At 45.8% G+C, this 451,937-nt stretch overlaps 10 protein-coding genes and 2 pseudogenes across 80 annotated transcripts; 8 read left to right on the forward strand and 4 right to left on the reverse strand.

Annotated features, from left to right (window-relative positions):
• The first annotated feature begins 261 nt into the window (after window positions 1-261).
• On the forward strand, window positions 262-25,922 carry SPI1 (Spi-1 proto-oncogene). Of its 4 annotated transcripts, none has more exons than XM_073016439.1 (6): window positions 262-709; window positions 3,287-3,386; window positions 15,010-15,063; window positions 20,775-20,962; window positions 21,786-21,948; window positions 25,236-25,922. In XM_073016439.1, exons 1-6 carry the CDS (start codon window positions 665-667, stop codon window positions 25,553-25,555), a joined length of 870 nt encoding a protein of 289 aa, XP_072872540.1. In that variant the 5' UTR covers window positions 262-664; the 3' UTR covers window positions 25,556-25,922. The 4 variants fall into 4 exon arrangements, with proteins under 4 accessions (XP_072872540.1, XP_072872543.1, XP_007997748.1 ...); XM_073016442.1 differs by having other exon boundaries at window positions 265-709; window positions 3,290-3,386; XM_007999557.3 differs by lacking the exon at window positions 15,010-15,063 and having other exon boundaries at window positions 272-709.
• A 3,023-nt stretch (window positions 25,923-28,945) lies between these two features.
• Window positions 28,946-50,539, forward strand: MYBPC3 (myosin binding protein C3). The gene is made up of 33 exons (XM_073017822.1): window positions 28,946-28,969; window positions 29,197-29,482; window positions 30,121-30,240; window positions 30,647-30,745; window positions 30,835-30,983; window positions 32,166-32,283; window positions 32,806-32,854; window positions 33,036-33,065; window positions 33,238-33,291; window positions 34,070-34,090; window positions 34,343-34,506; window positions 37,755-37,887; window positions 38,233-38,357; window positions 38,440-38,545; window positions 38,642-38,808; window positions 39,212-39,377; window positions 40,119-40,225; window positions 40,331-40,360; window positions 41,828-41,967; window positions 42,223-42,303; window positions 42,943-43,102; window positions 43,832-43,936; window positions 44,047-44,235; window positions 45,642-45,776; window positions 46,448-46,615; window positions 47,648-47,736; window positions 47,904-48,099; window positions 48,317-48,456; window positions 48,677-48,836; window positions 48,948-49,084; window positions 49,397-49,583; window positions 49,775-49,811; window positions 49,947-50,539. Exons 1-32 carry the CDS (start codon window positions 28,946-28,948, stop codon window positions 49,783-49,785), a joined length of 3,846 nt encoding a protein of 1,281 aa, XP_072873923.1. The 3' UTR covers window positions 49,786-49,811; window positions 49,947-50,539.
• Window positions 50,540-51,604: 1,065 nt separating this feature from the next.
• Window positions 51,605-108,027, reverse strand: MADD (MAP kinase activating death domain). 50 transcript variants are annotated; one of them, XM_073016482.1, is made up of 36 exons: window positions 107,820-108,027; window positions 103,744-103,893; window positions 102,565-103,161; window positions 101,218-101,521; window positions 100,557-100,688; window positions 99,130-99,243; window positions 98,328-98,408; window positions 95,775-95,953; window positions 94,602-94,837; window positions 94,266-94,422; window positions 93,280-93,383; window positions 92,996-93,186; window positions 92,367-92,620; window positions 91,979-92,118; window positions 91,032-91,133; window positions 88,530-88,589; window positions 88,059-88,161; window positions 87,503-87,689; window positions 87,257-87,407; window positions 86,744-86,950; window positions 84,906-84,959; window positions 83,521-83,621; window positions 81,917-82,000; window positions 81,441-81,599; window positions 73,061-73,169; window positions 72,718-72,780; window positions 72,359-72,479; window positions 72,148-72,253; window positions 69,916-70,026; window positions 67,379-67,486; window positions 57,609-57,773; window positions 57,289-57,361; window positions 57,050-57,156; window positions 54,834-54,903; window positions 52,933-52,979; window positions 51,605-52,590 (listed from the first exon to the last, which is right to left on the reverse strand). In XM_073016482.1, the coding sequence occupies exons 2-36, from the start codon at window positions 103,803-103,805 to the stop codon at window positions 52,486-52,488; spliced, it is 4,944 nt and encodes a 1,647-aa protein (XP_072872583.1). In that variant the 5' UTR covers window positions 103,806-103,893; window positions 107,820-108,027; the 3' UTR covers window positions 51,605-52,485. The 50 variants fall into 50 exon arrangements, with proteins under 50 accessions (XP_072872583.1, XP_037855286.2, XP_072872592.1 ...); XM_037999358.2 differs by lacking the exon at window positions 107,820-108,027 and adding an exon at window positions 107,480-107,794 and having other exon boundaries at window positions 81,929-82,000; XM_073016491.1 differs by lacking the exon at window positions 107,820-108,027 and adding an exon at window positions 107,480-107,794 and having other exon boundaries at window positions 81,920-82,000.
• A 620-nt stretch (window positions 108,028-108,647) lies between these two features.
• On the reverse strand, window positions 108,648-128,221 carry NR1H3 (nuclear receptor subfamily 1 group H member 3). 6 transcript variants are annotated; one of them, XM_007999787.3, is made up of 10 exons: window positions 119,794-120,001; window positions 118,622-118,701; window positions 117,917-118,105; window positions 117,216-117,482; window positions 116,475-116,683; window positions 116,198-116,377; window positions 115,906-116,005; window positions 109,641-109,754; window positions 109,325-109,419; window positions 108,648-109,129 (listed from the first exon to the last, which is right to left on the reverse strand). In XM_007999787.3, the coding sequence occupies exons 2-10, from the start codon at window positions 118,662-118,664 to the stop codon at window positions 108,983-108,985; spliced, it is 1,344 nt and encodes a 447-aa protein (XP_007997978.2). In that variant the 5' UTR covers window positions 118,665-118,701; window positions 119,794-120,001; the 3' UTR covers window positions 108,648-108,982. The 6 variants fall into 6 exon arrangements, 5 of the variants coding, with proteins under 5 accessions (XP_007997978.2, XP_007997986.2, XP_007997961.2 ...); XM_007999795.3 differs by lacking the exons at window positions 118,622-118,701; window positions 119,794-120,001 and adding an exon at window positions 128,161-128,221; XM_007999770.3 differs by lacking the exon at window positions 119,794-120,001 and adding an exon at window positions 120,202-120,309 and having other exon boundaries at window positions 115,906-116,377.
• ACP2 (acid phosphatase 2, lysosomal) lies at window positions 128,198-137,973 on the forward strand. The gene is made up of 11 exons (XM_007999749.3): window positions 128,198-128,349; window positions 128,889-128,984; window positions 129,296-129,382; window positions 131,312-131,464; window positions 131,574-131,672; window positions 131,752-131,841; window positions 132,279-132,411; window positions 133,786-133,868; window positions 133,983-134,089; window positions 134,208-134,383; window positions 137,026-137,973. Exons 1-11 carry the CDS (start codon window positions 128,236-128,238, stop codon window positions 137,157-137,159), a joined length of 1,272 nt encoding a protein of 423 aa, XP_007997940.2. The 5' UTR covers window positions 128,198-128,235; the 3' UTR covers window positions 137,160-137,973.
• Window positions 137,974-138,054: 81 nt separating this feature from the next.
• Window positions 138,055-163,315, reverse strand: DDB2 (damage specific DNA binding protein 2). 2 transcript variants are annotated; one of them, XM_007999740.3, is made up of 10 exons: window positions 162,984-163,308; window positions 161,768-161,904; window positions 161,191-161,382; window positions 144,673-144,818; window positions 142,964-143,063; window positions 142,702-142,879; window positions 142,227-142,369; window positions 139,612-139,776; window positions 139,413-139,458; window positions 138,055-138,476 (listed from the first exon to the last, which is right to left on the reverse strand). In XM_007999740.3, exons 1-10 carry the CDS (start codon window positions 163,108-163,110, stop codon window positions 138,427-138,429), a joined length of 1,284 nt encoding a protein of 427 aa, XP_007997931.1. In that variant the 5' UTR covers window positions 163,111-163,308; the 3' UTR covers window positions 138,055-138,426. The 2 variants fall into 2 exon arrangements, with proteins under 2 accessions (XP_007997931.1, XP_007997937.1); XM_007999746.3 differs by lacking the exon at window positions 139,612-139,776 and having other exon boundaries at window positions 162,984-163,315.
• A 28,879-nt stretch (window positions 163,316-192,194) lies between these two features.
• On the forward strand, window positions 192,195-201,071 carry PACSIN3 (protein kinase C and casein kinase substrate in neurons 3). Of its 2 annotated transcripts, none has more exons than XM_007999867.3 (11): window positions 192,195-192,307; window positions 195,593-195,658; window positions 195,896-195,986; window positions 196,101-196,257; window positions 197,907-198,142; window positions 198,252-198,407; window positions 199,006-199,181; window positions 199,312-199,432; window positions 199,561-199,697; window positions 200,103-200,224; window positions 200,546-201,071. In XM_007999867.3, exons 3-11 carry the CDS (start codon window positions 195,933-195,935, stop codon window positions 200,659-200,661), a joined length of 1,275 nt encoding a protein of 424 aa, XP_007998058.3. In that variant the 5' UTR covers window positions 192,195-192,307; window positions 195,593-195,658; window positions 195,896-195,932; the 3' UTR covers window positions 200,662-201,071. The 2 variants fall into 2 exon arrangements, with proteins under 2 accessions (XP_007998058.3, XP_007998065.3); XM_007999874.3 differs by having other exon boundaries at window positions 192,198-192,307; window positions 195,597-195,658.
• Window positions 201,072-201,180: 109 nt separating this feature from the next.
• On the forward strand, window positions 201,181-214,107 carry ARFGAP2 (ARF GTPase activating protein 2). 2 transcript variants are annotated; one of them, XM_007999856.3, is made up of 17 exons: window positions 201,181-201,794; window positions 201,942-202,060; window positions 202,652-202,724; window positions 203,262-203,393; window positions 203,477-203,560; window positions 204,422-204,503; window positions 204,781-204,837; window positions 205,513-205,554; window positions 205,914-205,966; window positions 206,447-206,583; window positions 206,687-206,818; window positions 210,285-210,413; window positions 210,493-210,627; window positions 211,644-211,770; window positions 211,931-212,024; window positions 212,145-212,263; window positions 212,907-214,107. In XM_007999856.3, exons 1-17 carry the CDS (start codon window positions 201,723-201,725, stop codon window positions 212,925-212,927), a joined length of 1,608 nt encoding a protein of 535 aa, XP_007998047.3. In that variant the 5' UTR covers window positions 201,181-201,722; the 3' UTR covers window positions 212,928-214,107. The 2 variants fall into 2 exon arrangements, with proteins under 2 accessions (XP_007998047.3, XP_007998050.3); XM_007999859.3 differs by lacking the exon at window positions 205,513-205,554.
• On the reverse strand, window positions 213,013-439,453 carry CSTPP1 (centriolar satellite-associated tubulin polyglutamylase complex regulator 1). Of its 11 annotated transcripts, none has more exons than XM_073016682.1 (10): window positions 439,314-439,443; window positions 391,013-391,115; window positions 328,452-328,582; window positions 325,776-325,851; window positions 242,468-242,552; window positions 223,159-223,244; window positions 221,231-221,426; window positions 220,527-220,636; window positions 217,208-217,271; window positions 216,134-216,953 (listed from the first exon to the last, which is right to left on the reverse strand). In XM_073016682.1, exons 2-10 carry the CDS (start codon window positions 391,038-391,040, stop codon window positions 216,761-216,763), a joined length of 969 nt encoding a protein of 322 aa, XP_072872783.1. In that variant the 5' UTR covers window positions 391,041-391,115; window positions 439,314-439,443; the 3' UTR covers window positions 216,134-216,760. The 11 variants fall into 11 exon arrangements, with proteins under 11 accessions (XP_037855332.1, XP_007998007.2, XP_072872783.1 ...); XM_073016676.1 differs by having other exon boundaries at window positions 223,159-223,277; XM_073016691.1 differs by lacking the exon at window positions 439,314-439,443 and adding an exon at window positions 379,329-379,422 and having other exon boundaries at window positions 223,159-223,277; window positions 391,013-391,116.
• Window positions 272,368-272,793, forward strand: LOC119624458 (translation machinery-associated protein 7-like; annotated as a pseudogene).
• On the forward strand, window positions 289,815-290,254 carry LOC103236258 (uncharacterized). The gene has a single exon (XM_007999801.3). It carries the CDS (start codon window positions 289,871-289,873, stop codon window positions 289,946-289,948), a length of 78 nt encoding a protein of 25 aa, XP_007997992.1. The 5' UTR covers window positions 289,815-289,870; the 3' UTR covers window positions 289,949-290,254.
• Window positions 329,754-340,401, forward strand: LOC119624376 (ATPase Get3-like; annotated as a pseudogene).
• Window positions 439,454-451,937: the final 12,484 nt, after the last annotated feature.

Here is a 451,937-nt window from a genome sequence, read left to right on the forward strand (position 1 = left end):
CTCAGCCTAGGGACAGCCTAGGCAGTGGGGGTGCAGGGCCACAGGAAGAGGCAGGCCTAGCCTGCCAGATCAGAGCCCTCACCTAGCAAGGCTGACCCCAGAAAGTGGAGGCCCCAGAAGGCCGCCCCTTCCAGCTCTGACCCCAACGAGGTGACTGTTGCCTACATAGGGATCTCAAAAGAAGCAGACATTTGTTGGGTTAGAGCAAAAGCCTCCCAGTGGTGTGGCGGAGCTACACGTTCTCCCTCCCAACCTCCCTCCCCAGCTTAGCCCCCAAAGTCATCCCTCTCAGTCGCAGCTTCCTCTGGGCAGGGGGCCTGGACCCCATGGCTTCCCAGGCCAGCCCTTTGAGCACCACCTGCCCCAGCCGGCCAGAGACTTCCTGTATGTAGCGCAAGAGATTTATGCAAACGGGTTGGGGCGGTGATGTCACCCCAAGGGGACTATCTCCCAGCGGCAGGCCCTTCGATAAAATCAGGAACTTGTGCTGGCCCTGCAATGTCAAGGGAGGGGGCTCACGCAGGGCTCCTGTAGCTCAGGGGGCAGGCCTGAGCCCTGCACCCGCCCCACGACCGTCCAGCCCCCGACGGGGCACCCCATCCCGAGGGGCTCTGCATTGGCCCCCACCGAGGCAGGGGATCTGACCGACTCGGAGCCCGGCTGGATGTTACAGGCGTGCAAAATGGAAGGGTTTCCCCTCGTCCCCCCTGTGAGTACTGGGACTCCTCCACCAGCCCAACCCGTGGCCCTCGGACGCCTGCCTGCCTGCCCATGAACCCACCAGCCCACCCGCTGCCCTCCTGGCTTGCTATCAGTGGGAAGTCAGGGTTTCCTCCCTGGAACTCCTGGCCTGAGACCCAGCGCGGGGGCCACTGGCTCCCTCGGAGCATGCCCTGGCGGGCTGAGGCCGGGCCCACGGTGGGGCTGTGATCGGTGGGGCCTGAACAGTTATTTATAGACAGGGCTTGGGTGGCAGGCGGAGGCCGGGGCTCCTGGGGAGGGTGCTGGGCTGAGGATGGTGAGGGCGGTGGTAGAGAGGTAGAGGAGAGAGATGGGGGGACTGGCTTGGAGGAGGCCGATCCCCTGGACAGGAAGGGGCTGAAGGCAGGAGGCAACAGGCAGAAGCCTTGGCCCATGGCCTTGGGGCTCCCAGACACCGAGGCTGATGGAACTCTGGGTCCCCAACACCCAGTCTGGGGCCTGGCACAGAGGACATGATTGTTGACCAAAGGGTCGGGGCCATAGGCCCACAGGGGGACCCACAGGAGACAGGGGCCGGTGCTGGAAAGGAACCAGGAGTGGAGCTGAGACAGTGCAGTTGAGGCTGGCCCCAGGGCTGGAGTTCAGGGAGAGGCGCGGCAGGGGACAGGGCTGGGACAAGGTCAGGACTGAGATTGGGGCTGGGTGGGACCTGGGGTGAGCATGTGACAAGTTTGAATGGGGGCTGAGGCTGGGACAAGGACAGGGACTGGATCTTGGGGGTGAAGAAGCGGGAACCCCAGGGGACCCTGAGAAAAGAAGCAGATCGCCACTGCTCCTCACTCTCAGTGACAGTTGCAGCCTGAGGCAGGTATCAGACCAGGGTCCCTCTGAGAGGACCCTTCTCCCTTTTCCCACCCTATGACCTCTCAGGAGTAGGGAGGCTTGAGGGGAGCCAGGAAGGGCTTGGCAGGATGCCCTCCTGACTCCACTTTCCTGGCCTAGAGGCAGCTCCCTTCCCCCACCGTGCCCCAGCTCAGAGCCACCCCAAGAGGCTGGGAGTCACCCCAGGCCTGACATCACACCAATCCGACCAGAGTCAGGCTGACATCCTGCAGCGAGGCTGCACTACCTGGAAACCCAGAGGGCAGGCTCAGTGCTGGGCTCCTGGCCTCCTCACTTGGCCAGACACAGGCAGGACCAGGCAGGACCAGCCAGCCCGCTGTGGCATCCACACCCTGACACCCCTTCCCACCTGGGACCACGAAGGGGGCGGCGCAGGCAGAGGGTGACGGAGGTTGTCTCAGGAAGAGCCAATTCTGCCTCAAGAAAGGCACAGGCCCACTGTCTCTGACCCCTGACCTCTCAATCCTGAACTCCAGGTGGAGCTGAACGGGTGGCAGAGCTCCTTGGGCCGTCCCTAGGCCCCCCAGCCCTCTCTGCAAGCTCCAGGGTCACTCTGAGTGTCTCCTGGTAGGGTGGGCTCCCAAGGCAGCCCCAGTCCCCCAAGCCCAGCCCTGAGGGCCACAGTGACTGTTGTGCAATCCTGGGCCACACACTGTGGGGGCGGGGAGGGCTGACGACTGTTGGGAAGGCTCCTGGGTGTGCACGGCCCTGTGTCTGTGCCAGTAGGGGGAGGAGGACAGGGAGGAGGGAGGAAGGGGGGAGGAAGAGGAGGAGGAAAGAAGGAGGACAGGGAGGAGAGGGAAGAAAAGGAGGACAGAGGGTAGTGAGGAGGGGGAGGAGGAAGCAAAGGAGACAGGGTGGGGGTGGCGGTGAGGAGGGAAGGAGGAGGTTAGGGAGGACTCAGGAGGGAGAGTGAGGGGATCAAGGCCCTCCATGCACTCGGCCCCCAAGCCTGCCCGGGTGACCCCTGCACCAACCATCATGTGGACGGTCACTGTGGTGCCACTCTTGCCCAGGCTGTGTGAGAGGCATAGGCTGTGACAGTGGGACTGGGCAGGCGAGTGTGTGCCGTGCAGGTGAGTGTGCGGGTGGAATGTGAGTGGCTCTGGGGGTGTGAGTGTGCGTGCTGATGGCTGGACCGTGGTGTCATGTGAGTGTCAAGGAGATGCGTGTGCGCATGAGCTGAGTGTACAAGATCTCTGTGAGGTGGGTGACTTCTGAGCGGGTGTGAAGATGTGTGTGAGAGGAACAGTGTGCAGGCGCCTGCATCGGGGTGGGTGGGGGCTATGTGAGTGAGTCCACATGTGGGATTATGAGTGTGAGGGTGTCTCAGGGATCGTGTGGCCATGTGCATCAGTGTGACCAGGAGAGGGGTGTGGGATGAGGATGGGGGCACACAGGCATGAGTGTGAGTGTGAGCATGAGGTGGCTATGGGGAGTAGCCCAGCAGAGGGGGACCCTGGTCCTCTTCTGACCTCTGACCCCCAAGGTCCCTGTCACCCCTTTTCAGGCCTCCCGGGTCCCTTGCCCCACTCTCTGTCCCAATTCTAGGCAGAGGGAGGGCTGTAGGCCCAACGCAGTCATTGAGCCAAGGAAGGTGGTGGGGACCCAGCATGCGGGGGTGCTGCAGGCCTGGTTGGGGTCCCCCCCACAGTGCAGGCCCTGACACCTCCTCTCTCAGCAGCCATCGGAAGACCTGGTGCCCTATGACACGGACCTGTACCAACGCCAAACGCACGAGTATTACCCCTATCTCAGCAGTGATGGGGAGAGCCACAGCGGTGAGTACGGGGCCTGCCGCGCCCCCACCCCCTGGCCCAGCCTGGGCTCCTGGGGTCTGGAGAGAGAAAAAGAAGAAATGATTCCCAGGACCTCTTTGGAATTCTGAGAATCAGATCCAGTTTGCTCTCAGGGGAAGTGAACCGCGGCATCCTTGCTGCACCCCCGCACCTGAACCTCCATTATGGAGGCTCTGCAGTGTGTCAAGGCGCAGGGTTCATTTCTTCTATGATTATCTGCTGGTTCTGTCCTCGTGGTCTTTCTTAAACACAAGGGAACCAGCTTAGGGTGCTAGGAGACTTGCACAAGGTCACACCACACGGCTGCTGGGTGGAACCCAGGTCTGTCCACTGCAGGTCCTGTGCTTTGTCTTCTGCCCCTGCCTAACTACCCACCTCCTCCTCTCTGTTCTCGTCACTCTCTTTGTCCCAAACTCCCCGCCGGCACACCCACGCTCCCTGCCATGTGTGGTTGGCAGGGTTTCCTAACCGTGGCACTGCTGACTTTCGGGTGGGATGATTCCAGGGTGGGCGGTCCCGGGCACCGTGGGAAGCTTAGTGGCATCCTTGCTTTTACCTACCGCATGCCAGGGGCACGGCCAATCACGACAACCAAAAATGTCTCCACCCATTGGCAGATCCCCCCCGGGAGGCAAAATCACCCATAAGTGGGAACTGCTGGACCAAAGGAAACCCTATGGGGACCTCTTGTTCAGCAGAGGCCGAGGCCCCCAGTTTGCTGAGGTGGGAGGAAGAGGCCTGGGCCAGGGGTCCTTCTGTCTGTCCAGTCCTTCTGGGTCTGACTGTTTACCCCCTCGCCCAGCCTCCGTCCTGGAGTAAATTCAGGGGATGGGAGAGAGGCATTAGGTGCCTGGGACCTGAGCAGTGGGCTGTGGGAGGTTGCCCGAAGTGGATCTTGGCTTATTGATGTGGACATCCCTGACCCAAAGTGAGGCGGCCCAGTCAGTGAGTGAGTCGTCACTGGGGGATTCCTCAGGGCGTCTGGGACCCAGGCAGACCAGCAACTGGGGTGTCTGCACCTCAGAGGGCAGAGGCCCACAGCCTAGGAAGGTGTCACTCCTGAAAGCCATCCCTGCGGCCAGTCATGCCTGTAGCTCCATTCTGCAGATACACCTGTGGCAGTCTCAACCTGATGGGCCCAGCTAGGGATCCACATGTGCCTGGTTCACATTTAGGGCCCCAGATTCATCCAGAACTCAGGCTGGAAGCCATATCCCGAGGGTAGGCGGATATGCCTCCAGACCACAGCTGGGAATGCACAGGCATCTTTTACAATCTTTCAGGTCTAGAAAGTCTTTTTTTTTTTTTTTTTGAGACGGAGTCTTGCTCTGTAGCCCAGGCTGGAGTGCAGTGGCCGGATCTCAGCTCACTGCAAGCTCCGCCTCCTGGGATCACGCCATTCTCCGGCCTCAGCCTCCCAAGTAGCTGGGACTACAGGCGCCCGCCACCTCGCCCGGCTAGTTTTTTGTATTTCTTAGTAGAGACGGGGTTTCACCGTGTTAGCCAGGATGGTCTCGATCTCCTGACCTCGTGATCCACCCGTCTCGGCCTCCCAAAGTGCTGGGATTACAGGCTTGAGCCACCGCGCCCGGCCGAAAGTCTTTAAAATATCCTTTTTAATTCCTTCAAGCTTATTTGTAATTATATAAAAAACACATCCTCTCAGTGGAAAACCCAGGCAATGTAGAGAGAAAGTCCCCCTCCTCCAACTCCATCCCCAGCTCTCCCTACCAGGGTGAAGAGCTGGGTCTGCGGGACTCACAGACCGCACACCCACCTCCCCAAGCAGTTCCAGGACTCCAGGAGGTCCTGCTGGGCCCCAGGACAGGCGCCCCCTGGTGGCTCAGGTCCCCACAAACAGTGCTGCCGGGCCTCCTCCATCAAGGACGCATTCTCCCTGGCCCCAATCCCTCTTACAGTTCACTGGGCTTGGCTGCATTTCCTTTGGGCTTTTTGCAGCCTCAGTTTTCCTTCCTGTAATATGAGGGCGCTGCCCACATAGCTGGAAACCAGTGAGCCTGGGGCTGGGCCTGATGGAGTGAGCGCTTTAGATAAATCATGTGTTTTCCTGGTTCAGGGCCCAAGCAGGTTCCTTATATCTGGGGTGGGGCTCTAGGAATGACTCCTGATTGGATGCCTGGGCACCCCGTTTTGGTCATGAACCCCCAATTCCTCCAGAAACTCCACCGGTGTTCCCAGGTATCCTCGGCCCTGGCCCTGTCCCACTGTTAATCATTGCCAATCAGGGCATTTGGGCTGTCCCTTTCTTTTTTTTTTTTTTTGAGACAGTCTTGCTCTGTTGCCCAGGCTGGAGTGCAGTGGCCCCATCTTGGCTCATTGCAACCTCTGCCTCCTGGGTGCAAGCAATTCTCTTGCCTCAACGTCTCAAGTAGCTAGGATTACAAGCGTGCACTACAATGCCTGGCTAATTTTTGTATTTTTAGTAGAGACAAGGTTTCACCATGTTGGCCAGGCTGCTCTCAAACTCCTGACCTCAAGTGATCCACTTGCCTCGGCCTCCCAAAGTGCTGGGATTACAGGTGTGAACCACCGCGCCTGGACTGTCCCTTTTTTTTTTTTTTTTTTTTTTTTTTTGAGATGGAGTCTTGTACTGTCGCCCGGGCTGGTGTGCAGTGTCATGATCTTGGCTCACTGCAACCTCTGCCTCCTGGATTCAAACGATTCTCCTGCCTCAGCCTCCCAAGTAGCTAGGATTACAGGGACCTTCTACCACACCCAGCTAATTTTTTGTATTTTTAGTAGAGACAAGGTTTCACAATGTTGGCCAGGCTGGTCTCGAACTCCTGACCTGGTGATCCACCTGCCTCGGCCTCCCAAAGTGCTGGGATTACAGGTGTTAGCCACCGCGCCCAGCCGGGCTGTCCCTTTCTATACCCACTGGAAGGTATTGTCTGAAGACTCAACCATAGAGACCCCCACACACTTCTGTCAATTCCTGCACATCCTCTTTGTCCACATTTTTAGGTACCAAAGCTTAGTGAAAAAGCTTTGACCCAGCCCTGACTCCATCACTCACCAGCTGTGAAAACTTGGGGCAAGTAACATAACCTCTCTGAGCCCCTGTTTCCCCATTTATAAAACTGAGAGCATGAAAACACTTACCTCCTAGAGCTGTGATGATTCAGCGAGGTAAGGCATGCAATCTATGAGGTACGGTAATGTGCAGAGGACAAGGCCTGTGCTAGCTTCACTACATCTCCCAAGGCAGGAGGGACAAAGTGGCTGGGGAGTAGGAGAAGCACAGAGGGCTCTGTGAGAGACCAACTGGGTTATTTTCTACTGACCCAGGGGGCAGCCAACCTGCCACCCACCCCCACATCCATGCACTCACCCTCCCATCCACCCACTACTCGTCCATCCTGCCAGCCGCTTCCCATCTGGTCCACTTTTCCTCCCTATTCCATCCATTAAATAATCTCTGAGTATATGCCATGTACCAGACACTGCTGTAGGCTCTGGGAAGTCCATGATGAGCACCCAGACACGGCCACTGCTCTCACAGAGCTCACCCTCCAGCGAGGGGATGGGGACATAAAGAATCAGACAAACAGGCTGGGCGCAGTGGCTCATGCCTGTAATGCTAGCATTTTGGGTGGCCGAGGTGGCTGGATCACGAGGTCAAGAGATCCAGACTATCCTGGGTAACATGGTGAAACCCCGTCTCTACTAAAAATACAGGCAGTGGTGCCTGCCTATACTCCCAGCTACTCAGGAGGCTGAGGCAGGAGAATCGCTTGAACCCAGGAGGTGGAGGTTGCAGTGAGCCGAGATCGTGCCACTGAACTCCAGCCTGGTGACAGACAAAGCGAGACTCCAGCTCAAAAACAAAAAAAAAAAGAATCAGACAAACAGACTGTTTTCCACAGATGTAATGCAGATTGTCTACATGGGGGGCTGCTTTCATTTGAGTGGTCAGGGAAGGCCTTTGAGGTGGCAGCGGAGCTAAGAGAAGGAACTCGTAATTCACATGTGACCGTAGGTAGGGGAGAGGTATCCAAGGTCAAGGCAACAGAAAGTGCAAAAGCAGAAAGGACCCTGACAGAGGACCAGAGAGGCCAGTGAGCACAGGGCAGGGGACAGAAAGGGAAGCCAAAGGGGTCAGTGGCTCACGCAGGGCTCGAAGGCCATGGCAGGCGTTTGTATTTTATCATACACACAATGGGAAGCCACTGGAGAGTTCTGAGCTGGGAAATGACATGATCATGATCTGAATAACCTTCTGTGTATGTCTGTGTGCTGAAAATTTAAATACATTTACAATTTTTTTTTTTTTTGAGACGGAATTTCGCTCTTGTTGCCCAGGCTGGAGTGCAGTAGTGTGATCTTGGCTCACTGCAACCTCTGGCTCCCAGGTTCAAGCGATTCTCCTGCCTCCAGCCTCCTGAGTAGCTGGGATTACAGGTGTGCACCACCATGCCAAGCTAATTTTGTATTTTTTTAGTAGAGACGGCGTTTCACCATGTTGACCAGGCTGGTCTCAAACTCCTGAGCTCAGGTGATCCTCCCGCCTTGGCTTCCCAAAGTGCTGGATTACAGGCATGAGCCACCACGCTTGGCCTTTTTTTTTTTTTTTTTTGAGATAAGAGTCTCACTCTCACCTCAGCCTTCCAATTCACTGGGACTACAGGCGCCTGCCACCATGCTCAGCTATTTTTTGTATCTTTTGTAGAGATGGGGTTTCGCTATGTTGCCCAGGCTGGTCTCGAACCTAGGCTCAAGCGATCCACCCACCTTGGCCTCCCAAAGTGCTAGAATTACACGTGTGAGCCACTGGGCCTGGGCAAAATCTTCTAATTTTTATTTTTACATATTTTGGGGGTTTTATTTATTTTTTCAGATGGAGTCTCGCTCTGTCACCTAGGCTGGAGCACAGTGACGCAATCTCGGCTCACCGCAACTTCTGCCTCCTGGGTTCAAGTTACTCTCCTGGCTGGGCACTGTAGCTCACATCTGTAATCCCAGCACTTTGGGAGGCCGAGGCGGGCAGATCATGAGGTCAGGAGATTGAGACCATCCTGGCTAACACAGTGAAACCCCATCTCTACTAAAAATACAAAAAAATTAGCCAGGCTTGGTGACAGGTGCCTGTAGTCCCAGCTACTCGGGAGGCTGAGGCAGAAAAAAAAAAATTTTTTTTTCTTTTTCTTTTAAGACAGTGTCTCAGCCAGGCGCGGTGGCTCACACCTGTAATCCCAGCACTTTGAGATGCTGAGACAGGTGGATCACTTGAGGTCAGGAGTTCAAGACCAGCCCAGCCAACATGGTGAAACCCCATCTCTACTAAAAATAAAAAAATTAGGCCAGGCACAGTGGCTCACGCCTGTAATCTTAGCATTTTGGGAGGGTGGAACACCTGAGAAGGGTGGATCACCTGAGGTCAGGAGTTTGAGACCAACCTGGCCAACATGATGAAACTCTGTCTTTACTAAAAATACAAAAATTAGCTGGGCGTGGTGGCACTTGCCTGTAGTCCCAGCTACTCAGGAGGCTGAGGCACGAGAATCACTCGAACCTGGGAGGCAGAGGTTGCAGTAAGCCAAGATCGCATCACCGCACTCCAGCCTGGGCAACAGAGTGAGACTTCCTCTCGAAAATTAAAAAAAAGGCAGAGTCTCACTTTTTCACCCAAGCTGGAGTGCAGTGGTGCAATCTTGGCTCACTGCAGCCTCTACCTATGGGGTTCAAGCAGTTCTCCTGCCTCAGGACCCCATCTATCTGGGACTCCTGGCTAATTTTTTTGTATTTTTTATAGAGATGGGGTTTAACCATGTTGCCCAGGCTGGTCTCGAACTCCTGGGCTCAGGCAATCCTCCCGCATCAGCCTCCCAAAGTGCTGAGATTACAAATGTGAGCCACCACGTCCAGCCTAATTTTTAATTATTAAAGTAACAAATACTAACTGCAAAAACTTAAAAAATACAACAGCATATCAAGTAACACATCCTCCTCTTTTCAATGCCATTTCCCACTGATAGAACCTTAGTTAATCCTTACAGACGTTTTATTGTGCATATACAATCCTAAGTGTTGATAAGTATATATACATACTCATGTATATTTTATTCATTCAAAAATGGAATTTCATATCATGCCATTCTGCATTTCTCCATGACATATGTAGCATATCAGAGATTGATAAAAGCTATTTTTCCAGTCTTTCTTTCTTTTTTCTTTTTTTTTTTTGAGATGGAGTCTTACTCTATTGCCCAGGCTGGATTGCAGTGGTGAGATCTCAGCTCACTGCAACCTCCACCTCCTGGGTTCAAGCAATTCTCCTGCCTCAGCCTCCTGAGTAGCTGGAACTACAGGCAAGTGCCACCACGCCCGGCTAATTTTTTATATTTTTAGTAGAGACGGGGTTTCACCGTGTTAGCCAGGATGGTCTCGATCTTCTGACCTTGTGATCCACCCGCCTCGGCCTCCCAAAGTGCTGGGATTACAGGCGTGAGCCACCGTGCCCGGTCTCCAGTCTTTCTATTCGAGTGCTATGTAAACGTACAAATGAAGATGTGGAATAGAGACTTAGAGCATTACTTATTGGCAAACATTTATTGAGCGCCTTATTATTATTATTATACTTATTATTGAGTGTCAGGCAGCCTGATTTTTCAAAACAGCTTGATTTTTCAGTTTGAGATATATTTTATTTACTTATACAATCAGAATTCAACTTTAGTCATTCACAACACACACACACATACACACACAACACACACTCACATTTTCCCACACATCCCCAATTCATTACTGTATATGGTAATATTTGTTAAATCAGTATTTGAATTTTCCATTGTTATGACTGTGTGGCTATTACTCAGCTGAGCCACACGGCATCCTTTCTTCCTTTCTTTATCTGTACTTTCTCATCCCCATATTTCTTTTTCTTTCCTTTTTTTTTTTTTTTTTTTTTTTTTAATGAGACAGAGTCTCGCTCTATTGCCCAGGCTGGAGCACAGTGGTGCAATCTCTGCTCACTGCAGCCTCAGCCTCCTGGGTTCAAGCGATTCTCCTGCCTCAGCCTCCCAAGTAGCTGGGATTACAGGCACCCACCACCATGCCCAGCTAATTTTTGTATTTTTAGTAGAGATGGGGTTTCACCATGTTGGCCAGGCTGGTCTTGAACTCCTGACCTAGTGATCCGCCTGCCTCGGCCTCCCAAAGTGCTGGGATTACAGGCATGAGCCACTGCGCCCAGCCTTTTTTCTTTTTTTTTTTTTTTTTTTTTTGAGACGGAGTCTGGCTCTGTCGCCCAGGGTGGAGTGCAGTGGCCGGATCTCAGCTCACTGCAAGCTCCGCCTCCCGGGTTTACGCCATTCTCCTGCCTCAGCCTCCCGAGTAGCTGGGACTACAGGTGCCGCCACCACGCCCGGCTAGTTTTTTGTATTTTTTTAGTAGAGACGGGGTTTCACCGTGTTAGCCAGGATGGTCTCGATCTCCTGACCTTGTGATCCGCCCGTCTCGGCCTCCCAAAGTGCTGGGATTACAGGCTTGAGCCACCGCGCCCGGCCTGCCTTTTTTCTTTTCTTTTTTTTTTTTGAGATGGTGTTTCTCTGTGTTGCCCAGGCTGGAGTGCAGTGGTACGATCTCGGCTCACGGCAGCCTCTGTCTCCCGGGTTCCAGTGATTCTCCTGCCTCAGCCTCCCAGGTAGCTGGGATTACAGGCGTGTGCCACCATGCCCGGTTAATTTTTATATTTTTAGACACGGGGTTTCACCATGTTGGCCAGGCTGGTCTCGAACTCCTGACTTCAGGCGATCCGCTGGCCTCAGCCTCCCAAAGTGCTGGGATTACAGGCATGAGTCACTGTGCCCGGGCCTCACCCCCATATTTCTGAGGGGCAATGTAGCAAGGAGATAAGAACCCTTCTTCTGAAACCAGGCTGCTGAAACTCATCCCCCATCTCCTCCATTGCTATCCGGGGGACCATGGGCAAGATCTCCAACCTCTCTGTGCCTCAACTTCTTCATAACACCACCAACTTCACAGGACTGCTGTAAGGACTGAACGAGCTACTGTATGTCAAGTGCTTAGAACAGTGCCTGGAGATAGCAAATGTTTTGTACAGATTTGTTATTATGGTTGCCTCCTAAGAAAGGGTGTGTGGGAGGTGAGGTTTTTGTTGTGGTGGTGATGGTTTTATTTTGTGTTTTGCCTCATGTCTTTTATTCTATGCTGTCACTTGATTAATCACAGTTTGGCTGTGTATGGAAATCTAGGTTGAAAATAATTTTTTCCCTTCGAAATTTGAAAGCATTTTTCTACTGTCTTCTGGTTACTAGAGTTTTTCCTATGAAGTCTGATGCCACTCCATATTCTTTTAAATTTCTTTCATAATTAACCTAGCTTTTGGTTTGTTTCATTTGCTTTTTTTTTTTTTTTCTTTCTCTCTCTCTTTGTTTTCTTTCTCTGGAAGTTTTTAGTATCTTCTCCCAATGCCTCATGGTTCAACTGAATAAGCTTTTTAAAAGGTCACTCTGGGTGGAGAGCAGATGGAAAGGAGGCGAGAACAGGAGCTGGAAAAAAGAACATTGAGGAAACTATTGGAATAATCCAGGAAAGAGATGCTTGTGACCTGGACAAGGCAACAGAGACAGAAAGGGGGGGTACAGATTCAAGACAGATTTTGAAGGGCTCACAGGATTTGCTATTGTTTATTACTCTTTTTGTTTGTTTCTTTGCTTTTTTGAGACAGAGTCTCACTCTGTCACCCAGGTAGGAGTGCAGTGGAGTGATCTCAGCTCACTGCAACCTCTGCCTCCTGGGATCAAGTGATTCTTATACCTCAGCCTCCCGAGTAGCTGGGATTACAGGCATGCACCACCACACCTGGCTAATTTCTTTTGTGTGTATTTTCAGTAGAGATGGGTTTCACCATGTTGACCAGGCTGGTCTTGAACTCCTGACCTCAGGTGATCCACCCGGCTCAGCCTCCCAAAGTGCTGGGAATACAGGAATAAGCCACTGTGCCCAGCCTATTACTTTTAAATTGTGGTAAAATACACATAACATTAACCACTTTTTTTTTTTTTTACCATCTTAACCATTTCTTTACATTTTAAGTGTATAGTTCTGTGATATTAAATATAGTCACGTTATCATCACCATCCATCTCTATAATTCTTTTCAACTTGCAAAACAGAGACTCTGTAGGCATTAAACAACAACTCCTCATTTTCCCTCCCCCCAGCCTCTGGCAGCTACCATTCCACTTTCTGTCTCTATGAATTTGACTATTCTAGGTACCCCACATGAGTGGAATCATACAGTATTTGTTCTTTTATGCCTTCATTTAGCATAATGTTCTCAAGGTTTACCCATTTACCCACGGTGTAGCACGTGTCAGCATTTCCTTCATCTTTTTATTTTATTTTTTGAGACGGAGTCTCGCTCTGTTGCCCAGGCTGGAGTGCAGTGACGTGATCTCGGCTCACTGCAAGCTCTGCCTCCCGGGTTCATGCCATTCTCCTGCCTCAGCCTCCTGAGTAGCTGGGATTACAGGCGCGTGCCACCACACCTGGCTAATTTTTTTGTATTTTTAGTGGAGACGGGGTTTCACCATCTTGGCCAGGCTGGTCTTGAACTCCTGACCTCGTGATCCACCTGCCTCGGCCTCCCAAAGTGCTAGAATTACAGGCGTGAGCCACTGCACCCGGCCTTCCTTCATCTTTAAGGTTGAATCATATTCCATTGCATGCGTGCACCACATTTTGTGTACCCAGCCATCCCACACTTGGGGTGCTTCTGTCATTTGGCTATTGTGAAGAATGCTGCTATGTAGAAGGGTGTGGAAAGACCCTGTTTTCAGTTTTTTTGGATATATACTCAGAAGTAGGATTGCTAGATCATATGCTAATTCTATTTTTATTTTTATTTTTTTGAGACAGAGTCTCACCCTGTCACCCAGGCTGGAGTGCAGTGGCGCGATCTCAACTTACTGTAACCTCTGCCTCCCAGGTTCAAGTGATTCTTCTGTCTCAGAATCCTGAGTAGCTGGGATTACAGGTGTCCACCACCATGCCTGGGTAATTTTTGTATTTTTAGTAGAGACAGGGTTTCGCCATGTTGACCAGACTGGTCTCGAACTTCTGACCTTGGGCAGTCTGCCCGTCTCGGCCTCCCAAAGTGCTGGGAATACAGGCATGAGCCACCGCGCCCAGCCTATTTTTAGTTTTATTAAAAATTAAACCATCGGCCAGGCGCGGTGGCTCACACCTGTAATCCCAGCAGTTTGGGAGGCCGAGGCAGGTGGATCACGAGGTCAAGAGATCGAGACCATCCTGGCTAACACAGTGAAACCCCGTCTCTACTAAAAATACAAAAAATTAGCTAGGCGTGGTGGCGGGTGCCTGTAGTCCCAGCTACTCGGGAGGCTGAGGTAGGAGAATGGCGTGAACTCGGCAGGCAGAGCTTGCAGTGAGCCGAGATTGGCCCACTGCACTCCAGCCTGGGTGAGAGCAAGACTCTGTCTCAAAAAAAAAAAAAAAAAAAAAAAGAAATTAAGCCATCATCTATTTCCCACAGTGGCTGCATCATTTTACATTTGCAACAGTATACAAGTATCCTAATTTTTCTGCACCTTCACCAACACTTGTTATTTTCTTTCTTTTTTCTTTTTTTTTCTTTTTAACTAGTAGCTATCCTAATGAGTATGCTGGAATTTGCTATCTACGATAGGAATTTTTTTTTTTTTTTTTGAGGCAGGGTCTCACTCTTGCCCAGACTGGAGTGCAGTGATGTGATCTTGGCTCACTGCAACCTCCACCTCCCAGGCTCAAGTGATTCTCCTGCCTTAGCCTCCCAAGTAGCTGGGATTACAGGTGCACACCACCACGCCTGGCTACTTTTTGTATTTCTAGTAGAGATGAGGTTTCACCATGTTGGCCAGGCTGGTCTTGAACTCCTGACCTCAAATGATCCACCCACCTCGGCCTCCCAAAGTGCTGGGATTACAAGCGTGAGCCACCATGCCTGGCCTACAATAGGATTGATGAAGAAAAGAGAGTTCCAAAATGTGAATTCTATCCATCCATCCATCCATCCATCCAATTTCCATGTACTTCTTCATCCTTTCATAGCACTAACCATCTACCCATTCATTAATTTATTCACACACCCATCTAATCATCCACTTAGCCACCTTTCCAACTGTCCTTCCCTCTACCTACCAAGCCCTCCCTCTACCTACCAAGCCCTCCGTCTTGCACCAGCCTATCTGTCTAATAGGCAATATGCCAGGCACATTGCTGGATGTGTGGAATGAATAAAACACAGGTTCTACAAGATCCATCTTTGTAACAAGCGAAAGAATTAAAACTCTAATAATTAGAATCCAAGGTAGAGAGTAACAAGTGCCATGAAACCTTCAGTTGTCTATTCTCTGAGCCTGTTTCTTTCTTTTTTTTTCTTTTTTCTTTTTTGAGACAGCGTTCCACTCTTGTCATCCAGGCTGGAGTGCAATGGTGCGATCTTGGCTCACTGCAACCTCTGACTCCTGGGTTCAAGCGATTCTCCTGACTCAGCCTCCCGAGTAGCTGGGATTACAGGCACCTGCCACCACGTCCAGCTAATTTTTTTCTATTTTTAGTGGAGACAGGGTTTCACCATGTTGGCCAGCCTGGTCTCGAACTCCTGACGTCAGGTAATCCACCTGCCTCGACCTCTGAGCCTGTTTCTATGTCTGAATAATTTTCAGGAGAGGCTGGGCTTCGGGAGCCCTAGTCTAGTGGTCTATGATCTTCTGAGAAGGTTTTTTTCTTGGCCCCTCCTTTCTTGATTCCTCATCTTTCTTCTCTGTTTTGATCACACTTTTGTTCCCCTGGGAAGAGCCCAGGGTTTCAGGCTGGAGGTCCTGTTCTGAGGAGATAAGGTCAGCTGAATGACACTTAAGGCTTGACATTTTTTGTGGGGTTGTTTTGAATATGATTTTATTTTTATACTCACGATGTACAGGTGTTAGTGACACCAAAAAACTGAGTAAGACTAGGGATGTATGGGTAGGACTTTGGCCCCAGATTGAGAACTGGTTTAGAGTGAGGAAATGAGAGATGAAGATGAATGGGTCATTTCTGGCTGGCTGGATGACAGCTGGATGGATAATGGTTCCATGATGAATGGATGGATGAAGGATGGGTGGACGATGGGGGAATGACAGATGGATGTAGGTTGGATGAAGAATGACAGATGATGGGTAATGATGGTGGTCAGGTGGATAAAAGTAGTCATTAAAATCTCTCAGTGTTGGCTGGGCACAGTGGCTCATGCCTGTAATCCCAGCACTTTGGAAGGCCAAGGCGGGCAGATCACAAGGTCAGGAGTTTGAGACTGGCCTGGCCAACATGGTGAAACCCCATTTCTACTGAAAATACAAAAATTAGTCTGGCGGGGTGGCACGCACCTGTAGTTCCGGCTACTTGGGAGGCTGAGGCAGAAGAATCACTTGAACCCAGGAGGCAGAGGTTGCAGTGAGCCAAAATGGTGCCACTGCACTCCAGTCTGGGTGACAGAGTGAGACTCCATCTCAAAAATACAAAATAAAAAATCTCTTGGTGTCACCACAGGTCTTACTTAAATTTTTCATTAATCATCTTGTTTCTCAGCAGTGGTATGGTGTAGTGGTAAAATTTCAGTCCTTGGGGTCAGATACAGGTGGGTTTGGATCCTGATTCTATCAATATCTGCTTCAAAGGACTTAACTTCTCTGAGACATAGATTCCTCCTACGCAAAAGATAGATTATACTGTAGTGGCCACTTCCTGAGAGCTAGGGTTAGGATTAAATGAGATAATGTGGATTGAACACTTAGCACAGTGTCTGGTGTATAAAAAATACACTAAAAGCTAACTTTTGTTGATCATTTGATCAAATAGCGATTGAGATCTACTGCGTGTTGGGTGCCTATTGGTCTGTAGAAGTGAGGGTCTGGAGCCATGTCCAAATGTTATGCAAATGATATTATATTCTTTCCAGGAGCTGAGAGTCACGCTAAGGGGGCATGTGGGTGACTCCCGAATGCATGGTCTGGGTGGCCCAGTGAAGGGACACAAAGAAATAAAGCAATTTGTTCTCGAAGAGTCATCCGGAAATGAGGTCTGAAGAGCCCAGGAGTGCTGACCTCTGAACTAGGAATGATTCCTTGTATTGTGTTCTTACAGAGGGCTCCGTATTTGGAATAGTTCTGCCTACCAGACAGTATTTATTACATAATTGCCTGAGCACTAAATCATGGGTAAAGGCGAGGCAGCCATTGGACCTTCTGAAACCTTAATTGTAGTTCAGGAGTCTCTGTTACAGCCTTCAGGAGACCCTGGGTGGAATTCCAAAGTTTTCGTGAGCACAAAACTTCCTTGGGTGGTTTTAGATGCAGATTCCCAGCTCCCCTTAGTGCTTCTGCTTCAGTGGGTCTCCAGCAGGACCCCACATTTACAGGCTTTTCCAGCCTCTCCAAGCGACTGATGAAGGTGAACTGAGACCAGCTTTGGGAAATGCTGGCCTCAGACTGGGACCACCACAGTGAGGTCATAGGTCTAAAGTGGAGCTAGAACAGAGGTGGGGGTGGGGAGGAAAACAGAGCAGTCAGGTGCCTCTTACCCCACACCTATGGAGCGCATGCACTCAGGGTGCCTCCAGCCCTGGAGTGGGAGTGGGTTCGGGCATGGGGGTTTGATAGGCAGGATCCATATGGCATTATACCAGGGCACTCCAACTTGGGCAGGGGAAGGCAAAAATGGGCAGAGCCAGGAGTGAGGCTGAAGCAGGGATCAACAACTGGAGAGGAATCCTCTCACCAAATCCCAGAGCCCCAGAACAGCCTCCGCACTAAAGAGCAGAGCAAACTCTCCCACAGCGAGGAGAGTTTCAGGATCTTGTTAGCTCACTGCAAGATGAAAATGCAAATTAAGTTTTGTTTTGTTTTCGCTTCAGGTTTAGATAATTTTGCAGAGGAGAGTCTCAGAGGTTTTTGTTTTTGTTTTTGTTTTGAGACCGAGTCTTGCTCTGTTGCCCAGGCTGGAGTGCAATGGCGCGATCTCGGCTCACCACAACCTCTGCCTCCCTTGGTTCAAGGGATTCTGCTCCCTCAGCCTCCTGAGTAGCTGGCATTACAGGCACCTGCCATCACGCCCAGCTAATTTTTGTATTTTTGTAGAGACGGGTTTTCGCTATGTTGGCCAGGCTGGTCTGGAACTCCTGACCTCAGGCGATCTGCCCACTTTGGCTTCCCAAAGTGCTTGGATTACAGGCATGAGCCACCACGCCTGGCCTGAGAGGCTTCTTAAGAGGCTAGGACTCGGCTGGGCTTGGTGGCTCATGTCTGTAACAAAACCATTTTGGGAGGCTGAGGTGGGAGGATTACTTGAGCCCAGGAGTTGGAGGCAACACAGTGAGATTCCATCTCAATTTAAAAAGAGATTTTTTAATTTTTGGGGGGATGGAGTCTCACTCTGTCACCCAGGCTGGAGTGCAGTGGTGTGATCTTGGCTCACTGCAACCTCTGCCTCCCAGGTTCAAGTGATTCTCCTGCTTCAGCCTCTCAAGTAGCTGGGATTACAGGCGCCCACCATCACGCCCGGGTAATTTTTTTATTTTCAGTAGAGATGGGGTTTCATCATGTTGGCCAGGTTGGTCTCGAACTCCTGACTTCATGTGATCCGCCCACCTCGGCCTCCCAAAGTGCTGGGATTACAGGCATGAGCCACCGCACCTGGCCTAGAAAGACATTTTTATTTTTAAAAAGAGGCAATAATTCATTCATTCATTCAGGAAATGTTTGTCGAGTGTCTACTCTACTTAAGCACTGGGAATACAGAGGTGAACAAAACCAGTCCCTGCCCTCATGAATGCCATGCTTGGGCTTCAACTGCAGTGACAACATGGTCCCCTGAAATTATTTCTCTGGGCCATTGACTAAGGTGGCCAGGAGCAGGGAGAACAAGAGGAAAGAAACATGTATTAAAAGCGTTTGCTCTATGCTTGCTCAAGTGCTAATCCAGGCTCTTTTTTTTTTTTTTTAAGTTAAAAAAATTTTTTTGTAAGCCCCTCCACTGCACTCCAGCTTGGGCAACAGAGTGAGATGTCACTTCAGAAGAAAAAAAAAAGAGAGAGAGAGAGAGAGAGAGACAGGGTCTCACTCTGTCACCCAGGCTGGAGACAATGATGTAGTCATAGCTCACTGCAGCCTCAAACTCCTGGGCTCAAACGCTCTTCTCGTATCAGCCTCCCAAGTAGCTGGGACTACAGGTGTGTGCCACCATGTCTGGCAAATTTAAAAAATTTTTTGTAGAGATAGGGTCTCACTACGTTGCCCAGGCTGGTCTCAAACTCCTGGGCTGAAGTGATCCTCCCTCTCCAGCTTCCTGAGTAGCTGGGATTATAGGTGTAACCTCACTCAGTGGGAATCTAGGCTCTTTATAATAAACTATTATTATTATTATTATTAATGATAATGATGAAGTTAATGTTTATCAAGGTCTTACTTTGTGCCAAGTTCTAGTCTAAGCACTTTGCAAGCAATAGGTCATTTGCTTCTCAAAACAAGCCTGTGAGATGGGTATAACTGTTAGCCCCATTTAAGGGAAGAAGTCACTGAGGCTTGGAGAAATAGAATGACCTGCCCATTGTCACACAGCGGTAAATGGCAGAGCCAGAACTGGAACCCAGTTCTGCGTTTCTCTCCTCTCTGCCATGTGGCTTCCTAAAGGTGGGAGTCTGAGCTGTCTGGACTGTGGGGCCAAATAATTATACATGTAGACAGGGACTCAGTAACTACCCAGGTGCATTTCTGACTTTTAGACTGGGGAATGAGAGGCTCGGGGAGAAAAAAACGTTTTGTCCACAGTCACACTGCAAAACCACCACTGAGCAGGTTTAGAAAGTGAGTACTCTGAGATCCAGTCCAGAACCAAAAATCATCATTGTCTAATAGGGACGTGTGAGTAGGTGTTTGTGTGAGAGAGAAAGAGAGAGGCGAGCAGACAGACACGTGTACACCTGTGTACACATGTACACACACACACGCACGCATGGCTGGTGGTGGACTTGTCCCAGAGACACAGTCTGGACTTGAAGTCTCATAGGCTCCCTCTTTGGCCCACATGAGACAGCCAATCTTGTCACTTTATTACCACGCTTCACTTTGGACCCCGAATTGTACCCAGGAAGTCCCACAGACGTGTGGCAGTTTTTGTTCCTGGAAAATGTGCTCATGCTGAAGATCTTCCCCAGTTCCAAGACAGGGCTTTCAGTGGCATGGGGCTATTCTCTGGACTTGAGTCCACTCCACCGCAGACTCTCAAGGTACCCACAGGGGGTTTTCCAGGAAAGTCTCGGGTCCCAGGAGCTTCACGGGAACATAGGTGCCACTGCCTAAGGTCATGGCTTTGAAGAGGAAGGGCCACCGTGTGCCTAGACAAGTTCTGGTGTGTGAGGAATGTCAGCCCTGTGACTTTGCTGTCACACCTTGGCCATGTGACAAGGCCGTGTGAGTGTGTGTGTATGTGTGTGAGAGAGAGAAACTGTGGGCAGCCAGGGAGCTCAGGAACCCGTGGGAGGTTTCTTTTTTTTTTTTTTTTTGAGACAGAGTCTCGCTCTGTCGCCCCGGGCTGGAGTGCAGTGGCGTGATCTCGGCTCACTGCAACCTCCGCCTACTGGTTCAAGCGATTCTCCTGCCTCAGCCTCCTGAGTAGCTGGGATTACAGGCGCCCACCAACACGCCCGGCTAATACTTTGTATTTTAGTAGAGATGGGATTTCACCATGTTGGCCAGGATGGTCTCGATCTCCTGACCTCGCGATCCGCCCATCTCGGCCTCCCAAAGTGCTGGGTTTACAGGCATGAGCCACCGCGCCCAGCCCCGGCCGGGGGATTTTAACAAGATGGGAGGGGAATCAACTTTCCCTGAGAGCCGGCTCTGGTGCAAGGTGTTTTACAAATGTGTACTCATTCGTATCCTCCCAATAACTGCGATCCCCATTTTACAGGCAACTCAACTGAGGTTAGAGAGGCCACAAATGTGCATGAGGTCACACAGCAAGTAAACGGCAGAGCCAGGATTAGACGCTTGGTCTGTGTGACTGCACGGGAATCAGGATGGAATTGCTGAGAACACGGGCTTTGCTTCAGCCCTGAGTCCTGGCTCTGACCTGCATGCTTTTGACCTTGGGCATGCTATAGCCACTCAAAGCCTCAGTGTCCTTATCTATAAAATGCAGTCCTAGAGTAACCATGCAGGTGGCGAGCGTTAAATGAGATGGTTAGGCTCCATATGGCCTGGCAGTATTATTTAATGTTATTACAACCTTTTCCTGCCCTGCCCAACCCTGAGCTCACCCCATACTGCCTGGCTGTCCCCCACAGACCATTACTGGGACTTCCACCCCCACCACGTGCACAGCGAGTTCGAGAGCTTCGCCGAAAACAACTTCACGGAGCTCCAGAGTGTGCAGCCCCCGCAGCTGCAGCAGCTCTACCGCCACATGGAGCTGGAGCAGATGCACGTCCTCGACACCCCCATGGTGCCGCCCCATCCCAGTCTTGGCCACCAGGTGCGTGCCACCGCCTGCCCCGTCCCCCAGGAGACTGCCAGGCCTGTGGTGGGGCCCGGGAGCTTCACAGGAAGCTGACACAGGCTCTTACCCAACTCAGCTTCCTGCCCCACAGCGCCAACGGCGGCTGGAGCCCCAACGGCTGCCGCCTGACCCCCCGAGTGACCTCGTGACCCCACACCCCTTATCTCGTCTCACCCCGAGTATAGACAGACCCCAGATAATTCTTGCACCTCACTGAGCCTCTCCACCCCAACGCCTTGTTGTGAGCCCTCGTGGGCCTCACTGTCTTCCACCCCCATTCACTAGCCCTCACGGATCCCACACCAAGTCACTGAACATGTCTACTGACCCTGCCTCTCCCCAGTGACCCTCCCTACTGACCCTAATCTGGATCAGTGACCTCTGCTGACCTCTACCACCCCTACTGGCCTCCAGGGTCCCTCCACCACTCATCACCCCACCTATCAAACCCCCTTCCAGACCCAATGCACCGGCCCCCGGCACCAGCCCACTGTGGGCCCACATAACACCTCGGCAGGGAGGAGAACAAGCCACCGCTTCCCGGGTGCCCACAGCCCTAAACCAGGAGGCCCAGCTGGGAGGGTTGGGTGGGCTGGATGTCAGCACCCCTCGCCCCACAGCCCGCACCCTATGTGCAGCGCCTCAACTGGCCCCACTTTTCCCTGGCCCTCCTCCAGTCTCCTGTGCCTGCCATCGTCCCCTGCCCTCTGCACTCCTTCTCTCCCCAGCTGACCTCCCTCCCAGCCCCTCTGAGCTGTAAGCTGGCCCTTCCTGACTCTGATCTTCCCCCACCATCCAGGTCTCCTACCTGCCCCGGATGTGCCTCCAGTACCCACCCCTGTCCCCAGCCCAGCCCAGCTCAGATGAGGAGGAGGGCGAGCGGCAGAGCCCCCCACTGGAGGTGTCTGACGGCGAGGCGGACGGCCTGGAGCCCGGGCCTGGACTCCTGCCGGGGGAGACAGGTGGGGCATCTGGCCCTCCACCCTGGCCCCAACCCTGGCTGTGTCTGTGCCCTCCCCCACCCAGCCAGGCCAACTGACCCAGCAGCCATGCCGCCGAGTTGCGTGTGTGTGTGTACATGTTTGCCAATGTGTGTGTTTTGTGGGGCTGTCTGTGGCTGTCTATATGTGTGTGTGTGTGTGTGTGTATCTGCTGTGAGTGCATACAGGCATCTCCATAAAGTGTGCCAGGTGTGTGTGTCTCTGTGCCATGAGTGTGTGTAGATCTGGGTGTGTATGAGCAAGTGTGCAGAGTGAGGGTGTGTGTGAACAGATGTAGGCAGGTGCCTGTGTGCAAGTGGCTGAGTGGGTGTGTGAGAAGGTGAATGTGAGAGCTGGTGTGGATGCGAGTGGGTGTGGCCATGTGTGTGTGTGTGTCAGCATATGAATGTATTTCAGTGTGTGAGTGGTTGTGTGCACGTGTGTGAGGTGTGCATGTATGATCATGTCAGTGGGTGTCAGCAGTGTGTGGGTGTGCGTGTGTGAGCAGGGATGTGAGCATGGTATATGTGAGTGGGTGTGAGCAGGCATGTGTGAGTGATATGTGTGAGTGGGGGTATGACAGCAGGTGTGTGAGCAAGTGTGTGTGTGAATGTGTATGTAAGCAAGGATGTGTGTGATATAAGTGAGTGTGTGAATGGGCATGAGTGTGTAGGTGTCAGTGGATGTGTGAGTGGATGTGAACATGTTTGAGGATGTATGTAAGCAGGTGTGTGACCAGGAAGGTGTGAGCTGGGGTGTGTGAGTATGTATGTGTATATGTGAGCAGGTTTGTGCATGTACATGAGTGGATATGTGTTTTAGCATGTGTGAGCATGTGTGTGTTCCTGTGCGTGAGCAAGTGTATGTGGGGGGTGAGGGCATGCTTGAGCACCTGGGTGAGTGGGTGTGCATGTGAGTAGGTGTGCGAACAGGTGTGTGTGTGTGTGAGAGAAGATATATGAATGAGTGTGAGAATGGGTATGAGTGGGCTGGGCGTGGTGGCTCATGCTTGTAATCCCAGCACTTTGGGAGGCTGAGGCAGGCAGATCACCTGAGGTCAGGTGTTTGAGACCAGCCTGGCCAACATGGCGAAACCCCGCCTCTACTAAAAAAACCAACATTAGCTGGGCGTGGTGGTGAATGCCTGTAATCTCAGCTACTTGGGAGGCTGAGACAGGAGAATTGCTTGAACCCGGGAGACGGAGGTTGCAGTGAGCCAAGATCACGCCATTGCACTCCAGCCTAGGCAATAAGAGCAAAACTCAGTCTCAAAAACAAGAGAATGGTGTGAGCAGATGTGATGTGTGAACGTGTGAGCAAGTATGTGTGAGCTGCTGAGTGGGTGTGAGAGCAGAATGTGTGAGAGCATGAGTGTGCAAGTGGGTGTCTGTGTGTGAACAGGTGTGTAAGCATGCAAGTGGGTGTGTATGAGTAGAATGTGTGTGCATGTGTGAGCAGGTGTGAGTGAGGTGCAAGTAAGTGGTGTGAAATATGAGTGAGCAGGTGTCAATGAGGTGTGAATGAGCTGGTGTGAGTGTTGTGAGTGCATGTGTGAGCAACTGTGAGGTGTGAGCATGCATGTGAGCAGGCATGTGTGAGGTGTGCACATATGAGGTGTGAGCATGTGTGTGTGGGTGTGGGCTGGTGTGTGAGTGGGTGTGATTGAGAGATGTGAGCATGTGTGTGAGGTGTGAGGTGTGATTATGTGTGAGGTGTGAGCATATGAGTGGGTGTGAATGTGTGACATGTGAGCATGAGTGGGTGTGAGTGAGGTGTGAGCATGAGGTGTGAGCATGTGTGTGAGCATGAGCGTGTGAGCGTGTGTGTGAGAGACGTGGTGTGAGGTATGAGTGTGAGTTGTATGAACAGGTGAGCATGTGAGATGTGAGCAAGTGTGAGTGGGTGTGTGAGTGAATGGTGTGAGGTGTGTGTGAGCACAAGTGTGTGAGTAGGGGCATGTGTGTGGGTGAGTAATGTGATGTGTGTGAGGTCTGTGTGTGCAAATATGCGTGTGAGCAGGTGTGGGCAGGTGTGACCATGTGTGAGTGGGTAGGTGTGTGTGTGAATGGTGTGAGGTATGTAAGCATGCGTGTGTTGAGCAGAGGCTTGTGTGTGTGAGGGTGAGCAATGTGAGGTGTGAGGGTGAGCAATGTGAGATGTGTAAGCAGGTGTTTGTGCAAGCATATGTAAGCAGGTGTGATTATGAGACCTGGTGTGAGGTGTATGAGCAGGCGTGTGTGCACATGAGTGAGACCTGGTGTGAGGTGTGTGAGTGGGTGTGACTGGGCATGTGTATAAGTGTGAGAAGATGTGACCGTGCATCTGGGGGTATGAGTAGGTCTGAGTGTGTGTGCATGTGAGTGGGTGCACTGCGTGTGTTTGTGGGCATGTGAGTGGGTGTGAATGAGGTGTGAGCATGAGTGGGTGTGAGTGGGGTGTGAATGGGTTGTGAATGTGTAAGCAGATGTAGTGTGTGGGTTTGAGCATGCAGGTGGCTGCAAGCGTGTGAGTGGGTGTGTCATGTGGGTGCCAGTGTGTGTGGGCATGTTAGTGAATGGGTATGTTTGTGTGCATATGTGTGGGTGTGAGCAAGTGCATTGTGTGTGTGTAAGTTTGAGTGGGTGTGTGAGAGCAGATGGTGTGAATGTGCAAGTGGGTGGGTTATGTGGGTGCAATCAGGTGTGTGAGCGGGTGAGGGTGTGGGTGCATTGCACAAGCATGTGTGTGAGCATGTGGGTGTGAGTCTGTGTGTGAGCATGTGCATTGTGTGTGTGAGCGTGTGAGCATTGTGTGTGCATGTAAGTAGGTATGAGGGTGTATGTGTGAGCAGGTGTGTGGGTGTGAGCATGTGAGTGGGTGCACTGTGAGCATGAGCGTGAGTGGGAGGTGGTGTGTTGTGTGAGCATGTGTATAAGTGGCTGTGGGCGTGGTGTGTATAAGTGCAAGCAGGTGTGGCTGAGTGGGTGCGTTATGTGGGTGTGTGAGCATGTGTATGCGATTGGTGCATTGTGTGGGTGCGAGTGTGTGTGCATGGGGGTGTGTGAGTGCGTGTGTGAGTGGGTGTGTGTGAACGGGTGTGTGTAGGCCAGCAGCTGTTTGTGTGTGTGAGTGTGGGTGCGCTGTGTGTGCACGCCTGGCGCGGGCTGGGGCAGCCGTTCCCCTTCCCTTCTTGGCCACCCCGTCCCCGGGTCCCCGTGTGTGCGCGAGGCGGTGGGGGCGGCTCCCATGTGGGCCCCCGGGCCCCCTCCCACCGGGCCCTCCCCCCGCAGGCAGCAAGAAGAAGATCCGTCTGTACCAGTTCCTGTTGGACCTGCTCCGCAGCGGCGACATGAAGGACAGCATCTGGTGGGTGGACAAGGACAAGGGCACCTTCCAGTTCTCGTCCAAGCACAAGGAGGCGCTGGCGCACCGCTGGGGAATCCAGAAGGGCAACCGCAAGAAGATGACGTACCAGAAGATGGCGCGCGCGCTGCGCAACTACGGCAAGACGGGAGAGGTCAAGAAGGTGAAGAAGAAGCTCACCTACCAGTTCAGCGGCGAAGTGCTGGGCCGTGGGGGCCTGGCCGAGCGGCGCCACCCGCCCCACTGAGCCCGCAGCCCCCGCCGGGCCCCGCCAGGCCTCCCGGCTGGCCATAGCATTAAGCCCTCGCCCGGCCCGGACACAGGGAGGACGCTCCCGGGGCCCAGAGGCAGGACTGTGGCGGGCCGGGCCTCGCCTCACCCGCCCATTCCCCCCACTCCAGCCCCCCTCCACATCCCGCTTCGCCTCCCTCCAGGACTCCGCCCCGGCTCCGGGAGGCCACCTGGGCGTCAGACCCCACCGGGGCAACCTTGCTGAGGACGACCCGGGGTACTTCCTTGGGAGTCTCAAGTCCGTGTGTAAATCAGATCTCCCCTCTCACCCCTCCCACCCATTAACCTCCTCCCAGAAAACAAGTAAAGTTATTCTCAATCCATCCTCTTGCAGCACGGAGTCTCTTTTAAAATTTGTTGTACACCTCTTCTGGCCCGTGTGTGCTGCGACGTCTTTTTGTCATTTGTCCCTCGGGTGTTTACTGAGGACTGTACCCAACGCTGGACTCTGGGAACCAATGACACAGGCGCCTGACCAGGAGTTAGAGTTTGGTGGAAAGAACAAGTCCTCAGTTGTGATGAGGGGAACAGATCCTATTTAAAGCTCTCTACTCCTGGTAGTAGTTGTTGTTTTTAAGCCTTGATGAGGTTTGAACTCATTTGATGATGATGATGATGATGATGATGACCATAGCAACAACATTGGATTTTCTGGTCAATTAGTACCTGCCAACCTTGAGATGTGGAGTCTAATATCACTCTATTTTATAGAATGGGAAACTGAGGCTTGTAGAGGTCAAATTATTTCCCCAAGGTCACAGCCGCTGAGTGGCCAAGTTGGATCACACTCCAGGTCTGTCCCCGACACGTCAACATGGAGTAGGAGGCTTCACTTATCTGGAAGGGGATACACGTCAGCATTCCAAGGACAGGACTTAAGCCCCAAAGCTCCTGTGGGCCTCACAGCATTGTCATGAGCTGCACGCCTAGCAGGACTTTAGACCCAGGTGAATCCCCGGTGGGAACCCCAGGGTCTGTTTACTTTCCAGCTTCTCGCCACAGCAGGGGAGAAACAGACCGAGCTGAGCAGAGAAGCCTGTGAGCCCTGTGTTTTCCTTCAGACGATAGCAAGAAGTGGCAGTAGACAGCACGGGAGTGAGAGACTTCCCAACGCCATCGAAGACCTCGGGGAACCCAGATTCTGGGGTCATCACCGTAGGGACAAATGCCCCTCCACACCTCCTCACCCCCAGAGGGCTCACTGCAGCCCAACCCTGCAGCTCCCTAGTCCTACTTCAGGGCCACAAGAGAAGGCAAAATGGTGTTGTGTCTTCATTATTCTATTTTTATTTTTTATTTTTTTTGAGACAGGGTCTTACTTTGTTGCCCAGCCTGGAGTGCAGTGGCACGAACATGGCTCACTGCAGCACTGACCCTCCGGGCTCAAGCGATTCTCCCACCTCAGCCTCCCCAGTAGCTGGGACGATAGGTGTGCGTCACATGCCTGACTGATTTTTGTATTTTTTGTAGAGATGGGGTTTCATCATGTTGCCCAGGCTGGTCTCGAACTCCTGAGCTCAAGTGATCTGCCTGCCTTGGCCTCCCCAAAGTGCTGGGATTACAGGTGTGAGCCATTTCGCCCAGCCCATTTTTATTTTATTATTATTTTTTGAGACGGGGTCTCACTCTTGTCACCCAGGTTGCAGTGCAGTGGTGCGATTTTGGCTCACTGCAGCCCTGAACTCCTTGGACTCAAGCAATCCTCCCACCTCAGCCTCCTGGATAGCTGATACTACAGGTCCACACCACCACACCTGGCTAATTTGTGTGTATTTATTTTATTTTTTATTTTTTTAGTAGAGGTGGGGTTTACCATGTTGCCCAGGCTGGTCTCAAACTCCTGACCTCAAATAATCTGCCCGCCTCAGCCTCCCAAAGTGCTGGGATTACAGATGAGCCATCACACCCGGCCTAACATTTTAAAAATTATAAATTATAAACCAACTTCATACGTGTGACAATCCTGTGCAGTGGGTGCTGCTATCACCTGCCCTGCTTTACAGATGAGGAAACCAGGTGCTTTGAGATTAAAGAGATGGCAGTGCCAGGACTCAGAGTCACCCTGGCCCCAGGGTCTGTGGACATGACCACTGCCTGAATTGCCCGCAAGGATGCTCCTGACCCGTTAGCCTTAGGGTTATGGGCCCAGCATGCTCCCACCGTACGATTTGCTGTAAGAGAGACACACACAGGACTTGGGGGTACCCCTGAGGCTCGCCAAGGGTTGGGGAGGCAGAATTGTGCTGAGGGGGGTGGAGGGGAAGGGACAGGAGCCAGCCAGGGACAATGTGGCCCTACCTTCTCCCTGGAGAGACCTCAGCTCTCTGGAATTCATCTATATTTAGCAGGTGGCTGGACAGGAGGCAGATAAGCAGAGCCTGGGGAGGGGGGAGGTCCCCATATATAGTGGGAAGGACAAGACCCCACTCAGTCCCTCTTTGGGTGACCTGTGCCTGCTTGGTGCCTGGTGTGACGTCTCTCAGGATGCCTGAGCCGGGGAAGAAGCCAGGTAGCTTTAGGACTAGGGTTGGGTCTAAGTGTGAGAGCAGGGGGGTGTCCACAATTGGGGAGCAGGGCTAGGAGGGAGTTCTTGAGGGGGTTGATGAGGACGTGGCCTCTGAGCCCCAGGACAGGGGCAGCCAGTCCTCCGGGGTCGTTTTTGATTCTCGGTTTCTTTTTCCTATCCCTCTGATGAGAGGTGAAGGTAAACCCAAGGTCAGGGACACAGACAGGAAGCACCCGGGGTCAACTCATTCTGCGAACGCAAAAGGACCCCTTCCCTGTCCCATTTCCTTCGCCTTCCACAGCAAGGTTGCCCGCAGACAGAGCCCGTGTTTAGTGTGGAGCTGAGCCAGGCTCACGGCATGCCTTCGGACCAGTCTCTACCCACTCTGGGTCTCAGTCTCCCAACCTGGGGCGCTGGGGGTAGTGGTGGCATTGGGTTGGTTCTTCCTGGCTGTGACATTATCTGCTTCATGAGCCTATATGGTGTGGCCCCCATGTTGAGGGTGACACAGCCCCCCTTCTCTGAGAGAGGACAGTCAGGAGCCCCAGAACCCAGACCAAGGGCAGGGAAAATCACAGCCCAGGGTCCTGGGCCTGGACTATGCCCTTACCAAGGTTGTCCAGGGCAGAGCTCCAGGTCCCCATCCCCCAACGCCCTCCCAGGCCAGCTTTATCTCAGTCGCTGATTCTCAGCCTGAGGTCCTTGGAGGACAAATTTGGCCACATTCCAAATAGGCAGAATTCCCTGCCCCCTGCCAAGGGCCCCAGATGGTGGGAGGAAGGGAAGCCGAGTTCATCACGGGTGTCTCCAAGCAGGGAAAGTGGAGTATCCAGGGGACACATGCAGCAAAAGTCTTGCGTGGAGGTCAGGACCACAGCCCTGGCTCTTCCGACTACTAGCTGTGTGATCTTGGAGGAACTGCTTAGCTTCTCTGAGCCTCAGTGTCCTCTGAGAAATGAACAGAATAACTGCAACTACCTAGGAGAACTGGTGGAGTATTACACGAGTGGATACATGGAAAGTGCTAGCACAGTATTTACTAAGAGGGGCTGCAGAGGTGGGGTGCACGCTCCAACCAGGGGCCGCTGTAGCCTCCACCTGGCCCTGCAGTCTCAGCTTTCAGCAAGAAGCCACGGTCAGTGGAAGTGGCCGCAGGCAGCCCTGCCGTGTTTGAGGTGGAGACAGAGCGGGCAGGAGTGAAGGTGCACTGGCAGCGTGGAGGCAGTGACATCGGAGCCAGCAGCAAGTATGGCCTGGCCACAGAGGGCACACGGCATACACTGACAGTGCGGGAGGTGGGCCCTGCCGACCAGGGCTCCTACGCAGTCATTGCTGGCTCCTCCAAGGTCAAGTTCGACCTCAAGGTCACAGAGGCAGGTAAGATTCTGGTCAGGCTTCCCTGAGGTTCAGGCTCCTGGGGGGAGGGCCAGCCCAGCGCCTCTCCATCCATCCAGGGAACAGGAGGTACTTTCACACTTCCTTGCCTTTGCTGTGGCTGTGCCCCCCGCCAGGAACCCCCTTTCCCCCCTTTCTTTACATGACCTCTCTGAGTACCCCAGGTGCCATCCTGGCCTGTTCCAGCCATGGGGTAGGTGGGAGAGATGAACAAGACACAACCCCAGTCTCCCCCTGCAGACCTCCCTGGGGAGATGACCCTGCACAGAGAGCACCTTGTGTGCTGGTAGCGAAGTCCCAGGAGGTGTGGATGAGGGGAGTGCAGCCCAGCCTGTGGGGCTGCTCTAAGGCTGGGGCAGAGCAGGGTTGGACCTGGAACTGTTCAGGGCAGGTGCAGAGGACGTGGGAACTGATGACCTGGGACAGGGAGGAGAATGTGAGAGGCAGGGTGGCTCTCCAGCTGAGCATGAGCTGCCTCTGAAGGGCCCAGGCAGCGGGAGGACAGCCATGGCAGACTTTCCTCATCCACAACGGGCTCATGGGTCCGACGCTCTGGAGAGAGAGGGTGGAGGGGTCTCTGGTTAGTGACTGTACCACGACTCCTATCTGATCCTCTCCAGAGAAGGCAGAGCCCGTCCTGGCCCCTGCCCCTGCCCCTGCCCCTGCTGAGGCCACTGGAACCCCTGGAGAAACCCTGGCCCCAGCCGCTGAGCTGGGAGAAAGTGCCCCAAGTCTCGAAGGTGAGAGGGGCTGGGCAGGGAGGGGCAGGATCCGTGGGTAGAGGGTGTCCAGGGCAGGTCTCAAAAGCCTTTGGTTGGCCGGGCGCCGTGGCTCAGGCCTATAATCCCCAGTACTCTGGGAGGCCAAGGTGGGCAGATCACGAGGTCAGGGAATCGAGACCATCCTGGCTAACACGGTGAAACCCTGTCTCTACTAAAAATACAAAAAAAAAATTAGCCGGGGTGGTGGCGGGCGCCTGTAGTCCCAGCTACTCGGGAGGCTGAGGCAGGAGAATGGCATGAACCCAGAAGGCAGAGCTTGCAATGAGCCAAGATCACGCCACTGCACTTCAGCCTGGGCGACAGAGCAAGACTCCATCTCAAAAAAAAAAAAAAAAAAAAAAAAAAAAAAAGCCTTTGCTCACAGGGTCAAGCTCAGCAGCTCGCAACGGCCCTACCCCTGGAGCCCCTGATGACCCCATTGGCCTCTTCGTGATGCGGCCACAGGATGGCGAGGTGACTGTGGGTGAGTGTGAGCTGCTGTGCCCACCACTGCGGTGGGAAGGGGGGCAGCAGGACATTCCCCAAGCTGGGCCTGTCGCCCTGCCCTTGCAGGTGGCAGCATCACCTTCTCAGCTCGTGTGGCCGGCGCCAGCCTCCTGAAGCCGCCTGTGGTCAAGTGGTTCAAGGGCAAATGGGTGGACCTGAGCAGCAAGGTGGGCCAGCACCTGCAGCTGCATGACAGCTACGACCGTGCCAGCAAGGTGGGTCCGCCGGGGTCGTGGAGACACGGAGAGAGGGGACATGGAGAATCCTGGAAGGCACAAGGCACACAGAGGGCACCATGAAACCTGAGGCACACATGAGCTGCAAGCAAGGGGCGTGGGGAATCTGGGAGGCAGGTGGAGGGGCCAGAGGCCCACAGGGAGATCCCGGAGGCCTGGGGGCCAGGGAGCGCGATGAGACACATGGGAGTGCTGTGGGGAACATGGGAGACTTGAAGGACATGATCGCCTCAAGGGAGCACCTAATAAGGCTTGGTGGAATCGGCGGGGGGAGGGGGCGGGGGCAGGGTGGTCAGGAAGTCTGGAGGACACCGTGAAGCATGGGGCACCAGCTAGTGGGGTTGTAAAGCCCCTGGATGGGTATCAGGGCTCAGGGCTCAAGGGACGCTCAGGGATTGATCAGAACAATTCCTCATTATACAGACGCGGAAACCAACGCTTGGGAGGTTAAGTGGTTGCTCCAAGGTCACCTAGACATAGGCCTAGAACCTTAAGCCTTGGTTTTTTGTGTTTTGTGTTTTTCCACCCTGCCCACCAGAACCTTAAGACTTAAGTCTCCTTGTGTGTTCACTCCAAGCCTCTGCTTTTCCCAACCTTCCACAGTCCTGGGCCAGGAGACGGGGCCTGTAGCAGGAGAGGGCCAACATGTGCGGGGCTGTGCATTGCACGAAAGCACTGTAGTTCACTACAACCATGTGCCAGCAGATGGCAGTCATGGGTTTTGAGCTAGTGCCCTTTCTCTCTACAAAAACTCTATGGGTTAACTAAACACCAGGGTGAGAAGGTCGATGAGCATTTGTCACTCCCAGCCTCCTTTTTTTGTTAAATATTAGTTGAGATAGGGTCTCCCTCTGTCACTCGGGCTGGAGTGCAGTGGCTCTCCACTACCGTGTTCAAGCAATTCTCCCACCTCAACCTCCCGAGTGGCTGAAACTAGAGGTGCACACCACCATACTTGGCTAATTTTATTTTTAGTAGAGATGGAATTTCACCAAGTTGGCCAGGCTGGTCTGGAGCTCCTGGTCTCATGTGATCCGCCCGCCTCAGCCTCCCAAAGTGCTGGATTACAGGCACGAGCCACTCCCAGTCTCCTTCAAGGGTGCAGAGCCTTGTCTCCTGACCCCTGGTGTCCCCTGACGCCCTGTCCCTCCATGCACACAGGTCTATCTGTTCGAGCTGCACATCACCGATGCCCAGCCTGCCTTCACTGGCGGCTACCGCTGTGAGGTGTCCACCAAGGACAAATTTGACTGCTCCAACTTCAATCTCACTGTCCATGGTGAGGGGGCCCTCGTGACTGTCCTGGACTCGGGCTCCCCATGGGTCCTGGTCCCCTGCCTCCATTTCCCAACACTAAGGAGGATGCCTCGTCCCGTCCAGGCACGAGTGCTGGCCACATGCCCAGTGCTGCACACACAGTGTGTGAGAGAAATCCAGAGGCTTGCAGGGTAGGCGTGGGGACCTAATTAGGGCTGAGTCCGGGTCTCATCTGGGTGGGACTCTGTTTTATCATCTTGGTGTCACGGCTCCTGGCCCACGGCCTGGCACTGTCTGAATGTTTGGTCCATGGGTGAAGGTGAGTTGAGAGATGGGTGGGAATTGGGGACTATAAACCGTCCCGCCTCCCTGGTACCTTGATGCTGGGAAAGGCTGGGAAGGTGAGGTCCTGGGGCAGATGCCCAGCCTCACGGGGTCATGAATGGGCAAGTCTGTGAATACTCAGAGGCCACCCCCAGGGCAGGCTTCTCAAACGACCCCCCTCTGAAGCCCCTTCCCCCATCTCTCCACCCTTTGAACCCAGAGGCCGTGGGCACCGGAGACCTGGACCTCCTATCATCCTTTCGCCGCACGTGAGTGACCATCCTCAGGACCTGGGGGAGGCCAGTGCTGGAGTCTGAGGCCCTTCAGGGTCTGGACTGGGGGCCAGGGCTGTGTGACCCCCAGTGTGTGGGGTGGAGCTGAAGTCAGTGGGGGATGCGGGGGACAGCAAGCTTCCCGGGCAGGTGAGGATACTGAGTCTAACCCCCACAGGAGCCTGGCTGGAGGTGGTCGGCGGATCAGGTACCCCTGCCCCAGGCCCTATCTGCACCATCTACAGACCTCCAGGGGCCTGAGATGGGCGGGAGCCCAGTCTGGCCAGCGTCACTTTCTCCCTCCCCACTCCACTCCCTGTCCTGCTCCTAATCCCCTTCCAGTCCCTCACTGCAGCCTCACTGGGGGTCCCTCTCCATAGTGACAGCCACGAGGATGCTGGCATTCTGGACTTCAGCTCACTGCTGAAGAAGAGGTGAGTCCTGGGTGGCAGTTCCTGGGGCAGCTGGTGAGGCCTGGCTCCAAATCCCAGCACTGTGGTTTGCCAGCTGTGTGACGCTGAGCACAACACTGCACCTCTCTGAGCTGGTTTTCTTGTCTGTCGAGGGGATGGTCCCGGTATGGAAGGAGTTAAAGGGCTCTGCAGACATTATGTCCCGTGAACAGGCATCCTCACAGTGTCCCCCACGGCCACTCCACACTTAGGGCTGCAAAACTCCCTCCGTAAACTCCGGGGACCCAGAAACAACAGAGAGAGGGTCCCCAGAGCTGCAGGGTCTACCAGGCCGGCCCAACTGGCTTACGTTCTCTCTGCCCTCTCTCTCCCTCTCCCCCGGCCCCTCCATTATGGCTGCTGCTGCTGTGGCCCAGAGAGTAAGAAATGGGGTCTGGGTGTTTGGGGGCAGCCGGGCGCTGGTGGGTGCAGAGGGGATCCCGTCCCCTCCCTGAGAGGCTGTGGTGAGAGACTCAGAGCAGGGTGTGGCTTCCCATGGACAGGGGTAAGTCTCTGTGCCTTGGGCTTCTCCTGCCACTCACCTATCCGTCAGAGCTTAGGAGGGATAAGAAAAAGTAATGCACACAGGAGATCCCGCCAGAGCCTCCGGAGCAGCGTGGGTGCCCCACAACACAGGGAGTGCAAGTGTGGAGAATAGGGAGGAGGTAAAGGCCCATGGGTGGGGTCTGGGTCTTTGGGAGAAGGCGGCCACACCTCTCATGTGTCTCCTACACTTTCTGCCCTCCCCCTGCCCCCGAAGCAGCAGTTTCCGGACCCCAAGGTGAGTGCCCATCATAGCACAGCACCCTCATCACCCTTAATTCTGCCAGGAACTCCTCCAAATCTCCAGCCCCACTTAAGCTCCCTTGGCCCCCAGACCTGGCCTGGGACCCAGACCAGCTCCAGCTGCCCCACCAGAAGGGTAGGGCCAGAGGGACAGGGGTGGCTATAGCTCCTTGGTCCTGGGCCCAGGAAGCCCCGCCCAGGGGGCTGCAGTCTTGCCCCCAGCCACAGCCTGGACTGCGGGACACAGGGACTCAAAGCGGGAGGCACCAGCAGAGGAGGACGTGTGGGAGATCCTACGGCAGGCACCCCCATCCGAGTACGAGCGCATCGCCTTCCAGTACGGTGTCACCGACCTGCGCGGCATGCTGAAGAGGCTCAAGGGCATGAGGCGCGATGAGAAGAAGAGCACAGGTTAGCCCTTCCCCAGAGGGGAGAGGAGAGGGCACAGGTTAGCCCTTCCTCAGAGGGAAGAGGAGAGGGCACAGGCTAGCCCTTCCCTACACAGGAGAGGAGAGAGGGCACAGGTTAGCTCTTCCCCACAGGGGAGAGGAGAGGGCACAGGTTAGCCCACCACCCCATCCACATACATGGAAAGAGCAGAGTCTTAGCACAGAGACTCACAGCTTAGCACAGAGACTCACAGGAAAGAAGAGTCCAGGTTAACCCCTCCTTGTGTAGAAAGTCAAGAGTGCCCAGGTTAGCCCCTTTCCACAGAGACAGAAGAGAAGAGCAAAGGTTAGGCCAGGACAGCCACAAGGAAGAGGACAGAACTCAGGTTAACCCTCCTCACCAAGGAAAAATCAGGCTACCCTTTTTTTTTTTTTTGAGATGGAGTCTCCCTCTGTCGCCCAGGCTGGAGTGCAGTGGCCGGATCTCAGCTCACTGCAAGCTCCGCCTCCCGGGTTTGTGCCATTCTCCTGCCTCAGCCTCCCGAGTAGCTGGGACTACAGGTGCCCGCTACCTCGCCCGGCTAGTTTTTTGTACTTTTTAGTAGAGACAGGGTTTCACCGTGTTAGCCAGGATGGTCTCAATCTCCTGACCTTGTGATCCGCCCGTCTTGGCCTCCCAAAGTGCTGGGATTACAGGCTTGAGCCACCACACCCGGCCTACCCTTTCTTTCTCTACCCTCTTCTGAAAAGAAATGAAGCCCAGTTAACCCTCTCCACACCCAAAAGAAAAGGGAAGAGGCCCGCTAAGCCTGGAGAGCCACACACAGGCAAGGAGAAGAGCCTGGTTAATCTTCCTCACAGGCAAACAAAGCAGGAGGGCTCAGGTTAGCTCCCCTCACCCCCAGCCAGGTGGAAGGAGGAGAGCCCAGGCTAGCTCTTCTCCACTGAGGGGTTGACAAGGGCGGGTGTGAACCGGCAAAGCAGGAGTCTCACATGCCTGCTCCCCACCGTGTCTGAATGTAGCACAGGGCCTGGCACACACCTCGAGCGCTCTATAAACACTGACGGAATGGAGGGGTCAGCTTCCATGCAGGGTATGGGAGACAAGCCCCTCCCAAAGCACACACACAAAACACACGCAATCGTGGGGACAGGGAGAGGAGTTGGTTAGTCCCTCCCTGCTAACTTTCCCCAGGCCCCCTAGCCCTCCGTTCTGCCTTCCTGTTGTTTCAGCCTCACTGGCTTCCCTATCACCACATCACTAGGTGGCCTGGCCCTTACCTGCACTGTGGCCTTATTTAAGTCAGGGATCCCCTGGATGCCACGAATGTTCATCTGGGTTAACCCCTGAACTGCTGATCCCAGAGGACACCAAGCAAAGGACTGCAGGTGCCCCGGGAGGAACAGATGGAGGCCGGCAAGGCAGACCGGGACCTCCGAGGGTAGGGGTGTCTTCCAGGAAGAGCAACAATAGTAAAAAGAGCAAATTGCTGGCTGGGCACGGTGGCTCACGCCTATAATCTCAGCACTTTGGGAGGCTGAGGTGGGTGGATCACCTGAAGTTAGGAGTTCGAGGCCAGCCTCACCAACATGGTGAAACACTGTCTCTACTAAAAATACAAAATTAGCTGGGCATGGTGGCAGGTGCCTGTAATCCCAGCTACTCCGGAGGCTGAGGCAGGAGAATCGCTTGAACCTGGGAGGCAGAGGTTGTAGTGAGCCAGGATTGTGCCATTGTACTCCAACCTGTGTGACAGAATGAGCCTCCATCTCAAAAAAAAAAAAAAAAAAAAGAGCGAATTCCTTCCTAAGCCAGGGACTAGGTGCTTTATGTAATTGTCTCATTTGATTCTCAAAACAATACTGTGATGGAAGGACTGTTACCATTCCCATGTTACTAAGGAGGAAACCGAGGCACAGAGGGATTAAGGAACTAGCCCAAGGTCACAGAGCACCCAGCAGTAGATCTCTGCCCCTCTGCAGCTGACTCCAGGCCCAGCCAGAGTATTTGAGCACTCAGAAGTCCCTCTCTGCTCCGTGGATGGAGCCCCCACTTCCTCCCTGGGCTCAGCAGCAGCAACACGGGCTTTTACAAACACGGCTGCAAGAGGAGGCATTGTCGCGGGGCAGGGCCAGACGCAGCTCTGCCACACACCTGCCGGGCTGGTGGCATGGGCCAGTCACCTCTCTGAGCTCTGTTTCTCCCACTGCAGCAGCACGGGGATCACCGCACTGGCCCCAGGGGCTGAGATGGGAGTGACAGCGCTGGGCACAGAGGGCCGCTAGGTGGGAGCTCCTGGGAAGAATACAAAACTCAGGGGTTGCTGAGAGAAAAGAAGGCACATCTGTCCCAGCCCCAGTTCTCCTGACAAGCTTCTGTCTTTCTGGAAGCCCCTAACCCATTCCTGAGCTGAGCAGGTGGAGAGGACCCTAAGGAAGACAGAAGGACAAGGTCAGAGAGACAGAGACAGGGAGGTGGATAGACACATAGACACGAATACATAGAGACACCACGCCTGTAATCCCAGCACTTTGGGAGGCCGAGGTGAGCGCATCACCTGAGGTCAGGATTTCTTTTTTTTTTTTTTTTTTTTTTGAGATGGAGTCTCGCTCTGTCGCCCAGGCTGGAGTGCAGTGGCCGGATCTCAGCTCACTGCAAGCTCCGCCTCCCGGGTTCACGCCATTCTCCGGCCTCAGCCTCCCGAGTAGCTGGGACTACAGGCGTCCGCCACCACGCCCAGCTAGTTTTTTTTTGTATTTCTTAGTAGAGACGGGGTTTCACCGTGTTAGCCAGGGTGGTCTCGATCTCCTGACCTCGTGATCCACCCGTCTCGGCCTCCCAAAGTGCTGGGATTACAGGCTTGAGCCACCGCGCCCGGCAAGGTCAGGATTTCAAGAGCAGTCTGGCCAACATGGTGAAACCCCGTCTCTACTAAAAATACAAAAATTAGCTGGGCATGGTGTCACATGCCTGTAATCCCAGCTACTCGGGAGGCTGAGGCAGGAGACTCACTTGAACCTGGGAGGCGGAGGTTGCAGTGAGCTGAGTTGGCGCCACTACACTCCAGCCTGGCTGACAGAGTGAGACTCTGTCTCAAAAAACAAACAAACAAAAAGAAAGAGAGGCACAGAGAGCGAAGTGGAGGCGGGGCGGCACACAGGGGATTCGGGGAGGACCTGGGCCCCAGCCCCAGCCACAGTAGCCTGGCCTGGGGGAGCAGGGTGTGGGCGGTGGGGGTGGGTTGGCCGGGGCTGAGGGGTGGTGCTCAGCCTTTCAGAAGAAGCTGGAGCCGGCCTACCAGGTGAGCAAAGGCCACAAGATCCGGCTGACCGTGGAACTGGCCGACCCTGACGCTGAAGTCAAATGGCTCAAGAATGGCCAGGAGATCCAGATGAGTGGCAGGTGCGGCCTGGGGTGGGGAGGGGGCCTCAGGTGGAGGTGGGGACCCCCACAGCCTTGCCTCCTGCCCCTCTCCACATGCGTGTCTCTGACTCACTGTGGCTCTCAGCCGCATCTCTCTGGGCCTAATTTCCCCTCCTCTTGCTCCTGCCGGTCCTCTCCCTCTCTCCTTTTGTCTCGGGCTTACTTCCTCCCGTCGGGAACACGCCAATGGCCCCTTCTGTTCCACAGCAAGTAAGTTCCCCTCTGGATGGCCTGGGGTGGGGGGCACAGGGGTTTTCATGGGGCGCGCTGGGCCCGGAGGTGTGTCTGCGACTTTCCTGCCACTTCCCTGTGGCTCCCACCCAGGTACATCTTTGAGTCCACTGGTGCCAAGCGTACCCTGACCATCAGCCAGTGCTCACTGGCAGACGACGCAGCCTACCAGTGCGTGGTGGGTGGCGAGAAGTGCAGCACGGAGCTCTTTGTCAAAGGTGGGCCTGGGGCCTGAGGCCGTGGGAACCTGGGGAGGAGATGGCCTCAGGAGCCACCCTCATGCTCACCCTGCCTGGACAGAGCCCCCCGTGCTCATCACACGTCCCTTGGAGGACCAGCTGGTGATGGTGGGCCAGCGGGTGGAGTTTGAGTGTGAAGTATCGGAGGAGGGGGCGCAAGTCAAATGGTGAGTTCCAGAAGCACGGGGCATTGGGCAGGGCTGAGTGTCAGGGGCATCTGTGCAGAAGAAGCCACAGCACTTGCCACCCGCCCACCCGGCTAGGCTGAAGGACGGGGTGGAGCTGACCCGGGAGGAGACTTTCAAATATCGGTTCAAGAAGGACGGGCGGAGACACCGCCTGATCATCAACGAGGCCACGCTGGAGGACACGGGGCACTACGCGCTGCGCACCAGCGGGGGCCAGGCGCTGGCTGAGCTCATCGTGCAGGGTGAGCCAGGCCGGGGCACGTGAGGCTTCAAGGCTTGGGCCTACCAGCCCCCACCCCACCCTGTAGGGGAGCAGGCAAACCTGAGCTCAAGGCCCCTGTGACCTTGGGCCTTTAACAGCCTAAACCTCACCCTTCTCATCTCTAAAATGACGATGCTGAAGTGACTACTCCAGAGGGTACTGAGAGGCTCAGACAGGCCTGGTGAGCGTCACCACCCCTCAAACACTTGAGGTTCCTTATGTGCATTGCACCGTCATAGGCAAACATGGCACACACGTTTTCACATGCACACATGCACCCAGACACATGCGCACCAGCACCCAGGAGCCCACAGGCCCTCCACAGGGACTCACGCCACGCCCACACACCCTCCCGAGCTCAATGGCTCAGCCCTGCCCTGCAGAAAAGAAGCTGGAGGTGTACCAGAGCATCGCAGACCTGACGGTGGGTGCGAAGGACCAGGCGGTGTTCAAGTGTGAAGTCTCAGATGAGAACGTGCGGGGCGTGTGGCTGAAGAACGGGAAGGAGCTGGTGCCCGACAGCCGCATAAAGGTGTCCCACATCGGGCGGTGAGTGTGCAGGGCAGGCGGATGGGACAGGTGGAGACTGAGATGGAGACAGAGAGAAAGACAGGGAGAAACAGAGAGAAAGAGAGATAAAAACAGGTGGACAGAGAGGCAGATGCACAGAGACAGGACAGAGACTGAGACAGAGACCCACAGAGAGGGAGAAACAGACCCAAAAAGACAGAGACAGAAAGACAGAAATAGTTCTATAGAGACAGAAAGATATGCACAGGGAGGCACACACAGAGGAGAGTTCGTCACAGACAGAGAAGAATGAGGGACAGAGACAAAGAGGCAGCAGGGAGAGACACAGACAGGGTCGAGAGCTCCCTGGCACCCTCCCCCAGCTTGTGACCAGGGCAGGGCAGGAGGCCACCAAGGAGGCCGGCTCTGGCCAGAGGCCCTCGCTGCCTCTCCCACCCTCTTGCTCATCCCCGGAGCAACTGGGCTAGCCGTGCTGGGCCCAAGTTCACAGAGATTAATGACACCCAACCCCTGCCCAGTCTCCAAGGGCCCAGTCAAGGGGATGCTTTGACGTAGAAATCACTTTTACACTGCCTACCTCTAAAAGCACATGGGAGAGCTGGAAAATTGTATAATATAGAAAAAAAAGGCATTTTTAAAAATCAGAATACCAACAAGCCAGGACGAGGTGAGGGCCTCCTGGGGACCCTGGCTGGGGTATCTGGTGAGGCCAGGGGTGTGTGGCCCAGTGGGGTCCCCTAAGCCTGTGCTTCCCTGCAGGGTCCACAAACTGACCATTGACGACGTCACACCTGCCGATGAGGCTGACTACAGCTTTGTGCCCGAGGGCTTCGCCTGCAACCTGTCAGCCAAGCTCCACTTCATGGGTGAGCCTGCTCCGGGGTAGGGTGGGTGGGGGCATTGGGGCCAGGAGCCCCTGTCACTGGGCCCTGTCTTTGCCCCCATGCCACTTGCTCTTCCTTCTCTTGCAGAGGTCAAGATTGACTTCGTACCCAGGCAGGGTGAGTCTCGGGGCCCCCGAGTCTTGGTTCTGCTCACTTTCCGCAACCCACCCATGCAGGCCTCCCCTCCACTCACAGAGGGAAGAGCAAGGATCAAAAGTGGGGATCCTAGGGCCCAGCTCCAGCCTTGCCACTCATGACCACAGGTCAATTATAATCTCCGTGAGCCTCAGTTTCCTCTTCTCTAAAATGGGAACCCTGATAGTGCCGCCCCCATAGGGTAGTTATAAAGATGAGGTGACATGATGTGTCAGAGCTGTCAAGTGCTGTCACAGGTGTGACTTTTATTATTACATCTTTTCTTCTTCTTCTTTTTTTTTTTTTTTTGAGATGGAGTCTCTCACTTTGTTGCCCAGGCTGGAGTGCAATGGTGCAATCTCGGCTCACTGCCACTTCTGCTTCCCATGTTCAAGCGATTCTCCTCCCTCAGCCTCCTGAGTAGCTGGGACTACAGGCGCACGCCGCCACGCCCAGCTAATTTTGTATATTTAGTAGAGACGGGTTATCGCCATGTTGGCCAGGCTGGTCTTGAACTCCTGACCTCACATGATCCACCCGCCTCGGCCTCCCAAAGTGCTGGGATTACAGGGGTGAGCCACCACGCCCGGCCCAGGATTAAGCTTTAATCAGACATTTCACAAGTTTAACTTCAGGAGAATAATCCAGATTGCAGCATACTCTAACTCAGTGCTTTCCAAACTGGGTTCATTTAACATTGTTAACCCACTTGAAAAGAGTTCTCTGATGAAATTAGTTTGGGAAGCAGCAAACACCTGCCCCACTTCTTGCTTATTCGGAAGCAATCGAATCAGTAAAGAAACTTGCCTTTGTTTAGCTTTAACTGAGGGCAGATTCCTGATTTATTTGGCCAGGGAACCTTTTTAATGTGTGTGTGTGTGTGTGTATGTATGTATGTGTGTGTGTATGTATGTATATGTGTGTATGTGTGTGTATGTGTATGTATGTATATGTGTATATGTATGTGTGTATGTGTATGTATATGTATGTGTGTGTGCATGTATGTGTATGTGTATGTATGTATATGTGTATATGTATGTGTGTATGTATGTGTGTATGTGTGTGTATGTGTGTATGTGTGTGTATGTATGTGTGTGTGTGTATGTATGTATGTATGTGTGTATGTGGGGGGGGGCAGGAGCAAGACACTGATGTTCCCCCAGTTTTCAAAATGCTATGGTAGGTGACTTGACCTGAATATTACAAGCCTCCCAGCCAATGTCCTGGGGTGATGGGAATGTTCAAGATCTTGGTTGGGTTAATGGTTGCATGGGTGTATTCATCTGTCAGAACTCATCAGCCTACAGTCAGATCTCAGCATAAAATATACCTCAATACAAATCTAAAAAACCAACAAACAGGGGCCCGGGCTCTCGAGTGGCCCCTCCCCAGTGACCTATGCTCCTCCTGGCTCTCCGGTTTCTCTGAACTACATTGTCTCTTCTGCAGAACCTCCCAAGATCCACCTGGACTGCCCGGGCCGCATACCAGACACCATTGTGGTTGTAGCTGGAAATAAGCTACGTCTGGACGTCCCTATCTCTGGGGACCCTGCTCCCACCGTGATCTGGCAGAAGGCCATCACGCAGGTACAGTGGGTCCCTCCTCAATCTCCCCATCTGTGAGGTGGGTGTGTGGAGCCAGCCAAGTGCTTGGACCTGCTGCACACCCCACCCACGTGTGCACGCCCTGCTGCTGGCTACCCCATGGGAGAGCAGAGGTTCGACTGGCCAGGGGGCAGGCAAGATGGGCAGTGTGGGTTGGGGGTGGAAGAAGCAGCAGAAGGGTGCTTCCAGGCTGAGTCAGCTCCTCTGCTCCCTACTTCCCTCCTGCCCTGTTCCCAGGGGAATAAGTCCCCAGCCAGACCAGCCCCAGATGCCCCAGAGGATGCAGGTGACAGCGACGAGTGGGTGTTTGACAAGAAGGTGAGTGAGGCTCAGGTCAGGATGGGGCTCGTTTGTTTTCCATCACTTTCTGCCCATTTGGTGTCGAGCCCTTGGCGAGGTCTCCATGGAGGTGCCACACTTGGCCAGGTGTGTTGCTGCTCCCAGCGGGGTCCCTGTGGGGCCCTCACACCTCAGGCAGGGTCTCTGTGGAGTGTGCTGATGGCCATCACAAGGATGTGGATACCCTCTTGTTGTGAGGAAGCCCTCATGACTGGGCTGCTCCCTGGCTCCCTTCATCCTGAGCTGACCTTGACCTTGACCTTGTGCTTCCTCTCAACTCCAGAGTAGTTTCCGAGGCAGTTTCCTGCCACTGTAGCTGCTGGGGTCTTTTTCCTGCCCAGCACCGTTGGTTCTTCTGAAGGCTGGGGTCTTGAGGGGTCCTCACGATAGCTCATCTGAGAGGACAGGTGGTTGCCCCAGGTCCCCTGACAAAGCTAGAACCTGAGCCCCTGCCCTCGGTCGGTGCCACAGAGAGGATTTTGAACTAGATGCTGACATGGGTGCAGTCTTCCCACAGGCTGTGTTCCCCCCATGGACCCCGGGACATCTGGTTGTTGCAGAGACTGCAGGGGCCTCTGGGGTCTGACTTGGATCTCACCTCAACTCTCCATCCCCCAGCTGCTGTGTGAGACCGAGGGCCGGGTCCGTGTGGAGACCACCAAGGACCGCAGCATCTTCACGGTCGAGGGGGCAGAGAAGGAAGATGAGGGCGTCTACACGGTCACGGTGAAGAACCCTGTGGGCGAGGACCGGGTCAACCTCACAGTCAAGGTCATCGGTGAGGCCGGCCAGGGTCCAAGCTGGAGAACACAGAGGGGCAGCCCCAAGGAGGGCCCATCCGTTCGCTCATTCAGCCACTCGACAAACATCACGGGCATGCTCCCTGAGCCGAGCGGCAACAGGACAGGTTTTTCTGCCCACAAGGAGCCCTGCTGTGGGGGAGATGCAGGCAGTTGCATCCCGCAGATTTCCTGCGACACGGCTGTACATGAGCTGTGTCCAGAGTGCCGTGGGAGCACTGAGCAGAGAGCCATCCCAGAGAGCCTGGGGGGGATGCCTTTAGGAGGCTGAGAAGATGGTGAGGAAGGGCATCCCAGGCAGAGGAAACTGTGTACAAAGGGGTGGAGAAGGGAAAGGGTCTTTTGGGTGTGGAGAATGAATGAAACGTGTCAGGAGAGGACTGGGTAGGGTTGGGAGGATCAGAGCCAGGACAGGGGTGAATATGGGCAGTGTGAAGCCTTAAAGTGTTGATGGAGGGCTGGCGACATGAAGAGAAATGCATCCTGTCGAGACCCAGCCTGGACAACACAGTGAGACTCAGTATCACTAAAAAAAAAAGACGACGAAGAAGAAGAAAGAAATGCATTCTAGAAAGATCTCTTTGGATTTTGGATCTGGGGGTGGTGGAGGCAGCCGGTGGCAGTTAGTTGGAGTGGGAAGGGGACGAGCAACGTTACTGAAGGCCCCGAGCGGGGCAGGGTTGATGTGTCCACCGCACCCCCTCCAGACGTGCCAGACGCACCTGCGGCCCCCAAGGTCAGCAACGTGGGAGAGGACTCCTGCACCGTTCAGTGGGAGCCACCTGCCTACGACGGCGGGCAGCCGGTCCTGGGTGAGTGCAAGGGCGCCACACGGAGGTGCGAGGGCACCGAACAGATCCGAGGGAAGGTGGTGTGGGGATGCCTGGGTCCCAGACCACAGCCACCACCTCCCCCGAGCCAGGCTACATCCTGGAGCGCAAGAAGAAGAAGAGCTACCGGTGGATGCGGCTGAACTTCGACCTAATTCAGGAGCTGAGCCACGAAGCGCGGCGCATGATCGAGGGCGTGGTGTACGAGATGCGCGTCTACGCCGTCAACGCCATCGGCATGTCCAGGCCCAGCCCTGCCTCCCAGCCCTTCATGCCCATCGGTGAGCCTGCCTGACCTGGTCCTGCCCCCGCCCCCTCCCCCTCCCCAGTCGAAAGCCCCCAGTAATAGCAGCTGCTCTGCAGGCAGCCACGCTAGACACTCACATCCACAGTCTCCTTTCAGCCTCGACTGGGGGTACTCAGCCGCATTTTACAGATGAGGAAACAGGCTGCGAGCAGTTAAACGACCTGCTTGAGATCTCCCAGCTGGTTGGGGTGGAACTGACTCTCACACTACACCGACCCCTAGTTCACTTTCAAGCCTCTCTTTCCATGTCTACAAAATGGGAATAATGACACTGCCTACCTCAGAGAGCTGTTAGGATGAGATGGGATGAGCAGGCAGAGGCCATCTGGCATCTAGCAGGTGCCCAGTGAATGTTCATTGTCCCCTGTTCCCCACACCCTTCAACCCAGGGTTTGTCACCTACGGGATGGGGCAAGGGCTGTGGTTAGTGGAGGGGTCTCAGGGGCGTCTGTCTGTGGAAAGAGTCCTGGACCAAGACTCAGAGATGGCAGAGGCAGCTCCACGGTCTCCAGGAGGCCAACTGGAGTCATCCCTCCCTGAAGCCTCAGCTTCCTCATCTGTATAATGGGGTCTGAGTGGGTAGAACAGGTGCTGAGGGTGTGGCAGGGCTCAGGACGACACCTGTTCCCACCAGGGTGGGTGAGTCCGGGGGCAGCTGTCTGTGGCAAGTGCAGGCCAGGGACCCCTGGGCCCAGGCATGGGGCACAGCTGGGGAAGATGGCAGGAGTCGGGGCCTGTGGGGAGAAGGGTTCAGGCCTCTCTTTTTAGGGACTGACTCCTGGTTTGTTCAGTTCTTAGTCAACTCACCTAATCATACGGTGCCAGGAAATTCCCATGTTTTCCTGTAGTTTTAGGGGTTTTTTTCTCTTTTCTCCTTTCTTTCTCTTTTCTTTTCTTTTCTTTCAATGGAGTCTCGCTCTGTTGCCCACGCTGGAGTGCAGTCCTGGAGCCATCTAGGCTCACTGCAACCTCCGCCTCCCAGGTTCAAGCGACTCTCCTACCTCAGCCTCCTGAGTAGCTGGGATTACAGGCATCCACCATCGTGCCCAGCTAATTTTTGTGTTTTTGCAGAGATGGAGTTTCACCATGTTGGCCAGGCTGGTCTCAAACTCCTGACCTCAGGTGATCCGCCCACCTTGGCCTCCCAAAGTGCTAGGATTACAGGTGTGAGCCACCATGCCTGGCTGCTGTTGTTGTTTGTTTTTAAGCCAATCTACAGACAAGTCTTGTAACAGAGACAAAATATTCCTTAAAGTGGCTAAAAGCCAGCTGAACAGGAAGTGCCCCCTATGTGACCAGTGGGCAGTTCAGGGTCTAGGCCACGGATCTCCAGCTTCCCCAGGCTTGCTGAGACCCCTCTCTGACCTCTCCTCTGCCCAGGTCCCCCCAGCGAACCCACCCACCTAGCAGTAGAGGACGTTTCTGACACCACGGTCTCCCTCAAGTGGCGGCCCCCAGAGCGCGTGGGAGCAGGAGGCCTGGACGGCTACAGCGTGGAGTACTGCCCAGAGGGTGGTGAGTGTCACCACCCCCAGCCCTCTCCCCAAACGAAGAACATGCTCACCTTGCCATTGAGCAGATTCACCCATAGTCAGGTTTTTTTGGCTCACTTTTGCCTAAAGTTGAGGACATCCAGAGAAATACCTGTTCTGTTTTCAGAAGCAAAGAAAGCTTGCCTAGTGAAAAACAAATGCAGAGTAAAGCTGACTGTAACACTTCTTTGAGCAGTGCGAAATCAGCAACTACATTTTAAAAACATATTTAAGGCCAGGCACGGTGGCTCACGCCTGTAATCCCAGCACTTTGAGAGGCCGAGGTGGGCGGATCACCTGAGGTCGGGAGTTCGAGACCAGCCTGACCAACATGGAGAAACCCCGTCTCTACTAAAAATACAGAATTAGCTGGGTGTGGTGGTGGGCGCCTGTGATCCCAGCTACTCGGGAGGCTGAGGCAGGAGAATCGCTTGAACCCAGGAGGCGGAGGTTGTGGTGAGCCGAGATCACACCATTGCACTCCAGCTTGGGTGACAAGAGTGAAACTCCATCTCAAAAATAAATAAACAAATAAAATTTAAAAAATAAAAACATATTTAAATCCTGGAGATTCCTATCAGAGGAGTGGGCAGTGGGGATGGGGTGTCGGTGGTGACACAGCCTGTGGCCTTGACTGCCCCTCCCCACCCCCAGGCTCAGAGTGGGTGGCTGCCCTGCGGGGGCTGACAGAGCACACATCGATACTGGTGAAGGACCTGCCCACGGGGGCCCGTCTGCTCTTCCGAGTGCGTGCACACAATATGGCAGGGCCTGGAGCCCCTGTTACCACCACGGAGCCGGTGACGGTGCAGGAGATCCTGCGTGAGTGCCCCTTCATGCAGTCACAAGACCCGCCATTGACACCCCAGGCCCTTGGTGTCTGGTGGAGGTGGGGACGTTTGGGGAGGCCCAGAATGCTCTGCCCAGAACGCTGGGCAGAGACAGGAGGGGTTGGAGCTATCATCCATGGTCTAGGCCTAGGGAAAAAGTACAGAGAGGGTGGCCAGGCACAGTGGTTCAAGCCTGTAATTCCAGCATTTTTAGAGGCCGAGGCAGGCAGATCACTTGAGGTCAGGAGTTCAAGATCAGCCTGGCCAACATGGTAAAACCCCGTCTCTACTAAAAATATAAAAACTAGCCGGGTGTGGTGGTGGGTGCCTGTAGTCCCCCAGCTACTTGGGAGGCTGAGGCAGGAGAATTGCTTGGACCCGGGAGGTGGCAGCTGCAGTGAGCTGAGATCACACTACTGCACTCCAGCCTGGGTGACAGAGTGAGACAATGTCTCAAAAAAAAAAAAAAAAAAAGTGTGGAAAAGGCTTTCTTGGTCTGTGTCAGACCCCTAGTTCTGGAACAGGGAAAATAAAAGCCACAGTACCCAAGCGCTCTTCCAGGAGCGTCTCAGCTCCAACAGGTAAGTATTGTCTATGTCTGTCATCAGATTGGTCCCTCTGGGATCCACTTCCCATTCCTCTGTTCCTCGTCCCAACAAAGGGTCCATCTTTTGTAAGGATTGGTTCTCAAAGCTAGAACGAGGCAGCAAACTCGAGTGGAAACAGCACAGGGCATAGGGTTTACACCCTGGCCTATGACTTACTAGCTGTGTGACTTCAGTCAAGTTGCTTACCCTCTCTGATCCCTGCCTCTTGAAGCAGTGTGGTGAGGCTCGGGGAAGCCAGCTGGGCTTGGGCAGGCTGGAGTTGCTGTGTCAGCAGGAGCTAAAGGAGGTGCAGGGCCCAGCAGGCAGCTTTTTTCTTAGCTGCAGCTCTCTGGGGCTTGTCTCAAGGGGGGCTGGAGCTGTGGCGCCCCTCAGAGCCGTGGCGGGCCCTCACTTAGCTACCCACTCTGTATCCACAGAACGGCCACGGTTCCAGCTGCCCAGGCACCTGCGTCAGACCATTCAGAAGAAGGTCAGGGAGCCTGTGAACCTCCTCATCCCTTTCCAGGTGGGACTGGCCCCTCCCTGTCCCCCAGGGGAGAGAGGCTACGGTGTGTTGTTTCCATCCAGCGGACTGATGTCTCAGGGCTGGCCGGATCTGAGGTTCCAGAGGCAGGGGTGGCAGCTGGCCTTTGGAGAGATCCACATTCAGGGTTAAGCTTTTCTTCCCCTCAGGGCAAGCCCCGGCCTCAGGTGACCTGGACCAAAGAGGGGCAGCCCCTGGCAGGCGAGGAGGTGAGCGTCCGCAACAGCCCCACAGACACCATCCTGTTCATCCGGGCCGCTCGCCGCGCGCATTCAGGCACTTACCAGGTGACGGTGCGCATTGAGAACATGGAGGACAAGGCCACCCTGGTGCTTCAGGTTGTCGGTGCGTGGCCAAGGCCTCTTTGAGCCCCCTTGTTTCCCATCCCTGAGCTGGGCTGCTGGGTCCAAGGGCTGACCCAACCCACAGCTCACATTTTCCAGTTCAGTGCCCCAGCAGGCCTGGCCCTGGCTGGTAGGGGTGGGGGGGGGTCCCTGGAGCCCGGTGTCCCCCTGCTCACTGTCAGAAAGAGTGGTGACCCGACTGGGTCTGTCTCCCGCAGACAAGCCAAGTCCTCCCCAGGATCTCCGGGTCACTGAGGCCTGGGGTCTTAATGTGGCTCTGGAGTGGAAGCCACCCCAGGATGATGGCAACACGGAGCTCTGGGGGTACACGGTGCAGAAGGCTGACAAGAAGACCATGGTGAGCCTGGGGTCTGGGGTCTCCACGTGCACCCTGCCTAGGCCCGGCAGACCCAGGCCGCAGCCACCCTTCACTGTCCTCACCACGGGCCCCTCACCCTCCCTCTGCTGATCTGAATCCCTCCACAGTACGGGTGGAGATGCCCAGGGCACCCAGGAGAGGCTCTCGGCATCGGGGAGGCCCTGGCCCAGAGATGCCTCCCCTCCCTCCCCGCCCCCAGGAGTGGTTCACCGTCTTGGAGCATTACCGCCGCACCCACTGCGTGGTGCCAGAGCTCATCATTGGCAATGGCTACTACTTTCGCGTCTTCAGCCAGAATATGGTTGGTTCCAGTGACACAGCGGCCACCACCAAGGAGCCCGTCTTTATCCCCAGACCAGGTGCTGTACCCTCATTCTCCCCACCAGGGGCTGGGGCAGGGAGGCCGTGGGAACAGGGAGGAGGGCCTAGTTTGGTGTGGCCCTCTCGGTACCAAGTCCTGTCACCAACAGGCATCACCTATGAGCCACCCAACTATAAGGCCTTGGACTTCTCTGAGGCCCCAAGCTTCACCCAGCCCCTGGTGAACCGCTCGGTCATTGCAGGCTACACCACTATGCTCTGCTGTGCTGTCCGGGGTAGCCCCAAGGTAGGGAACTTTAGGCGCTAGTCCAGGCCGACCAGGAGGCAGGGCTCACAGGCCCTGATGTCGAGCAGTCCTCTCCCCAGACTGTCTCCTCTGCTTTCTCTCCAGCTTGGGGTGTATGGACCGGGTTTCTCTCCCTGGGCAGGGCCATGGTACTCGCTGTTGGTTCCATGTTTGTTTCCAGCCTTGGGCATAGTCAGGGACTCCGTGGGACTACCCCCCACCGAGTATAAACAGAAATGCGTCTCCCTGGGTCCCTGCCAGGTCCCCTCTCAGCCTGGATGGCTTCCCTCCCTCTCTTTACCTTAATTGTAGCCCAAGATTTCCTGGTTCAAGAATGGCCTGGACCTGGGAGAGGATGCCCGCTTCCGCATGTTCAGCAAGCAGGGAGTGTTGACTCTGGAGATTAGAAAGCCCTGCCCCTTTGATGGAGGCATCTATGTCTGCAGGGCCACCAACTTACAGGGCGAGGCACAGTGTGAGTGCCGCCTGGAGGTGCGAGGTGAGGAGCCCTCGGGGCCAGGGCCTGGGAGGCGGGAAGAGCAGGGCAGCAGTGGGGACCCTGGGCTTTGCTCTGTTGTCCCGGGCCAAGCACCTGCTGTGACTGCAAGGGCAAGGACCCTGTCATGCCCAGATGGGTACTAGCTTCCAGAAGGCTGGGAGGACACAATGACATGGCCTCCTCTTCTGCAGTGCCTCAGTGACCAGGCTGGCTCCCAGGGATGGCCAGGTATGTACTCCAGACCACCTGACACCCAGGGCACCAGTCAGTGGCTAAGCCCTGGCCCTTGGTCGGGGGGCAGCCATCAGTAAATGGGAGGCTGTAGGGGGCCTCCGTTCACTCATAAGATAACCTGTGTTGCAGGTACACCCAGATGCCAGCCCCATACCAGGAGCCTAGAGGGAAGTTGGGGACACCCCTTCCTGCTGTTGGATGTGTGTAACAAGTGTGTCTCCTGGGCTGCGGTGGGGGATCAGCAGGACAGCTATGTTGGGCAGGCCTGAGTGGGTGTTGCACAGACTGGTCCACAGGGCTCCTGAAGGAAGCTCCTGGATCTTTGGGGTAAAAGGAGGGTGACCTCAAGAAAGGATGTCTGGAGACAGGCCTTTCTGGCCTGCTGTGTCTTCCCAATGTGTACTGGGCAATAAAAGATTAATGCAGTCACAGAAAACTCACTCTTCTCACTCAATTTCAGTGTGCCTGTTTTCATAAAAATGCACAGGTGCAGTGGCTCACACCTGTAATCCCAGCACTTTAGGAGGCAGAGGCAGGCGGGTCACCTGAGGTCAGAAGTTCCAGACCAGCCTGGCCAACACGGTGAAACCCCATCTCTACTAAAAATACAAAAATTAGCTGGGCATAGTGGCGCGCCCGTAATCCCAGCTATTTGGAAGGCTGAGGCACGAGAATCACCTGAACTCGGGAGGTAGAGTTTGCAGTAGGCCGAGATCACGCCACTGCACTTCAGCCTGGGTGACAGAGTGAGACGCTGTCTCAAGAAAAAAAAAAAAAAAAAAAAAGCCCAGGGACATTGATCTTCACAGCAAAGTGAGGGCAGATACTTTTGTTGTTTTCTCAATGATTAAACCAGGCCCAGAGTGGTTTCTGAGTTCATAAAACATTAACACTAGAAGGAACCTGTCTTCCCCTACGGCATTCACTCTTCAGATGATGAAACTGAGCTGTGACAGTGGAAAGCGCATTTAACCAGTCCTAGGTACTCAGCGTGATCCTTGTGCCAGGGGCCGTGGTCACAGCCGCCTGGGGGTGGAGTGAGGCAGAATCTGTGTTGTCCTGGGGTGGAGCTGCACTAGGTGGCTTTGCGGTCCCAGCCATCAATAAGCCAACAGCCGGTAGAGACTCATATTCCCGGTGGGAGACAGCAACCCAATCCAGCCAGGACCCTGGGGACCAGAAAGGTGTCAGGGCCAAGGCCCCACTCTGCTCTCACTTCCCCTAAATCTGAGCATCAGTTTCCCTTTGGGTGGGGGAAGCCAGCAGGTCTCAGAAATTCCCTGAGAGCGCAGCCAGGTTTATCCAGGACAATTCCATGAAGGCGGCTCCTAGGGGAGCTTCTGGGAGTTCTACCCAGTGGAAGACACTCCTGGCCAGGAGTCCGGGGCCCTGTGGGAGGCCCTGGCTGAGTCACCACACCTCTCTGGACCATACCCACCTGTAAGGGAACGGAGAGGGCCAGGGTCTTGGCTTTCTTTCACTTAATCTCAGTTCAGGTGAGGACACCCTCTGGCTGCTCCCTCTAGCAGCCGGTTCGTTCAGTTCACGGCAGCCCAACTCTCTGCAGGGCCCCCAGGTGTCTGGGAAGGAAAGCTCCTCCCGCAGCCTTGCTCTGGGAGACCAGAACAGGGGAGCTGGGGCCTCCGTGTGCCAAAGCTTGGACATGGAGGACCTCATCTCCTTCCTTCCTTCCAGCCTGAGGTGCCTTTTAGAGTCCAAGGACAGCCTTCCTCAGGCCTGAGCCAAGAGGAGGTGTCATTTAATGCAAGGCAGCCAGGGAGCCCAAAGGGAGTCAAGGACATTTATTTCACATTCACACAGCTGTACATTTTCTATAAATAATGTGGGGCTGAAATATTTACAGTCATCTCTTGCCCATGCCCAGGCTGCCTCTCCCTCCTGGCACCCCATGCCTGGAGATACAGCCTGCAGACACAGATGTGCAAACCCAGCTTGGCCTTTCCTGCCCACTCCCTGATGCTCAGGCAGAGCAGCCAGCAGTCCCTGGGACTCCATGAGCCTCGCCCACTCCGTCCTCTGATGCCGAAGGCGTGGCAGGCCACAGGGAATTCGCTGCTCCACTGCAGTGACAGAGGCTGTAGCAGGCAGCAGCCCACGCTTGCAGGCCCCGGGCAGTAGCTGCCAGCTTGGGAACGCAGAAGGAAGCAGGGAGGCTGCCACTCGCTCCGGCTGCCCCCCAATTCTTCCCTTCCTCTCTGTGCCCTTCCTCTGAGAGGGCGAGCCCCAGGGTTCCCTCATTCCTCACAGAGTGAAACTGCTCCAGGTGCCCAGTCGTGCCGGGTCAAAGAGAAGGGTGAGCCAGACTCTTGCAGTGGACAGTTATAACGCCAGGGACAAGGACAAGGAACCACAACACAAATGTCTCAAGGACACACAACAGTGGGTTCACACCAGCCCCACAGACACACACTCTTGAGCCCTGAGGGGAAGGCAGTTTGGTCTTCTGGGAGTGGAGAGGGAGAAGGTGGACACGCTCAAAGACACACTCAGAGGGACACATAACCAGTAACCAACTAAGCCACAGCAGGGGCTTGCAGAGAACACACGAGCATCGTCCACTCCTCAGTCACAGCAGCATCGTGCACTTGGGAACAGAAAGGGGCCAGGGGCGTGCCCTGGGCTGGGGCGGCTTTGTAGCCCCTCTCCATCAGCTAGAGACAGGCCTGGGTGGGGTTCTGAGATCTTCCTCACTGCTACGAACTGCAGCCACGTACGAGAAGAGACACAATACAGAGTAGCAGATTTCATGGGCCTAGAGGGGAGAGAAAACCAAGCGGATCACGATACTGAGACTCCTGCATCTCCACGTGTGGAGGATCTGCCAATGGGCAACTCCTGCCCTAACACTGGGCATGGGCCTCTGGACTAAACGTGAGCTCCAAGCAAGGAAGCTGTCCCCGTGGGAGAGGGGATCCATGTGTGTGTGTCTGTCTCCCGGGGCTCAAGACCCGTTTCAGCTTGAGTTGAACCTTCGGCAACAAGACCAGGTCCCCACTCAACCCTGTGCGCTCAGAGGGCCCACCCCTCCTCTTGTCCGAAGGTCCCCAGGGAGCCCTGCACACTGTGGCCCATCAGGGTTGAGCAGCACACTCACCATTGGTGTCTTGTACTTGTGGCTCACCACTTCTTTAATTTCAGGAACTAAAACCGGACGGGCAAGAGACAAAACAGAAAGTTCAACACTAAGAGCAGTAGTGCCATGCTCCCCCAGGCGGCAGCGCCCGGCGTCAGGGTCCCCTTCCCCTCTGTGGCCTCTCACAGTGGCTGCAGCAGCTTAGGCTATGACAGGGCAGAGGCCACCAGAGGCTCTGTCCAGACCCTGCCGGCTGGGAGGACATGGCCCCAGCCTCCTCAGCTAGGCCTCTGCCGTCCGCAGTGGCTTTTACTTGATGGCTGTGATTCTAGCCACTTCTTTGAAAGCCCTGGATGGGAGGGATGGACCTTTCACCAGCCTGGTCACGGCTACTGTCCAGGGCCCCTGAGGAGCTGCCGTGGGGAATTCCCAGGTTTTGGCTGGGAGGAGAGAGCTGTTTCTAGCTTGTGTCCAACTTTGCTGAGACACCCGTGAACTCATCTTGTCACCAGCCTGAAAATTGGGTCATGTTAAACACAGTTCCTTTTATTCCCAGCCCCCTACATAGAGGGTCTTGAGGCTGGATGAAGAGGTAACATGATACTAAACCCACAGGACGTGGCAGTGTCCTTCCCTGAGTGGCAGGAGAAGCCCAGGCCTGCCTGTGTGAGGGAGAGCGTCTGAGGGCTCTGGAGCAACACACCCAGCAGAAGACAGGCGAGTACAGCACCCAGGGAGGGAGGTGACAGGGAGCATCAGGCAAAATACACACATGTCCACAGCCCGGAAGGCAAGAGAGTCCCCCCGCTCCAGCCATGCAGGGGTTCTGCTTGGCCAGAGGAAGGAGTAGGCCCCCCAGGCTCAGCCATCATCATGGCCTCTTGAGACTGGGAGCAGAGGGGCCTGGCATCTCCATGGAGGCCAGAAAAGGCAGGAGGAGAATTGGCTGTACCTTCCTCTGACCCTGGGAGGTAGAATTTGGGGAAACTCAGGGTCAGCAGGGAATAAACTCATCAAAGGTGGAGCAAGAAGCCCAGGCCATTCTCCTGAGTTGGAAGATTCCCCCAAGTATCTCTCTGACAGAAGAGAGAAGGGAGCACACGGGGAGGAAAGTCCAGTAAGCCAGTGAGAGCGGGGAGGCAAGGTGGGAAGAAAGAGGGTCGGGGAGAAAGGAAGAGATGAGCTGGCAGTGTGAGGAGCTGGTTCGGTGGAAGGGAGCTACCCACCCAGGGCAGGGCCCAAGGCAGAGACCTGGGGAGAGGCAGCACGAGCCGAGGTCACTTTACCTGCTGGAGAACGAAGGTTTTCATAGCAGCGATGAGGGGCACAAAAGAATGAAGCACAAACACAGCAGGAACTCAAAGCCCCAGGGTGAGAACCCACTATACCACTCCCTAGCGCTGGCTCCCAGCTTCGGGCTACAGCTGCCCTGCTAGGCTCCTCTGTCCCTCAAGTGAGTCTGCCTGCGATGCCCCGTGCCCTTCGTCTGGCACAGAGGCCAGGTGGAGACCAGAGTGGTGCCAGGGAGGCTGGGTGGAGGACTGGGCTGCTAGAGAGATTGCAGCAGGTGATACAGACGTAGTGGAGCTTGGGGGTCACCAGTCTGCTCTATCCCAAACTTTCTGACCACTGGCTGGCCCAGCACGGGGAGGTGGTGCTACTTCCCTGAACTGCTTCAGGACCACCTCTAAACTCGAAACCCACCTGAGGCCCCATTTGCTCTTCTGCGATCCATTATCTATCTTTCCCTTCCACTTCCCGGCTCTCATCTCAGGGGTCCCTTTTCTTCCTTGTCTCTCCTGCTCCTCCTGACCTCTCTACAGAGGTTCTTCTTCTCCCTGACCCTAGACCCTCCTCTGGAGCTCCGAGGTTTGAGTTACTGCCATGTGAGTCCAGACCTAAGAGCAAAATAGTGTAATTACCAAATTCCTCCAGGACAAAGACGCCTCGAACTGTATTGCACTTTTTAATGTGATTCAGCTCTATGAAAACCTGCAAGAGAGGGAGGGAGGGCGGGGTAAGGCCCACAGGCTCCACCCCTGCCCCACACAGCACACTCTCCCAGCTACAGCCCCACCCACACAAAGAAAGTCTATTTCCCAAAGAGAGGACAGAAGAATCCACACGCACACAACTCAAAAGCGCTAAGAAGCGAAGATAGCAGAAAGGGCATGTACCTTCCGCTCCTGGCCGGAGGAGAAAGCATGGGAGAGAAATGAAGGCGTTAGTTTCAATGGTCAAACCCAACCCGAAGGCCCCGCTGCTGGCCTGGGCTGCCCGCCCGTACCCTCTGCCCAGGGCAGTGCTTGTAAGACACCGTGCCCCAGGGATCCCCACTCAGCCCATCAGGTCTCTACCCTTCCATGCATCCTCCTCCGGCGCAGAGGGCTGGCACGGGCACAAAGCTCCCCTCAGACTGTCCTTGGGGTGGGAGGTGTTGGTATCCTCCTTGAAACAGGATCCAGGATCTCCCAAGAGGTATGTGGTGATAATAATATCTGATACCACTTGCTGAGCACATACTTGGGGTTTACAAATACGATTTCTAATCCCTGCACCTACATGACACAGTATATAGTATTACCCCCATTTTCTACATGAGGAAACTATGGATCAGAAAGTTTCTCTGCCCATGAACATGGAAGCTGGGCTTCAAATCCAAGCACGTCCTGACACCAAAGCCTGTGCTTTTCCCATTCACCCCAGACTGCACAGCTCCACCAGGAGGTCTGCTGCCCCCTCCAGTCCAACTGACCACTGTGTGGCAGAAGAGGGGCAGGTTGCTATCTCATTATTAACTGTGAGGTGAGATTGAGAAGCTGCGCTTTCCTCCCCTTCTCTGCACAATCTATCTTCTAGGGGCCAAGCCTTCAACCACAGACTGGCTTGGATGGCTGCCCAGAGGGGCTGTGCCAAGGGCAGGACGAGGAACAGGGCAGAGCACCTGGGCGTTGCTCAGCAAGATCTCATCTTCCAACAGGGAGGCCACAGCACTAAAATGTGGTCAGGAGCCTGCTCCTCAAGAAATACTGACACCTCTGTGGTCCAGAAAAGCACTTAGGTAGACCCCTCTCTGGGCTGGTCCTAAGGTCTTTGGGGTTGGCTACCGCCCTAAGTTCTAGATTGAAAATACACTAAGGGGCTGCTGGCAGCCTGGGCAGCTGTTTCCCGTTAAACCAAAGCTGCCCAGCTACGTTCCTGGAAGAGAGCTACAACGGCTAGCGGAGGGAGGGAGACAGCCACGTCAGTCAGGCATCCACCTCCCCTGAGGGTCTGCAGCCTGGCCAGGGGCTATGGGGCTTCACACATTCGGGTCTGGCTCAGAGCCTCACGGAGAGCAACCCGGACATCAGGGAAAGAGGAGGGAAGGCACTTGTGTGAGGAGTCAGAGCTGTGAACGGACCTGGGATGATGCGCTGGCCTCAGAAAGGAATTAGCTTAAGGAATGTCCACTGAGAGAAAAAGGTAACACTGTGTTAAAAGACCAAGAGAGAAAAAAAAAAAAAAAAAGTCAGCTCCTATGGTGGAATTACAATGAGGGAAATATGTATCCAGAACTGCTTCCCAATCAAAAGAAGGGGAATGGGGCCTGTGGAGCAGGGGACAGAGTGGGAACACTCAGAGGAAGGAAAAGAACAGAAGAAGAATCCGCAGAAGAAAAAGGCAAATAAACACACTCCAGAGAGGACAGATACAAGCTACTTACACACAGGCACGCACACACGCACACGCAAGCTGCACGCACACCAGAAAGACACAAAGAGATCGGCCAGTCTAGACTCTCAAAGCAAAACCACCAAGCAGAAGCATACCCTGGGAATAGAGGAAGGCAGAGACACTGCAGGGGAAGGGCCAAGTGAGACGCTCCCACTCACACTGTGTGGAGTCCAACGGATGGGGCAGCGTGGCCACCCGGCCTCGCTCCTGCCCAGCCTCCCCCGCGGGCTCCCTGGTGCACCTTCACAGCGCCAGGTGGTCGCCAACGTCACTGTGCCCTCCCCTGGGATTTCTTTCCTGGGTCCAGCTGCTCCAGTTCTCCCTCTAGCTCGAGGGCCCTCTCATGCTTTGCTGGGGAAGTACTGGGGGCCTGGACACTGGTCCTTCTTACAGGGAGCCTTGTGCTGCTGCTCGCACCTACCTGATTGTGCATAAACTTGAGGTTGATCCCTTCCAGGGTGACCTGCAGCAGGCCACCCTCACCAGTCTTCATGTCCTGCACAGGGAACTCGCCACCCAATTCAGGTCCTGTGGTGAGGGAGGGGCTGTCAGCTCACTGGTGCGGTGGGGAATCCCACCCCTGACTTCCCTGCCAGGCCCCTGACACTCAGAAGGACTGGTGGAAACAGGGAAGACACTCTCAGGAAAGACTCTCCTCACCGGGTTTGATGCTTTGCTGTCGGGCGGCAGCGCGCTCCATGCTGTCCTTCACACAGTAGTACAGCTCCCGACACTGTGGCACAGGGGGAGAGCGGTCCCATCATGGGGCTGTCCACGGTTCCCCACCCACTGCTCTGTAACTGCCATTGAAGGCTTGGGCTGACACCAGGACCTCCGAGACAGCTTTAGGTACCCCACCCAACAGCTGGAGACAGAAGTGTGGCTCCAGACATGGGTTTTGGAATTTTAACTTCCCAAAGATAAACTATTTGGTCTTCAACGCCTACCCTAGCCCCAACCCAAACACAGATCTTGGGTACCTTTTTAGTATAGAACTTGTTGAGCTGGGTCTCAGAGCCATTTCTACGCCACAAGCACAACACCTTGGTCTTGGGACAGTAGGTCATGTTGATGAGCTTCTCGTACCACCAGCGCTCATACACTGTTCCGATGTTACTACGCAACACCACACAGTCATCGCACACCTGGAGAAGTGCACAAAGCGGCTCAGTGGTTTCTGTCTCTGACAGCCTCTCTCTAGACTGTTTCCTACAGGGAAAGGGTGGGACAACTGGCCCTGCGGCATCCCCATGGTCAGGTTTTCTGCCTTATACTCATCGTGTCCCTAGTTGGAGACACAAAACAGAACTACTGACATGCTGCCTGCTACAAGGATTGGTGGAAGAGATGGAGTCATTAGAAGAACCTGTATATAAGTGAGGAGGCACAAATCAATCAGTTATTTATTACCCCCCCCTTTTTTTTTTTTTTTTTTTTGAGACAGGGTCTCACTTTGTCCTCCAGGCTTGAGCACACTGGTGCCATCTCAGCTCACTGTAGCCTTGACCTCCCAGGTTCCCCCAAAGTAGCATGGACTACAGGTGCATACCATCACACTGGCTATAGTTGTTTTTTTTTTTTTGAGATGGAGTCCCACTCTGTTGCCTGGACTGGAGTGCAGTGGTGCAATCTCGACTCACTACAACCTCTGCCTCATGGGTTCAAACGATTCTCCTGCCTCAGCCTCCTGAGTAGCTGAGACTACAGGCACACACCACCATGCTTGGCTAATTTTTGTATTTTTAGTAGAGACAGGGTTTTATAATGTTGGCCAGACTGGTCTTGAACTCCTGACCTCAAGTGATCCACCCGTCTCGGCCTCCCAAAGTGCTGGGATTACAGGTGTGAGCCACCGCACCAAGCCCAGTTATTTATTTATTTATTTATTTATTTATTTATTTATTTATTTGAGATGGAGTCTCGCTCTGTCGCCCAGGCTGGAGTGTAGTGGCCAGATCTCAGCTCACTGCAAGCTCCGCCTCCCGGGTTTACGCCATTCTCCTGCCTCAGCCTCTCTAGAAGCTGGGACTACAGGCGCCCACTACCTCGCCCGGCTAGTTTTTTGTATTTTTTAGTAGAGACGGGGTTTCACCGTATTAGCCAGGATGGTCTCAATCTCCTGACCTCGTGATCCGCCCGTCTTGGCCTCCCAAAGTGCTGGGATTACAGGCTTGAGCCACCGCGCCCGGCCAGTCCAGTTATTTATTTACCTTTTATGTGCTCTACGGACTTAAAGTATTTGGAAGAGATCTCATGCCTCCATCTTACGACCTCAGGAATCATCTTTGTTGACAAACACAAAGGCAGGAGATCATGACAGACTTAACCAAGGAGAAAAGTGGGAGCTGATGTACTTTCTAATCCTGGGTCTACCCTATATCTATAAAAATATATATATATATATATATTTTTTTGATACGGAGTCTTGCTCTGTCGCCCAGGCTGGAGTGCAGTGGCGCAGTCTCGGCTCACCGCAAGTTCTGCCTCCTGGGTTCATGCCATTCTCCTGCCTCAGCCTCCAGAGGAGCTGGGACTACAGGTGCCCACCACCGCGCATGGCTAATTTTTTTGTATTTTTAGTAGAGACGGGGTTTCACCGTGTTCACCAGGATGGTCTCGATCTCCTGACCCTGTGATCCGCCAGCCTCGGCCTCCCAAAGTGCTGGGATTACAGGCGTGAGCCACCGCGCCCGGCTCTATAAAAATATTTTTAAAAATTAATTACACAAGTGACACACAAACAGTGCCTACTGCATAAAAATGATACAATACAGGATGATATAAATTAAAAACCAAATATCTTTGACACCTTCTGTTCAACATTCTCTTTCAGGTGAAGTTATCCATTCTTTTTTTTTTTTTTTTTGAGACGGAGTCTTGCTCTGTCGCCCAGGCTGAAGTGCAGTGGCGTGATCTCAGCTCACTGCAAGCTCCGCCTCCCAGGTTCACGCCATTCTCCTGCCTCAGCCTCCCAAGTAGCTGGGACTACAGGCGCACGCCACCATGCCCGGCTAATTTTTCTTTTTTTAAGTAGAGACAAGGTTTCACCGTGTTAGCAAGGATGGTCTCGATCTCCTGACCTCATGATCTGCCTACCTTGCCCTCCTAAAGTGCTGGGATTACAGGTGTGAGCCACTGTACCCAAACAGTTATCTGTTCTTAAGGCTTCAAATATTAAAGGAGACATTATAGCACAGTGGTAAAGGGCGCAGGTCTAAAGTCAGCCTGAGTTTAGATTCCAGCTCTGCCATTACTGAGCTGTGCCACCTGAGCAAGTTCATCTGTGTCCACAGTTCCTCACGGGTAAGACGGGGATAGTAACAGTAATAACTTCCTACAGTTACTATGAAGACTAAATGAGTTAATGTGCATAAAGTACCTAAGGTGCATACAAAGCCAGGCACACAGAAAGTACCCTAATTGGCTACTAGATACCAGAACTATGAAACTAATGATTATTACCATGTTGATGGTTCTTACCTCTTTCTCCATCTTAGACCTCTCTTCCTGAGCTCCTGAGCCTCTCAATGTCTGGATGCTTCACATGTAGCACCTCAAACTCATTGTGTCCAAATCTGAACTCAACATCTCCTCCTAGGCAGATCCTCCTTTTAAGTCTGCTATTTGAGGAAACGGCACCACCATCCACCCAGCTGCCCCAGCCTGAAATGAAGAAGTGATGCCTGACTCCTTCCTCTTCCCTCTAACTATACTCCATCACTGAGTGCCATTGGTTCTAGCTCAAATATCCCTGACTGCTCTTCCAGTCCCCAACCATTAACTCTTTTTCTTCAAGTCTAAGCTCAAAGGTCAACTTTTCAAAGGAGTTGTCCACAGCTCCAAGGCCCTCTGCTATATATTCCCATAACTCCTGCCCCCTGAGCTTCTTTCATAATGCTCACTGTATTTTATAATACTCTTTATTTATTTGATTTCCCTGATAGCTAGTCAATGCTAAGGGCAATAGAAATCACGTCTGTCTTATTCACTGCTATAATCCCGACACCCAAAAAACTACCTAGCACATAATATGTGCTCCATAAATATTAGGTGAGTAAGGACTACACAAGACTATCAGGTTTAAGCTACTGTGTAAGAGTTTACTGGAGTTCTAAAGCCTTTGGAGAATGAGTCAAAGTGGCAGAGTAGGAATGGGAAACCTGAGTTCTAGCCCCAGTCTGACTCTGTGGTTTTCTCCAGGGGGAAAATGGACCATACCACTCCACCTTTCATAATCCTTTAAGAACATCATGTAAAGGCGGGCAGAACACATTTAGGAGAACACATGATTTCTAAGCTAGAGCATTCTAGGCTAGAGAAATGCTCATAATATACTGTTAGAGTCGCCTAAGTGGCTGTTGAAGGTGTAAACTGGTATAGTCTTTGGGATGGCAATTTAGCAAAATCTAATGAAATTTTAAATGTAATAAGCTTGACTTGAAAATTTCATGTCTAGGACAATATCCTATAGAAATTCTCATGTGAGGGTGCAAAAATACATGCTCAAGGATATTCGATGAGCAATTTTTATTTTTTATTTATTTATTTTTGAGACAGGGTCTTGCTCTGTCACCCAGGCTGGACTGAAGTGATGCAATCACAGCTTACTGACGCCTTGACCTACCAGGCTCAAGGATCCTCCCAGCTTAACCTCCCCAGTAGCTGGGACCATGGGCATGTACTAGCATGCCCAGCTTACTTAAAATTTTTTTTTGTGGAGACGGGGTTTCCCTATGTTGCCCAGGCTGGTCTTGACCTCCTGGGCTCAAGCGAACCTCCCACCTCAGCATCCCCAGTAGCTGGGACCACAGGCATACACCACCACATGTATGACTAATTTTTAAATTTTTTGTAGAGACAGGGTCTCTCTCTGTTGCCCATGCTGGTCTCAAACTCTGGGCTCAAGCAATCCTCCTGCCTCGGCCTCCCAAAATACTGGGATCACAGGCGTGAGCCACCACGCTTGGCCCAATGAGCAATTTTTTTTTTTTTTTTTTTTTTGAGACGGAGTCTTGCTCTGTCACCCAGGCTGGAGTGCAGTGGCCGGATCTCAGCTCACTGCAAGCTCCGCCTCCCAGGTTTACACCATTCTCCTGTCTCAGCCTCCCGAGTAGCTGAGACTACAGGCGCCCACCACCTCGCCCGGCTAGTTTTTTGTATTTTTTTAGTAGAGACGGGGTTTCACCGTGTTAGTCAGGATGCTCTCGATCTCCTGACCTCGTGATCTGCCCGTCTCGGCCTCCCAAAGTGCTGGGATTACAGGCTTGAGCCACTGCACCCGGCCTGAGCAATATTTAAAAAAAAAAACAGTGGGAGGCACTAGTTAAACCAATTATGGTACACCATATAATATCTAATGGCTAAGCATCCATTAAACTAAAAAAAAAAAAAAAAAAAAAAAAAAGAGAGAGACATGGAAAGGTATATCATTAAGTGTAAAAAGCAAATATTTAACAATATCTGTAATTTGTTTGTTGTTTTCTTTTTGAGATGGAGTCTCGCTTTGTCACCCAGGCTGGGGCAGTGGCATGATCTCGGCTCACTGCAACCTCACCCTCTGGGTTCAAGCGATTCTCCTACCTCAGCCTCCCAAGTAGCTGGGATTACAGGCGCCTGCCACCACACCCGCCTAATTTTTTTATTTTTAGGAGAGACAGGGTGTCACCATGTTGGCAAGGTTGGTCTGGAACTCCTGACCTCAGGTGATCTGCTCGCCTTAGCCTCCCAAGGTGCTGGGATTATAGGCTCATGTGAGCCACCGCGCCCGGCCCAACATTTGTAATTTGATACCACTTCCACAAGTGCCAAAACAAAATTCCATATAAATAAATTATATTTACACAAATATGCATTTTCAATAATCTGAAAGGAGTCACACAAAACTCTTTAATAGTGGTTACCTCTGGGACAAAGGATTGAGAGGGAGTAAAACTTTTACTTATTTTTTATTTTTTATTTTTTGAGACGGAGTCTCGCTCTGTCGCCCAGGCTGGAGTGCTGTGGCCGGATCTCGGCTCACTGCAAGCTCCGCCTCCCGGGTTCACGCCATTCTCCTGCCTCAGCCTCCCGAGTAGCTGGGACTACAGGTGCCCGCCACCTCGCCCGGCTAGTTTTTTTTTTTGTATTTTTTAGTAGATACGGGGTTTCACCGTGTTAGCCAGGATGGTCTCGATCTCCTGACCTGGTGATCCACCCGTCTCGGCCTCCCAAAGTGCTGGGATTACAGGCTTGAGCCACCGCGCCCAGCCACTTTTAATTATTTTTAAACTTTTGCGTGGTTTGAAACATTTATAGCATATACTGTTTTACTTTTGTAACTAAAAAAAGGGCAATAAAAACAATTTTTAAAAATCTTTGGTGGCCAGGCGCAGTGGCTCACACCTGTAATCCCAGCACTTTGGGAGGCCAAGGCGGGCAGATCACGAGGTCAGGAAATTGAGACCATCCTGGCTAACACGATGAAACCCTGTCTCTACTAAAAACACAAAAAATTAGCCGGGCAAGGTGTTGGGTGCCTGTAGTCCCAGCTACTTGGGAGGCTGAAGCAGGAGAATGGTGTGAACCTGGGAGGCGAAGCTTGCAGTGAGCTGAGATCACACCACTGCACTCCAGCCTGGGCAACACAGCAAGACTCTCTCTCAAAAAAAAAAAAAAATCTTTGGCCGGGTACGGAGGTTCACACCTGTAATCCCAGCATTTTGGGAGGCCGAGGCAGACAGATCACTTAAGACCAGGAGTTCAAGACCAGTCTGGCCAACATGGCAAAACCTCATCTCTGCTAAAAATACCAAAAACTAGCCGAGCGTGGTGATGTGTGCCTGTAGTCCCGGCTACTTGGGAGGCTGAGGTAGAATTGCTTGAACTCAGTGGATGGATGTTGCAGTGAGCCAAGATTGTGCCACTGCACTCCAGCCTGGGTGACAGGGCAAGACTCCATCTGCAAAAAAAAAAAAAAAAAAAAAAAAAAATCTTCCTTGGCCAGGCACGGCAGCTCACACCTGTAATCCCAGCACTTTGGGAGGCTGAGGTGGGCGGATCACTTGAGGTCAGGAGTTTGAGACCAGCTTGGCCAACATGGTGAAACCCCATCTCTACTAAAAATACAAAAATTAGCTGGACATGACATGTGCCTGTAGTCCCAGCTACTCAGGAAGTTGACGCAGGAGAATCGCTTCAACCTGGGAAGCAGAGGTTGCAGTGAACTAAGATTGCGCCACTGCACTTCAGCCTGGGCAACAGAGTGAGACTCTGTCTCAAAAAAAAAAAAAAAAGAAAAGAAAAAAATTCCCAAATTGCTGTCCAATTGATCATGCAGAAAGCAGGCTATGCTCTGAGAAAGGCTAAATCAAGGCACTCTTCCCTGGCATGGCACCACTTCAAGGAAGTGGCATCTATTTGGGCAATGCGTCCAGTCCCACACTCCAGAGACTTAGCATGAGGCTCCCTCTGTACAGTGGTGAGAGTAAAAGTAGTCCAAGGAAACCGCTGGAGAGATTTGTTTTTTAAAGGAAAAGAAAAGAGCAAGAGTCATGTGGCACTTCTACTGTGGTGCAGGCGTCCTGAGTCAGCCCTCAGCTCCGAGAGGCAACAAGGCAAATTCTAACACTTTAAAGGGTGACATGAAAATGACTCCTTCTTGGCTACACTGACGTGTATGTTTCTGCTTCAGGGTAAGCCCCTCTGTTTGGTAAACCACCTGTTCAAAAAACTGTGACTGTGGAAATCAAATTCAGCTAAATCACAGGGGAACAGATAACATAAGCAAAATTTCACTACTTTATATTTAGGAGTTATACTTGGTCCTTAAAATTACTTAGAGGTCTGTTTCAGAATTAAAAACACAGAAATGAAGAAAACATGGTCAATTTCCTTTATAATCCTGGAGAGTAAGGCTTTTTCTAACTATGTCTCAAAATCCAGAAGCTGTAAAAGAAACTATTGATTAATTTAATTATATAAAAGTAGCCAGGCGTGATGGCTCACACCTGTAATCCCAGCACTTTGAGAGGGTGAGGTGGGTGGATCACTTGAGGTTAGGAGTGCAAGACCACCCTGGCCAACATGGTAAAACCCCATCTCCACTAAAAATACAAGAATTAGCCGGGTGTGGTGGCAAGCACCTGTAATCCCAGCTACTTGGGATGCTGAGGCAGGAGAATTGCTTGAACCTGGGAGGCAGAGGTTGCAGTGAGCCGAGATCGTGCCGCTGTATCCAGCCTGGGTGACAGAGACAGACTCTATCTCAAAAAAAAAAAAAAAAAAGCATATACAAGTAAAAAATTTATGTGTGTCAAAAAATATAGGCAAAATCAGAAAAGACAAATGAGGAACTTTCTGGTGGGCAGATCAGACTGCCCACATCTGAGCCCACTGATCAGTAGGAGAGGGATGACCATAAGAGGCAAAAGGAAGCGTATAGCACCACTCATTAAGTGTTCTTCCCAGAAGAGTGAATCTGAAAGTGAACCTCTAAACTGAACTACCAGTCTATGAGAAATATGTGACAGAGAAACACGCTAACAGAAAGGAGACACAATCAGCAAAAAATCTAGAATGTAGGAGACTCCACAGGGCAAATGATCCAATTTCTTCAACAAAATAAATTGCAAAGGGGGTATTACATGTCATGAGACACTTAAGAATTCCATCAACCAAAATTACAAATGCATTGTCCCTCTGGCCCAGCAATCTCATTTCTGGGAATCCTTAGACACACTTGCACATGTATAAAATGAAGCAGGCACAGCATCATTCACAGTATCACTATCAGTAACAGCAAATTTGGAAGCAACTCAAGGATCCATATGTAGTGACTGGTTAAATAAATTAAGGCACAGTCACACAGTGGAATACAGGTAGCCATAAAACGAGTGGGAAAGCTTTCTTGGTACTGATACAGAAGAGGACCAGGACAATATTAAATGAAAAAACCCAAGGAATAAAGCAATTGATAAGATGCGCTATCTTTCTGAAAGAAAGGACAAAAATAGGTCAGGTGGCGTGGCTTATGCCTATAATCCCAGCACTTTGTGAGGCCAAGGTGGGCGGATCACTTGAGGTCAGGAGTTCAAGACCAGCCTGGCCAATATGGTGAAACCCCGTCTCTACTAAAAATAGAAAAATTAGTTGGGCATGGTGGTGGGTGCCTGTAATCCCAGCTACTTGGGCGGCTGAGGCAGGAGAATTGCTTGAACCCAGGAGGTGGAGGGTGCAGTGAGGCGAGTTTGGACCACTGCACTCCAGCCTGAGCAAAAGAGCGAGACTCCGTCTCAAAGAGAGAAAAAAAAGAAGGGAGAAAAATAAGAATTTGTGTTCATCGAGACTCCATCTCAAAGAGAGGGAAAAAAAAAAAAGAAAAATAAGAATTTGTGTTCATATTTTATTGTTTGCATAAAAATCCACTGGAAGGCCGGGGGCACTGGCTCATGCCTACAATCCCAGTACTTTGGGAGGCCGAGGCAGGTGCATCACTGAGGTCAGGAGTTCGAGACCAGCCTGACCAACATGGCGAAACCCCATCCCTAAAAAAAAATACAAAAAATTAGTTGGGCATGGTGGCAGGCGCCTGTCATCCCAGCTACTTGGGAGCCTGAGGCAGGAGAATTGCTTGAATCCAGGAGGTGGAGGTTGCAGCGAGCCGAGATCACGCCATTGCACTCCAGCCTGGGCATCAGAGCAAGACTCTGTCTCAAAAAGAAAAAAAAAAAATTCACTGGAATTTACAAAGGAAACTAATAAAAGTGGTTGTCTATAGGATGAAGGGGTGAGGGGAGTGGAAAATTCAGTGGAAGGGGACAAGAATGAGTGTAAGACTTCCCAATGTGTACTATTTTCTGTTATTCTGATTTATGAACAATGTGACTATATCATCTACATACAGATATCTTTATATGAGTGTGTGTGTGTGTGTGTGTGTATAAAATAAATAGGGCTGGGCACGGTGGCTCACACCTGTAATCCCAGTACTTTGGGGGGTCAAGGTAGGTGGATCACTTGAGGTCAGGAGTTCAAGACCAGCCTGGCCAACCAACATGATGAAACCCCGTCTCTACTAAAATGCAAAAAATTGGCCAGGCATGGTGGTGCATGCCTGTAATCCTAGCTACTCAGGAAGCTGAGGTAGGAGAATTGCTTGAACCTGGGAGGCGGAGGCTGTAGTGAGCCAAGATCACGCCACTGCACTCCAGCCTGGGTGACAGAGCGATACTCTGTCTCAAAAAAAAAAAAAAAAAAAAAAGAAATGGGTATCATCTACTATAACTATATAAAATTTAATTATCTGAGTAACAATCTGATAATCTGGTCGGGTGCGGTGGCTCACGCCTGTAACCCCAGCACTTTGGAAGGCCAAGGTGGGTGGATTACTTGAGGTCAGGGGTTTGAGACCAGCCTGGCCAACATGATCAAATCCCATGTCTACTAAAAATAGAAAAATCAGCCGGGCATGGTGGCTGGCGCCTGTAATCCCAGCTACTTGTGAGGCTCTGGCAGGAGAACTGCTTGAACCCGGGAGGCGGAGGTCACAGTGAGCCGAGATCAAGCCACTGCACTTCAGCCTGGGTGACAGAGCGAGACCCTATCTCAAAAACACACACACAAAAAAACCAAAAAATCCCAATCTGATAATTTGATGATAAATGGATCATGAAGATGAATGAGAGAAACGAGAAAAATATTCTGGCATCAGTTCTAGGAGTTCCCTGTGACTCTCCAACAGCCCTTTGGGCCCCCAGCGTGAACCAGCACCTACCTCCATGAAAAAGATATCTCCATTTGTATCTGTCCCTGCATGTACCACAAATGTCTGCTTCTTCATATGCCGGCTGCCACTGGACCAGATAGAGAGATCGCGTCCATTCTGATGAAAGAGAGATTTTTTGAGACAGTCATACATCCCTCTCAGAGGGCTCTGGGCCAAGAATTCCCCATCCAGCAATCAAATTCATATCAGCTTCCTCAGCACAGTCTCATCTGCTGGCCACTGGTCACCCGGGAAGTGGTTTCAGATGCTTTGGTCTCAGAAGCCCCATATCTCTTAAAATTTATTGAAGATTCCAAAGAGCTTTTGTTTATGTGAGTTATAGATATTTACATACTAGAAATTTAAACAGAAATTTCTCAAATAATTATAAAAACAATTAATAATTCATTAATAACCCATTACATAGTAATATAAACATTTTTAAGAACTACATTTTCTAAAAAAAAAAGGCACCGTTTCACATTTTTGCAAATCTCTTTAATGTTTGACTTAACAGCAAATAGCTGCATTCTCCTATCTGCTTCTGCATTGAGTCTGTTGCAGTGTGTTGCTTTGGTTGAGGTATATGAAAAAAACGACTTAACAGTTACGTATTTGGAAAATGGAAGAGGATTTTCATAGCCTTTTCAGATAAATAGACGTATTCTTTTTTAACACTATACCAGAACTTGAGAAGTAGCAGCTTCTTTTTTTTTAGAGACAAGGTTTCGCTCTGTCACCCAGGCTGGAGTTCAGTGGCATGACCATAGCCCATTACAGCTTTGAACTCCTGGGCGTGACACTCCTACCTCAGCCTCCCAAGTACCTGGGATTACAGGCATAAATCACAACACCCAGCAACAGCAGCTTTTGAAAGTCAGCTGCAGTGTGGAATCTGAAAGCACATCAATGAACATTTTACACTGTTACATTAAAATCCATTTAGGCCAGACATGGGGGCTCATTCCTATAATCCCAACACTTTAGGAGGCCAAGTCGGGAGTACTGTTTGAGCCCAGGCAGGAGTTGGAGACCAGCCTGGGCAACAGTGAGCCCCTATTCTCCATACATTTTTCTTTTTTTTTTTTGAAACAGGGTTTCATTCTGTCACCCAGGCTGGAGTGCAGTGGTGCGATCATGAATCATGGCAGCCTCAACCTCCTGAGCTCAAGTGATCCTCCCACCTCAGCTTCCCAAGTAGCTAGGACTACAGGTGCATGCCACCGTGCCTGGCTGATTTTTTTATTTTTTGTAGAAATGGGGTCTCCCTTGGCTGGGAGTGGTGGCTCACACCTGTAATCCCAGCACTTTGGGAGGCCGAGGTGGGTGGATCACAAGGTCAGGAGTTAGAGACTAGCCTAACCAACATGGTGAAACCCCGTCTCTACTAAAAATATAAAAATTAGCTGGGCGTGGTGGCGGGGGCCTGTAGTCCCAGCTACTAGGGAGGCTGAGACAGGAGAATGACATGAACCCGGGAGGCAGAGCTTGCAGTGAGTCGAGATGGCGCCACTGCACTCCAGCCTGGGTGACAGAGCGAGACTTCGTCTCAAAAAAAAAAAGTATAAATCAATTTAATAAAAGTAACAGTTTTCACTGCTTCTTCAAGGACATTTATAAGCACAACTAGCATTTTTAAAAAACTAAGAGTGTAAGCCAGGTGCAGTGACTCACGCCCGTAATCCCAGAACTTTGGGAGGCTGAGGCAGGCAGATCATTTGAGGTCAGGAGTTCGAGATCAGCCTGGCGAATGCCCGTCTCTACTAAAAATACAAAAATTAGCCAGGCGTGGTGGTGCATGCCTGTAACCTCAGCTACTCAGGAGGCCGAAGCAGGAAGACTGCTTGAACCCACAAGGCAGAGACTGCAGTGAGTCAAAATTGCACCATTGCACTCCAGCCTGGGCAACAAGAGAGTGAAACTCTGTCTCTCTCTCCCTCTTTCTCTCTCTCTTGCGCGCGCGTTCTCTCTCTCTCTCTATATATATATAAATAAATCAGTTGGGTGTGGGGGCACACGCCTGTAATCCCAGCTACTCAGGAGGCTGAGGCATGAGAATCGCTTGAACCTAGGAGGTGGAGATTGCAGTGAGCCAAGATTGCGCTACTGCACTCCAGCCTGGGTGACAAAGTGAGAGTCTGTCTCAAAAAAAAAAACTGAGAGTGTATCGAGGCAAGGAATACAATGGCTGCTGGCATAGTTTGGGGCCATTGTCTTCACTTGGGTTAAAGTGCCAGCAGTTGTACCCACCACTGCTTTGGTACCATCAGTGCAAACGTAACCCTGTGAAAATGGCAAATAACATTTTAGAATCATTTGAAATAGTTTTCACCTTCTGAATCCTCAGCAGTCCAGATCACACATCAAAACTGATGCACTACGATAGTTTTATACAGAGAATCCCATCACAGAACACACGGACTAATGCCTCATTTAGAGTCAAAGACAACTGCTCCATTTGCAAAATCAGGGGTGAACTGGACTGAAAGTGACACAAACCAAGAAACGACCCATGGGAAGCCTAAGGGGTGGCCAGATGTGCTTACCAGGTTCGCCAGCTGATCAAGCACCTCATTGATCTGCTGGCTGTACACAAGCCCAATGTGCGACTTTCCCATTAGGCGCCTCACCTTCTTGCGGATGTCATTCTTATTTACCTGAAAAGCCAAAACAGGACTCTTAACAAGGGATCTGCTCTCCTCTCGACTGAGGTAGAGAGAAGAGAATGTACAAGTCGGTTTCCCACCATCTGAGAGAAGTGGAATTCTGAAAGACCACATCACTGAACAAGGGAGAAAACTTTCAACTGTGTATTCTGCCACCATGAGGGGAAGAAAAGTCCTGGCTCTGTCTCTAGTTAGCTTCTGCAGAAAAGTGGCTCTTAGGTCAGTTCTGGTTCCAGGTGACACTTTCTCCCTATCCCCACTCAATACCACAACATTCACCCCTACAAGGGTTCTGAAAACCCCCAAGGCTCTTCATAGTGTAATTCAGAAATGACTCAGAGTGGCAACACCAGACTGGGTTGTAGCTAAGACATCTCTGAAGGTTAGGGATCATCATCCTTTCCCAGCCAGAGTCAACCAGTACCCTCCAAATTCCACAGAGTACAGTGAAACTTACACCAGGAAATGAAGCAAACCAAGAGGGGCTGGGGGCATTCTCTGCATTTGATCAACTGATCCCTTCACACTTAGGGAGGTTGGGGAGAACAAAATGAGGAGAAACCCAGTGGCTCCTTCTCCAAACAATTCTCTTCTACCCATCAACTCCAGACTTATGTTTCCCTTTGAGAGCAGAACTCTTCTACTTGGTAACATACTTCTTCCACAGCTACAAAACCAAGTACAACATACCAAGTTCTATCTACTATTACTTTGTTAATGGCTGGCTCTTCTTATAACTATGGAAAATTCTGTAAGATATAGGGCTATCCTGAAAAACAAAATCTGAGCATCGTTTCTTTTTTTTTTGAGATGGATTTTCATTCCTGTTGCCTAGGCTGGAATACAATGGTGCAATCTCAGCTCACTGCAACCTTCTTCTCTAGAGTTCAAGCGATTCTCCTGTCTCAGCCTTCCAAGTAGCTGGGATCAGAGGCGTGAGCCACCATGCCCAGCTAACTTTTGTATTTTTAGTAGAGACAGGATTTCACCATATTGGTCAGGCTAGTCTAGAACTCCTGACCTCAGGTGATCCATCTGCCTTGGCCTCCCAAAGTGCTGGGATTACAGGCGTGAGCCACCACTCCTGGTCCTGAGCATCCTTCCTAAGTTTTAAAAATCTACTACTGTAAAAAAGAAAAATTAATTCATTGTATTTTGTGGGAAGCCCTACTGGCATCCTAAAACTACTCAGTAAAGGGAGACCATATAAATCTCAAAATAAACAAATAATGGCTGGGCATGGTAGCTCCTGCCTGTAATCCCAGCACTTTGGGAGGCTGAGGCAAGAGGATCACTTGAGGTCAGGAGTACGAGACCGGCCTGGCCAACATGGTGAAACCCCATCTCTACTAAAAATAGAAAAATTAGCTGGGCGTAGTGGCAGATGTCTGTAATCCCAGCTACTCAGGAGGCCGAGGCAGGAGAATTGCTTGAACCCGGGAGGCAGAGGATGCAGTGAGCCAACACCGTGCCACTGTACTCCAGCCTGGGTGACAGAGTGAGACTCTGTCTCAAAAAAAAACGAAAATAAAAATAAATAAATAAATAAATAAATAAATAAATAAATAAATAGTATGGAATCATCAGTTCTTGGCCGGGTGCAGTGGCTCATGCCTGTAGTCCCAGCACTTTGGGAGGCCAAGGCGGGTGGATCACCTGAGGTCAGGAGTTTGAGACCAGCCTGGCCAACATGGTGAAACCCCGTCTCTACTAAAAACACAAAAACTAGCTGGGTATGGTGGTCTGCACCTATAATCCCAGCTACTGGGGAGGCTGAGGCACAAGAATCACTTGAACTGGGGAGGTGGAGGTTGCAGTGAGCTGAGATTGCGCCACTGCACTCCTACTTGGGTGACAGAGCAAGACTCTGTCTCAAAAAAAAAAAAAAGAGAATCATCAGTTATTTCTACAACATTCCTTAGTAAAACAGTCTGGCAGCTTCAGAGAAACACAACATTGTTAAGCTGGCAGAGAGGCCTCAGACTTTCAATCAAGAAGACAGCCCTAAGTAAGATACCTTGATAGCTTCCCAGCTGCCCCGAAATTCAGGTGACAGGAACAAGCCTTGCCCTTCTAGCATCAGTGGAGCTGGACACAGCAAAATGACATTACCTTCATCAGCAGCATGTAGGAGATGAGGTTGTGCAAAAGGGTGGCCAGCAAGCGATCTTCATCATCTTCCAGGCGCTTCCGGTCATGTTCTCCCAGGGACAGGTACCTATGCAGAAGACAAAGCACAAGTCAGCCCTCAAGTGGGAGACCACGGAACTAACCAGGAGGAGGCTGAGTCTGCATATTCCCAGTGGTTTCCTAAGCCCCATACCTGTCGATCATTTCCTGGGGACCCTGGTCCATACCCATGCCTTCTCTCTCCAACATCACAGCATCTAAGAAGGCATCTTCCCAGAATTGCATTTGGTCCCATAAAGTAGAACGCTCTTTGCCTGGGTAGAATAAAGGTTTCTTAGGGGGCCTATTTAACATTTAAGAATATAGCTGCCAAACAACAATAAAGAGTAAAATCCAGATAAAAGGGAATAATTACAAATTCCAGGGCAACGCAAACACAATCTCTCTACCCCAGATCTAACATGCCTGCCACCAGCCCCAGATGCCTTCAAGTAAGGCCCAGTCCCTCCCAAGGAGGAGGGATGAACACAGCACACAAATAAATGTGGTTACTTATAGAAAAGGTCTCCATAGCTGCATCCTCTAACTGGTCCCACATGGATCCTTTGTCCCTTCCTGCCAATTTGAGAGCAGGAAGGACCATGGTAGCAAGAAAGGAAAGAAAGGAAGACAGAAAGGCAGAGGCTGTTGATTAACACCAAAACCCAATCTTGTCCAGTTTTCACCCACTGCTTGTTCTGGACACAGTAAGTCGCTTGCTTCAGGTATAAAACTGCTATCTAATGTCAGCATTGAGATCAGCAGAAAGCCAACCAGCTATTTGTTCAGTGTGACCCTCTCCCCTGGCTGAGCCAGCTTTCTCCAGTGCAAAGGGCCTTCCCAGTGTGTTTCTCACCTAGGAGTCCCTCATAGAGATAGACTCGCTGGCTCACATCTTCAGAAGTGCGAATGGGGCTGCCTGCCAGCTTCTCCTTTACGCTTGGCTTCAAGCTATGGGCTTTACCCTAGAGAGAAGAGATGATAGGTCAGTGGCCGAGGTAGCAATGAACGGCGGCAAAGGAAACCAAGCATTTCACTAAGAGGCTGTCACACCAGTCACCATCCATTAACAACATAAACTCCAGTACCCATGCTTCTGCAAGTCCACTTACGCTGCTTTCTGTTACTGCCTCCTAAACTATACAATAAAGTTTTCATTTTTGACTTATCTTTACTCCTTAGTCTCTGTAAGATTATTTTCTCTTTAAAACAACAACAATAACAATCAGATTAATTCTCTGTGTAGTAACGTAACACAGCAGAAAGAACCCAGGGTTTACCATCAGACTGACCAAGGCTCAGATCCCTGCCTCTTATTAGCTTATGTGAACTTAGGTACAAAAATCAGCTTCTCTGAGCCTCATTTTCCTAATCTGTCAAAGGAAGGTTATAATACCTACCTCATAGGACTACTTTACAAGAATTAAATTTGAAGATACATATAAAGCACCTAACAGTGCCTAGCACATGGTTAGTAATTGAGAAATGTTCCTCTTTCCTATCTTTTACTGTCCCTAAGAAATATCACTAACTTCATCTGCTACTTCTGAGTAGATTTTCTATTCATTAAAAGATTTTCAGCCGGGTGCAGTGGCTCACGCCTGTAATCCCAACACTTTGGGAGGCCGGGATCACCACGTCAGGAGATCCAGAGTTCCTGGCTAACATGGTAAAATCCCGTACCTATTAAAAATACAAAAAATGGGAGGCTGAGACGGGCGGATCACGTGGTCAGGAGATCAAGACCATCCTGGCTAATACGATGAAACCCCGTCTCTACTAAAAAAAAATACAAAAAACTAGCCGGGCGAGGTGGCAGGCGCCTGTAGTCCCAGCTACTCAGAAGGCTGAGGCAGGAGAATGGCATGAACCCAGGAGGCGGAGCTTGCAGCGAGCTGAGATCCGGCTACTGCACTGCACTCCAGCCTGGTGACAGAGCCAGACTCCGTCTCAAAAAAAAAAAAAAAAAAAAAAAAAAATTAGCCAGGTGTGGTGGCACACGCCTGCAGTCCCAGCTACTTGGGAGGCTAAGGCAGAAGAAACGCTTGAAAACCCTGGAGGCGGAGGTTGCAGTGAGCCAAGATCGCACCACTGCACTCCAGCTTGGGCGACAGAGTGAGAGACTGTCTCAAAAAAAAAAAAAAAAAAAAACACAACACCTAAAAAGAGACAAAGTAATTATATAGTAACAAAGGGATCACTTCAGCAAGAGGATATAACAATTGCAAATACATATGCATTCAACACCAAAGTTATATAAAGCAAATATTGCAAATATTATTAGATCTAAAGGGAGAGATATACTCCAATACAGTAACAGCTGGGGACTTCAATACCTCACTCTCAGCATTGGACAGATCATCTAGACAGAAAATCAACACAGAAACACTGGATTTAAACTGCATTTTAGATTCAGATTGCTTTTTAGACCAAATGGACCTAACAGACATTTACAGAACATTCCATCCAACAGCTGTAGAATACACATTCTTTTAATCAACACCCAGAACATTCTCTAGGACAGACCACATATTAGGCCATGAAATAAGTATAACGAGAAATTTAAGAAAACTGAAATCACAGCAAGTATCTTTTCAGACCACAAGGGAACACTGTGCTCTGAAAATTAGAAATAACAAACTTTTAAAATCATACGAATACACGGAAATTAAACAATATGCTCCTGAGTGACCAATGGGTCAACAAAGAAATTAAGAAGGAAATTTAAAAATTTCTTCACACAAATGAAAATAAAAACACAGCATACCAAAACCTATGGGATACAGCAAAAGCAGTATTAAGAAAGAAGCTTATAGCAATAAATGTCTACATCAAAAAAGTAGTAAGATTTCAAATCAACTTAATGATGCAGCTCAAAGAATTGTGAAAGCAAGAACAAACCAAACCCAAAATTAGTAGAAGAAATAATCAAGATCAGAGCAGAAATAAAATTGAGACAAAAAAAAATAGGCCAGGCATGGTGGCTCACGCTTACAATCCCAACACTTTGGGAGGCTGAGACAGGTGGATTACCTGAGGCCAGGAGTTCGACAGCAGCCTGGCCAACATAGCGAAACCCCACCTCTAGTAAAAACACACACACACACACACACACACAAATAGCTGGGTGTGGCGGTCGGCACCTGTAATCTCAGCTACTTGGGAGGCTGAGGCAGAAGAATCACCTGAACCCAGGAGGTGGAGGTTGCAGTGGGCCAAGACTGCACCATTGCACTCCAGCCTGGGCAACAAGAGCAAAACTCTGTCTCAAAATAAATAAATAAATAATCAACAAAATGAAAAGTTCATTTTCGTAAAGAGAAACAAAATCCACACACCATTAGAGCTAGACTAACCAAAAGAGACAGACAGACAGAGAGAGAGAGAGAGAGAGAGAGAGAAAGAGAGAGAGAGAGAGAGAAAAGACTCCCGCCAAAAAAACACCAAAAACAAAAAAGGAAACATTACAATTGCCATCACAGAAAAACAAAAAATAACTAGGGACTATAACTACATGCCAACAAATTAGAAATGGATACATTCTTAGACATAAACAATCTACCAAGATTTAACCAAGAAATAGCAACCTGAACGGTCCAATTCCAAGTAATGAGATTGAATCTGTAATAAAAAGCTTCCCAACACAGAGCACGATGGTTAATGCCTGTAATCCCAGCACTTTGGGAGGCTGAGGCAGGCAGATCATTTGAGGCCTGTAGCTCGAGACCAGACTGGCCAACATGATGAAACCCTGTCTCTATTAAAAATACAAAAATTAGCCAGGCATGGTGGTGAATACCTGTAATCCCAGCTACTCGAGAGGCTGAGGTATGAGAATTGCTTGAACTTGAGAGGTAGAAGTTGCAGTGAGCCAACATCACACCACTGCACTCCAGCCTGAGCAACAGAGCAAGACTCTGTCTCAAAAAAAAAGTTGGGCGCAGTGGAGCATACGCCTGTAATCCTAGCACTTTGGGAGGCCGAGGGGGGCAGATCACTTGAGGTCAGGAGTTCGAGACCACCCTGGACAACATGGCGAAACCTCGTCTCCACTAAAAATACAAAAATTAGCCAGGTGCGGTCGTGGGCGCCTGTAAACCCAGCTACTTGGGAGGCTGAAGCAGGAGAACTGCTTGAACCCGGGAGGAGGAGGTAGCAGTGAGCTGAGATCGCACAACTGCACTCTAGCCTGGGCAACAGAGCAAGACTCTGTCTCAAAAAAAAAAAAAAAAGAAAGAAAGAAAAGAAAGGCTCAGGACCCAATAGCTTCAATGCAGAATTCTAAAAACATTTAAAGAAAAACTAATACCAAATACAAAAGTATTCAATAAAAGTCAACATCCCTTCATGATAAAACCTCTCAACAAGTTAGGTACAGAGCGAACATACCTCAAAACAATAAAAGTCACATATGACAAACCCACAACCAACATCATACTAAATGGGGAAAAGATGAAAACTTTACCTCTACGATCTGTAACAAGACAAAGATGTCTACTTCCACCACTTTTATTCAACTGGAAGTGCTAATTAAAGCAATTAGGCCAGAGAAAGAAAGGGCATCCAAATTGGACAGAAGGAAGTCAAACTGTCCCTCAAAGCGGGCTGGGTATTGTGGTTCACACCTGTTAATCCTAGCACTTTGGGTGGCCAAGGCAGGTGGATCGCTTGAGCCCAGGAGTTCCAGAGCAGCCTGGGCAACATGGGAACACCTTGTCTCTACAAATACAAAAATCAGCTGGGCATGGTGGCGCATGCCTGTAGTCCCAGCTGCTCGAGAGACTGAGATGGAAGGACTGCTTGAGCCCAGTAGGTGGAGGCTGCAGTGAACCGTATTGCACCACTGCACTACTCCAGCCTAGTTCTATCTAAAAAAAAAAAAAAAAAAAAAAAAAAAGAAAAAGAAAAAAGAAAGCCCTAAAATCTCCACTAGAAAACTCAGAACTAATAAGTGAATTCAATAAAGTTGCAGGATATAAAATCAACATATAAAAATCAGTAGTGTGTCTATACACCAACAATAAAACAGCAGAGGCTGGGCGCAGTGGCTCACGCCTATAATCCCAGCACTTTGGGAGGCCGAGACGGGCAGATCACGAGGTCAGGAGATCGAGACCATCCTGGCTAACACGGTGAAACCCCGTCTCTACTAAAATACAAAGAAACTAGCCGGGTGTGGTGGCGGGCGCCTGTAGACCCAGCTACTCGGGAGGCTGAGGCAGGAGAATGGCGTGAACCCGGGAGGCGGAGCTTGCAGTGAGCCGAGATCGCGCCACTGCACTCCAGTCTGGGCGACAGAGTGAGACTCTGTCTCAAAAAAAAAAAAAAACAAAGAATACCATTGGTATTTTGGTAGGAATTGCCTTGAATCTGTAGATCACTTTTGGTAGTATGGTCATTTTCACAATATTCTTCCAATCCATGAACATGGTGTATCTTTACATCTTTTCCCTAAACTCGTTCTTACATCAGTGTTTTCTATTTTTCCTCATGGAGATCTTTTACCTCCTTCATTGAATTTATTCGTAGGGCATTAATTTTTTATTTATTTATTTATTTTTTTGAGATGGTGTCTCGCTCTGTTGCCCAGGCTGGAGTGCAGTGGTGTGATCTTGGCTCACTGCAAGCTCCGCCTCCTGGGTTCACGCCATTCTCCTGCCTCAGCCTCCCAAGTAGCTGGGACTACAGGCGCCTGCCACCATGCCCGGCTAATTTTTTTGTATTTTTTTTTAGTAGAGACGGAGTTTCACCGTGTTAGCCAGAATGGTCTCGATCTCCTGACCTCGTGATCCGCCCACCTTGGCCTCCTAAAATGCTGGGATTACAGGCGTGAGGCATCGCGCCCGGCCACCAATGGTATTCTTCACAGAGATAGAAAAAACAATCCTAAAATTCATATGGAACCACAAAAGACCCCAGATAGCCAAAACAATACTGGGCAAAAAGGTATCACACTACTAGACTTCAAAATATAAGAGAAAGCTACAGTAACCATAACTGCATGCTACTGGCATAAAAAACAGACCCATAGACCAATGGAACAGAATAGAGAACCCAGAAAGAAATCCATATATTTATAGCCAACTGTTTTTTGACAAAGGAACCAAGAATATTCACCAGGGGTAGGGACAGTCTCTTCAATAAATGGTGCTCGGAAAACCTGATATCCAGTATTCAGAAAAATAAAACTAGACCCCTACCTCTCACCATATACAAAAATCAACCCAAAATGGATTAAAGACTTAAATATAAGACCCAAAACTATAAAACTACTAGAAGAAAACGTAGCAGAAATGCTTCAGGACATTGGTCTGGGCAAAAAGTTTATGGAGACCTCAAAAGCACAGGCAACAAAAGCAAAAGTAGACAAACAGGATTATAGTAAACTAAAAAGCTTCTGCACAACAAAGGACATGATGAATTGAGTGAAGAGACAGTCTGCAGAATGGAAGAAAATATTTACGAACTATTCATCTGACAAGAGATTAATATCTAGAATATACAACAAAGAACTCCATAGCAAAAAAACACAATCTATTAAAAAATGGGCAAATGAGCTGAACAGATCTCTCTTAAAAGAAGACACACAAATGGCTAACAGGTGTTTTGGAATAATGGGCCTCTACAAAGGCCTTGAAGCCAAACTGCTGTAGACAGTTCTCACTGCCGCTTCCATTTATGAGAAACTGATGGTTGCTATCCTCACAGTTATGCAGCTGAAGGGTACAGCAAGCACTGAGATGTCTTACAGTGAAAAGTTCAGAAGACACTCAAGGTGGAGGATTTTCTTTGAAGCGAAGAGAAGTAATTTTCCTATTACTCTGGCTCCTTCCACCACAAATGTAACCTCTATTGGCTTGAAAAGCATCTAAAGGTAAACAGGAAGTATAGCAGGCTAGACCTGTTGTCAACTTAACTTTTACGATCCGTGGTTAGATTTTGGGGTGAAGGTTGAACTAATATGAAAAGAAAACATTATTGAAAATGCCTGGCCGGGCGCGGTGGCTCACGCCTGTAATCCCAGCACTTTGGGAGGCTGAGGCGGGAGGATCACGAGGTCAGGAGATCAAGACCATCATGGCTAACACCGTGAAACCTTGTCTCTACTAAAAATACAAGAAATTAGCTGGGTGTGGTGGCGGGCACCTGTAGTAACAGCTACTTGGGAGGCTGAGGCAGGAGAATGCCGTGAACCTGGGAGGCGGAGCTTGCAGTGAGCTGAGATTACACCACTGCACTCCAGCCTGGGCGACAGAGCGAGACTTCATCTCAAAAAAAAAAAAAAAAAAAAAGGCCGGGCGCGGTGGCTCAAGCCTGTAATCCCAGCACTTTGGGAGGCCGAGACGGGCGGATCACGAGGTCAGGAGATCGAGACCATCCTGGCTAACACGGTGAAACCCCGTCTCTACTAAAAAACACAAAAAGACTAGCCGGGCAAGGTGGCGGGTGCCCGTAGTCCCAGCTACTCGGGAGGCTGAGGCAGGAGAATGGCGTAAACCTGGGAGGCGGAGCTTGCAGTGAGCTGAGATCTGGCCACTGCACTCCAGCCTGGGCAGCAGAGCCAGACTCTGTCTCAAAAAAAAAAAAAAAAAAAAAAAGAAGAAAGAAAAGAAAACCCCTAATAAACTGTCAGCACAAAAGAAAAATCAATTAATCATTCAATCAACCAACCAGTCTGTTCAGACTCAGAGAGAGTTAAGGCCCATCAACTTGAATAGCCTCTCAATCCTATTCCCAATCTTCACTCTGGGAGGTCACTGAATCTATTAAAAACACTTTGGGAGGCCGAGGCGGGCGGATCACAAGGTCAGGAGATCGAGACCATGGTGAAACCCTGTCTCTACTAAAAATAGAAAAAATTAGCCGGGCGCAGTGGTGGGCGCCTGTAGTCCCAGCTACTCGGGAGGCTGAGGCAGGAGAATGGCGTGAACCCGGGAGGCGGAGCTTGCAGTGAGCCGAGATTGCGCCACTGCACTCCAGCCTGGGAAACGAAGCGAGACTCCGTCTCAAAAAAAAAAAAAAAAAAAACACATACAGAAGGCTCTGCGAGTGGGAATGATTACCAGTCTTAAATAGCTGGTTTCATTTAAATTTTTCTTCCTTTCACCCCACGGGCCAAAGATAAGGACCTATGCCTATAAGCTCTTATAGAGCACATCCATTCTCATCTCCGTTTAATAAAGTGGCAAGTCTATCAGTGTTTTAACAGCCTATAGAGGCACATACACATTACAAAGCAGAGGCTGGGCACAGTGGCTCATGCCACTTTGAGAGGCCAAGGCAGGAGGCTCACTTAACCTAGGAGTTTGAGACTGGCCTAGACAACAGAGGGGAACCCAATTTCTACAAAAAACTAGAAAAATTAGCCAGGCATGGTGGTGTATGCCTGTAGTCCCAGCTACTTGGGAGGCTGAGGTGGGAGGACCACTTGAGCCTGGGAGGTTAAGGCTGCAGTGAGCAGTGATTGTGCCACTACACTCCAGCCTGGGCAACAAGAGTGAGACCCTGTGTAAAACAAACAAACAAACAAAAAACCCAGATGTCTAAGGCAAGGACTAAAAAGAATTCACCTCCTTCCAGCTGATCACAGGCTTACTGTGTGATCTAGGGAAGTTCTTTTTTCCTAAGGCATTGTTCCCCTCACCTATTAGAAAAGACTACTCACAGCAATATAGTGAATCACAAACTTCTTGAGTAAAAATTATGCCTTTTTCATCCCTGTTTCTTTAGCGCAAAATCTGGTACTTAGTAAATCACTTCATGGATGTTCATTAATGAATGAAAACTTCAAATAACTGTTAGTAATATACTAAAATAGAATGTTATTTTAAGATGCTATATAAATAGAGCAGAGACCAACATAAAACTGGATACTCCATAGAAACAGACTGGTACTAAATGAGAGCTGTAATTGTCCTGAAAAATACCACAAAGGTATCACTTTGCCTGTGTTAAACCTGGGGATTAATACTACATAGGATTTGAAGCCCTTATCTGACTGGGCAGGGAGCATAACTCATCAATGGTTCAGGAGAGGGTTCTAAAAGTCCCAGATCGTAAGTCAAATGACTGAAAAAAGCCTTAAGAAATGTTTTCCTTACAGCCAAATATATGAGGATTACCTCTTCCTTATGTAACCTTCACCTCTTTAGTGTCTCTTAACTTTCATTCTTTTCTAGCCTGCTTCCCTCCCCCATTAAAGAAATGGTCTTCTTTTGTTAGCAAACAAAGCTTACAAAGATGGTGCTTGTAGCAGAGTTGGTCTCAATTTCACTATCAGACAAAGTGCCCCGAGAGCTTGCCAGGTGAACACTGCCCTCGCCACCTGGTCCATCACCTGCATTGCTGCTCAAGTCACTGTCGGCTCCAAGAGTCTCTCCAGAGCTATTACTCACCTGGAAAGGAAAAAAGGTAGTAAGAGATAGTCCCCAGGGATGGGCCCCAGAAATGCCAAGCTGTTAGAGCTCCCTGCCACCATAAAAAAGTATTCAACTTCAAAGGTGTGTCAGACAGCCTCTGGAAGTACCTTCTTTATAAGATGAGAAGCTCTGGGTGAAATCTCGTGTATACACACTTATGATGCTAAACCTCTCCACCATGAGAACCATGCTGACCTGAGACTCAGAGCAGCCTCCAAAGAGAAAGTAGCACCCTTTTCCAAAGGGGAAATCCACACCCCACCCACCAAGATGCCAGTGTGGTGTTCCCCTACCACGGTGCTAACTTCAGAATCCTGACTTGAGCTGCGGATCATAACAGCTGGACTCACGCTGATGACAGAGTCTTGATCAGTCCTCTGAAACAAGACACAGGAACATTAGGGGAGGTGTCCAATCTCCTCTCAGTTTCCCACAGAAATACTGTACCTTCTTTCTCCCCATCCCCACCCTTCTGTTATCATCCCTAGAGAAGTCACGAGCAACTTTTGTTTCCGGAATATAAAATATGTACAACTTATATAATAAAAAAAATAGGCCTGGCACAGAGGCTCACGCCCGTAGTCCTGGCACAGAGGCTCACGCCCGTAGTCCTAGCACTTTGGGAGGCTGAGGTGGGAGGATCATTTGAGCCCCGGAGTTGGAGACCAGCCTGGGCAACATGGTGAAATCCTATCTCTACAAAAAAATACACAAACTTAGCCAGGCATGGTGGTGGGCGCCTGTGGTCCCAGCTACTCAGGATGCTGAGGTGGGAGCATCACTTGAGCCCAGGAGGTTGAGGCTGCAGTGAGCTGAGAGCACACCACTGCCCTCCAGCCCAAGTGACAGAGTGAGACCCTGTCTCAAAAACAAAAAACAAAAAACAATGCATTAAAAAAGTACATGCTCACTATAGAAAATACATGAAAGAATAAGGAAATAAGAACAAGTTGTAAATCTACCTCCCACCTTAAGCACTGTTTTTAGTATATTTCCTTTCAGTTTCTTCTCAATACATTTTAAAAATAAAATTGGAATCACACTATATGCAGCTTTGTTAAACATTTTCCCATGTCACTAAATTTTTGAAAACACAACCTTTAATGGATACTAATATTGCATTACATGGATCTATTACACTTATTTAACAATTCCTTATCATTAGATATTTATATTGTTTTGAGGGTTAATTTTTTTTTCTTTTTTTGAGACGGAGTCCCACTCTGTGGCATAGGCTGGAGTGCAGCGGTGCAATCTCAGCTCGCTGCAACCTCTGCCTCCCAGGTTCCAGTGATTCTCCCGCCTCAGTCTCCTGAGTAGCTGGGATTACAGGTGACCGCCACCACACCGGGCTAATTTTTACATTTTTAGTAGAGACGGGGTTTCACCACGTTGGCCAGACTGGTCTCGAACTCCAACTCCTGACCTCAAGTGACCCACCTGCCTCAGCCTCTCAAAGTCCTGGGATTACAGGCATGAACTGCTGCACCTGGCTATTATTTTTATTTATTTTATTTTATTTTTTTTGAGACAAGAGTTTCACCCTTGTTACCCAGGCTGGAGTGCAATAGTGCAATCTTGGCTCACCACAACCTCCGCCTCCCGGATTAAAGCGATTCTCCTGCCTCAGCCTCCCAGGTAGCTGGGATTACAGGTATACGCCACCATGCCTGGCTAATTTTGTATCTTTCATAGAGACGGGGTTTCATAATGTTGGTCAGGCTGGTCTTGAACTCCCAACCTCAGGTGATCCGCCTGCCTCGGCCTCCCAAAGTTCTGGGATTATAGGCGTGAGCCACTGTGCCCGGCCGTCTGGCCGTTTTGTTTTTTTTTTAACTTGAAGTATTCTGAGACAGCATATTTAATCCTCGTAATTTTCAACAAGGTTGTCACAAACCTGGGAACCAGACGTCAGGCTCACACCACTGTCTGCGCTGATCTGGGACTTTTTCTCCTCTGTCTCACCAAGGTCAAAGACAGGTTTGATTACTTCAGGCCCTGAGTAGGGGAAGACTTCTGTTACTCCGTGCACAAAGGCTAGGGGCAGGCTGGTAAAGGGGGTGGGACAGCAGCACAGGCTGGTCCCAGACCTGTTCAGCCCATCCCAGTCACCTTTCCAAGGACTACTCCCGACTCAGGACCCACTGGAAAAAGAGGTCCCCAGATGCCTTAAGAACCAAGTAAGACAAATCAGACCTGGTCCCAACGGGTTCTCCAGTCATCTTCTCAACCTGAGAAAATTATGAGCAAATCATCTTAAAACAAAAAAGCTCCACAAGGCTGGGCATGGTGGCTCACGCCTGTAATCCCATTACTTTGGGAGGCTGAGGCAGGTGGATCACCTGAAGTCAGAAGTTTGAGACCAGCTTGGCCAACATGATGAAACCCTGTCTCTACCAAAAAATACAAAAATTAGCCAGGTGTGGTGGTGCATGCCTGTAATCCTAGCTACTCGAGAGGGTGAAGCACGAGAATCGCTTGAGCCCTGGAGGCAGAGGTTGCAGTGAGCCAAGATCGTACCACTGCACTCCAGCCTGGGCAACAGAGCAAGACTCCATTTCAAAAAAAAAAAAAGAAAAAGAAAAGTTCCACAAACAAATGTCTAAACCACATTCCATGGCACTCAGAGTCTGAGCTTTGCTGGTACCTGAAACCATTTTATGGTCCCCAGGTCACTTAATGCTTCCCAAACAAATGTGTCTAAAGGAGGCAGAAAAGGTTGGGCCTGATGAGATAAGAAACACCAGCTGTTTTGGTGGGCACTGCCTACCTCCATCTACGTTTGAGATAAAAACCACCCCCCTTGTCCCCCACCCACCCACAATGGTATGGCAGAAGGACAGAATGACAGAAAGCAAGAAAGCGTGCCTAGGCAAGCCACCAGAGAGTTGGGCAGCTACAGACTCAACATGGAGGGACAGCAACCATCTCTGCCAACTGTGCCCCCAGGCCTTCTAACAGGTGAGGGAGATATCAGCCAATGGGGGGCATTAAAATAGGCAAACGTTCTCCCCACCAACTCTGAAGCAACAGAGAACCAAGTTCTGGGGAGTTGTATTCAGTAGACACCTGGTTATAACCTGATTGACATGAGGGGAGGAGGAAAGAAGCGGCCTACGTGCCACACGCCTAGAAGTCACATGCTACCTACCTGCTGCCATTCCAAACACCCTCTAAGAGCAAATTTGGGGTGGGGCTGACAAAGGAAGCCTGCCCCAACTGGGCCTGGGGAGTTGGCAGGTATGGGAGACTTGGGAACAGGAAAGGGCATTTGTTCCTTACTCTGTTTTTCCAAAGCTTTTTGCTTTTTCACTTCCTGGTGCTTGTTCCACAATTCTACCCCAGATGCAATGCAAGCAGGAGAGAAAGACAGAGAGTCAGAGGCTGGTCAGACAGATGAAATGGAAACCCACCCACCCAAGTCAATTCAGTCTCAGGCACTAGATTACCAACCAAGAGATACAAAGATATCTTCATGGGGAGAAGGGGCAGAAAACAAGACATCTAACCCCTCCACCCAAACTCATGAACAGATTCCAAATTTCTAATGCCAATCCCAATGTGGCAGTAAAAACCCTGCAGAATGTTAGAGCTGGAAGGGCCCTTAACAAAGCTCCTTCATTTTTGCATGAGGAAACTGGTCCTAAAGAGGCTGGAGCACTTGATCAAGATCATGTAACTTAGGATCCATTTAAACTCCCACCATGCCACACTCTCTCTGCCAAATGAGCTGGGGAAGGACAATTTTTACAGATTCTAGATGAGACAGACGAACACCTCAAGCGGCCAGAGTTTCAGGAGCATGAACACCAATCTGTTTGATTCACTGAACTGGACAGAGGCCAATTCATGCAGGCAGTTAGCACCCCTCCTCATTGCTCCTCAAGAAACTGCAGGCAGTTAGCACCCCACCTCATTGCTCCTCAAGAAACCAACTCACCCCTAGAGCCAGTGCCTGCACTACCAACCAGCAATCTGGAAAAATGCTTCCAGCTGAGGTGACAGAAAACATAAAATGGTCAAGACCAACATCTTCATAGAGGAAAACAGAATGGCAACCACAGCAATTCTTTTCCTGGAAGGAACTTCAGAGTGTACTTAGTATGGTTTCCTTATTTCCGTATGATTTCCTCATTTCCCAGATGAAGAGACAGAGACCCTGAGAGGGGAAGTTATTTGCCCAAAGTTGCATTCCTAGCTGGAGGCTGATATGGGACTAAAACTCCAGACCTCCATACTAGCAGGTCAGTATTTTTTCTAGAACATCATATGAGGCAGGAGAAAGCCAGGAGTTGACTGCTACTAGAATAATATTCTGCTGGCTAGGGAAGTGTAGCTCCCCTAAAAAGGAATCTGTTTCACATCACCATTTATGGGAGCATATGGCAACTGCTAATGGCCATGGCAATGAAACATCAGCTGGAAGCAGAGTGCCTAGGGACCTAGAACCAGAAAAAGAAAGATCCAACCTCAATGACTCAAGGTCAAGCAGGGAGTGAGCCAAACAGAGGTGATGCCCAGAAAGCTCACTAAGGCACCGCCTTTGTGGGAATAGAGAAACACCAAATGTAAACAAGATTTTAATCAAGTCCATGAGGAAGCATTTAAAGAACTGACTTGGAAACCTATACCTCAAAGATCCAGAACCCAGGGAAATGGGGTTGCCAGACATGGCCCAGAGGAGCACATTCCAGAGCAGTGTAATGGCTGGATGGGAGGACACTGGCTTCAGAGACACAAATGTCGTTTGTATAGCCCAAAGATGTATCTATAAACTTCCTGAGCACTTCCAGGAATTCTCTCCACTATGTGAAGAAATGCAGATGTAAATAAAAAGAGCGGCCAGGAGTACAGCTCACACCACCTGCAGTAAGCCTTACTGGGCCCTCTAAACAAAACCTCCATTCTTCCTCTAAGATACAGGGTGAGGAGTGGCTGCGGATGAAATATAAAGACTAGAGAAGTACAAAGAAACACCACTAGAAATGGACACAAGTCTCCTTCTCTCTCTAGGAAGCAAAGCATGGGGCAGAGAAAGGCAGGATTCTGGATGAATTGAGGAGAAAGGGATATTTAAGAAGCCAGGACCCCTCTACCGCACCAAACACACTGATACGTACCAATAGATGCTATAAAATTTTCTTCCTTTAAACTTCTGGTGTCCAGTTCCTTAGGACCCTTTCCTGTGGCACTTGGTGCCCGAGGTCCCACCTGGGGAACTCTCAGCTGTGCCATAGCCTTTGGGTCCCCCCGCCCAGCTAGGCCAGGATCCTTGCCAACTGGGGTATTTACACTTTCTGTTGGACTTCTCTTCCGCTTGTCTGGTTCTGAGAGAAAAAAATCAAGAGGTCGAGAGAAGTAGAGTAGGAATCAAGGCGCAGACATGAGGTGGGAGGAGCCAGGATACAGAAGGGTGTGGAATGAAGGAGTTCAGGGAAAGATGAGCTGATGTCTTATTTTTCGTAACAAAAAACACTCACTACGTATCAACATGCATAGAAAATAAAACCCCAAAGCCTGATGGGAAGCAGCATGGCACTGGGAAATCTGTCCTGGGGACAAATATATTTTCTCTTTGGGAGACAAGTGGGAGAGTTGGGGATGGCATGGTGCCCAGCAGGTACAATCCCTACCTTTACTATAGTAGTGGGTCTGAGCGATCTCCAGAAGCCCAAAGATGCTGGCCATGCCACCCAGACCCGCATGGGCATAGGACTGCTCCAGGCTGAGGATTGTACACTTGAGGAGGTCTAACATTCCCTTGTACACCTTCCGACTGACCTCCTGCAACAATAACCCAGGGGCTAGCGTTGGCAAATTGCCTTTGGTATTCACATCCCTCTCCCCAGTTACTCCGACTCCCTACCCCCAACACTGACCACATCCGGGATAATGTCCTGCCGGGCATCGTCCTCTGACTGCACCGTGCGGTTCAGCTTGCTCAGGACAAAGACTCGCAGTTGCTCGCTCTCCAGGAGCCGGCGCACCTTTTTCATGTTGAGCCAGCCAACTCCCTGGCCGTCCAGCACGTTGTGTACCACCTCCTTCAGGAACTGCTGGTTCTCACTACAGGGTCCACACACCGCTTCTGTGGTCACCAGCTCCCTTGCAGAGCACCCCCCACCTTTCACCCAGACTAGATGGCTGCCTCCAGGGGTAAAACACAAAGCCACATCTCTGAATGTCCAAGTCCACCACATCCCCCAAGTCTCCGGAGAACCTGATTTGCCCAAATACCCACCACTGCTGATTCACCCCACTCAACACTGTAAGCTTTCAGTTGCATGGAGATCAAGCCAGAATGAGAAGTGCTGGCAAGAAATTGATTACATCTACCCCATTGAGAGCTTCTCTCCCACTCTATCCCTAAAGTTCTGCAGAGGAACCACCCCACCTCTAACTGAGAACTTTTAAAACAGCTCTACCATTTATTACCTAGAATTGCTGGATCGACCCTGGGGTGATGGAGGTTCTCTTTTCACTGTTGGGCTGTGTTTAATGACAGATGACTTCTGATCCACTAACGCCCTCCTGTTTCCTGTGGCAGGGGAGGCAGGAATGAGAGACATCACTATTATAGTGCAGGAGCTCATGCCAGCACAGCCCTGAGTAGCCATGTTCCAGGAAGCCCGTTCCTCAGAAGGGCTGGGTGAGGGTAGCACCAAGGCATCATACGTAGGTAGAAACCAGCCATGGCAATGTGGAGGAGGTGGGGATGGAGACTCAGGCCACTCCACATGCACCAGCAGCACGCCCCATGGGCAAGCATGGGCGTCACGGGGGACGGGGCAAGCAGGTCACTCATGTGATGCTGCTAGCTCCATGAGAAGGATGGCCCTCGGGCAGGCACAGAAGATGCTAGAGAAAAAAAAAAAAGATCATGCACAGCTCACAGGCAAGACCCACCTTCACCACTCCCGGGGCCGGCTTCAGTAACAATCTCCATTAGAGTATTTAGCCCAAATACTGGGACACAAAATACACAATTAGTAGGTGCACCACAATACCGCAACCCCTCTACCCCTCCGAGGAGCAGTAAGCCAGATAATCTGAGCATTCTCCCAAAGCTTGAGGAATGCATATAACCTTGGTTCTCAGGCACCTCAGAGCTGGAAGCCAAGTGACCAGGAGACAACCAAGGCTCTAAGAAAAGACCATCCTTAAGACGTGGCCTCTCAAAGCCAGGGGCGGGTAAATGACACAGGGAGGCTTCAGGTACTGCACACACACATGCATGAAAGAGGGACCGCTGGTTTTCAGAAAACATCCAGCACAGGGGGTCAGGGGCCTGAGGGCATGTGCAGGGAAGCGACCCATCTTGCAGATGCTGTTGTTGGGAGTGGGGGTCAGGGTATGAGGATGGGAGGTGGGTGAGAGGGTAAGTGCAGCAAATGCGACAATGCATCAGCATGCAATGAAAGAGTTTCAATTGCTCTCCTCTTCAAATGTACCACATGAAGGCCAGTGACACTGACACCCTTCCATCCCTAGCCTACCCGGCCACATGCGGATTCCCTGGCAGTGCTAGTTCGCTCCTTACACTACCAGCTCTGATGTCCCTTTGCCCATTTATCCAATGTTCCCATCACCACCTAAGAACATGCCTTAGACTCCTGACAATGTTATTTGCTTGTTTCTGTTGGTTTCTTTTAGAGACAGGGTTTCACTCTGTCGTCCAGGCTGGAGTACACTGGACTAATTATAGCTCACTGTACCTCAAACTCCTGGGCTCAAGTGAACCTCCTGCCTCAGCCTACCAAGTAGCTAGGATGACAGGTGTGAGCTACTGCACCCAAGTAACCTGACATTTTTTACCAATAGGAATGAGAGGTCAGTTAAAGAATACATGAGGTTGGCCGGGCGCGGTGGCTCACGCCTGTAATCCCAGCACTTTGGGAGGCCGAGGCGGGTAGATCGCGAGGTCAGGAGATCTAGACCATCCTGGCTAACACAGTGAAACCTTGTCTTTACTAAAAATACATAAAATTAGCTGGGCGAGGTGGCGGGCGCCTGAAGTCCCAGCTACTCGGGAGGCTGAGGCAGGAGAATGGCGTGAACCCAGGAGGCAGAGCTTGCAATGAGCTGAGATTACACCACTACACTCCAGCATGGGCAACACAGCAAGACTCCGTCTCAAAAAAAAAAAAAATAGAATACATGAGGTTGCTTCTCACTGCACTTCCCACCACAGTTAAATATTTCGGCACACCATCCAGAGAAAACAAAAAAATCAGGCCAGGTGCGGTGGCTCACACCTGTAATCCTGGCACTTTGGGAAGCCGAGGTGGGCAGATCACTCAAGGTTAGGAGTTCAAGACCAGCCTGGCCAACATGGTGAAACCCCATCTCTACTAAAAATACAAAAATTAGCTGGGTGAGGTGACGTGTGCCTGTAATTTCAGCTACACGGGAGGCTGAAGCATGTGAATCACTTGAGCCTGGATGGCAGCAGTTACAGTGAGCCAAGATCACCACCCTGCACTCTATCCAGCCAGGGATGTGACACTCTGTCTCAGGAAAGAAAAAAAAAAAAAAAATCAAATTCAGAAAAGCCCCTGAAACTGTCAGATGGCACAAGCCAAATTCAAATAAGGTCTTTTTATTTTTTAAGATAGAGTCTTGCTCTGTTGCCCAGGCTGGAGGGCAGGGGCATGATCTCAGTTCACTGCAAGCTCCGCCTCCCGGGTTCACACCATTCTCACGCCATGCCTCAGCCTCCCAAGTAGCTGTGACTACAGGCGCCCGCCACCACACCTGGCTAATTTTTTTTTGTTTTCAGTAGAGACGGGGTTTCCCCATGTTAGCCAGGATGGTCTTATCTCCTGACATCGTGATCCACTTGCCTTGGCCTCCCAAAGTGCAAGTGCTGGGATTACAGGTGTAAGCCACTGCGCCTGGCTTTCAAATAAGGTCTTAACTGCCCCTAGAAACTAACAAATACTACCTGGCGCGCTCACAAGCCCTGGGTTGACAGGCTTATGAGTGCGTGAGAGGTGAGAGGCTGTGCTCTATAAATGCTGCCAGGCTCTCCATAACCATTCTCTAGTGGGCCAGCTCCTTGGCATGGAGTTTGTCCTAAGTTCATGCAGTGGCAACCCAGCAGACGACTGGAGGCAGCTGATGATCCCTATGTTAATCACGTACCCTGACAGGGTCCTCCCGAGAAGCAGCAGTAATCCCACAGCTGCCATTGTCCTAAATGACATAACAGGGCCCTCTCTAGCTACGAAGATGGTTTCCATTTGACAACCATTGGAGCCCAGGATGTGCAGTGAAAGCCATGAGGAGCAACATGAGGGATGACAACCAGGTCAAAGGATTCACCAGACGCAGGGCTCCTGACATGAACCCACAGCCCGAAATATCTCCCGGAGAAACCTGGCTTGGCAAAAGGAAGGCTGTAGTTACCTTTCAGACTGGGGAAGGGTGTGGCCTTCTCTCGGACACCTTTGGTGGGCAGTGTGAGGTTTGAAAGACTGAAGCTGGTACTGTGGTTCCGATAGAGGCTGCCTATCAAGGGGAGGGTGCGAGAGTGATGACTTGGCAGAGTAAGTAATCAAAGCATTAGACTAATGACTATCAGCATCTGCACCACCCTCCTTTCCAAACACAATCCCAGTTTGGTGGATCAGATCATCTCTGATCTGTCTTAGAAAGGATCAAGTCTAACTCCAGGCAAACAATGGAGCCATTGCCAGGAGCAGCCAAAACCCAGTAACAGCTTTCTCTGTCCACCTCACATGATAATATCCGAGTCTCTCATCTACTGCTGCACAGCATGAAAGCTGGCAGTTAATGGGCTTCTGGTCTGAAGCTGGCACTGTCCCTCCCTGGCTGCTGAAGAAACTCACGATAACAGGGATCCTCGACGTTGGCTCTCTCTAGTCCATAGTCTGTCTTCAATCTTTAACTGATACCACCCCACACTGCTGGAAATACTCTCTAAGCACAAAATTCAATCTCGTATCGATTTCAAAGCACATTCATGGAAGAGTCCGTTATAAGGCAAAGAAGATACCAGATATGGACTCAAATCAAATTTGACCAGAGTATTTCCACTAAATATAAGTACAAGTGTGTGATTCTGAATTTACTGCCTGTTTTCCAGTTACCCATCCAGCTCTTACCTGAAATAGACTGAAACGACCAGGCATAATGATAATGACTAATCTGTCCCTGTCCTTTACTGCCCTCACTTGAAAACACCTTATTCAGTATCACCCAAATGATGAATTAGAGCTTGCTAATGCTAACCTAGCCCTACATGTGAAGTTCTAAACAACATTTGCGATAGTCAGGCTCTGCTGTAGAGAAAATGGAACACAGGAATGAGAGAGACAGCTGAAGGCACTTACTGGCAAAAGACATGATGCCCCCGAAGCCCTCGGTGCTGGTGTTGGAGACGGTGGAGTTGGGAGAGCTTGCCCGAGAGTCTGACTCTGCATCTGAGTCACTTGCCAGTCTCAAGCTGTTGGGCCGCAGCAGCTTTTGAGCCCTTGAATGCACAGTGGCACCTATGAGCCCCAGGCAGGGGTACTTGACCTTGGGAGTATGAGCCTTATGCTACACTGCAGCTGCTGCTCCCTTCCTGTAATTCCTAAACCCCTGGATCAAAACACCACCCTCTGGGATGGCAGGACCACGAGAGCATTCAGACTTAGACTTTCTGATTAACCCTCGCCCAGGGTCCACTGAGGTGAGGTCCTTCAGTCACCCATCTAGAAGGGATCCCCAGGCTCTCACCGATTGCCACTGACATGTTGGCTGAATCGGGGAGTGTAACTTTCCCCCTGCTCATCCTCATCTTCCTCAGGGGGAAAGCCATATTGGGGCTCGAAGTATGGATTGTCATAGATTCGTCGGCGCACTGACCCCTCTCCAATTTCTGCCTGACGTCTGTCCACGTTCGACTTGCCAATGCTGGGAGGCACGGAAGGGAGGGGCTTGGAGACGCCTACTGCTGCCTTATCATCCATCTCCGTAGAGTCAGCAGGTTCCTGAAGGCCACATGAAATTAAAAGTGGTTAGCTGGTGCCCAATGGTACCTTCCTGTAATCCCAGTTTGGCAGCGCTGGACCAGGCCTGTCAGATTTCTAGCCTAAGGAATGTGTGGGAAATGATCTCTGTGGCACCTGTTCTCTGTACCCACAAACTATATAAGGGGGATCACAGTTGTACCCTGAACAAAGCCTGATGAACTCCTTTTGGGGTCAAAACTAGGTCTCTTAGGCTCTAAGCTCTAGGGCCCACAAAGAGGAAGATGAGAAAATTGTGTGAGAAGCAGCAAATGAATAGCTACAGCCTGGCTTTCCTAACAGATGAGGCCCACATCCCAGGCCATGGTTCTCACTCATGCACCACTCCTCACTTACAGAGTTGGCTCCGTGGATGATGGTGCTGGGGCTGCTGCTGGCAGTGGTGCTGGAGCTGGAGCGCGGTGGGGGGTTTTCCTGAGAGTTCTCACTGTCTAGGCCAGGCTCTTCTGCTTCCTTCTGATTCTGCAGCTCGTCAATCTCCACCTCGCTGGCATCCCCCAGTGCTGCATGCGTCAGAGGGTCCACATCTGCCAAAATCCAAGGGAGGCAGGTAGAGACCACCCCACCCCTAGACCCCCAACCCCTGCCCAGGGCTGGCCAATCTCCCCAAGCACACTTACTGGGAGTATCACCATTAATGTCACATTTCATCATTTCACTGACAAAGTCACCAAGGGAGGAGTAAGAAGAGCTTGAATCGTCATAATCCATACTATCACTGCCACTGCAGAGTGAATTGCATAAAAAACAAAACAGAAAGGGGCAGGGAGAACACCTGCAATCAGCACTAGGAAAAATAAAAGGGGGAGCACTCTGAACGCAAGGCCAGGGAACAAATCAAATAAGGAAGCCAAGAAAAACAGTCAACCAAAGCATAAAGACTGATAATGGGGGCTGGGACAGTGGCTCACGCCTGTAATCCCAGCACTCTGGGAGGCTAAGGCGGATTGATCACCTGAGGTCTGGAGTTTGAGACCAGCCTGGCCAACATGGTGAAATACCATCTCTACTAAAAATACAAAAAGTAGCCGGGCGCAGTGGCTTGCGCCTGTAATCCTAGCACTTTGGGAGGCCGAGGTAGGTGAATCACTTGAGGGCATGAGTTTGAAACCAGCCTGGCTAACATGGTGAAACTCTGTCTTTACTAAAAATACAAAAAATTAGCTCGATGTGATAGCATGTGCCTGTAATCTCAGCTACTCAGGTGGCTGGGGCAAGAGAATCGCTTGAACCCAAGAGGTGGAGCTTGCAGTGAGCCAAGATCATGCCACTGCACTTTAGCCTGGAAGACACAGCGAGACTCCATCTCAAAAAATGTATATATACAAAAATTAGCCAGGTAGTCCCAGCTACTTGGGAGGCGGAGGCAGGAGAATCACTTGAACCTGGGAGGCGGAGGTTGCAGTGAGCTGAGACGGCACCACTGCACTCCAGCCTAGGTGACAGAGCGGCAAGACTCTGTCACACATGAAAAAAAATAAAGAAATAAAATTTAAAAAAAAATACTGATATGGGAGGCCTATGAGATTGCCTCTTCTGTGCTAACGAAGGGCTAGTGAGAGCCTCTTCACCTTAAAAATCCTTTTGCTGCCCTAAGGATGCTCACCTATCATCAGTAGGTTCGGAGTCAGAGTCCCGCTCTGGTGGTACACTCAGGGCCTCAGCCAGCTGGGAATTGCTGTCATAGACGCGATAGTGGATAGGCTGCAGCTGATGAGCATACCACTTTGGCTTGTCACCAATCAGGGCTGGATCAAACATATCTACCCCATGAGGGAAAAGAATACAAAGTCAGCAGCAAGGAAAAAAAGGCAAGCAATGCCTGAAAGAAGGGCAGGAAAAAATCTAAAGCAGAGCAAGGACAGAAGGCACAGGTCAAAGATGAGCAAAGGAAAAATCAAAGTCCATCAAGAAGACAGAGGCAGAGGGCAGGTGGACTCACTGTTGTGAATTCGCTGAAAGGCATAGTTGGTGGGGTTAAGGATCCATTCCCCAAAGTACTCCACAGCTTGAGTCCTGGCCAATTTCTCGGCAAAAGGAGTCTGGCGGGGACGTGAGGCTAGAAAGGAGCCAGCTTGAAAAGCTACCACAGGCCGAGGGAAGAGGCGCAGGGTACGTGTGTGCATCTGAAATCCCTGCAGCACGTTGGCAGAGTTGAAGAACCGTACCATGGCGACCCTGGGGAAGGAGATGATGAGATAATTTGAGACCCATGCCCTGTAGGGTAAGGATTCCCATGATCCAAAGTCTCAGAACACCTCCCAAAGCCATCACTTAACAGGCTTCCAAGAGGAGAGACACCTTTTTTTTTTTTGAGACAGAGTCTGGCCCTGTTGCTCAGGCTGGAGTGCAGTGGCGCAATCTTGGCTCAATGCAAGCTCCGCCTCTTGGGTTCACACCATTCTCCTGCCTCAGTCTCCCGAGTAGCTGGGACTACAGGCACCCGCCACCATGCCCAGCTAATTTTTTTTGTATTTTTAGTAGAGACGGGGTTTCACTGTGGTAGCCAGGATGGTCTTGATCACGTGACCTCATGATCTGCCAACCTTAGCCTTCCAAAGTGCTGGGATTACAGGTGTGAGCCACCGTGCCCGGCCAGGGAGAGATATCTTAAAAGAATCATCAGCCCCCTATTCATCCTGGGCACGTGGTTTACTATTTCTTCACTTTGCTTTTACCAAGGTGGAAAATCACAACCAAATATGGCACATATTTTATATATAAAGAAACCCTGGGCTGGGTGCGGTGGCACATGACTGTAATCCCAGCACTTTGGGAGGCCGAGGTGGGTGGATCACCTGAGGTCAGGAGTTGGAGACCAGCCCGGCCAACATGGTGAAACACTGTCTCTACTAGAAATATAAAAATTAGCCAGGTGTGGTGGCAGGTGCCTGTAATCCCAGTCACTTAGGAAGCTGAGGCAGGAGAATCACTTGAACCCGGGAGGTGGAAGTTGCAGTGAGCTGAGATTATGCCATTGTACTCCAACAAGAGAGAGACTCCATCTCAAAAAAAACAGAAACCCTGGTTCAGGGAAATAGTTGGCCCTAAGGTCACTTAGAGAGCAAAGAGATCAATTTAAGAACTTGTGATTACACAGTTGGCTTGGTCTTACCTGGTTGCAACATCCACAGAATCCACATCGTTGCCATAGATAAGTGGGTTGAATTCAGTGGAGGGTGTGGACTGCAGGTCATTAGAAGGCCTTCCCAAGAGAAGGGGGATCTCCTGGCCCTCATGAAATTTCTCCAGATTGAGGATGGGCTGGGTGTTGAGGCTCATGCTGGCCAAGGCCTGTGGAACAACAAGAAAATTCCTTATACAAGGCACGTTCCTGGGCAGCTAGCCAATTTCAACTCCAGGGAAAGAGCCTTCCTAAAGTCTTCTACCTCGTATTCTCTGGTCAAAAAGTTCTGCAACAAAGAACAGTACTAATTTGCAAATCATGGTCAACCCATTTCAGACCTTTCATCTTTGAAACAAAAATCCCAATACTCTAGCCTTTAGAAAACAGTCTGAAATATGTAGCTCTCCATCTTAAAACAACCTAGCTCAAGGCAACTTGATCTTATCTGAAGTCCAGGACAGTTGTTTGCAAAATTATTATAGTCATTAAATGTTTTTTAAAATTGGAATCTATGTGAAACTATACAGAATGGAAATTTGAAAACACAGCTGCTCTGAAGGACACAGGAAGCAGAGCCTCACATGCTCAGGGATCCCAAGCTAAATGGGCCCCTCAGAGGCTCAATGGGGCAGGGTGAAGACCACTGGTCGAGAGCAGCAGTGCTTCTCAAATGTGAGTGAGGAGAGAAATCACTGGGGGAGGTTGTCAAAATGCAGATCCCGATTCAACATGCCTGGAGTGATCCTGCACTTTAACAAGCCCAAGTGATGCTAATGTTGCTGGTCCATAAACCACACTTTGAATAGCAGGAGTTAGAACACAGGATCAATGAGACCAAGGATCTTAGCTCCTTCAAATATTTAAAATATAATTATTGGCGGGGCGCGGTGGCTCACGTCTGTAATCCCAGTACTTTGGGAGGCCAAGACGGGCGGATCACGAGGTCAGGAGATCGAGACCATCCTGGCGAACACGGTGAAACCCCGTCTCTACTAAAAAATACAAAAAAAACTAGCCGGGCAAGGTGGCGGGCGCCTGTAGTCCCAGCTACTCAGGAGGCTGAGGCAGGAGAATGGCGTAAACCCGGGAGGCGGAGCTTGCAGTGAGCTGAGATCCGGCCACTGCACTCCAGCCTGGGCGACAGAGCCAGACTCCATCTCAAAAAAAAAAAAAAAAAAAATTCCCACTAGACTCTGCAGTAACAAGGTATCACATTATATCAGCAGTGATGAAGCAACTGAGGTGAGAGGGATGATACAAAATGACCCATTTAAACCCAAACATAGCATCTAGAGGTACTACTAAGTACTTTAGACAACACAGAAAAAGGTTTCTAAAGGCCCTTCAAATGAGAGCAGGGAGTCCTAAAAATAAACACAGTGCTGTCTACTGGTGTTCCTACACAAGACATAAGGCAGGGGAAGGGAATCAAGCTTTGTCATGTATTACCTTCAGGTACTGTGTTCAGCATGCAGAGGAAGAAAATAAATCAATAAAAAATGGATGTGAGGAATTACTCAAAGAAAGGAATTTGTTTGTTTGAGATAGTCTCACTCTGTGGCCCAGGCAGGAGTGCAGTGGCACGATCTTGGCTCACTGCAACCTCTGCCTCCTGGGTTCAAGTGATTCTCCTGCCTCAGCCTTCTGAGCAGCCGGACTACGGGCGTCCGCCACCACGTCCGGCTAATTTTTGTATTTTTAATAGAGATGGAGTTTTATCATATTGGCCAGGCTGGTCTCAAACTCCTGACCTTGTGATCCATCCACCTCGGCCTCCTTAAGTGCTGGGATTACAGGCATGAGGCAACATGCCCAGCCAAAGAAAGGAATTTTTGAAGAAAGGAACCTCAGGATCAACTCTAGAAGATGATATAAAAGCAGCCAGATGGTCCACACTACTAACTTCTACCTAACAAGACTGAGAAAATCGGCAGGGCATGGTGGCTCATGCCTGTAATCCCAGCACTTTGGGAAGATGAAGCGGGTGGATCATGAGGTCAGGAGATTGAGACCATCCTGGCTAACACGGTGAAACCCCATCTCTACTAAAAATACAAAAAAATTAGCTGGGCATGGTGGCGTGCACCTGTAGTCCCAGCTGCTGGCGAGGCTGAGGCAGGAGAACTGCATGAACCCGGGAGACGGAGCTTGCAGTGCACTGAGATCGCGCCACTGCACTCCAGCCTGGGTGACAGAGCAAGACTCTGTCTTAAAAAAAAAAAAAAAAAAAAAAAAAAGGCCCCGAAAATGTTCTGAGACCATAGAGAGTGGCACACATACAAGAAACAGAGAGTGAAGGGCTATTTTATACAGTATAATAAGCATTAGAATATAGTAAGGCATAAAATGAGTTGGAATCAAAACCACTGAGATTCACTCTGCCACCCAGAAATGGGACATCCCTTTTCTTAAGCCCATCCAGGGTGAAGAAAACTACTCCATTTGAAGTTTGATAGGAAACTGGTTCTGAGAACAGCTGTCTTCCTATAGGAACCCCACAGCATCTATTACTCCCCTCTCTTTTCTTCATTCTTCACGTACCTGCTTTAAATGCTTTTTCAGCTCTAGTGACTCTGGTTCTGGCAGAATAGGCAGCACTTCTGCATTGGTGGGGGCAATCACCTGCACCAGAGAAATGATAAAAGACGTGACCTTACAGTTTATTGCTCAGGAATTTCTCTTACACAGGATAAATAAAAATAAGAGGATGTACATACAATATTATTATATAAATGAACACACATTATATAACTACAGAATAAGATATGTACACACACATATACATATGCATCTGAAAGAAAATATACCTTAATGCTATTGGTTATTATCGCTAAATAAAAAGATTACGGTTTTGCTTTTCACTTATTTCATTTACGCTTATTTTTTTTTTTTTTTTAAGTTTTACAATGAACACACATAAGGGCTTCCCACCAAAGTTTGAATATACTCACATTGCAGAATGGTCAAATAATTCATTAAGCCTGCATTGAAAGACAGTTTCTTACTGGAAACTATACTCCAGGGAAACCATTAAGAGATGATCTATACCACATGTAATGGTCTTCAGATCACAACTGTCTGACTGCTCTTGGAGGATATGGTGGGGGCACCACTTAATTCTGGCAAAAATAAATCCTAAAATTCTCTGAGACCTAACCAAGGGCTTATTTGGCCAATAAGGTAAAAGGAGCATTTAAAAAAATTTTTCAATAAGTCTCACAATAGAAATTATCCAACAACTTAGAACGTTCTTGAAAGGAATCTAGAAAAACAGATATCCCAGGACTGGGTCTAGAATGCAATCCTCCTCCAGACTCTACAATGCCTCAGCGAAGAGCCTCACCCTGTTGCTGTCCAGATCCACTAGCCATACATCATCAGGCATTTTGAAGTCCAGTTTGTAGAGGAAGAAGCTGGCAGGAACCCCAATGATGTACGGAGTTGGAGCCAACAGCAGCTGTGGAAACGATAAAGAAGGTGAGAAACAAAGACAAAACCTATCACGAGCACTTATCAAGTCTGGATTCTTTTAGATAAGGAAATGCAGAAACAACCCCTCTTCTAAAACCCTTGAGGCCAGATGTATTTGAAAATTCAGAATTTTTCAGATTTTTTGAAAGGTTACATAGTACATTTTTTTGTATACAGTAGTATTCCTTATCCACAGTTTCACTTTCTGTGATTCCAGTTACCTGAGGTAAACTGCAGTCAGAAACATTAAAAGGAAAATTCCAGAAATAAACAATTCATAAATTTTAAATTGCAGCTTGATGATATCTGAAGTCCAGGACAATAGTTCTGAGAAGCATGATGAAATCTCATCCTGTCCCGCTCTGTCCCACCCAGACATGAATCATCCCTGTGTCCAGCACATCCATGCTATATACACTACTCACCTGTAGCCATCTCAGTTATCAGGTCAACTGTCGCACAATCTCAGTGTTTGTGTTCAAGTAACCTTTATTTTACTTAACAATGGCCCCAAAGCACAAGCGTACTGACGCTGGCAATTGGGATATGCCAAAGAGAAGCCAAATAAATGTCCAAAGAGGTCAGGCGCGGTGGCTCATGCCTGTAATCCCAGCACTTTGGGAGGCTGAGGCAGGCGGATCACCTGAGGTCAAGAGTTTAAGACCATCCTGGCCAACACGTGAAACCTTGTCTCTACTAAAAATACAAAAAACTAGCTGGGCATGGTGGCTGTGCCTGTAATCCCAGCTACTAGGGAGGCTGAAGCAGGGGAATCACTTGAACCCGGGAGGCGGAGGCTCCAGTGAGCCAAGACTGTGCCATTGCACTCCAGCCTAGGGGACAGACGGAGACTCTGTCTCCAAAAAATACCAAATAAATGCCCAAAGAGAAATTGTTAACCTCTTACTGTGCCTAATTCATAAATTAAACTGTATCATTGGTATATATATATATAGAAAAAAACAAAGTATCTATAGAGTTTGGAACCATCTGTGGTTTGAGGCATCCACTGGGGGTCTTGGAACATATCCTCCACAGATAAGGAGGAATTACTGTATTACGTAACACCTGCAGCAGTGTAGCCAGTAGCCTACAGTCATTAACATTTGTTGTGATAAATAAAAACTACAAATTGCATAAGCTTTGCCACCAGATCAGTTCAAATCAGTCAGATTTTGCAGACAAATAAGTTATGACAACGGATTGAGGACCAGCACTCACTTACAACTTCTTTGAGCATTAGGCCTCCTCCCTCAGGAAGACAGAGGTGACAAAGCCGGAAGACGCCTTGCGACTCACCTGCTCTGCTGATGCCATGCAGGTGGGAAGCAGCGGGATGACAGGAAACATATACTCCAGTGGATAGATCATTGCCACGAATGCCATCACAGACATGGAGAGTGCATTGTAGTCTCGAGACTGTAGCACCACCTGTCATGAGCCATCCAGTGAGAATCACTCCAAAACATAAAATAAGGTTTACAAGAAAACAGCTTCCAACATTACAACTTGGTTTCCAATTCACCATGCCTACAGCTCCAGCTTTGCCTTTCGCACTGCCCTCTGCCCCACCATGCCTGCCACCTCCCAATTCAGGCACAATGGTGATCCTCCCTCACCTGAGATATGCAAATCACTCCCTTACCTTCCTAGTTCTTGTACTGCCCATCCCAGGACCACTCACTGAAACAGCACTACTGATATTTCCAAAGAATTAGGTCAGTACAATTAAGGATAAGCCCTAATGAATGGTAAACCCTCTGAATACATCCCACATGATACCAGTATCTTAATTCAACCCACATCTATGGAATACCTGCTGTATACCAGGCATCATGTTACCTCCTGAGCACAAAAAGATGAAAAATATGTAGTCCCTGTCCTCCAAGAGCTCATGATCTGGCCACTGGCATATTTAAGAGTTCCTCCCCTAGAAAGGTCTAGGAAGCTGGCCTCTCACCTTATGCTCTAACAGAATGCAGGTTAGCACCTGGAGACAGGCGTCCACACCTAGAAGTTCCAAGGGAAGGTGCAGTGGGAAATCCACTAGGGTGAATCGAGATGGGTCTGGAAGAGCAAAGGTCAGAGCTGGCTGGAGCTCTTGGGGTAGGACCTCGATGTCTACTCGCTTCTGCCCAGAGACGGGTACTGGGGAGCGCAGCAATCGATAGATCCAGGCCTCAATCTCTCGAAGGTCATGCAGAAGGGCACTTGACTTCTCCTCCACCAGCAGCGATCCAGTAAAGATCCGCCACATGGTGTCCCTGAGAAGCAGACAGCAGGAACCAGACACATTAGCATCAGGAGCTGATACCCCACTGCAACCCAGTATCACCACAGAGGCTCTAACGATGACAACGGGAAAAGGAGCATCATTAGGAAAGCCCAGTCTCTGAGCTCAGATAGGACCCGAGGGTATATACAACAGCAAGAGCAAATGTAAAAATATATACTGGGTAAGACTTACTGTCCTAACCACCGTTAAACATCAAATTACAGCATTACTCCAAACACAATTTTGGAAGGAGGTTTAACTCTGCAGAGTCTTTTGCTTAGTAAAGATTAACTCGGTTGGGCGCGGTGGCTCAAGCCTGTAATCCCAGCACTTTGAGAGGCCGAGACGGGCGGATCACGATGTCAGGAGATCGAGACCATCCTGGCTAGCATGGTGAAACCCGTCTCTACTAAAAAACACAAAAAACTAGCTGGGCGAGGTGGCGGGCGCCTGTAGTCCCAGCTACTCGGGAGGCTGAGGCAGGAGAATGGCGTGAACCCAGGAAGCGGAGCTTGCAGTGAGCTGAGATCCCGTCACTGCACTCCAGTCTGGGCGACAGAGCGAGACTCTGTTTCAAAAAAAAAAAAAAAAAATGAACTCTTGGCTGGGCATGGTGCTCACGCTTATAATCCCAGCACTTCGGGAGGCCAAGGTGGATGGACCACCTGAGGTCAGGAGTTTGAGACCAGCCTGGCCAACATAGTGAAACCCTGTCTACTAAAAGTACCAAAATTAGCTGGGCGTGGTGGCACACACCTGTAATCCCAGCTATTCGGGAGGCTGAGGCAGAAGGATCACTTGAACCTAGGAGGCAGGGGTTGCAGTGAGCTGAGATCACACCACTGCACTCCAGCCTGGGGAACAGAGCGAGACTCCATCTCCAGAAGAAAAAATATTTACTCTAAATACTCTAAATATGCTAGGATAGGTCTGAAGGACCTTGAGTTGCAGAGGAAATTTCCTACGCCCCTCAAAGACCAATTACATGGAATCTCTAAAATGCTCCCATTGGGCAGCAGCAGCAAACCGTACCTTTGTACACCTCGAGGGATGCCCAGCTTCTTGCCCAGCAGGCGCTCACTACAGCAGTCCACCAGGCGCTTGAGGGTATACAGACACTCTCGGAAGGTAGAGAAAAAAGGGTAGTGACTGAGCACGCACAGGGACGTGAGAGTACTGTTGCGGGAGCGGCTCCCCGCCTTGGCCCGGCGTTTGCCCCGAGGAGACTGGTTCACATCAGGGGTAGAGTCGGCACTGGGAGGCTGCCGGGATGAGCCACTCTCTGAGCTCTCGGTGCCACCCTCTTCTGAGGCACAGGTGGCACGGGTTCCTTCCTTCCCACGGGACCCTGCCCCCCCTTCCCCCTTCTCCTTAGGGATTCGCTTCTGGAAGGAGCGGTAGAAGTTAACACAGATGCCGTATCGCGTGACTCCAGTGTCCTTGTCAGTGAGGGTGAAGACAAAAGAGGTATCATCCCGGAGGCTCATGCGCCGCTGCCGCACGCTCAGGCAGCCCTCGGGCTGGCAGAAGAACACAACGTCTGGGGGCAGGGGAAACTCAGCGTGATCCTCTAAGGGGTATCGTCGTAGCAGTTCAGGAGTCTGGGCCACGCTGTCACTGCTCGGGTGCCTGAAGAACATAAAGACAAATTCAGCAGCCTGAAGGGATGGAATGGGCTATCACATTTTAACCACCGTCGATGAATAAAGCTCAAGATGCTATTTTGGATAAAGTAACCTGACTGTAACACCTTGGAAAATACGGATGCTGCCTGCCATATGGAGCTGGGAGCCTAAGTGAAGTCTGCACTGTCATGAAGGCACCTATTCTGAAACAAGAGATTTTGACAATAAAATTATCACTGGCACCTTTAGATGATTAACATCTTTTAGAGTGAATTAGCTAATAAATTACCAAAAAAGCATACACAGAGGAGGAGCTTTTAAAGTACTTTTCCTTTTTACGAAATAAGAAAACTGAGATATAAAGCGTGTATTTGCTCAACATCACAAAGATGTTAGTTAAGAGCAGGGTTTTGCTTTCAATCCACCTGACTTTGCTGTTTCCCTATTGGCTTCAACGCTTCCATCAGGGTAAAATAACAGGGGAAAATGAGCTATGCAAAGCAACGTGGAAACTGGAGAGGGGAACAACTGCAAGTTTTATGGCTATCCCAGATGTTAAGACAAAAGTCCATCTCTTCTTGGTTACCTGGCCCCTACGATCACTAGATAGTCAAGTAACCGAGGACAGAACTTCTTCTTTTGCACCATGGTTCCAATTCATCAGTTCATCTCAGAGAAGCATCAGGGCACCAAGCAAGGAGTCAGCATTCCCGGGAGGAATTCTGAAAACCGAAGTCTAATAGGAAAAAAAGTACTGATAAGATCCACTGCTGTGCCTAAGGGACTCATCCCTCTCAACTTCTTCCCGGCCAGGGGCAGAGGTCAGAAGGTCTTCCACTTTCATACTAATGATAGGAGAACTTGACACTTGCCTAGCCTTGTGTCTAGGTTTATGAGCTCACAGAATAAAATGTTAAAAAATAGATAGGCAGGGCACGGTGGCTCACACCTGTAATCCCAGAACTCTGGGAGGCTGAGGCGGATCACCTGAGGTCAGGAGTTCCAGACCAGTCAGCCAACATGGCAAAACCCCAACTCTACTAAAAATACAAAAAAAAATAGCCGGAGGTAGTGGCATACGTCTGTAATCCCAGTTACTCGGGAGTCTGAGGCACGAGAATCGCTTTGGCGGAGGCTGCAGTGAGCCGAGATCACGCCACTGCACTCGAGCCTGGGCCACAGAGTGAGACTCCGTCTCAAGAAAAAAAAGAAGTAGTAGATAAATAATGGTTCACCTACCTATCCCTACCAATGACTTCATTTCCAGCTTAACACCTGGGGCTCTGTTTCTGAAAAACAGACCTAGGCCATCTAATCTGGACTCAGTCATTGTAACAAAAATTGAAGTCACTCTCAGGATCCCTCCAGGGTGGATCAGGATCAAACCAGACTCCTCAACTAGCACTCATCTACACTTCTAGGTCTAGATGGAAACGTAATTATTCTGTTTCAACACTCTGCATTCAGCTTGATGTGAAACTACTACATAGACTGTCTAGTTAACCCTGCTCAGACAATAACAGCTGGCTATTGTACTTCATGTGCTCTCAAATGAAAACGTCCATGCCCCAATTGCCTCCTCTGCACCACTTTTCTCTGCGCTTCAGGCAAGAAAGGAGCCCAGAGGCCACTGCTACTAGCTCTGCCCTTGGTGCTGAATCATAATCTCCCCTCTATTTTGATCTTAGGCTCAGAATCAGTAATACAATACACACAGATGAGTCCTTGTCCTACTATACGTTACAGAGGCTATGAATCAGAGGCAGAAATACTAGGATTTCTGCAAGGACAGGGAGAGGGAGAGGTGCTCAGAGAAATTTCTAAACTATGTTCTAAAATTAGGAAAAGCTTTCGTGGTCTTAATTGTAATTTATTTCCTTTTAAGTGTCTATGTACTTCTCTAAATAAGACGTTTCACCCCGCTGCACAGCTATTTCTAGTAGGGCTATTTCTTCTATGAGTAGCAGTTCTTTCCTCATATTTCTAGTGTTCCAGGATTCTACCTCTGTGCTCAACATGCAGCCTAAGACCTTGTTCAATGCACACAGAGAGAAACCTATTATCATATATATATACACACACACACACTCTACTCCCTCACCTGCTGCTGCGGGCACTCCCATATATACAGACATACACACTCCCTGGATGCTTAAGGCCCTATTTGGTTTAGGTAATGAGTAGAAGTTCTTTTTTCTCCCCTACCTAATAATAAACAAGACCTATTTGCAATACCTCTCAAATCCTCAAAATACTGCTTTCTCCTTTCCCTTGCTCCCAATAGAGGACCTGCAGGTAATAGGATTCAGTTTTATCTCCATAGCGACTCTGGCTCCCAGCACTATTTATAGCAGAGCCACAGCCCCTCCCCTGCTTGGTGACCGCACAGTGCTAGCAGCTGCTACTCCAGAGTCGGCCAAGGCCCATAACAATTCACTCCCCTTGAACCTAGAGACACTTCTCCCACTGACAGTACCTGCTAAGAATTAGGTTATCTTCTCCCTCCTCTGTCTGTAGTTTGTACTTCGTCCTAATTCTGACTTTTGATACTGATATCTCTACACCACCAGGTTTCCGAGCACGCCGTATATTCATTTCTGGGTATCACCACTGCTTAACAAACCCAAACGGTCCCTTTGGTTCTCCCAATTGCAACAGAGTCATGAGCAAACTACAGGAGGTGGGGCACCATAACAGAGCTGCACTCAGCTCCTCCTGAGCAGAATGCAAGGGGGAGAGAAACAGAAAAATGAAATGGGATATGAGTAAAAAGCATGATGTGTTCTAACAAAGAATTATGTAGTTAATCTGTCATGGGATTCGAAAAAAAAAGGAACTGTGTAGAAAGGACTACAGCGAAAGCCAAAGTATCTCAAAGTAAAACAAAATTTATAGAACCAGAGCTCTAGGCTACACCTTGCAATCTATGTTTACATTGAAAACCAGGAGTCCTCTCCAGTCAAAATCTCAAAGATCAGGCCTGAGGCACCTCCTACTGAGTAGGCATCAGGCCCCTCTAGCCTTGGAGGGATCTCAGTCCCTATCCACTGAGAACTATCTGATGAAACTCAAGTCACTCACAATCATTTCCTTCCAGAGCCACAAGGACCCTGAGATCTTATTATTCTAGCTATGGGTAGGATACGATTTTTAGCCAGAATTCACATCTAATCAGCAGCCACTGCCTTCAGTTATTCAGACTGCAGAGATAACTAAGATTTTTCTTCTCCTTCTCTCCTCTGTCCCCTCCCCACAAAGATTAACATCTTTAACTCCTCTAAAGACTAAACCCTCTAACATCACCCACAACTCACACTCTGTCTTCACAACCAACGAGGCTCTGACTCTTGCCTCTAGCCTCAACCATATTTACTAACATAGAGCCTCTGGTTCCTGTCTTCATGTATTCCAAAAGCATCAAGCTCAAAATGCATATCTATCTGCTGAAGTCCGACATCACCATCAGCTCCACCCAGAGGTAGAATTAGGATTCACAAACTTCTAAGTTATCTATGCCTTTTCAGCAGAAATGGCCATGCTAACCAACCCTTTGGATTCGTCCCTCATTTTGCACAGGATCTCACAGTAAAACCACAGGAACCAGAGAGCAATATGACATCTCTGCTGACGTGAGCACAACAGGAGGCTCTCCTCCCCTCCTCTACCTCCCCAGGCAGTGACCTTGCAAGCTCATCAGCACGGACTGGTCCAGCGTGCGGAAGAACTGGAGCAAGGAGGCTGGCAGCTGGCAGGGTTGGGGTAGAGGGAAGGGCAGGGAAAGGTGGAAGAAGGTAGATACACGAGGATAGGGAGGAGAGTGACTGCAGAAAGATGAAATAGTGTTCTCACTCTCCAGCAAGTCAATTTTGAAACATCAAATTAAAAAAACAAAAAAAAATTATTGAGAACCAAACGTGGTTCTCCAAATTTCAGCCAAAAATAAGGCGCACGCACGCACACGCACAAGCACACCCGCTAAGCGCTGTGCGGGCTCGGGCCCCAGGGCTGCCCAGCTCTGCCCGCCCCCTCACCTGCTGGACAGTTCTCCTCCGCCCCCGCCCCCGCCCCGAACCCGAACCCGAACCCGAACCCGAACCCGAACCCGCGCCGCCCGCCCTGCAAGAACCAAGCCCAGTAGCCCGAGCCCCCTCCTCGGCCCGGGGCGCCCCCATCCCCGGCCCCGCCCCACGCCCTTTCACACTCCCCCAGGGCCTCCTCAGAGACCCCTTCCTCCAAGAGCCACGGTGTCCTCTCAGAGCCCGTCTCCCACTTGGAGTCCCCAGACGCTCGCCCAAAACCCCCACCGGCCCAGACTCTCCTACCTCCCAAGCTCTGGGGGACTGGCCAGGCCCGGACCGACGTCCCCGGCAGCCGGGCGTCAGTCGCTCCCTAGCGAGGCGCCGCTCCAAACGGGCGCCAGTTCCGCGTCTGCACTGGGGGGGCGCGCACCACTAGCGCGGGGTGCGGAGGTGGAGGCCGGAGCCGGGGCCGTACCATTCAGCCCGGGGGGCCGGGGCTGAGCCGAGCCAAGCGCCGCGGGGCGGGGCCGACCTACGGAGACAGCGGCTGCGCACACACCTAGTCCAGCGCCCATGGGCACGGGAGGGCGCGCCAGGCCGACGCAGCGCCGTCGCGTGCAAAGGGGAGGACACACAGCAGTACCTTCTGTTTGGGTTGCTCAGAGAGACTTTAACCCGACGGGGTCATAGCGCCCATTTCGACGACATGTGGATTCCTCTGAAAGTCACTTCCCAAGATAATCGGCCCCTGAGACTTCCTGACGGGCTCCCCATCCCCCTGCTCCCACACCTCACTCGCTTTGGCTGTGCTCGGAGCCCGAGCCGGCGGTCGCGCGGTGGAGCCTACCAATACTGGGCAGCGGGGGCGCAGGGGGGCGCGCGCGGGGAGGGGGGCGTGGCAGCGCCGCGGCGCCCGCTGGGAGATGGAGTCCCGTGCGTCCGCGAGGCCAGCCCCGCCGGACAGCCTACCCGCGGCCACACGACTCTTCTCTTCCTGTCCCGAAGGACCTCGGGGCCGAAACTGGGTTCTGGGTCTTTCGGGTTGTGCCTTTTTCAGATGCCAAAGGAAAAACTACGGCATACTAGACACGCACGTGAGGTGCACCGCCGAGGCCTTAGCGCTGAAATCCAACACTTCCTCCTCCCCCGCAGAAAGGCAACCGGATCCTACCTGGATCCCAGCAGGAGAAGGGGGCGCCTAAGCCTCAGCATTCCATTTATTCATATGGCGCAGTGGGGGTTAGTAAGAAGAGGCCCCCTCTCACGGCCAAGCCTGTCACTTGTGACCCTCCCTCCTCTGAGCCTGGAGGCGGATCCTAAAGATCGCAGGCTTCCTCCTCTACTACCGTGTCCCCACCCCCAATACAGACATTGGTTTCTCTCATTTTGTATTCATTTTGATCTTCCTGTTCAAAAAGTACCAGACCTATCAGTGAGGCGGCGCTGAGACATTTATGGCCATACCACAGAGTGACAGTGGAGAATTTTTCTTGGGGCCCTGTGGGAAAAACAGGAAGTGGTGGAGGCAGGATGGGCAGGGCGCTGGAGAACCTTGTGCAAAGTGGCCCCCAGGCCCATCCGTTTGTGGGATCAGTGTGGTCTTCAGATACAGCACAGCGTTAGCGGGCGCCCCACTGCTCAGTAGCCACAAAACTCCCAACTCTTTGACTCTCTTTTAATGCCACGGGTGGATCTCCTTGCCCAGCTCCCAGGAATGTTTGCCCTTCTCAGTCTGTTCCACTTCTAGGAGGCAGTCACCAGGCCTCAGCCATCCAGCCCAGAAAACAAAATATGAGAAAAGAACAGTCATTCGTGCACATCCCAGATCTCAGAGAGCAGCGGTGGGAGCTTTTTGTCCTGCAGACGCAGTGCAAACACTTGCTCTGAGTGGACGCTGCTCAGGGTCCGGAGGCTCACCAGTTTCATTAGCATCCGTGGGAACATCAGTCGGTCCTGGGGAAAGGAGAGAGACAAGAACAGCTTTTGCCTGTCTGCAGGGAAGCGGGGCAAGGGTAGGGGAGTTGTGGGAGAGGTGAGTTGTCTGCACACCATGCAGTCAGAGAGAAATTCTTGAAGGGAAAGTAGGTGTATCAGGGAATGGGCCTGTGTGGGGGAAAGGAGGAAAAGGGGCACCATGGGGAGACTCACATGGGGATGGTGGATGGAGACGTAGGCATGCAGGGCTTCCACATATGTGTGCTGCAGCCTCTCTACCTGGAGCTGGTCCTGCACATTGGGCCGGTCTATAGGTCACCAAGAGAGTTGAGGAGCAGGTCTGGCCAGGGTCCAGTTCCATACCCCAAGTTGCAACCAAAATATAGAGACATGCTCCAGCCAAGCTCTCTCATCCCTAAATAACAGAGCAAATGCCTCCACCCTCCCAAGCCACCCCCTGATTCCTGTGGGGCCTGCAGCCCTCCTTGGTGCAAGTCTCTTGCTGTTTCCCATTGCCCCTCCTCCACACCTGCAGAGAAGATGCTGATGGCAATGAGCAAAGCAAACTCAGCATCATTGAGTTGCAGCTCATTCATGGCCCTGGAGAACTCGAAGATGGGGTTGATGAATTCCACTTGCAGCCCTGGGGAGGAAGAAGGGAGGCTGACACATGCAGCAGGAGCAGCAGGAACTTCCTTCTCTCCTCCAGCGCCTTACCTTAGAGAACTACTAGGAACTCACTAAGAAGTTTACCGGGGCTGGGCACGGTGGCTCACGCCTGTAATCCCAACACTTTGGGAGGCTGAGGCGGGCGGATCACCCGAGGTCAGGAGTTCAAGAAGAGCCTGGCCAACATGGCGAAACCCCATCTCTACTAAAAACACAAAAACTAGCTGGACGTGGTGGCAGGTGCCTGTAATCCCAGCTACTTGGGAGGCTGAGGCAGGAGAATCACTTGAACCTGCGAGGTGGAGGTTGCAGTGAGCCGAGATCGCACTACTGCACTCCAGCCTGGGTGACAGAGGGAGACTCCATTAAAAAAAAAAAAAAAAAAAAAAAAGGCTACAGGGCTTTGCTGTGTAACCTTGAGCAAATGTCTTAACCCCTCTAAGCCTCATCTGTGAAATGAGAATCATATCTAAACCCATCTCAGAAAATTGTTGGGATAGTTCAGTGACAAAGTATGCAGAGCACTTAGTGCTGTGTCTGGCACACAAGAGGTGCTGAATTACATGATAATAATTCTGGTATTCTTGTTTTTTTTCTTTGAGACAGGGTCTTGTTTGGTCACCCAGACTGGAGTGCAGTGGCACGATCACAGCTCACTGCAGCCTCGACCTCCCAGGCGCAAGCAATCCTCCCACTTCAGCCTCCCTAGTAGCTGGGACTACCGGTGCATACCACCACACCTAGCTAATTCTTATATTTTTTGTTGTGACAGGATTTCACCATGTTGCCCAGGCTGGTCTCAAACTCCTGGACTCAAGTAATCCACCCGCCTCGCCCTCCCAAAGTGCTGGGATTACAGGTATCAGACACCATTCCCCGCCAATTCTGTTATTAAAATTCTTGAGGGCTCCACATTTCTAGAAATAGAAGCAACTCTTATTTTTGTTTATAAAGAATCCTTTTTCAGCAGGGCACGGCGGTTCACGCCTTTTATCCCAGCACTTTGGTAGGCCGAGGCAGACGGATCACCTGAGGTCAGGAGTTTGAGACCAGCCTGGTTGACATGGCAAAACCCCATCTCTACTGAAAATACAAAAATTAGCTGGGCATGGTGGTGCACGCCTGTATTTCCAGCTACTTAGGGGCCTGAGGCAGAAGAATTGCTTGAATCTGGGAGGCGGAGGTTGCAGTGAGCCAAGATCATGCCACTGCACTCCAGCCTGGGTGACAGAGCGAAACTCCATCTCAAAAAAAAAAAAAAAAAAAAGAAAGAAAGAAAAGAAAAGAAAAAGAAAAAGAGCCGGATGTGGTGGCTTATCCCTGTAATCCCAGCACTTCAGGAGGCTGAGGCAGACAGATTGCCTGAGCTCAGGAGTTCAAGACCAGCCTAGGCAACACAGTGAAACTCCATCTCTACTAAAAATACAAAAATTAACTGGGCGTGGTGGCGCACCTGTAGTCCCAGCTACATGGGAGGCTGAACAGCAGAATTGCTTGAACCTGGGAGGCGGAGCTTACAGTGAGCTGAGATCGTGCTACTTGCACTCCAGCCTGGGCAACAGAAGACTCTGGCTCAAAAAAAATAAAAAAATAAAAAAATAAAAGAATCCTTTTTCAGCAGGGCACAGTGGCTCACACCTGTAATCCCAGCTACTCAAGGAGGATCACTTGAGCCCAGAAGGTCGAGGCTGCATTGAGCCATGATTGATCACACCACTGCATTCAGCCTGGGCGACAGAGACCCTGTTTTAAAGGAAAAAAAAGCATTGGTTTTCACTGGCATTGGCCTTACTTATTTGAACACTAGAGATATATTTCATGTATCACATACTAGAGGGAATATTGCAGTATGGGTGAGGATGTGGATTCTGGTGCCAGACTGCCTGGGGTTGAGTCCTGGTTCTACCACTTATAAGGCAGTGTGACCTTGTGTAAGTTATGTAACCTCTCTGGGCTTTGGTTTTCCCATCTGTAAAATGGGAATAATAATAGTACCTATCTCATAAATATGTGGCATATATGGTAACTACCACATAAGTGCTTGTAAAATAAATAAATATATATATATATATTTTTTTTCTTTTTTTTTGAGATGGAGTCTTACTCTGTCACCAGGCTGGAGTGCAGTAGCATAATCTTGGCTCACTGTAAGCTCTGCCTCCCAGGTTCAAGCGATTCTCCTGACTCAGCCTCTTGAGTAGCTGGGAATACAGGTGCACATCACCACGCCCAGCTAATTTTTGTATTTTTAGTAGAGACAGGGTTTCATCATGTTGGCCAGGATGGTCTCGATCTCTTGACCTCGTGATCTGCCTGCCTCGGCCTCCCAAAGTACTGGGATTACAGGCATAAACCACCACGCCTGGCCAATAAATAATCAGTTTTTCATGGAAACAGTCTTCCTGCTGAGAAGACTAAAATGCAACAAACCATGAGTTAAAGTCATGATACCTAGAGAATATGTCTCTCATACACATTGTCAAAGTCTCTGCACCCTACACAGTTCCCCAGGCTTTGTCAGAGTTCTTTTAGCAACCATCTGCTACACTTTTCCATTCAAGGCTTCTTGGTGAGTCACTTCCTGTACTTTCACCCTGATGTTTATCAAGTGTTGTGTGTTAGTCCATTTAATGGGCAGGCCCCATTTTCTTTTTCTTTTTTCTTTTCTTTGAGACAGAGTCTTGCTCTGTCACCCAGGCTGGAGTTCAGTGGCACGATCTCGGCTCACTGCAACCTCAGCCTCCTGGGTTCAAGCTATTCTCCTGCCTCAGCCTCCTGGGTAACTGGGACAGGTGCACCACCACGCCTAGCTAATTTTTGTATTTTCAGTAGAGACGGGATTTCGCCATGTCAGCCAGGCTGGTCTCGAACTCCTGACCTCAGGTGATCCGCCTGCCTAGACCTCCCAAAGTGCTGGGATTTCAGGTGTGAGCCACCATGCCCGGCGGCAAGCCCCATTTTCTAAAACATTTCTTGGTGAGGTTTTGAGCCCCAAAGTATGGCAAACAGCCCCCTTTATACAGAAATTAAGAGGAGGTTCTATAGTTGGCTAATGCACCTGTGAGGGTCTGCTGATGCCCATGGAATGAACACCTCAAATGTGCTCAGTCCGTGTCACCAGTCATCTACTGCATGCAGTAAATAGTAGTGGATAGAGAGGGGAGGAGACGTGACAAACAGAGCTCCAGTTCCTTCTCCCCAAGACCTCACTCACGAAATGAAAAATGAAAAGCAAGCATGATTACTTCAAAACTGCTTGTATAAATCTATAAGGGCCGGGCGCGGTGGCTCACACCTGTAATCCCAGCACTTTGGGAGGCCGAGGTGAGCGGATCACCTGAGGTCGGGAGTTTGAGACCAGCGTGACCAACATGGAGAAACCTCATCTCTACTAAAAATACAGAATTAGCCAGGCGTGGTGGCACATGCCTGTAATCCCAGCTACTTGGGAGGCTAAGGCAGGAGAATCGCTTGAACCTGGGAGACAGAGGTTGCAGTGAGCCGAGATTGTGCCATTGCACTCCAGCCTGGGCAACAAGAGTGAAACTCCGTCTCAAAAAAATAAAATAAAATAAAATAAGTAAATAAATAAATCTACAAATAGGTGCAGATTCAGATAGCACGAGTCTACGAGTGCCAAACTAATACAGAGATCTTAGAACTGGGCAGGGTTCCACAAGGAGGATATTCTGAAGGAGGGGAGAGCCATGGTTAAGAAAGTCTGAGATAATAACCATCGAGGAAAAAATGGTTTAGAAGAGGGGGCAGGGCTGGGCTTTAAAGCTGGGTAAAGTCATTAAATCACCCCATTAGGTGCCAACACATCCGGGCAGCACACCGGGCACTATAGAAGGCAAAAGGTGCCAACACAGCCCTATTATGCCCTACAGTGAAGGGTGGCCTTCCTAGAAAGCTCATTGGGTGGGCCTGTGTTGGAAAGCAAGAGGCACGTGAGCTGACCTGAGTTGTCAGAAACCAGGGAAGGCTTGATGACTGGCCTGGCCACAGATCTACCAGCCCTGAGAATGGAGTCAGGGCATCAGCCATATTTTAGAGCCCCACTCATCCAGTTGTTAAGCTACTTGGTTTCCTGCTGACGCTCAATTCCAGTCCCTCCAAAAGTCCCTCAGCCTCCCGTCCTTTCCCAGGCCAGTTTTCATGACACAAACATGACCAATAGTTGAATATGAAGAAACCTCTTCTGCGTAGCTCCCAAGCGAGAATCAGATAGAGAGCCGCAGTATGAAGTAATTTTTGGAGAAAATACTTCAGATATAGGATGGGGATGGAAACATTCGCTCTTATTGTACATCCCCTCTGGGCATGTTTGCCATGCCATGGTTCCAGTTCATCAGAAAGTGTAATTGAAAAAGAGTAGGGGAGGGGCCTGGTGTGGTGGCTCATGGCTGTAATCCCAGGACTTTGGGAGGCTAAGGCGGGTGGATTGCCTGAGCTCAGGAGTTCAAGACCAGCCTGGGCAACACAGTGAAACCCTGTCTCTACTAAAAATACAAAAGTTAGCTGAGCGTAGTGGCACACACCTGCAGTTCCAACTACTCGGGAGGCTGAGGCAGAGGAATCGCTTGAACCCGGGAGGTGGAAGTTGCAGTGAGCCAAGATCGTGCCACTGCACTCCAGCTTGGCAACAGAGTGAGACTCCATCTCAAAAAAAAAAAAGAGTAGGGGAGACTGGGTGTGGTGGCTCACACCTGTAATCCCAGCACTTTGGGAGGCCGAGGTGGGTGGATCCTTTGAGCTCAGGAGTTCGAGACCATTTCGAGACCAGCCTGGGCAACATGGCGAAACTCAGTCTCTACAAAAAAATATAAAAATTAGCCTGGCATGGTGATGCATGCCTGTAGTCCCACCTACTTGGGTGGCTGAGGCAGGAGAATTACTGGAGCCCAGGTGGTTGAGGCTGCAGTGAGCCACGTTCATGCCACTGCACTTTAGCCTGCATGACAGAGCAAGAACTTATCTCAAAAAAAAAAAAAAAAAAAAAAGAGTAGGGGAAATCAGCCCCCATGATCCCCAAAGAGCACATGTGAGGAAGATTAGTTCACTTCCTGTGCCTCCCTGTTTCTCCTCCAAGGTGCCATTCCATATATCTCTCAGGTTCCTTGGAATACAGTTTGAAAACCACTGACCTAAGCAACAGAGGACAGGGGTCTATCTGGAGTAGCTGAGAGAAGCCTATCAGCATTCCAATTTTCCATCTTCAAAAAATAAGGGGAGCCTTCCCTTACCAGTCACTCAAACGTTGGGCCTGTGGCTCTGTAGTCACCATGGGCCTATGACAAAAAGAACCAGTCCTGGCCAGGTTCAGTTGCTCACGCCTGTAATCCCCGCATTTTGGGAGGCTGAGGTGTGTGGATCACTTAAGGTCAGGAGTTCAAGACCAGCCTGGTCAACATGGTAAAACCCTGTCTCTACTAAAAATACAAAAATTAGCTGGGTGTGGTGGTGCACCTCATCCCAGCTACTCAAGAAGCTGAGGCAGGAGAATTGCTTGAAGGCAGGAGAATTGCTTGAACCCGGGAGGCGGAAGTTGTAGTGAGCCAAGATCACGCCACTGCACTCCTGCTTGGGCGACAGAGCAAACTCTGTCTTAAAAAAAAAAAAGAAACAAACAAAAAAAGAAACAGTCCTTGGCCAGGCATGGTGGGTGGCTCACGCCTGTAATCCCAGCACTTTGGGAGTCCAAGGCAGGCGGATCACTTGAGGCCAGGAGTTTTGGACCAGCCTGGGCAACATAGTGAGACTCCATCTCAATTTTTTTTGTTGTTGCCCAGGCTGGAGTGCAATGGTGTGATCTCAGCTCACTGCAAGCTCCACCTCCAGGGTTCACGCCATTCTCCTGCCTCAGCCTCCCGAGTAGCTGGGACTACAGGCGCGTGCCACCATGCCTGACTAATTTTTTGTATTTTTAGTAGAGACAGGGTTTCACCGTGTTAGCCAGGATGGTCTTGATGTACTGACCCTGTGATCTGCCCACCTCGGCCTCCCAAAGTGCTGGGATTACAGGCTTGAGCCACCGTGCCTGGCCCTCAATTTTTAAAAATAAAAAATAAAAAAAGAAGCATTTGTCCATCCAGCCCCAATCCCTGTGTGATCTCAGTTCTCACCTGCTTTGGCAAAGTCTTCCCGGTTATAACTGAAATCCTTGAGGAAGGTGATACTCTCACTCCCAGGGTTGTACCTCCGAGATGTCTCCAGAAGCATCACCTGCACACAAGCAGCAGACCTCAAACGGGGACTAGGAAGGTTGGTCTTGGAGCATAGCCCCTTCCAGGGAGGCCGATTCCCCTCATCCCTGCTTCCCAGCAGATTTGGTTCTCCCAGCTCGATGTCTGGAGGCCCCTCCCACAGATAATCCCATTCTGCTTCTCCCTTCATCCCTTGCCCTTCTCCAGCCACCTCGATCGCAGAGGTCTTCAGCAGGGCAATCTGGTCCTCCCGGCTGAGCTGCAGGAAGCCGGGCAGCTGTTTAGCAAAGTCAACTATCTCCTGCACAGAGACGATGGCCAGCTCAGTGAAGTGGGCAAAGCGCTGCTGACGGGCCTCCCGGCTATGGGGATCTGGTGCCATGGGCCAAGGCTACCCAGGAGGGAAAAGGCAAAGCGCTTTGAGTCGGACATCAAGAAGCCCACTGGTGATCTGGGTGCAGCCGCCTCTCCCCAGGTGTGTCAAGTACCGTGACTCGAAGCCGGTCAGAAAAGGAGCGCCGGTTACACTGTTGCTGGGCAGCGACCAGCTTCTCGATCATGCCCAATTGCTCCGGGCTGAGCTGGGGCAGGATTTGAGGGGGTGACGAAGCCCTGGGGGGCAGGGATACGGCATGAGCCTGTTCCTCCTCTTGCCGCTTCAGTTTCTTCAGACGGATCTGTTCTTCTGACAGGACACCTAAGGACAGGACCAAATATGAGGAGACAGGAAGCAAGGATGGGGCAAAAGGGGCGGTTTGGGGCTCCAGAAAAACAGACAGCACTGGGTAAACGCAAGAAGTTTTTTTTTTTTTTTTTTTTTTTTTTCTTTTTGAAACAGAGTCTCACACTCGAGTGCAGTGGCGCGATCGCAGCTCACCGCAACGTCCGCCTCCCGGGTTCAGGTGATACTCCTGCCTCACCCTCCTGAGTAGCTGGGATTACAGGCACCCGCCACCACACCCGGCTAATTTTTGTATTTTTAGTAGAAACAGGGTTTCACTACGTTGGCCAGGCAGGTGTCAGACTTCTGACCTCAGGTGATCCTCCTGCTTCAGCCTCCCAAAGTGCTGGGATTAGAGGCATGAGCCACCGCGCCCAGTCAAGAAAGATATTTTAATCCATACTTAGGGATCAGTTGGCCCCTACAAGTTCAGGCACCTGTCCTGGGTCACACCCTGGCCCCCTCTTTTCCCCTCAGCCTCTTCCCCACCCCAGCCCCAGAAACTCACACTCCTCCCGCATGCCAGCCTGGCGGCACTTGCGAAGCCGACACTCCTGGCACTTGCGACGCATGTAGGTGTCCATGGGGCAGTGGCCACCACTGTGGCAGACGTAGCGCGCTCCCTTGATGACGCTGCGGCGGAAGAATCCCTTGCAACCCTCGCAGCTCAGAACATTGTAGTGGAAGCCGGAGGCCTTGTCCCCACACACGCTGCATAGCTCATTCCCCAGCATTTTGGGGGCTGGCCCCTTTTTCCGCTTTTGTGGACGGATCTCTGGTTACAGGAAAGTGTTTCAATGCTCTCCCCCAAGGAAAAAAGTTCATGTTCTCCCTGACTCAGTCACTGCCCTGGGCACTCAGTGACCTTCATTCCCTTCATTATACAAACTCCAGTGTCTCTTTCATGAGAAGAGTAGCCCTCATTGGCCAAGTGCCATTATGTTCTAGGTACTGTATGAGCCTTTTATATGCACTGATCCTTATGACAAACATAATTTTTTTTCCATTTTATAAACAAGGAAATTGAGGCTCAGGAAGGCCTAAAGTAGAGAGAGAATTCACACTTAGATCAGTCAGATTTAGTTAGCTCTAAAGCCTTTGGACTTAACCATGAGATTACATATAAAGTAAAAACCCCCAAGGAACCTCTTCCAGATCCAGGACCTGGAATCTGGACTCCTACCTCCTCCAAACCCAGAAGCTCCTCACCTGTGGGTTCTAAAGGGGGCTCTGCCCTGGTGAGCAGGACTGTGGGCTCTGCAGCCTCCAGCTCCACCCCTGCAGTGCCTGTGGCAGAGTGGGGCATCCTGGCTTCCTCTCTGAGGATGCGGCTGTTGCCTCCCTGGGTCTGGCTGCTTGCATCCCGTGCACCTGGCTTCCACAGCTCCGCTGCAGAGTCTGAGCTCCAAAGGAGAGGCACATGGGGGTCTCAGGCTCCATCCCAGCTCCATGGCCCAGTGTCCTAGCTGGGAAACTGAAAACTTATCCCCACCCTTAGAGGGCAGCAAAGTCCCAGCTCAGGCTTTGGGACCCTAGCGTCTGTGTGGGCTCTAGCTAGGACTAGTCACTTGTAGTTTCTTACATCTCAAGACCTTAAATGAAGATGTTAACCCTCGTCTCTTTGGGGGGCTGGAGTGTATGCATTTCAGAGATCAGATAAAACTCTTCAAAGCCAGAGCAGGGTAAGCACTCAGCTGACCAACTCTTTAGCAGCAAACCCAGACTGGGGAGGACTGGGCGGGAGCCTGCAAGGGCCAGGCACTGGAACCGGGGGAGAGGCAACCACGACTAAGAATGAATCTGGACTGCTCTCTGGAGGAAGGAAGAAGGCAGGTAATGAAGGAGACTGATTCCTATGGGGAGGCGAGGAGCCTGCGGTCTGGGCTCAGGGGAGAGGGCTGGAATGAAGCTTACCGGGAGGAATGTCAGGCACAGGGGCCCCCAGCCACACGGACATCTCTTCCTGGAGCCCTGGTCATTACCAAGGCACTGTCCTGCAGGAAGGACTCAGGTTATACTCTTCTAGAACTGGCCTCCTTTCTGGCCTCAGCTCCCTTCTCCACCTGATCCTCCCGTTTATCAATACCAACAATATCAATTAATATTTACTTGCCATATATTAGCCTGTACTAAGGCTTTATTATATTACTATTATATTTTTTAGAGACAGGTTCTCCTTATGTTGCCCAGGCTAGTCTAGGAACTCCTAGGCTCAAGTGATCCTCCCACCTGGGCCTCCCAAAGTGCGGGGATTATTGGAGTGAGCCACTGCGCCCAGCCTATTATAAGGCTTTATGTGCTTTCCTCATAATACCCCTCTGAGGTCAAGATTATTCTTTTTTTTTTTTTTTTTTTGAGATGGGGTCTCTCTATGTTGCTCAGGCTGGAACTCAGTGCTATTCACAGGTGCAATAATAGGACACTGTCGCCTCAAATTACTGGGCTCAGGCAATCAACTTTCAGCTTCCTGAGTACCTGAGATTATAGGCACATGCTACTGCTCCCGGCTCAGGACTATTCTTAAACTCATTTTACAGATAAGCAAACTGAGGTTCAAAGAGATTAAGTAGCTATGGTCACACAGTTAGGCGGCGGTAGAATCAAGACTCCAACCCTCGTCTGACTCCAAAGTCTGGGCTCCCAGTCACTGTACCAGCCTTTCTCCCCCAAAGTCCCCTCCAAACCAGCGGGGAACGTTTGGGTACATCTGCCCTGCTTCTCTCGGGCCCCTTCCCCCTCCAACACTGAGGACAGCCAAAGTTGAGCAGGACCAGGAGACGGGATCGAAGCTCGCTCCACCCAGTGAAACACGCTGCTTATTAGAGAACCTTGCTCATGCCACTCTCCAGGGTCCCAGCACAAATCTCTTGTCTCCAAGAATCTCCCCAATTCACATAGAGGACCTCCTCCCCCGAATCCCTCATGAGTTATTCTGGGACCCAGAGTCCTGTTCCTTTCCCAAGCTTCCATCACCATCACCCCTCACTTCTCCCCAGAAACCCCCTTCTAAGATCCTTAGGACATTCGCCAACCCCACCCCAGATACACACACAGAGCCCCAGGCCACTGCTAAGGAGCAGACCCACCGAATCCCCAGGCCACCAGACTTCCTGGGTGGGCAGTCCCTGGAGCCCCCTTGTTGGGAGAAGAGGATGGTGCAGTTCCCTGTCCAGAGGTCTCGGTGGCCAGCCGGTGAGCTGGAGCTGAGCACAAGCAGGACCTGGAGCCCCAGGGAAGTAGCAATTTGGGGAAAGGCTAGGGGAGGGACTGCCGAGGGGTCAGGCCACCCCTCCTTCCTGCCTGACGACCGCAGCCCTCCCCTCCTCACCCCCGCCCACAGGGCAGCTTCTCCACAAGGCTGGCTCCTCCCCAGCCGGCCACCCCCTCTCCTGCCACTCCCTCTCCTGCCACTCCCACCCCCCTACTCCCGGTCAAAACAGCAGCATTTCGCTGCAGACCTGCCAAGTTCCATGTCTCCCCCTTCCTCTCCTTACCCAGCGCTCTTAGCAGCTCTTGCAAAAGGACTGCCTCCCAGGAACCCCTACCCCAATCCCAGCAGCCTCCAGAGTCGGTGTTCCCTCCCTTCCATAGGCACCTCTCGGAGCAAAGGTCCCAGCAGGGCCCGGAATTGCGACACTGAGCCCCAGCCTGCTTTCCCAGCCTCCCTCCTCCTCCCTTGCCTCTGGGAAGAGGCCAAGAAGCTCTCCCCACTAGCCCTAGGCTTCAGCCAACCTGGTAGAAATCCAGGGGTGCAGAGAGGAAGGTGCTGGGCCTTCCAGGGAGTTTCTGAAAGTGGGTGCCCTGCGGGGGCCACAGATAAGAGAGGAGGCCAGGAGAGCCTTTGGTAGGAAATCTGCTATGAGCAATGGCAGGCCTGGGATAGGGGTGGGGGGGTGGCAGAAGGCAGGCAGGCAACTCGGGTGGCAGCCCAGGATGGACCTGGGAAGGTATGAAGGTTGCCTCATCTGGGAAACAACCCCATCTGAAGTGATGGCAGGCTCCAACCAGCAGCTACTGAGACTATAGCCATTCTTCCCACTCTGTTGCCTGGGGCATGAAATCCATCCCGGAAAGCAGACATCATATTTTACTGATTTCATCTTCCCCAAAACCCCTGAAACAGGGCTGGCATAGAGGAGGCAACAGAGTAGGTACTGTGTTCCTATTTGTTGAATGAATAACAAGAAAAATATTATTCTCATCTATCCCCTACTTGTTAGCCCTAGTCAATTTTTTTTATTATTCCTTTTATTTTTCTTTTTTGAGGTGGGGTGTCACTACGTTGCCCAGGCTGGTTTCACACTCCTGGGCTCAAGCCATCCTCCCACCTCAGCCTTCCAAAGTGCTAGCATTACAGGCACGCACTCACAACTGCTGTAGTCAATTTCAACTCAGCATGTTGATTTAGTGTTCAGACTCTGGGCTCAGATTTTGGGTTCAAATCCTAAACTTCTTAGTACCTATGTGATCTTGATTGAGCAAGTTACTTAATGTCTCTGAATCTTTGTTTCCCTATCTTTAAAATAGGAATATTCGAGCCAGCAATGGTATGTTGAAAAATAAATAGGCTGGGCATGGTGGCTCATACCTGTAATCTCAGCACTTTGGGAGGCCTAGGCAGGTGGATCACTTGAGGTCAGGAGTTCGAGACCAGCCTGGCCAACATGGCGAAACCCCGTCTCTACTAAAAATACAAAAGTTAGCCAGGCATGGTGGTACGGATCTGTAATCCCAGCTACTCGGGAGGCTGAGGCAGGAGAATCACTTGAACCTGGGAGGTTACAGTGAGCCAAGATTGTGCCACTGCACTCCAGCCTGGGCGATAAAGCGAGACTCCATCTCAAAAAAAAAAAAAAAAAAAAAAAAAAAGAAAAAGAAAGAAAAAAAGAAAGAAAACATAGGGATAGTAGTCATTTTTACCACACAAGGTTGTTGTGAGATTGAAACTACAGATCACGCTGGGTGCAGTGGCTCATGCCTATAATCCCAGCAGTTTGGGAGGCCCAGGCAGACGGATCATGTGAGGTCAGGAGTTCCAGACCAGCCCGGCCAACCTGGTGAAACCCCATCGCTACTAAAAATACAAAAAATTAGCCAGGTGTGGTGGCACATGCCTATAATCCCAGCTGCTCGGGAGGCTGAGGCAGGAGAATGGCTCGAACCTGGGAGACGGAGATTGCCATGACCCGAGATCACGTCATCGCCCTCCAGCCTGGGCAACAAGAGCAAAACTCCATCAAAAAAAAAAAAAAAAAAAAGAAAGGAAGAAGGAAGGAAGGAAGGAGGGAAGGAAGGAAGGAAGGAGGGAGGGAGGGACTACAGATTGTATCACAACGTGTGGCACACAGTAAGTGTTCGAGAAATGGCACGAGTTGTCATCACCCTCCCAGTTCTTTCAGTTGTGGGTGTTCCCATCGCCTTAACTCAGTGGATTTTGAACTTTGTACTTGTTTCCATACACAGCACAAACCCTTCACTATCTTTTCTGGTCCTTAGAGCAGCCCTGGGAGGAAAGCAGAGTAAGTAACCTGAGCTCCATTTGACAGAGAACACTGAAACTCATGTGAGGGCCCTTTCCAAGACCACACAGTTAGTGGCCCGGCTGGGATCAAAACCCAGATGTCCTCACTCCAGTCCCTTTGCTGTGTCAGAGTCCAGGACAATCTTGTCTTGTTGCATCTTGGGCCAGTGAAGTGCTAGAATGGAAGCAGCCAGGGCTGGTGGGCTACAGGGGAGAGGCTGAGAACCCTGCAGATGCTCCAGTCCAGATGTGGGAGGCGAGGAGCTGAGGTTACTGCTGGTCATTCACCCCCTGCCCCATTCCCAGTTTCCTGCTCATGGGCTCTTCCTGTTTTGCTATGAACTCCAGTTCCCATGGGCCCCACATTAAAGCACAGAAGGACGGGGGCCAGGGCAGGCAGCCAAAGAGACCAAAACAGATGAACAGGGCACCAGGGAAAAGAACAGAGGAAACAGGGAAAGAGTGGACGGGGGTGTGGATGGGACAGAAGGGACCAGATGAGGAAAAGTTGAAGGCTGAGGCAGAAGAGGAGCCTGGTTGAAAGACGGCAGGGAGCACAGGGTGGGACATGGGGAACAGGCGGGGGCTGGGGAGCAAAGTGTGAGAAGACAGCAGGCTGGGTGCTGTTGCAAAATCTGCCCATGTATTCATTTTCACATTTCAGAAAAGCCCCTGTGACACCCCCATCTCAGACTTCTGCCTGCAGCTCTTGCTCTTGTTCCCCCTCATCACAAGGTTGTCCCCTCCCAAGGCCCCCACCCTGGTCTGGGTATCTCTGAGTCACAAGCATAAGGCTCTCCATTCCTCTCGCATGTGTTCCCTCTCTGATTTTCACAAGGCCCCAGCTGTCCTGGAAAAGCAGAAACCAGGGACTCTAGTCACTGAGAGACTGGCACTGTTCTGTCCCAGCACCCACATCACCAGTCCAGCTCCCTCCTCTACCTCCCTGCTCCCAGAAGCTCCAGCCCGGCAGGGCAGTCAGAGATGTCTCTGAGATGCCTGGTTTCAAGAAACTCAGGAATCAATGGTCTGGGGCCTGGTACCCTATCTTCTGCGAGCTGGGAGAAATCACTTTCATCCACTTTGTTCTTCAACTCCTTCTCCTGACACCTAGTCTGCCCACAGGTGGCTTCCCAGGACCCAGGACCACACGCAAGCCCCATCTGGATGGGGGGCACCAGGCTAGGGCCAACTGCTGAAAAAGTAGGTTGGGGACCAACTCCCCCAAGCCAGGTTGGCCTCAGCCTCATCTCCTGTTTAGAAGAAATTACAACCAGGACTTCAACTGCCAGAGCTGTCCTACCAGGTTACAGCTCAGAAACCCCAACTGTCATCCCTACAAAGAGGGAAAAGGAGAGGAAAATGGGGGAAGACCAAAACCTGTTGGCAGTATTTCCACGGAGTTTCTGGAGACCAACCACTGAGACTTGCTTCAAGCCAGGGCAAGCAGTGAAGTGATCAGCGGCCGGAATCACGTTCCCATTTTGCCAGCCCCACCCCTGTGCCACAGTCCCACCAGCTTGCAGTTGTTAGGTCCAAAGTCGCCAGTCCTATGGGCCTCTTCTATGTTTCCTTGGCTCCTGCAGGGGGCAATGTCCCTGGGAACACACTCAGGGATCTACCAAGTCACAAATCTGGTCCCCCAGAACCTCCACAGGTTTCTTCTCACAGCAAGGAGAAACTTGAAGCAGAAACAGGAGCATTCACCAGCCACGGTCACAGGTACTACTGGCTAACTCCCCTGAAAGTACTCATTCCCATGAAGCAGGCTGCAGGGTAAGCTCTGCAGGAATGGACGAGGGCAACTGCTTCTTGTTCCCTCCTTCACCGTTCTGGAAGGGTGGAAAGTGTGGGGATTATCTTGCAGATCACTGCATATCTACTCAAGTGACTTCTGCCCAACCTTCCAATCACAACATAGAGAATAATCCAGAAACCTGGATTCCCACACCTGAGTTCAGAGATGATACAGAAGGCAGAAAGGAAAGATGTAACATTGATTTCATGCCTACTACATACATTTATCTTTATATGCATTATTTCATTTATTCTCACAGTAAACTCTAAGAGATAGTTGCTAGCAAGGGGCAAATATCAAATTTGAATACAGGGATAAGACTGGGTGTGGTGGCTCACACTTGTAATCCCAGCGCTTTGGGAGGCCAAGAAGGGCAGATCCCTTGAGTCCAGGAGTTTGAGACTAGCCTAGGCAACATGGTGAAACCTCACCTTTACAGAAAAACAAACACACACACACAAATTAGCCAGGCGTGGTGGCATCTGCCTGTAGTCCCAGCTACTTGGGGGGCTGAGGTAGGAGGACTGTTGGAGCCCAGGAGATTGAGGCTGCAATGAGCCATGATTGTACCACTGCACTCCAGCCTGGGTGACAGAGGGAGATCGTCTCAAAACAAAAAAACAAAAAAACAAAAAAACAAAAAAAAAAAACAAGTTTAGCTGATTCAAAAGTTCGAGCTCAAGCTTAAACAAACAAAAATCACAAACACACTCCATTATATAAAACTGGGCTGGGGCCGGGCATGGTGGCTCACACCTGTAATCTCAGCAGTTTGGGAGGCCGAGTCAGGCAGATCATGAGGTCAGGAGATTGAGACCTTCCTGGCTAACACGGTGAAACCCTGTCTCTACTAAAAATACAAAAAAAATTGCCAGGCGTGGTGGTGGGTGCCTGTAATCCCAGCTAATCGGGAGGCTGAGGCAGGAGAATCACTTGAACCTGGGAGGCGGAGGTTGCTATGAGCTGAGATGGCGCCATTGCACTCCAGCCTGGGCCACAAGAGCAAAACTCCATCTCAAAACAAAAAAACAAACAACAATAACAAAAAACTGCCTCTTCAGATGGGAAAAAATGGCGAACGTACCTGGATTTAGGTTTGCTTCTGCCAACACCGAATAAGGTAGCGGTTCCTGTCCTCACCTTCAGAGATTCTGATTTATTTGATCTGGTATAGGCCCACATATCCATCTATCTCACCATCTACATGTGTGTGGTATTTTTGTTTTTGTGGGGTTTTTTTGCATCTGTAGTTAGGAACCAAAGTATAAGGACCACAGAATCATCTGGCAGAAAATGCAAAAGCTGGGGGCAAAGGAAGAAGAAACTAGGGCTCAGCTCCAGGCTCTACTATCTACTTGTGCTGTAACCCCCACCCTTCCTGGAATAGTTTCTCCCTATAAAAACTGAAATAATATCTGCTTCATCAGTCCCTCCCACGTGGGATACTTGCACGCACAAAGAATACAGACATATTTGAGCAAGTGGGAAGAAAAGCAAAAGCTGAATTTGAGAGATTGCTGAAATTTGGTGAGCCAAAGATTTACACCCTGAAAGTACAATGGCTAGTTTGCAAGGAGAGTAAGAGGCCCATTAAAACAAAACACTCAACCCCTCTCCCCGCCACTAATATGCAGCATTCTGCCAATTACCCAAGCCCCCTTTATTTTATTTATTTTTTTTGAGACAGAGTCTCGCTCTGTTGCCCAGGCTGGAGTGAAATGGCACAATCTTGGCTCACTGCAGCCTCTGCCTCCTGGGTTCAAGCAATTCTCCCCTCTCAGCCTCCCGGGTAGCTGGGATTACAGGCGTGCTCCACCATGTCTGGCTAATTTTTGTATTTTTAGTAGAGATGGGGTTTCACTGTGGTGGCTAGGCTGGTCTCGAACTCCTGACCTCAGGTGATCTGCCTGCCTTGTCCTCCTAAAGTGCTGAGATTACAGGTGCGAGCTGTGCCTGGCCTAGGCCCTGTTTAGTCCCACTAATGTGAAAAGGTTTCCTTTGACAGATACCTCTTTATTAAAAGTATTTCGGGATCACCAATTACAGTTTAGTAATGCAGTTTGAGTAGCCTGCAAGAAGCAGCCCATTATAGACTATTTAACTGAAAACCACAAAACTAGACTTTTAATCCATTCTCCTAAACTGTGAGTTTGGGCAAGTCACTTCCTCTCTTTAGGTTTGTTTCCTAAGCTGTGAAGTAAGACGACTAGGTTAAATCAGGTATTCAGAGATGCTGATTTATGAAACCTCTAGTAAATGGTCTTTGTGAACCATTTGGGATTATATGCAAAATTCCATGTGCGTGTTATATGTGTGAACATTTTTCTGGAGGAGAGGTGCAAAATTTTCATGTGATTCAAAAGGGCTTGTGATTAAACAACAAGGTTAAGAACTATTTGGCTACCCAGGCTTCAGCTCTTATTCTATTTGCTTCTCAGCCTCCTCCACAACAACTCTGGAAGCAAAGTTTAAATCCTGAAGTATATATAAATAATTGAATCTGGAGTCCTAGGGCAAAATAAGGACAGCTAATTCTGATCTTTTTTTTCTTTTCTTTTTGTTTTTTTGAGACACAGTCTTGCTCTGCCGTCCAGACTGGAATGCAGTCGCACCCTGATGGCTCACTTTAGCCTCAACCTCCCAGGCTCAAGGTGATCCTCCCACCTCAGCCTCCCGAGGACCTAGGACCACAGGTGTGTGCCACCACACCCAGCTAATTTTTAAACTTTTTTTTTTTTTTTTTTCTGTAGAGATGAGCCCTTCATAAGCTGCTCAGGCTGGTCTCGAACTCCTGGGCTCAAGCAATCTTCCCACCCTAGCCTCCCAAAGTGCTGGGATTACAAACGTGAGCAACCACACCAAGCCTAATCAGGTTTTTTTTTGTTGAGACAGAGTCTTGCTTTGTCGCACAGGCTGGAGTGCAGTGGTGTTATCTCGGCTCACTGCAACCTCCACCTTCCGAGTTCAAGCGATTCTCCTGCCTCAGCCTCCTGAGTAGCTGGGGTTACAGGAGCACGCCACCACACCCAGCTATTTTTTAATTATTATTATTTTTAGTAGAGATGGGGTTTCGCCACGTTGGCCAGGCTGGTCTCGAATTCCTGACCTCAGGTGATCTGCCTGCCTCGGTCTCTCAAAGTGCTGGGATTACAGGCGAGCCACGGTGCCCTGCCCAAGCCTGATCAGTTTTGTTTCTCAAAGATCTGAGGAGATTTGCTTCCAGTAGGCAGATCTGAATCAAAGCATCCCCAGGACCTACGATCTGACCTTCTGCAACCGTCATATTAGTCACAAAGTCCTGAGGCGAAACTGGCTGCACCTGAATCCTAATGGTCAATGCCAAGAGGGCCACTGATTCTGTGTAAACCGCATGTACTCCCACTTTATGATATGCACCTGCCCCTTACCTCAAAATACCTCCCCACTGGTCTGAAATTCCTCCCCTAGGGATTCAGTGCTTTGGGTTTGGAAAGTCTGAACATCCTATGCAACACAACTCCTTTGGGAAGAGGCATGACGTCTTGACTCTAATTAACTAAAACTTGGAAGCGGAGGGGAGGGAGGTCAGGGAAAGGCCTGGAAGGGAAAGTGAAAGGGCCACTGAAGCTTCGTGCCGGGCAGGAACGGTAGGCTAGACTAGAGGCAACCTCAAGGACACAGGAAATCCAAAGGGTTGTTTACATACTGTGCCCTGCACCCCAAGCAAAACGTCTCCTAGAAAACAGGGCCAGGGCTCAATCCCCTCCAAAGGCGGGGGCGCGGAGAGAAGCGACCTCTGCTTTCCCGTCCCTCGCCTCAACTCTGCACCCGCTCTACCTATGGGGTCAAGCCCGGAAGCACCCCGGCTGGAGGGGACGCTCGCGTTCCAGGACATGGTCCCGCCCACTGCAAGCGCCACCTTGGTAAGGGATTTCTCCTAGCAGAGGCAAACGCGAACTTAATGCCTTCTTGATCAAGATGAGGTCTTCGAGCCCTGTCTGCCTCGCCACGTTGGGCTATGTGCCTACGCTTCTCCGCCACAGCCAGATCGCGACCCTCCTGCACCCATTCCCACCGAGATTGCGCCTTATCTCCCAACCCCAGCTCATCCCTAAGTAAGATGGCGGCGAGCGCACTTCCGGCGTGTGTCCTTACGGGTGCGTCCGGGCGGCTGCTTGCAGGTGCCACCCAGCGGGTTCCAGCTTCTTTGCTGCATAGATTACAACGGTGATGGCGGGCAAGCGGTCCGTCTGGAGCCGTGCGGCTCTCCTCCAGCTCCTTCTCGGCGTGAACCTGATGGTGATGCCGCCCACCCAGGCGCGGAGTCTGCGCTTCGTTACCTTGGTAATGAGAAATGGGGTCACCAAAGAGTTCCCTGAAGCTAGAAGGGCAAAGGCCAGCTGGTGGGGGTCGGGAATCTTGGGAAGGAACAGCTGGTTTAGGAGAGGACGACTGGCCTGTGTAGTTGGGAGGCTGGGTTCAGGATTGACGTGGAGCCCTGGGTTATGGGGGTCAGGGTGACCGAATAGGTCGGGGTGAGTCTGCCCTGACACAGGGAAGTAGTCAAATGGTTAAGACTCATCCCTAAAGAAGCCTTTGGTTGTCTTTTTTCCCCAGTTGTCCCCACCACATACGTTGCTTTCACTTCTCTTTTCCCTTACCACCTGTACCTTGGCTTTGCCTGTGGTCTCCAGTGGCATTGCTTAGCCAAGTTAGAGTGTCTGGAATCTGGAAGAAGTGACTGACTCCTAACTGGGGTCTTTTGCAGCGAGTAGGCTTCCCAAAGGGAATGAGACTTCCTTCCCTAACATGGGGCAAAAGGTAGGCTCTGGGTCCCTATCGAGATGCTTCTGACCTATAGGCAAACCATTTTCTTCCCTCAGCTGTACCGCCATGGAGACCGTTCACCAGTGAAGACATATCCCAAGGACCCCTACCAGGAAGAAGAATGGCCCCAGGGGTTTGGTCAATTAACCAAGGTGGGTCAGAAGCCAGCCTTTCCTCAGGATGAGCTGTAGAATGAGTGATGTCTAGAGCAGGCTACAGAACTTGGGGCCTTACTAAACTGCCTTTTCCCATGTGGGTGCTGACTTTGACCAGATTTCATAACCTTAACCTCTGTGCCCATGATATTGCCGTGCATGACTGGCCACTTAATGAAAGACTTCTGGGATCAGATTAATTGACTCCAGCAAAGGGTAAACCTGGAAAGCAACAGGGCCTAAACCCCATGGGGCTTGTGAGCCACCCCTTCCCTCTAGACCCTCTTAACTTTTGGGTTTGCCCACAGGAGGGGATGCTACAGCACTGGGAGCTGGGCCAGGCCCTGCGGCAGCGCTATCATGGCTTCCTAAACACCTCTTATCACCGGCAAGAGGTAAGCTTGGGAGCTCCAGAGGCAAGGGGAATGGGGTATGCTGCCCTCATCTTTTGCTCTCAGGGAGCCTAAGGCTAAGGCTGGGCACTTTGGCCTCCTTCTTGTATTTTTGGTTACAACTACAGGAAAAGACATCTGAGAGCTGTCTGGAACAAAACCCTAGGAGCTGAGTTGCCCCTGCTTGGCTAGGAAGAGGCAAACCTGATTAAGCATCCAAATTCAGCCTTACAGGCGGGCCTGGCAAAGTGGTTTCTGACTCTTTGAAATCACAGCCTTTCCATCCAAGACATTTATTGAGTACCCATTAAAGACCAAGAACTATGCTAGCACTTTGTGTTCAGTGGTGCACCATAGAGATATGATCTCTGTCTTCATGGAGCTTAGAGTGTTGTGGGGGTATCTGATGATAAACCAGACAGGGCCAAGATGAAAGACAGCGGGGAAGACACACGTAGATAGGGCTTGTCTTTCCTTGATCAAGATGAGGTCTTCGAGCCCTGTCTGCCACGCCAGGTCACGCTACATTCCTAGGGCACATCAGGGAGGACTGGCGAGTGTGCCTGCTCCTTGAGTCCTTGCCCTACCCTAGGGATGGGGGAAGCTATTCCTCTGGTTACCACTGTCAGCCTCAGCTGTGTCAAGAGTCCCTAGATATTGTTAATTGTTCCCTTAAGGCCCAGCTCTGTCCTGAGCTTGTCCTTCCCCAGTTTCCTCCTGCCTTTTCATGAGCCACTATCTCTGAATAAGCTCTTCAAAATATTGTTTATTTATTTATTTATTTATTTATTTATTTTGAGATGGAGTCTTGCTGTGTTGCCCAGGCTGGAGTGCAGTGACATGATCTTGGCTCACTGCAACCTCCGCCTCCTGGGTTCAAGCAATTCTCCTGTCTCAGCCTCCCGAGTAGCTGGGATTACAGGTGTATGCCACCATGCCTAGCTAATTTTTGTATTTTTAGTAGAGACAGGATTTAACCATGTTGGCCAGGCTGGTCTTGAACTCCTGACCTCAGCTGATTTGCCCGCCTCGGCCTCCTAAAGTGCTGGGATTACAGGCATGAGCCACCGTGCCTGGCCCAAAATATATACATATATTTTAAAGGGGTCTCACTCTGTCACCCAAACTGTAGCACAGTGACTTAATCATAGCTCACTGCAGCCTCAAACTCCTAGGCTCAAGTGATCCTCCTGCCTCAGCCTCCCAAGTAGCTGGTGCCCGCCACACCTGGGTCATTTTTTATAGAGACAGGGTCTCACTATGTTGCCCAGGCTGGTCTCGAGCTCCTGACCTGAAGTGATCCTCCTGCATTGGCCTCCCAAAGTGCTGGGTTTATAGGTGTGAGACACCAGGCCCAGCCCTTTATCTTATTTTTTCTCCCTGGTCTCTAAGGGTCATCACTAGAGCCAGTTTCTGCCCCAAGGACCCTGATCTAGACAAGGAGAGAGGTGTTGTTATGAAACCAGACAGACCAGAGAGCCTTACTGATTGAGTCAGCACTTTTGACTGGGAGGAAGGGGTATTCAGTTAAGGCCATTCCCACAGGAGTTCTTCACAGAGTGGTGACAACCCCCAGTGGAGTGTTTGGGGGACGGGGAAGGCCAGAGGCCAGAGGGGGGTGAGGGCCAGATGCATGGTAGGTTTACAGTTTGCTGGGTGACCATCAGGAACCAGTTCTCCCCCAGGGCTCCACTTTGGGGTGACCAGGACTTCCCACCCCACAGACACACGCGCGCACACACACACACACACACACACACACACACACATAAGGCTCCACTTCAGGGTGACCACAACTTCCCCACCACACACGTGCCTGCGCAGGCACACACACACACACACGACTCCAGGGTGACCAAAACTTTCCCACCACACACGCGCGCGCGCGCGCGCGCGCACACACACACGTGACTTGTGTTGCTATCTCTGCAGGTTTATGTGCGAAGCACAGACTTTGACCGGACTCTCATGAGTGCTGAGGCCAACCTGGCTGGACTCTTCCCTCCCAACGGGATGCAGCGCTTCAACCCGAACATCTCGTGGCAGCCTATCCCTGTGCACACTGTGCCCATCACTGAGGACAGGGTGAGAGTGGCCAGCCCTTCCCTGGGATGGTGAGGGGACAGCTGTGGCCGTGTGCCTGCTGATGCCAGGCTCCTTTTCCCACTGCCTGTTTCCCCGCTTCGCTCTACAGCTGCTGAAGTTCCCGTTGGGCCCATGTCCCCGTTATGAGCAGCTGCAGAATGAGACCCGGAAGACACCAGAGTATCAGAATGAGAGTTCTCGGAATGCAGTGAGTAGGGGCAGAGGTGGAGATCGCCATACTGTCTTTTCCCCACAAAAGCACTGAGATCCTGATCCATTTTTCATAGCAATTTCTGGACATGGTGGCCAACGAGACAGGGCTTACAGACCTGACACTGGAGACTGTCTGGAATGTCTATGACACACTCTTCTGTGAGGTGAGCCCACTAGAGTGCCCACTGTGATCACTCTTTTTCCCTTCAGCAGGCCCAGGTCACCAGGACGGTAGAACACAGTGCCTGATACCGTCACGCCCCTGGGGAGGTCCAGGGAGGCTGTGCTTGTGAAACACGGGAACTTCCCTCACGGGTGACAGAGATCCTCAGAGTGGGAAATGGTTTATTAATTGTCAGCAGTCCTTGCTGCTCTCCACCCAAAGCTCCTTTCTGCTGAGTCTCACTTTTTGTGCCTGAGCTTCCTTTCCTGTGCCCTGCAGCATCCACACCGTCTGCCATGTCTACTAGTTCCAGCCCCTGTGCCTCTGTCTCCTCTCCCTCCCTCACACACACAGGCACCTTCCCACTGGGGAAGAGAGCTGCCCCCTGGAGAGGCTGGCCTAGGCCTGGGGCGCTAACCTGCCCACTGCGATATACAGCAAACGCACGGGCTGCACCTGCCGCCCTGGGCCTCACCCCAAACCATGCAGCGTCTCAGCCGGCTAAAGGACTTCAGCTTCCGCTTCCTCTTCGGAATCTACCAGCAGGCGGAGAAGGCCCGGCTTCAGGGGGGTGAGTGACAAAGACAGCATGTCACTCCACTCCTCAGGACCCTAAGGCGTTAAAAATCTGCTGTGGGAGCTTCTTACACACTTCCCTCTCTACTGAAACACTCCCTGCTCTTTCAGAACCAAATTCCCCTCCTCATGCCGCTAGTCACCAAATTTCCCCAGTTCTCTTCCTTTTCTGCCATCATATTCTTTTTAAAAGAAATTATTTATTTATTTTTCGGGGGGACAGAGTTTCCCTTTTGTCACCCAGGCTGGAGTACAATGGCTCGATCTTGGCTCACTACAACCTCTGCCTCCTGGGTCCAAGCGATTCTCCTACCTCAGCCTTCTGAGTAGCTAGGATTACAGGCACATGCCACCATGCCTGGATAATTTTTGTATTTTTAGTAGAAATGGGGTTTCACCATGCCTGGCTAATTTTTGTATTTTTAGTAGAAATGGGGTTTCACCATGTTGGCCAGGCTGGTCTCGAACTCCTGACCTCAGGTGATCCACCCACCTCGGCCTCCCAAAGTGCTGGGATTACAGGCATGAGCCGCCGTACCCAGCCTATTTATTTTGAGACAGAGTCTCGCTCCGTCACCTAGGCTGTAGTACAGTGGCACGATCTTGGCTCATTACAACCTCCACCTCCCAGGTTCAAGTGATTCTCCTGCCTCAGCCTCCTAAGTAGCTGGGACTACAGGTGCCTGCCACCACGCCCAGCTACTTTTTGTATTTTTAGTAGAGACAGGGTTTCACTATGTTGGCCAGGCTGGTCTCAAACTCCTGACCTCTGGTGATCTGCCCGCCTCAGCCTTCCAAAGTGCTGGGATTACACACGTGAGCCACCACGCCCAGCCCCGCCATTCATGTTCTTAAGTTTCGCCCACATCAGAAAACCCTCCCTCTCCTAAATGAATAGCTGCCCCAAGAGAACCAGTGGGGGCCATTTTGAGAAGGCTGAGAGTAATACACATGCCAGCTTCCTCATTTGAGCACCTAAAGGCTTGCCTGCTGTCACACCTTTTTGACATCTCAGTTTTCAGAGCATATGGTAGTTACCCGGGCACGGATCCACCCACTGTGTACTCTGAAGCAATCTTACGTTTACATTTGTTTCAAACTGAAGTGCTTCTGTAAACACAGGCAGGTTTCTACATCCGTGTTGAAATATAGGCAAATACTTTGTTTTGTCTTGCTTCCTTCTATACATTTGACAGTTCTTAGAGAGGAGGGGTGCCACAGAGTTCTTACATGGTCCCTATGACACTAAAGAGTTCTCCGTGTAGGGGATGAGGCCCAGGCCTGGCAGAGGGTGAAAGGAGCACAGATAGGTGGAATTAGAAGGCAGGGGTGGCTGTAGCCGGCAACACCGGGGACTTTTCTCCTTCAGGAGTCCTGCTGGCTCAGATAAGGAAGAACCTGACCCTAATGGCGACCACCTCCCAGCTCCCCAAGCTGCTGGTTTACTCCGCGGTGAGTGCCTGCGCTCCCTAGCGTGCTGTGTCAGGCAAGGAGATGGATTTCTTCTTTGTTCAGTTCCTGCGGGTGTGGGGAACAATGCTGACGGGGAGCCTCTCTCCCCCGCAGCACGACACTACCCTGGTTGCCCTGCAAATGGCACTGGACGTCTACAATGGCGAACAAGCCCCCTATGCGTCCTGCCACATATTTGAACTGTACCAGGAAGATTCTGGGTGAGTGGAGCTAGCAGTGTCCTCTGGAGAGGGCCCTCAGGAGGTGGCTCGGGGCAGCCCAAGGACCCCATGACAGGCAGGCTGGGCAGCTCCCATGTTGCCTCCTGTCGACCCTTAGGAATTTCTCAGTGGAGATGTACTTTCGGAACGAGAGTGACAAGGCCCCCTGGCCACTCAGCCTGCCTGGCTGCCCTCACCGCTGCCCACTGCAGGACTTCCTTCACCTCACGGAGCCCGTCGTGCCCAAGGACTGGCAGCAGGAGTGCCAGCTGGCAAGCGGTCCTGCAGACACAGGTGAGCTGTCACCAGACTCCTTGCTAGTCATGCCCCAGACCAACCTGCAGTTCACATCCTCAAATCTCAAGAGCTGTCGCACTCCCAGTCATCTGACTGCATTTGCTAGGAGTTCCCTCCCCGACCCCAGACCACTTTATACCTTCTCCCCACTTCTCACCCTCAGGTGATGTCTCACTTATATCACCGAGAAAATAAGAGGCAGGAGAGAATCGGCTCGTTCTTCCACCACCAGCTCCACCAGCTTACTTGCTGGGGAAGCCACTGCTTAGGATGGCCTCTCCACCCGCGCTCGGGTTCTCTCTCCTCACCTCTGCAAGGAGCTCTGACGCCTCTGCTTCTCTACTGGATCACTTCCCTCCCAAAAGCCCATTCATGACCTCTGAGAGCCACCTCTTCCCCAGCCACCAGCCTCTTCCCTCTCAGAATGGAATCCTCGAAAGAGCTGCCTAGACTCTGGCTCTGCTTCCTCACTGCCTGATCTCTTAGACTCACATTAGACAGTCTTGTGTCACCTTCCACTACCCTGAAGCCACTTGTCTGGTGACCAGTGACCTCCTCTTACCAAAGCCAGTGACCAATTCTTAGCTTCTCTCACCTCTCAGCAGCATTACATAATTGGCCACCCCTTCCTGAAACACTTTCTTGGCTTCTCCTGACTTTAGTTGTCCCTTCCTCACTAAAGAACGGATGACCCAGGACTCATCCCTGGCGCTTTCCCCATCTGTGCACACTCCCAAGTGATCTTATGCAGCCTTATGACTTTATGCCCATCTCCATGCTCACTTCTGTCCTTACACCCTCACTCACAGATTCACCACCTCTTCTCTGAGCTAGACTCATATCCAGCTGCCGACTTGAGGTCTCTATGTGCACGTTAAGTAAGGCATCTCAAAGTTGCAATGTCTTAAACCAGATGCTTTTCCTTCCAAAGCTGCTTTTCTTCCAGGCTTCCTTGTTTCAGTCAATGCCACGAGTCGCCTAGTGGCACAGTATAACCCTTGGAGTCATTCTGCATACCGTTTCTCATACCCCTCATCCAGCCCACTGCCAGATCAGCTCAACCTTTCAAATATTAATACGTGCTCTTGCCTCCACAGTCCAATCTACTGTCAGCTTTTGCCTGACCGACTGAAGTTTCCTAGTTCTTTCTGGTTCTATTCTTGTCCCTCCCAGTCTTTCAGCACAGCAGAGTTAACTTTTTTTATTTTTTTGAGACGGAGTTTTGCTCTTGTCACCCAGGCTGGAGTGCAATGGCACAATCTCGGCTCACTGCAACCTCCACCTCCCGGGTTCAAGCGATTCTCCTGCCTCAGCCTCCTGAGTAGCTGGGATGACAGGCATGCATCACCACGCCCAGCTGATTTTGTATTTTCAGTAGAGACGAGGTTTCTCCATGTTGGTCAGGCTGGTTTCAAACTCCGGACCTCAGGTGATCCGCCCACCTTAGTCTCCCAAAGTGCTGGGATTACAGGCATGAGCCACCGTGGCCGACTGAGTTAACTTTTAAACCAGTTCACACTACTGTCCTCTCAAAATTTTCCAATGGCTTCCCATCACATGTAGAATAAAATCCAAGTTCTTCACCATGGCCTTCCAGGCCCTACTCCATCTGGTCTCCTGCCCCATCTCCTACATGCCCTTTGCTTACTCGCTCTGGTGAGACTGACTTTCTTGATGATCCTAGCACATGCCAGGCTTATCCGCACATTTGGGCCTTTTGCCCTTCCTTCCTGTCCTCTGCCCCATGACACTCTTCTCAGATCACTGTATGTCACTCATTGACTCCAGGTCTCTGTTAAACTTCTCACTTCCTCAACGATGCCTTCCCTGCTGACCTACTTTGCTTTGTCTCTCTGTATCACATTCGTCACTGACCTGTCACTCCTTTTTTTTTTTTTTGAGACAGTGTCTCATTCTGTCGCCCAGGCTGGAGTGCAGTGGTGTGATCTCGGTTCACTGCAGCCTCCGCCTCCCAGGTTCAAGCAATTCTCCCGCCTCATCCTCCTGAGTACCTGGGACTACAGGCGTGTACCACCACGCCCAGCTTTTATTCATTTTTTATTTTTTTGAGATGGAGTTTTGCTCTTGTTGCTTAAGCTAGGGTGCAATGGCAAGATCTCAGCTCACTGCAACCTCTGCCTCCCGGGTTCAAGCAATTACTCTGCCTCAGCCTCCCGAGTAGGTGGGATTACCCGCGCGCATCACCACACCCGGCTAATTTTTTGTATTTTTAGTAGAGATGGCATTTCACCATGTTGGCCAGGCTGGTCTTGAACTGCTGACCTCAGGTGGTCTGCCCACCTCGGCCTCCCCAAGTGCTGGGATTACAGGTATGAGCCACTGCGCCCAGCCAACTTTATTTAGTAACGATGGGTTTTCACCATGATGGCCAGGCTGGTCTCAAACTCCTGACCTCAGGTGATCTGCCCGTCTCAGCCTTCCAAAGTGCTGGGACTAAGGCATGAACCACTGTGACCAGCCCATTTGCTTATTTATTACATCCCCTCTCCTAGCACGTAAACTCCATGAGAGCAGGGACTCTGTCTTGGCCACCTCTGTGTATCTCCTATATGTCAGAACAGTACCTGGCATATGATGGAACACTGACATGACCTTTCTCTTGCCTCCCCCATGCCCAGAAGTGATCGTGGCCTTGGCTGTATGTGGCTCCATCCTTTTCCTCCTCATAGTGCTGCTCCTCACCGTCCTCTTCCGGATGCAGGCCCAGCCTCCTGGCTACCGCCACGTCGCAGATGGGGAGGACCATGCCTGACAACCACTCAGCCCGCTTCCCTCCGCCTCCTAGGGGAGGTGGGCTGGGCCCTCGCTCCTGACTGTTGCTGCTCCCCAGCCCATGGACGGGAGATCCTGGGTTGGGCCTCCCTCTGATGACCCCAGCCAGATGAGCGAGTGGGGCTCAGCGTGGCCCGTGGTGCCTGTCACTCAGCATTCCCATGCCTGATGTTTACCAAGTGCTGTGTTGGACACTGGCTTTCTCCAAACAGGATTTCCCTCCTCCACGCTCCCTACACACCTGAGATGTAAACTGGCCGTCAGTGTTCACTCAGGACCTAGGATTAGAAAATGGCAGAGTTGGTGCTGGATCCACCTTGCGCTTCTATCAAGTCCCGTTCTTTTTCCTCCAGCCTGGAGTCTTTGGCAAATAGCTCAGAGGACACGGTCTTGCCTCTCAGTGCTTATTTTAGTGAGAAAAACAGCAAATACCAGGGGTACAAATACTGGCTCCCAAGGAACTGGATCACCCAACAGCCAGCCAGCCACATTTCCCTGTGTCTGGCTAGAGCCACCGTTAGACTCAGACAGAATGCTTCAGGAATCTTTGTCACCCCTTCAACTGGAGCAGGACGGAAGGGTGTCTGTACTTGGGAGGGAGTGGGGAGTAATGGGAGGGGAGTCGCTTGTCACATGGAATCAGGAAACTGCTCTCCCTCAGCTGGGCTGGGGTCTCCAGGGACCTGAGGTACATGCAGGTTGTGAGCTGGAAAAGAAAGTTCTAGACTGTGGCCCAGAATAGGGCTGGGGCAGTTCCCAGAGAATGAATAGTGTTGTTTCCTATTGGACTGATAGTGCTGTTTCCTGTGCCTTTTCATTTCTGAGACGCAAGAAGCTCTCTGACCAGGTCACTTCTGGAAGATCCACACAAAAGCTCAGTCGGGTATGGTTTTATTGGCTGTATCAAAAGTGAGCAGAAATCAAATAACTGCTTGATCCCTCTGCTACCACCCACTGAGAGGAGGAGAAAAGTCATTTAGTTCCAAGATAACCTTGGTTCCAGGCTAGATACAGAGGGGCCCTTGGGGCAGCTGCGTCACCAACTCTGGAGCAGTCTCTGGAGGTAGGTCCAGAGCATTAACACAAAAGTGTCCCAGTCCCACAGCGCCCCAGCTCCCAGCACCTCTGCTCCAACCCTAGCTGTGGATACTTTTGGCCCTTTAACAAATCGCCACCTCTGCTCGCAGGACTTGATCCCATGTGTGGGCTCCAAGACCTTGTCTAGCCCACACCTTCTTTAGTGTCTCTCATTTCCGGGTCCTGGCTTCCTCCTGGCTCCAGATGAGAATGTGGTAACCTAGGAGGAATGCGACCAGTCTGACTTACACCTTCCGTTACCAGTCTCTCAGAGCCTGGGGCTGGCCTGCAAACCTAGGATTTGGTAAAGAAATACCAGGAAGGCCAGGCACAGTGGCTCACGCCTGTAATCCCAGCACTTTGGGAGGCCAAGGCGGGCGGATCGTGAGGTCAGGAGATCGAGATCATCCTGGCTAACACGGTGAAACCCCATCTCTACTAAAAATACAAAAAATTAGCTGGGCGTGGTAGCAGGCACCTGTAGTCCCAGCTACTCGGGAGGTTGAGGCAGGAGAATGGCATGAACCCAGGAGGCAGAGTTTCCACTGAGCCAAGATCGTGCCACTGCACTCCAGCCTGGGGGGACACAGCGAGACTCCATCTCAAAAAAAAAAAGGAATACTAGGAAACTGGCCAGCATAATGGCTCACACCTGTAATCCCAGCACTTTGGGAGGCCAAGCCGGACGGATCACCTGAGGTCAGGAGTTTGAGACCAGCCTGGCCAACATGGTAAAAGCCCGTCTCTACTAAAAATATGAAAAAAATTAGCTGGACGTGGTAGCAGGCACCTGTAATCCCAGCTACTCGGGAGGCTGAGGCAGGAGAATCTCTTGAACCCGAGAGGCGGAGGTTGCAGTGAGTCAAGACCATGCCATTGCACTCCGGTCTGGGCCACAAGAGTGAAACCCTGTCTCAAAAAAAAAGAAAAAAGAAATAAATATTAGGAAACTGGACAGTAGCCAGGCATTGCATGACCAAGACAAAGCCAGAGGCATGGAGGGCCTTGGCTAAAGAGACCACTGTCTCCCAGCCATCTTCTTCACGGGCCACTGCCCTAGGGTGAATGTGGCAGGGCAGGGCTGAGGCTGGCCCGCACTGAACCTTGGGAAGTAGGATTGGGCTCGGCAAGTCAGATACATCCTCTTCCTACTCACCCATTGCAGAGGCCAGCGTGTCCCCCATGTGATTGAACTCATTGAGCTGCAGAGACAAGAGTGTCAACACAAGGAAAGGGTGAAGGTATTAGCAGAGACATAGAAGGGCACACAAAACCTAATTTCTGGTCATTTTTGGTCAATAAGGTAGGTTGAATCCCTGCTTCCTCCCATCATTATTTGAGGGCCCAAGCCTCACCGAACTGATGCCAGAAGATTCTGGGTCATAGAGCTGACACATCATCTTCCCTGAGTTTCCATCAAACACATCGATCGTCCTCATTTCATAGGGGGTACAACTTTTGAAATTAGGATCTGGGTATCGGCCTACGACAATGAGGTTGTAGCGAGGATGCCAGGCTGCCTAGGAGGTGGAGAGGCCGGTCATGAGAGTAAACGCAGAACATGACCAAGAGGGACATTAAACATCAACAAAGAGGGACATCAAAAGTATTCTTTGGGCCAAGCGCGGTGGCTCACGCCTGTAATCTCAACACTTTGGGAGGCCGAGGTGGGCGGATCACGAGGTCAGGCGATCGAGACCATCCTGGCTAACATGGTGAAACACTGTCTCTACTAAAAATACCAAAAAAAAATTAGCTGGGTGTGGTGGCACATGCCTGTAGTTCCAGCTACTCGGGAGGCTGAGGCAGGGGAATCACTTGAATCTGGGAGGCGGAGGTTGCAGTGAGCCAAGATGATGCCACTGCACTCCAGCCTAGGGGACAGAGCAAGACTCTGTCTCAAAGGAAAAAAAAAAAAGGGTATTATTTGCCAGTAACAAGCCAACCTAATAATGGGGGTAAGTCTTACAGAAAACAACAAGAATGGTTTTTGGTTGTGTTTGCCTCTGCCATTGCACATTTTTAATCCCTAGCTGGCCTCCCTGGCCCTTAGGGCAGCTTCAGGCCTTCTCCCTCACTTGCATTTCCTAAGATCATGCTAACTGATAAACGTTTTCACCTCAGCCTGACCCAGATATTAGCCTAAGAGGTCAGCCTACAACAAAGCAAAAGACTCCTCTGATGACCAAAACCTAACAGGACTTCAGTTCTGGAGGAACCCCACTATCATCCCGCCTCTGTCAGCATGAATTACTAAGAGTTGAGTATAGAATTGCTACTGGCTAAAAAAGAGAAGGAAACCCACGTTCCCCAGATCACCTCACTAAAAACAAATCTGGCAGTTATTAAAATGACAAAATTGGATGGGATTTTCCTAATTAAACTTCTCAAGGAAGTTTTGAAGGAGGAAAGACATGGTTAGCAGGAAGGAAGAAATAGTACATGCAAAGGCTTAGAAGTAAGTCACAAATCACAGGAAGCTGTAATGACTTATGACACCTGGCTAGATACAAACTGGGACATGGGGACAGATGGATTATTAGGAACACTGATGGATTAACAGGAACACCAATTGGGGAAGGATTCTTGACATTATTTATTAAGAGCTTGGATGTGATTGAGGTACATGGGGGCCACTCAATATTCAATCATCATTTATTGAGTACTTACCAATACTTACCAGGTGCTGGGCATGGGGCCAAGTGCTTTAAGTATACTGACTCATCGTCACAACAACCCTATCAGTTAGAGACTAGTATTCCCTTTTTGCAGATGAGGAAACAGATCCAAAATATAAATAATTTGCCCAAGGATTCTAACCCGGGGGGTCTGGCTGCTGGAAACTGGTGCTCTCCACCACTAGGCTGAACTGACCAGAGAAGTACAGGCATAAAACCTGAAGATCTGAAGAGGATCTGTAGTTTTGGAAAAGGATGCAGAACTAGCAGAGCTCAGGCTGCATGGGGGCTCAGGCAAGAAGGCATCAAAGGACTTGAAAGCCATTAGTCTTGGGGACTAAGGATAGAGAAGCTATTAACAAGACCCCGTGAAAAGGTGGGAAAATAAAAGACTTATTTTTATTATTAGAAGCACTGAAACCTGCAAGACAAACTAAGAAGGCAAAGTTGCCAGGCCTGGTGGCTCATGCCTGTAATCCCAGCACTTTGGGAGGCCAAGGCGGGAGGACAGCTTCAACCTAGGAGTTCAAGACCAGCTTGGGCAACATGGCAAAACCCCATCTCTACAAAAAATAAAAAAATTAGCTGGATGTGGTGGCACACACCTGTAGTCCAATCTACTCCCGAGGCTAAGATGGAAGGATTGCTTGAACCCAGGAGGTTGAGGCTGCAGTGAGCTATGTTTCTGCCACTGCACTCCAGCCTGGGTGACAGAGCAAGACCCTGTTTCAAGAAAGGAAAAAAAAAAAAAAAGGACCAGCCTGGGTAACACAGGAATACCCTGTCTTTAAAAAACAAAAAGCAAAAAAGAAACACAAAAACAAAACAATGAGGCAGGAGGATCGCTTGAGCCTGGGAGATCAAGGCTGCAATGAACCATGATTGCCCCACTGTACTCCCAGCTGGGTGACAAAGCGAGACCCTGCCTTAAAAAAAATAAATAAATAAAAGGTGAAGGTTTGTGGGTCAACTGTACACAGGTAACTGAAGCTGAGAAGACAGAACAGAGGGTCAGGATCTTAGAAAATGCTCACCGTGAGATCAGAGCTGGGCTGAAAAAACTCAGAAAAATACTTTATCAGAGAGACAGAAAGAAAACTCAACCATATGGAATGGCAGAAGTGGGATAAAAGGAAGAGAGAGCGCCAAAGGGTAAGAGATGCTCTGTGCTTGGGCCAGGAGCGATCTGGGGTGGCAGGCTTACCACATCAGCCCTTCCCCACCGTGGGCAGACCTGCTCCAGCCTCATGATCACAGCTTCCTTCTGGGAGCTCCTTCCCTCCGCCACTCACCTTGATGGGTGTGAGGTGCTGGAAGTGACGGTGAGGGTGCGGGATCAGGCCCAGGGGGCAGTCCCACTGGGAAGCAGAGTAAATTCGGATCTCGCTCTTCTGGTCCGTGGTCAGGAGCCGGGCTCCATCGGGACTGAAACAAGCTGGCAAAGTGAAAAGCCCCTGAGCTGAAGGAACCACGAGCCCCCTGTGGTCCTGGCCTTGCAGGCCTTCTCCTGCAGGGGTACCCTCCCTACCACTCCTCTCTAGACAGGAGCGGAAAGGAAGAGGTGAACCTGGGCTGTGAACAACAACAAAATTCTGGAAACTCAGCAGCTGATGGGGACAGCCACAGCCACAAAGGTTCCCAGACATCAGCTTGGCAGACGCTATCAGGGGTAAAGGTTTGTGGTAGTGGCTTCCACGCTGAGGGAACACCCCAGCAGCAGTCAGATAGGCAGGGTCTGCAGGAGAGATGAGGTCTGGGATATCACACCTGCGTTGACAGGATGCCTGTGCGGCAGCGAGTAGAGGAAGCTGGCTTTCCCTCTAACCTGGCGCAGGTCCCAGATTTTCACTGTTTGATCTACGGAGGCTGTGGCCAGGAACCAATCACAGCATGGGTTCAGGGCCACATGCGTCACTTTCTTTTTGTGCATTCTGAGATTCCAAAGCTGCAGAGAAGAGCTCGGTTCAGGTGGGGACACAGAACCGAGGTGGGGATGAGGGAGGGAAAGGCAGGACCTGGGAGAACGTACCTCTTTGCCGTCCATGTTCAGCAGGATCACGTTCCCCACGTTGTCTCCTGTAACCACCATTCGGCTACTGGCGGACACATCCAGGCTACAAAACCAGATGCTGGAGGGAAAGACTGTGTTGTAAGATTCTTGGGGACAGAGATAGGCCTGTTTACTCACTGTTGCCGCTCCAATGACTAACCCACAGTGGGCATTCAATAAATATTTGTTGAATGAATGAATAACTGTCTTGCTGTGGATTCCTAGCGAGGAACATTCAGACTGCTCTACTGTCCAGACAGAGGGAATGGGGTAATGGGGCTCAGAAATCTGTCCGGTTACTGCTGGGCCCAGGATCCCCAGCTCCTAAGAGTCTCTGAAGCAGACAAAGCTCAGACCATAAAGCAAGCCCCAGGGCATGCCCGCTCCCATACCCTGGGTTCTAAGCAGTCCTCCTTTACTGCTCTCTCCTTTCACTCTCCACCCTTTGGGCCAAAGGAGACACAAGCCAAACAGGGATTGCCTGGCTCTGTTCCTCAGAGCTGGCTGGAAAGGCACTTCTGCCCCCTTCTGAACACTGAGGGAAAAAACACACAACCAGGAGCTCTTCTGGTCCCTCAAACCACTGGACTGGGAGGCTGACTAGGGGGTGCTTCAGGGATCCTGCTATCCAGCCAGAGGAGCTCAGCTCACAGTTTTTCTCTCAAACCCTCAAATCCATGCTACACTGACTTTTGCCATCCCCTATGAATATCTTCAAGCAGAAAGATTTCTTGCGGAAAACTAGCCTGGAGCCTCGTCTATCCAATCACCTGCTGAATTGCACATGCACTCCTCATCCCTGCAGGACAGCCCAGGATCCCATCCAATGCTAGTTACACCCCAGCACCCTCACTTGATTCCTCAGGGAACAGTCAGAGTCCCGGCTCTAGCTGGAAATCAAAGTGACGAGTATTCTGTAACTTCTTTTTTTTTTTTTTTGAGATGGAATTTCACTCTTGTTGCCCAGGCTGGAGTGCAGTGGCGCAATCTCGGCTCACTGCAACCTCTGCCTCCTGGGTTCAAGCTATTCTCTTGCTTCAGCCTCCCAACTAGCTGGGAATTACAGGCACCTACCACCACGTCCGGCTCATTTTTCGTATTGTTAGTAGAGATGGGGTTTCACCATGTTGGCCAGGCTGGTCTTGAACTCCTGACCTCAGGTCATCCACCCACCTTGGCCTCCCAAAGTGCTGGGATTACAGGCATGAGCCACTGCACCCAGCTGCATTCTGTAATTTCTCCAGCCACTTTCTCTTGGGAAGTCCAGAGCACTTTATGGACAAGATTCTATCCATGTAAGCTTGCACCCAGGAACGGCTCAGGTCATTACACCACAGCGAGTGCAGGGAATTCAGTCTCAAGTTCTTAGCTGCTGCTCCATTCTCTAGGTGGCTTTCTGGGCCCATGCCATGCTGGCTTATCTAGTGAAGGTCAAGGTCTAGTCTAATACAGGTATGACTTACAGAAGAGCTGAGGCTCCAGAACACCTTCCCAAAGCAGTAACCCACCTGGACCAAAGTGAGGGTGGCCAAGGAACAGTTTGAGAAAGAGAAAGAAGGGCGGAAAGTGGCTGACATCTTTCCTTTCTTCCCTGTGCCAGGTTGGGTTGAGGAAATGGGATCTGGATGCTCTTGCCGGAACTACACCTAAGCTTAGAAGCCCTTTCCCCGCCTAGTTAAACTACTCACTTGATGGTGTCTGAGCTGGCAAAAACTCGTAGAATGTTGCCTTTAAAGTCTTGCAGCCTAGTTGTTCCCTCCATTGAGGCGGCGTAAAACTGGTTGGTATTGAGAGGGTTAAACTTCAGCCCAGTGATGCTCCCTCCAGCTCCAATCTAACACGAGGAAGGAAAAAGCCAGTGAGTGATGACGGGCCTGGCAGTGAGGAACCAGGCCTGGGCACACGTGCTGCGCTGTCACAGAAGCACCAACGAGCAGTGCGTGGGGCCAGGTCAGCTCGGACACCTAAACACTAGGATGCTCTCCACAGGGCCTTCACTTCTTTTTCTTTTCCCTTGAAATAGGGTCTTTCTCTGTCACTTAGGCTGAAGTGCAGTGGCATGAACATAGCTCACTGCAGCCTCAATCTCCCGAGCTCAAGCGATCCTCCCACCTCAGCCTCCCAAGTAGCTGGGACTACAGGTGCACACATCATGCCCAGTTCATTTTTGTTTTTGTTTTTGTTTTTTTTAAAAGATGGGGTTTTGTCATGTTGTCCAGGCTGGTCTTGAACTCTTGAGCTCAAGCGATCTGCCCACCTCGGCCTCCCTAAGTGCTGGCATTACAAGTGCTAATTTTTAAAAAATTGTTGGTAGAGACAGGGTCTCATTGTGGTGCCCAGGCTGGCCTCGAACTCCTGAGCTCAAGCGATCCTCCTACCGTGGCTTCCCAAAGTGCTAAGATTACAGGCATGAGCCACTTTGCCTGGCCCCTTCCTTTCCTTCCTTTCTTTCTTTCTCTTTCTTCCTCCCTCCCTCCCTCCCTCCCTTCCTTTCCTTTTTTTTGTTTTTTTTTTTTTGAGATGGAGTCCCACTCTGTCACCCAGGCTGGAGTGCAATGGTGTGATCTCGGCTCATTGCAACCTCTGCCTTCCAGGTTCAAGCGATTCTCCTGCCTCAGCCTCCCAAGCAGCTGGGATTACAGGTGCCCACCACCACGCATGGCTAAATTTTGTATTTTTAGAAGAGACAGGGTTTCACCATGTTGGCCAGGCAGGTCTTGAACTCCTGACCTCAGGTGATCCGCCAGCCTCAGCCTCCCAAAGTGCTGGGATTATAGGCGTGAGCCACTAAGTCTGGCCTCCCTTCATTTCTTAAGGCTTTATTTTTACTTTCTTTTTTTTTATTAACATATAGCAAATTTGGGGTATACAGTTCTCTGAATTTTAACATATGTATAGATTTAAATAACCACCACCCAAATCAAAATGCAGAACATTTGCAACAGCCCAAAAACTCCATTGTGCTATCCTATTGCAATCACACCCTCCCCTCGCCCCCAGCCCCTGGCTGATCTGTTCTCCATCACTATTGTTTTGCCCTCATAGAATGTCCAATAGACCAGGCACAGTAATCCCACCACCTGGGAGACTGAGGCGGGGGGACTGCTTGAGGCCAGGAGTTCAAGACCAGCCTGAGCAATATAGGGAGAACCCCCATCTCTACAAAAAAAAAAAAAAATACACACACACACACACACACATATATATACACACACACACATATATATATAGGCATGGTGGTAGGTGCCTGTGGTTCTAGCTACTCAGAAGGCTGAGGTGGGAGGATGACGGAACCCTGGAGGTCGAGGCTGCAGTGAGTTGTGATCGCATCACTGCACTCTAGCGTGGGTGACAGAGCAAGATCCTGTCTCTAAAAATAAAATTAAATTACATTAAAGATAGAATTAAAAATAGAATGTCATGTAAATGAATTAGGCAGTATGAAACCTTTTGAGACTGTCTTGTTTCATGTCACTCATCATGCCTCTGAGATTCATCCGAGTTTGCTTTATCAACAGCTCATCTCATTTTATTGCTGAGATATTATTCCATTTTATGGATGTGCCCTAATTTGCTATTCCCACAGTGCTCTCTTTAGAAGGGCTTCAGCTCAGAGCAGTGGCAGAGTTAGGAGGGCAAGAGTCAGATCTGTGCCCCTTCCTATTCTTCCAGTCATCCCAGAAAATTATGATGAAAATAATCATGATAATATCAATGGCTTAACCTTATTAATTGCTTACTATGTATTAGGCACTGTTTTTTTGGGGGGATTTTCTTTTTTTTTTTTTTTTAGATGGAGTCTTGCTCTGTCGCCCAGGCTGGAGTGCAGTGGCACAACCTCAGCTCACTGCAGCCTCCAACTTCCGGATTCAAGCGATCCTCCTGCCTCATCCTCCTGAGTAGCTGGGATTACATGCCCGTACCATCACACCCGGCTAATTTTTGTATTTTTAGTAAAGACGAGTTTCACCATGTTGGTCAGGCTGGTCTCGAACTCCCGACCTCAGGTGATTGGCCTGCCTCAGCCTCCCAAAGTGCTGGGATTACAGGCGTGAGCCACTGTGCCCGGTCAGGCACTGTTTTAAGAACTTTACATCCCCAAGATGGAAACTTCTCCACTTCTCTGCCTTTCTCCACCTTTTCCACTTCTTCCTTACGCTGCAGCTATCCCAGCCTCATAGAACTGTACAAGTTCCTCTATGCAACAATCACTTAGCTATCGCAACATACTAACTGGCACGTTCCCTTCCCTCTATAAAACGTTCTAACTTCACGGTCATTCTTTTTTTTTCTTTTTTTTTCTTTTTTTTTTTTTTTTTGAGACGGAGTCTTGCTCTGCCGCCCAGGCTGGAGTGCAGTGCCTGGATCTCAACTCACTGCAAGCTCCGCCTCCCGGGTTCACGCCATTCTCCTGCCTCAGCCTCCCCAGTAGCTGCGACTACAGGCGCCCGCCACCTCGCCCGGCTAGTTTTTTTGTATTTTTAGTAGAGACGGGGTTTCACCGTGTTAGCCTGGATGGTCTCAATCTCCTGACCTCGTGATCCGCCCGTCTCGGCCTCCCAAAGTGCTGGGATTACAGGCTTGAGCCACCGCGCCCGGCCGCCTCACGGTCATTCTAATGCTCACAGTCTGCCAAATACTTGCTGGTAGTATGACAATCTTCTGCTCCCTCCAGTTGAGTTCTATGCTTACCAAACCAAGGCTTGGTTGTAGTTGTTCTCAAATCTGTTTATTCCAGTTGCATCTTTTATTGTAATTAATACCAAATTTAATTAAGCATGTAAACTGATGAAATACATGCAAAAACAAAGGCCATTGTTACTTCTACAAAAGCCGTGTTGAAAGCTTTCAGAGAACTCGGTAATGAGTTGCAAAAAGAATAGCCATTGGCTGGGCACAGCAGCTCACATCTATAATCCCAGTATTTTGGGGGGCTGGGGTAGGAGAATCGCTTAAGGCCAGGAGTTCGAAACCTTGATGCAGTGGTGCAATCCTGGCTCAGTGTAGCCCCAACCTCCTGGGCTCAAGCAGTCCTCCCGCCGCCTCAGCCTCCCAAGTAGCTGGGGCTATAGGTGTGTGTCACCAATTTTTATTATTTATTTATTTTTTTTAGAGACAGGGTCTCACTATGTAACTCAGGCTGGTCTCAAATTCCTGGGCTCAAGCAATCCTTCCACCTCAGTGTCCCAAAGTCCTGTTACAGGCATGACCCACTGGGTCCAGCCTCTATAAAAAATTATTAAAAATCAGTTGGGAGTGATGGTGTACACGTGTGCTCATAGCTATTCGAGAGGCTGAGGCGGGATGATGACTTGAGCCCAAGAGTTCAAGGCTGTAGTAAGTTATGATCCTACCACTGCATTCCAGCCTGGGCGGCAGAGCAAGACCCTATCTCTATTGGGAGAAAAAAAAAAAAAAAGAGCCATCAAATTAAGCACGGGGTGAGACACTTATAAAAGATTAAGGTAATAAAACTGTAAAGAGAATCTGCAATCAGATTGCTTCACAACTGTCTTTACTTTGTATACTGAAAATAATAATTTCATATCAATGTCTTCAATTCAAATTCAACACCACAGAGTCGATTCGAGTTTCTCTCTTTCCATATTTATAATTCCCTTCTATGACAGTGAAAAATGTGGTTCCCATTATACTCAATATACTTACATATTTGATTAATCTCCTTGTATTTAACCAGTCTTCCACTATTGCTGCCACACACCCCCCAAATGCACGCCTTCCTTAGGATGCTTGGACTCTTGTACCCTCCCGAGGGCACAATCACCCTCTCCCCTCTCTCCACTCCCTCAACCATACAGACACAACTTCCTTGCCCACATCAGGCACCATGGCCGCCCCTCTGCATGCAAAAGCCCTGCTCACCCCACTTGACTCCACCACCCCACGCTAGACCTCCCTGTGGGTCAGCCTCCTTACCCCCGCTCCAGACTTCACTGTTCCATGCCCAGCCTCCTCTGCTCTCCACCCCTGCCTGCATGGATGCCCCTCTGATCTTGCTTGGGTCCAGTCTCTATATACTGAGCTGCCACCTGCCACCTGTACTGACACCCACCTCAGCTTCAGGGGCCCCAGCATCTGGTACTTCCAGCACTGTAGCCTCCCCACTACATAAACATCTATCTTGCTTGATCCTACCTATTGACTTTTGGTTTGAACTGTTCAGGAAGGGAAAAAGAAGATGATGAAAGAGGAAGATAGATAGATAGATTTTTTTTTTTGAGATGGAGTCTCACTCTAGCCCAGGCTGGAGTGCAATGGTGCGATCTCAGCTAACTGCAATCTCCGCCTCCCAGGTTTAAGCAATTCTCTAGCCTCAGCCTCCCAAGTACCTGGGATTACAGGCTCACGCCACCATGCTTAACTAAGTTTTGTATTTTTAGTAGAGACGGAGTTTCATCATGTTGGCCAGGCTGGTCTCGAACTCCTGACCTCATGTGATCTGCCTGCCTCGGCCTCCCAAAGTGCTGGGATTACAGTCATGAGCCACCAGACCTGGCTGAGGAAGAGATACTGATCTTTCTTTTTTTTTATTTTTATTTATTTTTTGAGACAGAGTCCCACACTGTTGCCCAGACTGGAGTGCAGTGACACAATCTTGGCTCACGGCAACCTCTGCCTCCTGGGTTCAAGCAATTCTCCTGCCTCAGCTTCCCGAGTAGCTGGGATTACAGGTACCTGCTACCATGCTCGGCGAATTTTTGTGTATTTTTAGTAGAGACAGGGTTTTGCCATGTTGGCCCGGCTGGCCTCAAACTCCTGACCTCAGGTGATCTGCCCACTTTGGCCACCCAAAGTGCTGAGATTACAGGAGTAAGCCACTGCACCCAGCTAGATATTGATCTTAAATCCTCCCTCTCCACAGACTAGAAAACAAGGGAATCATTCCCAAGCTAATGAGGGCAGCATAATCTTTTTTTTGAGACAGAGTTGTGCTCTGTCGCTCAGGCTGGACCACAGTGGTGCAATCTCGGCTTACTACAACCCAACCTCTGCCTCCTGGGCTCAAGCAATTCTCAGAAATCAGCATAATCTTTTTTTTTTTTTTTTTTTTTTCCTGAGACAGAGCCTCACTGTTGCCAGGCTAGAATGCAGTGGCGTGATCTCAGCTCACTGCAACCTCTGCTTTCCGGGTTCAAACAATTCTCCTGCCTCAGCCTCCCAGGTAGTGCACCACCACACCCAGTTAATTTTTGCACATTTAGTACAGACTGGGTTTCACCGTGTTGGCCAGGATGGTCTCCATCTCCTGACCTTGTGACCCACCCGCCTCGGCCTCCCAAAGTGCTGGAATTACTGGAGTGATCCACCACGCCCGGCCAGAAATGAGCATAATCTTGATACACAAATATGACAAGGATTTGGCCAATTTTACACATGAACACAGATGCAAAGATCTTAAAATATTTGCCAACTCAATCCAGTAATATTTAAAAATGATAAATACATCATGTCCAGGATGAACTTATTCCAAGAATGCAAGGTTGGTTCACTATTAAAAATCAATCAGGCTAGCTTAGCATGTTGGTAGGTGCCTGTAATTCTAGCTTCTTGGGAGGCTGAGGCAGGAGAATTGCTTGAACCCGGGAGGCAGAGGTTGCAGTGAGCCAAGGTCACGCCATTGCATTCCAGGCTGGGCAACAAGAGTGAAACTCCATCTCAAAATTAAAAAAAAAAAAATCAGGCATCAAAAGAAACAATCCACAGAGTGAAAAGGCAATCTATGAAGTGGGAGAAGATATTTTCAAATCATAGATCTGATAAGAGGTTAATATCATGGCCGGGCACAGTGTCTCACCCCTGTAATCCCAGCACTTTGGGAGGCCAAGGCGGGCGGACCACCTGAGGTCAGGAGTTTAAGACCAGCCTGGTCAACATGGTGAAACCCTGTCTCTACTAAAAATACAAAAATTAGCCGGGCATGGTGGCTCATGCCTGTAATCCCAGCTACTCAGGAGGCTGAGGCAGGAGAATTGCTTGAACCCGGGAGGTGGAGATTGCAGTGAGCAGAGATTGCGCCATTACACTCCAGCTTGCACGACAGGAGCGAAACTCCATCTCAAAAAACAAAAAAAAAACAAAAAAGAGGTTAATATCCAGAATATATAAAGAACCCCTACAAAACAACAACAAATAACCCAACTAAAAGCAGGCAAAGAGGAGTTCAAGACCAGCCTGGGAGACTAGCAAGACCCAGTCTCTACAGAAAAAAAAATTTTTTAAGTTAGTAGGTCCTTTCTGTAAGAGATAGCGAAAAAAACAAAACAAAACAAAGTTAGCAGGGTATGGTGGCAAGCACCTGCAGTCCCAGCCTTAGCCAGAGTGGCTAAGGCAGCAGGATGACTGGAGCCCAGAAGTTCGAAGCTGCAGTGAGCTATGATCATGCCACTGCACTGCAGCCTAGGTGACCAAGTAAGACCCTGTTTCAAAAAAAAAAAAAAAAAAAAAGGCAAAGGACTTGAATAGACATTCCTTCAAAGAAAATATGCAAATGGCCAAGAAGCACACGTAAAGATGCTCAACATCACTAATCATTTGAGAAATGCAAATGAAACTACACTGCTATCACCTCACATCACTTAGGACGGCCACTATCAAAAAAACAGAAAAGGCTGAGCATGGTGGCTCACGCCTGTAATCCCAGCAATTTGGGAGGCCAAGGCCGGTGAATCACCTGAGGTCAGGAGTTCAAGACCAGCCTGGCCAACATGGCAAAACCCATCTCTACTGAACATACAAAAATTAGCTGGGCATGGTGGTGTGTGCCTATAATCTCAGCTACTCTGGAGGCTGAGTCAGGAGAATCAGTTGAACTCGGGAGGCAGAGGTTGCAGTAAGCGGATTCTACGCCACTGCATTCCAGCCTGGGTGACAGAGGGAGACTCCATCTCAAAAAGAAAAAGAAAAGAAAAGAAAAGAAAAGAAATGTTGGTGAGGAAGTGGGGAAGTAGGAAGATTTGTACACTGCTGATGGGAACGTGAGATGGTACAGCCAGTATGGAAAACAGTATGGTGGTTCCTCAAAAAATGAACAACAGAATTACCATTTGATGAAGCAATCCTACTTACTGGCATTAGCCCCAAAGAACTGAAGTCGGGGTCTCAAAGGGATATTTGCACACCCATATTCACTGCAGCATTATTCACAGTAGCCAAAAGATGAAGTCAACCTAAGTGTCTGCCAGTGAATAAACAGATAAACAAAAGGTGGTACACACGAATGATGGAATATTATTCAGCCTTAAAGAAGGAAATTCTGCCACATCCTACAACATGGATGAATCTTACAACACTGTATTAAGGGAAATAAGCCTGTCACAAAAAGATAAATACTGTATGATTCCACTTAGATGAGATATCTAAAGTAGTCAAACTCACAGAAACAGAAAGTAGTACTGTGATTGCCAGGGGATAAGGGGAGGAAGAAGTGGAGAATTGTTGTTCAGTGGGTATAGAGTTTCAATTTTACAAGAAAAAAGTTCTAGTGATCTGTTGTACAACAATGTGAATATAGTTAACATTACTAAACTGTATACTTAAAAATAGTTAAGATTGTAAATTTTGTTACGTGTTTTCTACCAGTTTTTTTTTTTTTTAATAGAGATGGAGTCTCACTCTGTTGTCCAGGCTGGAGTGCAGTGGTGTAATCTCGGGCCACTGCAACCTCTGCCTCCCGGGTTCAAGTGATTCTCCTGCCTCAGCCTCCCAAGTAGCTGGGATTATAGGCGCCCACCACCATGCCCAGCTAATTTTTTTGTATTTTTAGTAGAGATGGGGTTTCACCATGTTGGCCAGGCTGGTCTCGATCTCCTGACCTCGAGATCTGTCCATCTCAGCCTCCCAAAGTGCTGGGATTACAGGTGTGAGACACTGAGCCTGGCCCACAATTTTTTTTTTAAAAGCAGTATTACATGTTAGAGTTTTTTGTTTTGTTTTGTTTTGTTTGTTTGTTTGTTTTTAAGACACAGGATCGGGCCAGGCACAGTGTCTCACGCCTGTAATCACAGCACTTTGGGAGGCCAAGGCAGGCAGATCACTTGACGTTAGGAGTCCGAGACTCGCCTGGCCAATATGGCGAAACTTGGTCTCTACTAAAAATACAAAAATTAGCTGGGCGTGATGGTGCACACTTGTAATCCCAGCTACTCGGTAGGCTGAGGCAGGAGGATCGCTTGAACCTGGGAGGTGGAGGTTGCAGTGAGCTGAGATCGTGCCAGTGTATTCCAGCCTGGAGGACAGAGTGAGACCCTGCCTCACAAAAGAAAGAAGAGGAAATAATAAATATGAGGAGAGAAATGGAAGATATGAAAAAAAAAAGACCCAACTTCTAGAGGGGATATGCAGTATCTGAAATGAAAAATACACTGGGCTACTTTGCCTATGGAATAGCCCTGCTCTGCACAAGCAGGAAAGAGAGGAGAAAAGAGAAGAGAGAAGGGGGGGGGGAGGGGAGGGGAAGGAGGAAGGAAGGAAAGAAAGAAAAGAAAAGGAAGGGGAAGGGAAAGGGAAAGGGAAGGAAGGGAAGAAGGAAGGGATTGACAGCAGGTCAGATATTACAGAAGTGAAGATCAGTGAACAACTGCACAAAATGAAACAGGGGAAAAGACAAAAATTAACAGTACAACAATGACCTGCTGGACAATATGTAATTGGAGACCCAAGAGAAAAAGAACTATTTGTAAGAAATAATGGGTTGGGCAAAGTGGCTCATGCTTGTAATCCCAGCATTTTGAGAGACCAAGGTGGGCGGATCACTGGAGGTCAGGAGTTCCAGACCAGCCTGGCCAACATGGTGAAACCCCATCTCTACTTAAAAAAAAAAAAAAAAAAATTAGCCAGGCGAGGTGGTGGGTGCCTGTAATCCCAGCTACTCCAGAGGTTGAGAGAGGGAGAATTGCTTGAACCCTGGAGGTGGAGGTTGCAGTGAGCCGAGATCATGGCACTGCATTGTAGCCTGGCCAACACAGCAAGACTTTGTCTCAAAAAAAAAAAAAAAAAATTCACAAATCAAAGAAGCTTAGTGATCTCCACAAGCACATCATCATAATTTATTTATTTATTTTTTTGAGATGGAGTCTCTCTCTGTTGCCCAGGCTGGAGTGCAGTGGTGTGATCTTGGCTCCCTGCAAGCTCCACCTCCCGGGTTCACGCCATTCTCCTGCCTCAGCCTCCCAAGTAGCTGGGACTACAGGTGCCCGCCACCACGCCTGGCTAATTTTTTTGTATTTTTAGTAGAGACGGGGTTTCACCGTGTAGCCAGGATGGTCTCTATCTCCTGACCTCGCGATCCGCCCGCCTCTGCCTCCAAAAGTGCTGGGATTACAGGCATGAGCTACCGCGCCCCCTGGTCTCATAATCATTTTTAAAGCCACCAGAAGAAAAATTACATAGGGAGGAACATAAGGATAGCAGCAAACTTCTCATCAGGATGTTTCGTTTTGTTTTTCTTTTTTTTTTTTTTTTTTTTGAGACGAGTCTTGCTCTGTAGCCCGGGCTGGAGTGCAGTGGCCGGATCTCAGCTCACTGCAAGCTCTGCCTCCCGGGTTTACGCCATTCTCCTGCCTCAGCCTCCGGAGTAGCTGGGACTACAGGCGCCCGCCACCTCGCCCGGCTAGTTTTTTGTATTTTTAGTAGAGACGGGGTTTCACTGTGTTAGCCAGGATGGTCTCGATCTCCTGACCTCGTGATCCGCCCGTCTCGGCCTCCCAAAGTGCTGGGATTACAGGCTTGAGCCACCGCGCCCGGCCTTGTTTTGTTTTTCTAATTAAGACAGGATCTTGCTCTGTCACCCAGACTTGCCGAGCTCACTGAAGTCTTGGACTCCTGGGCTTAAGCAATTCTCCCACCTCAGCCTCCAGAGTAGCTGGAACTGCAAGTTCAAGAGATAGGATCTCGCTGTGTTTCCTAGGTTGGTCTTAAAGTCCTGGCCTCAAGAGAACCCCCAGCCTCAGTCTCTCAAAGTGCTGAGATTACAGGCATGAACCATTGTGCCCAGCTAGAAATCATCTTTATTTTTATTTATTTTTGAGACACAGTCTCGCTCTGTCACCCAGACTGGAGTGCAGTATGACGCCATCTTGGCTCACTGCAACCTCTGCCTCCCAGGTTCAAGCACGATTCTCATGCCTCAGCCTCCCAAGTAGCTGGGATTACTGGTGAGCACCACCAGACCCAGCTAATTTTTGTATTTTTAGTAGAGGCGGGGTTTCATCATGTTGGCCAGGCTGGTCTGGAACTTATGACCACAAATGATCCACTTGCCTTGGCCTCCCAAAGTGCTAGGATTACAGGCGTAAGCCACCGCGCCCGGCCTAGAAATCATCTTTAAAGCACTGAAGAAAGAAAGCTGCGAACCAATATATGGTACGTGATAAATAAATACAATTTTAATTCGTCAATTAAAAAATAAAAGTTAAATAATTTAAAAAACTGTGAACCTAGAATTCTATACTTAGCAAAAACATCCTCCCCCAAAATAAAGGCAAAATACTTTTCGAGACAAACAACAGTGGAAAGTATTCATCAACAATCTGCATTATAAGAAATATGAAAGGAATTTCTTCAGGCAGAAGGAAAATATTACCAAAAGGAAATCTGGATCACATGAAAGAATGAAAGCACTGGACATGACAATATGTGGGTAAATAGAAAAGCCTTTTCTCATTTAAAAAGTATCTTTAAAACATTCCTACTCAATAATCCAGCCATTCCACTGCTAAGTATTTACCCAAGAAAAATGAAAACATATATCCACACAAATACTTGTACGTGAATGTTCACAGCCACTTTATATGTTGCATTCAAAAACTAGAGAAAATTCCAAATGTCCTTCAATAGGTAAATGAATAAACTGTAGCATATCAATACAATGCGACTGGGTGCAGTGGCTCATGCCTATAATCCCAGCACTTTGGGAGGCCGAGGCAGGATTGCTTGAGGCCAGGAGTTTGAAAGTAGCCTGTGCAACAGAGTGAGACCCCTGTCTCTGTAACAAAATTTAAAAATTAGCCAAGTACGGTGGCCTGTTCATGTAGTGCCAGCTACTCAGGAGGCTGAGGTGGGAGAATCGCTTGAGCCGAGGAGGTTGAGGCTATGCTGAGCCATGATCATGCCTGTGTGACACAGCAAGACCCTGTCTTTAAAAAAAAAAAAAAACCAGCCGAGTGCGGTGGCTCACGCCTGTAATCCCAGCACTTTGGGAGGCCGAGGCGGGTGGATCATGAGGTCAGGAGATCCAGACCATCCTGACTAACATGGTGAAACTCCATCTCTACTAAAAATACAAAAAAATTAGCCGGGTGTGGCGGTGTATGCCTGTAGTCCCAGCTACTCCGAGGCCGAGGCAGGAGAATGGTGTGAACCTGGGAGGCGGAGCTTGCAGTGAGCCGAGATCGCGCCACTGCACTCCCGCCTGGGTGACAGAGCAAGACTCCGTCTCAAAAAAAAAAAACCAAAAAACCCAAAAAACAATGAACCATTATTCAGAAAGATTAAAACAACAACAACAAAAAACTACACATAAAAATGTAGATAAATTTCAAATAATTATACTGAAAGAAGTTAGAACAAAAATAAAAGAGCATATGTTCTATGATTCTATTTATATATAATTCTAGAAAATGTAAATTAATCTCTAAAAATAAAAAGTAGATCAGCAGTTTACAGTGAATAAGATATTGGGTAGAGAGGAGTGGATTACAAAGGGTCATAGATAACTCATCTATCTCTCATGCCCCAAATATACTACAAAGGGGGGGAAATGTGAGTTATTTCAATTGTGGTAATGGCTTCACAGTTGTACACATATGTCAAAACTCATCAAATTAAAAAATTTTTTTTTAATTTTTATTTTTTACTGCTCCTATGGAGTAGGACTACCCCATAGGCTGAGAATAGCCAAATTGTACACTTAAAATAGGTGCAGTTTATGTCCACTATACCTCAATAAAGATATAATTTAAAAAACCCAGGCCAGGTGCAGTGGCTCACGCCTGTAATCCCAGCACTTTGGGAGGCCGAGGTGGGTGGATCACTTGAGGTCAGGAGTTCGAGACCAGCCTGGCCAATATGGTGAAACCCCATTCCTACTAAAAATATAAAAATTTAGGCCGGGCACGGTGGCTCAAACCTGTAATGCCAACACTTTGGGAAGCCAAGGCAGGTGGATCACCTTAGGCTAGGAGTTCAAGACCAGCCTGGCCAACATGGTGAAACCCCGTCTCTACTAAAAATATAAAAATTAGCTGGGTGTGGTGGTAGGTGCCTGTAATCCCAGCTACTCAGGAGGCTGAGGCAGGAGAATCACTTGAACTCGGGAGGCAGAGGTTGCAGTGGGCCGAGATCACACTACTGCACTCCAGCCTGGGCAACAGAGTGAGACTCTGTCTCAAAAAAACAAAACAAAACAAAAATTAGCTGGGTGTGCTGCTGCATGCCTATAATCCCAGCTACTTGGGAGGCTGAGGAAGAAGAATTGCTTGAACCCAAGAGGCAGAGGTTGCAGTGAGGTGAGATCGCACCACTGCACTCCAGCCTACGAGACAGAGTAGGACTCAGACTCGGAAAAAAAAAAAAAAATAGTGTACACATGCACAGAGGGATGATGAAAATGGGGATTTTGGATCATATTTAATTTATTTTCTATACTTTTCTCTGTATTTTTTTATGGTAAGAATACATTGTTTTGTTTTTTTGAGAGATGGAGTCTCTCTGTGTTGCCTAGGCTGGAGTGCAGTGGCACCATCTTGGCTCACTGCAACCTCCACCTCCCAGGTTCAAGCGATTCTCCTGCTTCAGATTCCTGAGTAGCTGGGACTACAGGTGTGTGCCACTACTCCCGGCTAATTTTTATATTTTTAGTAGAGACAGGGTTTCACTATGTGTTGGTCAGGCTGGTCTTGAACTCCTGACCTCAGGTGATCCACCCACCTCGGCCTCCCAAAGCGCTGGGATTACAGGTGTGAGCCACTGCACCTGGCCCCATACATTGTTTTTATAATAGTAATAAAATTAAGCTATCTTCATTGTGAAGCTGTAATACATATTCCCTTGACAAGGGCCTGAAGAATGTAGAGGTCACAGCCAAGGTCAGATGACTAAAGAAGTGACAAAATGAGGCACTGTTACTCCTCCAGTAACTGGTCTCAAATCAGCATTCTGCTGTCAGCATCTGGGAGTAAAACCAGACAGTTCTCCTCCAGACTGCCATACCCTTCCTTTGCTCCAACCTAGCTCCCTACAACTGCAAGTCACGAAATTCAATGCCTAGACCAATCTTCATTACAGTGTAAAGAAAGCTTACACTGTAAAGAAAGTTACATGCATGTCATAAGGTGATGCAAAAAAAAAAAAAAAAAAAAAATCTCAGTCTGGCACAAGTTCAAAGCACTTGTCATTACCCTGTTAGTCAGGAAGATCTTCCCCTAGAATACCCTACACTGCTTCTTCCCATCTCCAGGCATAAGCTAAATTCCTCTATTCCCATGTCCTAGACTCCTGGAGAAAACAAGAAAACAAATTTCTTCCTGTCTGAGCTCTGGGTTCTGACTTCAACTTCAAGCCGCCTTATTGGTGGTCACCTGTCTCTTTAGCTAGGCAGGAAACCTACCCCTCTCTGTCCACGGCACTCCTCTGACTGCCTTTCTGGGGGCTGCTGGCACTTGTTCCTTGAACACCCATCTCACACCTTGAATTCCAGTCTCCCACACCTGTCTAACCTGGACTTTTCTGGTGGGCTGCTCTCCAAATCCCTCCACTTACGAGACCTCCTCCTGGGTTCCTCCCATCTCTACCTTTAAACCAGAGTTAGAAAAATAGTGGGCTGAAGCAGAATTCAGCTGAGATGTGTGTTTAATTTTATTCAGTGCCAACATTAAGAAGTTCTAGAGGCCCAGCACAGTGGCTTAGCCCTGTAATCCCAAGCAGTTTGGGAAGACAAGACAGAAGGATTGCTTGAGGCCGGGAGTTTGAGACCAGCCTGGGCAAAGCAGAGACCACATCTCTAGAAATTAGCCAGGCATGGTGGTGCGCACCTGTAGTCCCAGCTACATGGGAGGCTGAAGCTGGAGGACTCCTTGAGTCAGGGAGGTGGAGGCTGCAGTTAGCTATGGTTGTGCCACTGCACTCCAGCCTGGGTGACAGAATGAGACTCAAAAAATAAAAAAAAAATAAGATAATGAAGTTCTGGAGACTGGTTACACAATTTACCTAATGCCATTGAACTGTGCACTTAAAAATGGTTATGAAAGTAAGTTTCATGTTATATGTATTTTATCATTATTTTTTAAAAAGTTTTAAATGGCTAAGGTGATAAATTTTATGTTACATGTATTTTACAATTTTTTTAAAACTCAAGATATTTGACATTAAAAAAATGAGGATTTGTGGCTTTGTTTGAAAAAATCACATCTGAGAGCACAAGACCTACATTTTTGCACAACGGACATCTCTAGTTTACCCCTGACGCTACCACCATACATTCTTTTTTTTTTTTCCACTCTGTTTGGCTTCTGGAGCCATACAAGTTTGTGACTCCTGCTCTAAACCCAGTGTCACTTTTCACAGCACAGACCTCCAATGTTAGCCACCAGCTGGGCTGGCTAAAGGTCTTAGAGGGGATGACACACTCACCTCTCAGCAATGGATGATAAACTCTGACACAACAAAGACCATCCCCAAGAACTCTATGCCAAACCTCACCCAATCACACTACGCCTTTCCTTCTTTTCTCTCCATTTACCTAATATTGCTCCTCCTTGCTCATCCATGGAGTCTTCTCTATTCACTCCAATTCACAAGGGGTTCTTCCTTCTTTCACATTCTGTAGCACTTGGCATCTGTATTGTTAATTACCTCGTATGTATACATCCCATCTGCTCAATTACACTTCAAGCCCCTCATTCATTCAACAAATATAAAGCAGCTACTCTAGGCCAGACTGTTCCGGGCACCGGGAATAGAGTGGTGAACCAGACAGGCAAGGTCCCTGCCATCAGTGGGCAAACACATACAAATAAGCATCAGATCTCAGACACTGGCCAACACTTGGGGGAAACGTGAAGCAGGGTAATGATACCGGGAATGACGGTAGAGGAGTGGGATCTACGTTATGAGTAAGGACCACCAGTGAAAGCCTCTTTGAAGAGGTAGAATCAGCAAAGACCTGCATGAGAAGACGCCAGCCATGAGAAGACCATGGGGAAAAGCACTCCAGTCAATGGGAACAGCAATTACAGAGACTGGGTTTCAGGAATAGAAACAACTGGTGTGGCTACAGCATAGGAAGTGAGAAAAGACAGTGGTGTAAGATGAGGTCAATGTGGTAAGAAGGAGCTTCAATTCTTTTTTTTTTTTTTCTGAGATGGAGTCTCACTCTGTTGCCCAGGCTGGAGTGCAGTGGTGCGATCTCGGCTCACTACAACCTTCGCCTCCTGGGTTCAAGCGATTCTCCTGCCTCAGCCTGCCGAGTAGGTGGGACTACAGGTGCGCGCCACCACATCCAGCAAATTTTTTGTATTTTTAGTAGAGACGGGGTTTCACCATGTTGGCCAGGATGGTCTAGATCTCTTGACCTCGTGGTCAGCCCACCTTGGCCTCCCAAAGTGCTGGGATTATAGGCGTGAGCCACCACGCCCAGCCCAGAAGGGGTTTCAATTCTATGGGTGATCAATAGTCTATATCTTCTAGTATTTTAAGGGCAGGCGTTAGAAAAATATATACCATCACCATTTACGTATTTGAAAATGCCCACAGTTACTTTTGATCCCAGTACTCTTCCTGACAATTACTGGATGACATCAATATCCCTTTCATTCCTTCAATAAACACTCCTTATTTTTATTTTATTTTACTATTTTTTTTTTGAGATGGAGTTTCACTCTTGTTGCCCAGGTTGGAGCGTAATGGTGCAATCTTGGCTCACTGCAACCTCACCTCCCAGGTTCAAACGATTCTCCTGCCTCAGCCTCCTGAGTAGCTGGGATTACAGGCACCTGCTACCACGCCCAGCTAATTTTTGTATTTTTAGTAGAGACAGGGTTTCAGCATGTTGGCCAGGCTGGTCTCAAACTCCAGACCTCAGGTGATCCGCCCGCCTCAGCCTCCCAAAGTGCTGGGATTACAGGCGTGAACCACCGCCGCCCGGCCAGCAAACACTTCTTTAGCACGACCTGGCATGGGGAACTGCTCACCCCTTTGATGAAGGTGGGTTTGTCCTTGATGCCAAAATTCCAGAGCATGATATCTCCCCCTTTGGAACCCACAGCCACAGTGCTGGGGTGAGTCGGGTGCCACGCCAAGGATGTAGCCCTCCTGTCAAAGGGGGCAGCCTTTTGTAATATCCGGTAAGAATCCAGAGTGTGCAAAAAGGACTGCTGGAGCCCCTGCCACAGAGAGAAATGAATTAGGTTGAATTAAAACCCAAGTTCTGGGTAAACTGCCAATCTTTGCCTCCTTCATAGATGAGCCCTAGAGCCAAGTCCTCCCACCAAAGGAAAGCTAACTGCCTGCCCTGTGCATGAAAATATTTGCAATCTACATGAACTAATAATCTGGGAAAGCAAAAGGGGTAGAGTGCATTCCAGCTGGGACCTTTACAACATAAGACTTTTTTTACCTGGCTGAGTGCCCAGTAGGCCAGTCACCACAGTCTGGGTGATCGGACCACTCTGACAAGCTGGTGAACCAAGCCATCATCTAATTTGGGAGCATGCAATAGTAAAAATGCACATGTAAACCCTTGAGGACTTCAGGCAAAAAATGCCTTACCTGCTGGACAGATGGCCAGGAAGCTCTGCCCAGCTTATGCTGGTGGAGGGTCCTAACGATGCTGCGGCATGGCGGCAGGATCTGTGGGCCAGCCAGCCCCGCCCAGAGGCAGTCTGAGTCACCTCTTCTGCTAGGACCTGCCAAGCAGAACAGACATATTTTCCTCTCCAATCTCACGAAAGGTTTTTCTGCTGAATTCCCTGAAAGGAAGCCTTGTTTCATTCGGCATGGCTAATCTCTGTCTCATCATCTCCTGGGGCCTTTCCGTGTCTGTGCGGTCTCACCCAGCACCAGAAATAAAAAAAAAAAATGAGTAGGGATTTGGCCCCTTCCCCAAAACACTCCCCCAAACAGTAAGACTGAAATGAAAGTAAATACAATCGTGCAGGGTTCCTGAGACCCCAGCCAAAGAAACACACAAGAATAAAGTACACTGCAGAACTCTTCCCAGTTTGGGCTGCAAAACGAGATGGGACAGGGTCACAATTTTACAAATCACATATAATGCACAATAAAAATATTTTAGGGGAGCATGGCAGAAGTCACCGTTTAGGAAAAGAAGGAATAGGAAGGCCTGGAAATGCTCTTAACTAGGTTACTTCTGGGGAGGTGAGTGAAATTAGAATAGCAATAAAGCAACAACTTCGGATCACCAAACTTGTATTTGAGGACCCAATCACTATAGGTCCAACATCCTGACAACCAATTCTTTCTTCTCATGGACAAAAACCACTTGATTAACAAGCCCCAGCTCCAGTTTTTGAGTGTCTCGAAACTCCTTATAGCCCCAGGTTCAAGCCCCAGTAAACCTCAGAGAATGAGCTTTCTAAGGAGGGAAGGAATTGGGGGCTCTCACAACTGACCACCTAGCACGTGCAGCTAACAAGCGTGACTATGAAATCCAGCACACACAGTGCCAGGAAAGGTAGGATTCTCTGAAGCCGTCCAAACTGTGCAAGAACCCTGCTACAAACAAGGAATCTGACAAGTCCGTGTGTCTGTTGTTACGGAGCTTGTCTGCTTCCTGTCACCTGGCGGGAGAGGTGTTGAAGCCTAAACGCTCTGGTGTCAAAGAACCTGTAGGTAGAATGCACAGCCGGAGGCATCCGTGACCTGCGCCGGCCTCGGGAGCCTCGGAGCACCCATCCCCCGCTGCAGCCTCCTGCGCGAGCACCCCAAAAGGCGGAAATATTCAAGCAGCAGGCACAGGCAGTACCGGAGCCCTTCGCACAGAGCTTCTTGGCCTCGGGCTCCAGCTCCCGGGGACTCCTGCTCCTCTTGTTCCTGGGGCGTAATACAATCTCGGAGGTCTTCTGGGTTTCTGGGCGTTTCTTGGGAGCCATCGCGTCCTCCGTGCGAAGGGGTACTGTGCTCTATGCGAAGATCATGGAGGGAGGATTGAGAGACCTCTGGGGAGAAACAAGGCGGGGACTACAAAACTGCGGGGCCACAGGTAGCCGACTAAGCCAACTTCCCGCCAAACATGCCCAGGGCTTGTTCAAACCAGCTCCGAGCTCCGGCCCCACCCGTCTAGGAGACCCCGCCCCTTCCTGGAAGGAGGGGGCGCGGGGAGGGGGCGGTGCCAGCGCTCTCGGGAGGGGCGGGAACTGCGCCAGGGCCTGTGCCAGCCCGGGTCAGCTGACCTGCCCGGAGCAAAGATGGCCCCCGGCTTTATGTTTTATTTTTTCAGCCACAGGGTCTGGCTCTGTCGCCCACGCTGGAGAGCAGTGGCGCGATGATAGGTCAGTGCAGCCTCCACCTCCTGGGCTCAAGCGATCCTCCCACCTCAGCCTCCTAAGTAGATGGGACTACAAGCGTGCGCCACCACGCCCGGCTAATTTATCTCTTTCTTTTCTTTTTTTTTCTTTTTCTGGAGAGACGGGGTCTCGCTATGTTGTCCAGGCCGGTCTTGAACTCATGGGCTTAAGTGATCATCCAGCCTTGGCCTCCCGACACGAACCCTCCTCAGACGAGGTGCTGCCAGGCCTCTGCGGGTCCGGGGAGGTGGCCTGGTGCCAGCCAAGGCCCTGGCTCCCGCCTTGCAACTGGTGATGATGCCCGCTCGGGCTTTGGGATTGGCTGGTAGCTAGAGGGTGTAGTTGGGGCGTGGCGGCTTTGTAGAGAGCTAGTGCCTTTCCTAAGTTAGAAGCTGCGCTTTACCAGCGGTCAGTTTTGCAGTCGGAATCCAGAAACTACAGCCCCATCGAATCCAAGCTGCTTCTCTGTGAAGGGAGAATGATTGGAACGCCTTGCCTTTTTTTTTTTCTTCTAGAGACGTGGTCTGTCTTCTGTTACCCAGGCTGGAGTGCAGTGATGTAATCACAGCTCACTGCAGCCTTGACCTCAAGCTTCACTGATCCTCCCACCTCAGCCTCCCAAGTAGGCTTGCAGACCTGCGTCCTCAAGCTTGACTAATTTTTTTATTTTTGTAGAGACAAGGTCTTGCTATGTTTCCCATGTTGGTCTGGACCTCCTGGGCTCAAGTGATCCTCCCACCTCGGCCTCCCAAAATGCCGGGATTCCAGGCATGAACCACTGTGTCTGACCCTCACTGCTTTTTTGTTTGGTGGTTGGCCGGTTTTTTTTTTTTTTTTTTTGAGACAGGACCTCTCTCTGTCACCCAGGCTGGAGTGCAGTGGCAGGACGTGGGCTCACTGCAGCCTCGACTTCCTGGGCATCGATCCTCCCACTTCAGCCTCCCGAGTAGCTGGGACTACAGGTGCACACCACAACACCCAGCTAGTTTTTGCATTTTTTGTAGATACAGGGTCTTCCTATGTTGCCTAGGCTGGTCTAGAACTCCTGGCATCCATCCACCTCGGTCTGTCAAACTGCTGAGATTACAGGTGTGAGCCATCGTGCCCAGCCTCCTCACTGATTCTTTTTTTTTTTTTTTTGAGACAGAGTCTTGCTCTGTCACCCAAGCTGGAGTGCAGTGGCACAATCTCGGCTCACTGCAGTCTCTGCCTCCCGGGTTCAAGCGATTCCCCTGCCTCAACCTCCGGAGCAGCTGGGACTAGAGGCATGCACCACCACACCCAGCTAATTTTTTTGTATTTTAGTAGAGACAGGGTTTCACCATGTTGGCCAGGATGGTCTCAGTCTCCTGACCGCGTGATCTGCCTGCCTCAGCCTCCCAAAGTGCTGGGATTACACCATGCCCAGCCTCTCGGCCTCTCACTGCTTTTAACTAAGACTTGCCTAACCTATTGAGTGTCCACCTAGGAGCAGCCTGGGACAGTGATGGGCCAGAGGGCATGTGGGCAGTGGGACTTAGAACTCCTACGCCCTGGCTTCAGCCAAAGTCCAAGTCTTGAAGGTTCAGAGGTGAGGCCACGCTGTCCTGCCTAGCCTGAGAAGAGACAGTTTGGATGCGCCCTAGTTTCTGCAAAGAGGTAGGCAAAGCCCTTCTGCAAAGGGCTTACTCAGGCACTGCTGGGCCTTTCCTCCACCCACTAAGCCACCTGCCTGACAGTTTGTGGGGGTGGGAGGAGATATACAAAAATACATTAATGGTAGGCAGTTGCGTTGGCTCAAGCCTGTAATCCTAGCACTTTGGGAGCCTAAGGTAGGTGAATCACTTTAGGCCAGGAGTTCAAGACCAGCCTGGCTAATATGGTGAAACCCCGTCTCTACTAAAAATACCATCAGGTGTGATGGCTCATGCCTGTAATCCCAGCGCTTTGGGAGGCCAAAGCGGGCAGATCACTTGAGGTCAGGAGTTCGAGACTACCTGGACCAACATGGTGAAACCCCATCTCTGCTAAAAATACAAAAGTTAGCTGGGGCGTGGTGGCAGTCGCCTGTGGTCCCAGCTACTCAGGAGGCTGAGGTAGGAGAATTGCTTGAACCCAGGAGAGGGAGGCTGCAGTGAACCAAGATCATGCCATAGCACTCCAGCCTGGGTGACAGAGCAAGACTCCATCTCAAAAAAATAAAAATAAAAATAAATAAATACAAAAAAAGTAGCTGGGCATCATGGCACGCACCTGTAATCCCAGTTATTCAGGAGGCTGAGGCAGGAGAATCACTTAAACCTGGGAGGCAGAGTTTTCAGTGAGCTGAGATAGCACCACAGTGCTCCAGCCTGGGTTACAGAGTGAGACTCCATCTCAAAATAAGCAAACAAATAATAATAATAATTGTTTAATGCATTAATGGTAGATCCTGCTCTCAAGGATTTTTCAGACAGATAGGGACAGAAGATGTTACCAAAATCAACTCTTGGTCCGGTGTGGTGGCTCATGCTGGTCATCTCAGCACTTTGAGAGGGCACGGGAGTAGGATCACTTCAGCCCAGGAGTTGGAGACCAGCCTCAGCAATACTGAGACCCCTGTCTAAAAAATTAAAAAATACACAACTTAGCTAGGTATGGTAGCACGCGCCTGTAGTCCCAGCTACTTGGGAGGCTAAGGTGGGAGGATCGCTTATGCCCAGGAGTTTGGGACTGCAGTGAGCTACGATTGTGCCACTGCACTCCAGCCTGGATGACAGAGGTTTACCCTGTTTCTAAATAAATAAATAAAAATTGGCCAGGCACGGTGGCTCACGCCTGTCATTCCAGCACTTTGGGAGGCTGAGGCAGCCGGACCACCTGAGGTCGGGAGTTCGAGACCTGCCTGACCAACATGGAGAAACCTCGTCTCTAGGAAGAATACCAAATTAGAAGAGTGTGGTGGCACATGCCTGTAATCCCAGCTACTCAGGAGGCTGAGGCAGGACAATTGCTTGAACCCGGGAGGTAGAGGTTGCAGTGAGCTGAGATGGTGCGATTGCCCTCCAGCCTGGGCAAGAAGAGGAAAACTCTGTCTCAAAAATAAATAAATAAATAAATAAATAAATGTTGGCTGGGCGCAGTGGCTCATGCCTGTGATCCCAGCACTTTGGGAGGCCAAGGTGGGTGGATCACAAGGTCAGGAGATCGAGACCATCCTGGCTAACATGGCGAGACCCCTCTCTGCTAAAAATACAAAAACAATTAGCCAGGCATGGTGGTGGGCACCTGTAGTCCCCGCTACTCGGGAGGCTGAGGCAGGAGAATGGCGTGAACCCGGGAGGCGGATCTTGCAGTGAGCCAAGATCGCACCACCGCACTCCAGCCTGGGCGACAGAGCGAGACTCCATCTCAAAAAAATAAATAAATAAATAAAAATTAAATAAGCTCTTGCAATGGAATGAATGCTCCAAAAGGTAAATTGGAAGGCCGGTTGCAGTGGCTCCCAACACTTTGGGAGACTGAGGTGGGTAGATCACCTGAGGCCAGGAGTTTGAGACCCACCTGGCCAACATGGTAAAACCCATCTCTACTAAAAATACAAAAACTAGCCAGGCGTGGGGCGCGTGCCTGCCTTCCCAGCTACTCAGGAGACTGAGGCATGAGAATCGCTTGAACCCGGAAGGCAGAGCTTGCAGTAAGCTGAGATCACATCACTGCACTCCAGCTTGGACGACGGAGTGAGACTCTGTCTCAAAAAATAAAAAACTTTTTTAAAAAAGAAAGGCCAGGCCAGGCACAGTGGCTCATGCCTGTAATCCCAGCACTTTGGGAGGCTGAGGCAGGCGGATTACCTGAGATCAGAAGTTCAAGACCAGCCTGGCCAACATGGTGAAACCCCTCATTTTTATATATATATAATTTATATAATATAAATTATATATAAATTAGCCAGGCGTGGTGGCACATGCCTGTAATCCCAGCTACTTGGGAGGCTGAGGCAGGAGAATTGCTTGAGCCCAGGAGAGGGAGATTGCAGTGAGCCAAGATCGTGCCACTGCACTCCAGCCTGGCTAATAGAGCAAGACTCTATCTAAAACAAACAAACAAAAATAGAAATGGCTTCACCTGGGAAAGGGGCAAGCTGGGAGCTACTCCCCTGCTAGCCTAGAGCTGTGTTTTCACAGCTGTGTTGCAGAAGCAAACTGTTCTCCCTTCTCTCCTTATTCAGACCAACCAACATGCCAACTCAGACCAACCTGTCCTTCAGCAGGGTCCTCAGTTGTAGGGGATATTGAAGTGTAAGAAATGGACTTTGCCTCTAAAAGATTTACAACCTATTGGGAACAGAAGAAAAACACATGTGAAACAAGTAAAATACTTCAAGATAGGGATACATTTGAAGACTAACTATGCTATGCCAATCAAGGGTTTTTGGTTTTTGGTTTTATAGAAACAGGATCTCACTATGTTGCCCAGACTGGCCTTGAACTCCTGGGCTCAAGCCATCCTCTAGCCTCAACTTTTCAAATTGCTTTGATTACAGGCATGACCAATTAAGGTTTTTAGATGCACGCAGGAAAGCTAATTCTATGGAGAAAGTAGTACTGTTGTAACCGCCCGAGGGGTTCACTTTGCCCGAGCCGATTCATCAAGACAGGGGAATTGCAATAGAGAAAGAGTAATTCACGCAGAGCCAGCTGTGCGGGATACCGGAGTTTTATTATTACTTAAGTCAGCTTCCCCAAGCATTTGGGGAGCAGAGTTTTTGTTGGTGGTGGTGGTGTTTTGGTTTTTCTGTTGTTTTGTTTTGAGACGGAGTCTCGCTCTGCCACCTAGGCTGGAATGCAGTGGCACAATCTCAGCTCACTGCAGTCTCCACCTCCTGGGCTCAGGGAATTCTCCTGCCTCAGCACCCACAGTGGCTGGGATTACAGGCATGCGCCACCATGCCCAGCTAATTTTGTATTTTTAGTAGAGATAGGGTTTCACCATGTTGGCCAGGCTGGTCTTGAACTCCTGACCCCAGGTGATCCACCCGCCTCCACTTCCCAAAGTGCTGGGATTACAGGTGTGAGCCACCACGCCCAGTCGGGGAGCAGAGTTTTTAAGAATAACTTGGTGACTGGGGGAAGCCAGTGAGCCAGGAGTACCGACTGGTCAGGGATGAAATCACAGGGAGTTGATGTTGTCTTTTTGCTCTGAGTCAGTTCCTGGGTGGGGGCCACAAGATCAGGTGAGCCAGTTTATCGATCTAGGTGGTGCCAGCTGATCCATCAAGCGCAGGGTCTGCAAACTATCTCAAGCACTGATCTTAGGAGCCGTTTAGGGAGGGTCAAAAGCTTGTAACCTCCAGCTGCATGACTTCTAAACCATAATGATTTCTAATCTTATGGCTAATGTTAGTCCTACAGAAGCAATCTAGTCCCTAGGCAAGCAGGAAGATGGTCTGCTTTGGGAAAGGACTGTTATCATCTTTGTTTTATGTATTGTTTGTTTGTTTGTATGTATGTATGTATGTATGTATTTTTGAGGCAGTCTTGCTCTGTCGCCCAGGCTGGAGTACAGTCGTGCAATCTCTGCCTCCGGGGTTCAAGCAGTTCTCCTGTCTCAGCCTCCCTGGTAGCTAGGACTACAGTCACATGCCACCTTGCTCAGCTAATTTTTGTATTTTTAATAGAGACGAGGTTTCACCATATTGGTCAGACTGGTCTCGAACTCCTGACCTCAGGTGATCCACCCGCCTTGGCCTCCCAAAGTGCTGGGATTACAAGCATGAGCCACTGTGCCCGGCCATCGTCTTTGTTTCAAACTATAAATTATAAATAAATTTCTCCCAAAGTTAGTTCAGCCTACACCCAGGAATGAAAAGGGACAGCTTGGAGGTTAAAAGCAAGATGGAGTTGGTTAAGTTAGATCTCTTACACTGTATCGGTTATAATTTTGCAAAGGCGGTTTCACTGTCTTTGGGAAGACCTCACGGGGAGATGGAATTTTGTGCAGTTTGACTTGAAAAAAGTAGTGTTTGGCTGGGAAAGGAAAAAGAAAAAGGCAAGGAACAGGAACAGCTTGGTAACATTTAGGAACAGGTGTGAGTTCTGAGAAAGGCAATGAAGCCCTGGCATGTGGTAGTGGGCCTGGTACTATCAGCTAGGCCTTGGTGTTCCACTGAAGTGAACAGTTTCACAGTACGTCAACACCAGACAAGGCTACTCTGTGGCCATGATAAACCAAGACAAAATCATCATGGCCCGGCACAGTGGTTCACGCCTATAATCCCAGCACTTCGGGAGGTCGAGGTGGATGGGTCATGAGGTCAGCAGTTCAAGACTAGCCTGGCCAAGATGGTGAAACTCCGTCTCTACTAAAAATACAAAAATTAGGCGGGTACGATGGCAGTCGCCTGTAATCCCAGCTACTCAGGAGGCTGAGGCAGGAGAATCGCTTGAACTCGGGGCGGAGGTTGCAGTGAGCTGAAATCACACCACTGCACTCCAGCCTGGGTGACAAAGTGAGACACTGTTTCAAAAAAAAAAAAAAAAAAAAAAAAAAAAAATCATCACGGCCGGGCACAGTGGCTCATGCCTGTAATCCCAGCACTTTTGGAGGCTGAGGTGGGCAGATCATGAGGTTAGGAGTTCAAGGCTAGCCAGACCAACATGATGAAATCCCATCTGTACTAAAATTACAAAATTTAGCTGGGCGTGGTGGCATGGGCTTGTAATCCCAGCTACTCAGGAGGCTGAGGCAGGAGAATTGCTTGAACCCGGGAGGCAGAGGTTGCAGTGAGCCGAGATTGTGCGACTACACTCCAGCCTGGGTGACAAAGCAAGACTCTGTCTCAAAAAACAAACAAGAAAATCATCACTCATGTCAGAACACAGGCAAAAATATGGACATTGTCCAAAACACCGAAATGACCAAATATTTCCCTGTTTTCGCCAATGTAATTCACTGCAGCTGCTTTCCCAATCACAACTTTAGTTTTGCTTGTTTCCTCCCACCTTATAGATAATATTTATTAAGGTACAGGATGTGGGAGGACAAAAAAACTTCCTTCTACCTTCTCAGGTTCTGTAGCTGAGACTAAGAATTAAACCGGCCAGGCCGGGCATGGTGGCTCATGCCTGTAATCCCACCCCTTTGGGAGCCTGAGGTGGGTGGATCACCTGAGGTCAGGAATTCGAGACCAGCCTGGTCAACATGGTGAAAACCCATCACTACTAAAAAAAAGAAAAAAACAAAAAACAAAAATTAGCCGGGCGTGGTGGGGCGTGCCTGTAATTCCAGCTGCTCGGGAGGTGGAGAAAGGAGAATTGCTTGAACCTGGGAGGTGGAGGTTGCAGTGAGCGGAGATCGTGTCACTGCACTCTAGCCTGGGTGACAGAGTGAGACTCCGTCTCAAAAAAAAAAAAAAAAAGAATTAAACTGGCCACGTGCCATGTGTGGTGGCTCATGCCTGTAATCCCAGCACTTTGAGAGGCTGAGGTGGGAGGTTTGAGCCCAGGAGTTCAAGACTAGCTGGGTAACATAGTGAGACCTCATCTCTACAAAAATAATTTAAAAATTAGCTGACGTGGTGGCGCAAGCCTGTGGTCCCAGATATTTGGAAGGCTGAGGTGGGAGGATTGTTTGAACCTGGGAGGTTGAGGCAGCAGTGAGCTGATGGTGCCATGGCATTCCAGCCTGGGAGACTGAGGCCCTGTCTTAAAAAAAAAAAAGAAAGAAAGAAAGAAAAGAAAAGAAAAAAACCTGATGTAAGACAGATATACAGAAGAAAGGCATACAAATTTTTTTTTTTTTTTTTTTTGGGGGGAGACTCTTGCTCTGTCGCCCAGGCTGGAGTACAGTGGCACAATCTCGGCTCACTGCAACCTCTGCCTCCCGAGTTCAAGCGATTCTCGTGCCTCAGCCTCCCGAGTAGCTGGGACTACAGGCACCCGCCACCACACCAGGCTAAATTTTTTGTATTTTTAGTAGAGATGGGGTTTCACCGTGTTTGCCAGGATGGTTTTGATCTCCTGACCTCGTGATCCACCTGCCTCAGCCTCCCAAAGTGCTGGGATTACAAGTGTGAGCCACCACGCCCAGCAAGGCATACAAATTTTATTTAATATTTTTGTGTGTACACATGGGAGACTTTAGAAAGAAAATGAAGACCCAAAGAAGCTGTTAGGCTCAAAAGCTTATATACCTTTACCTTTTTACACAAAGAACAATCAATTGTGGGCCGGGCGCGGTGTCTCACGTCTGTAATCCCAGCACTTTGGCAGGCGAGGGGGCAGATCACCTGAGGTCAGGAGTTCAAGACCAGCCTGGCCAACAGGGTGAAACCCTGTCTCTACAAAAATACAAAAATTAGCCAGGCGTGATGGCACATGCCTGTAATCCCAGCTACTTGGGAGGCTGAGGCAGGAGAATCGCTTGAACCCAGGAGGCAGAGGTTGCAGTGAGCCGAGATTGTGCCACTGCACTCCAGACTGGGTGACAGAGGGAGACTGTTTCAAAACAAACAAACAAAAAAAGAACAGTTAATTGTTCACAACTGGGCACAGTGGGGATGTGACAAGACAAAGAGGCTTGAACTAGGGGCAGTAAATTGTGAGACAGTGACTAGGAAATAGATGGAGGAAAGCAATGGAAGGTAGGGCTTATTTTAGTAGGTTGGTTTATACAGGTTCTCAGTCTCTTTCTTCCTGGTTTAGGTAAGGAACCTTTCTCTTGGGAAATTTTATGACCTCTTTTAGGTAGAAAGGGAGAGGTCAGAGATCCTTTCCTGTATCTGCTGTTTCTCTTGTGCCTTCAGCCCAAACCTTAAACTCCGGAGGCGGATGTTACAGTGAGCCGAGATCGTGCCACTGCACTCCAGCCTGGGCAACAAGGGCAAAATTCTGTCTTGAAAACAACGACAAAAAAACAACTATAGTATTACCCCCACTTCCTGACAGCCTCCAATTTAGAGCAAAGCCCTGTTTCTTTGACTCTTCCCCAAATCACCCAATGCAAGTCAAATCCTATAATAAGTCCTTTCTAACACCCTCTTAGACAGATGTCCCATCATTCCCCCAGTACACATTCTCCATTGCAAACAGCAATACACCCCAATTTCAGCTACAGGAGTGTTCCTGGTGGTGTCTGGCTGGGAACAGTGACATTTATTGGTAGGATAGGAGGCAGTTTGAAGAGATTCTCATATTGAAGATCTTTCAAGAGTCAGAGGGGCTGGCTGGGCACAGAAGCATGTGCCTGGAGTCCCAGCTGGTCAGGAGGATAAGGCAGGAAAATCACTTGAGCCCAGGAGTTTGAGGCCAGCCTGGGCAACATAGTGTGGCCTCTCTTGCCTCTATTTCTTTTAAAAAATGTAAGAGGAGGCCGGCCGCAGTGCCTCACGCCTGTAATCCCAGCACTTTGGGAGGCTCAGGCAGGCGGATCACCTGAAGTCAGGAGTTCAAGACCAGACGGGCCAACATGGTAAAACCCTATCTCTACTGAAAATACAAAAATTAGCCAGGCATGGTGGCGCATACCTATAGTCCCAGTTATTTGGGAGGCTGAGGCAGAAGAATTGCTTAAACCTGGAAGTTGGAGGTGGCAGTGAACCGAGGTTATACCACTGCACTCCATCCTGGGCGACAGGGTGAGACTCTGTCTCAAAAAAGAAGGAAAAAAAAAAGGCTGGGCGCAGTGGCTCATGCCTGTAGTCCCAGTACTTTGGGAGGCTGAGGCGGGTGGATCATGAGTTCAGGAGATCGAGACCATCCTGGCTAACACTGCGAAACCCCGTCTCTACTAAAAATACAAAAATTAGCTGGGCGTGGTGGCATGTGCCTGTAGTCCCAGCTACTTGGGAGGCTGAGGCAGGAGAATTGCTTGAACCCAGGAGGTGGAGGTTGCAGTGAGCCGAGATTGCACCACTGCACACCAGCCTGGGTGACAGAGTGAGACTCTGTCTGAAAAAAAAAAAGTAAGAGGGGCCAGATAAAGGGGGTGATTGGATGGGAGGCAGAAGAATCATTAATTCTACTGACATTTATTTAAAATCTACTCTCCTCTTCACTGTTCCAAAGGGAATGCTCAGCCAGGCGCGGTGGTTCACGCCTGTAGTCCCCGCGCTTTGAGAGGCCGAGGCAGGAGGATCACTGGAGCCAGGAGTTCAAGATTACAGTGAACTATGACCGTGCCACTGCACTCCAGCCTGGGTGACAGAACCAGACTCCTGTCTTTTTATTTTATTTTTTCCTGAGAGACCAGGTCTCATTCTGTCACCGAGACTGGGGTGCAGTGGTGCGATCTCGGCTCACTGCAACCTCCACCTTCCAGGCTCAAGTACTTGTCCCCTGTCAGCCTCCTGAGTAACTGGGACTACAGGCTTGCATATGCCAAGCTAAGTTGTTGTTGTTGTAGAGACAGAGTCTCACCATGTTGCCTAGGCTGGTCTCGAACTCCTGGGCTCAAGCAATCTGCCCACCTTGGCCTCCCAGAGTGCTGGGATTACAGGTGTGAGCCACTGTGCCCGGCCTAGACTCCTGTCTTTAAAAAAACAAAAACAAAAACAAAAAAGAAATGCTGAAATGGAAAACACTCTTCGCCCCCAACGGAGTGTGTCTTCTAAGAGTGGGAGACAAGTAAACCTACAACTACAATAGAATGTGATAAGCTTGCTGAGAGAAGAGGCATTGGGGGCGGGGGGCACAGAAAAGGAGCATTTTAAGTCAGCTTCAAATGGGGTAAAGAATGAACAGTGTTGGCCAGGCACGGTGGCTCACACCTGCAATCCCAGCACTTTGGGAGGCTAAGACAGGAGGATCACTTGAGGCCAGGAGTTCAAGACCAGCCTGGGCAACATAGCAAGACCATGCCTCTACAAAAAAAAAAAAAAAAAATACTGGGGCATGGTGGCTTGCACCTGTAGTTTCAGCTACTGGGGATGCTGAGGTGGAGGGATCACTTGAGTTCAAGGTTGTAGTGAGCTGCGATTGTGCCACTACACTCCAGCCTGGGCAACAGAGACAGACCCTGTCTCAAAAAAATAAATAAATAAATAAATAAAAAGAAAGAAATAAAAAAGAAAAGACAGTGTCAAGGAGGTCTTCCCAGAGAAGGTGACACTTAAGCTGAATCTTGAGAGATTGAGCCAGCGGGAGGGGGGGAGCGTTGCAGGCAGAGGGAGCAGGAAATGCATGGGCAGGGAGGCCACCTCTAGCTATAATGGATTTATGAGCACAGGAAATGTCCTGCTTAATGCCACGTTTTCCCAGAATCCATTTTTAGGATTGGAGAGGTTTTCCACGGTGGATAGAAAGAACCATGTGCGGGCCGGGCACGTTAGCTCACACCTGTAATCCCAGCACTTTGGGAGGCTGAGATGGGTGGATCACTTGACATCAGGAGTTCGAGACCAGCCTGGCCAACATGGCGACACCCCATCTCTACTAAAAATACAAAACTTAGGCGTGGTAAACCTGTAATCCCAGCTACTTGGGAGGCGGAGGCAGGAGAATCACTTGAACCCGGGAGGCGGCGGTTACAGTGAGCCGAGATTGTGCCACTGGACTCCAGCCTGGGCGACAGAGGGAGACCATCTCAAAAAAAAAAAAAAAAAAAAAAAAAGAGCCATGTTTGAGCAGGGGAGACCTGCCTTGCACACTCCAGTAAAGCGCTTTGTTTCAGGCTGTGCTTTGAGGCATCTTAACTAACCCCAGGCTTTACTTTGGCTCCCTTTGCTACACAGCAAAACAACTTCCTAGGGGCTTAAAGTCATCCATTCCCATCTGATGAGCCCTCAGATGCAGGGTGGACAAAAAATTTTAATACTTTATTTATTTATTTATTTATTTATTTATTTATTTATTTATTGAGATAAGGTCTCTGTTGCCCAGGCTGCAGGCTGGAGTGCAGTGGCATGATCATAGCTCACTGAAGCCTCAACCTGTTGGGCTCTGGTGATCCTCCCACCTCAGCCTCTCCAGTAGCTGGGACCACAGGCATGAGCCACCACACCCAGGTGATTTTTGTATTTTTTGTAGAGACAGAGTTTTGCTATGCTGCCCAGGCTGGTCTCCAACTCCTGAGCTCAAGCGATCCTCGATCCTCCCGCCTTGGCTTCCCAAAGTGCTGGAATTACAGGTGTGAGCTCCCATGCCTGACCTGATACCTACTTTTTGATGCTGCTAATCTGATAGTGAGGAGGATGGGGCGGCCCTGCTCTGCTTTCTTGCCATGGAGAGACCGCGTCATAAAGCCCTGTTTACAGACGTTTTGCTCCTGTCTGTGACACTACTTTGACCTAAGGCATCACAAGGCAACTCACTGAAAAGCTGCTGGGGATAGCAAATCAAGGTCTCAGGTTCACACTGGAAGCTGGGCAGACCATGAGCATGACCCTAAATAATGCCAGTTCCTTTGATCTGCAAAACAATATTTGGCTTTATCGGGGTGTTTTCTAGAACAGGTAACATAGCACAGTGGAAAGAGCATTGGACTTGGGCTATGGGATTTGGGGTTCATCCTTTCAGTTTTCTAGGCTTTAGTTTCCTCATCCTAAAATGAAAGGGGGGGGACTAGATGGTCCCTTGGATCCCTTCCAGTTTTGGGACCTGTGGATTTCGTGATTTGCTGTAAAAGCAGCAGAAGTCTGGTTTTTTTTTTTTTTGTTTGTTTTTGTTTTGTTTTGTTTTGAGATGGAGTCTAGCTCTGTTGCCAGGGTGGAGTGCAGTGTTGCAATCTCAGTTCACTGCAACCTCTGCCTCCGGGTTCAAGCAATTCTCCTGCCTCCCGAGTAGCTGGGATTACAGGCACGTACCACCACACCCAGCTAATGTTTGTATTTTTAGTAGAGATGGGGTTTCTCCATGTTGGTCAGGCTGGTCTCGAGCTCCCGATCTCAGGTGATCCGCCTGCCTTGGCCTCCCCAAGTGCTGGGATTACAGTACGAGCCACCGCACCCCGCCTAGCAGCAGAAGTCTTTCAACTCTAGGCTCCCTCTGGGAAATTTCCATTTCGTGGGATGAAGTTTCCTGGTGCAGGCTAATACACAACTCTGATTCCGTTCAAGTGGTCTGTGGATCCAAACGCTTTGCTGAGTCTGCAAAACTATCCATAATCCACACAGATGATGTGTGTGAGCTTCCCGCACAGTTACTGCATCCAGTGGTTTGCAAATAACAGCCTCAAGGATTCTGCAGAATTTGCAGCAAACTGAAGATTAAATTCCTCCTCAAGGCTTGGAAACAGACTGAATACAGGCATCCGGAGTCCTTGCTGCTTGGCATCTCCAACACATATTTAAATGCCCTAACAGGAGAAAATCCATAACAGTGCTGACTGAAGGCAGGAGTCCCACACTCTGGGAGCAGCAATCGGTGTCAAAAACACAATTCTGGGGCTGGACACAGTGGCTGATGGCTGTAATCCCAGCACTTTGGGAGGCTGAGGTGGACGGATCACTTGAGGTGAGGAGTTTGAGACCAGCCTGACCAACAGGGCGAAACCCCATCTCCATTAAAAATACAAAAATGAGGCCGGGTGCGGTGGCTCATGCCTGTAATCCCAGCACTTTGGGAGGCCAAGGCGGGCAGATCGCCTGAGGTCAGGAGTTTAAGATCAGCCTGGCCCAAACGGTGAAACCCCGTCTCTACTAAAAATACAAAAATTAGCCAGGCGTGGTGGCACATGCCTGTAGTCCCAGCTACTCACGAGAGTGAGGCAGTAGAATTGCTTAAACCTGGGAGGCGGAGGTTGCAGTTGGTTGAGATGGTGCTACTGTACTCCAGGCTGGGCGACACAGTAAGATGACTGTCTCAAACAAAATAAAAACAACAACTATACATATATATGTGTATATATATAAAAATTTGGATAGCAATGGAAGTATCAGACAGCTTCATAAATACCAAAAAACAAAACAAAACACACACTCACACCCACATCCACACTCACACACACACACTCAAGCTTCAAGCGGGCATGATGGCACACGTCTGTAATCCCAGCACTTTGGGGGGCTGACATGGGTGGATCCCTTGAGGTCAGGAGTTCAAGACAAGCCTGACCAAAATGGTGAAACCCCATCTCTACTAAAAATACAAAAATTAACCGGGCGTGGTGGGGCGCCTGTAATCCCAGCTACTCAGGAGGCTGAGGCAGGAGAATCACTTGAACCCGGGAGGCGGAGGTTGCAGTGAGCCGAGATCGCGCCACTGCACTCCAGCCTGGATGACAGAGCAAGACTCTGTCTCAAAAAACAAAAACAAAAACAAACAAACAAACAAAAAACAACAACAACACAAAAATTAGCTGGGTGTGGGGGGATGTGTTTGTAGTCCCAGATACACAGTTGGCTGAGGCAGAAGAATTGCTTGAACCCAGGAGGCAGAGGTTGCAGTGGGCCGAGATCGCGCTACTGCACTCCAGGCTGGGCGACACGATAAGACTATCTCAAACAAAACAAAAACAACAACTATATGTATATATGTGTGTGTGTGTGGGGGGGGGGGGGGGTGTGTGTGTGCATATATATATATTTGGATAACGATGGAAGTGTTAGACAGCTTCATAAATACCAAAAAACAAAACAAGAAAAACACACACCCACACCCACACACACACATATGCACTCAAGCCTCAAGTGGGCACGGTGGCGCACGCCTGTAATCCCAGCACTTTGGGAGGCCAAGGTGGGTGGATTCCTTGAGGTCAGGAGTTTGAGACGAGCCTGGCCAATATGGTGAAACTCCATCTCTACTAAAAATACAAAAATTAACCGGGCAAGGTGGTACGCCTGTAATCCCAGCTATTCAGGGTGCTGAGGCAGGAGAATCATTTGAACTTGGGAGACAGAAGTTGCACTGAGCTGAGATCCCGCGCCACTGCACTCCAGCCCAGGCGACAAAGCGAGACTCTGTCTCAAAAAAAAAAAAAAAAAAAAAAAAAATTAGCCCAGCGTGGTGGTCTGTGCCTGTATTTCCAACTACTTGGGAAGCTAAGGTGGGAGGATCAATGCCCAGGAAGTTGAGGCTCCAGTGAGCTAAGATCAAACTACTACATTCCAGCCTGGGTGCCAGAAACCCTGTCCAAAAAAAAAAAAAAAACCCAAACGCAAGCCTCACCTCTGTTTTCATATATGGGGGATGAGGCACCATCCACACACTAAATCAATATCATGTCATAAAATACCATATGTACAGAATGCCAGGTAACTTCTCTAGGCAGCCAGATTTGCACAGCAATCACCAGAGTGCTGAAATAATACATGTGAAAGTGTTGTGTAAATTGTAAAGTGTTCTGCAAATAGACATTGTGATATAATCTCCTGGTGGTATGTTAGTTACTAATAAGGTCTGATGATGACGGTGAACAAGCCCTTTGCTGTTCTCAGAAGTCCTCAGTGATTAGAAAACCATCGTAGGAAGAACTGGAACTCCAGAATCAGAAACCAGGGTTTTTGAGTTCTGCTAGATCCTTCCTCTCACTGTTCTCATGCCAAAGGTCTCTTCCAAGGACAGCAAAAATCCCAAGTGGCAGAAATAAAAATGATTCTGTCTGTGTTACAGCCAAGCTAGTTCCCTATGGGTGGATGAGTCACGTGTGAGCAGGGCTAGGAGAACTATACTTACATTCCTTTACATTTCCCTCTTCCCACCCTCCTTTCCACTGCCCTGCGTTGTCTCCTGTCCCTATGACAAAAAACTTGCTCAAGAAACCCCAGCTTAGTTTCTCTATGGGGAGGAAGGTGGCAAGCTACCTGGGTAGCTGTGGCTCTTATTGGTGAAGCCCATGGCCCGGTGGGGTGGTATCTTTGTACAGATCCACTCGCGTCCTCCCCTGTGCTCCAAACTCTGAGTGCACATCCCCAAAGACATTTTTTTTTTTTTTTTGAGATGGAGTTTCCCTCTTGTTGCCCAGGCTGGAGTGTAATGGCTCGATCTCAGCTCACCACAACCTCCGCCTCCCAGGTTCAAGCAATTTTCCTGCCTCAGCCTCCTGAGTGGCTGGGATTACAGGTATGCACCACCACATCCAGGTAATTTTGTATTTTTAGTAGAGATGGGGTTTCACCATGTTGGCCAGGCTGGTCTCGGACTCCTGACTTCAAGTGATCTACCCACCTCGGCCTCCCAAAGTGCTGGGATTACAGGCGTGGGCCACTACGCCCGGCCTCCCTTTCATACTTGACTATCCCTGTGTCATAAGGGCTCAGAATCTGAGGGTTTTGTCATAATTATACACAGTCTAGAAGACCAAGCCACATTTGGGTTGGCAGCATTTAGGCTGCCAGGCCATCCTGCAAAGAGGCATATTTGTGCTAGATGAAGAAATAGTAGGAAAAGCTGCCTGCTTTTTAAGCTGAGGAAGCATTTTATAAGATTTCCAAGGCTAACAGCTGCGGCCTCCTCTAGCTCCTCTAGCTGGGTTGACTGGCAGTCCCTAAAAAGATATGTCCATATCCTAATCCCCAGAACCCGTGGATGTTATTCTATGTAGAAAAAGGATCTTTTTGGATATAATTAAAGGTTTGTTCTTGGCAGGTGCAGTGGCTCACGCCTGTAATCTCAGCACTTTGGGAGGCCAAGGCGAGGGGGATCACCTGAGGTCAGGAGTTCTAGGCCAGCCTGGCCAACATGATGAAACCCTGTTGCTACTAAAAATATGAGAATTAGCTGGGTGTGGTGGTGGGTGCCTGTAATCCCAGCTACTTGGGAGGCTGAGGCAGGAAAATTGCTGGAACCTGGGAGGCGGTGGTTGTAGTAAGCTGAGATTGTGCCACTGCACTCCATCCATCTCAAAAAAAAAAAAGGTTTGTTTGTTTGTCTGTTCAAGACAGGGTCTCAATCTGTCACCCAGGCAGAGTGCAGTGGCATGAACATGGCTCACTGCAACCTCGAACTCCTGAGCTCCTGAGTAGCTAAAACTATGGCCACCTGCCATCACACCCAGCTAATTTTTATATTTTTTGTAGCGACAGTATCTCACTGTGTTGCCCAGGCGGGTCTCCAATTCCTAGGCTCAAGCGATCTACCCACATCAGCTTCCCAAAGTGCTGGGATCACAGGCTTGAGGCACTGCACCCAACCTAATTAGGCATTTTTAAGTGAGGTGATCATCCCAGATTATCCAGTTACCTTGAATCCAATGGCAAGTGTCCTAATAAGAGCGAGGCACATCAGCCGGGCGCGGTGGCTCACGCCTGTAATCCCAGCACTTTGGGAGGCCGAGGCAGGCAGATCACTTGACCTCAGGAGTTCAACACCAGCCTGGTTAACATGCTGAAACCCTGTCTCTACTAAAAATACAAAAATTAGCCAGGTGTGGTGGTGCATGCCTGTAATCCCAGCCACTCAGGAGGCTGAGGCACAAGAATCGCTCGAACCAGGGGAGCAGAGGTTGCAGTGAGCCAAGTTCGCACCACTGCACTCCAGACTGGGCGACAGAGCAAGACTTCGTCTCAAAATAATAATAATTTTAAAAAAAAGGCCGGGCGTGGTGGCTCACGCCTGTAATCCCAGCACTTTGGGAGGCTGAGGTGGGGGAATCACGAGGTCAGTAGATGGAGACCATCCTGGCTAATATGGTGAAATACAAAATACAAAAACTTAGCTGCGCATGGTGGCGGGCACCTGTAGTCCCAGCTACTCGGGAGGCTGAGGCAGTAGAATGCAGTGAACCCGGGAGGCGGAGCTTGCAGTGAGCCGAGATTGTGCCACTGCACTCCAGCCTGGGGGACAGAGCGAGACTCCATCTCAAAAAAAAAAAAAAAAAGAAAGAAAGAAAGAAAGAAAGAAAAGAAAAAAGTGAAGCACACACGGAAAAGAGTAAGGCAAGCCAGCATGGTGGCCCATGCCTATTGTCCCAGTTACTTGGGAGGCTGAGGTGGGAGGATCTCTTGAGCCCAGGAGTTCAAGACCAGCCTAGGCAATACAGTGAGACTTCATCTCTAAAAACAAAAACAAACAAAAGAGTGAAGCAGAAGGAGGCCAGATACAGAGAAACAGATGCACAGAGGAGAAGATCCTGGGAAAATGGAGGCAGAGATTGGAATGACAGGCTGTAAGCCAAGGGATGCTAAAGATTGCTGGCAGCCACAAAAACTAGGAGAGAGGCAAGGAAAGATTCCAGGCTTGGTGCAGTGGCTCATGCCTGTAATCCCAGCAGTTTAGGAGGCTGAGGCTGGAGGATCACTTGAGGCCAGGAAGTTAAAGACCATCCTGGTCAACATCTCTACAAAAACTAAAAAAAAAATTATCCAGGCATGGCAGTGCATACCTGTAGTCTCAGCTACCAGGGAGGCTGAAGTAGGAGGAAGCCTTGAATTTGAGGCTGCAGTGAGCTGTGATCATGCCACTGCACTCCAGCCTGGATGACAGAACAAGATCCCATTTCAAAAAAAAAAAAAAAAAAAAAGGGAAAGAGTGTGGCCCTGCTAACACTTCAATTTTGGATTTCTGGCCTCCAGAACTATGAGAGAATATATTTCTGTTGTTTGAAGTCACTCATTTGCAGTAATGGTTACAGCCACCCTGGGAAACAAATACACCTCGTCTCAGCTGTGGTGCTCAGTGTTACCAACCAGCCCTCACTTCCCCAGTTCCTAGATGTGTCCCTCTGCAAGTCGTAGCCCCTCTCTGATTTTCAGTTTCCTCCTTTGTAAAATGGGGAGAGTAAGTCCTACTCTGCCAGGTTGTTGTAAGGCCATGGTGACAGAGTGCTGAGCAGAATGATAGATGTACCACAGACAAGACAACGCGTGAGTTCCCATCCTCCCCCTTCTCCACCCTGGTCCAACCTCACCTCCGGCACAGAGCTCCCATTGCAAGGCTGAGGAGCAGGGTTCCTATACCTTTTCCTGGGTCTCAGGCTCATTGGTGATGTCCAGAATAGTGCATGGCCCCTGCCTTCTTGACAAATCCTCCCAGACATCTCATCAGCATCTCAAATCCAATGTGTCCAAAAGTGAACTATTGATCTTTCGCTCTTTTTCTGTCTCTTTCACAGTTTCCCTCATCTCAATAAATGGTATTTCCAGGTAGCTAAACATCTGGACATCATTATTGCCTTTTTTTTTTTTTTGAGACAGAGTCTCGCTCTGTTGCCCAGGGTGGAGTACAGTGGCCGGATCTCGGCTCACTGCAAGCTCTGCCTCCCAGGTTTACACCATTCTCCCGCCTCAGCCTCCCAAGTAGCTGGGACTACAGGCGCCCGCCAACATGCCCGGCTAGTTTTCTGTATTTTTTTTAGTAGAGACGGGGTTTCACCGGGTTAGCCAGGATGGTCTGATCTCCTGACCTCGTGATCCGCCTGTCTCAGCCTCCCAAAGTGCTGGGAGTACAGGCTTGAGCCACCACGCCGGGCGCTTTTTTTTCTTTTTTGAAATAGAGTCTCACTCTGTTGCCTGGGCTGGAGTGCAGTGGCATGATCTCCACTCACTGCAACCTCCGCCTCCTGGGTTAAAGCAATTCTCCTGCCTCAGCCTCCCGAGTAGCTGGGATTACGGGCATGCACCACCACACCCAGTTATTATTATTATTATTATTTTTTTGAGATTCAGCCTTGCTCTGTTGCCCAGGCTGGAGTGCAATGGCACGATCTCGGCTCACTGCAACCTCCGCATCCTGGGTTCAAGCAATTCTCCTGCCTCAGCCTCCCGAGTAGCTGGGATTACAGATGTTCATCACCATGCCCTGCTAATTTTTGTATTTTTAGTAGAGACAGGGTTTCACCATGTTAACCGGACTGGTCTGGAACTCCTGACCTCAGGTGATCCACCCGCCTCGGCCTCCCAAAGTGTTGGGATTACAGGTGTGAGCCACCACGTCTGGCTTTGGCTAATTTTTGTATTTTTAGTAGAGATGGAGTTTCACTATGTTGGTCAGGCTAGTGTCAAACTGACCTCAGGTGATCTGCCCTCGTTGGCCTCCCAAAGTGCTGGGATTACAGGAGTGAGCCACCTTGCCCGGACCCATGCACGTTTCATACCTCCACGGCTACCACCCTGGAACAAGCCACCCTGTTCATCTTATGTGGTCATCTCACCCCTGTACCATCTACCGCAGGTACCTCTTAATTGATTTCCCTGCTTTTTCTCTCTCTCCAATCCATGAGTCAGGCCAGTTTTGTGTAAGGGGCAGATAGTAAATATTTTAGGTTGTCTGAGCCATATGATTTCTGTTGCAACTACGGTACTAACTCTGCCATTGTGGTGTGAAAACAGCCAAAGGTAGTTTATAAATAAATGAGTGTGGCTGTGTTCCAATCCAACTTTATTTATAGATGCCGAAATTTGAATTTCCTATAACCTTTGTGTGTCACAAAATAGTCTTCTTTTTATTATTATTTTTTCATCCATTTAAAATGGTAAAAACCGGCCCAGGGCAGTGGCTCATGCCTGTAATCCCAACACTTTGGGAAGCCAAGGCAGGAGGATCACTTGAGCCCAGGAGTTCGAGACCAGCTTGAGGAACACAGGGAGACTTCGTCTCCATAGAAAAAAAAGAATAAAAGTAAAAACCACTCTTAGCTGTGGGCCATACAGGCCATGGTTTGCTAATTCCTTGCTCTAATCCATTCCTCATGCAACATCCAAAAAGCCATTCAGTTCCCTCCTCTGCTTAAATCCCTCCAAGGGCCTCCTCCTGCATTCGAAACAGAACTCACAAAGCCTGGTAGTGTCTGGGTGCTGCCTGCCTCTCCCACCTCATTCTGGGCCTCTTACCCGCTCATTCACCGTGCCCTGCCCACTCCACCCTTCTGTCCCAGAAGGTCAAGTTCTCATGTAAGGACCTTTACATACATGTCTTCAGTTGTTCTGCCTGGAATGCCGTTCCTTAGGTCCCCTCTTCACCTTTTTAACTTCCATTTGTCTTTTGGGTCTTTTTGGGTGGAGGCGTAAACTCCCTGAAGCCACACTTCCACTATTCTTTTCCAGCACACTGTCCTTTTTTTTTTTTCCCTTCAGTCATGACAATTGGTAATGATGTTTTTGAAACTTTATTTGATTTCAGTGGAAAATTCCACGAAGTTAGGCATCTTGTCTGCTTTCTTTTTTTTGTCTTGAGACGGAGTCTCGCTCTGTCACCCAGCCTGGAGTGCAGTGGCGCAATCTCAGCTCACTGCAACCTCTGCCTCCCGGGTTCAAGCAATTCTCCTGCCTCGGTCTCCCGAGTAGCTGGGACTACAGGCGTGCGCCACAATGCCCGGATAATTTTTTGTATTTTTAGTAGAGACGGGGTTTCACCATGTTGGTCAGGCTGGTCTTGAACTCTTGACTTCAAGTGATCCGCCTGCCTTGGCCTCCTAAAATGCTTGGATTACAAGCGTGAGCCACCATGCCCGGCCTGCTTTCTTTGAATTAAGGACTGAGCACCCAGTCTGGTATTGGGCACATAATGGGTGTTCCCTGAAAACCTATGAAATGAATGGATCTGCCACGAGGAACTCCTCATTCACCGGCAAGGAGACCCCAGTGGAAGGGCCCAGGGTAGGCTTCCGGAGCACCAGGGTAGGCTTCCGGAGCACCAGGGTAGGCTTCCGGAGCAGGAGCCTCCCGGCCAACAGAGCTGAAACCCGGAGTACACAATGGCAACTCCTGGGCCGTCTCCTGCCAACGCAGGGACCAGCTAGAGAATCTGCCTGGGGCAATGGCAGATTCCTGGAACTACTGGTTCCTCCCCTGTTTAGACTATATAGGGTAACTTAATTTTTTTTTTCTTAATAGGGTAACTTCCTGACCCTGGAGAAGCTTTCTCTATAGGCTGCACTCTCGAAACCTGCAATTCATTTTCACCCGAGCACCATCGGTCTGCCTTGCTATCCACAAACAGCCTCCCCGACTGAGGTTAACTGCTCTTAATAGCTGGGACCAGTGTTTACGTGGGACTGCCTGAGCTCTGAAAAACATAGCTGTGAAATTAGAATACTTTACTCAGCTGCCTGTCAGGAATGCTGGGGCAATGTCCAGAGGCCACAGAGGGAAACTCACAAAGCAGCATCCAGAGGAGACAGCCCTGCCTACAGCACTCGCCAGCTCTGGTCTACTCTGGGCAGGGTGGCCAGAGTTATCGTTAAAAAGGGGAAATCTGCTAATAGCATTAGGAGATATACCTAATGTAAATGATGAGTTAATGGGTGCAGCACACCAACATGGCACATGTATACATATGTAACAAACCTGCACGTTGTGCACATGTACCCTAGAACTTAAAGTATAAAATAATAATAATAATAACAAAAAAAGGGGAAATCTGGCTGGGCATGGTGGCTCATGCCTGTAATCCCATTTGGGAGGCAGAGGTGGGTGGATCACGAGGTCCGGAGTTCAAGACCAGCCTGGCCAAGATGGTGAAACCCTGTCTCTACTAAAATTACAAAAATTAGTTGTGGCAGCGGACACCTGTAATCCCAGCTACTTGGGAAGCTGAGGCAGGAGAATCGCTTGAACCTGGGAGGCGGAGGTTACAGTGAGCCGAGATCGCACCACTGCATTCCAGCCTGGGCGACAGAGCGAGACTCTGTCTCAAAAACATAAATAAATAAAATAAAAGGGGACATCTGATCTATTTACTCCCATGCACATTTCCCACTGCCTATAGGACAGAGTCCAAATTCCCTAGCTCACTTTGCAAATCTTCACCATCCAATCCCAACCTATCTTTCCAGCTTCATCTTCCATCTGCTTCTGTTACCAGAAAGGAGTCCTGATCCAGACCCCAGGAGAGGGTTCTTGGGTCTGGCGAAAGAAAGAATTTGAGGCGAATCCATAGAATAAAGTGAGAGCAAGTTTATTAAGAAAGTGAACGAATAAGGCTGGGTGCAGTGGTTCACGCCTGTAATCCCAGCACTTTGGGAGGCTGAGGCGGGTGGATCACGAGGTCAGGAGATCGAGACCACGGTGAAACCCCGTCTCTACTAAAAATACAAAAAACTTAGCCAGGTGCAGTGGCGGACACCTGTAGACCCCGCTACTTGGGAGGCTGAGGCAGGAGAATGGCGTGAACCTGGGAGGCGGAGCTTGCAATGAGCACCTTGGGAGGCTGAGGCAGGCGGATCACCTGAGGTCAGGAGTTTGAGACCAGCCTGGCTAAGATGGCGATAACCCATCTCTACAAAAATACAAAAATTAGCCAGGCATTGTGGTGCACATGTATAAACTCAACTACTTTGGTGACTGAGGCAGGAGGATTGCTTGAACCCAGAAGGCAGAGGTTGCAGTGAGCCGAGATCGCACCACTGCACTCCAGCCTGGGTGACAGAGTAAGGCTCTGTCTCAAAAAACAAAACAAAAAAAAGGCTACTCTCTAGGCAGAGCAGCAGCAAGTGCTGCTCAGCTAAGAATACTTATAGTTATTTCTTGATTATATGCTAAACAAGGGGATTATTCCTGAGTTTTTTGGTCAAGGGGTGGGCAATTCCCAGAAATGTGGGTTTCTCCCCTTTTTAGACTATGTAGAGTAACTTCATTTTTTTTTTTAAATGTAGGGTAGCTTCCTGACATTACCGTGGCATCTGTAAACTGTCATGGCACTGGTGGGAGTGTCTTTTAGCATGCTAGTGTATCAGATTTAGCGTATAATGGACAGTGAGGACGACCAGAGGTCACATTGCCATCTTAGTTTTGGTGGGTTTTGGCCGGCTTCTTTATCACATCCTTTTATCTGCTGGATTCAGCATGCCTAACCTTTTTGGAATGCAGCCCAGTAGGTCTGAGCCTGATTTTACCCAGCCCCTATTCAAGCTGGAGTCTCTCTGGTTCAGACGCCTCTGATACTTCCACCCCATCATGACCTCATTATTCTAGAGATCCGAGACCTGCACAGTCCAATACAGTAGCCACTACTCACATGTAGTTGTTAATTTTTTTTTTTTTTTTGAGACAGGGTCCCACTCTGTTGCCCAGGCTGGAGTGCAGTGGCCCAATCACGGCTCACTGCAGTCTTGACCTCTCAGGCTCAGGCGACCTCAGCCTCCTCAGTAGCTGGCACTACAGGTATGGGCCACCACACTCAGCTTTTTTTTTTTTTTTTGAGATAGAGTCTCACTCTGTCATCCAGGCTGGACTGCAGTGGCACAATCTCGGCTCACTGCAACCTCCACCTCCTGAGTTCAAGCGATTCTCCTGCCTCAGCCCTGCCCTGAGTAGCTGGGACTACAGGTGCACACCACCACGCCAGGCTAATTTTTGTATTTTTAGTAGAGACGTGGTTTCACCATCTTGGCCAGGCTGGTCTTGAACTCCTGGCCTAAAGTGGTCCTCCTGCCTTGGCCTCCCAAAGTGCCGGGATTACAGGCGTGAGCCACCATGCCTGGCCTAATTTCAAAATTTTTAAATTGAAAGTTTATGTTCTCAATAGCCACATTTCAAGTGCTCGTCTCATGCTACTAGTGGCTATCAGATCGGCCAGCACAGCTATAGAACATTCCCACCACTGCAGAAAATAATTGGACAGCACTATTTTATATACGAATACCCATTCACCCACCCCCCAGTTTTTAATTTTAGTTACATAATTTACACATGGGTACATTCTCATTATAAATGTTCTAACATTACAAAAATGTCCCTTACCAATTCTAGACCTCTACCTAAAGATAAACGCCAAAATCAGTATGATGTATATTCTCTGTGAAGATTTAGTGTGTTTTGCATTTTGCTTTTTTCCCTTGACATTGTCTTGGAGATCTTCCTATAAGAATACATTTCTCGGCCAGGCGCAGTGGCTCATGCCTGTAATCTCAGCACTTTGGGAGGCCGAGGCAGGTGGATCATGAGGTCAGGAGTTTGAGCCCAGTCTGACCAACATGGTGAAACCCCGTCTCTCCTAAAAATACAAAAATTAGCTGGGCGTGGTGGCACGTGCCTGTAATCCCAGCTACTCAGGAGGCTGAGGCAGGAGAATCAGTTGAACCTGGGAGGTGGAGGTTGCAGTGAGCTGAGATCACGCCATTACACTCCAGCCTGAGCTACAGAGCAAGACTCCGTCTTAAAAAAAAAAAAAAAAAAAAAGTATACCTCTCTCTCTACCTTGTTCTTTCTTTTTTCTTTCTTTCTTTTTTTTTTTTTTTGGTTTGTTTTTATTTGAGATGGAGTTTCGCTCTTGTTGCCCAGACTGGAGTGCAATGGCGCAATCTCAGCTCACTGTAACCTCTGCCTCCTGGGTTCAAGCGATTCTCCTGTTTCAGCTTCCCAAGTAGCTGAGACTAAAGGCACAGGTCACCACGCCTGGCTAAGTTTTGTATTTTTAGTAGAGAAGGGGTTTCACTTTGTTGGCCAGGCTGGTCTCCAACTCCTGCCTCTAGCTTGTTCTTGAGTTTTTGCAGAGTAATCCACAGCATGAATGAACTTTAGGTTATTCAACTATTGCCTTCATGATGAACATTTGTTTTTAGTTCACCCCTGTTGCAAACAGTACTATATGCAAACATCCTCGTGCCTCTTTCTGTATTTGTACATGTTCGTCCAGGGTAAATACCGAAAAGTAGAATTGCTAGGTCACAAAGTCATATGGTAACGCCCCTGGGGCTTGGCACACCCTGAAGCTCCTGCCTAGAATGCCTGTCCACATGACTAATTCCTACTCATCAAGACCTGTTAGTGTCATGTCCTGTGAAAGGCCATCCCTTCTGCCTGTTTTCCCTCAATACTTCCTATCTGCATTGCATATTACTATACACTTGGACTCTGCCTTATTTAACTTTGTACCCCCAACATTTCTAGCATAGAGCTTAGCATGGAGTAAAAATTCAAGTGTTTTCTTAGCTGGATGAACGAATGCATAAACAAACAAATGAAGGCACAGTGGTTAGGACATTCCAGAAACTCAAGGTGAGTCTGTGAGTGGAGCGATATTTGGCAATGGACCAATCTGCCCATTGGTACCCTGAGCCAAGTGCCTTGCTAGATTTGTCTTTTTTTTTTTTTTTTTTTTTTGAGAGAAAGTCTCCTTCGCCCAGGCTGGAGTGCAGTGGCGCAATCTCAGCTCTCTGCAACCTCAGCCTCTCCTGGGTTCAAGCAATTCTCCTGTCTCAGCCTCCCAAGTAGCTAGGACTACAGGCGTCTGCCACCACGCCAGCTAGTTTTTTTGTGTTTTTAGTAGAAATAGAGTTTCACCATATTGGCCAGGCTGGTCTTGAACTCCTGACCTCAGGTGATCCACCTGCCTCGGCCTCACAAAGTGCTGCCATTACAGGCGTGAGCCACTGCACCCAGCTTTAGATTTCTGTCATTTTTTTCTTTTTTTTTCTTTGAGATGGAGTTTTGTTCTTGTAGCCCAGGCAGGAGTGCAATGGCACGATCTCGGCTCATTGCAACCTCCACCTCCCAGGTTCAAGCGATTCTCCTGCCTCAGCCTCCCTAGTAGCTGGGATTACAGGCACCCGGCACCATGGCCAGGTAATTTTTGTATTTTTAGTAGAGACGGAGTTTCAGCATGTTGGTCAGGCTGGTCTCGAACTCCTGATCTCAAGTGATCCACCCGCCTCAGCCTCCCAAAGTGCTGGGATTACAGGCATGGGCCACCACTGCTCCCGGCCAGATTTCTGTCTTTATGCAGCCCTCTATCTGTTGACATCTCATCTTGAATTCTGGCTTGAGGACAGCACTGATGGAGCAGTGTGGATGTTAAGGGCTCTGGCCATAGAACACAGAATCGGAGCCCTGGGGGTAGCATTAGCTCGGAGCTGGCTTTCCAAGGGCATGTCTGTCTGCTTTCACCTTAGAAGCAGCCCCCTATACTCTGGGTTTTATTTTGTTGTTTTTTTCCCCCCTACAGTACCTTAGGGGCAATTAAGATCAGCTGCAACATTTCTGCTTTCTGCTCCCAGACTTGAGCCCAAGGGAAGCCAGATGTTTTCCAGTCCACATCCCCTTCTCCTTGTGGTCTAATGAACAGCCCTGTTTTCTGAGTCTCTTTATGGCCTGGCTTTCCCAGATCCCACAGCCTGGCTGCCAACTTTATTTTTAATGAGGTTTTAATAGGTGACTCCTGTAATTAATTTCATTCTTGTGTTTTCACACTTTCGTCTAGGTGCCTAAAGGCCTTCAGGCGCTAGGTGGGATGTTAACTGATTTTAAAGAATACAAAACCCTGTGGCTGTCATTTGCCATTTTCCCAGCTCCTCTGATCTGCAGTTATTTTTACAATCATTAATTAGCTGGGGCTCATGGCTCAGTGGAAGGTCATCCGGGTCATCTGTCATGTTTTACAGAGGTAGAAATAGAGATAAGGAGAGAAGACTTGTCCAAGCCCTAAGAGAGAGTGGGTGTTGAAACTGGTTTCAGAAACCACATCCCAGGTTTCAGATTCACTACTCAGGTATGATTTACCAAGCACGGCCAGAATCCTCAGGCCAAAGGTGGCGCGCCTTGGGTGCCCCACAGGTGTCTTGGGGAGGCAGTTTTACCCTTCCATCAGCACTGCCCAGCAAGTGAGCCCTCCGCGGGCAAAATTACCCCCATTCGTTTTCTCCAGGCCCCTTTTCCATTTTGTGAGCGGATTCATCTGCGTAAAGAACGCGTCAGTGATTCCTCCTGGATTTAGAAACAACATAATTTTGCTATTTTTAAAGTTGCCTTTTAAAACTCCGCGCGCACGCACTCACACTCTTCAGGGAGCTGGGGGTGGGAGGAATAGTAGGAGCTTCAGAGAGCGCAGCGAGGCGCCTCAGCTTCTGAGAGCTCAGCGCCGCGTCCCTGGGGGAGCACGCCTCCGAGAGCGCCGGGGCTCTCCGACCCGCTGCGAATCTGCGCGCCCGGGACCCTCTGCGCCCGGGGTGTTCGACCCCTTTGGTCCGCGCTCCCCCTAGTCTCTAACGCTCAGGGCACCGCCGCTGGGCCACCGGGCCCAGGAGAGAGCGGGAGGGGCGGAGAGGCCGAGCAGGTGGCGATTAGGTCAGCTTCGAACATTCTTGGACCGCTCCAATGGATATAAATAACAGACGGGGCTGCTCTGCAAAATCTCCCCCCAGGGGGAAGCGGGAAGAGGGGAGGGAGAAGGGATTTATTTAGCGTGGAGTGGGATCGTGGCGATGCGGAAAAATGTACCAGACTGATAAAGGGGGGCGAAGGGATTTAAGAATGAATCGTGGTACAAAAATCTGGAAATAAGAAAACGGAGGGGGAGGAGCTTACGCGTTTTTGTCCCACCCCCACCGCGTGTTCGTCTCAGGCCTTAGAAGGCGCTCCAGATTAGCAGGGCAGCTGTACAGGGTAGGGCACGGTTCTGGAGTCCCAGCCCTGCCCGACTAAAGGGAAATCTTGGGCAAACCTCTGAAAAGCCTCCCAGCCTCAGTTTTTGCATCTGTATGGTGGGAATCCTAATGCTTACAAGGGGTGGTTGTGAGGCTCGCCTGAGCCAATTTCTAAACAGGCTGTGCTCAGCAAAAAATGTGAGGCAGTGCAGCCCCCGGCCCCGCTCCAAGGCTGCCCGTGCCGGTCCGGTCCCTTCTTGCTCCCTCGGGTCTCCCAGCCTCTGCAACGGTCGGGGAGGGGCAAAGCCGAAATCGGGCTCCCTGCAGCACCGGGGTGCAACCCTGGGGAGCCCGCCCAGGCACTCCGCACACGGGCGGAGCAGAGAAACCTCGGCCCGCGCCCCAAGAGCCGCCGGTCGCCGCGATGCCTGCAGCCCCGCAGTCCCCGCAGCCCCGCCGCCGCGCCGCCCCGCCGCGTGGGGTTGGGGCAGCGCGGGCCAGGAGAGGGCGGGGCCGGGGGCGGGGGGCTGGGCTTCCCGGGGGAGGGCCCGGCGCGCTCCGGGAGGCTGCTGCGCGGGCCCGGGAGCGGCAGGACTCGGGCCGGAGCGTGGCCGGACCCCCACCCGCCGAGGGGCCCAGGGAGGACGCGGTGAGTGCCCTGGAGGGGACGCGCGGGGACGCGGCGGCGGGTGTAGTGGCTCGAGCCCGCCCTGTCCTGCTCCGGCTTCTGAAGTTTGCAATGGAGCCGACTCCCGCCCAGGGAGCCCCCGGCCACCCCGCTCTGCTTGCCGACGGGAAGGGCCGTAGCCTCGCCGAGGGGCCGTCCCATCTGCGGCGCCGCGGGCTCAGCAATTCCGCAGGCCGCCTGGGGGAGGGGGCGCAGTCGCTGGAGGGCTGAGCCATCTCCAGGGGCCCCTCGAGGGCCCCCATCCGCTAGCCTCCCGCACGCCCCGGGGCCCCAGAGGGTCCTCGCTCCCTGGCGACCCCTCGCCCTCTGCTGCGAGCCCCGATTCCTGGGTCCGCTGCCCAGGGCCACCATCTGGAGCCCACGGCGAGGCCGGCCCGGGCAGGGGGTGTCCCCTCCCCTTGGCAGTGATCGGTGGCCCCACCCCCGCCGAGACCAAGTTCAACAAGTTTGGCCAAGAAGTCCCAGAGCTTCGGTGGCTAGGCCTGGCCCTGCCGCTCCGCGTGGCTCCACGGGCTCCGAGTTATGCAGCTCCGGGCGGCAAGGGGTCCTGTCGAGGGGCGCGGTCTATAAGGGTTGAGGCCAGAGGCGCGTAGTCCCTGGGCGCCGAGCTCTGGAGTGAAGGCTGGGGTTCGGAGTGCGTCATCTGGGAGAAGGCACCCCGGCCGGCAGGTCGGGTTTCCAAAAGTGCCCCTTTGTTATGCCCCTCCCTGGCCCTGCCTCCTCCCCCTTTGGCTGCGCCACCCTCTCCCGCAGCCTCCTGACCTCCTGGCTAGCTCTGGCTTCTGGTTCCAGCCCCTCTAACCTCGCTGCCCCTCTCCGGACCAGCCGACTGACCCCGCCCCCCGGCTCTGTCCTGAAATCCTAGGGCTGCGGGCGCACCGGGAGGGGCCGCCAGGGGAAGAAGCCCTAGGGCGCAGCCTGTGACTCAGGTCCCAGGGATGGGCCGGGCAGAATGCCTGAGCTCCCTACCAGGGGCAAGCCCCCAGCTTCTGGAAGGGGTTAGGGCTGGTCTGGGGCCGGGTACCTTCAGGCCTCAGGTAGGGAGCGGGGGTCTTCCCTGAACCAGGGACTCCCTACCTTGGCCGGTGCAGCTGCAAGGAGAACCTGCCAAGCCCACGAAGACCTCTTGGAGCCGAACGTGCTGGCTCCCGGGGCTGGGAAGATTGCATTACCTGCTTTCTGAGCTCTTGTCTGTGGTGGGGACTGATTTGGGTCTCTGCTGAGCTCAGGAGGCACAGGGGGCCAATCTCCTCAACATGGGCCAAGGTGCAAGCCTCCCCCCCACCACAGAGAGGTCAGGCTGCGGCTGTGGGGCCTGGCTGCACCCGGGGCTTGGGCCTGTGTTTGCTCTGGGAGGCCGGAGGGAGCTGTGCCAGCCCAGTACACACAGCTTGCTCTGTTCTGGGGCCAGAGAGAGGGAAGGGGTGGGGGGCAGCTCTCTGGGGAGCAGGGAACTCGGAGGCTGGAACAGGCAAGGGGCCCCAGGCTCCTGAGGCTGGACTGGGGCAGGCTCCAGAGCCCTGTGATTCATGGCGGCAGCTCTCTTTCTCTCCATCGCCCTGTCAGGCCCTCTCTGGACAGGCAGGACAGATTCCAGAGGGAACCAAGTGACGAGCTCGTGAGGCCCCTGGTGGGCATCTCCATTGCCTGGGTCTCCAAAGGAGACCAGCTCAGGAGCCCCAGCTCTGCCTCCTGTTAGCAGAAGGGGAAGCCCACCTGCACCAAGTGTTCCCACAGCTGTTGGAGCCGGTGTGTTTCCTGCGCTCCAGGTGGACATCACCTGTTTTCTCACTTAACTAATTATTGCTGATTCCGGCTTGTGGGGACACACAAATGAGAATCCCGGAAGCCTCTGTCGGTGACTGAAGACAGACACTGTCCTGTCAGCCACAACTCCATGGGTTATATGCCCTGGCTGAAGGGTCACCCAGGGCTATGGGAGCAAGGACAGAGGAACAGGGGAAGTGACTGAGGAGAAGATGCCTTAATTGGAGGTCTGAAGGAGGAGCAGAGGTGCATGAGTTTGGAGGAAGCTCTGTGACAGCACCCTGCTTTGGGGACAAAGGGCACACACTGTCCTCCTGGGTCTGGCTATGTCCCTTGGACTTGCTCAGAGAGGAAGTGATTTCCTTCTAGGGTCTGTGAGTCAGTCGGTGTTGGGGACAGCTGAGACCCTGCCCAGAGGCAGGCGGGCAGCAGCCACATGCCACTGTGTCCTTGAGTCCCTGGGGCTGTGGCTCTGGGGTTGAAATTGGCCTTCCCGCCTCTGCAATTCTAGGGAACTTTTTTTTTTTTTTTGAGACAGTCTCACTCGGTTGCCTAGGCAATGATGCAATCTCAGCGCACTGCAACCTCCACCTCCTAGGTTCAAGTGATTCTCATGCCTCAGCTTCCTAAGTAGCTGGGACTACAGGTGCCTGCCACCATGCCTGGCTAATTTTTCTATTTTTAGTAGAGACGAGGTTTCTCCATGTTGGTCAGGCTGGTCTCAAACTCCTGACCTCAGGTGATCCAGCCACCTCAGTCTCCCAAAGTGCTGAGATTACAGGCATCAGCCACCACACGCAGTCTGGGGAACATTCTTATAGCTGGCCATCGCTTCTCACTTCTCCACGCTGCCCTGGACGCCAGGCCTTTGGAGGGTGGGCCTGGGTTGTGTGTTCCCCATGGAGTCCTGTGGGCCCTCAATGGATGTGTGGACTGAGATGAGTATCTTCGTGTGACTGCAGGGCCCCTCGTATTTCTGGTGCGTTGCTTGGTTTGGGTTTCACGCCAGCCCTGGCATGGCAGCTGAGCACACAGAGGAGTTCCATCTTAGAGGGAGCTGGGGCCTCCTTAGGAGGAGACAGTTACACACACTTGTTCAGGCTTCCTGGCCAAGACAGAAGCCAGGCCTTTTGGCTCCCTTCGTGCCCTCCTCAGTACAGGGAGCTACTGGGATGTGGCCAGGCACCCTCTGACTTGGCCTCTTGGGTAATGGGGTCATCTTGTCAGTCAAGGGAAGGCAACAGAGGCCCTGGCCTGGGCAGGAGTCGTCTTCTCTCATCCGCAGTTGGGGGAGTGGGGCCCTCTGCCCACCGCCCACCCCCGCCTGCCATTTAATCCCTGGCTGGATCGTGTGACCCGTCTGGCGTTCTCCTCCCTGGAATCTGGCGCTTCTGACAGCAGTTGCTATATCGGGGGTGCTGGGCACCGCCCTGGACGCTCTAGGTCCCCACCCTCACCCTCACTCTGCTCTCCTTCAAGGCAGAGTCACGGTGGCAGCATTGAAAGTCGGACACCCAGGTCCCTGAAGTGATCTCTAGGCCCCAGGTATGTGGGGGGCAGGAGGGGAAGGGCAGAGCAGCGAGAGGAAGAGCTTTGAGACTCCATCCTCACCCATCCTGGCCCTTCTTAGGGTCTTCAGCGCCCTGCCTGCTAAGTCCTAGCTCTGACGGCTCCTTGGGTGGTGGGGAAGGCGGTGGGGCAAGGCCCAGGTATACAGAGGGTCTTTTCCTATCCCCAAAAACATATGTCCAGCTTTCCCGCTTACCCCTCTGCCCTCCACAGCCCCAAATCCGCCACCATTCCGTGCTGCGGGGACACCATGGCTCCAGAAGAGGACGCTGGAGGGGAGGCCTTAGGGGGCAGTTTCTGGGAGGTGAGCAGCTGGGTCCTGGGCTCAGCTCCTTGTCTAGGGGAGGAGCCCAACTGACAGCCCCAGTCCAAAAGGAGGCTTTTCCCTGGTGACAGCGCCCTTCTCCTGTATGCCCAGGCTGGCAACTACAGGCGCACGGTGCAGCGGGTGGAGGACGGGCACCGGCTGTGCGGGGACCTGGTCAGCTGCTTCCAGGAGCGTGCCCGCATCGAAAAGGCCTATGCCCAGCAGTTGGCCGACTGGGCCCGAAAGTGGAGGGGGACCGTGGAGAAGGGTGAGCCAGGCCCTCGCAGGGGGCAGAGGGCAGCTGAGTGCAGGACTGTCGGGCCAGCTTCTTTTTTGCACGTGTTGTGGGAAGTTTGAGGCCTCCATGTCTACCCTCCCTTAGAAAGGGAAGATCCTCCTGGTCATCCTCACGACTCTGGTGTTAAAGAGTTTACAAAGGCTGCTCATGAGTTACTTTGATAGTTCCAACAACCCTGCAGAGATGGTTCTGTTTTACCCATTTTCTTTCCTTTCTTTTTTGAGACGTTTTGCTATTGTTGCCCAGGCTGGAGTGCAATGACACGATGCTGGCTCACTGCAACCTCCACCTCTCAAGTGGTTCTCCTGCTTTAGCCTCCCAAGTAGGTGGGATTACAGGCACCTGCCACCATGCCTGGCTAATTTTGTATTTTTAGTAAAGACGGGGTTTTACCATGTTGGCCAGGCTGATCTCAACTCCTGACCTCAGGTGATCCACCCACCTCAGCCTCCCAGAGTACTGGGATTACAGGTGTGAGCCACTGCGTCTGATCTTCTTTCCTTTCTTAATTATTTATTTATTTTTGAGACAGGGTCTCACTCTGTCACCCAGGCTGGAGTGCAGTGGTACAATCATGGATCACTGCAACCTCCATCTCCCAGGCACAAACGATCCTCCCACCTCAGCCTCCTGAATAGCTGGGACCACAATAGCTGGGACCACAGGCATGGACCACACTTGGCTCATTTTTGTATTTTTTGTAGAGATGGGGTTTTGCTATGTTGCTCAGACTGGTTTTGAACCCCTGGGCTCCAGTGATCCTCTCTCCTTGGCCTCCCAAAGTGCTGGAATTACAGGTGTGAGCCACTGCACCCGGCCTGTTTTATGCATTTTCTAGAGGAGGAACTGGAAGTTCAGAGAGGCTAAGGGACTTGCCTAAAGGCACACAGCTAGGAAGTGCTGAAGGTTGAGCCCAGGCCCTCTGACTGGGAGCATGGATCCTTCCACTCTGCAACAAGCTAGGGCACACACAGGCTCTTCCTTTGAGGCAATGGAGTGTAGTGTTTATGCAACAGATGGGTTTGAATCTCAGCTCCTCTTTTTTTTTTTTTTTTTTTTTTTTGAGATGGAGTCTCGCTCTGTTGCCCAGGCTGGCGTGATCTCAGCTCACTGCAACCTCCCCCTTTCGGGTTCAAGTGATTTTCCTGCCTCAGCCTCCCAAGTAGCTGGGACTACAGGCGCGTGCCACCACGCCCGGCTAATTTTTTGTAGTTTTAGTAGAGATGGGGCTTCATCGTGTTAGCTAGGATGGTCTCAATCTCCTGACTTCGTGATCCGCCTGCCTCGGCCTCCCAAAGTGCTGGGATTACAGGCGTGAGCCACTGCACCCGGCCCTCAGCTCCTCCTGTAGCCATAATGCTTTGAGCGAGTTCACTTCTCTGGGCCTCAGTGTTTTGCCTGTTCAATGTTGGCAATGTCACTGTCCTCACGGTGGTGGCTGAGACAAGGATTCAGTGAGATAAGGCACACGGTCTGCATTCAATAAGCCCAGCTGACAGGGTTGTCATTCACCTTTGCACCCTATGCCTCCATGCCTCGTACCCAGTGAGAGGGGCTGGGCTTATTTTGGGTGGTACTGCCCAAGCCAGGACTGGCCCAAGCCCTGTCCTTCCCTGCAGGCCCCCAGTATGGCACACTGGAGAAGGCCTGGCATGCCTTTTTCACGGCGGCCGAGCGGCTGAGCGCCCTGCACCTGGAGGTTCGGGAGAAGCTGCAAGGGCAGGACAGTGAGCGGGTGCGCGCCTGGCAGCGGGGGGCTTTCCACCGGCCTGTGCTGGGTGGCTTCCGCGAGAGCCGGGCGGCTGAGGACGGCTTCCGCAAGGCCCAGAAGCCCTGGCTGAAGAGGCTGAAGGAGGTGAGGCTGGGTGGGAGAGGTATCCGAGGCAGGCTCCTTCCTGGTCTGCAAGGGATCGAGGGGGCCAGGGTGTGGCATCCAGGTCCAGCGTGGTCCCCATGCATGCCAGGTTGAGGCTTCCAAGAAAAGCTACCATGCAGCCCGGAAGGACGAGAAGACAGCCCAGACAAGGGAGAGCCATGCGAAGGCAGACAGTGCCGTCTCCCAGGAGCAGCTGCGCAAACTGCAGGAACGGGTGGAACGCTGTGCCAAGGAGGCCGAGAAGGTACGGGCCACAGGTACCAGCCCTGGCTCCCGCCCAGGGCATGGCTTCCTGAATGAATCTTGCTCCTTGAACACCTTGTCCAGTCCCCAGCACTCTTATTACCCTAATCCTCACCTGCCACCCTCTCTCTAGATGATCATTTAAAGGAGGAACCTGACAAAAGGTGATACTTTACCTAGGGAAAGAAATGGAGTTTCAGGCACTGGGATGACTTCAGCAGTTGAGAACTTCCAGCTCTTTCCTTGCACAGTATCCCTCTGCCTGGTGTCCTTTCCTGCAGCTCTGCATATGCAAATCCTTACCATCCTGAGATGCTGCAGTTTCCACCTCCTCCAGGAAGCCTTTTCTGATTTCTCCCATCCTTTCCTGTAGGTTGACCTCATTTCAGTCTTCACCACACTCTTTTATCCGCTGCGCCTGATGTCACCTCCCTTGTTAGGCTGCTGGAGTTCTTGAGGGCAGGAGTTGGGTCTTAGGACTGATAGCCCCTAGTGGCTAACCCCGGGTCTAGCAGCCCATGGCAGTGTCTGGTAAACACTGGTGGAGTCCTGGGTGGAAGAAGGCCTGGTCCTCACCAGAACCCTCCTCTCCCACCCAGACAAAAGCTCAGTATGAGCAGACGCTGGCAGAGCTGCATCGCTACACTCCACGCTACATGGAAGACATGGAGCAGGCCTTTGAGACCTGCCAGGCCGCCGAGCGCCAGCGGCTTCTTTTCTTCAAGGACATGCTGCTCACCTTACACCAGCACCTGGACCTTTCCAGCAGTGAGAAGTATGGGCTGCCTAGTGGGCGTGGAGATCTGGGGTAGTACTGGGTCTCCTCCATCTCCCCTGGGCCCTGGCTGGGACTGAGGGATGCAGGTTCTAGACTTCCTAGACTGAGGGTGTGCCTTGGGCCATAGGTTCCATGAACTCCACCGCGACTTGCACCAGGGCATCGAGGCAGCCAGTGACGAAGAGGATCTGCGCTGGTGGCGCAGCACCCACGGGCCAGGCATGGCCATGAACTGGCCACAGTTTGAGGCATGTGTTCCAGGCGGGGTGGGGCTGGGAGGTGGGATGGGCTCCCACTCAGCTCGGCCAGGGCTAGGGGTGAAGTAAGCGAAGGTGGTCCGGATGGCCCCACCTGACTGTAAGCACTGTGCCCACAGGAGTGGTCCTTGGACACACAGAGGACAATCAGTCGGAAAGAGAAGGGTGGCCGGAGCCCTGATGAGGTTACCTTGACCAGCATCGTGCCCACAAGAGATGGCACCGCACCCCCACCCCAGTCCCCGGGGTCCCCAGGGTGAGAGCCAGGAGCGTGGCTGTGGCAAAGAAACAGCTCTGCCTCCCACCCTCCACTCCTTTCTCCTTGGTTTCATTCCCTTCACACCTGAAATGGGTTGAAAACTGGTGCCGGGGACCTGAGGGCCTACTTAGTAGTTGTAATGATACCGGTTCTCACAGTGGTTTAGATTTGCCAGGCATTTCCCACGTTCCCTCTCGTTTGTGCCTTAAATCAGCTGCGTGTGGCAGGAATTGCCTCTGCTCACAGTCCCGCATGGCGAGATAGAGCTAGAACCTTTCAGCACCTCACCTGCCTCTCCCAGGTGCCTCTGGGGGTAGGGAGGCCTTTGCCCTGATCCTGGGTGCGATCTCCAGCTCCGTGTTCCTTGCACACTGAGCTGCTCCCTTTGCCTGCCCTCTCCAGCACGGGGCAGGATGAGGAGTGGTCAGATGAAGAGAGTCCCCGGAAGGCTGCCACCGGGGTTCGGGTGCGGGCACTCTATGACTATGCTGGCCAGGAAGCTGATGAGCTGAGCTTCCGAGCAGGTACCCTGGGACCCCTTTCCTAGCTTCGGTCGGTCTCTGCTTTACCCGCCTGAGCAGGGATGTCACAAAGGGAAGCCAAATACCCACTTCTTAAGGGCCAGTCCTCTGGCCCTTCAGCTGTTCCAGGTCCAGACAGCTGGTGCCTGGTGGCTGCATTCGGGGTCTGGGGTAGGGCAGCTTGCTGACCTTGACCTGCCTCTGTCTGAGCCATGTCTTTGCTAGCTGGGCTCTGGGACCACACCATCCCCCTCAGTCCTTGACCCAGTTGCAGGAACGGGCTGGGCCAGGGCCACTAGCAGTGACCAATCCCCTTTCCCTCAGGGGAGGAGCTGCTGAAGATGAGTGAGGAGGACGAGCAGGGCTGGTGCCAAGGCCAGTTGCAGAGTGGCCGCATTGGCCTGTACCCTGCCAACTACGTGGAGTGCGTGGGCGCCTGAGTGTCCTGACAGCCCTTCTGCGATGCTTACCCACCCTGGGTGAGAGCCCAGCTTCTCCTGGAGAGCCGGACCCTCAGGGCCCTGAACCGTCGCTCCCCTGCTGCTCCTCTGTCCCTTGAGGGAGGAAGTCCTGGGACCCAGGGAGGGGAGGGGCCTTTGTCTAGGAAGGAACTGGTAGGGAGGGATGAGTCTAGGCTGAGGGCAAGATGGGAGGTCAGAAGTGACAGGGTTCAGCGGTGCCTGGGCCTCCCCAGGAGCTGTGAACTCAGTTCCTGACCTCTGCTTTGGGGTTCCTGAGGTGGGCTTGGGGTGAGTGTAGTTCCGGCCTAGCAGCACCCTCTTTTGTGGCTTGTTCTAGCGTGTATTAAAAGTTGACACACACACACACAAAACAAAAACAAAAAAACCACTGTCGGGCTCATGTGCATTTTTTTGATAGGACACCCTTGCCAAGCCTCCAGAGGGCATCTAGAGAGAGGCCTAGCGTCTGTTATGGAGCCGGGGTTGGAAAAGGGTTTGCCTGCTTAGTACCTGCTCTGGAGTTTTGAGATCCTAATCTGGGGTGGAGGGGACTCGCTGTCAGGCTTGCTGTGAGCCGAGAACGGCTGGAGGCTGGGCGAGAGGCCGGCCAGTACGTCTGCCCGTTCAGGCCGGAGGGAAGAGGAGCACTTGGGCAGCCTAATCCTTACTCATCGATCTGTAATTGGCTGGAGTGGGGGTCCCCGCCCCCAAGCTCCCGCAGCCTGCGCGGCGTAGGGGCGACTCCACCTGGGGACTGAGGCGACGGGGGCTGTGCGCGCGAGGAGGTTTGGGCCGGTTCGCCTGCCGTCGCTCCGTCCCGGCTGCGGATTGGCCCGGCGCGGCGTTGATTCTTGCGGCCGCGGCTGACGTCACCGCCCCCGTCCTGCCGGCTGCCCATTGGTCCAGATCGGGCCCCAATCACCCCACCCCTCGGCTGGCCCGGGCGCCGCTGAGGCCGAACTGGTAAGCCCGCCCTCCCCGCCGTGGATTGGCCCGCGGCGGGACCCGTCGGTCGCGGTTGTGTCTGGGAAGGAGAGAAAATGGCGGCGGAGCCGAATAAGACCGAAATCCAGACTCTTTTTAAGAGGCTTCGCGCAGTTCCAACCAACAAGGTGCGTGAGCAGGGGGAGCGCGGAGTCTGTCGTCCCGCTGGGGCCTGAGGGAGGGAGAAGGGCGGAGGTGGGTTGTTTTTCTGGGGTGTCTGCGCCTGGCCTTTACTCGGGGCCCCTGATCATTCGCTCATCGCTTCCTCCACCCAGGCCTGTTTCGACTGCGGCGCCAAGAATCCGAGTTGGGCCAGCATCACGTATGGTGTTTTCTTGTGCATTGACTGTTCCGGGGTGCACCGCTCCCTCGGCGTCCATCTGAGCTTCATCAGGTTGGGTTTCCGCGCGGTTGCCGTGTTTCCACCGGGCCGGCCAGGGCTGTGTGGGCAACAAGGGAGAGTGGCTGCCTCGACTTGGACCGCTTTGAATTCAGCGGGAAGCCTCTGGGCCGAGAGGGTCCGGTAGCCTCCTGCCGGAGGGAACCACCTGTGTGGGCTCCTTGGCACATAGGCGGTCCGTCTCCGCTTCTGGGCCAAAACTCGCTGTTTTTTGACGGTCAGACTTGAGACTCTGAGCGTTGGTTGGGAGGAAAGGGAGGCATTGACCTTGTTGCTGATATGTTGTTGGCCCAATATGTCTCTAGTGAAACTGTGACCATCCATTAGGGGAAAGCCAAATCCAGGGGTGCGTGCCTGAGAACGTGACCTCCTTTCGGATCTGGGGACATAATTAGTACTCTTTGGAGTAGATGAATGAAGAGCAAAGTTTTCATGGACAGGGTAGTGTGGAGGAAATGGGGTAATGGCTGATTAATGTTTGCTGGGTGCCTACAGCAGCCTGAGACCAAGTGACAGGTATCGGGCCGCCAGGGAAACCCTTCTGCTGGTATCTGCTGGTGGGTGAGACGCAGCCCTTGTACACAGGTCCACAGAGTTGGATTCCAACTGGAACTGGTTCCAGCTGAGGTGTATGCAGGTCGGCGGGAATGCCAATGCGGTAAAGCTCCTTCTACCTCCCCCACCTTCCATTCTTCTGCCTGGGTACTAACTTTGCACGACTCCCTAAGAGGCCCTCTCGGTTTCCCTGTTCAGAGGGTTCTCTGTTCTGTAACACCACCATAAGCCATTTTCTAAAAACTTCGAAACTGGTCACAGCTTCTCTTAAATGGGTTTCAAATTCCAATTAAACTGGGCAGGTGTTCTTGGGGAAAAGCCTCAGGAGTTGGAGCCTTCACAGTCATTGAGTCTTGTGGGCCTGCCCTGGATGAAGGATGGGGAGGCTGGGAATGGCATGTTGTCCTCAGGCAGGGTTCAGTGAGGCCTGGGCTTCAGTCATATCAGAGGATGGCAGGCTGCAAGGTGTTTTTTTGCAGGAATTTCGAGGAACTGTATCTCTGAAAAACCAGTGTCAGTAGCATGTATCATCCTGTATAGATAATAACTCGACTGTCATAAGGGGATGCCTCCTACAGCCAACACATTTCCTTCTTGAGAATCACCTGTAGCACACGCTGCTCTCTTGTTTGCTCTCCAGACGGCTTTTTTCCGCCAACATGGATGCACAGCCAATGATGCCAACACCAAATACAATAGCCGAGCTGCCCAGATGTACCGGGAGAAGATCCGGCAGCTGGGGAGTGTGGCCCTGGCTAGGCATGGCACTGATGTAAGTGCCTGTTCTTGGGGCTGGGGTGGGAGGGTTAGGAGTATTCAGAGCCCTGTGTTTCAGGGGTGCCTTCTCCTTTCTAGCTTTGGATAGACAACATAAGTAGTGCTGTTCCTAATCACTCCCCGGAGAAGAAGGACTCTGATTTCTTCACAGAACACACTCAAGTGAGTGCCCACAAGGAACGTTTTTCCCAATTGTTCTTGACAAGCAGTTTACCAAGGCCAAGGCCTTCTGTGATCATGGCTATAGATTCCATTTGCTTTGATGTGATGTCCCGGACACATGTCTGAAGTCCACTGAGTTGGAACGTATGGGGTCTGCTGTTCCTGCTGGGTAGGCCTGGGTGTTTCCTCCGCCACAAATGGGGGTGCAGTGTAGACCTCCTTAGAAATAGACTCCTGTAAACTGGGCTGATGGGGAAGAGGAGCAGCTTCTTGAAGGTTCAGGAGGTGTCTAGGGCCCCAAACAAGTTTTCCTGGATTCTTCCCTTATAAGAAAGGCACTGTGCTTGGGGACAGTGAAAGGATTCCCTCCTCCCCACCCCACCCCTTTGAGGAGGGTTTCCTCTTTACTGACCCTGGGTGCTGAAGTTAGACTCTTGGCCTCAATTCCTGTTCTCTACTCAGCATTTCTGTGATGGTGGCCAAGTCACTCGACCTGTCAAAACCTCAGTTTCTAAAATGGAGATATAGCTCCTTCATAGGGGTTGTAGTGATAATTAAATGTATTTGTATTTGAGGAACCTTTAGATCTGTGCCTGCCTAGGTTGTGTTAGGTAACTGTCTTTAATTTAGGAGAATGGGCCCTTGCTTTAAGTAAATAGTGAAGGGGTTGGGGTGGGGGCTGCTTGTTTTCCTGCTTTCTTCCACTGTGAGTAGCAACTGTGATCATGTTTGCTCCCCTCCACTCCCTTTCCTCATGGGCTTGAAGTACGATCTCTTGCCCACAAGGTGCTTGTAGGTCTTGGTGCTCCTTGCCTGCAGGAGTGGCTCACCGAGGCTTCTGTTATCTGGCCTCCTTTTCAGCCTCCTGCCTGGGATGCGCCAGCCACTGAGCCTTCAGGGACCCAACAGCCAGCCCCGTCTGCAGAGAGCAGTGGCCTGGCACGTGAGTTCAGCCCAGATTCCAACCAGGTGCCCTGGTCCTAGGAGAGGACTCAGGGTTTGGAAGGGGACATCTGGCCATGACAATAGGAACAGGGGTCCTCCTGTATCTTTGCGTGGGCTGGGATTCATTTTAATCCTTAGAGGAAGTGGTAGATACTCCTTTTATTTTTCGGTGGCAAGCTGAGGAAAGCCACTGACTCACGTCCCATCACTTCTTTCAAGGGGAGGTTGCAGGAAGCTAGGAGCCTCATCTCTAACTCTTACCATTGCATCCACAGAGCCGGAGCATGGTCCCAACACAGACCTGCTTGGCACCTCACCCAAAGCCTCACTGGGTCAGTATGCTAGTGGGCGGGCGTGGGGTGGCTGGGAGAGGGTGGACCTTAAATGTTCTTTTCAGAGTTCCTGCTGCCTGGCCGTGTGGACAGAGGTCACAGGAGACTGAGCATGTGTCTGACCTCTCTGGAGTGGGGACTGTGATTGAAATGGTGGCTGCAACACTGATTTTAGAGCCAAGCCCTTTGAATTGATGAATCTGGGTGGGCTGGTGTATAAGGCCTGGGGTCTGCCTCTGAGTGTGGGGCTGGGTCTAGCCAAAGTGTTGGGGAGGCCAGCATGAGACTGGACACCTATTCCTGGGCTCTGAGGCAGGACTGGCTTGTCTGGTGCATTTCCTAGGGTGGAGGGACAGCTCTGAGCTGCCGATAGCTGGAGATGACATTGTTCTTTCTCAGCCAGTCCACCAGCCTGTCCTTTAACTCTTTTCTACATTTTCCTTAGTGTCCTTCAGACTTGGTTCAGGGTGAACAGTCCATTTGCTGACCTGGGTTTGTTCTGTTGACTCTTGGAGGTTGGGACTGGAACCCAGTAGAGTGACTGTCATACTGATCCATGAGAAGGCTGGCATAGCTTGGTCTGAAGCAGGGCTTCATAGAGACCACTGGGCTTGAGAGCTCTGTGGAGGCTCTGGGGTGGGCCTCTTGTTAGCCACAAGTCTGTTTCTCCTCCAGAGTCCATGTATCTGTCAGCTAAAGGGGCCCTTCCTGCCAGAGGTAACTGACAGCTGCTTGGGGAGCCCAGGCCCTGCCCGCAGCTTCCTGCTTTAGGAGCTGAGCCTGGTGCCCACCATCTGCTCCCTGCCTCGCAGTCTTTGTTTTGGTTCAGGGACTTTGAGTGTCTCTGGTGCTTCAGGTCTAGGTTCCTGTCTCACTCTGCTGGGCGCCAGTAAATACCCCAGCCACGTCTGTCTTTGGCTTGGACACTGCTGTTTGGAGCTGGTGCTGGCAGCTTTGCCTTCCCCTGCCTGAAGCTGTTCTTAGGAGCTATTGCCATGAAGCTGCATGGTGTGGACTGAGCTACTGCCTCTGAGCTGCCTTTGTCTTAGCTCATGCCTACCCCCTTTCTCATGCAGAACTGAAAAGCTCCATCATTGGCAAGAAGAAGCCAGCAGCAACTAAGAAAGGGGTAGGTGGGGAGAGGTGGTATGTTAGAAAGGTTAGGAGCTGGGTGCAGGCTACCTGGGTTGACCTCTTGACCTTACCACTCACCAGCTGTATGACTTTGGCAAAGGTACTGTGCTTCTCTGAACCTCGCCTGTGAAAGGGATTTAAAGATTTAAAGGGATTTAAAGCCTATCTTCAAGGGCTCCTGGGAGGGGTCGGTGAGATGGAGCGCATCTAGTGCTTGGCGGAGTGCTTGGCACATACTCGGCCCTGTCAGCATTAACTGGCACCCTCAGGTCTGGGCTCTGCCGGGGCTGTGTGAGCTGCCCATGCCCTGTTCCAGCGGAGCACTGTTCTCTTGGCCATGCTGGTTGGGCTCCTATTTTTTACCCTAAATTTTAAGAAGGGCCTTTTCCTTGTGGGTGTGACTACAGTGCCCGAGCCTGGGAGGGGTCTGAGGAGAGTGTGATTGGGAAGGCCCCTGACATGATTCTCTTCCCAGCTGGGTGCCAAGAAAGGCCTTGGGGCCCAGAAGGTGAGCAGCCAGAGCTTCAGTGAGATCGAGCGGCAGGCCCAGGTAGCAGAGAAGCTCCGTGAGCAGCAGGCAGCCGATGCCAAGAAGCAGGCGGAGGAGTCCATGTGAGTGTTTGCTGCTGGGGCCTCAGGCCCGTGCGGGGCTTGGTGGGTGGGTAGGTCGGACACGTCAGGATGGGTGGGCACTGACACCTTTGTTCCCTCTAAGGGTCGCCTCCATGCGTCTGGCCTACCAGGAGCTCCAGATTGATCGTAAGAAAGAGGAGAAGAAGCTACAGAATCTGGAAGGGAAGAAGCGAGAGCAGGCAGAGAGGTTGGGCATGGGCTTGGTATCCCGAAGGTGAGGCTCAGCTCCCGGTGTGGCAGGGAGATGCCGTTGTTTCCTGGGAACCATTGCGGGGCCTTCCCAGCAGTTTGGGATTCTAGGCTTATTGTTTCTCCAAGTCTGAATAGATCGCTTGGCTTATTGTCCCTAATACAGTGCTTGGCATAGTGGGTATGTGCTCAGTAAGTTGAATGAGTGAATAGGTGCATGAATGAAACACAGGATCAGGTGTTACTTCAGTATCTTCAAGAGACCAGGGTGGTTTTTCTTGATGGCACTTTGAGTCATGGGACAGTTTATTTTTCCAGACCTCCCTGAGAATTGAGGTGCATTTAGTATCATCCTTAATTCCTTAATCCCTGTCTAGAGATGCCATTTGTGTTCCCTGTAATACCCTAAAGTATCCACCCACATTTCAAATGCCCTCAGTTTGAGCAGAAAATCCTGTTTCAGAACCACTGGGTTTGCTGTGGTTTTCTTTCTTTCTTTTTCTTTTGAGACAAATTCTTGCTCTGTTGCCCAGGCTGGAGTGTAATGGTATGATCTTGGCTCACTGCAACCTCTGCCTCCTGGGCTGAGGTGATCCTTCCACTTCAGCCTCCTGAATAACTGGGTCCACAGCCGGGAGCCACCATGCCCAGCTAATTTTTATATTTTTTGTAGGTTTTGCCATGTTGCCCAGGCTGGTCTCGAATTCCTGGGTTTAAGTGATCTGCCTGCCTTGGCTTCCCAAAGTGCTGGGATTACAGGTGTGAGCCACCATGTCTGGCTGCTATGGTTTTTTTTTTTTTTTTATTTTTTGAGACAAAGTCTTAATCTTTTGCCCAGGCTGGAGTGCAGTGGCACGATCTTGGCTCACTGCAATCTCTACCTCCTGGGTTCAAGTGATTCTCCTGTCTCAGCCTCCCAAGCAGCTGGGATTACAGGCGTGCACCACCGTTCCTGGCTTTTTTTTTTTTTTTTTTTTTTAAGATGGAATCTCGCTCTGTCACCCAGACTGGAGTTCAGTGGTGTGATCTTAGCCCACTACAGCCTCTACCTCCCAGGTTCAAGCGATTCTCCTGCCTCAGCCTCCTGAGAAGCTGTGATTACAGTCATGTGCCACCACACCCAGCTTATTTTTGTATTTTAGTAGAGACGGGGTTTCACCATGTTGGCCAGGCTGGTCTAAAACTACTAGCTTCAAATGATCTGCCCGCCTTGGCCTCCCACAGTATTGGGATTATAGGCGTGAGCCATGGCACCCAGTGCTTGGATTACAAATGTGAGCCACATCTGGCCAGAGGATAAAATTTTAACTTGAAAGGACATTGAAACTCCTTCCTTTCCCTGCTTCAGTCACATAGGAATGACTGGAATAACAGATGACTGGGTTAAGGGATGACTGAGGGGTTAAGGGATGACTGACTGGGTTAAGGGATAACTGGGTTAAAGGATGACCAAGGGGTTAAAGGATGACTGACTGAGTTAAGGGATGACTGAGGGGTTAAGGGATATGAACAATTTTTCAGCAGTGCAACAATTGTTTACTTAAACCCAACTCACCCTATTTATTTATTTGAGACAGAGTTTCAATCTTGTTGCCCAGGCTGGAGTGTAATGGTGTGATCTCGGCTCACCACAGCCTCCACCTCCTGGGTTCTAGCGATTCTCTTACCTCAGCCTCCCAAGTAGCTGGGATTACAGGGATGCGCCACCACACCCAGCTAATTTTGTATTTTTAGTAGATTTAGTAGGTTTCTCCATGTTGGTCAGGCTTGTCTCGAACTCCTGACCTCAGGTGATCTGGCTGCCTTAGCCTCACAAAGTGCTGGGATTACAGGTGTGAGCCACCACGCCTGGCCCAACTCAGCCCTATTGCAAAATAATCACTCCTTGGGGTTCTTCTAGCTAAAAGCTATGGATATTTTTAAATGAATTGGTTTAAATCAAATTAATCCTTAAAGTGTCCCTGTGGAGCCTGACAGAGGAATGAGAGGCATCAAGAATTGTACTGTATTGCCTGCCAACCCTACACCCCTTTTTTTTTTGAGAACCAGACAGCAATTCTAGGTCTTAGTGCATAAGGCCAGTCTTTGTGCTTTGAGGTGCTTTTTTTGTTGAGACGTAGTCTTGCTCTGTCGCCCAGGCTGGAGTGCAGTGGTGCCATCTGGGCTCACTGCAAGCTCCGCCTCCCAGGTTCACGCCATTCTCCTCCCAAGTAGGTGGGACTACAGGCCCCCACCACCATGCCCGGCTAATTTTTTTGTATTTTTAGTAGAGACAGGTTTCACTTTGTTAGCGAGGGATGGTCTCGATCTCCTGACCTTGTGATCTGCCCGCCTCGGCCTCCCAAAGTGCTGGGATTACAGACGTGAGCCACCTGCTCGGCTTTTTTTTTTTTTTTTTTAAATAAAGAGTAGGATGATGAAGAACTCATCCTTTGATGCAGTCACGCTCTTTTCCCTGGTTCTGGGGCATTCTTTCATCCATTCCTTTGCTGTGTGAATCCCATCAGCGAAGGATGGGGTTCATAGTGCACAAGGCAGGGAGTTATCCAGGACAGAGACCACTGGCATCTGGTGCACATTATTAAAATTACAACAGGAGGCCGGGTGCGGTGGTTCACGCCTGTAATCCCAACACTTTGGGAGGCTGAGGTGGGTGGATCACAAGGTCAGGAGATCGAGACCATCCTGGCTAACACGGTGAAACCCTATCTCTACTAAAAATACAAAAGAAATTAGCTGGGTGTGGTGGTGGGCGCCTGTAGTCCCAGCTACTTGGGAGGCTGAGGCAGGAGAATGGCGTGAACCTGGGAGGCGGAGCTTGCAGTAAGCCGAGATCGCGCCACTGCACTTCAGCCTGGACAACAAAGTGAGACTCCGTCTCAAAATAAATAAGTAAATAAATAAAAGATTACAACAGGAGCCGGGCGCGGTGGCTCACGCCTCTAATTCTAGCACTTTGGGAGGCCAAGGTGGGTGGATTGTCTGAACTCAGGAGTTTGAGACCAGCCTGGGCAATGTGGCGAAACCCTGTCTCTACTGAAAAAACAAAAAATAGCTGGGCGTGGTGACGTGCACCATAGTCCCAGGTACTCGGGAGGCTGAGGCACGAGAATCGCTTGAACCCAGGAGGCAGTGGTTGCAGTGAGCCGAGATTGCACCACTGGACTCCAGCCTGGGTGACAGAGTGAGAATCTGTCTCAAATAAATAAATGAATAAAATAAAATTATAACAGGCAGATGGTCACTGGCCAGGGAACGCCTGCGTTGAATAAACAAAGCTGATGTGTAAAGAATTCTGAGGTTTGCTTCACAGGTCACCACACACAGCTAGCCTTCTTTTGGGGTCTGGCCTAGCCCTGTGCTTGGGTAAAGACAGAAGGTTCTGGGTGATGCTCCATGAAGGAGAACCCAGCCGCTGGTTATTGTCTTTTGTGCAGTGATGCTAATGTCTATTCACTGGTCTCATGGCCTGGCTCTGCTTTGCTGCGCAGCTCTGTCTCCCACTCCGTGCTGTCTGAGATGCAGGTGATCGAGCAGGAAACCCCAGTGAGTGCAAAATCTTCTCGCTCTCAGCTGGACTTGTTTGACGATGTTGGTACTTTCGCCTCTGGACCCCCAAAGTAAGGCTGTTTTCTAGCTGTAAACTTGACTGCTGTGTTCCTCATCAGGCTTCTCTGAGCCACTCTCCTGTCTCCTTAGGTACAAGGACAACCCCTTTTCCTTAGGGGAAAGCTTTGGTTCCCGCTGGGATACAGATGCTGCCTGGGGTATGGACAGGGTAGAGGAGAAGGAGCCAGAAGTGACCATCTCAAGCATCCGGCCTATTTCAGAAAGGTAGAGTGGGCTGTTCTTTTTTTATTTTTTTATTTTTTTTAAACAAGCTGAAGGTAGAGAAGTCTGAGGCAGCACTGTCTAGAAGAACTTTCTGTGATGATGGAAATGTTCTCTGTGTAATTTAATGTGGTAGCCACTACTATGTGGCTATGAGCCCTTAAAATGTGGTTGGTGCAACTGAGCAACTGAATTTCTAATGTAGTTTAATTTTTGATAAATGTAAATAGCCACCAGTGGCTGGCACTGCCTCATTAGACAGTGCAGCAGTCAGGCTTCGGTTTGAGTTGTGCTTTGTCATCACAGAGGGCCTGGCAGCTGCTTTTGCTTGGGGTCCATTTCTCTGGCAGGAGGGGCCTGATTTTATGCTTCAGTCCTGACCTCCTTTCAAGGGTTTTATGTCTCCAGCCCCCTTATTTTAAAAACCCTACTCCATCTTAATCTGGGATCTGTTTAGTTGACATAATATCTGTGAGTTATCCCATTATTAAACAGGAACGTAACTACTTCACGGGGTCTCCGGAAGTACCTGGCCCAGTGTCCACATACTCATGGCAAGATGAGAGCAGCCATCTCCCTTTCCACACCAGGATGCTTTTGAGAGTAAAGGGGGCAGTTTGCTATTCATGGTTACGACAAGAGTAGGTATAAAGCCAGGCAGACTGACACATATGCTCATTGTAGTACTAGGCATGTTGTCACTAGGATTAGGGTAGCAGCAGTTGTGTGGCCTCCTGAATGCTGACAAAGCTGTGTGCTTTTGGGCAGGAGCCTAGGCCACTGCAGACCGTATTTCCACCCTGCCTAGTGCAGGTTACTAAGCTCTCTGGGCCTTGGCCTCAGTGTGGAGAAGGGTGACTCCTCACCAGGGGAGAGGGGCCCAGAGTCACAGAGCTACAGACAGAATGGGACCTGGTAACCCATCACCAAAAGGCCATTGGTGCTCTGTTTGGTCTCTGTACTCTGCCTCCCCTGATGATAACAGGAGGAGTCTGAGCTGTTCCACATCTTCCCCTCAGGGCCACAAACCGGAGGGAAGTGGAGAGCCGGAGCTCAGGCCTCGAGTCTAGTGAGGCACGTCAGAAATTCGCAGGAGCCAAAGCCATCTCATCTGACATGTTCTTTGGGCGGGAGATGGATGCGGAGGTAAGTGGGGCTGTCTGCCTTGAGGTCTGAGGCAGCAGGCAGAAGCATGAGCTTTCTCCCTGCCGCTGCTTTGGGCTTTAGCACCAGGAGGGCCTGGCCTGTGTGAGTCCTTGGGTCCTCGGCCCCAGGATCCCCAGGCCTGGCCTTTTCCTCACCACAGTATGAGGCCAGGTCTCGGCTGCAGCAGCTCTCAGGCAGCAATGCCATCAGCTCTTCAGACCTCTTTGGGGACATGGATGGAGCTCACGGAGCAGGTAGGGCCCTGGTGGGGTGGCAGGTACCAAGCGAGGCCTGGGAGCAGGGCGGGAGGGCCCTGCTGTGCCTGGGAAGGGCTTCCTGCTGGGCTGTGGGTCACCCTGCCCTTGCTTTTACAGGAAGTGTATCTCTGGGGAACGTGCTGCCTACAGCGGACATTGCCCAGTTTAAGCAGGGTGTTAAGTCTGTGGCCGGGAAAATGGCTGTGCTGGCCAATGGTGTGATGAATTCCTTGCAGGTGAGGCTGAAGTGGGGCCTAATGAGGAGTGCTGGGAGGTTTGCCCTTCGCCACCACATAGAGACACTGCTACTGCCTAGCCCCTCTGAGCCTTAAGAGCATTTTTGGCCGGGTGCGGTTGCTCACTCCTGTAATCCCAGCTACTCGGGAGGCTGAGGCAGGAGAATCGCTTGAACCTGGAGGTTGTAGTGAGCCGAGATCACGCCACTGCACTCCAGCCTGGGTGACAAGAGTGAAACTGTGTCTCAAAAAAAAAAAAAACCACACACACAAAAAAGCAAGAGTCTAGAGAGAGGCATTTTCTTTTCTTGGAGGGCAGCTTCCTTCCTTTCAGCTCCATACCAGGGCTGGGCCTCTCCGAGATGCCACTGTGTCTGCCATGATCTTCCCTGGCCTTGTCACCTGTACCGGTCTTTCTCTTCTTTTCCCAGCTTCTGCGAGGCCAGGCAGGGCTTCCCCGTTGTTGGGTGCCCGAGTGGCCCCTGCCCCAGCTCTCACCGTGGACTCCTGCCTCCCCAGGCTGTCCAGCCCCTGCCTCCCAAGTCTTGCTATGGGGTGCCGGGGCAGGCAGTGTGTTTGCTGGGAAGTTGCTGCAGCTTAGAGAGCCTCTGACTTTGTTTTTTTCCTCCTCCCTCGCCCCCAGGATCGCTACGGTTCCTACTGATCCAAGCTCTGTGATTCAGGCTTACGGTGGTGACTGCAGCAAGAACTCCACAGTTCCCAGGCTGGGGATGCTTTGCCTTGTGGAAGCTGGGGAGGATTTGTTACTTTGTATGTGTGGTGTGTGTGTGGAGTGGTCTTCGAGGCGCTCACTCATGTGAGGGGAATGGTCAGTACCAGCCTTTGTCCTCTGCCTGTGGACTGAGCCCTTTATTCCCTCTCACACCACCCTCCGTGTGTTAGACTCTTGTCCTTCTGTCCTGCCCCCACAGCTGCTGCTTACTTGTCCTGCCACACTGGGAGAGGGTGTTCCCCCAGGATGGCTTATTCTGGGTCCAGCCTTTCCTCAGGTAGGGAAAGTGGAAGGTAGAAGGCTTTTTTTTTGCTGGCTCTAGGGTTCTTCTAGTTCGAGGGCTTGGGTCTCCATCCTCTGGAACCATGGGGAGGCCTGGAAGGAGTTCACTGTAGACCCGTCCCCTGGGGAAAGAGGCTGCGGACTTGCTGCTGCTGCTGCCAGTGGCCTCTTCTGGGTGCCAGGAGAGGGCAAAGGAGGGAAAGGTCCTTTTGGGCATTACCAAGGACAGGAAACTACCTGGTACCTAAAGGTTTCATTTGGGATCAGACTGGAGACCCACGGGTTCTCCCGTCTCACCACCCCTTTCTACAGTAAGCACTTGGAAGATTGTCTCAGGGTCCCTCTGTACCATCTGCTGTGGACCGCAGGACCTTCTGCAACATTCTCTGTCCCTTCATCCCCTGGTTGGTGGCCATGGAGGGTCTTGTCTGCTGTGATTTGACTCTAGAGGCTGTGAGCTTGATGCTGGCCAGGGAAGCAGAGGATGTGAGGGGCAAAGGCAGGCTCTTGGGGCTGAGCTCCTTCCTCTGCATCATTCTGGGCTTGGGGGCCTGGACAGCACCCGCCAGTGGGAACTGCGGGCCTCACCCTCTGGCATCTGAGCCAAGCACTGTGTCATTCTTGGTGCCATCTTCCTCTGCCGCACCGGCAGTCTCAGCCCAGCCCCTACCTTTGGGTTGTAGGTTGGGCTCCCAAGCAACACAGACCACTCTTCCCCTTGCCCCTCCCCCAGAGGGACATGACTTTCTTTCTGGACTGTTTGTATTGAAACAAAGTGGTGTCAAAATAAAGCCCCCGCAGGGCCTTGCTCCCTGTTGGTCTGAGTGAAGCAGTGTCCTCTGGATCCTGCCTCCCTGCCCAGTGCCGGACCCTGGCCTCACTCTCGGGGCTCCCACCGGTAATGGTAGGGCGTCGGTACCGAAGCTGAGGACACTCTCTCCAGGGCCTCCTGCTTCTCTCTTCTCTGAAAGGCAAAGGCCCCTGGCTCCTTGGCTCTGTGCTGCCGTGAGGTCCGGTGCAGCTTCGACCTCACCACCCTGTGGCACGCAGAGGAAAGAGCTGGCATTAGTTGACCCTTTAACTCGCTGGCTGAGGGTGAGCGAGCAACCTCAGCAGTCCTGCCCCTTGTCACAGCAGTAGGCTTGACTAGGGATGGGTTTCAGTGGAGCTTAAGAAAATTTAAGGCCAGGCATGGTGGCTCATGCCTGTCATCCCAGCACTTTGGGAGGCTGAGGCGGGTGGATCATTTGAGGCCAGGAGTTTGAAACCAGCCTGGCCAAAATGGTGAGACCCCATTTCTACTAAAAATACAAAAATTAGCCGGGGGTGGTGGTGCATGCCTGTAATCCTGGCTACTCAGGAGGCTGAAGCATGAGAGAGTCGCTTGAACCCAGGAGGCAGAGGTTGCAGTGAGACTAGGTAGCGCCACTGCACTCCAGCCTGGGAGACAGAGTGAGACTCTTGTCTCAAAAAAAAAAAAAAAATTATATATACGCATATATATACATACACACGCATGCTCTTAGATGTTAATGGGACCCTTTAAATTCCGAAAGAAAAGATGTGTTTGTATGTAAACCCTTGGCTTGGCCACCCCTTTCTCTTGGGGGCTTCTGAAACATCTCTGTGCCACCTTAGGAGTCCTCACGGTAGTTACAGACCACTGGTCTGGGAAGTGGATGATTAGAAAGGATGGGCAGAGGGAGCCAGGGGGCTCTAAGCCATGGATTTGCAGAGTGTAGGTTCGGGACTCACTCAGCTTTGGGATCATCTGAAATTTCTGGACTCCATCCCAAGCTGGTAGAGTTAGACTCTCTGGAGCTTGGTAATTTGCATTGTCAGTAGGCTTCCCTGTGATTCTGAGGACACCAGGATTTGAGAACCATGTCTCTTATGGGCTGTGGATCATTGTGGGCCTAGAGAGCTCATCACGTGGTCTGAGCATTTTTTTTTTAAAGACGGTCTCATTCTGTCACTGGAGTGCAGTGGCACGATCATGGCTCACTGCAACCTCAACCTCCTGAGCTCAAATAATCCACCTCGGTCTCCCAAGTAGCTGGGACTGCAGGTGCAAGCTACCATGCCTGGCTAAGTTTATTTTGTAGAGATAGGGTCCCACTATGTTTCCCATGGTGGTCTTGAACTCCTGGGCTCAAGCAGTCGGCCAACTTTGGCCTCCCAAAGTGCTGGGATTACAGGCAATGAGCCACCGCATCCTGGAGCTGCTTCTGGGTTGGAATGCCCAGTCTTGGCAGGGGTTTGGGAGGCAGTTCCTGTAATTATCCGTTCTGGGTTGCGATGAGCCCAAGGAAATGTGTGTGCCTAGTAGTGGTGACATCCGCCTTCAGAGGAGGCAGCCCTGTTACGCTTGGGCCTCTGGGTGGGTTCTGCCCTCCGGGGGACCTTGCCTCCGCAGCCCTCAATCCAAAGAGGTTGAAGACCACTCATCCTTACCTGCTTCCAGTCTTGGATGGGATGTGTCTGCCCCAGGCTGTGTCTTCCACAGCTGCATCCCACTGCCCTAACCCCAAGCAGGTGCTTGGCAAATGTTGACTGAAACCCTGGCTCGAAGGCTGTGCAGTATTAACCCTTTGTGGCCATGGTCTTTAAAGTTATGGGAACCTGGCCTTGAACCCTCTGAACCTATTTCCTGAAGGCCATTCCAGCTGTGAGCACCTTTTCCTCTGGAAGGCTGCTCTTGTGCGAAGCTAGGCCCCTCTGCTCATTGTCTGAGGCAGGTCCCCAGGCCTGAGTGGGCCACTGGCCCCTACCTCCTAGTCCTGCCAGAAAAGCACCAAAAACCCAAACTCACCCTCTCCCTTCTCCCCTCAGCCTAGGAGCTTTAGACTCACCACTTGCCAGACACGAGGGACTTTATTTGTTTCACATGTTTAGCTATTAGACACAAAGGGGTCAAGACTTGAAGCAGTTTTTGCAAGTGAAATCATCTTCTGGCCCACCCTTCTCCATCCTACCAAGGCTACTGGCTGTTCTCCAACAGAAGGCCACAGCGGTTATGTCCTCCTGGTACTTGCGTCGCAGGTGTCACCCTTGATGGTGCAAGGCCCTGCGTGGCTATTCGGGTTCTCCCCCTTAATGGAATTGCTGTGAGGAGATGAACCTTATCAGGGGACCAGCAGAGACTGGTTCAGAAGAGACCGCTCTTCTTAAGAGGTTAGGAGGACTAACAGGCTACGGCCAAGTCCCCTTCCTAGTGATACGGTGGCTTCAGCACAGGCTGTCAGCTTGGGGCCTGAGTGAAGTTCGCAGGCTGACAGGACCAGGGAGAGCAGGCCATTCCCCTTCCGGGGCCACTGGCTGGGCTGATCATCAGCGCCCCTCTGGCCGCTCTTGGGGCTGTTATTCGCCTTGTCAGCAGCAGAGGGCAGCACAACAAGGTGCTGGAGAGGAGGCTGGGTGGGCACGCCAAGGGCTGGGTGGGAGCAGGTATAGGGCGCTGTGGGCAGGACCCTTCGGACTCCTCAAGTCTCCGATTCGTCTGTCTCTTCAGTGGAGCCATCGCTCTCTCCATCCACTTTTCGGGAATGATGGAGAGGTCTCCAGGGGGAGCCAACCCGGGGAGGGGTCCGGGAAGGCAGGCAACTGGCCTCTGGACTGGCTGTGATCGAGTTGACCAGGCCCGGGACCTGGGCCAGCCTGAAGAAGGGAAGAAGCCTGGAGGGCAGCAAGAGGCCTGCTGTCCAGAGAGCGGGGCCTCCATGCCCACTCTTACACTAGGGTAAACCCCTGGGCTGCAGCCCCCAAAGGACTCAGAGGGAGGGACATCTCAGGCCTCTGCTGGCCCCCAGACCCTTCCCTGGCAGATGCAGGATGTTACAGACAAGTGGTGTTGGCCCCAGATGGGGCGCAGCCGTGTTCAACCCGTCTGGCCCCCACAAGGGGGCAGCATCCTCCCACTTGACACTTACAGCCGTTCCAGCTCCTCGTCCATTGCTGGGTCGTGCATCAGATCCCCCTTGTCAGGCAAAGCTCCTAGGAGATCGTTGGGGGCACAGTAGTTAAAACGAGGGCCCTTCAGCCAGGTGACAGATTCCTCCATGCCCCTTACCTTCACGGCTCCCTGATCTGCTGACCCTGGGAGGGCTGATCTGAAGATCTGAGGACTGCTAGAGGGGCCAAGAACAGTCACGGAGCAGGAAGGTCCTGGCTGCCGCTTGATACATTTATTGAATCCCACTGCTTACTTTCCCTGTTTGGGGCAGACACCACAGCCAAGGAGACATTGCCAGACAAGTGTGGTGATCCCCTTCCAACACTAGGTGGTTGTGACCTGGTGCTGGGAGTTGAGTTCTTCTTTGAGGCCTCAGGTAACTGGGCTGAAAAGGATATGGTCTAGGCTACGCCCAAAGGTCAGACATTACCTAATTTTGCGTCCCCAAATCAGGGTGACCCCAGTTTGGAGACAGATGGTAAAAAAAAAAAAACAAAAAAAAAAACAAAAAAAAACTGCCTCTGCTTCTCCAAAGAGGATCCTGGGGCAAGAGGAGAAGGCTGGGTCAGGGCCAGAGTTAACCTGGCATAGGCAGATTGCCAATTTGTCCAAATCTTTTTCAGATGATGCCTCCTGGCCCTTCTTGCCCTAAGTTAGTGTTTTTCAAACTACATCTCACAGAACCCTCTCATTTGGGGGGTGCCCTAGGGACTAAGGGAACAGGGCTGACCTCCATGACGCGGCAAGCAGTTTTTCTCCAGATTTCTATTTTATACACTGGAGATGCAGGTGAGGCCCGAGACCACTTGCTTCTTTCTGTCTCCCATTCCACCCAACCACTCAACGTTAGCGTGCAGTAAAAGTGGTTGAATGACAGTGACTTTTTTTTTTTTTTTTTGGAGACAGTCTTGCTTTGTCACCCAGGCTGGAGTGCAGTGATCATGGCTCACTGCAGCCTCGACCTCCCATGCTGAAGCGATCTTCCCACCTCAGCCTCCTGAGTAGCTGAGACCAATGGTACATGCCACCACACCCAGCTAATTTTTTTTTTTAAAAGAGACAGGGTTCTCCTTATATTGCTGAGACTGGTCGTTAACTCCTGGGCTCAAGGATTCTCTTGCCTTAGCCTCCCAAAATGCTGGGATTACAGGTGGAGCCACCACGTCTGGCTATTAGTGTTATTTATTTACTTATTTATTTATTTGATGGAGTTTTGCTCTTGTTCCCCAGGCTGGAATGCAATGGCGCGATCTTGGCTCACCACAACCTCTCCCTCCTGGGTTCAAGTGATTCTTCTGCCTCAGCCTCCCCAGTAGTAGGAATTACAGGCATGCGCCACCACAACCAGCTAATTTTGTATTGTCAGTAGAGACGGGGTTTCTCCATGTTGGCCAGGCTGGTCTCGAACTCCCGACCTCAGGTGATCCACCCGCCTCGGCCTCCCAAAGTGCTGGGATTACAGGCATGAGCCACCGCACCTGGCCAGTGTCCTTTTAAAGGCCCTGGCCTTTAAAAAGGGGGATGAGGTTAGTCCAGGCTGTGACCCAGTTGCTAATTGGCTTTTCCATCTCCTTCCTAGTTCCTGCTGTTGGTGGGAAGGAAGGGTGGTCATAACTAGGAGTATGAAAAAATAGCAGGGCAGATCCCACCTGCCTCCCCCTTACTCTTGATTCCTGATTTTTCCCTGTTTTTTTTTTTTTTTTCTTTTTTGAGACTGTCTTGCTCTGTCGCCCAGGGTGGCATGCGATGGCATCATCTCGGCTCACTGCAACCTCTGCCTTCTGGGCTCAACCGATTCTCATGCCTCAGCCTCCCGAGTAGGTGGGATTATAGGCGTGTGCCACCACGCCCAGCTAATTTTTGTATTTTTAGTAGAGATGGGGGTTTCACCATGTTGGTCAGGCTGATCTCGAACTCCCGGCCTCAGGTGATCCACCTGCCTCGGCCTCCCAAAGTGCTAGGATTACAGGCGTGAGGCACCACACCTGACCTGTCAATTGCCTCCTTTCTAGTCCTAGTTCAGCGGGTAACCTCAGCTACCAACTTCAGTTTGTTGAGAGCTCCCCAGACTGTGCAAGCCCTAAGCACTGACTCAGAATAACCAGGCTGCGGGTGGCATGCAGTTCAGCCTGCTAGGGTTTGTGCTTGTGCATCCCAGAGCATCCCCAGCTAACTGTATATTGTGTAAGATAAGAAATACAAAGCATGCAGCACAGTACTTAGCCTGCTGTGGTTGGCATTTAATGAATGTTAACTTTCCTTCCCTTAATCCCATTCCCTCAACTAGCAAAAGGAAGTGGGGGGGATGCTGTATGTCTTTTCTTGAGACTCGGGCACTTGGGATCCCAAGCACAGCAGGAGGATCTCTTGAGACACAAAAACGAACCTCTTGCTGGGCGCGGTGGCTCACAACTGTAATCCCAGCACTTTGGGAGAGCAAGGTGAGGGGATCTCTTGAGTCCAGGAGTTTGAAACCAGCCTGGGCAACATGGCGAAACCCAGTCTGTACAAAAAAAACAAACATTTTCCAAGATGGTGGCTCATGCCTGTAGTCCCAGCTACTAGGAAGGCTGAGGTGAGAGCATCACTTGAGCCCGGGAGGTCGAGGCTACAGTGAGCTGAGATTGCAACACAGCACTCCAGCCTGGGCAACAGAGTGAGACTCTGTCTCAGAAACAAAAACAAAACCCCTTAAACTCTAGTAGAATGGAGGCTTACCGGCTCTTCCCTTAGGAGAGCAGTGGCTGTGGGAGGGGGAACAGTGGGGTGGGTAGAGAAGGCTCAGTGAAAAACCAGCAAGCAGGGAGAACTGGACCACTGCAGGCTCCCCCACTTTTGTTTTTCTCCCTTTCAGATTAATCAGATTTTTTTTTCAGCTTGGAATAAAGGTCTCCCCAGACACACCTTTGCCCTGTTTATAAATGGGATTCAGATCTCTTTGATACATAATCTCTAGCGCCACTGAGTAAATAGTCCTGTGTCTGCCCAACCTGCAGGCCGCTCCCCAAAGCAGAGCTGGGGATTCTCTGAGGAGGGGCTGGGCGTGCCTCTGCTGTGGGGAGACGGCTTCATGTTGGGGCAGGGCCACAGGCAGGGAAGGCTGTCCTCTACCATGGGAATGTGTAAGAGCCATGTTTTGTCACGCATGTTCCTGCTCCCTGGGACTGAGTCTGGCCCTGGGAAGTCAAGGCAGAGATGGTGATGCCCCTTCCCCATGGAGCCGTGTTGCCAACAGAGGCCAGCTGCTCCCTGTGTTGTGCGGCAGGAGAGGCTGATGGCTGCTAGCTCTGACTTACCGAGGGCTTGGTTGATTCCATGGTGCTTTGAGAGAGCCATGAGGAACCCATAGAAGGTCAGTCTCTGAACGTTGCTGAGGGCCTCTTTGACAAGTGCTGGGGGTGGGCAGCTAAGAAGGAGAGACGCCACATTCAGAGCCTCAGGGACATCTCTGCATCCATACTTTCAAGTTCACGAGGATACCCACAGCCAAGCCAGGGACCTGCCTTGGGAGCCCCAAGGCCCTGGGGGATCCAGCCCTTCACTGTGGTCAGGAGGGGCTGGCATGTTCACTAACTGGTGCTTTCACCAGAGTGGGGAGCGGCGGTGGGAAATGGCTAGGGAAACCAAATCCGTTGCTCGGTCCCTAAGGATACTTGTGTCACACAGGACAGCTTACCCCTCTCTTTGTGTAGAAAAGTTTTATACAAGGAGTACTCTTTCCTTCTCTCTAAAATGTTAAGGCCAGTCTGTCAGCCAGTAAATTGGTCATCTACAGTGGTCTTGCCCAAGTGAAAGCAGTCCTTTTGAAGTGAGCCATCTGGGAGCCTTTCAGTCAACAACTGGTTTGGGGGCAAATGGCACTGTTACATTATGACCAGCAAGGGTCCTAGAATCCCTGGGCCTGGCAGAACATCCTGCAGAGCTCTGCTCCACAGCCAGCAGTCTGAGCTCCCTGGGGCTGGGGGGCTGGGGGGCTGGGGGCTGCATGCCCATTCCTCACCTGTACTTGTGCCGATCACACAGGTTTTCCAGACACTGGTAGAACAGCGTCGCCTCCACGCCCTCCAGCATGCCGGCCTCACCCAAGGCAGGTCGTTGGCGGTGCTGCCCACTGGATGATGTCGGCACAATCACTGTGTTGGGGTTCTTGCCCGACAGCAGATCCTCGTAGATGGCAGCCACACTGTCCAGGAATTCTGGAACCGTGGGGCGGGGGTGGGGGTGGACAGCTCAGGCAGGGAGGACATGTTTTGTCTCTTCACTATGTTCTCCCTTCTCTGTCAGTCCAGTTCCACACCAGCCTCAGTGCTCAGGGCATGGTGTCCTGAGAGCAGAAGTTGTCAACCTTGTTTGCCAGCACATTGATGAGAGATGACACTAATCTGTGTTTTCGCTCAAATGTCCCATCCCTCAGTTGTTCCTGGACTAGGTGAGACCTGCCATTGCACTTTCATAGCACCCTAGGCTTTTTTTCTGGCACTTAGCCAGTGAGGAGCTTTCTGTGTCATTAATTGTGTCTCCTTGCTGGAATGCACAAAGGCAGGGGTCATGCCTGGTTGGCCTGTCCTGCCTAGCACTGTGCTTAGCACACATTAAGGCCATAAATATTTTTTGGAGGAGTGAACATGAGTATGCTCCCACTGGTAAGCCCCATCTTGTGTGGCCACCTGCCTCTCTACCTCAAGAAAGCATGTTGGAATACCAGCGAGGAACAGAGAAAGCCCGCAAGCTGCTGCTGAGTCAGTCATTTGAAATGGTTTTCAAAGTTGTAGTTGAGCCATTGTTAGAACTGCTGACTTACTGGCCCATCTCATCTCTAACACACACTGCTGGGCAGTGTCAGTAATGCTCCTGGCCCAATGTGGTAGCTGTCCCATCCCTCTGGGGGTGCTGTGAGAAGAGGGCTGGGGAGGCATTGAGGGGAAAATGTTCTCCCAGACATGGCTGCTCCTTCTCTAGGGCCCAAGAGCTTTGGAGAAATGGGAAATGACTGGTGCTGCTAAGAGCAGGTGGCAAGACCCCAGGCTCCAGCCCCTGCCTGCACAGCCCTTGGGCTGCCATGAAGTAAACAGAATGTGGCGCCCAAGTGAGGCTAGGGCTAGCTAGGGACACCAGTTGGCAGGGAGGCCACCTCTAGGATCTAAGGACAGCCTTCTATTTACTGGAAGAGCCTGTTTTAAGCAAGTTTGTTTATGAACACAGTCAGCAATTTGTAAACCCAGCACTCCATTTGATGTCTCTGTGTGTGAGCTGGTGTATAGTTATATTTATTTGTCTATATTTATTCCATCTGATTCCAGAGAGACTTAAGGGTGCAGCTGGGTGAACTGGGGAGCAGAGTGGGAGTGTGACAAAAGACTGGTGTGTGCTTTTTTAAAGCTGTGGGGTGGAGGAGAATGTGCACGCAAACACACGATCGGTTGCCAAGGGAGAGACCCTTGAAGGCAGTAAAATAGCAGCGACGTTGGGAACACCGGCTCTGGAGTCAGCCTCCAGGTCTGGTTTCCACCGCTTATGAGCTGCATGACTGGCTACTTACTTCTGTGAGCTTGTCTCTGAAAGGACCCTCTCTTAAGGCTGTTGTCAAGATTAAAGTCAGTGCTGTGCCTGCGACAGTAAGTTTTCAGTAAGCAGTGAATGCTGTGGATGTTGTTATTGTCATTATCACTTAAACTGATTTGTTGCGTTGCTGACTGAAAGCACTGTGGTTTTCAGTGTCTTCAGGAGGCTGAGGAAGTCAGCTCTGCAGACTGAATCTTGTGACCACCACTGAACGCTAGACATCCTGTTAGTGACCCGAAATGAAGTACACCCCCAAAGGAGGTGGGGAAGAGAAACGTGTGCCAGACACACAGATGGGCAGGGCAGCAGGGCGGGATAAGGAGGCAGGGTCCTGTGCAGAGCCAGATGGAGCCCGGGAACACTCACCTGAGTAGTAAAACTGGATCTGGAAGGCAAAGAGGAAATCTGAAAAAGACATCAAGCAGTCCATGGCATCGTCCATGAGCACAATCCTGAAGGGGAAAGAGAGAATCTGAGAGAGAGAACTGGGGGAGGTTTAAGGAGGGGAGGGAGAGAGGGGGAGGGAGGAAGGGAAAAGTGCGGGGGGAAAGGGGGGGAGAGAGAGAGAGAGAGAGAGAGAGAGAGAGAGAGAGAGCTGTTCCTGGGCTGCCAGTCTCCCCTGGGGCAGCAGGACATTTAGGAGAGGGCTCCCAAAAGCAAGCTCCTCCCAGTCACCTCACCGCTCCATCAACTGGACTCTGCCATCAAACTGAACTGACCACACTGTACCCAGAGTGGGCTCCCAGTTCAGTCTCAGTGGCACCAGCTAGCAGATGGAGCATGGGCAGGGGGTGGTGAGGAGAGGGTGCAACTGTAATGTAGCCAAGGTTTCTTTTCATATACTTAAGCAGTAAATCCTTTCATTCTGCTGTGAGGACCATTTAGTTCAGAATAAATACAGCTGATCAGAAAAGGCAAAAAGAACAGCCAGGGGTTTAAAGGGTCTTGGCAAGTGGTACTGAGATTTAATAAGCTACCAAAGGGCCAGAACAGCGACAGACACCTCCACCCTGAGACACAGATGGCAGACAAGGGGAGAGGGCAAAGAGCTATTCGGGAATCTGCACTTGTGAGGGTCAAAACCCACACTCATCTTGTGCTGCCGCCCTGCTCCTCCTTGCTGTCCACATTCACAGGTTGCCCACCCCACAGTTTTGCTGTCTCTAGTCCCTCCCACTGAGGACCCACCTCACAGGAAGAAAACTATCTGACTCGTAAAGGGATTAGACCAAGACTATGTTTGTCCTCTGCTCAGCGCCTCATCTGAGCTGGGACAAGAAGAGAAGGAAACGAGCGCTTGCTGGGCTCTATCACATGCCAGGCAGGCGCCAAGCCATCCACTGGGGTGGGGTGGGCCGCCAGTCTATTTCTGATCAGGCCCTTCTTCCTTTCCTTTCCTTTCCTTTCCTTTTCCTTTTCCTTTCCTTTTCTTTTTCCTTTTCCTTTCCTTTTCCTTTTCCTTTCCTTTTCCTTTCCTTTTCCTTTTCCTTTCCTTTTCCTTTTCCTTTCCTTTTCCTTTCCTTTTCCTTTCCTTTTCCTTTCCTTTTCCTTTTCCTTTTCCTTTTCCTTTTCCTTTCCTTTTCCTTTTCCTTTCCTTTTCCTTTTCCTTTCCTTTTCCTTTTCCTTTCCTTTTCCTTTTCCTTTCCTTTTCCTTTCCTTTTCCTTTTCCTTTCCTTTTCCTTTTCCTTTCCTTTTCCTTTTCCTTTCCTTTTCCTTTTCCTTTCCTTTTCCTTTTCCTTTCCTTTTCCTTTTCCTTTCCTTTTCCTTTCCTTTTCCTTTTCCTTTTCCTTTCCTTTTCCTTTTCCTTTCCTTTTCCTTTTCCTTTCCTTTTCCTTTTCCTTTCCTTTTCCTTTTCCTTTCCTTTTCCTTTCCTTTCCTTTTCCTTTTCCTTTCCTTTTCCTTCTTCCTTTCCTTTCTTTTTTTTTTTTTTTTAATTGTTTTTGGCCGGGTGCGATGCTCATGCCTGTAATCCTAGCACTTTGGGAGGTCGAGGTGGGTGAATCATCTGAAGGCAGGAGTTCAAGACCAGCCTGGCCAACATGGTGAAACCCCACTTCTACTAAAAATACAAAAATTAGCTGGGCATGGTGGCACGTGCCTGTAGCCCCAGCTACTCGGGAGGCTGAGGCAGGAGAAGTGCTTGAATCTGGGAGGCAGAGGTTGCAGTGAGCTGAGATTGCACCACTGCAGTCCAGCTGGGGGGACAGAGACCCTGTCAAGAAAAAAAAAAATTGTTTTCTTTTGCGCTCTCTTATATTTTTCTAAATCTCTCTCCACTTCCCTGAGTCAGAGGTTCCCCAGACTGGCAACTGGATCAGCCCCAGAGAAAGCCAGGATTGCTCACTGCTGGGGAAGGGGCTCTACAGAGACTGCAATATTGTGGTGCCACTCCCCTTGCTGCCATCTCCCTGAAGAGAGACAGCGGTTCCTACCTAGTCTTTATTGTAATACGGATAACAATAGAAGCAGGTACCATTTCCTGAGTTTTTAATTGTTTTTAAACCCTATGTACAGCATGGCAGGCTATTGAAGTATGTAACTGCATTTGTTAAATTTTATCCCACAACAATCCTACAGGTGGGTCTTATTATTTCCATTCTACACGTGAAGAGTCTGAGGCTCAGAGGTCAGCCTGCCAAAGTCACACACACAGCTGGGGAGCTTGCTGGACTCCACAGGCCACGCATCTTCCATGAGGCCACACTACCTCTTTGAAAATAAAGCTACAGAGCAAAAACACTAACATTTTACCTCCTAGTTTCTGTGGCTGATTTATTTTCTTTCTTGTTACTGATATGTTAGGCATCTCCTGGGGAGAACGACAGCTGCCTCCACCACCAGAGTTTAACACTAGAATTCCAGCTGGAAAAAATTCAAGACTGGAGGGCGGGAAGAAGCAGTGCCGCTGAGGGCCACAAGAGAGTGCCCTGGTCCCTCCGTCAGTAGTTCACGGGACTAAGTGCACTACCAAAGGCCAAGTGGTTACCCCATCTCTCATAACCCAAGGAAAACCCAGGCAGCAAAACCGCTCCTTCCCCACCCAGATGGCAGAATCTGTTTTGACAACTGGATTGCGGGAGCAGGGAGACGGCAGAGAGCGGGCAGTTAGAGAGGACTGGCAAAGACCCCCAAACTGCAGAGGAAGAGTGAGCTCTCCCAGGAGCGCTCAGGGAGCGAGAGCCGCCAGCACCTCAAAGCTTTTCCTTGGCAGGCTCAGCAGGGCAGACAAAAGCTCTGGACATGAGAAGTCACTGACTTTCCCTTCCTGCCCTGCTCTCAGGACAGCTGGAGCCCCAACAGTCTAAAGTGAATTACAACAGAACAGCATGGGGCTGTGAATATCCCCAAGCAGGAAACCACCAAGGAGCCCAAGCCTTTCCCCATGTTCCATGGCTTCTGTTGATCATCAATTGGAACACAGTGCTCCCATAGCAGCAACTTCCACTTACTATTTATTTACATTGCGATATAATGAAGCACCATAAAAGTCACCCTTTAAAAGTGTACAATTCAGTTTTTTAGTATATTCACACAGTAGCGTCATTGTCACCACTGTCTAATTGCAGAAGTTACCTCCATTTGCAATTCTCACCAATAGGCCCATTCCGGAGCCTGCCTCGGAGCAGAAGCTTGAGCTCATACTTCCCAAAGAGCTTCACAGCCTCATGGAAGCCTTAATGCTGAGTGCCACGAGCATCTTCCTCTTTCAGCCACAGATGGGACTAGAAGCTGTAAACAGGGCACACCCTTCCAGCCTCAGAAGTGGTCTGCAGCTTTCTGCTAGGGGCCATCTTGACCTCGAACATCAGCAGTCCCTTTGGAGATGGGCTGTTGCACAAGAGGGGGTGCACACCATGGGAGGGCAGGGGTGTCTGTTGGAGCAGGGCAGCCCTGCAGGTGCCCTGTAATACGGGTAACAATAGAGGCAGATACCTTTTTGTTTTTAATCTTGCTCTGTTGCCTAGGCTGGAGTGCAGTGGCGCAGATTGGCTCACTGCAACCTCCGCCTCCTAGGTTCAGGTGATTCTTCTGCCTCAGCCTCCCTAGCAGCTGGGATTACAGGTGCCTGTCACCATGCGTGGCTAATTTTTGTATTTTTAGTAGAGACGGGGTTTCATCATGTTGGCCAGGCTGGTCTCGAACTCCTGACCTCAAGTGATCTGCCCGTAGAGGCAGGTACCTTTCCTGAGTACCCCACCTCATGGCAGGCTATTAAGGCATTTGACTACATTAATTAAATTTTATCCTACAGCAGTCCTATGGGTGGGTCTTATTGTTATTTCCATTCTACAGGTGAAGAGTCTGAGGCTCAGAGACTGGGGAGCTGAAACATGCCTAGCAGGAGGAAGTAGGGGGCGAGTGAAGGGGGGGCAGACAGAGGTGAGGGCTTTCTTTCTGAGGGATGTGGCTGGATCATAGCAGCACATGTATAAAGGACTGAGGTTTTTTTTTTTATTGCAAGCACTAAGACTGGCTACCTTTTAAAAAGCCAACTGGATCTGAGCTTGTGTTAACAGCAACACCGGCTGTGACTCTCCTCAACCAGAAACGTGGGGCATCCTAGACATCTTGGAAACTTCCCCCACCCCACCCCAAGCCAATCAACCATTCACCAACTCCTATCAATGCTATTGCTGAAATTTCTCTTGAATCCATCTACTTTCCACATCCATAGCCACCATCCTACCCCCAGCCTCCACCTCTCTTTTCTTGATGATGGCATGACCTCCTACCCAGTTTCCCTGCAACTACTCTTGCTTGCTTTTTTTTTTTGAGATGGAGTCTCACTCTGTCACCAGGCTGAAGTGCAGTGGCTCGATCTAGGCTCACTGCAACCTCCGCCTGCTGGGTTCAAGTGATCCTCCTGCCTCAGCCTCCCAAGTAGCTGGGACTACAGGCACACGCCACCATGTCCAGCTAATTTTTGTATTTTAGTAGAGATGGGGTTTCACCATGTTGGCCAGGATGGTCTTGATCTCTTGACCTCATGATCTGCCCGCCTGGGCCTCCCAAAGTGTTGGGATTACAGGTGTGAGCCTTCTTCTAATTGAGTATCCATATTGTGGTCAGAAAGATTTTCCTAAAATGTGAATGTGACCATTTTACCATTGTGTTGGAAACCCTTCACAGAGGCTGGGCACAGTGGCTCATGCCTGTAATCCCAGCTACTCGAGAGGCTGAGGCTGGAGAATCACTTGAACTTGGGAGGTGGCCATGTCAGTGAGCCAAGATTGCGCCACTGAACTCCAGCCTGGATGACAGAGCGAGACTCCGTGTTAACAACAACAACAACAACAAAAACAAACAAACAAAAAAAACCTTCACAGTCCTCCCATTGCCCTTAGGACATGGTCCCCCATTTGGATCTGGCCTGTGAGCCCGCTTCATCTGCCCCCTGCCTCCCTCGACTCCCCCACTGCATTCTGGCCACACTAGTCTTTCCGTTCTCCCTGAAGCTGTCCTTACTCATGCCCTCCAGACAAGTCTGTCCCTCTAGCCATAATGCTCCCTGCCCTCCATGCCTCCTCCTCACCTACCAGATATCTCCATATTCTTCAGGCTGAAGCCTCCACAGCACCTCTTGGGGAAGATGAAAGAGGAAAGCACTTTTTCTAACCCAGCCTAGAATAGGCCCCCCTGCTACTGGTTTCTGCAGTTCTCAGCAGCCTCCTCACACTGTTGTCTTTGTCCTGGGAACATAAGATCTACCAAGTGACGCCTCTGTCTCCCTGCCTGTGGCTTGACTCTGGTATGGTGCCTGGCACATAGCAGGCACTCAGTCAATGTCTGTTGAATGAAGAAATGCATGAACAAATGAACGAGAGAAGCCACAGTCCCCTTTTCCTCTGGCCAGGTGACACCTGGAGTAGTTTCTTAATCCCTCTCATAAAGATACTTAGTGAGAATGCTTATGGAGAATGCAGATATTCAGAGGGATTAAGAAACTTGGCAAAGGTTACAAGCTAGGAACGAAAGAGCTATCATTCAAATACTAATACTTTCATGTCTGGACAGTCTGTTTAAGGGGAGTAAACTAGAGTCCCGGAGAAGAGGGTCAGGCTGGTGGACAGTCTAAAAACCATGATACTGGACAAATGACTGCATTTAGATCTTTTTGCTTAGAGGCGAAGACTAGGGAGGAAGTGAGGGCTGAGACCCAACTCTCAAAGGACTGCCTCTTGGGGAGATACCACGGGGATCTAGAGTTTGGCTCTAGAGATGTTTTCAAGCTGCGTAGTTCTAGGATTGTGGCTGATTTGTAAAGGAATGAGATGTGTATTGCCAGAAATGTTCAAGCAGAAGCTTGAAGGCTCATACTTCCCAAAGGGCTTCTTCCAGCTCCGACAGTGTTGTCCCAAGGGTGGACAGAACTAACAGCTCCTCTTGTTAGTGCTAAATCTAGTGGGGCGAGAGTTTGAAGTTCAGAGGTCTATGGCTGCAGAAGACTTACTGAAAGGTACATTTAATCACACCATATGCTGTGCTGTCCATCTCCAAATGAATGCTGAGACCCATGAAAGTTCTAGGCATCTGTGTCTTTAACCCGCCTATGGGATCTTTCTAGCTGTGGGCATCTGCATCTAGCTTTGGAATCTCTGCAGAACTGTGGGAAAAGGCAGGCAGGAAGCTCCTGGTCTGTCTTTACCTCTTTGCCTTTGCCTGCAACCCTTTTATCCCCACAGACAGCTCCTTCATTCTGAACTCAAGCTTGACGCCACTCCCAGAGGGCTCTGGAAAGAATCTTCTTGGAGACGAGGTCATCCCCATGTGCTGTTTTCCAGTTGCTGGCAGTTGGCTCAACACCCCTTCCTGCCAGAGACCTTCTGCTAACGTGCCAGCTGCTTCTGACACCTGGAGGTGCCTGGCCGCCCCTGCTTTGAAGTGGAGCCAACAGGGAGCTTCTGCCAGTGACAGTCTGCACAGATCTATTGGATCATGGAGGGACCCTTGTGGGCCATGCCTTGGGGCTAGAGAGAGGGACTCTGGGGGAGAAGTAGAGACACTTTGGTTCAGGCTGTCCGGAGCAGAACCATGTGTGGGGTAGAGCCTAGGACAGGCAACTGGAGTGGAGAAAGAGCACGTGGCTGGTCTGAGACTGGCCACTTTCTCCCTCCCCTGCTGACTTCCAGCAGCTGGGGTAGGCAGTCTGGCTGGGAGTTGTAAGGGTGCCAAGTAAGCAACAGCTTCCAGCCTGAACCTACTGACTTGCCAACTTCCTATTCACCCCTAATTAGGGTCAGTTTCCCTGGTCTAGTGGCATGGGCTGCACCCATTTTCCTGAAGTTCTGGATTAGTTGACCCCAGGATTAAGTCCCAGTTCCACCATTCACTGGCCAAGTGACTGTTTCCCTTCTGAGCCTCAGTTTCCTCATCTGTGAAGAGGATACAATCATAGTTCCTGTTTCCCAGGATTCTTGTAGAGAGTCAGTGTGATGATGTTATATATGCTAGTGTCTAACAGGCGCTCAGAATGAGCACCGGATGTAATCAGTAAGTATATTCTATCTGGTTTAAACTGTGGGACAGCCCAAAAGAGCAAAGAGGAAGTGTGTGCTGCCATCATCCACCAGGCAGAGGTCTCAGGCGGAAGCCAGCGATCTAGTTTCCGGTTTACTTTTGGGGGAAACCAGCCCTCAGCCAGGGCCATAAAGAAAAGCCACTTTCCGGCCGGGCGCTGTGGCTCACATCTGTAATCCCAGCACTTTGGGAGGCCTAGGCGGGCGGATCACAAGGTCAGGAAATCGAGACCATCCTGGCTAACACAGTGAAACCCCGTCTCTACTAAAAATACAAAAAAAAATTAGCCGGGCGCGGTGGCGGGCGCCTGTAGTCCCAGCTACTCAGGAGGCTGAGGCAGGAGAATGGCATGATCCCGGGAGGCGGAGCTTGCAGTGAGCTGAGATCGCGCCATTGCACTCCAGCCAGGGGGACAGAGCGAGACTCTGTCTCAAAAAAAAAAAAAAAAAAAAGAAAAGCCACTTTCCATGAATGGACTTCTTTGAGGAGGTCACATGACTAGCGTCAGTCATAGGGTGGCTGAAGGGTGTCCCCATGTCTGTTTGGGCTCACAGTGCACCTCTAGGGTTTTTGTTTGAATGTCAGGGCCATGAGAGAAGCAGCGATGACACGATGTCTGGTTACCTTCTCCAGGTGGGAGGAAAAAGGCTGCTACAAAGTTGTCCCGCGTCATTTCCTGAGGGTCGCTCCTCTTCTGGACTGTGTTGGAGGCACACTTGTGCTGCACAAGCTGCCTCTAGCCTAGGCCCTTGAAGTGGCGTGGGATGTCCAGGTCATTGCTCTGCCCTGGCTCCAGTCTGCACCTCCAGGGTACCCCAAACCCTACCTGCCCTGAAATGCCTAAGATGCTTGATCCAGAGGGTGTGGGAAACAACATGATGATGATGATGATAATAATAGTGAATATTCACTAAGGGCTGTTAGCACTACACACCCTTCTGCTCATATTAATCCTGTGAGGTCAGTTCAGTGAGTACCTTTATGGAGAACGCAGACATTCAGAGGAATTAAGAAACCTGACGCAGGTTACAAACAGGAGCGAAAGAGCTATACTTCAAATACAGGCCTCTCTGACGCTAGTCACAGTTCCGAGACCACCTGCAGCCACTTCTGGTAAGGAAGAGTGGGCTCTGTGCTGTATTGTGGTAATGAAGCCTTCCTGCTGCCCCTTCCGCTTCTCCCAGTCTCAGTGTTTGTTAGAGCAGCTGCCCTCAGAAGGACTGGAAGCTTTGACCCGGGTGCTGCTGCTTCCCTGCAGACAGTCTGAAGGCCTCATTACTCTGGAACCTCCCAAGAAGCCTGACAGCTAGGGGTGAACTGATCCACAGACCTTAGAATAAAGACCCAAACCCAATGTATGGCCTGTAAAGCCCCACTTTCCCTCCCTCTGCCCTCAAATGCCTCAAACTCCAGGCCATCACTGGTGAGAGCCTAGCTTCTTTTCCATGCCGCTTACTTTCCCCGAAATGCTTTTTGCTCTTACTGCTCTCTACCTAATCCCCCCATCATTTTTTATATGAAGGAAATGTTTAGAACCTCAGAAAACTACAGAGAATAACGTAAGAAACACCTGTGTCCCCACTAGCCAATTTTATCATACCATAACGTCTTACTATCCTTGTTTCAGTCTTCAAAAGCTTTGTAAAATGCAGCATTACAGATAATCATTTCAGCCACCTGTGCACCCCTCCCTCATCCTATCATCTACCTTTCTTCCTGGGGGGATCACCATGATTTACTAAAACTTGGGGGTCTAGCATTCCTCTGCATGTCTTTATACTATAATTAACTCATGCAAATGTCTGTGTTCTTAAAACATTATATAGCTTTGTTTTGCTTTTTCTCAAACTCTGTCATTCTGTAACTTTGATATTTTGAGATTCATCAGGATTGATGCATATATAGCTATTCATTTTAGCTGCTGGAAAGAATTCCACAACTATGGTATGAATATGCCACACTTTATTCTTTCCTTCGGCAGAGGGACATGCAGATTGTTCCAATGGCAGCTATTACAAACAATACTGCATGTTTCCTTATTCCCAGGAGTAGCTCTTGGACTTTTAAAATTTGGCTAAATTGTCTGAACGTAATTGTAACAATTTACATTCCCACCCGCAGTTTATGAGCGTTCCCACTGTTTCACATCCTCACCAATATCTGTATTATGAAACTTTAAAATTTTTGCCAATTTGATAGGTATGAAGAGGTATCTCAATATAATTGGCAGTTTTCTGATTACTAGTGAGTGTGGGCATGAAAATATGCCCAAAGGTTTATTACTAATGTTCTTCTGTGCATTGCCTGTTTATATCTTTGGACTGTTTTTCTACTGAGAGCCTTAATCTTTTTCTTATTGATTTGTAGGAATTTTTTTTTTTTTTTTTTTTTTTTTTTTTTTTTTTTAGACGGAGTTTCATTCTTGTTGCCCAGGCTGGAGTGCAATGGCACGGTTTTGGCTCACTGAAATCTCCACCTCCCAGGTTCAAGCGATTCTCCTGCCTCAGCCTCCCAAGTAGCTGGAATTACAGGTGCCCGCCACCGTGCCCAGCTAATTTTTTTGTATTTTTAGTAGAGAGGAGTTTTCACTATGTTGACCAGGCTGGTCTCAAGCTCCTGTCTTCAGGTGATCCACCCACCTCAGCCTCCCAAAGTGCTGGGATTACAAGCGTGAGCCACTGTGCCCAGCCAATTTGTAGGAATTCTTTATAAAAAAGTTCTTAGCTGGGTTTGGTGGTGTGCACCTGTAGTCCCAGCTACTTGGGAGGCTGAGGCAGGAAAATTGCCTGAGCCCGGGAGTTTGAGTCCAGCCCAAGCAACACAGCAAGACCCCATCTTAAAATAAAATAAAATAAAATAAAATAAAATAAAATAAAATAATTTATGGAAAGCTGAGGCAAGAGGAATGCTTGAGGACAGGAGTTCAAGGCCAGCCTAAGTAACACAGCAAGATCACCGCCCCCATCTCTACAAAATAAAAAATTAGCTGGGCTTTGTAGAATGTGCCTATGGTCCTAGCTACTCAGGAGGCTGAGGTGGGAAGATCACTTGAGCCCAGGAGTTTGAGGCTGTAGCGAGCTATGAATGCACCACTGCACACCAGCCTGGGTGACAGAGCAAGACTCCATTTCAAAAAATAATAACGTTTTAAAATAATTGTTTTGTGGGGGACAAAGTCTTGCTATGTCACCCAGGCTGGAGTGCAATGGCACGATCTCAGTTCACTGCAACCTCTGCCTCCCGGGTTCAAGCAGTTCTCCTGCCTCAGCCTCCTGAGTAGCTGGGATTACAGGCGCACGCCACCCCACCCGGCTAATTTTTGTATTTAGTAGAAATGGGATTTCACCAGGTTGGCCAGGCTGGTCTCAAACTCTTGACTTCGCGATCCACCCACCTTGGCCTCCCAAAGTGCTGGAATTACAGGCATGAGCCACTGTGCCCAGTCAATACTTTAAAAAAATTTTTAATTTTAATTTTATTTTTTGAGACAGTTTTGCCTTGTTGCCCAGGCTGGAGTGCAGTGGCGTGATCTCAGCTCACTGCAACCTTTGCCTCCCAGGTTCAAGTGATTCTCCTGCTTCAGCCTCCCGAGTTGCTGGGACTACAGGCATGTGCCGCCATGCTTGGCTAATTTTTGTATTTTAGTAGAGACGGGGTTTTACCATATTGGCCAGACTGGTCTCGAACTCCTGACCTCAAGTGATCCGCCTGCCTCAGCCTCCCAAAGTGCTGAGATTACAGGCGTGTGCCACCATGCCTGGCCAGAATAAGAATGGCAGGCAATACAGCTGGGTGAGGAGGCTCACACCTGTAATCCCAGCATTTTGGCAGGCCGAGGCAGGTGGATCACGAGGTCAAGAGATTGGGACCATCCTGGCCAACAGTGTGAAACCCAGTCTCTACTAAAAATACAAAAATTAGCCGGGCATGGTGGCGTGTGCCTGTAGTCCCAGCTACAGGAGGCTGAGGCGGGAGAATTGCTTGAACCTGGGAGGCGGAGGTTGCAGTGAGCCCAGATCACGACACTGCACTCCAGCCTGGTGACAGAGCAAGATTCTGTCTCCAAAAAAAAAAAAAAAAAAAAAAAAAGAAAAAGAAAAAAACAAAAAAAGAATGGCAGGCAATACTTTAAATCAGTGGTTCTCAACGTGTGTTTCCCAGACCATCAGCATCACCTGGGAATTTTTTAGAAATATAAATTCTTGAGCCCTGCCCTAAACCTACTGAACTCTGGGGATGTGGTCCGGCCATGTGTGGTTTAACAAGCCCTGCAGGTGACTCTGATGCATACTCAAGTTTAAGAACCAGTGCTTTAAATCTTCATCCTTGGAACACAGCTTCCCAACCCTTTGTCACTTGGGTCTCAAATGACTTACAGGTGTGATGGTCCCCTTGGCCCAGCTGGAAGGAGGCCAGAGCCTGCAGGCCAATCACAAGTAGTCTTATCTTTACTGGAGATTTTTGTTATATATTATTTTCTGATTGCTGTGAAGTGCAAAAAGGCCAGGAAGCATTGGCTTTGGAAACCCAGCAACATCTCATTTATTTATTTTTTTAAATCTGGTACTATTAATAATGCCAACATAATTGTAACAGCAAGAAATTATTACTGACCAGGCGTGGTGGCTCATGCCTGTAATCCCAGTATTTTGGGAGGCTGAGGTAGGCAGATCGCTTGAGGTTAGGAGTTTGAGACCAGCCTGGCCAACATGGTGAAACCCCGTCTGTACTACAAATACAAAAAATTAGCCAGGCGTGGTGGTGGGCATCTATAATTCTAGCTACTTGGGAGGCTGAGGCACAGGAATCACTTGAATCTGGGAGGTGGAGTTTGCAGTGAGCTAAGATCACACCACTGCACTCCAGCCTGGGCAACAGAGCAAGACTTCATCTAAAAATTAAAAAATTATTACTTATTTAATGTCTACAATGTGGTAAGCAATTTTCATGGTTTTGTTGGTGTTACTGAAATCTTACAAACACCCTATGAGTTAGTTACTATTATTATTGTCATCCCCATTTTACAGATATAAAAACAGGGCCCAGAGAAGTTAGAGATATCCGCAAGGTCATCCAGTTAATGGGGCACAGGTGGGATGTACACTAGATCTTTCTAATGCCATGGGGCCTGTGTTCTTCTAAGTCAAGGTTAATATTACCACTTCTTTTTTTTTTTTTTTTTTTCAGGCGGAGTTTCACTCTTGTTTGCCCAGGCTGGAGTGCAATGGCACGATCACGGCTCACCGCAACCTCTGCCTCCCAGGTTCAAGCGATTCTCCTGCCTCAGCCTCCCTAGTAGCTGGGATTATAGGCCTGTGCCACCACGCCCGGCCAATTTTGTATTTTTAGTGGAGACGGGGTTTCTCCATGTTGGTCAGGTTGGTCTCGAACTCCCAACCTCAGGTGATCCACCCGCCTCCGCCTCCCAAAGTGCTGGGATTACAGGCGTGAGCCACCGCGCCCGGCTTAATATTACCACTTCTAACGGTCATGACAAGTTTACTCTGTGCCAGCCACCATTTTAAGCACATCATATACTTCTCCTTCAATCATTACAACTATTATTATTCCCATTTTACGAATGAGGAAACAGGCTCAAAGAAATTAAATACCTTTCTCAAGGGCCCAGCTAGTATGTTGTGAAACCAGGATTTGAACTCAAGAAGTCTGGTTCCAATTGCATGCTCTTAACCATCCAGAAAGCTTCCAGTCCATGGAGGATGGGGAGCGGGAGATGCTCTGTTGATCATTTGGGGATGAAAGAACTACTCCACTAGCTGCAGGAATATGTGAGATGGAGGGGATCTCTGGCTTGGCTGCTGTCGTGGAGTCTGTTTGCTTTTTCTTTTCCTGTTTTTCCAGCTCACACCTGCTGCCCCAGGGCCTGGCCATGATGCTTGTAGCACATAAGGCAGGCGCATGTGGAGACACCATGCCCCTGAACAGGCTCCGGCTTCCAGCTGCCTGTGGATTACATTCTTTTATGCACACATCATCAGAGACTGGAGCCTCCTTCAGCAGCCCATCCCCAGACTTCAGCGTCCTGAATAAAGTAAGCCTGGCAGTGAGATGGGAGAGGGCAGCTCCTCTTCTAGCAATAGTAACTGCCTTGAAGTCTCTACCACCCCCATTTGCAGTTCTGATCAGATGCATAGGTATGTGTGTGGGGAAGCTGGGACCCTGACCTTCAGGACAAAATGAGAATAGCTTACAAAATCAGGGGATGCTTTCTGGGATACATACAATTTTTCTACATATGCACCAGCTGCAGTACAGTGGGGAAAGCATGGCATTGAGGAGATGAGGTTGACACAGAAGCTTGATGCTTATACTCAGGGAGAAAACAAACTTATCCTAATTCTGAATTCATCTCTAACTGCAGCCAGTGCCTTGTGGGTAACCTTGGGCCTTCTGTTGTTACTGCCATTCCCATAATTCCCTCACACTGCTATTGACATGGACTGGCTACGATGCTTCCTCCTGCTCAAACAGAAAGGTCTGAGGTTTCTGTCAAACAGCAGGCCTCTAGGTGAGGAGTGGGTAAGTTTCCAGCCACAAATAGAGGAATACCATTCCAGAAGCCCCTTAGTATCAACAACTGTATAATTCTACCTTGGTATCGAGAATTTTTGGTTCTTACAGGATTCTACCACCTACACTCACATCTTGTGGTGCTTTCATGTTATCCAATTGTTTGGAAGGGTCTGAGGAGAGAGCTGGGGCAAATGCAAAGCTGTGGCTGTGGGGGGCTAAGATGCATATCGAAGGTTCACTCTCATAAGCTCCCTCACATCACAGGAAAGGGAAAAGAGGTCAGTATTTTGGAGTGATTGATCAAAACCAAGGTCATATGTCACAGAGTGGTGGCAGCCAGTAACCAGTACCTAAGCAGTCGCCTTCTGAATCAAGTTCTTTGAGGGGCAGGAACTGTATCTTATTCATGACTGTATCCTCATTTGCAGAATAGCTCCCGGCACAAAATCAGCACTCAAGAAACATTTGGCGAAATGAAGTACTGACACATACAGCAAGATGGATGAGCCGTGAAAACACTGTGCTATTAGGTTGGTGCAAAAGTACCTGCAGTCTTTGCCATTGAAAATAATGGCAAAACCTCAATTACTTTTACGCCAACCTAAAACATGAAACTAGTCACAAATTTTTTTTTTTTTTTTTTTTTTTTTCCCGAGACAGAGTCTCACTCTGTCACCAGCCTGGAGTGCAGTGGTGCGATCTTGGCTTACTGCAACCTCCGCCTCCTGGGTTCAAGCGATTCTCCTGCCTCAGGCTCCCAAGTAGCTGGAACTACTGGCGCACGCCACCATGCCCAGCTAGTTTTTGTATTTTTAGTAGAGATGGGGTTTCACCATGTTGGCCAGGATGGTCTCCATCTCTTGACCTTGTGATCCACCCGCCTTGGCCTCCCAACATGCTGGGATTATAGGCATAAGCCACTGTGCCTGGCCATTTTTTTTTCTTTTTCTTTTGGAGACACAGTCTCACTCTGTTACCCAGGCTGGAGTGCAGCAGCATGATCTCGGCTCATTGCAACCTCTGCCTCCTGGGTTCAAGCAATTCTCCTGCCTGAGCCTCCCGAGTAACTGGGATTATAGATGTGCACCACCATGCCCAGCTAATTTTTTTATTTTTAGTAGAGACAGGGTTTCACCATGTTGGCCAGGCTGGTTTTGAATTCCTAACCTCAAATGATCCACCTGCTTCAGTCTCCCAAAGTGCTGGGATTACAGGCATGAGCCACTACGTCTGGCCAAGACCACATATACAATTCTACTTATTTGATTTTTTTTTTTTTTAAAGACAGAGTCTCACTCCATTGCCCAGGCTGGAGTGCAGTGGTGCGATCTCAGCTTACTACAACCTCTGCCCCGCAGGCTCAAGCAATTCTCCCACCTCAGCCTCCCAAGTAATTGGGACCACAGACACATGCCACCACGCATGGCTAAGTTTTTTGTATTTTTGGTAGAGATGGGGTTTCACCATGTCGCCTAGGCTGGTCTGGAACTCCTGAGCTCAAGCAATTCTCCCCACTTGGCTTCTCCAAGTGCTGGGATTACAGGTGTGAGCCACTGTGCCTGGTCTCAATTCTACTTATTTGAAATGCCCAGTGGATAAAGCTATAGAGACAGAAAGTAGATTAGGGGTTGCCCAGGGTTGGAGAAGATGGCAGAGTGGGGACCGAAGAGTAATGGCTAAGGGGTATAGGATTTCTTTTTAGGGTAATGAAAACATTCTAAAATAGACCATGGTAATGGATGCACAACTCTGGAAATACATTAAAAGCCATTGAATTTTACACTTTAAATGGGTGAAGTGTATGGTATGTGAATTGTATCCCAAAAAGCTGTTAAAAAGAAATAGTTGATGAATAAACAAATGAACAAATAAATATAGGATATAGTTGTTGACTCTTGTTCTTAGAGTTACTTAGAATCATGGACTATTAGAATCATGTAAAATGCCAGACAAGGAACATTCACTCACACATTCACTCATATACTGATTCATTCAGCAGGCATTTATGGAGTGTCTGGCATATATCTAGGTACTATGCTAAGTGATAGTGATTAAGCAGCAAACAAGATTACTATGGATCCTACTTGCCTCTTGGGACATACACACTCACACTTATGGTTCCTTTTCTTTATTTAGAAATTCTCTAATTATTGTCATACCTTCATTCTTAACTTCAGTATTTTTTATTTTTTATTTTTTTAAGACGGAGTCTCACTGTGTCGCCCAGGCTGGAGTGCTCTGTGGCCCAGGATGGAGTGCAGTGGAGCAATCTCAGCTCACTGCAAGCTCCGCCTCCCAGGTTCACGCTATTCTCCTGCCTCAGCCTCCCGAGTAGCTGGGACTACAGGCACCCACCACCACGCCCGGCTAATTTTTCTTTCTTTCTTTTTTTTTTTTTTTTAGTAGAGACGAGGTTTCACCATGTTAGCCAGGATGATCTCAATCTGACCTCGTGTTCCATCCGTCTCAGCCTCCCAAAGTGCTGGGATTACAGGTGTGAGCCACCATGCCTGGCCTTAAGTTCAGTCTTGAAGGATGCTGAGTTTATCCCCCCAGATTTTGGGGCTGAATCTTCCTTAAAACGATCTGAGCCCAGGCTGACTGCAGTGGCTCATGCCTGTAATCCCAGCACTTTAGGAGGCCTAGATGGGCAGATCATTTGAGGTCAGGAGTTTGAGACCAGCCTGGGCAACATGGTGAAACCCCATCTCTACTAAAAATACAACAACAACAAAAAAAAATTAGCCGGGCATGGTGTGCACACCTATAATCCCAGCTACTCAGGAGGCTGAGGCAGGAGAATCACTTGAACCCGGGGAGAGGCGGGGTGGAGGTTGCAGTCAGTCGAGATTGCACCACTGCACTCCAGTCTGGGTGACAGAGTGAGATTCTGTCTCAAAGAAAACAAACAAACAAAAAAATTTTTTTAAATTAAATGATTTCTGCCCAAAAGGGAACGATCATGGAAATTTAAAGCTAACTCCACTTGGCTGCTTTTAAATTACAAGAGATAATCTCCCATACTTTTTTTTTTTTCAGTGAAGAAAAAAATATCCAAATCTCCTTTGGATAGCAGATAAATTAAAATTATAAAACCTGAACTGCAGCTTTTACCAGTGGCCAGTTGCCATCAGGAAAGAAAAGTATCCACTGAATAATGAGGGAGAAAAAACCTACACAATTTTGAGTGTGTGATCACTAAACAGGTTTCGCACGTGACCAGCAAAACTAGGTCATGAGCTGTGAGCTGCAAAACAGCCTGCCCCACCTTGAGGCTGGCGTCTGTCACTGGGAGCGATGGAGCTCCCTTCTTCCAAGTCAGCAGAGGAGTTGGCTGGCACGTTTCAAAAGGAGTGAGGTGATTCTTGGTGCAGTGCAGCCAGTGCAGCATTGTTTTCAGTGGGTCAAACCACAAAGCAGAAATGATGCCATGACACAGGGAGGTGGGAGCATGAGGAGACTCTGAATCTCCTTGTGCTCCTGATCCCCCATCTCTGGATTCAGGCTGACTGCAGTTCTAGTCCCGCCACTGCTACTTACAAACTATCAGTATATTCGCACAACATTGTCACCCTGTCTGAGCCTCAGTTCCCACTTCAGTGAAGTGAGCAGTAACCGTACCCTTCCCTCAACTGGGCTTCATCACTTTCACGCCTTTTTTTTTTTTTTTTTTTTTGAGACCCAGTCTCACTCTGTCCCCCATGCTGGAGTGCAGTGGCACAATCTCGGCTCACTGCAACCTCTCACTTGACCTCTGCCTCCCAAGTTCAAGTGATTCTCCTGCCTCAGCCTCCCAAGCAGCTGGGATTACAGGTGCCCACCACCACGCCAGGCTCATTTTTGTATTTTTAACAGAGACGGGGTTTCACCATGTTGGTCAGGTTGGTCTCGAACTCCTGACCTCAGGTGATCCATCCACCTTGACCTCCCAAAGTACTGGGATTACAGGCATGAGCTACTGCGCCCGGCTGCTTTCACACCCTTCTGGTTTCCAACTGCAACCCTCTTCATCACAAGTCACTGCCAACCCTTGCCCCCTCTTTTCTCAGAATATCCTCTAGGGGTACGTGTGGGAGTGTGGGTGTGTATTTGTGTGTGTGTGTGTTGTTGTTGTTGTTTACCTAATCCTCTTACCACCCTCCAACTCTGTCTTCAGAGCCGGAGGCTCCCCACAGAAACCACAAAGGATCATTTTAAAGGGAAGTAAAAGTTTTTACAAGGATTAGGTGAGATAGTTAAGGTAAACAAATTTAAATAGAACAGTGAAGGTAAATGCATTCAATATGATTTAGGGAAGGTAAGGCATTCTTCAATAAACATGATTTTTGCTACACGTCCATTTGCAACCCTAGCTCAGGGTTTTTTTTTTTGGAGATGGAATCTTGCTCTGTCGCACAGGCTGGAGTGCAATGGCGCAATCTCTGCTCACTGCAACCTCCGCCTCCCAGGTTCAAGTGATTCTCTTGCCTCTGCCTCCCGAATAGCTGGCACTACAGGCAAGCACAACCATTCCTGGCTATTTTTTTGTATTTTTAGTAGAGATGGAGTTTCAACATGTAGGTCAGGCTGGTCTTGAATACCTGGCTTCAGGTGATCTGCCTGCCTTGGCCTCCCAAAGTGCTGGGATTACAGGTGTGAGCCACCATGCCTGGCCTAGCTCAGGTTTTGAGTTAAGTAAGTAAAAGTTAACTGAGGCATAGTCCAATATACTTCATGTAGTTAAAAATTGTCAATGATGGTGAAACCCAACACAGAAATTAGGGGCTTCTAACTATTTCTGCCAAGTCTTGGTTCTGGACTGATCTTGAAAAGCTTCTTCTGGCATAAATAATATAATGTGCCCTTCCTTCAACTGGGGCTTTATCACCTTTATGCCCTTCTGGTCCCCAACCTCAACCCTCTTCATCACAAGTCACTGCCAACCCTTGCCCCCGATATGGTTAGGCTTTGTGTTCCCACCTGAATCTCAACCCGAATTGTAATCCCCAGGTGTTGAGAGGGAGACCTGGTGGGAGGTGATTGGATCACATGGGCAGTTTCCCCCATCTGTTCTTGTGATAGTGAGTGAGTTCTCAAGACATTTGATGGTTTTATAAGTGTCTGGCATTTCCCCTGCCTGTGCTTCTCTCTCTGGCCACCATGTGGAAAAGGTCCTTGCTTCCCCTTTGCCTTCTGCCATGATTGTAAGTTTCCTGAGGCCACGTGGAACTGTGAGTCAATTAAATCTCTTTTCTTTATAAATTACACAGTCTTGGGTAGTATCTTTACAGTAGCGTGAAAACATAAAAATGCAGCCCCTCTTTTCTCAGAATGTCCTCTAGGGTGTGCGTGTGTGTGAGGGGGGATTGGAGGAGTTTGGGCTTTTTCTTCTTCTTCATCTCGCTACCCTCCAACTCTATCTTCAGACCCTGAGGCTCCCCACAGAAACCACAAAGGATCATTTCGCTTCCCTTTGGAAATGCAGAATCTATTATGTTTTGGGGCACATCCCAAATAGACCCCTCTCCCACTGCCAGTTTCTTCCCTAAATGCTCCTTTTTTTCATTTGTATACACTTCAGGTTTCTCTAGGAAGCAGTGGCCCACAGAGAGCTGAGTTGGTTTCAAGAATCCAGGAGACGTACCTGGCTGCTTTCTGAGTGAGCTCCAGCGGGAAATCAGGACACAGTAATTGCAGCAAACAGTGATATTCTTTCATGGTCAGCAAATCTGAAGTGGAAATGGAGAGGAACACATTAGGTCTCTGCATTTCAAGTAACTGCCCTCTTTTTGTTCATTTCATGAGTTTCAGACCTGGTCTTGGTAGAGCTGCTCTTTTAAAAGCAAGTCAGTGTTAAGGGTATGCTAATCTCTAACCTCCAGGTGTGAGATTTTTAAGATCAATATTTCTAGAAAGCTTTTCCTGGGTGGGAAGCATCCAGTTACAACATTTTGGCCAAAGGAGCTTCACTGGCATGAAAGGTGGTCGGGTGAAGAGAGCAAACAAGAGAGGCACCTTCATCAGCCTTCTTTGGGTTTCCCTGTATATAAAAATCTGGAAGAACAAGTCATTTCAAAATCGGTTAAATCTGCTGAAATTCTCTGGCATGGTAACATTTCCCACCACATGCCCAAAGACCATCCACAGAATATCTGGAAGCAGTACTAAGGCAAACAGTCTTGCTGTGTATGGAGGAGAAGAGTATAGCATAGAAACCCACAGACCTCATTACTCTGTCATCCAGTACTGCAGCAGGCTGGCTTCTTTTGAATGCCTGAACACAAATCTGGTCATCCTATTATAGGAAGCCAAGACAAAGGTCCAAGATATACAGTCAAGGTAACCAAATGAGTCCTGATATACAGAAGCAGTGCTTTGGGAGAGGTGAGCCAGGATGAGGCTCTGTGGTCCAGCAGAGAACCTAGAGAGGCGAATCTCAGAGAGATTTATAGGATTCCAAGGGAGAAGAAATACACTGATGCTTAAGTTATTTTGTTGCTGCATGTACTGAAGGCAAAAGATTTTAGATCAGCCAAGGAGTAAGAATGTGCAAGTATTATCATATACCAAAGCATTTCGAATATGGAAGGGCCCAGTGATGCTAAAGTGAGAGCAATCCACCCCGAAGCCTGCCTAACTGGGAGGAGGATGAGTGAGAGGAGGGAATCCAGAGGGCATGGCTACATTTGGGGAATGAAGATGATGATCATAGGCACTTGGTTTCTTTGGATCTAAGTTAGCCCAAGCCACAGGAATCCAGATCTTCTGCCCCTGTTAGTTCGGTTGATGCTTTTCCAAGACAAAAACCCCAAATCTCCAGGGAAAGGCCTGGGTTCCTAGTACTTTTTCATCAAAGCTCAATTCAAGGTGGGGACAGAGAGTTTGACTAACCACACTGCCAAAGTCAGAAACACCAAAGGAACAGACTCAGCGTCAATATAGGTCAAAGGATCAAGATGGTTTTGTGGCACTCTCCTCTTCCCACTCGCCTGACCTCGGGCACAGCCTGGCAGGAGGTCCTGTTCTTCAAGGGAGGGAGTCATCGCCACTCGTGGTCTCAGGCTTGGGGTGAGGAAAAAGGTGAAGGGAAGGGAGAAAAGCCACTGAATCTAATGTGTTCCCACTTTATTCTCACTCCAGAACTCCCCATCTAGAGAGAAGAGAAGAGTGATTTCTGGCAGGGCAGGGAGTAAATAAAGGAAAGTTCTATCTTTGAATCATCAATGCTTTTCTAGGCTAAACTTTGGTGGATATATCTGATAGCATTCTTAGGGAGAGTCAGAGTGTTTCATAGGAACTTACATTTATCCCCCAAATTACCTACAAAATATCCTTGGGAAGATAACAGAATGAAGGAAAATGAAAAAATGAGAGAGAGAGAGAGAGAGAGAGAGAGAGAGAGAGTTACTTGATTAAGAAAGACAATGCTAGGAATCAACATTAGCTTCCTGGTTTCTAGACCCTAGGCCCTCTTCAGGTTTTTGATATTATTCTAACTCATGTACTTCAAATAGTTGCTTCTGAGGACAGAAGAATGATTTACAAAAATCACTGTGTGCTTCTCTAATACAACAAAAGCTCTTAAAAATATGAAAAACAGAATACATCCTGCTCACCACTTCTGGAACTTGACTCTTCTAAATGTTAAGTGAGGACAGTAGTCAGATAAAGAGATTAATGAAAATGTAAGCAAATAAACAACTTTTAATTGTGGAGAGAGTAGTTATATTGTTGTTATTATTCTTCCACGCAGACTCTGTGTTGGGGATGTGGAGAGAGGAGTTCTAATTCTACTGAAGTAGTGACCAAATAATATTAAGGGCAGATGATTTCTGCTACTTCGAGACACTCCTCAGCTGTTGTTCAGTGGGTATTGAGAGAACTATGAGTGGTAAGACTTGTTTCAAAATCAGAATACTGATAAGCATATGGGAGCTTGTTCCCTTTCTGCTCCATAGGCTAGGATTCAAATTTTGGCTCTGTGATTCACCAGGTATGTAATCTTGGGCAAATTGCTTAACATCGCTAAGTCTCAGTTTCTCATCTGTAAAATGCAAGTGATACCGACACTTTTCAGGGTTAAAGTCAATTGTAAGACAGATGATGTCTATAAAGTGCTTAGCAGAATGTCTAGAACTTAGTAACATCAAACAGTGGGAGTTTGTTTTGGTTCTGTTTTTTAAATTCTGGAGGCAAGGAGAAGAGAGGAGGAAGGTATTTGTTGCTGAGGGTTTTTTTCATTTTAAATTTTAATTAATTAATTAATTAATTTTGAGATGGGGGGCCTCACTCTGTTACCCAGGCTGGAGTACAGTGGCATAGCTCACTGCAGTCTTGAACTCCTTAGCTCAAGCGATCCTCCCGCCTCAGCCTCCCAAGTAGCTGGGACTACAAGCATATGCCACCAAGCCCTACTCATTTAAAAAATTTTTGTAGAGACGGGGTCTCGTGCTGTCACCCAGGCTAGTCACAAACTTCCTACCTCAGCCTGCCAAAGTGCTGGGATTACAGGCATGAGCCTGGGTGTTGCTGAGTTTGGACATTTAAACACCTAAAAGTGTTCTGCCTTGAAAGTTCTCTGTTGGGTTGCCTGAGCCAAATCCATTTTGGACACTCTCCTGCAGTGGCCACTCACTGCCTATTCCCATGTGCCTGCTCTGTTCCAGGCTCCCCATTATGATGAACAAGCTAGCAGTCCCCCTAGCTTCTGTGACCTGCATTTGGGCACCAGTTCACCCTAATGCTCCTGTCTATTTTGGGTCCTTTAGATCTTAGAACTGTCCAAGATCTCAAAGGCCCTTCTCGCAGCCCTTTGTGCTCCAGCAATAACTGTAAAGAGAGTGAGTAGTCATGGAGATCTGTGCTCAGCTCTTGAATTAACTCACTTAGGCTGGGTGCAGTGGCTCATGCCTGTAATTCCAGCACTTTGGGAGGCCGAGGCAGGTGGATCACCTGAGGTCAGGAGTTTGAGACAGCCTGGCCAACGTGGCGAAACCCCATCTCTACTAAAAATACAAAAATTATCCCAGTATGGTGGCAGGTGCCTGTAATCCAGCTACTCGGGAGGCAGGAGAATCACTCGAACCTAGGAGGCAGAGGTTGCAGTGAGCTGAGGTCACATCACTGCACTCCAACTTGGGCAACAGAGAAAGACTCCATCCCCCCCAAAAAAAAAAAATAAAAAAATTTAAAAAATTAACTCACTTAGCCTTCACAGCATACTACCTTATGAAGTAGACTCCATTATTCCCAGTACCATTTCACAGATGAGGATGAGAAAGTTTAGAGGGTGAAATAAGCTGGTGAGCAAGGAGAGGAGGGTCCAGGTTAGGGGAGAGGAAGGGGACCTGTCTTCCCTGAGCAAGATCTCAGGCTCGAAGGGAGAGAAGGGAAGCTGATGGCAGGAGGGGCTTAACAATAACACAGTTAACATTTATTGAGCACTTCCTCTCGGGGAGGCACTGATCTAAGGGGTTTACATATGTTACTTCACTAATCTTCACTACTATTACCCTCATTTCACAGAAACAAAAACTCAGATTGTGCACACTTAAGAGGTAGAACTGGAATTCAAACCCAGGCAGTCTGGCTCCAAAGCCCACTCAGCTAACATTGTCAGCACCTTGATCTTATCAGCTATAATGTGTGAGGCTTAAGAGCTTGTTTTCTCCTCTAAACTAACTGCAGGAACTAAATAGCTCCAGATGAACTGGATCAAGGAGACAATTCAAGTGAATTGACATTTTCCACGTAAGAAACCGAGTCTTAATGTTCTAATTACTGTCAACAGCGAAGACTGAGGCTCCAGCACAGCAGCCTCAGTTAGGCCAGAGGACATGGGCTGGGGGACACCTGTGCTGATGGCCACACCGTGGTCTCTCATCCCCATCCTCATCTCATGCCCGCCACTCTTCTACCTGGCACGTGCAGGGGAGTTAAGTATTGTGTATCAATAGACACCTTCTCTAGAAATCTCCCCACAATTAGAAGAGTGTCAGCCAGTAGGTCCTGCAAGTTCAAAGGCAAAGACATAATAAGGTTTTGGTGCAAGATCAAAATCAGAACACTCTCCACAAATTTGTGTGTCTCCTTTCATGGGTGGTCAGACTGCCAAACTTTCTTCTTCTAAGCCTTGCACTAGTCTCACCAATTGTGTGGCTGGCTCCAGACCAGAGGTGTTTTACGCCGTTGATCCTATCTTCTCCAGAGGCAGCACAGCACAGCATTATAGTTAATAGCATGGACTTGGGAGTCAGATTGTTCGGGTCCAAATCCTAGCTTTGCCACTGACTTCAAGTTACTTGACCTTTAAGCTCTCCATGCCTCAGTTTCCCCATTTATGAAATGACAGTATGAACACTGCAGGGTTGTTGTGAGTTAATGTAAAGTGCTTAGAACAGTGTCTGACCCATCATAAGGGCCATCTGTTAGTACTTGCTATTATTATTTTAGAAATAAAGAAACTAGGGCTCAGTGAGGTGTAATCATTTTCTCAAGGAAACAGCTAGGAAGAGGGCTGAGATTCAGACCTAGGCCTAGCACAGGCTCTGAAGGTCCTGCAAGTTCCACTCTAGTAGGTGGGAGCCAGCTGGTTTGTGAAGGACTTCTGATGATAGGATTATTCACACTAGATGACTAACAGACTTTATATCTAAGTTAAACATACAGATACCCTTCAGGCAGGCCACTTTAAACAGCGCAGGGCAGTTGGGCAGGGCAGCTATATTAGTGCCAAACTCTGACTTTGCAATCAGATGACCTGGCTGCAAAACCTGGCTCTACTACTTGCCACCAGCATGACTTAGACAAGCTGTACAACTTCCCTGAACCTTGGTTTCCTTGTCTTAAAAGTGTAATAATTACAGTACCTACCTAATGGAATTGTAAAAGATCAAAAGAGGTAATATATATACTTTTCTGAAAATAGTTAGCAAAGTACTCAATAAGTGGTAGCATTATTTTATAATTATTAACTGAAACTTGAAGTCCTGAAATTAAGGAATCTTTGAACTTAGCTAAAGCAATTAGCACAATGCCTGGTGCATTGCAGTATACATCTATTGAAGGAATGAATACATAAAAACATGCCTCACATAGTGACCCAAATAAAAATTCATAGGGATAAAGTTCTGGTCACTGTATGAACACAGAGATAGGAGGTCTCCAGGCACAGGAGGCATTTCTGCAAACTTACAGGGGTATGGGGAGAAGCCAGTAGTTGTGAAGTGTGAAAAAAGGAAAATCCCCTACATGCTAGGCACTATAATTCTCAGTAAACATGATAAACCATGGCCGGTGTACTACACTTCATGGGCTTGTTGGCCTTCGCACCAAGTGCTCACTTCAATCAGCTTGAATATTTCTTTTCATAAGAATGTATCACCGATTTTCCTTTTTTTTCAGCAGAGTCTCACTCTGTTGCCCAGGCTGGAGTGCAGTGGCACAATCTCGGCTCATGGCAACCTCCGTCTCCTGGGATCAAGCGATTCTCCTGCCTCAGACTCCCAAGTAGCTGGGACTACAGACACGCACCACCACGTCAGGCTAATCTTTATATTTTTAGTAGAGGAGAGGTTTCAGCATGTTGGCCAGGCTGGTCTCGAACTCCTGACCTTAGGTGATCCACCCGCCTCAGCCTCCCAAAGTGCTGGGATTACAGGCATGAGTCACTGCACCAGGTCGTGTCACTGATTTTTCTGTGAAAACCAAAGGAAGCCTAGGGTTCACTTTGCAGAAATTCACTTTATTGCTGTTACAACTCTAGCATGAATACTACTGCTTTCAAGATAAGCAGCGCTCTGACTCAAAATATTCTTCTGTTGGTCATATCCACTCTAATCCTAGAGAGTGTTAGATGAATTTACTTTAGCCAAGAAAATGAATCTAGTCAGAAATTATTGATTCCCAATATATTCAAGGGCTAACTCATTCTCACTTGTAGTTTTCCTAAAAGGATGTCTTTTTGACATCTGGACTGAATTCTTGCTGTGGCAAGTCCTGCTTCTGAAGCTCTGTGGGAGCAGCTTAGTCTTTTCTACATCCTCCTTGCAGACCACCATGCGTACCCACATTTGCTCAGAACTGTGGTGGAAGGTAGTTGTAGATCGGATACCTCTCCTCTTCCTGGGAAATGGTACCTTTGCCAGGGTCACTAAAGAAGACCCATGGAGGAGTGCCAGATGGAAGGAACTGGGGCCATATATTCATTCCTTCAGAGAAAGCCTTCCCTAAAGCCTGAAGTCAAAGACTTTTAGCTCTAAATGTATGGGGGATGAAATGGGGCTCAGTCTAAATTCATTTGTGTGAGTGCCTGCATGTTGGTTGAGTGAGCTAGTGCTGGACAAGAGCTGAAGATAATGAAATGCTATAAGCCATGGGAATCCCAGAGGACTGAACAGCCTCTAGTTGGTTGGCTGCATGATCTCAATAGGACTACCACAGAGGCCAGAGAATACCACAGCCCATGTGTGGACTCTCCAATTTTCAGCTGCAATTGTTTTTATGTTCTTTTATGCAGGGGTTGTGAAGACTCACTCTAAATGACACTCATCCTCAGCCAGGTTGCTCTGCCAAGAGATGCTCGGAAGGACATGGATAGTTCGGGGCATGACCACACCACCCCTTCCAATCCCTAGGGCACCAAGGCTTTGTTACCAGGCCACAGCTGAGTAAATACTTCTCAGTGCTACTCTGTGAGGAGGGGGAAGGGAGTGAGGGACAGTGTGGGGGAAGGGAAGAAGGAGGCAAGACATCTGACAGCTTCACTCCTCATGTAGCAGTTGGTATCACAAGTCACAGAAATATTGCTACCCTACTAGGGCCATGTTCCTGTCAAGCAAAGACCCAGAAGAAGAGAAGGCTGTGATATTCAATTTTATCTCCTCTGGCAGCACTGTTGTTTTATATTACAAATGGAGGGAAATGATAATTAGTTGACTGAATGGGAAATTACCTTACAAAAGGAATGAGAAGCAATGGCCTCGAATGATACCTGTGGGGTAAAGTATTTGGGCCATTATGAACACTATCCTTTGCCAGCTCATTACTCCCCAGAGCATCTACAGTGTGTTCCAATGGCGGCAGAAAGCCCCTTTAGGTTTTTTTTTGAGACGGAGTCTTGCTGTGTTGCCAGGCTGGAGTGCAGTGGCACTATCACGGCTCACTGCAAACTCCACCTCCTGGGTTCAAGGGAGTCTCCTGCCTCAGGCTCTTGAGTACCTGAGACTACAGGCGCCTGCCACCATGCCCAGCTAATTTTTTGTACTTTTAGTGGAGACGGAGTTTCACCATGTTGGCCAGGATGGTCTCAATCTCTTGACCTCGTGATCCGCCCGCCTTGGCCTCCCAAAGTGCTGGGATCACAGGTGTGAGCCACCGCACCCGGCTGCCCCTTTAGTTTTATATTTTATTATGACTAAGCCAAACACCAAGCTAGAAATGTATTTAGTCTATTTCTATTTGGCTGTATCTTTGTTCTAGGCAAAGTGTTAAATCAGACACAGTAACAATTTTATGGCAATGTTTAAAATGAACAAAAACAACTCTCCAGGAACTGTTTATATACAGCAGGTAAAGATTTAAAGAAATTCGGGCATTTCTAACCAGGATCTCAACATTCTTCCCAGGGTCATGTAGGACATACCATGGCAATCTGCTCAGGTTTTAGGAGACCCATGGCCATCCTGAGCCAACACTGGTGGCTTAAACCACAGGCCTGATCTGATAAGAATCCCCTGTACTGTGTCGAACCCTTGGGGGTGTGTTCATCATGATGGGGCCATTAGCGATTGGAGGACCAAGGCAAGGCTTTGTTCTGGGGGAGGTCCTGTCTTAGAAAGTTTGAGGACGTGAAACACAGGCTACACATGACCAGGGTAGGCAGCCGTATGTCACTGTGGAAGGAAGCACCAGTGACAGGAGTAAAAAAAAGCCTCTCTAATAGCAACGGGGCTAGCTACTCTGGCATGGACACAGTTTCCTACCCATTATTGAGGAAATGGAAGGCAGTTTTGGACACCAAAATGTAGAGCAGGATCTTGGCACCATAAGCGCCCAAAGGCTCCGGCAGCCCATCAAAGAAGTGACTCCAGCCTAGAATTTGCACCACCACTCACATGCTCATGCAGCTCCACCAGGTGTTACTACTTCCCATTTTTGTTTGGAAACAGGAGGACAGGGCGGGCCCTTTGAAACGGACACCTTAGGGCCAAGGTATAATTCTCCAAGAAGCAGGTGTTGTTACAAACTCCTGAAACCCATTCCTGTTCTTAATTGAACAGAAATGGTTAAACAGGCACAAGAGCTAAACTGGAGATTAAACCTTAATCCCTCCTAATGGTGAGTAAAGGCAAGAGAAAACATCTCGCCCTCCCAGTGGTGATATACCTCACGCAACCTTTGAAAAAGAGGCAGAATTTTAAATTTCTTTCTGCGGGGGGTGGGGGGGGGCGGGTTTAAGGCCAGAATGAAGGTTTTTATGTTGTTTTAGGGGGGAAAAGCCTACTATAGAGACACATCATGATAGAGAAAAGAACTTGGTCTGACTTCGGCAAAGGATTATACCTATCTGGGCACAACTTTTCTAGGCCTCAGTTTTCTCACCTGTAAAATAAGGATGTTGTGAGCCACTGCACCCGGACTGAAAAAAATGTTTTAATATATATACATTTTAAAAAATAGAAATCTAGGTCTGGTGCAGTGGCTCACGCTTGTAATCCCAGCACTTTGGGAGGCCAAGACGGGAGAATTGCTTGAGCCCAGGAGTTCAAGACCAGCCTGGGCAACATAGTGAGACCTCATTTCCATAAGAAATAAAAATGAAAAAATTAGCTGTGCATGGTGGCACACGCCTGTAGTCCCAGCTACTCGAGAGACTGAGGTGGCAGGATGGCTTGAACCTAGGAGGTTAAGGCTGCAGTGAGCAGCCTGCACCACTGCACCCCAGCCTGGGTGACTGAGTGAGACCCTGTCTCAAAGAAATAACAAATGAAAATCTTGTAAGGAATCTTAATATTTAATATCTATAAAAACAAAGCCTTTTTTAGCCAACTTTCTCTTCAACAGCTCTCACCTAGATGAGAAGTTGAGGAAAGAAGGCCTGAGGTGCTACCTTAAAACTCTAGAGCTCCACAAAGGGCAGTTAGGCAGTTAGGCCCTAACACCTAAGTAGGTCTTGCATAGTGCAATGGTTAAGAGTACAGGCTCAGGATGGGCACAGTGGCTCACGCCTGTAATCCTAGCACTTTGGAAGCCAGAGGCGGGCAGATCACTCGGTCAGGAGTTTGAGACCAGCCTGGCCAACATGGTGAAACCTCTATACTAAAAATACAAAAATTAGCTGGGCCTGGTGGTGCGTGCCTGTAATCCCAGCTACTTAGGAGGCTGAAGCAGGAGAACTACTTGAACCTGGAAGGTGGAGGTTGCAGTGCACCAAGATCACACCACTGCACTCCAGTCTGGGCAACATGACACAGCAAGACTCCATCTCAAAAAAAAAAAAAAAAAAATCAAGGCTCCTGAATCAGCCGATCTGGGTCCAAATCCTGATTCTTCTGCTAACTAGCCATGTGACATTGGGCAAGCCAATTATAAATGAGAGTGAATATAGTAATAATGGTATGAATAATGATAATGCTAATCAGTAATTCTTGAGAGGATTAAAAAATCATTTTTTTTAAAAGGAAGAGATGGTAAATTAAGCTGCTGGTATATGGCACAGATAAGCATCCAATCAACAGTACCTGCTCTTATTACTTTCCTTCATTTAAGGCACACAGACACAGGTGGGATGGCACCTGTGTAACAAAAGGCACAATTTATCAAAGTTCTCCTTCAGCTCCAGCCAGTGGGTGGCTGAAACGATCTTATTTCTTATCTCATGATTATTTTATCATGCCTTTGTTATTTATTGATGAACGAATAACAGAGTTCCTGCCTGAAGGCAGGTGTGCCACTTTCCCGGACTGTCAGTGCATTGCCAATCCTCTATCGCCTCAGTTTTAATAGTGCTGATGACTCATCATATTTGCAGACATGGTAGAATTATGCAAACCATTTTTATATGCATTATCACTTTTGATCCCCATAAGAATTTTGTGGGGCAGGGAAAAGAAAATGGTATTAATTCCCCCCTTTTTTTTTTTTTGAGACGCAGTCTTGCTCTGTCGCCCAGGCTGGAGTGCAGTGGCCGGATCTCAGCTCACTGCAAGCTCCACCTCCCGGGTTTATGCCATTCTCCTGCCTCAGCCTCCCGAGTAGCTGGGACTACAGGCGCCCACCACCTCGCCTGGCTAATTTTTTGTATTTTTTTTTTTAGTAGAGATGGGGTTTCACCGTGTTAGCCAGGATGGTCTCGATCTCCTGACCTTGTGATCCACCCGTCTCGGCCTCCCAAAGTGCTGGGATTACAGGCTTGAGCCACTGCACCAGGCTTAATTCCCATTTTTATAGACATGGAAAATGAGGCTCAGCAAAGGACAAAATTGCCGCATAAGTGGTAGTTCCTGGATCAGATCAAGCCTTCTCATTCAAAGACTGGCCTTTCTCATTCAAAGGCTACACAGGCTGGCTCCCTATGATGTCCTTTTCTTTTTGCTGTAAGTCTCTGGGAACTCAGCCTGCTTTTCCTTTGTCTATGGATGAAAAACACCTGGCACAGTGAATTCCCGCAGTGAGAACCCAGTAAATGTTAGCTGCAACTGCTATTATTATTTTGTGTATTATTTAATTTTATTCTTTTTTTTTTTTGAGATAGGGTCTTGCTCTGTTGCCCAGGCTGGAGTGCAGTGGCGTCACGTGGGCTTGCTGCAACCTCCACTTCCTGGGCTCAAGCAATCCTCCCACCTCAGCTCCCCAAATAGTTGTGACCACAGTCACATGCCACCTGCCTGGCTAATTTTTGTATATTTTATAGAGACAAAGTTTTGCCATGTTGCTCAGGCTGGTCTCAAACTCCTGAGCTCAAGCAATCCACCTGCCTCAGCCTCCCAAAGTGCTGGGATTACAGGCGTAAGCCACCATGCTGGCCATTATTTTAATTTTTTTAGAGATAGGGTCTCGCTTTGTCACCCAGGCTGGAGTGCAGTGGCATGATCATAGCTCACTGCAGCCTGGAACTCCTTGGGTTCAAACGCTCTTCCTACCTTAGCCTAGGCGGGAGGTAGTTAGACTACAGGCATGCACCATCATGCCTGGCTAATTTTTTCATTTTTATTTTTTCTAGAGACAGAGTCTTGATATGTTGCCCAGGCTCCTCTGGAACTCAAATGATCCTTCTGCCTTGGCCTCCCAAAGCACTGGAATTATAGGTGTGAGCTATCGCACCTGGCCAGTGATTATTACTGTGAACATTTAAATCTCCCACTAGCTATTCCATCTCTTTCTATCACCTTTTGTCGTAGGGTGGCTCCAGGGTCAGATGTAGTCTATCTGGCTCGTAACTTCCTTGCTTCCTCCCAAACTGACAGGCCCTTTCTATTTTAAGTGACTTGCTACTGATGCCTATAAGAAAATAGAGAAGAGACAACAAAATTAATAGTTAAAGCCATTATAAGCCTGTATCTTCAATTTTAACAGGACTAGACACAGATGAGGAAAACTATATTTAATTTACATATATAAAAAATACTTCCCACTTTTTTTTTTTTTTTTTTTTTGAAACAGAATCTTGCTCTGTCACCCAGGATGGGTGCAGCAGTTTAATCTCAGCTCACTACAACCTCTGCCTCGTGGGTTCAAGCAATTCTCGTGCCTCAGCCTCCCATGTAGCTGGGATTACAGGAATGTGCCACCATGCCTGGCTAATTTTTGCATTCTTAGTAGAGATGGGTTTTCACCATGTTGGCCAGGCTGGTCTTGAACTCCTGACCTCAAGTGATCTGCCAGCCTTGGCCTCCCAAAGTGCTGGGGTTACAGGCGTGAGCCACTGCTCCTGGCCCCACTACCTTTTTCTCTGCAATTTAAAATCAGGCTTATCGTTAGGATGAAATTTTATGTTATTAGCAAAACTGATGAGAACTTGAGAGAAAGCCACAGAAAACAAGAAATAATAAAAGTTATTATACTTCCTCTGAGCTTTCCACTGTCCAAAGCAGCCACAAAATAAATAAGAAGTGGAACAGATTATGCATTTGATTTTCTTAAAATGCATTTTCCTTCTTTTCTAAATAAATATAAACAGAAGCAGTGGCTAACGGGGTTACTCACTGAGGGTGAGTGGAACCAAGACAGACTAAAAATAAAAAAGCAACAATCTAAGTTCTCTGGTTCTTGATGGGTGTGCAAGCAGGGAAGGGCAGTGGCCAGCACGTAGGCGTGCTTATGAAGACCACAGCCTGTTTTCTCGTCAGAATCCGCTAGCTCCCACCAATGATGATGGATTTACGGCTACCTATCAAATGAAAAAACAGACGTAAGGAACAGAAACAGCAAGAACCAGAAAGAGGCCTGGATATAGATAAACACACACATCTCTTCAGATGAATCTACCTTTGTCTTTCCTGCTGTTTTGTCTTTTGTGGGCATATGTAATGTACCCTATCTATAATTATATGGATACATATCGGGAAGAGAATGAGGCAGCTAGAGAAAGAAGAGTGTCTGACTCTTTTGGGACTTGATGGGAAAGGAAATTGATGTTAGCAGTTACTGTTCCTTAAAGCCATCAGCTTTGTTTTTCAAAGTATGGTTTCCTGGTAAAGGATCCTTTGCCTGTAATGTGAGTGAATCACTCATCTTATTTTAATAAAAATATGAACCAAATGATAGTGCTCTCCATCCTGGGAAACGACACAATAGTTAGGCTTTCTGAACCCTGATCCTTATCTTTCACTGAGACTGGCAGGCATACAAAAAATAAAGAAAAAAATGAAAAATATCCAGTGGCATCAGGGTGAATCCACCCAACTTCTTTTTTGTTTTTGTTTGTTTGTTTTTTTTGAGACGGAGTCTCACTCTGTGGCCCAGGCTAGAGTGCAGTGGCGCAATCTTGGCTCACTGCAAGCTCCGCCTCCTGGGTTCACACCATTCTCCCTCAGCCTCCCGAGTAGCTGGGACTACAGGCGCCTGCCACCTCGCCTGGCTAATTTTTTGTATTTTTTTTTAGTGGAGATGGGGTTTCACCGTCTCCATCTCCTAACCTTGTGATCCGCCCACCTCGGCCTCCCAAAGTGCTGGGATTACAGGCGTGAACCACTGTACCCAGCCCCAACTACTTTTATGCACAAGAATTCTGAAAGACAAAGTCTGGTTTTACTCACTGGGGTTTGGTCTCCCCATCAATGGGTGGCCTTCCATTGGGTACTAACTCTGTGCCTCAATTTATTCCTGTCATGCCTCACATGTAAATAAACGATCAAGGCTGATTAGATTAAGTAAAATATATTTTAAAGTATATAAGATTGTATATCCTTTTGAATTTTGTCATTTTCATGTATAACCTATTTTTAAAATTAAGAAAATAAACAAAAGTATGAGCAATGAGAAGACATCAAAGGATTTTTATAAAGTAAGACCATTAAAGCCGGGTGCGGTGGCTTATGCCCCAGCCCTTTGGGAGGCTGAGGCAGGCAGATCACGAGGTCAGGAGCTCGAGACCAGCCTGACCAACATGGTGAAACCCCATCTCTACTAAAAATACAAAAATTAGCTGGACGTGGTGGCACGTGCCTGTAATCCCAGCTACTCAGGAGGCTGAGGCAGAAGAATTGCTTGAACCTAGGAGGCGGAGGTTGCAGTGAGCCGAGATTGCACCACTACACACCAGCCTGGGTGACAGAATGAGGCTCCGTCTCAAGAAAAAAAAGACCATTAAGAACTATTTGAAAATGTACAAACCTTTTAATCTCAATAATTGTGATGGTTGCTTCTGGGTCTAACATTCTAGGATTCTTTCATTGTCATTCCCTGTGGTTGAGGAAGTAGCCCAAAGACTGGGTAGTGCATAATTTGTTTTTGTTTGTTTGTTTTTTGAGATGGAGTCTCACTCTTGTCACTCAGGCTGAAGTGCAATGGCATGATCTCGGCTCACTGCAACGTCCACCTCCTGGGTTCAAGCCACCATGCCAGCTTATTTTTGTATTTTTAGTAGAGGTGGAATTTCACCACGTTGGCCAGGCTAGTCTCGAACTCCTGACCTCAGGTGATCCACCTGCCTCAGCCTCTCAAAGTGTTGGGATTATGGGCATGAGCCTCCACGCCCAGCCATAATCTGACCATCTAGCACATAACTTCCTAGCAGAGTGGAAATGCTGTGAACTCTCCCTCTGCCACCTATCTTGTTTTCCTGCTTTATTTTTTCTCCAGAGCAGTAACTGTCTCCCCAACAGAAGCTCCAAGACAGCAAGAATTTTGACTTTTATTCATTGTGGGTTCCTGATAAGTAACCATTAGAGGAGCAAGACTGCTGTGAAGAATACATGAGATAATGCTTGTGAAGCTCTTAGCACTCACTGTCTGGGACAGAGAATGTAGCTGGCAGGCTGGTTTTGTTTGACTTGAAGTGAACTTTTTAAATTTCGAGGCAAAACATTAAGATATTTCTTACAACACAATCTAGATTTCAGATAGCTCTCTTTTTTAGAAAAAATCAGAAGATCTGGCAATGATGGGCCAGCATTCCAGCACGACCACAATCAGCTGGAGCTGGGTAAGAGGATGCCTTTGCCAGTTTACCACCAAAAACACCTATGCTTCTTACATTACCTGCCTGGCCAGTGATGGTGTCTGAATTTTCAACCCCAGATGAGGAATTTCTCTCTGGAAGCTTTTACAATAAAGATTTAATTCATCTGATGAAATGAGTTTAAGATGAAAATAAAGTACATGACCTCATGATATTAATAGGAAAGAGCAAAATAAAAATTGTTATTTAGAGTATGGTTCCATCTTTGCTTTAAAATAAAAAAAGAGAAAAATTTGCATAGGGAAAATAATGGAATACATCAACAGTTAACAATAGTAGTTACCTCTGTGTTTGGGGACTGTGGGTGATGTGTGCTTTCTTGCAATCAGAAGAATAAGATTTAGTTTTTGGCTGGGTGCGGTGGCTCATGCCTTTAATCCCAGCACTTTGGGAGGCCGAAGCTGGTGGATCATTTGAGGTCAGGAGTTCGAGACCAGCCTGGCCGACATGGCAAAACCATGTTTCCACTAAAAATACAAAAATTAGACAGGCCTGATGGCATGATGGTGCACACTTGTAATCCTAGCTATTCGGGAGGCTGAGGAAGAACTGCTTGAACCTGGTAGGCGGAGGTTGCAGTGAGCCGAGATCTCACCACTGCACTCCAGCCTGGGTGACAGAGCAAGACTCTATCTAAAAAAAAAAAAAAAAAAAAAAAAAAAAAGATTTATTTAAGATTTATTTTTTAAAAAGCCATTTTGGTTTATGGTATGTAAATTGCATCTCAACAAAGCTGTGGAAGGAAGGCAGGCCAGCAGGCGGGAAACCATCCACAGAGATGGTCAAGTGTGTACCTTCCTTCAGAAACCTGTTTCCATGTCCCTCGTTCTCAGTGGCTCTTTCTTCCCCCCCAAGTCACCTGAATGCCATTTAGTTCCTTTACTACACCTTATTTTGTCCATGATGAAAAGATCATCATCTTTTATAATTCTTTCTATGTTTTTGGATTTTATTATAATGACCCTCGGTCCTCCCTTATAGATATTCAGGCTCATTGATGGCATAATAAGGTTATAAACCCCTTGAAATGAGGGCAGGAGTGACAGGAAAAACATCTATCAAAATAAGGGCATAGAACTGAATAGTTACAATACCCTCCATAGATTTCATTTTTCATATATATATATATATATATATTTTTTTTTTTAGGACATGGTCTTGCTCTGTTGTCAGGCTGGAGTGCAGTGGTGTGATCATAGCTTACTGTACCCTTGAATTCCTGGGCTGAAGTGATCCTTCTGCCTCAGCCTCCAGAGTAGCTGAGACTATAAGCACACATCAGTATGCTCAGCAATTTTTTTTTTTTTTTGTAGGGATGTCACTGTGTTTACTATGTTGCGCAGGCTGTTTTCAAACTCCTGGGCTCATGCGATCCTCCTAAAGTGTTGGGATTATAGGCATAAACCATCGTGCTGGGCCATTTTTCTAATCTTTAACCATATTTATTGATAGTTTTCCTTCCTTTCCACAGCCTAAGATGATTGTTTCCTCCTGGGAACAGCATGGCAGAGCAGAAGGGCAGGCTTGGGAGACTTGGAACCCTGCCTTGACTCTGCCAGACTACCTCACTTAAACAAGCTACTTACTCTTAGGGCTCAATTTATTTGTAAAAAAGAGATAATAATCAATTGCTATTTACTTGACGGTAAAAGGCCAGACCTATGAGACCATGATTCCCGAGGTTCTTTTAAGTTGTGAAGTCACAGATTGGATCAACTTCCAAAGCTGAGAATAATGGGATTTTTTTTCAGGTATCTGTACCCTACACAGTAATATCTAGTCAATTTAAAACTTAACTAACAGGCAATGTCAAATATCTAAATGTCAGTAAGTCTCCAAGTAGGCAAGAGGATTTCATGAAGTCCACATACAAAAGCTTGTGTGGCTAACTTACAGGCTTCCAAGACATACTGATTATACTCACAGTTTTAACAGGGTTGGCCACTAATTTCTAAGCCCAATACAGATTAGACAGGGTAAACAGGGAGAGGAAAAAGAACTATAATTAGGCATCAACTACATGACCTAACAGAGAGGCAGAAAAAGATATTTAAAATATAATCTGGATGCATTTAGGGCATATTTCAGTGGGCCCTGAAGGCAATAATGTTTTCCAGCAGAGTAAAATAATTTATGATGACAAAGATGATGCTTAGATGCCTAGAGGAGTTAAATTATATAAGATGGCAGGGAAGACCACTGTATACATATCATATACATTTTAAAAGATTTCCATGTAAGTTATATTAAAAACAACAAAAAAATGTGGTACCCAAATTTAAACTATAAAATAGTAGGCTCTAAAACTGTAAAACTCTTCTGCATCTTTGGATGTTTACTGTCTCTAAACTATTTATTGATCACTGCTTCTGTAGTGCCTCATGGTGCTACCTGTTTTTAAGCTGCTGTACTGAGTGCTGTGCATCATTATTCTCATTGAGTGTCTCGCAGCAGTCCTATAGGGTTAAGTACTGTCCTCACTTTACTTGCAGACACAGGACGGTGAAGTAATTTGCCCAGTTACATAACTAGCAAGAGGCAAGCACATTCGAGCTTTGAATTATGGATCTGCCAGATTCCAAAGCACATGCTTTTACAGATTCCACTATTTATTGGTGGTTGAATTATTGATTTATTTGTCTATTTGACCCATCACCATCCCATTATTGTTGTCAGCATTGGAAGTTAGTCCACTCTGTGACTTCACAACTTAAAAGAGCTTTGGGAATCACAGGATCATAGATCAGGCCTTTTGCTCTGAAGTAAATAATTGACTATCTCCATTTTACAGATAGAGAAACTAAGGCTTAAAGAGTAAGTGGCTTGCTCAAGTGAGGTAGTCTGACAGAGTCAAGGCAGGGTTTGAAGATCCCATTAGACCAACTCTTGAGGGTAGGGACTCCATCTCACTTGCTTGTACATACCATGGGAACTGGCACACAGTATGCAGTTAAAAAATGTTCAATGATCCCAGCACTTTGGGAGGCCGAGGTGGGCGGATCACGAGGTCAGGAGATCGAGACCATCCTGGCTAACACAGTGAAACCCCATCTCTACTAAAAAAAAAATACAAAAAACTAGCCGGGCGAGGTGGTGGGCGCCTGTAGTCCCAGCTACTCGGGAGGCTGAGGCAGGAGAATGGCGTAAACCTGGGAGGCGGAGCTTGCAGTGAGTGGAGATTGCGCCACTGCACTCCAGCCTGGGCGACAGAGCAAGACTCTGTCTCAAAAAAAAAAAAAAAAGAATGTTCAATGAATTTTATCCCTATGCCTCCCTATACAGATGTGAAACCCTAAAAGCAATGTAGTATATCTCAATGCATCTCAACATATGATCATGTATCACCTGCCCCAAACCCACAGAAGCGAAATCAGAATCCCTGGGGTCAAGAGAGTGAGAATCTACATTTAATTAAATAGATCAGGTGACTCTTAGGATTGTCCTCATGGTTGAAAGCACATTTTTTGGAGTTAGTCAATCCTGGGTTCCTGAGTTCATATCTCAGCTCTACTGGTTACTAGACAAATGACCTGGGGCAAGTGAGTCACTTAAATTTTTTGAGCTTCAATTCCATCATCATTAAAATGGGGATAAGGCTGGGCATTGTGGCTCATGTCTGTAATCTCAGCACTTTGGGAGACCGAGGTGGGCAGATCACCTGAGGTTGGGAGTTCGAGACCAGCCTGACCAACATGGAGAAACCCCGTCTCTATTAAAAATACAAAACTAGCCAGGTGTGGTGGTGCATGCCTGTACTCCCAGCTACTTGGGAGGCTGAGGCAGGAGAATCGCTTGAACCTGGGAGGTGGAGACTGTAGTGAGCCGAGGTCGCACCATTACACTCCAGCCTGGGCAACAAGAACGAAACTCCATCTCAAAAAAATAAAATAAATAAAATACAAAATAAGTGGGGGGTGTTACAAGATGGCCGAATAGGAACAGCTCCGGTCTGCAGCTCCCAGCGTGATCTACGCAGAAGACGGGTGATTTCTGCATTTCCAACTGAGGTACCTGGTTCATCTCATTGGAACTGGTTGAACAGTGGGTGCAGCCCACAGAGGGTGAGCTGAAGCAGGATGGGGCATTGCCTCACCTGGGAAGCACAAGGGGTTGGGGGAATTCCCTTTCCTAGCCAAGGGAAGCCAATGACAGACTACCTGGAAAAACGGGACACTCTCCGCCCAAATACAGCACTTTTCCCAAGGTCTTAGCAACCGGCAGACAAGGTGATTCTCTCCTGTGCCAAGCTTGGCGGGTCCCATGCCCACAGAGCCTTGCTCACTGCTAGTGCAGCAGTCTCAGGTGGCAGCCTGGCTGGGGGAGGGCCATCCACCATTGGTGAGGCTTGAGTAGGTAAACAAAGTGGCTGGGAAGCTCAAACTGGACGGAGCCCACTGTAGCTACTAGTAGGTCTAGACCTACTGCCTCTAGACTCCACCTCTGTGGGCAGAGCATAGCTGAACAAAAGGAAGCTTCTGCAGACTTAAATGTCCCTGTCTGACAGCTCTGAAGAGAGTAGTGGTTCTCCCAGCACAGCGTTTGAGCTCTGAGAACGGATAGACTGGCTCCTCAAGTGGGTCCCTGATCCCCGTGAAGCCTAACTGGGAAACACCTCCCAGTAGGGGCCGACAGCAACTTCATACAGGTGGCTGTTCTCTGGGACAAAGCTTCCAGAGGAAGGATCAGGCAGTAATATTTGCTGCTCTGCAGCCTCTGCTGGTGATACCCAGGCAAACAGGGTCTAGAGTGAACCTCCAGCAAACTCCAACAGACCTGCAGCTGAGGAACCTGACTGTTAGAAAAGGAAAACTAACAAACAGAAAGGAATAACATCAACATCAACAAAAAGGATATCCACACCAAAACCCCATCTGTAGGTCACCAACATCAAAGACCAAAGGTAGATAAAACCACAAAGATGGGGAAAAACCAGAGCAGAAAAGCTGAAAATTCTAAAAATCTGAGCACCTCTTCTCCTCCAAAGTATTGCAGCTCCTCACCAGCAATGGAACAAAGCTGGATGGAGAATGACTTTGACAAGTTGACAGAAGTAGGCTTCAGAAGGCTGGTAATAACAAACTTCTCCGAGCTAAAGGAGAATGTTTGAACCCATCGGAAGAAAGCTAAAAACCTTGAAAAAAGATTAGATGAATGGTTAACTGGAATAAACAGTGTAAAGAAGACCTTAAATGACCTGATGGAGCTGAAAACCATGGCACAAGAACTTCGTGACGCATGCACAAGCTTCAATAGCTGATTTGATCAAGTGGAAGAAAGGGTATCAGTGATTGAAGATCAAATTAATGAAATACAGCAAGAAGACAAGGTTAGAGAAAAAAGACTAAAAAGAAACGAACAAAGCCTCCAAGAAATATGGGACTATGTGAAAGGACCAAATCTGCATTTGATTAGTGTACCTGAAAGTGACGGGGAGAATGGAACCAAGTTGGAAAACACTCTTCAGGATATTATCCAGGAGAACTTCCCCAACCTAGCAAGGCAGGCCAACATTCAAATTCAGGAAAAAAGAGAACACCACAAAGATACTCCTTGGAATAGCAACCCCAAGACACATAATTGTCAGATTCGCCAAGGTTAAAATGAAAGAAAAAGTGTTAAGGGCAGCCAGAGAGAAAGGTTGAGTTACCCACAAAGGGAAGCCCATCAAACTAGCAGCGGATCTCTCGGCAGAAATCCTACAAGCCAGAAGAGAGTGGGAGCCAATATTCAACATTCTTAAAGAAAAGAATTTTCAACCAGAATTTCATATCCAGCCAAACTTAGCTTCATAAGCGAAGGAGAAATAAAATCCTTTACAGACAAGCAAATGCTGAGAGATTTTGTCACCACCAGGCCTGCCCTACAAGAGCTCCTGAAGGAAGCACTAAACATGGAAAGAAACAACTGGTACCAGCCACAGCAAAAACATGCCAATTGTAAAGACCATTGATGCTATGAAGAAACTACATCAAGTAACGGGCAAAATAACCAGCGAACATCATAATGACAGGATCAAATTCACACATAAAAATATTAACCTTAAATGTAAATGGGCTAAATGCACCAATTAAAAGACACAGACTGGCGAACTGGATAAAAAGTCAAGACCCATCAGTGTACCGTATTCAGGAGACCCATCTCATGTGCAGACATGCACATAGGCTCAAAATAAAGAGATGGAGAAAGATCTACCACGCAGGCCGGGCGCGGTGGCTTACACCTATAATCTTAGCACTTTGGGAGGCCAAGGTGGGTGGATCACGAGGTCAGGAGATCGATCATCCTGGCTAACCATAGAGATGGTGAAACCATCTGTACTCGTCTCTACTAAAAATACAAAAAAAAAAAAAAACAAAAAAAATTAGCTGGGCGTGGTGGCAGGTGTCTGTAGTCCCAGCTACTCGGGAGGCTGAGGCAGGAGAAAGGCATGAACCTGGGAGGCAGAGCTTGCAGTGAGCCAAGATCACACCACTGCACTCCAGCCTGGGTGACAGAGTGAGACTCTATCTCAAAAAAAAAAAAAAAAAAAAAAAAAAAAGCAGGGGTTGTAATCCTAGTCTCTGATAAAACAGACTTTAAAGCAACAAAGATCAAAAGAGATAAAGAAGGCCATTACATAATGGTAAAGGGATCAATTCAACAAGAAGAGCTAACTATCCTAAGACAGTTAACTGCACCCAATACAGGAGCACCCAGATTCATAAAGCAAGTCCTTAGAGACCTATAAAGAGACTTAGACTCCCACACAATAATAATGGGAGACTTTAACACTCCACTGTCAATATGAGACAGAAGGTTAACAAGGATATCAAGGATCTGAACTCAGATCTGCAACAAGCAGACCTAACAGACATCTACAGAACTCTCCACCCCAAATCAACAGAATATACATTCTTCTCAGCACCACATCGCACTTATTCTAAAATTGACCACATAATTGGAAGTAAAGCACTCCTCACCAAATGTAAAAGAACAGAAATCACAACAAACTGTCTCTCAGATCACAATGCAATCAAATTAGAACTCAGGATTAAGAAACTCACTCAAAACTGCACAACTACATGGAAACTAAACAACTTGCTCCCGAATGACTACTGGGTAAATAACGAAATGAAGGCAGAAATAAAGATGTTCTTTAAAATCAATGTGAACAAAGACACAACGTACCAGAATATCTGGGACACATTTAAAGCAGTGTGTAGAGGGAAATTTATAGCACTAAATGCCCACAAGAGAAAGCAGGAAAGATCTAAAATCGACACCCTAACAACACAATTAAAAGAACTAGAGAAGCAAGAGCAAACACAGTCAAAAGCTAGTAGAAGGCAAGAAATAACTAAGATCAGAACAGAACTGAAAGAGATAGAGACACAAAAAACCCTTCAAAAAATCAACGAATCCAGGAGCTGATTTTTTGAAAAGATCAACAAAATTGATAGACTGCTATCAAGATTAACAAAGAAGAAAAGAGAGAAGAATCAAATAGATGGAATAAAAAATGATAAAGGGGATATCACCACCGATCCCACAGAAATACAAACTACCATCAGATAATATTATAAACACCTCTATGCAAATAAACTAGAAAACCTAGAAGAAATGGATAAATTCCTGGACACATACACTCTCCCAAGACTAAACCAGGAAGAAGCTGAATCCCTGAATAGACCAATAGCAGGCTCTGAAATTGAGGCAATAATTAATAGCCTACCAACCAAAAAAAGTCCACAACCAGATGGATTCACAGACAAATTCTACCAGAGGTACAAAGAGGAGCTGGTACCATTCCTTCTGAAACTATTCCAATCAATAGAAAAAGAGGGAATCCTCCCTAACTCATTTTATGAAGCCAACATCATCCTGATACCAAAGCCTGGCAGAGACACAACAAAAAAAGAGAATTTTAGACCAATATCCCTGATGAACATCAATGCAAAAATCCTCAGTAAAATACTGGCAAACTGAATCCAGCAGCACATTAAAAAGCTTATCTACCACGATCAAATTGGCTTCATCCCTGGGATGCAAGGCTGGTTCAACATATGCAAATCAATAAACGTAATCCAGCATATAAACAGAACCACGATTATCTCAATAGATGCAGAAAAGGCCTTCAACAAAACTCAGCAGCCCTTCATGCTAAAAACTCTCAATAAATTCGGTATTGATGGAACGTATCTCAAAATAGTAAGAGCTATTTATGACAAACCCACAGCCAATATCATACCTGAATGGGCAAAAGCTGGAAGCATTGCCTTTGAAAACCGGCACAAGACAAGGATGCTCTCTCTCACCACTCCTATTCAACATAGTGTTGGAAGTTCTGGCCGGGGCAATCAGGCAAGTGAAAGAAATAAAGGGTATTCAATTAGGAAATGAGGAAGTCAAATTGTCCCTGTTTGCAGATGACATAATTGCATATTTAGAAAACCCCATCGTCAGCTGGGTGCGGTGGCTCAAGCCTGTAATCCCAGCACTTTGGGAGGCCGAGACGGGCGGATCACGAGGTCAGGAGATCGAGACCATCCTGGCTAACACAGTGAAACCCCGTCTCTACTAAAAAAAAAAATACAAAAACTAGCCGGGCGAGGTGGTGGGCGCCTGTAGTCCCAGCTGCTCGTGAGGCTGAGGCAGGAGAATGGCGTAAACCCGGGAGGCAGAGCTTGCAGTGAGCTGAGATCCGGCCACTGCACTCCAGCCTGGGCGACAGAGCGAGACTCCATCTCAACAACAACAACAACAAAAAAAAGAAAACCCCATCGTTTCAGCCCAAAATCTCCTTAAGCTGATCAGCAACTTCAGCGAAGTCTGAGGATACAAAATCAATGTGCAAAAATCACAAGCATTCCTATACATCATTAACAGACAAACAGAGAGCCAAATCATGGTTGAACTTCCATTCACAATTGCTACAAAGAGAATAAAATACCTAGGAATCCAACTTAAAAGGGATGTGAAGGACCTCTTCAAGGAGAACTATAAACCACTGCTCAATGAAATAAAAGAGGACACAAGCAAATGGAAGAATATTCCATGCTCAGGGATAGAAAATGGCCACACTGCCCAAAGTAATTTATAGATTCAATGCCATCCACATCAAGCTACCAATGACTTTCTTCACAGAATTGGAAAAAAACTACTTTAAAGTTCATATGGAACCAAAAATAGCCTGCATTGCCAAGACAATCCTAAGCGAAAAGAACAAAGGTGGAGGCTTCACACGACCTGACTTTAAAGTATACTACAAGGCTACAGTAACCAAAACAGCATGGTACTGGTACCAAAACAGATACATAGACCAATGGAACAGAACAGAGGCCTCAGAAATAATGCCACACATCTACAACGATCGGATCTTTTACAAACCTGACACAAACAAGAAATGGGGAAAGGATTCTCTATTTAATAAATGGTGCTGGGAAAACTGGTTAGCCATATGTAGAAAGCTGAAACTGGATCCCTTCCTTACACCTTATACAAAAATTAATTCAAGATGGATTAAAGACTTGAATGTTAGACCTAAAACCATAAAAACCCTAGAAGAAAACCTAGGCAATACCATTCAGGACATAGGCATGGGCAAGGACTTCATGACTAAAACACCAAAAGCAATGGCAACAAAAGCCAAAATAGACAAATGGGATCTAATTAAACTAAAGAGCTGCTGCATGGCAAAAGAAACTACCATCAGAGTGAACAGGCAACATACAGAATGGGAGAAAATTTTTGCAATTTACCCATCTGACAAAGGGCTAACATCCAGATTCTACAAAGAACTCAAATAAATTTACAAGAAAAAATAAAAAACAAAACAAAACAAAACCCAAAAAAACCCCATCAAAACGTGGGCAAAGGATGTGAACAGATACTTCTCAAAAGAAGACATCTATGCAGCCAACAGACACATGAAAAAATGCTCATGATCACTGGTCATCAGAGAAATGCAAATCAAAACCACAATGATACTATCTCACGCCAGTTAGAATGGCAATCATTAAACAGTCAGGAAACATGGAGAGGATGTGGAGAAACAGGAATGCTTTTACACTGTTGGTGGGAATGTAAATTGGCTCAACCATTGTGGAAGACAGTGTGGTGATTCCTCAAGGACCCAGAACTAGTATTACAATTTACAAATTACTAGTATTACAACCAGCAATCCAATTACTGGGTATATACCCAAAGGATTATAAATCATTCTACTATAAAGACACATGCACACGTATGTTTATTGTGGCACTATTCACAATAGCAGAGACTTGGAACCAACCCAAATGTCCATCAATGATAGACTGGATTAAGAAAATGTGGCACATACACACCATGGAATACTATGCAGTCATAAAAAAGGATGAGTTCAGGTCCTTTGCAGGGACATGCATAAAGCTGGAAACCATCATTCTCAGAAAACTGTCACAAGGACAGAAAACCAAACACCGCATATTCTCACTTATAGGTGGGAACTGAACAATGAGATCACTTGGACACAGGGTGGGGAACATCACACACCAGGGCCTGTTGGGGGGTGGGGGACTGAGGGAGGGATAGCATTAGGAGAAATACCTAATGTAGATGATGATCTGATGGGTGCAGCAAACCAACATGGCACATGTATACCTATGTATCAACCCTGCACGCTGTGCACGTGTACCCTATTATATTATAGTTTTATTACATTAAAATATAATAAAAACAATAATAAACAAACAAATAAAATGGGAATAACAGAAGAACTTACTTCATTGGTTTTTAAGGGACAAAGTTCATTCACTTAATAGATATTATGTAGCATCTATTATGTGTCAGATGTTATTTTTTAGGTGCTTAGGATACATTAGAGAACAAATAGACAAGCTCTTTGCCTTCACGGAGCTTATCTTACAGTGGGGAAGACAGACAATGAATGATAAAGAAAATAAACAAATAGGCAGTGGCTCATGCCTGTAATCCCGGCACTTTGGGAGGTCAAGGCAAGCAGATCACTTGAGGTCAAGAGTTTGAGACCAGCCTGGCCAACACGGTGAAACCCTGTCTCTACTAAAAACACAAAAATTAGCCGGGCGTAGTGGTGCATGCCTGTAATCCCAGCTACTCAGGAGGCTGAGGCAGGAGAATTGCTTGAACCCAGGAGGCAGAGGCTGCAGTGAGCTGAGATCACGCCACTGCACACCAGCTTGGGTGACAGAGCAAGACTCAGTCTCAATAAACAAACAAACAAACAAACAAACAAACAAACAAATAAGCTATACAGAAAGTTAAGCGAGGCAAATTAAGAGATTCAGTGATAAGTATAATGGAAAAAAAGAGAATACAGCAAGTCAGATAGGGAATATGAGGTGGTACTGGTGGTTCAATTTTATGTAGAGTGGTGTAGGTAGGTTACATGGAGAAGGTAACACCTAAGCAAAGATATGAAGGGGTTAAGGAGTAACTGACACAGACATCTGAGGGAAGAGCATTCCAGGCAGAGGTAATATCCTTTACAGTCTTAAGGAGGGAGTGTGCCTAGTGGGTAAGAGGAACAGCATGGAAACCAGCGTGGAAGGAGCCAAAAGAATAAGGGGGAAAGGAAGAAGAGATGAGGTTAGAGAAATAACGGGCCAGTTCATGTATATAGCCTTTTAGCTCTACAAGCAAAAATCAAATGAAATATTCACGTTAAGTGCTTAGAACAGTAAAATGGTACATAGAAAACATTTAATAAATGGTATCTACATTTGTATTTACATGAAAATCTTCTGGTCCCTAAGCAGAGCTAGTCTGGAAGAGGTCAGGCTACAGGGACTCTAGCACCATTTATGTACTTTGGTGGGGTTAGAGAGTCCTTCAACATTTTTAAAAGTACAGAAATCAAACAGATCAAAGGCCTAGGTGATCCGCAGCAGCAAGCAGAGATGGTTAATTCTCTGCAGGTGCTCAGAAAACTGAACTAACCGAGGCATGCAAAGTCAACATAGCTATCAATAAAAGACAGGGAAGGAGTTGGGTGTGGAGTGGGGTGGGCTTGGCTAAGGGCTGAAACCAACAAGAGAGTCATTAGCAACATAAGAGAGAAAGCAATGGAGCATGGAAGCATCCTCTACAGCAGTGGAAACTCATTCTGATTATCAATGCAACCACAAAGTCATGATGAAAATGACTGCAAACCACCGGGGAGTAAGCCAGGGAGCCCAGCAACATGAATGCACTTGTAGGGGGGGAAAACAAATTAAGAGATTCAGGCAAAACCATTCCCTTTCCTGGTGGAGGCTCTTTAATCTTTAATATCTCTCTCTTGACACTAGGCATAGATCTTGCCCCAACAAGACAAAGGATAACTTCTGAGAAGCTAAAAATTCTCGTTTGGGTGAAGAACTCTTGAGGAGAAGAGTGCCATGTGTCTGCCGGACTAAAAGATGTGTTCTCAGGTCGAGGTGGGCAGATCACGAGGTCAGGAGATCGAGACCATCCTGGCTAACATGGTGAAACCCCCGTCTCTACTAAAAAAATACAAAAAATTAGCCGGGCATGGTGGCAGGCGCCTGTAGTCCCAGCTACTCAGGAGGCTGAGGCAGGAGAATGTCATGAACCTGGGAGGTGGAGTTTGCAGTGAGCTGAGATCGCGTCACTGCACTCCAGCCTGGGTGACAGAGAGAGACTCTGTCTCAAAAAAAAAAAAAAAAAAAAGATGTGTTCTCTTGGTCATACTGTCTCACGCTGGGCAGATCAGGGCTAACCCACCTCCATGGCCTTTATGACTGAAGGGGCTGCAGGGCCCTGGAGCTGCAGACAGGAACGCAGTCTTTTTGGGAACTGAAGGCAGGCAAGAATATAATAAAGGCTAGATGAAGATACCCAGACTGGGCTTTAAACTGCTTTACATTGTGCCAGTTTCTTCTGGCACCTGCCCTAAAGAAAGCAAAGCCAGGCACCGTCCAATGGAAATCTGGAAGTGGGCATCCTTTGTGGCATCAATTATGCCAGTTTGGCCAGGAAGTTTGTAGTACTTGGTCTCTATGACCCTGACCTAACCTACTCAATAAGGGGCAGTTTAGTCTGAGTCAGAAGAAATGAAGAGCGACTCAATGTTGTGATCTTTGACTTAACATATTCAATTTGTAATTAAGACCATTATTAAAATTAGTATAAGAAATCATGTCTTCTCATTCCATTCCTCAAACTCTCTGTCTGCCTTTACTATTTCCTGATAGTAACCATGGATATTTGCTTTAGAAGTTCTTAATTGCTACATTCTTAGCTACTTATTTAGTCAATATACTAAGTGTCAAAGGTATGCCAGGGACAGTGCTAGATTCTGGGGAAACAGCAAGGGATAAGACAGATAAAAATTCCTATTTTCATGGTACTTACATTCTAGTGTGTATATGTGGCAGCGGTGGTTGGGGAGACAGGCAATAAAAAGTAACAAAGAAAGAAATACCTTTAGGAAGTGAGCAGAGCAATGACAGAAATCAGGCAGGGTGGTGTGATACACAGTGACAGAGGGTGGGACCACATGAGACGGCTGTGTCAGGCTCATCTTTGAGAAGGTACCATTTGAACTGAGAATGCACCAAATGAGAAGGAGGCAGCCATGCAATCTAGGGAAAGAAGGAAGGGCAAAGACAGGGAGATGGGAACCAACAACAAGAGTGTTTTGCTTCCTGCTTCTCCATTCTGCACACAAATGCTATTTCTCTGTCTCTGGCATGTTGCACTCTGTTAAAGAAATTGCTCTATGATGCCTGGGAAGGGAATAATATTGAATGAAACAGAATTCCAAGGGAGCTACATACTGCCATGGGGGAGGGTGGGGACACTGAGGAAAGATAAGGCAAGGGCTGTGGAAGCTGCCCCAGGCTGCCCCATTTCACTACTGTGGTTAACTGGCAAAGGAGTCCGTGCAAATGAGTGCAGGATGTCCAAATCACAGCACTGTTTCACACATCATCATTTCAAGTCACCGACTGACAGGATTTAGCACTCTGTGTCTGGCAGCAACCAGCAGTGAAGCAGAGAGAATTCCACTGGATTATCCAAAGCATCTGACCCGCAAATGAGGAGTGAGCAGAACATTTTTAAAAAACAACTCTTGAGTGGTTCAGTGAGCCAATTCCACATTGAAGAGAGACACACAAACATCCAGCCGCCTCTGAGGCAAAAGGTCAATTTCTTCTGCTTGTCCTTGGTCTTCAGAATCCAAGTTATTGATGTGAGCTGTGTCCCTCATTTTCCTAGCCAAAGGGGTAGACGTGAAGTAGAAATAGGCCAGATATGGTGTTCTGGGACAACACACCATTGTCTGAATCCAGAGAGCATCATGGCTGCAGTGGATGAGAGCAGGCTCAGTGGGAGAGGTTCAGGGAACATCAGAAGTGCAGGGCCTGTCCTTTGAAGATAAAGTCTGGCTAGATCAGCTTTTCAGCGAAAGAAGCTAACGTCTGCAGACAGATCTTTATCTTTGGTGAGCCCATCACAGATCCCAGGTTTAGGAAGGGGGCTAGAATGAAGGGAAAAAGCCAATTATCACCCTATAAGAAGTAGATAGGCTGCGGGCGGTGGCTGACACCAGAAATCCCAGCATTTTGGGAGGCCGAGGTGGATGAATCACTTGAGGTCAGGAGTTAAAGACCAGCCTGGCCAACATGGTGAAACCCTGTCTCTACTAAAAATACAAAAATTAGTCAGGCATGGTGGCCAGCGCCTGTAATCCCAGTTACTCAGGAGGCTGAGGCAGGAGAATCGCTTGAAGCCAAGAGGCCGAGGTTGTAGTAATCTGAGATCGTGCCACTGTACTCCAGCCTAGGTGACATAGCGAGACTCCATCTCAAAAAAAAAAAAAAAAGAGTCTGGTGGCAGGGTCTGGGGAAGGAGTGGCAGGTGCCATGTCCGGCCGTGAAGGTGGCAAGAAGTAGTCACTGAAACAGCCTAAGAAGCAGGCCAAGGAGATGGATGAGGAAGGTAAGGCTTTCGAGCAGAAACAAAAAGAGGAGCAGAAGAAACTCGAGGAGCTAAAAGCGAAGGCTGCGGGGAAGGGGCCCTTGGCCACAGGTGGAATTAAGAAATCTGGCAAAAAGTAAGCTGTTCCTTGTGCCTGAGGAGATGGTGACCCTTTATTTCATCCTTATTTAAACATCTATATTCCCTGCCATAACATCTTTTGCCACCTAAAGCTAGAATTAAGTGTTGTCTTGGAGCTGTTGTACATTTAAGAATAAACTTTTGTTAAAAAAAAGAAAAAGAAAAAGAAAAAGAAAAAGTAGATAGTACTGAACTGTCCCACCCTTGTGGGTTTCTGATTCTCCAATCAAGTCCTGAGACCCTCCTGCTCCCCATCCTTTTCTCCTCCAAGTCCTTCTCACACAGCTGTGAGGTAAGATTTACTAGATGGAATGTGTTTGCAAAATCTGTTTTGTTCACTGTAACATGTTTATCAAAAAAGAAAGAAAAAAAACCCTGTCCCTTCTCACTATTTAGTTTTTGGTGACTGCCTTTTGGGATCTGGAACTGGATAAACAGATGGACTTCACAGAAGAAATCAGGCGAAGCGCCAGGGTGTGTATATATATCTTAGTCTCACTGTAAATACGGCAGATAGCCCCATCCAAACAGCTGTGCTGGTTTTGGAGGAAAGTGAGGGGACAGTGTCTTCTGGATGACAGTGCTCCCATTGCTCCAAGGTGTACCTCCCTGGTGGTGCTTTGGGCTATAGGATGCCAGAAAGATTCAGATATATGACCCGGATTTCATTTTCTGGCCTCTGGCTGTGGTAATTAAGTGTTGTGCCAGATCCCAAACTATTGCTTATTATTCGTACTGGGTTTGTTTGATATAAATGAGTGCCTACAAATGTGCTGAGTGTTTGCATTGTGTATAATGATGAGTACCTTTGCAATATACTGGATGCCTCTGTATTAAGGGGATGCCTAGTAGGGGTATAGTTTTGTGCGTGTGTGTGTGCACACGCACGCACATGCAGAAGTTGTGGAAGGCCTGGACTACAGTATTTGCCTGGCCACAGAGCAGTATCACTGCTGGGGGAACAAGGTACAGTGATCCCTCATGTGCAGCACACTGCTGCCCCAAGGGAACTGGGGGGAATTGTACCGAGCAGTTTCTCTCCTAACTTTTTTTGCCACCTTCTCCAGTATAAATCTCTACTGCAGGTGGTAGGGGTGGAGGAAGTAACTCTTTCGTAATTCAGTATGCTTCAATTCCCAGGTATGAAGAAACTTTCGAACATTTTAGGAGAATCTTCTTTTTTTTTTTTTTTTTTTTTGAGACGGAGTCTCACTCTGTCACCCAGGCTGGAGTACAGTGGCACAATTTTTGGCTCACTGCAACCTCCGCCTCCCTGGGGTCAGCGATTCTCATTTTAGGAGAATCTTCTAATAAAAAAAAATATTCATTTGCTTCACAGAGTAGGGTTCAGGTGGATGTCTCCTTCCCTCCTGGACAAACTCCTTGGAAAAAAAAAAAAAAAAGACAATACTGTCCAAACAGGAAACTGGTGCCAAATAGAGGCAAAAACCCAAAACAAAACAACTCCCTGAGATAGAATGGACTGCATTCATTAGGTTCAGGTAGTGCAAAAGACAGGAACATTAAATAATTAGACTCCAACAGATCAAGGTGCGGTATAGGTAATGGGACCTCATAAGGACAGAACAAAAGATCTTGTTTCTAACAAAGGTTCTGCAGACCTTTATACTACAGTGAGCAATGAGTGAGAGGGATGCTGCCCAGGAAATGAAAGGACTCAATCGTTTCTCTTCAGTGAGCGGAGCCCAGGAGGAGTGTTCCAGGGCGCTCTCACAAACACTCTTGAATAATACCATCCAGAGCCTTTGATTCAAGGAACATGCTGAAGAATAAACAGCCTATTAATCTGAGTTTTCTGGTGTGCCTGAGTATACAAAGCAGCAATGAACTAACCCCTTGGCTCTTGCAAACATCCCGACTGCACACCATCCGCTGCTCCACTACACAGCTCAGCCCCTCCTTCCCATCCCTGCATGCAATTTCCCCTGCAAAAACTTCAAGGTTTGGGGGTCCTGATGGTTTCATCTAATGATGCTCAGGCCAAACCCAGGGTGCAAAGAACCCTTGTTTGGCCATAAGAAGGCACAGCCATGTGACCAGCCTCAAATGAGAACTGTGTGGTAGTGTGACTGGGTAAGGAGACAAAGTCATCAGTCTGCCCCTTTCTGAGCCAAGTTGACAGCCACAGGCCTGGGAAAGGAAGGCCCAGTTTCAATTGCTTCCTAGTCTTGGTTACCTTGGTGGCGGGAAGAGCTCCTGCATGGGTGGGCTTTGGGTGCCATTCTGTGGAAACATTCCTGGGCGTTTTGCCTAGGTAAAAATTACCAAGTAAGGTCCTTGAGTTTTCTTTCTTTCTTTCTTTTTCTTTTCTTTTCTTTTCTTTTGTTTTTTGAGATAGGATCTTGCTCTATCACCCAGGCTGGAGTGCGGTGGTCTGATCTTGGCTCACTGCAACCTCTCCCTCCTGGGTTCAAGCAATTTTCGTGTCTCAGCTTCCCGTGTACCTGGGACTACAGGCGCGTGTCACCATGCCTGGCTAATTTTTGTATTTTTAGTAGAGATGGGGTTTTGCCATGTTGCCAGGCAGGTCTTGAACTCCTGGCCTCAAGTGATCTGCCTGCCTTGGCCTAGGTCCCTGAATTTTCAAGGAGAAAAATGGAAGAAAGAGAAGTAGCTGTTTCACTTTCATCCTTTCACTAGAAGTCCTTCTTTACAAACAATCAGGTGTAGCTTTTGTGATAACAACAATTTGATGGGTTCTCCTTCCCACCCCCAAGACAAAGTACAATGATAGTATTTTAAGTAATAAACCAGGCGCTGTTGTTGAAACAAGGTAATTGAGGCTAGGATCATAGGCTCAAATCAGCCACGGAGCGGTTTCTCTGTGTTCTATGGTCACTGACCTCATGCAAGGTGTGTGCTTAATCATAAAATGAACTAGTGTGACAAGGTGGATAAATCAGTATCACAGCTATCAATACATACTGGGTTGTGCATACACACACATATTCTCAAAGCCTAATCCCTCTGACCCCAAATTTATATATCAAGGAAAACATGTTTAATGAAAATTTCCTTTCTAAAAATAATTTCAAAGAGGCGCTTTGACTTAAAAAAATTAATTCTAAAGTCTTCTGATTCTACTTCCAGGGAACTACTTTGTGTTTAGTCCCTTGAAACTGGAGAAGGACACACATCTTTGACGAGAAGGAGCAGCACAAAAGCTTGCATTTTATGTGATTGGCTCTGAGATGATACCACAGAGGGTAGGAAGTAAGAGCATGGGCTCTGCAGTCAGACAGATCGAAATCTGAGCTCCTCTTCTGCCACTTGCTGATGTGTGATCTTAGACCCATGACATCAAATCAGTGAGTTTCAACTTTCTCATCTGTAAAATGGGAATAGCTTCATGGGATTATTGTGAGGATTATATAACAAAAATGTTTAGTACCATGCCTAGGACACAGTAAGAGTTCAATAAATAATAGCTGTACTTACTGTTTCTTTTAATTAAAAAAAAAATGTTTTTTCAGAGACAGAGTCTCACTCTGTTGCCCATGCTGGAGTACAGAGGTATGATCATGGCTTACCACAGCCTCAAACTCCTAGGCTCAAGTGATCCTCGCACCTCAGCCTCCTGAGTAGCTGGGAATACAGGCACATGACAGCACGCCCAACTACTTTTAAAATTTTTATCTATTTATTGTTTTTGAGAGAGGTCTCCCTATGTTGCCCAGGCTGGTCTGGAACTCCTCACCGTAAGTGATCCCCTCACTTCTGCTTCCCAAAGTGTAGCGATTACAGGCATGAGCCACCATGCCTGACCCTTGTTACTATTTGAATCCTCTAAATAATAGGCACAGGGACTTAACTGGTGGCTGGCGGGCACATGAGCTACATGAAATGGGAGTTTCTTCATTCCTTACCAAGCTGGGCTTAGAAGATCCTCAGACCGTCCTTCACTACACTGGCAACAAGTGTTTGGGTTATCTGGGGTAACTGATGGAAGGACAATGAGAGATCAAACCCTGGCTCTGGAACTTCATTTTGATTTGGGAACTGTAGATTGACCTGGGGTATTCCCACCCCAGATTCTGGCTTAGCAGATACAGCCTTTTCCTAGGCTTCCACCTGTTGAGACAAACAGATGTAATCTGAACACAAGAGGGGCTTGCAAGCACAGATCTGGCATCGGACCGCCTTACCCTGCAGCATTCCTGGGGTCATAAAATGACAAACATTTCAACAGGCTGGATATCTAACCCTTCCTGCCCTGTAACTGGGGCCTTATGAAACTGCTTCTTGTGATTAGAGCCATTGGTACCTCATACCAAGGCTGTGAGGTGGACTTCATTAATATTGATGAGCTGCAGCTCGTTAACCTCATTTGATGTTTATTTACAACCATTCTTCTCATATGCTAATGAATGACACTGGGCTCTTCAGATAGAAAGGAGAGAACTGGACCCTCTCTGCCAGCATCTCCTTGGCAAACTCCTGTGCCTTGAAACAGAAGTTTGCACAGAGGGAATGAAGCCAAATGGAGGGAATGCAGCAGAGAGGACAAAATGATGTGAAAAGAATGTCTGCAATGTAATGGGGGAGAGAGAAGCCCAGCTGCTGGGGCCACAGTGTGACTGAGTTTTGGTTACACCCACCCAGTGGCTAACAAAGAAGCTGAAGGGCGGGGAACTGAGGAACTAAGAAAAGGACAATGTGTTAGATTTTGGAATTGGAGTAGGGGGGTGGAGATGAGTGGGCCCCATGGGTGTCAGGGAGCTTGAAGGCCTCTCTAGGATTCATTCCACTTTCTTCTGTGATCTTAAGAAATCAATAGGCGGGGAATTGGGGTGGATTTCTTTAAGGCAGTAAAATGCCCATAGCAACGAATGCTTATCAAATGCTTGGCTTGGAGAAAGAGTGCTCATTGTCGCACCGTGAAATGGGTAAGTGGGGAGAAATAATCTCTGATTTTCTTTCCTCAAAGTTATAGGTTTGTGTATTAAAGAATAGGATGATTAAGCAAGGAAGAGTCAGAGACTGAGGAAAAAATAAATTTTTAAATATGGCCATTAGTGGCACAGTCGCTCATGTCTGTAATCCCAGCATTTTGGGAGGCCGAGGAAGGAGGATCACTTGAGCTCAGTTGTTCGAGATCCTGGGCAACATAGTGAGACCCCATTAATTAAAAAAAAAAATTAGCAGGGCGTGGTGACATATACCTGTGGTGCCAGCTACTTGGAGGCTGAAGCACAAGAATTGCTTGAACTCACGAGGCGGAGGTTACAGTGAGCTGAGACAGCACCACTTCACTCCAGCCTAGGCAAGAGTGAGACCCTGTCTCAAAAAAAAAAAAAAAAGGCCATTCTACTGTTTCAGGGCTGGTAAGCGAAACACAGGTCTCTTTCAAATTCCCCAGTATGTAGCAAGTCAATTTTGGGTCATCCCATCCATTCTGTTTGAAAGAACTAATAAGATGTATGAGAAAGGTAGAAGGAAAAATATGTTGGATATATGAAAGTTTATTAATACTAGCAGCAATAGCAAACTTAAAATTTCTTAAGTACTTCAGTGTCAATTCTCATCAATTTTCTTGACTTTGATGCTGTCCTTTTTTTTTTTTTTTTTTTTTTGAGACAGGGTCTTGCTTTGTTGCCCAGGCCAGAGTGCAGTGGCGTGATCTCAGCTCACTGCATCCCCCACCTCCCAGGCTCAAGCAATCCTCCCACTTCAGCCTCCTGAGTAGCTGGAACTACAGGTGTGTGCCACCACACCAGGATAATTTTTGTGTATTTTTTGTAGAGACGGGGTCTCCCTATGTTGCCCAGGCTGGTCTGGAACTCCAGGGCTCAAGTGATCCTCCCACCTTGGCCTCCCAAAGTGCTGGGACTACAGGCATGAGCCACTGTGCCCTGCAGATGCTGTATACTTTACTATTTAGTCAATTATTCCCTTCCTGCCTTTGGGGCCACACCCTCTTTTTTCTCCCAATCTGGCTTTTTTTTTTTTTTCTGTGAGGCACTTTGAAGATCATTCCTACCCTTGATATGACTTTCTATAAGGCTAAAGAGGCAAGAGAAAAAAGAAACCTCTTACCTTAAAGGCTTAACCACATTTTAAAGTGCAAAGTATTGGTTCTAACAAGTAGATGTTTGTTACGTTTGTCTGTCTGAAATCATTACCCCTTAGGGTACAAATTTCATTTCTTTCAAGTTTTCTATGAACTCAGTTCCTCTCAGACTGAAGGAATAATCAATAGCAAGCTGTTTTGACCTGACAGTGTGCAGCTTGCCCATGCTTAGGGACAAACATGACTGAAAGAGTAACTGACAGTTATATGCACATTCTAGACTTGAGAAACGTTTCTCAGTTTTTTTTCATCACCCCCTTGCTTTTTAGACCTTTTTTTCTGTTTGTCCACTACCCATGAAATTTTGATATCATGAACATATTACCTATCTATATATTTTTTGAGGGCCACAAACCATTATAATATCTAAATTTGTTTTTGCCTCCCAAAGAACCAATTTTTGCTCCCTTGGAGGCAATATTGCCTCAATTGAGAAGGCATATTCTAGAGGCTTTTTAAAAGAAGTATATCATCTTATTTACTGTGTTCCAGGATTGAACCTAACATTCTCCCACGGTGAACCATCAAACACAATTACACTTCTGTTCTGATTTTTTTTTTTTTAGGAAAGAAAGAAGGAAAAAAAGACATCTTTGTGCCTATCTAGTTAGTAATAGTTATTCCAAAAAAGAGATCAAAATCATTTTTTTCACACTGGACCTGAGCTATCCACAGAATAAATGGCTTACTTTTTGGCAGTAGATTAGCTTTTTACAATAATCCTATTTGAGTGCCAGAGAGGTAATAGATTGTCAAGCCCCTTAGGGACCCCCAAATCATTCTCCTAAAAGTCAACAATATATTCCCTTGTAAGAGGAGCATGAAGTTCATTATTTCATTAAATATCTCTCAAATTCCAGAGGACGGTAGTGAGTGGTGTTATTATCTCCCTTTTACAAGCAGAGAAATGATGGTATTGAGAGGTTAGGTAGCTTAATTTAGGTCACTAGCACTGATGTTTCTTCATATAAATATCTTCTCTGTCAAAGAAGGTCACTCTGAGGATTTCTAGACCTGATGTCTTCTGATTCCTCCTTTAATCTAGGATCACGGACCTCTGAGAAAAATTTATAAAGGCTGTTTTGCTTCTGCCAACCCCTTCTCTCCATCTGACAGGACAAAAGCAAAGGAAGGTGCTAACAGAATCTCTAAGAATTGACTGATAGGAAGATAACTCAGGCTATTGTTCTAAACGTTACTATTTCATGAGCAAATGGCTTTAGGTGGCAGCAAAGAATGCTGTATAAGGAGGTATGCAAGTTTTTTTGGTTTGTTTTATTTTTTCTAAGATGAATATCACTATCTTTGCAGGGTTCAGATGAGAGGCTATAAAACTATGATATGCTCCTCAGAAGATGCAAAGACCTAAATCAAGACCTCCCACAAACAGTCTTCAAGTAACATGGGAAATTCATATTTTATTTTGTAGTCATGGGAACTGACCACATCTTAAAACTATCCATACTTGAAACTCACCATAAGTGAGTGAGAATTAGAGGTTGGCAAGTCAAACAAACAAAAAAAACTACCTAAAAGGGCTCTTCTCTGTAAACTAGCCTCAGGCTCTTTTAACTCTCTCAATTAAATCAATGTTAAAATTCCCTTGGAATAGAGGCTGAGGTAGGCGGATCACCTGAGTTCAGGAGTTCAAGACCAGCCTGACCAACATGGTGAAACCCCATCTCTACTAAAAATATTAAAAAAAAAAAAAAAAAAAAAAAAAAATTAGCCGGTGTGATGGCAGGCACCTGTAATCCCAGCTACTCAGAAGGCTGAGGCAGGAGAATTGCTTGAACCCAGAAGGTGGAGGCTGCAGTGAACCAAGATTACACTACTGTACTCCAATCTGGGTGACAGAGCGAGACTCTGTCTCAAAAAAAAAAAAAAAAAAAAAAAAAGAAAAAAAGAAAAAATTCCCTCAGAATAAAATACAACTTATTTATTCTAAAGAGATAACTTGTTATCTCATGCTGTCAAGAAGGTCTGCACCTAATCCATAATCTATTCTATTAAAAACAAAAGCAAAGAATTTCAGAGAAGGTTATTCTGCAATACTGCTTAGGAACCCAGTACTGAATAACATTATCTCATTTGTTTGTTTTTTGAGACAGGGTCTCCCTCTGTTGCCTGTGCTGGAGTACAGTGGCACAATCTCTGCTTACTGCAACATCCACCTCTGGGTTTAAGCGATTCTTGTGCCTCAGCCTCCTGAGGAGCTGGGACTACAGGCATATGCCACCATGCCAGGCTAATTTTTGTATTTTTAGTAGAAATAGGGTTTGCCATGTTGGCCAGGCTGGTCTTGAGCTCCTGGTCTCAAGCAATCCACTGCCTCGGCCTCCCAAAGTGCTGGGATTACAGGCATGTGCCACCACAGCCGGCTTGAATAACATCGCTAACAAATTTGCCCTTATGTGTGACATAAATTCTTCCTACAGCAGTGGAAGTTCATTTCCTTTTTGTTTGAAGAGATGGATATAGGCTGATGATGAGTTAAAGGGCTTACCTTTGTTTCACAATGTCCAGGGCCAAAAGATATACCCCAGATCTATCTAAACATATTAAGGGGAATATAAAAGTATATATATTTAGCTCAACTAGCTTCTGATATAGAAATGTTAGAAAAGTAGCCAGTGGCTTCCTTGCTGTAAACAAGGAATAAATTTGAGGGAGGGCAAAAAAAATCTTCATATCTTGCCTCAAAGAAGATGAAACTATAATTTTTCTGGATTAAAATAGAAACTAGAAGATACAAGGTATAGAAATCTAAAAGGTGACTCATGTTACAGAAGAGGCATTTAAATGAAAAAATGTTTCTTATTGGATCCTATAAAATAGGAAAGCATGGCGTGGGGGGCAGTGGCAAATCCTTTAAAGTCTTGAACATCAGAGCAAGGGAACTAAAGTGAAAATACAAATTGGAATAGGTAAGGAGAGAAAGAGAGTCCCATCAAAAACCCACTGAAACTGCTTGCGGCAACTGTCAATGAATTGGAAAGGGCACCGAGGAGAAATGAGTATCACTGTGTTCCAATACTGATTTGCTAAGTTCAGCAGCATTTGTCTATCTTGTTCTACCAACATAACTAGTCAAAGAAACAATCCTAAATGCAGGAAAAAGCTAATCTTTTTCATTGGCAGGTGACCAAAGAAAACACCTCCAATGAGCAGTATGATGAGGCGATACAAACAAGACTGCACTTATCAAACATTTTTATCTGAAGTGCTCAAAACATTTGCCAATATTATACCTAGTTCAACTTCCCCTTCACCAGCTTCCTCACAGCTTTGAGAGGAAAAGCAAGCTTTTTATAAGAAAGATGTCTCCTCTACATATTGGTATAAATCTGAATACAACTTTAGGAAAAGAATTTCCCAAAGAGGGTGTGGACTCCCCTAGGAGTCTCCAGGGTGCCAGATCCTCCAAGCACTCTGGTAAAGGCTTTGTTTCACCACATCAAAGGCAGTGGGGCAAAGTTCCTCTTAGCAGCCATGGATGCTGCCAAGAAGAGTGAGTCTTCATTTGTGCCAGGGACTAAACGGGAAAATCCAGAAGGAAGAGTAAGAAGGCATTTTACCTTCCAGATTTAAGTAGGGAAACAGACCCACTGAGTCATGAATCCTTTTTTCCAGAAGTGGTATCATTATCAGGTTTTATGCTCAATGAATAGTTGTATGGTAAGTTAAGTGTTTAAGATAAATAATTCTCTCAAAGTTACAAAGCAGATTTGTGATAGAGAGGGTTATAGAATCCAGGGGTCAACTTTAAACAGTTAGATCTAAGTTTTCAGAAGAGCTTTTAGAGGTTTGAGAGTTAGAAGTCTGATTACTTTTTTTTTTTTTAATGGAGAACAGAAATGGGTGGCAAGACCCATCAGTCCCATGGTTTATCACAATACTGTGGTCCAACCTCAGGGCACAGAAATAAAACACAATTTTACAATTAGAGAGCTAAGTAACACGTGGTACTTTTTGTTCCATAGCTTTTCACAAAACACATAATTAAGTGCTATCATACTATATTGATGGATCAGATTTACACAGACCGTGAAGGTGGTAAGCATGTCATGGAGAATGGCTTTATAAATTTATGGAAAATGGTTTAAAATAAACAAAACAAGCCGAGGCAGGCAGATCACCTGAGGTCAGGAGTTCAAGACCAGCCTGGCCAATATGGCGAAACCTCATCTCTACTAAAAATACAAAAACTAGCTGTGGTAGCAGGCACCTGTAATCCCAGCTACTCGGGAGGCTCAGGCAGGAGAATCGTTTGAACCCAAGAGGCGCGGGCTGCAGTGTGCCAAGATCTCGCCACTGCACTCCACCCTGAGCAACAGAGCAAAACTCCATCTCCAGAAATAAAAAAAGAAAAAAGAAAACAATCATTTCTTTTGTTCTACATTCCAAGTGGTAGGTGCTTTCCTGAGCCTCTGTCACAGATATCTGAAGCCCTGCTCTAGACAAGATGAAGAGGCCTTCTCCCCAGAGTAGTACGCTGGACACTGAAGGAGCTCCCTGCTTTATTAGGAGATCTGGAAGGAGCCAAAAGGGCTATCCTCAAGTACTCAATCTTGTAGCCAGAGGATCTGAAACTTCAAATTTGCTATGGCTTGAAGTAGATACATTTTATAAAAAGAAACTAAAAAGTGCTAATTCTTCTGCTTTTGAACGTTGAAAACATTTTGATAGTAACCTTTTTTTTTTTTTCTGCTGGGCCTTGATATTGCAGAAATTGTTTAGAATGACATAATTGAGAGGAGATTTTCAGAAGCATACTTACTACTTTTTATGAGAAAATCAGATTGAATATCACCAACCAGTCAGTAACAATTTCAAATGAATGAATTTCATAGGTGAATACATAGGTCATGATAAAAACAATTAGAATAAAAGGAGTCTGTATGATTTCATGGAACCAAAGTTTAAAAACACAGTTTCCTATTGCTTGAGATAAATTCAGTAAATCCGAATGTGACCTTGACTTGTCATGTCAAGACACCAATTAATGTTTGCTCCCCTTCACTCAGACCCATGCCTCCAGGCAAGAAAGCAATTCAACTTTTGCTAAAAATCAATTATCTCTTCACTTATATGAAGGACCTAGAACAGGCAAATTCAGAGGGACAGAAAGTGTTATAGAGGCTACCAGGGCCTGGGAGGGAAAGGAGGAGGGAACGAGGAGTTATTGTTTAATGGGTACAGTTTCAATTTAGGATGATGAAAAAGTTCTAGAAATGCATGGTGATGGTTGTACTTAATACCATTGAATTGTATATTTAAAAATGGTGAAAATGATAAGTTTTATGTTACATACATTTTACTACAATAAAAAATTGATGTCTTATTTTTAAAAATTCAGAAAACGGTTCTTCAATCATGTCTTTACAAAATAACATGGACCTAGGCAGTTCCCCAAATTAGTCTGTTCACCAGAATCCCTTGGTGTGCTTATTAGAGTTACAGATTCTCTGGTCATACTCCAGACTGGCTATTTGCTTTCTTGTTAATCTGGCCCTTTTATGTATCTTTCTCTGTAACAGGAAAGAGGGTACCCTTAGTTGTTGTGTAGTTTTTAGCTTAATCAACGGTCAAATTGAAAACAGCTTGGTCTCTGCCAGTCTACAATTACTTGAAACTGAAGCCACGAAGATGCAAAAAAATCAGGTTTTGCAATGGTACTCTGAATGTCCATAAAACTACTGTTCTTCTACAGTGTTATTTCTGTTTCTCCAAGACATTACTCCTTGGGAACTGCTCTGCAATAAATAAAATAGGCAAATAATAACATAGTTGAAAAGGGCTAGAAATTTGTAATTGTTAGAGGTGATACCAGGATTCATTTTTGGCTCAAATAAGATATGGGAATTTTGTATATGGCAGGTGATGAAAAAGTGCCGGAACACCCAAGACATCAAAAATAGAAAATAAAAAATTCTATATGACTCAAAGGTTAGTTTGGTAGAGATTTTCTTTCAATTGGAAGCTAAAACATATATTACAACACCCTGGCAGGACTGCTTTTAACGATCTGTAAGCTTCAGTGAGGCAAGTATCATTTAAGGCTTTGAAGGGAAAGAAAAAAAGGGTGTTTCAAGTCCCTCAAACAATTTATTGCTCCAGTATTTCTAATAATCATATGAGTATTTTTCCTTTTGACTGGAGAGCAAAGGAAAAAGGAAACCTGTAGGAACTGGAGTTGGACAAGAGAACAAAGTTCATAAATGAAATCCTGTCTAATACTAGCAACTGAAACAAGACTCACCCCTCATGTCCTTTGAAAACTGGCCCAGCTCAGTCCCATTTTTCCCCCTCATTCATTTTCAAGCGTCACAAATGGCTCTTCAGGCTGAACTAAACAATCATGGGAAGTTCTTTCAGGAAAAAGATGCAACGATTACTGTACTTCTCCTGGGCCATGCCATTGCTAGGCCATTTCCCCTCAGAAATTTATTTCTCTAACTAGAGTGAAGAGCTGACAAGAAGCAATTTTTAAGTCAAATCAGTAAAATAAAAATATCTCCAAATAACACAACAGTTTTATTTCTGTGAGAATAACTCTTCCTTTATTCCAAAATGAAACGACTATCTGTCTACTATTATTACATAGTTAAAAAGATGACCTTTAATGATCTATAAAACTGAGGCTTAGAATGGATTTTACAAGTTACCTAATTAATTCAGCTCTTCTTTCTCATCTTGTGCCTCTTTCTTCTTTAACATCTTTGTTCAGTCATTGTCCAGAACAGCACTATACAACAGAACTTTCTGTGATGATGGCAGTGTTTGTTATTCTATACTAATATGGCAGTAACCACTAGCCATATGTGGCATGTGAGCACTTTGAAATGTGACTAATGTGACTAAATAACTGAATTGTATTTGTATTTAATTTCTTAAAAATTACCTTTATTGAGGTTTAACTGACATACAAAAAAACTATACACATTTAATATGTACAATTTGATGAGCTTGGATACGTGCATAAAACGGTGAAATCACCACTACCATAAAGATAATAGGCATATCCACACCCTCAAAAGTTTCTCTTTCTCTCTCTCTCTCTCTGTGTATGTTTGTGTGTGTGCGTATGGTAAGAATGCTTGACATGAGATCTACCCTCTTAATAGATTGTTAAGTTCCTAATTTTGTTAGTTACAGGCATTATGCTGTAGAGCAGATCTTTAGAATCAATTCATCTTGCATAACTGTAACTTTACACCAATTGAACAACAATACCCCATGTCTCCTTCCCCCAATCCCTGGAAACCACCATCCTATCCTCTGTTTTTATAACTGTATTTAATTTTAATTAATTTAAATTTAAATAGCCATAGGAGGCTAGCGGCTACGTATTGGAGAGCACATGTCTAGTATGTGCTTTATTATCTCTAATGACAGAAAATCCATTTCCTCCCAAGCAGCTCTTTCTATTTATAGATAATTCTAATTATTAAGAACATTTCTTCTTACATTGTGAAAGCTGTCTTCCTGGTAACTTCCACCGCTGGACCTAATTCTGTTTTCTGGGGCCACACAGAATAAGTAAGCTCAGGTCACATGCTACATCATCAAGTATTTGAAACCAGTAAGCATGTATTCCATTTACTTTTCTATGAGTTTAACATCCCTGGTTCCTTGAACTGTTCTTCATCATTTGGTTTCAAATTCCATTTTTAGTAAGGCACGCTTTAGTCAGTCAATGTTAATAATGATGAAAACAACAACTAACATTTATCAAGAAGCTATTAAGCGCCAGGCACCACGTGAGACAATTCTCATGCATTGTCTCGCTTACATCCCTTCCCAACCTATGAGGCTATACTGTTATTTGCCATGACCTTACTGCTGGGGAAACTCAGGCTCTGAGAGCTTAAGGAACTTACCCGAGACCAAGCAGCAAAAAAGTATACAAACTAGGACTCAAACCTATGTCTCTTGACTCAAAAACCACTGCTCTTGACCATTACGCTATGTTGCCTCTCTTGTGAAAGCACGAAGCCTCTACCCTCAAAACCTTGAGTATTGTTTGTTCATCATAGAATGTAAGCTCCATGTGGCTGAAGACTTTGTTGTGCTCAATTCTGTATATCCAGCACCAAAACAGTGCCTGGGACACAGGATGCACTCAATAAATATTTGTTGAATGAAAGAATGAATAAATAGAGCAAGACAATCGCCTTCTTCATTATGGCCTCTGTTCTTATTGTATTATGTCTAAAGCTAATTTAGCGTCTTGCCAGTCACATCACACAGGGGCCCAAACTCAGCTTAAGTCTCTTGTAGTTTCGCTGTTAAAGTGCCTGCTATCATGCCTTTTTATCTTGACCAACTTAGGTATTTTTAAAAACTCAATTCTTATTTATATTTATTACACTTATATCTCCCCATTGATTTGTAAAATGAGCCCTTTGCTCAAGCCTGGAACACGTATATGTGTAACACAATATATGTAATGCAGAGGTAAGAGTTACACACAAACAACAACAGATTAGATTCTCAGGCCCCTTGGTATCCTCTAAATCACCTTTCATGACACTCATTATACTTGTATTAATTATTCACTCATCTAGTTATTAAACAAATATTTACAAAGTGCTAGGCACCATTCTCAATGCCAAGGACATGGCTATGAACAAAGAGATGAAAATCCCTGCCCCTGTAAAATTTACATTCTAGTGCAGGAGGATCAGGAAAACACAAAGAAGTCAGTATCATGAAAACAAAATTGTAAGGGGTCTGTTCCAGATTAAAAGAAACTAAACAGACATTACCAATGTTAAACCTTGATTGGACGCTGGGTCAGAAAACAAACAGCTATTAATAATGTTTAGGAACAACTGCGGAAATTGTAATTTGCACTGGACTGAATGTTAGGTGATATTATAAAATTAGTGTTATTTTCTCAAATGACGTTGGAGTTATGCAGGAGAAGAGGAGAAAGTCCTTACTCTTAGGAGATGAAGGATGTGAGGGGTAAGATGTCATGATTCCCATAACTTAGTTTCAAGTTATCTATCTATTGTTCACAAATATGGTGACATGTTAGTTAGCATTTGGTGAAGGGCAGACAAGTGCCTTCATGCTATTCTCATAATTCTCTTGTAGGTTTCAACAAATCTCCAAATAAAGAGTGGTGGGAGTGAGGGAAACCTACTGCGTTCCTAGTCAGAGATGTGGGTTATGATTAACTGGTGTGACTCTCATTATGGTGGACATTTTTCTACAAGTTCATTAATCATTCACATTGAAAAGATTTCCTTTCATTATACACTTGACAACATTCATTCCATAATTTTCCCTTTTGCAGCCATTGGAAAGGCTGGGATATGGGATAGCCATAGGATTGCATATTCTTCTAAAATAAAAAACCTCTTTTTTAGACTTTATCTGAAACAATGCTTTTACGAATATGTTATTTACACATTCTCAGTTGCATTCAGGAAGTAATAAACAATTACAAAGTGTAGGAAAAATACAAGGAGAAAGTATAAAGCAAATAAGTCCTGAAGCCAGTAATATGGGATATGTATTCAATGCCTATGGTTGCTATAATATATTACCATAATTTGGTAGCTTAAAACAACAGAAATTTATTCTCTTAGAGTTCTGGATGCCAGAAGTCCAAAATGAGTCTTAATGGGACTAAAATCAAGGTGTCAACAAGCTGGTTCCTTCTGGAGGTTCTAGGGGAGAATCAGTTTCCTTTCTTTTTCCAGTTTCTAGAGGTTATCCTCCTTCCTTGGCTTGTGGCCCCACATCAGTCACTTCCCTGCTCCAAACACACGCACTTCTGGCGTCACATTGTCTTCTTCCTCTCCCATCATCAAATCTCTCTCTGACTCCCTCTTAAAAGGACACTTGTGATTACATTTAGGGTTCACCTGGATAATCCTGGATTAGGGCCTGAATATCTTTAGGGCCATTATTCAGTCTCCCACAGGGTGAGGGAGAAGAAAGGGTCATATGAATAAATAATAAAGGAGGAGATCCTCATTCATTCCTTTTTTTTTTTTTTTTTTTTTTTTGAGATGGAGTCTTGCTCTATTGTCCAGGCTGGAGTGCAGCGGCGCGATCTCAGCTCACTGCAAGCTCCGCCTCCCGGGTTCACGCCATTCTCCTGCCTCAGCCTCCCAAGTAGCTGAGACTACAGGCGCCTGCCACCGCACCCGGCTAATTTTTTGTATTTTTAGTAGAGACAGGGTTTCACTGTGTTAGCCAGGATGGTCTCCATCTCCTGACCTCGTGATCCACCCGCCTCGGCCTCCCAAAGTGCTGGGAATATTGGCGTGAGCCACCGCGCCCAGCCTCATTCTTAACGAAAATATATAAGGAGGTACAATAACATCATTCCTTCTCAGAAAGGGCATACCTCATTTCCATAAAACATGTAGACTGAGATAGTAACCCTGGATGGACGTACTCAGACTTCACTTTGATTCTGGGCTCTGCCACTTAACCACATGAACAATGTTAGGTAATTTTTTTTTTTTTTTTTTTTTTTTATGGAGTCTCGCTCTGTCGCCCAGGCTGGAGTGCAGTGTCGTGATCTCGGCTAACTGCAACCTCTGCCTCCTGGGTTCAAGTGATTCTCCCGCCTCAGCTTCCCGAGTAGTTGGATGTGCCCAGCTAATTTTTTTTTGTATTTTTAGAAGACATGGGGTTTCACCGTGTTAGCTAGGATTGTCTCCATCTCCTGCCCTCATGATCTGCCTGCCTTGGCCTCCCAAAGTACTGGGATTACAGGCGTGAGCCACCAGGCCCAGCCAATGTTAGGTAAATTTTTAACCACTATGTCTCAATTTCCTTGTCTTTAAAATAGATATAATAATATCTACTCAAGGGGTGGATAAAAGGGCTCAATACCATAATTCATGTAAAGATTTAACCTAATTCCTGGCACATGGTAAATGCTCATTAAATAATAGCTATTATTATAATTATTACTCACAGTGCAGGCTGTGCAACCCCCATGATGCTGAATCAGTACACGGCATTTCCAGGGACCTCTCTGACCCTTTCTTCTATGTGTATTCTATATAGGTTAATACGTAAAACCTACTTGAGTGTCAAAGCTGTTTTTTTTTTTCCTCCCATCTTAAGATATTTTAATATTTGATAGAAGTCTCTGTAAACGACATCACAAACTTACTTGGCTTCCTAAAAAAGATAATAGTGGCTCTCGGCCTTAGCGCCATTTTCTTGGAAACCTCTGCGCCATGAGAGCCAAGTGGAGGAAGAAGCGAATGCGCAGGCTGAAGCGCAAAAGAAGAAAGATGAGGCAGAGGTCCAAGTAAACAGCTAGCTTGTTGCATCGTGGAGGCCACAGGAGCAGAAACATGGAATGCCAGGTGCTGGGGATGCTGGTACAAGTTGTGGGACTGCATGCTACTGTCTAGAGCTTGTCTCAATGGATCTAGAACTTCATCGCCCTCTGATCGCCGATCACCTCTGAGACCCACCTTGCTCATAAACAAAACTGCCCATGTTGGTCCTCTGCCCTGGACTTGTGACACTCTGGACTATTTCTGTGTTTATTTGTGGCCGAGTGTAACAACCCTATAATAAATCACCTCTTCTGCTCTTTTAGCTGAAGAACTAAAAAAAAAAAAAAAAAAAAAGATGATAGTGAACATCAGTTACCTTTTGTTTATCAACTGTTATTCAACATTGTGCATACTGATCCATAATAGATACTTTTTTTTTTTTGAGACAGAGTCTCGCTCTGTTGCCCAGGCTGGAGTGCAGTGGTCGGATCTCAGTTCACTGCAAGCTCCGCCTCCCGGGTTTATGCCATTCTCCTGCCTCAGCCTCCCAAGTAGCTGGGACTACAGGTGCCCGCCACCTCGCCCGGCTAGTTTTTTTGTATTTTTTAGTAGAGACGGGGTTTCACTGTGTTAGCCAGGATGGTCTCGATCTCCTGACCTCGTGATCCGCCCGTCTTGGCCTCCCAAAGTGCTGGGACTACAGGCTTCAGCCACCGCGCCCGGCCAATAGATACTCTTAAAGAACAAAAAGACATGCCAGCTGCAGTGGCTCACGCCTGTAATCCCAGCACTTTGGGAGGCCAAGGCAGGCGGATCACCTGAGGTCGGGAGTTTGAGACCAGCCTCACCTACATGCAGAAACCCCATCTCTACTACAAACACACAAAAAAATTAGCTGGGTGCATGCCTGTAATCCCAGCTACTCGGGAGGCTGAGGCAGGAGAATCGCTTGAACCTGGGAGGCAGAGGTTGTAGTGAGCTGAGATCGCACCATTGCACTCTAGCTTGGGCAACAAGAGTGAAACTCTGTCTCAAAAAAAAAAAAAAAAAGAACAAAAAGATGTATAAAGCCATTTATTTGTCCTCTACACAGTAAATTACTACCTATCTTAAAATACTGTTTTTTAAATATATATTTTCTCTTCACTGTTTGGATCTCTAATAACTCCCTTTTCTGTTATCACAACTGTCAGTGTGTGGCTAAGGCTAGCAGCGGTTAAAACCCACATCACTACTTTTTATCTATCACTGCTGACCAAATCGATACTGTGATTTATGCATTTATAAGTCAGGAGGCTCCCTGTGAAATCTTAGGAGACTTCTGCCTCACCTACAAAGATGCATATAACCTCTGTAAATACTGGCTCCTCAGCAACAGGTTTTACTTACTTTCAAATTAGTAACTATGTTTTGAACATCTTAGAAGTTTGACTGCTATTTTGGTGAGATACTAAGGAGAGTTCTACCATGTCAGCCACTAGCCTGAGGATCTGTCTAATGTTTAATGCAAATCAAAACACCAATAAATTAACAAGTTTAAGGTGTGATATTACCTTCAATCTAATGTTCTTATCTTACCAAAGTGGCTCAGTAAATTACTCTGTCCACCTGGGTGGGAGAGTTCTTATGTTTTTGTTTCCAATTAACATTAGACAATCTTTGAGGCTAATGATGGGCATTATGTACCCATATATAAATATATATAATATATATTATATATATAAAGATTATCTAGTGATTCAGTCATATTAATTATTGCTTCTAAATTTTTACTGTCAACATCGACTCTTCTACTTAATTGACTCCTTTGCTGATATAATACTTTTATGTTTGTTAGTTTACATCCCCCCAAAATTGCCCTCAGGGGAGGTGTGTGAACTAGCAAGTATTCCCCATTTTTGCTGCAGACTGGGGCCTGTCAGTCTTAGCTATGACACATTTTAAAGTGGAAATGAGAAAAGGACACTCAGAAAGACATGTTGGTATATTACTCAGTTAAACTTTGATGAATGCTCAGATGATCAATACCTATATTTAAATATACATATAAAACTCTTTAACAAAACCATACAGTATCATTTTTAGGTTGTCATTCAAATTTTTCACATCACTGGTATTTACAGACTATACATTTTAGGTATGCCTATTAATATTACTAAAATTTGGGTGGGCGAAGTGGCTCACATCTGTAATCCCAGGACTTTGGGAGGCCGAGGCAAGTGGAGCACTTGAGGTCAGGAGTTCGAGACCAGCCCGGCCAACATGGTGAAAACCCATCTCTATTAAAAATACAAAAGTTAGCCAGTGTTGTGGTGCATGCGTGTAGTCCCAGCTACTTGGGAGGCTGAGGCAGCAGAATCGCTTGAACCCAGGAGGCGGAGGTTGCAGTGAGCTAAGATTGCGCCACTGCACTCTAGCCTGGGTGACAGAGTGACATTCCATCTCAAAAAACAAAACAAAACAAAACTGATTTTATGAGGCCAGCATAATCCTGACTCTCAAATAAGACAAAGATATTACAAGAAAAGAAAACCGTAGCCTAAAATACCTCATGCAGATAGATACAAAAATCATTAACGAAATATTAGTAAAAGGAATACAGCAGTATATAAAAAGGATAACAAATAATCACTAAGTGGATTTGTCCACATTAATAGCATAAAGGGGAAAAATCACATGATCATCTCAATAGATGTAAACAATTCTGAATACTGATTCACAGTAAAAATTCTCAGCAAACTAAAAAGAAAAGTGAACTTCAGGCTGGGTGCGATGGCTCACGCCTGTAATCCCAGCACTTTGGGAGGCCGAGGTGGGTGGATCACCTGAGGTCAGGAGATGGAGACCATCCTGGCTAACACAGTGAAACCCCGCCTCTACTAAAAATACAAAAATATTAGCCGGGCATGGTGGCGGGCGCCTGTAGTCCCAGCTACTCGGGAGGCTGAGGCAGGAGAATGGCGTGAACCCGGGAGGCGGAGCGTGCAGTGAGCCGAGATCGCGCCACTGCACTCCAGCCTGGGCGACGGAGCCAGACTCCATCTCAAAAAAAAAAAAAAAAGAAAGAAAGAAGAAAACTTTCCTTCACTTAATAAAGGGAATCTATGAAAAATATAACTTACTTTGGAAGACTGAAAACTGTTCTGTCACGATTGGAAACAAGGCAAGGCTATCTGCTCTCATCACTTCTATATAACATTGTAAAAAAGATCCAATAAAGAAAGAGAGAGAAAAGAAGCTATACCAAGATTGGAAAGAAAGAAATAAAGCTGCCTTTACTTGCACATGACAGGATTTTCTATGTAGAGTAATCTAAGAAATCTACAAAGAAACTACTAGAACTAATAAGTGAGTTTAGCAAGGTCACAGGATACAAGGGTAATATATAAAAAGCAGTTATATTTCTATATTCTTGAAATGCAAAGTGCAAAGTTAGCTAAAAAATAAATTTTTAAAATATGCCATTTACAAGAACAGCAGGAAACATGAACTATTTCGGGATAAATTTAATAGAATGTTTAAGATCTGTACATTAAACACAATAAAATATTGTTGAGAGAAATTAAAGAAGACCTAAGGTAAAATGTACCATGTTTATGAATTGAAAGATTCAATATAGTAAAGGTGACAATTTTCCCCTAATTGATCTATAAATTCTGTTTTTTGTTGTTGTTGTTTTTTCTTGGGACGGAGTCTCGCTCTGTAGCCTGGGCTGGAGTGCAGTGGCCAGATCTCAGCTCACTGCAAGCTCCGCCTCCCGGGTTTACGTCATTCTCCTGCCTCAGCCTCCCGAGTAGCTGGGACTACAGGCGCCCGCCACCACGCCCGGCTAGTTTTTTGTATTTTTTAGTAGGGACGGGGTTTCACCGTGTTAGCCAGAATGGTCTCCATCTCCTGACCTCGTGATCCGCCCGTCTCGGCCTCCCAAAGTGCTGGGATTACAGGCTTGAGCCACCGCGCCCGGCTGATCTATAGATTCTTAATCATTTCTTTTTTTTTTTTTTTTTTTTTTTTTTGAGACAGAGTCTTGCTCTGTCGCCAGGCTGGAGTGCAGTGGCGTGATCTCGGCTCACTGCAACCTCTGCCTCTTGGGTTCAAGCAATTCTTCTGCCTCAGCCTCCTGACTAGCTGGGATTACAGGCGCCTGCCACCACGCCCAGCTAATTTTTTTTGGTAATTTTAGTAGAGATGGGGTTTCTCCATGTTGGTCAGGCTGGTCTCGAACTCCTGACCTCAGGTGATCCACCAGCCTTGGCCTCCCAAAGCACTGGGATTACAAGCGTGAGCCACCGTGCCTGGCGATTCTTAATAATTTCAATCCAATTCTCAGGCTTTTTTTTTTATAGAAATGAACAAGTTTATTCTAAATTTTACATGGAAATGCAAAGGGCCTTGAATGACTAAAACAATCTTCAAAAAGAAAAAGTTGAAGGGCATACACTGCCTTAGATCAATGGAACAGAATAGAGAATCCAAAGATAGATATGCACATATTAATATGTGGTCAATTGATTTTTTTTTTTAAACAAAGGAACCAAAATCAGTAGGAAAAGGAAAGTCTTTTCAACAAATCATACTATATCAACTGGCTATCCATGAGGGGAGCAGGGTAAAACCTTGACCCTCAATCTTAAACTAACAACAAAAAATAATTCAGGATGGATTATAGACCTAAACATAAAAGTTAAACCTCTAATGCTTTTAGAAAGAAATATAGGGTAACACTGTCACAAACTTAGGGTAGGCAAAGATTTTTTAGACTGGACCCAGAAGGCATTAACCATAAAAGAAAAAAATGCTAAAAAAGTAAAACTTCTGCTCAATGAAAGACATCACTAAGGAAATAAAGAGGCCACAGAAGGAGAAAATATTTGTGATGAACATATCTGACTTGTAACCAGAATGTGTAAAGAACTCCTACCACTGGATAATAAAAAGACAACCCACTAAAAATTGGGCAAAATATTTGAAGAGACACTTCACAAAGGAAGATATACAAATGACCAACAAGCAATAAAAAGTATTCAACATCATTAGTCATCAGGGAAATGCAAACTAAAACCACAATGAGATTTCATTTCACAACCACTAGAATAGATAAAATGCAAAAGACTGACAACACCAAATGTTAACAAGCAATTGTAACAACTGGAATTCTCATACATTGCTGGGGGGAATGTAAGATGGTACAACTGTTTTAGAAAGCAGTCAGTAATTCAACCCTTAGGTATTTACCCAACATAAATGAAAACACACATCCATAAAAAGACCTGGAGACAAATGTTCCTAAAAGATTTATTCATAATGGGCAAAAACTGTATACAACCCAAGTGTACATTAACAAGTAAACAAAAAGCAAAGTGTGCTATATTCATACAACGGAATACTACATAGCAGTAAAAAGGAATGAAGTGCTGATACATACCACAATGTGGATGAACATTTCTCCAGACAAGATACACGAATGGCTAATATGCATGTAAAAAGATGTTCAACATCATTCATTAGTCATCAGGAAAATATAAATCAAAAACAGAGTGAGATAAAATTTCACACCTACTAGGCTGGCTATATTAAAAAAGTCACAAAATATCAATATTGGCAAGAATGTGGAGAAACTGTAACCCTCATAAACTGTTGCTGGGAATGTAACAGAGTGAAGGCATTTTGGAAAACAGTTTGGCTGTTCTTTTAAACACAGAATTACCATATGACCCAACATTCCACTCCTAGGTATATATCCAAGAGAACTGAAAATGTGTTCACACAAAAGTGTGTACACAAACATCCACAGCAGCATTATTCATGATAGCCAAAAAGTGGAAACAATCCAATGTCTATCAATGGATGAACGGATAGACAAAATGTGGTATAACCATACAATGGAATATTATTTGGCCACAAAAAGGAATAAAGTACTGATACATGTTACAACATGGATAAATCTTGAAAACTGTAAGTGATACAGCCATAAAAAGGAATGAGATCATGTCCTTTGCAGCGACATGGATGGAGCTGGAAGCCATTATCCTCAGCAAACTAAAGCAGGAACAGAAAACCAAATACCACATGTTCTCACTTATAAGTGGGAGCTGAACAATGAGAACACATGGACACAGAGAGGGGAACAACACATACTGGGGCCTGTTGGGGGGTGAGGTTGGGGGAAGGAGAGCATTAGAAAAAATAGCTAATGCGTACTGGGCTTAATACCTAAGTGATGGGTTGATCTGTGCAGCAAACCACTAGGGCACGCGTTTAGCGATGTAACAAACCTGCACATCCTGCACATGTACCCCAGAACTTAAATAAAAACAAAGAAAAGAAAACACTAAGTGAAAGAAACCAGATACAGAAGCCCATATATTATATGATTCTATCTATATAGAATCTATATGAAATGTCCAGAATAGGCATATCCACAGAGGCAGAAAGTAGGTTAGTGGTTGCCTAGGACTGGGAGTTCGTGGGTGGGAAGAAAGGGGAGTAACTGCTAATGTGTATGGGGTATTTTTCTTGGCGGAGGGGGCTTGATGAAAATATTCTAGAACTGATTTTGGTGATGGTCTTACAACTCTGAATATTCCAAAAACTACTGAATTGTACACTTTAAATAGCTGAATTGTATGGTATGTAAATTATATCTCAGTCTAGTTATTAAAATAATTTTAAAAGGACCACTTATACAATCCTTTACTATAAACTTTCTGTTTATTTTCATCCTTCAATTTTCTACTGAGTTTTTAGTATTTTTATTGTTGATTTTTAGGAACTCTGTATATAAGGAAATTAGCCCTTCATCTGTGAAATGAGTTGCAAATACTTCCTGTTTGTTGTTAATCTTTTGTTCTTGTTTACAGTATTTGTTGGCAAGCAAAATTTTTTCCTCTTTCTGCAACAAAATATATCAATCTTTTCTTTTATGGCTTCCAGGTTTTTTTTATCAGCTGTCTTAGAAACATCTTCCCTTCTGTGAAATTGTAAGAACATCTTCCTGGGGTTTCTTTATGTTTATGTTTTTGTTTTTTGTAATTTTTTTTTTTTTTTTTTTTTTGAGACAGGGTCTCACTCTGTCTCCCAGGCTGGAGTGCAGTGGTGTGATCATGGCTCACTGAAGCCTCCAACTCCTGGGCTCAAGTGATTCCCTCACCTTAGCCTTTCGAGTAGCTGAGACTATTGTCACGAATGGCAAAACCCGTAATTACCTTGACACCAACCTAATATAAGTATGCGCCACCACACCATGCTGGTTGAAAAAAAAAAAAAGGCTTTTTTGGTAGAGACAGATTTCATTACGTTGCCCAGGCTAGTCTTGAACTCCTGGGTTCAAGCAATTCTCCCACCTCGGCCTCCCAAAGTGCTGGGATTACAGGTATGAGCCACTGTAGCCAGCCTATATTGAAATTTTTGATCCATCTAGAATTTATTTGCATACAAGATGCAGTATCATATTCCTAACATGGCTACCAGTTGTGCTCATTGATTTAAATGCCCTCCCCAATGTAGATTAATTTTATTTTTATATTTGAGTCCATTTCTAAGCTTCTGATTCTGGTCCATTGATTGCCTATTAATATGTCAATAATAAATGTGCTGGTAATGAAGAGTGTGGTGATGAAGACAGCACATGTTCTGGAGCTAGCACCTGAGTTCAAATCTGAGCTCTGCCACTTATTGGCAGTGTGAGTTTGAGTAGGTTAATCTCAATGGGCTGTTAAGAGAATTAAATGAATTGTTCTATTTAAAGGGCTTAGAACAGTGCCTGGCACATAGTGTTTATTGTTCGCAATTATAGTGGAATTATTATGGCTTTATAACAGATTCTAATATCTATTACAGATATTAACGAGGCTAGTAGCTCGTTCTTTTCTTTCTCAGGATATTTCTGGTTATTCTAGTCTACATATTTTTTCTGTATGAGCTTTACAATCATTTCTCTCAAGAAAATAAGCAAATAAGCAAAAAGTCCTATTGGTATTTTTTTACGGAGATCATGTTAACTTATAGATTAAATTAAGGAGCACTGACAGGTTTATGATTTTAAATCTTCCTAAGAACATACCATGCCTTTCCATATGTCCAAGTCTTTTTTTGTTTCTAGTAGTGTTTTAAAGCTCTCTTCATATGGTTCTTGCATATTCTTGTTACATTTGTTCTTAGGTATGTAATCTTTTTTTGTTTGTTTGTTTTTTTGTTTTTTGTTTTTTGAGATGGAGTCTTGCTCTATTACCCAGGCTGGAGTGCAGTGGTGTGATCTTGGCTCACTGCATCCTCAAACTCCCAGGCTCAAGTGATCCTCTCATCTCAGCCTTCCCGGTAGCTAGGACTACGGGCACACACCACCATGCCTGGTCAATTTTTGTATTTTTTGTAGAGACAGGGTTTCACCATGTTTCCCAGGCTGGTCTCGAACTCCTGGGCTCAAGCAATCTGCCTGTCTCAGCCTCCCAATGTGCTAGGATTGCAGGTGTGAGCCACTGCGCCTGGCCCTTATTATTTTTTAAACTAAATTATTGATTTTAGTATATTTTGTCCATCTACCTTGCTGAAGCATAATGTTTAAAATAGATTTCAATTTGATTATCTTGGGCTTTCCAGCTAAGTAATCACATCATCTCCAATCATGTAATTTTTCCTTCTCCTTTAAAATTTTTATGCTTCATTTCTTTTTCCTGCCTAATACAGTAGCACTGACTGGTTATTTTCAGAAAGATGGAAATAATGTTAGCAAAAAGTAAATAGTGAAATTATTATTTTTTGAGACTGAGTCTCACTCTGTTGCCCAGGCTGGAGTGCAGTGGCACAGTCTCGGCTTACTGCAACCCCCATCTCCCGGGTTCAAGCAATTCTCCTGCCTCAGCCTCCTGAGCAGCTGGGACTATAGGCGCATGCCACCACCCCCGGCTAAGTTTTTGTATTTTTAGTAGAGACAGGGTTTCACAGTGTTAGCCAGGATGGTCTCGATCTCCTGACCTTGTGATCCGCCTGCCTCAGCCTCCCCAAGTGTTGGGATTACAGGCGTGAGCCACCGCGCCCGGCCCTGAAATTGTTTTTATAATTATATATATCTAGGACTCCTATCTCATATTTCTTCCCTTTTTTTGTTTGTTTGTTTGTTTGTTTTTGAGATGGAGTTTTACTCATGTTTCCCAGGCTGGAGTACAATGGCATGATCTTGGCTCACTGCAACCTTTGCCTCCCGGGTTCAACAGATTCTCCTGCCTCAGCCTCCCAAGTAGCTGGGATTACAGGTGTGTGCAACCAAGCCAGGCTAAGTTTTTTTGTATTTTTAATAGAGACGGGGTATCACCATGTTGGTCAGGTTGGTCTCGAACTCCTGACCTCAAGTGATCCACCTGCCTCCGCCTCCCAAAGTGCTGGGATTACAGGCGTGAGCCACCACGCCTGGCTGTATTTTCTCCGTCTGAAAGATGAACATATAAAAAGAATTTCAGATATATATGAAAATATATGAGATATAAGAAATATATATGAGAAAAATCTTTTATGTCAAAAAACAGTTTAGACAAATGTATATTCAGCATAATCTCTACTATGCAAAGACAATAATGCATAAAAATACTAGAAATAATTAGCAAGTATTTTAATGGTGAGTGGATTTATGAGTGATTATTTTTCTACTTCATTACACTTTCCTGTACTACTACATTTCTACAATGAGCAAGTTTTTCTTTGATGATCAGAAAAACATAAACAAACAGGAAAAAAAGAATTAATCAAGTATGCAGCTTTTGGCTGAACTTGACTTTGAGCTTATGTGCTGATGCTTGAAATCCCTATCACCAAGCTCTCTTGACTCAGGCCAGTTTTGTGACCTGCATCAGGAATGCTTTATCTATTTCTTCCATCTGGCTAGGTAGTCTATAGTCTAATCCCACAATGATGTCACCTCTCTTCTGCTCTTCTTTTATCTGAATCCAGGTGTTCTCCAACATGCTCCCACCCTCAGATTTGTGTCCAGATGTCCATGCAGCTATAGATCTTTTTGATATTAAACTGTTTTGTGTCGTTTAAGTCTCTTAAGTATATATTTTTTTTGTTGCCCATGATCCTCCACAAGACCTCCGAATGACCTAGATTGAAGTATATCCCACAAGAAAACCTTCCCTCTGGTATTCTTGAGCACTGACTCTCTTTGAGCAAGCATTTTCTAAAGTTTTTGAACCCTGAGATGTCTCTTAAGATACTCCAAGGAAACGCTATCCTAGCCAAGATGATGATTAACACAACTTTTGGAGATACAATGTTCTTGAAGGAAGTCCAGAAACCATATTGATTTGTTTTATTACAAATTTCTATTATCTAACCTCAACTGGACCCTCATGGCTACTGGATAATCCTTTTAGTCATCTCCTTTTAACTTGGCATCACATGCCTTTAGATATTTTCCATTCTCAAATTTCCAAGCTAATCCTATGCCCCAAATCCAAACTCTCAGCAGAGAACCTCTTATTTTCTTGAGAAGACTGAAGCCACCTTTTTAAGTCCCTCAATTTCCTTCCTTTATACCTTAATATTTCTCTGCATTTTCACTTATCTGCACCTCTTCCTTCCTTCTTTCAGAGAAAGAAATCTTCCCCTTCTCTTCCTACAGTTAATCTTTCCATCTATGTTCTTGAGTCCATGTTAACTCAGTTTCTGGGACCTTACTCCACCAACTATCTCCTTTACACTTGCATGGTTGACCTTACCTTCTCCATTAACTCCTTGCTGTCTATGGGCACATGTTTAAGTGGTCCCTTAATCTAAAAAATCTTTCATAGACTCTCCTCACTAACACTCCTTTCTCCTACCTTTGTTTTCAAAGCCAAATTTCTCAGAGGAGCATGCTATGTTCATTATCTCCCCTTTCTTACCACCCATTCATTCACTCAGTAATTCCTTCAACGTTGCTTCCATCACTCAACTAAAACTGTTCTCTTGGAAGTTATAACTCACTTCACCCCAACCAAACGACTGTAGCAAATCTTCTAACCTGTCATACTTAGCAAAACTCACTGAGTCCTCTGTTTTTTGCTTTGCATTTTTAAATAACATGTTTATACTGCTATTTCTTGATTCTTAAATTTTAGACATTATCTTTTAACTTCCAGTTGAAGATGACAAATTATCTTTTTCACCACCCACATATACTTCCCATCTGTCCATCTTTTCGTGATACTAATTTTGGCTTACCAATATTCAGTATTTACTCATTTATGACTATGTAAATACTATGCACAGCAAAAACACAAAGTATATTATTATATTTTCTTTCTTATACAACCTTTTGTTTTTCTTAGAATAATTATTTCTTTCTCGGTGTGTTGGGGTTTCTAAGTATTAATCAGTGCTTCTTCAACTGAAGTATTAAACCCTAATTCTCCAACTGAAGGTTGGAAAATTTTTTTACACAACAGATAATCTATCAGTTTTATTATTTAATTTTCCTGCAGAAATTCCTCCTAGAGCCTTCTGTCCTGCTATTTCAATCTGAATTGCTTTCTAGCTATCTTGCACAAACTGTTGTCCTGCAACTACCTTCCATTATCATTCTAAGAATTATCTTTTTATCTCTCCTAGCATCCCTTGATGCTAGATCTCATAATTTCATCTTCCTAAACTTATTCTCATTTTTTGATATAACATACTCTTCAGTAGTTTCATAAGAAAGGCTGCTGCATAAGAGTTAAAATTTATGAAACCCTGCCCATCTAAAAATCTTTATCCTCGGCTGGGTGCAACGGCTCATGTCTGTAATCCTAGCACTTTAGGAGGCCAAGGCAGCCAGATCACCTGAGGTCAGGAGTTGGAGACCAGCCTGACCAACATGGTGAAACCCATCTCTACTAAAAATACAAAAAATGAGCTGGGCGTGGTGGCGGGTGCCTCTAATCCCAGCTACTTGGGAGGCTGAGGCAGGAGAATTGCTTGAACCCAGGAGGCAGAGGTTGCACATGAGCTGAGACTAGGTCACTGCGCTCCAGCCTGGGTGACAAGAGTGAGACTCCGTCTCAAAAACAAAACAACAACAACAACACCAAAAATAAACAACTTTACCTTCACGGTTGATTGATAGTTCAGTTTGGTACAGAATTCTAGATTGAAAATAATTTTCCCTTAGAATTCTAAAAGCATTGCGCATTTTTTTTTTTTAACTTCTCATGTTGAGAAGCCTGATGGCATTCTAGTTCTTCCAATTTCTCTTTCTAGAACTCCAGATTTTTAAATCTTTTAGTCCTGGACTGGGCCTTTAGTTTTCTTGTTTTTTTCCTCCTGTTTTCTGGGTAATTTCTTGATCTTTCAACCCATCTACTGAATTTTTCTTTGAGCTATTACAACGTTTAATTTCTAAGAACTCTTTCTTGTTTTTTTGTTTTTGTTTTTGTTTTGAGACAGAGTCTTGCTCTGTCACCCAGGCAGCAGTGCAGTGGCACCATCTCAGTTCACTGCAACATCTGCCTACCGGGTTCAAGCAATTCTTGTGCCTCCGCCTCCTGAGTAGCTGGGATTACAGGCACATGCCAACACGGCCAGCTCATTTTTATATTTTTAGTAGTGACAGGGTTTTGTCATGTTAGCCAGGCTGGTCTTGAACTCCTGACCTCAGGTGAGCCGCCCTCCTCGGCCTCCCAAAGTGCTGGGATTACAGGTGAGCCACCGCGCCTGGCCTCTATTTTGTTTTGCTTTGGCTTCTGGCTATCATGTTAGAGACTTCCCTCAAATTTCTGGTGATCCTTGAATACTTGAATATGTTCATTCCTATTTGGTGCGAGGTACTAAAAAACTGGTTATCTGAATGAATTGGAGCTTGTTTATATTAAGCTTCATTGTAGAATGACTGGGTGGAAACCTGGTCATTTCACTGCGCAACTCCTAAATGTCAGATTTGTAGGGACTTCCTCTGAGGCTATTTCAGTTTCTCCAGAAAATATTCCAGAATCCTACCTAGGGGATATTCATTTGGCAGCCAGCATTCTGACAGCTAAGCAAGGGAAGGGAGCTAGAAAATAAGTGTCAACATTTAGCAGATAGACACTGACAATCTTTTTTCACCAGGGCATCTCACCTACGCTCTGTGCCTGGTGCTCCTGAGTCAAGAGCTCCTCTAGTTTAATATCTCCAGTCTTCTATGGAATGAAGAAGTGTAGTGACCTTGATGCTTGAAGTTGGGGGAGGGATCTGGGGATCTAATTGCTCCTCATAATGACTTTCAATATATCCTCTTATTTTCAGCTCTCCTCTCACTCCCAGTTTCAGAGTACTTGGCACCTCCAATTCTTTTTTTTTTTTTTTTGAGACGGAGTCTTGCTCGGTCACCCAGGCTGGAGTGCAGTGGCGTGATCTCAGCTCACAGCAACCCAGCAACCTCCGCCTCTTGGGTTCAAGAGATTCTCCTGCCTCAGCCTTCTGAGTAACTGGGATTACAGGCACCTGCCATCATGCTGGGCTAATTTTTGTATTTTTGTAGAGATGGGATTTAACCATCTTGGCCAGGCTGGTCTCGAGCTCCTGACCTCAAGTAATCTGTCTGCCTCTGCCTCCCAAAGTGCTGGGATTACAGGTGTGAGGCCACCGTGCCTGGCCGACACCTCCAATTCTTGAACCTTTTTAGGCCTAAATGGCACAAACATACCTCTTCCCTTTTGCAAGTAGTTATACATCAGCTTCCTTTACCAAATCAGTTTTTAGTTATGCGTCTGCTGTCCACCGTCTAAAATTTGGTGGATGTCTATTATTTCCTGTCATGTCTTCCTTTGTTTCCTTTGTCCTTTTGCCTTTACATCTTTTCTGCCTCTTTATTATACTTTTATTTTATTTATTTAGATTTATTTATTTACTTTTTGAGGCAAGGTCTTGCACTGTTGCCCAAGCTGGAGTGCAGTGGTGTGATCTCGGCTCACTGCAGCTTCTGTCTCCTGGGTTCAAGCGATTCTCCTGCCTCAAGTCCCAAGTAGCTGGGACTACAGGCATCTGCCATCACACCTAGCTAATTTTTGTATTTTTAGTTTACATGGGGTTTCACTACGTTGGCCAAGCTGGTCTTGAACACCTGACCTCAAGTGATCTTCTGCCTTGGCTTCCCCAAAGTGCTGGAATTACAGGCATGAGCCACTGTGCCTGACATATTACAATTTTAGTGTGCTCTACAGAGAGGGCAAATAAATACATGTATTTGGCCTGACACTTTCTACAGAGGTCTGTAACTATTTATATGTCCATTTTCTTTCAAATGAGACTGTGAACTCCTTAAAAATAGAACTATATTCTCCTTATTCTTTTAGTACCAGTACCTAGAATAATACCTGGCACAGAGGACACACTAAAAAAATACTGTTGGGGCCCCAGCCTCACGGTGGCTCAAGCCTGTACTCCCAGCACTTTGGGAGGCCGAGACGGGCGGATCACGAGGTCAGGAGATGGAGACCATCCTGGCTAACACGGTGAAACCCCATCTCTACTAAAAAATACAAAAAAACTAGCCGGGTGAGGTGGCGGGCGCCTGTAGTCCCAGCTATTTGGGAGGCTGAGGCAGGAGAATGGCGTAAACCTGGGAGGCGGAGCTTGCAGTGAGCTGAGATCCGGCCACTGCACTCCTGTCTGGGCGACAGAGCGAGACTCCGTCTCAAAAAAAAAAAAAAAAAAAAAAAAAATACTGTTGAATAAACGAATTGATGAATGAGTGAGCTCCTTGTATATCTTTCACCTGACATAGAGCTTTGAACATTGAAAGCACTTAATAATACACAAATTCAAAAAGGAAAACTTTATGGCTGACATTTTGTACCTAAAATTTCAAATATATGGTTCTCAGGAGACTTGTGTACATGATAAGTATCACTTACATGGCTACAGCATTTAGGGTATACACTACAAACAGAATGTAGTCCTGTTAACTAAGTAACTGCTAAAAGTGAATTCTGATTCCATTGTTTGAAAAGTCTCCATCTTAATATGTTTTTTAAAAGAAATTTTCCCCATCCTTAGTTTTGATTTTTTTTTCTGAGACAGGGTCTTGCTCTGTTGCCCAGGCTGAAATGCAGTGGCATGATCACAGCTCACTGCAGCCTTGACCTCCTGAGCTCAAGGAATCCTCCCACCTCAGCCTCCCAAGTAGTTGGGGCCAGAGGCATGAGCCACTATGCCTGGTGAGTTTTTCTTATTTTTGTAGAGATGTGGGTCTCACTGTGTTGCCCAGGATGGTCTCAAATTCTTGGGCTCAAGCAATCCTCCCACCTTTGCCTCCCAAAGTGCTAGGACTACAGACATGAGCCATGGCAACTGGTGCTTTTTGATTTGTTGTTGTTGTTGTTGAGAATGTTGCCCAGGCTGGAGTGCAGTGGTGCAATCTCAGCTCACTGAAATCACTGCCTCCTGAGTTCAAGAGATTCTCCTGCCTGAGTCTCCCAAGTAACTGGGATTACAGGTGTGCACCACCACGTTCGGCTAATTTGATTTTTTTAATAGAAGAAGAAAGGTGTAGGAACATATTAACCACAAATTAAAAGACTATACAAAAAGCCACCGGCTGACTTGAGAACAAGTTTGTACACAGAGATGATAGTATTACAGAGCATATGTACTGAAATCTTCCACCTGCAATACACTAAAATACTAAAATTTTCATAGTAGTCATAGTTTTTATATCACTTGAGAGTCAATATTTGGAATAATTACAAAATATTTTTCTAGGATCTGCTCAAGTATACAAAAATATAGTTTGTAATATATCAAATATATCTTATGAAATAAACTTAGCAATAAAGCAAATTTCTCCATCACATATCATATTTGCGTATTATTCTAGATAAGCTGGTTTCCTCCTTTCTTTTCAAAAAGCATATTATTATCACTTTAGTGCTCAAGCTGCCTAAAATGCCTTCTTCCCTCCCTCCTATTCAATTTCTGTCCATCTTTCAAGGTCCAGTCTAAGCTTCCTTTTCTTTCTTTCTTTTTAAGTTTTAAAATATTTCTCAAAAAAAATAGAGACAGGGTCTCACTATGTTGCTCAAGTTGGTTTTGAACTCCTGGGCTCAAGCAACCCTCCTGCCTTGGCCTCCCAAAGTGCTCGGATTATAGGCATGAGTCACTGCGCCCAGCCTAATCTTCCTTTTCAATGAAAGCTTCCTTCCAACGAGAGCTTCCTAGCCTCTTCCTGATGCTCTGTAGCACCTTTTTGAACCATACATCCCAACACCTGATTACATTCTATAGGATTCCACCCCCTACTTGTCTTCCCAGCTAGATTGTAAGCATCTTGGTAGCCAGGGCGCAGCCTTCTTTCCTATATCTCATAATTTCTAGTACCACTTTGGACACATAGCAGATGCTCAAGCAAAATTTTCCTTTATTAAAGCTATAAAAATAGCTTTGTTTTTACTATGATCATAAAAACGTTATATGCTCATTATAAAAAAACCCAGACAATAAAAAAATGTGTGAAGAAAAAAAGTAGTCTCAACACTAAGAGAAAATCATTCACAACATTTCAGTAAACCTCTTTCCAAATATTTTTGTATGTATGTAAACATATAAAGACATAAAGATACATAATTTTATGTAAATAGTACTCTACCATCATGCTGTTCTTACAATAAATATAAATGTTCAGTGTCCGCCTAGAATATTATCACATATTTGCTCATCATTGCTTTCTCAATTTAATTTTAAAAGTAGGAACGTACTTTCAAGGAATTATTGGCCAATTAGCATAATACATAAGGCTCTGATCACTGAAATTATATATTTTTCAGACTATGAATCTTTTGTCATCACATCTATTGTAATTATAACATAAATTCATTTTTTCATCCATATATGTGTGTGTGTGTGTATATATATATATTTACTAATTAAAAGAGAGCTGCAATACATCCATATATTTTAAAAGATATTGGTTACCTGGTAAACACTTTTGTGGATTACTCATTAATCCTTATACATTTCGTTATACATCTTTCCTGAGGTTTCAATTAGCTAATATGTCTTCACATTCCTTCTTCAAGTGACAAAGCTGATGATAATTACTTTCCTATATCGGTTTCATCTCAATTGGATGGCCTCTTGTTTAAATGACAGTGGTGATGGTAGAGCCCATGTTATATAATTTGTCCATGTAAAATCCATCATATTGAGTTTTTGAGAAATGGTAATTTACAGCTCTAAAGGTTCTTTTTGGTCCTGTGCATCTAGAAAAACAGCTTGCAACCTACTAAGTTCCTTCTGGTCATGCCAGATGAGAATTTCCAGACTGTTTTTCAAATCAGGGCAAGGGGAAAAGAACAGAACAGGGAATCCTTGGCTGCCCCAGCCAGCTTCAAAGAATTCAGTGTGCTGGGAACAGCAGCCAACTGGGTGCAACTGACTGCACCCTTGCTCCAAAGCCAGAGAACAAAGATGAAGAGTGAGGAAATTAAGGAGATTCTTGAAGTGACTTCCCAGGAGGAATCTCAGACCAGCCACACCCAGTCCCTTCATCTTAGTAAATAACTCAGCAAAACTGCAAATGGGCTTAGTGGAGTCCCTAAAGGAACCTCTCCCACAGAGTGGGGGATTTCTCCCTCACTGCTGCTACATGCAACTTCCCCAAACCCAAACTTGCCTGCAGGGGAAGTGTGTGCTCTCCCCAAGTCACGGCATGTTTATTATATGATGAACAAACAAACAGCAAATGGTTCTTGGAGGGTTTTCTCTATTTCCTGGCAGCAGAAAGAAACCAGCTGTCTTACAGTTTAACTGGGGTTTTGGCCTTTTTAATACAGTTTTTAAAGTTTTTAGTGGAAATCCTATTTTCTGTCTTTATCTGATGGTTAAATTGAAATCTGAAGTGCTCCCTCCAAGATAGGCTGAACTGATTGGTAGTGGACTATATAAGTAAGCTCGACCCAGCAGGCATTCATTGCTTTATTCACCCAGTATTTATCAAGCACCTACAATAAGCAAGGTTCAGAATGGGGATCCAAAGATAAAGTATGCAGTCTTTGCCCTCAAGGGAGCTAACAATGATCATTATCACAATGATAAAAGCAACAGACTTTGACAGAGCAGTTTTTACATACCAGGATTACAGAATGCTCCAGTCAGTTATCAAATCTAGTTTTCACAACACTGAAGTAGTATATTGTCCATTTTATAGATGAGAAAACTAAGGCTTGGAAAAATTAACCTGACCTTGGTCACACAGCCATATCCAATAAAAAAGGCACCTGAACGGAGGGCCATTTGACTCTAAAGTCTTTCTCTTTAGTGCCTCACACAGAGGTAAACAGATAGTTGATATTACAAATTTACAATCTAGATGGGGAAAAAGGAAAGATAAAAATCCACTTATTCTTAATTCCACACAGCATTTTATGAAAGGGATTATGTATTTGCCAATAACTAAATATAAGGTATGACAGGACAAGTGCCCTAAGAGGTCGCTTTTGAATGGAGGCAGGGGAGGGCAAGGAGAGGACGAAATGGGAATCTACTTGAGCTGGGTTTATTTGAGGATGGGCAGGACTGTGACAGACAGACACAGGGGAAAGTTCTACATGGTGGGAAAGCAAAAACAGAGTTGTGAAAGGGGGAAAGCACAGAGTGTTTGGGGAAAGTGAGTGTTTCTGTGTGGCTAGAGTATAGTCTTATGAGTAGGAGAGAGTAGTGGTTGGAAAAGCTGGTGTTGGGTCATGAGTGGTCTTATGATAGTCATAAATTCATATTTCATTAGTAGGCAATATAGAACCATTGACGTTCTCAGCAGAAGTGACAAGCCCAGGGCTGTGCTTCAGAGAATTACATTTCCAACAGTCTGGCAGGAGTTCTCAAGCTTCAATGTGTATGAGAACTACCTGCAGAGCATTTAAAATGCCTAGGTCCCAACCAAAAGGATTCTGATTAAAGTGGCCTGGGGTGGGACCTGGGCAACAGTATTTTTTAAAAGCACCCTAGCTGATAGTAATATGCAAGCAAGGTTGAAACCACTTAATGTTTCCCAAACTTGAGTGATCCTAAGAATCATCTGAAATGCTTGTTAAAATTAATTCCTGGGCCCCTTGCCTGCTGGCTGTGGTGGAGTAGGTTTGAGGTGGGATCAAGGAATCTGTCTTTTTGACAACCTCCACAAGGTGTCTAATTAGCGTTCTAAATTAGGGTCAGGCAGTAGCAGTGGGAATCAAGAGCAGGTTATGCCAAGCAAAATAAAACTGGAAAATATTAAATTTTCAACATTATTTATATTTGCTTTTATATACGTCCAGCTTTAAACCCACCAAAACAACCAAATTGGAGTATGGTTTATTAAACTGACATCTTTAACCTAAGGTGGTTTTATTTGATTCATAGTGTATAAACTTTAACTTAGTCATTTACTTTTGTTTCTAACAGAACAACAAGAGCAAGAGATTTCAGAAGCCTAAGAGGTATCATTCAATTTCTGGTACATCTAGGTATCATCTATCTACCTATCTATCTATCCATCCATCCATCCATCCATCCATCCATCCACACACCCACCCTGTTTGAGATGGTGTCTCACTCTGTTGCCCAGGCTGCAGATCAGTGGCTATTTACAGGCACAATCATAGTGCACTTATGGCCTTGAACTCCTGGGCTCCTGGGCTCAAGTGAGATTACAGGCATGTGCCACTGTGCCTGGCTTGGTAGATCTACTTTAGAGAATGGGTTTAATAATGTTGTGTGTTACAGTCTCACTTCGGCCTAACTTTAAAATTAAAAAACAATGACAACGGTCGGGTGCGGTGGATCATGCCTGTAATCCCAGCACTTTGGGAGGCCAAGGCAGGTGGATTACGAGGTCAGGAGTTCAAGATCAACCTGGCCAACATGGTGAAACCCCGTCTCTACTAAAAATACAAAAATTAGCTGGGCATGGTGGTGCATGCCTGTAATCCTAGCTGTTTGGGAGGCTGAGGCAGGAGAATTGCTTGAACCAGGACCCAGGAGGTGGAGGTAGCAGTGAGTGAGATCTTGTCACTGCACTCTAGCCTGGGCTACAGAGCTAGACTCTGTCTCAAAAATAAATAATAAACAAACAACAACAACAACAACAAACTCTTGTACTTTCAAAGAACTTCCAAAATCTGCTTATTATGTCCTTCAAAGCATGAAACATCCAATAAACAAGTATTATACATCCCTCTCTAATAAGAATTACTATTTTAAAATTTTAAATCAGGTGGAGTAACTATTTTTTCTCTTGAAGATAGGTAAAATGGAACTTAACTTAAAGTAGCTACTTTACCTTCATCTTTAAAACATGAAAGAAGAAATAAAATCACACTGGCAATGCATTCTTATGCCTTAACTACTACAATTACATTTTGGGCTAGAAAATTATACATTCATCTCAGAGACTAAATGACACAAAATGTATATATGTTCATTTAGCAGCAGAACATAATGGCTAGAACATTTGACTGACAACCAGAAGACTTGAATTTAGTCTTGGTTTTACAGGTACTACCAAGTGATTAGGAGACCTTGGCTTCAATTTTTACATTTACACAATGGGGAAGGGTTGAAGTAGATCAGTAGTTTTCAAACCATGTTCCACAGAAGTTTAGAATTTTGCAGAGGCACTTAGAAGTTTCTATAAAAGTTTAATTTCAATTCTCATTAAAAACATACTTTAAAGTCTATAAGAAAAACAAAATGTACACTAAATATGTTGCACAGTAAATTTTAATGTATATACATTATCAATCTGTGCTCATAGGTTAACTCATTTGTGGAATTTCTCCTACTCCACAAATATACATATATTTGCAACTGTAAATATGCCACTGATTAGGAAGTTTTTATCTGCTCTGGTCTTTTTCTTTTCTTTTTAATCCAGGACTATATTGGCATAAAGGCTGAGATTACATAAAATCTTTATACTGGATGAGAAAACAGATGTTGTCAAGTTCTCCTTTTACTTACATGATCTGGGTATGGAAGCAAATGCAAAGTAGATTTATTATTTTATAAAATGCTTGATAATTACAAAATGGAAGTCTTTAAGTGTTAAGATACTAACAAAGGAGTATGAGGTAGTCATATTTGTACCGTGACTGGAAAGGCAATGGCAGAAAAAAATTCAAGGAGTAGAGGATCATATAAAAGAGAAGGCCAAAAATACTGTGTAGATAAGCACTAGCAGTTAAAATTATACAACCAGTTTTCTTTTCTTTTTTTTTGAGACGGAGTCTCGCTCTGTCACCCAGATTGGAATGCAGTGGCGTGATCTCGGCTCACTGCAACCTCTGCCTCCTGGGTTCAAGCAATTCTCCCGCCTCAGCCTCCTGAGTAGCTGGAATTACAGGCATGTGCCACCATGCTCCACTAATTTTTGTGTTTTTAGTAGAGATGGTGTTTCACCATGTTGGCCAGGCTGGTCTTGAACTCCTGACCTCAAAGGATCTGTCCACCTCAGCCTCCCAAAATACTGGGATTACAGTCATGAGCCACCGTGCCTGGCCAAAATTACACAAGCAGTTTTCAAAATTAACATTTACATTTTAAAAAATATTACACTGGATAACATACAGATTGATACAGGCTGTCAATTTTATTAGGACGAAGTCTTTAAGCTGCAGATCTTTCTGAGTTATTTGCAGGGATGTAAGCAGTTATATCAAAATGTATTCTTTTGTACTAAAGTTTCCTGATTGACATAAGGCAGGTATCAGGACAATTGTAAAAAAAAAAAAAAAAAAAGTAATTACAATTATTTCTACCTTAAACTAAAATCCATTGAATAAAAGTTTATCAATGTGGAAATTTTACTGATATTTTAAAAAAATTAGATGGCTCAGTTTGATAATGCAGGGCAACACGGCCATACTCACAACTTCAGATAAAATGTTAATGATGAATCAAAACAGGTTTTGGACTCAACATGCAAAATAAAATGAATCTTTCTGTGCTGAAACTGTGAGTTAAAAAGAAGATCTCTGTATTAGTCTGCCCAGGCGCCATAACAAATACCATAAACTGAGTGACTTAAACAGCAGAAATTAATTTTCTCACAGTTCTGGGGACTAGAAGTTTAAGATCAAGGTGCCAGCAGAGTTGGTGTCTGGTAAAGGCTCTCTCCTTGGTTTGCAGACAGCTGCCTTCTCACTGTGTCCTCACATGGAGGGGCATGGGCAGCTCTCTGGTATCTCCTCTTACAAGGACACCAGTTCTGGTGTCTCTTCTTGCAAGGATACTAATCCTTCCTATCTGATGAAGTCCTACTCTTATCACCTCATTTAACCTTTATTTCTTCCTTACAGGAGGAATTTCTTCAAATATAGTCACATTGGAGGTATAGCGTCAACATGGGAATTTGGGAGGCAGACACAGTTCAATCATACTAGACTTTGAGTTATCTGATCTTTTCAAAAAATAACACCATTGAACAACTTGTATATGATGTTATACTATGCATATATTTGTCTCCAAACAATAAAATTTTTAAACTAGCTGAGAAAATCTGTTGACTTCTCCAGAGTGATTACTCATTCATTAGGAATGTGAGCAACTCAGCTTTGAAACACAAATTTACTATCACTCCCTTTCTGAACATTAGTAAAGCTAAAAAAAGATTAGTGAAAATGTTAAAAACAAATCTATTAGTATTTGAAGCTACTTATCTGTATGAATCTCAATTTTTTCACACACTTTTACCTTAAAACCAAATAAAAGTCCTCAACCTCATCAATAGGTTCTTGGAAACTGACTTTAAGTGAAACAAGGTATAATAAAACCAATTTCATCCTAGGCGAATTGACATAAACAAGAGTTAAGTTCCTATGGCATATTTCTGGTCACAAATAATCACCCAACTTCTAAATGAAGACCCCAAACACCTCTAATATTAGACATTGAAATAAATGTGGGCCATACATACATTTAAGAAAGGTTAATAACAACAAGTAAGATTACCCAATTTTTGGTGAATCACTGAATGACGACGGTTGTAGTGGTGGTGGATTAAATCAAGGAATAGATGTTTGCAAGTAGAAAAATTTAAGGAGCACCTCTTCCTACCAGAAATTACAAAACAATCACGAATATGGTGGGCTGGCTGAATGCTTTCATACTGCATCACTTATTGTTGTGCAGTTGTCTGATTATCATCTACTTTATAAATCTGTATTTGATAATAGTTTGTATTCATTCATTTTCCAACCTGCTTATTCCAGCTTAGGGTTGCAGGTGGCCAGAGCCTATCCTGGAAGCCTGAGACACAAGGTGAACAGCCCTGGACAGGACATCATTCCATCTCAGGGAGCACACACACACACCAACATTCACTCACACTGGGACCACTTAGTCACACCAATGAACCCAACACATACATCTGTGGGAGAAAACTGGAGTGCCCAGAGAAAACCCATGCAGACATGGGAAGAATGTGAAAACTTCACACAGACAGTGGCCCCAGCTGGGAATCAATTTTTTTTTCTCATCAATGTTATAATGCAATTATGTTATTTGAGGACCTGCTGTACTGAAAAACTTTTCCCCTAAGATCGGGAACAAAACAAAGATGCCTGCTTTCACTACTTCTATTCATCATAGTACAGGAAGCTCTAGCTGTAGCAATTAAGGAAAAAAAAAAGGCATCCAAATTAGAAAGAAATAAAATAACTTCTGTTCACAGATGATATGATATTATATGCAGAAAGCCCTAAAGGTTACACACACACACACACACACACACACACACAAAACTGTTAGGCCTAATAAATGAATTCAGAAAAGATGCAGAATACAAAATCAAGACACAAAAATCAACTACACGCTGGGGTGGTGGCATGTCCCTGTAATCCCAGCTATTTGGGAGGCTGAAGCAGATGAACTGCTTGAACTCGGGTGGCGGGGGTTGCAGTGAGCCGAGATCACACCACTGCACTCTAGCCTGGGCGACAGAGTGAGACTTGTCTCAAAAAAAAAGAAAAAAAAAAAAAAATCAATTATATTTTTATAAATTAACAATGAAAAATATGAAAAGGAAACTAAGAAAAACAATTCCATTTACAATAGCATGAAAAGAATAAAATACTTAGTAATAAATTTAACCAAGGAGGTGACAGACTTGTATACTGAAAACTACAAAACATCGCTGAAAGAGGCTGGGTATGGTAGCTCATGCCTGCAACCCCAGTGCTTTGGAAGGCAGAGGCAGGAAGATTGCTTGAGGCCAGGAGTTTGAGACCAGCCTGGGCAACAGAGTGAGACCTCATCTCTAAAACAAATAAAAAATTAGCTGAGTTTGATGGCACAGGTGGGAGGATTGCTTGAGCCCAGGAGTTCAAGGCAACAATGAGCTAGGATTGTGCCACTACACTCCAGCCAGGGCAACAGAGCAAGACACTTTCTCTTAAAAATATTGCTGAAAGAAACCGAAGATGACCTAAATAAACGGAAACACATCCTATGTTCATAGATTAAATTACTTAATATTGTCAAGGTGATACTACTACTAAAAGTGATCTATAGAGTCACTGAAATCCTATTGAAATTCCAATGGTATTTTTTAAATAGAAAAAACCATTAATATCTTTAAAAGGACCAAGAATAGGCAAAACAACCTTGAAAAGGAACAAAGTGGGATGACTTACACTTCTTGATTTTAAGACTTATTACAAGGCCGGGTGCGGTGGCTCAAGCCTGTAATCCCAGCACTTTGGGAGGCCGAAGCAGGCGGATCACAACGTTGGGGGTTCAAGACTAGCCTGACCAACATGATGAAACTGTGTCTCTACTAAAAATACAAAAATTAGCAGGCATGGCAGCATGCGCCTGTAATCCCAGCTACACAGGAGGCTGAGGCAGGAGAATTGCTTGAACCTGGGAGGTGGAGGTTGTGGTGAGCTGAGATTGCGCCACTGCACTCCAGCCTGGGCAACAGAGTGAGACTCTGTCTCAAAACAAACAAACAAAAAAAACCCAACTTATTACAAAGCCACAGTAATCATAAGGACAGATAAACCAACAAAAGAGAATGCAGATCCCAGAAACAAAAATCCTCATATATATGGTCATTTAATTTTTGACAAGGGTGCCAAGGGTACCATTCAATGGGAGAAATGACAGTCTTTTCAACAAATGGTGTTGGGAAAACTGAATATGTACATGCAAAAGAATGAAGTTGGACCCTTACCTAATACCTTACATAAAAATTAACTCAGAATTGATCAAATACCTAAATTTAAGAGCTAAAACTAGAAAATTCTTAGAAGAAGACATAGGGGAAATCTCCATGACACTGGATTTGAAAATGATTTCCTGGATATGACACCAAAAACATATGGGGCAAAACAAAAATAGATAAATTGGACTTCATTAAAATTAAGAACTTTTGTACATCAGAGGATATGATTTTTAAAAAAGTGAGAAGATGACCTACAGAATAGAAAAAAAATTTTCAAATCATATACCTGATAAGGAATGAATATCCAGAATACATGAAGAACTCCTACAACTCAACCACAAAACAGCCTGATTCAAAAATGGGCAAAGGGCTTGAATAGATATTCCTCTAGAGAAGATATACAATGGCTAATAAGCATATGAAAAGATACTCAACATCACTAGTCATTAGGGAAATGCAAATCAAAACCACAACGAGATACCACTTCACATTCTTTAGGATAGCTATTATCAGAAAAATAGAAAATAGCAACAAGCATTATTGAGGATGTGGAGAAACTGGAAGCCTTATGCATTGCTGGTGAGAATGTAAAATAATATAGCTGCTGTAGAAAACAGCACAGCAGTTCCTCAAAAAAATTAAACATAAAATTACCATACGATACAGTAATCCCACTTCTAGTTATGTGCCCAAAGTAATTGAAAGCAGGTTCTAGAAAGATATTTGTACACTTATGTTCATAGCAGTATTATTTACAGCAGCCAAAATGTAGAAACAACTCAAGTGGCCATCAATAGGTGAATGAATAAACAAAATGTGGTATATATACACAATGGAATATTATTCAGCCATAAAAAGGAATGAAATTCGGATACACATTACAACATGGATGCACTTTGAAAACATCATGCTGAGTTACATAAGTGAGACACAAAAGGACAGATATTATACACACTTATCTGATATATCTAGAATAGTCAAATACATAGAGACAGAAAGTAGAATGGTGGTTTCTAGGCACTGGAGGAGGAGAGAAATGGGAGTCATTGTTTAATGGCTACTGAGTTTCAGTTTCACAAGATGAAGAGTTTTGGAGACAGAGGGTAATAATGGTTGCACAACACTGTGAATGTACTTAATGCCACAGAACTGTCCACTTAAAAATGGTTAAAATGGTAAATTTTGTTATATGGATTTTATCCCCATAAAAAAGATTTCTCAAATTAAAAAGTGGTAAATAGTAAATTTTGTTAGATATTTTACCACAATAATAAGAAAAACCATATATATATATGGTTGCAGTGAGCTGAGATCACGCGACTGCACTCCAGCCTGGGCAATAGAGTGAGACTCCGTTTCAAAACAACCAACCAACCAACCAACCAACCAACCAACCAACCAACCAAAAAAACCCCAACTTATTACAAAGCCACAGTAATCATAAGGACAGATAAACCAACAAAAGAGAATGCAGATCCCAGAAACAAAAATCCTCATATATATGGTCATTTGGTCATAAACCAAATATATATATATATATTTAAGACCTAGTTTCAAGATGAAATGATTTCTAAGGTCCCTTCTAATTCTAAAATTTTATGTGATATGGAGATATCAAGGAGAAAAGAGAATCTATTAATAGTTGAGAAAAAAGCTCCTGACTGAATTAAGAGTGTAACTTTACCTTTTAGTGATTATAAATGGACCAAGAAGCTCTAGCAATGGTAGCAAACTCCAATGCCTACAGATGACGTGCAGGGAACGTCAGCAGGTGAAGCAGGGCAGCTTGGGTTGGTGGTAAATCTGAGACCATATGCCCTGTCTAAAGGGAGCAGCTGCATCTCTGCCCTGGTGAGCTGTCTCCCTGCAGGAATGTGGGCATGGTACTGGGAGGATTTTCCATTCTTCAAGTGAAACTGAAATTGAGACTTTTATGTGAAACATTGGCATCTAATTGAATCTAAATATTTTTTTTTTTTGAGACGGAGTCTCGCTGTATCGCCCAGGCTGGAGTGCAGTGGCCGGATCTCAGCTCACTGCAAGCTCCGCCTCCCGGGTTTTTACGCCATTCTCCTGCCTCAGCCTCCCGAGTAGCCGGGACTACAGGCGCCCGCCACCTCGCCCGGCTAGTTTTTTGTATTTTTTAGTAGAGACGGGGTTTCACCGTGTTAGCCAGGATGGTCTCGATCTCCTGACCTCGTGATCCGCCCGTCTCGGCCTCCCAAAGTGCTAGGATTACAGGCTTGAGCCACCGCGCCCGGCCCGAATCTAAATATTTTTAACACTGCAAGCCAAAGAAAGACACATCTGTAGGCCAAGGCATGTGTAGTTAGCTGACTACTAGTTTGTGATACCTTTCATGGAGTGAAGGTAAAAACCCAGAATACAAAAGAAGGAATGGAGGTACTATTCACCAGTGTTTAAAGTTTGATTATGGATAATGATCTAAATCTTTCAAATCCTTATTTTGGAATACTGAATATTATTTTAATTAGGTGTTATTTACTATAGTATGGCTTTGATTGGGCTGGTTTTTAGTGGGGCACTTTGAACATGAAGTTTAGTACCTGGTATATAGCATTTTGTCAATAAGATTTATTAATTTAAATCAGAAGTTCCTATATAATATAGAAAAGTTAATGTAAAGCAGATTTTAAAAACTAACCTATCCTCTGATAAAATGAATGATAATATAATCCATTCAATAATCTATCTTCTGTATCATTATGGGGAAATGGTAAGCCTTCATATTATATAACAAAAAAATCATTCACCTATATTAGGTGCTAGGGATATAATTACTGGCAAAACAAACAAGGTTCCTGTCCTCATAAAGTTTATAATTTTAATAAGGAAGATGGACATTGTCATTCAAGTAAATACTGAATCAGAAACTGTAATAAATGATATGACTAAAAATCAGAGGATAATCTGAAAAATTATAACGGAAGGACCCAATTCAGATAAGGGAGGGAGTCACAGAGAAGGCTTCTTTAAGGACCTGACCTTTAAAACTAAAACGTACAGGTATTATGTATGGAGGGTTGAGGAGTTTCAGGTGGGAGAGAAGATAGTGACAAAAGCATTCCAGGAATGCTTGTATAACAGCCCCAAATAACCAACATTGAAAAAAAAGAGAACATTAAATAGGGGGAAAGATTAAAGTTATTGGAGGTAGAGAGGTGAATGATTTGAGGGGTCATCAATTGTCAATTTTCTCCCTGGAGAAAAGATTTTGAAGAAGGAAATAAACATGAAAAACGAAGAGAAAATTAGGAACTGAGGAGAAATAAACAAAATGGGAGCTAGGAAACAGGCATTGAAATTCTTGTTGATTGTCTACATCCAGTTTCCAGGAGAAAATGAGGAGAGGCGATGCACTGGTTGGAGCAGGTGAACATAATTGGCTGGTGGGATCCACATTAGTGAAGAGACCACACGGAAGGGTTCTTGTTTGTTTAAAACATTACAGAAGCAACAATTGCTCTTTAATAATTCAAAGACAGCCACCCCACTCCTGTAGTAAAGCACTATTAATCCTCACTGAATGATTTTTACTGGTGAAGATGAGGCTTAGTGACAAGCAAAATCAAGTGGAAGTTCAAGGCAATTACACAAAGAAGTCAGACCAACAGCTTCATTTCAGCCTAAAGGGTCTGCATTTTCCCTTGACATCACTTTGTCCACCATAAACATTAGATATTTTAGAAAAAGTAACAGATTTTTATCACATAATCAGATAGACCCACTGCAATTCCCTGATTCCTAGAATGTAAGCTCTATAAAAGCAGGGATTTTTGTCAATATTCTGATCATACAGCAAAGTTGACAAGAATAAAAATTTCTGTCTGTCCCAGTCACTGCTTTATCACCAGCAACCGATACATAAATGTTTGTCGAATGAATAAATATGAACACAAAACCACTGTCAATTCAGAGTCAAACATAAAAGATAAAAGGAAAAAAAAGGACAGGAAAAAAGCAAGGAAGGGATGAAACTGGTCATCCTTTACATCCTGGCATTCATTCTTGACTCTTTCTCTGCCACATCCCTCACCCAGTCAATCAGCAAATCCTGTCAAACCGACTTCTTAAATAGCTCTTCATTTTCATGGTCATTTTTGTTATACTATAAGAGTCTCCTGGCCGGGCGCGGTGGCTCAAGTCTGTACTCCCAGCACTTTGGGAGGCCGAGATGGGCGGATCACGAGGTCAGGAGATCGAGACCATCCCAACATGGGCTAACATGGTGAAACCCCGTCTCCACTAAAAAATACAAAAAACTAGCCGGGCGAGGTGGCGGGCGCCCGTAGTCCCAGCTGCTCGGGAGGCTGAGGCAGGAGAATGGCGTGAACCCGGGAGGCGGAGCTTGCAGTGAGCTGAGATCCGGCCACTGCACTCCAGCCTGGGCGATACAGCGAGACTCCGTCTCAAAAAAAAAAAAAAAAAAAAAAAAAAAAATAGAGTCTCCTAACCGGTCTTTGTTTTCACTTTTACCTGCCTTGCATTCTATTTTCCATGCTTTTGTCTGTGTTACATGTGAAAATACCACACAAATGGAGAAGATTCTACTAACTTCAGGAGAAACTTTTTATTTCCATAGGTTTTTGGGGAACCGGTAGTATCTGGTTACATGAGTATGTTCTTTAGTGGCGATTTGTAAGATTTTGTTGCACCCATCACCCAAGCAGTATACAATGAACCCAATTAGCAGTCCTTTATCCCTCACGCTCAACCCATCCTTTCCCCTGGGTCCCCAAAGTCCATTGTATCATTCCTATGCTTTTTAGTGCACACAAAGCCCTTTGTAACACCTGGGGTAGCATACACAGCAAGTTGTTAAGAATGTGGACTTTGTGGGCTTGCGAGTGGTGGCTCACACCTGTAATCAGCATTTTGGGAGGCTGAGGTGGGTGGATTGCTTAAGCCCAGGAGTTTGAGACCAGCCTAGGCAACATGGTGAAACCCCATCTCTACAAAAAATGCAAAAATTAGCTGGGTGTGGTATGTGCCTGTATTCCCAGCTACTAGGAAGGCTGAGGTGGGAGGATTGCTTGGGCCTGGGAGGCAGAGGTTGCATTGAGTGGGCAACAGAGTGAGACTCAATCTCAAAAAAAAAAAAAAAAAGAATGTGATAATGTGAACTTTGTGAAGATATAGGTTGGAATATGAGCTGTGCTACTTATAAACGCTGTGGCCTTGTGCTAGTTACTTAATTCTCTGACTCTCAGTTTCCTTTTATTTTCCTTTCTTTCTTTTTCTTTTTTTTTGACAGAGTCTTACTCTGTTGCCTAGGCTGGAGTATAGTGGCATGATCTTGGCTCACTGCAACCTCTGCCTCCCAGACTCAAGCGATTCTCCTGCCTTAGCCTCCTGAGTAGCTGAGACTACAGGCATGTGCCACCACACCTAGCTAATTTTTATACTTTTAGTAAAGAAAGGGTTTCACCATGTTGGCCAGGCTGGTCTCAAACTCCTGACCTCAAGGATCCACCTGCCTTGGCCTCTCAAAGTGCTGGGATTACAGGCATGATTCACCGCACCCAGCCGACTCCGTTTCTTAACATATAAAACAGGATAGTAATCATATCAACTCATATGTTTATTGTGTGGATTAAATGAATGAATACATGTAAACATTTTGCTCAGTGTATGGCACATAAAAGCATTCCGCATTATCTCCTATTGACTGTGATAGTGTTTCCTTATTATGTGTTAAGTATTGGCCACAATGACTTCTTACCACTTTCCAAAGGAACCATGTTGTTTCATGTTATCATACTTTCAGAAATCGTGTTCCCTGTTTTTGAATGTATTCCTTATTTGCTTAACAGCTTTCTACTGCTCCAAGATCCATCCCAACTGTGTTTGCTCCTTTATAGCCTTCACCTACTTCTACAGAATTAACTATTTTCTCCCTTGTACTATTACGGAATCTTATGCATGGCTCTAAAAATCACCTGTACTCTATGGAGACTATTTCTACACCACTCTGTTTTTTTTTTTTTTTTTTTTTTTTTTTTTTTTTGGTGGAACAGGGGTAGGGTTGAATTAATAATCTAGTTTATTTTATTTCTTCTAGAAAAAAAAAACGGGAGAGATGTACAGAATGTGCAGGCTTGTTACATAGGTATACGTGTGCATGGTGGTTTGCCACACCTATTGACCTGTCCTCTAACCTCCCTTCCCTCAACCCCCACCCCTCAAGAGGCCCTGGTGTGTGATGTTCCCCTCCCTGTATCCGTCATGTTCTCATTGTTCAACTCCCACTTATGAGTGAGAACATGCAGTGTTTGGTTTTCTGTTCCTGTGTTAGTTTGCTGAGGATAATGGCTTCCAGCTTCATCCATGTCCCTGCAAAGGACATGATCTCATTCCTTTTCATGGCTGCATAGTATTCCATGGTGTATATGTTCCACATTTTCTTTATCCAGTCTATTACTGATGGGCATTTGGGTTGGTTCCTATGCTACTCTGTTTCTTCTCCTAGAATAAGAGCTCCTTGAGGGCAAGTATTTTCACTTACTCATTTGTATTTCCAGCCTCTCATGCAGTGTTGACACAGAACACACTGAAGCAATAATACTGCCTGGAGTCAGGCTTCATGGCTTCTCCTGGCACTGGCTTTTTCATTGACTGGGTGTGTGACCTAGAGCAAGTTATTTAACATTCTAAATCTGTTTCATTTTCTGTGCAAAGGAAGTAATAGCACCTACCTAACACATAGGGTTGTTGTGAAGAAAAATGAAATAATCTATCTAGAAGCACTTAATAAATGTTAATTGCTACTATCATTTTCACTATATTGTATTTTTCATGTCTAGAAATTCCATTTGGATCTTTTTAATATCTTCTACTAATCTCCTAATCATATTCATGTTTTCTTTACATACTTGAGCATATTTATATGATTTAAAATAACCATTTTAAGGTCCTTGTTAGTTAATTCCATCATCTCTGTCATTTCTGGATCTGTGTTTCTATTGATTAATTTTTCTCCTGGTCAGGGGCTGTATTTTCCTGCTTCTTTTAATGTCTGGTAATTTTGTTTTGTTTTGTTTTTGAGACAGGGTCTTACTCTCTGTCACCCAGGCCGGAGTGCAGTGGTGTGATCACGGCTTACTGCAGCCTCAACCTTCTAGGCTCAAGCAATCCTCCCACCTCAGCCATCTGAGTAGCTGGGACCACAGGTGTGCACCACCACACCCGGCTAATTTTTAAAATTTTTTGTCGAGACAGGGTTTTGCCCTGTTGCCCAAGCCGGTCATGAACTCCTGGGCTCAAGCAATCCACTTGCCTTGGCCTCCCAAAGTCCTGGGATGGTAGGCATGTGCCACCATGCCTAGCCTGTCTGGTAATTTTGAATTGAATGTCAGACTTGGTGAATTTTGCATTGCTGAATGCTGGATTTTGTTAAATTCCTTTAAAGATTACTGAATTTTGTTCTTGTATAGAGTTAAATTACTTGCAGATCAATTTAATCCTTTTTGCTTTTAAACTGTTGAGAACTCTACCCAGTGCCCTGTGTGTTTTGAGGTCTTTTCACTATGGCTGGTAGAAGTGTAAATTATACTTAGCCCCTTGTATACTCCAGAAATTGTCTGGCCCACTGTTTTCTGGTAGTTCTTTTTCCAATCCACACATATGCAAAGTTTGTAGCCAAAGATTCTGGAGCTCACTGAACAACTTCTTCCCCTTTTGGATTCTGACCTGTAAATTCTGGCTGCTCCAGCCTCCCTAAACCCCAGTCTCTGCCTCCTCAACTCAATAACACTGCTAAGCTCTTTGACAATTTCTCTCCCTATACTATTGCTTGGAAACTGCCTCTCAGAATTCACAGTCCCCACCTGCCTATTGCCCAATGTCTGAAAACTGCTGTTTCAGATATTCTGATTCTTTCATTGTTAGTGGCAAGAGGGCAATTCCCTTAGCAGATACTTCTTCACAGATAGAAGAGGAAGTACCTATCATTATTTTATCAAATGAAATATATATATGTATGTATGTGTATGTATGTATATACTCAAAATTAAATTCTAATTGAAAATAAAGTTGGAGAAGGCTCTTTTGAGCCGATATCCCTAAACAGAAGATTTACATCAAGAGACTATCAATCTTTGCCAGACTTAGAAAATGCAGATTAATATTCCTATACAGAAAAAATTAGTAAAGTGAGAAGTGTAATTTTAAAGGCTTTTAAAATTCTAATAAAACTTTTTGCTTCCAAGAGCCTAAAGTTGCTTAGATACCAAGAGGTTCATTACAGTCTTCATGAGATTATCTAAAATTTGGACAAGATAATTAGCATCAGTGCTCAGTCATGCAGAAATGATATTATACCCCCGTACTTGCTAAAAACTGGAATAAAATACTTTTTGTCAAAAGGGACCAGGTCCTTAGATTTCTACAAGTGGCTTCATTTTTAGATACGTATGCTCTTCTTTTGCTACCTCCCAGAAGAGTTAGTTTCCACTTGATCATGCTCAAGTATGCACATGACATTCTAAGGAAGTTATCTGCAGAAGAACAATGCAGTAGGAGTTCCACTCAGTAGGCAGGTACCTGGCATTATAATTGATAAACTGGGGCTTAATAAATCCTTTCCTTTAGAATCTTGCCTCCAAGAGCTTTCACTCATTCTGGATTAAAATTGGAGATTGACATATTCTGGTTTAGAAAGATGTTCTGAAGTTTCCTAGAAAAAGCTGAGAATATATTAAAGCTACTTAACCAATTATTTTAGGATCACCTAGACACCGATGTTGCGTTTAGTCTAAGAAGTCTGAGGCTGTCTGACTAAGAAGCATAACAATAGGCCGGGCGCGGTGGCTCACGCCTGTAATCCCAGCACTTTGGGAGGCCCAGGCTGGTGGATCACAAAGTCAGGAGATCCAGACCATCCTGGGTAACAAAGTGAAACCCCATCTCTACTAAAAATACAAAAATTAGCCAGGCATGGTGGCGGGCACCTGTAGTCCCAGCTACTCGGGAGGCTGAGGCAGGAGAATGGCGTGAACCCGGGAGGTAGAACTTGCAGTGAGCCGAGATCGCGCCGCTGCACTCCAGCCTGGGCAACAGAGCGAGACTCCGTCTCAAAAAAAAAAAAAGAAGAAGCATAACAATAAACAGCCAGCATAAAATCTATGTTTTGTGTTTGTTTATGGCACAAGGAGAAACAGGGAATTTGGAGCTGCTTATTCTTAGCAGCTGGATGAGTCACTGGCAGCTGCTATTAGAAAGATAAAGAAACCCACATCTGCTAAGAGTCCAAATGCTACATGAATCCCTTGTGATAGTAAATACATTCTTGAAGAGGCCCCACTTCTGTATCAGGAAAAAAGTTAAGGCTATCTGAAGACCGTTTTCCATAGTTATCTTCATATGTTGTCTCACAGAAACTAGCTCTAGCCATATTCTTCAATATACAGCTGACCCTTGAACAACACAGGTTTCAGTTGTGCAGATCTACACTTTTAGGGGGGTTTTCTTCAACCAAATATGGATCGAAAATACACTATTCTAGGGGTATGAAGCCCTGTATACGGAAGACTGACTTTCCACATATGGGAGTTCCACAGGACTAATGTAGGCCTTGATTATGCATGGATTTTGGTATAAATGGGGGTTCTGGAACCAATCCCTGCATATACTGAGAGACGACTGCACTAGGTGGTCTACAACAAATATTTGCTGACTGAGTAAGGGACTGGGAAAGACAACCTCTGTTAATATAGCACAAGCTTTACCTATACACTCACAGTTCCCAGTTTTGTTTATATAGAGACCAATGGAATAGTGTTTCTGAGTTGCTTCACTTAAAATTGAGTCCACATTGGTTTTTTGCCTATTAGTGCATTTATTCTGTAAAGGAAATGATACGATCCTCAGTACACTAAGTACTTCTTTAATAATACTGTAATGGAGATGCATGATCTCCAGAGTTACATGTCAAAGAGGCAATGACTGAAGTAAAAATAGTAGAAATAGCACATCAGCATATTAGTAAATCTGGGTTCTATTTTTAGCTTTGATACTAATCCACCATGAAATCTTTCTGCAAGTTACACAATTTCATTATTTATAAAACGGGCACAATAATACCCACTTTACCTATTTCTTAGGACAGTGGAACTAATAAGATATTGGGTGGAAAAGTTTTAGAAAAGAGTTAGTAACTATACATAAAAGTTTAATAGCTGTATATTTAGTAGCTATTTAGAAAACTTAAAGTTTTGTAGCAGTAGCATTGATTAGAGCATAGTGGGGAATCTCATAAATTCAAAAGCAGGGAGTCTACCTATTCACTTACTATAACCTCAGTGGGGAGGGGAGGGGAAGGGAAGAGAAGGGAGAAGAGAAGAGGGAGGGAGGGAGGGAGGGAGGAAGGAAGGAAGGAGCGAAGGAAGGAAGGAAGGAAGGAGGGAGGAAGGGAGGGAGGGAGGGAAAGAAAGAAAAGTAAAGAAAAGCAAGCAAGCAAGCAAGCAAGCAAGAAACTGCCTTAAAGGTATTTATAAAAACACGTAATATGAAAGTAGGAGACCAGGCATGGTAGCGCATGCCTATAACCCCAGCACTTTGGGAGGCTGAGGTGAACAAGTGGCTTGAGCCCAGAAGTTCGAGACCAGACTAGGTAACATGGTGAAACCCTAACTCTATAAAAAACACAAAAATTAGCCACACATGGTAGTGAACAAATATATTCCCAGCTACTTGAGGTGGGAGGATCACCTGAGCTTGGAAGGTCAAGGCTGCAGTGAGCTGAGACTGTGCCATTGTATTCCAGCCTGGGTGACAGAGTAAGACCCTGTCAAAAATAAAAATAAAAATAAAAGTTGAAATTTATTCTGTGGCTATTACTTGAAGGCTTTAAAAAAAATTCTAATATTCTTAGGCAGTGGCCCAAGCCAAAAACTTGGAAATTACCACTGGTCTTCTCTCTCATCTTAATGCCAAATCCAATCACCAAATCCTATGAATTCTATCTCTAAAAGCGCCCCTTCCATCTCCATACTGCCTTAGTGTTGGCTCTAATCTCTCACTCAACTACTACCAGACTTCTATGTTCCTTGCCTCCAGTCTAGACCATCTTCTACATTGCCTTTTGAATGATCTTTCTAGAGCTCGGATATTACCACACCACTCTCCTATCTAAAAGCCTTCAAATAAGATGGGGCATGGTGGCTCACGTCTGTAAACCCAGTGCTTTGGGAGGCTGAGGCCTTGAGTTCAGGAGTTTGAGACCAGCCTGGGCAACATAGCAAAACCCTGTCTCTACAAAAACATTTAAAATTAGCTAGGTATGGTGGGCATGGACCTGTAGTCCTAGCTAGCTAGGAGGCTGAGTTAGGAAGATCACCTGAGCATGGAAGCTCAAGGTTATAGTGAACTATGATCAAGCCACTGCTCTCTAGCCTGGGCAACGGGGTCTTTTTTTTTTTTGAGACAGAGTCTTGCTCTGTCACCCAGGCTGGAGTGTAGTAGCGTGATCTCGGCTCACTGCAAGCTCCACCTCCCGGGTTCACGCCATTCTCCTGCCGCAGTCTCCCGGGTAGCTGGGACTACAGGCACCTGCCACCACACCCGGCTAATTTTTTTGTATTTTTTAGTAGAGACGGGGTTTCACCGTGTTAACCAGGATGGTCTCGATTTCCTGACCTTGTGATCCGCCCACCATGGCCTCCCAAAGAGATGGGATTATAGGCGTGAGCCACCGCGCCTGGTTGCAACAGGGACTTAAAAAAAAAAAAAACAAAAAAAAAAACAAAAAACAAAACCAAAAAAAAGCCTTCAAATAACACCCAGAGAATAAAATTTAACTTTTTTGTTTGTTTGTTTGTTTGTTTTGAGGCAGGATCTCGCTCTGTCACCTAGGCTAGAGTCAGTGGCATAATCATGGCTCACTGTAGCCTCAACCTCCCCTGGCTCAAGTGATCCTCCTACCTCAGCCTCCCAAGTAGCTGTGACTACAGGTATGTGCCACCACACCTGGCTAATTTTGTTTATTTTTTTGTAGAGACAAAGTCTCAGTATGTTGCCCAGGTTGGTCTCAAAGTTCTGGGCTCAAGTGATCCTCCTACCTTGGTCTCCCAAAATGCTGGGATTACAGGTGTGAGCCACCACATCCAGCCCCAATTTCTTTTCTTTTCTTTTTTTTTTTTTTTTTTTTCTGAGGCAGAGTCTTGCTCTGTCGCCCAGGCTGGATTGCAGTGGCACAATCTCGGCTCACAGCAACCTCTGTCCCCCAGGGTTCAAACGATTTTCGTTTCTCAGCCTTCTGAATAGCTGAGATTATAGGAGTGCGCCACCACACCTGGCTAATTTTTGTATTTTTAGTAGAGACGGGGTTTCACCATGTTGGTTTCAAACTCCTGACCTCAAGTGATCCACCTGCCTTGGCATCCAAAAGTGCTGGGATTATAGGCTGAGCCACTGTGCCTGGCCCAATTTCTTTTATATGGCTAAAAAATAATCTTTCAGCAGCTCCGTTATTCCTTCACAGTCTCATCTCCCCTAACCTCCTTCACAAACTTCACACAGACCCTAGACATTCTGACCTGTTACGTAAGTATTCCAGGTTCTTTTGTGCTTCAGCATATGTTCTACCTAGGATGCCCTTCTCTCCTTTATCCATGTGAATGATTCCTACTCTTCCTTCCCAGCTTAGATCAAACAGCCAGTTCTAAGGAGGACCTTCTCTGCTCCACTTCTCTCTCCCTCCTCTAACAACAGTATCCCCATCCCACCCCCATTCAGGAGTTTCTTTCTTTGTATTCACATTATGCCTTGTATTTACTGCATGGCATTTTAATATCTGCCAAGAGCAAGGGCTGTGGAGTCAGACTGCCTGGGTGTAAATCTGGGCCCAGAATTTACTATCTAACCTTGCCAAGTTACTTAACCTCTCTGATCCTCAGTTTCATTAGTTACAAAATGGGGATTATAGTATCTACCACAGAGAGCCCTTGTAAAGATAAACGAGTTACTACATGTAAAGAGCTACACTTGGCTCTTAATAGGTATCATTAGTGATGGTAGTGGTAATAGTAATATCTTTGACATAAACCAGACAACTCCTCAAAAGTGAGGTATTCTAAATACCTTGAATAGCATGCATTCAAACAATATTTATAAGAACAAAAGAAAAAGTTTGAAAGAGAGAGAGAAAGAGAGAGAGAGAGAAAGAAAGAAAGAGAAAGAAAGGAAGGAAGGAAGGAAGGAAGGAAGAGAAAGAAAGAAAGAAAGAAAGAAAGAAAGAAAGAAAGAAAGAAAGAAAGAAAGAAAGAAAGAAAGAAAGAAAGAAAGAAAGAAAGAAAGAAAGAAAGAAAGGGAAAGAAAGAAAAAGAGAGAGAGGGAAGGAAGGTAAGAGGGAAGGAAGGAGGGAAGGAAGGATTCGGGAAGACTTACCGCCATTTTTGCCCACAGTTCGGAAGCATCTCCAGAAGGCTCGTAAAAATGATACCCTATTGTGGGGAGTGGCTTGGACGAAGCTGAATTCTCGAAAGAGAATGTGTGTTCCCTGGCATACACTGTTAAAACTGCAAAGAGAAAAATCAAGAAATCATTGTTAGATGGAATCCAGAAGGCTGGAATCAGAATGAAAAACTGAGACCAGAGAGAACCACTGCCAAAAAGAGGGAATTTTTCTCCCCAACAAAACTCTGAAGTCTAGATTAGACCTAGCCCTTCTATGGGGAAGTCTCTTCATATAACCATATCTCTCCGAAAACTCTTGGAGGCCAGTTCCTCTGAGTGCTTCCCACCTTCCACAGGTACACACAGAGGACATCTAAATCAGTCATTAGAGCATCGCATATGGAGGAGGAAAGCCTTTTAGTCTCTAACTGGATGACACTGGCACTCATATTTTCCTTTTTGGAGAATACTTTTCCCTCCACTCCATTTGGAATTAGGTTCCTTAAAGATATTCTTTCTGGGCTGGGTGCAGTGGCTCATGCCTGTAATCCCAGCACTTTGGGAGGCCAAGGTGGGTGGATCACTTCAGGTCAGGAGTTGGAGACCAGCCTGGCCAACAGGGTGAAACCCTGTCTCTACTAAAAATACAAAAATTAGCTGGGCATGGTGGCGTGCGCCTGTCATTCCAGCTACTCGGGAGGTTGAGGCAGGAGAATCACTTGAACCTGGGAGGTGGAGGTTGCAGTGAGCTGAGATCATGCCACTGCACTCCAGCCTGGTCAATAGAGTGAGACTCATTCTCAAAAAAAAAAAAAAAAAAAAAAAAGATATTCTTTCTGTACTCTCCCTGGCCTATACCAGCTGCCATAAGGATAACATGGCTTATGGGGACATAACTGGAGTGTCTGTTCCAGTTTGGGGTGGTTTTATATATCTCTCTGACAATAACCCCAGAGACAAATCCCATGTGCCAAAGGATATAAAGGGTCCAAACAGAACAAGAAAGGAAAATAGAAACAAGGGTATAAAGTGGCCCCTAAATGAGAGTATGAAGCAAAGTCCCAGGGCCCAAGTGAGTCATTGTTTAAGCTGGGCCAGGGAAGGGAAAAAAATATACTCCATTGACTTTGGGTTTTCCTGCCAAAGAAATAAAGGCTGTAGAGCCTGGTGTAATCTAAAAATGGAAATTCCACCGAAGAATAGGCAATTATCCAGTAATCATCCCTACCAGAGCAAACTTCAGGTTCCAGAAAACTTCTAAATTCTCTGACAAGTAAATCATGAGCGGAAAACATGTTAATCTTTGTGGAGAAGCAGACATTAAATTTGAAGATGGCAAGCAATGGGGGGAACGGTGGTAATTCCAAATGCCAATTTTCATTTGTTGACCATATAAAGTGGGGGAAAAAATCTGACTCTGAATGGAACAAGAAAAAATTTCAGGAGCCATCTATTCCGTTTCCCTTCTCTCAGACCAACTTCATGGGAAAGAGTCTAACTTGTCTTTAATATAGAGTATGTTTTCATTTAGGATAAAGTTAGTTCCTTCCTGTTAATAGTAACAGCACTTTATGAAAAAGCAAACTATATACTCTTCTTCTTTAATGGACAGCTAGCATAGAAATCTACTTCTAAGACACCCTGAGGAAGTATGAGGACATCATCTGGCAAAAGATTAGGTTAGTAGAGGTGCTTTCAAAAGCAACGAAAGTGTTAACCTAACCATGCAGTGCTATTGTCTTAAGCAAAGGAAAATAAAAAATACAGGAAATGAGCTGTTATAGGTAAATGCAGTAGGCTACATTTCCAGCAAATGAAGTCTGAAATGATAATACCGTAGCCTAAATTCATGAAGCTATCCAGCAAAGTAGTCCCAAAGCGTGCTTCATATTCTAAGAGAGAAAAGTTGATGTCTAGGTCATGGTCTAATGAAATTGTAGCTTTGTTATAGCTTTTAAAGACTATCTCAAATGCCAAATTTTGTGTAAAGTCTTTTCCTGATTTTATCTCCCATGCCCAATTTCCATTGTATCTCGCTTAAAATTCTCTAACAGTGCTCACAATTTGCTACTTTGTTTTAAAGTTACTGGACTTTCCCCTATTAGACTGTCAGCTCTATGGAGTAAGCACAGATTGTACTCATCTTTGTCTCTACTATATTACCTAACTCATAATTACTCACAAATATTTGTGGAAATTGATTTAGAAAGGTAAGAAAGACAGGTAAGTGATGCCAGGTAGAATGTATCTTTGAAGCTAGCCACACAGGAAATATTGAAAGTCTATATCTTATTAATTTTTCTAAATTCCAGGCTTTGGGTCTGATATTTTTATTATAATATTGCAATACCAGCTTTATTTTGATCGGTATTTTCCTGGTATATCTGTTTCTGTGCCTTTAATAACCCTTCTAGGTCATTTTGTTTGGGTATATCTCTTGTAAATAGCATGTGGCTAGATTTTGCTTCTCTACCCAACCTTACAGTCACTATATGTTAATGAGTAGCTTTTTAGTGTATCTGATTAATTTCTGACCTGATATCTTATTTTGTCTTTCCCATTATCCACTCTTCTTTGCCTTTCCCCACCCTCTTTTCCTACCTTCTATTGTGTTAGTAAAGTTTTGTTTTGTTTTAATTCTTTTCTATCCTCCCTATTAGTTTGGAAGCTATAGACAAAATCTATAATCTTTCAGTATTAAAATTTAATGTAATCAGCCAGGCATGGCAGTACATACCTGTAGTTCTACTCAGAGGCTGAAGATGGAGGATCGCGTTAGCCCAACAGTTTGAGTCCAGCCTGGGCAATATGGTGAGACCTCATCTTAAAAAATTAACATAATATTTATCTACATTGTTTTTTCCCCAGACATTGTCTCGCACTGTCACCCAGTCTGGAGTGCAGTGGCCCCATCTTGGCTCACTGCAACCTCTGCCCTCCAGGCTCAAGCATCGATCCTCCCACCTCAGCCTCCAATTAGCTGGGACCAAAGGCATGCATCATCACGCTTAGATATTTTTTTGGATTTTTAGTAGAGATGGTGTCTCACCATGTTGCCCTGACTGGTCTCAAACTCCTGAGTTCAAGTGATCCACCCGTCTCAGCCTCCCAAAGTGTTGGGATTACTGGCATGAGCCACCGCATCTGGCCTATCTACACATTTTTGAAAATGTCTGAAAATACTCATTATCTTTATAACTCTCCAAAACAAGACAAGAGGCCAGGCATGGTGGCTCATGCCTATAATCCCAACACTCTGGAAGGCTGAGGTGGGTGGACTGCTTGAGCTCAGCAGTTTGAGAACAGCCTGGGCAACATAGTGAAACCCTGATTCTACAAAACAATACAAAAATTAGCTGGGCATGGTGGCACATGCCTGTGGTCCCAGCTACTTGGGAGGCTGAGGTGGAAGGACTGCTGGAGCCTAGGAGGTCAAGGCTGCAGTGAGCTGTGATCGCACCACTGCACTCCAGCTTGGGTGACAGAGCAAGACCCTGTCTCAAAATAAATAAACAAAATAAAAATAAAAACAAAACAAGACAAAGCCCAAAGCACACTTTCTATAACTTATGTGCAGTCTTCTCATCTTCGGATATTATTTATATATCTTCTGATTATTAATATCTTCTGATATTATTTTTTAGAATGTGACTAGAATCTCTTTTTAAATTGGAAAACTTTTTAAATGTGGTAAACTATACATAATATTTATCATTTAACCATTTGCAAGTGCACAATTCAGCGTCATTAAATATATTCACAATGCTGTGCAACCATGAACAATATCAATACCCAAAACTTTCTCATCATCCCCAATAAAAACTCTGTATCAATTAAACACCACCACCCCCTTCTGCCCACCCCCCAGACCCTGATAACCTCTATTCTACTTTCTATCTCTCTATATTTGTCTATTCTAAGTACCTCATATAAGTGGAATCATATAATATCTGTCGTTCTGGCCTATTTCACTAAGAATAATGTTTTCAAGGGCTGCAGATGTAGCATGTATCAAAATTTATTTCTTTCCTTCCTTCATATTTTTAAAATAATAGAGACAGGGTCTCCCTATGTTGCCAAGGCTGGTCGCGAGCCTTGAACTCCTGGCCTCAAATGATCCTTCCACCATAGCTTCCCAAAGTGTTGGGAATACAGGTGTGAGCCACTGCAGGGCCATAAATTTATCTTTTTTTTAAAGCAGAATAATATTCCATTGTATGTATATACCATATATTGTTTATCCATTCATCTGTTGATGGACCCTTGAGTTACTTCCACCTTTTGGCTATTGTGAACAATACTGCTATGATTTGTATACAAGTATCTGTTTCAGTCCCTTCTTTAATTCTTTTAGATCTATACCTACAAGTGCAATTGCTGGATTATATGGTAGTTACAGGTTTAACCTTTTGAGAAACAACCGAACTGTTTTCCAGAGCAGCTGAACTATTTTACATTCTCACTAGCAATGCACAAGGGTTCCAATTTGTCCACATCCTCACCAACACATACTATTTTCCTTTTTAAAAAATAGCCAACCTAGAGGGTGTGAAGTGGCATCTTATTGTTGTTTTGATTTGCATTTCACCATTGACTAATGATGTTGAGCATCTTTTCATGTGTTGGCCATTTGGGTATCTTCTTTGGAGAAATATCTATTCAAGTCCTTTGCCCATTTTTAAATTGGGTTTTTTGCTTTGTTGTTGAGTTGCAGGAGTTCTTTACATATTCTGGATATTAATTCCTTCTTGGAGATATGATGTGCAAATATTTTCTTCTATTGTGTAGGTTGTCCTTTCACTTTCATGATAGTATCCTTTGATGCACAAAAGTTCTTAATTTTGATGAAGTCCAATTCATTTATATTTTTTGTTCCTTATGTTTTTGGTGTTATATCCGTGAAATAATTGCTAAATTTAATGTCATGAAAAGTTTCCCCTGTTTTCTTCTAAGAGTTTTATAGTCCAATTTCATTCTTTCACATGTGGATATCCAGTTTTCCCAGCACCATTTATTGAAAAGACTGTCCTTTCCCTATTGAATTGCAGCTTTGCAGGAAATCAAATGAGCATATATGTAAAGAGTTATTTCTGGGCTCCCTAATCTATCACAGTGGTCTATATGTTTGTCCTTATACCAGTGCCATAATACTTGAATTACTGTGGCTTCACAGCTAGTTTTATAGTTGGGAAGTTTGATTTTTCCAATTTTATATTCTTTTTTCAAGATTGTCCTGGTGATTCCATATGATTTTGAGGATTAGCTTTTTCTCTCAGTGAAAAAGCCTATTTGGAAATTTGATGGAAACTGTGTTGAATCGCTAGGCACAGTGGCTCACGTCTGTAATCCTAGCACTTTGGGAGGTCGAGGAGGGCAAATCACCTGAGGTCAGGAGTTTAAGACCAGCCTGGCCAACATGGTGAAACTGTCTCTACTAAAAATACAAAAAAACTAGCCAGGTGTGGTGGCGGGCACCTTTAATCCCAGCTACTCTGGAGGCTGAGGCAGGAGAACTGCTTGAACCTGGGAGGTAGAGGTTATAGTGAGCTCAGACTGCGCCACTGCACTCCAGCCTGGTAGACAGAGAGAGACTCCATCAGAAAAGAAAGGAAGGAAAGAAGGAAAGAAGGAAGGAAGGAAGGAAGGAAGGAAGGAAGGAAGGAAGGAAGGAAGGAAGGAAGGAAGGAAGGGAGGGAGGGAGGGAGGGAGGGAGGGAGGGAAGAAGGGAGGGAGGAAGGAAGGAAGGAAGGAAGGAAGGAAGGAAGGAAGGAAGGAAGGAAAGAAAGAAAGAAAGAAAGAAAGAAAGAAAGAAAGAAAGAAAGAAAGAAAGAAAGAAAGAAAGAAAGAAAGAAAGAAAGAGTTCAATCAACCAGCCTGACCAACATGACGAAACCCCATCTCTACTAAAAATACAAAACTTAGCTGGGTGTGGTAGTGGATGCCTGTAATCCCAGCTACTCAGGATTCTGAGCAGGAGAATCATTTGAACCTCGGAGGTGGAGGTTGCAGTGACCCGAGATCATGCCACTGCACTCCAGCCTGGGTGACAGACTGAGACTGTCTCAAAAAATAAATAAATAAAATAAAAAAGAAAAGAAAAGAAACTGTGTTGAATCAGCAGATTGCTTTGGGTAGTACTGACATGTTAACAGTGTTACATCATCCTATCCATGCACTCAGGGTGTCTTTCCATTTATTTAGCTCTTCTTTAATTTCATTCAGCAATGTTTTATAGTTTTCAGTGTGCAAGTCTTTCACCTCCTCTGTTAGACTTATTCCTAATAGACTAAACCTTTTGGATGCTCTTTTAAACACAATTGCTTTTCTTAATTTCCTTTTTAGATTGTTCATTGATGATATACAGAAACAACTGGTTTTTATGTGTTGCTCTTGTCCCCTGAAACTTTGCTGAATTCATTTATAAGCTCTAGAAGTTTCTTTTTTCTTTTTTTTGGTGGATTCTTTGGGATGCTTTTTATGCATAGGATCATGTAACCTGTGAATATATTTTACCTTTTACTTTCCAATTTGGATGTCTTTTATTTCTTTTGATATCTACCTTTTCCTTTTTTTCCTTTTTTAAAAAAATTCACCCCCATACCTAGAGGACAATATACCTTTTTAAATGTAAAAATTACTATTTTAGGCCGGGAGTGGTGGCTCATGCTTATAATCCCAGCACTTTGGGAGGCCGCGGTGGGTGGATCACGAAGTCAGGAGTTCAAGACCAGCCTGGCCAACATGGTAAAACCCCGTCTCTACTAAAAATACAAAAATTACCCGAGTGCGGTGGCAGATGCCTGTAATCCCAGCTACTCGGGAGGCTGAGGCAGGAGAATCGCTTGAACCCGGGGGGCAGAGGTTGCAGTGAGCCGAGATTGCACCACTGCACTCCAGCCTGGGCGTTAGTGAGCCTCCATCTCAAAAAGAAAAAAAAGAAAAAGAAAAAAAAAGAAAAAAATTACTACTTAAAAAAAATCAATAATGAATTAAGTCTACCTACATTTATGAAATCAATTTTCACGCTCACTACTATTTCCCACATTCTGCTCCTTCACTCTTGGTTCAATCATTTTCTTGCTAAAGTACATCCTTTAATAAGATCCATAATCACTTACTGAAATCCTGGCACCTTTCTGGTTTGGAATTGACAAACTTTGAGATTTTGTAAAGGTAATACATTGCACAAACCAGATGTGATATAACACCTCCAGCAGGGTTGGGATAGCACCCCATGGATTCAAACATATTAAAGTCTTCACAGTGAAACATATAAGTATTCACACTAAATGGGATAAACAAAGACCAAACTTAGCCCGTAAACTAGTTCAGGTCAAGTTTACCCCCCAAATGAGTTTGCTGAAAACTTACCAAAGGACAACTTCAGGTTTTCAAAGCTTTTTTTGAATTGTGAATTTATTAATAGACATAAACCTGTAGTTCTTTCAGCAAAAGCCTGTGAGTGAAAATATCTTTATTTTACCTATTGGAATGAAATTTAATTCGGTGGAGAATTCTGGTTATTACCTATCTTCTCCCAGCACTTTAAAGATACCACCCCGTTGTCACCTCGCACCTATCACTGATATCAAGCAGACTGCTGTCAAACTCCTGCCATTCCTTTGGAGTGAATCATTCTTATCATTCATATAAACAATTTTCTTTATCATTAATGCAGATTCTACAACGTATCTACCATATAGGTTTATTTTTATTTATTTTGCTCAGTACTTTAAACTGACTTCTGTTTTTTGTCAGTTTGGGAAAATGATCAGACCACATATATATTTTTTGAGACAGGATCTCACTTTGTTGCCCAGGCTGGAGTGCCGTGGCGCGACCATAGCTCACTGGAAGCTTGAACTCCCGGGTTCAAGTGATCCTCTCATCTCAGCTTCCTGAGTAGCTGGGACTACAGGTGCACACAACCATGCCTGGCTAAACTTAACTTTTTTGTAGAGATAGGGGCTCGCTATGTTGCTCAGGCTGGTCCTGAACTACTAGCCTCAAGCAATCCTCCTGCCTCAGCCTCCCAAAATGCTAGAATTACAGATGTGAGTCATTGCACCCCCCAATTCTTTTAAAAATATTGCTTCTTTGCCATTCCCTCTATCATTTTCTTCTGTCTCCTATTAGATATACGTTGTAGCTTTTTAATGTCTCTTACCTGTCTTCATAGTTTTTTAGCTCTTTATGTTACACTTATTATCTTTTAAGTTATTCACTCTCTATTCTGTCTGGTCAGCCTAAGTAATGCAGATTCTACAATTCTACAAGATTCATGCAACTGTGCTCCAGCCTGGGCAATAAAGTGAGATCCTATCTCACAAAATACATATGTACATATATTGGCTGATAATTTTCCAGAACAACAACAACAAAAAAAAAACAAAACAGAAGTCAAAGTGCTGAGCAAAATAAATACAAATAAACTGTCCAGGAGCGGTGGTTCACACCTGTAATCCCAGCACTTTGGGAGGTCAAGACGGGTGGATCACAAGGTCAGGAATTCGAGACCAGCCTGGCCAATATGGTGAAATCCCGTCTCTACTAAAAATATAAAAAAATTAGCCAGGCATGATGGCGCAGGCCTATAATCCCAGCTACTTGGGAGGCTGAGGCAGGAGAATTGCTTGAACCCAGGAGGTGGAGGTTGTAGTGAGCCGAGATCACGCCACCACACTCCAGCCTGGGTGACAGAGCGAGACTCCATCTCAAAATAAATAAATAAATAAATAAATAAATAAATAAATAAATAAAAATAAACCTACATGGTAGATACATTGTAGAATCTGCATTACTCAGGCTGATCAGACAGAATAGAGAATGAATAATTTAAAACATAATAAGTACTTCCCAAGCAGCTGAGTCTACAGGTGCATGCCACCATGCCTTTTTATATCTAGAGACAGGGTTGTAGAGATAGGGTTTTGCCAAGTTGCCCAAGCTGGTCTCAAACTCCTGGGCTCAAGTGATCCGCCCTCCTTGGCCTCTGAAAATGCCAGGATTACAGGCATGAGCCACCTCAACCTGGCCTCCAAGTCAGTTTTAAATGTTCAACTATTTTTATTTTCTCTGGAGTAAATTTATGTTTATTGGGTTTATTGACTGTCTTTCTCAATATTAGTGTTCCTCATATATTTTAGAATTTCAGCATATAAGTTCATGTGAAGTGGGAGGTTTTTACTCTCTCTTGTGGACAGACCCTAGTCCAGAACCAGGTCTTGTATTGGAAGACTTATGGCTCCATTCCTGATATTAGGGACACCACAGAGATTGTCACTGTACTGCTAAGGAGGTTGGACCCACTAAGACCTGGCTGTAAGGCTGTCTGCTTCCTCTCACACCTCCAGGTTTTTGTTTTTTTAATAGATGGGGTCTCACTATGTTGCCCAGGCTGGTCTCAAACTCCTGGCTCAAGGGATTCTCCTGCCTCAGCTTTCCAAACAGCTGGGGCTACAGGCATGCACCACCGCACCTGGCTAAACCTCCAGGTTTTATGTAAGCCATTTGTCAGGTAGCAGTCATAACTTTTTTTGAGTCTCTCTTAAAGTGGTGGAGGCAGAAGGGGCTGGCTCCAGTCTCCTGCACTGTGTGTACAACACTTTGAGTCTCCACCATTGAAGAAATGAGCTTTCAGTTACTAAACCTTCTGAATCCAGAGCACAGGAGGCATGTGGCTACAGTCCCACTTACTGCATTGCGGTTTTATTGAGTTTCTAGTAAGATGAATTTATATTAATTTTATGCATGGCTACGTCCTTAAACTTCTCTTCTTAGAAAATTTTATGTATCATTACCATGTGTGTAGAATGAATAAGAGGCCCAAGTCATGAACACTGCAAGCCATCATGACCAGAAATTCAAAACAAACATTTGACCCACCAAGCTTAAAAATGCATATTTGTACTAATTTTTCATTGTATTTGACTAAACTACAAAGTTCTTTAATAGACATTAATCTTTCCTCTAAAGTAAAACAAAAAAGTTCCTAAAAATATCTTAAAGGCCATACAGAAGTACACCATATGTCTGCCATAAACAGATTTTGCCAAAACGAGTATTCAAATTTCATTGAGCAATTTTTTTTATTCTTAAGTTGTTGGAGTTCTTCTTTGAAGATTTTAATTTTTAAAAAATTTTGACGTATTATAATTTCAAATTTACCAAAAAGCTACAATAGCACAAAGAATTCCTGAATATCCTTTACCTAGATTACTCAAATGTGAATATTTTGCTACATTTTCTCTCACTCACTCTCTTTTTTCTCTCTCTCTTGCTCTCTCTCTCTCTCACATACACACACACAGACATATAAGTACATACGTATACACATATTATCATTTTTTGGAACTATTTGTGAGTAAGTCATAGACATGACACTCATTTACTCCTACAGTATTTCCTAAAAACAACAACAAAAAAAACAAAACAAACAAACAAAAAACAAGTCAGTTTAAAGTGCTGAGCAAGATAAATAAAAATTAGGAAATAAGGATTTCCTAAAAATATTTCCTAAAACTAAGGAAATCTCCTTCCTTCCTTCCTTCCTTCCTTCCTCCCTCCCTCCCTCCCTCCCTCTCTCTCTTTCTCTCTTTCTTTCTTTTTTTTTAGACAGGGACTTGCTTTGCTGCCCAGGCTAGAATGCAGTGATACAATCACAGCTTACTGTAGCCTTGAACTCCTGAGCTCAAGCGATCCTCCCACCTCAGCCTCCTGAGTAGCTGGGACTACAAGCACACACAATCATGCCTGGCTGATTAAAAAAAAAATTTTCTTTTTTTTAGAGATAGGGTCTCGCTTTGTTGCCCAGGCTGATCTCGAACTCCTGGCTTCAAGTGATCCTTCCACCTCAGTCTCCCAAAGTCAGCCTCCAAGAGCCACTGGAGCCTACGTTTAGCAACATCATCGAGAAGTGCAGCCTTAAGTTAAGTAGATCCTTGCTGGTGCAAAGGTGGCACGTGAAAGCCCACTTGCAGTTACAGCCTGGCCATCCACCTATCAAAAGGGCATGAGAGTATTCTGATCATCTCCACAGACCTAGTCCACAACATCTCAGATGGTTTTGACCAGAAGTTCTCAACGGCGCCTACCAAGGTCAAAGGCTCTGACAACCTCTTCACTATGGAGATTGACGCCAGCCAGGGTGCAGCGTAGCTGCCTAGTGAGTTCTTTGAGGAGGACAACATGCTGAGCATGAGCAAGAAGTTGATGCAAGAAGCCATGAGTGCCTTCCCCGGCATCAATGAGGCATGAGCTATGCTGAGGTCATGAGGCTGGTGAAGGGTATGAACTTCTCAGTGGTAGTGGTTGACATGACACTCAGCAGATCAAGAACCAGATCAGCCCGTTCATCTTACAAACGTGCAACATGCTAGGTGTGGGGGACATGAACATAGACCTGCTGTCTTCCATGCTGAAGCAGACACTGCTCATCATCTACTTTGTCAGCAAACAGTTCAAGGGCCCTGAGCAGACTACTTGTATCATCTGCAAATATATCCCTGAGTTCTATCCCTGTATGAGACAGAGTGACTGATCCAGGAGCTGGCCAAGTACAAGACTGACACATACAACATCATCATCACCCAGCTTCTCTTCCCCAACCTGAAAATCCTGAAAGATATGTGAGGCCTGACACAAGATTCAGGCCAAGTATCTGAACCAGATGGGGGACCCTTATAAAGACTTTTGCACTGTGAAACTGCCACTGTCTCCCCATGAGGTGCAGGGGGCAGACAAAGTCAACACCTTCTCAGCCCTCTTCACAGAACCCTACAAGCCCTGCAGCACCCAGCAGCACCACTGCCAGCCCCAGCTGCTGCCATTTTACACTCAACCTTTACCTTCCCCACCCTCCAGGGCAGAGGTTACACAAATCCCTCCCCACCACCTCCACCATAGTACAAGGGGAGACACTTGGGGAGCAGGTGTATGGTAGATGCACCTGTCAGAAATAATTGAAGCATTTCCTGAGAATGACCCTGTGGTCTAAGATGAATGTGTGTTCAGAGTTCTGAGTGAAGGAATTTGGGAATGGCCAACCCAGAGATTCATTATTTATCTATGAGGAACATCTAAACCATCTGATCCATCCCATGGATCATGGGCCATACAGGGGTTCGAGGCCCTTTGTTTTGGGTTGGATGAAGGTTGCTAGGTGGAGATTGCCAGGGTGGGGGCGGGGGCTAAGTGAAAATGCTGTATAAACTGCATGCTTTTTATAAGTGGTAGCAGTTCTCCTGTTCATCATGCTGCCCCGGGACTGCCCTGTATGTAAATCCCCTCAATAAACCTTATGCTTCATTTGCTGGCTCCATGTCTCTTTTTCAGCCTCGCAAACATGGTGCCATCCCTATGGAAGTCAATAGGGGTCCAACACAAGAGGAAGCAGGGAGGGAGTCTATTCTCCTGGTGGGGGTAGAAGTGCTCTAGTTGCCCTCCCTGCCATCTCTCCCTGCCTCTTGCTCTTCAATAAAATGATCTTAAACCAGAAAAAACAGTTACAATGAAAATGATGTTAAATGAAATAGTTATTTGAAAACCTGTTGTACAGGTTACTTTATAGAATGTACTTCCATTTGGGTTTGTCTGATGCCCCCTCATAATTCAATTCAGGTTATACCTCTTTGGCAGGATCATCACAAAGGTGATGCTGAGTTCTTCTCAGTGCATCACATCTGGGGGCACTTGCTGATTAGTCTAATTACTGGGGATGTTAACTTTGATTCTTTGGTTAGAGCAGCATCTGCCAGGTTTTGCCACTATAAAGTTAGTCTTTATAATGGATAAGTATCCCGTGGGAAGATATTTTGAGTCTGTGGAAATATATAGTTACTCTGCAAACTTTCATTCACAAATTTTAGTATCTATTAATAATTGTTGCCAGAACCAATAATGAATATGAAGGTTTTGCCAAATGGTGAATCTTTTTCCAACTATGTCATTTCATCTACGTTTTTAAGTTGATCTTCTACAATAAGGAAAAGCTTTCCCTTCTTATTTATTTATATCATTGTGGACTCATGGATTCTTACTTTGTTCAATAGGTTATAATCCTTTACTATCATTATATATTTTTATGCTCATATGATCCCATATTTGGCCATGGAAGCCCTTCAAGCTAACTTCTACATCCTTTTGACACATCTACATAATTATCTGATCACTTCCTTCATTTTTGATAGAATAAGATGTTCCAGTATCATCTTGTTCTTTCCCTACCTCACCCTGGAGCCAGCCATTTATCCAAGAAGCCCAGTTGTTTTTAGTAAAGAATAGGCTAGGTGCAGTGGCTCATGCCTGTAATCCCAGCACTTTGAGAGGCCGAGGTGGGAGGATCGCCTGAGGTTAGGAGTTTGAGACCAGCCTAGCCAACATGGCAAAACTCCTCTACTAAAAACACAAAAATTAGCCGAGCGTGGTGGCACTTGCCTGTAATCCCAGCTACTCGGGAGGCTGAGGGAGGAGAATCGATTGAACTTGGGAGGCAGAGGTTGCAATGAGCCAAAGTTGTGCCACTGCACTCCAGCCTGGGTGACAGAGAGAGACTCAGTCTCAAACAAAACAAAACAAAATCTATGAGCTCACACTGATTCAATTCCAGTTCAACACTACAGGTTACATTCTATCATCTCCCCTTTCCATATCTGAAATGTCCTTTTTCTTTTCTTTTCTTTTCTTTTTTTTTTTTTTTGAGACAGAGTCTCGCTCTGTCGCCCAGGCTGGAGTGCAGTGGCCGGATCTCAGCTCACTGCAAGCTCCGCCTCCCGGGTTTATGCCATTCTCCTGCCTCAGCCTCCCGAGTGGCTGGGACTACAGGCGCCCGCCACCTCGCCCGGCTAGTTTTTTGTATTTTTTAGTAGAGACGGGGTTTCACCGTGTTAGCCAGGATGGTCTCGATCTCCTGACCTTGCGATCCGCCCGTCTCAGCCTCCCAAAGTGCTGGGATTACAGGCTTGAGCCACCGCGCCCGGCCTGAAATGTCCTTTTTCTAAAGTGAGAAAAAGGTTCCTGTTATCTATAACATATTTACTTATTTGCTTAATCCTAAAATGTACTAAGCTAGCTAACCCATTCCTCTGTGAAAAAGAAGCCCGCTAATTAGAGTTTAATACTTGTTTAGAGTTGTTTTAGCCTGAGGGTATATAGTCCAAATATTGTGTTCCTTAGATGAGTTTCTCCAACCCCCTTCAGTATGGTATATCATTCATTTGAAATACAATTTGCTTCACTTATTTGTTTGTTTTCAATTTTAGAAACTCCCCCAATCTTGTCAAATACATACTTACTTATGTAAATGAAAATAACATAGTTCCAAAAGTAAGACATGTGCAAAAAAAATTCTTCGATAAGTGACCTTTATATCTATCCCACTTTTATCTTTTCACTCCATCTCACTAACATCTTATAGATAATGAATCTCATTGGTCTCTGGTTTATTCTTCCTGTGTGCATATCTTTTTCTCAGATGAGCAGATACATGTATATACAGTTGACCTTTCAACAGCATGGATTTGAACTGTGTGGGTCTACTTATACATGGATTTTTTTCAATAAATATATTAGAAAATTTGGAAGGATTTGCAACAACTTAAAAAAACTCACAGACCAACTGTGCATCCTACACATATTGGAAACATTAAGAAAAAGTATGTCATGAATGCATAAAATATGTAGACACTAGTCCATTTTATCATTTACTACATTAAAATATACACAGATCTGTTATAAAAAGTTAACGTTTAGCAAAACTGACACACACACTTACAGACCATACATGGTGCCATTCACAGTGGAGAGAAATGTAAACAAACATACAGTATTAAATCATAACTGTATAAAATTAACTGTAGCTCATACTGTACTACTGTAATAATTTCATTCATAGCCAACTCCTGTTGCTATTGCAGTGAGCACAAGTGTTGCAAGTATCTGCTTAAAACACCATGTGATGCTAATCATCTCTGCATGGGCAGTTCATTTCTCCAGTAAACTGTGTATCACAGTAAAAAGTGATCTCTCATGGTTCTCATGTATTTTTCATCGTGTTCAGTACAAAACCATAAACCTCAAGTAACACCATGGGACCCACACGAAGTGTCACTAGTGATGCTGGAAGTGTTTCAAGAAGCAGAGACAATTCATGACGTTACAAGATAAAGTTGAATTGCTTGACATACATCATAGATTGAGATCTGCAGCTGTGGTTGGCCTCCATTTCAAGATAAATGAATCTAACGTAAGGACAACAGTAAGCAAAGGAAAGGAAATTCATGAAGCAGTTGCTGCAGCTACATCACCAGGCATAAAAACATTGCACTTTTGGTGAAATATTTTTTTAACTTGTCTTGAAAACGCAGCTTTTATATGAGTGCAGGATTTCTATAAGAAAGGCATATGACCCTAATATGATCTGAGAAAAAGTGAAGTCATTATATGACAACTTAAAGCAGAAGAAAGGTGAAGGGTCTAAAGCTGGAGAATTTAATGCCAGTAAAGGATGGTTTGATAATTTTAGAAAAAGTTTTGGCTTAAAAAATATCAGGATATCAGGGAAAGTAGCTTCTGCCAACCAAGAGAAGGCAAACATGTTTCTAGATGCCATTAAGAAAATTATTGAGGAGGCCAGGTGCAGTGGCTCATGCCTGTAATCCTAGCACTTTGGAAGGCTGAGGTGGGAGGATCGCTTGAGCCCAGGAGTTTGAAACCAGCCTGGGCAACATGGAAAAATCCCATCTCTACCAAAAATAAAAATTAGCCGACCATGGTGGCACAAGCCTGTAGTCCCAGCTACTCAAGAGACCGAGGCATGAAACTCAATCGAGCACAGGAATTCGAGGTGGTGAGAGTTATAATCATGCCACTGGACTCCAGCCTGGGCAACACAGTGAGACCCTGTCTCTAAAAAAAAAAAAAAAAAAAAAAAAAAAAAGAAGCTTTTGAAAATCATTGAGGAAAAAGGATATCTTCCTGAGCAGTTTTTTAATGCAGATGATGGGGGAAAAATGCCACAAAGGACACTTATTAGTAAGGAAGAGATGCACGCACCAGGATTTAAGGCAGGAAGGGATGGGCTAACTCTACTACTTTGTGCAAACACAGTCAGGTTTATGATTAGGACTGCCCTTATCTACAAAGCTGCTAACCCCTGAGTTTTGAAGATAAAAGGTAAACACTAGTTGCCAGTTTTGGTTGTATAAGAAGGTGTGGATAATGAGAACCATTTTTTATGGACTGGGTTTCATCAACATCGTTCCTAAAGTCAGGATGTACCTTGCTGGTAATGGACTGCCTTTTAAAATTCTTTTGAACTGGACAACGCCCCTGGCCGCCCAGAACCCATGAGTTCAACACCAAAGGTATCAAAGTGGTTTGTAATACTTGCCCCCAAATACAATGTTTCTAATTCAGCCCCTAAGTGAGGGGGTCATAAGGACCTTTAAGGCTCATTACACATAGTACTGTATTGGAAAGGACTGTCAACGCTATGGAAGAGATTCCTGAGAGAACATCAAGAAAGTCTGGGAGGATTACTCCAGTGAAGATGCCACTGTTGTTATGGAAAAAGCCATTGAGCCCTAAACAATAGATTCCTGCTGGAGAAAACTGCATCCAGATGTTGTGCATGACTTCATAGGATTTACGACAGAGCCAATCAAGGAGATCACGAAAGAGATTGTGGATATGGCGAAGAAGGTGGGGGAAGGGTTCCAAGATATGGATCCTGGATAAATTCAAGAGCTAACAGACATCACACCAGAGGAATTAACAGACGACAACTTGATGAAGGTGAGTGCTTCTGAACCAGTGCCAGAAAAGAAGAAGGCATAGAAGACGAAGAAGACGCAGAAGCAGGGCCAGAAAACAAACTGACATTAGATCATATGGCAGAAGAGTTCCAACTATTCAAGACTGCTTTTGACTTCTTTTATGACATGAACTCTTCAGTGATACAGGCACTGAAACTAAATAAAATGGAAGAAAAATTGGTACCATACAGAAACATTTTTAGAGACATGAAAAGGCAAAAAAATCAGAAATCACTATGTGTTTTCATAAAGTCACACCGAGTGTGCCTTCCTCCCCTTCTACCACCTCTACCTCTTCTCCCCTGCCACCCTTAAGACAGCAAGACCAACTCCTCCCCCTCCTTCTCTTCCTCAGCCACTTAGCATCAAGAAGACAAGGATGGAGGTCTTTATCCTGATCCACTTTCATTTAATGAATAGTAAATATATTTTCTCTTTCTTTTGATTTTCTTAATAACATTTTCTTTTCTCTAGCTTACTTTGTTGTAAGAATACAGTATATAGTACATATACAAGGTATGTGTTAATCAACTGTTTTAATGCTATTGGTAAGGTCAATAGTAGACTATCAGTAGTTAAGTTTTTGGTGAGTCCAAAATTATACGTGGATTTTCTACTATGTGAAGGGGAGAAATCGGCAACCGTAACCCTCATGTTGTTCAAGGGCCCATTGTGTTTTTATTTCCTCTTCTTCCTTACACAAAAAGTAGCATAAAATAGATATTCTTTTGTCCAATTCACAGGGCTCTGAATGTTGCTTTTTAAGCTATCATGAATAAGAAGTTCAGGAAATCGCTATGGATTCTCTAACCACAAGAGAACCAGAGACATCAAAATTAAAATATTTTGGACTTGGCTGTGACATGAAGGTTAAAAAAATTTAAATTAAAATTTATTTGTGAGTTACATATTTTTAACCTCACAAGGTATAATTTATTAAGATGAAATGGTCTGACAGTGCATCCATTTTCTTTAGTTGAATATATTTGTATTAATTGTAAAGTCAAGCTTATCAGTTAACTCTCTCCAGAAGATATAATCATCTATGTGCATACATTATTGGCTTTGTCTACAATACTGTCACTAAGTGATTATAATTAAGCCCTCCCATTTGCATCAAATGTGAAGACTGTGTTCACAACAGTAGGAAAATTTGGTTTCACTGGAAATTAAAAAATTCTAATGTGAAATAAAATGAAGTGGGCTGAATACAATTCTCCCTTTAGTTTTGACAATAAAATAAATTCCATAGGTTTCCTATTGTATTAGCTTAATATTTGTGATGTTAATATTGAGTGTCAACTTGATTGAAGGATACAAAGTATTGATCCTGGGTGTGTCGGTGAGGGTGTTGCTAAAGGAGATGAACATTTGAGTCAGTGGGCTGGGAAAGGTAGACCTACCCTTAATCTGGGTGAGCACAATCTAAAAAGCTGCCAGTCCAGCCAGTTAGAATAAAACACAGGCAGAAAAATGTGAAAAGAGAGACTGGCCTAGCCTTCCAGCCTACATCTTTCTCCCATGCTGGAGGTTTTCTGCCCTCGAACATTGGACTCCAAGTTCTTCAGTTTTGGAACTCCTACTGGCTGTCCTTGCTCCTCAGCTTGCAGATGGCCTATTTTGGGACCTTGTGATTGTGTGAGTTAATACTTAGTAAACCCCCCTTTATATATATAAATCTATTCTATTAGTTCTGTCCCTCTAGAGATCCCTGACTAATACAATATTTAACGTTAGGGCAATTTTTTTTTTTGTTTTTAAGAGATGGGGTCTTTGTTGCTCAGGCTGGAGTGCAGTGGTATGATCACAGCTCACTGTAGCCTCAAACTCCTGGGCTGAAGCAATCCCCCTGCCTCAGCCTCCCAAGTAGCTGGGACTACAGACATGTGCTACCATGCCTGGCTAATTTTGTTTATTTTACTTTTTGTAAAGACAGAGTCTCATTATGTTGCCCAGGCCGGTCTCAAACTCCTGAGCTAAAGCAATCCTCCCACCTTGGCATCTTAAAGCATTGGGATTACAGGCGTGAGCCACCATGCCCAGCTCTATGGCAGTTTTCTCCAGTAATATATTAAGAAAACACAGCATGAGCTGTATCAAAAATTAATAATTTTATAATCAGACATTTGTAAACATGTTAAGCTAATGGGAGTTCTTGATACAATTTTCATGTTCTCTTCTAGTAACAATGGCTGTTTGTACAGAAAAAGTCATACAGAATTCTATTAAGTGGTATCTATTTTCTCCTGAAAAACTAGATACAAATTCTAAGAAATTATGTATGATGTCAATTCCACATAAACATCTTAATTTTGGATATTAACTAGCAAAAAGCAAGAATTGATTTAAATTATTCTGGTGAAGTGGCCAGCAGGGACTACCAAGAAAGAATTGAATATAAATGTAACCACACATCTTTATAATAGAATGATTTATATTCCTTTGGGTACATACTCAGTAATGGGACTGCTGGGTCGAATGGTATTTCTGACTTTAGATCTTTGAGGATTCCTCACACTGTCCTATCAATGATAGACTGGATGAGGAAAATGTGCTACATATACGCTATGGAATAGTCTGCAGCCATAGAAAAGAATGAGATCATGTCCTTTTCAGGGACATAGATGTAGCTGGAGGCCATTATCCTCAGCAAACTAATGCAGGAACAGAAAACCAAATTCTGCATGTTCTCACTTATAAGTGGGAGCTAAATGATGAGAACACACAGATGCACAGAGGGGGACAACACACACTGGGGCCTATTGGAGGGTGGAGGATGGGAAGAGGGAGAAGATAAAGGAAAACAACTAATGGGTACTAGGCTTAATACCTGAGTGATGAAATAATCTGTACCACAAACCCCCTCAACGAAAGTTTACCTACGTAACAAACCTGCACAAGCGCCCCTGAACTTAAAAGTCAAAAATAAATAAGTAAATAAATAAATAACTGTAACCATACTGGATCTCTATATAAATAGCTATTCACATTCCACATATAGAAGTAATAAAGATATGGGCAAGAGGACCAAATTAAAGTATTCCAGTTCATTCTTAATGTGCAAAGAGGCAAAACTTCAAAACTCCAACAGCGTTCTATGTCCTCCAGGTGCTCCTTGCTCTCACTCAAACTGAAAACGGCCAATGAACCTCGACCTGCACTGTTTAATTGGATTATGGCAGTTGAGAGTCTTCCTAGGCCATTCTCCTATATCCTTTTTTCTTTCTAAAACCAGGCCAGCTCATTAGAGTGGACTATCTTGTGTTAGAATTGGAATTGGACTTCTCTTCTGATAGTTTTTGTTTTGTTTTGAGGCAGGGTCTTGTTCTGTTACCCAGGCTGGAGTACAGTAGTGTGATCACAGCTCACTGCAGCTTCAAATTCCTGGGCTCAAGCAATCCTCCTGCCTCAGCCTCCTGAGTAGCTGGGACTATAGGTGCGCACCAACATGCCCAGCTAGTTTTCTTTCTTCCTTTCTTTTTTTTTTTTTTTTTTAAGTAGAGACGAGGTCTCACTATGTTGCCCAGGTTGGTCTTGAACTCCTGGGCTCAAGCGATCCTCCTGTTTCGGCCTCCCAAAGTGCTAGGGTTATAGGTGTGAGCCACTGTGCCCAGCTTTTTTTTTTTTTTTTTCCAAGGAATCCTAAAGATATCTGCCAAGAAGTAAAACAGGAGAACAGATCACATCCAACGATGCAGCACAAACTGGCCACACCAAGGTGATACAAACACAGAACATGAATCAGCCTAAACAGAATATATAAGACCAAAGATCCAAAACATCTTGGGAAGAATTATGATTTTTTTTTTAAAGATATTCTTTCTTTCTTTTCTTTTTTCTTTTCTTTTTTTTTTGAGATGGAGTCTCACTTTGTCACACAGGCTGGAGTATAATGGCACGATCTTCTATCTTGGCTCACTGCAACTTCCACCTCCCAGGTTCAAGAGATTCTGCTGCCTCAGCTTCTTGAGTAGCTGGGACTACAGGTGCCCACCACCACACCTGGCTAATTTTTTGTATTTTTAGTAGAGACAGGGTTTCACTATGTTGGCTAGACTGGTCTCGAACTCCTAACCTCAGGTGATCTGCCCACCTCAGCCTCCCAAAGTGCTAGGATTATAGGAGTAAGTCACTATACCTAGCCAAAATTATGATTTAAAGTAACTTTGTGTTGCTTCTACAAGCAGAAGGAAAAAATATATTCTGAGTTGGAGAGGGGCAAGCTGGGAGAAGACTTTTGGGGCATATTTTCCACGAACAGGTTGGCTAACTGGAGTTTTCTTGTGCAAGAAGTCACCAAGCTCTAAAGATACATTCCTGTGGCTGGGTGCAGTGGCTCACACCTGTAATCCCAGCATTTTGGGAGCCCGAAGCAGATTAATTGCTTGCGCATAGGAGTTTGAGATCACCTTGGGCAAAATAGTGAAACTCCATCTCTACCAAATGAAAATTAGCCAGGCATGGTGGCAGGTGCCTGTAGTCCCAAGGTACTTGGGAGGCTGAGATGGAAAGGTGGCTTGAGCCCGGGAGGGAGAGGTTACAGTGTGAGCCAAGATTACATCACTGCTCTCCAGCCTGGGTGACGGAGTCAGGCCTTGTCCCAAAAAAAAAAAAAAAAAAAAAAAAGAAGAAGAAAAATACATACTCCTGTGGCATGATTTTGTCTCCTGAACTAAAAATCCCTGGATTTGTTCTTTGTTTCCTTGTGAAATTCACAGGAAGCCTAAAGTCCTTAAATGCTTTCTTCCTATGCCTATCAGCTATAGAATTTGGCAATGCTAACTTGATAAGAGAAATCAGTGAGGCAAGTCAGCTAGTCTATGTTGCAGAACCCCAAAGCAGTTTAGACAACATATGTGCACAGAAGTTGCCTTACACACCAGCTTCTTTCTTATATAGTGATACAAAAAAGTTTCTTTACAAAAGTTGAATGCAGTATTTCTAATTCTCTACTAGGCTGTTGCTATCTATTATTCTATTGTTCAAAATTACAATATGCTGACTATAGGAAAAAGGAAGTGAACAATATGATCCTGAATCCAACGATAAATTTAACATATGATGTATTCAGAATGAGCTTCTCTCCATGGATATGTATCATGAATCGATCGGTTCATTGACTGTAACTCCTCTGTTGGCTACAGAGAAATAAGTGTAAATGCTATAGAAAATAGAAATGTGCCACACTGCAAGTGAGCACTCACAATCTTCTTCATCTTCTTATTGTCAGCAGTGGCTTGATTAGAATTAGACCTTTGGCTTCTTTAAAAAACAAAAAACAAAAAACAATTTAGGAAGAAATCCAATAGGGACTATCAATCTTAAGTTACTGTCTAAGGATAGGTGAACCCATGTGTCAGAACTGAGCTGCCATTGTAGTGGATAGGATTTATAATTTCTGCAATAGCAAAAAAGCCCCAAATCAGCTTATCAGTTCACTCTAAGGACTTAAAAACACTGGTGTTTCATAACAAGATTTCTTTTCCTGCTTAAGTAATCAATCCTCAGTAGCAGAGTTAGTTTCTTTCCTTGATCACTTCACCAAGTGCTTTTCTGTTACCCAAATCCATAAAGGATCATCTTAAAATAGCCATGAAATAGAGCACTGGTCCTATCCTGGGGGCTACTGCTAAGGGAGAAAGATGGTTCTTTCCAGGAAGGCTATGCAAAGGACCTGGTTCTCAGGTGCTGCTTCTCTGAAGTAAACTCTTCCCCCATTGGATCTTTGCATATAATTCAGGTAAAACCCTGCCAGGGTTTTAAAATGTTTCAAACTCCCCTTTGAAGCCCTCAAACTTCAAAACTCATTCCTGAAGGCCTGGCATGCTATGGTAAACTCACAGGTGCCATACCTAACACATCAGCTCCTTACCTGCTGATGTAAGATGATTAATTCACACCTGCTTCCCCCTTGCAGCTTTAAATATGAAGGAACATCTTTTTTTATAAGGCTGGTTACTCCAGGCCAGTAGGAACAGGGAAATACCGGATGGAAAATCAATGCGCCGAGCCCTGGGAAAAGGTTACTGCACACATATGTACTCTTTATAGCATGTTAGAAATTTAAATTATAAAAACGTGATTCATATGTTATATTTACGGAGGATCCTGAGGAAGGTACTGAGAATAAAAGAAGAAACAAACAAAAAAAGGAAACAAAATTGTGTGTACACGATAATTTTAGCTACTTCATTTATTTATGTTTTGTTTTTTTGAGACAGGGTCTTCCTCTGTCATCCAGGCTGGAGTGCAGTGCCGCGATCTCAACTCATTGTAACCTCTGCCTCCTGAGTTCAAGCGATTCTCATGCCTTAGCCTCCTGAGTAGGTGGGGCTACAGGCGTATGCCACTATGGCCAGCTAATTTTTGTATTTTTAGTAGAGATGGGGTTTCGCCAGGTTGGCCAGGCTGGTCTCAAACTCCTGGCCTCAAGTGATCCACCTACCTCGGCCTCCCAAAGAGCTGGGATTACAGGCATGAGCCACCGTGCCCAGCCAATTTTAGCTACTTTAAAGTAGGTCTGCATAAGGAAAGTGATTAAAAATTAAGATGACATGAATTGTATTTATTCACTGGATTAGGGTTTGGGCTTATTATTGATTTCTTCCTGTCTTCCAAATATTCTGTAACATTATGTCAATTTAAAAAAAAAATAACAACGACTGGCCCGGCGCGGTGGCTGACGCCTGTAATCCCAGCACTTTGGGAGGCCGAGGCGGGCGGATCACGAGGTCAGGAGATCGAGACCATCCTGGCGAACACGGTGAAACCCCGTCTCTACTGAAAATACAAAAAAAATTAGCCGGGCGTGGTGGCGGGCGCCTGTAGTCCCAGCTACTAGGGAGGCTGAAGCAGGAGAATGGCGTAAACCCGGGAGGCAGCGGGGCTTGCAGTGAGCGGAGACCGCGCCACTGCACTCCAGCCTGGTCGACAGAGTGAGACTCCGTCTAAAAAAAAAAAAAAAAGGCCGGGCGCGGTGGCTCAAGCCTGTAATCCCAGCACTTTGGGAGGCCGAGACGGGCGGATCACGAGGTCAGGAGATCGAGACCATCCTGGCTAACACGGTGAAACCCCGTCTCTACTAAAAAAAATACAAAAAACTAGCCACGCGAGGTGGCGGGCGCCTATAGTCCCAGCTACTCGGGAGGCTGAGGCAGGAGAATGGCGTGAATCCGGTAGGCAGAGCTTGCAGTGAGCTGAGATCCGGCCACTGCACTCCAGCCTGGGCGGCAGAGCGAGACTCCGTCTCAAAAAAAACCAAAAAAACCAAAAAACAATGATTATCATAAATCTCTAATTTGTCTTGTTCCTACAAGATCCTTCAGTCTTTTCAACAAGGCCTCTAAGCAGAGCTCTTTATAACAGAGCTTCCAAGAGCTTGCCTAATTTCACTTGAAATCCAGAATTGTGTTTTCATGGCTTCTCTGGGGAAATACCCCTTAGCCTTATCCCCCAGGAAGAGTTTCTGGACAGACCATTTCTCTTTAGAATGCTACAGTACTTCTGTTACATCTCACCTTCTGCTACATATTATATCTCACATTCTTTATGTGGTTTCTAAACCTGTCATCTGTTATTTCTTTCTCTTTAGCTCTATGTTCCAACCTCTGTATCTCTTTTGTCAACTGGTTTACCCTGTCTGTACTATTTTCTTCTGCTACTGAAGCTGAGTTTAGTTGCAGGTGAGGCCTCCCTCAGTCATCTGCAAATCCTGCCATTCCTTCCCCTCCTCTCTATCTCTAGACCTCAAAATAGCTTTTGTCTGTTTTACTGCCAGATCACATACTATAGTTTCATCTAATTTCTTGTCTGTTTTCTATAACTTTTGCAACTCAATACTAATTTCTTATGAGATTTTGCCTATCCACTGTATATCTACACTTGGCATTTCGCTAGACAACATTTTAAGGTAAATTTTAATCTATTTTCTGCCTGCAGCTATAGCCTTTAGGTTCTTTTTTGTCGTCTTTTTGTTCTCACTAGGATCCCTTTAGCATCACCTGTAGATTTCACTGCAAACTCAACACTATTTTTATGGACCCCCTTAGATATTACAAACTCCTTCCTCAGTACCACCTCATCCAAGAACTGGAAGTATTAAATATGTCAACTCTGTTGGTTCAAAGTCCAGCAAGTATAATAATTCTCAAACCATCATCCTTTGTTCTTATTCAAGATTATATGAATTCAGTTGAAAAAATACTTCATACAAAGGTGTTAGTAATAGGCCAAGTCTTCTTGGACTTGATTATAATTCAAAATAATAAAATCGAAGGGGGTTTAGGATGCAGGGTTTGTTCTTTTAGAGCCATCCACATGAAACTTACAGATAATGATTCGATTCTCTTCTTCATGGTTATAATCTTAACATGTCCTGTATAACTTTACTACCGTTATTTCCAGAGTCGCCGTCGTTCATTCTTTTATTTGTTTTATCTCCAAAGTTAGTCTCACTTTTTAGAAAATTCTTTCAGTAGTCATGTATCTTTACCCTCTAAAGCTACTGGTAAATCCATGTATATTTTTCAAGCACTCATATTCCAACTTTAGTTAAAAGTTATTTTGTATTGTTTTACCTTTCCAAGTTCAAGTCCATTGTAGTAACTAGGAACTCCTAAAATAAGAGCACTATAGGCACATATGATTAAAGTTATTATCTTAATGATTCTGTATTATGCCATAGGAAAAAAATCAGTTTCTTCCTGACACCTTTTTAAAACTCCCTTCAAATGTTCTTATTAACTCATTAGGTTTCAGTATCATTTTATTTCTTTTCCTATTTCCAACAGAGAATTTCATTTCTAAAGATACATAAGGAAAGACCTCTAGGTAGCAGGCAGAATCTTGCACCAAACTCTTATAAACAAACGAGAATCTAATGTATTACTAGAGTAAAGACCACAGAGAAAGAGGTGCCACAAAATTTTTGAAGATCCTTGGATAGTTGTTTCAGAAAATCATAAAAGAGGAGCATAAATTTAACAAGGGGCTCATCTGTTCCCTGAATACCTGTTTGTCAGATGAGGTCTTAAATTCATTTACATAAAACTTCCTCTGTGATATAAACCTTCTTAGTATTGGTTTATTTTAGAACATGAGCACTCTCTCTCTAATTCTCTGCTTGGTGCTATTTAACCAATTACCAACCTTCTAAGGATCAAAGGACATTTCTCAATATTCTTTTATGATTGATTGAAAATTACAAAGTAGCTACAGACAACAGACTTTAACGAAAATCTGTACTGAAAACTCACTTTTCCTGCCAAACCTTTCAAGAGTTACTTTATGTAAGGAATGTTTAAAAAAAAAAAAAAAGAGAGAGAGAGAGAGGATTGGGTGCAGAGGCTCACACCTGTAATCCCAGCACTTTGGGAGGCTAAGGCAAGAGGATTGCTTGAGCCCAGGAGTTTGAGACCAGCCTGGGTAACATGGCAAGGTCCCGTCTCTAAGAAAAAATCTTTAAACATTTGCTAGACATGGTGGCACACACCTGTGGTCTCAGCTACTTGGGAGACTGAGGCAGGAGGATCCCTTGAGCCCAAGAGGTCAAGGCCAGTGAGCTGTGTTCACGCCACTGCATTCCAGCACTCCAGCCTGGGTAACAAAGTGAGACCTGTCTCACAAAGAAAAAAAAAAATGGGGAACACAATAACTTAAACATAAACTGGTACTTTAAAAAGTAAGATATTGGTGGAATTGCCATATAATTCTGTAATTCCATAGCTGGGTATACAGTCAAAAGAAATGAAAGCAGGGACTTAGACAAATATATGTATACCCACATTCACAGCAATATTACTCACAATCATCAAAAAATGGAAGCCACCCTAGTGTTTAATGACAGATAAGCAAAATGTGATACATACACACAACGGACTATTATTTAGTCATAAGAAGGAAGGAAATCTGATACATGGTACAACATGAATGAACTTTGAAGACATTACTCTAAATGAAATAAACCAATCAAAAAAGACAAATATTGTCTGAGTTCACTTACATGAGGTACCTAGAGTAGTCAAATTCCTAGATACAGAAAGTAGCATGGTGGTTGTCAGGAGCTGGGGGGTCAGAGGGAATGGGAAGTTGGGAAGTCGGTATTTAGTGAGTACAGAGTTTTAGTTTAGGAAGACAGAAAAGCTATGGAGATGAATGACGGTGATGGTTGCAGAACATTGTGAATGTATTTAATGCCACAGAACTGTACACGTAAAAATAGTTAAAATAGTCCATTTTAACCAGGTCCCCTATGGGCCTTGATAATCTCCGCTCTTCCAGTCCCCAGGATCCTCACCATGTAGAGCCTGAGGAGCCACTGAAGTAGGTCACACAGTCCAGGAGGCCCAGCTTCTGCAGGGCCAACAGGAAGCAAAATATCTTAAATATTTTCTAACATTTAAGATATTTTGTAGGGTAAGTGCTATGTTTTATCATATTTTTTAAAAAGTATGATATAGGTGTCAAATATTCACTATGTATATTCATAGAATTGCCTGATGGAACGAAAAACTGGAAGTTATAACCAAAAACTTTTTGAGTAGTTCAGAAGAAAAAATGACTATGGCTTTGCTACTGAAAATGTGAACCAAGGACTGCAGCACTGGCATCACTTAGAAGCCTGTTAAAAATCAGAATCTGAGGCCCCAACCCAGATCTACAAAATCCGATTCTGCATTTTAACAAGATCCCTAGGTGATTCACACAAACATGAAAGTTCAAGAAGCACTAGTCTGGGACAAATCTTCCTAGCTGTATGACTTTGTATTGCAATTATTTTTCTCTGTAAACTAGTGATTACAGGAATGCTTATTACATAAGGTTGCCAAAGGCTAAATGTGTTAATAATGCATTCTGTAAAATGCTTGGCACATTCAGGGACTATTTTATTATTATTACTCTGCCGTGCAGAAAATCTGAGAAAGTTGATTTTAGGAACTTTTCTAAAATATTAGTCTTAGAAAATCAATATTTTCCAGAGGATATGGATGGTATCTGGCTTTAAGAGATAACTGTAGTGGCTGGGCGCAGTGGCTCATGTCTGTAATCCCAGCACTTTGGGAGGCCAAGGCAGGCGGATCACCTGAGGTCAGGAGTTTGAAACCAGCCTGGCCAACATGGTGAAACCCTGCTAAAAATCCAAAAATTATCCGGATGTGGTGGCGCACGCCTGTAGTCCCAGTTACTTGGGAGGCTGAGGAAGGAAAATCTCTTGAATCCAGGAGGCGGAGGATGCAGTGAGCCAAGATTGTACCACTATACTCCAGCCTGGGTGACAAGGCAAGACTCCGACTCAAAAAAAAAAAAGATATATGAAAGAAAATAGTATGAAGAAATGGAAATGACTTTCTTCAGAAGATACAATGTAGAATAGAGTGGAGATGTCAAATTCATTTACAGTGGGGCTTTTTTTGTTGTTGTTAAATTATGGGAGGACCAGACTAATATTATTTACAAAACATAAATGGAATGAAAGTGGCTTTTAATAAGATGATGTCATGTTTTTAAGATATTTTAGGGGCTAAGTGGTATGCTTTCCACATGTCTGAAATCCCTTCATGGGATATTACCTTTCAGCTGAAATGTCATAAATATATATGACTTATGTAATAAAAAACCATATATGTGGCTGAGAGACCAAGGTAGAAGAGAGTGAAATATTGACAAGGTAGGGAGACAAAAAGGACAACTACACAGGCACCTATAAGCTGCCAGCACCTGGGCCACAACTCTCAGAAGATGTCACTGGGTTTCTAACCTAATTCTCTAGCAGGAGATCTCTCCTTGTCCCAGAAAAGACTTTTAGAGACAGAGGGGATTAAAAATAATAATAATATTGTTAAGAAGTGAGGTTGCTGGGCTTGCACTTTACTAGCCGGAATCCCTTTATCTTTCTTGAGAGCCCCCCAGATCTCTTTTATTCTAGGTCAGTAATTTAACACTCTCAGCTCTCAATTCAAAGTCTGTAATGACCTTGCTGTGCTGAATTATTAGCCCAGGATATAGAAAGAGAGAGAGAGGGAGGGTGAAAAACCCTAAAAAACAACAGAGGCCTTTTGATCAGAGCACCAAACTGCAGCTAGCTGTAACTCAAGCTGCCCATTCTTATATGGCAGGAATTAAGGACTCCCCCTGCCAGGCAGGACCCTATTAAAAGACAATAGCTGTTTGAAAAGGGTAAGCAAGTTGATATGGATATAATAGGCCACATATGGGGGCCCCTTTCTACTCTGAAATAAAGCTCCTTCTTAGAGTTGTGAGCTGGGAAATCCAGTATTCAGTAAGGCAGGAGGAGGAGGTATAATACAAGAGAGTGAGTAGCCATGCAGAAATGCTTGAAGGTGCTTCAGGAAAAAATGGGAGGCAAGTTTGAAAGAGCCTGCAGAGATGAGCATCAATCACTGGGGATGGAAGCTTTCAGAATGACCAGGTGCTGTTTGGTCCCCAGGAGACTGTAAGGCCAATGATGACAAGGACTTGGCTAGAACCAATGTAGTGGTTAGTTTCTCTAATGGGTTAACAACAACCACAACAATAACCCTAATAAGCAAAGTAGTAAGCTCTTGCCAGAAATGATGCAGCTGGCAAAAAGTAATCCTTTCTGTCTTATTTTAAACAGCCTAACATGTTAACATCCTAAAATCCTGATGAATAATACCATCTACTGCCACTACATGTTTTTGTTATCTCTTGGATTAAAAATAAATAAATAAGTAACTTGCAAAACAGAGACAGTGGGCTCTCCAAAGAAATCTCTTGCCTGAAAACTATATATCTCCTCCTATACAGAGAGGTAACCACAGGACACAGATGTTTGTTTACCTATCACCCCAAACACTGTGCCTATTAGTGAATGATGCTTCTGGAGGATCTTCAATCCATAACAGAATTTTTCAACCACTGTTTTAGTTATCTCTAAGATCTTGTATGTTACAAAACAAGGAATGATTTAGAAGTGATTCAAGGTATTTAAACACATTAATCTAGTTGTTTATGACTAAACTCTGAATCCCCAAATTCCTAAGCAAAAATATCAGAAAGACAGTTTTCTTCCCTCCACCACCCTTTGCCTATTATTGCCAAATGAACAGCTCTCCAGCTCCCATTCACTGCAATAAATGGGTTAGCTTGGTAGAATTTGCAAATAAAAAAAAAAACCACATGAGATCTTCAACACTTGCTTGTTCCATTAGGTGGTCAACAGGGCACAAAACTTATCTTTAGCAAATTAAAGGGTTTAAATGATTAAAGAAAGGATTTGGATTCCTAAGAAAAAAATCAAAGAGGTTTTTAATAACATCACTAAGCTTAAGACACAAATACATTATTTTATAAAAAATTAGACATAACTGTTTTCATAAAATATTGATTTCTACACTACTGTCCAGTATGTAGACTTTATTTCATTTCAAATGCAGCCATCATGTAGGTAGAGACAGATGAGCAAAGGAGATGAAAGGCATCAAACTCCATACTCATTCCCCAGTCAAATGCCTTCATGCCTTCGCATATGGTGACCATACTTTCAGAAGTCCAAATTGGGACACATAATCTAAAAATGTTTTATTTGGTGTGGGGGCCACTTTCAGGTGTGAGAAACAGCTGAACAACTTTGCTTATATGATTGCCTATGTTTAAATGTCATATTATTTAATAATCTTAAAATATATATAGCCTATGTAATCAGAAAAATTCATTATACAGAATAGCATGCGTAGTGTACCATTTACAGGCATACCTTGTTTTATTATGTTTCACTTTATTATACTTTGTAGATATTGAATTTTTTACAAATTGAAGGATTTTGGCAATTCTGTGTCAAGCACGTCTAGGGTACCAACAGCATGTGCTCACTTCATATCTCTGCTTCACATTTTGGTAATTCTCACAATATTTCAAACTTTTTCATCATTTGTGTATCTGTTATCATGGTCTGTGATCATTGATCTTTGATGTTATTCTTGTAATTATTTTGGGGTGCCACAAACCACACCCATATAAGAGGGTGAACTTAATAAATGTGGTATGTTCTGACTGCTCCACCGACAGGCTGTTCCCCTTTCTCCCTCCCTTTCCTTGGTGGGCTCTATTCCCTGAGCTACAATGGTATTGAAATTAGGTCAATTAATAACCCTACAATGGCCTCTAAGTGTTCAAGTGAAAGGAAGAGTCCCTTACTTGAAGTTTAAGGAAGTTAAGGAAGCTTAGTGAAGAGAACATGCCAAAAGCCAAGATAGGCCAAAAGCTAGGCCTCTTACACAAAATACCAAGTTGTGCATGCAAAGAAAAAGTTCTTGAAAGAAATTTAAAGTGCATTCCAGGCCAGGCACAGTGACTCATGCCTATAATCCTAGCACTTTGGTAGGGCCGAGGTGGGTGGATCACATGAGGCCAGGAGTTTGAAACCAGCTTGGCCAACATGGTGAAACCCTGTCTCTACTAAAAATACAAAAAAGTTAGCCAGGCATGATGGCTCATACCTATAATCCCAGCTACTAGGGAGGCTGAGGCACAAGAATTGCTTGAACCTGGGAGGCAGAGGTTGCAGTGAGCTGAAATCGTGCCACTGTACTCCAGCCTGGGTAAAGGAGTGAGACTCTGTCCAAAAAAAAAAAAAAAAAAATGCATTCCAATGAACAAACAAATGATAAGAAAGCGAAACAGCTTTACTGCTGATATGGAGAAAGCTTTCATGGTCTGGACAGATAAAACCAACCATACCATTCCCTTAAGCCAAACCTAATCCAGAGCAAGGCTCTAACTCTCTTCAATTATGTGATAGCTGAGAGAGGTAAGGAAGCTGCAGAAGAAAAGTCTGAAGGTAGCAGAGGTTGGTTCGTGAAGTTTAAGGAAGTAAGCTGCCTCCATACCATAAAAGCACAAGGTGAAGCAGCAAATGCTGATGGAGAAGGTGCAGCAAGTTATCTGGAAGATCTAGCTAAGATCATTGATGCAGGTGGCTACACAAAACAACAGATTTTCAATGTTGTTGAAATGAAATGAAAGCTACATTTTTAAGCCTTCAAATGTAGCTACAAAATGAAGCTACATTTTCAATGTAGACAAAACAGACTTCTATTGGAAGAAGATGCCATCTAGGACTTTCATAGCTGGAGAAGAGAAGTCAATGCCTGGCTTCAAAGCTTCAAAGGATAGGCTGATGCTCTTGTTAGGGGCTAATGCAGCTGGTGACTTTCAGTGGAAGCCAATGCTCATTTACCATTCTAAAAAATCCTAGGGCCTTAAGAATGATGCTAAATCTACTGTACTTGTGCTCTATAAATGGGACAACAGAGCCTGCATGAAAGCACATCTGTTTATGGCATGGTTTACTGAATATTTTAAGCCCACTTTAAAGGAGTAAGTAAAGACTTACTTACTTACAACTTAATGTTGTTTTCATACCTGCTAACACAACATACATTCTGCAGCCCAGGGATCAAGGAGTAATTTCAACTTCAAGTCTTACTTAAGAAATACATTTCATAAGGCTATAGATGTCATAGATAATAATTCCTGGTGGATCTGGGCAAAGTAAATTCACCTTCTAGATGCTATTAAAAACATTCATGATTCATGAGAGGTCAAAATATCAACATTAACAGGTGTTTGGAAGAAGCTGATTCCAACCCTCACAGATGCCTTTGAGGTTCAAGACCTCAGTGGAGGAAGTAACTGCAGATGTGGTGGATATAGCAAGAAAACTAGAAGTAGAGTCTGAAGATGTGAAATGCTAATAGTGGTCATCTAAGACAGATATTTCAGGTGAGTTTTATTTGTACATTCTGAGAGGCGTGTGTGCATATTATGATGCATATATATTATTTTTATATTCAGATAAAACTATCAATAGATTTTTTTACAAAACTTTTATTGTAGTAAAACACATAAACTTCACCATCCTAACCATTTTAAAGTGTGCAGTTCAGTGGTTTTAAATACATTCATAATATTATGAAACCATCCCCACCATCCATCTCCATAATTATTTTCATCTTATAAAACTGAAACTCTGTACCCATTAAACAACAACTCTCCATTTTCCCTCCTCACACCCACTATTCTACTTTCTAGTGTATTTTTTGACTACTTACCTCATGTAAGTGAAACAACACAGTATTTATCTTTTTATGATTAGCTTATTTTACTCAGCGTAATGCCCTCAAGATTCATCCATGATGTAGCATACGTCAGAATTTCCTTCATTTTTAAGGCTAAAATAATGTTCCATTGTAATGGATAGACCATATTTTGCTTATCCATTCATCAGTCAGTGAACACGTGGGCTGCCTCCACATTTTAACTATTGTGGAAAATGCTGTTCTCAACCTGAGTGTACAAATATATTTTTGAGACCCTGCTTTCAATTCTTTGGGGTATATACCCAGAAGTGGAATGGCTGAATCTTATATGTTAAATTTTTTGGAGGAATTGTCACACTGTTTTCCACAGTGGCTATTCGATTTTATACTCCCACCAATGTTAACGCAAGGGTTCCAAATTTTCCACATCTTCACCAATACTTGTAATTCTCTCTTTTTTAAAGTACTAGCCATCCTAATGGGTGTGAGGTGATATCTCATTGCAGGGTTGGTTTGTTTGTTTTTGAGATAGGGTCTCTGTCATCCAGGCTAGAGTGCAGTGGTGCATTCATAGCTCACTGCAACCTTGAACGCCTGGGTTCAAATGATCATCCCACCTCAGCCTACTGAGTAGCTAGGACTACAGGCATGTGCCACCATGCCCAGCTAATTAAAGCAATTTTTTATTTTGTAGAAATGGGATCTCACTATGTTGTTCACACTGGTATTGAACTCCTGGCCCCAAGCAATCCTCCCACCCCAGCCTCCCAAGCAGCTAGGACCTCAGGCGCATGCCACCATGCCTAGTTAATTTTTGTATTTTTTGTAGAGACAGGGTTTCACTGTGTTGCCGAGGCTGGTCCCAAACTCCTGGCCTCAAGCAATCCTCCTGCCTTGGCCACCCAAAGTGTTAGGATTATAGGTGTCAACCCCCCACACCCAGTCTCTAATTTTATTTTTATTTTTCAAAATTGTTTTAGACTTTATTATCCCTTTACACTTTGGTAAAAATTTTAGAATCAGGTTGTTTCTATCTGCAAAATGTCTTGCTGAGGTTTTCGTTGTAATTGCATTAGATTTATAGATAAATACGGGGAAAATCGGGCTGAGCACAGTGGCTGACGCCTGTAATCCCAGCACTTTGGGAGGCTGAGGCAGGCGGATCACCTGAGGTCAGGAGTTTCAGACTAGCCTGGCCAACAGAGTGAAACCCCATCTCTACTAAAAATACAAAAATTAGCTCAGCATGGTGACACGCGCCTGTAGTTCCAGCTACTCGGGGGCGCTGAGGCAGGAGAATCTCTTCAACTCAGGAGGCAGAGGTTGCATTGAGCCGAGATTGCGCTACTGCATTCCAGCCTGGGTGACAGAGTGAGACTCTGTCACCTAAAAAAAAGAAAAAGGGGAGGGACCAATATCTCTACTATGTTTAATCTTCCAATCCATGAATACTGTTTGTCTGTCTGCTTATTACAGTTTTGTTTTCTTTTAGCAGCATTTTGTAGCATACAGGCTATGTACATGTTTTGTTAGATTTATACCTAAATATCTCATTTTAGAAGAGCTCTTATAAATGGATTTTTTCATGTATAAATGGTTTTCAATTGTACATTGCTAGTATATAGATTAATCTATGTGTTGGCCTTAAAGTAAACATTTTTAAAGGCAAAATAATTTCTATTGAAAAGACAAATTGGACTTCATAATTTTTTTTAAGTGCATCAAAAGACACTATCAATAGTGTAAAAAAGCAACCCACAAAATGGAAGAAAATGTTTCTTGAAAAATTAGAGAGGCCAGGCGCAGTGGCTCATGCCTATAATCTCAGCACTTTGGGATGCCGAAGTGGGTGGATCACTTGGAGTTCAAGACCAGCTTGGCCAACATAGTGAAACCATGTCTCTGCTAAAAATGCAAAAATTAGCTGGGCATGGGGGTGCATGCCTGTAATCTTAGCTACTCAGGAGGCTGAGGCAGGGGAATCACTTGAATCCAGGAGGTAGAGGTTGCAGTGAGCTGAGATCATGCCACTGCACTGCAACCTGGGCAACAGAACAAGGTTCCATCACAAAAAAAAAAAAAAAAAAAAAAAAAAAAAAAAAAAAATTAGAGAAATCACACAAAGACAGTGTGGCAAATTGATTTTCAACAAACGTACATAAGCAATTCAATGGAGAAAAAATACTTTTTTCAACAAATGCAAAATGTAAAAAAAGAGAAAAGAACCTCAACCTAAAATTCAAACTTTACATAAAAAAATGAACTCAAGTGGATCTTGGATCTAAATGTGAAAAATAAACCTATAAGACTTTTAAAGGGTCCAGGCATGGTGTCACACCTATAATCCCAGCTACTCGGGAGGCTGAGGCAGGGAGAATTGCTTGAACCTGGGAGGCAGAGGTTGCAGTGAGCCGAGATGGCGCCATTGTACTCCAGCCTGGGTGAAAGAGCAATATTCCATCTCAAAAAAAGAAAAAAAAATTTAGAGGAAAAACAGGAGAAAATCTTTGCAATCTGGAAATTAGGCAGAGTTCTTAGATATGACACAAAAAGCATGATCCAAAAAACAAAGAAATCAATAAATGGAATTTCATCAAAATTTAAAACTTTTAGGCTGGGCAGGGTGGCTCACGCCTGTAATCCCAGCACTTTGGGAGGCTGAGGCAGGTGGATCACCTGAGGTCAGGAGTTTGAGACCAGCCTGGCTAACATGGTGAAACCCCGTTTCTACTAAAAATACAAAAAATTAGACAGGCGTGGTGGCACATGCCTGTAATCCCAGCTACTCAGGAGGCTGCAGCAGGAGAATCATTTGAACCTGGGAGGCAGAGGTTGCTGTGAGCCAAGATTGTGCCATTGCACTCCAGCTTGGGAACAAGAGCAAAGCTCCATCTCAAAAAAAAAAAAGAAAAAGAAAAAGAAAAAAGTTTTGCTCAATATATAACACTGAGAAGAGAATGAAAATACAAGCTAAATACTAGTAGAAAATATTTGCAAATTACAAAGGACTTGTATCCAGAATATATATAAACAACTCTCAAAACTCAACAGTAGGAAAACAAACAACCCAATTTAAAAATGGGCAAAAGTTTGAACAGATGCTTCACCAAAGAGGATATGTGAATGGCAAATAAGAAGTTTTTCAACATCATTAGCCTCTTGAGAAATACAAATTAATACCACAATGAGATACCTATTAGAATAGTTCAAATGAAAAATACTGACAATGCCAAGCACTGACAAGGATATAGACCAACCCAATCACTCATATATTGCTGGTAGAAATACAAACTGGTACAGCCACTCTGGACAACACTGTGGCAGTTTCTCAAAAAGCTAACTACGGCTGGGCGCAGTGGCTCACACCTGTAATCCCAGCACTTTGGAAGGCAGAGGCGGGTGGATAATGGGGTCAGGAGTTCAAGACCAGCCTGGCCAAGATGGTGAAACCCCGTATCTACTAAAACTACAAAAATTAGCCAGGCGCAGTGTCAGGTGCCTGTAGTCCCACCTACTTGGGAGGCTGACGCAGGAGAATCGCTTGAACCCAGGTGGCCGAGGTTGCAGTGAGCTGAGATTGTACCACTGCATTCCAGCCTGGGTGACAGAGTGAGACTCCGTCTCAAAAAAACAAAGCTAAACACACACATACCATGTGATTGAGTGAGCAATCTTACTCTTGGGTATACAATTCAGAGAAAAGAAAATGTATGTTCACACAGAAATGAGTACATGAGTATTTATTCATAATTGCCAATTGGGGGAAACCCAAATATCCTTCTAAGGGTGAATGGATAAACAAATTGTGGTACATATATACAATACAATACTATTCAGCAATAAAAAGAAGCAAAGTAGTACTGACACATGGCACAACCTGGAGGAATCTCAAAGCTCTCAAACCACTATGCAGAGTGAAAAAAGCTAATCTCAAAGGTTATATACTATATAAGGCTGGGCATGGTGGCTCATGCCTATAATACCAACAACTTTGGGAGGCCAAGGCAGGCAGATCACTTGAGGCCAGGAGTTCAAGACCAGCCTGGCCAACATGGTGAAACTCCATCTCTAGTAATAACACAAAAATTAGCCAGATGTGGTGGTATGTGTCTATAATCCTAGCTACTCAGGAGGCTGAGGCATGAGAATTGCTTGAACCCAAGAAGGGGAGGTTTCAGTGAGCCAAGATTGCGCCACTGCACCCCAGCCTGGGCAACAGAGTGAGACTCTGTCTTGATAAAAAAAAAAAAAAAAAAAAAAGAGTTATATACTATGACACTGTTGAAAAGACAAAACTACAGTAATGGAGAACAAATCAGTTCAGGGGTTTGGGTTGGGAGACAGGAGATTATAAAGGGATATTATGGAGTTTTTTGTGGTGATGAAACTGTTCTGTATATATATATGTTCTGTATATATACATGTGTTAAAAATTCATAGAACTGGTTGGGCACAGTGGCTCACGCCTGTAATCCCAGTACTTTGGGAGGCCAAGGTGGGCAGATCACGAGTTCAGGAGTTCAAGACCAGCCTGACCAATATGGCGAAACCCTGTCTCTACTAAAAATACAAAAATTAGCCGGGCGTGGTGGCATGCACCTGTAGTCCCAGCTACTCGGGAGACTGAGGCAGGAGAATCGCTTGAACCTGGGAAGCGGAGGTTGCAGTGAGCGAAGATCGTGCCACTGCACTCTAGCCTGGGTGGACCATCCTGGCTAATACACCTGGCTAATACAGTGAAAATGTGTCTCTACCATAAGCGCGCGCGCACACACACACACACACACACACAAATTAGCCAGGCGCGGTGGCGGGCAGCTGTAGTCCCAGCTATTCAGGAGGCTGAGGCAGGGGAATGGCGTGAACCTGGGAGGCAGAGCTCTCAGTGAGCCGAGATTGGGCCACCGCACTCCAGCCTGGGTGACAGAGTACGACTCCGTCTCAAAAAAAAAAAAAAAAAAGTACTAAATGAAAAAGTACACATATAATTTGATAAGTTTTTACATATGCATATACCCAAGAAACCATCACCACAATCAAGATAATGAACATACCCATAACCTCCCAAAGTTTCCTTTGACCCTATTTGGAATTCCTCCCTCCTATCTGCCTGTGACCTCCTGTCTGCAACCGATATACTTTCTGTTACCATATATTAATTAGTCACTATAGTCTTTAATTCCTCTCAGTAATGTTTTGTAATTTTCAGTGTAAACCTTTTGTCAGAATTATTTCTAAGTATTTTGTATTTTTTGATGCTATTGTAAATGACACTGCTTTTAAAATTTAAATTTCCAATTGCTCTTTGCTAGAATACAAAAATACAATTTTTATATATTGACATACAGCACTGATAAATTCACTTATTAGTTGTAGTAGCATTTTTTTTTTTTCGATTCCATAGGCTTTTCTATTTAGACAATCATGTCCTATGCGAACAAACTTGGTTTTTGTTTTTTTTTCTTTTTGAGACGGAGTCTCGCTCTGTCGCCCAGGCTGGAGTGCAGTGGCGAGATCTTGGCTCACTGCAAGCTCCGCCTCCAGGGTTCACGCCATTCTCCCGCCTCAGCCTCCCAAGTAGCTGGGACTACAGGCGCCGGCCACCATACCCAGCTAATTTTTATTTTTATTTTTCGTAGAGACGGGGTTTCACCGGGGTCTCGATCTCCTGACCTCATGATCCGCCTGCCTTGGCCTCCCAAAGTGCTGGGATTACAGGCGTGAGCCACCAGGCCCGGCCACAAACTTGTTTTTTGAAGTTTTCTTGCTTTATCCACTGGCTAGAACCTCCAGGACAATGTTGAACAAAAATGGTGAGAGTGGAAATCGTTGCCCTGTTCCTGATTTTAGCAGGAAAGTCTGTCTTTCACCATTAAGCTTGGTAGGTTTTTCATAGATGCCCTTCACTGGGTGAGAAAATTCCCTTCTATTCCTGCTTTGCTAGGAGGTTTTTGTTATTGTTGTTTGAGACAAGGTCTGGCTCTATCGCCCAGGCTGGAGTACAGTGGCATGATCTCAGCTCACTGCAACCTCCACCTCTGTGGCTCAAGCAATCCTCCTACCTCAGCCTCCCAAAGTGCTGGGATTACAGGTAAGAGCCAGCATGAATGGTCTTGTTTTTGTTTTTTTGAATCAAGAATGAATGTTGGATTCTATAAAATGCTTTTTCTCTATTTATTGAAATAATGTTTTTTTTTTCTTCTTATATGGTGGGTTACACATTTCTCTTTCAGAATTTTTAAGTTTACATTGATTTTTAAATGTTAAACCACCATGCATTCCTGGAATAAACCCCACATGGTTTTGATATATTGTTGGATTCAATTTACCAAACTTTTAAGAATTTTTGTGACAAGGAATATTGGTTTGCAGTTTTCTCTTCTGGAAATGTCTGTTTTATTTGGATACTAGAATAATGCTAGCCTCCTAGATTGAGTTGAGAAGTATTTTTTTTTTTCAATTTTCTGTAAGTATTTGTGTAGAACTGGTGTTCTTTCTTCCTAATATGTTTGGTATGTTTGGTGTGTGTGTGTGTGTATATATATTTTGTTGTTGTTTTGTTTTGTTTTTCTGTTTTTGTTTTTGTTTTTTTTTTTGAGATGGAGTCTTGCTCTGTTGCCAGGCTGGAGTGCAGTGGCATGACCTCGGCTCACTGTACCCTCCTCCTCCCAGGTTCAAGTGATTCTCCTGCCTCAGCCTCCTGAGTAGCTGGGATTACAGGCACGCACCACCATGCCTGGCTAATTTTTGTATTTTTTTTTTTTTAGTAGAGACAGGGTTTCGCCATGTTGGCCAGGATGGTCTCAATTTCCTGACCTCATAATCTGCCAGCCTTGGCCTCTCAAAGTGCTGATATTACAGGCGTGAGCCACCGCGCCTGGCCTGTGAGATTATTTTTAACTACAAATTCAGTTTCTTCAAGTTACCTATGTATTCTTGAATGTTCTCTGTGTCTCTGTCCACTTGATCTAAGTCATTGAATTTGTTGGCATGAAATTGATAATATTTCCTTATTATCTCTTAATACCTATAGAGTCTGTAATGATGTATCACTCTCGTTCCTGATATTGGTAATTTGTGTCTTTTCTCTCTTTTGTTGTGATCAGTCTCGCTTATGATTTTCTAATTTTATTTATCTTCTCAAAGAACCTGCTTGGCTTCACTAATTTTCCCTACTGTTTTTCTGGTATCTATTTCATCGATTTCCACTCTAATCTTTACTCTTTTCATCCCCTTCCCCCCTAACTTTTAAATTGCTCTTCTTTTACTAATTTCTTTCTCTTTTTCTTTCCCTCCCTCCCTCCTTCCCTCCCTCCCTCCTTTCCTCCCTTCTTTCCTTCCTTTCTTTCTCTCTCTCTTCCTTTCTTACTCTCTCTCTTCCTTTCTTTCTCTCTCTCTTCCTTTCTTTCTTTCTCTCTCTCTCTTCCTTTCTTTCTTTCTCTCTTTCTCTCTTCCTTTTTCTCTCTCTCTCTCTCTCTCTCTCTCTTTCTTTTTGAGACAGAGTCTTGCTCTTCTTGCCCAGGCTGGAGTACAATGGTGTGATCTCTGCTCACCGCAACCTCTGCTTCCCGGGTTGAAGTGTGATTCTCCTGCCTCAGCCTCCTGAGTAGCTGGGATTACAGTCACACACCACCATGCCTGGCTAATTCTGTATTTTTAGTAGAGACAGGGTTTCTCTGTGTTGGTCAGGCTGGTCTCAAACGCCCAACCTCAGGTGATCTGCCCACCTCAGCCTCCCAAAGTGCTGGGATTACAAGTGTGAGCCACCACACCTGGCTTTCTTTTCTTTCTTTCCTTTCTCTCTCTCCTTCCTTTCTTTCCTTTTCTTTCTTTCTTTCCTTCCTTCCTTTCTTCCTTCCTCCTTTCTTTCCTTTTATTTTCTTTCTGTTTCTCTCTCTCTTACTCTTTCTCTCTTTTTCTTTCTCTTCTCTTTCTCTTCCTCCTTTCTTTCTTCCTTTCTTTTCTTCTCCTTCCTTCCTTCCTTCCTTCCTTCCTCCTTCCTTCCTTCCTTCCTTCCTTCCCCTCCTCCCTCCCTCTTTCCTTCTTTTTTCCTTTCTTTCTCCCTTCCTTTTCACGGGGGTCTCACTGTGTCACTCAGGCTGGAGTACAATGGCTATTGTACTCTATGGCTAATTGCAGCCTTGACCTTCTGTGCTCAAGCCATACCAAGTAGCTGGGACTACAGGTGTGCACTACCATGCATGGCTAATTTTGTTGTATTTTTTTGTAGAGATGGGGTTTTGTCATGTTGCCCAGGCTGGTCTCAAACTCCTCAAGCAATCCACCCACCTTGGCCTCCCAAAGTGTTAGGATTATGGGTGTGAGCTACTGTGCCTGGCTATTATTAAAAAGTCAAAAAACAACAGATGCTGGTAAGGCTGTGGAGAAATATGAACACTTTTACACGGTTGGTGGGAATGTAAATTAGTTCAGCCATTGTGGAAGATAGTGTAATGATTCCTCAAAAACCTAGAACCAGAAATACCACTTGACTCAGCAATCCCATTACTGGGTAAACACCCAAAGGAATATAAATTATTCTATTGTAAAGATATATGCATGCATATGTTCATTGCAGTACTATTCACAATAGCAAAGACATAGAATCAACCCAAATGCCCATCAATGATAGACTGGATAAAGAAAATGTGGTACATATACACCATGGAATACTATGCAGCCATAAAAAGGAATGAGATCATGTCCTTTGCAGGGACATGGATGGAGCTGGAAGCCATTATCCTCAGCAAACTAATGCAGGAACAGAAAACCAAACACTGCATGTTCTCACTTATAAGTGGGAGATGAACAGTGAGAACACATGGACACAGGGATGGGAACAACACACATTGGGGTCTGTTGGGAAGGATGGGGGAGGGAGAGCATTAGGAAAAATAGCTACTGCATGCTGGGCTTAATACCTAGGTGATGGGTTGACAGATGCAGCAAATCACCATCCACACATGTTTATCTGTGTAACAAATGTACATATCCTACACATGTACCCTGGAACTTAAAATATATATATATATAAAACCATTTATATATAACTATATATGGTTATATATATGTTATATATATGATTATATATGTTATTATTTTTATAATAAAATATATATATTACCATTCTCTCTGGCACCAATACAGCAAGAGAGCAGGAGGGTCAAGTATTTTCTAAATAACAAAGGATAAAAGGGCTGTCTCCAAAAATTTTAAGTTTAACATTAGACCCAAGGATACCTGACCTCAGTAGTATAAAAAATGTTCATTTCCCCCTTTTATTCCTACAAGGGATAGAAAGAAAAGAAGACTCAGTTCCTGGCTCCTGTAAAATCAGGGAGATTATGAATCCTGATTTATATAGAGGGCACCTCAGAGAAGACCTAGTGCCGTAATTTAAAGAAAGGGCTCCCGTTGTGAATCCAGTCATACCTGCCAGCCAATTCCTAGCATTATTATATCCTTGAAATGGAAGTCAATGGTCACAAATTATTTACAAAGCAAATAATAAAATTCAAGCTTCTCTTTTTCTTTTTTCTCTTCCTTTTCCCTATACAGCTATCTACAAAGCAAATAAAGTTTGCTTTGCTATCCCCTATCCCCTATCTTTTTTATCTTCCTTTATCCTATACAGTTACAGGTTGTAATATCCCTTTTTTCTTCCTCTTCTCTCTCCATTATCTTAATCAATAATATACTTTTTAAAAGACCACCTCTCTTTAAGCAAGTATCTAAAATAGCAATGGCAATAGAAAGCCTCAGTGAGGCCTTCTCTGACTACACTATTGAAAGCAGATTTCCATCTCCCAGTCACTCAGTATCCCAAAACCCTCCTTTCTTTTCTTTTTTTGGAGACACAGTCTTACTCTGTTGCCCAGGTTGGAGTGCAGTGGGATGATCATAGTTCACTGGGCTCAAGCAATCCTTTTGCCTCAGCTTCCTGAGTAGCTGGGACCATAGGTGTGTGCCACTATGCCTGGCTAATTTTTTTTTTTTTTTTAAGAAATGAGGTATTGCTAAGTTGCCCAGGTTGGTCTTGAACTCCTGGCCTCAATCAATCCTCCTGCTTCAGCCTCTCAAGTCACTGAGATTATAGGCACGAGCCATCATGTCCGGCTCCTGATTTTCTTAATAGAATTTATCACTATCTGAAGCTACCTTACTAATTTATTTGTTTATTTATTTATTACATGTCTAGGGTACAGTAGGCCTTCAATAAACATTTGTTAAATGTATGTTAATTAATCCATATACTACAGCATATTCATACCAACTTTTATTACTGAAAAACTACCTAAATCCATGTTGTGATATGAAAAGTTTAGACATCTAAAAGAGCATCACAGAAAAGAAAATGGGTCAGAAAACCTGCCAATTAGGGCATTAATAATGGAGAGGAAATAAGCTGATTACACAATGAAGTTAGATTCTTAAAAAGCCAAAAAAGACAAGCAAATCACAGTTCTCAGAAAAAGTGAAGTGTGATAAGGATGGATGCATGGCCTAGCTCTAAGTGATTTTTGCATCTGAGAGACTCTATACTTAGTTTCTTCTTCATATCACTCTCAAGAAGCTTCATAGAAATGTATCTTTGAAATAGTACACACACCCCAAAACTTGGAGCCTTCTATGGCTGTGTTAAATTACATGGGTACTGAAAGGAGAAGAATCTCTATTTTCTTTCTTTTTCTTTTTTTTTTTTTTTTTTGAGACGGAATCTCGCTCTGTGCCCCAGGCTGGAGTGCAGTGACGCAATCTCGGCTCACTGAAAGCTCCGCCTCCCAGGTTCACGCCATTCTCCTGCCTCAGCCTCCTGAGTAGCTGGACTACAGGCGCCCGCCACCGCGCCCGGCTAATTTTTTGTATTTTTAGTAGAGACGGGGTTTCACCGTGTTAGCCAGGATGGTCTCGATCTCCTGACCTTGTGATCTGCCCGCCTTGGCCTCCCAAAGTGCTGGGATTACAGGCGTGAGCCACGGCGCCCGGCAGCATCTCTATTTTCATCTACCCTGCCTAGTTCCTTTTCAATACTCAACAAGAGCAAATAAGAAGTCAATAGTTGTAAAGTTCTATCTATTAATCTGGATATCCAAATTCTTGTCTTCTCGCCATTCATCTTTCAATCTGTAAGTGTCAGAGACTTCTAGGAAATTTCTACCATCTGGCATATTTCTCAGATACAGAAGAAAATGTAATAAAAACGTATTTTAAATGGATAATTCACAGGTTTCTTTTGATAAAAAGTTTGACTCACACAAATGTGTATTTTTGGAAAAACCATGGTTGATAAATGTTTCAAATTCCTAAAATAGACTTCAATTCCACTTCTCTCACCACTTAAAAATTAGTTTTAATATGTTTAGCTTTGCTTTATCTCATATATTTCAATAATATATTAGGAAGTATTTGGGGGGAATTTTATCAGCACTCAAGCAACTACTGAACAGGCAGAATCACATCTTGGGAAACTGATTAGATGTCCTTTCAAGAAAACTTCTGATACTTAGTAATGCATCTTCTGTATTGGCAATTTCCAAGATTTTCCTGGGGAATCACACTGAAGCTTGAGAGAAGAAAAAAAAAAATTTACCAGGGATAGTGTTAACATCAAACAAAATCTAAATATTACCTGTAAATAACAGTAACAGTCCAATCATACCTCTTTTTCCCTACAAAGTAAAAGTCACTACCAAATAACATTTATGAGAATTCAGTTTCATCTGGTAACTAATACACTCCTAAATGACTCAAGAATGTACCAAAAAAATTAATAACAGTAATAGTCAGAGTTATTGGTTGCAAGCAACAGAAACCAAATCTCACTATCTTAAGCAAAAAAGGGCTCTGCTGGAAGGGTATTATTAGTGGCTCATAAAATCTACACGTGGCTGAACCATTAGACTTGGAAAACAGACAGGAATCAAGGGAGCTTTGGAGGCAAAGGTCTCACCACAACAGTCTGATCCACAAGCAGCTACTGCAACTGACACATCTTTCCACTAAAGTCTCTTTGCTTAAGATGGCCAGAGACAGTTTCTGTTGCTTTGGCCAAGAAAATTTACTGCTACAGAATTTGTATAAAGTGAGACTCTTTGAAGAAAAGCTGGTCCCACTCTTTTGAGGAATTTCATTTCTCAGTATGATCTCCATTCCCATCCACTTTCCTCTTTTTGCTCAAGGCACACTAAACTTGGGATCTACTTTTTATTTCCACTCTTTTCCCAAGTAGTCCCCGCTTCCTGAAGTTCCATTCTCCCTTCTCTGTCTGATAATTATCTACATATTCTTTAAACCTAAATTGAATGTCACTATTCTGTGAATTCTTTCCTGACTGTATAAATAATCACTTTTCCTATCAAAGTTTACTCACTAGTCCAGAACTTCTAATGCTCTATTTTAATTGTATTTGTGTAACTATCTAATTTTTACATGACAGTGAATTTCTTGAGGACTATATCTGACACACAGTGATTGGCATATGATAACTATTTAATAAGCAGTTACTAAATTTTAAAAATTGAAAGAAAACCAAACAATGAGTTTCTCAGCATTTACAAGGTACTGTCTTTGCCTTCTTTTTTTTTTTTTTTTTTTGAGACAGAGTCTCACTCTGTTGCTCTGTTTCCCAGGCTGCAGTGCAGTGGTGTGATCTTGGGCCCCTGCAACCTCCCTGTAACCTCGCAACCTCTGCCACCCAGGCTCAAGCAATTCTTCTGCCTTAGCCTCCCAAGTGGCTGGGATTACGGGCGCCCGCCACCACACCCAGTTAATTTTTCTATTTTTAGTAGAAATGGGGTTTCACCATGTTGGCCAGCGTGGTCTTGAGCTCCTGACCTCAGGTGATACTCCCGCCTTGGCCTCCCAAAGTGCTGGGATTACAGGCATGAGCCACCACATTCAGCCATTTTACCATTCTACTTATTTCAATATAATTGAGCCTTCCACAAACTGGCCCTATCCTCATTATACATTTTCTGTTTGTTGCTTTTTACCTTGTACTAGTCCTCCATAAGTCAAATTAGATTCCTTTATGATCCCTTGCAGTGTACGATATTTTCTACTTCAACTAATTATTAATATGTTCCATCAGAATGCAAGTTCTAAAAGAGTTCTTCCTCCAATAAAAGTAGAGTAGGTAATTCAGACTAACCATTCTGGCTGAGAAAAAAAATGGATAAATTATTCAAGGCAATTGTCTGAAGTCATCAGAGAGTCACCAAGGCAAATGAAGAATGACGAGGCCAAGTTATGATAGAATAAAACCGAGAAAGGTGAGCTGAGCATTTAGTGCCACTTTTCCCAATGTGTGGGGTTTCTAAACAGAAGGGTCCATGGATTAAATTCAAGAGATCCACATGCTTGGATGGGGAATTTTTTTTTTAGACGGAGTCTCGCTATGTTGCCCAGGCTGGAGTGCAGTGGCGTGATCTTGGCTCATTGCAAGTTCCACCTCATGGTTTCACGCCATTCTCCTGCCTCAGCCTCCCGAGAGGCTGGGAGTACAGGTGCCTGCCACCATACCCGGCTAATTTTTTTTGTATTTTTAGTAGAGACAGGGTTTCACCCTGTTAGCCAGATGGTCTCGATTTCCTGACCTCGTGATCTGCCTGCCTCGGCCTCCCAAAGTGCTGGGAGGCATGAGCCAGGGAAATTTTTATATGTTTATTTTTACTAACCTCTAACTGGAATTTGGCATTTCCTTCTATTATGAATATAAACATAGAATCAACAGTGCCTGTGACTCTTTCAGTAATAGAAATCTCAGATATTGGCTAGGCACAGTGGTTCACACCTGCAATTCCAGCACTTTAGGAGGCTGAGGCGGGAGGATGACTTGAGGACTGGAGTTTGAGAGCCGCCTGGGCAATACAGGAAAACCAAATCTTTACAAAAAACTTTAAAATGAAAAAAAAAAAAAGAAACCTCAGATATTTTCATATAACATTACTGTCATACCAGATATCTCACAATATCATTTATACTCATCACCACTTCAGAAATAAGGTATTATTATACCCACTGGTAGCTCTAGGGGCCTCTGCCAGTTCTGGAAGATTCAACTGATAAACTAAGCAGTTAATAATTTTGAATTAATGTTAAATTCCTGGGTTTTCAAATGCTGTTAGGGCTTATAGACAAAAAATTAGAGTTGGCTGGGTATGGTGGCTCACGCCTGTAATCCCAGCACTTTGGGAGGCCAAGGCGGGCAGATCACAAGGTCAGGAGTTCGAGACCAGCCTGGCCAGCATGGTGAAACCCTGTCTCTACTAAAAAAATATAAAAAATTAGCCCGGCATGGTGGCGCACACCTGTAATCCCAGCTATTCAGGAGGCTGAGGCAGGAGAATCACTTGAACCCAGGAGGCAGAGGTTGCAGTAAGCCAAGATCATGCCACTGTACTCCAGCCTGGGCAACAGAGTGAGACTCAGTCTCAAAAAAAAAAAAAAAAAAAAAAAAAATTAGAGTTCAGGACCCACCCAGGTTGAGGGGTGGGACTCTGGTAAACCCCTAAGGCTCTTTTGGCACTCCTAAGCGCTTAACTGAAAATTAGCCCTCCCTGATATGTAAATCTATATTCAAATCCTTTCAAACCCTCATGGGATTGAGGTAATCCAGGATTGCTAGTGCCCAGGCCATCTGCCAGAAGCAAATATAAATCCCCTCCGAAGAAATATAGCATCATTCTGGGCCTCACATTATCTGTATGGTTTTTCAAACACAATTTACAGAACTCAACTAGAGAAAAAAAAAGTATAACACAAGATAAGATAATGGAGTAAAAAAAAAAAAAATGAAGAGATAGGACAGAAAACAGAAACAGACCCACAGGGAATCCAGATAATAAATTATGGACTTTGTAATAACCATGCTTTATTATTTCCTGTGTTCAAGCAAAGAAAGACAAGATTTAGCAAGGAAACAAACAAAAACTGAATAAAAATACTTGAGCTAAAAAAATACAAAAATTAGAATTAGGAACTCAGTAGATGGGTTTAATAGTAAATTACACAGAAATGAAGAGAGAATTAATGACCTGGAAAATAGATCAGAAGAAAATATCCAGAATAAAGCATAAACTACAAAATGATGGGCTGGGCATGGTGTCTCATGCCTGTAATCCCAGCACTTTGGGAAGCTGAGGCGGGTAGATCACTTGAGGTCAGGAGTTTGAGACCAGCCTGCCCAACATGGTGAAACCCCGTCTCTACTAAAAATACAAATTAGCCAGCTGCGGTGGTGGGCACCTGTAATCTCAGCTACTCAGGAGGCTGAGGCAGGATAATCACTTGAACCTGGGAGGCGGAGTGGGTTGAATCTGGGAGGCAAACTTGGGTTGTAGTGAGCCGAGATCATGCTACTGCATTCCAGCCTGGGTGACAGAGTGAGACTCTGTCTCAAACACACACACACACACACACACACACACATACACAAAATGATAGAAAATGCAAAAAAGAGCATAAGAGACAGAGAATACCATGAAAAGGTCTAATGTTTGTATAATTAGAATACCAATAGGAGTAAAGAGAGAGCAGAGGCCAGTTGTGTTGGCTCACGTCTGTAATCTCAGCACTTTGGGAAGGCGAGGCAGGAGGATCACTTGAGCCCAGGAGTTTGAGGCCAGTCTGGGCAACATGGCAAGACTCTATCTCTAACAACAACAAAAAAAAATTAGCTGACTGTGGTGGCATGCAACTGTGGTTCCAGCCATTTGCAAGGCTGAGTGAGGCAAGAGGATTGCCTGAGCCCAGGAGGTTGAGGCTGCAGTAAGCCATGACTGCACCACTACACTCCAATGTGGGTGACAGACAAAGATCCTGCCTCAAAACAAAGAGACAGAGACAGAGAGAGAGAGTAGAACAGAAGTAAATCTGAAGAGCTAATTATTGAGAATTTTCCAAGACTGATAAATGATATCAAGCTACAGGTTCAAGAAGCACTAAGAACACCAAATATAAAGAAAAGCAAACCTAGACACATTACACTAAAACTATCAAAAACCAAAGACCAAGCAGAAATATCCAAAAACCATCCAGAGATTTAAAAAAAGATTATTTTCAAAGAAGCAAGAATAAAACTGAGAGCAACTTCTCAGCAAAGTCAGTAGAAACCAAAAGATAATGGAATGGTAAAACAGCTGCCAACCTAGAATTTATCTCAGGAAAAAAACTGCCCTTCAAAAATGCAGGTGAAAATTTAAATAAGACCTATAGATTAGTTAATAGTTTTAAATTAATGTTAAGTTCTTGATTTTGGCAATTATACTATGGATACAGGAAATGTTAACATTAGTAGAAGCTGTATGAAATGGATGTGGGAACTCCATATACAGACTTTTTTTAAACTTTGTGTAAGTCCAAAATAATTCACACACATTCTAAAAAGGTAAAATAGAGACAGTTTCAGAATGGAAGCTCCATAGAGTTGAAATTTCTGGTCTGTTTTTTTCACTGCTATATCCCTAGTATCTAGAACACTAAGACATAGGCACTCAGTTAACATACATTGAATGAAGGAGTGAACAACAGTAGTAGCAGCAGCTACCAATTAATTCAATACTTACTATACCTTAAGTGGAATACCAAGCACTTTACTTTCATTAACTCATTTAATCATTCCAACAATTATGTAACATGCATTTTATATTTTATATATGAGTCTCCCTATTTTATAGACGAGGTAAGCAATCTGCTCAAGATCTCATACCAGAAAGTAGTAGGCCCTCTAACATAGACCTGTCTGACTCCAAAGTCCATGTTCTTAACCACTATGTTATGGTGCTTTCATGTCACAAAATATGTCTCCTTTCTGTTTTGTTTATCCAAACTCTACCTACCTTTCCAAATCAAGACAAACTCCTCTATAATGACTTAACTACTTTTACTTAACTAATAGTCATTATTTTTTCTTACTGTCAGTTCTCAGTGTACTAGGCCATATAACTTAATGCCATTACATAAGGTCTTGTATTGTTCTGTAATTGTTTGTTATCCAATGAGTTTTTATCTCTTTAACCAGATTACATTTCACAGGGAAGTGACCATATCTTATATTCCTATTAATATAGAGCACATTTGAAGCTCTATAACAATACTTAATATTTTTGAATATTTTTGTAAAGGGATGAAGAAAAACATTTCCATGCAAGAAACAGCATTTTTGAATGTTTTAGTGATCAGGCTTACAAGGTCTAAGATTCTAAACATCAAATTTGACTCACACACACAAAAAAAACAAACACTACCTTAAAAAGTTTTTACATCAAATTTTCTATAGTATCTCTTTTTTCTTATGACATGTTAGGGGATGTTCAGGGTAATTTGGACACAGCAGTACAAGTTCTCCTGGTTAAACCTTCTTGAGAAGGTATATAGATTGCGTAGAAGGTAAAATATGAGAGTGTGCAGATGAACAATTATCCCCACACATGTAAGCTGCAGTTTGTCTGGTGTAAATATACTCTCCCTGCCTGGAACTGCCTGTGTAATGTTCTCTCTTTGGGCTCTGTGGTTTCTCAATACATTCCAACTGTTCAGAGGCTGGAGCTTAGCTCTGCAAGCACAGATAAACAGCTTCCTGGAGCAGGCTGCCAGCATGAGGAGCAATGACCTCAGCAGAGAAAGTCTGCTTTTCATTACCCTGAGCACATCACTGTGCCGCTAGAGCTAAGAGTGGGAACAACACAAGTTGGATAGAGTTGACTGACTCAAGTCTCCCATTACACCTTGAGTTTTAAAATTCTAGTATGTAGAGGAAAGGGGGTAAAGACAGGAAGTGAGAAAATGGCATATGCAAAGAAAACAAAGATAGAAAAACTTTCTTAGGCTATTCTGTGAATGAACTAAAGGATGAGTGGAGTGGCTAAGAGTCATGCAGGCAATCACTGAATATTTTAATCTCCAAAAATGTACACAAAATACAGGGCAAGCAAGAAGTGTTATAGAAAGTAAGAGAGGCCAGGTACAGTGGTGCATACCTGTAATTTCAACATTTTGGGAGGCTGAGGCAGGAGGATAACATGAGCCCAGGAGTTCAAGACCAGCTTGAGCAACAAAATGAGACCCCTGTCTCTACAAAAAAGAAAAAAAAAAGTTAGCTGGGTATGGTGGCACACACCTGTGATCATAGCTACATGGGAAGCTGAGGCAGGAGGATTGCTTGAGCCCAGGAGGTTAAGGCTGCAGTGAGCCATGTTTGCACCACAGCACTCCAGCCTGGGTGACAGAGTGAGACCCAATCTCAAAATAAACAAACAAACAAACAAACAAACAAAACAGCAACAACAACCAAAAAAAAAAAAACATACAAAAGAGAGACTAAAAAGTCCTCAAGATCTTCAACTCTGATGCCATTTAAAGAGAGAGAAAAGGAAGACTATCCAGAGCCACAGAGATGCAAAATCCCAGAAAAGTGGAGCTTAAGGAGAACAACACATAATGAAGATGAATTATACATAGCCAGACATCTTATATGTGTCATTTCATGTGATTTGCATAACAACCCTGGAATATAGGTATTATCATCCCTAGCGAAAATCTAGACCTAGAAAATTATAATACAAGGACATCAACAAAGACATTTGTTGTTGATACTATTTAATGACAAAGGGATGATTTCAAGTCTGCTTCTACAGCCACCCAGGAAACAATGCTTTTCCCAAACACCTCTCATTGTAGTATTATCTACTGTTGCAGCCCCAGAACTCAGCAATACTAGAACTGTGTCCTAAAAGAAATGTGCACACTTGTGTCACTTTCTGATAAGACAATTTCTGCAGTGCTGGTAGCATTGCATCTGATAGTTGAAGAAGGGAACTACAATTATGTCCTCAGACAAGAAATTGGTTAGATATGACCCCCTCCTGAAGGATCCTGAGAGACAATTTGTTTTTTGGAGAAGTCATTGACTATAAAGATGCACCTGCAAGGGGCCCGGGAGCTGAGAGACAGACAAACATCTTAGCAAATTCTAAAAGCAGAGCGAAGCTTCATTTGACTTTCATTTCACTTTTCTCAGGGAAGAAGAACCTTTGTGTTACTGCCAAAATCCTAACTGTCCTTCCTTCCTCTCTATCCCCTCCACCCCCATGCCAGCTCATTAAAGATCTTCTGGTTAAAGGTGCCAAATTGTGTCATTCTTTCCTACTCTAGTGCCAAGCTTGTGCCACTAGTTCCACAGATTGATCTGCTGGAGTTCTGAGCAAATTATGGAAGAAATTAAAAGCACTGAAATTTTAAATTATTCTGTTGTTGGTGAAGTAAAGCTTTTTAAACTTCTTCTTCTTGTAGAGACAGGGGTCTCATTGTGTTGCCCAGGCTGGTCTCAAACTCCTGGCCTCAAGTGATCTTCCCACCTTGGCTTCGCAAAGTGTTGGGATTATAGGTGTGAGTCACTACATCTGGCTTAGTTTCTTAACTTCTGATGACTGACTTTACATTGCTAATGGCATGACACTTGTTAATTCAGACTTGTGTGTATGTATTTGATTGCCAGGGGAGTATTCAGGGAATTATCAGAGTGGTGGTATGAAGGAATATCAGGGCTTGAACCAAATAAAGATCCTTTATATTATTTATAGATTGAAATAAATCAAGTTATTTCTCTAAGGGGAGATATTTTAATGTAAAAAAATCAGACCTAAATTTTATACTAGCTAGCTGCAAAAGCAGCTCCCATGAAAACAGAAATAATATCATTGGGGCTTGAGAACACTTCAGCCAAGGATGGTGTTTTCTTCATTTCCTCTTATTGAATGGTTTCATAACAGAGAAGTTTCTCCTAACTTGTAGAAGGCAGGGGGTGGGGGGAGTAAGGTCTTTCCTGACAGGGAGAATCTGGGCCCAATTATTACTTCTGTAACCTTTGACTCTGACTTCCAAACGAGTCAAGGGACCAGTGGGCTGTGAAATAGCTTCCTCCATTACCAGGTCAAGTGCTGCTGGATAGTTTCCTGTAACCATAACACAAAGGAACTGAAGAAGTGAGATGGATTCTACAAAAACAGGCAACTTCTTGCATCCTCAATGACCCTGGATTTTTAAGTTTCAAAACAGATTTTGGTGACTCTTAACTCACCACTATGGCTTCCTGCAGTCTTTATGCTATAGCATATCTCTAGTAATATAGAAAAGAGCCAGAATCCTCTATAGATTTGGTTCTGTGATGGCCTAACAGAGGTGCCTGGCTGAGTAACAGTGGGGATAGGGTTGCTTTAACTGAAGGCAAATCTATTCCTGACAATTATCTGAGTCTGTGGGAATCCAGATGCTGACAATGAGAAATGGGTAATTTTCTGTTACAATGTGTCAACTCCGGCTAAGAACTGAATTATGGAAAAAAGGCAGGGGAGGGGGTGGGTTCAGGGGGAAGCATTATCCCTTTTGAAGAAGTCTGTAATAGGATTAGTCACCATTACTTCACCACACCACATTTTGGCTCAATTTAACAAAAATAAGTAGAGAAAACATGAGCAGAAATGGCCCAAAGAAGTCTCAAGTCCATCTCTCATTCAAAGCTACAAGCCTGGAAATCAGTGAAGTCTTGGTTTGTTCTGATGTGCTTCTTGTTGGCTCACACCTGCTCCTCTGTAACCACGGACACAAGAAGAACCCCAAACAACACTACTTAAACTCTAGATGGTGAACGATCCTAAAAAAATCTGTCACCTTTAGAATGAATGTTTATACCCTGATTGTTCTAGATTATGTAGGAAAGAAGTGGGTCATCTTTTCATAGGGTTTAGAGTAACTGTCCGAAAAAACAAAAAAAGAAACGATATGTATTTTATAATCATGGATTGTTTTCATTAGAGTTACATTTTAAGTTATTTAGGAATATGCACTATTACCTATGTAACAAAGCTGCATGCTCTGCACATGTATCCCAGAACTTAAAGAAAAAAAAATGGATATGCACTATTGGAATCTCTTTTTTTCTCCAAGGAAGAATTAATGAAGTTCATATTTTATGGATTTATTTGAATCAAAATTAATTCTGATGATTAACATGTATCAAAATGAAATTATTAATGCTCCTTTTCTAAAAACTGGCAAAGATTTCCATCTCCATATTTATACTATGTAGTGTAGAACACAAATACTTTTGATGACTAATTATTTTATTTACTTTCACTGGTTAAATAGGAGCAGGGCATGAGGGAGGCCAACTACCCACGAGGGGGTCCTAGGAACACTGCCTATTAAGGGTACTCCACTCTCAGTAGCAACAAATAAAATCAATCAAATGATCTTTTTTGGACACAGGAAGCTTACTTAGATAATCAAGGTGGACAAAGAGAAGTTGAGTCACCCTCTGGGTTAGGTTATTGGCTCTCTGATGGGATGAGCTCTCAATCATTATCTCTTCCAAGAGGCCTTCCCTGTCCATCCTATATATTATGTTACTCTGGCTGTTTTCTTGTTATTTGTCTTGTTACAGTTACCAGCTGTGTAACCATGAGAATGTTACTTTTAAGCGCCTGAATTTCCTTATGAGTAAAATGAGGATGATACTAATACCCTGTTTATAGAACTGTGAAGATTAAATAATGGTTATTATATGCTTAGAACAGTGCCTAGCACATGGTGTTTATTAACTGTTAGCTATTCTCATCCTCATCAATTTGCTTGTTTATTGATTATTGCCTTCATTAAAACACTAGGTTCATAAATAGGTACCTTATTTGTCTTACTCACTGCTCCATTCCCATTGCATAGTACACACAGGCACAGAGTAGGTGCCCAAAAATAATTTGTGAATGAATAATTTGCAAATGAATGCCGTCCTATATTCTCACGTATCCTTAAAATAAACCAAAGGTAGTCTGTATACTTCTTTCCCTTGCAACCAAAACAGTCATCATAAAAACTTCACCAAACAACTAAAATCATCCTTTAAAAAACAAAAACAAGACACTTGACCATAAAAGTGAGCTCTCCTGGGCCCACGAACCAAGACCACAGAATATTATTCATTTCTATATTAGTATGTGGAGGTCAAGCTCCCTGATGCCACAGCATTGTAAACTATCAATTTAGCCTGTGAAGAATGGTTCCCAATTCTGATAGGAATTCTCAGATTTCAGCCTGTTTTTCTCTCATCATTATTTTCCAATGTCTCAAAAAGCCACATTTCTCATTTTATCTTTACCACAAGAATCTGGTCACACTCTGGTGTGGTTTCTAAGTTAGAGCTACTCTCGCCTCATTTTCTTGGATGTACTTCTTCAGAGGTCCTGACCCAGTGTTGACATTTGGTCTATTCTTAGAGTAGCACCTCTAAATATTAATTTCTTCTACCTTCTACTTGTTGAAGGACAACATTCAGAGGTAGAGGTTACATACAACATAAAAGAAAATCCTCTGGGATTTAGTACCCGTCTTTCAAGAGTGTCCAGAGGAATATGATCTACAGAGCTCATGGACTTGCAGATATACACAAAGTACTGCTCAGCCACTTGTGTTCTGCAGTTTATCCAGATTTGCTGGAACAGTCATGGACTTGTTTGAAAACACCAACAACCAAGGAGTGACAGACAGCATAGGTGAGAGGGCAAGCAGACCCAGAGAAGAAAATCAGAAGAGAAGCCTTCCAAAAACAATTTCAAGGAGTACTTTTATCACTGTTTAAAAGTAAATCACCCATGGTTAAATATAGGAAAGTCTCAAGACGCAAACTTGAAACTGTAAGATGGAAGGGTACCATTAACATATTTTTAAAAATCATGCTTCCTGCTCTTTACAGTCAGCTCCAGTTGCATCCCCCAAAAGGCCAATATTAAACATTTAAATGGCAATGAACTGAGGTCACCAGCTAAGGCTGTGTGATAAGCTTGCAAAGTATAGATCATAAGGGAGAATTCAAAAATAGTAGAAATCATAGCTAGAAGAAACCTCCAAATATGATCTGGTTAGCCCTCTAGCAACATTAAGCAGTAAAGTGAGTTGGAGGCAACAGAGAACAGTGGCCTCTGTAATACTGCAGATGAGGCTTGATTCCTGACTCTGTCACTTAATAGCTTGTGAACTTGAAGAAGCTATTTTAACCTTTCTGACTATCCACTTCCTCCTCTATAAAACAGAGATAACAATAATAATAGTACCCATCTCAAAGAATTGTAGTAGCTGAGACATGGTATTAGTTTAGTAAAAACTGCATATTATAATATATTATTATTATTATTATTATTAGCATGTAAGGCTTTATTAAACCCACTTCATAGATGAGGCAACTGAAGCCCGTATTTCAGAAATTTGCCCAAGGTTATAGAGTGAGGACTTATAAGAATAAGGAGCTCTTCTTCCTTCTAGGGTAGTGCTCTTTCCACTTCATTATGTTTCTCTTATAAATCAATACAAAACCGAAGCCTGAGGCCAGGCGCAGTGTTTCACGCCTGTAATCCCAGCACTTTGGGAGGCCGAGGTGGGCGGATCACAAGGTCGGGAGTTCAAGACCAACCTGGCTAACACGGTGAAACCCCTTCTCTGCTAAAAATACAAAAAACAAAAATTAGCCGGGCATGGTGGCAGGTGCCTATAGTCCCAGCTACTCGGGAAGCTGAGGCGGGAGAATGGCGTGAACCCAGGAGGCGGAGCTTGCAGTAAGCCGAGATCATGCCACTGCACTCCAGCCTGGGCAACAGAGCAAGACTCCATCTCAAAAAAAAAAAAAAAAAAAACTGAAGCCTGAAAGTGAAGGATTTTCACTAACTAAATCAAATTCACAAAGTAAACTCAGGAGCTTCCATCATCCAGGTCTCTGTGTCTACCAAATTATACTTACATTACTTCCCATTCTGTCATACATCCACACCTTTCAAGTCTTAAAAAAAAACAAAACAAAACAAAACAAAAAAACCCAAAAGTTTTTTGGAGCTGGTTTACTTTTCACTTCTCGGAATAACTTACCTCAGGCCAATCTGGTGTCATAGAGTTATGGAAGTGTCAGGTATGTGCCACTCGTATATTATGTAAATTTCAGCTTTCTGGGGACAAGAAACAGCCCACTTGGCAAGTACATTTCTATCAGCACTGTAGAAAATCTTATGATTTTTTTTCTTTTTTTTTTTTTGAGACAGAGTTTCGCGCTTGTTGCCCAGGCTGGAGTGGAGTGCAATGGCACAATCTCAGCTCACTGCAACCTCTGCCTCCCAGGTTCAAGTGATTCTCCTGCCTCAGCCTCCTGAGTAGCTGGGATTACAGGCATGTGCCACCACCCTTGGCTAATGATTTTTTTTTCAACAGTGTATTGGTAGATAAAAGCTGCCTACAGTCAGCCTTACTGTTGGTTCACTACAGCTCAGAATTGGCTACACAGAAAAGTGGAATTCACTTTTGGAGTGCTAGGTGCACGGTATACAGCTTCTAAAATGGCAGAAAATAGAGCTTTACCAAAAATAAGAAAGGGAGGAAAAAACAAGAAAACAGTCCTTATTATAACAAAATCTAGAAGAGTAGAAGGTATTTAATAACTTAAAATATAGACACTGCTGTAGATTCAATAAATATTTACCTAACATCTATTATATGTGAAGCATCATGCCAAGTACCAGAAATGCAAAGATGAAGACTAAATGAGGCCGGGTGCAAATGGCTCACGCCTACAATCCCAACACTTTGGGATGCCAAGGCAGGCAGATCACTTGAGTCCAGGAGATCGAGACCAGCCTGGCTAACATGGTGAAACCCCATCTCTACTAAAAATACAAAAATTAGCTGGGTATGGTGGCGGGCGCCTGTAATCCCAGTTACACAGGAGGCTGAGGCGGGGGAATCTCTTGAACCCGGGAGATAGAGGTTGCAGTGAGCCAAGACTGCACCATTGCACTCTAGCCTGGGCAACAGAGGGAGACTCTGCCTAAAAAAAAAAAAAAAAAAGCCTACCTTCAAGGAACCAGTGTAATAGGGAAAAGACTGATAACAGAGATGGGGAGGGGAGTAAAATGAAAAAAGCCAGAAAGAAGCATTACCCCCAGAAGAGTCATATTTCGCTTGGCAAGGAGCCTCAAGAGTGCTGGTACAGATTAAATGGCCTAGAAACTTGACCTGTAGGCTTGTCAGTTCACTTGTCAGTTCTATAAAAGCAAGCAAGGCTATTCAATCTCAGTCTTTATTCCCTGCCTACCTCATTTGCTCCAGCCCGCATCACGAGAACAAGTAAAATTCCTTTCTCTACTTCATCCTCCTTTAGAAGACTGGGTGAAAGGAACAACTTTACTCCCAGAAAGCTTCTTTTTCCAAGGAACCTAAAATGCCAATCCATAAAAAATCTAGATTTCATTGATAAGAACTTTAGAGTTCAGCAAAAGAGCTAGGGAATCTCAAGTATTCCCCTAACAGCAACCCAAGTTGAGGCCATTTGAATAGCTGTCTGATATCCAAGGAGCCTCTGGAGAACAGAAAGGAAAAAAAAAAATCTATGTTCAAGGAAGATGAACTTGAGTTCAAGATTCACTTAAACAGAAGCCTATAAGGATTATTATTCCTTTCTTAGAATGTTCCCAATAAACCAGAAGAAAAAGAAAGAGAATCCAAATGACTATATAAATATGTGATGGCATGTTGGTAATAATAATAATGCTTTGTATTTCTCTAGCACATCCTTTCATGAAGATTATGTTTTGCATGGTACTGTACAAAAACAGACACGTAGACCAATGGAAAGAATAGAATACTCAAAAATAAAGTACACACTTAAAACAATCTTATCTTTGACAAGGCTGACAAAAACAAGCAATGGGGAAAGGACTCCCTGTTTAATAAATGGTGCTGGGATAACTGGTGAGCCATATGCAGAAGAATGACACTGGACCCTTACCTTTCACTATATACAAAAATTAACTCAAGATAGATTAAAGATTTAAATGTAAGACCTCAAACTATAAAAATCCTAGAAGAAAACCTAGGAAATATCCTTCTCAACATCAGCCTTGGCAAATAATTCTTGGCAAAGTCCCCAAAAGCAATTGCAACAAAAATAAAAATTGACAAGTGGGACCTAATTAAACTAAAAAGCTTCTGCACAGCAAAAGTAACTATCAATAGACAACCTACAGAATAGGAAAAAACATTTACAAATTATGCATCCAACAAAGGTCTAATATCCAGAATCTGTAAGGGACTTAAATCAAGAAGCAAAAATCAAATAACCCCATTTTAAAATGGTCAAAGGACATGAACAGACACTTTCTCAAAAGATGATATATAAGTGGCCAAGAAACATATGAAAAAATGCTCATTATCACTCATCATCAGAGACATTATCACTCATCATCAGAGAAATGCAAATCAAAACCACAATGAGATACCATCTCATGCCAGTCAGAAGGACTATTATTAAAAAGTCAGGGGAAAAAAAACCAAAAAAAAACAGATGCTGGCAAGGCTGCTAAGAAAAGAGGATGCTTACACACTGTTGGTGGGAATGTAAATTAGTTCAGCTACTGTGGAAATCAGTTTGGAGATTTCTCAGAGAACTTAAAACAGAGCTACCATTAGACTCGGCAATCCCATTCATTAGTGGGTATGCCAAAGGAAAATACATCATTCTCCCCACGCACTCATACATTCATTGCTGCACTATTCACAATAGCAAAGACATGGAGTCAACCTAGGTGCCCATCAAAGTTAATTGGATAAAGAAAATATGGTACATATATACCATGGAGTACTATGCAGACATAAAAAAAAGAATGAAATCATGTCCTTTGCAGCAACATGGATGGAGCTAGAGGCCATAATCCTAAGTGAATTAATGTAGGAACAGAAAACCAAATACCACATGTTCTCACTTATAAGTGAGAGCTAAACATTGAGCATTCATGGACATGAACATGGGAGCAACAGACACTGTGGACTACTAGAGGGAAGGAGGGAGGGGGGTAATGGGTCAAAAACTATCTATTGGGTACTATGGTCACTACCTGGGTGCAATGTACCCATGTAACAAACCTGCACATGTATTCCCTGTATCTAAAATAAAAGTTGGAAAAAAAGAAGATTAATGTATTTTTAAAGTGTTTATCTCATTCAGCCTAAAAACAGTTCTGTGATATTCAAAAAGTGGTAATCAGTTGGGCATGGTGGCTCATGGCTACAATCCCAACACTTCAAGAGGCCAAGGCGAGAGGATTACTTGAGTCCTGGAGTTCAAAACCAGCCTGGTCAACATACTGAAACACTGTCTCTACAAAAGAAAAATTTTAAAATTAGCTGGGCATGACAGCACATACCTGTAGGCCCGGCTACTAGGGAGGCTGAGGCAGAAGAATTCCTTGAGCCCAGGAGTTCAAGGATACAATGAGCCATGATGATGCCACTGCACTCCAGCCTGAACAACAGAGTAAAATTCTATCTCAAAAAAATAAAAAAGGTAGTAATCATTTTGACTTTTATACATTCTAAGCATACTTTACAAAGAAGTATGACCTTCTTTTTTTTTTGAGACAGAGTGTCTCTCTGTCGGCCAGGCTGGAGTACAGTGGCACCATCTCGGCTCACTGCTACCTCTGCCTACCAGGTTCAAGAGATTCTCCTGCCTCAGCCTCCCAAGTAGCTGGGATTACAGGTGCGTGCCACCATGCCCAGCTGATTTTTGTATTTTTAGTACAGATGGGGTTTCACCATGTTGGTCAGGCTGGTCTCCTACTCCTGACCTCATGATCTGCCCTCCTCAGCCTCCCAAAATGTTGGGATTACAGGCGTGAGCCACCTCGCCTGGCCTAAGAATGACCTTTCAAATATATAATCTATGAAAGATATCCTCCCTCTAGAAATATTTCTTTAAAAAATTTTTTAAGTTCTAATTTTCATGGGTACATAGTAGGTGTATATATTTTGGGGGCACATGAGATGTTTTGATACAGACATGCAATGTTAAATAGTTACATCATGGAGAATAGAGTATCCACCCCATCAAGCATTTATCCTTTGTGTTACAAACAATCTAAATATACTCCTTTTTTTTTTTTTTTGAGACGGAGTCTCGCTCTGTCACCCAGGTTGGAGTGCAGTGGCGCGGTCTCAGCTCACTGCAAGCTGCACCTCCTGGGTTCACGCCACTCTCCTGCCTGAGCCTCCCGAGTAGCTGGGACTACAGGCGCCCACCATCACACCCAGCTAATTTTTTGTATTTTTAGTAGAGACAGGGTTTCACTGTGTTAGCCAGGATGGTCTCGATCTCCTGACCTCATGATCCACCCGCCTTGACCTCCCAAAGTGCTGGGATTACAGGCATGAGCCACCGCACCTGGCCAACTCTTTGAGTTATTTTTAAATGAACAATTAAGTTATCACTGACTATAGTCACCCTGTTGTGCTATCAAATAGCATGTCTTATCCATTCTTTCTATTTTTTTTTTGTACCCATCAACCATCCCCACCTCTTCCCCCAGCCCCCAGCTACCCTTCCCAACTTCTGGTAACTATCCTTCTATTCTCTTTGTCCATGAGTTTAATTGTTTTGATTTTTAGATCCCACAAATAAGTGAGAACATCCAATGTTTGCCTTTCTGTGTCTGGTTTATTTCACTTAACATAATGATCTTCAGTTCTATTCATGTTGCTGTAAATGACAGGATCTCATTCTCTTTTAGGGCCGAATAATACTCCATTGTGTATATGTACCACATTTTCTTTACCCATTCATCTGTTAATGGACACTTAGATTGCTTCCAAATCTCAGTACTCTAAACAGTGCTGCAACAAACATAGGAGTACTGATATTTGTCGATATACTAATTTCCTTTCTTTTAGTTATATACCCAGCAACGGAACTGCTGGATCTTACAGCAGCCCTATTCCTAGTTTTTTGAGGAACCTCCAAACTGTTCTCCATAGTGGTTATACTAATTTACATCCCCATCAACAGTGTAGAAGTGTTCCCTTTCTCCACATCCTTGCCAGCATTTGTTATTGCCTGTCTTTAGGATATAAGCCATTATAACTGGGGTGAGATGTTATCTCATTGTAGTTTTGATTTTCATTTCTCTGATGATCAATGATGTTGAGCACCTTTGCTTATGCCTGTTTGCCATTTGTATGTCTTGTTTTGAGAAATGTCTATGCACATCTTTTGTCCGTTTTTTGATGGGATTATTGGATATTTTCCTATAGGGATGTTTGAGCTCCTTATATATTCTGGTTATTAATCCCTTGTCAGATGGGTAGTTTGCAAATATTTTCTTCCATTCTGTGGGTTGTCTCTTCATTTTGCTGATTAGAAATACTCTTAAATCATTAAGTGATTGGCACAGCATCCTGTAGAAAGAAAACTGCAAGGAGCATTAGCCTAAACAATTCCATGAGAAAAGCCAGCCATGAAAAAAACAGGCTAGATGAACACCAGCTAAAGAAAATCAAAGTGAATATTTTGAATAAAGGAGAAAGTTAAAAGAGGAACCTGAAGAAACAGATCTAATAGATCAAACAAGCAGTTATTAAGCTACTGTAATCAAAACCATTCATGAGGCATCGCTGGACAAAACTAGCTGCACCAAAGGCATGATCCAAAACATGTTTGGGCGGCCCAAAACCAACCTACCAAAACTAAACATTCACTGCCACTACATAATCAGCATTGTCCCACTCTGTTCCTCAAGTGTCCTGCCTGCTTCCAAGTGCCTCCTCTGGGTTCACTGTATTAGTACGACATTCATGTACTTACTATTCAGTGAAGAACCTGGCAATTCCATATTGGCTGATATCTTCCCTGTTCTCTAGCAGCTGGCACACTGCATCCTCCATGTAGGTGAGGACATGTCGCTGAGCTGTAATCAAATAGCAAGAGAGAAAGAGAAAATGAGAGAAAGATTTAAAAAAGAATGATCCCAATCCTAATAGGAGGTCATGTGTAAGGCAATCCAAGTGTTGGCTCTGTCTGATGACACTTCATCAGTGGACTCGAATAGGCAAAGCAAACTTGCTGACCCTAACTGAGCTATAGTTTCAAAGGATAGATTGAGAGATGATGTGAACATGACCTATTGCCATTTGACTGGCTGTTAGTATTAGCATCAACCCTTTATTCTTCATTTCAATGACAACGGTGGGTTGAAGAGGAGATTTAGCACCATTCAGCAGATACATCTGGAAGTTCTTTTCTTTCTACCTCCTATTCTTTTCCACTTCTGCATCAGAAACTTATCCAGGGAGTTTGTAATTCCATGCTTGAAGCATGGATGGTATGATTGTAAAGAAAACTCTGGCCAGGCACAGTGGCTCACGCCTGTAATCCCAGCACTTTGGGAGGCTGAGGCAGGCAGATCACTTGAGGTCAGGAGTTCCAGACCAGCTTGGCAACATGGTGAAAACCTGTCTCTACTAACACAAAAATTAGCCAGACGCAGTGGCATATGCCTGTAATCCCAGCTACTCAGGAAGCTATGGGAGGGGAATAGCTTGAACCTGGGAGGTGGAGGTTGCAGTGAGCCGAGATCATGCCATTGCACTCCAGCCTGGGCGACAGAGTCAGACTTCATCTCAAAAAAGAAAAAAAAGAAAACTCAGTTAATTTAAAAAAAAAAAAAAGTTTAAGGACCATGAAAATTTTAATACTAGTGTGTATGTAAGTTATTAACTTTGGTAAATAACAAGACCATGAAATCTGTCTGGCTCGGTTTATTAGATATCATGTTTTCTGCATTTGTTGTGAGTTGGAAATGTGTGAGTTAATCATGGGCGTATAATAAAAACTATGAGTATTAGAGTGAGACAGACCTGAGTTTGAATCATGGCTCTGTCTTGGTAGCTTAATCTTGGATAGTTACTTAGCCTGCACCTGTTTTCTTCTTTATCAAGCGTGGAAAGCAATATAATTTAACTATGTTTCTCAAAATATGGTCAATCAATTTCTTGATCTGAATCCCCTGGGATGCCCTGTTTAAAATACAGCTTTATAGTCTGGCACTGTCCCAGATTTAGTGACCTTAAATTTCTTACTAGAGCCCAGTAATTTTTAACAAGTACCCCTGGTGCTTCTTATGTACTCTTAAGTTTAAGAATCACTGGTTAAGAACTTGGGCTTTAGACTATAGAGAGTTGAGAGCTCCATTCTGAGCTCTGCCGCTTCCTAGCTACGTGACCATAAACAAATTACTCTTCAAGCCTATTCTTCATGGTAAAATGGGGGTAATAATGATACTTACATTATAGGGTTATGAGAAATAAGTAAGATAATACAGGTAAAACACCACTATGTGCTTGGTGCATAGTACGTGATTGATAATGTTTCCTTAAAAGCCTATCTCAAATGGCATTATTGGGAGTTTACTTCAGTAAACAACATAGGCCAGAACTTCTTAGATGTCAGATACTCAAATACTTCTTCCCCTTCTCTGAATTTTGTCCTTAGGTATGACAGTGGTATCCTGACAAACTTTACACGGACGCTTCCAATTCAGTGTCCCCGTTTACCATAAAAAATTCAGACAAATACTTTCATCTGGAGCAGTGAGAACAAAAAACCCTAAGTGATGAGTATCCTTCCAAAAAGCAATTTCATGAAGTTGCTGCCAAAGCAGACATTTACTTCTTTCACAGTTTCATTCCTCAGGAAAATATGAAGGAATTACCTAAAATTTATAAATACTGGTATTTCAAAAAACTATTTCTGAAGTCCTAGTAGTCTAGTGAAGCTCATAAAACAAGTAAGTTTATCTGCCAACCTGAGTTCAAGAGTCTTCACTCGACCATAATGATCACAGTGACTAAGGTTTCACCACGTTCCCAGCAGCCTAAAGTCCAGATGGATGGCCTGTTTACATTCTGTGACTTGTTTTATCTAAATGAGTGCTTCCCCAAACTAACAACTATCAGTCACTGCAAACCCTGACTGCCCACCCCCAACCCCACCCAAAAAGGGGTAAAAACAAAATCAGTTCCTCAACTCAACAGTTCATCCAACTAGAAAACTGTTTCTTTAAGAAATGGCCAAAACTGAGAGTGAAGCTGTAAGATAATACCTGCCAATTTCTGACACTGTTTTCAAAATATAATAATTATAATTAGGTGTATATTAAATTGGGAGGGAAAAATGGCCAGGGAAACATTAAAATCAGCTGCATTTTCACCTCTGTGTTCTCCTTCCTTTCTTCTATGGGTTTATCCTGATCTTACAAAAAGATTCCTTCCTTGGGCTATACGGCCTTTTATGACTTAGCTCTACCTAAGGCTAGTACAGGATTTTTTTTTTTCTTCTTTTTGATGGTAGAAATGAAAGAGCTGTACTTAGAAGCAAATCCTGCTTCTCCTCCTCCCTAGCTCCAGGGACTCAAAGTTAATGTGAAAGCCCTTTACAGGAGAAATATTTTCAGAGCAGTAAAAATCAAAGTACTTTTGTCCTTCTAGAAGAAAAAAAAAAAAAAAAGGAGGAATTTTCTGGAAAATAGACTTTATACCAAAAATATAAAAAAGAAAAGAAAGAAATATATTGGACCATGCATGTTTAACATTTATCTTCCAGATATTTCATTTCATATTATAAATAATAACAGCTACCATTTTTGAGTACTTGTACAATTTATTAAACAACAATGTGACAGACACAGTATTGTACTAATTGTTTCATATGCTTTATTCTATTTGTTCCAAATACAATACTATAATAGTTATTCTTAGACTTCTATTTTTACAAGTGGAAGAACTGAAACTTACAAAATTAAAATAATTTACACAGCTAGTGGGAAGAGAAGCCAAGATTTGAACCAAGGTTTACCTGATACCAAAAACCCATTCTCTTAACACACTGCCTCACCATTAACACTTTAAAAATTATCTTTATTTTACACAGTGCACAAAGGCAGGAATGTATGTTAATAGTAAAATCACCTGAGAGATACGGTCCATTTGGGTCCATGTGAATTTATATGTGTGTGTATGTCTGTCTGTCCTGTCCCCTCACCTTCATACCAATCAGCATGGTGTGAAGTTAGAACTTGTCCCTAAATTTGAAAGTTTCTTGAAAAGAACCATCCCATCCATTCCTAGTTCACAAAGTAGAAACAGAAAGCCCTGGTGTTCTTTTTATGTGTGGGTGAAGGGAAGAAGCTAAGAAGAAAAGTTCCTCTCTGGAGAGAGTTTTACACCAGCCAACAGCCAAATGCAAAGCTCTCCCTAATTGCTGTGCCCTGGTGGTATCCTTCACCTGCAGCTCTTATCAGTCTAATGTTCCCTCTGTGGTTAAGGGTACCACCCAACACTGGAAAATCCTTAGTTTATCAAACTTCAATGAGACAGAAGTTCAAAGCTCTTTCCTGGCAATAAAACATGGAGAGTGTCATTTTACATTTTTTTTTAATGCAAAGGAATAGGCTTTAATTTACGTGAATGATTAAAGAATAAAAACAGCACACCTGCATCCCTGGAGGGCAAAGATATCTGGGCACCTTAGCTGCCCTCTTGGAAAAGGAAAAGCATTTAAGACAGGCTTTTCCTCTTTGGCTTTGCCATGAGTTCCATAACAAGAGGAGGATTAAGTTTTCTAACATGTACCTATGATCTAGTGTCCTAAAATTCACTCTAATGCCCAATCGTCCATGTCTTGCTCAGAGAGTATCACTGTCTGAAATAAGCATTTAGAATTTCATCATGCTATACTGAAAAATCTATGGCAAATGTAAGTAAACACTATATGATCCTTACTTGAACCTAGCAAGTGAAGGCAACTGTGGATCAGAAACTTCTTGGTTCTGTTGACTCACCCCATGTTGATCACATAATCTCTTTATAACACTGTCAATCCTGCTATAAAATGGGTATGATTCTAAGAATATGTCTGATAATAAACTACTTCTTTAGAAAACATTCAATATATGCAAAAGGTAACATGTCAATGATTATATTAATATTGCTATATGCTGACTCTATAGATTAAAACAGCATAATAATTTTTACTGCAATGGTTAAGAACATGGGCTCTTGACCAACTGAACCTGGATTTGATTTCTAGCTCTGTCATTTACTGACTGTGTGATTTTATATAATAATTACCTTATATCTCTGCCCTTTTCTATAAAATTGGGCAATACTAGTACCTACCACAGAAGACTGTGGTGAAGATTAAATAAAATAATCTGTGTAATCATCTTAGAATAGTGCTTGCCACATAGTAAGTGCTCAAACAATATTAGCCCTTTACCTCCTTATTGAAAGTTCTGCTCTTCAAACCAAGATGTTTAGATTATCTTCAAAGATTCTTGGGATATATAAAACCTACAACTATAAAAATATACATCATCATATACCCATTTCAGGTATGGCCTTTAAACTTGTAGGAAGCATTCATTTATTAACTGCTAATTACTCGGCAGGCCCTCATTTATATGGGGAAAATCCAAAACTATTTCTTTTTACTCTCTTCCCAAGCATAAATACCATCAAAGTGTTAGTTGTTTATTTCACAATTAAATGATAAGGGGTCCTATTTGGAAATTTTTGCTTGAAGGGTCTAGAATTTCCACCTTAACATTAGTTAGAGCACTCTTTTTAAAAAATTATTATTTAATACAGAGTCCTAATACTAGAATAAGTAAGTCTCACTGGAAAAAAATCTTCACATGAATTGCTATATATGATATTAACAAATGCACACATAGGCAATAGCAGTACAAGTGAAAAGCAGAGTATATACATATACTCAACTTTTTCCTCCCTTGCCAGAGTTTGATAAATAAATTGATAAATACATAGAGTTTTCCTCCCTTCCTTTTGAGACATATTTTGGTCTATGAGGCCTCTGGAGATTGAGATCCTGGATGGCACAAATAAATGTTTGCTGAACTAAATTAAAATGCTCTCTAAGATAAAAAAAGTAAACCTGTTAATCAACAACCTGTCATGTAAACTACTTAGAAGTTTCAAGTTCAATATCATTTATAAATCACTAACGTAATCTAGTATTTGATCTTGTGAGGTACAAATAGATAGCTTAATGGTTTAAAAAGTTAATAGACCTCTAAAATTAATTATTTACATCCTCCATCTTTACTGGTATATCCTGGTCCAAGGATATTGTGTGTTCTTGTGAAACATTTTGTCATCCATACGAGACCATCTTTGATCTTAGACCACACTAGACCAATTTCCCTTAACCAAAGGGAAGGGGGGAAATGAGGAAAACTAGCACATGTAATTCTTACACAACCCAACGAACATAGGTAACAGCATTTTTTTTAAAACTTAGAGAGGTTAACAAACCTGCCCAAAGTCTAAATAAATGGCAGAGCTTGGATTCAAACTTAGATTTGACTCCAAAGCCCATATTCTTCCATTCACCCCACTACCTCTCAAAACCAAAAATGAAAGCAAAACAAGAAAAATCCAAAAACCTACAATGTGCCCCATCTTACGTTGTATTATCTAGAAATTGCTGGCTCTTCACTGTTAATACTTTATAGTATTAAGAAGCTTAAATTGGTAAATCAAAGTATTAGTATGATCTTTAAATTTTAGAAAATGTTTATTTCTAGTTAAACATAATAATTTTTAAAAGTTTAAACAATACAGACAAAGCTAAAGACTAATTCCAGTTCCCACAGGTAACAACTATTATCAGTTTGGGGTGCATATTTTCAAAAATAAAGAAATACGGCTTGTGAGCTTGTTTTGTTTTCATGCTTTAAGTTGTTTTTAAGTGTATGATATATACTTTTCTGTATCTTTTTTTTTTTTTTTTATTCAACAATGTCTGGAGATCTTTTATAAAACAAAATGGAACCTACTTACCCTTTTGATAGTTCCCAATGGTAAATATTTCCCTATTGATAAACATTTAGGTTGTTTCCATGTTTTCACTATAATAAATGGGCTGGGTTGAACACTCTTGTACGTGTTTCCCTGTACATATGTGCAAGAGTTTTTCTAAGGTAAATACCTCAAGATGGAATTGGCATTTCATAGGATACACAGGATATCTTCATGTTTACCAGAGATAGACAATTGCTTTTACAAATTAGTTATTCCAATTTGCACGCTACCAGTCATATGAGTATCTATTTTCACTATCCTTGGCCTAATGCTTTATAATTTTGCCAATTTAATAGTTAGAAAATAGCTTTTCTCTGTTGTTTTAATTTTACTTTTCTTGATTACAAATAAAGTTAAGCACATTTTCATGTTTATTTGTATTTCTTATCCTTTGCCTATTTTCTTCTCTGGTTGTCTTTTTTTCTTCTTCTTGAATTGTAGATAATTCTATACATGTCACAAATACATACATCTACTTCATGGTTTTCTTTTAACTTGTCTGTGGTATCTTTCATTTTACAGAACTTTTAAATGTTGATACAGTCAAAATAATGTATCTGTGGCTTTTTTTGGTGTGCTATTTGTCCTATTCAAAAAGGCCTTCTCTACTCCAAGTGTATAAGCCTATTATCCTATATTCCAGTCTACTGCATGATACTGCCACCTTTAAAGAGCCATGCAGTATGACATGTATCAAACGGAACTTTCTGAGAACAAATTTGCAAATTAAGGAACGATCTTTTATTTTATAATTGTTAATTATAAAACAGACAAAAGCAATACATTGCATCTATACATCCAAACCACTGAAGTGCTGCTATATGGCTAGTCAAACTCAAATACTAAAAGACACGCCAGAGGCAAACAAAGCATTACACATATGCTAACATTACCTGTGACAACCAGAAAACAAGAGGTGACTAAAGATCTTTATGTTAAGTGGAGGATGAAAAACTAAAGTCTATTTCCCTCAGCCAAAAGGGGTATTGTACTGGTTAATAGCTGTGCAAAGCTGAGTGCCTTGACATTCAAAACAGTCTCTGGTCAACCATTAATCCTCCCCTCCTCCCTTCTCCTTCCTAAAACTGTTTTTTTTGTTGCTGTTTTTTTGTTTTGTTTTGTTTTTTATAGCTTTGGGATGTCAATTAAGGGTAAGTGTTTAAATCCTACTGCCTCAGTATTTCCACCCTAAATCTCATAATAATACAGCATTTGTAGGTTGGAGTCCTACAATTGCAAGTGCCAGAAACTACAGAATCTTTTTTTTGTTTTTTAAGTCGGAGTCTCGCTGTTGTCACCCAGGTTGGAGTGTAGTGGCGCGATCTTGGTTCACTGCAACCTCTGCCTCCAGGATTCAAGTGATTCTCCTGCCTCAGCCTCCTGAGTAGCTGGGATTACAGCGCCCGCCACCATGCTCGGCTAATTTTTGTACTTTTAGTAGAGACAGGGTTTCACCATGTTGGCCAGACTGATCTCGAACTCTTGACCTCAGGTGATCTGCCTGCCTTGGCCTCCCAAAGTGCTGAGATTACAGGCGTGAGCCACCGCACCCAGCCTCTTTTTTTTTTTTTTTTCAAGGAGATTTTCATAGAAGTTCAAACTTAAAGCACTCAGCTAGCTGACCATAACAAAATGTACGTCCTGAACACCAGAGAAATCTAAAGTAGCACTTAACTTTCCCACAGTTACAATCTAAGGGACATATGAAGAACCTAAGTAATATTTGTCATGGCAATAACTTTGCAAAAATAGTTACTCATACAGCAGTATAGCTATCAAGTCAATGCCATAAACATTCACATAACTATTTTCCAGAAAGTATCATGGGTAAAAAACAAAATCCCATAAATTGCTAAACACGTAGTAAATCATATGCCACTCATAATGTTGTCAAACAGGGAAGTAATAAAATTACAAGGTGAAAATTAATTGCGCTATAGCGCGAGTTGTAGTCTTGCAGCCAGGCATGGTGGTGCATGCCTGTGGTCCCAGTTACTCAGGAGGCTGAGGCAGGAGGATCCCTTGAGCCCAGGAGTTCAAGCCCAACATAGTAGGACTCCTGTCTCTTTAAAAAAAACAACAAAAAAGTATAGCCTTTGGGGGTAAACCATGTATTTATCAATTATTATTAAATGTACAGATTAATATTAATTGGTAATATGCAATTTAACTATGAATATACAGATCAGTGATATTAATGCAATAAGATACTAATACAACAATTTAATCATTTGCTTGGTGTTTTACATTAAAAATATTACATAAAAATTAGTTGGCTTTCACAACAACTGAACTAACAGTAACAGGATCTCATTTTTTCTAATGACAAAAAGATACAGAAAAGTTCTAATTTAAAGTAACTGAAAACTCACGGGCTTAGAATTCCCTATCCTCTCTCTTGTGGTTGATGTGGCTCTGCACGAAGGTGGAGATTCTTTTTCAAATAAGAGTCTCACATGTCAAATCCCCACTAAGAACTATCTCCACATACTGTTTATGGGATATAGCTGTAATAATGCTCAATAATCCCTTAGAGTTTCTATTTTTGTTTTGAAAGTTTTTAAAGGATGCTATTGTAGACATTTACAGATACAAAAAGGCCTAGGCCAAAGTGCACAAAAACCATATGGGGCAAAGGGTTGGAACAGAATAGGCTAGACAGAGCGGCCCCAGTTTAGTTTACACAGAAAACTCATACTAACACTTAACATATCATCTAAATTAATGGTATAAAAACACCACCAAAGTACCCGATAAAAACATACTTTGGATCTGTTTTACTAGACCAACAAAACTTTTGACTCATCGCTTTTAGGAATGTTGCAATGTTCAAACCTACCTTTCCTGCCAGGCCCAACTCAAATGCCACCTTCTTCATGAACCTTTCCCTGATTCTGTCCTAGCCAGAAGTGATCGTTCCTTTTCCTGAACTCTCTAAACAACTATTTTAAATATTTCCAGTGGCACTTTCTACCTTGATATATAGTTATTTCTGTTATACATATGTTATCTTCTTTGTTGGATATCCTGATCCTTCAAGATAGGCACCATACTCATTTATATTTTATTTCCTTTAACACTCAGGACCATTCAGTGTCTTCCACATGGTAGACATTCAAATATTTACTGAATGAACATACAAGCTGTATCCACTATTTATAAACTGTGATGCTGTTCTTTATTCAACTCAACCACTTTAGGACTGTGCCTCCCAGGTGGGAAACACTAAATACCAAAACACATTCTATTACAACGTTAGGGTTCTTACTGGAAGCCACTTTTGTTCTGTTCTCAACCACTCTTTCTGTTGTCTTTTTACTGTTCCTTCTCTCCAGTCCAATGAGAAGGCACTTGTTCCTTCTATTGTTACTAAGAGCCTCATTATGTTCAAGGTAAAGTGAAAAAATGCATTCGATGCAATTACCAGTTCCTCACAAATTTGGGGGATACTTGTCATTTCAACATCCAGGACTTGAATAAAAGAAAGTCCAAATTCTTTTCACTCCTAAGAACTATTTTCTTTTTTTCTTTTTAGACAAAATGGAAGCACACAGCACAGGAAGCAGTCCTCAGTAAGCCACCGTCCATAAACAGCTTTGCTGAAAGCCTAACAAAGATTCTGTTGTGCTCTTGCGTGGCAGGGCCAGTAAGCAGCAGGAGCAGATGAACTCTTTAAGAAACAAAGGTTCTGTCTTCATGCAAATGTTTGCATTAATAAAAAATAAAGAAAAAGATATAGAAAATGCAGGCTAGCTGGACATAATAGGTCTCTAAACGGGAGGTTTTTCACATTTTTCAGGCGGAGTCAGCAGGTCTTTTAAAAACTCTGTCATTCTAAACATTTCACAGACATCACAAGAGAGACATGCAAATAACAGAAGCAAATCAAAGGATATCCCGCTGCTGTGCTGGCGCCTCCCTCATCCATGCCTGGTTTGTCATTTTCTGTTAACCCTAGTGCTGGCTGCTGTTTTGTTGAGGAATGGAGTCCTTAGCCCATGTGGCAGTACATGTCTAGCCAGCTGGCCCCAGCACTGATAACATTACAATGCAAGCCATGTACTACCACTCAGGGACACGTGCTGCCAGGCAACAAGTGCAATGTGTGATTTTTACACACTCCGCTTGCAAATCTGCATGGGAAAGAGCCTCTAAACTAACCACTTAATAAGATATGGTCTTCTTGAGTGTGAGCATCAGTGAGTAGTTCAGAAGATGAAGTCGCTGAGGACCAGTCCTTCAAAGTGAAATACAGTTGACCCTTGAACAATATGGATTTGAATAGCTTGGGTCCACTTAAAAGCCAGGATTTTTTTCCAACCAAATCTCAAAGTATTCAACCAAATCTTTAGTATTCTCAGGAAGGAAAACCCATGTATAGGGAGGCCCAACTTCTCATAGATTCGGGTTCCACAGGGCCAACTGCAGGACTTGAGTATGCACAGATTTTGGTACAACCTGGAACTAACCCCCTGCATATACTGATGGATGACTGTTTACAATAAGGGCCCTAAAGTAAATACAGAAACTTTAAAAACTCATGTGGGGAGAGGGTTACCAAATACCTATTCTGTGCCAAGCACTGTACTATGTACTCAACTTACATTGTCTCTAATTTTCACAACCACCATTTAAAGTACTTTTATCCTTATTTTATAGCAGAGGAAATTGAGGCTTAGGGAGGTTATGTAACATGCCAAGGTGCAGCTAATAATAGCAAGCCAAAACCCAAAACTGTACAGCAAATTCCCCATGATTCTATACATTTCTCTCATTTTGTGTGTGTGTGTGTGTGCGTGCGTGTGACTGAAACCTAGCTGACTCTGAAAATATCACAATGACTATATTCACCCACTGCAGGAACACTGAAGTGTCACTTTTGTGTCACTTTTTCTCCATTTTTAATCATTTAAAGTCTTTATTATTCATTTTTAAGAGCAAGTGGCTTTGTTAGCTTATGATAAGAATCTGATTAAAGCTACAACTGCTTTCTCACAGAAAAATGAATATAATAGGTTGCATATAATTTTAGAGCATTCAAGAACACCCTAACGCTCATCTATAGCTATAGCTCCCCTGAGCGTTCACTGCCTACATGTTAGAAAACGATGCCAGAACTCACATCTCTCTTCCTAGAAGCACATAGTCCATTTTCTTTTTCTCTTTTTCTCCACCATTCTCCTAAAACTCTGTAACAAACACAATGATGAACCATTAAGCCCCCTGACCTGAAAATTCCTTGTCTTTACCAATTTCTATTAAACACACTATTCCTCTTCACCCAGACTTAAAATCACTTAAGTCCTTCCACATCCTCCCACAGATTCTGTCCCACTGGCATCTCTGGATTGTACTTAGCTTGGAAGTAGTAGTTAGAAACTTCATTACTATTCTTACCACTGCTCCTGAATTATAAAAACTTAAGAAGTAGAAGGACTTTCAGATCATATTGTTTATCTCCATCATTTTACAGATAAAGAACTTGAAATATTTTCTTCATTTTTTCTCCTCTTGATTCAATGATTCAAAGTTCTTGGGCTTGCTCAAAGTAGCTCTAAAGTTTTCCGTATTTCTGTCTATAACCACAAAGCTAACATTTTTATTTGTACAAAGCAAGCAAAATCACGGCAACAACTGAACATTTTCATTACCTAAGAGATGAGAAAAGCTAAAGTAAAAGGAGCTAGAGATACATATACATAAGAGGGTTAAAATTAAACCAATGTATCTCCTGTATCTCTAGCATTTTTCCTTTCTCATTTTTCTTTCCTTTTTTGCTTAACATATTTTTCAAAATTTAATGAAGTATTTTGTTTTCACATTATAAATATTTCTTTATACAAATATTGCTGAGTTTTAAAAAGTCTCCAGAATTTTTAGTTTTCCCTGCACAAATCACTTTGGTATTGCACTACAGAAATATATTTTCTTTTTTAACTTTAAAAAATTTTTTGAGAGAGGGTCATGCTCTGTTGCCCAGGCTGGAGTGCAGTGGTGTGATCATGGCTCACTGCAGCCTTGACCTCCCAGGCTCAAGAGATCCTCCTACCTCAGCCTCCTGAGTAGCTGGGATTACAAGCGTACACCACCATGCCTGGCTAATTTTTAAATTTTTTGTAGAGACAGGGTCTCACTATGTCATCCAGGCTGGTGTCAAACTCCTGGGCTCAAGCAATCCTCCTGCCTCAGCCTCCCAAAGTGCTGGGATTATAGGTGTGAGCCGCTGCACCCAGTCTTTTTTCTTCTTCAATTTTTATTTTATAAGGAAATATAGTTTCTTCGGTTTCTTCCCCAATTTCTCCAATCTCCAGGTAAAAATTGGAGTATTTTGTGTGTGTGTGTGTGTGGTTTTTTTTTTTCTTTTTTTTTTTTTTGAGACAGAGTTTTACTCTGTCACCCAGACTGGAATGCAGCAGCATTATCTCAGCTCACTGCAACCTCTACCTCCCAGGTTCAAGCAAGCCTCCCACCTCAGCCTCCCAAGTAGCTGGGACTGCAGGTGCACACCACCACACCCAGCTAATTTTTGTTTTGTTTTGTTTTGTTTCTTGGTATAGACTGGGTTTCACCATGTTGGCCAGGCTGGTCTCAAACTCCTGATCTCAAGTGATCCACCCACCTCGGCCTCCCAAAGTGCTGGGATTACAGGCGTGAGTCACCGTGCCTGGCCTGTTTCTTTTTTTTGTTTTTTTAGAGATGGAGTCTCACTCTGTTGCCCAGGCCAGAGTGCAATGGCAAGGTCTCTGCTCACTGCAATCTCTGCCTCCCAGGTTCAAGTGATTCTCCTGCCTCAGCCTCCCAAGTAGCTGGGATTACAGGCGCCCACGACTACGCCCAGCTAATTTTTGTATTTTTAGTAGAGATGGGATTGCACCATCTTGGACAGGCTGGTCTCAAACTCTTGGCTTCAAGCAATCCGCTCACCTCGGCCTCCCAAAGTGCTGGGATTACAGGCGTGAGCCACTGTACCAGGCCTGTTTCATTTTTGAGACAAGGTCTTGCTCTGTTGCCCACAGTGGAGTGCAGTGGTGCAATCATAGCTCACTGCAACCTCTGCAGTTGGGCTCAAGAAATCCTCCTGCCTCAGCCTCCTGGAGTAGCTGGGACTACAGGTGTGCACCAGCAAACCCAGCTAGTTTTTTGTTTTTGTTTGTTGGTAGAGACAGGGTCTTGCTATATTGCCCAGGGTAGTCTCAAACTTCTAGCCTCAAGCGATCTTCCCACCTCAGTTTCCCAAAGCACTGGGATAACAGGTGTGAGCCACCATGCCTGGCCAAAATTGCAAGAATGTTTCTAACGAAGAAGAGGCCACTGAAGTTGGCAACTTGAAGTCTCTGCCACAGCATTATGTAAAAATATGAATGTTTTCGGTTATAAACTACCCTCTTCAACACGCACAGACACACACACACACACATACATCCTCCAGTATATATACATACCTGGGTTCATGGTCACTGGCATAAATATTAATTTCTAAGCTTCTCTTGTAGCTAGTGTTTAGTCAAGTGATTCAGTTATAAAATGTAAGCAAAATACTGTGTGGATTTTCTAGAAAGTACTTAAATGGGACTGATTCAGTTGAGAGATACTCTTTATTTATCCCAAGGGATAAAAAGGAGTTCCTACAGTCCTCATGGGTCATGGGGTAAAGAATGGAATCTATGGTGAGGATGCTGGCACAGAAAAATAGATGTTTGTGTCCTGATGAAACCTTGGAGTATACCCTACCAGCTGTGGACTACCTATTTTCTGACTTCTTTTCCATGAAAAGAGAAATAATCTTCTATCTGTTTAAACCACAGTATTTTAGGTTTCTCTGTTGTATGCAGACAAACCTAACATAAAGCATCTATATATTTTCCAGAAAGTATAAATGATGGGATCAGACTAATATATCTGGCAAGCAACCAATCAGAGGGCTCCTTGGCCGATTCATAGACCTAGATTAGTACATGCTAGGATAGGATAGAAAATTTCTTGACACTATTTTAGAATCTTAAGAGACATACTGACATCTTCAATGCTTACTGTGTTTTAAACAGGGTAATGACTTTCATAACTTCAACAAAAACATTTGTATTGCTCTTGAAAGTTTACCAAATACTTTCACATACATTATCTCATTGAACCTTACAACAAACCTAGGAGTCAGATAAGGCTGGGATTATTATTTCCATTTTACCAATGAAGAAACTACCCAAGGTCACACAGTTGTTAAGTGGTAGGGCAGAAACTTGAACCTTAGTCTCTTGAGTATATTTTCCACTGAATCACAGAATTAGGATAGAGAAATTCAGAAACTTTAAAATGATTATGATTAGTACTAATTAATATAAATATAATTATCATGATTGCAAACTAGACCACAAATCAATGTCTTGGTATTTCACAAACCTACATGAAGATTTTTAACAATAATTTTTCCATTTACTAACTGAGGAAACATTCTGTTCAGGTTTAGAACTGATGACAGCTCCGTTTCCTTCTCAGATCCTGCATTTTGAACTAGAGAGGAAAAGGAACAAATGAGAGGCAGCACATAAAATATGAGGTAGCAAAGGGGAAGCATAACTTCTAAGGGCCATTTCTCTTTGGACAGCTTAGGTCAGATTCTATCCTGTATAAGAAACTTCTGCAATTGCTTCCAGAAATCTCTTCAGAAAGTGTACACTGCACCGCTCAAATAACCCAGCTCAAAAAGGAAAGGACTGACCTTCAGACTTGCTCTTAAACAGAGAATTGATCCCAGCCCTGCACTGCCATCCCGCAGACAGGTACCGATGCTCAATGGCCCTAGCAAGGGGGTCTCATTATATAAGACCTGGTCTCTAATCCCTGTCCTATTTCTTTGGGGTATTATGCAAGGTATTTAACCTCCAACTTAATTTCCTCACTAGATCATGGAGTAGGATATTCTACTCTCCAGGACAATCTGGAAACCTAATTAAGTGTAAGTAAATATTTTGCTTCTATAATGTTTACTATAAATAGATAAGGGGAAAAAATTACTATACTCTCTTCTACTTCTCTAAATTCATACTTTGTCTTTCCAAAACAAAATGACCCAGTAGAAGGTCTTGTTAGAGGGACCAAGTTGAAGAAAAATATTAAGCTGAGCAGGAGAATTTGAATGGTGCTACAGGAAAAAGATAAAAGAAACTTTACTTTCAATTTCATTTTCTTGAGATTATAAAAGGATGAAGCTGATGGCAATCTTATTAGGTCACCTAGCTTTTTTCTTTTTGAGACAGGGTCTCGCTCTGTTGCTCAGGCTGAAGTGCAGTGGCACAATCACAGCTCACTGCAGCCTCAACCTCCCAGGCTCACACTATCCTCCTATCTCAGCCTCTGAAGGAGCTAGGACCACAGGTGCCACACCACTACACCTGGCTAATTTTTTTTTAAGTTTTTGCAGAGACAGGGTCTCACTGTGTTGCCCAGGGTGGTCTCAAACTCCTAGGCTCAAGCAATCCTCCTGCCCTGGCCCCCCAAAGTGTTGAGATTACTGGCATGAGCCACCACATCCAGCAATACTTAAAAAAAAAAATTAGAAGATCAATGTATTACTGCATTTTAAAACAATGCTTAAATACAGAATTCTTTTTGGATTATTTTCAGTTTTCTCTTTAAAATAATGTGGCTATAAATATATTTGCACAAGCAAATTTCTTTTCTCTTTTGAGTTACTTCCTTAGGATATATTCCCAGAAGTAGGAATCAAAAAATATGCTCTAGGATCAAAAGATATGCTCATTTTTATGGCTCCTGTTATGTATTGTCAGATTACTCTCCAGAAAGATTACACCAGATTATATTACATCCAAGAAACGGAAGAGACCAATTTCCTTGCAGATGTCCCAGTATAAAGCTCTGTGTTTTAACTAACTCAAAAGTATCTTATTTCCAATGGTCTATTTATTGGTAAATGTGAATATTTAGTTAACTTACCTTTCTCCTTTATATATAGTTTAAAATTTTTAATTGTAAAAGCACACATCAATGAAACAGAATAATACAGAAGGGTGTGAAGTAAAAACAGGATAAGCACCCTGTTACTCCAATTCCCCACAGTATTCACTGCTAACAGTTTGTTCTATACCTTCTATAACTTACACTACATGTGACCGTATACTTGTTGACAAATATTGCATTAACTTGTTTTATAGAAAAGTGTAATGACACTATACATATGTACTTTATCCTACAATTCATTTTTTCACTTAATACTTCATGTACATCTTTCCATATTAACAAATCTAACTCATTCTTTAGAATGGCTACATAGTAGTATTTATTATAGAAATACCACAATTTATTAATTGTTCCCTTATTGATGGGCATGTGGATTCATTCTAACTCTTCACCTTTATGAAGAATATTGCACATGAACAAACTCTTAAATCATTTCCTTTGATTGCTTGTCTTGACAGGACTGTAACATAAATTTGTATCATTTATTTTCTCTATGTATCATATTAAGTTTTATTCATCATATTCATCATAATTGTCCTTATTCTGTCATTTTCCTTTTATCTGTTATTTGTTGTACACAAATTTAAAAAACCAACATCTATCTATGCATCAATCTGCCCTCACAGATCTATATCAATTTATATGTAAAATTATCTCAGCCATAATTATAGTTTATTAAAAATACATTAATATTTTATTAATATTTTAATTCAAACTACAATTCAATGTACCATACGGTATCAGGCATGAACCTAAATTGATTTTTTCCATGTTGAAATCTAGTTATCTCAATTAATGAATTTTTAACATTACTTTGTTACACTTAGTTTGTCACAGATTAGATAGATTTGTTCTTTGGCATCTATTTCTGGGATCTCAATTCTATATCATTTGCTTAGTTTTAAGTTAGAAATTTACTACCAAACATTTTTTACAACTTTCTATTCAAATATAATAATATACAGAAAAATATAAATTTATACTTATAATCAGCACCCTAGAAAACATCCTACAGCCACTGTCTAGTCCCTAATCCCCCAATGGTAAATCGTGCCTGTCTTATATATGTATGTGTGTGTGTATGTAAGCATATATATACATACATATATATATACACACACATCTATATAGACCCTTATAGTATGCAGTCTTTTGCCTCTGGTTTCTTTCACTCAACATTATGTTTGTGCACTGGCCAACATGGCAAAACCATGTCTCTACTAAAAATACAAAAAACTTAGTCGGGCGTGGTGAAGTGCACCTGTAATCCCCGCTAATTGGGAGGCTGAGGCATGAGAATCGCTTGAACGCAGGAGGCAGAGGTTGCAGTCAGCTGACATCATGCCACTGCACTCCAGCCTGGGTGACAGAGTGAGACCCTGTCTCAAAAAAAAACATTATGTTTGTGGGGTTCATCCATATAGCTGTGGGTAACTGTTCATTAATTCTCATTGCAGCATAATATCCCATTGTTCAGTCTCATTACAGAATAATATTCCATTGTTGAATATACCACAATTTACTTATCAGTTCCACTGTTGATGGCATTTGTTTTCTTTAGTTCCAGTTTCCCATAATCTGGACCTATTATGAATAGTGCCACTATGAGCATTCTAGTATGAGTTTTTTGGTAAACATATGTCCACATTTCCCTTGTTTCTGGGCCTAGAAGTGAATAACTGGGTCATAGGGTATGCATAGGTTCAGCTTGATATACTGCCTAACAATTTTCCAAAATATATCATTTCATATTCTCATCAGCAAAGAATTATAAAAGCTTTTACCATTTATAATGTTCCTATATCCATCTTCTGTTACATAAAACTGCATCTTCTTATTTTGCATACTTTAATCAGAACAATATAAACAAAAGAACTCAATACACAACGTCCAACCCTGTTGTCAAATGCAAGAGGGGCAGGGGCTTCAGGCCTTTGTATTCTGCCTTACACATAAGGACAGAAGAGAAAGAAAAAAAAAAACCACTATATTAGCAAAGTGAGCCAGGTAGAACAAGGCCACTCAGTGTTGCCATGGGAGCCATGGAGACCTATATTCATCTTTCAGAAAAAAATGTTCAGGTCTTTCTGTAAGACAAGACTATCCAATACTATAAAAACTAATAGTGGTTCTAGAGGATGCTAGAGGCCTAAGAACAGTGTTTCTTTTTCTTATTTTTCAAGAAATATAACCTTAATGCTTTTCTTGGTTTTAAATGAAAACATTAACATAAGTTAGAAACACTCTTTTTTTATTATTATTTTTGAGATGGAATCTCACTCTGTTGACCAGGGTGGAATGCAGTAGCACCATCTTGGCTCACTGCAACCTCTGCCTCCCGGGTTCAAGCTATTCTCCTGCCTGAGCCTCCTGAGTAGCTGGGATTACAGGCGCGCACCAGCACGCCTGGCTAATTTTTGTATTTTTAGTAGAGATGGGGTTTCACCATGTTGGTCAGGCTGGTCTCGAACTCCTGACCTCATGATCTGCCCGCCTCGGCCTCCCAAAGTGCTGGGATTACAGCTGTGAGCCATCGTGCCCAGCAGAAACACTCTATTTTTAATTGTTTGGGGGGTGATCAAGATTAGATACTAAAAAAAAATTAGAGAATTTTATCAAAAGGCTTTTAATATCTACTAATAGGCTCCTATGGGTATTTCTAGTTATCATTTTATTATAAATAATATTATAGATAAGACTGGTCTATTTCTGGGATAAACATATATATATAAATATACATATATAGTTATGCCATTTGCTAGAATTTTATTGAGGGATGTTTACATTTTTATTTGTATCTTAAAATAGTGTTAAATAAAATTTATAGAAGGCCATTGATTTTAAGTGAGTTCCTGTGCTAGGCTCCAGTAGATTAAACCAAAATAGAGTCACTCAGGCTAAAGTCACCAAACTAAAACTAAGTCAGTTATCTGACTTTCTGAGAAGTCAAGAGAGATAACAGCCAAATCTCCAAATGGGCCAGTTTTAGCCGGCATGAAAAGAAGTCTCCTCTGTTCTAACCCTATAAGGAAAGTAACTTCAAAACAACCAATCTGCTTCAGTTTTTTGTTTCTGCTTTCTTCCGCACTTCCCTACCTATAAAGCCAATCTCCTCCACTCAACTCACTGGAGCCCCTTTTCTGAATTTTTAGAGGAGATACTGCCCTGTTCATGAATCATTAATAAAAGTTAATTTGATATTTGAACTAAATTTGTTGAAATTTTGTCTCAATAATAATATAGTTAATATATAATAATATAGTTATAAATAATAATATAGTTAATAATATAGTTTCCTATTTTAAGATTATTTTTTGCCAGGGTTAAGGATAAATCCAATATTTACCTCATTAAATATACTCAAAAAATACTAAGATTAGCTAATATTTATGGAGTTCTTCCTATGTGCCAGGCACAGTTCTAAGAGTTTTATTCATTTAATCCTCCTAACAGTCTACTATTATTCTTCATTTTACAAATCCCGAAACCAAGCACAGAGAAGACAAGTAACATGCCCAAGGTTACATAGCTATGAAGAAACGTGAAATAGCGAAAACAATTTTGAAAAAGAAAAACTAAGTTGGAGGACTTACTCTACCTGATTTTAAGATTTATGATAAAGCTACAGTCATTAAGATATTTATCTTTATTAGCATAATTTATCTTTATGCTAATAAAGATAAATATATACAATGATGGAATATAAGAATCTAGAAATATGCACATACATGGACAATTCATTTTCAACAAAGGTGGCAAGGCAATTCATTGGAGAAAATATAATCTTTTAATAAATAGTGCTGGAATACTTTGATAATCATATACAATTCAATACAAAAAAATGAACCTTTCCTCACACCATTAAAAAAATTAACTCATTAACTCCAGAATGGGCCATAGACCTAAATGTAAGAGCTAAAACTATAAAACTTCCAGAAGAAAATATAGGAGATAATCTTAATGACCTTGGGTTAGGTAAAAATTTCCTAAATATGACATAAAATGTATGAGCTATTAAAGAAAAAATTTGATGTTACACTTTATCAAAGTGGTAAATGCTTGTTCTTCAAAAGACACTATAGAATCTGTCTCTCCCAGCCATATGCGGTCACCCCAAGAAGACAAAAATCTGGAAGGGAAGGGAACCCTCACCAGGAGCCAAATTGGCCAGCACCTTGATCTTGGACTTCTTAGCCTCCAGAACTGTGAGAAAATAGTTGTTTAAGCCACCCCAGTTTGCGTATTTTGTTATGACAGCCCAAGCTGACTAATACAGCCAGTTTCACTTACAAATATTCTTGAAGATCTTACCCTTTGCCCCATAAGTACACGCCTTTTTAATATTCTATGTACAAACTAGAAAGTATGCATAAAAAATTTGTGCCAAAGCATGAAAGCTGTCTTAAAGAAAAGCTCTGGAAGATTATTTGACATGCAAGCTCAACTGGCTGCTTTTTTCATAAAACACCATTTTTACTTGAAAGAACTAATGTACAAATCGTGGTTGTTCAGACTTGGGTATTTGGCAGAAATTTTCTCAAAAATGAACAAAATGAGCCTGTTATTTCAAGGAAAACAAGTGATAGTATTTGTTATCAGTGATAAAAAGTCAAGCTTTCACACGAAAAAAATTTTGGAAAACTCTACATCGTGCAGTATGGGAAAAAAAGGAGGAAAACATACTTCGTCCATGAGCCTGAGCGCTTCCCGATTCTTTGTTTAGTTTTGAGACAGAGTCTCACTCTGTTGCCCAGGCTGGAGTGCAGCGGAGCGATCTCAGCTCACTGCAAGCTCGGCCCCCCAGGTTCACGCCATTCTCCTGCCTCAGCCTCCCGAATAGCTGGGACCACAGGCGCCTGCCACCGCACCTGACTAATTTTTTTGTATTTTTAGTAGAGACAGGGTTTCATAGTGTTTGCCAGGTTGGTCTCGATCTCCTGACCTCGTGATCCACCCACCTCGGCCTCTCAAAGTGCTGGGATTACAGGCGTGAGCCACCGCGCCCGGCCAAGCCTCCCGATTCTTAAAAGACTTTTCTGGGCCAGACGCAGTGGCTCACGCCTGTTGTAATCCCAACACTTTGGGAGGCCGAGGCAGGCGGATCACAAGGTCAAGAGATTGAGACCATCCTGGCCAACATGGTGAAACCCTGTCTCTACTAAAAATACAAAAATTAGCTGGGCGTGGTGGCGAGCATCTGTAGTCCCAGCTCCTCGGGAGGCGAAGGCAGGAGAATCACTCGAACCCGGGAGGCGGAGGTTGCAGTGAGCTGAGATCAGGCCACTGAACTCCAGCCTGGTGACAAAGCAAGACTCCCTCTCAAACAAACAAACAAAAACACTTTTCTGATAAGATCTGTGGTGATATTAATGAACGTGATCTTTTGATACTGCATAATGAAATACACATTTGGAAGATCTACTATACTTAAGTGAAGCACCATTTTCTGCATGAATCATATGTGGGTAAAAGGTCCTTTCATAGTGCACAAAGACCTGTGAACTTTAATATAAGAGAGTCTGAAAAGTTCACTGATGTAGTTTTAGATTTCACAATGCAACTAACCTGTAAGAAACTACTATTTCTCTAGTTTTGGTGAAATAATTACCTGAAAAGGCAACTTAAAATATTCCTGTTTTTCGAACTACATATCTGTGTAAGGATAGACTTCCTTCATATTCTTCAACTAAAGCAACATTTTGTAACAGTCTGAATGCAAAAGCAAATATGAGAATTCAGCTGTCTTCTGTTATTAAGACAGAGATTAAAAGATATGCAAGTGTAAAATAATGCTACTATTCTCACTAATTATTTTGGTTTTTGGAAAATATTTTTAATAAAAATGCTATTTAGGCCATGCACGGTGGCTCACGCCTGTAATCCTAACATTTTGGGAGGCTGAAACGGGCAGATCACTTGAGATCCGGGGTTCGAGACCAGCCTGGCCAACATGGCAAAAACCCATCTCTATTAAAAATACAAAAATTAGCCAGGCATAGTGGCGCATGCCTGTAATCCCAGCTACTCGGGAGGCTGAGATAGAAGAATCACTTGAACCCGGGAGGAGCAGGTAGAGTTAGCCGAGGTTGTACTACTGCACTCCAGCCTGAGCAACAGAGCCTGACTCTGTCTCCAAAAAAAAAAAAAAAACTGTTTGTGTTAATATGCTATAGGCTTATTATTGTTATTTTAAATGAATTAATGTTTAAATTTTCTGTTTTAAATTCAAATATAGTAACATTTTGAAAGTGGTCCACTTGTCTCATAGAACTGATGTTTATGGCTTCTTTGAATAAACATAGAAATTGACCCTCCCAGTCTTAAAATTTGAGCACTCACCTGTCATGATTGTCTGTCGAACCACCTGCGTCCTGCTGACCAGTTCCTTTTCCTTAGCCCTCCCTAATTCCTGTTTTCCCACACATGGTTACATTTCTTCCCTGCTATAAAAACCCCCAATTTTAGTCGGTCAGGGAAATGAATTTGGGACTGATCTCCCATCTCCTCAGCTTCAGCACCCGATTAAAGCCTTGTTCCCTGGCAATACTTGTAATCTCAGTGATCAGCTTTCTGTGTGGCAAGCAGTGGGACCTATATCAAACCCCTGGAGTTTCAGTAACAATTTGACAGATATATCCTACCTAAAGCTCAATGAAATCCTCAATTTTTTTTTTTTTTTTTTTTTTTGAGACAGAGTCTGGCTCTGTCGCCCAGGCTGGAGTGCAGTGGCCGGATCTCAGCTCACTGCAAGCTCCGCCTCCCGGGTTTATGCCATTCTCCTGCCTCAGCCTCCGGAGTAGCTGGGACTACAGGCGCCCGCCACCTCGCCCGGCTAGTTTTTTGTATTTTTAGTAGAGACGGGGTTTCACCGTGTTCGCCAGGATGGTCTCGATCTCCTGACCTCGTGATCCGCCCGTCTCGGCCTCCCAAAGTGCTGGGATTACAGGCTTGAGCCACCGCGCCCGGCCAATTATTTTTAAAAGTGTAAAGACATCCTGAAACTAAAAAGTTTGAGAATTACAGTTCTAGGTAAACAAAACAGTCTGTATTGAGGCCCAGAGATAAGAAAAGGCACTGCGGGCTAGGAGCGGTCACTCACGCCTGTAATCCCAGCACTTTGGGAGGCCGAGGCGGGCAGATCACGAGGTCAGCAGATCAAGACCATCCTGGCTAACCTGGTGAAACCCCGTCTCTACTAAAAATACAAAAAATTAGTCAGGCGTGGTGGCAGGCGCCTGTAGTCCCAGCTACTCGGGAGGCTGAGGCAGGAGAATGGCGTGAACCCGGGAGGCGGAGCTTGCAGTGAGCCGAGATCGCGCCACTGCACTCCAGCCTGGGCGACAGAGCGAGACTCCATCTCAAAAAAAAAAAAAAAAAAAGAGAGAGAGAGAGAAGGCACTGTGAATTCTGGAACTGTACATTGTTCGGCATAGCTGGAGAAGACAGTTTGATGGAAGAATTGCGCTAGGTGGAGGGAAAAAAGCTGTCATATCACAAGGTTTGTATGCCATGCTAACATGGGGAGTTAGTGAAAGATTTTAACCAGATCCAATTTAGGTTTTAGAAAGATAGCGCTGATAGAAATAAAGAGAAAGTATTGAAGGTAACGAGACCAGATAGAAAATTGCTGAGTCATCCAATAAAAACCTATACTTTTCCTTTATCTTAGAGGGATAATAGGTTATTATTTATTATTTTAATTATACATTTAAAAATAATTAGGTGTTTTAGCATGATCAAGCAGTTCTCTTTTCTAAATTTCCAAATTTCTTAAACTATGGTCTAGCTATGACCAACTTCAAACAAACTACATTCATTCCTAACTTTTTTTTTTTTTTGAGACAGAGTCTCACTCTGTTGCCCAGGATGGAGTGCAGTGGTGTGATCTCAGCTCACTGCAAATGATTCTCATGCCTCAGCCTCCCAAGTAGCTGGGATTACAGGTGTGTGCACCACACCCAGTTAATTTTTTTTTGTATTTTTAGTATAGACGGGTTTCACCATGTTGGCCAAGCTGGTCTTGAACTCCTGGCCTCAAATGATCTGCCCATCTAGGCCTCCTCGCACCCGGCCCCTAATATCTTTTTTAAAGTCTCTTTTGTATCTTGCAGTTAAATATATCAGATTAAATGGTTTCTTTTTTTCCCTCCAAAACCTCTGCTAAAATATCACTGAAGGGATTTTTAAAAGACTTAAACCCTACTACCTGATCATCTCAAAAGATGTAGAAAAACTACTAGACAAAGTCTAACATCCTTTCATGAAAAAAAAAACTAAAACTAAAACTAAACAAACTAGGAATAAAAGGGAACTTCCTCAACCTGATAAAGAATATCTACAAAACCCCCACAGTTAACACTATACTTGATGGCAAAAGACAAAATGTGCTTTCCTCCTATCAGTAACAACACAAAGATGTCCAGTTTTGCCAATTTGACTCAACATTGTACTGTAGGTTCTAACCAGCACAATTAGGCAAGAAAAAAAAAAGCATCCAGACTGGAAAGGAAGATCTACTTGCAGATGACATTATCTGGTATAAAAAATCCTAAGAAATCTAAGAAACTATTAGAGCTAATATACTAGTTCAGCAATGTTGCAAGATACAAGATCATTTTTCCTTTTTGGTCAGGGTCTCACTCCCGTTGACCAGGCTGGAGGGCAGTAGTGTGAACATGGCTCACTGCAGCCTCAGCTTCCCAGATTCAGGTGATTCTCCCACCTTAGCCTCCTGAGTAGCTGGGACTACAGGTAAGCACCACCACGCCCAGGTAATTTTTTATATTTTTAGTAGAGATGAGGTGTTGCCATGTTGCCCAGGCTGGCACTATATTTCTATATAGGAGCAATGAACAACTCAAAGGTGAAATAGAGAAAACAGTGCTAATTATAATAATATAAAAATGAAATACTTAAGAACACATTTAACAAAGAAGTGTAAGACTTATACAATGAAAACTATAGAACATTGTTGAAAGAAATTAAAGGCCTAAATAATAGGAAAGACACTTCATGTTCATAGGTTGTTAGACTTAATATTGTTAACATGGCACACTCCACAAACTGACCTACAAATTCAATACAGTCCCTATCAAAATCCCAGCTGGCTTTTTGGAGAGAAATTGACAAGCTGATCCTAAAATTCATAAGGAAATGCAAAAGACCCAGAATAACCAAAACAATCTCAAAAGAGAACAAAGTTGTAGGATTCACATTCCCAATTTCAAAACTTTTTCGAAGCTACAGTAACTAAGACTGTGTGGTACTGGCATAAGGCAGACATAGAAACCAATGAAATAGAATTAAGAGTCTAGAAATAAACCCTTATATTTTATAGCAAATTGATTTTTGACATAAGTGCCTGATATGGTTTGGCTGTGTCCCCACCCAAATCTCATCTTGAATTGCAGCTCCCATAATCCCCACGTGTCATGGAAGGGACCCAGTGGGGTAACTGAATCATGGGGGTGATTACTTCCGTGTTGTTCTTGTGATAGTGAGAGAGTTCTCACAAGATCTGATGGTTTTATAAGGGATTTTCCCCCCTTTTGCTCAGCACTTCTCCTTGCTCCTGCCATGTTAAGGACGTGTTTGCTTCCTCTTCTGCCATGATTGTAAGCTTCCTGAGATCTCCCCAGTCATGCTGAACTGTGAGTCAATTAAACTTCTTTCCTATATAAATTATCCAGTCTCAGGTATGTCTGTATTAGCAGTGTGAGAATGAACTAATACAGTGCCAAAACACTCAATGGGGAAAGAACAGCATTTTTTAAAAAATGGTGCTGGGACAACTGGATACTCATATGTAAAAAAATGATTTTGGACTCCTACCTCAAGCCATATTAAAAATTAACTCAAAATGGATCAAAGACCTAAATGTAGAAGCTAATACTATAAAACTCTTAGAATAAAAAATAGGTACAAAGTTTTGTGAACTTGGTTTAGGTAACCATTTCTTAGATATAACACCTAAAGCATAAATAGCCAAAGAAAAAATAAAGGGACTTCATCAAAATTAAAAACTGTACTACAAAGGACACTATCAAGAAAGTAAAAAGACAACCCACAAGATGGGAGAAAATATTTGCAAATCATATATCTATAAGGGTCTAGTATCCAGAATACGTAAATACTGTTACAATTCAACAGTCCAGATCTGAACTGCCATCTTAACTTCAACCCAATTAAAAAGAGGCAAAAAGGCCGGGCGTGGTGGCTCACGCCTGTAATCTCAGCACTTTGGGAGGCCGAAGCAGGCGGATCACGAGGTCAGGAGATAGAGACCATCCTGGCTAACACGGTGAAACCCCGTCTCTACTGAAAATACAAAAAATTAGGCGGGCGTAGTGGCAGGTGCCTGTAGTCCCAGCTACTCGGGAGGCCGAGGGAGGAGAATGGCGTGAACCCAGGAGGTGGAGCTTGCAGTGAGCCGAGATCGCGCCACTGCACTCTAGCCTGGGCGGCAGAGTGAGACACTGTCTCAAAAAAACAAAACAAAACAAAATTTAAAAAAAGAGGCAAAAGATTTGAGTAGACATTTCTCCAAGAAGACAAACCCTTAGCCAAAAACACATGGAAAGACACTCAACATCATTAATCATTAGGGAAATGCAAAACAAACCCACAATGAGATACTACTTCACATGCACTAGGATGGCTATAACAAAAAAGATAACAACAACAAGTGTTGGAAAAGATACGGAGAAATTAGAACCCTCATACATTGCTGATGGGTAAAATGGAGCAGCTACTTTGAAAAAGTTTGACAATCCTTTAAAAAGTTAAACAGAGTTACCAAATGACCTAGAAATTCCACACTTAGGTATATGCCTAAAAGAAATGAAAAAAGGTGTTCGAACAAAAACTTGTATACAGATGTTCCCAGCAGTATTTTCATAAAATCCAAGTGGTGAAAATAATCCAAAGGTCCATCAGGTGATGAATGAATAAACAAAATGTGATGTACACATACAATCAAAAAATATTATTTAGCCACAATAGGAATAAAGTGCTGAAATACGCTACGACATTGATGAATTTTTTTTTTTTTTTTTTTGAGACAGAGTTTTGTTCTTGTTGCCCAGGCTGGAGTGCAGTGGCACGATCTTGGCTCACTGCAACCTCTGCCTACCGGATTCAAGCAATTCTCCTGCCTCAGCCTCCTGAGTTGCTGAGATTACAGGTGCCCGCCACCATGCCTGGCTAATTTTTTGTATTTTTAGTAGAGATGGGGTTTCACCATGTTGGTCAGGCTGGTCTCGAACTCCTGACCTCAGGTCATCTACCCACCTCAGCCTCCCAAAGTGCTGGGTGAGCCACCGCGCCTGGCAAACATTGATGAATTTTAAAAACATGCTAAGTGAAATAAGCCAGACACAACAGACCCCGTATTGTATAATAATTGTCATTTGTATGCAATATCTAGAATAGGCAAATTCATAGAGACAGAAATTAGAGTAGTGGTTGCCAGGGGTTGTGGGGAAGGTAAAATGGGAGTGACTGCTAATTGGTATGGAGTTTCTTTATGGGGTGATAAAAATGTTCTGCAATTATATCATGGTGGTAGTTACACAACCTCGTGAGTACACGAAAAAATGCCAGGCATTGTGGAGTCACGCATAGTATACTAAAAAATCCCACCTACACAGCAAACTGAGGTAAGAGAATCACTTGAGCCCAGGAGTTCAAGATCAGCCTGGGCAATATATTGAGACTCTGTGTCTTTAAAAAAATTATTTAGGCCCAGCGCAGTGGCTCATGCCTATAATCCCAGCACTTTGGGAGACCGAGGTGGGCAGCCTGCCTGAAGTTGGGCGTTCAAGACCAGCCTGGCCAGCATGGTGAAACCCTGTCTCTATTAAAAATACAAAAATTAGCCAGGTGTGGTGGCGTGTGCCTGTAATTCCAGCTACTCGGGAAGCTAAGGCAGAAGAATTGCTTGAACCCAGGAGGTGGAGGTTGCAGTGAGTTGAGATTGTACCATTGCAGTCCAGCCTGGGCTACACAGCAAGACTCCATCTAAAAAAAAAAAAAAATTATTTAAACCCCACTGAATTGGTATGTTAAGCATATCTCAAAAAAAGAAGACATAGATTTATAAAAATAGAGTTGATGGCAGCAGATATGTTAAAAATTTTGGAAAATGGAAATTAGACACATAACTTATTGTACGAACAGAAAAAAAGCTAAAATTTAAGTGGCTTTACTGAGGAAACAGGACAAAAAACAAGCACACCCTCTTATACATCAGAAAGGCTTAGGAATAGTAGGTATCAGGTACCTCTAAAGCCGTGGGAGTAAGTAAAGGTAAAAACAGAAAATCGGGTTAAAAGTCTACATAAGAAGCAGTTATATTTCTAGATCCTCTTCCCAACCTTGTATAGTAAAGTTACTACTCCTCCTCTACCCAGGTTTAAAATTAAAGGTTTATTCTCTACTGAGAAGTTGAATCAGAAGGATGTTGAACTTGGGAACACCAAGAACAGTTTGAAGACAGAGATGCCCTACTAAAAAGTGGAATATTACATAAAACTCTATATATTGATCTGTAAGACCCTTTCCTAAACAAGTAGCTTCAAAAACTTGAGAAAAGTCTCTATATGAAACACACATTTAAAAACTGGAAAAAAAGAACTCAGGAGAAAAAGAAAATGTAGAAGACGTTCATGTGCAAAAAAAAAAAAAAAAAAAAAAAAAAAACAACAACAATAAAACAACAACAAAAAAGAAACTCTACAATTAATATTCTCAGAAAGGCAAGATAAAATCTTACATTTAGTAATTCAAAATTTTTTTAAATGGAGTAGAAATTTAAATCATCAAATCTACCATAGTAGATGAATTTTTTATGTCAACTTGACTGGGCTAAGGGATGCCCAGAGAGCTGGTAAAACATCATTTCTGGTTGTTTGTGAGAGACTTTCTGGTAGAGACTAGCCTTTGAATGAGTAGACTGAGTAAAGAAGATAAACCTTCAGCAATGTGGGTGGGCACCATCTAACCCAATGAGAGCCCACATAGAACAAAAGGCAGAGGGGAAAGGCAAATTCTCCCTCTCATCTTGCCCTGGGATACCAAGGCTTCTAGTTTTCAGGCTTTCAGACTCTGGAACTTATACCAGCACACTGTTCCTCCTCACCACTACCTTCTCAAGCCTATGAACTCAGAATGAACTACACCACTGGCTTTCCTGATTCTCTACCTTGCAGGCACAAATGGTGGGACTTCTCAGCCTCCATAGTCATGTGAGCCAATTCCCATAATAAATCTATATGGCTGGCCCTTTAACAAAGTGGGACCTGGGTATAGTGGCTCACGCCTGTAACCCCAGCACTTTGGGAGGTCAAAGAGGGAGGAATGCTTGAACCCAGGAGTTCAAGACCAGCCTGGACAATATAGTGAGACTCTATCTCTGTAAAAAGAAAATTAAAAAATCTACATATAACTTTGGACTCCCCCAAAACATAACTATTAATAGCCAATATGTGACTGGAAGCCTTACCAATAACATAAACATTCAATTAGCACATATGTTGTATACGTATTACATACTGTATTCTTAGAATAAAGTAAGCTAGGAAAAAGAAAATGTTATTAAGAAAATTATGGGGCCAGGCATGGTGGCTCATGCCTATAATCCCAACACTGTGGGAGGCCAAGGTGGGAGAATCACTTGAAACCAGGAGTTCAAGAACATCCTGGACAACAAAGCAAGATCTCATCTCTACAATAATAATAATTTAAAATTTAAAAAAAAGAAAATCAAGAAGAAGAGAAAATATATTTACTGCTCATTAAGTGGAAGTAGATCACTCATTATAAAGGTCTTCCTCCTCGTTTTCACTGTGAGTAGGCTGAGGAAGTAGAAATGGAGGGGGTTGATCTTACTGTCTCAAAGGTGGCAAAGAAAATCTGTGTATAAGTAGACCACACAATATAAATCCGTGTTGTTCAAGGGTCAGCTGTATATCTATACAGCTATGTATCTAGGTCTTTACATATCCTATTAGTTCAGTTTTTCTGGGGAACCCTGGCTAATACAATAGATATTTTTGATATTCAACAAAAGGATTGGAAAGGTTAAGATATTCATATAACATGTAACAATCAAAAAAGATAGAAAAGAGAAAAACAAGAAAAATTAGAGCATAAATCTATAAGTCCAATGTCTAAGTAACAATAGTTCCAGAGATAGAACACAGATGAGACAATATTGAACACATAATTCAAGAAAACTTCTCAGAACAGATATACATGAATCTCTACACTGAAAGGATCTCAAGACAATGAAATAAGAACCACACCAATGTATAACATGAAATATCACAAATCAGAATGGCATTAGATCACTCAATAGCAATACAGAAAGCTAAAAGATAGGGGAGAAATACTTTAAAAATTCTAAGGGAAAATTATCTCCAACACAGAATTTTATACCTATCTAAACTATCGATCAAGTGTAAGGGTAGTATAAAGTCATTTTCAGAAACAGAAGATTCCCCCAAATTTTACTTTGCATGCACCCTTTCTCAGAAAGCTACTAGAGGATGCAATCTAATAAAAAGAAGGAGCATGTAAGGAAAAAGGAAGACATAGGCTTTCGGAAATATGCACTATATATAACTTACTTAAGCAAGACAAGTAATACCCATGATAAGGATGAAGGATGAAGTAATACCCATGATAAGGATGAAGGATTTACAGAGCAGCCAGGCCAGACTGGAGCCGGGGGGACCAGTTAGATGAAGGAGTACTTCAGAAAAGTTATCTTGAAGAAAAGAAATTGAAACTGAGAGGATGCTTGATGTGTCCAAACTGACCTTAGGCTATAAAGTCTGCGGATGAATTAAGGACAAGTTCATAGAAAACCATGCACAAAAGGAAAGGGAATTATTAATTGCAGGAAAATGAAAAAAAGTGCAAAAAGGAGAAATGTAATCATAGCATACTATATTTTACATATATATGTTGTATACTATGTGTATATATACATATATACTATGTATACATATATACATATATATAATTTTCATAGTCATAATAAACACTGAATATTGATTTAACCAAAAATTATAATAATTTTTTGGAAGACTAGAAAGAAGGGAAATTGAGTAGTATAAGAGACCTAAATCCTCATCTTCTATAATACAAAGTCATTAAGTAATATCTAAAATGAAAAAATCAAGAAGAGCAATTTAAGCATGTTATTTTAAAATATGCAGCAAAAAAAAATGTTTTTAATGGTGAAAAATTTGAAAATGGCCTCCTCTGAGGAATGAGACTTTGAGGTGAGAAGGTTGTGGTGTAGGGGGTACTGCTTTTTTTTGTTATAATTCTTATAGACCCATTTGATTTTTAAAATTCTGTAGTTAAGAAAAATAAACATGAAAAACTTTAAATCTAGCAATTCTTTGGACTTTCTTCAATGGAAGAAGTGGAATTTTGCACTCTCTGGATTCTCCCTCTTCTTTTTCATTTTTATTTTATTTTATTTTTTCAAGACAGAGTCTCACTGTGTTGCCCAGGCTGGAGTGCAGTGGCGCGATCTTGGCTCACTGTCACCTCTGCCTCCGGAGTTCAAGCGATTCTCCTGCTTCAGCGACCTGGATAGCCGGAATTATAGGCACCTGCCACCACACCCAACCAATTTTTGTATTTTTAGTAGAAATGGGGTTTCACCATGTTGGCCAGGTTGGTCTCGAACTCCTGACCTCAAGTGATCCACCAGCCTCAGCCTCCCAAAGTGCTAGGATTACAGGCATGAGCCACTGCGTCCAGCCGGATCCTCCCTCTTCTTATCCATTATTTGTGACATCATGTTTTCCTAAAAGAGTTTTTCAACTGTTTCTTCTAATTATTATTTTGTAATGCTTTTGTATTTTTTTCTTTTACCAATTTCCATAGTCAACTTTGCTCCTGTTAGCATTCTTAGTTACTTCTTTTTTAAAAATGATTTATGCAGCCTTACTTCACATGCTTTAATGCAGCTCAGATTACTTGTACTTGGCCCTAGCCGAGCTATCTTTCTTCTTTCCCCCCGTAGCTAATACAGACTTTCTTTGCTCTCCTCAAGCCTTTTACTTCTGCTTCCCTAACTCTAAGAAGATAATCTTGATTCTTAATTCAGACAAAGAAGAGGTCATCAGCTAAAGAACACCAACTTCTAGTTCCATTTCTAAGTTTAACCATGTCCTTCACCATCCTTACTTCCTACCTTGTTCTTCAAATACAATTATGCCATGTGAAGCTGTTTTAAGACCACCTTAAGACCTGATTTCTTACTTGGGAATTCTTCCTAATTGAGAAAATTCTTACTTATGAATTGCTTTCAAATATGGTAAAATGTCTGTCAATATTACATGTAATAATGAAAGTTGACATTATATTGTTTTATACACACATAATAAAACATCTACCCACACTTTAGGGCTGATAAATTTTTTTTTTAGGTCTCAAATATTTTCAAAGATCCCATAACAGTTTGTAGGTTAGGCACTACACAAACAGTGCCTTCTGGATAAATATGGTCCTGACTCCCACCTCCAAAATAGCCTTGCACCTCTGCCTTTGATCCTAAATTTCCTCGCACTTCTAAAAATGTTCCATCAAGTATTCATCATCCTTTCCTTCCCTTGGATCTTCCCTCTCTCCCTGTACAATGGTTCCTTTCCCGTCAGCCTAAAAACATACTCAAGTTTCTCCCATCTAAAAACTAAAAACAATAAACTCTCTCTTCCTCCTCTTGCTATCACCCCCTCTCCTCCTTTCCCTAATTGGTCAAACTTCTTGAAACGAATTTAGCCTATTCTCAACGCCTTCACCCTCCCATTTACTCTTCAATCCAGCAAAATCAGGCATCTTGCCACACTACTCCATGGAAGCCTACCTTAATGCCACTAACAACCTGTTTTGCAGCCCTTATCTTTTTTGACCTCTCTGAGGCATCTGGTATCATTGAACACTTCCTCCATCTTGAAACTCTCCACCCCCACATCCCTAGTGTCTGTGGCACTGCCTTTTTCTTACTCTCCTCCTAAATTTCTTACCAATCACTTTCCAGTCTAGGAGGATAAATATCTTTCTTTATTGTAAAACTAGCTCTCCCGGAAACAAGATTTTGGTTTCTACAATGGGTCTCTAACTCGTAATAGAAAAAAAAATTATTTAGCAGCAAAGTTACCTCCAACGCCCAGCAACAAACCAATTATAAAGAACTGAAAATTCTAAAATTACATATTCTAAGGTGAACGACTAACTAGAGTATAGAAAGGAACTATTCTGATTATTGGAAATGTTTACAAAGGACAGGAAGTGACACAGAGAAATGACACGCCACATAAAGTTAAGAAAGAAAATAATAACCATTGTAAAAAGGGAACAACTAAGCTCAGAGACAGGGACCAGGGATAAAGTAACTTTGTACTAGGGCCGGGCGCGTTGGCTCAAGCCTGTAATCCCAGCACTTTGGGAGGCCAAAGTGGGCGGATCACAGGTCAGGAGATCGAGATCATCCTGGCTAACACAGTGAAACCCCGTCTCTACTAAAAAAATACAAAAAATTAGCCGGGCGTGGTGGCGGGCGCCTGCAGTCCCAGCTACTCCGGAGGCTGAGGCAGGAGAATGGCGTAAACCCGGGGGGCGGAGCTTGCAGTGAGCCGACATTGGGCCACTACACTCCAGCCTGGGTGACAGAGTGAAACACTGTCTCAAAAAAAAAAAAAAAAACATTAACAACTTTGTACTTCAAGAGGCAGAGAAAAACCAAATACTGACCAGCACATCTGTGCTTCACCTGTGAATAAGAGCAAGCCGCTACTAACAATACAACTTCCCTTGAGTAGGGGAGATGTCTCCACCGCATATACTAGGTATGACAGCTTCCTGTTTGTGTCCCGCCAAAAATATGCTGCCATTCTTTTTGCACACGATTGTCCATTAGACTCAAATTCCCTGCCTCATTGGCAGTTAGCAGGGACCTTATTAAGTTCTCACCTATGAAATATGAGCACAAGTGATGTTTGCATGTTCGGCTTCACTTGCCTAGAAGGTCCTTGCCCTGGATTCACTGCTTCCCCTTTTGCTGGCTAGAAATGGCTACAGTTGAGGCAGCCTTGGAAACCATGTGTTTCATTGACTGCTCTGCTAGCTGAAATCCAATGATGACTTCCTAAAGCAGACCCTGCCTTTCACATCCTGGATTTGAATTAAATAAGAAAGAAAGAAAGTGCTTTCTTGTATGAGCTATTGCATTGGGAGGGTGGGGGAGTTAAGTGGTGGAGTTTTTTGTTTTGTTTTGTTTTTATAACACCAGCTCAGCCCTCACCCTAATACCCTGAGAGATTAGGAGCACCAAACCACCTGAAGTACCAAACCTCAGTAGACCTCAACAGCTTACTGACTCAGTAGGAAACATTAGTCTGGAGAGAAGGGAATGGTAAGTACTGGTGGGGGAGCAGGGAGATGTCTTCTTATTAATTAATAGCTATAAATTAGAATTTAACTAACACTGAATGGTACCTAAACCACTTAATTTCAAATTAGAAGAATTAGAATCAAATCATAACTTCACTAACTGCTGTCTATATAAATGGAAAATTTACCTAAGTTCTTTGAGCCCCCATTTCTTCTCATGCATAATAAAAATAACATTCATCCTCATGGGTAAATGTTATAACATATTTCTAGCACAATATAATAAATTAGGTCTAAAATAATGACACTACCTCACCAAGAAAATGTTAAATTATCTTCTATATACTAAAACAATCTGGCAGGGTATGGTGGCTCATGCCTGTAATCTCAGCACCATGGGAGGCCAAGGTGGGTGGATCACTTGAGCCCAGGAGTTGGAGACCAGCCTGGGCAACATAGTAAACAAAGAATTTAAAAATTAGCTAGGCAAGGTGGCACACACCTATAGTCCGAGCTATCTGGGAGGCTGAGGTGGGAGGATCACCTGAGCTCAGGAGGTCGAGGCTACAGTGAGCCGTGATCATGCCACTGCACTCCAGCCTAGACGACAGAGTGAGACCTTATCTCAAAAAAAAAAAAAAAAAAAAAAAAAGACTCTAAGGAATATATCATATATTCTGTAGAATTTTCTACTGAATTTAAGTTCTGACACTTAAATTGTTATTGAACTGAATGGGAAAGAAGGCCCTTAGAAATTACAAAACCTGAAAGAAAGTGGCTAACAATACTGGCTTTAGAGTCACATAAACTTCATTCAAACTTCAGCTCCAGACATACTAGCTCAGTGACCTTGGACAAGTTATATAACTTAAATGCCAGTTTCCTCAAAGAAAAGTGGGATCAACCTAATGTCTACCTGCTGTGAGAACTGAACGAGACTGCTGTCTCCTTCAGTCCTCCTGAATATGAGAATGACTCTAGATGGCATATGAAGAACACCTATTTGAAAACAGTTTCCGGGCCAGGCGTGGTGGCTCACGCCTGTAATCCCAGCACTTTGGGAGGCCGAGGTGGGTGGATCATGAGGTCAGGAGTTCAAGACCAGCCAGGCCAAGAGACCAGCCTGGCCAATATGGTGAAACCCCATCTCTACTAAAAATACAAAAATTAGCCAGCTGTGATGGTGGGGACCTGTAATCCCAGCTACTCTGGAGGCTGAGGCAGAAGAACTGCTTGAACCCGGAAGGCGGAGGTTGCAGTGAGCGGAGATCACGCCATTGCACTCCAGCCTGGGCAACAAAGCAAGACTTCAACTCAAAAAAAAAAAAAAAAGAAAGAAAGAAAACAGTTTCCACTTAAGACAGTATTTAGGCAGCTGTACTACTTAAAAGTTGAAATATTATCTCTGTATTAAAAAATATATATATGAGACATAATCCCTGCCTAAGGAATTAGAATTTAAAAGAAAAAGTCTTTAGGCCGGGCACGGTGGCTCACGCCTGTAATCCCAGCACTTTGGGAGGCCAAGGCGGGCAGATCACGGCAGATCACGAGGTCATGAGATCAAGACCAACCTGGCTAACACGGTGAAACCCCGTCTCTACTAAAAATACAAAAAAATCAGCGGGGCAAGGTGTAGTCCCAGTTACTCGGGAGGCTGAGGCAGGAGAATGATGTGAACTCGGGAGGTGGAGCTTGCAGTGAGCCGAGATCGCGCCACTGCACTCCAGCCTGGGCAACAGAGCGAGACTCCATCTTAAAAAAAAAAAAAAAAAAAAAAGGAAAAGTCTTTCCCCTTTTTGTGTCACCTAATAGCAAATGAAATCTGGGAAATGAAGTTACCCAAATACTACTAACTGTAATTGAAAACAAAAGATTAAATTCTGAACAACCAAAGCTGTTTTTAATTACTTGGCTAAGTTTGAGAACTTTCCAGTTGAAGAGCCTGATGTCAGGTCCTTCAATAATAGCTATTTTCGGGCCGGGCACGATGGCTTATGCTTGTAATCCCAGCATTTGGGGAGGCTGAGGCAGGTGGATCACGTGAGATCAGGAGTTTGAGACCAGCCTGGCTAACATGGCGAAATCCCCATCTCTACTAAAAATACAAAAATTAGCCAGGCATGGTGGCAAGCACCTGTAATTCCAGCTACTCAGGAGGCTGAGGCATGAGAATTGCATGAACGCAGGAGGCAGAGGTTGCAGTGAGCTGAGATTGCGCCATTGCACTCCAGCCTGGGTGATGGAGCAAAACTCTGTCTCAAAAAAAAAAAAAAATTATTTTATCTTACCATCCCAGGAAAGATAAGAAAAAATTTATAATGTGAGACAAATTCAACCACTTCTTTTCCTTCTAAGTGTGTTTCTCATTTAGAAATATGATATCAAAAATAAATATTTACTGGAAGAACAAAGGTCAAAACAGTCCCTATGTTCAGGCATAGTAATGAAGATTAGCAAGACTCCAAAGGCTATTTGTAAATATAACCTTGAAAAGAAGAAAGGCAAGGCTGTTCTCCCTGAAGATTTAACCTATCTTTTGCCTGTACATTCACGATTCTTTACCACGCCAACCCTTGAAGGGAAGGCAAAGACTGCACACGCGAGACTTTAGAAGACAATCGTGTTTCTAAACAGCAGGTCTGGTGGTTTACAGACGATCAAGAAAGACAATCAATTTTAGGTTTCATTAAATAGTTTACTCTTAAGATACAGACATATATTAATTAATTCATCCTCTCAACCCTCTGTGAGGTAGCTTTTATCAACTCCATTTGTTGGGGAAATTTAATCAAGGAGAATAATAACAGTGTTTTCTATTTACAAAATACCTTCCCTATAAAGAACTCCACAAGTTTGTCTTTTCAATCATCTTTCATTCCTGTGAGGTAGGTGGCAATATTACCTTTTCCACTTTTATAGGTGAAATGCTGTGGCTCAAGGGGCTTAATGACTTCACATGATAGCCTGTATTTTATCCACTAACTAGAATGTACTGCTTGAGATTAACACTAGACCATGGACTCAAGGCTTAACTGCACATAACTGACATGTGGAGCTTCTAGTTTCCTCTATAGCCATCTTTCAATGCATCGCATTCCAAAAAGGACTGGAGTCATGCTTGCTGTTTAAGCTCATGTGTTCACTGTTTATGAAGTTTATTGTTATCATTTCTCTAAATTGGACTACTTAAGTTTCATATAGGTGCCCAAGGGCTAAATTATGTTTTGTTTACTGTCTGTGCACTAGCATTGTAAATGATGTCATGAGGAATGTACAAAACTCTTAGACAAAGCAGCAGGGCCAGTAAAAGCAGCTCACTTGGGGAAGAGTACATTTCTTCTTTCCTTTTTTTTTTTTTTTTAAAGTAGCCATCACACAAAAAGATGACTCATTAAGCCCAAAAGAGGGGACAATGCCATGTAAGCGCTTCTTATGCAGCCTTTCACAAAGAGACCTGAGTGGCAGCATAAGGCATCCTCTTCTGTCCATTTTCCTCCAGGCAGAATGTGCATTTGTGTGGCTACATACACAATTATAATCTCCTCTGAAAGGCAATTCCTTCCATATGACAGGCTGAACAGTGGCCTGAGTGCTAGATTCATGTTGCCCAAGCAGTTAACATGCTGAAATACCAGACACATTTAATCTCTCCTTTCTGGAAAACTAAGATGGGACAGAAGAGGCAAAGCTGGAAAGAACTCCACACAGAGAGAAAGGAGGCCAGCCCAAGCGCCCAAACTCACTTTCTCATGGGCTGAACTTCTTTGTGTGTTGCCTACTTATGTGTCAATTTGCAGGACTTTGGGGCATGAGAACCATAGAGCCGACCAGTTCTGGCAGCCTCTCCATTTGACAAGCAAAGCCGAAGACATGTGGCCTTTCATATATCTTACATTCAAAAGTGATATTGTTTCAAACATGCCTATTTTAAAATATAGAATTTTCCCATTTAGAACAGGTCTTTGTAAGTTGGCCACAGGAGGAGTTCTGCCACATTAATTTAAAGGAAGGGAAAAAAAGTGGCAATGGGCCCTAATGCAGCTCTATCCCTACCAGATGCCTCTGTTTACTTTGGGCCAGTGGGACTGCCCCAGGTGAGAGAAGTCTGAATTTAAAAAACACCTGATATGAAGTCGTGGGGCACAAGCAGATTTCTGTCTGAGATTACAGAAACTGAAGTTTGTGTTTTATCACAATTACCTGTAATCTCAGGGCTAGATAATAGTATTAAGGAGACCTTGAGTTACACAATAGGACAGCTAGAAAAAAGGCTCTTACTTTCTCCAAAGAACAGTACTTTAAAAGCTAATTGAATGAAGAAAAAGAACAGGCTCTGAAAGTGCCGTCTCAAACAATATTTACTTTTACTAGGTTCCTGCTAATCAAACAAAACTTAGTCAAAAGCTTTCCATGAAAAAAATACATTTGATGATTTCAGCAGTAATTGCTTTGTTTAAAGAAAGGTGCTTAAGAAAAAACATAGCTAGTGGGATCAGTAATTTGGTAAGTTCAGATGTGTTTGGGAAAATCCCTTCTCTCTTTGATAAATCATTAAAATTCTGCTCAGATAAATGTGTTTTGACTTGAAATTCCAATCATAGAATGAGCTATTTCCTAAGGCCCCTAGGGAAGTAGTGTAAGGGTGATCCCAGCACAGAAAGAGGACCCAGGGATTAGTTTACAAGGGTAATTCCAGTCTTAATCAAAGCATATCACTCTGTCCAACTAAAGGACAGGATCTCATTGAGATGCTCCAAAATTGTAGAAAATCTTCCTTTTTAAAATACTGCTTTTACAAAATGGATTAAATTTTAGTGTTATGTAACCCAAACACAGAAACTATGGTATCAACCAAGAAATTAACCTTAGGTATAATCAGAATTAAAACCGAAAAGATCCACAGCAGATTTAATCAGTCATCCTTTTTCATTCATGGAAGGAGGGAAAAGCATAGTTTCTCTCACATGTTAGGAATTCAGTAACTATTTGTTGAACTGGATTCCTTTCTCCCATTTATTTTAAAGTTTATTCTGTTACTTAAAGTACACCATTCATTCAACAATTGAGCACTTCACTTGGGCCAAGCATTGTGCTAGATTTTAGAGAGAAAAAGCCTGCCCTCATGGCTCACATTCTAATAAGAAACAGACAGCCGGGCGCCGTGGCTCACGCCTGTAATCCTACCACTTTGGGAGGCCGAGGCAGGTGGATTGCTTGAGCTCAGGAGTTCAAGACCAGCCTGGGCAACATGCTGAAACCCTGTCTCTACTAAAATACAAAAAATTAGCCAGGCATGATGGCACACGCCTGTAATCCCAGCTACTAGGGAGGCTGAGACAGGAGAATTGCTTGAACCTGGGAGGTGGAGGTTGCAGTGAGCCGAGATCGTGCCATTGCACCCCAGCCTGGGTGACAGAGCGAGACTCCGTCTCAAAAAAAAAAAAAAAAAAAAAGAAACAGATAATAACCAAGTGTACAAGTAGATAAACAAGTGCTATGAAGGACATAAATAGGATGATGAACCAGAAATAGGATAATGGATCATGTCTCTTCTGCTCTACTATTATTTTTAAAACTTCAATTTATCTACTCAGCCTCCTAGAATTATTCATTTAGCATATATTGCATTTGTGCAAATAAAAGTGATCCCCAACTTCTGAATAGCATTTGGAATAAAGATTTTAACATTACTTGAATATAATTATAATAAACAAAGTCAAAAATTTTAAAGCTATCTTAAAACCCCAAAATAACATTGAAATCTCTCTGCAATTTACTTTGGAGAAATGGGGGTAGGCAAGGGTTGGGAACAACATGCCTTAGAACTTACTTGCTTTTTTCCCCCAACAAAAAGATATTTATTTATTATATGTACTAAATAGGTTACAGAATCTTTGGAAAAGGAAAATAATCTAGATTGACCTTCCAGGAACAACTCCCAAAAGGCCCATTCCAGAACTAGGCTACCAAGGGAACTGCTGTCCCTTTGATGACTGAAAAGCTGCTGACCAAACTGGTAAAAGGCCAAGATAGCTGCTGGCTCTAGAACCAGATAGCTCACATACTCTCTACTTATTACACTGTCCTTTTATGTTATGGCAATTTATGAATATGTCCCATCTACTGTGTAAGTTTCCTGTGGGGAGGGATGCTTTATATTCATATATTCATGCCTGGCTTTATATAGAGAAGGTATTCAGGGAGGAAGAAAAGGAAGGAGAAGGGTAGGGGGAGGAAAAAGGAAAGAAAGAGGTGACTTCGTGAATATGTTCACAATTATTTTATGTATTTATTTATTATCATTTTGAGACAGATTCTTGCTCTGTCGCCCAGGCTGGAGTACACTGGCGTGATCTCGGCTCACTGCAACCTCTGCCCCCCGGGTTCACGCGATTCTCTTGCCTCAGCCTCCCAAGTAGCTGGGACTCCAGGTGCGCACCAGCTATTGAGCCCAGCTATTTTTCATATTTTTAGTAGAGACAGGGTTTTGCCATGTTGGCCAAGCTGGTCTCAAACTCCTGACCTCAAGTGATCCGCCCACCTCGGCCTCCCAAAATGCTGGGATTACAGGCATGAGCTATCGCACCTGGCCCATAATCATTTCAAAGTGACCAGTTTTATGTATTATAAACCTAGTTTCCAAAGATTTAGGGAGTCAGTGTAACACCTATTTTATTTCATTTCCTTTCTGCAGCAACCAAACACTTTAAGGCCCTAAGAGAATTTCTGCTAACTTACTGTAAACAGCAATATTTCCTAGCATAGAATTGGGTTTGGAAGGCTCACTAGTTATATTCAAATAAAAATAAGTTTATCAGGATTCATTCACAATCAAAAAATAAAATGTGTCTGGCAGTCAGACAAGTAAATATCACATGCTTTGGTATCAGCAAATACAAAAAAAGTTAAGATTAGCAACACTTATCTTCCACATAGAAGGGGTCCTATGTCAGAACCTTTGCCAAGGCCTAAAGAAATTGTGTTAATCTCATGGCTGGAAGAGACTATATCAGTAACTGTTAGACGTTGTCTTAGCTCAGATACTGTGAGAAGCAGACACCAAAACAGGATCAGACATGTGAGAGATGTACTGGGGGAAACACCCATGATAGAAAATGGGAAGGAAGCCGGAGGAGTCTAGGAGAGCTAAGAGATCAAATGCAGGTGTGACCCTAGTAAAGGAGGGAGAGGGGAGAATGAGGAATTTAGCAGTGTGCAGTGAGTCTTTAAGCCAAAGTCACCCACCAGAGGAGTAAAACATCTCATAGAAGTGGGTCTGTCCTGCCCAGTCATTGACTAGGAGCAGTCTGTGGAAGGTGTGACCTCAGTGTGAACAAGGTGTTAGATTCAGAGCTGGGGTCAGGAGTCAATTACCCTTCCCTCCCCATGGTAGGAGATCTGAGAGGCACGCATTCGTGATTGCCACCAGATGTTTACATATTTGCACAAAAATACGGTAATAACACTAGCAGTTAATATTTATTGAGCACCTACACAGGTGCTCTAACAGGATAAATGCTTTCATATATGAGGTAAGAACAATTTTTTTTTTTTTTTTTTTTTTTTCAGACGGAGTCTCACTCTGTCACCCAGGCTACAGTGCAGTGGTGAGATCTCAGCTCACTGCAGCCTCCTCCTCCTGGGTTCAAGCAATTCTCATGTCTCAGCCTCCTGAGTAGCTGGGACTACAGGCACACACCCCCAACGCCCTGTTAATTTTTGCATTTTTAGTAGAGACGGGGTTTCACCATTTTGACTAGGCTGGTCTTGAACTCCTGACCTCAGGTGACCCACCCGCCTCGGCCTCCCAAAGTGCTGGGATTATAGGCATGAGCCACTGTGCCTGGCCTTTTTTAAATTTTTTGAGAAAGGGTCTCACTTTGTCACCAAGGCTGGAGTGCAGTGGCAAGAAAACAGCTCATTGCAGCCTTGACCTCCAGGCTCAAGGCATCCTCCTACCTCCGCCTCCTGAGTAACTAGGACTACAGGTGCATGCTGTCACACCCAGCTAATTTTTTTTTTTTTTAATTTTTAGTAGAGACAAAGTCTCACTATGTCCCGTAGGTCTCAAACTCCTGGGCTCAAGCAATCCTCCCTCCTCGGCCTCCCACAGTGCTGGGAATATAGGCGTGAGCCACCACGACAGTACTATTATTACCCACATTTTGAAGATGTGGAAACTAAGGCACAGAAAGGTTAAGTAATTTCTTCTAGGTCATACAGCTACCCAAAGTACAAAGATGATTGTCAATAAAATTCTCCCAAATGGTAGAAGTTATCTTCCTCATTGCCTGCCTCTGAGAGATGAGTCCAGTGGCAAGAAGAAATTGGAATTTTACCATTCTCTGATCCATCCTCATTCCTCGGATGCCTCCTCATGGCAGAAATGTTAAATGAAGACACTGGAATCACTTGACCTTACTCCAGGATCCACATATAGGTCTACACAATAGTTGGAGCCTCACTTTGGGAGTTGCTCAAAGTATTTATAGCATAGAGTTTAACCATGTGGACTTGAATTAGACTGCTGGGTTAGAATTCTAGATCCACCACTTACTGACTTGTTATTTGGTATCTTTGTGTGTCATTTCCTCATCTGCCAAATGGAGATAACAACTGAAATTATCTTCATATGCATCAATATATGTAAAGCATTTAAAATGGTACCTGGTACAGAGTAAGTTCTTAATAAGTCTGGTTGCTTTTGTTAGCTACTCATGTTTGGGGTACCCTAAGGTCAGATTATTCATATTCCATTTCACATATACGTATGAATTAAGTGTGGGAGAGTATACAGTGATAGAAGGTAGATAATGATAAAAGGTAGACAATGACAGAAGGTCGACAATGATAAGTAAAATACAATTCTTGTTCCCAAGAAACTTATTTGCAAGAGCCCTATCCTTAATAAGGAAGCAAGAATTACTGTCCTTTGAACCAATAGGGTTTTTTGGTTTGTTTTTATCTTTTTAGTGAAGAGGAGAAAACACAAGCTGTGGAATCTGACAAACCTGGGTTTGAACCCCTGCTTTACTAGGCATCATTGCCTGTGTGACCTTGTGCAAATCAATTAGCCTTTCTAAGCCTCAGCTTCCTTCTTTATAGAATGACAAGATGATATTAATAACTACTAATTGGGACTAGTAAGAGTACTCACTTCATATGGTAGTTGTGAAAATTAAATGAGACAAACCACAGTGCCAGGCATATAGGAAGAGTTCAAAAACTATAGCTTAAAAAAAACTACCCAATTTATTGTAATTCTTCTAAATGTCTAGTCCCCAAAGGAGAAAGGCCATCTTTGATTTCTAGAGTTATCTATTATGCTAACCCACTATCAGCCGTAGTGAGAATAAGCAGGTTCCATGGAAAAAAAGAGGCAACTTGGAGCGTGAGTGAAAGCATGCACCTTACCAAATTAGGTGGAGTGAAAAACTCAGGTCGCATGTAGGTGGTAGGTTTGGCAAACCTGGGACCAGAACAGGCTGCCCTTTGGCTCTAGAGAGCTAGCCACACCCAACCAGATACACAGACACACCTCCAGCCTCTGGCAGAAGCTTCCACTAAGTAGGTTTCATAAGGCTGGAAATCTTCTGCGGGTCCTACACAAAGGGTCTATACTTATTTCATCTCCTTACCAGACTCTCCTTTCTCTCTTCAGGCCTGGGCATTAACACAATTTTTATCACTACATTCTGATGACTGCAGACATGAACATAATTAAGCTATTCTTTAGTGATGATCTTAAGATCTTAAGCCATGCAAGGCCATGATTACAGGTTCCTAATCTACAAAGTCAGTGGGGAAAGGATCAGTTTACCCAACATGATAAAAGATTGATTTCTTCACTAATAGTCAGAAAGGTAAATATAATCCCTAGCTAGCAGGGAGAAAGGGATATCTCTAGATATTCATTGGATAGGTATCCCTGTAATTACACCATAATCCTAAAGAGAGGTCTCCAGATACACTAACCAAGGGGAACTCAACTTTAGCTTTTGGGTTTCACTGAATGCCTAGGGCTTTCCAGTCTGCAGTTTTGTTTCTCTGTAAGTATAGCCTTCTTTAGGCCTACACATGCAAGTAACTTTATAATTTATAAAACAAAAACAAATTGAAAAACCACAGGTATTTAAAATTTTAAATCAGGAAATATTTTATTAATCTATTAATCTATTCTCTAGGGAGTGGTTTTAAGCGGTCATTAGATTGAGGGTGAATAGATTGGCCGGGCACGGTGGCTCACGCCTGTAATCCCAGCGCTTTGGGAGGCCGAGGTGGGTGGATAACCTGAGGTCAGGAGTTCAAGACCAGCCTGGCAAATCTGGTAAAACTCTGTCTCTACTAAAAATATAAAAATTAGCTGGGCATGGTGGCAGGCACCTGTAATCCCAGCTACTTGGGAGGCTGAGGCATGAGAATCACTTGAACCCTGGAGGCAGAGGTTGCAGTGAGCTGAGATCATGCCATTGCACTCCAGCCTAGGTGACAGAGCGAGACTCTGTCTCGAAAAAAAAGATTGAGGGTGAAGAGGTCAAAGCAGCATGCTTCTAAGACAGACCAAATTGTAATAGGCAGGGATAGTTCTCAACTAAAGACAAACGCATTTCAGCAGAGTGATATGGTTTGATGAACCAGGAGAAGCCAGTGAGTGGTGTGACCATGCTGAGGGCAGTATGAATGTCTAGTCAGTGGTTAGGACAAGGAATTAAGACACTTAAATATGAAACAAAGCATGAAGAAGCATTTGTATAGGATTCAAGTATTAGGTGGTTGGTTGGACTTCACAAACATTGAAGCTTCTTCAACCAACCTGAGACTCTGATTCTGTTTGTAGATTCATTCTCAACACTACCACTGAATTGATCTTCCTGAAAAAGCCATTTATGAAGAGACCACCAACTTTTATTCACCAAAGCACCAATATGCCAAATATGCCAAGCCTTTGGGACATAAAATTCAAACAGCAAACACCCAAGGAATTGAACAATGAACTAGGCTTTTCAAATATTTCATATATTCATTGAGTACTGGGTAAATAAAATACATAAAATCTTTGGAAAAAGTCTAGGCATGGCTTGACATTGATATTGTTATTCATTAAATAAAAAATTATCTGTGATATCAGTATCCCCTTTTAGCTGATTAATGGATGTGGTCACTGTCTTAAGCTCTCTCTATGTGTGTGTGCATATATATATAATATATATATGTTCATGTATATTTGTGTGTATATATAGCTTTCAAAGACTAACAGCCCTTAAACTTGGTAAAAAGACACTTGACTTCATTTAAAAATACACATTAAATCTACTCTGAGACTATTTGTCACTTAGATTGAAAAAAATCCAAGTTTGATGTATTTTGTCGTCAGGACAGTGGGGAAACAGGCATTCTCTTTCATTGCTGGTGGCAAAATGGTATAACACTTATGAAGGGCAATCTGGCAATATCTATCAATACTTCAATGCATATGCCCTTGATCCACCAATTCCACTTTGTGGAACTTATTCTTGCCTGGCCTAAAAAATATTTTGAATCAAGTTTCCATATTACCAACCTTAAAAAATATTTTTAAATTAATTTTTAAAATAAATTAGACAAAATTTAAAACAGAGTTGTTTTTCATTTAAAAAGATGTTGGTCGGGGGCAGTGGCTCACCCCTGTAATCCCAGCAGTTTGGAAGGCCGAAGTGGGTGGATCGCCTGAGGTCAGGAGTTCAAGACCAGCCTGACCAACATGGAGAAACCCGTCACTACTAAAAATATAAAATGAGCCGGGCGTGGTGGCACATGCCTGTAATCCCACGTACTAGGTAGGCTGAGGCAGGAGAATCACTTGAACCTGGGAGGCGGAGGTTGCAGTGAGCCCAGATCGCGTCATTGCACTCTAGTCTAGGCAACAAGAGTGAAACTCCATCTCCAAAAAAAAAAAAAAAAGAGAGATGTAAGCCAGGTGCAGTGCCTCACACCTGTAATCTCAGCACCTTGGAAGGCCACAATAAGAGGCTTGCTTGAGCCCTGGAGTTCAAGACCAACCTGGACAACATAGTGAGACTCTTTCTCTACAAAAAATTAAAAAATTAACCAGGGATAGTGGCATGTGCCTGTAGTCCTAGCTTCTTGGGAGGCTGAGGTAGGAAGATCACTTGAGACTGGAGGTCGAGGCTGCAGTGAGCCGTGATAGTGCCACTGCACTCCAGCCTGAGTGACAGTGCAAGACACTGTCTCAAAAGAAAAAAAAGAAGAAGAAAAAAAAGATGTGCATGGTACATCTATACAATGGAATTATTATTCAGCAATAAAAAGAAATGAGCTATCATGCCACAGAAAGACATGGAGGAAACTTAAATGCTTACTGCTAAGTTAAGCCCATCTGAAAAATTTACACACTGTATGACTCCAACTACATGATATTCTGGAAAAGGCAAAACTTTAGAGACAATAAGATCAGTGGTTGGCAAGGGCTGCAGGGGGAGGGAGAAGGATCAACAGGTGGAGCACAGAGGATTTTTTAGGACAGTGAAACTATTCTGTATAATGGAATGGTGAATACATGACATTACGCATTTATCAAAACCCACAGAACTGAACGACACAAAGAAGTAACCCTAATTATTATATATTATATGCAATAATAATACGTCCATATTAGTTTATCCAGTGTAACAAATGTACCACACTAATGCAAGACATAAATAATAGGGGAAACTGTGAGTGAGGGAGACCCAAGATATATGGGAACTCGCTGTACTATCTGCTCAATTTTCTGTAAACTTAAAACTTCTCGCATGTGCGGTGGCTCACTCCTGTAATCCTAGCACTTTGGGAGGCCTGAGGCGGGCGGATCACGAGGTCAGGAGATTGAGACCATCCTGGCTAACCCCGTGAAACCCCATCTCTACTAAACACACAAAAAATTAGCGGGGCGAGGTGGCGGGCGCCTGTAGTCCCAGCTACTTGGGAGGCTGAGGCAGGAGAATGGCGTGAACCCCGGAGGCGGAGCTTGCAGTGGGCCGAGATCGCACCACTGCACGCCAGCCTGGGTGACAGAGTCAGACTCCTCAAAAAAAAAAAAAGTGTATTGTGTGCATATGTGTGTGTGTACATATCCATGCGTATGTGTGCTTTTTTTCATTCATTAAATGCCTTACACACTAAAGATGCTCAAGAAAGTACTACATATACAGTCTTAGCTCAAGAGCTAAGTCAATATCTCAAGTTCTGTTGGAGTGGGCAAATCCGGTTCTGATCCTAGTGCTACCATTTTCTAGTTGTGTGGCCTAACTTACATAAGTTATCTCTTCAGCCCCAGTTTCTCCACCTGCAAAACTGGAAGAAAACATGGTAATTCCTCCTAGGGCAGTTGAGAAATTCAAATGAAGAATAATGCATGTAAAATGCTTAGCACAGTGCCTAATGAAAAGGAAAAGCTCGAAATGTTCGCTGTCGCCGCAATGGTTAAGACAGTTACTCACGGAATGACTGATCTGGCACTTGAGGTTCCAAGGTTATTCTTATTCCACTAACAGCAGGTCAATAATACCCGAACAGGGCCCCAAATCCTCAACTCCAACCTGACCCACTTTGAACACAATCCACATTGCCTGAGTTCCAGCCCCTATACTTCAAACAATTCTTTACTTCCCAGGTGCTTTTCTCCTTCCTACTCGGCCTTACAGGTTCAGGCCCTAGAACCCCCGCCTCTCCGCCCCTCCCCACACCACCCGGACCCGATCCCACTCAGACCCGGCCCCCGCCCCCGCCTCCTCCCAGACCCCGGCCTAATTCGTCTGCACGTCTTTCCCTCCCCAAAGTTGAAGGGGGGTTCCTACCCAGATACTCGTAGTCCGGTAGGGCTAGGCGCTCCGGACTCAGCATCCTTTGACCGGGGTGGCTTCAAAGCTCCAGCTCTCAGACTTCCGGAACCCAGGTTGCAGTCTCTCTCCGTTGCCATGGCACCCACGCGGCGGAAAGGGGACGGGAGCTGGAGGAGGTGTCACACAAACAGTCTCCGTGTCTCCAAGTGGAGCTGGCCACTCAAGTTCCGGGGGCAGTCGCTTCACGACGGTCTAGGTTTCTTTGGACTCCCATTGTTGAAGATTTGGTTTTAGAGGAATCTGAGATGAAGAATTCTTTTGAATCCATTGTTTCCCGGTGTCGAATAATTACTGTCAGCCGCCCATATACGCAGGTTCTGAATTTCATAAGTATCCCTGCTTTTATACACTGTTTATCCTAACTCAATAATAGCCCCCGCCCTTTGGCCCCCATAAACACTTAGTATCCCATTACCTATTTTTATCTCTTTGGTATTTACTATCTTAAATTGCTACAAAGTGCTGAGGTATCTTTATACCCTGGCTGCTTCTAGAAGTCAGAGATGTGTCTTTTCTGCCTACGATAGCTGGACACACAAAAGGTGCTCATTAACGCCTCTGAGATAATTGCCATTTCTTCTCAATTCTCACTCCCTTGCCCAGACTGGATTGCAGTGGCATGATCTCGGTTCATTGCAACCAGCACCTCCCGGGTTCAAATGGTTCTCCTGCCTCAGCCTCCCGAGTAGCTGGGATTACAGGCACACGCCACTACGCCTGGCTAATTTTTTGTATTTTTAGTAGAGTTTCACCATGTTGGCCAGGCTGGTCTCGAACTCTCGACCTCAGGTGATCCGCCCGCCTCAGGCCTCCCAAAGTGCTGGGATTACAGGTGTGAGGCACTGCGGCCCGGCCTCAATTCCTTTTTATCTTTGGTTCTTCTTTCTATTCCTAGCCCTTACTATTTGGTACCCTTCCCAGATGTCTTTCCTTTTTCCTACTAAGACATTTCTCTTCTTGAGGGGGAGGGGATGCAGAAACGACATCACCAATTAGGTTTTTTTCCCCATATGCCCAATTGCTCACTTCTCCTTTAAGAGAATATTCTTTGGTTTTCAAGTTCCCAAATTTTTTTTGTCCTTTCCTACTCCTGACAACAGGTCAGAGATCTGTAGCACTCTACACAGTTCAGTCATAGCAGAAAAAGCCAGTCTGTCCTCACTTTTTTGGTGCCCTCCCCCTCCAACAAGGTGAGGTTTGTGAAAAAGAGACAAAGAAAACAAAATCAAGCTATCACAGGAATGACTGGGAAACCAGTAGACCACCTACACTGGGAGGAAAAGGAAAGAGGAGGTTCTTCTCTTTGTGTTCCAAGTGGCCTATTCTTAGCCTCCTCCAGCAAGGAGCCTCAAACCTCCTAATTCTTGCTTTCCCTTAAAATTGTATATGTGTCTCAATTCTAGGCTCCTGTGAGTCACTCTAAGTTTGGATGTGGTGAGGATAAAAGGACAGAGCCAAAGTAGGAGCAGGGCTTAGTGTCTTGAGGCAAATTTACTAATTTGGTATTTGGTGTGAAGTCCAGCAAATCTGATTTTGTTTTAATTGCCTTCTTATCTGCTTCCCCATCTAGCTTGAGGTTATGGGAGGTTCATATGTTCCACAGCTGTGGCTTTTTACTATTTTATTAGTAAGGTAATACCATAGTAATTATTAAGAGTGATAATTTTACTTTATTCCCGAGCAACTTGTAGCTATTTGCAAATAATCTTATTTGTCCTCATAAAAACTTTCTGCTGAGGTGGGCGGATCACGAGGTCAGGAGTTCGAGACCAGCCTGGTCAATATGGAGAAAGCCCGTCTCTACTAAAAATACAAAAATTAGCCAGGCATGGTGGCACACGCCTGTAATCTCAGCTACTCAGGAGGCTGAGGCAGAAGAATCACTTGAACCCGGAAGCAGAGGTTGCACTGAGCCGAGATCACACCACTGCACTCCAGCCTGGGCGACAGAGCAAGACTCTATCTCAAAAAAAAACAAAAAACAAAAAACAAAAAAACAACTTTCTAAGGCACTTTCCCCTTTTCTAACTAGGGAAACTGAGGCACAAGTCACAACAGTGACTTGTCTAGTGACTTGCCTAGCATCATGCAGCCACAGAGTGGTAGAGCTGGAACTGGATCTCAGCTATCCCAACATCCAAGCCAGTGGTCTGACCACTAAACCACACAGTCTCTTTTTTTAGGGTTTGTTGACCTGGCTTTTATTTATTTATTTTTCCTTTTGCTCTGCCCTGCTAGCAACTGGAAGCTCCCAGATAAAAGAAGATAATGTTGAGTCCAGGCTGAACATTTGACATCGTCTTATTTGTGGAGCATTATCCTGGGACTTGGCGGGTGCTGGCTGCTGGGGTCTGTGTGGTGGAGCTGGGAACCAGCCCCAAGAATATAGCTTTGTTTGGGCATTAACCCATTTGTGGTTATAATAATGATAAGTTTCAGCACCAGTGGCGCCCGACTGTTAATGACTCAAAGAAGGCTAAATAAGAACAAGATGTCATCTCTGGAGCAATTTGTAGGTTTTTCCTGCAGTTCCATCCCTTCCATAAAAATCCGAAGGACCCCTGTATTCCAAGTCAGTCTTCCACTCTGAATGTCCTGAACAGTTTATTGAGGAGGAGGACTTAGAAAAGTAGGAGGTTGCTAGAGTAAGGCTTCACAAAAATTTGAAGTTTCACTAAAACAACAGGTGGCCTTACTGGTAGTGGAATTACTGTTTACATTTTTCTTCCTTATATTTTTCTATAGTCTTAAATTTTTCTATATATGCATGTATTATAACCTAAAAACAAACAAATAATAAATGAGTGGCATGAAAGTCTTTAAAATTTTATAAGCAGATGTGATGACCTTCCAGATAGTGTTTATTTTTCCCAAAAAGAAGCCACTGCTAGATTTCTCTTCTGTCATAGATTACATGATAATAGATTTTGGAAACACATTGGTTATTGATGAAATTTTTCAATGAAACATACACTACACCAGTCTTAAGAAGAGTAGAAATATATAAGAGTTGTTAAAATCAAGTGTATTTTTTGTGACTTGAATGTGAAAGAAAGAAAAAAATGTCAGCCTTTGATTTAAATTGACTTTTCAGGTTCTTAACTTATAATAATATATTTCTTAAAAATTTACCAAAAAAAATCACCCAAGTAAATCTGTAAGTCACAAGACAACTCCACAATCCTGAAAAGAGGCAAGAGGCAAAGTGATATGATATTGATGAAAAATAGAGAGAGCATCAGATGTTAAAGGCAGTACTATACCATGAGGAATGTAAACATCAAATTCAGAACAATAAGAAAAAAAGAGACAGAATATATTGAGACGGTTTTCATTTTTGTTTGTTTGTTTTTTGAGACAGAGTCTCACTCCATCATCCAGAAAGGAGTGCAATGGCACAGTCTCCGCTCACTACAACCTCTGTCTCCCAGGTTCAAGCCATTCTCCTGCCTCAGCCTCCCGAGTAGTTGGGACTACAGGTGTATGCCACCACGCTGGCCTAATTTTTGTATTTTTAGTAGAGACAGGGTTTCGCCATGTTGGCCAGGCTGGTCTCGAACCCCTGACTTCAAGTGATCCACCCGCCTCAGTCTCCCAAAATGCTGGGATTACAGGTGTGAGCCACTGCACTCAGCCTTTTTTTTTTTCTTTTTTGAATATATATAAGGTCTCACTTTGTCACCCAGGCTGGAGTGCAATGGCGCAATCACAACTCACTGCAGTCTGGAACTCTTGGGCTCAAGTAATCCACCTCAACCTCCTGAGTAGCTGGGATCACTGGTGCATGCCACCACACCCAGATAATATTTTTATTTTTGTAGAGACAGGGTCTTGCTAGGTTGCCCAGGCTGGTTTTGAATTCCTGAGCTCAAGCGATCCTCCTGCCTTAGTCTCCCAAAGTGCTGAGATTACAGGCATTAATGAGCCACTGCACTCAGCTGAGATATCAATTTATCAGATTATAATTTCTGATTTTATAATAAGAAAATTAACAGACATCTCTGGCTCTGCAGAAGACCTATTAAGAGATTGATATGGAAGAAAATCCTCCCTATAATTGAAGACTATAGAAAAGCAAATGATGAATACACTAAGCAGTTTTAAACTTCAAGGAAGCAATAAGAAAAGAATAAATGCAGGCTGAATTATTGCTATAAAACAGGTTCAAGAAACTAGGACAAGCTTTTATCACTCATCAAGCAGAAAAGATGCTAAAGGCAAAGTAGCTACTAAGAAATGCAGGTCATGAAATTCATGCTGAGCTACTAGGCACTGCATGAAAGACTTATCTTCCACAAGAGCACAGAAGAAAGTAAGTGTATGCCACTGCCTGGGATTCATATGTTTCAATTAAAAATGCTATTTATAGACGGTCATTTTGTACTGCCACAAGCCAATACACCAGAGCTTTGGAGTAATTTGTAAAGAAAAGAAATGTTCACAAACTCTTGGGCAGTTAAGAATAACTAATGCATTATAAGAAAGTAGTTAAGGGGATATGGCTTAAATTGAACTGAAGTTCAAAGGTAATTATGGACTTTACCTTCTTGTTATTCTATGTTTTCAAATGCTGCAAAAACAGTTGCAAATTACACATTCATATAGTTTGAAAGGGAGGGTGATTTACTGATTCTTCTTGATAGCCCACAAAAATTAGTTATGCCTTCTTTTGTCCTAGAGTATGCACTTTTTTTTTGAGATGAAGTTTCGCTCTTGTTGCCCAGGCTGGAGTGCAATGGCATGATCTCGGCTCACCGCAACCTCCGCCTCCCGGGTTCAAGTGATTTTCCTGCCTCAGTCTCCCGAGTAGCTGGGATTACAGGCACGCACACTGCGCCTGGATGGTTTTGTATTTTTAGTAGAGACAGGGCTTCTCCATTTTGGTCAGGCTGCTCTCGAACTCCCAACCTCAGGTGATCCACCCGCTTCAGCCTCCCAAAGTGCTGGGATTACAGGCATGAGCCACTGCACCCAGCTAGTATGCACTTTTATAACAATTTATGTCTTTTAAAAAAATTCTTCCTACTACATTGTGAGTTCCATGAGGCCAGAGACAGTCTTCACTCATCTTTAAATTTCTGGGACCACGTGCAGTGCCTGCAGAAAGCAGTTATGCAATAAATGTCTGTTAAATGAGTTTGTTTCCCTCTAGATTAGAAGTTTAGAAAGCAAAGACCAACCAATCAATAGGATTTATGGGTGCCTCATGGCAATCAATTCATTAAAAATATTTATTAAAGAAAAAGGTGGCCAAGTATGGTGGCTCATATCTTTAATCCCAGCTGCTCAGGAGGCTGAGGTGAGAGAATTAACTGAGCCTGGGGTGACCATGCCACTGCACTCCAACCTGGAGACCCTATCTCCAAAAACAAAACAAAACAAAACAAAACAAAAAAAACCAAAATGGCCAGAAAAACAAAAGGCATCATTGAGAAAGACATTAAAAGTCAATCAGAAAGCACTGGCAAATCCTTCCTACACCTAAATAACCATGTATAAAATGCCCAGACTGGCCGGGCACAGTGGCTCATGCCTGTAATCCCAGCACTCTGGGAGGCTGAGGTGGGTGGATCACCTGAGGTCAGGAGTTCAAGACCAGCCTGGCCAACATGGTGAAACCCCGTCTCTACTAAAAATACAAAAATTAGCTGGACACGGTGGCACGCACCTGTAATCCCAGCTACTTGGGAGACTGAGGCACGAGAATTGCTTGAACTGGGAGGCAGAGGTTACAGTGAGCTGAGATCATGCCACTGCACTCCAGCCTGGGTGACACAGCAAGACTCTGTCTCAAAAAAAAAAAAAAGTGCCCAGACTAGTCATGGTGGCTCATGCCTATAGTCCCAGGACTTTGGGAGGCCAAGGCAAGAGGATTGCTTTAGCCCAGGAGTTTGAGACCAGCCTGGACAACATAGTGATACCCATCTCTACAACAAATATTTTTAAAAATAAATAATTAAAATAAATTAAAAATTAGCCAGGTATGATGGCACACGCCTAAAGTCCCAGCTACTTGGGAGGCTGAGATGGGAGGATAACTTGAGCCCAAGAGTTCAAGGCTGCAGTGTGCCATGATCATGCCACTGCATTTCAGCTTGGGTAAGAGTGAGACCCTGTTTCAAACAAACAAATTCCCAGGAAGAAAGTAACTAACAACAAAGCGTTTAGAGAGAATGCTTTGTGTACATAAGAGAATTAGTTCAGAAGGATGAGAAGGAATGTGCTAGATATCAAATTTAGGATATGAACTGGGAGTTCCCAAATTTCAGAATCTTAGGACAAGAAGCTGGAGTCTCTGTGTCTATTTTTTCTTTTTCCCCCAAATCATCCTCTATATTGTCACAAGAGTGTGTTATTCTAAAGTTCAAATTTGACCATGTTACTTCTTAAAAAGTGTTGCTAGGCAAGGCACAATGGCTCACACCTGTAATCCCAGCACTTTGGGAGGCTAAGGTGGGGGGATCACTTGAGGACAGGAGTTTGAGATGAGTCTGATCAACATAGCGAGACACCATATCTACATTTTAAAAAAAAAAAAGCGTTGCTGCTGACTCACCATTCCAAGGAACAAGCAAAACTTCACATGCAGACATATAAATCCCTTCACAGCTTGGTCCCAACCTCCTCTTCCAGCCATCTCGCCACTCAGTCTTCTCTACAAACTTACACATACAGCCACGCTTTCCTACTCGATATCCCCCAACATATTGGGCTCTTTCACACCCTTTGCTTTGGTGTAAGCTTTCTGTCTAGAATGTACCTCTACCATATTTTCTGCCTAGTAAACTACACATCCTTTAAAACCTAGGTTACGGCCAGGCACAGTGGCTCTTGCCTGTAATCCCAGCACTTTGGGAGGCCAAAGCAGATGGATGGCTTGAGCTTGAGTTCAAGACCAGCCTGGGCAAAATGGCAAAACCCCATCTCTGCCACTGGGGAGGCTGAGGCCAGAGGATTGTTTGAGCTGGGGAGGTGGAGGTTGCAGTGAGCTGCGATTGTACCACTGCACTCCAGCCTGGGTGACAGAGTCACACCTATCTCAAAACAAAAACAAAAACAAAAACGACCTAGGCTTAATGTCACCACATCCATGAGACCTTATCCAATTTCCCAAGGAGCCAGTTAGCACCTGATATGTACCTGTATTTTAGCATTTATCATATTCTTTACTTATTTGTTTGCCTGGGTATTGCTCCTCTTGGACTGAGGATTGTGTGCCGCCAGGGAACATGTTTTATTTGCTGTTATAATATTTCCACTACCCAGAAAGACAGAAGAAGTATTTGTCAAAAGTCTGTATTAGTTCGTTTTCATGCTGCTGATAAAGACAAACCTGAAACTGGGAACAAAAAGAGGTTTAATTGGATTTACAGTTCCACATGGCTGGGGAGGCCTCAGAATCATGGCAGGAGGCAAAAGGCACTTCTTACATGGTGGTGGCAAGAGAAACATGAGGAGGAAGCAAAAGCAGAAACCCCTGATAAACCCATCAGATCTCGTGAGACTTATTCACTATCAAGAGAATAGCACGGGAAAGACCAGTCCCCATGATTCAATTACCACCCCCTGGGTCCCTCCTGCAACACGTGGGAATTCTGGGAGATAAAATTCAAGTTGAGATTTGGGTGGGGACACAGCCAAACCATATCATTCTGCTCCTGGCCCCTCCAAATCTCATGTCCTCACATTTCAAAACCAATCATGCCTTCCCAACAGTCCACCAAAGCCTTAACTCATTTCAGCATTAACCCAAAAGTCCACATTCTAAAGTCTTATCTGAGACGAGGCAAGTCCTTTCTGCCTATGAACTTATAAAATCGAAAGCAAGCTAGTTACTTCCTGGATGTAATGGGGGTACAGGTATTGGGTAAATACAGCCATTCCAAATGGGAGAAATTGGCCAAAACAAGTTATAGGGTCCATGCAAGTCCAAAACCCAGTGGGGCAGTCAAATTTTAAAGCTCCAAAATGATCTCCTTTGACTGCAGGTCTCACATCCAGGTCACGCTGATGCAAAAGGTGGGTTCCCATGGTCTTGGGTAGCTCTGCCCCTGTGGCTTTGCAGGGTACAGCCTCCCTCCTGGCTGCTTTCACTGGTCGGTGTTGAGTGTCTGCAGCTTTTCCAAGCACACAGTGCAAGTTGCCAGCGGATCTACTATTCTGGGGTCTGGAGAACGGTGGCACTCTTCTCATAGCTCCACTAGGCAGTACCCCAGTAGGGACTCTGTGTGGGGGCTCCGACCCCACTTTTCCTTCTGCACTGCCCTAGCAGAGGTTTTCCACGAAGGCCCTACTTCTAAAGCAAACTTGCCTGGGCATCCAGGCATCTCCATACATCTCCTGAAATCTAGGCAGAGGTTCCCAAACCTTAATTCTTGACTTCTGTGCACCCACAGGCTCAACACCACGTGGAAGCTGCCGAGGCTTGTGGCTTCCACCCTCTGAAGCCACAGCCCAAGCTCTACATTGGCCCCTTACAGCTACGGCTGGAGCGGCTGGGACACAGGGCACCAAGTCCCTAGATAGCACACAGCACGGGGACTCTGGGCCCAGCCCACAAAACCACTTTTTCCTCCTGGGCCTCTGGGCCTGTGATGGGAGGGGCTGCTTTAAAGGTCTCTGACAAGGCCTGGAGACATTTGCCCCATAGTCTTGGGGATTCACATTATTAGGCTCTTTGCTACTTATGCAAATTTCTGCAGCCGGCTTAAATTTCTCAAAAAATGGGTTTGTCTTTTCTACTGCATTGTCAGTAAGTTTTCTGAACTTTTATGCTCTGTTTCCCTTTTAAAATGAAATGCTTTTAACACACCGAAGTCTTTGCTGCTTAGAAATTTCTTCCACCAGATATCCTAAATCATCTCTCTCAAGTTCAAAGTTCCACAAATCTCTAGGGCAGGGGCAAAATGCCTCCAGTCTCTTTGCTAAAACATAACAAGAGTCAACTTTGCTCCAGTTCCCAACAAGTTCCTCATCTCCATCTGAGACCACCTCAGCCTGGACCATATTGTTCACATCACTATCAGCATTTTTGTCAAAGCCATTCAACAGGTCTCTGGAGGTTCTAAACTTTCCCAATTTTCCTGTCTTCTTCTGAGCCCTCCAAACTGTTCCAACCTCTGCCTGTAACCCAGTCCCAAAGTCGCTTCCACATTTTCAGGTATCTTTTCAGCAACGCCCCACTCTACTGGTACCAATTTACTGTATTAGTTCATTTAACACTGCTAATAAAGACATACCTGAAACTGGGAACAAAAAGAGGTTTAATTGGACTTATAGTTCCACATGGCTGGGGAGGCCTCAGAATTGCAGCAGGAGGCAAAAGACACTTCTTACATGGTGGCGGCAAGAGAAAAATGAGGAGGAAGCAGAATCAGAAACCCCTGATAAACCCATTAGATCTCGTGAGACTTATTCATTATCACAAGAATAGCATGGGAAAGATTGGCCCCCATGATTCAATTAATCCTCCCCCTGGGTCCCTCCCACAACAGGTGGGAATTCTGAGAGATACAATTCAAGTTGAGATTTGGGTGGGGACACAGGAGCTTATCAAAAAGAATGAATATCCACATAACTTCAAAATGGGTTTAGATAAGCCCATTGATGATAGTTCCGTATAGCCTTGAAGGACAAATAGAATCTAGTTGTTTTGAGGGGGACATCAAAGGACAACCCTGACAAACCCACTTAGAGGCATCATCAGAGGCATAAACCTAGACCAGACAGAATTTAGGCTCTGTCCTGACATTGTAGTTCTTTTGCTCTTTGGGGAAGATTTTCTTAAGAATATTTAAGTTAATCGGCCAGGCGCGGTGGCTCACGCCTATAATCCCAGCACTTTGGGAGGCCGAGGTGGGTGAGGTCAGGAGATCAAGACCATCCTGGCAAACACAGTGAAAGCCCATCTATACTAAAAAAATACAAAAAACTAGCCGGGTGTGGTGGCAGCCGCCTATAGTCCCAGCTACTTGGGAGGCTGAGGCAGAAGAATGGCGTGAACCCAGGAGGTGGAGCTTGCAGTGAGCAGAGATGGCGCCACTGCACTCCAGCCTGGGCGACGGAGCGAGACTCCGTCTCAAAAAAAAAAAAAAAAAAGAATATTTAAGTTAATTTATTAAGCTTTTCTTAGGAGACTGAGATTTTAGGTTTCAGTTTTTTAAAAAAAGTGCATTAATGCACACCTATAGAACCAGTTACTCAGGAGACTGAGGCAGGAGGATCACTTGAGGCCAGGGGTTTGAGGTTATAGTGTGCTGTGCTTGCACCTGTGAATAGCCCCTGCTCTCCAGCCTGGGCAACATAGTGAGAGCCTATCTCTAAAAAAATAAAAATAATTTTAAAAAAAGAAAACCAGATGTAAACTTACTACCCAGCCCATCTCTCTCCTGGGAAAAGTATCATTTGTCTAGAGTCAAAGGTATAAAAAGAATAGAAAGATGAATTTTAAAAATAAAAATAGTACAATCCCTCCCTTGTAGTTTGTAGAAACTGTTACTGCTTATTGAATAAACAGATATAAAAAATATAAAGGGCATTTAATTCAGAAACAATTTTCAGTAATAGTTGGTTATTGAGAGGTCCCCTCTCTTAGGCAGATTGCTTGAGGTCAGGAGTTCGAGACCAGCCTGGCCAACAGAGCAAAATCCCGTTTCTACTAAAAACACAAAAATTAGCTGGGTGTGGTGTCGCACGCCTGTAGTCCTAGCTACTCAGGAGGCTGAGGCAGGAGAATCGCTTGAACCTGGGAAGCAGAGGTTGCAGTGAGCCGAGACTGTGCCACTGCACTCCAGCCTGGGCGACAGAGCAAGACTCTGTCTCAAAAAGGAAAAAAAAAAGGAAAAGAGGTCCCCTCTCTACGTTCCCTAATCACCCTATATTCTTCTAGCCACACAGAGTATTGATCATTCTCCAAACATGGCAGCCACTTGCAAGACATTATGCCTTTGCTGATGCCATTTCTTCCATCTGGAATATGTGCCCCCTCCTCATTTTTTCCTTTATTTACATGGTGCAATTTCCCCTATGCTATAGCTTTAATACCCAGCTACTCCAAACTTAAAGGTCCTCTCTTCTCTGTTTCCACAATCCTTTATACATTACTTCTATCATGCTATCATTGCTTTTGAAGTTTTCCTCTCCTCTAGATTCTGAGCTTCTTAAAGTTATGAAGCCTATCTTTTTTTTTTTTTTGAGACAGGGTCTCCCTCTGTTGCCCAGGCTGAAGTGCAGTGGCATGATCACAGCTCACTGCAGCCTCAATGCTCCCAGCTCAAACCATCCTCCCATCTCAGCCTCGCGAGTATCTGGGACAACAGACACGCACCACCACGCCTGGCTAATTTTTTTTTTTTTTTTTTTTTTTTTCAGAGATGAGGTCTCCTTCTCTTGCCTAAGCTGGTCTCAAACTCCTGGCCTCAAGTCATCCTCCCCGTTTGGCCTCCCAAAATGTTGGGATTACAGGCGTGAGCCACCACACCTGGCCCTATGGACCTTATCTTACTCATCTTTGTATTTCCTTGGCCCTAGCTGACTGTCTGCTTTTCATTCATTTACCAAAAATTTATTGATCAATATGTGTTAAGCACTATTCACAGGTGCTGGAGAATTTAAAAAAAAAAAATCCCTGCTCCATTGGAGTTCATCTAATAGTGATCAGATAGACAGATATAAATACACAACAACAAACAAGATTATTTCAAAGAACGATAAACCCTGTGGAGAAAATAAAATAGGATACAGGCAGTAAGTGAGAATGAGGCAACTTTAGGGTGATAAGATGAGACATCTCTGAAGTTGAGGCTTCTCTGAGGACGTGATATTGAGCTGAGACCAGTCACAGGAAGGGTCTGGGGAACAGCATTCGACTTCTTCTTTTTTTTAGATAGTCTCCCTCCCTCTGTCGCCCAGGTTGGAGGCAGTGGCACAATCTGGGCTCACTGCAACCTCCACCTCCCAGGCTCAAGTGATTCTCCTGCCTTGGCCTCCCGAGTAGCTGGGACTCCTGCCTCAGCCTCCCAAGTAGCTGGGATTACAGGTGCACGTCACCACCCTTGGCTACTTTTTGTGCTTGTAGTAGAGGCAGGGTTTCACTATGTTGGCCAGGCTGGTCTCCAACTCCTAGCCTCAAGTGATCCACCTGCCTCAGCCTCCCAAAGTGCTGAGATTACAGGCGTGAGCCACCACTGCACCTGGCCTAGGGGAACAGCATTAGAAGTACAGGAGACACCATGTGCACAAGTTGTAGGACAGAAACAATGACAAGTTGCGGAACTGAAAGGGAGCCAGCGTGGCTAGAGCAGAATGAGTGAGGCAAAAGTGGTCAAAGAAGTAAGCAGGGCCAGGTGTGGTGGCTTACGCCTGTAATCCCAGCACTGGCCAACATGGCAAGGCCCCGTCTCTACTAAAAATACACAAATTACCTGGGCATGGTGGCGCACATCTGTAATCCCAGCTACTTGGGAGCCTGAGGCAGGAGAATCGCTTGAACTCAGGAGGCAGAGGTTGCAGTGAGCCAAGATCGCGCCATTGCATTCCAGCCTGGGCAACAGAGCAAGACTTCGTCTCAAAAAAAAAAAA

The sequence above is a fragment of the Chlorocebus sabaeus genome, chromosome 1, assembly GCF_047675955.1.
Source record: "Chlorocebus sabaeus isolate Y175 chromosome 1, mChlSab1.0.hap1, whole genome shotgun sequence".
Lineage (NCBI taxonomy): Eukaryota > Metazoa > Chordata > Mammalia > Primates > Cercopithecidae > Chlorocebus > Chlorocebus sabaeus.

Coding starts and splice junctions, on each gene's coding strand:
- PACSIN3 (XM_007999867.3), top strand. CDS start 195,933: ATGGCTCCAGAAGAGGACGCTGGAGGGGAGGCCTTAGGGGGCAGTTTC. Junction 195,987..196,100: donor TAGGGGGCAGTTTCTGGGAG/GTGAGCAGCTGG, acceptor CTGTATGCCCAG/GCTGGCAACTACAGGCGCAC. Junction 198,143..198,251: donor GGCTGAAGAGGCTGAAGGAG/GTGAGGCTGGGT, acceptor CATGCATGCCAG/GTTGAGGCTTCCAAGAAAAG.
- DDB2 (XM_007999740.3), bottom strand. CDS start 163,110: ATGGCTCCCAAGAAACGCCCAGAAACCCAGAAGACCTCCGAGATTGTA. Junction 161,383..161,767: donor CCTGGCCATCTGTCCAGCAG/GTAAGGCATTTT, acceptor TCTCTGTGGCAG/GGGCTCCAGCAGTCCTTTTT. Junction 142,880..142,963: donor TGAACATGGACGGCAAAGAG/GTACGTTCTCCC, acceptor TCTTCTCTGCAG/CTTTGGAATCTCAGAATGCA.
- CSTPP1 (XM_037999402.2), bottom strand. CDS start 439,359: ATGCTGAGTCCGGAGCGCCTAGCCCTACCGGACTACGAGTATCTGG. Junction 242,553..328,451: donor AACTGTGGGCAAAAATGGCG/GTAAGTCTTCCC, acceptor TTTCCACTTCAG/ATTTGCTGACCATGAAAGAA. Junction 223,278..242,467: donor CTCACTCAGAAAGCAGCCAG/GTACGTCTCCTG, acceptor AACCTCCCCCAG/TTCTCTCTCTCAGATTCTCT.
- NR1H3 (XM_007999770.3), bottom strand. CDS start 118,664: ATGTCCGTGTGGCTGGGGGCCCCTGTGCCTGACATTCCTCCCG. Junction 116,684..117,215: donor GGCTGGCATGCGGGAGGAGT/GTGAGTTTCTGG, acceptor TCCTGTCCTTAG/GTGTCCTGTCAGAAGAACAG. Junction 109,420..109,640: donor CATCAGCATCTTCTCTGCAG/GTGTGGAGGAGG, acceptor GGTGACCTATAG/ACCGGCCCAATGTGCAGGAC.
- SPI1 (XM_073016439.1), top strand. CDS start 665: ATGTTACAGGCGTGCAAAATGGAAGGGTTTCCCCTCGTCCCCCCT. Junction 710..3,286: donor GGTTTCCCCTCGTCCCCCCT/GTGAGTACTGGG, acceptor CTCCTCTCTCAG/CAGCCATCGGAAGACCTGGT. Junction 3,387..15,009: donor TGATGGGGAGAGCCACAGCG/GTGAGTACGGGG, acceptor TTCTATTTTTAG/TGGAGACAGGGTTTCACCAT.
- MADD (XM_073016482.1), bottom strand. CDS start 103,805: ATGGTGCAAAAGAAGAAGTTCTGTCCTCGGTTACTTGACTATCTAGTG. Junction 98,409..99,129: donor TGGATCTGGACAGCAACAGG/GTGAGGCTCTTC, acceptor TCTCTGGTGCAG/GTGATTGCCCCCACCAATGC. Junction 87,408..87,502: donor AGGACATTATCCCGGATGTG/GTCAGTGTTGGG, acceptor TTATTGTTGCAG/GAGGTCAGTCGGAAGGTGTA.
- LOC103236258 (XM_007999801.3), top strand. CDS start 289,871: ATGAGAGCCAAGTGGAGGAAGAAGCGAATGCGCAGGCTGAAGCGCAAA.
- MYBPC3 (XM_073017822.1), top strand. CDS start 28,946: ATGCAGCAAAAGTCTTGCGTGGAG. Junction 32,855..33,035: donor CTATCATCCTTTCGCCGCAC/GTGAGTGACCAT, acceptor TAACCCCCACAG/GAGCCTGGCTGGAGGTGGTC. Junction 40,226..40,330: donor AGCCAAGCTCCACTTCATGG/GTGAGCCTGCTC, acceptor CTTCTCTTGCAG/AGGTCAAGATTGACTTCGTA.
- ACP2 (XM_007999749.3), top strand. CDS start 128,236: ATGGCGGGCAAGCGGTCCGTCTGGAGCCGTGCGGCTCTCCTCCAGCTC. Junction 131,465..131,573: donor TGCCCATCACTGAGGACAGG/GTGAGAGTGGCC, acceptor TTCGCTCTACAG/CTGCTGAAGTTCCCGTTGGG. Junction 132,412..133,785: donor GAAGGCCCGGCTTCAGGGGG/GTGAGTGACAAA, acceptor TTTCTCCTTCAG/GAGTCCTGCTGGCTCAGATA.
- ARFGAP2 (XM_007999856.3), top strand. CDS start 201,723: ATGGCGGCGGAGCCGAATAAGACCGAAATCCAGACTCTTTTTAAGAGG. Junction 206,819..210,284: donor ATGGGCTTGGTATCCCGAAG/GTGAGGCTCAGC, acceptor TTTGCTGCGCAG/CTCTGTCTCCCACTCCGTGC. Junction 210,628..211,643: donor ATCCGGCCTATTTCAGAAAG/GTAGAGTGGGCT, acceptor TCTTCCCCTCAG/GGCCACAAACCGGAGGGAAG.